This window comes from Pelodiscus sinensis, chromosome 10, assembly GCF_049634645.1.
Source record: "Pelodiscus sinensis isolate JC-2024 chromosome 10, ASM4963464v1, whole genome shotgun sequence".
In the NCBI taxonomy this organism is placed as follows: Eukaryota; Metazoa; Chordata; order Testudines; family Trionychidae; genus Pelodiscus; species Pelodiscus sinensis.
In genome coordinates this window covers 55,396,069-55,959,633 of record NC_134720.1, presented here as the reverse complement: position 1 = coordinate 55,959,633, position 563,565 = coordinate 55,396,069, and the positions used below count along the sequence as shown (strand labels likewise).

Below are 563,565 nucleotides of genomic sequence, written 5' to 3'. Positions count from 1 at the left end.
ATAACAGAGTTTGAAAAAAAACTAGATAAATTCATGGAGGTTACGTCCATAAAAGGCTATTACCCTGCGGGAAGGAAGAAATGGTGCCCCTGGCCTCTGTTTGTCAAAGGCTGGAGATGGATGGCAGGAGACAAATTGCTTGATCATTGTCTTCGGTCCACCCCCTCTGGGGCACCTGGCACTGGCCACTGTTGGCAGACAGGCTACTGGGCTAGATGGCCTTTTGGTCTGACCCAGTATAGCCGTTCTTATGTTCTTATCAGTATCAGAAGTGCACCGATGGATACGGAGCACGTAGCTCCGCGGGATCTGGTGCTTCTGGGGCGATGACTTAAAAGCCAGCTCCCCACGCGCACAGGCTCTCACCTCCCCCCAGCCCTTGCTGACTCTGTATTAGAGACAGCAACGGGGAGGGAAGCGTGTGTAGTTGTCAGGATTAACCGATAAGCCCAGGCTTATCAGTTAATCGTATACACGACTATACGCTAACATCCCATTCACCGACTGTCACTGTTAGCATTTCTGTAACGGAGTAAGTGCATTGCCGGGAGCAGGTACGCCTTGAGAGGCCTCCAAGCTTACCCAGTACATGGAGAGACCTTTTCTCAAAGGCCCAGCTTCTGATGGGTTTGGTCCTCCTTCTGGGATGCCACCGGATGTTCTGGGATTTCACTGAGACTACTTGCTCCACTAGCCTTGGCTGCCTCTCCCTGTTTTGCTGACTTAGGCTCTCTGGTCTCTGGGAGCCCACGCAGGTTGGGACGCACCAAGTGTAGAAACACAGAGTCTGCAAACAGCTCTCTACGGTAAGGCTTAGCTAGAAAATCGTCCAGCACTCAATTGCAGTTCCCCTCCGGAAAGTACACCCAAAATAATATTATCTGACGCGGGAGAGAAATCACTACAGTGCAAGCTCATACGTTTGCCCATCCCCTCAATGAGGAGTAACATACGCGCAACTTCTCTCGCTCCCCTCCTGCTGTTAGAAATTACACAAACTACATTTGTTTTATTAAAATCTAGCTTTTACAGTTGAGAGATTGCTGTTGTTTATCAAAACAAAATAAAGCACGCATACCGTGTATGGGTGTAGGCATGCATGGAGGAAGGGCAGCGTTAGGAGTGCAGGTTGCCATGGGATGTGGGTGTAGAAAGGAAGACAAGGGGGGTGGAACCCAATGGATGGGAGCATGGATTGGAAGGGTCTGGACTGTGGGATGGCATGGGATGGGGGCTTGTTGAGGAGGAAGAGGAGAGTGGTTGAGGGAGTCCTTACAGGCGGAAGGAGGGCTGGGGGGAAGGTAGTGATGGGGGTCACATGGCAGGCGGGATGGGAGTGTGGGGGGAGGGACTGTGGGTTGGGAAGGGAAGAAACGGGGTTTAAGGGTCCTATAGATGGGGGAAAGGTAGGGATAGGGATAGACTGTGGGATGGGGAGTGTTCTAGGAAGGAAAAAGAGGGGCTGATGGAAACATGAATGGAGGGATGCTCTGGGGCTGCAGGTTGCTCTGAGTCTGTGGAGAGAAGAAGGGAAACTGAGGGACACCAGGAATAGGGGGTATGGGCTAGGGAAGAGCACTGGTGGGGGTGCACGTTGTGTGAGGGGGAAGTTGAAATGTACTGCGGGAGTGGAACCTCCGTTCGGACTCGCTGTCTAAGCAAACGTGACTTCCCTTCCTAGACCCGAGTGGGCCGTAAGCCGAGAGATTTCCAGACCCGACACTTATCTCCCTGTCAGCGATGGCTGCTCCGCTCCCAGCCGGACGGTTCTCGCCTCGCTTCGACCAAGCTCCCGAGCTCGCTGTTCTCGTTTCCGTTCCATCCCCAGACGGGAGGACACCGGGAGGGTTGACTTCTTATCCCTCGCTACCGAACACAGCAGAGGGGAAAAAACAAACAAACAACTTAGCGTTTCAGTCCGCAAGGACGCGGAATCGCTTCTCCTCCCATCATCGGCCACCCCCTCCCGCTGCCACTCCAGGAACGCAGAGAGAACGGAGGTCTTGAATATCTATCCATGCTCTGTTGAACCGCCTACTGCCCCTTCACCAGTCCCCAAGCCACCAGGCTCCGTGCCCCAGCAGGAAGCTCTCTGCCTCAGAAGAAACATACTGCCAGGACGCTTGAAGATTTCAAAGCACGCACCTCTTACTCACACAGAGCCATGGGAAGGCCGAACGCTGAGGACCCTTCACGTGTTCCGAGAATCACGTCCAGGCAGCTCAAGTCCATCTCGGGCGGTTTCTTCTCCGCCCACGGCCCCGCACTGATTCCTCTGCAAGGGCGGCAGAAAAAGCGCAGCGTGAGCTCTCGCTAAGGTCTGTGGCTGCGGGAATTCTAGCCTTTAGCCCCATGGTCACCAACCAATAGATCACGATCTACCGGTAGATGTTGAGGCTCTAAGAGTAGCTCTTCAGCCCTCTCTGAACTGCGTGCGTGCGCAGTACATTTACATTAGATTTCCTCATTTGAGGAGCAGCTACTCACCGAGCAACAACACAGGTGTGTAGCTGCAAGGAATGGTGGGAGCTGGGAGGTCTGGAGGGCTGAAACACCCCAGCCAGCTGACTGTGGCTTTCAGCAGAAAGACGCTGCCCCGCGCTCCAGCTGATCGGCGGCTTCTCCTCTGCGCCTGCCCACGTGGAGCTTGGTGCACCCTGGCTGAGCGCCATGACCAGCTCTCCGGGCAGCCGCTTCTCTTCACTCCAGCCTGGCTGCCCTGGGGTCAGTCCGGAGGGAGCGCGGGTCGGAGGCTTCCCTCCGTGGCTGGTGTAGGGAACTCCCTGCCCCAAACCTTGTTTCCTCTCCTCTGCCCCAAACCTGTCCCCCGCCCTCCTGGCCCCGTTCCCTCTCCCTTGCCCCCCCCCCCCCCACGCTGTATAACCCTTCCCCACTCTGCAGAAACTTGTCCTACGGCACCCTGCCCCCCCTGCAGGAACCGGTTCCCTCTGGCACCCTGTCTCCTACTGCAGAAACCTGTCCCCCTGCCTTCCCCACTACAGAAACCTGTCCCCCCCCAGCATCCTGTCCCCTGCTGCAGAAACCTGTCCTAGCACCCTGCCCCCTCTCCCCTGCCCCCACTGGCACCCTGTTCCCTGTCCCAGAACCCACTAGCACCCCTCCCCAGTATTGTGTCCCCTGCTCCCAAAGGACTTTTCTATGCGTCAGTGACCCCTGACTCAAGGCAGGTTCCCTGCCATTCTCATAAATAAAGACAATGCAGAAACTTTTTGTGCTTAACATAGTATTTTATTTAAAAATGGAGCTTGGCCAACAAACCTCCAATTGGAGCCTAGCCCCCATCTGGCCACAACCACTCCTGCACTCCCCCTTCCCCAGACCCTAGATCTGAGCCTATCAAACACTGGAACCCCCTGCCCTGAGCCTTTCACATACCCCAACCCAAATTCCTGCATTCTCACATCCACAAGCCTGTGACTTGCTTAGTATCCCGACACCGCCCAGCCTGGAGCCCCCTCCCCGAGCCAGTGTCCCCTTCTCCACCTCCTCCTCCATCCAGATTTCCTCCCAGAGCTTGCACCTCTCACCCCTTCCCACACCCAAATCCCTCATTCCCACCGCAGAGACTACACATCCTGTCTCAACCCAGCGGGGGTCCGGCTAGACTGCAGGAGTTTTTCAGGATTCTGGAGATATCTCAGAAAAACTCTTCTGCATCCAGGGCTGCGTTTGTTCTTCCGCTTTTTTAGTGGAAGAGCAATCAGGCTCTTTCGGTCACCCCTATATTCCTCTTTCCCCAAGGAATAAGGTGGCTTCCAAAAGAAGGGGTTTTTTTTTCTGACATTTGGTCCAGTCTAGACAGGCCAAATGTTGGAAAAACCTCATTCTACAGAAGAATTGTTTTTTTTAAAGAAAAGTAGCAGTATAAGGATTGGGGACAGCAAGTGATGGAGAGGAGGAGAATAGAGAGAGCGGGGCTTCAAGGAAGGGGCAGGGCAGTAAATCTTGGCTTGGTCTGTCATTTAAAAGTGATCTTGGGTGTAAAAGGGTTGGAGACCACTGCTTTAGACACCCCCCCCCCCCACCCCTCTGAATCGGGTCCATTACAACAATACTGAGTCAGTCTGCCATGACGCACCACTGGTCTCCCGTGCTCTCCCTTGCGCGACTGGCGTACCTGCAGAATTCCCGTTGGCTCCTGAGCCCTTAACCCTTGGAGATGCTCACCTGGAATGCCTGTAGGTGTCGTGTACAAGGACACAGCAGAAGCAGAGCAAGGACAAAGACACAGACAGAAACAGACAGAATGTATTGGCCGATACGAGAGAGCAACAAGAGAGAAACACATGAGAGGCAGTTTGGGTGGGAGGGGAGGAGTTGAATACACTTGGTGGTCAGGGAAGGGGCTGCAGGTTGAGGAGGGGGTGTTGTATGGACTGGGGGGTGGGGAAAGGGGTGCAGATTGGGCAGGGGGTGCAGAATGGACTGGGGGTGGGGAAAGGGGTGCATATTGGGCAGGGGGTGCAGAATGGACTGGGGGTGGGGAAGAGGTGCAGAATGGACTGGGGGTGTAGAATGGACTGGGGGGTGGGAAAGGGAGGGCAGATTGGGCAGGGGGTGCAGAATGGACTGCGGGGGGGGGAAGGGGTGCAGATTGGGCAGGGGGTGAAGAATGGACTGGGGGTAGGGAAGGGAGTGCAGGTTGGGCAGGGGGTGCAGAATGGACCGGGGGTGGGGAAAGGGGTGCAGGTTGGGCAGGGGGTGTAGAATGGACTGGGGGGTGGGGAAAGGGGTGCAGGTTGGGGAGGGGGTGTAGAATGGACTGGGGGGTGGGGACAGGTGTGCAGATTGGGCAGGGGGTGTAGAATGGACTGGGGGTGGGGAAGGGAGTGTAGGTTGGGCAGGGGGTGCAGAATGGATTGGGGGTGGGGAAAGGGGTGCAGATTAGGCAGGGGGTGCAGAATGGACTGGGGGGTGGGGAAAGGGGTGCAGATTGGGCAGGGGGTGCAGAATGGACTGGGGGGTGGGGAAGGGAGTGCAGATTGGGCAGGGGGTGCAGAATGGACTGGGGGTGGGGAAGGGGTGCAGATTGGGCAGGGGGTGCAGAATGGACTGGGGGTGGGGAAGGGAGTGCAGGTTGGGCAGGGGGTGCAGAATGGAATGGGGGGTGGGGGAAAGGGTGCAGATCGGGCAGGGGGTGCAGAATGGACTGGGGGTGGGGGAAGGGGTGCAGATCGGGCAGGGGGTGCAGAATGGACTGGGGGTGGGGAAAGGGGTGCAGATCGGGCAGGGGGAGCAGAATGGACTGGGGGTGGGGAAAGGGGTGCAGATCGGGCAGGGGGAGCAGAATGGACTGGGGGTGGGGAAAGGGGTGCAGATTGGGCAGGGGGAGCAGAATGGACTGGGGGTGGGGGAAAGGGGTGCAGATTGGGCAGGGGGTGCAGAATGGACGGGGGGGTGGGGGAAGGGGTGCAGATCGGGCAGGGGGAGCAGAATGGACTGGGGGTGGGGAAAGGGGTGCAGATTGGGCAGGGGGAGCAGAATGGACTGGGGGTGGGGAAAGGGGTGCAGATTGGGCAGGGGGTGCAGAATGGACGGGGGGGTGGGGAAGGCGGTGCAGATTGGGCAGGGGGAGCAGAATGGACTGGGGGTGGGGAAAGGGGTGCAGATTGGGCAGGGGGAGCAGAATGGACTGGGGGTGGGGAAACGGGTGCAGATTGGGCAGGGGGTGCAGAATGGACTGGGGGGTGGGGAAGGGAGTGCAGATGGGCAGGGGGTGTAGAATGGACTGGGGGGTGGGGAAAGGGGTGCAGATTGGGCAGGGGGAGCAGAATGGACTGGGGGGTGGGGAAAGGGGTGCAGATTGGGCAGGGGGTGCAGAATGGACTGGGGGGTGGGGAAAGGGGTGCAGATTGGGCAGGGGGTGCAGAATGGACCGGGGGGTGGGGAAGGGAGTGCAGGTTGGGCAGAGGGTGCAGAATGGACTGGGGGTTGGGGAAAGGGGTGCAGATTGGCCTGGGGGTGCAGAATGGACTGGGGGGTGGGGAAAGGGGTGCAGATTGGGCAGGGGGTGCAGAATGGACTGGGGGTGGGGAAGGGGGTGCAGGTTGGGCTGGGAGTGAGGAATGCACTGAGGTGGGAGAAGGGGGTGCAGGTCGGGCGGGGGGGGGGGGGGGCGTGCAGAGGGCGCGGGCCGACGTGAGCAGGGTCCTGAGTAGTGCTGCGGGGACGTCCTGAGATGCAGGTGGGGGCGGGGAGAAGCTGGAACACTCTGGGCGGGGCTATGCCGGGGGCGGGTCTATGATAGGGGGCGGGGCGCGCTGCGACATGCCCCGGAAGGCCGCACTATTAGAACTACAAGTCCCAGGAAGCGTCGCTGACACTTGGAGTGACACGAGCGCGGGACCAACCGAGTCGCTCCCTGGTCAATGGCCGCGTTGTGATGTCACTTCCGCTGCACCCGCCCAACCGAACAGCGCCGGGCCTGCCCTGGCCCTGCAATGGCCGATGGGAGCTGCGAACAGGGGCACTCAGTTTCCCACAAACCACTGCGGCTACTTTCCCTACTCCCCCTCATCCCGCCCCCGCCCCATTGCTGGGCGGGGCTCCTGCCTCAGAGACGGCAGCGTGCGCCGCTGATGCCCCGCCCCCACTCGGGAGAGGAGACCCCGCGGCAAACCCCTCCCCCCCCCAAACTCCTCCCCGCCCCATGCAATCTGCTCCCCCCCACCAAACTCCTCTCCGCCCCGTGCAGTCTGCTCCCCCCCCACCAAACTCCTCTCCGCCCCGTGCAGTCTGCTCCCCCCCCACCAAAACTCCTCTCCGCCCCGTGCAGTCTGATCCCCCCCACCAAACTCCTCTCCGCCCCGTGCAGTCTGATCCCCCCCACCAAACTCCTCTTCGCCCAGTGCAGTCTGCTCCCCCCACCAAACTCCTCTTCGCCCCGTGCAGTCTGAACCCCCCCACCAAACTCCTCCCTGCCCCGTGCAGTCTGCTCCCCTCCCCCCGACCAAACTCCTCCCCCGCCCCGTGCAGTCTGCTCCCCTCCCCCCCCACCAAACTCCTCTCCACCCCGTGCAGTCTGATCCCTCCCACCAAACTCCTCTCCACCCCGTGCAGTCTGCTCCCCCCCCACCAAACTCCTCTCCGCCCCGTGCAGTCTGCTCCCCCCCACCACCAAACTCCTCTCCGCCCCGTGCAGTCTGCTCCCCCCCCACCAAACTCCTCTCCGCCCCGTGCAGTCTGATCCCCCCCCCCAAACTCCTCTCCGCCCTGTGCAGTCTGCTCCCCCCCACCAAACTCCTCTCCGCCCCGTGCAGTCTGATCCCCCCAACCAAACTCCTCTTCGCCCAGTGCAGTCTTGCTCCCCCCACCAAACTCCTCTTCGCCCCGTGCAGTCTGAACCCCCCCACCAAACTCCTCCCTGCCCCGTGCAGTCTGCTCCCCTCCCCCCGACCAAACTCCTCCCCGCCCCGTGCAGTCTGCTCCCCCTCCCCCCCAACTCCTCTCCGCCCCGTGTAGTCTGCTCCCCTCCCCCCCACCAAACTCCTCTCCGCCCCGTGCAGTCTGAACGCCCCCATCAAACTCCTCCCCGCCCCGTGCAGTCTGAACCCCCCCCATCAAACTCCTCTCCGCCCCGTGCAGTCTGCTCCCCCCCCACCAAACTCCTCTCCGCCCCGTGCAGTCTGCTCCCCCCCCCACCAAACTCCTCTCCGCCCCGTGAAGTCTGCTCCCCCCCCCACCAAACTCCTCTCCGCCCCGTGCAGTCTGCTCCCCCCACCAAACTTCTCTCCGCCCCATGCAGTCTAATCCCCCCCCCCACCAAACTCCTCTTCGCCCCCTGCAGTCTGCTCCCCCCCCCACCACCAAACTCCTCTCCGCCCCGTGCAGTCTGCTCCCCCCCCACCAAACTCCTCTCCGCCCCGTGCAGTCTGCTCCCCCCCACCAAACTCCTCTCCGCCCCGTGCAGTCTGCTCCCCCCCCACCAAACTCCTCTCCGCCCCGTGCAGTCTGCTCCCCCCCACCAAACTCCTCTCCGCCCCGTGCAGTCTGCTCCCCCCCACCAAACTCCTCTCCGCCCCGTGCAGTCTGATCCCCCCCCCATCAAACTCCTCCCCCGCCCCGTGCAGTCTGATCCCCCCCCATCAAACTCCTCTCCGCCCCGTGCAGTCTGCTCCCCCCCCACCAAACTCCTCTTCGCCCAGTGCAGTCTGCTCCCCTCCCCCCCACCAAACTCCTCTCCGCCCTATGCAGTCTGATCCCCCCCACCACCAAACTCCTCTTCGCCCCCTGCAGTCTGCTCCCCCCCCCACCAAACTCCTCTCCGCCCCGTGCAGTCTGCTCCCCCCCCCCACCAAACTCCTCCCCGCCACGTGCAGTTGCTCCCCCCCCCACCAAACTCCTCTCCGCCCCATGCAGTCTGATCCCCCCCCCCACCAAACTCCTCTCCGCCCTATGCAGTCTGATCCCCCCCCACCACCAAACTCCTCTTCGCCCCCTGCAGTCTGCTCCCCCCCCCACCAAACTCCTCCCCGCCACGTGCAGTTGCTCCCCCCCCACCAAACTCCTCCCCGCCCCGTGCAGTCTGCTCCCCCCAACACCACATTTCCCAGCCGGCTTGTGCGGGGACTGGCAGCGGGATAGGCTGATGCTGCTGTTGCCTTCGAAAGTGCTGCGGGGAGCGTGAGGCGGGTGGGGGGGGGGAGGGGGGCGGCTGCCTCTGCTGCGGTCCCGTTCACAAGCCCAGAGGGGCCGCGCGAGGATTTTCCGGAGACCCCGAGGAGTTTCCTGCCGCTCACTTCTGTGTTCCAGCTGAGTTCCTGCTAGTCAGTGGCCCCGCCCCCAGACCAGGCCCCGCCCCTGCTATTAATGACGGAGCCTGGGACCCGTCTGTGTGCCACACAAACCCACGTGTCACTCGCCGGGGAGCTGATAGAACGTGCCCCGCGTTCCATCATTTGCATGCACCGCGCCAGGGCAATGACGTCACTAGCAGGCGCTGCTGTTCGTAGCCGGCAGTGGCAGCTTCGCACCAAGCCGGGCCACGAGGCAGCGGGCGCAGCGCTGGGGGCGGAGCTACAGGGGAGCGACCCGGCCGGGCGGGGCTCAGCGCTGGGGGCGGAGCTACAGGGGAGCGACCCGGCCGGGCGGGGCTCAGCGCTGGGGGCGGAGCTACAGGGGAGCGGCCAGGGTGGGCGGGGCTCAGCGCTGGGGGCGGAGCTACAGGGGAGCGGCCCGGCCGGGCGGGGCTCAGCGCTGGGGGCGGAGCTACAGGGGAGCGGCCCGGCCGGGCGGGGCTCAGCGCTGGGGGCGGAGCTACAGGGGAGCTGCCCGGCCGGGCGGGGCTCAGCGCTGGGGGCGGAGCTACAGGGGAGCGACCCGGCCGGGCGGGGCTCAGCGCTGGGGGCGGAGCTACAGGGGAGCGGCCCGGCCGGGCGGGGCTCAGCGCTGGGGGCGGAGCTACAGGGGAGCGGCCCGGGTGGGCGGGGCTCAGCGCTGGGGGCGGAGCTACAGGGGAGCGACCCGGCCGGGCGGGGCTCAGCGCTGTGGGCGGAGCTACAGGGGAGCGGCCCGGCCGGGCGGGGCTCAGCGCTGGGGGCGGAGCTACAGGGGAGCGGCCCGGGTGGGCGGGGCTCAGCGCTGGGGGCGGAGCTACAGGGGAGCTGCCCGGCCGGGCGGGGTGCACACTCGGGCGCCCAAGGGCTGAGATCCGGGCGGGGCAGCGTCACGCTCCCTTGGGGCCGGGTGGCGCATACCGGAAGCCGCTGCACTGCCCGGATTTCCTGGGGAACACGCTCCCTGTGACGTCAGGACCTGCCCCAGAGGCAGGGCGCCACCCCGGCCAAGCAAGGAGCAGAGCTAGGGTTGCCAGATGGTTTCACCAAAAATACCAGGCACGCCTGACATGACATCACAATCTGCATTCCATCTGATTTAGAAAATACCCGACATTTATCAGAGGAGTAGCCGCGTTAGTCTGAATCTGCAAAAGCAGCGAGGAGTCCTGTGGCACAGAAGTCCTTGCCGCTTTCGCGGACATTTATATTTTCTCAATTTGTTTCCCGAAGAAAAAGCTGAAACCCTGGACCGTCCAGTTCAAAACCGGACACCTGGCAACCATAAGCAGAGTGGTGCCTTGTCGGAGCGGTTCCCGCCTCCGCTCTGCTGTCCTTCCTCTGCCCCACGTACCACGGGAGCTGGTGGGCTACGCTGGCTGCACCGCCGCAGGAAACCTCCAACCCCAGTCGCTGTCCCAGCCAGGCACCCCGTGTCTGAACCCGTCCCGCCTGGCCCCGTGTCTCCTGCCTACCACCCGCTGACCTGGCACCAGCTGAGTGCTCGTACCTGGGCACCTTCCGGTCACGGTTCCCAGTCGGTTGCTGTCAGGCTGTGGACCGAGCAAACGTCACTTCCGGTCCGTGGGACGGGTATCCACCGCGCCACACATGTTGGCATGACGCTACATTGTGAGAGCTCACAGCACCCACGTGACTGCCCTGCGAGGGATGCAAGACGCACAGCTCATGCCAGAATGCACCATGGGAGTTACAATCCCCCCCGCCCGCATCAGTGCATCATGGGAGCCAGAGTGGGGTTCCCATGTGTGAACTGTCAAAACAAGAGGCCCCCTTGAGAGGGCGTGTGTCCGTCTCAGTGTCTGCCAGCTCCCGCTACAGTCGGGTGGGGCCCTGAGCCAGAGTCCCTGTCCCGCCTGGCTCTTCCCTCTGGCCCTCTCAGACTGTCTGGGCCATTGCAGGCTCCAGCTGGGGAGGAGAGGGGTGTTGCTCTCCAGGAGAGGGACCCGAGTATCCATCTGACTGGAAGATGTCATGCACACATGCGCCTGCAAAAGCCACACACCACGCCAAATGCTCACATGGAGGAACGCGCTGCCACGGCCCCGTCTGACTGTCACCCCCCCTCTCTGCACACTCCTCAGGCCAGGCCTGTGTCTGGAGTTCCCAGCACTACAGGCGCGTGCATTGCCCTGCTTGCTTGGCCCCTAGAGCAAGGGGCAGGTTTGCGTCTGTATCCACACACTACTGTTGGAGTCACTGCACTGACACTCTGCCCGGCAATGTTTTCCAGTCGATCTCCATGCTAAGGATGTTGAAGACTAGTCAACTACAGCCTCTTCCCGACTTACGAACCGGTTACGGACCAAGCAATGGGTCGTAACTCGGTGCGTTCGTAAGTCGGACCCCATAGAGTGACACGCGACCGCGCTGCTCGTAAGCACAGATCGCGTTCATAACGCGGGGTCCGCCGTTTATGACAGCTTTGCTCGTAACTGTGAACGGTCCTAAGTCGACCGTTCGCAACTCGGGGACCAGCTGTATCTGAAAAGCATTTGCTTATCGGATAGTAATGTCGACTAGTCAATCCTCCCCCACCTTGCTGCCTCTATGAAATAGATTCAGCAAAGGGGGGTGGGGGAGGAAGGGGTACTTCCAAATGGCAGAGTCCTCTGGAGTTTCCACTACATGCCTCTGATGAAGTGGGTCGTTGCCCACGAAAGCCGATGTTCCCGTAAATCATACGGTGCCACAGGACTTCTCTTGTCTTAGGGATGTTAGCTATCGGGTAATTGAATCCTCATGTAACCGCATCGACTGTTAGCAGTTACACAACTATTACACAGTCCCCGAGGGCAGGGGCGGCAGCCAGTGCGCTCCGGCTCCATTCCAGGGAGCCCCCTGGCCACTCTGTGCTGCTGCCTCACTGTGGGGTGGCAGGTGGGGTTGATCCACAAGGGAAGCTAGTTTTAAAACCAGCTTCCTATGCAGACCAGCTGCCTGTAGCCCCACATGGCTGCCTCTGATACAAAGGCAACAGCGCAGGATGGCAGCAGCTCCTGTCCACCAGGCATCCCAACTGCTGGCAGACACAGGCTGCTTGCTGGATCAGCCTCTGCCCGCAGGGAGCTCAGCCCCCACGCCCCCGTGGACAGGAGCTGCTGCCACTTGGGCTCCATGGAATGTGGAGCAGCTTCCCCCGCTCTCCCACCTCTGATACAGGCAGCAGCATGGGCGGGCAGGCAGGAAGTTCTGTGAAGCCAGCACCAGCTCCTGCCTCCCCCTCTTGCCTCTAGAAGAGGCAGCAAGGGGATTGACAGGTGGGTCCATGAAGCCACCACACACAGTGCTCATGTATATCAGCTCCCGCCTGCCTCCTCCCACCATACTGCTTCCTCTGGAGGTTCGCTGCGACACATTTGGCTGCCTGGACCCTCCACCCTCTCTGATTCAGAGAGTTTCACCCTGGCCTTCCATACCCACCCTCAACTCCAGGTCCAGGGCAGGGTTTCCTCTAAGACTTTCCATCCAGAAGTGGAGTGGGCCAGGACTTCTGCCCGAAGGCTGGAGCTGCAGCCAGACCCACGTGGCAGCTGCCCCGCCGTTCCCTGGGCTGGCTGCCTGGCAGACGGCTGCCGGAGCCAGAGCCGCGGTACTGCTGCTTCTGGGGCGGGGCTCCCTGCAACCCTGTTTCCCCTCCCCCTCTGCTCTTCCTCCCTCATTGCCCTCCGAGCCCCCTGTCAGCTCCCCCACCTTTGCTTCCCCACATGTTGCTGGCTCCCTGGCTCCCACTCCCTGCAAATGCTGGGGGTTGCAGCAGCTTCCCTCTGCCAAAGGCAGGGACTCACAGCCCAGCTCTGGGGGGAGAAGCCTGGGACAGACTTTGCCAAGCGCACAGCCTGCCCCAGGAGTAGCGCTCCCTTGGGGGAGGAGGGGCCAAGTCTCACCTTCTCCTCACCAGGGGGTGGGGCGCTGCCTGGGACAAGGCCCTGGGTCCTAACAAGGTGGGGGGGGGGGGGGGGAAAGGGAGAACCACTCTGGTGTCTCTGCAATGGGAGCAAAATGCAGGCCAATGTAGCACTTTAAAGACTAACAAGATGGTTTATTAGATGATGAGCTTTCGTGGGCCAGACCCACTTCCTCAGATCAAATAGTGGAAGAAAGTAGTCACAACCATATATACCAAAGGATACAATTAAAAAAATGAACAAATATGAAAAGGACAAATCACATTTCAGAACAGAAGGGGGATGCGGGGGGGAGGGGGAGGAAGGAAGGTAAGTGTCTGTGAATTGATGATATTAAAGGTAGGGAGAGTGGGATGTTTGTGAGTTAATGGTATTACAGGTGATAATTGGGGAAACTGTCTTGGTAATGGGTGAGATAGTTCAAATTCTTGTTAAGTCCTTGTTGGAAAGTGTCGAATTTTAACATGAATGACAGTTCAGAGGATTCCCTTTCAAGTGCAGATGTAAAAGGTCTTTGTAGCAGAATGCAGGTGGCTCTCTGGTTCAATACTAGACACCTGGCAACCCTATACACAAGTGTGAAGAAAAAAAAATCCCCAAACCCCACCTTCCTCATTGACAAGGCCCCCAACTGAGAAGGAGAAAGGTGCTCCCCACATTCCCCTCACACACCAGAGCTTGTGAGGAGGGGGGCGGGGCAGGTTAGCAGATTTTGTCTGCTCCAATCTGGAGGGGAGCTAGAACGTCAGGGTGGGAAGCTTGAGGCTCGAGGGCCAGACTCACGTGAGCTGGAGTATTAGGTTCCTCACCCCTGCTTTAAAAACAAAACCTCTTACTCTTAAAAATCGATCCCCATATCTCTGGTTGGACCAGCTTCGTGCAGGTCCTCGTGGATGGAAAACTGCGGCAAACTGTATGAACAGAAACAAACAGAAGCCCCAATAGCAGCTGGAGGTGGGGTGAGGCTGCCCCAGCAGGGACAGCCTTGCTGTTCCACAACGGGGCAGCCGCCCACCACCAGATCAGGAAAACCACCGCGCCACTCGCCTTCCAGCAGGAAGGCGAGTGCCGCTGCAAGGCTCCGCAAAGGAGGTGGGAGGCAGAGGGGTGTTTGTGCACGGCTGCGCGCCTTTAGCGGCAACTACCCTAGTGCCCCCTTCTCTAGTCCAGCCAGGGCCTAAATGCTCATTACTTAGAACGTGGGTGGGGAACCTAAGACCTGGGTGCCAGATCTGGCCTCCGAAGCTTGGGGTTCTGTCCACCGTCACCGTCCCGTAGGGCTGGAGTGCACAAAATCGACTAGCCCTTCACCCCCTCCTGCCCTCCCAGTTCCAAGCACCCTCCTGCCCCTTCCCCATCCTCCTGCCCTCCCAGTTCCAAGCACCCCCCCCCCCGTTCCCTCACCCCCTCCTGCTCCTCTCACCACCCTGCTCTGCCAGTGCCAGGTACCCTCTGGCCCCTCACTCCCCTCCGGGCTCACAAGTGCCAAGCACCTCTTGTCCTTCACCCCTCTTCCCCTGTCAGTGCCAAGCACCCCCCAGCCCTCATCCCCCTCCTACCCTGCCAGTGCCGGGCACCCAGACCATCCAGGATACAAGAATCAAATTATCACCTGAAGAAAAGTGATTTTGATTACAAAACAGACTTGGACACTCGACCTGACAGCGACTGTGGAAAGCAAAATCAAACACAGAGAACAGTCTCCGGAAACAGAGCTTAGATGGTAAAGGGGGAGGGGAGGCCTAGCTGCCAACAGAGCAGTTCAAACCAAACCAAACCGCAAGATAAACAGAAAATACCCTGAACACAACTGGATCCACTTTGTTCCCCTGTTACTTACTTCCAGTCTCCTCTCTGTTCAGTCCACTCCCATGCTCCGAATTCCTCAGAGACATGGCAGTCCTGCCTGGGTTGAAATCGCCCTGTGCCTCTCAACTCCTGGTTTCTCTCTCCCACACCGAGAGCAGGGAGGGAACCTAGATCCAGTTCAAATTTCAACCCACTATCCAGATTGTTTCTCCAGGCCCCCTGGCCAGCACCTTTGCTAACTACCTGAATTTAACCCCTTGGTCCCCTGGTGCTGGTCAGCACTCCTCCTGTCCATTACAGGGACGTAGGCTGGGCTGGGGGTGGCTAAGGGAGGGAGGAAAGGGGGGGTGGAGGCAAAAGCCTCCCCCTGCCCAATCGAAAAATCCCAGCCCCCACTAACCGCTAGGTAAGCAGAGACTTAGATAGCCATTAAGTGAATAGTTGTGTAACCGCACAAAATATTATCGGTTACACGACTATTCGATAGTCTCCTGAGGTGGGGCCGGCAGCCAGTGTGCTCCCAGCCCCCACTCCCAAGAAGCCCTCCGTCACCATGGACTGCTTCCTTTGACGCTGTCCCAGCATCTCACGCAGCTGCCTCCGTCTGCAGTGAGCTTTGGCAACCCCCAGCCCGCTTGCCACTGCTGCCTCTGATAGCTGATACGTGAGGGGAGCTGGCTTGAAAGCTTTGTGCAGGTACCAGCTCCCGTCTGCCCCCCTCACCCTCCGTACTGCCACCTCTCTATCAGAGCAGTGCACAGGAGGGAGGGGCGGGGGGACAGGTGGCTCTCCACGGCACTGGCTCCCATTCCCTCCACTTTGCTGCTACCGAGGCGGTGGGCGGGCGGGCAGGGGAGGAGGGGTGTGGGAGACAGGTGGCATCCTGTCCCCCTGCTCTCTGTGTTGCTTGTCCCCTTCCAGCCAAATAACTGAAGCCAAGAGTCTGTTGCAGGCCCCATTCACAGGATAGTATGGCCCAATGGCTATAATCAGTAAGTTCCACCCAACTCACAGGGTTGTGTAGTCCCCAATACGGGAGGGGATTATATCTCACAGCAGCAGGGTCCAGGCCCTTCCACTCCACTGGACCCCCAGCCCAAGGCCCTGTTAGTATGCTGGAGCTACAGTCATTGATTAAGCAGGAAAAGCTCTGTCTGAAAAATGCTGACTCCCCAGCTTTGGTTCACTCATCAAGTGGCTGTTGCCTTCCTGAGCTGCTTCCTGCTGCGGTTGCCTCAGATCCAGTGCAGATCCCCAGTCTCCTCCCTCCTACCCTCTGGGTCTGGGGTTTGTCTGCTCCTGCTTGCCTCTGGATTCTGTGAAGTCTCTGGGAGCATCTGGCTTTCAGCATGTGTTGTAGTGCCTTGGCGTCTGGGCACTTATAGAGCACTTACAGTCAAGCTTTAAACAGAAAGTTGGTCCAAACTGTAACTACAGTAGGCATGGCAGGTCATTATGCTACTTGCAGGCTGCACCATCTGGTGCCTGTGACCCAACTAACTACATGGTTCTATTGTCACTCAAGATCTGTTAACAAGTGGGTATATTTGTGAGACTGTGTCTTAATTGAGCAATAGAAGTTTGACTTTCACTAAGTTATGGAAGAAAAATACACCAAAACTACACATTAATACAGCCCAAACCAGGCATCTGGCTAAGAACTGGCAAAGTGTAAAGTACTTTACTCATAATGCTGCTTCTGTTGAGAAACAAAATCAAAAAACAAGGTTAATTTGAGTAGTGCAGCTTTATTTAAAAGTAGTTTGTGGGTTTTGACAATAGATAACCTTTTCATGAAACTTGTGTGATCAGATTATCCTTCTGAAAATTGTTACTGGATATGCTACACTGCAAGAGGTAGACAGATCTGCTCTGACACATGTATCATTAGGCAAGAAAAAAAATAAATTAAACATTTACAGTACCTTCTATGACATGAGAAACTTACAAATACATCTTTTACAATTCCCTTAGCTGTGATGGTAGATGTGCATTTTACTTCACTGTATGTATAATTTAATTAAGGTAATAGGTCTGAAACATGATGCATAGATTCTTAGAAAGTCAAATTAAAGCTTATAACTCAGTTCATTTCACCTTTCTTTAAAGGTGACATACAAAGAAAAAAAAAGTATGCTTATGCCTTTCCTGTCAATGCCTGAAAGGTTTTATTTTAAGAAAAGGAGTAAATTAAATTTATGCTTTCTTTTTTACATAAAAGCATGTGCTGTCATTCCCTAATACGATGACTGGAAAACCAGGAAAATTAGTGAAATTATGAAGTGTCCAGAGAGCTAAGCAATTTGAGAGAGGAAGGTTTTAGGTAAATGAGTCTTCAGCATTACCTGATTGAAGTGTTTAGAATATACTTCCCTTGAAATTGTCAAGTCCTCAAACATTTTGATGTTGCTGATATTTCCAGGATTTGAACATTTTGAGCAACAGTTAATATTTTAAAGAATGTATACTACTGTACAATCACGGATGTGATTTTTAACACAATCTGTTAAAGTCATACATTAAGTTCTAGAGACACTGTATGAATTCTCATCATATTTCACAGACTTTGAGGTAAAGCTGGAATTTGAATCTTGGCTTTTGCCAGTATGCTTGTTATTTGAAACATAAGCAGGAATGAATCTAGCCTGAAACAGAAGACAAAAATCCTCATTCCCTTTTAGAATTACTTTCCTTTTCTTTTTACAATATCCAGTCTCCTAAGACATCCACTTTTTGGAGGGAACCATGAAAACTCTCCTCCAATTTGTGGATGAAAAGGGAAAAACATTCATCCACAAAACAAAACAAAAATAATGAACCCCCTTTACTGGAGAAAGCTGACACAGGAGCAAGCCTTAAAAAAATTAAAAACAACATTGAGTGTTGCCAAGTTTACAGAGATAGGAAATACCATATAGCACCAGTTTTTAAACCCTCAGTTCCCTACTTTCCCCTTGCTCTCAGCAGTCTCCTCCCCCTTACCCACTGAATAAATAAATGTCACATGCACCTGTTTTACAATAGCAAGGTGACAGCCACTAATATACACACACCATGGAAATTACTGGGTAAATCAGACCTCATACAAACTAGACTCTTAGTGGAAAGACCTATTAGCCAAGTCTTCAACTAGATGCTATGTTCCTGTCATTTTGATGCAGAGAGAGATAACCCCAGTTTGAAGAGTTCACTCAGGTGTGCCCTTCATATATTTGCTAGCTGTTATCAAAGACTTCTTAATTCTTGCTAGTCAAATCCAGATTTCTCTGAAATGTGTACCTTAACCGTATTTCACCAAGACAAACTATTTCCCTGCTCTTAATTCCTGGTTTGGTGTACACACAGCCCATTCTTACTCCACGATGCCAATATATCAGGTTTTGGACAAATATAAGAAATCAACATACTGTTAAAGAATTCTGGCTCAGTCTAGTATAACACTTCAAATATTAAAGAAAGCAACAGGTAGCAACTACATAGGTCTCATGGCATCAGTGCTGTAAGTTTTATTCCCAGATATTCATTATATTATATTAATCTACCCTATAACACTTAAAGTATAGCTTTGATCCCGATTTTGTAACTGGTCTTCAAAAATGCAAGAGACACTGAATATATTTAAAGATCTCAGCAACACTGATAATCTTCTAAGTCTCAGTTATCTAAACAACATTCATATGCAGACTCCCTTCACTGCTCATCGTAAGATCTACTACGATGCAGCTAGTATTCTCTTGTCATGCTGATGGGTCATTCAGTATTCACTGGGGTTGAACAATTTTGCCATAGCCACCTCTCCCAGCATCATAATCCTGCCGATATTCATCTCGAACCTTGATGTGGGAAAAAACATCAAAGATTAGTGCATTCCAGCAAGTCAATGATCCCACAAGATTTAATAAAGCAATACCAAAGAGGCAGTTAACACCTGTCCCAGGTAACACACCAATATAAGCTAGAAAATTAGTGACAGCTTCCTCTAGTTCATTCAGAAGAGTAGCCGAAGTGCAATCTGCAGAATTTAGCATCACTGTATACAGCTTCCTTCTTGTTTAATATCCCCCACAAGGGCCCTCCTCCTATCAACATGGACCAACCCAGGCCTACATGGGCTACCCATACACACTAAAGATAAGAGAAACTGCTATCTACTGCAAATTAGGCAAGCTAAGTGATGTCTCATGGTTTTTGGCAGGTTACAACACAGCTTTTAGCTTGCATGCTTTTATGCTTGCCCGGCAAGTATTATTTCTCTTCCCACAACAGCTGAACACAGGCTCCATGGTATGAAAGTAGAAAGAATTATACTGTAAGAGAAAGATGAATTGTGCTGTAATAATTGAATAAGTTGAAGGAATACTGTTTGTCTTTTAAGAGGAAGAAGAAAAGTATGTTAATGTTGTTTGTAGGTATGCAGATCTGAGTGCTAGCCAGGTGGGCCTGAGTTAATAGGAAAAGCAACATTAGGTGTTAGGCAGAAAGCAACTGAGATAACCAGGGAGATATGGACAGGAGATTGCTGTGTGCTTGATGTGAAAATGAAGATACTTGACTAGCCTCACACTAATAATGTGAAGTTTTGCCCCTCTTTTTAATCCTGTTAACTTGGCTTTCTTTTGACTGTATAAATCAAGGAGTTTGAACCTTGTGGGATACTCACAATTTTCTGGGTGAATTAGCAAAGCGGCTTTGCTAATAAATAGAGCGGTCTGACAAATCTGAGTGAGTCCTGTCTAACTTTGACAATGGTAACTTGAATACCGAAAAAAGGAAGTGATGTGAAGTTTTATTCTTGGTGGGTAAATATTTAAAATACATTCTATAATGGTTTCTTATACGTGATGAAATGTTTATTCTGGCTATGGAAGTTAATACAATTGAAGTTAAGTACTAAGTATTAATTCAAAAGTGTAGATTCAAGAAACATCACTAATTTTACCAGCAAGTAGTGGAAAAAGATTGTACACTCACTTACCTGACCCCCTGACCTTCCACGACCATACTGTCTGCCCTCTTTAAAACCTGCATCCCAATCTGTCCTGATGATCCTATCATCAAGCCGTGTTCCATTAATGTATCTCATTGCATTTTCAGCATCTCCTCTTGAGTAGTATCTTTAGGATTATGTTAAAGAACAAGGTTCAAGAGACTTTCAGACTTCTACAGAACAAAAGTATTCAAATGCAATAATCTCAAGAAATATTTAATGGAGTTTGGCTGATCACTAAGTTATATTTTAAAAAATTCAGGGTGATAAACAACAGTAATCTGAGACTGTTACTAACTGGAGGAAAAGAGTCCAGAATTTAACCCTGTGATTTGCAAAATAAAAACTATTAACTAAAGAAGAAACAAGCACCCATCAGCATGCTGCATTTATGGAGCTTAATCCTCCTCCATCCAAAGTTCTCAATCAAGTCCACAGGAAAATTAACTAGCTTCAAAGAACCCAGAATGTAATCTAGTCAGAGACCACAGGTGTGCAGAATTACCACTGAAAGTTTTATAGGAGTGTTTGTCCTGTATGTAATGGAAATTCAAGAGTGTCACACCAAAAGAATACTCAAGCTCTGTCTATCTAGGCATTTATGATGTAATTACTGCTGTAGTAGTTCAGCAACTAGAAGGGGTTTGATTTAGTCACAGAAGTGACAAGCTGTTAACCCACTTTCAAAAATACCTGACAGAACATCAGATTCTTCATACTACACAGATCCCAGATAATTGAAATTATAGGATTCTCTCCCATACCCCAACATACTTTTAGAGACTATTAGATTTCTCTGTTAGAAAACTTTTCCCTGGTATGCATTTTTTCTTCATCCAGTTGTACACAATTACTCCTTGTTATAACTCTACAGTCACTAAAAAGCAGGACACACTTGAGGTACATTATGTTTGTAAAAATAATCTACTGTATATTTTAGAGAGCTCTTCTGTCTGTTTGATCAAGAACTCCACCTAAACAGTAAGAACTAGGTAGGGATGTAAGCGACCAGTCGACTATCTGATAAGCAAAAGCTTGTCGACTAGTCCCACCTAACAGAGGCAGCAAGAGGAGGGAGCAGGATACAAGTGCTGGGGGGAGACAGCTTAAAAGCCGGATTCCCCTAGCACTGTCTCCTTGGAGGGCAGCGGGGACTGGGCTCAAGCCAGGAATCAGCATATTCCCAGCTCATGCCCAATCCCAGACACTGTGCCTCTGCTTTTTAAATGTATTAAGAGCCCGTCCATTCTTAATATATTTAATAATCAGAAGCGCAGCAGGGAGGACCTGGCACGGGCCAATTCCTGGCTTGTGCTGGGTCCCCGCCACACTGCACTTGGTACATATGGCAGGCTCTTAATACATTTAAAAGGCTAAAGCAGATTCCTGGCTCGCACCAGTCACCTACCTGCAGCTCCGCCTGCTGGCTCTTAATAGATTTAAAAGACTAAAGCATACCAGGAGGGACCTAGCATGAGCCAGGACAGCTGATTCCTGGCTCATGCAGGCTCCACCAGCCTTTTAAATGTGTTAAGAGCCAACAGGCTCTTAACACATTTAAAAGGCAGAGCCACTGCAGGTTTAGCTCCTAGGCCGGGAGCTAACCCTGCTGCAGCTCCCCCACTTATCGACTAGTCGATGGAAAATTAATTGACTAGTCAATTAGTTGATTAAACTAAATTTAACATCCCTAGAACTAGGACCACTAAATTTGGTATACAGCTTCCTATGGTCATAACTGAAAGCAATGTAAAGGTTTGGATGCATCAGGAAAATGGGATGTTTTTGAAATGGGATTGCTTCTGATAAAACCAAACAAAAAGAGACAGAATCACCAAATCACATACAGTCCTCAAATTTGACATAACTGAAGAAGTGTGGAAAGAGACTGAACTAAGATGAGCCAGAAAAATAGGATGAACCTGGAACAGGATTACTTTTCAATAAACTTTACAGAATAGATAAAATGTAGAAATTTGGACTAGTGCTCTGTTTTGGCACAGCTAAATCAATGCTTAAGGTTTGAAAACTAGAAGAAGAAAATGTAATTGGAAACCAATTAACTATAGCCCTTTTTTGTTAAAACACAGCGAATGATAAAAGTTGATAAGGATGAAGAAAAAAAACTCCTTGGAATTTCTATTTTAAAAAATGTACTAACAAAATTAAACAGAAAATTGTAAACAATCCTTTTTTAAGAAATCTGAAATAAAAATTAATAATGATTTTTGAAAAATTCAAGCATTTTAATAACGCATGTATATTCTCCTTTTATTTTCAAAAGGAACCCCCAACCCCAAAAAGAAAACCCATCCTTAACTGACTTAAGGACCCAAGCAATACCAAGTACAGTAGACTTCCGATAATCCAGAACCTATGGGACCTAGGTGGTGCCGGATTATCAGATATGCCGGACTATCAGGAGGTATTATAGCTGGTTATATATATATATACTGTATACATTATATACTGTATATAAAGTGTTCTTAACCCTTTTTATTGTATATACTGTACACAGTATACTATAATGTTTTAGTTTTTTTAAGCCTTTTTTACCCTTTTTGCTCAATTCAGCTGCTGCCACTGTTACCTTGTGACTCATTTTTTGCCGAGGCTCACTCATTAGGCTCTTGCCATTTTGATGCCGGACTATCAGGAGTGCCGGACTATTGGAGTTTTACTGTAAATCTGCTAATGTTTTTATAAGAATATAAGACCATTTGAAATATTTTCATTTGTTTTTCAATTCAAATACATTTGTAAACAAACACCCCGGCTGCGTCTAGACTGGCATGATTTTGCGGAAAATCTTTTAACGGAAAAGTTTTTCTGTTAAAAGTATTTCTGCAAAAGAGCGTCTAGATTGGCACAGATGCTTTTGCGCAAAAGCATCCATGCCCAGTATGGACGTGCTTTTGCGCAAGAAAGCTCCGATGGCCATTTTAGCCATCGGGCTTTCTTGTGCAAAAAATTAAGGTGCCTGTCTACACTGGCCCTCTTGCGCAAGTATTCTTGCGCAAGAGGGCTTATCCCTGAGCGGGAGCGTCAAAGTATTTGCACAAAAAGCACTGATTTTGTACATTACAAAGTCAGTGCTCTTGCGCAAATTCAAGTGGCCAAATCTGGCAAAATCTTGCCAGTCTAGACGTACCCTCCCGTATTATTACAATATTTGCAATCAAACTGATTTATATTAGTGAAGAGGTAAATAATAGCTGGTTCTTATGACTTATGTGAAAGTATAACACACCAGTTGAGACAAAAGTCAAACAGTATATATAGTATACATAATTAAACTTATAGTAAAAGATTTTTAAATTACCTGTTTCTGTAATCCTAAAAAAAGAATAGTAACAAGCCTTTTACCTCTATCGTCATTAACCTGACAATATCCCTTGCAATATTTCTGAGGGCCTGACATTACCCAGTATATTTCAAATTGGTATAAGGATGCCCTAACCTAAGCTCCCCACTCATACATGGTAACATCTCTCAGATTCTTTCTTGTACCACACGGAGCAGTGTCCCAGTGCCCTGGAGCGAAGGATTATTACACAAATTCCCAGTTCCCTACAATAGAATCTTTTCACTGTTAGGCCCCATCTATATACAGGCAGTCCCTGAGTTACATGGATCCGACTTATGTCGGATCCACACTTACGAACGGGGCTCTCTCGCCCCGGAGCTCGCAGGCAGCTGGACCACCCAGAGCACAGCGGTCCCGCCACCTCGACCTCCGGGGCGAGAAAAGCTGCTCCAGGTGCCCCTGGTCTGCTGGGGACCGTCTCCAGCAAACCAGGGACACCTGGAGCAAAGCCGGGGAGGCGGAGGGGTCCCGCGCCTCTGAGGCTTTGCCAGAGCAAAGCCTCAGAGGCGTGGCACCCTGCTGCCGCTGCCGCTGCGCTCCCGGTGCCTCTGGTCTGCTGGGGGGGGGGGGGGGGGCAGCAGACCAGGCTTTTGTTGTGGACCCTGGGGTAGAGCAGCTGGGGTGCTGCCGGGTTGGTCCTGCAGGGACCTACCTGGCAGCCCAGCTGTTCTGTCCCAGGCTTGAGATTCAGCTGCTGTTGAAACTGATCAGTGGCTGATTCCAGGAAGCTGGGGGCAGAGCAATTCTGCCTCCAGCTTCCTGTAGTCAGCCCCTGGTCAGTTTCAGCAGCAGCGGCTGAATCTGGAGCCAGTTCCGACTTATACAAATTCAACCTAAGAACAAACCTATAGTCCCTATCTTGTATGTAACCCGGGGACTGCCTGTAGTTATATCTTGTGTTAAGATTTAGTAACCCACACTTAAAAATTGGTTTAAATCCTGCAGTCTAGATGGAGCTGCTGTGTTTACCATAATCACAAAGTCCCCTTGGTTTGAGACTTTATCACTGATGTAAGACTTCAGAAGCACAGTTCAGCTGTATGTTCACTGCAAAAGTAAGCTGGGTTTTAACTGAGTTGGTTACTACATTGTAATCGCACATACACAGGAACAAAGACAAGAGACCAGCCTTGACAACTCTTCTTCTCTGGTTAGTGTTAGCTAGATCTTTGGCTTCTTTATCCACTGTATAGATGTTTTACTTTGCACACAAGGATACTCAACAAAACAGAAGCCACAAGCAGTTTTCTTCACTTTGTCCAGGCCCATAATGATTTTTTTTATATCCCCACTTTTACCAAATAGTTCATAGATCTGCTCTTCTGTTGTATAGAAAGAGAGATTTCCCACATACAGAGTGCAGCTCTTCTTCAGCAGTCGCTCCTGGTCATATCTGTTACCCTGAAATTTCAAACAGTTAAAAAACATTTAGACAAGGATGTGAAATGTTACCAGGTTAACCGGCAAGCATCGCCCTAAGCAAGCAATGCTTGCCGGTTCCAGTTAAAGGGGGCCCACTGCAGGTAAGGGCTACTTCGGCAGGGACTGGGAGCTGGGACTCAGTGGCAGCCCCAGCTCCATTGTGAGGGTTGGGGGGTTGCTCCAGCTGAGCTGGAGTAGTCCTCAACCAGGGATCCAACTTTAAATCGGTTAATTGGTTAAACACTAGGCAAGCCCAACGTTTATGTGGTTAACTGATTAACTGGGATGTTACATTTCTAATTTAAACTCCACCCTGTTCAGTACCTACAGTTGCAAAGTATTAACATGCGGCATAGATTTGCAATACCTTAAAGTATGTGAAAGTATTTCAGATAAGAGGCTGATCCCGAACAAACACACTAGCCCACACATGCTCATTTTAAAACAGCGTCTGGTCCTTATGGCTATAAAGATAATCTTCCCAACACAAAAGGACTAGTCCAGCGGCGTGCAACCTGTCTTCCTGAGGAGTTGCAGCGGCCAGCCTTTTCTTTTCCTGGCTCAGCACCAGATGAGACGTAAACCCAGGGGGAGTGGTAGAGTAGCAGACCTGTGCTTTAAATTAAAGGGGCCGCAACAAAATGTTCCTAGCAGGTTTTTTTTTTTGCGCTCAACAAAAATTGTCCTGACTCTGGGGGGGTTGCAAATGAAAAAAAGTTGAGCACTACTGGACTAGACTACAAAGAAAGGAAGTAGACTAATTTACTACTTGACTAGTTGATGTACATTTAAAAGGAGGAATGTGGAACTCCGCATGTAGCCCAGGCCAGCGGGAAGTGCTGCTGACTCTAGGCTCCACAAGGGTGCTTACCCTTTGAAATGCATAAGACTCTCTGGGGGCTCTTGTGCATTTCAAAGCGGAAGCACCAGCATGGAGCCCGGAGTCTACCAGCTTTGAAATGTACAAGAGTCACCAGCAGGAGCTCTTATGAATTTCAAAGCAGAAGCTCCTTCATGGAGCCTGGGGTCAGCGAGGGACTCCACACAGCATTCCCAGGAACCTGGGGTCAGCTGGGGACTCCCCATCTGACCCTGGGTTCTATGGAAATGCTGCACGGAACCCAGGGTCAGCTGGGGATGATCCTGAGCTCCGCACGGTATTTCCACAGAACCCAGGGTCAGCTGGAGACTCCCCAGCTGACTCCATGCGGTGCGACAGTGTTTCAAAGGGGCAAAGTCACATAACTAACCCCAGGGTCTGTGCAGTGCTGCCCCTATGAAGTATCTTTTCTTCCCTCCCGCTTGGCTGCCTCTAATTGAGACAGCAAGTGGGGAGAAGGGGGGGCGGAAATCGACTGGTTCTTAACATCCTTACTACAAGGCACTTTTCCAAATGTGCAGAAAGCAGCAATATTTCTGCTGCTCAGAGCTTCACCAATCAGCTCTCATTTGAAGACTACAGAAGCAGAGCCACCCACACAAGTCGTGGACAAGCGGGAATCAAGTGAAACAAAGCACCCCTGCTCCCCTCCAGAAGCCACAGGGGTTGAGTGTGGCAGGTTGCAGATAAGCAGCCACCTGGGTGATGGACAGACCCGTGACAGAGAGTCCGGTTCTTGTGCAGCCTCCCCCGCGGCGCTGCACCAGGACAGCAGCCACCTAAGAATATATGTAAGAACTTAGGGTTAGGGTTAGGGTCAGACCAATGGTCCATCTAGCCCAGTATCCAGTCAGCTGACAGTGGCCAATACCAGATGCCCCAGAGGGAGGGAACACAACAGGTAATCCTCCCGTGATCCCCTCCTGTCACCCATTTCCAGACAAACAGGCTAGGGACACCATTCCTACCCATCCTGGCTAACAGCCATTCATAGACCTAACCTCCATGAATCTATCTAGCTCTTTTCTGAACCTTGTTAAGTCCTAGTCTTCACCCGATCCTCTAGCAAGGAGTTCCGCAGGTTGATCGCGCACTGAGTGAATAAAAAAACTCCTTTTGTTTGTTTTAAACTTTCTGCCTATTAATTTCATTTGGTGACCCCCCTAGTTTTTATATTGTAGGACCAAGTACATAACTTTTCTTTTTGCACTTTTTCCAAACCAGCCATGATTTTATAGTACATGAGAACACAAGAACAGGAGAACGGCCGTGCGGGGTCAGACCAAAGGTCCATCTAGCCCAGTATCCTGTCTAGACCTCTATACTTCTAGACCACCTAGCTTCTGACACCGCATGTGACCGCCCCACCCCCAGCGCCTCGTTCCCCAACGCCCCGTAACCCCGCCCGGCTGCCCTGCCCGCGCCCGCAGCCTCACCCGGAAGTGCTGGTCCCGGTACTGACTCAGCTCCACGTAGGAGTCGCTGCGCAGGACGCTCAGCATCGCTCCCGCGCACATGGCGAACAGGCAGCGCCGCTCCCGCCCGCACAGGCGGCAAGGCCCGGAAGCAGCCAAATCAACCAACCGGCGCGCACCGCTCGCGCAGCAACCACTGGCTGAGCGAGCACGTGACCATTCCAGGTCCCTCTAGGCCGCAGCCTCAAAGTAGCCAATCACGGCAAAGAGAAGACACCTACTTGCTCCCGCCCCAATGCACAGCAGCCAATCCCCGAAGGTTTTGTCACGTCTCTTTCAGATTGGCCTGCTAATCCCGGGCAATTCAGCCAATCGCAGCGCCGGATCACAGCCACACGTGACGTGAGGTCAGTAAGGCAGGCGGGTGTCGCGAGGATGGTGCTGCGGCGCCTGCTCTTCACGCTGCTCAACAACCCGCGGCTGATCGAGCGGCTGTCGGAGTCGCGGCCGATGCGCGCGGCGGCCCAGCTCACCGCCGCCGCCCTGACCCGCGCGCAGCTCCGGCAAGGGGACCTGGCCCGCCGGGCCGCGCGCTTGCGCGAGACTTTTCTGCGCGAGCTGCGGGATGGGGGCCGGGCCTGGCCGCGCCCCCCGGGCACGAAGCGCGACGGGAGCGGGCGCGGCAGCCCGTGAGCGCGCCGGGAGACAGAGCTCCGGCCCCACCGAGCATCTGCGGCCCAGAGGCCGCCGGGGCCCTTTCGCCTCCAGCCTGCCCCGAAGTCGCTCTTGCCTGCACGTCGGGGTCAGCCGTAGGTTCCGCGCCCACGCAGCATCCGAGCGCTGGGTCCCGGCCTTCCGCGCGGAGCCTGCATCTTCCCAGCGCGCAACAACTAAAATAAACGCGTCTGTATAGAGCGATGTTTCTTTCACTTCTCCGCAACGTGCACTCCAGGCACCACCTGGCCTGGGACTGGTGTAGGCAGCAGCTTTCTGCGTTACACCGGTCTCTGGTGCCTGACAAATTAAGAGTGAGTCACATGGCAAAAGGTTTTGTGGTGTTTGCTACTGGAAACCTCTGAATTTTAAAAACGTGGGTGATCTCTTTGGTATTTGTTTTCCTAAAGTGGAGTAGTGGAAATAAATTACCATGGAGCCCCAGTTTTGGAATGTGGCGTGTGAGTGCGGGTAAGGTGTAAAATTTTCCCCGCAGTAGCATTTAATAGGACAACGTCGCTGCAGTATCTTTTATTCAACCAACTTAAATTCTGAACTATACAGAAATTTTTCCAGTTTCTTAGTAAAACTAAGATTAATTTTCCAACATTATAAAGTTGGTTAAAATCAATTGGTGACTGGAAATTGAGCTCTAGGAGTTGATATTTTAATCTATAAAAAAACCTTGTAATTTTAAGCCTCTTCAGTTTAAAAATTTTGTAATTATGAATTGATGTGAATCTGCTGTGAGACTAATTGTAATGGTCTAAATACAATTCTGCTGCATCTAGGGTAAATAAGGAAGGAAGGCAAGACTATTAGGCCTAGCTACAGTAGTGTAGCTGGCACCTGACCATTTTCCCAAAAGTAGGTATAAGTAACAGATGCTTGTATACTTGGTGCAGTAGCAGCAGATGTTTTTCCTATAGCAGGGGTGGGGAACCTAAAGCTGGAGGGTCTGAATCTGACTCCCAAGTCACGGGGTTTCCCTCCCGCAGCATTGGTGCTCCAGCTCTCTGCCATTCATTGGGGCCGGAACACCCAAAATCTACCGGTGTGGGTCTTCTTAGGCTCTAATGTGTGAAAGTAATGAGGGGAGTGTCTTTCTCCTTCTCAGTGGGAGTGGCGGCGGGGGCGCATGCCAACGAGGGTTTGTGTATATGGCCCCTGACAGATTTTTCTGTGGATGGGCAGCCTTTGACCCAAAAAAGATTTCCCTACCCCATCCGACAGGAATAGCAGCTACCACTTTAAATACGGGATAAACCCTAATAATTTAATTGGCTCCCGGGGTCAGCAGAAAGGGACCTCGAGGTATTTTCCCCAGCCAGTGCTTCCTTGCAGACGCGGATCTGAGCTTCCCCTATAAAATTGTCTCCATTGCTCATGATGGAAGAAGAGGACAGCCAGCATCCGACGCGTTGCAGTGATTTGTAGCTCCGGGGAGCGGCTCAGTCTCGCGCCTTAGGGCGGCACCCCTACGGCGATGGGAGCACCTCGCGATGGGCGCTGGCGTGAGACGGGCGCGCCACTCGTGGCCCAGTTTAGCCCCAGACCCTGCTCCGGCGGCTCGCTCCGGCTGGGGGCTGGGCCCGTGTAACGCAGAGAGCTGCTATACCGGCAGCGCGAGCATGCTCTGTGGTACACGGGGACTCTCCGCATTGCGCCGGGTCCGCTCCGCTGCGGCAGGACCCCAGCGCGCCCTAGGGCGGGGCAAGGGGCGCTCCAGGGCGGAGCTGACTGTCTCTTCACGCAAAGTCCCCGAGCTCTACGGTTGGCCCGGTGGCTTGTCTGTCTGGCTGGCCTGCGAGGAGGACCAGCTATTGGCGGCGGGAGAGGGAGGGAACGGGACCCCGCCCCCGCCTCGGAGCTCATTTGCATGGACCGAGGCCGGAGGCAGCCCCATTGGCTGTCAGGTGTACGGGGGCCACGCCCCTCCCCCACGGACGCGTCCTACGGATCAGAGCCGTGGCTTAAAGCCGCTCCGCACTGGGACGAAAGTTGGGTAGGAGGTTGCGACCCCTCTGCGACAGGCACTCGCAGAGGGCGGGGGGTTGCCGGGGGCTGTCGGGCCCCGCCTGCTGTATCCCGGAGCTGGGTGTCTGGATGCAGCGGCAGCATATGTAGTTCTCGCGGTTGCATCCTTCAGCAGTCCCACCCACTGTCGGTATGGTGCTGCAGGGAGACTCTGGCCAAATGTGAGAGAAAATGAAGAGTGAAACTGGAGAACAAAGGCATAGCGAAAATTTGCTTAAGTAGAGTTAATGGGGGTGTTGGAACAATTTTTGTAGTGGTTAAGGGAGATGCTGATGAGAAACATGGAAACCATCTATTGGATTTTTGTTGTTACTGTTTCAATCTGGGGAGAGGGGAACAGCACCTTGAGCATAATTCCAGCACCACTGAGATGTTAAAGCTACAGTTCCAGAGTTACAAATCAGGCCAACTTTGGATAAAAGCCCATAAGAGTTAAAGGCAGCAGTTAGAAAGGAGAAACATAATATATTTTGGGGAGGGGGAAAGTAGCTCATGCTCACTATGAACTAGAAATTATGAAAGATAGAAAACTACTAATGAAGACTAAAGATATCAAAATCCATGGCTAGCAGGACTAAGGAAAATGACATTGACTAGATGTTTCTAATCACACTGGGAACAGAAGATATAGACTCATTACTAATTTAAGATAGTAAATTTGTTAATAATGGTGCAGAAAAGGCAGACATGTTCAATAGATATTTCTCAAATACATTTAGAAAGAAGTAGGATGGTTTACTCATCACTGGGGCACAAGGAAGTATGTTCCAAGTCTATTAGTAGCTATGAAAAATGTTCAGCAGTATTTATTAGGGTTTAATGTTTTTAAGTAGCAGGCTTGAATAATATACACATATGAGCCCTAAAAAAAGATGCCGTATGAGATTGCTGTCTTGTTGATGTTAATTTGTATTAAATCTTGGAATGTTGGGAAGTGTATAAAACTAGAAGAATGCTAATGATATGTCAAAAAATTCCTAACTGTCAGGGTGGTCAAATATTGGAATAAATTGCCAAGGGAGGTGGTGGAATCTCCCTCTCTGGAGATATTTAAGAACAGGTTAGATAGACATCTGTCAGGGATGGTGTAGACGGAGCTTGATCCTGCCTTGAGGGTGGGGGGCTGGACTCGATGACCTCTCGAGGTCCCTTCCAGTCCTATTATTCTATGATTCTATGAATATGCCAAAAAGGCAATCACGAGCATCTGCTCTGACCAAAATCCCAGCTCAAAAATAGCAAAGATAGCATGGGATTCAATCAATACAAAAAATAAAGGATGAGAATAATTATTTCCAGTTAGCATGGTAATTATTAATAGTAACAGACTGAGGATATTCATATAATAGACACAACAAACTTGATGGAATGCTGATGATCAATGGGACATGGTAATAAGGGCACAAAATATATAGGAGTGACAGAGTAATTTCACCTGCTGGGAGAGTTGTGCTATATGTGAAAGAAAGCATAGAGTCAAATACAAGAAACATCATAGAAATTCTGTAGATAGAAATTGTATGCTTATAGCAGTAGGAATATACTACTGATTGCCTGATCAGGATAGTGATGGTGATAGTGAAATGCTCAAGGAATTAGAGAGGCAACAAAAACAGAGAGCTCAATCATAAAGGAGGGTATTAAAACTATCTTAGTACTGACAGGGTACATGTAATCTCAAAATGAGAAAATTTCTGGATCCCATTAATGACTTCTTGGAGCGGGGATTCCTAGTAGGGATGTGAAGGTTAATCGGTTAGCATCAGCCTTGCTTTGTGATGCTTACTGACTATGGTTAATCAGTGGAGGCTGGAGCAACTCCCCTGCTCACCACGGGTAGGGGGCTGCTCCAGCCTGGCTAGAGCAGCTCCCCACAGTGCACTGCGGGCAGGGGCGCTCCAGTCTGGCCAGAGCAGTTCCTGCCTGTCTCCGTCTAAGGCTACGTCTACACTGGCATGATTTTCCGAAAATGCTTTTAATGGAAAAGATTTTCGGAAAAGCACGTCTAGATTGGCAGGATGCTTTTCTGCAAAAGCACTTTTTGCGGAAAAGCGTCCGTGGCCAATCTAGACGCGGTTTTCCGCAAAAAAAGCCCCGATCGCCATTTTGCGGAAAACAGTACTGTGCTGTTTACACTGGCCCTTTTGCACAAAAGTCTTTCGGAAAAATACTTTTGCCCGAACAGGAGCAGCATAGTATTTCCGGAAAAGCATGAGATCTTACATGAGATTGTCAGTGCTTTTCCGGAAATTCAAGCGGCCAGTGTAGACAGCTGGCAGGTTTTTCCGCAAAAGCAGATGATTTTGCAGAAAAACTTGCCAGTCTAGACACAGCCTAAGTGTTTAACCGGTTAACTCAGGGGTTCTCAAACTTTGTGATACCCCCTCTAAATTGTTCGCAACCCCCCGGGGGGTCGGGACACACAGTTTGAGAAACATGGGGTTAACTGATTAAACTGGATTTTACATCCCTAATTCCTAGAACTCACAACATGTGGGGCAATTCTGAATTTAGTTCTAAATGGAACTAGGGATGTTAAAATGTGTGTAATTGGCTAACAGTGTAACTGCTGAAAATGTCAGTGGTTACATGAGGAATGGCAGCCAGCTTCCCAGGAGCCAGCACACATTCCGGGAGCTGGCTGCTGCCTGTGATACAGAGATAGAGCCTTTTAAGCCAGCTCCCTACACATACCAGCTCCCACCTGCCACCCTGTACTGCAGCCTCTATATCAGAGGCAGCAATGCAGGTTGGCAGGCAATTCCCTTTGAGTAGGTCCAGGAGCAACGTGTAACTGTTTGGGTAATTGATAAGCTTATGCTTATCGGTAACCCCATTAAATGGCTATATTCTTACATCCCTAAATGGAATACACAATGTGGTCCAAAATGTTGCAAAAGTTGAACCACTCAATAATAGTTGTCAGAGGATAATCTATAATATATAAAGGAGAATGTTTGTGCACTTTGCAGGGGATAAAACCTTCTCCTGGATGAAAGGTTAAGGTACTGTGAGAGGAAGAGATGAGAGACTGATGCCTCTCCCCGGGGCTGCACGGAGCTTGGCAGTGCGGGGAGAAGTGGCTTCCTGGGGGAAGCAGCGGGGACAGTCGCTCACTAAGGCTGTCGGAGGGATAACCTGTCATCCAGGAGAAGGTTTTAAGGGATTGTGGGAAGGAAGAGATGAGAGACTGACACCTCTCCCTTGGGCTGCACGGAGCTTGGCAGTGTGGGGAGAAGTGGCTTTTCAGGGGAAGCGGCGGGGACAGGCCGGCGGAGAGACAAGGAAGCGGAGGACGGGCTCGGGCGCCGGCAGCAGGTGCGCGGCTCTCTTCCCCTTCCCTCCCCTCAGGCTCCTTACCTCAGTTATATCAGCTTTCCCGAGCAACATTGGGTAACTCCAGCTAGTTAAATATAATATCTTTGCAGGAATGGGGTGGCAGTAATATTAAAAAAAACCCACCATCAGAGTAGAAATAAACTCAAAAAGGGAATGGCACAACAATGAGAGAGCTAGTTAAATGAAAATTAATGAGAACAGTCACAGGAGTGACATGCCTGCAAGCTGCATGGAAACTATTTTATAAACACCTTAACAGAAGCTCAAAATAATAATAAAAATGAAAGTAATAAGAAGAGGTTTTAGAACAAATGGATAAATTAAATAGCAGTAAGTCACCATGTCCAGATAATATTTTGAAGAGTTCTGCAGGAATTCAAATATGAAATTACAGAAAACTTGCCTGTAGTATGTAAGCCACTGTACCAGATGACTAGAGGAGACTTACTTAACGCTCATTTTTAAAACAGCTTCAGAATTGATCATAGTAATTACAGACTAGTAAGCCTAACTTCAGTACCAGACAAATAATTTTCAGACTCACAGATGTACAAGATGTAAAGAGCCAACATAACTTTTATAATCATGGTCCGATAATCTATTAGAATTGTCTGAGGGAGCCTCCAAGATGTGGACAAAGATGATTAATACAGTATACTTTGATTTTGCAGAAAGCTTTTGACATTACAAATGAAAGGTTCTTAAAAATAGTCACTGAATAAAGGGAAAGGTCCTATCATGGATCAGTAACTGGTTAAGAGAGAGAAAATAAAAAGAAGAAATAAATGGGCAGTTTTTACAGTGGTGAAAGATAAATAAAAGGTTCTACCAAAGATCTTTACTGGGACCTGTGCTGATCAGATGTCCCAGTTTTTTCACACTTACCCTGACTTTTCACACTTGCTGTCTGGTCACCCTAGCTGTTCAACATGTTCATAAATAATCTGGGAAAGAGAGTGAACAGAGAGATGGTAAAATTTGCTTATGATACAAAAGTACTACAGATAATTAAGTCCAAAGCGGATTGTGAAGAGTTAGGGTATGTTTAGACTGCATCCCTCTGTCGGCAGAGGGATGCAGATTAGGCAGGTCGACATGGCAAAGGAGGCAGGGGTTTAAATATATCATGCTTAATTTGCATAAAAATGGCCACCACATTTTGCCAACTCAGCACTTTGTCAGCAAAAAGCGGCAGTCTAGAGGGTGATCTGTCGAGAAAGAAAGCCTTTTTCAACAGATCCCTAATGCCTCCTGCAAGTATGAGGGGATGGATTGCACCCTCAGCAAGTTTGCGGATGACACTAAGCTGGGGGGAGAGGTAGATACGCTTAAGGGCAGAGATAGGGTACAGAATGACTTTGACAAATTGGAGGATTGGGCCATAAGAAATCTGATGAGGTTTAACAAGGACAAGTGTAGAGTCCTGCACTTGGGACGGAAGAATCCCAAGCATAGTTACAAGCTGGAGACCAACCGGTTAAGTAGTAGTTCTGCAGAAAAGGACCTGGGGGTTACAGTGGATGAGAAGCTAGATATGAGTCAACAGTGTGCCCTTGTAGCCAAGAAGGCTAATGGCATATTAGGTTGCATTAAGAGGAGCATTGCCAGCAGATCCAGAGATGTCATCATTCCCCTTTATTCGGCTTTGGTGAGGCCGCATCTGGAGTATTGTGTCCAGTTCTGGGCCCCCCACTACAAAAAGGATGTGGACGCATTGGAGAGGGTCCAGCGGAGGGCAACCAAAATGATTAGGGGGCTGGAGCATATGACTTATGAGGAGAGGCTGAGGGACTTGGGTCTGTTTAGTCTGCAGAAGCGAAGAGTGAGGGGGGATTTGATAGCAGCCTTCAACTTCCTGAAGGGAGGTTCCAAAGAGGATGGAGAGAGGCTGTTCTCAGTAGAGACAGATGGCAGAACAAGGAGCAATGGTCTCAAGTTGTGGTGGGAGAGGTCCAGGTTGGATATTAGGAAAAACTATTTCACTAGGAGGGTGGTGAAGCACTGGAATGGGTTACCTAGGGAAGTAGTGGAGTCTCCATCCCTAGAGGTGTTTAAGTCTCGGCTTGACAAAGCCCTGGCCGGGTTGATTTAGTTGGAAGTGGTCCTGCCTAGAGCAGGGGGCTGGACTTGATGACCTTCTGAGGTCTCTTCCAGTTCTATGATTCTATACCCCCCCAGAGGGATCTCACAGACCTGGGTGAGTGGCAACAAACTGGCAGATGAAATTCAATGTTGATAAAGGCAATGTATTTCACACTGGAAAACATCATCCCAACTATACATACAAAATGATGGGCTCTAAAATAGCTGTGACCACAGGTAAATGCCAAATTCCTCTCTACTGAAGAGTGCTTGACTCCCCAGGCTCCATCCCCATTTCACTTCTTCCTCCAAGTCTGCCTCACTCGTTCCTTCCTCTGCTCCTCCCACACCATCCCCTCTACCTCTTTCCCCAAGACCCCATACCTGCCCTCCCTGTTCCTACCCTCACCCTGTCTCTTCCCAGCCTCTTTTTCTAGTACTCCTTTGAGTGCACCCTGTCCCCACTCCTACCCCTCCTTTCTAGCACCTCCTGAACACCATAAAACACTTGATTGCAGCAGGCAGAGGTGCTGCGGGGGAGGGCAGAGTTTCTCAGTGGGGCTGCCAAAGACCAAGACACACTGGGGATGAGGAGGAAGTGTGGCTGCTGGTGGGTGCTCATTTTGTTACATGGGTGCTTCAGCCTTGGAGCATCTTTAGAGTCAGCACCTATGTGACCACTCAAAAAAGCCATCATAGTTCTCTGGAAACATCTGCTCACTATGCAGCAGCAGTCAAAAAAAACTAAAGGAATATTAGGAACAAAATAGATGAGGACTGAAAATATAAAGTTATAATATAAATCCATCGACAACCCACACCCTGAATAAATAATGTAGGGGCAAAAACCTAAATAGAGCTACCAGTCAAGATGGAAGGGCATATCAAGAGGGGGACCATAGAGATCAGGTCTGGGTCCTATTTTGTTCAGTATCTGTATCAGCTAGCATGCAAAGTTTGCAGAAAAAACCTACCTGGGAGGGGTTACAAATGCTTTGGAGGATAGGATTAAAATTCAAAATTATCTGGACAAACTAGAAAAATTGAGATTAAATAGAATGAATTTCAGTAAGGACAGATGCAAAGTACTGCATTTAGGAAGGAAAAATCAATTGGACATATAGAAAATGGGAAATGGCTGCACAGGAAGGAGTACTATGGAAGGGGATCTAGTGGATCACAAGCTACCTATAAGTCAACAGTGTAAAACTTGGGGGAAAAAAGCAAGCCTCGTGCTGGAGTGTTGAATGCAAGACACAAGAAGTAATTCTCTGCTCTACTCTGTGCCAGCCCCAGCTGGAGTACTGTGTCCAGTTGTGGGTGCCATACCTCAGGAACGATGTAGAAAAATTGGAAAGAGTCTAGAGAAGAGCAACAAAAATTATTAAAAATCTTGAAAAATTACCTATGACGAAAGATTGAAAAAACTGGGTTGTTTAGTCTGGAGAAGAAAAGACTATGACATAGTTGGTATCACAGAGACTTGGTAGGATAATACACACAATTGGAATATTGATATTGAAGGGTACAGCTTGCTTAGGAACGACAGGAAAGGAAAAAAAGGTGTTGCCTCACATATTAAAAATGTACACACTTGGACTGAGGTGGAGATGGACATAGGCAGGGCTCAACAAATCAGTGAATCTACTTGCCCGTGGCGAGTAGATTTCAGCTGGTCGCCCCATTCACCGGTGGCGTGCGCATGCGCAATGCGGGTCTGGCGTGTGCGCAGTGCAGGGCTGGTGAGTAGATTTCGCCGCGGTTTGTCAAGCCCTGGACATAGGAGACAGACTTGTTGAGAGTCTCTGGGTTAAGTTAAAAGGGGTAAAAAACAAGAGTGATGTCATGCTAGGGGTCTACTACAGACCACCTACCCAGGCAGAAGAGGTGGATGATACAAAGGCAGGGAGGGGAGGGCAGCAAGTAGTTGACTTGACAACTCACTTACATCCCTATTGTGTACTGGTCCCAGCCTGTAGGGAGGCCCAGTTGTCTCACTATATGGTGAACAGACCAGTTAGTAGGCACATAGAGCCCTGCTTCAGGGCTGGCCCCAGGGCCGGATGGAGGCATGGGCGAGCAGGGCAGCTGCCCAGGGTGCCAACCCACGGGGGGCGTCTGATGGCAGCTGTAAGGGGCGCACAGCGTCCCTTACAACTGCCATCAGGAGCCGCATGCCCGGCTCCTGCAGCGCTGGCCCCACGGCGCCGGACAGCAGCGCTCTTGCCCCCGCGGCTGCAGGGCTGCAGCGCTGGCCTGGTCGGGCTGGGCAGTGCATGCGCTGTGCGCCCCAGGGGCAGGCCCCAGGCTGCGGGCCAGTGGCTGTGACTGGCCAGCACATGCGCTGAGTGTCCATGGGGCAGGCCCTGGCTGGCCCACCACAATCTAGGGGGCTTCGGCCTATAGTCGGACTAAATAGTAGTCTGAGTGCCTTGGCCCTGGCTCAGGACAGGCAGTAAAGAATCCAGGGACTCAGGCCAATGCTCTGGCGAAGTAGCAATTCACAGTAGGGATGTAATGGTGTAGTCGATTAACTGATAAGCAAAAGCTTATAAGTAATGCTATAGACTACATGCATTCCTCTCTCCCCTTTGCCAGTAAATTTTTTAGCAGGCTGGCCAGGAGCCTGGCTCAGTCTTTGCTCACGCCAGGTCCAGGATCTATCCCCACTGCAGCTCTGAATGTAAAGTGTAGTAGGAGCCAGGTGGACAGGCAGCCCAGCTCAGTTCTGTATCAGAGGAAGCAGCACAGGGTGACAGGCAGCCAGTCCATGAGGGGAGCTGGTTTTTAAACTGGCTCCCCTCGCAGACCAGCTCCCACCTGGCATCCTGTGCTGCCGCCTGTGATACAGAGGCAGCAACACAAAGTGGCCAGCCCTGCCCCCGGGGACTATATGTAAGTGGGGGAAAGGTCCCGCTCTTGTGGGGAACTTTCCTGGCTTCTATACACCCCAGTGAAATGAAGCAGCGAAAGGATCTGAGTCCCCGCTCCCACTTCCTTTACCCCACGGCTCCCTGATCCTGAGGGCTCCCCCTCCACTCTCCTGAGTAGCAGAGCCCTTGAAACCCCAACAAGGCTGGGCCCAGGTTTCCTGGGGCTTAATCCCTGACCTTGTAGTCACTAGGGGCAGGAGTTAGGGTGTCCCCACTCCGAGGTGCTCTCTTTACACTGCAGGCCTTCTTGGCCCAGTGATCACTTCATAAGGTTCAAAGCAAATACAATTTATTAAACATCAACTGATTAAAGAGAATAGAATAAGAAACAATGAGAATGGTTAAATGAGAACACACAGCCCTGCTCTGTAGCACAGGGACATCAACACAGCAGTCTGCAGAGTGTAAGGACAGTTCACAGTCTCTTCCTTAGAAGCCCTGGATGTGCTGCAAGGGGCTGCAGGCTGGACACGCTTGCACTGGCAGTGACCACACAGCCTCAGTCTCTAAATGTCCAGACCCCTCTCCCAGTCCAGAGCCTTTCCCCACACTTTGCAGGTCCCAGTAGCTCACCACATCCAGCTGCAGGCTGTGCTGCTTGGCCAGTTCCAGCTCCTTGTGTTGTTTCTCTGTTCCTTTTGGCTTTCTGAGCACTGCCAGTCTGCTGCTCAACACAGGGTCTGCACTGCTTGGCCTGTCTGTGTCTGGTTCTGTCGCTGCAGGACTTCTTCTTGTACTCCTCTTTCAGCTCTCTGTCTTTTGCAGGACCTCTTCTGCACACAGCTTGTTTGTTCAGAGACAGAGCCAGAACAATCCCCACTTACAACCTGTCAGTCAGGCTGAGCTGGAGTGTTGACTGCTTTCCATTGTCTCTGGGGTCTGTCAGTCTCATGAACCCTTCCCCTTCTGAAGCTGGTAAACCAAAAACTCCCACAGAGTTTTAGTAAGGGGTAACAGTCCCCTTACATATAGAATAGCCGACTAACCAATAAGAATTCAGGAGGTTAATCGACTAATCAGATAACCGATATTTAACATCCCTAATTCACAGGTCCAGCCCTGGTTCAGGGCGGGGCAGCAAACAGTACCAATAAACAGTTTAGGGCAGTGGTCCCCAATGCGGTGCCTGTGGGCGCCATGGCGCCCGCCAGGCCATTTATGTGCTCCCGCAGAGCAATCTGGGCTAGCCCCGCCCCCGGGCGCGTGGCAGGTGCCAGCCCTGGGTGCATGGGTGGCCCCTGCCCCAGGGTCGCGGCACGTGCCGGCCCTGGGCACGCAGCGCCTGGGCGGCCCTTGCCCGGGGTCGCGGCACATGCCGGTGCCAGCCCCGGGCGTGTGGCGCATATTTGGCCCCGCCCCTAGGCCCGTGGCCCATGAGGGAAGCGCCCCCGTACATGCGGCGCGTGAGTGGCCCCGCCCCCAGGCGCCCGGCAACCCCAAAAAGTTGGGGACCACTGGTTTAGGGGCTCAGGTCTGTCTTTAGGCTGAGCAGTGATCGGATGTCCTTGCTTTGACGGAGAGCCAACAAGCACAGGGGTTTTTCCCCGCATCAGGAGGAAAGTGCCACTAAAAGAGTGGGGTGGTGGTGGTGGGGATGCAAGTCCACCCGCTCTACTGTGTCCCAATCCCGGGACCTAACAGTGGCAATGCTGGCAGCCACTGGGTCAGCAGGGTTTCTGACCACAACTTGCAGCCCAGTTGTCTTCCATTTCCTCAGACAGCAACGAGTTGGCTACCCTGGGCTGCTTCCCAGTTCCCCATGGGCCTACCTGACTTAGTCTCTGCTATTCGGGGTCTGCCAGGGACAGTGGCACTGGTGTTGTCCTTTGGCTCAGTATCAGGGTCAAGCAGCGGTCCAGGCAGCCTTGGCCAGTCTGTTGGGCCTGGTCAGTCTTTCGTATAAAAGGAGTTTGCCTGCAGTTGGTGGGGGGCGCATGAAGCTGAAGGGAGGAGGAAATCAAACCACAAGTAGACACCAGGGCTGCGTCTAGACTGGCAAGTTTTTTGCCAGCTATCTACACTGGCCGCTTGAATTTCCGCAAGAACACTGACTTCCTACTGTCTGAAATCAGTGCTTCTTGTGGAAATGCTATGCTGCTCCCGTTCAGGCAAAAGCCCTCTGGCTCTCTTGCGCAAAAGCATTTGCACAAGAGAGCCAGTGTAGACAATGCGGTATTGTTTTGCGCAAAAAAGCCCCAATCACAAAAATGGCGATCGGGGCTTTCTTGCGCAAAACCGCGTCTAGATTGGCACAGATGCTTTTCCACAAAAAGTGCTTTTGCGGAAAAGCGTCTGTGCCAATCTAGATGCTCTTTTCCGCAATTGCTTTTAAAGGAAAACTTTTCCATTAAAAGCATTTGCGGAAAATCATGCCAGTCTAGACGTAGCCCAGGAGAATAAACCAGAGAAAAGAAAGGTGCTGGGGAAGGTGTGGGAAAGTAGCCCAGGGTTTTGTGGCAGATATTGGGGATTCACATAGGCAATTGCCATTACAGGGCCCTGAACCCGGAGTAGAGGGTGGGCCTGGGTTCCCCTCAATACCTCCTCCCCATTCCCACTCTGGGAAAAGTCTGTGGAATTTATTGTCCCCTTTATCATATGATGGCCAATGATCAAAAGAGCTCAACAAACATCAAAGTAATGCCCTAGGTGTGGTGCCTAAAATTGAGAGCTACTGTGAGCCTCTGAGGTAAGCAAATCCACCTAAAACTGCAGGACCCATAGAATTTGAATAGGAGTTTTGTCACACCTCATTACCCTCAATTGCTTTCCTGCTGCCTCCCACTTACAAATTGGGAGGGGGGGGGGCGAGGGAGGAGGGGGAGAATTTGCTTTCCTTTCTACATTAACATGAGATCAATCAAAAAGATGAATAAAAGAGATTAGATTTTAACTTTTTCTTAAGGATTAGTTTTAACTTTAATATTATTCTGGTAAATGCAATTCACTTTGCCCACTTCCTTTTTTCTCTAAAATGCTCAGATGCATTTTCCCAATAGGTTTTATTTATTTATTTTATCGTGATCTGTTAACTGCTAGTTAAAGATAGTGACCGTTTGCTTCCTGATGAAATCATACATTAAAAATACAGTGTCTGTCAGTCTGACAGATTATGGAATTTGGATTATAACCCCTACAACTAAGTGGGGGTGAAGTCTTTGGTACCTTTTGGTAAGTAACATTTTTCTTTTGAATAGTTTGTTTAATCATTTTATGCAGTTTGTTTTCCTGGATTCTTAATACTTTGTTTTGGGGGGAAGAACAGTGGCTTATACAGTAGCTCTTAGGCAGCTTTCATTTCTTCTCTTTACCTTAGTATGTACAGAAAACTGTACTTTGTACTGCTCCCTAGACTTTCCCTGACTGTAAACATCTTAAACATTACATTAAACATAGGAGCCTGTGATCACCTGGCTATGCTTTATTCATAACAAACCTCCTGAACTCTGTTTATCTTCAACTTCTATTTTAAATTAGCTCAATAAGTTACTAGCTCATTTAATTGGTGTTTTATATAGGTGTACAAGAAAAACCCACATACATTTATAGAGATCTCTCCTTAAATAAATAAGCCCTTAACTGGTTCCAACAATTACTTAGAGGAGTCCCCAAAAACAGCAAGGGGGGGGTCAACTCCCTCTCTCTTCCTTTGAAGGCTCTTAGCTGATAAAGAGGTTATTATCCAGTTGAGACCTACCAAGCAGCGAAGGGGAAGCTGCAAGGAGACAGTGCTGATCGCAGCTCGGGGAAGTTGAGGGGACTGAAGTAAGGTAGCTTGAGCCATGTAAGCTCTGAGATAATTAATTTGGCGGCAACTAATGCATAAATTGATCAACTTCCCCTTGGAGTGTGGGTCATTAGATTCTGATGTGACTACACTTGTATCTTCTTCTGGTACCATAATATTATCACAATTCAACTTATAAAGTCCCCTTAATACATGTATAAAGGAATCTCCTTCTTGCAAGATTCTAGTCACTAGTCAATAATACCTAAGGAGAATGCCCTCAAAGTGCAATGAGGGGTCCTTCCACAATTACAGTATCACCAGTGGCCATCATTCTGGCTCTTCCTAAGGACTACATCTTCTCCTACTGCCCTTAGGCTGGAATGCCACTTTTATCATATGTTACATCTGATGCATATTCTTGTTCCTGCCATGAGGGCAGGGGACTGGACTTGATGATTTTTCAAGGTCCATTCCAGTTCTAGTATTCTGTGATTCAGTGGGGGATGTTTCCTTTTCTCCTTATTTGTTTTTCCTCACCTTACTAATGGTGAAGTGTCTTTTTTTCAATAGGTCAGTATATCATTGTTCTCAGCATATTATCATATGCGTCAATTCATTACCATGTGCCTTTTGTGGTTATCTATCACATTTACTATTTCTGTCCTACCAGGTTGTTCAGTCTGGTCTCAACCAGTTAGTTTGGGTTTTTCTAAGTAATGATGTACCTGCTAAGTTTGAGGGTATTTGTGGAAGCCCCTATGCCATGTAAAGTCTCTCTATCTTATCACCATCTATCTAGGTCAGGGATGGGCAATGATTTTTGCAGGGGGCCTGCTTCAGGAATTTTGGTAGTGGTTGTGGGCTGCCCTGAAGGGGCAGGGTCTTGTGCGAAAAGGGGCTGTTCCCTGTAGGCATGGCATCCCCCTGGCAGGGGGAGAAGACTATACGCACCCTGCCCCACCCCCAGATCAGTCAATGCCGGGGAGCAGGGGATTGTGTTAAGTCTTTCACCCCATGACAGTGTTCCCTCTAAGCTGCTAGGCGGTCAGCTTCACAGGTGATTAATCAGCCCTGCCCAGTCAGTCATCTCCATACATGGAGCCCTGAGCCTCTGACTGTGAGGCACTGATTAATCACCTGTGAAACTGTGCTGCCCCACAACTTAGAGGGAGTACTACCCCCTGCCCTGCCAGGGACGCACAGCGCCTAGAAGGAACGGCCAGCCAGCTGATGGTTCCCTCGAGGCACTACATGCCTCTGGAAGGGGGAGGAGACTTCACACGCTCCCTGGTTCCCAGATCTCAATTGGCCTGGGGGTTAGTGAAGCGGCAGGGTGGCCATGGGCTGTATCAAAGTTTGGTGGGCCCGTGAAGCATATTTTGCCCACCCCTGATCTAGATGAAAGGTCCTGAACAGAAGTGAGCTAACTGCTGTCTGGGTGAAAGATCCCAGACAAAAATACTAACTTTGCCTTAGTTCAACATACAAGACATGGCCTGTAAGTCTCTTGTGTTACAGCCCAACTGCCAATATAAACTTACTGAAGCTTATTATAATAAACATATAATCAAAACCATAAGGAAATAATAAATATATATATCTATAGGCAAGCAAGCAGGTTAGCCATATAGCAGGGGTGGGCAAAAGGCCCACCAAGTGGATTGATCTGGCCTGCAGAGGCCCTGCCGTTCCCCTGCCCCCAGGCCAATTAGAACCTGGGGGAGCGCGAGAAGTTTCCTCTAGCCTTGCCAGGAGTATGTGACTCTTGGAAGCACCAGGCACTCCTGACACGGCTGGAGGAAGCTTCACGCAATCCTCCGCCCCCAGGCCAATCAGGGCTTGGGGGTGGAGGAGCACGCGAAGTTTCCTCTGCCCTGGCCCCGCCCTGCGAGCAGGGCATGGTGCTTAAAAGCACCATGCACACCTGGCAGGGTGGGAGAAGACTTCATACGCTCCCTCGCCCCAGGCCCTGACTGGCTTGGGGGCGGGGGAGCATGCGAAGCCTCCTCCCACCCTGCCAATTGTGCGTGGTGCTTTTAAGCGATGTGCAGGGCAGGGACAGAGCGGAGGAAACTTTGCACGTTCCCCTTCCCCCAGGGCCTGATTGGCCTAGGGGTGGGGGAGCGTGGGATGTCTCATAAGAATGGCCAAACTGGGTCAGATCAAAGGACCATCCAGCCCAGTATCCTGTCTGCCGACAGTGGCCAATGCCAGGTGCCCCAGAGGGAGTGAACTGAACAGGTAATGATCAAGCAGTCTCTCTCCTGTCACCCATCCCCACCCTCTGACAAACATAGGGACACCATTCCTTACCCATCCTGACTAATATCCATTAATGGACTTAACCTCCATGAATTTATCTAGTTCTCTTTTAAACCTTATTATGGTCCTAGCCTTCACTACCTCCTTAGGCAAGGAGTTCTACAGGTTAATTGTACGCTGTGTGAAGAACTTTCTTTTGTTTTAAACCTGCTGCCCATTAATTTCATTTGGTGGCCCGTAGTTCTTATATTATGGGAACAAGTAAATAACTTTTCCTTATCCGCCCTCTCCACACCACTCATGATTTTATAGACCTCTATCATATCCCCCCTCAGTCTCCTCTTTTCTAAACTGAAAAGTCCTAGTCTCTTTAACCTCTCTTCATATGGGACCTGTTCCAAACCCCTAATCATTTTATTTGTCCTTTTCTGAAACTTTTCTAATGCCAGTATATCTTTTTTGAGATTTCATTTGCCTCCTTGCAGGAGGAATAACAGGTAGTTCGATTTAGGGCTTTAATTCGAAATACCGGGTCCCTGCCGCGTGTAGATGCGGGCAGTTAGTCCGGACTTGTACATTTCAAAAAATGGCGACCGGCTGGGAAGATGCAAGTCAAGCACAGGATATTTAAACCCCGGGCTTGATTTGCAACTTCGAATGCCTACATTAGCCTCCCTAGTTTGAACTAGGGGGCTAGTGTAGACATGCCCTAATAGATTAGTAAGACGTGATCTTTCTTTACAGAAACCATGTTGACTTTTGCCAAACAAATTATGTTCTTCTGTGTGTCTGACAATTTTATTCTTTACTATATTGTTTCAACTAATTTACCCAGTACTGACATTAGACTTACCGGTCTGTAATTGGTGGGATCGCCTCTAGAGCCCTTTTTAAATATTGGTGTTACATTGGCTATCTTCCAGTCATTGGATACAGAAGCTGATTTAAAGGATAGGTTACAAACCATAGTTAATAATTCCACAATTTGACATTTGAGTTCTTTCAGAACTCTTGGGTAAATGCCCTCTGGTCTCGGTGACATGTTACTGTTAAGTTAATCAGTTACTTCCAAAACCTCCTCTAATGACACTTCTGTCTGTGACAATTCCTCAGATTTGTCACCTACAAAGGACGTGTCAGGTTTGGGAATCTCCTTAACATCTTCAGCCGTGAAGACTGAAGCAAAGAATTCATTTAGTTCTCTGCAATGACTTTATCGTCTTTAAGTGCTCCTTTTGTATCTCAATCTTCCAGAGGTCCCACTGGTTGTTTAGCAGGCTTCCTGCTTCTGATGTACTTAAGAAACATTTTGTTATTACCTTTTGAGTTTTTGGCTACCTGTTCTTCAAACTCCTTTTTGGGTTTTCTTATTACATTTTTACACTTAATTTGGCAGTGTTTATGCTCTTTTCTATTTTGCTCAGTAGGATTTGACTTCCACTTTTTAAAAGATGCCTTTTTATCTTTCACTGCTTCTTTTACATGGTTGTTAAGCCACAGTGGCTCTTTTTCAGTTCTTTTACTGTGTTTTTTAATTTGGGGTATACATTTAAGTTGGGCCTTGTGACGGGGCGCCGGACTCCGACGAAGCAGAGGCCTCAGCCCCCCGCACTCTCTGACCCCCCATGGGTGCTGGGAAGGCCGGAACCGCGGCAAAAGCATCCGCCCGCGCGGAGGTGGGCTCCCCCTACCGCTTCCAAGCAGGACTGCGGCATGCGTGTCCTGGCTGTCCAGGAGGAGCCAGCTGGGCAGAGAGGCTGACTGACATCATCAACCCGCGCCCGGGAGAAAAAGGGGCGGGGCTAGAGTTGGAGGGGAGTTTAAATGGGGGAGACGCCAGCAGAGAAGGGGGAGGAGGAACGGAGTCAGAGTGGCAGGGAGGAGAAAGGGGCCGAGGATGGGAGTCAACAGGGGCGCTACCACTGACCCCGGCAGATCCCGGGCTGGAACCCGGAGAGTGGTGGACCCAAATCCTCTGCCCCCACTGCCGCGGAGCCAGCATATTGACCGCACCTGCCGACAGGGAGCTTTGACGGGTCTTTGGGTTGTGTGACCAGGACACACAGACCGCAGAACATGGGTGGAGGGTGGTGACGTCGGGCAGGTGACCCCAATGATGATAAGGCTGTAAGCCTGAGGAGGAGCCCAAACCCTGACAGGCCTTTATTATGATGTCTTTGAAAAGTGTCCATGCAGCTTGCAGGGATTTTACTTCAGTCACTGTACCTTTTAATTTCTGTTTAACCTCCTCATTTTTGCATAGTTCCCCTTCAGCAATTTTTTAAGTGGCCCCTGGCAAAAAAATTATTGCCCACTCCTACCATATAGGCTACATGGCATACACACACATGCCGTGCAGTCTGCTTCCCTCAGGCCCTTTCCAAGGGAATTCTTGTGGTACTAAAAGAGTTAACTCCCTAAGATAACATCCACAGAACAAATTTATCAGGGACTCCAGCTTGCACTGTTCCCAAGGAAACACACAGCTTCACAATTACCCTTCTTTTTTATCCAAAGTCTTGTCCTATCGTGTGTTTTGTCTCTCACGTCTCTTCACAACATGGGGTTATTTTCCTTCCCCCCAAAATCCTTTCCAAATGTCTTGATTCAACCAGAAAACTGCCGCCCCCAACTCCTCTGCACATGTAGACTGTGGCTGTCCTGTTTCTTGCAGCCAGGGAGGGAAGCTTTCCAAATCTGGAACTTACAAGAGAGTTAAAAAAACGGAAGAGATGGCTGAAACTGGGGGATTTCCTCCCATTTTCAGTGGCAGTGCAGGAACAAGTTTAGCCTTGTTCTCACTGGAGGAGATACTGACCTGATTCCAAGTGGGGTGAAAATAGGAAAGCACGGGGAAGAGAGAGGTTCTGTCTTGTTGTGATGGAACAGGAGGAGGGTGCAGTTTGGGGAGAGTAGCAGGCAGAGAAGTAAAAAGCAACTATCTTGCTCCAAATGGGCAGCAGGGGAATGAAACAGAGGGGATCTCTGCCCATCCAGTTCCCCAATGGGAGAGTGACGGGAGAAGCAGAAAGCGAGGAGGGAGATTGCCACCTTGCTAGCAGTTCACAGGGGAGGGGAGGATTTGGGAAAAGAGCAGAGAAGAAGTTCACTTGATCTGGCTGCACCTCTAATTTAATGCAGTTTTTTCCACATGGCCAACAGCAGGCAAGGAAGCATCAATTCACCCTTGCATGGGGGCCCTCTTCCCCTTTGTCTGGCAGCTCCACCCCAATCTGGGTCACATGATCCTCCATGTATTTCCTGCCTCTCTGGTCAGAGAATTCACTCATCCGGGAGGGGGGGCAGGGTCTGGAGCAGAGGCTGGAGTCAGCTTCTCCATTTGTAGCAAGCAGCAGCTGCCGCTGCTCCTCCTCAGCGGGAGGGCTAGTGCTCTGCCCCCCTGCTTCAGCTGGTCAGCTGAGCTCCCTGCCTGTGTGGAAGCTCTGAACCGGGCTCAAAAAACAGCTGCGTGGCCACACAGCTTCTACAGGTAACCTAGCCGCCTTCTGCACTGAAACCCCCTTCAGGACCCACATTTCCTTCCAGACTCTATAACCTCTCCTATACGCACCATAGGTCAGAACATCCTCCTGCACCCAAATGTCTTTCGAGACCCTGCACCCTCTCCTAAACCCCTGTTCTAAGTCAGAATCCCCTCCTGCACCCAAACTCCAACCCAGAACCTGAACCTCCTCTTGCACTCCAAATCACCTGCCCGGAAGCTCCCTCCTGCACCCAAATTCTTTCCCAGACCCCCCCCCCCCATTCATACAATAGAAAAGTGAGGCCCCTGTCCATTTGCCAAAACTTCCCTGTGAAAATGATTGCCCACCCTTGATGTATACTGTTTGAGTACTTTTGTCTGTGTACTCAAGATATTTTACTCAAATGCTAGGAGGCCCAAATGGGTTTTAGAGTGTACTTTGCTTTAGTGTAGGTCTAAGAGTATCAAAGTGAAATATAAACTGATTTTTTTGTACTTTACATTGTCTGTTCCTTTATGAGAATCAAAAAACATTTAATTTATCTATATTGAAAGAAAGAAATGCTGTGCCTTTGCTCCTATTGGGCTAGCACTATACTCATACTGTACATGGTCTTATAGTTTTAAGTGGATTGTGTTAATTATATTAGGGAGTAATTTATTTTCATAGATAAACTCAGTAGGTAATTTTGTAAAAATGCAAATACATTTTTTGAATATGCTAATGGAGTAAAATGAACTTGCAAATGGATACTGCGGCCTACAGTTACTTCATGACTTTTAAGAAAAGTCAGCAGGTGTAATAGATGTGTATATATTTGTGTGTGTAAATCCTGTGTGTCCAGCTATGAGAATGTGTCCATGAAGGTCCAAATCCACACTTAGCTATGCAAGGCTTTCACCCATTGAAGGCTAATATTAGTCATAAAGGTGTACATCAGTGGCAAGACTTTATCCATAATTAGTTTTCATGGATACATTTACATACCTTTGCTTTACAGTTTTAAACATGATTGACAATGTTTTACTCTTTTTGATGGGCAAGATTTGTGTAATAAACTTTTTGTGCATTTCAGAGTCCAAGTTACTGATCCCATGGCAACTAACGTTTCTAATAATTCAAATCTGTGACTTTGCCCAGACGTCATTCAGTTCTGGCAAGTGGTGTGAACTTACGATGTCAGCCAAGACTTTCTGGGGGATTCTTGCTCTGCTCAGAATTTTCTGGTGTCTTCTTCCTCAGACAGGTTACCTTCATCCTGATGAATTCTTCCAATCAGCTGAGGTCATGGCAGGTAAAGTTTCCTGCATTTGTGCATGATTACTTTTAGAAAGCTAGTTTCTATTAATTCTCTATATTCTAGTGACATAAGCAGGAAGCATTGCATTATTCACATTATCAGATGTAAAAAGACAGCATTGTTGAGCATCTATCTGGCTGTCCCATTGATAGGCAGTATGACTCTAAGCACATAACTGCACCTCTCTGCTTCAGTTTTCCCATCTGTAACATTAGAATAATATACTACTTGGTACCTCACCAGGACAATATATTCTGAGGCTAAAATCATTCATGTATATAAAATATGTAATTGTACAGCTGGATTTTGATTGGATTGTTGTACTAATCTGCTAATGTGAGAACATGCACCAACACAAGAGTTCACAGATTGCCCCCGTTCCAGTCTTCCATCTATAAATAACAGGTCTGCTTATTGCTCCTAAGATCTTCTAAGCAGAATATGGGATCTTGTCCAAGAGGTGAATATGGCTGAACTGCTAGATAATAGTGACCATATGGTCATTTAATTTAATATCCTTGTAGGGAGTGTAGTAAGATGAAGGCCTAAAACATAAGCCAATACAGCACAGGCTTGGTTTGAGGCCTGAGGCCTACCTAACAATGGGCAAAACATGGCTAACATAAAGCAAAGCTAAGCTGTGAGCAAGAGGCAGGCCCCAGCTCACAGAACTTGGCATGAACAGGGCTGAGTGTGCAAAACACTAATTGGTGCTAGGTACTGACTGCAGAACAGTAATTGGTACTGGTCATAAGTGGAAAGCACATGATATCACTAGCTCATTAAAAAAGACCTTGGTACCCACTCCTCACGATACTGACTCCAGTTCAGGAACGGGACTAGAATGACAGCATGGTAAATAGAGATGATCTAATCAAACCACGAGGTACAGGGTGATGGGTGGTATCTAAGTGTCAGAGGGTGGCAACCTGACAACGTCAGAGGTTGGCAACCTGATGTCAGTACTGAGGTGTGATTTGTTTGTACCAGTATATAAGGTGGTGTACTGGGGGGACAGTCTGTGTGTGATCGGGGGCAGTAGAAATTTCCCACTGATTGAGTCATTCCATTGTGGCAGTACATGTGCGTAGTGGTTCAGTACAGTCTACTGTCAACCGCTACTATACTTCGCTTTACAATAAACCTGACCTGGCACCTTCAGGGTCTGCTGTGGTCATTGGGCCCACATCATTGGGCACACACACAAGCAGCCTTCTGGTTACCATCATCAACAGAGCCAGAGACCTGTGAGGCCACTATGGCAGTAAATCCACCTAACTACAGGGAGCAAAATAACAAGCCCACCGCTGTAGTATTTAACTTCAAAAAAGGGAACTACATAAAAAAGAGGAAGCTAGTAAAATGGAAATTAAAATGAATAATCACAAGAATGAAATGCCAACAAATTGCATGGAAACTCTTAGAAACACCCTAAGAGGCGTTCAAATTAAATGTATATTCCAAATAATAATAAAAAAGTAATCACAGCTAAATAGAGGGGAAGAGGGAGTTGGAGGCAAAAAAAGGTATCCCTTAAAAATTAGAAGTCAAATGCTGAGTAAAATAAAAAGGAGCACAAACTTTGGCAAGTCATGTGTAAAAGCATAATTAGTGAAGCCAAAAAAGAATTAGAAAAGCAACAAAAGATACAAAGTAACAGCCAAAAAAAGTAAATATGTCATAAGCAGGAAGCCTGCCAAACAATTAGTAGGGGCACTGGACAATCAAGATGCTAAAGGAGCACTCAAGGAATATATGGCCATTGCAGAGAAGCTAAATGAATTCTTTGCATCAGTCTCCTCTGCAGAGGATCTGGGAGAGATTCCTATACCTGAGCCATTCTTTCTAGGTGAAAGATCTGAGGGACTCTCCCAGATTGAGGTATTAATAGAGGTGACTTTGAAATGGATACGTTAACCAGTAACAAGTAACCAGGATCAGATGGTACTCATTTAATTGTACTAAATGAATGCCCACGTGTAATTGGAGAACTACTAGTTGTGGTTTGTAACCAATTGCTTAAATCAACTTCTGTGCCAGAAGATCAGAGGATAGCTAATGTGATACAGGGTGTCGCTGCTATAAGTTGCCCCTATATACATCCGTTTTGCACGAAAGTCGTTGATGCTTGTAGGAACTGATGCGTTATAAGTCCTCCCATACCCTGCTCTTAAGACACGCAACATCCCACCTCCCCCCCAATTTGCACAAATGGAAGTCAGCCACATGGAAAAAATTCCATGCTTTAAGGTGTATAAGACCTAGTTTTTTTGAAATGTATCTTGGACTTATAGTGAGGACAGCCCGTGCCAATTTTTTTAAAAAGGCACTAAAAGTGGTCTTGGTTAACCTAACTTCAGTATCAGAAAAATTGGTTGAAACTATAGTAAAGAGCAGAATTATCAGATGTATAGATGAACATGATTTAGAACAGGGGCGGGCAATAATTTTTGAAGTGGCCCCGTGCCACCCCAGAAGGGGCGGGGCCTAATCCAGAAGGGGCAGGACCATAATGCTTCTCGACTTCCCCACCCCCAGACCATAATTGGCCTGGGAGTGAAGGAGACCCTTTGCCCCCCTTCCCACTAGGCACCCATGCCCCTGGCAGGGCCGGAAGAGGCTTCACACACTCCCCTGTCCCCAGGACCTGATTGTCCTGGGGCCAGGGGGTATGCATGAAGCCTACTCCCGCCCTGCAAGGAGCACACGGCACTTCAAAGTGCCATGTGCAGCTCTCAGGGTGGGAGGAGACATCATGTGCTCCCCTGCCCCCAAGTCCTGATTGGCTTGGGGGCGGGGGAGCTGTGCGAAGCTTCCCTCGTCCTGCTCCTGCCCTGCGTGAGCATATGGCACTTTGACGTGCTGTGTGCTCATCACAGGGTGGGGGGGAAGGCGGAGGAAACTTCTCACAGCTTCCCCACCTCCAGACCAATCAAGACATTGGCCTGGGGGCGGGGAAGCGGCAGAGCCTCTGTGGGCCGGATCAATCTTCTTGGCGTGCCGGATCTGGCCTATGGAGGCCCTTTTGCTCACCCCTGATTTAGAATCATAGGAGACTATAGTTGGAAGAGAACTCAGGAGGTCATCCAGTTCAACTCCTCCCACTCAAACCAAGACCAATTCCGACTAAATCATTCCAGCCAGGGGTATGTCAGGCTGGGCCTTAAAAACTTTAAAAAAGGATAAAGATTCTACCACCTCCCTAGGTAAACCATTCCAGTGTTTCATTGCCTTCCTACTGTAGTAGTTTTTCTTAATAGCCAACCTAGACTTACCCCACTGCAACTTAAGACCATTGCTTCTTGTTCTGTCATCTGCCACCACTAAGAATAGCCTGGCTCCATCCTCTTTGGAACACCCTGTCAGGTAGTTGAAGGCTGCTATCAAATCCCCCCTCATTCGTCTCTTCTGCAGACTAAATAAATCCAGTTCCCTCAGCCTTTCCTCATAAGTCATGCTTCCCAAGCCTCTGATAATTTTTATTGCCCTCCATTGGAGTCTCACCATTTGTCCACATCCTTTCTGTAGTGGGGGCCCCAAAATTGGATGCAGTACTCAAGATGCAGCCTCACCGGTGCCTAACAGAGGGGAACAATCACTTGCCTCAATTTGCTGGCAATGCTCCTCTTAATGCATCCAGTATGCCGTTAGCCTTCTTGGCAACAAGGGCGCACTGTTGACTCTCATCTAGCTTCTCATCTACTGTAATCCTCAGGTCCTTTTCTACAGAACTGCCACTTAGCCAGTTAGTCCCCAGCCTGTAGCAGTGCTTGAGATTCTTCCATCCTAAGTGCAGGACCTTGCACTTTTCCTTGTTGAACCTCATCAGGTTTCTTTTGGCCCAATCTTCCAATTTGTCTAGGTCACTATAGTCCCTGTCTCTACCCTCCAGCATTTCTCTCTCTCCCTCAAGCTTAGTCTCATCCACAAGTTTTCTGAGGGTGCAATCCTTCCCATCATCCAGATCCTTAGTAAAGATGTTGAACAAAGGTTGCCCCAGGACTGATCCCTGGAGCACTTCACTTGATACTGAATGCCAGCTAGACATTGAGCCGTTGTTCACTACCCATTGAGCCCGACTTTCTAGTCAGTTTCTATCCACTTTACAGTCCGTTCATCCAAGCCATACTTCTTTAACTTGCCTGCAAGAGCATTGTGGGAGACAGTATCAAAAGCTTTTCTAAAGTCAACGTAAAATATATCCACTGCTTTCCCCATATCCACAGAGCCAGTTATTTGTTAGGAAAGAGTCATTTTGACTTATGTAAGGGAAATCGTGACATCAAACCATTGGAATTCTTTGAGGGGTTCAATAAACGTATGGAAAAGGGTGATGCAGTAGATATAGCATATTTGGATATTCAGAAAGCCTTGAACAAGATCCCTTACCAATTGGTTTGATGCAAAGTAAGCAGTCATGGGAAAGAGGAAAGGTTATCTCATGGATTAGTAATTTGTCAAAAGACATCTGTTTAATGTGCAGTGTCAGTCAAAAAAGCTAACAGAATGTTTGGAAATGGATGGATAATATAATACCACAATATAAATCCATTTTTTACCCACATATGCTGTTCTGTTCCCCTCCCATCTCAAAAGAGAAATATTATAAATTGATTAAGGTGGAGAGATGGGCAACAAAAATTATTAGGGATATGAAACACCTTGCATATAAGAAGAGATTAAAAAGACTGGAACTGTTCAAATGAGAAGAAATATGTCTAGAGTGGGCATTGATAGAGGTCTATAGAATCATGAATGGTCTAGAGCAGTGTCTCTCAACCTTTTTTTTTTTTTTAAATAAAGTACCCCTTTTCAAAAAAAAAAGTACCTACAGTTTTCAGACACACAATTTTTTTCTACCATTGCAACACATTTGTTTAAACAATTTAATCGTAGCTCGGCAGGTGATAAAATTTTTGTATGTAAAAAGTACAAAAATAATAAAGCGCTGTAAATCTTAAAACAAAAATTCAGTTTTCTCCAAATTTCAGTTGTGTTGACATACCCCCCAGACTTCTCTCGAGTACCCAAGGGTACTTATACCACTGGTTTAGAAATACTGGTCTAGAGCAGTGGTTCTCAAAGTGTGGTCCAAGACTGTCTTATAGCTGGGCTCAGGGCTGCCCCATTCTGCAGTGGGAAGTCCATACTGGTGGTCCAGCCCCTCATACACACCCTCCAAGGTTGGCTTCCCACTATAGGGGTAGCCCCAAGCCTTGCAGGCTGGATCCAGCTCATGGGGGGAGGAAAATGGCTGGGAGAAAACTACTCACCTTCCATTGGTTGGAATCCTGGCTAGGCCTCCCTGCACTCATTCTGTTCCTGCATCCTACTTCCCAGCCAGACTCTCCCCACCATCCTCAGCCTGCTCTTACACCCAACCTCCTGGCCAGACCCCCCCCCATCCTCATCCCGCTCCTGGACTCCACTTCCTGGCCAGACCCTCTGCCAACTCCTGCACCCTAACTCCCAGCTAGACCCTGCACCTGCACCCCATCCTGCACCCATTTTGTCATAATAGGTGGTTGACTGGTGGTCCGCACAAAGTTTTGTGTTGAGCAGGATGGGCCATGGGCCAAAAAGTTTGAAAACTACTGGTCTAGAGAAAGTAAGTGTTATTTACTCTTTGACATAACACAAGAAACTTAATTAATAGGCAGAAGATATAAAACAAACAAAATGAAGTGGTTTGTCACATAATGCATAGCTATTCATCTTGATGCAGCAAACCTTGAGTGAAATTCTATGTACTTTGTGAAACAGTGGTCAGATTAGGTGATCACTGTGCTCTCTTCTGACCTTAAATGTCTCTAAATTCTTCAGGCTCACTAAGCAGGAGATTTACTGAAGCTAATGGATATTCTGCATGTTGGGTGGTTATAGAATTGGACTCTAATTCTATTATGTAGGAATTCCAGTTGATTAACAACAAAGCTATGTTCTAGTCTATTTCTATACAGTCAACAATTTGTATGAAAATATTTTGAGAACTGAACTTTCCATTTGAACCTTTTTACAAAATAATAATTCTTATCATACTTTTCAACTACAGAAAGCACTATGCAAGTAACTATAATGAACCCTCACAACTCTCCTATACAGTGGGTTCTATGTATATTACAATTGAGGGTATGTTTTTTGTCATAGAGGTCACAGATTCTACAATTTTAATTCACTCGGAGGTCTTTAGCTTTGGCCCTGGCTGCAAGAGAAGCCCCTGCAGCAGGAGCAGCAGTTGGGGCTGGAAGAATGGTAGCCCTCATAGCTGGTACAGCAGCAAGATCAGGTTCGGTACTGGGATTGGAGAAGTGGTCCAAGCAGTGGCTGGAGCAGCAGCCATGGCTGAAGCAGCCACCATGGCCACAGTCAAAGCAGCCCCAGAGGTCAGAGCAGCAGGAGGTTGGAGCAGTAACCAGGCCTGGAGCAGTCACTGGGGCTTAAACAGTGTCCAGAGGTGGAGCAGAGCGGCAGCTGGGGTTGGAGCACCTCAGCTGGTAGACATTTTTATTTTGGGAACAGGAAGATCAGTTTCTCTTTCTGTTTTCACCATAAAGTTCTAAATAGACACGGAGGACAACATAACCAGTAATCTGGAGTCCTAGATGATTTTGTTACAGTATTATTGTCCACTAAATCATGATGCCTCTAATCTGTATTTTTAATGCACATATGCTGGTCAGTTTACCAAAATGTGTCATCTACTTTTTTTCTCCCTCCACAGGAGATATTTTAGACCTACAAGTCTATTATCCCTGGGAATTCCTTTCCAGTTCTCCTTGTAGAACAGTTGTGTTTCCATTAATTACATGTGGCATTACCTACTGGATGATCAAGTCTTTGCAACAGCTAGGCATCTGGTCAAATGGCATCAACAGCTACACCCTTCTTGTGACACCTCGCCTTCTCCTCACCATTTTTTCTTTCATACTTGACTATACCGTGTATCGCATAGCGCCTTTCTGGGGTGCAGATCGTTGGAGTGCTCTGGTTCTGCTTGCTGGGTCCTATGTTACACTAGTATTTTATACAAGAACATTTACCAATACGCTTGAAGGACTACTGTTTGCCCTGCTGATGGTACTAGTATCTCCAAAAGCAGCTGGTTATGGAACAGCACCTAAATCAGACATCAACCAGGCAAAATCTACCAGTAGCGGTTTCATAGGGATTATAACAGTTGCTGGGTTTTTCAACAGGCCAACTTTTCTAGCATTTGCTTTAATGCCACTGCTTTACTGGACAGTTTTAAATGCCACTTCTCAGCACAGCATTAAAACTATTGCAAACCATCTCTGGAAGTTTGTTTCCAGCACAGTTTTCACTGCCATTATCTTCACAGTAGCTGATACATTATATTTTACCTCCATTGGATCAGAGATTAGCCTGTACAGCATTAAAAAGAATGGCCTGTTAAGCACCATAGCTCAAATAAATCAGAATGTAATAGTTACCCCTTTTAATTTTCTCCGCTATAACCTTAATCCCCATAATCTTGCACAGCATGGGATTCACCCACGATTTACTCATTTTGCAGTCAATGGGATAATACTCTTTGGGATTCTACACATTCTAGCCATCAGCACTGGTTTAAAAATGCTGAAAATAAACATCCATCAATTATGGATCAGACTACGTAATCATATGCCACTTACAATGATGATGTTTGCTGAGGCCACTCCAATATTATTATCATTCTATTTTGTTCCTTTGGCATTTCTTTCTCAATTCAACCACCAAGAACCTCGATTCCTCATTCCTCTTATTTTACCACTAGTCCTATTGATCACATTGCAGAATAGGACCCTAAAGTGGAAACCCATCATTTTTGTTTTCAATGTTCTTGGTGCCCTTTTGTTTGGGTGCTTACACCAGGGAGGACTGATCCCATGTCTGTCTCATTTAGAACAACTCATACATTCTCCAGAGTCCCTGAACAATCCAGCACACTATACTCTACTCTTTGCTCACACCTATATGCCTCCCAGATTTTTGCTCAGTATTAATAAGAAAGACCCACTAGTAGAAATAATTGATATGGCTGGAACTGAAGAAAAAACTCTTTGCCAGACACTGGTACAATTAGCAAACAACATTTCCTGTGGTTCTAGAGAGATTGATAAAGAAAGAACTTGTCATTTTTTTATTATAACGCCTGGTACAGTCAAAACAACAATAGAGAAATGTGGGGTTTTGTTCAAGAATGAGACATTAATATTTCCACACTTAACAATGGAAGATCCACCACAAATAACTTTTCTCTTCAGTGAAAAATGGAGAAGTCAGTTGGGGCTATACATCCTTCAGCTGGACAGAAATGAACAGAACCTTTAGTTATTAGAGGATTTATGTTTCACTTTTAAATTGTATTTAATGCTGGAAAAAGTTGCTGGATTGGGAGTACTGGAGATTGACATGTTCTCTCTTTATTCACAGACACAAGTATAACACAGGGAGTAGCAGTGCAAGCTTCCCCATGTTGTCCATTCCATTATTCATGATTGTTCCTCAACCATGTTCTGGACAGACCCTAAATGTGAGAAGGTCGGTCAATCTCCAGCTTTATTTTTGCACTAAGATAATTTTCCTGCCAAGAGAAGAATTAGAGAACCAAGGCTGAATTTCTCTTCATTAAAACTTTCCAAATAGCTTTGATTGAGTCCATTCTTCTCTGGTGTCAGGTGTATTGTTTTATTGAGTTTTGTATTATGTCTCTTTGAATTATACTTTTTATTTATATGCATTAATGCCACGGCCAAGCATTCAGGGCCTCCTCCCTGTAGTTACAGCAGGACAGTCACAATATAGAATTCATCTTTACTCAGTTACCTCATGGTGCATGATTTTATCCTCTCAAGGGAACAACAGGCAAAGAATATACTTTTATATGAATAGCCTGAGTTTAAACTGACTCAGGGCCTTCTCTCTGATCCTGGTAGGACTCTCTGTCCCAAGAACCCCAAATCTTTCCTGGCTGGGGTTAGGACGACTTTGGTCGACTTAGACTCAAGAATATTCATGGAGGATCTTTACTAAACTTTTAGCATGCATATGTTCTCTCTGAATTACCGTAAGAATGGCTATACTGGGTCAGACCAAAGGTCCATGTAGCCCAATATCCTGTCTTCTGACAGTGGCCAATACCAGGTGTCCCAGAGGGAGGGAACAGAAACAGGGATTCATCAAATGATCTCTCTCCTGTAATCAGTTTCCAGCTGCTGAAAAACAGAGACTAGGGACACCATTCCTACCCATCCTAGTTAATGGCCATTGATGGACCAAACCTCCATGAATGTATCTAGTTCTTTTTTTAACCCTGTTAAACTTCTGGCCTTTACAACATCCTCTGGCAAGGAGTTCCACAGGTTGACTGTGCACTGCGTGAAGAAAAAAACTGCCTTTTGTTTGTTTTAAACCTGCTTGTGTTATGGGAACAGGTAAATAACTTTTCCTTATTCATTTTCTCCATACCTGTCATGATTTTATAGATCTCTATGGGTATGTCTACACTACCCCGCTAGTTCGAACTAGCGGGGTAATGTATGCATACCGCACTTGCTAATGAAGCCCGGGATTTGAATTTCCCGGGCTTCATTAGCATAAGCGGGGAGCCGCCATTTTTAAATCCCCGCTGCTTCGAACCCCGTGTAGCGCGGCTACACGGGGCTCGAACTAGGTAGTTCGGACTAGGGTGCCTATTCCGAACTACCGGTACACCTCGTTTCACGAGGAGTAACGGTAGTTCGGAATAGGAACCTAGTCCGAACTACCTAGTTCGAGCCCCGTGTAGCCGCGCTACACGGGGTTCGAAGCAGCGGGGATTTAAAAATGGCGGCTCCCCGCTTATGCTAATGAAGCCCGGGAAATTCAAATCCCGGGCTTCATTAGCAAGTGCGGTATGCATACATTACCCCGCTAGTTCGAACTAGCGGGGTAGTGTAGACATACCCTATCATATTCCCCCTTAGTCTCCTCTTTTTTAAAATGAAAAATTCCAGTCTTTATAATCTCTCTTAGTATGGCAGCCATTCCAAACCCCTAATAATTTTTGTTGCCCTTTTCTGAACCTTTTCCAATGCCAATATAGCTTTTTTGAGATGATATTCAAGATATGGACATACCATGGATTTACATAGTGGCAATAAGATATTCTCTGTCTTATTCTCTATCCCTTTTAAAATTATTCCAAACATTCTGTTTGCTTTTTTAACTGCTGCTGCACATTGAGTGGCTGTTTCCAGAGAACTATCCACAATAACTCCAAAAGCTCTCTCTTTAGTGATAATAGCTAAATTAGTCCCCAGCATTTTGTGTGTATAGTTGGGATTATTTTTTCCAATGTGCATTACTTTACATTTATCAACAATACAATTCATTTGCCGTTTTCTTGCCCAATCACCTAGTTTTGTCAGTATTGCTTTCATCTTGTGAATAAATGTGCTTGCTTGTAAAAGGCTGCATAGTAATACATAATTTCTAGCAATTACAGCTGTTCATAGCCTTCAAAAAGAAAAAATAGTGCAGATGCTGGTCTATTTAGGCAGTCTGGCTTGTGGGGAATATCACAGTGTAGGCAGGGAACTGTGCAACCTGAAAACAACGCTCATCAGGAGGGATAAAAACCACAGTTCTTCAAATGCTTGCTGATATTGATTCCATGCTAGATGTGCATACACCTACATGCGCGCTCGTCAGAGATTTTTGCCTTAGTGCCATGGTGTCCAACCAATTCTGAAGCAGTAGCCACATTTATCTAGTGACTAGTGTGTTGGACACCACGGCCTTACTGCTATCTGTAAGGTCGACAGTGGTGCTCCCTTGAGCACCGCACCCATTTGTCAGTGTATCAGGCACTGCTGGCCCTGTGCCCTCTCAGTTTCTTCTTACCACTCATAATCATAGAATCCTAGGGCTGGAAGAGTAATGGTTGGTTGGAATGTCTTTCCTTGCATAGCAAAAGCTAGCATTTTTTGTCTCTACTGACTTCAAATCTTAGGGCCTTGTAAATGGTTTGTTTACAGTAGTCAGTGTTAAGCAGTTAAGTGTAGTTAAAAGTTAGAGTCTCAGTGGGGACTTTGCCCCAAGTGGGATATGTTCCAGTCTTCTTGGTTTAAGCCTTGCACAGTCTCCATCAGGCTTGTGCCTGTAAGTGACCTTCACAGCAACTGCCTCAAGAGTCTTCACAAGAACATGGTGCCAGTGGCTACTTATCTGAAACTTTGAGGGGTCCAGGTCTTCCCATCTCTCGATGACTGACTTGTCAAAGCAGGTCTCAGGAACAAATACAGAGAAGCATGATCTGGTGCATTCCACCTGCCGTGACCAAGGCCTGTTGATAAATGAAAAAAAAGCCACATTAAGGCCAGTCCAATGGACAGAGTTCTCAGCTCCATGTGAGCCAGAGTCTTCCTTCCATAAGTGCATTTTCAGACCCTATTAGCCTGCTCTCCATGTGAAGAAGCATCCACTCAACTTGCCTCACATCCGCTTACAGTTGTTGGGCCACATGGCCACCTGTACATACGCGGTCAGTTATTCCTGTCTCTCTGTCTGACCCCTGCAAAAGCTGCTGGTGTTGATTTATGTTCCCAACAAGCACCAAATAGTCAGGATGCCAGATCTCATTTTTGTGTCCCTGGCTTGGTGGATGAACTCCCAGTCGGTGTTGCAGGGATTTCCCTTTGTGGCCCTGTCCCTGGAGCTCATGCTGGTCTCCAATACTTTGGACCTGAACTGAGGTGTGTACCTGGGTGAGCTCAGTACATAAGACTGCTAACTGCGTAACAACCTGGCTCTCCATCTCAATGTTTGGGAGCTCAAAGTGGTTTGCTTGGACTGCCAGGCTTTCTTGCCGCACCTGAAGAGCAAGACGGTGCAGTGTTTCATGGACTATAACACTGCAGTATATTTATAACACTGCAACATATTATATCAACAGGCAAAGCAGAGCCAGAAAATTGGCCCTTTGCCAAGAAGCTCTCTGCCTTTGCACTTCATGTGCAGCAGGACATTCATCTGATAGCCATGCATCTTCCAGGGACCATGTTTGCAGATCTCCTCAGCAGGACCCTCTCATCTTGCCACAAGTGGCTGCTCCACCTGGAGGTGGTCAGTATTATTTTTCTGAAGTGGGGGACTCCCCAGGCAGACTAATTCACATCCTGTCAGAACAGGAAATGCCACGTTCTGTTCTCTCTATGGGATGCCCAGGGGTTCCCTGTCATGCTTTCCTGCTCTGATGCTCAGGGACCCTGATGTATACCTTCCCACTAGTGCCACTGATCCACAGAGTCCTTGTGTAGATCAAACAGAATGGGGCAAAAGTAAATCCTGATCATCTTTGAGTGGCCTCACCAGCATTGGTTTAGCATGCTACTGGACTTTCAGTATCTACCCCACAACAGCCGCCTCTCTGTCTGAACCTGCTGTCCCAGAATCACAGCAGTCTTCTGCATGCAAGCCTAGTGGTGTTGCACGTGATAGCATGGCTAATGCATGGCTGAATGTACAAGAGCAGGAATGCTTGACCTGGGTTTAGTAAACCTTTTTGTGTAGCAGAAAGCCCTCCAACAGAGTGACTTACCTGGCCAGGTGGAAGGGGCTCAAATGCTGGCCTTAAAACAACATATCTGGGCCTCACAGGCCTTGCTGCAGGGAGCTTGTCTTTCCTGTCAGTCAGGGTCCATCCATCTGCTATTTTGGCTTTCCACCCTTCATTCCTAGGCAAGTCAATCTTCACTCCTGACATTACAACCCCGTTTCTGAAAGGTCAGAAGCATCTCTACCCTCACTTCTGGTACCCTCTGTCCCGCTCTGGGACTTGACTCTCATGCTGTCAAGGTTCATGCCCCGTCCCCCCGCCCCTTTGAACCTCTGGCTTCCTGCTCAATTCTCCTTCTCTTCTGAAAAATTTAATTCCTGGTTGCAGTAATATCTGCTCACAAGGTATCAACACTTACTTCAGAACTGCCCTATACAATATTCTATAAGAATAAGGTCCAGTTACAGCCACATCTGGCATTCGAACCCTAAGTAGTTTCTCAGTTCCATACCAGCTAGGACATATTTCTGTCGTCTTCTTGAAGGCTCATAAATCAGAAGAGGAATGCAGGTTGCATGTCCTAGATGTGAGGAGGACACTGGCCTTCTACACAGACAGGACAAATTAATTTTGCAAGTACAGTGCTCCTGTTCATCAGAGTGGCAGACAGGCTGAGGTCAGTATTATTTTTCTGAGGGGTCATCCACTGTCTGCTCTAAGTATTTCATTCTGGATCCCAGCCTGCATCCATTTCTGCTATGAGCTAGCAAAAGTGTTTCCACCAGCAGTAGTCAGGATGCACTCAATTAGAGCACAAGCATGATCAGCAGCCTTCCTGGCTCAGGTACCTGTCCTATTATGCACTTACCCAGCAGGCCTGGGACAGTGCTGGCTTCAGTAGATGAGTACTGCATACGACAAGACCATGAACTCTCAGTGCACCTCCATTGATCCTGTTTGTGAGTCACCTAGAATGGAATCAATATGAGCAAGCACTCAAAGAGTAAAAAAGGTTACTTACCCTTTCATAACTGTTCTTCCAGATGTGTTGCTCTGGAAGAACAGTTATGAAAGAAGGAACTGAGAGGGTGTGGGACCAGTGGCACCTGATATACATGGGCATGGCGCTCAAGAGGACACCCCTGCCAACCCCACAGATATCACTAAGGCAAAAAATCTGCAATGACCATGCACGTGCATATGTGCACACTTAGAATGGAATGGATATGAACACATCATGACAAACAAGTTATAAAAAGGTAGGTGACTGTTTTGCCTCTGCCCAAGCCTGGAGTAGGTACCTTTGGTGGACCACAGAAGGGAAATACAGATGCAGTTGACCTGAATGATGACACCTGGTTTTTCAGAAAATAAAGCAGGAATTGCTCAGTTAAGTTCCATGTAGGGCAGCTAAGAGGACAATTCTGCTGTATTTATGATCCCATACTATGCACTGGATAAGGCACAGCATAATCTGCTCAGTCTTCTTCCTGTAGGTGATTGTGGAAAAGATCACTTGCATATCTTATTTATGCCTTCATGCATATTAGGGGGTAATTATGAAATGAAAATAATTAAATTAAGCTTAAGTCTGGTTAAGAAAATAATATATTTGCTTTATGTTACTGTCTTGTAAGGAAAAGGTCCCAATAAGTAAGTGAAAGGAGGTCATGAGAATAATGAGTAGTATTACTTATTGCTTGTATTGTGGGAAGGCTGTTTGGTTAAAAAAGTGATTAATAAAATAAAGAGCTACACTAACAAGACCAATAAAAACTGTCTTAAAAGAAACAAGCATAAACCTTTCCACTGTTCTGTTAATAAGCAAGGAGCAGTGAGGAGATAAGAAGGGAAGGCTTGAAGGAAGGATAAACAGCTTCAAATAGGATTTTTGGTCAAGCTAGCAAATTAGTTGAAGGATATAAAAAGAGCCATGAATCTGAAGGTTGTTTGTGAAACACTGCCTGATCATGCTGGAGCTCACTAGAATTAGATGATTTTCCCTAGGTCTGATCTGTCTGTAAGCATACTGATGAGATGCTTATGAATACTTTGGTACTACATTGCATGTAGTGACTGCTTATTTTTATATTGTTAGGCATGTTTAGAGCAATTGTATAAAATACCATTTGGCTTTTGGACTTAATAAAGGAATTATGGTTAAATTAATGTTTGATGGGATCCCATATTATTAATTACAAATATTGTTGATAATTTTAACACATTCTGGAATGGGCACATTTTTCAATTTTCAAAATACATCATTATTTATATTACTGAAGCAGGGCTGTCTTTTACTATATGTCTATCTAGCTTCATCTAGCACAATCATACACCAAGCATATTTGCATATTTGGGAGGAAGGAAAAAAGATGTATTCACCAAAAAGCATTTTTATGTGCATTCTCAAGGTTACTAAAACCACATGTATCTGAACTAATATACAGGGCTGTCCCTGGAGAGGTGCAGAGACACACCCTCAGCCCAGGTCCTGCCCCCGCCCTGCCTCAGCTCATTCCACCCCTGCTTTGTCCATCTCTGACTCCCACTACTTCCCTTTCCCGAGACCTTTTCCCCCATGATTGGAGGAATTATCAGGGGGCCTAACACTGGCAGCAGGGGTTGGGCCCCCTCCACGCTCACTGTGGCAATTGGGAAGTGTAGTGACCCGGCTGCAGCCTGCTCCGCCGTGCCCAGCTCCCAGCTATGTCGCTCAAGGGAGTGGAGTGGTGTGGGGTCAGATTGCTGTGCTTCATGACACCACAGTCAAGTGAAGCTACCTATTTAGGAGATGGCACAATGGGTTGGGTCGCTCGGTTTCCTGCAATTCCCACTGCCACTGGTGAGTGCTGGGGTATGCCCAACCTCTTCTGCTGGCACTAGGCCCCTGACAATCCCCCAGGCTGCCCTGGGCCCCATAAGCCTCCCCAAAGCATTGGGGGTCTAGGGTGGCTTCCCCAAACCAATGAATGGATGGGAACAGCTTTGCTAATCTGTTCATCTAAGGAACAAATTCTGACATACCTACTCAGAACTGAACAGGACTTAACTGGAAGTTTGTACTGGGTTAAACCTACAGGATTTGATCTTAAATAGAGATTAGTATGAAGAAGATAATTATGTTGCTACTAAAATTTATCTGGACTCGAATAGCAGCCCAATATGTTCCAAGACCATGCTGATGAGAGTAGTAGGAAAACTAGAATAGAATGAGTCTTCTTGAGATGGAAGATTAAAAAATCTTTTAAAAACAAGAAATGTGTATTGAGTGAAAATAATAACCAAATTAAATAAAACTAGAAGTCTTACCCAATGTTGCTGGGTCTTCCAGGGCAAGGGACTGGCAATGTGGGAGTGCAGGAGTCAGGGCAGGGTCTTAGGCATATAGGGGGCAGGGCAAGGAGGTTGGGCATGTGGGAGTCAGGGTAGGGGTTGAGGAAGAGCTCAGGCCTGGGGGTTGGGGGTGGAGAGAATGAGGGTTGGAGGATAAGGAGATGTTTAGGGAGGGGGGGGTCCCATCTGGCAAGGCTTTTTCCTCCACCTGCCCCCTCCCCTCCAGCCAGGAGGGTCCTTCTCATCCCCGCCCCCCTCGACACTCCCTGGCTGGCAGGGTCCTTCTCTTTCCCCTCAGTTCCCCTGGTTAGCAGGGGCCTTCTCTCCCTCCCCAAGTCTCCCATGCAGCAGGGGTCTTTACTCTTCTCCCAGTCCTGACCAGCAGGGGCCTCCCCTCCCAACTAGCAGGACTTTCTCCCTCCCCCCATACAGTGTTTCACCTAAGCGGGGGGAGGCTTGGGGTAGCTACTTACCTGGTCTGGTGGCAGGCAAGATGACCTCAGCTGGCCACTGCAGTGTAGTTCTCCCCTGCATTTGCTGCCACCAGTGGCCACAGTGAGCATTATCCTCTCTGTCTTCTCCCTTTCCATGCTGTGGAAAACAGTCCCATTCCAAGGACTTCCCATTTTTCTGGCACAACCAAACGCTGACCAAGCTTTAAATTAGGATAAGAGGAAGCTGCATACCAAATTTGGTGGTCCTAGCTCTTATTGTATAGGAGACAACAGACTCAGACAGACAGACAGATGCACTCATATATATATATATGACAATTCAAAGAGGAAATATATATTAATTGTGATTAATCGTGTACAACTCCCCTTTGGAATGCCATAGCGGCATTTCAATGGGGCAGCGCTGCATGGAGCCTGGGATCAGTTGGAGTTCCCCAGCTGACCCCGGGCTCCATGCAGCACTGCCCCCTGGATGCGCCACCGCGGCGTTTCAAAAGGGCAGTGCAAGAAGGAGCTCGGGGGTCAGCTGGAGCACTGCGGCGGCATTTCCAAGGGGCAGCGCAAGGCCCCTTTAAGGCACCGGAGTGGCACTTCAAAGGGGCAGTGCAAGCAGAGCCGGGGATCAGCTGGACTCTCCAGCTGATCCTTGACTCCTAATGCACTGCCCCTTTGCATTAGGAGCCGGGGATCAGCTGGACACTCCAGCTGATCCCCGACTCTGCTTGCGCTGCCCCTTTGAAGTGCTGGAGCGGCACGTTGAAGAGGCAGCACAGCATTAACGCGTCAATTTTTTTAATGCATTAATCCTGTCCTGCAGGAGTTAACGCAGGTCAATTGACAGCCCTAATATATATATATATGACACAATTCAAAGAGGAAACCGATGCCTAATATTTACAGTGTTCTAAAGCATGTTATTTGAGTCTGACATGTATAGGCCATTCTCAACCCAGGATAAACACTATGAAACTTAAAGCTAGTATCATGTTTAAACACATTTATTACTAACAGATTTCTAGTGCAGTTTTTTTATTTTAATTTTTCCAGGGAATCACCTTAAAAAGCAGCATTCTAACCCGCTGCTGGAATGCCAATAAGAAATCCAGACAGAGCAAGCACAGGAAGAGAATAAAACATTGGAAACAAATGTACCTGAGATGTGTCACAATTTTTCCAACACCATGCTGGTGACAAGTCTTGTGAAAGTAGGTATCCTTATGTATTGATGGGTATGTCTACACTTGCACCCTTTTTCGAGAGAGGGATGCAAATGAAGACATTCGAAATTGCAAATGGAGCCGGGATTTAAATATCCCGTGCTTCATTTGCATATTCGTGTTATGGTGCTATTTCGAAATAACAGATGCTGTTAAGATGTGGTTATTTTGAGAGAAAACCCTTCTCTCGAAATAACCTTTATTCCTCATACAATGAGGTTTACCAGTTATTTCGAGAGAAGGGTTTTCTCTCAAAATAACCACGTCTTAACAACGTCTGTTATTTCGAAAGAGTGCTAGTTTGAAATAGCGCCATAACGCAACTATGCAAATGAAGCGTGGAATATTTAAATCCCGGATTCATTTGCAATTTTGAATGTCTTCATTTGCATCCCTCTCTTGAAAGAGGTTGCAAGTGTAGACATACCCGATGAAAGAGGTGGCTTTTCTGCTTCAATAAAAATGAGCCATGATGTTATACTCCATATTCTTTATGAAAATATGCTTCTGATATTAATTAGAATATTTACCCAGCACTGCTCAAATTCTTAACTCAAATAAGTTTGGTTTTTTTTTTAATTTAAATCATGTTCTGGGGTGGGGCTTGGGATGAGGGGGTTCAAAGTACATGCTGCCCCAGGGAGAGAGGACTACTCCGGCCTCTCTCACCGCAGCAGTTTGGGGCCATGTCAGAGGCACCTGAAGCTGTGGGACAGACACACAGACACATATACAGACAAAATGTCTGAAATATACCGTATATTGTTGTCCCTTTCTTCACCCTTTCCCCCTCCTGGCCCAATGGAATTATAGTTGGCCCAATCCCCATCTCTGGCCCCTTGCTACCTCTCTGTGGTCATTCCAGATTATAACTCCCTCCTACCACACCTCTCCCTTTCCATTTTATGAGAAACAGATTAATTTCAAGCACATCCCATGGGCTTCCCACAACCACACCCTTACTTTGCTTTAAATTATGATGAGAGGGAGCTACATACCAAATTTGGTGGTTCTAGCTCTTATCATTTAGGAGGAGTTCTTGAACAAATGGATGGACAGAGACACATTTTTAAAATATATAGTAAGAAGATTATGGGACTTGTGAAATCAAATCCAATTGTGATAACTCGATAACAGAGAAGAGTTTGACCTTACAGAAAATTGAATATGAGGCTGAAGGATAATATTAAGTAGGCATTCTAGCCACTTTTCAAACAAAATTGTGAAAAACGTTAAACATATTAAATGTGACTTTTGAGTTTAAGATTCCCCATCCAATTATTGACTATGACTACGACAGTCCTATACATGATGATGTAACCTGTCAGACGACAGATCCAGGATCCACTACAGAAATGGTTTTCAAACTTTTTTACTCGTGACCCAGTTGAAGAAAATTGTTGATGCCTGCAACCCAACATAATTTGATTAGAGTGAGGTTCCTGGATAAAACCACTGCACTTGTGAGTTTGCCACCACTCCCATAGCAGGGGTATTGATTAATCAAGTTCAGTTTACGCATGTTCCCATGGTATTAAATTTGTTTAACTGGCATTTTGGTGAATTCAGTCATTGCAAGCATATCAAGGTGGCTTTCTTCTTCTCTGTACTCCTTATTGCAGCTTAACAACAAGTACGAGATATTGCTCTATTGGGGTGAACAAGAGAAGCCATAGTATCTGCTTCTAGGAGAAAGTGTATCTTAAATCCTCTTGGGATTTGACAGTCCCTAGCAGGACTATTTGGTTCAAGAATGTCAACTTGGAATCGAGTCTATGAGTGGAAAATTTAAAGTATATGAATTGTACGTTGCAGGAAGAAATGAACCATGTAATCAGTCCAGTGCTACAGTTAATAAGGGGATTATCACACAAACAGTGAATTACTGTTTATAACATGCATGACATAACCCAACTGTTTAATGAAACTCAACTTAAAATTAATCAGCTAGTCATTTAAAACAAAGATCGGAATAGGCCTCAATATTTAGCAAAATAAATGATCTGCTCTGTGATTAAAGAATATGTTGTAAATAGAATCACTAATGCATCTCAATCTCTACAATTGGGTAAGATCTCAGACCTAATAAAAAATGAGCAATCATTGAGTTGGTACTGCCGAAGTGTTTCCAAGTGCTGGAAGAGGAGTGAGCCACAAGTTTGGATTCCTGCCAGTCTTTACCCGTAGCAACAATAAGACAGATGGGGTCTGTGACACCTCACCCCAAGCAAGATAGCTGTTCTTTTTCTGAAGATTGTATAATGACACGATCATTGTGTTCCTCATTCATGGTCTTGTTACCAAAGTTTGACAAAGTTGCGTACAGGCAATTGGCGGCTGTCCTTTCCATAGGTCACCTCAAAGATGGCATCTACAGAGAATGCATCAATACGCCTCCCTTGGTGATCTATGACTCCGCAATTCAAACTTGGAAAGTTCCACAGCTGGCCTGATGCTGTTAAAAGGGGCCTCAGTACACCTGTAGATGTAATGTTTTTTACATAAACTCTGTCATGTGTGGTCTACAAGGAATGGAGTTAAAAGATTAGTCATCACCATGCCTGGCCAGGCTGACCCAATGTAAGATTTCAATGGAGATGACCTGTGCTGGAAATGGCCAACTTTACATGGTAACCAATTTGTCCCCTGGAGTGTCCGGTCACAAACCTGAACTTTTGTTTTACAGCACGGGTTCTGAACCCCCAAGGGGTACGTGAAGTTCAGGTATAGGTAATTTATTGATTTTTTTTCAATACAAAAAATCATACAATACTAAAAAAATTATGTAAAAACACTTACATAAATTTAATTTTTTTATTATTTTCTTAAGAAAATAATATAGTGAGTAATATAGTTGACTCGTGATAGCATAAACATCTACCTAATTATTTTGAATCTCTCGCTTGATCCGATGCGTAGCATCAACTGTGGGCATGCGTAGTTGCAGTTACTGATGCTGGCAAACTAATCTGTACTAGTCAACTTATTTCGTTGCTTGTCGCAGAAATAACTGTCAGACGCTCTTTATTAATGACAGATGTAGGCACGTACAGGTGTATTCTACAAGTATTTCTTAAATTCAGTGTGGATTACTTAAAGATGTGTATTATGTTTAGTGGTTTTTTCGCACGGTAGTAGATAGTATGTTTATTTGTACTGCTACATTTTTTTGAACATTTTTCACGCATTTTCTTGATACGTTTACTACTACTGAGACCCGTGCTTCCTTTGCTCAAAGGCACTCAGTAATGGGTATATGAAGCCATCCAAACATAACGAACATCTACAGACTGTTCATCCTCAAAATGTTAACGACCCAGAGGCTGTTTTTAAAATCAGATGAGCACAGTTTGAATCACAGGGCACTCTCATCTAGCACAGATTTACTCCCATGAAGAAATCAGCGCTGGAGGCTAGTTATTGGGTGGCATTACGGATCGCCAAAGAAAAAAAAGCCCCTTACTATCGCTGAGACCCTGGTGAAACTGTGTGCCATCGAAATGGTCGAATTAATGTGTGGTATAGAAGCAAAATCAAAAATAGCACAGATCCCATTATCAAATGATACCATTCATGATCGAATCAAGGACATGTCAGAAGATATCCTCAAACAAGTGGTGGAGGAAATTACCTTGCAGATGTAGTTAGAATCCTAAACTTACTAAACATTTCACTCCAAGGTAGTAATACGATTACTTTGGAGACCAAAGAGAAGATCAAATCCTTTCAAGAGAAATTAACTCTCTGGGGAAGAAGAGTGAATTGTGGTAACTTCGCCAGTTTTCCTCTCTTTGATCCAGTACAGCCAATTCCAGTGGAACCAAGAGTTCGCAAAAGTATTATTATACATTTGGAAAACCTTAAAATCGCCATCGATGGAATTATCCCAGCTGGTTTGGCAGCTTACATTTGGGTGAGGGGCCCCTTCACATCGTCCCTTGAACAAACTAGTGATACCGACCTGCCAAAAGATGAACTTCTCGAAGTGAGAAATAATCAAAAACTTCGCATCGACTTTGAATCAATGACACTGTACCAATTCTGTTGTAAACTTGGTGAGGCATTTCCCATTCTGACAAAACAAGCTTACCAAGTTTTAGTTCCATTTGTCACAATTTACCTTTGCGAGTTGGGCTTTTCGGTGCTTGCCTCAATAAAAACCAAGGCGAGGAACAAATTAAATACAGAACATGATTGTCTGCGGGTCTCTCAAAAACGCCGCCCAAGATAGAAATGTCGGTTAATAGTAAGCAGCAGCAATGTTCACATTAGTGAGACTAGTGTGGTTTGTCCATTTGTAAACGGACATTTTGTGCAATTTTTAGTGTTTTATTTTTAAAATAAAGTTTGTTTAAAACAAAAATCTGTTGATATTTATGTCTTATAAGATACTTGTAGTTTTGATTGTTCACATTAAGTTATAAAAAAATGTTATTACCGAGAGGGGTACGTGATGTATTTAGCTGAGACCAACGGGTACGTGGACCGAAAAAAGTTCTGAACCGCTGTCTAAAGCAACCTACTTTAATAGGAAACCAAGTGATTTCTCCTAGTTCTGATTTTGAAGACATTACCACCATCCTGAGAGAGCCAGTACACCTATATTTCTTGTCTACATTCCTCCACTCAGAGTTGTCCAATCCACAGCACAGTTTGGGACAGCTGCCCCAGGTCCTGCGCTTTGTGGGCCCCCCACAGTGGCCATGTGAACTATCCCATGTAAGCCAGCTTCTGGCATTCAGAGGTTTAGGGATTAGGGATGTAAAATTCCATTTAACCAATTCAATGTTATGTTTTAACTGGTTAATTGCTTTAATGGGGGCTCGTGGTGATGTGTGTCATGGAGTGGTGGGCCCAGCCAGGCTGAAGCATTCCTCTGCTGCAAGAGGGGGCTTCTCTGCCTAGGGTGGAGCATCCCCTGCCCATAGTGCAGTGGGCCCAGCCGGGCTGGAGCCCCCAGGCCTGCAGCATGGATGGGGGGCTGCTCCAGTCCAATCAGGCCTGCCATGCAGCAGGCTGCTCTTGCCAGGCTGGGCCTGCTGCAAACATGTACTGCTCTGGCCAGGCTGGAGCTCCCGCACCAATGGTGAAGTGGGCCTGGCTGGATGACTTCAGGGATTGGTGATGGCATTTCACCATTAGGTAATTCAGTTCAAACCCAGGGCCAGTAGTAACTAAAAGGTGTTACAAGTGGGTGACTATTGGAGGTCTGTATTGAGTCCATTATTTTCAGTGGCCAAATCTCCTAACCATCACATACCTGATATATAAAATTTCAAGCTATCTACCTGACTACGGGCCTCCATCCCCATAGTATCTGAATGTCTTCCAAAGCTAAAAATTATATATAAAGTTACAACAACGATTAAGTTGGTTGTGGAGACCAAATTAATCTCCAACACTTAGGATGTGTCTAAACTACAGGGTTTTGTTGACAAAAGTGGACTTCTGTCGACAAAACTATACCTGCGTCTACACTACCGCTGAGTTCTGTCGACAGAAGTCGGCAGTTTTGTTGACAGTGGTAAACCTCATTCTACAAGGAATAACGCCTTTTGTCAACAGAGTTCTGTCAACAGAAGGCGTTATTGCATCTACGTTGTCCTTTGTATCTACACTCTCATGTCGAAAAAGCAGCTTGCTTTGTCGACAGAACTGGATGTAGTCTAGACACTCTTTGTTGACAAAGCCTCTATCAACAAAAGCCTGTAGTTTAGACATACCCTTAGAGACGATCCCACAAGAACATGGGTGTGGAGCATTATAGGGTAGTTTTTCATTGCCTCTTTCCATGTTGTACCTGGTCTGTGAGTACAAGGATGACTAATATCTTGAGCTGTGTATCTGGAGCACTAAATTTAGAAAGATAACTTACTTTAGAAGGAAAATATTAAAATGAAAATATTAATATTGCTGCTCCTTCATACAATAAAAAGTGTAACCTTTCTGTCCTCATGTTGTCAGCAGCAAGGAGGACTGGGTTCAGTTTTCTAGTTCTTTCAGAATACTTACAGCTGCAATTTTATTTACACATACACTAGAAAACTTACCCAGAGTTGCCCAGATCCAACTGGAGTGGTGTGATGCAGCACTGTGCAGGCCTCCCATTGGTGCACCCTGGGCCTATCCAGAGCCCGAAGGGGGGTGGCATAGAGTTTGGGGGGGCAGCCCAGCAGTTGAGAGGGCTGGAGGCAAAGGGGGGCCCACATAGGCTTCCCCGGGCCAGCCTTAGGGAGCTCAGGGGTGGGTGGGAAAGGGAAGCTATGCAGGCCTTCTCCACTGGCACTCTCCAAGCAGGGCTGAGGGGGAAAGAGGGAGAAGAAGCGGAGCCATGCAGGCTAGCCCACCACAGCCATACTGTGAGGGGGTGAGGCTGCGCTGCCTGGCCCTGGTTGTGCTTCTGGGGAGGGATCTCCCCCTCCAGTCAGGTGCTGGGGCCAAAGGCTGGGGGAGGAGCATTTGGGGCAGGGAGGCCACTTACCTGGGCTGGTAAGATGGTGAGCCCCATTCCCAACAGGCTACTCCCTTGGTGGTGCACCTGCCCCCCCAGTGGTTACTCTGCAGTATAGCTCTCCCTTGCACTGACTACCCGTCCTCTTTCCCCGCTTGCTTTCCATGTTATGGAAAACAAAGTCCAGGCACATCCCATTTTCCTGGCAGAACCAAACCCTGATCTTGCTTTAAGTTAGGAAACAGATTTGCAGACAAACAAACTCACAAATCTCTAAAATAGATAGATAGATAGATAGATTAGATAGATAAGATTTAGATTAGATAATCTCCCTGGGTGTCCTGGATGGCCAGTGTTTCCCACTAACAAGCACTGAGTCTGAGGGTTTGAAACAATAAAAACTTATATAAATGGGTAACTGGTTACCCAGTAAGCATCACCCACATGAGACTTACCAGCAACCAGTTAACTAGAAGACTAGCCAGGCTGGAGCAGCCCCCTGCCTTTGACTCATAGACTCATAGACTTTAAGGTCAGAAGGGACCATTATGATCATCTAGTCTGACCCCCTGCACAGTGCAGGCCACAAAATCTCACCCACCCCTCCTAGAATAATCCTCTCACCTATATCTCAGATATTGAAGCCTTCAAATACTTTGAAGACCCCAAGATGCAGAGAATCCTCCAGCTGTGATCTGTACCCCATGCTACAGAGGAAGGCGAAAAACCTCCAGGGCCTCTGCCAATCTACCCTGGAGGAAAATTCCTTCCTGACCCCAAATATGGCGATCAGCTAAACCCTGAGCATGTGGGCAAGACTCATCAGCCAGACACCCAGAAAGTTCTCTATAGTAACTCCTATCATCCCTCCATGATGACGCGGCGCCTTATGCGATCTCAGTCTAGCCAGAGCAGCCACCTGTCCACAGCGCAGTGGGCCAGACTCAGCTTGAGCAGCCCTCACCCATGGTGGGCTGGGCCCAGCCACTCCTGAGCAGCCTGTGGTGTGGTGGGACCATCTGGGCTGAAATAGCCCCTGCCCAGGGGCTCCCAATTAACTATTTACTGGTTAACTTTTTAACTGGGATTTTACATCCCTATTATAGGGTAGAGGAGATGACAGAATGAATTTGGAAAAGCTAGATATTAATACATTAACAATATCTATTGAGTAAGACTCCCCTCCCCTTTGTGTGTTTTAATAATCATGCTAACCTCAGTCCACCTCTTGTAGTTATGGGTGACTAATTCATTTTATTCACTTCCTTCCTCTCCAGCTTCCCAACTCACAATTTATTGGTCAAGGTTGGTGGAGTCCAAGAATTTTGGCATGTCAGGCCATCTCTACACTATGAGATAAGGTTGAATTTATTAAGGTCGATGTCTTACCACCTGATTTAGTAAAGTCGAAGGTCCATGTCCTCACTGTGTGCGAGAATTCAATGTAGGTCTAAGTAGCGTGTCCCCAGAAGGAATGTAAGCAACTAATCGATTATCCGATAAGCAAAAGCTCATCGGATAGTTAATACACTAGTCGACTAGTTGCTCCCCCCCCCACTTGTTGCCTCTACAACAAAGAGGCAGCAAACTGGAGTAAGCGGAGGGGGTGTTGGAGGGAGCTGCCTTAAAAGCCAGTTCCCCCCAGCTGCAGCTCCATGAGAGGGGGCAGGAGTGCAGCAGCGGCCAACTTTGAAATGTACAAGAGTCCCCACTGGCCCTGGGCTCCATGGAGCGTTTCAGTCTTTGAAATGCACAAGAGCCCCTGCTGGAAATCCTTATTGATTAATCGATGGACATCCCATCAACTATTCCACTAGTTAATTAATTGAAATTTAACACCCCTAGTCTCCAGTAGGAAGACTGCCATTGACTTAGAGAGTGATACACTGTGGGTAGCTATTCCACAGTGTCTGCAAAGCTTTGCATTATGCTTCTGGTGCATGCTGGGAGCAAAACAGTGCAGCAGAATAAGGCTGGTCTCCCCAGAAACCTGGTGAGAAGGATAAAGAATTCCTCTGACAGCTTCATGGAGATACACACAGAGGCTTCCCACTCTATCTCCAGACACATTAACAAGCTGTTTGGGGACCCCTGTGCTGTGTAGGCACAGAGTACAGCACACCTCACATCCATTTGCCTTAACCTGCTTGTAGCAAGAAAACAACTGTGAACTCACCAGAAGTGCCCTCCTCAGGATCAGTGCCCAGTTATGAGTTGTCCTGGGAGAAGGGGATTGTCTCCAAGGTTATAAAAAGTTCCTGGCTCTTGCTGCTCACTGTCTGGCAATTCTCATCCTCATCCTCATCCTCCCCCTTCACCACCATGCAGCTCCCCTGGGTGTGTTGGGAATTCCAAGGTCTGGCTTGGGAAGCTGATTAGGTCCCCCCCTAGGATCACTCACAACTGCTCATAGAAGCAGCATGTGTGCAACAGTGCAGCAGACTGTCCATTTGCCTCCTTTGTCTTGCGATAGTACTGCCTCAGCTCCTTTATTTTAACAAGACGCTGCCGGGCGTCCCTGGCGTATCCTTTCTCCACCAGGCAGTTTGAGGTCTTCGTGTAAATATCAGTGCTTCGTTTGCTGGTTCGAAGGTCCGAGAGAATGAATTCCTTTCCCCATGTTTTAATGAGGCCCAAAGTCTCCTTCACATGCCATGCTGGTGCTCTTTTGCACCTGGGAACTGGAGCTCATGGAACTTTAACTCATGGCCGTGTGTGCTGCCTACTCTGAGATGTGCTCGCAACACCGGCCTTAAGGGAAATTCAATTAAAACTTACCCAAGGCTTTTCCTGTTCACCTGGAGAGCAGTAGAAGCGCAAAGTTCTGGCCAGAGCAGTCACAGCAGGGCACCGTGGGATGCATCCTGGAGGTCAAATGTGTCAAATTTTGCAATGCTTCGGTCTACAGAACTGTAAATTCAACCATGCCAGGTTGACTTTTGCATTACTCCTCGTGAAAAGAAGGAGTACCGAAATCGACTTCAGTGGCCCTTGAAGTCAACAGGACGGGCTTGGTAGTGTGGACACATTGTTTAGAAAAATCAAACTTATGTATTCGACCTAAACTCGAAGGCTATGTCTACACTCGCGGCTTCTTGCATGAGTAATATGCAAATGAGGCTAAGCGTAGAATATCGCCGAGCCTCATTTGCATACCTAATGAGCCACCATTTTTTTCAGAAGAGGCTCTTGCGCAAGAAGGAACGTCTACACTGTCTCTTTTTGCACAAGAAAATCCCTCTTGCGCAATGCTGTTCTTCCTGAAAAGTAATAGGTATAATGGCATTGCGCAAGAGGGTTTTTCTTGTGCAAGAAGGGGCAGTGTAGACGCTCCTTTTTGTGCAAGAGCCTCTTCTGAAAAAAATGGGGCCTCATTAGGTATGCCAATGAGGCTCGGCGATATTCCACGCTTAGCCTCATTTGCATATTACTTGCGCAAGAAGCCGCGAGTGTAGACATAGCCCTAGTGTTGACCAGGTTTCAGTCTCTAGGCTGAGAGGGAAGTGCTGCCTAGTGTTCTTCAGGGGCCTCTAACAAACAACTAAGGTCAAGTTATTTCAGCATTGATTGCTGGGTATGAAGCCCTGCACCAAAGTCCAGGTTTCTCAGCACCACCATCTGCTTCAGCTCTGATTGCTGCCTTCAAGCCATCTGCTCTTTTGAGACTACCTTTGTCCTGAACCTTCACAATAGGATCAACAGTATATTGAACGCTTAACAGAGTACTCATCAGAGAAAGGCTCTTCATGGAAGACAGAAATTTCTCTTTTCGGTTAGGTCTGTCCAGGAGCTCTTCCCTACTGGGGTCTATGATTTAGTCAGAGTGACTCCTTGCCCAGGCACGTCTAATGCAGTTCTTTCTTTTTCCAACAAGAATAATAGTATTATATTTCCCCAAATATGAAACTTAACTGTATTCTCAAGCATCTCTGGGCCACTTTTCTCCTTATTTATCAACTGGTGTCAATAGTAAAGTCCCTACTTTCTAGCGCATCTCGAAGATGCAGCAAAACCAATGGTTTTAGGTGTGACTTGAAGAAGCTGGGGAAGAATGGCCATAGAAAAGGGAGTGACAATCTACAAATGTACCCAGAGATCTTAAAAGGATTATCCACAAGCAAAGGGGGAACCAGCAAAACATTCTGAGCCAATATTCATTTCCCATACAAACACCATCAGTGCAGAATGAAATGGAGGCATCCTTACCAAATTTTCCTCTTTGATGAGTGTTTAATAACATTCTTTATTAGTTCCAAAACAGGGGATCCCTAAAGAAGCAGGCACACTGACCTAACAACTAAATATTAGTTACACAAGTACACATTTATATTCCAGTTGTACTACAGATGTCTTGTATACAAAGACATGCAAACCACAAAAGCAGGGAGTCACCCAATGAAATTAATAGGCAGCAGTTTTAAAATAAACAAAAGGCAGTACTTCACACAATACACAGTCAAGCTGTGAAAATTGGTGCCAGGGGATGTTGTGAAGCCCAGGCTAACAGGATTCAAGAAAGAATTAGATAAGTTTATGGAGGATAAGTCCATCAATGGCTATTTGCTATGAAGGTCAGAGATGCAACCCCATGTTCCTACACCTTTCACTTACAGATTCTGGGAGTGGACAATAGGGGATGGATCATTTCATAGCTGCTCTGTTCTGTTTATTCCCTCGGACGCATCTGGCATAGGCCACTGTTGGAGGACAGGATACTTGGCTAGAAGGACTGCTGCTCTGACCCAGTGTCATAATTTTATTATAATCTTAGCAGCAGTGTGTGTCCTACTGTGACTCAGCTTGCCAATGAGCAGCCCATTACTGTTCCTGATATACTCTCTTATGTGGACTCGTTACATACTTTTTTGAATGTCAAGCTCCATGTCACTAAAAAATTTAAAAAGTTATATTGAGAAAAGTTTAAAAAGCACTCAAAAGCTTTTTGTCTTGTGTGAACCCAGTGCTTGACAATGCTATGCTGGGACTCAAGCTCTTCAGCCAGTACTTGGGAGCACTATAGAGTAGCCACTCAGCACTCTGTGGCCTGGAGGGACACTGCCTATGGAAGGAGTTGCATGGAGCTCTTCATGGCTTGAGGAACAGAAATCATTTCGCAGGTCATTTGAAAGTAGAAGGAAAGCAAGTGGTATAATAGTTTTAAAAAAGAAGCAGATTTACTAATAATCTAAACTTCACATTTCCCAAATGAGAAATAAATAAGTTGAATTTATCCTCATTTACATTACAGCAAGACAGTAAGTAATGGGGTGGAGAGAAAAGGAAACTTTAGAAAGGAAGAAGCTTATTAATGAAGCTCCTATTTGATAAGTATATCAACTGAAATTTAGGTCTTTAGAGAACAATACAAAAATGGAAAATGGAATCCCTCCTGACCCCTCCCAGATTTCCCATTACCTTTATGGATAGACAGAACAACATAGAATGGACTCTATAATTTTACTGCTCGCCACATGCTTCTCCCATTCATTTTACAAGTTTCATTTCAGTTTATTTATATTATTTACCAGTATTTCAGTTTATGATGATGAATATCTGTTAATCCAAGGAACGGCCTAATGCTCACGAGAAGTAGAATCTAATCAGAACGACACTAGCCACCAGTAGCATAACGATGTTCATGGATACTGCAGCTACAAATAAAAATACACATTGAGCACTACAGATTAGGAGCCAATCTGACTGCTATCTGATTATGAAATGTTTATATACAGGAGCAGGCTAATCAATTTAATCAGCTCCAGCTACAGTTTGGAGGCATTGACTTCACCACAAAGAAAGATTCTAGAGCCAAATCATTCCCAAATGATTACCCAGATTATTCCTGGTGAAGGCTGCATGAATTTAAAAATATCAAGAGCAAAATGACATCTTTCCCTAAGCAGGGAAGAGTGACACTGAGATGCAAAGAGATGCTAATTATTCAAATATAAACCAACTCAGTGAACAGATGCACTTGACTCATCTGCTCCTGAGCTCTCCTTCCCAGCTCCAAAACATAACCCTTGTAATCTCCCTCATTTCCTCTGTGAATGCTGGGATCCCTTGTTTTCTTCCAGTGGGTGAAAAACCTCACTGGATGACTCTTCCCAGCCACCAACATCTACGTAATGCAAGGAGCTGCTCTGGATTTCACACTATCATATTCTCATCCACTGCTGATTGCTGGCTTCAGGCAGCAGTTGGGGACTACAGCAATGGGAAGAAGGGATAGGTCAGAATGGAGCCAATGGGAAGCATTGCCATTGAGGTGGCCAGACTATATTCACTAGCCAAGAATCCCAACACTGCTCTGTCTTTGAGAGCCAAAAATCTGTCCTGCCTCCACATGTCATGGAACCTGGGAATTGTCCAACCCACAAGGATCAGACAGCACCTTACAATTAATACCAAAGAGGAAGTGCTAGAGAAAATCAATCTTACAGACACCAAAAATGGTGGCTTACCTGCCCCAGAGCACTGAGGTAAGTGCATCCCTTCGATGGACTCTATGTATTCACTCCCCAGCCATTCTGCATAGGTTGTTTTCTCTCTTACTGGTACAATCTTAACAGTGGAATCTTTAAAGATCAAGTCTGTTCCTAGTAAATCTGAAGAATCAAACATTTTGAATCCATTTCCATTGCTGTCATTTCCAAAGAAATCCTGAAAGCAATTCAGTTTTCATTAGAACCAAAGTTTGTATTATATCGCAAGTGCTCCATTCGTCTTTAGCAGCATACACAACACAGTGGAAACAAACCCTCTCCGCTGCTCAGAAGCTCGCAGACCAATAATTCTAACTTCAAAATATTTTTCTTCTATTATCAGAAGTTTCTAAAATCAATTTGGAGGAGGGATGTAAAATCCTGTTTAATTGATTAATTGGTTAAACGTGATATTTAATCAGTTAAGTAATTAAAGAGAGGTGGGCATGTGGGGTGTGTGGTTGGGCTGTAATGTCCTCCCTGCCCCCAACAGCTGCACATCCCTAATTTGGAGTAAACTTTTCTATTAGATAAAGGAACTCAATACAATATTCCAGTTAAGGGTGAAATGCTTCTTTAGTGTCTAAGCCCATTCAGTCCTTAGCCAGTCTGCTGTAAATTCCAACATTTGTGTCTGGAACTCCCACTGTAGTTGTCTTTCACATCCATCTATTTAAAATGTAATACGTAAGGACCAAATTCTTCTCCCCGGTTCATTGTTAAAGGGAAGAAAGCAGTTAAAAGTATACAGATAGCAGTCACTATAAAATGGAACAACTTAAAAAACAATGAATAGTCTTGCAGCACCTTAAAGACTAACAAAACCTGTAGACTGTAGATGGTACCATGAGCTTTCATGGGTACAACCTACTTCTTCAGATAAATGGACTGAAGAAGTGGGTTGTGCCCATGAAAGCTCATGATATCATCTACATGTTTTGCTAGTCTTTAAGGTGCTGCAAGACTATTCATTGTTTTTTAAGTTGTTCCAGTTGTAGACTAACTTGGCTATTCTGAAGCTATAAAATGGCAGTTATATAGTGTAGACAATTGTTAAAGAAAGCTAAAAACATATGTAACCCCTCCTGTTGGCTAGCCCAGTGTGAGGTTATTCAGCATAGGGGAAGCTTGTGACTTCTTACACCACTGTGGGGGGAGGGCTAGGCCTGAGGCTGCTTGGTGTGCTCTGCGTTGTGTATGGGTGAGTGCGCCTCAGACCAGACCCACTCCGACAAATCACCAGGATCAGGCTTTATTCTGTAAAAAACATAGAAGAGGAAAACAGTTCAGCAGCCCCTTCTCTCAGCATGCAGCCTGTGTGCTGCTTCTAGCACAGTCCTTGCTGAGACCCTGCTGGGGGCAGAGGGCACATCCTGGCAGGAACCAGGACGTTTTCCCAACATGCCGCAGTTTGTAGTCCACAACTTGTAGTTCCCAGGGCTGCTGCTGAAACACACTGGACCTTGGGCTACACATATGAAAAACACATGAGGTGGGCAGTGGCCTCAAAAACAAGCAGTTTTTAAAGAAGGTTATGAACAAAAGAGATCCTAGCAATGGCTTAGGATCATTACTAGGATCTTAGTACTGGAGAAGGCAAAACAGTTAAAAATGATGAATTCAAATCAATCTTCCTCTTGTATGCTTCCTGGGTTCCAACAAGTGGAGCATGGAGAGTCTAGAAAGACAGTCTCCATATTCTTAGTTCCTGTGCCTGGCATCACGGCAACCCTCTGCAGTCAGGATCAGCGAAAGCCCTGCTGACCTACTGCATCCTTGGGATGACAGTTGCTCAGTGGAGACAGGATTTTCAGAGAATCTAGCTGCCAAACTAACATACCCTCTAGAGTATGTGTGCACTGAGATTTTCATGGGCTTATAGCTCAGCCATAGCTGGGCAGATTTCCAGGGAGCTGGCAAATGGCACATCCCTGACAAGAGAGTGCCCCCTGCCCCCAATTTCAAGTCTTTGCTTCAAAGCATGGAGGTCAACAAAATGGTGTTTTATTAACATGAGCAAACAAGTAACATATTTTCCTCTAATCTTGTGTCAGAGATAGTCGAGCCATTTTAATTGAAACTTTCTCAAAATATTCATCTTGAGGCACAAATACAGCATGGAAAAGTTCAGTTCCCATTGTTTAAGTTTAGCTAAGTTATAAGCAACTGAAAACAGAGACTTATCATGGAAAGTATGGGGCAACCTTAAGTTTAGGTTTCAGTACCTACATATCACCTATAATAAAGTCTAAGTTTTGTTTTAAAAATCCTGCTACCAAGCCCTGGAAGGCAATATGCTTTCAAAAAATTTCTATATCACTACAATTTATCAAACTTGCTATTTTCTCATATAACTATTGCATGTCTATTTATGTGTAGTCCCCTTACTCTAAAGGGGCCTCTCTTTTATTCTGAAAAGACCCTGTGTGCTACAATCCAGACTACAATTCCCATGAGCCCTTGGGAAAAAACAGGAAGGAAGGACTCTGATGGGAGAGAGGACTGCTCTCTTCATGTGCTTGAAGAAAGAGGCCTAGCAGTCTGGGACTCTGCCTCGGGGTTTGGAACCGAAGGGGGAGCCAGGCTGCTGCCAAGGACACTGACCCAGTGCAGGGGCTGTTGGATGCAGCTACTGGATGCCTGTTGGAACTGGGAGTTAGCAGGCTGCTTCCTATAGGCACAGCATGAGGCAGTAAGTTTTGGCCTTGTTGGAAGAGTGCTGCCTGGGACAGAGCTGCTGCTTAGCCTGGACCAAATCCTCACTACAGCTTTAACATCAGCGCACCCACGCAAGCAAGTGTCTGGGACTGAGTCTAGGGGTGTGCACACTCTGGGGTGGGGTCACTGTTGTCTAGCTATATAAGCATAAATTACTATGTGTTTTGTAAATGCTATTCTCTTCTAATTCTGTTAATCCCTGTTTATTTAAGTTAAGTAAAGATTGTTTATTTTAAAGTGTTCTATTCGATGTCTATGATTTGTAGTTGTTCTGGAATTAGATCCAGATTTATGTTGGAATGAGTATATTCCTGTGTACAAGGCCAGCCAGGTGGAGGCACCGCCATTTTACATTCATTGCCAGCAAGGAACTGCAGCAAGGGGGTGGATAGGGCTTTCCCCAACTAAACACCATCACCACTGGGGTGCTCAGGATCTCTTTTGGGTTAAAACACCAGGCGCCCAGGCACACCTGTGAGTGTGACCTGCTCCCCAGTAACCCGGGGAGGAAAAAGGGGGTTACATATGAATTTAGGAAGATGTCAGGTTAAACAAGTATTATGGTAGTGTGCATTTTCTCTCTTTTTCTGTATCTATAAGAGTTTTTCCTGCCAGGAGAAAGAATGACATTATCACGCTCATACGCTCTCTGTGTGATCACACTCTCTGACTGCAAAAGCCACTAGAGAGAAGGGGGTTGGTAAGCGTAGCTCTCTCAGTCTCTGACCGCCAAAGCCACCAGAAAGAGGGGGGGCTAGTAAACATAGCTCTCACGCTCTCTGGACGCGAAAGCTGCCAGGGAGAGGGGGATTGGCAAGCATAGCAAGCAGGGGGCTCAGCCCGCTAGTATTTAAAATGTTTAAATTATGAATTAGGAGCACACTTTAGGATTTTGGAAATTTGCCATTGCAGCCTGTGGTTAGGCCAAGTTTAGTTACCCCTGCTAATAATGATCTGAAAATTACCTGCATTGACTTATTAGATAGTGCCTAAGTACCTCAGCACATAAACTCATTGTAAGTTATACCTGAGCTTTGTCCAGTAGTCCATATACTGCAAAAATGTTGGTGTCTGGGTGGACCATGATAACCCGAGCAGGCACCTGAGCCAAGTGACAATGAGCAAACTGAGTGACTTCAGCTCGGGCTCCATTTGGACATAGTAACTGGAAATCACTGGATTGCAAGTGAAGAGCCCAGGAATCAGCACTATTACCTGCAAAAGGAACATAGCCATTGTGACTCACTAAATGCTTTAGACTAGAGGCAACAAGAAAAATAAAGAGCTGTAATAAAAAGGTATATAAAACTAAGTACCATCAGTGTTGTCAAAAACTGTTGAGTGCTTGACAAAGGCCACTTCACCAGAATCCTCCACCAGACACCTTAAATGAGACAGATAATATTCAGTGCAATGACATACAAACTCAGTAGAGTGCAATATAATGAATGCATCTTTATTTTGTTTATTATCTTTCAAAAAAATGGTATACCATAAGATTAGGATCTGGCCTAGCATATCTCTATGTACATATTTTAGAGTGTGTCTATTTCATGAGGAAATAAAGCGTGGTCAAGAAATTGTCTATACATTTTATCAACCACTATATCCAGTAGCTGCTATTGGTATTGATCTATAACACAAGCACAAGGAATGGATCTTCTGCAGACGATTTTCTTGGCTGTCTGTGCAGCACACTCAGCCTTTCCACACACTTGTAAGTAATGTATCCATACTGTAGCAGGAAATGAAACCAGTTTCCTGCTTGAGTAAGAATGTAGATATATATTTCACTTGTGACAGGTTCAAGCAGGCAAGTAGGAAGTGTAACCCGCCTATTGTTAAGTGAGCAAATAAATGTAACAAACAACTGTAACCGCAGAGTCAGCAGGGTTGCATAGTGCAGCTAACCTTATTTGGAGATAAACCTTACTTCCAAGGATATTAGAAGCAAAATAAGGTAACCAATCATGTTAAGGCACATAAACCAGGAAAGATGTTAACCCTATAAGACCCCTTGCTTACCCGATGCTGGGGGTCGGATTTGCTTTGAGCACTGAGCTCCTTAGCCGAACCTTGCTTGCAAGCAATAAAATTGAGTTGGACCCAGCCTGAAAGTGTGACTCTCTTCTGTGGGCAAATTAGACTAGCCTCCAGGGGACGAACCTTGCACACACAACTGCTTTGGCCCAGGGTCCCAGGATACCATAATCCATTCATGGTGTACATGATTTTAGAAATGGCATAGTTCAGTCACATTGGCACATGCTGCTTATAAGGTTGTTGATTGCGAAATGATTCCCTGAAGCCCTGAAGTGTGACAGAGAGTCTGCCGCAAACTTACATTGTTAGCAAGGGAGAAGGAGAAGGAGCAGGACGAGTAGTCTGGATGAACTGAATACAGCTAGACAAAATGATCTGTAGAGGCTCTACTTGAGTTCATTACTTAGGCATTTGAAAGGCAGCGATCTCCTGGAAGGTGGGAAAGCAAGTACTTGCCAACCCTATCATATGTGTATTTATGTTCAGAAAAGTGTTTTGGGAAAATGGGGCTGAGCGGAAAGAGGTTCATGAAGGATCTAGGGTGAAGAAATAGGAAACAGCTATCTCTCTGGATACAGGCACATGAGACTGGTCTATCTCTCTGGACAGTGAACAGCAGAGATCTGAGAAGGGAGTTCTCTTTAGAAATGAGCTGTACCCACAAAAGGTCATGGTACCATCTACATGTTTTGTTAGTCTTTAAAGTGCTACCAGACTGTGTGTTTTTTTAAAGTTTACCCTCTACAGACTAACTTGGCTACCCCCTGAAGCTTCTAGAAATGTAAGAACACTCTTTCTTCTCTAGCTTAAGGCTAAGAATCCAAATGAGGCATGTTATGCAAACAATGTATTTCAATCTCTTTATTTGTAATGCATCCTGTTTTAAGGAATATACTCATAGATTCAAGACTTTCAGGCCCAAAGGGAACATCATCATCATCTAGTCTGACCTGCACATCACAGGTCACAGAACCTCCCCCACTCCTGTAAACTCTGGCTGAGTTACTCAAGTCTTCAAATCACAATTGAAATACAGAGTTACTGTCCGGGGATGGCGTGGCTGCCCACTGACCCCAAGAGGGAGGCGCCCCTCCCTATGCCTTGGTGGGCAACACCTGGCCTTGATGACCCACTTGATGGGAAGCCAGGAGGCAGGTCCAGAGCTATAAAAGGCCTGCCAGGGAGACCAGTGCAAGCCCATCGCCAGAGAGGGCCAGAAGCCTCCGCTGCATACTCAGAGGATGAGCTGGACCCAGGAGAGGCAGAGAACTGGCTTAGACTGCCAGGGCCCCTGACGGCAACCTGGAGGGACTGCTTGCCCAACTGGGGGTTCCAAACAAAGCCCAGAAGACCTGCACCAGGCGCAGGTACCACCTGAGGGTTAGAAGGGAAGAAGCCCAGGGGTGACCGACCACAGTTTGGCTGCTCCAGAGCCTGGGCAGAGCGTTTTGGAGCAGATCCCCCCTGACCCAGCAGCAGACGGTTCTGCTGCTACTAGGACCCTGGGTTGGGACGCGGTGGAGTGGATGGGCCCACGTACCCCCTGCCACCATGCCCTTGAGTGGCAGTCTCCCTCCTCAGCAGCCTGCACCTGCTGGTGCCACGTCCTGAGCATGGGCCTGACTTTTGAACTGTTTGCCTTGCTGCCCCATCCCGCACTGAGGCCGGGGCTGCTGGACTCTGTGTGCTGCCCCGCCCCAAACTAGGCTTGGGGCTTCGAACTGTTTCCCTGTTCACCACCTGACCCGAGCAGGGCCTGGCCCTGGACTGTTTGTTGATCAGCCCCCAGCCCTGAAGAGCCGAAGGGCCAAGCTAATTCCCTGAGAGACTAATTAGGGGGTAGTGGGGCTGAGTGGCCACCCAGTGACCAGGAGGCCCCCCTCCCCAAGCCCTAAAGGCTTACAGTAACAGTTACTAGTTTTAACCTGCAAGTGCCCCAAGCTGCAGAAAAAGGCAAAATCCGCCATGGTCTCTGCCAATCTGACCGGGGGGAGGAAGGGTATAGAAATTCCTTCCAAACCTCAGATACAGTGATCATTTGAACCCTGAGCATTTGCAACACCCAGAAGCCACACACCTGGAACAAATTCTTTGTAGTAACTCAGCCCTTTTCATTTAGTATCCCATCACCAGCCACTGGGGATATTTGCGGCTGGCAGTCTCAGATCAGCAATATATCATGTACAGTCTCATCATGCCATCCCCTTGAGAAACTTATAAAATGCAATCTTGATGCCAGCTAGGATTTTTGTCTCCACTCCTCCCCTTTGGAAGGCTGCCCCAGAACTTCATTCCTCCGATCGCTAGAAAGCTTTGCCTAATTTCAAACCTAAACTTGTCGATGGCCAGTTTATAACCATTTGTCTACACAGTCTATCTGAAATGACAGCAAAATCTTCAAACCCTTTAGAAGAGGAAGAGCATGCAAAAAGGAACTGTAAGCTGTGCACAGCCTTCCTGACAAAGTCCTGTTAGGTCAGGAATGGGGAGCACCCCACATTCTGGTTTTTTGCCACTGGCCTGCCTCCCCTTGTAGGAGTGGTATAGCAGCTGGAAATTGGCTACCAACCATCGGTGCTCCCCCACTGAAGGGGAGGAATGTCATTGTAGAAGAGAGACAGGGAACTGTTTGTAGGTCACCTGGTTGCTCTAGGTCAATTAAGGTGGCACAGAGACAGGATTGGGAAGGTGCTGCAGCAGTGGCAGGCTGTTTGTGGTGGGAGGAGGGGGAAGCCGAGTGCAACTGTGGAGAGTTAGGAGACAGGCAGCAGCATTTAGCACCCCAAGCTCCCAATGCAGTCCAGCAGCTGTGACCTTCTCAAAGGGCCAACAGATCAATGCGTCAATCTGGGCTTTTAATTGCTTTAGAGAGCATGAGATATCACAGAGGGGGCTGGGTACATTTTTATTGCTGGGCTTCTGGGAGATGTTCATGGGACAAGTGCCATGTTAAACTTATTAAAAAGACAAGAAAAAAACAACAAATGGTCTGAGCACTTTATAGTCTAACAAAACACATAGATGGTATCATGAGCTTTCGTGGGCACAGCCCACTTCTTCAGATAACCGGAGTTATGAGCTTAGAAGTGGACTGTGCCCACGAAAGTTCATGATACTATCTCCATGTTTTGTTAGTCTGTAAAGTGCTACCAGACCATTTGTTTTTTTTCCTGTAACAGACTAACTCTGCTACTCCCTGAAGCTTCTAAAGAGACAAGGTGATTGAAGTAATATATTTTATTGAACTTCACACATCGTGCCTCTCTAATATCCTGGGATTGACATGGCTACAATTAAATACAACATCTTCAACTTATGATAACCATGAGGAAAATGCCACTCACAGCTGCAACAAAAACAAACAACTTTTGTTAACCAAGACTGCAGAATAATGCCTTATCAGTGATCGCAAAATAAGCATCCATGCTGCACAATGATTGTTTGTTCATTACCTGAAGGCTCCACTGTAGCTATAATAACGTTCCTGGGTACTTGCATCACATTTATGGTTTCCACTGTTATCTCCAACACAGAGCTCACAGAGTTTTGTTGGGTAATTGGCCATCTTGGCCGCAGGCACACAGCTAGCAGAGAAAAAGTCACTCACAGCTGGAAAGAGAACATTGTCCCAACACAAAGCATAAAGAGATGAGTGTCAGCCCTTCACAAAACAACTTAACAGTAGCATTTAATGACATGACAATTCTGGTTTCACTAAAAAGCCAGCGACATGTACATTACATGGTTCTTAAAGGGAATGACTAATTACCTCTTTCAAAACATCTTCAAAATGCTGTCTACATTGTTAGCCAGTGAGATAATCTGAAGGAGAAGTTGGAGAGATTTTCCAGAAGTACACACTAAGCTTACAGTTGGTTAACAAGGGCACAAATGGCTTTGATTACAATAAAAATGAGCAGTCCTGTGGCACCTTAGAGACTAACCAATATATATAGATAGTATCATGAACTTTTGTGGGAAAGAGCCACTTCTTCAAATGAAAAGTGGGGTTTGCCCACGAAAGCTCATGACCTTATATATTTGTTAGTCTTTAAGGTGCCACAGGACTGCTCGTTGTTTTTAACATTACAGACTAACACAGCTAAACCTCTGAGATTTGATTACAATAGACACTTCAGCAAGTTGTTTTCAGATTTTGCATGTCCATTTTGTTAAAACATGCAAATCAATGAACTCAGTGCAAAATTGTTCCCTGTGTTGAAAATGCACTTGCACACTTCAAGAAGAATATGCATAATACCAGACATGCACAGTGCACACTTCTTTGTTCATTCATTTGCATTCATATTCTTGATTAATAATGCAATTGCAGAGGTAAAATGCTACTCCAGGAATTCTGAGCTCAAAGTCTGCAAACCTTGTTTAATCTGATAGGGTATGTCTACACTTGTAGCCTATTTCAGAATAGGGCTGCAAATGTAGGCATTCGGAATTGCAAATCAAGCCCGGGATTTAACTATCCCCTGCTTGATTTGCATCTTCCTGGCCAGGTGCCATTTTTGAAATTTAAAAGCCCGGAATAACTGTCTGCGTCTACATGCGGCAGTGAAACGGGCGTTGGAAATAAAGCCCTATTTCAAACTACCTGTTATTCCTCCTGCAATGAGGTTTAACAGGTAGTTCGAAATAGGGCTTTATTTCGAACGCCCATTTCACTGCCACGTGTAGACACGGGCAGTTATTCCGGGCTTGTACATTTCAAAAAATGGCGCCCGGTCAGGAAGATGCAAATCAAGCACGGGATATTTAAATCCCGGGCTTGATTTGCAATTCCGAATGCCTGCATTTGCAGCCCTATTCCAAAATAGACTGCAAGTGTAGACATACCCATAAGGACTTGATGAAATAGGAATTTTTCAGGATTTGGCCCATGCACAATCTGTGCACACAATTAAGCTAAACTTTTCAAATATTTGGCCCACATGTCCATTTTTGGTTGGAAAATGCACCAGAACTGTGGGACAAATTCTCCATTGAATTCCAGTAACTTCTGTTTCATCATATTGTCTTTAGTGAGTTGCACAGATTTTGACTCCACATTTATTCTTCATTCAGGACTTCCATACCAAACTAAGAGCCAAATCCTGCAAGCCTTACTTACACAAATAGTCCCATTGACATCAATTATTCCCAGAGGTGCACACTGAAGTACATATAAGGGGATGGTTGGCCCCTTACTAAGGCTCAGTAGGGGTACTGGTTGGTTTGCTCCCAGTAGCAAAAGGGAGGGGGCGGATCTCTGAGAAATCAAGACCCTGGGACTGACAGCCCCCAGGAACAATGAGAAGAGGCTAGCACTCTATGGTTAGCCTGATTGACTGGCAGATAGGCAGGTTAATGCAGGAGTGAGGAGGCTGTGGAGAGCGCTGTCCTTTGTGTGAGCTGGCGTTGCCTGGTTCAGAGCGAGGCTGAGCTGGGGAGAGGGGCTATGCCAGCCAAAGAACCAGAGACACAGCCCAACAGCAGGGCCCTTCTGGGAGCAGGGCTGCAGCCACAGAGCCAGAGGGACAAGGGAAGCAGCCCAGGAGCTGGAGGTAGCGCAGCAGAGAATGGCGCTGGGCCTGAAGCAGCCTGGAGCTGGGAGGATGGGGGAGGGACCAGCAATGGAAAGTGAGAGGGGACCCTGGATAGAGACCCCGAACAGGCCAGGCAGGCCAGGCTAGCGATAGGACTGACACTGGGGAGCAGGATCCTGCTACTCAGAGCAAGTGTCTGACTTGCAGCAGCCAAGGCCTGAGGAGGAAGCCTGGGACCTCCTAGGAAAAGACTGTGACCTGGCCTGACACCCCAGAGATTTGATTTGAACTGTATGTTCTGATCCGTGGGTCAGGGAAGCATCCAGTGTGTGAAGAAAGCACCCTGAAGTGGGAACCCCCAGGTCCTGCCCTAGATGACCACAACAAGAGTGGGGGTTGTGCCTCAGGAATCCTGTTGCGGTTACAGGGACTCGGCCACACAGGAGAGTGGAAGGGAAGCCCTCAAGATCTCGGAGGCCTCTGAGTAAAGGAAGTGGGAGCAGGGACTCCAATCCTTTTACTAGCCCATTTTACTGGGACCATGTAGAAGCCAGGAAAGTTTCCCTCAAATAGTAGGACCCTTCCCCTGCTTACATATAGAGTTTATGACATTGCTTCTCTAAGGACTGCTTTCAGGAGAGAAAGGACTGTAGGATTGGGCCCATATTGTTTTGCAGTGAGTTAACCATAAGATGAAACAGAAAGAAAAGATTCTTCTACCCTACCAAGGCAATTTCTCAATGTGTTGCACAGAGGTTTACGCGCATCACTCCCATGACTCTTCCCAGGAGTCTTCCCAAGTGTAACAGACCTAAGTTCTCTGGCATCAAGATAAGAATTTAATGCCAATATGAAACAAATCAGTATAACACTGAGCTATGGAACTTCTCGTGGGATTTTTCTTTCCTGAATAAAAAAGGCACAACCTAACTGTCACTGTCTCTTCTGATGTGCGGAGCCCTTACCTTGAGGAATATTACAGTCTGTGGGCCTAATAAAACCTCGTTTAATTAGAATGCCAATAGGGATGTTCCATCCAGCCATTCTCCCATATCCTGTGTGGCAAGACTTTTTCCCTTTCAAGTCATTGATGGTAAAAGCATTGGAAGTGTTCCGTTTCACTAATGCCACAGCATAGTACATGTTGCTGTTGTCATCACCTTGTCAGGAAGAAAAAAAGAATTATTATTTTTTTCCTGAGTATCCTTATTGCTTCATGAAAACCCAATTAATATATCAGAACCATTGAAGTGCATTTGCTGCTAAATCTCTAGTTCATCCTACATGAAGGAAACTGCAGCAGCAATTTCAGACTATGAAATGTGGAAAGTCATTTTTGCTCTTTTCATTATAACGAGCAATTCTTAATTAGCTGTTTCACATTAACAATCTGACTTTCATGTTGAGCTATTCATTTCTATAGCTGTCTTTACTGCTGACTTAGTATAAAGATAGGGCTAAATTGCTTTTTCAAAGGTCATGAAAATATTTCTATACATTTTAGTTTTTAGATATTACTCCCTACCCATTTTTGCCTCCATTCATTTTGCAAAAATCCTCCATTTGGGTACTGTCAAAGCTGTTCCTCACTCTGGCACAACGAATGCAGGAGTTGGGCCCCCGCAAGAGCACTCCAAAATCTTATCTCTACAGGCTCTGGTACAACTCCCCCCCAAATCCTAATCCCCAGATTTTGGGGAATCCACTGTCACCAACAAGTGCTTTTGAACCCACAAACAGGGGTGGACACTTGAAACCAACCCCAGGGGTACCCCAAGCTCTTTTCCCCCCAAAGATCTTGAAAAAAAAAAAGAGAAAAATAAGCTGCAGTCTGTGGTAGCTGACCTCTCAGTCAGGCATGCAGATACACCCAGACAGACCTTCCAGTCACAAAAATCAACCAAAACCAGTTAATTAGAAAAAAAACCCAAACTTTTATTATCAAAACAGAGCTACAGTTGCAAGCATAGTAAATTGACTAGATGGACAGAGCCACCATTTGATATAGATACTCAGGGAAAGTCCTTGGGCTGAAGACCGAGTTACAAAAGGGGGGAAAAAAACCACTTAACAAGCTCAGACATTATTTCCACATCCCCAAACAAGGAAAACAATAAATTCTGATGGACTAGCTAAACTTTTCCCTACGCATGCGAACCTCTAGTTCGAACTTAATTCGAACTAGTGGAGCACTTAATTCGAACTAGGAAAGCCCTCCCCAGCTTTCCCTGGTGGCCACTCTGGGCACCACCAGGGAAACTCTTCTGCCCCCCTCCCAGCCCCGGAGCCCTTAAAAGGGCACGGGCTGGCTACGGTGCCCGTGCCAGGTGCAAGCCTGCCAGTACCCAGCCAGCAGACCCTGCACCTGGCACGGCTCGAGCCAGCCACCCGCTGCCACCCAGCCCTCCGCCTCTTCCCGGGACCAGGCTGGCGGCTCCCAGGAGCCTGCCCAGGTCTGCAAGAGGCGGGCGCCCGCCTGGTCTAGTGCAGACATCGTGGATCTCATCCACGACCTCCGCACTAGGCACAGGAAAGTGGCCATCTAGGGCAGGATAGCTGCCAGCCTGGCCACCCAGGAGCAGCTTTGCATGAAAATCAAGGTGGTCCACTGAGACCCCCGACCCTGAGCCCTGAGCTTAGAATGGCCGTACTGGGTCAGACCAAAGGTCCATCTAGCCCAGTAGCCTGTCTGCTGACATCGGCCAACACTAGGTACCCTGGAGGGGATGGACCGAAGACAATGACCAAGCCATTTGTCTCATGCCATCTATCTCCAGCCTTCCACAAACAGAGGCCAGGGACACCATTTCTACCCCCTGGCTAATACCATTCCATGGACCAAGCTTCCATGACTTTATCTCACTTCTCTTTAAACTCTGTTCTAGTTCTAGCCTTCACAGCCTCCTGCAGCAAGGAGTTCCACAGGTTTACTATTTGCTTTGTGAAGAACAACTTTCTGTTATTAGTTTGAAGCCTGCTACCCATTCATTTCATTTGGTGTCCTCTAGTCCTTCTATTATGGGAACTAATGAAGAACTTTTCTTTATGCACCCTCTCCACACCACTCATGCTTGTATAGACCTCTGTCATATGCCCCCTCCGTCTCCTCTTTTCTAAGCTGAAAAGTCCCAGTCTCTTTAGCCTCTCTTCATATGGGACCTGTTCCAAACCCCTGATCATTTTAGTTGCCCTCCCCTCTCCCACCCTCTCTCTTCCCCTCTCCCACCTCCTTTTCCCAGTCTCCCCGAGTTTTGTTCAATAAAGAGTTTCTATTTTTGAACACACGTGTCCTTTATTTTGTACATCAGAAAGGGGGAATAGGGAGGGGTAAGTGGAAGGAGGTGAGAGAGGAATGGGGTACGGCTCTGCGGGCTCCTTGGGGTGGAAGCTCTCCTGCAGCCCCTCGACTGACCCTCCCCCGGATGGCAGCCTGTGGCAAGTGCAGCTGGGCTGATGGCTGAGTGCTGTGATGTGCCGAGTATGGGCATTCAGGGCACTCCAAGCTAGGACTGCTTTGCTGTCCCTCATCGAATTAGACAAGTGAGCGGGGAGCCCCTGAGAACTGTCTGTCCAGGGTGGGGGTCGGGTCCCTTTAAGTACAGCCCTCGGCTAGCCTGAGACAGCAGCTCCACGCTCTAAGTCCTAATCTGATGCCCTGCCGGCACTGGTTCTGGCCAGCCTTAACCCCGGTTCAGGGTCCACTCAATGTGGACATGATAGTTCAAATTAGCAAAATGCTAATTCGAACTAGTTTTTAGGTCTAGATGCACTAGTTCGAATTACCTTAGTTCGAATTAACTAATTCGAATTAAGTTAGTTCGAATTAGTGCTGTAGTGTAGACGTACCCTAAGAGAACACTCCAACTCATCAGATGAAATGACTCTCTCACAAAATCTTTAAGGTGCCACAGGACTTATTGTTTTTTAAGTTACAGTCTAACATGGCTACCCCTGCTACTGGACTAGATGATCCCTTAGTCTGATTTGGTATGGCAATGCCCAGGTCCCTATGATTTTAACAAGATCACTCTTTAATAGCATAGGACTTTTCATGGTCAAGCAAGATTATAGTTGAATTGTAAGGCTCCCAAGTTATATCCTTAATTCATAAAGAGTTAATACTGTGTTATAAAATGCCAAAGCTCTATTATCATCATAATCTCAATAAATATGACAAACATGTTACTGTAGTAAGATGAAGGCCTAAAACATAAGCCAATGCAGCACAGGCCTGGGCTGAGGCCTGAGGCCTAGCTAACAATGGATAAAACATGGCTAAGAAAGCAAAGCTAAGCTGTGAACAAGAGGCAGGCCCCAGCTCACAGAACTTGGCATGAACAGGGCCGAGAGTGCAAAACACTAATTGGTGCTGGGTACTGACTTCAGAACAATAATTGGTACTGGTCATAAGTGGAAAGCACATGATATCACTAGCTCATTAAAAAAAGACCTTGGTACCCACTCCTCACAGATACTGACTCAGGTTCAGAAACAGGTCTAGAATGACAGCTGAAACAAAATACAGGTCTATGTAGCACTTTAAAGACTAACAAGATGGTTTATTAGATGATGAGCTTTCGTAGGCCAGCATGACAGCATGATGGATAGAGATGATCTAATCAAACCATGAGGTACAGGGTGATGGGTGGTATCTAAGTGTAGCCAGACAGGAACCCCCACCTAGAACATCCATCTTTGCTTGCTTGGAAGCATACAGGGTACACAGAGCAGTAAAATCAGCACAGTCTTTGAAGCCTTGACAGGAGGCCCGGATATGCTGGCTGCTGTGACCCTGGATGGCTGTAAACAGAGATACGCCAATCGCTGACCAAGAGGCTGCCAAGGAGTGCCCTTGACTGAAACCTATATTGATACGCACACACTCGTCCGGGGGGAGGAAGCTCCCGCCCAGTAAAGAATGGCCAGTACTCACAATTTAGTTATCTCTCTTGCAAGTGTAAATTAAGTTGAAACTCCCTTGTAAGAACTGGCGTCACAAAGACGGGTCAACACAATTTGGCATCTTAGATAAGAAAGAGGATACGGGCCGCTATGGGTATAAAGATGGGTCCAGCAGCACACTTACTCTGAGTGTCAATCTACCATCTATCTGCTGGTCGGGTTAGGTGATTAGCCTCCCGAGGTTCCACGGGGACGCCCACCTCGTATTCGTCTTTCCTAGGAATTGAGGGACCGGCCCTGGCCTGATACGCTGGAGTCGAGAGGCACAGAAGGGGTAAAAATTGTACCTGGATGTGGTCCTTTGTCTTAAGTGTACACATAGATTTAGAGCTCTTTAAAGATTAAACTGTCACTTGGTACCATTATTTCTATTTTCTATTTTTATTTTCTTTGTAACCATTTTTAAGATCTATATTTGCTAGCAGTTACGAAAGAGAGCAATAGCCATTGTAACCATATGATTTATAAGCTTCTTTAAAAAACCTGTAACTGTTTAAGCTTTAACCTGACTCCTTCAGTTGCTGTAACAGAACCAAGCACAATTTAAAAGAACTCCAGCCGGTCATAAGGGACAGATACAGGGAGATCTGGGGTGTTTGGATTGTGTCGCTTCCAGAGGACAGATCTGTGGGGCATCTCTCAGCCTTCCCTAGGCTGCCCGCTGCGAAGGGATCATGTATCCTAGCAGTCAAAATCTGAGGTGTAATAAGCTCTCCCTGTAAACTCTGGGGCATCTCTCAGCCTGTAGGCTGCCCGCTATGAAGGGACCCCGGTCCTAGCGGTCAAAGATACGGACCTTAAACTTCTTGGGGTGCCCGTCAGCCTTCTCTAGGCTGCCCGCTGCGACAGGACCTTGTGTCCCAGCAGTTGAAGACTCGGGTGTAACTAACACACACACACACACACACACACACACACACACACACACACACACACACACACACACACACACACACACACACACACACACACCCCTGACCATCGGCTGACACTAAGTAGCATCAGAGGGTGGTAACCTGACAACGTCAGAGGGTGGCAACCTGATACATCAGCAGTGAGGTGTGATTTGTTGTACCTGTATATAAGGGAGTGTCTTGGGGGTGCAGTCTTTGAATGACCTAGGGGGCAGTGGGACCTCCCATTGATTGAGTTGTTCCATTATGGCAAGGACATATGCGTAATGGTTCAATAGAATCTACTGACAACTATTACTGTACTTCGCTCTACAATAAACCTGGCCTGGCACCTTTAATCCTTATCTGCTTTGTGGTCTTTGGGGGCTCTCTTGGGATCTGCTGTGGAGACTAAGTGCACAAGTCGACACAGCACACATCACTGAGCAAACATGCAAGCAGACTTCGGGTTATCATCATCAACGGAACCAGAGACCTGTGAGGACACCTCGGTAGTAAATCTTGACCGGCCCTTCTTGAATAACTACAGTTACAAAGTTGGAAACAGCACCATAGTGCAGATCACTTGTCTACGCAATCCTGTACCCTGCCTCCACCAATGACTAATACCAGAAGATCAGAGAGACAAACCTTTTACAGAACAGTTTTATCTGAAGAAGTGGGTTGTGCCCATGGAAACTCATGATACTATCTGTATTTTTTGTTTATCTCTATGGTGATGTGGGACTATTCACTGTTTTTTAAGTTTTTTCAGTTACAAACTAACAGCTGCCCCTCTGAAACTTTTACAATGCATCTAATTGTGCAAAACTTCATGTTTTATTCTGACAGCATATTGTAAGATGTCCTAATTGGTCTGAAAGGAGACGGATATTATTCAAGTCCATGGTCAGTGACTCACTCCTATCTAATTATCTCAGTCAACAGCTTAACAGAGCACCCCAGTTCTATCAACATTGAGTCACTTAAGTCCAAGGTGTGGGGTTTATTGGATCAAATATATTATTTAGCTTCTGTCTGAAAAATGATTTTCCATACAGGTCCACTGACCTCAAACTATGTTTCTGGAGTGTTTTCAAACAGCATGGAAAACAGAAACCCTATGTTCTCTGCTCTTCTTACCAGAATAACTTTCTCCAGCAGCTGGCACAAGGCCATACATCTTCCCAGCTATGTAAATATCAGCTCCATCCACACTTACAACATCACTTTCTTTTCTCTGAAAGGAAATAACATTCATGAGTTGTGTGAAAAAAAAAATCCTTCCTAGATACAGAGATGACACACATCTAGGGTGCGTCTAGACTGGCAAGATTTTGCGCAAAAGTGGCCGCTTTTGTGCAAAATCTTGCCGCCTGTCTACACTGGCCATGAGTATTTGCGCAAGAACACTGACTTTATACTGTACAAAATCAGTGGTTCTTGCACAAATACTTCGACACTCCCGCTCAGGGATAAGCCCTCTTGCGCAAGAGGGCCAGTGTAGACAGCCAAGTTAATTTCTTGCGCAAGAAAGCCCTATGGCTAAAATGGCCATCGGAGCTTTCTTGCTCAAGAGAGCATCTACACTGGCACGGATGCTTTTGCGCAAAGGCAAATCTTTTGTGCAAAGGCACATGCCAGTGTAGACGCTCTCTTGTGCAAATACTTTTAATGGAAAAACTTTTCCATTAAAAGTATTTGCGCAAAATCATGCCAGTCTAGACACAGCCATCTAGTTTAAGCACCTCTCAAAGCAAGACTCCAGAAGGTATATCAGCGGCCTCATCCTCCATCACCCCTACAATGAGTCCTGGCCCTGTAAAGATAACACTCCTAGTCCTGCTCCACAGACCAATAAATTTTAAGCAGATTCTTCAGCTAGTTGTGGATAGCCAAAGTCATTTTTCTGTCAAATCTGACCTACACATTGCAGAATAAAATCTAATAACCAAACAAGATTCAGATGCAAAAATGCAGACATGCAATCTCAACAGTAATAGATTCAGCTCTTAGGAGACTGGCCAGTGTTAGGGAGTAAAGAAGGTTGGATCTCTAGACTCATTGGTGATACTTTGGTAGAAAGGCTTTTGGCTACTGAAGGAATATTTACAGGGCAAAACCTGCCACAGTGGTGAGTCTCAGAGCCCAGGTCTATACACTTAAGCTTGCGGGGAACATGCTATGGCACTAAAAACAGCTGTGTAGATGTTTGGGCTGAGCCTGAAGCTAGGGTTCTGAATCTCATCTGCCTAGCTAAACTTCAGAGCTCAAATGAGAATATCTGTGAACCTGTTTTAGTGCAGTAGTGCTATCATCCTGTAGTTGCCCTGGACTCAGACTCACTGCAGCGCTTTTTTTGGTCAAGCAGACATACCTTGGAAGGCCCAGTCAGATTATGATTTTTGCTAGAGTGAGTTTCAACAAGCCCCATATCCTTTTTGCCAGCAACTCCTCCTCTCCATGGCATTCCTCTTCCATTTTCCCACTGCTGGTCCTGGCCATGTTCGAATGGTAGGATCCAGCCCCATAGGTAGTGGAACACAGAGAGCTCAAAACAGCCCTGTGTTCTGACATGGCAATGAGAATTAACTGGGAAGACAAAGAGCTACTGCACTGGTATCTTCAGATAATGCACTCGAGTCACTGTGCTCCAGCTAGCTTAGCTCACGTGATAATGACCATACTTCAAACCTGCACTGAGTTACACACAGCAATTGGATTAGGTGCTGCTGAGTTGTTGTGACTCAGGCTGTTGCATCCCCTCTGCTCTGGACAACTGAAGAGCTCCAATCCCTTCTCCCTTGAACCAGCTAGTTCAAGTTGAAAGCACCACTTAGCTTGAGCTGGGAATTTTGTGTGTGGTCAGGAGTCGAGTTAGGGGTAACACTTGAATTACAACTCACAGTAACTATGCTATAAAGACACACCTGTATCTGTATTATTGGGTCCTGGGACATGGCTCAATCTCAACAGGAATGGGACACGATGGGCCTCAGTTTTGCTATTGATGTTTTAGAAATTTCCTCTAAAGTGAACAAATATAACAAGACTGAATTCAAATTCAGCCTCAGATTTCTGAAGAAATTACATAGAGGCCACTATTACTTATTTAATTGTACAATAAATTCTGCCCCAGGGATAGTTTCATTGAATTTCTGTGTGTAATTGAATATGCTTCAAAGCAGCACAGAGGCCATAGTCAGGGTAGCTGCAATTTAATAATGGATGAAGGAAGCAGACCGATCTTTTCATACAAAGTGAATACATAACTAACCTAGTTTATAAGAGGCACCTGTAGATTTCAGCTGATAAAGGATGCTATGGACACATGATACTGTAACATCTAAAGCCACCTAGGACTTCAGAGCTATCACTTTTCTGCACCTCAGAATTATTCAGAACTTCACAGTAATACTAGGAATAAAACTCAGATATTCGAGTTTTTCCCATAACTCTTACACTAAATATATTTCTTAATTTTTTTCTTGTACACATTTTTGCAAATTTTGTAACCCTTATGTAAGATTTATATCCCTGAGATGCTCTGGCAATAGTGACGACATAGCTCTCACAAATCACAACTGCATTGCTATTTATAAGTGTTATGGGGTGGGATATAACTATCGAATTGTGAAGACTGTTCTGTACTTGTACTAAGATTTTGGCTGTGTTAGTCTGGATCTACCATGGGGTAGTCTGTTATGTGATATCCCAGACAGCCACCCTGCTCAGGAAAGGCATTTGATACTTTGCTGAAGGGTCACCATAGAACTATCAGAGTTAAACATCTGTTGACTTTGACTCTCAACTACAGGCCCATTCTCATGGAGCAATGGAATTTATACAGAGGCCTGCAGGGTGAAAGAAGGTGAAGCAAGCACACTGGGTGGCTTTGGAATGTCATGGTTTGAAAAGATGCCACAAAAATGGAGGATCTGTTTAAGAGCAGATTCTGCTCTGTATAGGGAGCCAACCATTGCCACATGTAACCAGGACTTCAGGAGAGGAGTGTAGGAATATCAACAAGCTATGGACTCTACAGACAAAGTGAACCCAGACTAGAGAGGATGTGCCTCAGAACTTGTGTTATTTAAAAACCCTGTAACTCTCAAGTGCTTGAAGAGTCAGGTCACTGTGACAGGACTGCTGGAACCAGGGTTGCAGTTGCATCCCTGTCTGGAAGTGGTTTCCATTCTGTATAGGATTTGCAGTTTGGGTCAATGGCTCTTAGCAGTCCCACTATGTAAATTGTTCCTGAAATCTTGTACTGTAGTTCAGACATTTTTTGCAAAGTTTCTGTTCTTTGCTGTCCTGCCATGTTGATCTCAAAGGGGTTAGCTCAAGGATGCCCAAAATGCTCCTAGTCTAAACAGAACTTGGACAGGGCGATGTATAAGCAACTGGGGGACTCAGGAAATTTCAGAAACTAATTCTGGATTATAGAGCAGCTCTCCCAAGATCCACTTGGCTTGAAAGCACACGGGATCCAGCCATTGTGGCCACTTACAGAAGATGATTCATTTTACAATGTGGCACTAGGCCAGATTTAACAAGAAGTTTATTGATTGGTAAATGATAACATTCATCTACTTACTGACAGAAGATCTGCCAGTAATCTACATTCCATAACAAAGATAATGGTGAAGGAAAAAAAAAAGAACGAGCTGGATAAAGCCGGACAAAATTGTTTGTGAACACCTTTACCTGATGTCAGCAAGTGAGCATTTGAAAGGCAGCTATTAATCTCTGTTAAAGGTTCTTTCTCTCAATGCACCACACTACCTTTTGGAGGATAGAAAGACAATTGTTTGCCAGCCTTATTGTTTAGGTATTTATCTTAAAAATATTTTGGGAAAACTGATGTGGAAGGTATTTATAAGCATTATTAGGGGTGAAGAAACCAAAAACAGGTATAGCTCTGGACACAGTTGCATGAGATTGTCACTCCAAAATCTCAGGTCTTGACCACAAGTCTGACAATCTCCTAGATTTACTAGCCAGTGCCTACTGCTTATGTATAGAGCCAATGTCACATGACTGAATAGTTCTGACCTTCTCCAGCACAGGACAGTTGTACATGCACACATTAGCTAAAGCATTACAGTACAGTCATGGTCAAGAACCTGTATGGTTCATGCAAAGCACAGTAAAAAGCCCACCTGGATCATTTCCATACACTGTTGTGTTGTCTTGGCTGAAATACACTGGATCTCTGGTTTCAAGTTCTTTTTTTTAAAGGCAACAGCCATTTCACCACATTTCCAGGTCTCCTCACTGAGCACAACACACCATCGCAGGCTTTCTGGTAACCCTGCATTCAATTTGAAAGAAAATGATAAGAATTACATGTAAACATGTATATAGTCTGTTCATTATCAACAACATATTCCCCTCACCTGATTAAAAATGCACACTTAGAAATTAACACAACTGTAGCAAACCTCATAGTACAGAATAAACAGAGCTGGGGTGGAATGAACATAAAGACAATTCTTTACTGATATTTTTGACACAAACAGACCTGATGGTTCTCACTAGCTCCCTGTGACGGGGTGTGGCTACCTACCTCTTGTCCTCCCCCCTCCACCATGAACTGAACAGCAGGGGCTGCCTGTCTACACTGAGTTCTTGCACAAGAACACGGACGTTCTAATGTATAAAATCAGTGCTTCTTGCGCAAGAACTATGATGCTCACGCTCAGGAATAAGCGCCTTGCACAATTGTTCTTGCGCAAGAGGCCAGTGTAGACAGGCAACATGAATTTCTTGTGCAAGAAAGCCCTATGGTTAAAATGGCCACCAGAGCTTTCTTGCGCAAGAGAGCGTCTACACTGGCACGGATGCTCTTGCGCAAAAGCACATGCCAGTGTAGATGCTCTCTTCCACAAAAGAGTTCTTGCATGAAATCATGCCAGTGTAGACGCAGCCCTTAGGGAGTTGCCCTGCCCCATCTGGCTGAAAGGGCCCTGCAGGACATGCTTGCAAGGGAGACCAGGTATAAAAGCCCAGGGAGCCATTCAATTGGGGCTGGCTGCCACAGGGGAAGGAGCTCAGGCCCAAACTCCTGAGCAACAGCAGCCACAACAGCTGCCTCGCCTCCAGAGCAGCACACCCGGTAGCTGCATCCATGGTTGCCCCAGAAGCAGCAACTAATGTCGGGGGACAAATAATAACAAAACAGGGTCAAGGGTGTCTGGTCACAGGTTTAAAATGAGGGAACCAGACAGGGACTCCGAGCAGAGAACTCCGGACAGTGCTCACTGCTCCTCAAAGCTGTCGATGGAGCCAGTGGACACCGTCCAGAGGAACTCTGCCCGGATGTGTGACACTAGGGAAGAACAGAAGTAGGCCCCACAGTCGCAGAGAACCCCCTTGTCCAGCATCCTCCTCCTGGTATTGGAAGTGGCCCAGGGTGGAGGATTGTCCTCCGGAAGCTCAGTGCCCTTCGTCGGGAATCCCCGCTGAGCACGCAGTGAAACTCTCCACTGCCAGCAGGGCTCTGGGCTGGGACCCAGTGGCACGGGAGGGCCCAGGTCCCCCTACATTCCCCCCCGCCTCACAATTAGCAGTTTGGGAGGCTTCCCTATGGACTAGGCCTCCCTGAGAGGGGAGCGTGTCTGGGACTAGGCCCGCAGGGCTGTATATACCGATAGGGGGAACTGTACTTTGGAACTACTCCTGCATGGCTGTATATACTCTGATAGAGGGAACTGTGCTTTGGAAGTAGGCCTGCAGGGCCGTATATATCCTGATAGAGGGAACTGTGCTATGAATTAGGCTGGAAGGCTGTAGGTACCCTGGTAGAGGGACACTTGAGAGGAACTGGGCCTACGGCCCGTGTTTGCCCTATGCAAAGGGGGCACTGACCCAGATTTTGGGGGCTTTTGGGCCATTGAAGGGGCCTGCCCCTCAACACTCCCAAATGAAGAAACAGGTGCCTGTGCTGCTTAATCGTACTGCACAGGTCTTCGTAACTACTGTGCTAGGCACAGCAGCCATGGAAGGAACTACTGACTATACCACAAATCCATTCACAAAGGATAAATGAGTCCTGCTGCTGTTGTGCTGTCTGTACATCCCTAGCTGTGAAGACCTATCCAGAGTGCAATCTCATAGACCAACCTGAACAGACACATGCAATGCTTTCTCAAGGTCAACTGCTTCTGGAAAACCACCAAAGCAGACAAATTCTGTAGGCAAATCCTCCATTATTGCAGATATTCAGGGTTCTGAGCAGTAAAAGCAAACATGGTATCATGCGGTCCAGGCTGCCAAGAAGGCTCATTGTCTAGTACAGAGATTTTAAGAATATTCTCTATTATAGTCTAAGGCAAGGGTGGCGGAAGGTTCCTAAAAGTGTGAGAGAGAGTCACATTTCCAGATCGCCTTATTGAGCACACTGCACTGACACTTGCCCCTTCCCTTGAAGTGCCATTCCCCATCTAGTCCCTTCATCCAAGATCCCACTGCCCCCTGCTTGCTCCTCTCCATCTCCACTTCCACATCCTAGCTCACCGTTATGGATAGTAAAAGATGACGGGACATGGGACCCAGCTGACCCTGTTCCAGTGTTCCTGGTCAGAGGTTAAGAGCTATGGTCCCTCTATGGCACTGTGTACTGCTCTAACACTGTGAAAGAACTTTAAATGGGCAGGTTTCCCTACGCTGGGGAACTTTTGTACACCATTCATCTTAGGTACTTGTATGGCCCTCATTACTCTAGTATCTGAGCACCCTATAATTGTTCATGTATTTTCCTCACATCACTGCAAGGCAGGAAACTGCTGTAATATTTAACAGATGGGCACAGAAGCACAGAGAAGATAGGCATCTTGCCCAAGATCACACAGGAATTCCATAGCAGACCAGTATAGGACTTGAAGCCAACCCCTCTGCTGATGCTGTAACCACCTTCTTCCTCTCTCTCTCTATAGAAGCCAGCTCTATACCACCCATTCCCTGCCTCCCCAGTGTAAGAGAGAAACTGTGGATGGGGCAGTGAATGGTCAGAGTACACATCAGTCTAGAGATCCCAGGATGATATAAGGGTTACAAACAAGCACAATTTAGAGCAGTCCTGAGGCTGCTTGTTCCATCTGGATTAAGGTGTAGGCTGATGAGGCCTATGGCGAGGACCCTCGTTCCTAAAGTCAGATGATGGAATCAGAATCTCAGCTCTCATTACAAAAATTTCTATGATCAATGGATGCAAAGAAAAGCCTGACAAGCCTTCATGTAACTAATGCTGACCAAAGTGTGCTAGAGCAATGGCTTCCATAGTGAGCACCTCATTCCTCTTACTCTGAAACATGCCATCATGAAGAGCGACTGAGCCATGGTCTTGGGGCATGGCTCTAGTGGACCCATGTTGGTGTGCCCACATCTTAGAATTCCCTATTTGGCCCTGGCTGTTCCAAATTAGCCAAGGAGCTGAACCGGTTCCCTGGCCAGCCATTGAGCAGAAGGAAAAGAACGGAAAGGTGAGACACACACGTGCAAAGGGCTCAGCTCACTGCCGCAGAACACCTGAGCTCTGGAAATGTATTAAAGATCCCACCAAGCCCTAAAGTTCCCATTAAAACAATGAGAAACTCATCCGATTTGTTTACCTAAGGTACAGCAGGATTTGGTGCTGTATGTTTCACCCGTTTCTGCTGCATTATACTTAACTGACTGAAATGTGGGCACTCAGCATATCAAAGCTAAACAGAACAACCCCTAAGTGGTAGAGGAAAAAGAAAAGGTGAAGCTGTAAATGAGGGAGTCATTTTAAGCAACAATACCAATTTACCAAGCTAAAACCTCACTGCTCCTATTGACAAGGTAGTTCTACATTTCTTGCAGTTTGCAATGGAGCTCCGCTGGCTCCAAACTGCAGTTTGGGGAGTTGTAATGTCAATCTGTGATCCAACACAGAGGCTACAATCATCCATGTGGGGAAGGAAAATTGCATCAGGTGTTCAGGTACCATCAAGAGGGGCATGCTGCAAGAATCAAGACAGAATAGGAAAAAAATCATGAAATCTCATCACTTGTGCATATTTCAGGACTTGGAAACTACAAGGCATTTAACATAATACAAAACTGCACATCTGTGCTACCCCACTTGTAACCATTGTGCATTCTGTCTTAGGCTCAGGGATGGAATATAATTGAACACAGTATCAATCTAAAGTTCAGGAGACCTGTCCCTTTGGTCTCCCTCTGGGTCTTTGTACTGAAGGTAGTGATCAGAATTCTGCTTTCTGGGCTTGCCCTGTGGATTGAGGAATCATATCTGTATTAGTTTGCTCAGCATAGATACCCCTGCTTCTTCTATACCATCATAACTGGACCCCTGAAGCAGTGTTTCATGTTCTCAAATTCAAACTGGTCTACTCTCCCACTCCAGTGTGATGTTTGGATCTTTGTGCTCCATGCATTCTCCAGGAAGTCAGGATGCAAACAATGAGCTCTCTTGTATCAGCACCTCTACTTGTGATTACAGAAGTAAATCCAAAGGCCCAACTTACTGCTAGGATCGCAGCTCAAGCCTTGCATTGCATGCATATACTCATCACCCAGCCATGCCTGGTAGCTCTGATCTGTGATTGGAACCAAGTCTGTGGTGGTGTCTTTGAAGAGAAGGTTCTTTGCATTGTAAGCCGCAGAATCAAACATCTGAAATCTTTGCTGTAACATTAAGGAAAGAGTAAGAGTCTATAAGGTAAACACACTTTTCCCTGATGCTTGGCCTGAACTTTTCAAGTCAGCTTGTCATTAATTCTTCAGTGAGGTGTATGGAAAAAATCCACACCCTTGACTGACGACAAACACTCAGTGGAAATGTAGCTTTGTTGACTGGCAATGCTTCCATTGATCTGCTTACTGCCCTTCAGGGAGGTGACATGTCCACAGTGATGGAAAAGCCTCTTCAGTTGGCATTGGCTGCAGGTCCATGATGGGTTATGCCAGCATTGGTAAACCAACATGGCTATGCTGATTCAATCTTTGTGTTGTAGACAGGACCTATGTCTATGCTACTGCAATGCAGCTAGAGGGCTGCTGCTATGCCAGTGTGGTGCCATGGAGTAGATGGTTCCTACATCCATAGAAGGGGCTTTTCCACTGATGCAAGTTGTCCAGATCTCTGAGAGGCAGTAGTCCAGTTGATGGAAGAGTCTTTTCATCAATATAGCCACTTCTACACCCATGGTTAGGTTGTTCTAATTACCATGCTCAGGGTATGAATTTTTACACAGTCCTGAGTGAATTGCAGGCTCAAACTAAGTTGTAGGTGTCCATCAGGCTACAGTCTATGTCATGTTTAAGACTGAGATGAAAAGATCCACATAATTGGGAATCTTGGCATTTAGGGCACTCTCTCACTTGTACCTTCACAAGGCACGAACAACTGCCCTTCAAGAAGTTCAAGTCTTGTTCAATGTCTCTTGTTATTTAGGGGCAAAGAAAGTGTTGAGAGACCACAAGCCCCATCCATCTCTGGGCCTGATCTTCCCAGATTTTGAGTGGCCTCCACTCTCATTTAATTCCCACTCAGCTGAAGCTTCTGAGCATCCCACAGGATCAAGCCAGGTGGGAGGGGACAACTTTAAAAGCCAGTACAACAGACGACAAAAAATATATCCACCTGCCCCTGCTTAAGCATCTGGAAGATGAGTGACCCATCAGTGTCAGGTCTGACAACAACAGCGTGAGCTGGGACTCGGGCCAGGTGGCATTTCCTCCAGTCTGTAATCTCAGCTGTGCTGCCATCACGACAGAGAAGCTGGAAGTCCCTGGAGCGAAGCTCTTGTGCCCATGAGGAAGGAGTCTGGCCTGAAATCAAATAGAGAATAGTCATGAAATGGCTTTCAAAATACACTGGGAGCTGCTGATGCTTCTGTCTGACTCTGCATTGCCCATCCAACCACACTATTTTGAAGGCACCTAATCACATGAGCCCCAGTTACCTTGTATTTCTTAATGCATGGTGGGGGAAAGATATTCTTGTTGAAGCTATTCCTTTCACTTCAGATGTAGCCCTAGGAGATTGTTGGCAGCAGAACATAAAGCAGAACAGCATTCAGGCAGCTTGGAATTAAGCTGGGGACCATAGCTGTGCTGAGACGGTCCTAAAATCCAGGTGCCCTCTAATAAACAGTGCTCCCCTAGACTTGAAAAGTGGGGTCCTGATATCTGAGTGGCATGTACTCACAGGTCTAGTACATAGGTGCCATGGGTATAGGGGAGGTGGCATTGATTAGTGGTGCCATAAACAAGCTCCTTTCTGCCTGTTTCTACTGAGATTCCTCAACAGAGAGGAGCATAATCCACTATTATTTGTATCCAACTTTTAAAACAGTTCAAAGCCCAGGATGGTTTGGAGCCAGGATTTTGGTTCAGGTAAATCTCTGCTTTCAGACAGCAATTACATGTGTCTCTTCACTTTTTGCTGAAATCACCAGTTGATTTAAAAAAGGCTATTCTGGGGACATATTTCTTTTTCTTGTGTTCACAAGCTGTTCTTGCTTCATTTCACCTTTATTTCTGGCATCAGATAAATTCTGAACATATGAATTTGCTCTTATGTTTGGGGTCAGCAGATTAGCAACACTTTAGAGACTACAGCTAGACTTTCAAATGAGAGATGACACTTTGCATTACTTACCATCTGTGTTTTCAGACACTGTGCTGTGCTTCACGAAAGCAACATCTCCAGCTCCTTCAGCCAAACACCTATCAAAAATCAGATTGCACTTATACACTCTTAATCGTAATTATGGAATAATTACACAGTAGACATATGCATCGAGGTGTCCCAAAGATGTCCCAGTAGTAATCATAGAATCATAGAATAATAGGACTGGAAGGGACCTCAAGAGGTCATCGAGTCCAGCCCCCCGCCCTCAAGGCAGGACCACGCTCCGTCTACACCATCCCTGACAGATGTCTATCTAACCTGTTCTTAAATATCTCCAGAGAGGGAGATTCCACCACCTCCCTTGGCAATTTATTCCAATATTTGACCACTCTGACAGTTAGGAATTTTTTCCTAATGTCCAATCTAAACCTCCCCTGCTGCACTTTAAGCCCATTACTCCTTGTCCTGTCCTCAGAAACCAAGAGGAAAAAATTTTCTCCTTCCTCCTTGTGACACCCTTTTAGATATTTGAAAACCGCTATCATGTCCCCCCTTAATCTTCTTTTTTCCAAACTAAACAAGCCCAGTTCATGAAGCCTGGCTTCATAGGTCATGTTCTCTAAACCTTTAATCATTCTCGTCGCTCTTCTCTGTACCCTTTCCAATTTCTCCACATCTTTCTTGAAATGTGGCGCCCAGAACTGGACACAGTACTCCAGCTGAGGCCTAACTAGTGCAGAGTAGAGCGGCAGAATGACTTCACGAGTTTTGCTTACAACACACCTGTTGATACAACCTAGAATCATATTTGCTTTTTTTGCAACAGAATCACACTGTTGACTCATATTCAACTTGTGGTCCACTATGACCCCTAGATCCCTTTCCGCCATGCTCCTTCCTAGACAGTCGCTTCCCATCTTGTATGTATGGAACTGATTGTTCCTTCCTAAGTGGAGCACTTTGCATTTCTCTTTATTAAACCTCATCCTGTTTACATCTGACCATTTCTCTAACTTGTAAGGTCATTTTGAATTATGTTCCTATCCTCCAAAGAAGTTGCAACCCCACCCAGTTTGGTATCATCTGCAAACTTAATAAGCGTACTCTCTATCTCAATACCTACATCATTGATGAAGATATTGAATAGTACGGGTCCCAAAACAGACCCTTGAGGAACTCCACTTGTTATCCCTTTCCAGCAGGATTTAGAACCGTTAACAACAACTCTCTGACTATGGTTATCCAGCTAATTATGCACCCACCTTATCGTGGCCCTATCTAAGTTTTATTTGCCTAGTTTATCAATAAGAATATCATGCGAGACCGTATCAAATGCCTTACTAAAGTCTAGGTATATGACATCCACCGCCTCTCCCTTATCCACAAGGCTCGTTATCCTATCAAAGAAAGCTATCAGATTAGTTTGGCATGACTTGTTCTTCACAAACCCATGCTGGCTATTCCCTATCACTTTATTACCTTCCAAGTGTTTGCATATGATTTCCTTAATTACCTGCTCCATTATCTTCCCTGGGACAGACGTTAAACTGACTGGTCTGTAGTTTCCTGGGTTGTTCTTATTCCCCTTTTTATAGATGGGCACAATATTTGCCCTTTTCCAGTCTTCTGGAATCTCCCCTGTCTGCCATGATTTTTCAAAAATCATAGCTAAAGGCTCAGATACCTCCTCTATCAGCTCCTTGAGTATCCTGGGATGCATTTCATCAGGACCTGGTGACTTGCTGACATCTAACTTTCCTAAGTGATTTTTAACTTGTTCTTTGTGTAGGAAGATGCTGAACTATTTGCTATCTTCATGTTGTGAATAAGGATCAAGGAAGAGGCTAATGACTGGTAGGATAGGTGCTGACTATGCTTGGTGCAATATAAGACATAAATAGCAAGTGATTCTCTGCCCTGAAAAGCCTATAGTTTCAGAGACACAGGACACGTTGGAAGACCTGGAATTATGAATAATTGTTTAAAATGGAAGGATACAAGATTTCTGTAATTTATGACATCTGTGGGGGTTGGCCCAACACACAGGGAAACACAGGCACAGGAGGGAGGAGTGTCGGGGGTGCTGCAGCACCCCCAGGTTTTCTACAAGGCTTGCCTGCGCCCAGGGGACAGCCCTGCTGCCAGCTCTGGGTTCCCAACAGCCCCCTGTTCCAGCCTTCAGATGGCCCCTCGGGGGTATTGCTGGCTGTGCCAGCTTCAGCTCCCCTTGGAGTCCTGCCAACTGCCATCCCCACAGGTTCTGAAGCTTACTGTCTGTGGGTCCATCCACTGGCCCAGGGCTCTGCAACCACCGCAAGCTGTGGCTGGGTTGCAAACTTGCTCGGACTCGATGCCGTTAGTGGCAATTGCATCCAGTCCGTCTGCTCCAGGAGAGTTGGCAGCTCTAGCTGTGACCCCTGCCTGGGGCTGAGAGGGGTGCAAAAACGGGAGAAGAGGGAGGCAGAGCTCAGCACCCCCACCCTAAAAAAGGTTCCAGCAGCATTGCCGGGAGAAGAATAAGTCATGCACACAGGCAGTGACAGAAGAGGAGGAAAGGAGGTTTTGAGGCAGGTGGTGACAAAGTGGAGGAGGATGGGAGCACAGTAAGAAATAAAAGATCGCATTGCACTTGGAATGGGAAGAAGTCACTCACTAAAGAATAGCCGTACTGGGTCAGACCAAAGGTCCGTCTAGCCCAGTATCCTGTCTGCTGACAGTGGCCAGCACCAGGTGCCCCAGAGAGGGTGGACCGAAGACAATGATCAAGTGATTTGTCTCCTGTCCTCCCTCTCCAGCCTCTGACAGACAGAGGCCAAGGACACCATTTTATCCCCTGGCTAATAGCCTTGTATGGACCTAACCTCCATGAAATTATCTAGCTTCTCTTTAAACTCTGTTATAGTGCTAGCCTTCACAGCCTCCTCTGGCAAGGAGTTCCACAGGTTGACTACACGCTGTGTAAAGAAGAACTTGCTACCCATTAATTTCATTTGGTGTCCTCTAGTTCTTCTATTTAGGGAACTAATAAATAACTTTTCTTTATCGGCCCTCTCCACACCACTCATGATTTTATAGACCTCTATCGTATCCCCCCTCAGTCTCCTCTTTTCTAAACTGAAAAGTCCCAGTCGCTTTAACCTCTCCTCATATGGAACCCGTTCCAAACCCCTAATCATTTTAGTTGCCCTTTTCTGAACCCTTTCCAAGGCCAAAATATCTTTTTTGAGGTGAGGAGACCACATCTGTACACAGTATTCCAGATGTGGGCGTACCATAGTTTTATACAGGGGCAGTAAGATATTCTGGGTCTTATTTTCTATCCCTTTCCTAATAATTCCTAGCATCCTATTTGCCTTTTTGACCGCCACTACACACTGCGTGAAAGTTTTCAGAGAACTGTCCACGATAACTCCAAGATCTCTTTCCTGATTTCAAGTATCAGAGGGGTAGCCGTGTTAGTCTGAATCTGCAAAAGCGGCGAGGAGTCCTGTGGCACCTTATACACTAACTGAAGTGTAGGAGCATAAGCTTTCATGGGCAAAGACCCACTTCGTCAGATGCATGTAGGAGCCCTTATGCTCCTACACTTCAGTTAGTCTATAAGGTGCCACAGGACTCCTCGTCGCCTTTCCTGATTTGTCGTAGCCAAATTAGCCCCCATCATACTGTACATATAGTTGGGGTTATTTTTCCCGATGTGCATTACTTTACACTTATCCACATTAAATTTCATTTGCCATTTTGTTGCCCAATCACTCCGTTTGGTGAGATCATCTTGGAGTCCCTCACAGTCTGCTTCTGTCTTGACTATCCTAAACAGTTTTGTATCATCCGCAAACTTTACTACCTCACTGCTTACCCCTTTCTCCAGATCATTTATGAATAAGTTGAAAAGGATGGGTCCCAGGACTGACCCTTGGGGAACACCACTAGTTACCCCTCTCCAATCTGAAAATTTACCATTTATTCCTACCCTTTGTTTCCTGTCTTTTAAGCAGTTCTCAGTCCAAGAAAGGACCTTCCCTCTTATCCCGTGGCCATGTAATTTACACAAGAGCCTTTGGTGAGGGACCTTGTCAAAGGCTTTCTGAAAATCCAAGTATACTATATCTACTGGATCCCCCTTGTCCGCATGTTTGTTAACCCCTTCAAAGAACTCTAATAGATTAGTAAAACAGGATTTCCCTTTACAGAAAACATGTTCACTTTTGTCCAACAAATTATGTTCTTCTACATGCTTCACAATTTTACTCTTCACTATTGTTTCGACTAATTTGCCCGGTACTGAAGTTAGACTTACCGGTCTGTAATTGCCAGGATCGCCTCTAGAGCCCTTTTTAAATATTGGTGTCACGTTGGCTACCTTCCAGTCATTAGGTACGGAAGCCGATTTAAAGGATAGGTTACAAACCACAGATAATAGCTCAGCAATTTCCCATTTGAGTTCTTTTAGAACCCTTGGATGAATGCCATCCGGTCCCAGAGATTTGTTAACATTAAGTTTTTCTATTTGTTCCAAAACCTCCTCTAATGACACTTCAATCTGGGACAGTTCCTCAGATTCATCACCCACAAAGGACGGTGCAGATTCAGGAATCTCCCCAACATCCTCAGCCGTGAAGACTGAAGCAAAGAAATCATTTAGTTTCTCCGCAATGGCTTTATCATCCTTGATTGCTCCTTTTATAGCTCGATCATCTAGGAGACCCACAGGTTTTTTAGCAGGCTTCCTGCTTCTAATGTACTTAAAAACATTTTGTTATTTCTTTCTGAGTTTTTGGCTAGCTGTTCCTTGTACCATGATGATGGTTCTTTGAGATGGTGGGTGCATCCTTGCACTGTCAATTGGAGAGTTTTCTTAGCAGTGCCTGGCCACTCCATGCCTGCACAGTAGCCACTTCATGGTGCTGTTTGCATTCATTGATTGCACTTGCGGTATGGCTCCTTCCATCTCTTCTCTTCCATGGAATCTGTTGTAGAGACTCCAAAGTAGAGAGAAGAAGAGAGGGTAGTAGACCACCCTTAGGCAGCCTCATCTCGAAGAACCATCATTACTGCACAAGGTAAGTAACTTCATCTTCTTCGAGTGCTGTTTCTGTGGGTGCTCCACTCTAGTTGTCTATAGAGCAGTGCCCCCTTGGAGGTGGACTTTAGAGTCATGCCTGAGTCATGGATCAGAGGACAGCCCATCCCACCATGGCTGCAGGATGGGACCAGCTGTAATGGCATAGTGTCTCCCAAAAGTATGCTCAGAGGATCATATTGCTGCCCTTATATGTCCTGCAATGGGACATCTTTCAAGAATACTGTTGATGCTGCTGCAGCTCTGGTGGAATTTGCTGTTACTCAGTATGGTGGCTGCTTGTTATGTACTGTGTAGCAAGTATATACACAAGAGGAGGTCCACTTGGAAAGTCATTGAGATGAGATAGCTTCACCTTTTGAGTGTTCAGCAATAGATTGAAAGAGTCTGGGAGATTTACAGAAAGGTTTGGTCCTGTGGTGGTGAAAGGCGAGGGCTTGCTTAACGCCGAGTGTATGGAGAGATGTCCATAAGGTGTCCTTGTGCGGCTTAGGAAAGAAGCCAGGTAGATGTATTGGCTCATTGATGTGAAAGGTAGAAGCCACTTTTGGTAGAAATTTGGAGTGCAGGCGTAATGTCTGCCATGAGGCCTGCTATCTCTCCCACCCCTCTAGCTGAGGTAAACACTTCCAGGAACGCCACCTTCATAATTATATAGAGAACATAAGAACGGCCGAACTGGGTCAGACCAAAGGTCCATCTTGCCCAGTAGCATGTCTGCCAACAGTGGCCAGCACCAGGTGCCCCAGAGAGGGTGGACCAAAGACAATGATCAGCGATTTGTCTCCTGCCATCCTTCTCCAGCCTCTGACAAACAGAGGCCAGGGACACTACTTCTGTCCCCTGGCTAATAGCCTTTTATGGACCTAACCTCCATGAAATTATCTAGCTTCTCTTTAAACTCTGTTATAGTCCTAGCCTTCACAGCCTCCTCTGGCAAGGAGTTCCACAGGTTGACTACACGCTGTGTGAAGAAGAACTTTCTTTTATTAGTTTTAAACCTGCTCCCCATTAATTTCATTTGGTGTCCTCTAGTTCTTCTGTTATGGGAACTAATAAATAACTTTTCTTTATCCGTCCTCTCCACACCACTCATGATTTTATATAACTCTATCATATCCACCCTCAGTCTCCTCTTTTCTAAACTGAAAAGTCGCAGTCGCTTTAACCTCTCTTCATGTGGGACCCGTTCCAAACCCCTAATCATTTTAGTTGCCCTTTTCTGAACCCTTTCCAAGGCCAAAATATCTTTTTTGAGGTGAGGAGACCACATCTGTACTATTCAAGATGTGGGTGTACCATAGTTTTATACAGGGGCAGTAAGATACTCTGGGTCTTATTTTCTATCCCTTTCTTAATAATTCCTAGTATCCTATTTGCCTTTTTGACCACCGCTGCACACTGTGTGGAAGTTCTCAGAGAACTATCCACGATAACTCCAAGATCTCTTTCCTGATTTGTCGTAGCCAAATTAGCCCCCATCATACTGTACGTATAGTTGGGGTTATTTTTCCCGATATGCATTACTTTACACTTATCCACATTAAATTTCATTTGCCATTTTAATGGCCAATCACTCAGTTTGGTGAGATCTTTTTGGAGTCCCTCACAGTCTGCTTCTGTCTTGACTATCCTAAACAGTTTTGTATCATCTGCAAACTTTACTACCTCACTGCTTACCCCTTTCTACAGATCATTTATGAATAAGTTGAAAAGGACTGGTCCCAGGACTGACCCTTGGGGGACACCACTAGTTACCCCTCTGTGAGTTTTTGGCTAGCTGTTCCTCAAAATCTTTTTTTGCTTTTCTTATTACATTTTTACACTTGATTTGACAGTGTTTATGTTCCTTTCTATTTATCTCACTAGGATTGCACTTCCACTTCTTAAAAGATGCCTTTTTGTCCCTCACTGCTTCTTTTACATGGTGGTTAAGCCACGGTGACTCTTTTGAAGACAGCAAGTGGCTAAAGGTTCAAATAGAGGCCTTATGAGGTTTGTGAGGATGTTGTTTAAGTCCCAGGGAGGTGTAAGTTCCTGAATCACTGAATATATTATTTGGAACTCTGTTAAAATCATTTGGTGATGGGCTAGGAAAAAATTGAGGAACCATCAATTGGCTCATGGAATGTGGTAATAACTAACAAGTAGCCCTTAAGGGAACTAATGGTCCTGATCCTCTGCGATCGAGCAGTGGTATGGTCCAGGTGATAAGAAAGGTGTTTCCAAGGTATCCCTAGTCAGAACCTGCTCTGGAGCAGAATTGGTGACATTTTCGATTCTTGTGGGTTGCGAAGAGCTTGATGTAAGAAACTCCCCATTTGTGGAATATTGCCTGAATGATTCTAGGTTGTATCTTTCAGTCGTGCTGTTCAGACAAAAGGCGACTGAGCCCGTACAGCCATGGTATTCTGGGTGCCAGGTGACTCCCCATACAGTAAGGGAATTCTTCGAGAAGATTAGGAAGGTAGGAGTGTTTTGTCTTTTGGCTGGGCTGTTCCTGAGGGAAGCAGCCAAAGACCCGAGGGTGGGGACACAATCCTGGTTTAGAGGGGCAGCTGGAAAAGGGTGAGTTTGAAGAAGTTTGTGATAAAGTTTCAGTGTAGAATTAGCTCAGCATTTTTGTTTCTTCTGATTTGTAATCTACTTTGATCTGCCTGTTCTCACTTATTAACACTTAAATCCTACTGCTTGTACTTAATAAAATCACTTTTATTTTCTATCGAACCCAGTGTAAACAATTGTTACCTGGAGGGGCAACCAGCATGTACATTCTCCCTTTCATTGCTAAAGGGAGCTTAACCAGGTAATTCATTGGGTGTTTTCATCCCATTTGGGGAGTGGTATCCCAGGAAGCTGGGCCCTAAACTGCACTCTCCTTGGACCTGAAGAGGTTTAGCATCTGTACTGCTTCTCAGGGGTGGGGGAATGATCTCAGGGTGGGAGACCAGCAGAGCTGGTCCAGCAGGACCAGGCGGTGAGAAGCCTCATAGAATGGGAAGGCGAGTGGCCATGTCAGTACCTCGGGAATCACCCCCAAGGGGTCTTCTGTGACCTCACTCCGTCACAAGGGAGATGGCCAAAAAGTGTAGAAAAGATGGGTGTATTCTTGGTGCTAGGGAAAAGTCATTCAGACCTTCAACCAATGTTTCAAAACTGCTGTTTTGCAGCAGACGGATGGCTTCTCATGGTTTCTGTGTTGTGGTCTAAGCCTAACGTTCAGGTTTAAAAACTGTCAGGGTTCTTCAGTGTTTTCTAAAATGGCATCAAATCCAAGCATGTTATGTACTTATGGACTGTGCTTAGGTGAATATCAAGATACAACTTCCCAGGAGGTGAATACTGATGAAGATGAAACCAACGTCAATGGGCTTTCCATTCACAAACCAAGTAATAAGACCTAGAGCTTGTATCAAACAACAGTTATTCCCTTTTAGCCTGTGTATCGAAGTTTTAATTTTGAAAAAAAAATCTAATAGTGAAATTATTTTAAGATTACCTCAGATTATAAATTCAGGCCATGGATTTGCCTATATTTAGCTCTATGTTTTAACAGGTTTGCTACTAGCATTATTCATTGGTTCTCAGAATTTTGCTGAAAATTAAATGGAGGTCAGATATGCTACTCCCTTGGCAACGGGAGTAGCATAGACAGACAGAGGTTAAAAGTTATATACTAAAACGTTACCTGAAAGCCCCGCTGTAGTCGTAGTATTTCTCCTTTGAATTGCTCTCACATTTGTTCTGCCCAGATGCATCCCCTTGACAAAGCTGACAGAGGGATTTGGGGTAACTTACAATATTGGCCCCAGGAACGCAGCTTGCACTGAAATATTCACTAACAGCTATAAGTGAAATTAAGGTAACAATATTTTAGCAATTAAAACCAAAATGGCAAGACCACATTTTAGCAAACCTTAATTATATATCTGCATACATTTAAAAAGTGATAACAGTTTCTGTCGGTTTTTAAAAATGATTTGTAACTAAATACACTGGGCTAAAAGCTGATCTGAGCAGCTTCACGCAACAAAACAAGGGGGGGAAAATCAGCTAGAACCTAAGGTTCTTGTCTATGCGAGTGCTTCTGCTCTCCAGGGAGTCCACATTCATGCCAATGTTCAGTGACAAGGCCTCTCTGGAGAACAGGTAACATCCCAGCAACCCTTACCTTTTGGAACATCACATCCCATCATTGACATGCGGCCACTATCAATGAGGTAGCCAATTGGAACATTCCAGCCAACTGTTCTGTTGATGCCTGTGTGGCATGACCTTACGCCCTTCAAACTGTTGATGCTAATGAAGGAGTTTTTTCTGACAACAGCCACTGCATAGTATGAAATGCCAATTTCTACACAGAAACAAAAAGGAAACAAAATGAAACTTATGTAGTAAAGGAATTACAATAAGAGACATTGACCTGGCACCTTTTTATACTCTTTCACATCCATATTCAAAAGGCACACAGCTCACATTTCTGGTACATCTCTACTGACCTCAGTAATAAGTTTGGCCTGTTGTTTCTTCCTGTTTAAATGTTTTTGTAAATTAAGCTTTACTTAGCAGATATATTTATACTTTAATTTGTAAGAGAAACTCCCCATAATTACTTTCTAGTTTAATTTAATTTGTATTTTATAGCATCAGGGCCCGAGTATGAAGGGGCAGGCATTATTTTCACCAGTTTATGGTTGATGTGATTCACAAATTCATAAAATTTCATGTCAGAAGGGAGCATTAGATCCTCTAATTTGACTCTTGGACATTAAAATTCAACCAATTACCCTTATATTGAGTCAAATAATTTGTGTTTGACTAAAGATAACTAGCATTTGACTGAAGCATACGTTCCAGAAAGGCATCCAGTCTTGAACTGAAGACATCAAAAAATGGAGAATCCACCACTTCCTTTTGTAGTTTGGTTAACAACCTTCATCGTTAAAACTTTGTGTCTAATTTCAAATTTACCTGCTTGTGAGTCTTAATCTAGGAAACTCATGAACGCTAATGGTACAAGTACTATTAACTTATTCTCTGAAGACTTCAGGCTGTCACCTATGGCTTGTCTACATTCACAATTCTCTTCACCTGTCCCTCCCAACACCCAACTGCACTAGCAGTTCCACCAGTACCATTGATGACAATGGTGGGAGCACAAAAAAAAATGGTTACTTACCTGCAACTGTTGTTCTTCGAGATGTGTTGCTCATGTCCATTCAAATGAGGTGTGCACGTGCCACATTCCCAGAGCGGTTCCCAGAGTGGTTTTCCCCCCAGCGGTACCCGTCGGGCTGGCAGGTCGTCCCCTGGAATGGCACTGCTATAGTGGAGCATAAGTACCCCTGCCGGCACTCCCCCTCCTCAGTTCCTTCTTCCTGGCGACGCTGATGAAGGGGAGGTAGGGGGGGAATCGAATGTACATGAGCAGCACATCTCGAAGAACAAGTTACAGGTAAGTAACCCTGTTTTCTTCTTCGAGTGGTTGCTCATGTCCATTCAAATGAGGCGACTCCCGAACTGAAACCATATGGAGGTGGGGTTGGAGATACACTCCTAATGAGACACAACTCAAGGGTGATGAACAACCAACCAGAAATTTATTTAACTGAATAACATGACATAATAAAGGAACGCAAGTGAGGTATTTATATCATCCATACGATATATAACCCCCCCCCCCTTTTTTTTTTTTTTTTAACAGAACTGAACCGAGAACAGCAGAACCCAAAGCAACAGCATCCCCGGCCTGTTGGGTGAGCGCGTAGTGCAACGTAAACGTGTGGACAGAGGACCACATGGCCGCTCTACAAATCTCAAGTATCGGAACTTGCGCCCCAAAGGCTGTGGAGGACACATGCACTCTAGTGGAGTGTGCCTTAACCTGGGGCGGCTTTCTGTGCGCATAACACGCCCATATACTTGAAGAGCTCCAAGTGGACAACCTTTGCACCGATACCGGCAACCCCTTCATGCTTTCCACAAAAGCAATAAACAACTGAGACGATTTGCGAAAGTGCCTCGTTCTGTCTATGTAAAAGGCTAACGCCCTTTTTGCGTCGAGGGTATATAAAGCTTACTCCTTAGGGGAGCAGTGTGGCTTTGGAAAGAAAACGGATAAATATATGTCTTGAGACATATAGAATGATGAGTACCACTTTGGGGAGGAATGCTGGGTGGGGGCGTAGTCTGACCCTATCCGCCGAGAACACCAAATACGGTGGTTCCACCATCAGGGCACGAAGCTCAGACACCCTGCGTGCCGAGGTAATGGCTACTAAAAACACTACCTTAAGGGAACATGTGGCCAAGGGCTCAAAAAGTGGGGACATAAGCCTGGTGAGCACCAAGTTCAGATCCCACTGAGGCACAGGTGCCCGCATGTGAGGGAACAACTTATCTAGCTCCTTTAGAAACCTTTTGACTACCGGCTTCGTAAACAGGGCTCTGCCATCAAACCCCGGGTGGAAAGCTAACAGGGACGCTAAGTGCACCCTGAGCAATGAGGTAGACAGGCCTCCTTGACGCAGGTCGAAGTAGTTGTCCAGTACCACCGGAAGAGGGGCCAGACATGGATCTATGCCATTCCCGGAAGCCCACAGGGAGAACCTTTTCCACTTGGCAGCATAGGACAACCTGATAGTCGGTTTCCTGCTACCCAGCAGAACCGCCTGCACCCCCTGCGAGCAAGCATGCTCAGGCTGTGTTAGCCATAGATAAGCCACGCTGGAGGGACTTGATGTTCGGGCGTGTAAACGTTTCGGACCTTCGGACTAACGCCACTAACCGTGTCCACCCGTGGGCGGCGATGTCTGTTAAGGGCAGCCACGACATCTGCTGCACTGCCAAAACCCCCACTAGGAGCACGAGGCCTACGCCTCCAGTACTTCGGTTGAGACACCTGGAACCGAGGCCTCCCCGGCTGTCTATTCAGAAGCTGCCTCCTCTGAGGTGCTGGAGTGTAGATGCCTAGTGACCTAAGCGTAGACCTTGTGTCCTTCAGGCTATGCAGCCTGGAGTCTCTGTGCTCAGAGAATAGGGCTTTCCCATCGAAGGGCAAGTCCTGGATTGTGGACTGACATCAACCAGGATCCCTGACACCTGTAGTCAGGAACTGCGGTGCATGACCACGCCAGATGCCATGGTCTGAGCCGCCGAGTCCACCACACCGAGGGAAGCTTGCAGGGCTGTACGGGCGATAGTCCTACCCTCCGTAGCCATAGCTGCAAATTCCTGCCTACCATCCTGGGGCAGCCTGTCCCGGAACTTATCCATCACCTGCCAGGTGTTATATAGGCATAGTGTCTGAGACCTCACTGCTGTACCTCACCTGCTGGTTAGCAATGTGCAGTTGGACTCCACCAGTCACATAAACCTTGAGTCCCAACAAGTCCAGGTGCGTTGTCTCCCTGGCCTTAGGCATTAGCCCCGGCTGCCCTTGCCTCTCCTTTTGCACTGCCGCTTGGACCACCAGCGAACCTGGAACTGGATGGGAATAGTGGTGCTTGTGCCCTGCTGCAGAACGTAGTACCTCCTCTCGAACCCCTTAAGCATGGGGGTTATGGATGCCGGTGTCTACCACAAGGCAGCAGTGATCTTAGCCACTGTTTTGTTAAGCGGCAGGGCCAACTTTGCGGGGGCATTCTCAGTGAGGATGTCGACCATAGAGTCGGAGTCCTCAGTCACCGGCTCCACCGGCACCTCCAGATTAGCTGCCAGCCTACGGAGCAGTTCCTGATGGGACCTGGCGTTCATTGCCGGCATAGATGGGGCCAGTTCTGCCAGGGCCTCATCGGGGGACAATGATGATGAGGACTCCCAAACAGGTCTGGGGTCTTCCATCATCTCTGCAGAGTGGACCGGCTGCTGGGGTTCCACACAAGTGGGTTGTGGAGTAGCCACTGGAGGCACTTCCCCTAATTCCCCTTGCCTCTGTGGGCTGTCCACCTGGGAGGATGGAGGAGGCCTTGACAGCGAGGCAGACAGTGTGCTCCTTCTCTGAGAGACACTGGACATATGTGAGGGTGGCATCGGGGCCTGCCACTGATGATAGGCCTGGGGCATCCAAAAAGGCCAGGCCAGCTGAGCCTGTGGGGGCCACATCTGCTGGAACTCCTGTGGCACCAGCTGGTGCCAAGAATGGGAGCGGTACTGGGATGAAACCCGAGACGAACTCACAGAGCGCAGCGACTCTTCGAAAAGTCTGACGCCAACCAGGGCAGTGCCGTGACGGGCTGCCCAGGAGTGAGAGTAGGCCTGTACTGAGCCATGGACTCCAGTTTTCCCACATGGGTTTGTACAGGCAGGTGCAATAATAGCCGTGCCGGGACCCTGGTGCCGGGCAACTGCTGTACCAAACCGAAAACAGGGACTGATGCTAACAGTGCTGTCGGTGCCAGTGCAGGCGCCGGTGCCAGCATTGCTGGTGCAGGTACCGGTGCAGGTGCTGCTGCGGATGCCGGTGCAGGTGCTGGTGCCAGTAGTGGAGCAGCCCCCACCGGTGCAGTGCGGTGATTCACCAGTGCCCTCATCGACGCCGTCGGTGCAGGCACTGACTCCACAACCAACGACGGTGCCGGCAGCAATGCCCGTGCCTCCAAAGTTACTGGTGCTGACCAGGCCCCCGGTTTAAAGGAAGCTACTGGTGCCACCATGGCCCCTGGGGGACGGGGGGGGATGGAGGCAAGGCCGTCAGCCCGATGAACTCACGAGCTGCCTCGAACGTCTCCAGAGTGGAGTGCGCCAGTCTCCAGGGTGGGTCAGTCCTCCTCTTCTGCGTGCCCCTAAAACTAGTACCAGGAGAGTCCAGGCCTGGAGAACGATGGTGCCGGTCCCCATGTGCCTTATGGCTGGGTGATCTTCCCCTGGAGTCCTTCACCCTTTGGAGCCGGAGACTGCTACCGGTGCCTCAGTGCTGACGTCTTCGGTACCCCGGTACGGGAGGATCCCGGTTGCGCCTCCGGCACTGAAGCTGGTGCACTGCACACCGCGGGCTCTCTAGATGGTGCTGGTTGGAGAACTGACTCCATAAGCAGCAGCTTTAAGCAGGAATCCCTTTCCCGCCACGTACACAGTTTAAACCCACGGCGAATTTTGCATGAGTCTGTAAGGTGGGACTCTCCCAGACACTTTAGACAAGCATCGTGGGGGCCTCCCTTTAGCACAGGACACACAAGGTTAAAAGCTGTGTGGACCTGGCATCACCCTCTCCCTCTCTAACTAAGTACCTAACAGCTACAATACACAAACAACAATAACGAACTAACTGCCAACGGGCGAACAAACTATCCTAGCTGGGATCTGTACGAGACAGCAAAGCTCCAACGACCGTCATGGGCGGTAAGAAGGAACTGAGCAGGGGGAGCGCTCGCAGGGGCACTTATGCTCTGCTGTAGCGGTGCCACTCTGGGGGGCAACCTGCAGGCCCGACAAGTACCGCTGGGGGAAAAAACGCTCCAGGAACTGCGCATACGGCGTGCGCACACCTCACGCAAATGGACATGAGCACCCACTCAAAGAAGAACTGCCAGTGTCTTTGAAGAGCTGATTTTAGCTAAGTAAGAGGAAAGGGGAAGTTAAAATGCTAGTGGGCTGCCTACACTAGCAGTCCCATCATGTTACCATGGAAATAGGGATAACTGAAGGAACATGCTAATGTAGACAAAGGCTGTGCCTGAGTTCCCTCTCAGTGAAACAGGGACAGGTGGTCAGATTTACAGTCTGTACTTATCTGAGGCCACATCTATACTACCTGTGGATGGGATGCCTCAGAGATCAATCTTTCTGGGGTTCGATTTAGTGGGTTCTAGTAACAACCTGATAACTGGAATTCTGAGGGAATCCTCCACCCCGTCGATGCTCCTACTCCTCGCAAGGAGTAAGGGAAATAGAATGGAGCATTTCTCCTGCCAACCTCCTGCTGTGGGACCCATGACTAGGGGCTCCAGACAATTAGGGAGCCACCAAAAGAGTGCTAGAACCTCTGTAGCAGGGATCTGGGTACCAGTGCCCGAACTGTGACCCTGCCTCATGCTCCTTCTCTTTCTCAACCCCTGGCCAGGCCAGAAGCCAAAACCAGGCCATGCTAAGAGCCACCCATGGAGCCCATGCCATTGTGGGGAGCTCCAGACTCTCTGACTGTCCTGGGAGCACAGGGTGCCCAAGAGTGCAGGTGGTGAGTGCAGGACTCCCTGGTCTGGCTCCAGATTCTGGGCTGGCCAGAGGGCAGAGCCTCAGAAGGAAGAGGAAGAGCAGAGTATGGGGCAAGGTTACCAGGAAAAGATGGGTGCCACTAGCAGAGAGTGTGCTTCACAGCAGGAGAGCTGATCTGCCCACTACAAAGCACAGACCCTACCATCCCCACTCTGCACCTACGTCCATGTTAAAAAGTGTGGGGGGGAGGGGCGCGTGGTCCTCCTTGCCCCCTCTCTTTTCTGGCACCCTTTGGATATGGGGGGCCTTTACCGCTAGGGTGTGCCCAGAGCCTGAATAAATCTTAATCCACCTCTGCATGTAACAAATCACACTTCTGGCTCCTCTATCTGGTCATTTTCCTTTCCTCTCTGACTTCAGAATGAGCTAATAGTTGTTTTAGGAAAAATAAATTTCTGTTTTGATGAAAGGACAGTTTCCTTTCCCTTAGATATCACCACACTGTGACCTTCCTTCATTTATAACCACTGCATAAACATGTAGGAAGACACAGTCCTTGCCCAGAGATTAGACCGTAAACCTCAATTCTTTTGTGTACACATACCTTGATCGTAGACTTCTCCAACCACAGGTTTCAGATTATGTTCTTTACCAGCTTGATAAATAGCGCCACCATCCAGTGTCACAGCATCTGCCAAATTATTCTGTGTAAAAACAAAGTCATAATTTATATTTCATCACAGCTGTTAACACCCCTTCACCAGCTGAGAGCAAAACTTTTATAAATTCAATGACCCTTTGCAAACATGGTAGATATTAATCTCTAGCTGGCCAGGGTGTTCTCTCATAGTCTTCTGTGTCATTCAGATTACTAATAAACAGAGAGAATATGTCACACCACTCTGCATAGCCAGATTTGGGTCTTTAATATAAAACCAGGGGTGAGGTTGTTCCTATTGCTGTTGAAAAGCACAGGACTGTGGTGACTCCACTCTACAGTTTCAGAAAGGTCACTGCATTTTGCTGATGTGAGAGAGTTTGGAACCCAACATTTTTTACTAGTTTGCCCCACTTTTAGCTCTCCATTCAGCTCTAGGGAATCCTCTCAAACTGGAAGGTAGGGATAAAGGTACAGGATCATACATTTAAATTCATGATCTGAGGCACTTTGTGGCAATTTTTTTTTAAGGATTAAAAATACTGATACCAAAGACAAGTGTGCTCTTTTTTTAAATGTATGCTGGTATAAAATATCAAAAACAAAAAATGTCAGCAGAGACCTGGGCATAGTTCTTGGAGAGAAGGATTTTCTTCCATAGTAACTTTGTATTTGAATGTGTTCATCATGAAACTAGGAACAAGTGCCGCTCATATTCACCTTAAACAAAATAACAGTTCTGAGAGTGTCTTTGCTCATTTGACTTTTCTCTTCACTCCAAATACTGTTTAACGTACTGCACATTTATTCCACTAGATGGTTTGTTCCTAATAAACGCAACAAATTGTATGTAGTATAAGCTTCAGAGGGGTAGCTGAGTTAGTCTGTAACTGGAAAAACTTAAACAACAAATAGTCTAGTAGCACCTTAAAGACTAACAAAACATGTAGAAGGTATCATGAGCTTTCGTGGGCAAAACCCACTTCTTCAGATGACTGGAGTATTAAAAATCCAGATATCCAAGAATAAAGAAGGAAGGGGGGTGGGGCTGGGAAAGGAAGGGGGAAAAAAGACAGTGAATAGATTATTCAAGTTACACGAGTTTGATAAGAACAATTAGCACCTCCAGAGTTTGGTTGGTTGGTGAAGTCATTAGGATGTGGAAGGTAGTGTGGGAGCCAGCTGATATCTCTGTTCATTCCAATCTGACAAGAATTTAACTTGTAAATGAAGTTAAAGTTCCATCCCTTCTCTGTGTATTTGGCTTGTGGAATTGGCCTGAAACAACACGGTGACTTCGATCCATTAATGAGTGTCCAAGAAGATTAAAGTGTTCTCAACAGGTTTCTGTGTGTTGCCTTTTTGGATATCTGATTGATGTCTATTAATTCTTTCCCGTAGAAACTGTCCAGTTTGGCCAATATACATTGCAGTGGGGCATTGCTGGCATTTGATGGCATAGATCACAATAGTGGATGTGCAGTTAAATGAGCCCTTGACGTAGTGGCTAATGTTGTTGGGTCCACTGATGAAATCACTTGTGTAGATATGTGGGCAGAGTTGGCACCACAGCTGATTTCAGGGGTGGGTTCCAGGATGATTATGATGGAGATATATTGCATGGTTACTGGAAAGAATTTGTTTGAGGTTAGGGGGTTGTCTGTAGGTGAGGACTGGCCTTTTCCTCAAGGCCTGTGAGAGTGAGGGGTCATTTTCCAGGATAGTTTGTAGATTGTTGATAATGCGTTGGAGGGATTTAAGTTGTGGACTGTAGGTGATGACAAGTAGAATTCCATTTTCTCTTTTTGGCCTGTCTTGAAGTAGTTCATGTCTGGGTACTCTTTTAGTTCTGTCAATCTTTTTTTTCACTTCTCTGGGTGGATATTTCAGTTTTAAGAATGCTCTATATAGATCCTGTAGGTGTTTGTCTTTGTGGGATTGAAGCAAATCTGGTTAAATGTTAGAGTGTGGCTAGAGATGTGTGTCTGGAATGGAAACTAGAGGCATGAAGGTAAGCATAGCAGTTGGTAGGTTTCCGGTATAGGGTGGTGGAAATTTGTCCATCATGTAATTGTACTATAGTATCAAGGAAGTGGATCGATCCAGGCTGAGGTTGATGGTGGGGTGGAAGTTGTTGCAATCCCTGTGAAATTCCTCATGGGTCTCTTTCCTGTCAATCCATATGATGGTGTCATCAATGTAGCGTAAGCAGAGTAAGGGTTCCAGGGTGTGAGAGCTGAGGTCAAGCCATAAAGACAATAGGGGTGCTAACTGTTCTTTTCAGCCTCTTGTAATTTGAACAATCTATTCACTAGCTTCAGAAGGGTAGCTGAGTTAGTCTGTAACAGGAAAAACTTAAAAAACAACAAATAGTCTAGTAGCACCTTAAAGACTGAAGAAATGGGTTGTGCCCACGCAAGCTCATGATCCCATCTACATGTTTTGTTAGTCTATAAAGTGCTACCAGACCATTTGTTGTTTTTTAAGTTAATCTATTCATTGTCTTTTTTCGCCCCTCCATCCCCCCTTTCCCTTATTTATTTTTGGATCTGGACTTTTAATACTCTAGTCATCTGAAGAAGTGGGTTTTGCCCACAAAAGCTCATGATACCATCTACTTATTTTGTGAGTCTTTAAGGTGCTACTAGACTATTCGTTATAGTATAGTAATATTCTTGAACAAACGTTTTGGAGTTTGATTAATGAAATGAAAAATTGGGATTTTGTAGCTGTCCCAAAGATGTTCTTGGAGCATCAGGACTGCATATGACTTCTATGCTATGAGCCTGGGGCTAAGCACCCATGGATAGACTAATCACCATGTACACTAAGGAAATTATATTAGCAATCAGCTAAGAATATACATTCGCTGTCTGATAACAGTTACCTGACCATCACCCCTAGCAATCATTTACTCTATTTTATATCTCAAGCAAGTGTGGTTAACCCTATAGTACTTGTGACCTAAGATCAAGTAAAAGAGGAAGTAGGAGAAACAGATGCTGTGTTATGTCAGATTGTCTTTGGCCTGCTACTGGAGTAAAGAGACTTTAAATTCTATCAATGTCCTATGTGCAGTTATTTTAAGAGCCCAGATTCCTGGGGCTGAACCCAAAACTTGCACTTGTTGCTACATTTTTAGTCACTCTATAGTTTGGCAATTTTCAGCTGAAATGTTTATGTGCATGCTGTACCTCCAGGAAGCTCATCTGAGAATATTTTTACCTGCTGTATTCTGAAACTTTTTATGAGCCCTAATTTCTGTTCTGATCCAGAATACATCCACATAAGGAATGCTGGTTGCAGTAATGCCTTATGTATTCTGGCGGTCAGGGATACTTTTGAGGGAGACATCTAGAGAAAGCACCCACAAAAGGATTTCACATCAGATAAGCGTATTAGCAAGGCACTATTTTATCATGTTTACTGTTCTGAGAGGGACCTTGTTCTGTCTGTCTGTCTACAGTATTTGTTAAGGTTCCATCACAGTATCTAGCTGCCCACTCTCTCAATGGAGATTGTTTTAGTTAGACCCTAGGAACAAAGGATGGAGCATTTAGCAAATGCTTTTAAAATGGCTTAGGCTATTGTTGGAAATTATGTACTTTTACCCATAGCATGAAACATTTTGATGGAACTAAGTCCAAGTCATATGGCTCTGTAAAACAGCAGACGCCTAGGTATCCAGTCCTTACCCCCAACACTAGCCCTCCCCTTCCCTCCTCAGAGAGCAGAGTTCACTATATCTGCAGACTCAGAGATCATGAGCAATCCTATACATCGCACAGCAATGAGCAAATGTTTAGTAGATCATTAGCACAGAAAAAAAATCTCCAGGATGGTTGTGCCTGAGGCATACCTGTGTTAGGCGTCCTTGGCTATGTCTACAGGGTACAGCTTTTCCGATATCCCGGAAAAGCTCTGCCATGTCCAAGGAACACATCTGCTTTTCTGAAAAAAAATTCAGAAAAGCAGACGCTTTTTTTGGCATCCCTGTTCACCTTGTTTTATGAGGAAGAAGGGATGTTCCGAAAGATCCTTTCCCCCCCCACCAACATTTGGCTCCATGTAGATGGGACAAATGTTGGAAAAGACTCTTTCGGAAGAAAAGCGGAAAAAGATACGCAAATTGTGATTTGCAATTTGTGTATCTTTTTCTGGCTTTTCCCTGGCCTATCTGCAACAAAAACTCTTAGAAATTCTGTGACAGAATCTTTTATTGGGGTATTTACTGATCAGGAACCACTAGGGTTATTACATTCAGCACATGAGTTAGATCTTGCATTCTTTTCCCCTTGCACCACAGAAGCATCTGTATTTTATTGCTGGGTAAAGTATCATCTGTTTATAGAAGACCAGATCTCAAGGTACTTTTTACAATTTCAGTCAGTCCCAGGAATATAAGTATGACTTCAGTATTAATATTTAGCATTTATTTAGCAGCCTGCATCTGAGGACATCAAAACATTTTTTTATAAATGTGTATTAATTAAGCCTCACTGTTTGGTAAGGAAGTATAATTATCCTTCTTCTGCAGCTGGGCACAGAAATGACCTGTTCCCGTCTAAGATCACATGGAAGTTTTATCTCTTTCCCTGAGGCTGAGCAATATGAGCAAGCCCTTTGGACTAACCCTCACTATTTCTACCTACCAAGCCGTCTTGGGTTTGTACACAGACATGTGGTGTAAGAGATTAATAAGCACTGAGCCCTGCTCTAGCATGCTCTCTCTGCCAATAAATGCTTTACCTGTATTTAGTAATTGGACAAGTGAAGCAAGACCCTATACACTCAACTACTGGATGGCATTTCTCTGTTTGCTAATGCCTGAAAACCAAATCTAATCTATATATTCTAGGCAGAAGCCTACTGATTTCTGGTGAAAATCTGAAAACTCAAAGACAGACAGACAGACAAACTCAGCTCCCCACACAGCAGTGGCACCTCCACCCTCTCCTCGCTCAGCACCATTACAGGGCACCCTGGACACTTCCACCTCGTGCAAGAAGGAATCCGGCCAGCTCTGAGGAGATTACTTCATGTCTTTTGTAGGTTGGGCTGGAGATCCCTGCTTCATCTTCACCCCACCCCCCACCTCCATGTTTCTGCCTCCCCCCGCCGTCCCTTCTTTTCCCTTCCCCTGCTCCACTATTCAATTCCAGGTCTCTGCTTCTCCATGCCACACAACTTCCATTCCCTCCCCTCTAGGACCAGGTCCCTTTTTTCTCTCCACCTCCATTCCCCCAATTCCCACATCACTCCTGCCCATCTCCACCCCTTCCCCTCTCACCTTGGTCTTTGCTTTCTCTTTCCTACTCAGCTCTCCCTGTCTCCCACCCCCACTCCTCCCCAAGAGCTCCCTCTTAATGCTGCCAGGGGTGTAAGCAGGGATGAGTGCACTGTGTGGAGAGGAAAGGGAAACAGGGACTTGGAGACCAGTAGGGTGGGAAGCAGGGATCTGGAATGGGAAGGAGAAGGGATTCAGCTTAGCCAATAAAAGCAATGAAGTATGTGACTCTGTGGAAAAAGACACACACACAAAAACCTTAGCATGGAGAGAAAATGGGGGACACAGAGTCTCTGGCCTGGGGTGAAAGACTGAGATGGGGGAGGCTGCAGATAGTCTCTGAAATGGGGGGGGGGGGAGGATGGGAAGGTGACACACACAGAGCTTGGAGGGACACAAGCAGCCTTTGATGTGCACAGTGAGATCTCTTGACAGAAGCAACAAAGATTCTGACTTGCAAGTTCAATCTGACAGCAGTCTGATGTGGTGAATCATTAGAATTGTCCCTGTTACACAGCTAAGGGTGCTGAGGAGCGAGATTAAGTGACTTGCCCCTGGCCTCAAGGGGAGTCTGTGCCAAAATTAAGGATTTCCTAATTTGCAATCCTGTGGCTCTAAGCACTTGCTCATGGAACTCCACTGCCCCTCACAGCTACAATTTCCCTGGCTTTACCAGTTGCATCTCCATATCACATGCTATGACTGGGACACATCCAGCCTGACTTAATTACCAGGTTTGTGGAAAATCTGGAAATCCCGGACGCCCCATCATCTCAGGCATTGGCACTCTCACTGAAGGGCTGTCTGGCTATGTGGACTCTCTGCTCAGACCCTACACCACCAGCACTCCCAGTTACCTTCGTGACACTACGGATTTCTTGAGAAAACTACAATGCATAGGTGATCTTCCAGAAAACACCATCCTAGCCACCATGGATGTAGAGGCTCTCTACACAAACATCCCACATGCAGATGGAGTACAAGCTGTCAGGAACAGTATTCCTGATGATGCCACAGCACAACTGGTGGCTGAACTCTGTGAATTTATCCTCACACACAACTATTTCAGATTTGGTGACAACATATACCTCCAGACCAGTGGCACTGCTATGGGCACCCGCATGGCCCCACAATATGCCAACAATTTTATGGCTGACCTGGAACAACGCTTCCTCAGCTCTCGTCCACTTACACCCCTTCTCTACCTACGCTACATCGATGACATCTTCATCATCTGGACCCATGGGAAGGAGACTCTGGAAGAATTTCACCATGATTTCAACAGCTTCCACCCCACCATCAACCTCAGCATGGACCAATCTACACGGGAGGTCCATTTCCTGGACACCACGATACAAATAAGTGACGGTCATATCAATACCACCCTATACTGAAAACCTACCGACCGCTATACTTACCTGCATGCCTCCAGTTTCCATCCCGGACACACCACACGATCCATTGTTTACAGCCAAGCACTGAGGTACAACCGCATATGCTCCAACCCCTCAGACAGAGACCTACACCTACAAGATCTTCAACAAGCATTCTGTAAACTGCGATACCCACACGAGGAAGTGAGGAGACAGATTGACAGAGCCAGACATGTACCCAGAAGCCTCCTGCTACGGGACAAGCCCAAGAAAGAAACCAACAGAACACCACTGGCCATCACCTACAGTCCCCAGCTAAAACCTCTCCAACGCATCATTAGTGATCTTCAACCCATCCTGGACAATGATCCCTCGCTTTCACAGGCCTTGGGAGGTAGGCCGGTCCTTGCCCACAGACAACCCGCCAACCTGAAGCATATTCTCACCAGCAACTACACACCGCACCATAATAACTTGAACTCAGGAACCAATCCTTGCAACAAACCTCGGTGCCAACTCTGCCCACATATATACACCAGCAACACCATCACAGGACCTAACCAGATCAGCCATACTGTCACTGGTACATTCTCCTGCACATCCACCAACGTAATATATGCCATCATGTGCCAACATGCTATATACATCGGCCAAACTGGACAGTCCCTACGTAAAAGAATCAATGGACACAAATCTGATATTAGGAATGGCAACATACAAAAACCTGTAGGGGAACACTTCAATCTTCCTGGACACACAATTGCAGATCTAAAAGTAGCCATCCTGCAGCAAAAAAACTTCAGGACCAGACTTCAAAGAGAAACTGCTGAGCTACAGTTCATCTTTAAGTTTGACACAATCAACTCTGGATTAAACAAAGACTGTGAATGGCTCGCTAACTACAAAAGCAGCTTCTCCTCTCTTGGTATTCACACCTCCAGATCAGCTGCTAGAAGTGGGCCTCATCCTCCCTGATTGGATCCACCTCGTCATATCCAGCCTGATCCTGGCCTGCATATTTATTCCTGCCTCTGGAAATTTCCACTACATGCATCTGACGAAGTGGGTCTTTGCCCACGAAAGCTTATGCTCCTACACTTCAGTTAGTCTATAAGGTGTCACAGGACTCCTCGTCGCTTTTGCAGATTCAGACTAACACAGCTACCCCTCTGATACTATATTTTGTTGTTACTCTCTGAGGTGCCACAGGACTACTTGTTGTTTTTAAAGTTAAAGACTAACAGAGCTATCCTTCTGAGATTTTTCTTTTAAAGGGCCAAGGTAGGGTTCATGTTTATATTCCTAGTGACTGGGCCACAAAGGTGAATAAAAAAGACAGGACCACCTTCTGTTTTAAAACTCAGTTTTATCTATTGAATGCAAAAATCCATCCGTCCAGCCATTCCAAGGCAGGGGATCTTTAAAGTGTAAACACCTGTACAAGAATTCTCATCTGCCTGCTTTTATGAGAAGTTCAGTGCAGTAGAGTCTAGGTCAGTGAGTGGATGTCTTCATTCTCTTGCTTATCTTTCAGTAGAGAGAGAGACCACATGGGTGAGGAAATAGCTTTTTCTGGACCAACTTCTGCTGATGCGAGACACAAGCTTTTGAGCCACACTCAGTTTTTCCTCAGGCCTGGGAAAGGTGCTCAGAGTGTTACAGCAAAAGACAAGGTTGCACAGGACACGTACCATAAGTAGTTTGCACATAGTCTAAGGGCCCATGAGAGGAGAAGTGGCACAATAAGGCATAGCAAGCACTATATGGGCCATAATGTAATGACTTCAAACTCACCTTGAGCATATTGGCGCAGTTAATGGCCGAGCCACCACGGACACACGATACTTGGGGAAGGATGTTGGCATCAGTGAAGGCTGTGCTCATGTCATTACACTTGTCCAGCTCTTGCTCAGAGATGGTGCACCACCGCACATGCTGCAGGCTGAGAGCTGAAACAAAGCACCAGGGCAAGACTCCATGATCAGATAATGCCTATACAACTATGCTCCCTGTGTACTGGTAACAGAAGGGACAGACCACTAAAATTCACAGCTTGTTGAAGGCTATGGCCTACGGCCCCACTCCCATTTTCATTCAACTCTATGAGAGTTTTGTAAATGACTTAAATGGGAGCAAGTTTGGATCCATCTCTCATATCGTCACATGCTGATAGAGGAGTATGAAAACAGAGTGGATAAGCGCATACAAAGAATCCCCAGCGCCTATGAGAATGATACAACCTTATTTCCTGGGTATATTGTTTATCCAGTCTCCACAGTTCCCTTAGTTGTGTGGCAAAAAGTTGGGTTTCGATGCAAGTAGCAGCACAGTCCTACTGCGGGGGCTTGGCAGGCTTTGTTAACCGTAAAGTGCTGAAGCTCTTGTAAATGATCAGCAGTAAAATTCAGTCATTTAACACCTGGTGTCTTGGGTTTATGCAACTTTTTATTATCATGAAGAAAAATAAGAACACTACAAAATATCCATTTAAACAACATACTTACCAAGAGCAGCAATATTTAGAGAGCAGCAGCTGTTGTGTCAGTTGTCTGTCGATTCATGGTGAACCTGGGACATATTGAGAAGGTTTTCTTCTCAACTAAGTGCTGGGATGATTGTTTACAATTACACCACGCAAAAGCCAGTGGCTCCCCAGTGAAGTGCCAGTCTAACATAGCACGATGGATTGGCTTGGGTGAAGTCCTGTCTCTTATTCAGCTTAAACAAATAAACAGTCCCTGATGCTCAGAGACCCGGGCGTAAGAATTGGAAGAGCATAGAAGAGAAAAGTTGCTCCCATCATATTTAACTGTAAGAGGCCCCCACTCCTGTCACTCAATGAGATGTATAGATAAATACGCGGGAACTAGGCAGGCATGGTAGATGTCAGTTTCCAATGCAGGAAAGTCACCTGATTATCTAAACTGCACCTGCAAAAACTGCAACACTGCTGTTTGGTTAAACAGATATTTTCAAGTGTCAGTTGGGTAATTGTACATACAAACAAGCACATACGAGAATCAGGAGCTTCTGCTGGGTTTGGTACATGCAGCTGGCCCGTGAGCCTCTCTCACAAACACATATTCAATATGCACATTCACAGTTTGAATGGACCCGGGTTAGGATTTGTCTCATTTGCTTGCTACTGTAGCCTTTCTCCAAAGGGACACGTCCACAGCACTGTAAAGTTGAGAGGTTCTATCAGCCTAAGAAAGGATCTAGCACAGCAGCACTCAACAGGCAGGGGCTATGACAAACTTCTCCAGCTTGAAACATTCAGGATATGTCTACATAACAGGGCTAAACTCGAAATAAGCTATGCAACGTGAGCTACACTAATTGTGTAGCTTAAGTTGAAACAGCTCATTTCGAATTTGGGACCATCTACACGGCACTTTTTTCAAAATAGAGCACTCTTCCTCTGACTTCCCTTACTACTTGAGGGTTACAGGAGTCAGAGTAAGTAGTCCTCCAGCCCAATAATATTTCGACATTATGTCGAAATAGCTGCTTGTGCGTAGATGCGGACTACGTTATTTCGGAATAACATCTATTATTCTGAAATAATGCTGCTGTGTAGACGTACCCTCAGAGTGCTGCAAAAACAGCCATACTAATACCCTCAGCTCTGTTTTGCACAGCAACAGTCACTAAAACAGAGACTGACTCAGGAATAATGCTACTAGTGTCAATAACCTAAAACCAGCAGTGACAGTGCTTTTACTAAGTCATTAGAAAAAAAGACTGAATCCTGACATTTCTCAACCAATTTTCAGACCAACAGGCTGTACTGTTGCAAGCTTCTCACTATGGGTATGTCTACACTACAAAGTTAGTTCGAACTAACGGACTTTAGTTCGAACTAACTTTCATAGGCGCTACACTAGCGCTCCGTTAGTTCGAATTTAATTCAAACTAACGGAGCGCTTAGTTCGAACTAGGTAATCCTCATTCCATGAGGATTAAGCCTAGTTCGAACTTAATAGTTCGAATTAAGGGCTGTGTAGACCCTTAATTCGAACTAGTGGGAGGCTAGCCCTCCCCAGGTTTCCCTGGTGGCCACTCTGGCCAACACCAGGGAAACTCTACTGCCCCCCTCCCGGCCACGGACCCCTTAAAGCGGCACGGGCTGGCTACGGTACCCGTGCCAGGTGCAAGCCTGCCAGCACCCAGCCAGCAGACCCTGCACCTGGCACGGCTCGAGCCACCCACGCGATGCCCCCCATCCCACCCCCTCTTCCCGGGACCAGGCTGGCGGCTCCTGGGAGCTTGCCCAGGACCGCAAGAGGCGGGCACCCGCCTGGGCTACTGCGGACATCGTGGACCTCGTCCATGACCTCCGCACTAGGCACAGGAAAGTGGCCGGCTAGGGCAGGAGAGCTGCCAGCCTGGCCACCCAGGAGCAGGTGTGCATGAAAATCAAGGTGGTCCACTGAGACCCCCGACCCTGAGCCCTGAGCTTACAATGGCCGTACTGGGTCAGACAAAAGGTCCATCTAGCCCAGTAGCCTGTCTGCTAACAGCGGCCAACCCTAGGGACCCTGGAGGGGATGGACCGAAGACAGTGACCAAGCCATTTGTCTCGTGCCATCCATCTCCAGCCTTCCACAAACCTTGGGCAGGGACACCACTCCTACCCCCTGGCTAATACCACTCCATGGACCCAACCTCCATGACTTGATCTCACTTCCCTTTAAACTCTGTTCTAGTTCTAGCCTTCACAGCCTCCTGCAGCAAGGAGTTCCACAGGTTGACTCTTTGCTTTGTGAAGAACAACTTTCTGTTACTAGTTTGAAGCCTGCTACCCATTCCTTTCCTTTGGTGTCCTCTAGTCCTCCTTTATGGGAACTAATGAAGAACTTTTCTGTATGCACCCTCTCCACCCCACTCATGCTTTTAGAGACCTCTATCCTGTCCTCCCTCCGTCTCCTCTTTTCTAAGCTGAAAAGTCCCAGTCTCTTTTGCCTCTCTTCATATGGGACCTGTTCCCAACCCCTGATCATTTTAGTTGCCCTCCCCTCTCCCAGCCTCTCTCTTCCCCTCTCCCACCTCCTTTTCCCAGTCTCCCCCAGTTTTGTTCAATAAAGACAGATTCCATTTTGGAAGACACGTTATCTTTATTTTGTACATTAAAAAGAGGGGCTAGGGAAGGGTAAGTGGAAGGAGGTGAGGGAGGAATGGGGCACGAGCCCCCGATGGAGAGGACTGGGCTGGCTCTGCGGGCTTCTGGGGGTGGAAGCTCTCCTGCAGCCCTCCAATTGCCCCCTCTCCCCAGATGGCAGCCTGCGGCAAGTGCAGCCGGTCTGATGGCCGAGTGCTGTGATGTGCCCAGTGTGGGTACTCCGGGCAATCCAAGCCAGGACTGCTTTGCAAGCGGGGCACCCCTGAGAACTGTCTGTCCGGGGTGGGGTTCGGGAACCTTTAAGCGCAGCCCTCGGCTAGCCTGAGACAGCAGCTCCACGCTCTAAGTCCTCCTCTGATGCCCTGCCGGCACTGCTTCCGGCCATCCTTAAGTCTGGTTCAGGGTCCACTTAATGTGGACATGCTAGTTCGAATTAGCAAAACGCTAATTCAAACTAGTTTTTTAGTCTGGATCCGTTAGTTCAAATTAACTAATTCGAACTAAGTTAGTTCGAATTAACATTGTAGTGTAGACGTACCCTATGTCATTAACTAGAAAAGGTCTGCAACTCTAAGAAAGTAGGAATAACTATCCAGCATGAGACCAAAGGTCCATCTAGCCCAGTATCCTGTCTTCGAACAGCACCCAATGCCAGGTGCCCCAGATGGAATGAATAGAAGGCTTATTAGAAAACAGGAAGGCTACGTCTACACTGGCATGATTTTCCACAAATGCTTTTAACAGAAAAGTTTTTCCGTTAAAAGCATTTGCGGAAACAAGCATCTAGATTGGCACGGACGCTTTTCCGCAAAAGCACTTTTTGTGGAAAAGCGTCCGTGCCAATCTAGACGCGCTTTTGCGCAAAAAAGCCCCGATTGCCATTTTCGCGATTGGTTTTTTTTTTGCGCAAAACAAATTTGAGTTGTCTGCACTGGCCCTTTTGCGCAAAAGAACTTTTGCCCGAACGGGAGCAGCATAGTATTTCTGCAAGAAGCATTGATTTCTTACATGAGATCGTCAATGTTCTTGCAGAAATTCAAGCAGCCAGTGTAGACAGCTGGCAGGTTTTTCCACAAAAGCAGGTGCTTTTGCGGAAAAACTTGCCAGTCTAGACACAGCCGAAGAGTCCTGTGTCAGGGCACTATAGCTTGTTTCGGGAGATCAAGCAGTTCACGGAAGCTCAGGTGACCTTGGGAGAACAAGGATGCACATTGTCTTCTTCATTAATCCATGTACAAGTTCATGATAGTCATTTTCCTTCATTGTGGAAGCTTCTAGCATCCCACAGTCAAAGACTCCACTTTTTCTATTAAATGCAAAATTATTGTATTTCCAACTATTGCTCAGTGCCTTAGAACATATGGCTAAGTGCTATTCTCCAATAGCCGTGTTCCTGTTTCCGATACAGTGGTCTGTGAAGATAAGACTTCATTGTGCAAGGTATACGATCACTTTTTACTCTCATTAATTTGTGAGATGAAAAATAAACGGCCTCTGCCTAGCTCCACATTTTTTTAGCGTATGTAATGAAATAGCATGAAGCCACCTCTTTCTTCCTCACTCAGCTTACGGGTGCTTAGTGGAAATTTCTCTCTTGCTAAAATGCATCTTTTCTCTCAGCATCTGGCCAGGTGCCTTCTTGTCATAGAGGATGCCTTTTAGTCTGCCAGAGGGAGTTAACCCATTTGAGGTGGAGCTAGGAACATAGAGAGGACTTGTGGTTTGAGTCCTCTGCTACAGTTGGCCAAGCATGTGTTAAAACAGCAAGCTAGTCTCTGAACTGTTTACTCAGTTTCCTGGTGCTCCACAGAGGTACACTAAATTTGAGATGGTGGGGGCTGGTAACCACGATTTGAAATACATTCCTAGGCCCTATGATAGCATAGTCTCAGCATCAGACTGTCAAACAACCTATCAACTGCTTTAGCAACACAACAATACTGGTGTTGTGCAGTAGTGGGGTAATGTACTGCACTTTACAAAAGGATCAGGAAAATGTTAAGGGACATTAATATTCTGTGGGAGTTTCAACAGGAGCTCTCTCAATGAGGAAAAAAAACAAGATCATTTTACACATACACAAGAGCTTCTCTTTTTCCTGAAAGATTTCAAAGTGCTTTAGAGATAGCGAGCCAGCAGGCATCTGATCAGTCAGTCAAACCTTTGGACTCCTGGACATTCCAGACAGAGCTGTTGACATTTATTTCTCTCTCTCTGCCCTGTGTTCATTGACTGTTTGCTCCGACCCTACCTTCCCCTCTCCGCTCCCTCCAGTCTCTTTACTATAAATTCATTCCATACTTGTCCCCTCCCTTCCCTTTAACTGATCTCTTCCTAAGTACACCCCACCACCCTTCAAAGAGGAAACAAAATTGTGGACCTAACATGCCATTTACCACTGCTCCATGTTCACTCTGTGTGTTCTATACCTCTTGCTCCCAGTGTCTCGCTTGGCTATTTAGACAATATTGTCTCCTTGTACTCTGCCTTCTGTCTGTTCCATCTATTGTTGTCTTTTGTCTTGTACTTAGATTGTAAGCTCTCTGGAAAGGGAGTTTTTTGACCTGTTAGTACAGCGCCTAGCACAACGGGGCCCTGGTTCATGACGCGGATGCTTAGGGTCTACAATGACAAAAAGAATAATAAAAATGAATCACCTCAGGAGTGGGAGAAAAGCAACACAAATCCTGATGCATAACAAAAAAGGTTGGGGAATATTAGGGCATCGCAGATCCACATAATCTATGCTATGTCCCAGTTTTTAAACAGTCCCTCGGAGAAAAGTGTGCCAGATGCCCCAGAGATCCCATGTGTTATTAAGGGTAGATCATATGGTTGCAACATTTCTGCGACTGAACCTCTTGGTGCCAACTCTCCTGCTTCATACCCATGAGCTCTGCTTAGCAAGTGCAACTGAGAGAGTCTGATCAGGAGTCTTTACACACTTCGGGGACCAGATCAACAAGTAGCAGCCATGACACTAGGTAGCCTTTTTAAAATTGGAGAATTTCTTCAACAGGAACAGAGCAGTGTTATTCCCCCCTGAAAACTGCTGGCCCTCCCAAAAGCCAACTCTCCTTCCAGCCAACGTAGGCATTTCAGTCCATTGTCCAACACTTGCAGGCCCTTCCTGAGTTCACATATCCCACCTGGCAGAGATTTCCATGGATAAGTATGAATTGTTCAGTCCTTGGGTTTCCCGTTGTCTCTGGTCCCTCCTCTGACATGGGACTATTTCAGTCAGTTTTTAGCACCACATTCATTCCACCCCCACACTGTGTGACACCTCCTCATGTTTCATGCTCTGTCCTACAAGCAGCTTTTTAATGCTTCTGCACTCACTACAGTGCAAAGTACAGAGGGAGGCCAAGGCACATGATGGAACAATAAAATACACTACAGCAAATGCCCACTTTATTAAGTAGCACAATCACCTACAAAAAATGGGCCATGTGAAGCTGTAATATTCATGCAGAGCAGGTTGGTCCAAGATCCCCTCTGAAATAGCCAGCCAGAATAAACAGCATGGGACCAACAGAAGATACAGAATCAATGTGGCCAAATATGTGATACAAATGAAAGGGAGCCAATAATGATTTGTTTCCCCTAACTCAACTGCCTGTTCTCCCACCACGTCCCGCTCACCTGCAGAAACACAGTGATTATGAAATTATTTTCATTCTGCTTGTGCTGTATCATCTCACAGATTGGTCAGTCCCAGAGGTACCAAACAGCAGCATGAACATTGTCTCTTGAGATTAGCAGGCACTTACCTGTGTGAAAGAAGCAGAAACAATAAGCCATGCTCTGGAAGCTCATGATGAGGTCTGTGTGTATGCAGTGCCTTCAGAATTCCAGCAATCACTACTTTTATGGAGCACACTTTTCACTCTGCCCCTTTCCAGACCACGCCCTGTTGGAAACCAAGATTCTCACATGGCCACGTGTGCACTGCAAAACAACAGTTACTCTCAGTCACTCCACCACACAGTCTGTTCTAAACAGAGAGGAAAATCTGCATCCGTTTACATGAATTGCAGTCTTCAAACAGAAAGCCAAACTCCAAGCACAAAATACCTGGGACAGTGGAGATTGTGACCTGTCATTGTTTTAGCACCACCTGCTGGGTCAAATTGGTAATAACATGTTAACAATTTCCCTTGCAACAAACCCTGTCGCCAACTTTGTCCACATATCTACTCTGGTGACACCATCACTGGACCTAACCATGTCAGTTATATGATCAAGGACTCATCTTCCTGTTCATCCAGCACACAAACATGATTTGTGATTTATGCCATCATGTGTCAGCAGTGTCCCTCTGCAATGTATATTGGCCAGACTGCTCAGGCACTTCGCCAAAGAATCAATGCTCACAAATCAGACATCCGACATCTTCACAAAGAAAAACTTGTTAGTCCACATTTTAATCTACCTGGGCATTCCCTTGAAGGCCTCACAATGTGCATCTTACTTCAAAGAGACTAACACAGATTACAGAAACTTCAGAACTTTCATTCATGCTTACATTGGACACGGTACGAATGGACCTTAATAAAGATGCTAGTTACCTTACATATTACAAATACAGCTTCTCCACTTATTGATAATCCTAGTAACTTCAGATTAGCCACTCATTGACTTAAAATAAACTATTTCCTCCTTCCCTCTCTCTACCTTCTGTTCTAAAATCTGATTTGTTAGTTTATAATGTATTCACTTTCTTCATTGTATTCCTTTGTTATATATGGTCATGCCAGTTCTCTTTCAGAATATGATCTGAAGAAGTGGTCTGGTTCATGAAAGCTCATCACCTAATAAACTAATAAACCTAATAAGCTATCTTGTTAAAGTGCTACATATTTTTTCCTTTTGTTTTACGATAATCATGAGTGTGGAATAGGATCATGAAATAAAGTGTAGGGAGATCACAGAAAGCCTCCCTCTTCCTCCAGAGCAGACACACACACATGGAGCAGCTCTGAGCTTAAAACAGCGGCAGCTGTGTGCCTGAGGGTCCTGGCAGAGTGGTCCGTGGGCAGGTGGCTTGGCAGGCCCACTCTGGCCAGCAAATTGTATCTTGCCCACCCCTGGTCTAGTCTGTAGCTCACTGGTTAGTATATGCTCCAGAGACATGGCAAATCCTTATTCAACTCCTTTCTTCTCAGGTGGAAGGGAACTTGAACTGGGATTCTCCCACATCCAGGTGAGCACCCTAACCACTGGATTAAAATTATTCCTCCCCTAGGCTTCTTGCAAAAACAGCATAGGTGCCTAATTCTAAGAGCAGGGTTAACAACTGGGAAACCCAAGCAAATGGAGCAGCCCAGTTTTAGGTGCCAAACTGCCCAAGCAGTACAGGGTTTAGGACAACTCTTACCTTGGCATCTCTCATTGGCTGGGCTAGGCAGGGTGCCACTTAACATATTGGCTTGTGTGAATCCCACTCTCAGCCAATACCTCACCCCCTTCATTGCATAGAGTGCCCTGGTGCCTAACTCAAACCTCATGAATCAAGTTATTTTCTAGCTGCCTAAATATTTTTGTGAATATAATCCAGTGTTGCTACCATCTGATTAAGAATAAACACAACTAATAAACAAAATTTAGCACAAGTAAGACGTCTTTAAGCACCCTGTAGGTAGGTGGCACGTGATGTGCTGAAGAAACGTCCCATGTAATAGCAAATTGATTAAGAAAATTAGAAGAGAATTCTCTCTCCTTTCTGCAAGATGATTATAGAAAGAATCTAATTCACTATAAAATTGCATAGAATGTTATCCAGTTAATCAATATTGATATAACCCTTCAGAGTTGTGCTGTCAACAACAAGAGGAGCTGGGTTTGGAGGGTTCCTTGTGAATGCTTAAATACCATCTGCTCAACCTGCTACTCAGAAACCTGGGAACTAGCTGTACTACCTGTTGCTCCCTAGATAGCAATACTTCCCCACTTACATACACTGATTCCACAGGACTTAAACTTTATGAAAGGGGGATGACACTGAACTTGAGAGGGCCGGCAGTCATTAATTTAAACACACTCCCTGCCCTTCCCCAGGAGTAGGTTACAACCTACATCTTTTTCTTGAAGTTGAGTGGGGCTGGTACATTCTAGTCACTTTCCTCTTCTCTTCCTCATAGTTTGTTATACTGGGTTGGTGGGAGTCCAAGGATTCTAGCAAGTCAGTGCAGTCTGCAGCTTTACCATCGAAGGCGATTTCAGCTCTGTTGTGTAGGGAAGCCCACATAGGTAATTCAGTGTCACCCATTCCTTCAAAGCCACCTCTGCACCATCCAATGGCTTGTAAGGCACAAAATTTGTATCTGCATCTGTAAAAATGAGCTGTAGATAGCCACATCTGAGGATATAGTGGAGAGCTGCAAATTTGCAGAGTTGTATACTCATCACAGGCTACTTCATAGTTTTGGGGTAAAACCTGTTTTGGAGTGCTGGTCTCCCTTCTCAGGGGCAGACTCTTGGTTGCATAGGGAGATTGGGGGGAAGCCGGGCTCAGCCACTGCTCTGGGTTCCAGTCCAGGGACCCTACGGCAGTGGCAACAGGCAAGGTTATTGCCACTCCCAATCTGGCAGCTTTTCCTTGGGCTGCTTCCCCAAATGAGCCCTCCCAGCACCTTTCCTCTAGTTCCTGCGCCTCAGTCCTCAGCTCTTACACACACCACTCTGTCAGCCGACGGTCAGGGCAGAGAGAGAGAGAGAGAGAGAGAGAGAGAGAGAGAGAGAAGGTTTAATGTCTGTGTCTTTACCACTAGGACCGGGGTCCCGTTGCGGAGGGCAGCCAACAGGCTGACAGACGCCCCAGAGTTTACAAGGAGAGCTTACTACATCTCAGATTTCAGCTGCTAGGATACAGGATCCCTTCGCAGCGGGCACTCTAGGGAAGACTGAGAGATGCCCCAATGGATCTGTCCCCTGGGAGGGACACGAACCAAAACGCCCCAGCTCTTCCTATTCCTGTCCCTTATGACTGGCTGAAGTTCTTTTAAATTGTGCTTGGTTCTGTTACAGCAACTGAAGGAGTCAGGTTAAAGCTTAAACAGTTACAGGTTTATTAAAGAAGCCTATAAATCATATGGTTACAATGGCTACTGCTCTATTTCTTAACTGCTAGCAAATATAGATCTTAAAAACGGTTACAAAGAAAATATAGAAAATAGAAATAATGGTACCAAGTGACAGCTTAATCTTTAAAGAGCTCTAAATCTATGTGTACACTTAAGACAAAGGGCACATCCAAGTACAATTTTTACCCCCTTCTGTACCTCTCGACTCCAGTGGGTCAAGCCAGGGCCGGTCCCTCAATTCCTAGGAAAGACGAATACGAGGTGAGCATCCCAGTGGAACCTCGGGAGGTCAAACACCTAACCCAATGAACAGATAGATGGTAGATTGACACTCAGAGTAAGTGTGCTGCTGGACCCATCTTTATACCCATAGGGGCCCGTATCCTCTTTCTTATCTAAGATGCCAAATTGTACTGGTCTGTCTTTGTGGCGCCAGTTCTTACAAGGGAGTTGTGAACTTAATTTACACTTGTAAGAGAGAGAACTAAATTGGAAGTACTGGGCATTCTTTTCTCAGTGGGAGAGTCCTCTCCCAGGGACGACTGTGTGTGATCGTATCAACATAGGTGCTAGCCAGGGCAGTTCTCGCAGCCTCGAGGTCAGCTTATTGCCTTAATCGCTCTTTTCTCATATCTATGTTTTCAGCTTCTCAGGATCAGATGAGCCAGCATAGACTATGCTGATTTTATTGCTCCTTCTCTGTCCTGTATGCTTCAGGAACCTCAGAGAGGCAAATAACATGTGTGTGTGTGTCTGTCTACACACACTTCCTCCTTTCAGCCCTTCACTTTTTCCTTCCCCCTTCCTTACCTGGGCAGAACCTTTTAAAGCAGCTCCATAGGGCTTAATTGGCTGCAGGGGTCTAATTTGCCTGTAGCTTCCAGCAGGCTCTAATTGTCCCCAGGTGCCTACATGATAATGCTGCACTAGGCTTGGCTCTGTTAACTCCAGAAAGAGAACGTTGGTCACCCAAGCCACAGCATGCCTTTCCTCCATTAGTGTGTGCCAGCCAGCTGGTCTGGGTCTGTCACAACTCTTATCCACAAAAACAGGCTATGAGCATCCACATCTGTGGAAGCAGATACTGGCGGATATAAAGCACAATCTGCGGATTTGCAAGGCTCTTCCTGTTCTTAGCATCACATTAGCCACATTATATTAACTTCAGGTGGAATAAATAGGCCAAAGGTGTTTACATAACCTGTTATGGTCCAACACTAATGTGTATTAAGTAGTTTTGGGGTTTGGTAAACCAAAACCTCAGCCTGCTAAGTACCAGGCAAATATACCATTAAATGTTTTTTAAAAAATTAATAATAAAAATTTAAGATATTACAGCACTAAAGATTACATGTCCCCCCCGTCCCCCCGGTTTCTTTTCTTTAGCTAGAGAGTTTTTAGAAGAAAAAAACCCTACCTTTGTTAACAGCCTCTTCCATGTAGTCAAATACGGCAATACATATCTTTTGCATAAAAGATAAGAAGTTATTGGAGATAGGCTGGAGATGTTGTTACTTTTGTTGGTAAAGGCTGAGCTCATTTCATTTTAGATGGTGTTTGGGATTTAGATGGAGCCAGAAGAGGTACTCTGGCCTGGTCAGGATGACAAAGGCTTAGGGTCCCAGGAACTGGTGGTGGAGGTAGCCATTATGATGAAGCTCACATCAGTAGCCAATTTTTCTCCCCAAAGTATCTTTTTTCAAGGACTCAGAGAAAGTGGTGAGTGGACCCATCCCCTTGCTATTTTGTTCATCCGTTAGCCCTAGTTTCTGACACCAATTTTGACACACTGATTTCTGATTCCACATACTTTTCTTGTTTACCAGACAATCTTAAACACAGACCTTGCATTATGTAACAGGGGCTTTTTGTGAGGACTAATTCAGTCTGTCTCTCTTCATACTTTTTCCCATTAACATTTGTTAGCACATGTTATGACAGCTAATGAACTTTCACTTTTTGAACAGTTGAACTCACAATTAGGACACATTCATGAACCTAATTATCACACCAGCACTCTGAACCAGATGTGTTGGTGGGTAAATCAGAGTGAGCACTGATGCCATCCTCATCAGTCCTCTCCCTACTCCACCTGATACCTCACTCCAGGCATGTTTGATGTAGCTCCTGTGTCTATTTATCTCCTCCCCCAAAAAAACTTTCACAAGAACATAACGGAACTAGAAGAGGCCCCATACTTTCACAATGCACAGAGCCTCTTCCACTCATAGTCTCTTGCTTGTCAACAGATGCTGGCAGAGCTCACTCTCAAATGGAGTTCTCAGGCAGCTCTCAGGCACTCTTCTCCCTGTTCACTTACAGGTGTCAACAGTGAAGTCCCTGCTCCAGGCCATTTGGCACCAGCACATTTTCAGTAGAATTGCTAGACATGGAAGTGTAGCTACGTGGGGCCTGATGAGTTTTTCCAATGGTTACTTACCTTTGCTCTTAATATTCTTTGGCTTCTTTCTAGTCTGGATTTATCTGGGCTCAACTTTCAGTCACTGGATCTTGTTAGCCATTTGTTGACTAGATTATTGTTCAGGAAATGAGTTCTAGGATGTGTTTGAGACCCCCTTCAACCTTCAGGAATAAGAAATAATGTGAATAGAAACTGCTCCCCATAAGCTCTGATATGTCTCCTTGATAGACCCTACCTGGAGGAGAGCTTGCATCTCTTGGGCCAATAAAACATGCTTGTGAGAAGAGGCTTGGGGAAAGAGGATGGGAGGGAGGGAAGGATGGAAATAAACTGGAATGTGTAACCTTCTACCACCACTCTCAGCACCCAGCAGCAGAGATGACTGGTCAGGCAGGATGCAGGAGCCACATGATCCACCCAGCCTGGGGAAGGGCTGGGATAACCCCCCTCCAACCCAGGCCCCACCTCTCCTTGCCCTGCTCTATTACTCTTTTCCCCCTTGCTTCTTCCCCCAAACAAGGCAGCCCAGGGGAGTAGTGGGGCTGGCGGGCTGATGCCAGCAGCAGGAGTCCATCCCCTCCCGGTACTCACTGACAGAGGCGGGAGAAGCAGAACAAGGAAGCCGCAAGCTTGCTTTGCTCCCACTGTCTGTGTCACTCTGTTTCTTGCCGGGGAAAAGTTTTTCCATTAAAAGCATTTGCGGAAAAGCGTCCGTGCCCATCTAGACGCGGTTTTGCACAAGAAAGCCCCGATCGCCATTTTTGCCATCGGGGTTTTTTTGTGCAAAACAGTTTTTAGCTGTCTACACTGGCCCTCTTGCGCAAAAACATTTCCGGAAAAGGGCTTTTGCCCGAACGGAAACATCAAAGCATTTGCGCAAGAAGCACTGATTTCGGACAGTAGAACGTCAGTGCTTTTGTGCAAAATCAAGCGGCCAGTGTAGACAGCTGGCAAGTTTTTGCGCAAAAGCAAGTGCTTTTGCGCAAAAACTTGCCAGTCTAGATGCAGTTCTGGAGTGTAGCATTGGAAGAGCAAAGCACGATGAGGTTGCCTTACTCCGCTTCCCCTGCTGCTGCTAGTATGTGTGGGGGCTTGACCCCTGCTGCAGGTGCCAGCATTCCCCACCCCTGCTTGTCCATTGTTGGCTGTTGGCCAGCTCCTACTGTGGATTGCATGTGAGGCACATGACTCCTCATGCCCCCACATGTGCCATCTCTGCCTAGCAGTCTGACGTGAGGAGGGACCACGTGGGCTGAAGTGGGACAGATGATTTAAAAACAAACGGGTGGATAGTTCTCCATCAATGGCTATTAGCCAGGATGGGTAGGAATGGTGCCCTCTGTTTCTCTGGAAGTGGGAGACAGGGGAGGGATCACATGAGGATTCCCTGTTGTGATCTCTCCCTCTGGGGCAACTGGTATTGGCTACTGTCGACAGACAGGATATGGGGCTAGATGGACCTTTAGTCTGACCCAGTATGGCCATTCTTATGTTCAGTAAGTTGTATAATATCCTCAGACACCCCATCAAAAGTTCTAATTGGAGCCTCCTGCGTAACTGGCTGAAGTGGGTGTGGATGGATGTCTGCATTTATTACCCCAATTTCACTTAATCAACTCCTTCCACTGCAATAGAGTAGGGAATAGGACTGGTTGTCGAGGCCTGAAGTGTTTCCTTGAAGGCGCATGAGCATATAGACTTAGTGACTTGAGAATCAGAGGGGTAGCGTGTTAGTCTGGATCTGCAAAAGCGACAAGGAGTCCTGTGGCACTTTATAGACTAACAGATGTATTGGAACATAAGCTTTCGTGGGCAAACATCCATTTCGTTAGATGCAAGAACAAGAAGCAATGGGCTTAAACTGCAGCAAGGGAGGTTTAGTTTCTAGCCTTTGCCCACGAAAGCTTATGCTCCAATACATCTGTTAGTCTATAAGGTGCCACAGGACTAGTTGTCGCTAGTGACTTGAGAGTGGCTCTGGAATCCTTTAGGCCATAAAGCTTTGCATCTGTTTGCTCAGAATGAAGTATCTTCAAACAGAATCTTGGATGGATTGCTGGACCTCTGTTGGTAGACCTGAAGACTGGAGCCATAAACACATGCGTTAGGGATGTTAAAATGCGTGTAATTAAGTAACTGTGTAAGCACCGCAAATTTTAAGCTGGTCCCCATGCATATTGGGAGCCTGTATGTAACCGTGAACATTAACCTATGAGTCCATGCTCATCATTTAACTGTGTACACATTTGCATTTTCACATCCCTAATCTGCACATGAACACTGTGGACAAAAATCTAACAGTGTGAGAAGTGCCAGCTAGCTATATACAAGTACGCTATAAACAGTCCAAACTGAGAAATTAAAGCACTGTGCTAGGGAACTGAGGGAAAAGAACTAAGCTAAGACCACAGAGTAAATCTTCGTCTGCCACTGGCACTTCCATTGCTAGAACTCCCATTGCTTCAGGGTGTAAAAAAAGCACCCCCAAATGACAAAAGGTTTAGAAGAGAAAAGTGCCATTATGGACAGTGCTTCCTAAGCAGGAGTCACACTCCTGGCTACAAAGATATTGATCCCAGTGACAAAGATAAACACAACATACCTTACAAGGTGCAACTGCCTACTGGATCAGGCCGTCTATGAAAGTGCACACAAAACATAGCCTAAGAGTTCGCAGTTGGTAAGAAGGAACTGAGATGGTGCCAGGCCCCTTATAAGCATATGGTAACAAAGGGTGCTCAAGCTGGCCCAATGGCTACTACTGAGGGAAAATTTCTCCAGCAACTGTGTACATGGTGCTCAGGCATCTAACATGGATGGATACGAGCAAGCACTCAAAGAGATGTGAACAAGTGAGAAGGAAAAGGATTGTATCCTGCCTGACAAACAAATGGGAGAAAAGATTCATGAAATTAAATCAAGTACCCCTATCCTTTCAAAACGCCTCAGCAAAAACAAGAGAACATATGCCACTCAGGATGAGTAAAGAAAAAGCAGATTAAAAAAAACACACACACAAAGGAAAAGTCAGTAAGAGACAAAAGCTATTTTCTTTTCTAAGAAAAACATATAATGTAAAAGCCCCACTAAGAGACACTTTAAAAGTGACTAGTGGTGGGGTTTTTTTTTTTTGAAGGAGGTTCTCAATAATTAAGATATGTAAACCAAGATACTTAAAATTACTGAGCATCTAAACGTCTCACCCTGCACCCCAAATTGCTTGTCATTTCTTAAAACGTAGGCAGTAGTGTTTTCAGAGCTTTAAACAGAAGGCTTTTTTACTTTTGGTTCTTGTTGGAATCTGATGACATTCTCAGAATATTTTATACTTCCAGCAAAAGGCAGAGAAACCCATAAAAACACACCAAAATCATTTTCTTTACTAATCCAGTACACAGCCAAGATGGATTTTTTCCACAATAGGCTGTACATGGACAGATTCCCAAATCTACCAGTATTCTGCAGTCCTTTGTTATTTCACACATGCTTATTGCTTGCCCCAACATTTAACCTGCATTTAACTACAGTGAACTTCATGGATCAAAATACTAGTTTTTCAATATCCCTCCATCACATCATTGCTCATTATTTACTGTCCCTGCCAATTTATCATTTGCAAACTTAATTTTCTTAATTCTACATAATTGTATTTTAGATGATTTAATTAAAGACTCACAAAATATGTTGTACAATAAACTTTATTAGCTGTTCTCCTCTTTCTGACAAATGGAATGGATAATATTTAGAGTTCTTTTTAAAACACAGGTAATGTGGCTGGGAAATGGCAAAGAGGCTGTCAGAAGCACTTTTTTTAATGAACAACTGATTCCAAATGAACCACGAGCAGGCACCAAGCAATGTTATTAATAACTGGAAAATGTTTTATTATTGATGCTAGTTCTGTATTGCAGACATGTATTTGTAATTGCTCACCTCAGAGGCCCGTGTCTCCAGTACCAAGATGCCATGGAAGAAATGACACAGGTGCAGTCTAAGATGTACATAAAAACTGACCATCGACTCTGAAATCTCCCATTCATTAAACTATGCACATCACATGGAAGTAAAAAAAGACAACCATCTGAAACTGTTTGTAGAAAAGAGAACTTGCCCATATTTATTCTCAGAGCTAATATCTCCCAGATGTGTTATTCAGCCACCACACCCCTTTTCATTTCATACGATTAAAGAAAATAAATTCCATTTTTTATTTATTCTCAAAAAACAAAAAAGAAAAGTTAGGAGTAGGTGGGAAAAGAAAAAATATTTTATATGTATGTGCAACTATGTAAAGAAAATAATTCCCATAGTTACAAAGTTTAAAGTTTTATAACAAAATAGGCAGTTATTATGGATAAAATATTAAAATTTGACACCCTAAAGAACACACACATTCAAACTACAAATCTGACATATCACCTTAATGATCATCCCTCACTGCAAATGTTTTGTTTTACTGCCAATGAAAATTTGCATATTCCTTTGTAAAATGCAAGCTTCTCTAGCACCGTAACTTTTTCTACTCAGAAAAGAGTGATGGCCATTATCTATAAACAACATTTGTAAGACACTGTAAATAGTGCTGCATGAGTAAGATTAAAAACATTAAATATTCTTTATTCCTAGTAATTGTATATGCAAAAATGAATAAAAATAGACTATAAGAATATCATTATGAAATTTTGAAAATGAATATCCCTTCTGAATTAATGAAAGTTAATTAATACATTAATTTGGAAAATAAAGTTACATTAACTGCCCGTAAAGAAAAATATTTGCTGTGACTATAGAAAGTCAACCTGCAAATTAAAACTTAAAATTAAATTCCTTGACCAACCCATGCTATTAAAATTAAGCGTGCAAAATTGCTCACAATTTACATAATTGGGTAAGATGATTTCTCTTTCATATGTTATGAAATTTTAAAAGAATGTATATAAAGCTTTTCCGAAAATCTCTGAAAGTTACATTCCCTTAAACATTAAGGAATTTTACCATATAATTCCTCACCTCTACCCTTAATAGCTGGTCAAGCCATTTGATCTTCATGTTGGAAAAGTGTATGTGCGCGCGCGCGCGCACACACACACACACACACACACGGCTCGACAATCTATGTAATCTACTCGTCCATGGCGAGTAGATTACAACCCAGAAGAGCTGGGTTCGGGTGATCTGCGCATGCGCAGATTGCCAGATAGCGCGGCTGGAGAGCAGGGCTCGCTGCGGCTCGGCGAGCCGTGTGTCTGTGTGTGTGTTAATTATAGGAACTGCAAAATGAGATGTTTAGTGCATTTTCCCACATTGGAAAGAGCCAGAAGCAGGCTCCAATGAAAGGGGTTACAAGTTGTCACATGAGTAGATGATGTCAGCTAGAAAAATGAAAAACAAAAATCTCTTGATTTTTCATAATTTTTCCTTTGCTGGTATCCAGATATAAGGCCCAGACTGTTCTTCTATGATCTGTTTCACATGGTTGTATATCTCTTCCAGTGTGTCTCCTTGGACAATAGCTGCAAAACAAGTCAGAAGTGTTTTATTAGTAACTTTCATGCAAAAATTCTCAGCTCCCTTCCCAGGGTGAGGATTTAACCAGACTGGACAGGGAATGGACAACAGGATAAAACGGTTACTTACTTCTGTACCTGTTGCTCTTCAAGGTGTGTTGCTCATGTCCATTCCATGTAGGTGTGTGCGTGCGCGGTGTATGCACGCGGTGTCAGACTTTTTTCCCTTATCAGCACCCGTCGGGCCAGCAGGGGAGCCGCCTGGAGTAGAGCCAGTATATTGGCCAATATATACCCCTGCTGCTCCTCTACCCCCTTGGTTCCTTCTTGAAGAAAGGGAGGCGGGCAGGATTTGGACTGGACATGAGCAACACATCTCGAAGAACAATAGCTACCAGGTAAGTAACCGTTTTTCTTCTTCGAGTGCTTGCTCACATCCATTCTATGCAGGTGACTCTAAAGCAGAAACCCTAGGAGGCAGGGTTGGAATTCTAACCTTCAACTGAGCAGAGGACAGCCCTACCCAGGACTGCATCTTCCCTAGCCTGGTGAGCCAGTGCATAATGACTGGTAAAAGTGTGGATCAAAGACCATGTGGTGGCCCTGCAGATGTCCAGGATTGGGACTTGAGCCATGAAGGCTGTGGAGGAGGCTTGGACCGTAGGGGAGTAGGCCATGATGGGAGGAGCTGGTACTCCAGCCAGCCGATAGCACTCCGCTTCCATTTAGCCAGATAGGTGGCCCTGGTGGAAGGTTTCCTACTATGCAGCAAGACTTCCTGTAATTCACAAGGAGATCTTCTGTGCAGACTGGCTGCCCCTTTAGCTGTTCTGCAGTTCCTACAAATTGCTGTGGAGACCTATGGAAGGGCTTTGTTCTTTCTAAACAAAAGGCTAAGGCTCTCCTAATATCTAATGTGTGTAGTGCCTGTTCTTTGCCTGAAGTATGGGGCTTTGGGTAAAAAAATGGGAGAAAAATGTTCTGACACATATGAAAGTGACACCCCATTTTTGGAAGGCGTGGTGGGGGCGTAACTGGACCTTGTCCTTGAAGAATACTGAATATGGGGGGGGTCTGATGTGAGATCCCTCAGTTTGAACATGTACCTGGCTTATGTGATAGCCACCAAAAGGACACCTTCTAGGAGAGGTGCAGTAGTGAACACGTTGCCAGGGGCTCGAAAGGGAGCCCCATGAGCCTGAACAGCACTAAGTTTAGATCCTACAGGGGGATAGGCTGACACACATGCAGGTAAAGTCTGTCCAAACCCCGTAAAAATCTCTGGACCACGGGATGTGTGAAGAGCATCGTGTCCCTAGAGCCCGGGTGAAAGGCGGAAATAGCCGCCAGGTGAACCCTGATAGGACAGCCCCTGGGCCCTGAGGTCAAAGAGGCAGTCCAGAACCAGTGGGACCAAGGTGTCCATGAGGGAGGTACCCTTCTGAGCAGCCCAAATGGAGAAGCGCTTCCATTTAGCCAGATAGGTGGCCCTAGTGGAAGGTTTCCTACTATGCAGCAGGACTTCCTGCACCCACTCCAAGCACTGGAGCTCTGCTGCTGTCAGCCATGGAGCTTCCAGGCCATTAGGTGGAAGGACCGTAGGTTCGGGTGGCAAAGCCTGCCAAAGTCCTGAGTTACGAAATCTGAGTGCGGGAGGGTGGGAGGGGGAGAAGCAATCGACTTCTCGCATTACATGTTTAGCAGGGATGTGAACCAATGTTGTCTGGGACAAACTGGCACTATGAGAATGAGGGCGGCCCTGAATTCCCTCACTTTCAGAAGCACCTTGTGCACCAGAGGAAATGGGGGGAATGCGTAAAGCAAGCCCTTGGGCCAGGGGATAAGGAGCGTGTCTCCCAGAGACCCCCTGGCACATCCCCATGAGGGAGCAGAACCTGGAGCACTTCCTGTTCTGCCATGTTGCAAAAAGGACTAGGAAGGGAAACCCTGAGGGACCATTTGTGGCAGGCTCAGCTGGGCCGCCAGAGTGTCTGGGATTCAAGGGGGACAGGATGCAACTGGGTTAACATCCACCCCGGTGCAGAGTTCCTAGAGCCGGAGGACTTCCTGGCACAGGGAGGAGAACACGCCTCACCCTGCCTGTTGTGTTGTCAGACAGGATGAGGATTGTCCTGCCCCTGAGGCAGGGAAGGAAGGCCTGGCATGTGAGGCCAACAGCCCACTAGCACCTGGATGGAGGACAAGACCCGCGCAAGCCAGTCATCAAGGTAGGGGAATACTTGGACCTCTTGCTTCCTTAGAAAGGCTGCCACTATGGCCATTTCGTGGAAACTCAGGGAGCCGTAGAAAGCCCAAAGGGGAGGGCTGTAAATTGGTAACAGTCTGGGCCAACCGTAAAATGCAGAAATCTTCTGTGATGGGATGTGATCAAAATGTGGAAGTAAGCGTCCTTCAGACTGAGGGCAGCATACCAGTCTCCAAGGCTGAGGGAGGGAATGATTGATACCAGTGTCACCATCTTGAACTTGGCTTTGGCGATGAAGGCTTTTAAGCCCCTGAGGTCTATGATGGGCCAGAACACCCCCCCCTTCTCTTTGGGCACAAGGAAGTACCACGAGTAGAACCTCTTGCCCCGAATTACTGAGGGACCACTTCGGCGGTTCCCAGTCTTAGGAGCTGTTGCACCTCCTCCCAGAGGAAATGCTAGTGAGAGGAATCCCTGAAGAGGGACGGGGTAAGAGGGAGGTGAGAGGAAGGAGATGGCATATCCCTATCCCAACTGTCTCTAGGACCCAACTGTAAGAGATGATGGATTCCCATGCCCAGTAAAAAGGGAATAGACCATCTAAAAACTAGGGAGGTGAGGCTAGTATGCTGTCCCCTGGCACACCCTCAAAACCCTTGACATGTGCCCTGGGACATGTTAGAGGGGCTCGCACTTGGTCTGATGAGAGGCGGGAGCGATGCCTACTATTTCTCCTGCTACCATTTCTGCCCTTATGGTAGGAGAAATCCTGATGGGCTCCCTGTTGGGGAGGCCTAGGGGCATTTTTGCCCAAGAGGGAGTGCCTCTGAGGGGCAGGCGTGTGGATCCCTAGGGTTTTTAGGGTGGCTCAGGTGTCCTTAAGGCCGTGCAGATGATGGTCAGAACAGGAAGATGCCTTCGAAAGGGAGGTCTTGGATAGTGGTTTGGAGCTCTGGAGGTACTCCAGACACCCACAGCCAAGAGTTACAGTGCATTACTAGGCTCATGGCCATGGTGCAAGCTGCCGTGTCCGCGGAATCCAGGGCCACCTGGAGGACCGCTAGGGATATTACTCTGCCCTCTTCTAAGAGGGACTTGAATTTGGGGGGGGGGGTGTCTTGTGGGAGCAGCTCAATGAATTTGTCCATTGCAGCCAAGGTGTTGTAAGCATAGTGACTCAGCATCACCTGCTGATTTGCTATGTGGAGCTGAAGGCCCCTGGAGGATACGCCTTCCTGCCCAACAGATCAGCCTTCTTGGCATCCCTGTTCTTGGGTGTTGCGCCCGGCTGTTCCTGCCTTTCCCCTTGGTTAGCTGCCTGAACCACTAGGGATCCCGGAGGGGGATGAGATAAGAGATTCTCATTCCCTTCTTGCAGGTCAAAATAATGGCACTCAGCCTTTTTATCGGTAGGCAGAATGGAGGCCAGGGTCTGCCACAGTGTCTTTGTGATCTTTGTCATGGTTTTGTTCACTGGAAGGGTCACCCTGGCAGGCACATTGGCTTGTAGAATATCGACAGTTGGATCCGAGTCGTCTGACACCTTTTCAGCCTGTACCCCCAGATTCTGCATCAGGTGATGGAGAAGGTCCTGGTGCAACCTTGAGTCCAGGGAGGCCATAGATGGCAGCACGCATTCATGAGCCTTGTCAGGGTATGAAGAAGACGACCCCTTGAGGCCTGTCACCTCCATTGCGGGCCTGCGAGGGGGCCTGGGAGACCACAGAGGATGCCAGCATGTGGGGCAGTGATGAGGATGGCCTCCTTTGACCAAGAGTCTGGGCAAAGGCTGCCCCGGGGCAGGAACTGGCCCAATGTTGGGGAGCAGGTCAGTGAGGTTGCCGATGGAGGGGCCTGGGCCCAGAGACTTCAGACTCCTGGCTCTGGTGATATGCCCAGGGGGTCCTGACTAGAAGCCTTCCACTGGGGTGGCCAGAACTGCTGTGCCAGCTGCACCAGGGTCGGTTGTGAGTCTCAGAACTGTTGCTGGTGTCCAGAGTACCCCAGCATGCTATGGTGCTGGCATTAGGACCTGTGCCTTGACTTTGACCTAGAGCCGTGTGATAATGCGGTGGACTACACCTCCAAATTGGTTGAATATTTGGAGGTTGACCAGGGCGGTACCGTAGTTGTTGCAGTTGGTGACCTATGCCCAGGAGCGTGTCGAACCATAGACTCCAGCTTTCCTTGGTGCCAGGGAGGCGGCATCATCAAATGCAACAGTGCTGGCCTGCTTGCCACTGAGGATGGGGCACATACACCGCCAGTGCCACACGTGCGTCCTGGCTCAGTGCCAGAGTTGGTACCAGTGGTACTGCTGCAGCAGGTGCCGAAGTCGAGGTCAATAGCACTGGGGTGGAGTGATGGTGGACCCTCACGTCAGGTGCCAGAGCTGGTGGTGCCGTGGATGTGGCCCTGTGCCCCTGAGCTTGATGCTCTTTTGGCAGGCCCGGGGATGAGTTTGGGGATGAGGTAAGCTCAATGAGGTCCCTCACAGCCTCAAAATTGTCTGGCGTCGAGGGCTCTGGAAGGTCCTCTACCAGGCTTGAGTCCTGACACAGGCTGGAAAAGTGCCAACCTGACCTCGATGGTCCAGGTGCCAATCATGCTGGTGAAACGTGACCCTCCACCCCCTCGAGGGCTCACTAACAGCACGTACCTCAACGGCGACCTGCCCCGGCTAGGTCTCCATATCTTCTATGCTACTAGAGCCGGCTGGTGCCAAGGCCTACGTGGCTCTGGAGAGGCTCGTGAATGGCTTGGTGCCTCCTGCACTGAAGCCGGTGCTCTGTGGGTTGTTGGTACTGGCTCCGGTGCCGGGTGGAAAGCCGCTTCCATGAATATGATCTTCTCATTCTTGCTTGGTCTGTGGCTTAAAAGCCTTACAGATCTTTCAGGCCTCCGACAGATGGGCTTCCCTGAGGCATTTAAGGCAGGCTTCTTTAGGGTCCTGGGGGTCTCTGCAGGGCATAGGCTTCTGGCACTTAATGCAGGGCTTGAAGCCTTTGGCCCAGGCATGCACGCCAGGGAGCTCTGCACATTAACAGCCACTTAAACTATTCACAACTGAGATACGAACTAACACTAACAAACAACAGAACTACTGACAGGTCAGAACTGCTGGGAGCACTTGCTAAGCAAGAACTGAGCAGATTCCAAAGACTGTCCGGAGCGGACAGGAGGAACTGAGGGTGGTGGAGGGCCAGCAGCAGCGTATATTGACCGATATAGCAGCTCCACTCTCCAAGGGGCTCCCCTGCTGGCCCAACAGGTACTGCTAAGGGAAAAAAAACCCTCCCAATGACAAATGTACACAGTGCCCACACACCTACACAGAATGGACATGAGCAATCACTTGAAGAACCACCTGGTTTATTGTGAGTAAAAGGTGTTAAAGTCTGTTCAGAGGCATAGGGCTTCCCCAAGGCCTTGAATTGGTCAGTGTACACTGTATAGCGTTCTGGGATCAGGAAGGCATTCTTACACACCATAGACTGGCATGTGCAGCTTTGTTACCTATTTTGTTTTTGTTTTGTTGGGTTTTGTTTTGTTTGTTTGCCTTCCTCAGATACCTCTGAGGGTTAGTTTGGGTTGATCTGTTATTTTCTGGTTTTCTTTTTTTGTTTTCTTCTTGTCCCACCTTTTGTGTAATTATCCAGGACAGGAGCTTAAAACAGCAGGGCTAGTTAATAATCCTAATGCAGACAAATAAATCTTTGAGATCAGTTACAAGTGAAATGGTGGTGTGGGCTTCTATGTAATGTAGAATGAGGAACTACTCATCTAGATCATGAACAAGGAAAGGAAAAATAGGTCATCTGGTGGATTCTGGTTGCTAGCAGTGTCCATCATTTGGGATTGAAGGATGGGGCTAACCAATGCTATTTCTCTAATCCTCTACTTCTGATGCTTGCTTTAAAAACAGTTAATAAAGTTGCAATCTACACTAAAAAACAACGAGGAGTCCTACGGCACCTTAAAGACTAAGATTTACTTGACATAAGGTTTTGAGGTTTTGCGAGTAAAAAAAACCAAACACATTTTCAGTTGCATCTGTCGAAGTGGGTTTTACCCACGAAAGTTTATGCCCAAATAAATCTGTTAATCTTTAAGGTGCCAGAGGACACACCTCATTGGTTTCGCAGATACAGACTAACATGACTGCCCCTGTGAGATTAATCTACACTCATACCTTATCTACTGTATATATTGTCACTAGGGATAGAGAAGCACTATAAATGAACTGAGGTGGGTGTGTTCTGACTCAAATTAGATTAAACTATGGTCTGATGTGACTCAGGACTAGATAGAGTTCTTAAAACACTTTGGATTGAAATGACAGGAATCTTGACTACAGCTTCATCTTAATTGTGGTCTTCACCTCCAGGGCTGAGAACCCACGTAGTAGAGTTCAACAGGAAAAAAAAAAGTATAGTGCTGCCATTTGTGGCAGGACACTGTATTCCAACATGTGTGTTAATACACACATTACTACCAGTACTATTACTGAACCATGATTACTTGCTAATTGCCTCTTATTCCACTTCCTAGCTCTTAAAACATTTTAAATCTATGACAGCATTTTACATTACATAGTAATGAAGCTTAATGGCTGCTCTAATTCAATATACCACTAAAGCTCAGATGGTTCTTATTAATTTTACATGGTCTAGCCTGACCTTTGGTCTGTTCCAGTATGGCCGCTCTTATGATTACAAAGTTATGCCTTCTTTGTAAGCACAAAGACAAATACCACTAGCAAAAAATATATTCATCCTTTTTTTTCTGTTACTTAGCAAAAATATTTGATGAACAGTCACTATTCAGAGCATCCCCTGTCAATATGGTGTCATAGGAACCATACTGGTTTAAAATTCCTTGTGATACTTGTACACAACTCATTGTACATGATAGGTAGTATTCCTGGATAATAGCTAAAAGTACCTATCAGGATCGAATGTTTTATGCAAGACAATATATAACCACATAGGCAGGGCTCGACAAATCTGTGTATCAACTCGCCATGGGCGAGTAGATTTCAGCCGGTTGCCCCGTTCACCGGCGGCGTGCGCATGCGCAATGCGGATCTGGCGCATACGCGGTGCAGGGCTGGCAAGTGGATTTCACTGTGGTTTGTCGAGCCCTGCACATAGGAATACATGGTCCTGCCCCAAAGAGTAGTATTGCACGTTCTTTCTGATTGTTTGTTTTATGAGTTTTCAGTTTAGGGGTTGAGTCATAGTACGCAGTTATGGAAAAAACACGCTATTGTGAATCCCTCCCTCGGATAGTATGGGATTCTGGATTCTATTTTTAGAACCACCTTCTATTATAAAAACATATTTTTGTTTTTTTTGTGGGGGAAGGGGGAGACATTCTAAAATCTCCATTGTTTGCAGCCAGGCTTTGATATCTGACAAGGGGAAAGTCCTTAGGCTAGAAAAACACTTTTTCCCCTTTGCTCCTTGAAATTCCATTCAGGCTGAGCTGAGTGACCAGCAAGGCAAACTAAACACTGAACTCACACACTCTAAAAAACCACTCACGCCACTGCCAAAGCAGCAGTCTCTCTCACTGGGATCTGGTGACACAACCGGGTAGAGTATATGACAGCAGGGAGACAGGAAAGACCCTCTCCCCATACTCCTGGATCCTGGCACATGGATCCTTACCTCCCAGGGCAGCATGTGGGGGGAAGAGTTCCCCTATATCTGAGATGGAGCGGGAAACATTCGGACTGGGTTTCCTCAAATCTCTTGGATCTAGCATCCTATCCACTGACCAGCAGCTATGAACTTAAACACTTCTAAATCTGCAAGACTGGATTACTTGCACCCATGAACATTAAAAGAATTGACAAGAAGAAATTTCTGAATGATTAAGCTTGATTTTAAGCAAATCGTGAAACAATGGAAAAAAGCTCCAATGTTCTGCAGCTCCTAGGTGTGAGCTGGATTGGGGGGCCTAGTCCCTCTGTGTGTGAGGTTCTGGATGGGTGCTACTCCTCTGCATAGTAGCCAGGATCGGTGGAAAGTGGGAACGGCACAATGGTCTCCCTCATCCCAGGCAAGGGTGCTAACCATTGGGCTAAACGTTATAAGGTGGATCAGCCACCACTTCCATATTCTCTTTCATTTTGAATGGGATCCAGTCCTGTAGGTGACCTTTGAGCATGGCTACGGAATTAGGCCAGTCGTGTAAGTGGCTGAATGCCCATCTTTCCCTGGTTTGTGAATCATTTGAGGGATGAGGTGGGAGGCAGTGGGGTGCATGCTCAAAGGCACAACCACTGTATGGCAGCATCTAACACCTTCTCTTTACTGCTACACAACGTATGCCTTATATTTAGGTGAGCTGTCCTGAACAGATGCTACCTACTCTTGACTATTGCCCAGTGGTGGGCAATAATTTTTTTGCCAGGTGCCACTTTAAAATTTTTTTGCCCGGGCCACACTGGAAGGGACAGAGCCTCAAGCGGAAGGGGCAGGGCCAGGATATTTCCCTGCTTCTCCACCCACAGATCATGATTGGTCCGGGGCTGGGGAGCGCCTTTGCCCTCCCTGAAGGTTTCCCATGCACACCCATGCCCCTGGCGATGCGAGGAGACTTTGCGTGCTCCCCCTTCTACCTTAATTTCCTGGTTTTCAGAGCTTTAGCCACCCTTCACTTTCTGGAAAGGCATGAGATGCCAGTGAGTAACCTTTATGTTAAAATTCTCAGGCTTTCCAGTTTCAACAACTAGTAAAACAGGAAAAGTTCTCATGCTCTCACCAGCTGAAGTAAAGAAGAAATTGTCTCTCCGTTAAAAAATGAATTGATACAAATATTTTTTAAATAAGTACAGTGCAGTCTGATGATTTTTACATGTTCTAAAACATTCATCATAGGCCAGTTATGGAGACAAAGTACATAACTGAAGTATATGGGCAGAGTCAGGTACGACAATCCCACTCTTTGAAGAGAACCGTAATGAGGGATACAAACCTGTGAAATGTTCCGTAAATTCTTGCTCCAGTTTCATGGCTCTCTCAAAGGTCTTTCTGGCTTGCTCCTCTGTTAAACGTTTGTTCATTTCCCTGCGATGAAATATATTATGAAAAAATAAGTAGTTACCAAATACTGCTGAGTCTTTTGAAACAGGATTATTAAACTGCCTCCTGAATATTAATCTTAGGAAAAAAAGTAGTCTCCTCCTGTTCCTGAATCTATGATTTATAAAACTCTTGAAGGGAGCCTGAAGTCAAAGGCTACAATGGGAGTGCAGTAGATTGGCTTGCCATTTCTTGGCATCTGGCAAAGACACTGGGGTTAACAATGAAATCCACTAAGCAACCTCAATATAAAATTATAGGTTACATTCCATACCTGTAACTGGAAGTTCTTTGAGATGCATGGCCTTTGTCTACATTGCACATGTGAGCATGTATGTACACCATGCACCTTGAGTCCGCAAATTCTAACAAGCAATATCCATTTTGCATACGTGTAGGATCTCGCTTTGTGTTCCAGCCAGCACGTGTAATGCATGATGCCGAAGATTCACATGGTAGTCTGGTGGGCACTGACAGGATAAGATAGAGGTCCTGTTGAGGTATAAGCTTGGGGACCTACAAAGGTCCTTCATTAAATTAACCACTGTAGGGTAAGTAAGTGAAAATGGAGCACCTGTCTACTGGAGGAAGAAAGGCACCGACTGTTGCAAGACGGACCTTAGTGAGCTAATGAAGAAATCCATGTTATTTAAATAATAGTAGATAATCTAAAATGACTGGGATACCAGCAGAGTTTGAGGAACACTGATTATGTTGAGCCTAAAAAAATAGAAAAATGTTTCCTTTAGGTTGGTAGCAGTTCCTAGTTGAGTCTTTCTAACTGTGAATAAGAATGGCTTGGACAGCTGTTGAGCAAGAGAGTTCTAAATGCTCATCCAAACACAAGGTCATGAGGTAAAATGGGTCTGGATTGGGATGTCGGATTTAGCTCCCTTATCAAGTAAAGAGAGATGGATAATGATAGATTTTAGCAGTCTCAGAAGTTTATTTAGGCCAGTCCTGGGCAAAATACAGCCCATGGGCTGGATCCAGCCTGCCAAGCCACTGGATCTGGCCCGCAGAGGCAGTGGGGAGCCCCAGACAGGCTCTTCTGCTTGCCCCGCACACCGTGCAGAAATGTAGCTGCAGGGCTCCATTTCTGTTTGAAAATTAGAGGGGAGGGGGGAAGTTTCAGGAGCTGCCTCCTTCCCAGCACAATCCCATTGGCTGGTTTCTGGCCAGAAACCAGCCAATGTGAGCTGCTTGTTGGAATAACAGGCATTAAAAAAGAACCACGCCCCCTCACCTCCACTCAGTTATTCAACGAAGCACATGGCCAGGCAAGCAGACAGGCTGGCTGGGAAAGGTTTTAAGCACTGCAAGCCTTAGCTCTTCAGGCAGGCAGGCTAGTTTGGCAGCTGAGAGGTAAGTCTCTTGGCCACAGCCTGTTTCTGGCACCCTACCCCTTTATTTCCCCAACCCTCTGTCCCCCCCCAACATACCCCAACCATCTGTCCCCATCTTACTCCCATACTCCCTCCCAGATCTGGTATCCCCGTCTCCTGCCCCAGACCACACCACCCTCCTACCCTAGGTCACATCCCAAACCCCTGCAGTCCAGTGCCCTTCCCTATGTCACAACTGCCTCCTTCACCCAAACTCCCTCCCAGACTCCGCACCCCAATCCCTTACCCAAGCTCCCTTCTGCACTGAACCTCCATCCCAGACTCTGCATCTCCTCCATTAATATCATGGTAGAATGCATCCCTCAACCACTTTCCAAAATCTTGGATTGGCTCCCTGTCAAAAATTATTGCCCATACTTAATGTAGGCTGACTACTCACAAAACTATCTGTCCTTGATTCATTTATTGCAGGCTATGTTTATTTCATCCCCATTTTTATACTGGGATAGTGTTTGTGTGTCCCATTCTTTACTGTACCCATACTGTTTACATATATTAATCCTTTAGGATTTCCTGTCCATCTATCAACAGCAATTATAATTGGCACATATGCATTACTACAGAAAATCCTTGACATTTGCAGTATTCTGAATTCCTTTTTCCACTAATGTGATCCAGATAAATGTGCTTTTTAACAATTCTGATTACTCCCCCTGCTTTACCTTTTGTATTTACTGTATTATATATATGAGTTTGGTACCATATATGCTGCATTTCAATTGTGTTCCCACATCCATCGCAAATGGCTAAATTCGTGAATACTGAGAGCAGAGGCTTCTTGCCCGCTGTGGTGAGCTCTCTGCAGCTCCAAACTCACTGCAGCAATCTGTCTAGATAGGCCTGGGTTCAAGTTCCATGGTGGGACTAAGACTTGGACTTTTCAGTTAGAAAAGAGGAGACTAAGGGGGATATGATAGAGGTCTATAAAATCATGACTGGTAGGGAAAAAGTGAATAAGGAAAAGTTATTTACTTATTCCCACAATATAAGAACTAAGAGTCACCAAATGAAATTTATAGGCAGTGGTTTGAGCATTGGCCTGCTAAAGCCAGGGTTGTGAGTTCAATCCTTGAGGGGGCCATTTAGGGATCTGAGGAAATCTGTCAGGGATGGTACTTGGTCTTGCTGTGAAGGCAAGGGACTGGACTCGATGACCTTTCAGGTCCCTTCCAGTTCCATGAGATAGGTATACCTCCATTAAAAAAAAAAAAAGGTTTAAAACAGACAAAAGGAAGTTCTTCTTCACTCAGTGCACAGTCAACCTGTGGAACTCCTTGTCAGAAGATGCGGTAAAGACTAGGACTTTAACAGGATTAAAAAAAGAGCTGGGTACATTCAGGCAGATTAGGTCCATCAATGGCTATTAGCCAGGATGGGTAGGAATGGAATCCCTAGCCTCTGTTTGACTGGAAATGGGTGACAGAAGAGGGATCACGTGAGGATTACCTGTTGTGTTCACTCCCTCTGGGGCATCTGGCATTGACCACTGTTGGAAGACAGGATACTGGGTTAGATGGACCTTTGGTCTGACCCAGTACGGCCATTCTTATAGTCTTATGTTAAGGGACCCACCCGTCATGTCAAGGGAGAAGACTGTGGCCCTGCACTGGGGGACAGATGGTGGAAATGGCCACCAGATGCACCTTAAGAGAGGAGTGTGCCAAATCTGGGTTCTGCAAATAAAGCAGGTAAAGACCGACTGGATTAGGGCCTTTGTCAGGGAGATGCCACAGACCACTGCCCAACGTACCAATCTTGACCATTTGGCAGTGTAGCTTTGATTAGAAAAACGTTTCCTTCTCTCAAGGAGGAACTGGCAAACGCTCTCCAAGCAGGACTATTCTTTTCGATTCAGCCTTGCGGTATACACGTTGTGAGGTGCAGAGATGTGAGGTAGGGGTGGAAGGGACGACTGTGCTCTTGGGACAAGAGGTCTGGTTGGAACAGCAGCCGCCACAGGAGGAGCACTGCAAGGCTCAACAGGGTCCTGAACCAGTGTTGACAGAGCCATGCTGGAGCTATCATAATGACCATGGCCTTATCCTTTTTGATCTTCTATAGGACCTTGCTGATGAATGGAAATGGGGGAAATGAACAAAGCATATTCCCTGCCCAGGATCAGAGGATAGCCTCTGAGAGGGAGCATGCACCCAGGCCCTGACTGGAACAAAACAGGGAGCAGCAGCAGTTCTGCCTGATTGTGAACAGGTTCACTTGGGGAGTGCCCCACCTCCAGAAGACTGTGTGGGTGACCTCCGCATGCAGTAGCCACTCATGGTGAGAAGAGAAGTCTATGCTCAAAAGGTCTGCAAGAGAGTTCAGGGATCCTTGGAGGTGATAAGGCCCCGGATTGATATCACGCACAATACAGGTATTCCATAGTGCGATGGCCCTAGGCTCTTTCCTGTCTGTTGATATAAAGCATCAAGCTGCTTGTATGTGAGGACTCTATCTTCCCTCTTAGGTGGGGGTGGAAGGCCTTGCACATGAGACACGCTGTCTTGAGTTCTTTGACATTAATGTGCAGGCCCATCTCTTCTGGGGATCGCCTGCCTTAGGACCTGGTGTCCTCTAGATGGGCTCTCCAGTTGAGGTCTGATGCATTCAGTATCAGCTGGACAGCAGGAGGGCAGCTCTGAAATGGGACTCTGTGCAGCACAATCCCCAGAACTGTCCACTGTTGATGGGAGGTAAGTATGAGATCGTTCAGTCTCTGGATTGTGAGAAGACCAATGCCAGCTACATTTTCAGGGGATGCATGTGGAATCTGGCATGACGGATGACCTAAGTGCATGCCACCATGTTCTGTCTGTCATAACTGGGATCTGGGAGACACTCACAGTGAATTCTGTCAGTGTCTTGAAACCGTCCCGGGGAGGGATGCTCTGGAGATCTCGGTGTCCAGTACTGCCCCACTGCACTCTATTCTCTGTGCTGGTACTAACATGGACATTTTGTTATTCACCAGCAGGCTTAGGGTGCTGCACATGGACAGGAGGAGTGCAATATGGCTCCATACCCGGGACCTGAAGCTGTCCTTGACCAACTCATCATTGAGGTATGGAAATATTTGGACACCTAAGGTAAGCTGCTACCACCAACATGCACTTGGTGAAAACCCTTGGAGTTGTTGAGTGGCCAAATAGGATAGCTACAAACTGTTAGTGCTCCTCACCTACCATGAAGTGGAGGAAGTGCCTGTAGCTCTTGAAAATGGAGATGTGGAAGTACATGTCCTGAAGGTCAAGGGCAGCATACCAGATTTAGAGATTCAAGGAGGGGATGCTCGAGGAAAGGGAAACCATACGGTAGTAGGTAAAGTACCGGGAGTAGAAACCCTTGTTCTTGAACTCCACTGGGACAACCTGCACTGCCCCCAAGCAAAGGAGTTGATGGGCTTCTGTTCAAGAACTTGTTCATGAGAAAGGTCCCTGTAGAGGGATGGGAGTGGGCAAGTAGGAGTGGAATAAAGTAACTGGAGGGTGTAACTCCTGGAGATGATGTTGAGAATCCAGAGAGAGTGAACGCAACAGATAATGGATGCCCATACTGGGAAAAAATGAGGAAGTCAGTTGGAGAAGGGGAGGGAGACTGGATCGATCATGCAGACTGGTAGTAGTCCTTGAACGCTCCATCAAAATGAGCTCTAGATAGCCTACTTGCCCTTGAACTATTCTGGCTATGGGGCTGGTTCAGGTTGCCAGGAGTGCTTCTTTTAGGGTGTGAACAATTTATGAGAACACTCTTGGTGGTGTTGGTTCTCCTGTGTGGGGTCTGCTGTGGTTTACACTTGGTGCAGATGGGTCAGGACATACAGGCCAAACATCTTCAGTGTTGTTTGAGAATCCTTCAGACTGTAAAGTTTAACATCAAACTGCTCCGCAAAAAAGGCCTTGCCATAGAAGAGAAGATCCTGTAGTGAGTTCTGGGTCTTGGTTGACAGGCCAGACAGAAGACGACATGACACCGCACATGAACACTGCCAAGGCCATCGTCCAACCGGCTGTGTCCACAACACCTGAGATTGCTTAGAGAGCTGCTCTGGCTGCTGCCATATCTTTCTCTAGGAGCACTTCAAAGTCTTTCTATCTGTCACTGGAACAGAGGTTTTGAACCTGGACATATTCCGCCACAAGTTGAAGTTGTACCTCCCCACGAATGTTTGGTACTCTGCTACTCTCAGCTGACAACTGGAGAACAAATACATTTTTCAACCAGAGAGGTTCAATCTACAAAAGTCTTTATTTTGGGGGGGAGGAAGGAGGGGGAGTCACTGAAGAGTCCCTGTCATGTTCCTGTGGTTTGGAGCCTTCACCACCAAAGAGTTTTGGGCTGGGTGGGAGTATAGGTACCTGTGACCCTTGGCGGGGATGAAATACTTTCATTCTGTCTGTTAAGAGACAGAAGTCAGGGAGGATGGAGTTTGCCACAGTACTTGCGATATGCATGCCACTGCATCATGGAGTGGCAGTGCCACTTTGGCTGGCACTGTAGCTGATTCTTCATTGAACAGAGTATCAGAGGGCTTCACTAGCTCTTCTACCCTCAAGTTGGGATTGGAAGCCACTCACTTCAGCAGTACTTGGAGGGCCTTGGCGTTCTCCTGTGGGATGGAAGAGGCCATGATCACCTTGTGTGGGTATAAGAAGGAAGAAGGTTATGCATCCAATGCCCTGCCCAGCACCTCTTCCTGGACCTGGGAAAGACCAACCATGCTAACCCCTCAAGGACTATCGGACTGGATTTCAAGACACGGGCTCATGGCATAGCTCACTAATGTGGGAGTACAGACCCTTGGAGGTACATGCTCTGCTCACTGAATGACAGCATCAGCACTGAGGATCTGTAAGCCCTTTGCACTGTTGGGACGTCACCTCTTCTTGTAGGGCTGAAGCAGACCCTGCAACTGAGGGCTCTGCACAGGGTCGAGAGCTGAGTGTTTGACCAAAACCCTGGCTACCAACTTGGTCATGGGAGATGGGTAAGCAAGGCTCCAGGGAGGCCAGCGGTACCATGGCGCCAGCCATGACCCTGGTGCTACTACACTGGCTGTGGTGCCATTGGTGCTGGAGGTCTCAACAGGAGGAGTTGGTCTGGCACTGGTAGGAAGCCCTGGACTGAAGATGGGCTAAACTCCATGTGCCCACCACTTGGCCACCAGGAGATTGTAGAGGTGTGTCAGGAGCGGCACTGAGCCTGAGACTGCAAGTCTATTATCAAGGATCTGGATTCCCTCTGAGCCCAGCTGTTCCTGGAGCAACTGTGGATGGCAGATCTGTGGTGTCCTGTGGCCAGCAATCTATGCCTAGCACTTCTCCACTGGTGTTGAGATCATGACATGGAATGTGAAGTGAAATGCAACTGATGCCCATATCTGGCTGACAACTGGGAAGAGGGCTCCTTTGAAGGGGGCCGTGCCGCTCATATGAGCTGACGTCCCAACAGTGCCAAGGGCTTACGGATCCTCAGTGCTGATGTTGTCATTCAGTGAGCAGAGCATGTGCCTCCAAGTGTCTGTACTTGCGCATTAGTGAGCTATGCCATGAGCCCCTTTGTCTTGAAATGCAGTCCGATAGTCCTGGGGGTGGTGGTTAGCATGTTTGGTCTTTCCCAGGTCCAGCGATCGTGGGCCAGTGTGTGGAGCCTGGATCTTTCCCTCTGTGGAGTCTGGTGCCAATGCAAAGGAGAGCCTACCATGCCAAGTGCAGGTTTGCCACTGGAACATTGAGTTATGCAGGCCTGGGATGCTGATACCAGCACACGCAGTATCTCATTTGCAGCCTGCAAGGCTTCCAGTGTGGAGGGCACCTGAATGAGACAGATTTCTGCTCATGTTTAGGGAGGTAGGGGTGGAGTGGGCGGGTGGGGGAAAGGGCTCTACTTGCCCCACAAGCTCGACAGAGACTGGATGCTGCCCAATCTGGTCTGTGCTCATCTGCTGACTTGACACCTTCTTTCCAAGATGGGGATGAGAAGCCCCTTGATGTCCTCCTTAACTTCTTCATTAGGGCAACAAAGTGGTGCTGATCGATGGATGGTGCTGCCAGGGCACTACGCACTGAGCTCTTGGTGGCTGACTCCAATTGGTGTGCTGGGGTTAGGGCTGACTACATTAGGAAGGCGCAAAAGCTGAATGTCCTGCTCCTCCTCAGACCTAGGCTTAAAGGACCTGCAAATCTTGCAGATGTTGCTGACGTGCTTCCTCAAGGCAACACAGGCAACTTGTATGCAGGTCGCTGAATGGTACAGTCCATTTGAAAGAATAACAAGGTTTAAACCCCAAGGACCAGGGCATGTCCCAATCTAACTCAAAGTCACAAAGGCAACCAGCTACTCTATTACTACAGGTAAATTAACTATGGAGAAAGACTAACAACGAGGAGAAGACAAAAGTCAAAGCTGGACCAGAGCTGTTCTAATGTGTTGTCATTGGTGACAAAAAGTAAGTGAGGGAAGGGGGGGTAGTATACAGCATCCCTTATACCATCCCAGGGAGAGACCACTCCAGGAGCTGCTGGAGGTGCTCTCCTATGAGTACTGCTAGACTGTGTCCACATTGACACCCTTTTCTGGAAAAGGGATGCTAATGAGACTAGTCGGAATTGCAAATGCTGCGGGGGATTTAAATATCCCCCGCGGCATTTGCATGAACATGGCTGCCGCTTTTTTCCGGTTCGGGGCTTTGCCGGAGAAAAGCGCCAGTCTAGATGGGATCTTTCGGAAAAGAAAGCCTTTTCCGGAAGATCCCTTATTCCTGATTTTAAGAGCAATTTGGGTTATGAATTCTTTAGCTCTTCAAGTGATATTTGGAGACAGCTGGCTACCCACTTTATAAAGGTCTTGAAATTGCCAGAAATAATCATCCATGGATGGTGGTGGAAGAATGACCACCTCATCTGGAGATGAAGCGATAAGAATCTGAGGGGTGCTTTCTTTATTTACTCTAGTCTCCTGTTTCTTGAATGTCTCCTTATGTTGTGGTCCTAGTTGGGAATGAGAAGACTGAACATCTCTTGCAACCCAATGGCTACGTCTAGACTGCATTCCTCTGCTGACAGAGGGATGCAAATCAAGCACTTCTGAAGTGCAAATGAGCCTGGGATTTAAATATCCCGGGCTTAATTTGCATACTCACATTCTGACGCTGTGCCGATCAGGCTCAGTGTCAAAAGTGAAAGTAAAGTTAGCTGTGGTTCTGCCAACAGCGGGGGCTTTTTTGGCAGATCCTGTACTCCTCAAAAAATGGGAGTTCAGTTTCAGGCCGTGGAAAGGAACACCCGATAACATATTTTTGGGGTTGCGCCACCACACTAATGAGTTCCTGACATGTTTGGGAAAAGAGACTGTCTTGTGTGTGCTCTGGATACCTGGCGCATATACAGTGAGTACCCAATGTTGACGGCACCGTAGGTAGAGTCTCGCGTGAGGCACAGCATAAACAGTGGCAACCACATGTCCCAGCAATTGTAGCCAGGTAAGTATAGGGGTTTTGGGAGTAGCCGATAAGGTGTGGGCTAGGTCTTGGATGGTATGAAACCTGCGTAGGGGTAGGTATGCTCTTGCAGTTATTGAATCCAGTCTCTCTGCAATGAATTCCAGAGACTGGCACGGTGTTAGGGAAGATTTTGCGAGATTGATAATAAGCCTTAGGTCTTCAAACGCTGCCCTGGTTGTGTTGACCGCCGACATAGCCTTCTCTAAGGTGGGAGCCTTCAGTAGACAATCGTCTAAACAGGGGAAGATTGTGATGCTGAGACGTCGAAGGTAGTCAATGATGACCGCTAGGGTCATGGAAAATACTCTCGGCACTGCCAAGAGCCCGAAAGGTAACCCTCTGTATTGGTAGTGTTCCATGCCCACTATAAATCGGAGGAACCTCCTGTGGGCTGGGTGTATCGTTACGTGAAAGTAGCGTCTTGCAAGTTGAGGGAGGCGAACCAATCCTCTTGGTCAAGAGCTGGAATGATTGAGGCTAACGTGACCATTTTAAATTTGTGTTTTCGAAGGTGGTGGTTGAGCCGGCGCAGGTCCAAGATAGGCCTCTAGCCCCCAGACTTCTATACCGGGGGAAGTACTGGGAATAGAAACCTTTCTGCTGGAATTGATCTGGTACCTTCTCCGCTGCCATGATGGTAAGGAGGCGTGAGACCTCTTGGTGCAGAAGAGGCTTGTGAGAGGGGAACCTGAAGAGGAACGGGGAAGGTGGGGTGGGAGGAGGCAGTGTAGTGAAAGGGATGGTGTAGCCCGATGTGATAATTTCTCGGACCCAATGATCGGTGGTTATGGCGAACCAGCGCAGGTGATATGGCCTCAACCGGTGATGGAATAAACTCTCTACATCATGTGGAGCCTCTGTTAGGGGGATGGCGTTCAGTCCCTTGACTGACACGTCAAACCTGCTGCCGGGCGTGTTGTTGATTGGGGGCTTTGCTGGACTGCTGGTGATGTTTTTGTGGGCGTTTCCTGTCTCGACTGTTTGTATGGCCTACAGCAGGATGCGGCATAAGAGAATGGTTTGTTTATTGTAGGGCGTATATCTCCTTCGTCTATACGGCAGCGTGTACATTCCCAGAGTTCTCAATGTAGTGCGAGAATTCTTGCCCAAGTGGAAGACTTGATCCATATTTTGGGCGAAGAGCAACTGACGGTCAAAAGGTAAGTCCTCTACCTTTGATTGTAAGTCTTTTGAAACTGACGCTAGCTGAAGCCAGAATGCGCGGTGCATGACCACCAATGTGGCTGTGGTTCGCGCCACTGTTGGCAATGTCGAGGGCGATCTGAAACGCTGTACAGCCCTCCTGGACAACTGCTTTTAGGATATGTCTCTTGGTGTCAGGTAAGTGCTCCAATAGAGCAACTAGTTTGGTATAGTTGTCGAAGTTGTGGTTGACAAGGAGAGCTGCGTAATTAGCCATCCTCAGCGTAGCTGTGGCAGACGAATAAACTTTTCTGCACAAAATGTCCAGGCATTTGGTATCTTTGTCATTGCTGGCATTTTTGCCCTATGGAGTTTTCGATCTCTGTTGTGTGGCGTCCATGACAATGGAATTGGGCTGGGGGTGTGTAAATAAAAACTCTGTGCCCTTAAAAGAAACAAAGTATTTTTTATCTGGCCATTTGTTAGTTGGAAGTGTAGAGGCTGGGGTTTGCCAGATGTCATTAGGGATTTCCAGTATGGTCTCATCAAAGGAAAGTGCTAGTTTGGATTTTTGGGACGGCTGTAGGTTTTTCAGCAGGCGATGTTGTTTTTGTGCTACATCCGTGGTCTGGACCTCCTGAAACTGAGCAACTCTTTTTAAAAGCTCCTGGAATTGCTTGTAGTCATCTGCTGGGGAAGAAGCCCCCTGGAACACTGCGTCACCAGGTGAAGATGATGACTGGTCGATAGAAGAATCTAAGTGGTGTTGCTCATAGTCAGAAGGCAGGTTCTTATCCCGCTCTTGTTGGCTAGAGGTCGAGGGCGCCTCTCCTGTGGGTGTCAGTGGAGCCGTACGAGGAGGCGGGTTGTCCTGGGCGGGATGATGTGGGGACAGGGGGTGCCTGTATCTCAGTGATCTAGATCGAGAATAATCTGCACTATGCGAGCATGGATGCTTGTGATAAATAGTAATTGTAGTGTTGCTTGTGATGATATGTGTGAGGGAATACCTGCTTGTACTCCTGTAATGGTGGGAATACACCGAAGGTGTTGGGGACCTCAGCGAGGCTGACCTCACTGTTTAGTATGAGGGCGATTGGGAGTGGTGAGCACGATAATAGTGTTGAGGCGTCGGGGATCGCCATGGTGATCTGAGGTATTGTTTTCTGGATGAAATGTAATGCAGAACATGTTGTCGGCTTCCAGAGCGAGACTAAGTTGGTGAAGGAGGCTCTGGAGAAAAAACAGCTGGATCCGGGCTAGGGGAGGGCGTGCGGACATGTTTAGCTTTTCGCTGTGCCTTTGTAGGTATTGGTGAGATAAGCACAGGAGGTGGAGCTATGTGCTGTGGGCTGGTTGGTACGGAGACAACATAGCCTGGTTCCGATGTATTTGTTGGTTCGGACGGTGCCGTTGGCATCAGTAATGACGATGTCGATGCTGTGGATGTCTCCGGTGCCGGCTGCGCCGCCGGCAAGGTGTTGAGGCTGTCAGCACCGTTGGTGCCGAGGCCACCAGCCTTGTGTTAGCATGCCTCCTTGGTGCCGTTGCCGACTCTGGCCATGGTGCCGCCTGCACCATCGGTGCTGGGTCATTGACTGCGTCGGGGCTTGGAGTCTATGTGCTTCGGCCCTTGTTTGCCTTGCCGCCGTCATGCCTGGGCGGCTGTAGAGGGGTGGAATGGCCGCCCTCTGAGCCGGAAGCAGAAGAAACCCTCTGGGAGCCATTTTGGGGACAGCCTAGCTCTGCCCCCTCACCTGACCGGAAGTCAAAGGCCGGGGCTAGGACTATAAGAAGGCTGCCTGGGAGCTCAGTCAGAAGCCAGCCTCCGAGGGAGCCAGAGGCCTGGCTGGAGCTCCTGCCTGGGGAGGCTAAGACCCGGGGTAGGCCGCCCTCAGCCACCTTCCCAGAGGCCGGCCAGAGACTCCCTGCCCAGGCTACTAAGGCCTGGCCTGGCCAGCCAGCTGAACCACTCGCGGACCCAGAGGACGGGACCGCACCGCTGGACCAGCTGGACCCCCGGTGGGTACGGGAACGCCGGGCTGGACAAGCCCCATGGGACACTACAAAGCTCCGACCTCTTAACCCCTGGATTGGGCCGCCGGCCCCTGTGGAGACGACGTGGGCCTCAACTCCCCGACAGGCCGCTGAGGCTACAGGTACTGGGGAAGGGGGGGGAGACGAGGAGTGGCCCAGGGGGTAGCATGGGCTGAGGACAGCCCTAGGCCAGCAAGTTGCAGGCTGGAGCCCCTGCTGAGCCCGTAGCAGCTGAACGGCTGCATCCAGGGCCCCTGGGCCGGGGCGCAGTGGAGTGGGTGGGCCTGCGCCCCCTGCCACCTACTAACCGGGTGGCAGTCTCCCACCCCCCTTGCCACTGCGACAGCTGCACTGCTGGCCCCGCTCTTGAACTAGGAGCTCCTACAGACCTGTGGGTTTGTTTGCGGCCCCGCCTTGCGTTGGGGCCTGGCCAGCAGTTGCTGCCCTGCCCTGCTCGAGGGCCTGGGCATCCGTATAAGGGTTTTGGCACCCGGCCAGCACCCGGATCGGACCTTTTAAAGGGCCAGGACTCAGACTACTCTAAGGCACGGTAGGGCCATAGGACGGACTAGCCATCCAGTGTACCAAGGCGGAGGATCCGCCTCCTAAAGGCCGGCTGGCCTACAACGAACCATCCCCCGGAAGGGGGAAAAAGCTCAGGCTATTGTGGACATTGCCGGAGGGCAGTGTCCCGAAGAGACCGCGCCACCTGCCGGCAGATATAATTCCCCGAGCAGACGGCAGGGGCGCTGTGGTGGAGCGGGAACCCCGCTACAGCGGCATACCCGAGGTGCCAGATCTATCTTCCGCACTTGTACTTCTGGTAGGTGCAGAGATCCTTTTAACAGACGAGATAGAGTGAGATTTGCACACCACAGGAGTCTTGTCAGCCGATGAGTCTGTGGTTGGTGGCTGTATTGCTCTATTAAAGAAAAGCATTTTGAGCCGCATTTCTCTGTCTCACCTGGCTCGGGTGGTTAACTTAGTGCAGTGAGTGCACTTTTGAGGGATTTGACCCTCTCCGAGGCACCTGATGCAGAGCGAGTGACCATCAAACGCAGGCATTGCGTCTCGGCATGTTGTGCACTTTTTAAACCTGGGGGACCCAGGCATGATGGCAATTGTCCTGTCTCTGTTTGAGAATATTTCACTTTCTTTCTTTAGGTACTTTTTCTCTCTCACTTCCTTCTTTCTTTTCTTCTTTCTTTCTTTGACCAAAACAGGAACAAACAGGAAAAAATATATATTTTTAAACTAGTACTGAACGGTAAGAACTATAACTAACGAGAAAGGCTACGCACAACAACTGGGCTAACGAATAAACTAGTTTTTTTCTGTTTTCCTTTTCTCCTCAGAATGGAGGAGGAGCTTGTCTGGACTCCGTCTGTGGCTATGGATGGTTAGGAGGAACTGGAGGGGCCGGACTGCACTCCGCAAAAGGGTGTCAACGGCGCGAGGCATCAAGCGCGCATGCGTGGTCCGGCAGAGCTACTGCTGATGAAAAATCTCCAACCTGCAGCGCTGGGACGAGCCCGACACCTTCAGCGGAGCACCCACGGGGACACTACTCGACAAAGGAAAACTAGATTCTTGATACAGAGATGTGTTTGATATACACACGCAGTGGAAATTCCAGTTCATTCACCATTGATAAGTCTTTTGAGTATCTAAATGACACTGAGTGGAGGACCAAGGACCAAGACGGCATGTGGTAGCAAATTAAGCAGACAGTACCATAATCTTAGAGCATACCAAAGTTATGTACCGATAGTGTTTGATGCTTTGATTGAAATGGTATAGAGGGTCCTAACTGGGGAGAGACCCATTAGAAGCAGCCTTAACTTCATTTTCAGGATCTTGCTTGCTTTGGATTTAAGGGCCAAACAAAATTTAAACTTGTGGAAGACAGACTATGAGGCAGCACTCACAGAAAGTGTCCATCACTACCTGACACAGCCTCCTGGAAAAAAAAAAAAAGAGGCAACATTAGAATCCTGGAAAGCCAGGCATATCCTGCCAGGAAAGTGAAATTCTCTAGTGGAGAAAGAGGAACAAAGTAAATCCTCTCACTACTTATCTACTTACTAGCTAGCTAACAACTCTCTCATATTAACTAATACTAAACTATAAAGATGTTAGCAAAGGCATGATCAAGGTAGGCACGCAAGGGCTTCATCTCAGGTGGAGATGGCTGAGAAGGAACAAAGGGCAGTTCACCTGTGCAGGCCTATGTAGCCTATAAAGTTTACAAAACTGAATTCATCAGTGGTGTGCAGCACAAGGATGTACAGGAGACATGTGTAGGCCAAATTGATTCTGTTAACAGAAAAATCTCCAAACAAGGGCTCAAGAAGTGCATGCACACCTTCAAATGACTGAGGTGGAGCACCCCTAGATACATTATTCAAAGAAAAGATGGTTCCTGTCTCACTGAATTAGTCTCATTCTTCTTTGTGGCAATGCTCCAGGAAGGATCAGGTCAGAAAAGGGAGGGCGACTGGGAGAAAGAAAGACCCTTCAGTGATGTGTAAAAAAATGCCCATATAGTGTGGTATTTGGGGTGTTTTGATAAAAGGGATCAACAATTCTGATGTATTCCAAGAGACTGCTGTTGTATGGTCTTTCAAGAGACAGACCTGTGCTGTCAGATGGAACCAGCAAATGTCAGTCTTCATGATTAGGAGTCAGCGCCCCCAATAGAACTGGTGGATCCTTTTTCTTTTGCATTTTACGCTCCTGCCTGGGGTTTTTCAATGTAGGTAAGCTTAAGGAGCTACATGCAAAGGCTCACCTGACCTGGTGAACAGACTTGGGTGGGGATCTGTTCTTGGGATTGTGAAAGTGCAGCTAGTTTCGACAGAAGCATTGTAGAAGTCATCCTCGGGCACAACAGCAGTAGTCCCTGCTTCCAAATTTGTACTTGCTGGGATGCTGTTTGTCTCTTGGGGCCAATGTAGAGTGCAAGTACCCTTGGTCCATATCAGAATGTGGTGTCAGCCTTTCCCACAGGGTGTTTTTTGAGTTTCAGCTCATGAACTCTGTGTGTTTGCTGAGGAAATAAATGACAGATGCTGAACTTGGCAAATATCCAAATGGCGGTGTAGGAGAAAGAAAGAGCTTGAAGAAATAGGCCGTGTCAAAGCCGATGTTTGCCTGAAAGTCAGTGTCTCGGCACTAGAACTGTTAGCATTGATAAAAGCCCATGAAATATGTAAATACATTCCATCAAGACAGTAGAGGGACACCCAGCTAAGTACATGATAAAATATTTTGAAACAAGCGTGAAAGCATAACAATGCGTAGTGACAGCTTTGGAGGAAAATACAAGGGTAGGTACCAAACATGTCATTAATGTGTAAGATGATTCATGTGGTATGTATACTTGATTGTTCATTTCTGTCTATAGATATTGCGGTATCTCAACTTAATTCTTTGACCGGCCTAGGGAGTGACAGTGAAATTCATATTGCATCCATTGTCCCGGGTACAAATATGTAGGCGCTCGGAGGCCATCTGGCTACCGACACTTATTAATGTACTTCATTTAACAATAAACCTGACTCAGGTACCTTCATATCTTATCTGAGTTTGTGGTCTTTGGGGGCTCTTGTGAAGTCTATTATGCTAGCTATCTGTACAGAGCTGGCATGATATACTGAGGGAGCATATGAAAATGCACACAGATGAACGTTTATCATCATTGATGGAGCAGGAGACATGTCAGGACGCCACACCAGTGAATCCTGAATTTACTGTATCGCTGTCCTGTACTACAGGTGGAATCAGTTTTTGTGTTTGATGCTCATGGTAAAGGAGCAAGGGCCAGAGAAATACTTCTTGAAACACAGGAAAGCAGGCATAGTCCCAGACCCTGAGGAGGGACTCCTTAGTACAGATAAAGAACAAATATATTAATCATATTATACTAAGTAAAACTATATATTATATCTATTTATAGGCTATAATGAGAAAATGAGAAATCTGCGGATGCAGGGATTCCAACTCAGGTCATGCAGCTGTATGAAGGAATTATGGGAGGATTTGTCTTGCATTGCCTCCTATTCCCTCAGTTTGAAGCATGATGAGAACTACTGTGCATGTTCGGGCCAATGGATGCTGCTTGTTAGAATTTCCAGTCTCTGGCGGATGGCAAGCGCAATGAGTACCAGAGACCAAGAATCAAAGATCCACTCTGCCTTACACACATAGAAAGTTACACACATAAAGCAATGACATGTTTCAAAAGTGAGTTTTATACCATCTTTCAAATCATTTATAGCTTCCCCCTCCCCCCCAAAAACCCTTCACGGTCTTTGAAACAATTGATCATAAGGTATACTGTTTCTACTCACATGATGTTTTCCTCTGATTTGGGTTTAATAAAAATGGAGATTGGGTACAGCTGGGCAATCTGCAACCTCTTGATCGCATTGCCAGACACATCAAGAATGCAGTGTTTTCCCTAAAGCAGAAAAGGGCGAGGGGAGAGGGAAAAGAGTGAAGTCCTCGAGTCACACATGTGCGCACTACATGCTATTTAGAAGTGAAAGCTGGGTCCCAAAGAAGTCAAGTGGGAGTTTTGCACACATATCAACTGTCAGGATTTCACCACCCTAAGTTTTCAGTTGCTCTCAACTTATATATATATATATATTTCTAAGAATGTGTCATTATTTCAAACAAAACTCCAGCATTCAGAGTTGTGTTAGCCTTAACTAGACTTTAATTAAATATGGTTGATAATACTTCTATTCCTGGAAGTAATACTGGCCTAGCTTTTTTCACATACCTGTCACATATACTTGCAATGTTAGTAGTTCAAGAAATAATTATGCCTTTTAACTTTGGTTGGGGATTTTCTTCTCTCAGTTTTAAATGTACTAGAGAGCTGCACACTTTGTTCCATCAACGCACACTAGGCTTAGCGAATAGCACATACCAGGTACTCCTTGCATTTTTCCCCACAAACTCCATAGGTGTCACCTGCCCTTTCCCCAACACTCTTGTGATAACTGGTCCTAACATTTACCCAAATTGTATGTTCAACTATGAAAAGTGCACGGAACTTCATGAGATGTCACATAATAACTTGTAATAACAAATGTTGATGGGAAAGAGTACACAAGGGATGCAGAAACACTGAATTAGTTCAAACAAAAAGTCCTATCAATAAGGCAATACGGACTATGTTGAGTTCATTCCTGTTTAAAAAAAAAAGACAACAATGTAGGACTGGAAATTAATGAGTCTAAAGTAATGTAATTAGGCTTAATTGGTGGTCAAAAGGGTGGCCTATTCCATCTATAACTCCTTTTAGGAGTCCTTAAGGAAGGAGACTTTTGGGCAAAAAAAAAAAAAAAAAAAATGGTTACTAAAGCAACTTTCATCATTATGTCTGCCACCCCCTTTCCTGGAGCCCAAATCTTCTTTATATAAATCCTGAGAGTAGTCTTGCCAGACCAGGCATAAGAGAGGTAGCCAGATGACTTCACCACCTCTCTAGGTAACCCATTCCAGATGTTGTGAAGACCAGGACTTTAACATGGCTCAAAAAGGAACTAGACAGATTCATGGAGGTGAGGTCCATCAATGGCTATGAGCCAGGATGGGTAGGAATGGTGTCCCTAGTCTCTGTTTGCCAGAGGCTGGAAATAGATAACAGGAGAGGGATCACTTGATGATTACTTGTTCTGTTCACTCCCTCTGGGGCATCTGACATTGGCCACTGCTGGAAGACATGATACTGGGCTATATGGACCTTTGGTCTGATCCAGAATGGCTGTTCTTATGTTTTACCAGCCGCCTAGTGAAATAATTAATTTTTAAGGCCAGAAAAGGCCATTCAATTACCTAGTTTGACCCATGTAACACAAGTGAGAGAGTGCTGTTTGGTATTTATTGCAGATGAATTATGAAGTGTTCAGAGTGTGTCACTGATAGTGCTGTAAGCACTTCCATTCACTGCCTCTCTATCAGAGGCAGCAACCCCCAGTACCAGCCAGTCCCCTTCCCCTAGCACTGTCTCTGCAGTGCAGGGGGTGGGGGGAAGAGACAGAGCTGTAGTGGTCCCAGATAACCCTGCTGCGGCTTTGCTCTTTAAATGTAGTATTTAAAATGCAGAGCTGCAGTAGAAAGTGCCCCCTCCCTATCGACTAATTGAAAACTCAATTAGCTAATTAACTGTTACTAGTTCCTAGTTCATAGTAGGACTATGGCAGAACTTATCTGTTTAAATTTGAAGGTGGAAAGGAAGTCAGGAGTCTTTCCCCTTAAAGATGGTGATGCACTAAATGGGTTACTTGGGGACGTGGTGGAATCTCCATACCTAGAGGTTTTTAAGTCCCATCTTGACAAAGCCATGGCTGGCATGATTTAGATGGGATTGGACTCAATCTTCTGAGGTCTCTTCCAACCCTATGATTCAATGAACCTCTTATTTCCATTCTTTTACCATTTTGGGTGGACGAGGTATATCCTGAGGTAACATTAACTATCATTAAATGCACTTTGTGTTTGTGAATAGATTACATCTTAGTAATATGAGATGTCACTATATCACTCTGATGTGTTAAATCCCTGCAAGAGAAAAATGTTTTTTTTCCTGTGAGAAGGAGCAAGACTCTTCTGTACATTATAGTAATAAAAAAGTGGACAGAACTGGTTGTGTATATAAATTACACTATTCTTATTCTCCGTTTATAATTCTACATATTTACTCTATTTATTAGGCATATTCAGAGGATCATGGAATATAAATGAGGCCCTATTAATATAGCTGTGGTACTTAAATCAATTCAGTAAATAGAAGTCAAACACAAGCTCAGGATTTACCTTTTCTGCTACTTCCCGTACTGACTGGACACTTGTTCCATAAAGGTGATTGTTATACTGGCCAGCCTCAATGAATCTGTGATCCTGAATATCCTTCTCCATCTGCTCTCGAGAGGTGACAAAGTGGTAATCCCGTCCATCGACCTCATAATCTCGTTTTGGTCTGGTAGTATCTTTAAAAAGTAAAGAGCTATTTAAGCAGAAAGTTACAACTTTCACCACAAATTAGATGTTGTCTACAATACTTAAGAGGCAAATGTTTCCATCTTTAGCGTAAAATTGTTAAATGAGCAATGGATTCACATTTAACACTTAAATAATCATAGGAGGTAAAGACATATAACAATCCAAAAATTACTGATTTTAACACAGAGTTCATAGTATTGGGGGACTAGTTGAGTAGTTGACTACCTGATAAGCATAGGCTTTTTGGGTAGTTGAGTGACTACTCAACTACTCTTCCCCGCCACTCACTGCCTCTCTATCAGAGGCAGCAACCCCCAGCACCAGCCAGTCGCCTCCCCCCAGCACTGTCTCTGCAGTGCAGGGAGTGGGGAGGAGATAGAGCTGTATTGGTCCCAGATAACCCCGCTGTGGCTTTGCACTTTAAATGTAGTATTTAAAATGCAGAGCTGCAGTAGCAAGTGCCCCCCTTATCGACTATTAGGTCCATAAAAGGCTATTAGCCAGGGGATAAAATGGTGTCCTTGGCCTCTGTTTTTCAGAGGCTGGAGAGAGATGGCAGGAGACAAATCGCTTGATCATTGTCTTTGGTCCACCCCCTCTGGGGCACCTGGTGCTGGCCACTGTCGGTAGACAGGATACTGGGCTAGAAGGACCTTTGGTCTGACCCAGTACGGCCGTTCTTATGTTCTTATGACTAATCGAGAACTCAATTAGCTAATTAACTGTTACTTAAGATTCCTAGTTCATAGTAGGACTATGGCAGAACTTCTCTGTTTAAATTTGCTCAAGTATTTGCTGGGACTTACGTGGAACACATGATCCAAATTTATCTGGAAATTCTGAGATTAAATCATCATTTATTCTGTCTTTCATGGGTCCCAAAACAATCACTGGCCGAGTATAACTGACTGTGAAAGATAGATAATATTTCTTCATTAGAGTATGATCATTAAAACACCTTCAACGTTTCACCAAACAAGAATTATTATTATTGACACGACATTAAGATACAGTTAAAACAGACAAAACGTATTCCAGGTGGGAGAAATTATTGAAGGTTGTAAGTCAATCTGTAATGAGCTGCTACGTGCTCCACGTCTTTGAAAAATTCATCATTTATTTACATGCTAAAGTCATCAAGATTTTCAAAAGATCTCATCATCCAACAATTCCAGTATTGAATTTCAATATAGTTACTATATTTTGAGACTTGCTATTCTGAGAACAATGGTAGCTGCAGAATGCAGAGTCTAACAGACATTGCAACTGCATGCATTATCTTTGGGGACCAAATAGTATTGCATGTAGGAATGATTTATATATGCAACTCTGGAGTGGCAGGGAGAGTTGCTACAGCTTTACCTAGAATTATTGCCAGTGGTAGGTGATTAAAGTGAATCACTAAGGTCTTAAATACCTCCACAGAGGTACCATTTCCTGGAGAGGCTTGCATACACTGGTTCAAACTCTATTTTGCAGAGACCAAAAGATAAAGAAAGAGTTTTGGATATATATAAAACACAGATTTAAATGGAATCAGTGCCTTCTTTCTATCTAGCAACAGACAGGACCTTCCTGTCCAAAGGCCACATTGCCTGCAGAAGGCTTGAAAAGACTTTAGTGTACTAGGACCAATCAAGAGAGATGGGGAAACCTCTTGTAAGCTTTTAGCATATGTATCAGAACCTTTACAAAAAAAATCTAATAATTTTACCCCAAGGTACTTGCTTAGAAAGAGCCGTGTAGTAACTTGTAACTGCTGGCAGTGTTCTCACGGCCCTGCCAGAAAGAGAAATCAAGCACAGATGCTGGCCTATAGGCAAAGTGGCTTTCTGGGCATAGTGTGAGACAGGGAGGTGTGCAGCCTTAAAACCCACAGTTAGAGGGGAGAGAAGAGGTTACTCATCTATGCAGAAACTAACATTCTTTGAGATGAGTGTCCCTGTGGGTGTTCCACTCAGGTCAAGGTGCGTCCCAATGCCTTTGAGCAGCAGTGCATCCCCTGCTCCATGCACGCGCTTTGCCTGCCTGCCGAGCTGTCAGAGTATAAACAGCACGCGCATGGTCCAGGCTTCTCAGTTCCTTCTCTACAATGGACAAATGTCATAGCCGAAGTAGAGGGGAGGAGGGTGAGTAGTGGAGCACCCACAGGGACACTCATCTCAAAAAATGTCAGTTACTGCATAGGTGAGTAACCTCCTTTTCTCCTTCGAGAGATGTCCCTGTGGGTGCTCCACTTAGGTGACTATAAGCAGTGTCCCGTAGGACGGTAGGGACTTTGGATTAGGCTGGAAGGCTGCAGACAACACACCTCTGCCCAGTCTGCTGTCAGCTGCAGTGTCCTGTAAGAGGGCATAGTGTCGTGCGAATGTGAGATCCAATGCGCATGTGGCTGCTTTGCATATGTCAACAAGGGGAATGCTGCATAGGAAGGCTGTAGACGTGGAGATGGAATGTGTAGAATGCGCTCTTTTGGAGTCAGGAGTCTGGACTTGTTAGAACTGGTAGCACAAGCATATGCCGTCAGTTATCCATTTAGATAACCTCTGCTTGGAGATAGCATTTCCCTGAGATCATGACACGGTGGAGACAAAGAGCTTAGGAGTCTTTATGAATGGTTTAGTTCTATGTAGATAGAATGATAGCGCCCTGCCCACGTGTAGTGTGTGCAAGGCAGATTCAAACCATTGGCATGTGGTTTCGGGAAGAATGTTGGTAAGTGAATGGGTTTGTTTAGATGGAAGGAAGAAAGTACTTTGGGTAGAAATTTAGGGTGTGTGCGAAGCATGACTTTATCTCGAAGGAAGGTGGTAGATGGAGGGTCTGCCACAAGTGCTCTGAGTTCTCCCACCCTTCTGGCAAAGGCGATTGCGACCAGGAATGCTGTTTTCATGGAGAGGGGTAAGAAAGAGCATGTGGTCAAAGGCTGAAAGGGTTTATGCATGAGTGCATTAACGACAAGATGTAGATCCCAAGGATGTTTTGATGGTCTGATATAGGGGTATTATGCTTGGATGCCCTTCATAAATCTTTTGGTGATTGGATATACAAATACGGTGGCATTATCTACCTTTTTGTGGAATGCGATGATGGCAGCGAGATGGACCTTGATGGAGTTAGTAGAGAGGCCTGTGGATTTAAGTTCCAGTAAATAATCAAGGATTGAGTGGAGAGGCGCAGAGGTTGGGAAGGTAGGTTTTTGCGTGCACCAAGCAACATACCTTTTCCATTTTTGGAGGTCAGTGTCCTGCTGTGCAGGAGGACTGTGCATACTGGTTCTGAGCACACTAGCTCTTCATGTGAGAACCACTGAGTAGCCAGGCTCTGAGCTGGAGACAGTCTAGGTTGGGGTGAAGAATCTGGCCACTGTGTTGAGACAGGAGATAGGACTGAAGTGGGAGGATTGATTGACATGCCCATCAGGAAGGGATATCATGGTTGCCTGGGCCACGCTGGTGCTATTAAAATGACATGTGAATTATCTGTTCTGATCTTCTGTATTACCCTGTTGAGAATGGGTATAGGTGGGAAGGCGTAAAAACATCTGTTGGTCCAGGGGAGCAAAAAGGTATCCCCTCTGGAGTGGGATCCTAGGCCAGCTCTGGAACAGAACTCTGGGAATTTTTTGTTATGGGCTGTTGTGAATAGGTCGAGTTGGGGAAACGCCCAGCATTGGAAAATGGTGTGTAGGATGGAACTGTCCAACTCCCACTTGTGTTGTATAGGGAAGCAACGACTGAGTTTGTCCTCGGTGGCCTTTTGGATGCCATGTGGCGGATAGGGTGACGTGTTTTAGGAACCAATTCCAGAGTTTCATGGCCTCCATGCAGAGAGAGTGGGAACAAGCTCCACGCTGCCAGTTCACGTAGAACAAGCATGCTACATTGTGTGTCATGATCCTTATATTGCGGCCTCTCATGACAGGGAGGAAGTGGAGGCTGGTGTAGGGTATAGCTCTGAGCTCAAGGAGGTTGATATGCAGGGTTGTTTCGGAAGTGGACCATAGTTCCAGTGTTGTGATTTCTCCTATGTGTGCTCTCCATCCTGTGAGGGATGCATCTGTTGTGATGGTGATTGTGGGGGGTTCTTGTTGAAATGGAACCCCTTCGCATATGTGTAGTGGGATGGTTCACTACAGTAGTGAGTCTTTGACTGCAGAAGGCATTGTGAGGTACTTGAGGAGCCTGAGCCATTTTGGTTTGTATACCAAAGCTAGCCACGTTTGAAGGCATCTCATGGGTAGGCGGGCATTGGGGATGACAACGGTGGAGGCTGCTATGTGTCCCAGTAGCTGGAGGCTGATGCGAGTGATGTGTATGAGACTGCAGATTGCTCTGAATCTTTCCTGTGGCAGTGAGGCTCGGCCAGTAGTGGAGTCGAGACAGGTGCCTATGAAGTGGATTTTTTGGGTAGGTGTTAATGTTGACTTGTCTCTTGTTTATTTGAAGGTCCAACTTTTGGAAGCACGGCATCGTCATTGATGTTGCATGAAGAGCGTGAGAATGGGTTGGAGACTTCAGCAGACAATCGTCCAGATATGGGAAAATTATCAGGTCCTGCTTCCTTAAATATGCTGTTACCACTGCAAGTAGCACTGTGGATGATTAATATGCTGTACTCTGTAGTGTTCCCAGTTACTCCAGTATGGCAGGGAATGGTATAGGTGATGCCAGCCAGGGATGGGCATACCACGGGTATTGCAAGCAGCTGTATTTTGCCAGTGTGGGTCCCTATACTTAGGTAGGTAATAGGGTTGAGAAAGGTCGTTGTTCTCCAAGTCATCTTTCTTCCCACTAGAAAGGTGGAGAGGGGTCGCAGCAGACTGGCAGCATTGTGCTTGTGGCTCTGGTGAAATATCCCCCTCCAAAACAGGAGACCCTGGAGAGGGGAAGACAGTGAGATCAGCTGCACTGTCGAACTGGGGCTGAGAAAAACCAAACTTCAGTGTGTGTTCTGGTGCAGAGAGGGACTGCGGTGCCGTGCTGAGGTGAGCATGCAATGTGCCATGGAAGCGGAGGAGTGTGCCGGTGCCGGTGTGAGTCACAGCTGTTTGTTGCTGCCCTGCTGAATAGGCAGGCAGCCTCCACAGCTTCAAAGGCTCAAGCGGAGTAGCAGGTTCCAAAGGAAGTGCCGCTTCTGCTGCTTGAATAGATTGTTGCAAGCCTGAGGATGGCACCAAGGTCACTGAGGGGCCCCTGGGTGCACTCAAAGGGATGGGCAGCTGAAAGCCCTTTGCTTCAGCACCTTGTAAAGTGGCTGCCGACTTACGGTTGGTACCGGAGATGCCTGCAGAGTCAAAAGTGCTCAGCCGCGGAATGGCTGACATTGACGAGACTGAAAGTCTGTGCTTCTTTCCCTGCCTGGGGAAGCGCAGGAAGCAGGTCTTTTCCTGGACTTGATAGTTTTTTTGCTGAGAATCTGCAGAGTTTTGTCCAGGGTCCAATGCATGTCTGAGGGAGTCCTGGAGCAATGACAGCTTCAGACGCAGCTCTCTGTCCTTCTGAGCGCGCACTTTTAATTTTTGACAGTGAGAACATTTTTGGGGGACGAGGGACTCCCCCAAACATCTGACACACTGAGAATGGCCATCAGAGACAGGGATGGCTTCTTTACAAGAGGAAAACCTCTTGTAACCGGGAGAGCTTGTCATGTTGAAAGGGAGGGGTTTTGTTTGTTTTTTTAAATAAACAGGAAGAACAAAGATACTAATTAACTATCTATATGTTAACTGAAACTAAGTAGCTATATAACTATGTGTAACTAAGAAATTATGCCTGAGGTGGGCAGCGTGACTGCTGTACCCTGTCTCTGGCCCAGGACAATAGAGAAAGAACTGAGGAGCCCGGACCATGCGTGTGCTATTTACACTCTGATAGCTTGTCAGGCAGGCAAAGTGCGTGCACGGCCTGCGGGGGTGGGGGGAGGAGGAGAGTGCACTGCTGAGAAAATCTCCTATCAAAGGAGCTGGGACGCACCTTGACCTGAGCAGAGCTCCCACAGGGATGTATCCCGAAGGAGGTGTAATGGCTGAGAGTTAAAACCTTAAGCAGGTTTCCTTGAGGGACCATGGAGGGGGAATTCAGATACAGTTTACTTTGAAACTGTGACACGGAGCATGAGGTTGATCCAGAGAAATCTCAGTTCTCCAGAAGTCTCCCCGCCCCCATGGCCTCTCCCTAAAAACCTCTAAGGAGGAGGATAATTCTTTCAAATGCAAATGCTTTATCTTGCAAATGCTTTATAACTTTAAATGGACTCTTTATTTCTGATGTACTTTATAAATGCTATTGTAATTATCTGCCACACATTTAGACTATTCTGAACAGACATCCTTTTTACTTTCAAATTCCAAAAATGTGGTATAGATTCTAACCACTTTGTAACCACTCAGTGTCTTGAAAAATCAGTCAAAAAATCTAAAGCTATTGCACAAGGATCAGAAGGTTGGCAAAGAATGAAATGGTTGCATATAAAAATAACTTAAAAATAATAAAAAGCTGAGCAGGAATTTTGGCCAATTCAAAACTAACTGTTATCCCATTAAGTTTTACAACATTTTGACCCCATTTTTTCCAGACACATTTTGGAAGCAAAGCTGCCTCATTTCCAAAAATTCAAATTGTTAATATTGAAAAAAAAAATCACGATGTGATTAAGCTAATGAAAGTGATCATGGAAAAATCCTGCAGTGAGGGTGGGGGATATTTAGAGTAGGAACAAATCAGCTTCTTCCCTAAAAATTTTCAGTCAAAATATTTCAAACCAAAAAGTTTAAAAATATTTAAATGTTTTGTGGAAAACTTTGAAAAATGGTCAAATTCAGTGAAAAATATTTTAGCAGCTCTAGCTGGCAATTCAAACAGATCAATAATTTAATAACATACTAAGTTTTTGTTGCTCTGGAATGGGGAAATGGAATTAGAACAGAAAGGAAGATACCGAGAGTATTAAAGAACACGTAATCAAGCTCTAAGATCTGACAGAATTCAAATTCAGATAAAATTCTTAAAAATAAATTTTCTCTGTATAAAATCAATGGTATACAGATATTACTAGGGACTTGTACTAATTAACAAACATTAGTATTGGTGCATTACAATATTATTGCAGTATATATATTATAACTCATAAACTATGTAACAGCTGTTTGGGATGCTAAGTGTAATGCTCGTGTCTAGGGAAACATGACACATTTTGATATCACAATACATGTATTTTTAAAAATGTAACAGGTTCCACAAACCTTCTTGTTGATTGACTGGTTCATAAGACAAGACATATTCTTCTTGGCCACCTAAAAATGTAAATGTTTGTAAGGAACTTTGATAACATGGTGAGTAATTATTGTTCTAAGAAACTGGCATACATGTAAAAAATGTAGTCCTTTAATTAAAAAAAATGCAATCAGACAGTCCTCAACAAAATATATACCATATATAATACTGACGAAGAAACTTCTCAATGTTCACAAAGGCAAGCCAAACAAAAATTTCATAAAAGAAAGGGCATATCTGTTTTATTAAAAACATAAAGTGTAAAAACCTTATTTACAGCATGAAGTTTTTTTTTTTTATGGAAAATGTTAGCATGTTTAATGTATTTCAAGCATGAGATAAAGAGTAATAAATGCTCATATATGTTTTACTGAAAACAATGTATGCATGCTGTCGTTCACTGCTTGGGGCAGATGCACTTGTATTGAGATCCTTTATATACTAGATAGAAAATCTATAGTCTACATGTTGGCTGATTTTATATTTAAATAAAAAAGACCCCAAACTTGTATATGACTGTCTTAATCTATTGCATAAGCTTTTCCATAAACTGATATTTAGCCAAAATATTTTATATAGTACAGTCTAAGGATGTTAAATTGCAGTTAATAGTCTAGTCGAGTAGTCGATGGAATTTCCCTCGATTACTCGATAGGCACTTCGGCATTTCTCCTTTGAAATGTACAAGATCCCACACTGGGGCTCTTGTACATTTCAACAGAGGAATGCGGAACTCTGCATGCAGCCTGGGGCCAGCAGGAAATCCCACTGACTCTGGGCTGCACGCGGTGTACCAGCTTTGAAACACGCAAAAGTCCCCAGCAGGGGCTCTTATGCAATTCAAACTGGCAGCACAGTATGGAGCCTGGGTTCAGCAGGGGACTCAAGAGACCCCGCTGACTCCAGGCTCCATGCTACACTGCCAATTTAAAATGCCATGTGGAGCCCAGCCAGTGCGGCATTTCTGCAAACCCAGGATCAGCTGGTGTCATAACCATGAGGGATGGGCAGCAGCCTGGGGACTAAGGGGTTAACTGTGCCTAGCTAGGTAGCAGTCAGCCAACAGAAATGCAGACAGGGATTTCAAACTGAGACAAAGGAATTTTTGGCTTCTCCCTCCTTTGTCTCTGGGGCAGTTGACTCTCCAGATACTGAGGGGGAAAGACAACATGCCCCTCTCCAAGAAAATACTTTTTACCATCTGTAAAGAGGGCAAAGTCTAGATAAATCCGTTACGTTTTATTGTTTTATGGTTTGGGAATGCGAATCTGATGTCTGTGCATTTAGAAATGGCGTTTCCTCTCTTTCGTAACTAAGTTCTGTTCCCATGGGAAAATTCCCCATGAGTTTATTTATTGGTAGCTTTTACCATCTAGCCAATCCAACTATGCCTGTAACAGGAGTATTGTTGTGATAGTATAAGTTCTTTCTTTTTTATTAACCTGGTATTGGTTAATTTTTGTGTCCTGGTTTTACTTTAGGGCTGAGATTTCCCAAGTGATATCTTCCCTGGTTTTCTTACTATTACTTGGGTGGTGGCAGCAGATTTCTTTATCCCCAAAATCTAGGTTTTTAGGGTTTTTGGGGGAAGTTTTATACCAAAGCCCGGTGAGATAAGATTTTGGGGGTTCATTTGCGGGCCACCACTCCTGCATTCATCGTGCTAGAGAGGGGAAATCAGCCTTGACAGGTGGGGAGTCCCCAGCTGATCCCGGATCCTGGGGAAATGCCGTGCAAAACCCGCAGTCAGCTGGGGACTCCCCAGCTGATCCTGGGTTCCGCTGAAATGCCGTGTGGCATTTCCCCAGAACCCAGGGTCAGCTGGAGACTCCCCAGCCGATCCCTGGATTGCAGAAATGTCGCACTGGAGTCCGAGATCAGTTGGGCAGTCCCCAGCTGATCCCTGGCTCCACGTGTGGCCCTGTTGCTTTAAAGTACTGCCTCTCCCTCTCCCCACTTTGCTGCTTCTATCTGATAGAGTAGCAAGGGGGGAGGGGAAGGAATTGACTAGTCGACTATCCATTTGCTTAACAATAGTCGACTAGTCCTTAACATCCCAAGTATAGTCCTTAAGACATTTTTATACTGTATGTACAAAATAATGCTTACATTTTATTTATGACAAAGGAATTTTATATGTAAACTTGGAAAAGACATAAATACTGAGACTGTTCTCAGCTCCAGAAAGCACATCAGCAGTGAATGATATTAAAACATCACTTAATATTCAGCTTCAATGGCTTGAAGTTTTTTAAATGTCAAATGTAAGTTTCTGAAATGTACTTCAGCTGCCATCAGTGCAGTCTTACAAAGTTTAGTATTCAATATGATGAAAATCTCTAACAATAAGATTTTATTAATGTCTATTTTTCACATCAACTAATTGACAAACTACAAAATTAAAAAGCTAACAATTCAGTTTATAAATTAATTATTCTTTAAACAAGATGGCCTTTTGAATATTCAACTAATACAACCAATAACTTGCTTGGCTAATTTTGGAAAAATTAATGGACGTTCACCATACTCATTCATGGGTGATAAGTTACCCTAATGCTGCTACAATGCAGCTGTATAGCAATGGATGGCATCTGAAGGTCTTTCTAAATTCATATATTGCTATAAATGCTCCTCACCCTTTTTATTTCAAAGCAAGGAACATGCCTTAAAAAGACAACAAAGTCTGTAATATCAGAGGAAATGGACATGACGTACTTCTCTCTGTAGGTTCTTCAAGATGTGTGGTCCCATCTCTGTTCCACACATGGGTATGTATGTGCAGTAGGCACCTGAGTCTGGAAATTCTAGCAAGCAGGGTCCATTGGTTCACACATGTGCAGCAGTAGCTGCCCTGCATTTTTCTAGTAAAGATATGTCTCAGAAAGATGCCGTGGAGTTTGCTTGTGCTCTGGTGCGATGAGCTCTCACTAAGGCACTACATAGGGTGTCAAGCAGATGGGGGCAAAGTCTAAAAAATTAACCCCACATTTTCTGAAATTTTACCAAATAGCATCAGAGCATCAGCTTTCAATGCCTACTAAAACAGCAATTCTTCTGCAGATGGAAGTTTCCTGTTCTGTGCAGTGGGAGTGAGAGTAGAATCTGCATTGGAATGGAAGCTGTGTCTGTGTGGGGGTAGAGCTTAGCGGCTGAGGGTGCAGAATAGGATGGTGGAAGATTCCTGTAGAGCAGTGGTTCCGAACTGGGGATCCGCAGACCCGTTGGGGTCCACGAGAGTATTGCAGGGGGTCCGTGAAAAAAAAAAGATAAATAAAAATGATCACAGAAAATAAATTTTAAATAAATTGCTAAGTTACAAATCAATTATTATTTTAAATTTTAAATTAAATATCTTCCAATAATGTTATTAACTGCAGTCCGAAAAACCATGATGTGGCACATTTCTATGATGAAACAATCACGACAGTTAGAAGCATGCAAATGTTAGCCATACATTCAACATGGATCTGTGGCTGAAATCAGACTCGCTGGAGAGAAAGGAGACTGATGAGCAGAGTGAAGCATCCCCAAGTGGAATGTCTAATCAAACAGACATAAGTCAATGAAAAGTGAGAAAATACTCTGCTGACTACTAGAATTGCAGCTAGAAATGGCTTTGATGGGGGTCCGCAAATGGTTTGGGGGGTTATTGGGGGTCCGCACTAGCGAAAAGGTTGGGAACCACTGCTATAGAGGGATGATGTTGGGATAGACAGCCTGGAGGTTGGGACATGGGTTTAGAGGCTGTAGTCAGATAGGTCAAGAGGAGTAGAGGACAGGCTTCAATAGATGTAATCTTGAGGCTCAAATTATTGGGAAGGATTGGCAGTTTTCTGCAGCATCCCCCTACTCCAGGGTAGCACCCTCTCATGGTCGGCCTGGTGCTGCTAACTCAGGCATTAACTAGGAGATGGCAAAAGACCCAGGCTATGTCTAGACTGCAGGCTTCTTTCGAAAGAGCCTCTTTCGAAAGATCGCGTCTAGACTGCAGGTGGATCTTTCGAAAGAAAAATCCGCTTTTTCGAAAGAGAGCACCCAGCGAGTCTGGATGCTCTCTTTCGAAGACGGCCTCTTTACATTGAAGAACGCCTTCTTTCGAAAGAGGAACTTTCGAAAGAAGGCGTTCTTCCTCGTAAATTGAGGTTTACCGCCATCGAAAGAAAAGCCGCGTTCTTTCGAAATAATTTTGAAAGAACGCGGCTTGAGTCTGGACGCAGGGGAAGTTTTTTTGGAAAAAGGCTACTTTTCCCGAAAAACCCCCTTGAGTCTGGACACGGCCCCAGGGTGGAGCCCGCACAGGCTGTGCAGTAAAAATGGCCTAGCAATGATAACACTTGTCCTTAGGCAATCACCACAGCACTCCTTTCCCAGAACCAGCACCTCTATAGCCAGCTCCAAGTCCTCACACTACCACTCCTCTTGGGACAGCATGCAAAAAACCCTAGAAAGCCAGCACCACCCTAGCTGCCCATCAGTAGTAGTAAACCCTCCACCACTGCTGTTCTGTGTGGACAGGGAAAGGAGACTTGCCCTTTCAGCACCACCTTGCCTCTGAAGTCGCAGCACTAGCAGCCTGGGGACATGAGTCATGAAGACTGAGAGAGGACATAATAGCAGTTTTCAGATATCCAAAAGGGAGTTACGAGGAGGAGGGGGAGAAATTGTTGTCCTTGGCCTCTGTGGATAGGACAAGAAACAATGGGATTAAACTGCAGCAAGGGAGGCTTAGGTTGGACATTAGGAAAAACTTCCTACCTGTCAGAGGGGTTTAAACACTGGAATAAATTGACTAGGGAGGTAGTGGAATCCCCATCACTGGAAATATTTAAGAGCAGGTTAGACAGGCATCTATCAGGAATGATATAGACCATGAGGGCAGGGGACTGGACTCAATGACCTCTCTCGGTCCCTTCCAGTTCTAGTGTTCTATGATTCTAAGTAGTAAATGGTGGGTCTGCCATGAGCAGGGCTCGACAAATTATGGAAAACCCTACTTGCCAGACAAAAAAAGGGACTCGCCACCCTCCCCCCCAAATAGTGTTTTTTTAATGGCATACATTCCTAATAAGAGTAAGAACAGTAATTACTAACATGTTATTAATAAATATCACCCAAGTTATTAATAAATATCTTATAAACCTCTACCTTTTTCCTCTGCTGCCATGTTTCCTCCCCTTGCTCCATCAGCTCCCCTGGGGCCTGCTGCCCTCCAACCCCTCAACCTCCTCTGCTGTCCTGACTCCTGCCCTTCTCACTGCCCTCAGCCTTCCTGAGACCTGCCCCCCTCCACCCGCCCTTCTCTCCCCCCTGTGCTCACTCTTCCAGTAGCCCCACTCTGATCAAGTGATCTACCCCTCCTTATTCTCTCTCCTAACACCTCCCTCTACACTCCTGCCCTGCCTCTCTCCTCTGGTGCTGGTCCCTCCCCTGCAGGGTCTGCCCTTCTGCTTCACCCCCAGAATCCCCTGGCACCTGCACCCTCCTGGTGCCTCCCCCTCTGCCTCTGCCCCCTTTTTCCCTGATGCCCACCCCCTCACCACCCTCTGCCCCTGTTCCCCTCATGCCCCTGTGCCCTCACACATGCCTTGCTCCATCCCTGCCTTCCTCATGCCCACCCCTTCTTTCAAGCCTTCTCCCAGTACCTCCCCCTCTTCCCTCTAGCCCCCAGTACCCTTACCCTCTCCTCTCCCAGCATCACCCTGTCCCCCCCCCCGCCTTTTTCCATATTGTCTGCATTTGGCCCCTTGGGATTTGTGTCTCCTGCACCCCTGTCCCTTGGTGCCTTCCCCTTTCTTCTTCTTCTCCTGACCTCCTGCCCTCCCCTCTGCACTAGCCCCTTCCCCATATTTTTCCCCTCCCCTTCTCACAACCCAGCCGGGCCCCTTCCCCTTCCCCTCCCCCAGGGCCAGCTCTAGCTTTTTTGCTGCCCCAAGCAAAACATTTTATCCCCCCCCCCTTTTTGTTGTCTTTTACATGTTTGCATTTTGCAATGGGTTTTGTTGTTTGTTTTGTTTTCATTTTTGTCCCGGCATTTTAGCCCTATAAATAGCAAATAGCATTTTCATTCATTTTTTTCAATAAAGGCAAAGGTGCTTCAAGTGAACTCCTCCTTTCACTGGCTGCTGGGTCACAGCAGCCTTTTCCCTGCCCTGTCCAGCCCCTCCCTATGGACAAGCACCCCTCACTCCAGACCCACAGGGGGTGCAGGGACAGCACAGAGCCAGAGGGGTGCAGGGAACAGTGGGGAGGGGGGTGTACAGGAGTGGCGCGGGGAACGGGAGGCATAGAGCCAGAGGGACGCAGGGACGGGGGGGGGGGCAAGAGTGCGGGGTGTGGTAGAGGCACGGGGAATGGGACATGGGGAACGGGAGGGGCAGAGGGATCGGGGTCTAGGGGCAGTGCAGGGAACGGGCAGCACAGAGCTGGGGGGGCAGGGATCGGGGGAGCAGGGTGCGGGGTGCAAGAGTGGTGCAGAGCCAGAGAGTCGCAGGGAAGAGGGAGAGCAGGGGGTCCGGGGTGCAGGGGAGGCATGGGGAATGGGCGGCATGGAGACAAAGGGGCGCGGGTGGGCGCAGCGAGCCAGTCGGTCGACAGGGAGCGGTCTCTCGTGGATGAGTGGGCTGGGGCCGTGGCAGGACTGGAGCCGGTGGGGCAGGGCCTGGCTGCGCCATGTGCCGCAGCCAGCTTCTGGGGACACGCGGCCAGAGCTGAGCTGCTGCGGCCCTTTAAAATGGGGGGGCCACATCACGCCAGCATTCTGGCGTCTGCTGGCATCCTGCCCTCTGGCTTGCGCCGGAGCTTCACGCAGGCAGTCCGGTGGCAAGAATCGCCGCACTTCCCTCTTCTCGGCAGTACTCTGCTCCTCCACCGGCCGGCGGATCGGATGGGGCTGCGCCGCCCATAGTGAGGGCTTCGGCAAGCCCATCACAACGGCCCACCAGGGCAGTCTGCCCCTGCACTTGCCAGCTGGTAAAATCTACTCGCCGTGGGCGAGTGTATTTGTCGAGCTCTGGCCATGAGTGTTCCCAGATCATTTGCCCTTCAGGTTCACGTGATGGGAAATAGGAAGGCAACTTTCACCAAGTAAAAGGACATAGAACTGGCGGCTAATACTACAAAAAGAGTTAGATGAGAGAGGATGTTGAGAGACCACTGAAATTCTGGCCTTACCAATTGTAGAAAGGAGCTTGTAAATCCTAAAAGGAATCTAGCTACCGTGGGATAAGTGAAAACAGCATGATCCCCAATAGGAGGAGGAACAGCAATGATTGCTACCAGAATGGACCATAGCTAACTGACAAAACGACCTGACAGCTTAAACAAGTACATATCTAGGTCAGCAGAGATCCCAGCAGACTCTGGAGATAACTTGTGTTGTCAAGACCAAGAGGAGAAAAGTTTCCAATTGGATTAATAGCATGTTCTAGTCAAATCCTTCCTGCTGAGAATGGACTGAATCCCTATTGAGCACGAATGCTGTACATCTGATGTCCATTCAAACAACACTGTGTTGCACAAACAACTCAAACAACTTTGAGTTGCACTGGTATGGGGTTGAAATGCCTTAACGCAGGGATCATAGAATCCTAGGGTTGGAAGAGACCTCAGGAGGTCATTCAGTCCAGTTCCCTGAGCAAAGCAGGACCAACACTAATTAAATCATCCCAGGAAGGGCTTTGTAAAGCCGGGAATTAAAAACATCTAGGGATGGAGAACAAGAAGTCCGGTGGCACCTTATAGACTAACAAGATTTATTGGAGCATAAGCTTTTGTGGGCTTTACAAAGGACTTCACGTTGTTTATGCAGATTCAGACTAACACGGCTACCCCTCTGATAGGGATGGAGATCCCAACATCTCCCTAGGTAACTCATTCCAGTACTTTACCACCCTCCTAGTGAAATAGTTTTTCCTAATATCCAACCTGGACCTCTCCCACTGTAACATGAGACCATTGCTCCTTGTTCTGCCGTCACCAGTGAGAACATCCTTTCTGGAACCTCCCTTCAGGAAGTTGAAGACTTCTATCAAATCCCCCCTCACTCCTCTCTTCTGCCGACTAAATAAGCCCAAATCCCTCAGCCTCTCCTCGTAGGTCACGTGCTCCAGCCCCCTAGTCATTTTGGTTGCCCTCTACTGGACACTCTCCAATGTGTCCACATCATTTCTATAGTGGGGAAGGAGGGTCCAGAACAGGATGCAGTACTCCAGATGTAGCCTCACCAATGCCAAATACAGGGGAATAACAACTTATCTAGATCTGCTGGAAATGTTCCTCCTCATGCACCCTAATATGCCATTAGCCTTCTTGGCTACAAGGGCACACTGTTGACTCATATCTAGCTTCTCATCCACTGTAACCCCCAGGTCCTTTTCTGCTGAACTGCTACTTAGCCAGTCAGTCCCCAGCCTGTAACACTGCTTGGGATTCTTCCATCCCAAGTGCAGGACTCTGCACTTGTCCTTGTTGAACCTCCTCAGATTTCTTTTGGCCCAATCCTCCAATTTGTCTAAGTCACTGTGGACCCATCCCTATCCTCCAATTATCTACCTCTCCCCCTAGATTAGTGTCATCCGCAGACTTCCTGAGAGTGCAATCCATCCCTTCATCCAGGTCATTAATAAAGATTTTGAATAAAACCAGCCCTAGAACTGATCCTTGGGACACTTCGCTTGAAAACGACCACCAGCCAAACACTAAGCCATTGATCACTACCCACTGAGCCCGACATTCTAGCCAGCTTTCCAGCCACCTTACAGTCCATTTATACAATTCATACTTCCTTAACTTGCTGGCAAGAATATTGTGAAAAATAGTATCAAAAGCTTTGCTGAAGTCAAAGTATATCACATTCACCAACTTCCCCATGTTCACTGAGCCAGTTACCTCAACACAAAAGCTAATCAGATGGGTCAGGCATGACTTGCCCTTGGTGAATCCATGTTGACTATTCCTGATTACTTCCTCCTCTTCCAAGTGCTTTATAATCACATCTTTGATGATTCCCACCATGATTTTTCCAGGGACTGAGGTGAGGTAGAGTGGGCTACAGTTCCCTGGATTGTCCTTTTTTAAAGATGGGCACTACATTTGCCTTTTTCTAATCACCTGGGACTTTTCTAATCTCCATGAGTTTTCAAAGATAATGGCCAAAGGCTCTGAAATGACATCTGTCAACTCCCTCAGTACCTTAGGGTGCATTAAATCCAGACCCATGGATTTGTATACGTCTGGCTTCTCTAGCCAGGGTCCAGAGAAGAGCAGCAAGAATGATTAAAGGTCTAGAGAACGTGACCTATGAAGGAAGGCTGAAAGAATTGGGTTTGTTTAGTTTAGAAAAGAGAAGACTGACGGGGGACATGATAGCCGTTTTCAGGTATCTAAAAGGGTGTCATAAGGAGGAGGAAGAAAACTTGTTCATCTTGGCTCCTGAGGATAGAACAAGAAGAAATGGGCTTACACTGCAGCAAGGGTTTAGGCTAGACATTAGGAAAAAGTTCCTAACTGTCAGGGTAGTCAAACACTGGAATAAATTGCCCAGGGAGGTTGTGGAATCCCCATCTCTGGAGATATTTAAGAGTAGGTTAGATAAATGTCTATCAGGGATGGTCTAGACAGTATTTGGTCCTGCCATGGGGGCAGGGGACTGGACTCGATGACCTCTCGAGGTCCCTTCCAGTCCTAGTATTCTATGATTCTAATCCTGTACTTTCTCCTAGGGCTGCCCACTTCCTTTCCACACTGTGTTGCCTAGTGCAGTAGTATGGGAGCTGACCTTGTCTGTGACGACAGAGGCAAAAAAAAAAAGCATTTAGTACTTCAGCTTTTCCCACATAATTTGTCTCTAGGTAACCTCCCTCATCCAGTAAAGGTCCCACACACTCCCTACTCAGTCTCTTATTGCTAACATGCCTGTAGAAACCTTTCTTGTTACCCTTCAGATCCCTTGCTACCAATTGCACTTTTACCTTCCTGATTACTCTCCTGCATTCTCAAGCAATATATTTATACTGCTCCCTGGTCGTCTGTCCAAGCTTCCACTTCTTGTAAGCGTCCTTTTTGTGTTTAAACTCACCAAGGATTTCAAGGTCACCAAGGACCTCGCTGCTAAGCTGGTCACCTACCACATTTACATTTCTTACTGTGCATCAGGATGGTTTGTTCCTGTGCTTTCAATAAGGCTTTTTAAAAATACTGCCAGTTCTCCTGGACTCCTTTCCCCCTCAGGTTAGCATGCGAGGGGATCCTGCCCATCAGTTTCCTGAGGGAGTCTAAGTCTGATTTTCTGAAGCTCAGGGTGTGTATTTTGCTGCTCTCCTTTCTTCCTTTTGTCAGGATCTTGAAATCTACCATCTCAATCACTGCTTCCCAAGTTGCCACCCACGTCTACTTCCCCTACCAGTTCTTCCCTGTATGTGAGCAGCAGGTCAAGCTGTGAATGACCTTTGGTTGGTTCCTCCAGCACTTGTACCAGGAAGTTATCCCCAACCTTCTCCAAAAACTTCCTGGGTTGTCTGTGTACAGCTGTGTATAGCAATCTACAGTATGGCACGTGAGATGATTTTCATTGGGATGTGGGCAGGAGCTCAGCCCTGCCCCACACTGTGCCATGCAGCATCGAGCCTGCATTGCTACTAGAGCCTCACAGCTGGCCAGCGCAGGCAGGTAGTTCAGCTGATTGTTGGGGGGCAGGGCACTGCCTTGCTGAGCAAGAAGCTGCTGAAGCAGTGGTCACTTTTGAAACACAAGATCACTTTTTGAATTTATGTGCAATCCAAATCTACCTCAAACCCAAATATCCTTTCCCCACCTCCTTTGTGCCCCTTCTCCGAGGCCCCGCCCCTGCTCACTCCATCCTCCCCCATGATTCTGGGATGCATTCACAGGAATGTTGTGAGCAAGACACTAGAAGTCATTCTTCTACTCTACTCTGTACTGATCAATGATGTAGATATTGGGATAGAGAGTACGCTTATTAAGTTTGCAGATGATACCCTAGATCCCTTTCCGCCATGCTCCTTCCTAGACAGTCGCTTCCCATCTTGTATGTATGGAACTGATTGTTCCTTCCTAAGTGGAGCACTTTGCATTTCTCTTTATTAAACCGCATCCTGTTTACCTCTGACCATTTCTCTAACTTGCTAAGGTCATTTTGAATTATGTCCCTATCCTCCAAAGAAGTTGCAACCCCACCCAGTTTGGTATCATCTGCAAACTTAATAAGCGTACTCTCTATCCCAATATCTACATCATTGATGAAGATATTGAACAGTACGGGTCCCAAAACAGACCCTTGAGGAACTCCACTTGTTAACCCTTTCCAGCAGGATTTAGAACCGTTAACAACAACTCTCTGACTACGGTTATCCAGCCAATTATGCACCCACCTTATCGTGGCCCTATCTAAGTTATATTTGCCTAGTTTATCAATAAGAATATCATGCGAGACCGTATCAAATGCCTTACTAAAGTCTAGGTATATGACATCCACCGCTTCTCCCTTATCCACAAGGCTCGTTATCTTATCAAAGAAAGCTATCAGATTAGTTTGGCATGACTTGTTCTTCACAAACCCATGCTGGCTATTCCTTATCACTTTATTACCTTCCAAGTGTTTGCATAGGATTTCCTTAATTACCTGCTCCATTATCTTCCCTGGGACAGACGTTAAACTGACCGGTCTATAGTTTCCTGGGTTGTTCTTATTCCCCTTTTTATAGATGGGCACAATATTTGCCCTTTTCCAGTCTTCTGGAATCTCCCCTGTCTGCCATGATTTTTCAAAGATCATAGCTAAAGGCTCAGATACCTCCTCTATCAGCTCCTTGAGTATCCTGGGATGCATTTCATCAGGACCTGGTGACTTGCTGACATCTAACTTTCCTAAGTGACTTTTAACTTGTTCTTTGTGTATCCTATCTTCTAAACCTACCCTCTCTCTGCTTGTATTCACTACGTTAGGCACACCTCCAGACTTCTCGGTGAAGACCGAAACAAAGAAGTCATTGAGCATCTCCGCCATTTCCAAGTTTCCTGTTACTGCTTCTCCCTCCTCACTAAGCAGTGGGCCTACCCTGTCCTTGGTCTTCCTCTTGCTTTTAATGTATTTATAAAAAGTCTTCTTGTTTCCCTTTATGCCTGTAGCTAGTTTGATCTCATTTTGTGCCTTTGCCTTTCTAATCTTGCCCCTGCATTCCCGTGTTGCTTGCCTATATTCATCCTTTGTTAGTTGTCCTAGTTTCCATTTTTTATATGACTCCTTTTTTATTTTGAGATCGTGCAAGATCTCCTTGTTAAGCCAAGCTGGTCTTTTGCCATATTTTCTATCTTTCCTACACAGCGGAATTGTTTGCTTTTGGGCCCTTAACAACGTCCCTTTGAAATACTTCCAACTCTCCTCAGTTGTTTTTCCCTTCAGTCTTGCTTCCCATGGGACCTTACCTACAAGTTCTCTGAGCTTATCAAAATCTGCCTTCCTGAAATCCATTACCTCAATTGTGCTGGTCTCCCTTCTACCTTTCCTTAAGATCATGAACTCTATTATTTCGTGATCACTGTCCCCTATACTGTCTTCCACTTTCAAGTTCTCAACTAGTTCCTCCCTATTTGTTAATACCAAATCCAGAACAGCTTCTCCTCTGGTAGCTTTTTCAACCTTCTGAAACAGAAAGTTGTCTCCAATGCAGTCCAGAAACTTATTGGATAGCCTGTGCCTCGCTGTGTTAGTTTCCCAACATATGTCTGGATAGTTGAAGTCCCCCATCACCACCAAATCTTGGGCTTTGGATAGTTTTGTTAATTGTTTAAAAAAGGCCTCTTCCACCTCTTCCACCTGGCTAGGTGGCCTGTAGTAGACTCCTAGCATGATATCACCCTCGTTTTTTACCCCTTTTAGCTTAACCCAGAGACTCTCTACACAGCTATCTCCTACATTCATCTCCACTTCAGTCCAAGTGTGTACATTTTTAATATACAAGGCAACCCCTCCTCCCTTTTTTCCCCTGTCTGTCCTTCCTGAGCAAGCTGTACCCTTCCATACCAACATTCCAATCATGCGTCCCATCCCACCAGGTTTCAAGAAGCAATGGGCTTAAATTGCAGAATGGGAGGTTTAGGTTGGACATTAGGAAAAATGTCCTACCTGTTAGGGTGGTACAGAATAAATTGCCTAGGGAGGTTATGGAATCTCCATCATTGGAGGTATTTGAGAGCATGTTAGACAGAAATCTAGCAGGGATGATCTAATTCAGGGCTACTCAACACAGCCCTCGGCCTGTTTGTGGCCCACAGTGCGATTTGGGTTTACGCGGGGCTCAACATGCAGCTCGCAGGTGGGATCCTTTGAACATGGCCTCCACTGGGAACACACTCCACAATGGTGAGTCAATATAATGCTCTTCTGTTGATATGTGTTTTAGAAGTTAAATTCCTAGACAGTCATTTCTCATTAAAAGTGTTATCATATGGGTAGAAACTTGGTAAATATTGCATTTTATTAATATCTGCAGAACTGACTTAAATGGGGCTTACATGTTATGTAGTCTTGCCTTAATCTTCGTATTCATGCCCATCAGGCTGAAATAAGGTATTTGCATATATTTGCGTGTACATGCAACCACACTTAAGTTGCGGCCCTCGGCATGTGCTGTGAGTATCACTGTGGCCCCCAGAGCTTCTAAAGTTGAGTAGCCCTGGTCTAGATGGTGCTTGGTCCTGTTGTGACAGCAGAGGACTGGACTTGATGACCTCTTAAGGTCCCTTCTAGTTCTAGTATTCTATGATTTTAGAGTGGGAGGAACCAATGTTATTGGGTACCAGCAGTCTCTTGGAAAAAAAAATATTTGGAAGGAGATGGGAAATTCCAATTGCTTCTTGGATCTCTGATCAGGCTTGCTCCCCTTTTGGGTGTGGAGGGAAGCCTCATCAGGAGTGACAGGCACCCGTTTTACTGGCAACATCAGTGTCAGGGCATTCGTTATAGACATCTTGGGGCTAGAAGGATGGTTTTTTGGGGGTAGGGATGTCTCTTATGAAGAGCTGGACCTGACAGCAAGACAAACCGTGCACAGGGCAAAGCAAAGACACCGTCCCATGAGGTGACAGTTTTGGCCCTCCTTGGTATCTGTGTGTGTGTCCCCCCCGAGGAGGGTACCAGTGGATCAAAGTCATCCACAGATCTAGTGTTTGGGGGTTCCTGCATGGAGGATGTTGGAGCCACTGAATGGGAACCAAGCACTAAAATCACAAAAATATGCATTGTGTATACTGCTCTTTACGTTTGTAGGATGAAGCCAAGCCAGAATCAATAACAAATTTCTTCTTTCTTGCCTTTCCTCCTTGGGCAGAAGATTAATATGGGCCTAATTGCTTTGAACCCACATGTGAGGGCTCACTGACTTAGAGACAGAAAGGAAGCCTCTCAGAAGTTATATGGACAGAAATATGATTATGTTCACGTCCCCATCTCTTGTGAGAGGTGTTAGGAATTTTTGCCTCTATTCTGGAGCTTGTGCTGTGAGGGGCACTACTCATTGTCTGAGGCTGCTGTATAGGGTGGATGTGGGGTGTTTCCCCAGCTTGAATCTGAATGGGGTTTCATAGCTGCTCCATGAAGTGATTCTGCAGAGCTCTTATCCCTCCCAAGTTCAGGGGGCGGGAGAGAATGACAGATGCTGCACTTTGTGGCAATATCCCAAGGCAATAAAAGCAGTACCAGTGGTCATATTTGATGGAAAAGGTATGAGGACAAGGGAGACAATTCTTGAACCCTGGAACTATGGGCATAATCCCTTTTCAGAAAGAAAAGCATTTTAGAGTGTGGAGTAACTAAAACTAATGGTGTAAACTTAACTACTAAACTATTGTATTACAGTTTCACAAAAGAGGAAGATTGAATTGGACATGGAATTCCAATTCAGGTCATGTGGCACTAATGAGAAACAGAAGAGATGTTGATCTGCACTGCCCCTTTATGTCTTAGTTTAGAGCACAAGGAGATTTACTGCATATTTCTGGACCAATGGACACTGCTTGCTTGAACTTCTGGACTCAAGTGCATAGACACACACATATGGAATACACATAGGGACCATCACTTGAACTGTCTTATTTTAGACTATTTACTTTGTGGTCCAAGGATATTATAGCAATAGATGAATGCACATCAATTTATAGATGAAATTATGAAACGTTACAAATTAAGACAAGAACCATGCAACTTGGATAACTGAACATCTCAAAAAGTAACTCATGCAATGGATTTAGAGAAAGACAGTATATACTTTCAGAACCTCTTTTAGGCTAGAGAGAGAAACAAAGTCACTCAACTAGCTACTCAGCTACGAGGGACTCCATCTAATAAGCAATCAAATACTTTTTAAAAGAAGTCACTTTGCTATAAAGTCAAAATTAATTAAGCAAAACAATAAACAGACAGCAACAGCAATTATAAGCAACTTATTGGTTGAGAGCAAAAAGTATATATTGTCAATATTGTTGAACACTTTAGAAAAATAGATATTAATAAAATGGACCTTTTGAACAACCATACTCATCTGTTATCAAGATAACTTTCATTTTAGACAGCAGTAAGAAGAAATTAAAAAAGTAATTTTAATAAAATCATTGCTTAAAATTACACATTTTGTCAAGTCCACAAAACATTTATAATATGCATAGATAGTGTTTTTGCCAAAGAAGAATAAAACCCACACATAACGAACCATCTACCATAAGGACAAAATAGAAGCACTGATGAGTAACTAGAAAACTTAAGAAAACAGCAGCTTCCAAAGGATATTGTTAGGTTAAAATAACTCCAGTTTTTAAAGTATAAGCATGTGATTAACATTACCAATTACTAATGAGTTAATTTTTCTTCATCCTTGCTGTTTGTATTATGTGTTACTCTGTTTCTACAATACAAAGACTTGTGTCACTTTTTGTTAATAGTTTCTTTTCAAATTCATTCAAGGGTACAGCAATATCCCTTGACTTGGCAGCATCTATGAAAAGGATGCAAACCTTCCAAACTCATGTATCTGTTATTGACCCATTCCCTTATCTTTCTGTACAAACTCTGGCAATAATAGTTCCTAAAATACCTTTCCAGAATTTATAGTTGTCAGAGAACAGTTTCATCTATCAGTTCTACTGTACCCTGCAAACCACTGTTTGGGACGCTGTTGTGCCTGCTTGGAGTATTAGTAATTTTGTTGGGGGCATCTATCCACATGAAATAAACTGCAGGATTAAAGCCTGGAACAGCATTTACTTTGTACAGCACATAGAAGAATGGGGCCATAAATCCTATTATATAAATGCTATTATAATAAAAATAATAATACCTAAAAACTCAGTCTAGTCTTTAAAATGCATCATGCAATGAGAATGACACAGTGCAGGGACTTTATTCAACAACATTAATTCTGGTGCTAAGTCCTAGTCAGCTTTTGAGGACAACTCTAAATAAACAGCCATATTTGACAAAACTACTAAATAAAAACTGAAAACAAAACAAAACACTGACTCACTTTCCTTAAAGATATTTACCGATCACACTTGGAAAAAAAAAAAAAAAAAAGAATATTTCACATATATCAGCTAACAGTGTGAGCACAAAACTTACTAAAGGTTTGTCTATTGGAGAAAGTTGTATCAGTTTAACCAAGGGTGAACATTTTAAACTGATATAGTTAAACGAGTGCATAAGATCAAGTGGACCCTCAGACTTCAATTTAACCATGTTGATTTTGATTCAATTTAAGTTTATTGTTAAGTCATAAGCATAATACAAACACAAAATCTCAGCAATTCATCTGAGCTGATAAATGCAGATTTCAATAGCAGCTGATTAGAAGTTCTTATTTTATTTATCAAATAAATATCTGGAAAAAATACTAAGACAAATCCAAACTTAAAGACAATAAGAAAGTTGAAAATAAAGAAGGAACTTATAACACTTACGGTAACTACTTTCACTATCGCTGGCATTAGAGGTTACATGTTCTGAAATTGCAACACAATGGAAAAATAAGGGAAAAAACACTAAATGACACGGGGTTCAAAAGAAAAACTGAAAAATAATCATGATGAAAGATAATGCTGACATTGATAAAGGATAAAATACCAATAAATATTGCATATACAAGTTTTAAGGAATTTATGGTAGCTCATCATTTAGCTCCACTTTACACAAAAAGAACTGTAATAAAAATTAAACATTTTTCACATAAAAATGAGACTATGAAAAAAAAATGAATCCATATTTCATGCACAGTACTGCAATCCTTGTGCTTTTACCTCATGGGGAAATTTTGTAGTGCAAGAGCTGGAGAACTTAATTTTTAGAGACCTGCATACGTATACACAAAAATGAGCCACGGATCTCCGCATCATAAAAATGAGCTGTGGATATTTCTATCCATTCTGCGGATGTGAATACCCACAGATATCTGCAAATTTGCTGGGCTCTATGCATTTTTAAGATAGGTTATTGTCCAAGTTTGTTACTAATGCACGATGTACTCTAGAGACATATCACTCATCTGCATGGAGGCTAGCAACTGAAAATAATGAAATGTACACTTTTGAATGCATCTGATGCAGTAGGTTTTACCCACAGAAGCTTATATCCAAATCAATCTGTCAGTCTTAAAAATGCCACAGGACTCCACATTGTGTTTTCAAAAGATATGCTGAGTATAGTAATTAGTTCAGTAACAGAAATTTAATTTTTTATTATAAGTTAATTAATCATTTATAATTTCTCTGAGGTGCACTGCAGAATTAAGATCTACTTTGTTTTCTGGTTTGCTTTTCAAAACTGAACAGTCTTGTGCTGAGTATCAATATGGATCTCTTGCCTTTCACATTAATAACCAATCCATTTTATGGGTTACCTTAATTAAAAATGTGTTGCATTGTTCATGTTAATTAAAAATTACTGATTTACTAGATTTGAAAGTTTCTATGTTACATATTGTTTAAAAATGAATAGACTTTGCTTTCCATTTTTAGAGACTTATACACAGCAACAGTTTAGTAACACAGCTGAACTACTGAAGTATTTAACTGACGTTTAGATGAATATTTACTTTTATTTTGTTTACAACTTTTGCATTTACTTATTATTACAATATTAAAATGCTTGAAGGTTAGAGAACACAAAATATATGTAAATCAGCATTTGATTCACTTTCGGACTAAAGCAGCAGAAGAAAGTTTATAGGGGTAGGCTTTTTCTCTGTTCCCTTTGTTCTGTCTTAAAGATCACAATGCACACTTTAATAAGATTTTTTTCAGTCTCTTTGAAGCTCAACTTCTCATTTTGCTTGATCCTACAGTGAATTACTAAGCCTGGACTTCTGATACCAAAAGTTTGTTGTCTTTGGGTACGTCTACACAGCAGGGCTTAACTCAAAATAAGCTATGGAAATTGAGCTACGTCAATTGCATAGATTATTTTGAAACAGCTGATTTCAAAATTGGGAGCATCTACACATCCCTTATTTCAAAATAGAGTACTCTCCTTCTGACTTCCCTTACTCCTCATACATTGAGAATTACAAGAGTCAAAGTAAGAAGCCCTTAGTTTGACAATATGTTGACATTATTTTGAAATATCTGCCTGCTGAGTAGACGCGGACTAAATCATTTTGAAATAATGCTATTTATTTCAAAATAAAATTGCTGTGTAGACGTACTCTTAGAGAGTATTTCACTATTTTTGCATGATAGAAACAGAATATTAGAAAGAAAAGATGGGCAAGACAGTATTTTACAGAGAGACAGACAAACATTTGGTCCAACACAAGATACTACTTCCCTCAAATTGTGTGTCTAATATCCTGGGACAAACACAGGTACAACCACATTGCAGAAATAGAATATGAAATGTCCAAGTATTTGTGTATGCTTACATGGACATATTTCATGTTAGCAGTTAGTAGAAAGTGCCTATATTAGAGCACAAAGAGTGTGTGTGTGTGTGTGTGTGTGTGTGTGTGTGTGTGTGTGTGTGTGTGTGTAAGAGACTAAAGTGTGTGTGTGAGAGAGAGATGAATTTCTAACTATAGTGTGTGAAAGAACTGCATCCTGTGGAAGAGACAGCAAGCAGTATGCAACTTGGGATACACCATTTCACCAGTTTGTTAGACTAATCAGCAGTGTATGCAATGTAGTTGTAGTTATGTTGACCCCAGGATATTAGAGAGAAGATGGGTGAAGTAATATATTTTTTTGAACTAATTTATCGGTGAGAGAGACTAGTGCCTGAGCTTTCACAGGGCTCAAGAAGGGCTCTGTGCAGGGGTGAAAGTAAGTGAACAGACTTACTGGTACACTGAGGTCCTCCTGGGCAAGGTGTGAGAGTGGCCCAGTGCCCCGAGAATGGGCAGGGCAGGGGACCAGACTTACCCAGCCAGTCCTTGATGCTGGCTGTTTAGGTGGCAGGAGCCCCAGGGCTGCAACAGCAGCAGCCAGGAGCCCTGGGCTTTGGCTGGCAGTAGTGGTGGTCGAGAGCCCCAGCTCCATTTAAATCACCAGGCCTAGCAGCCCTGTCAATAGTGTCTGGCAGTGCTTCTGTGGTACTGCTGCTGGATTTTTCCAGGAGGCATACAGCTAGAGGGAGGAGCAAAGAGGAGCAAAAGGGGAAGCACTTTAACGCTGGCCATAAAGGGGCCAGTACCGGTACACCACCTCGGTGTAAGCTCAAGAACTTGTCTCTCTCACCAGAGAAGTTGGCCCAATAAAAGGCATTAACTTTATGTCCTTCGTCTCTCTAATAACCAGCAGTGTGATACTTTAGCAATGGGCATGAGTTGTAAAGGTATAGGAGAGCAGGGCTTACTATCAGCTATGAAAAGAGGAGATGCAAATAGCAGACTGCTGCCAAGAGCTTTTTGAAACTGTGAAAGCTTTCAAGAAATCCAGTGGGGCTGCTGTGACCCAAGAACCTTTTAATGTCAACTGACAATGGGGTGCAGAAGAGTACAAGTAACTCCTGATTCTGGTATGCCCTTTCTGGTTAACTGAATAATGTCATTTTAGCTCTTAAATGAAAGTTGGCGTCACACTGGTCATCAATATCACTGTGAAAAGTATGTATATGTACTATGTAAGGTGTTCTTTATATGTATTAGAAAATTATGCTCTTAAAGTTAAAAACAGTTCACCAGAAGGTGACAATAACATTCCTCCAGACATGAGGTAAGAAATCTCTCTCTCTCAATTGGGATGTAAATGAAGTCTTTTAAGCTAACACCTTGGATGCCTATTTACAAACAAATTCAAATGTAAACAGAGAAAGGAAATCACCATAAAGGAGCGCACAAAAAAAATAATCCATTGGGGTTTATTTTTTTGAGGAGTACAGGATCTTTCGAAAAAGGCTTTTCTTTTCGAACGAACCGCGTCTAGACCGAGGTTTCGCTTTCGAAATAGCTTTTATAAAAAAAACGCCGTGACATGATTATGCAAATGAAGCACAGGAAATTCAAATCCTGGCTTCATTTGCAATTTCGATATGTCTAATTTACATCCCTCTTTCAAAAGAGGGATGTAGTTTAGATGTACCCACAGATTTCCCCAGCTGCCAGTATACACATACACTCTCTGTCTCTCTCTCATGCACACACCCGTACACACAGGGTTTCTTTTCCACCCCTCACCTTCCCCCTGCCCGTCTACCCCATCTCTGCAGAACAGGACAGGGGGCACAGGGCTGGGAGCAGGCCAGCTGCTGGCAGCTACTGTAGTCTCAGCCTTATGGTGAGTGGCTTAAAGAGACAGAAGCAGTCTCTCAGAATTCTCCAGCAGCTAGCACAAACACCAATGTCTCTGGCGCACACACCTTCTAACGTATACTTGTGGTGGTGGTGCTGTTATTACTACTTCTGGGTACTTCCTGCTACATGTATATATTCTCTGCAATTTTATTCTTTCAAAAGTGCTGTTATTTTAGTTTGATTGGTCTATTCATTTCATATGTTTAAATTTAATTCTTTGAACAGTGAGTTCTAAAATACATGACCTTCCCTGCTGGAGTAATTATCCCTTTGGCAACTTTTAAAATACATATATCTAGGTTTTTCTGTTTCTATTACCACACATATGAATATATTAACACAATATTGATGCACATCATAAAATTCATTCTGCACATGGATGGAAAAAATTAATTGGTATGAGTTTGTTTTTTATTTAATTATTTTTTCCAATATCCTTATTCACTCTCATCTGAATAATAAAGTCTTTGACTTTTTTCTTGTTTTCATGGTAAGTGTATGTAAGTGCTGTGTGTTAAGCAAAAAGCTGGTCTTGAGAATATCTGGTCTAGTACATAAATGTTTAGTGCATAAAGGTGTGGACACAGGGAATGCTCCAAGTATTAAGGGAGAGTCAGGAGTACGGAGGCTTGGAAAATAGTGCTTGTGCTGCCAGAAGCTCTTCATTTCAGGAAGTGGTTCCAGAGCAAGCACAACCAAGACTTCTTCTGTTATGAGAAGGAGTAAGTAATACTTTGCTATTCACTTTCTCTACACCATGAATCATTTTACAGCCTTCTATTATATACCTCCGCACACCTTAGAGTCTCTTCTAAACTGAACAGTTCCAGCTCAACTAAACAGTTTTCTCCTCATATAGAGGCTTTTTCATATTCCAAAGTATTTTTGTTACTCTTCTCTGTAGTTTATCCAATTCTAATGTTCTCTTTTTGGAAATAGGGCAACCAGAACTGCAAACAGCATTCAGAGTGGGCATACCATGGATTTATATAGTGGTGTTAATATATTTTCTGCCTTATTATCTATCCCTTTCCTAATGGTTCTTAACATTCTGGTAGCTTTTTTGACTGCTGCTTAACATTGAGCAGATGTTTTCAAAGAACTACCCATAAGGACACCAAGATCCTTTTCTTGAGTGCTAATAGCTGTTTTAGACGCCATCAGTGGGGATTATGTTTTCCAGTGGGCATTACTTTGCATTTATTAACATTGAATTTAATCTGCCATTTTGTTGACTGGTCACCCAGTTCAGTGAGATCCTTTGTAACCTCACAATCAGTTTTGGACTTAACTAACTTGAGTCACAGTACCATCTGCAAACTTTACCACGTCACTATTTACCTCCTTTTTCAGATCATTTTTTAATATATTGAACAGCGCTGGTTACTGTACAGATTCATAGGGGACCCCACCATATACTAGGGATGTGAAAGTGTAACTGTGTACATGGTTAACTGATGATGAGCCTGGGCTTACTGTTACATGCAGGCTCCCGGTATGTGAAGGGAGCCGGCTTAAAAGCTGGCTCCCTTAATGCACCAGCTCCCGAGGAGCTGCCTGTCCCCTTCCCCAGCACTGGCACTTGTGTGTCAGAGCCAGCAGAGCAGGGGGCAGGTGGGAGCAGGTACAAGTGGGGAGCCACCTTTAACTTTTAAATTTTCAGTGATTACACGGTTACTTAAATGCATTTTAACACCCCTATTATGTACCTCCTCCAACTGTGAGAGTTCAACGTTACTGATCCATGAAAAGATCTTTCCTCTTTCCCGATGACCGCTTACTTTGCTTAAAGTCTACGTTATCATCTAATAAACCATCTTGTTAATCTTTAAAGTGCTACATAGTCCTATATTTTATATCCACTGGATCACCCTCATTCACATGTTTGTTGATCCCCTCAAAGAATAGGTTAATAGAATTTATTTGTAGCCTCAGAGCCTTTCCAACTCAGAAGTCTGAGATAATTTGTGTATCTTGATCACCAATATTTTAAAATTAAGCTAGTAAACTTTAATTTTATCCACAAATTCTATCCTTTGCTGGATCATCATGTTAGTGGTGCCTGAACACGTGAATCAGGGCTACTCAACGTGCGGCCTGTGGGACGGTTTGGGTTTACATGGGGCTCTACATGCAGCCCAGGCGGGGTGAACAGTTAAAGATGCAAGCGGATGGGCTGGCTGGAACAGATGTGTACAGGGTATGAGCATTTTTAACGCCCCGGGAGGAGATGCTGGGAGTGCTTTGTATTCATGCCCATCAGTGTGAAAGAAGCTATTTGCATATATATGCAACCACACTTAAGTTGTGGCCCTCAGCATGTGCTGAAAGTATCATTGTGGGCCCCAGGGCTTCTAAAGTTGAGTAGCCCTGACATAGACAACTATACATAGAGGTCAACTTTTTACTTGAGTAACTATTGGTAAGGTTTAAAACTTATTGGAATTTAAATTACAAAGCAAAATTATAACATGGGCATTACTTATCCAGAACTGCTTATCTAGCATCCCCAGTATTAATATTTTTCATGAAATAAAACAGATAAAGCTTTGTATGAACTGCTGCTAATTTTAAAATACATTTAGCAATAGCAGCCACTGAAACAGAATATCCTACACTAAAGATTAAAAGAAACAAAGCAAATAAACATTATTGCAATGGCGTGGATCATAGTTGTAGAACACTGTATTTTTAAAAAAAATGAAAGGTATAGGTAATATAAGAATGACACACTAGAAAACATGCACTAACTAGTTCAGAGACAGCAGCCATTATCTGTGGCATACAGAACAGGAGGCTAAGCTTCTCAACTAAAAATAAAATGTGACTGTCACCTGAATTAAATGAAGTAGAAAGATATTAAAAGATAAAACCCAAGAACATTACAAATTAATAAAATTCTATTCAAGTGTGAAATAATTAACCTCCTCATATCAGCAGAGCAATATCACCAGTCTCAAAATGGATTGATAAAAGTTAATTTTGCAGATGGAGGTTAAATATAACTTGGGAGTTTTTATCACTTACTCAGGCCTTTTGATCCCATGTCGTCAGGGATCTCCTGTAGAGTAGTCCCCAGAGGGCAAGCAATAAAAAGATAATCACAAAAGAAAAATAACTGTCAGTAATGTATAAAACTGGCGCTACGATAAGAGACAGTTTCAAGAACATTACAGGGAATGATAGTTCTACGGAAATTTCAGTCAGCTCCTAGCAGCTGAAGTATTATCAGTGGTGCAAAAGGCAGGGGGGCAGCTTATGGTATGCAAAGATTTGAACAATTGACTTTATTTTTATTATAAATATAAAATTTGTTTCAAAGATGCTTCCATCAGGGGAAAAAAGTAATAAATAATTAAAAGGAAACACCCTAAAAATGAAGACAGTGTTAAAATGAAAGGTTAGAACAGAAGAAATTTCAAAAAACCAGTCTAAAGTGCCTGGTATATAGTTAATGTATAATCCAAGTAACAGTTTTATAACTGTGCACTCTTTTTATGAAGTTACGGACACAGAATATTATGATGAGAGTAACAGAACTTAGTTATCACCTTCAATTGCACACACAGTTATTATCCCACAGTCCCATCCAGTTCATCATGAAAAAGGCTGCTCTTGGAGTCCAAGAACAGTTAGGATGCACTGTAAAAGCACATGAATCAATATACTGATTTAAAAGATTGTTTTGTCATTCACATTGAGTTCTATTAACCTGTTGCAGCTCTTGAAACTGTCTCCAAGGTAACACCCTACTACAAGCTAGCAGGCCTTTTGGGGTGTGTGTGTGTGTGTGTGTGTGTTTCTCCATTGGATTCCACATACTTACGGTCAATATCACTGGTTTCTTGCTCACTCTGGTCCTTGTTCTTGTAGAAGGGAAATTTTCGGGAAAAGAGGTTCTTTTTACGCTTGTCATTGAATGACTGCTGAAGAAGAAAAGGAGGGGCAAAACAAAGGATGTCTAATGTCTGTGTGTACAGAAGCCCAGCCCCAGCAGCTTTGTGGAAGCTGACTCCTATAACCACATGATGCAGTTTGTATTTTCATTTAACATCATCACCCCAGCTCATCAGAAATAGAGTGGACTTTAGGTTTTGCTCAAACCCTCCATGTTTTGCATGTTAATTAGTGAGAGAATTGGAAAACTGGTGTCCATGATTTATCATCTGTGGCCTTATGCTTCATAAGTCAGAACCTTTGTGAAGAGAAAAATAAGAGCTAGTAGGCTGATAAACCATCAAAAGTAAATTGCATTTGATTAGCAGAATGGAGGAAGTCTCAGATATCAGATAATACAGGGGGAACAGGTACTACCAGCATTATCTGCTTCCAAAATCACAACTAACTACTTGAATGACATCTAATGTAAATGAAACCAACATAATTAAATGCTGATATTATACCTATTTCCCTGAAAAACAGTGATGAAAAGTAACAATTTTACAAAAAACAAAAGCTTTGCCTACTTAAAACATTCCATCCTCAGTTTAAAAAAAAACTCTGACATTTGCTTAGTTCTTCTGCATCAGCAAATCCTTATAAATTCATGGCAAGAAATGGACATTGCAGTGGGAAAGTTCACATCCCAGGGCCAAGGTCCATTATTAACACTTGCTTGTTTCGTTTAGCTTGTGAACAACATTGTGGGGAGGAGCCATAGAGGGGGACTGACATTTTAGAAATCAGACATTACAATGCACAGAATGGTATCCAGAAAGAATTAGGAATTCTGGTTGCTGAATAAAGTGTACAGATCAGATGCTTTAGTCTGATTCAGCGAGAGTATTTTTATAATTTATTTTCCCACTGGAGAGCAAGTTATTATTATAATCCTATGCTGCTTTACAAATAAGATGAATATACATCTTTATGTACACTATCTGTGAAAGATAGTACCACAAATTTAATTATAGTTGGTGATGTCCACTGCTGAAAATATTATAAAAGCTTCCCATTTTTAAAACATATTTTTATTCTAGAATGTGACTATACTAAAATGGAATTGTCCTAACTGTGCAAAACTGGTCTCTATCATTAAAAGACTTCTTTAATAAGCAGTCAGTCAGTTTCACCCTGACATCCCTAATGAAGGCTGTGGATTTGCGCAAGTCTCATTGTGTGCTTCATCTGGCCTGCAAAATTTCTGTTACTGGTGATGATGCAAAAAGAATGGCTGAGTTTTCAAAGTTTATTACTAAATTAAAAATACATGATATGGAAATTGTGCCAGAAGCATGGAGCAACACACTACCATTTCTAAAGAGCCATGTTTCAAAGTACATTCTTCAAAAGAAACTACTGGTTTTCAGTTCATGTATAAGGATTCCATTAACAGTTATTTCTAGAATCTACAGCATAACTGCAATATGCTGTCCATCATATTTTATCCAATTTGATCATACTCTTCCTTAATCACAACATGGGTCCTGATGCAGGTAAGCCTTATTGGAAGAAACACAAACTGCTTTCTCTTCCCTACTACTACTTCATGTGAAAGGAGATATTGTAGCAAATAAAGGATAAGGCAGCGCTGTGTTCCTTTGACTAGCTGTGCACTTTTTCAGGGCTAGTGAACAATCAGCACAATGATAAGCTTGTCATTTATTCAGTGAATGCCTGCAGTGTATCATGTAAATTGCTCACTCCTACAGTGGTCACAGCTTTTCCAGCCATCTGCTTTAACAGACTTATTCAACAATGTCAGATGCTGGAGGAATCACTGCTGTTAAAAATAATGAATTTGGTAATTTAAATATTATCAGGTGCAAAAAAAGGGCATATGGCACCAGCAGTGCCCAATAAGGCCTGTCACGGAAGGTAGAGTTCTGGGGAAAAAACAGCATGAAGAATAGTAAGCAGGAAGTTCACAAAATCTCTTAATGAGTTGGCATCAGCAGGTAGCAAACCTGGTATTCAACTGTGAGGATCATCTTGACATATGGGCACAAGAAAAGAGTTGCCTGTTCTCATAACTGGTGTTCTTCGAGATGTGTTGTTCATGCCCATTCCAATTCATGTGTATGCATGCTGCATGCATGAACATTAGAAACTTTTCCCTTAGGGTAAGCTGTGGAGCACCCTAGAGTGGTGCTGTTATATCAGCACGTATATATCACTACTGACCCTACCATTCCTCATTTCCTTCTTGCCAGCTACTCCGACAAAGGGGAAGGAGGGTGGGATTGGAATGGACATGAACACCACATATCCTGAAGAACACCAGTACGAGAACAGGTAACGGTCTTTTCTTCTTTGATTGTTCACATCGATTCTAATTCAGGTGTCTCCCAAGTTGCTACCCCACAGAGGTGGAGTCAGCATTTGGAATCACAGACTGCAGGACTGCTCTACCAACTGTTGCGTCCTCCCTGGAGGACTGATCAATTGCATAATGGGCTGTGAACATGTGACTCAAAGACTAAGTAGCTGCCCTGCAGATTTCCTGCAAGGGAACCTGTGCCACAAAGGCCACAGATGAAGGTTAGGCCCTGGATGAGTGGCCTGCGACTGGCGGGAGAGGAACCCCAGCTAGGTCATAGCAGGTGCTTATGCACCGCACTATCCAGGTAGAGATGCACTGTGTGGATACCAGGTTCCCCTTCATATGCTCCGCGGTTGCCACAAACAGCTGTGTGGGTCTCCTAAATGACCTAGTGCTGTCTATGGAGAAGGCTAAAGCAATCCTTACATCTAATGTATGCAATACCCCCTGTCTATCACTAGAATGAGGTTTAGGATAAAAAACTGGAAGGAAGACCAGTTGTGACAGGTGGAATTGGGAGACCATTTTTTGCAGGAAAGCTGGGTGTAGCCTAAGCTGTACTCTGTACTTGTGGAAAACTGTGCATGGTGGTTCTAAGGATAGGGTCCTTAACTCAGACACTCGTCTTGCTGGTGTGACAGCTACCAGGAAAGCTACCTTCATAGACAGATGTAGCAAAGAGCACAGCCATCTGTTTGTAGGGTGGACCAAAAAGTTTATTGAGTACCATGGTTCATGTCTCAAGCAGGTACAGGAGGATGACAATACTGGTACAACCTGTACAACCCCTTTCTGAACCACGCCAGCATGGGGTGGCTGAATAGGGAATGCTGGGAACAACCTGGGTGAAAGGTGGATAAAGCCACTAAATGAACTTTGACTGAGGAGGGCACCAGCCCCTGTGATCACAGATACAACAGGTACTCCAATACTACCAGGATAGGTACCTGCCCTGGGGACACATTCTACTCCTTGCACTAGCTGGAAAACCATTTCCATTTGGCCAAATATGCCACTCTGGTAGAGGGCTTTCTACTGCCCAATAGGACCTGCTATACCTGGGCCAAGCACTGAAGCTCTAACGAATCAAACCATCCAGCTTTCATGCTATCAGATGGAGTGAGCGCAGATCTGGTTGCTTGATGCATCCCTAATACTGCGTCAGGAGGTCTGGCAGGAGAGGAAACAGTATTGGGGTTTCCATCAACAAGTTGAGTAGGGTGGAGAACCAGTGTTGGCACAGACATGCTGGTGCCAACATGATTAGATGAGCCCTGTCCCTCTGGCTTTCACAAGGACCCGATGTACTAGGGGAATCGGGAGGAAATGCATATAAGAGGTGCCTCCCCCCAGTAGAGAGCTAATGTGTCTCCTATGGATACTAAAACAAAAGACAGGACTATGCAGCACTTTAAAGACTTACAAGATGGTTTATTAGCTGATGAGCTTTCGTAGGCCAGACCCACTATACTAGATAGGGATTCTGGACTGAACAAAGGCTAGGTCTTTTTTTGTTTTTGGGGAGACAAACAAGTCTAGGCAGGGAGTCCTCCACTTGCAGAAGATTGATTTCATCATGTCTTCCCTGACCAACCACTCATGGACCATAAAGGTCCTGCTGAGTGCATCTGCCAATGTGTTTTGCAGTCCTTGGAGATACCAGGCTTCAAGGTGAATTCTGTGTTTCACACAGTAGTGCCATAGCCTCTATGTCTTGTTGCATAGGTGAGATGACCTTGCACCCCCTTGTTTGCGGTCATATTGTCCATACACACCAATATGTACTGGCCCTGCATCCAGCATGCCAATCTGACCTCTCTCAGTTACTTCACATTGAGGTGAAGGCTCATGCCCATGGGTGACCAGAGTCCTTGCGTCCTGAGGTTATCCAGATGGGCTCCCCACCCCAGGTCCAATGTGTCTGTCACCAGTCAGAGTGAGGGTTGTAGTTCTTCAGGGAGGGCCAGTCAGGATTTAATGCCGAGGTGTCCTCACAGGTCTCTGGTCTGTGGAGAATAACCAGAAAGCTGCTTGCGTGTGCGCTCAGTGATGTGTCGCGTCGACTTGTGCACTTAGTCTCCACAGCTGACCACAAAAGAGCCCCAAAGACCACAAAGCAGATAAGGATCGAAGGTGCCAGGCCAGGTTTATTGTAGAGCGAAGTACAGTCATAGTTGCCAGTAGATTCTGTTGAACCACTTGCCACAATGGAATGACTCAATCAGCGGGAGGTCCCACTGCTCCCTAGGCCATTCAAAGGCTGTCCCCCAAGACACCACCTTATATACAGGTACAACAAGTCACACCTCACTGCTGATGTATCAGGGTGCCATTCTCTGATGCTACTTAGATACCACCCATCACCCTGTACCTCATGGTTTGATTAGATATCTCTAGCCATCATTCTGCCATTTTAGACCCTTTCTGGGACCTGAGTCTGTATCTGAGACGAGTGGGTACCAAGGTCTTTTTTAATGAGCTAGTGATATCATGTGCTTTCCACTTATGACCAGTACCAATTATTGTTCTGCAGTCAGTACCTAGCATCAATTAGTGTTTTGTGCTTTCAGCTCTGTTCGTGCCAAGTTCTGTGAGCTGGGGCCTGCCTCTTGCTCACAGCTTAGCTTTGCTTTATGTTAGCCCTCTTTTGTTCATTGTTAACTAGGCCTCAGACCAGGCCTGTGCTGCATGGGCTTATGTTTTAGGCCCTCATCTTACTACAAACTGCACTCCCTCTAATAGATTGCAAAAGTCCATCCACCACCTGAGAGACTCTAATGCCTTCTGGGGAATGGATATTACCATGCCCAAGTTGTGATGCACAGGTACATACACTAAAGCAAGCCACCGTGAAGGGGGTCTTAGATGTAGACGAGTGTACCCGATCATATAACAACATGATGTCATGTGGCCTATAAGCCTGAGGCACATCGCTGTGGCAGTGATAGGATACCACGTGAGGGAGTCTACAATGTCATGAATGCTGTAGGCCCTTGATTCTGGCAACAGTGTCTTTCCTCGTATTACCTCTAATATCATTAACTCACAGACACTTACCTTCCTTCCCCCCCCCCCCCCCGCATCCCCCTTCTGTTCTGAAATGTGATTCGTCCTTTTCATATGTGTTCATTTTTTTTAATTGTATCCCTGGGTATATATGGTTGTGACTATTTTCTTCCACTATTTGATCTGAGGAAGTGGGTCTGGCCCACGAAAGCTCATCACCTAATAAACCATCTTGTTAGTCTTTAAAGTGCTACATAGTCCTGCATTTTGCTTCAGCTACACCAGACTAACACGGCTACATTTCTATTACTTTCCTCGTATTGAGTCTAATGTTGCCCCTATGAATTCTATACTCTACACCGGGCTCAACATCAACTTCTTGAGGTTGAGGAGAATACCCAGTGTTACAAACAGCACTAGGGTGAGGTCTTTGTGGGTCAGGAGCTGAGACCTGGTGTGCGCTTTTATCAGCCAATTGTCCAGGTAAGGGAATACTTGCACTCCCCTATTTTGGAGGAAGGCCACTGCCATACATTTGGTAAACACTCGCGGGGCCAAGGAAAGGCCAAAGGGTAGCACTGCAAATTGGTAGTGCCCTCCCGCTATTGTAAATCCAGACAGGGACTTATAGTGGGTAAGGCTAGGGTGGCCAACCCATTAAAGGCAAAGAGCCACAATAGTTGGGGATATAGCACAAAGAGACAGCGGAAAAAAAGCTGTTGAGAAAACAAACAAACCAAAACATGCTGCTGCCCCTTTAAACACAACTCCGGTGGCTTTTTGGCCACATCAGGCACCATTTTGGTTTGCTGCACAAGGAAATGGGGACCATTTCCAAGGGTGCAGGGGTGACTTCGCGAGTCATGGGGGAGGCTTCATGAGCTGCATTTGAAGGGGGAAAGAGCCGCATGTGGCTCAGAAGCTGTGGTGACCATCCTGAACTTCATTTTCCACATATATCGATTGAGGTTCCTTAGCTCTAAGATAGGTCTTAGGCTGCCTTTTGCTTTTGGGACAAGGAAGTAGTGAGAATAAAAACCCTTGCCCCTGACATTCTGAGGTAGTTCATGAATCACACCTGCCTTGAGGAGCAATTCAACCTCTTGTTTTAGGAGATGCTCATGAGAGGGGTCCCGGAAGAGGAATGGGGAAGGGGGATTGTGAGGTGGTGGAAAAGCAAACTGCAGGGAGTATCCCATTCCAACCACGTGGAGGAACCAACAATCTAACGTAACATTGGCCCACGCACAGTAGTGGTGGGATAATCTGACTAAAAAGAGGGGAACAGATCCTATAGGTCTGGTGCTCTGCTCTTTGGCACACCTTCAAAAGGCCTGCTTGGGGCCTGGGGGAGGCTTGGAGCAGTTATTCCCCTGGTTATTCTGCTGTGAGGTGGTTCTCCTCCTGTTTTTGTTTCTATTGTGCCTGCACTGCTGCTCTTTGGCGCTGTCTGGGCACAAACCTTTGCTGGGAAGGTTGAGGGTGGAAGGAGCACCTTTGGGATGCTGGGGTATGCATCTCCCCAGGGATCTCATGGTTGCCTGAGAGTCCTTGAGGGAATTCAGCTTACTGTCAGTCTGCTCTGAGAATAGGCTATTGCCCTCAAATGGAAGATCCTGTAATGTAGACTGGACTTCTGGGGCAGACCCAAGGCCTGAAGCCATGCACAGCAGTGCAGCGATACCCCTGTCAAGAGAGTTTGTATCTCTGAGTCCGTGAAATCTAGGGCTGCCTGAAAGGAAGTTCAAGTTATTGTGAAGCCCTCTTCCAGCATGCCACCGAACTCCTGCCTATCATTGCGGGGCAACCTCTCCTTAAACTTTGTTAAAGTGTCCCACGACTTGAAGGCGTACCTGCTAAGGATCACCTGCTGATTCGCGATCCTTAGCTACAGACCCCCTGTCAAGTAACTATATTGCCAAACAGGTCAGTCTTTTTGGCCTCCTTTGATTTGGGGCCTGCGACCTTCTGGCCTTGTCTTTCCATCTCGTTGACTGTCAAGACCACAATCGATGAGGGGTGAGTGTGAGTATAAAAACTCATAACCTTTAGGTGGAATAAAGTACCTTCTCTCAACACCTTTAGCTGCCAGAGGGATAGTGGATGGGGGTCTACCATAGGGTCATGTAATTCGACTATTTTCTTTATGATTGGCAGAGCCACCCTGGATGACTCTTCATGTGCAAGGATGTCCACCATTGGGTCCTTGGGTTCCTGTATCTCCTCTACCAGAAGATTCATGTTCTGCGCCACCCCACGCAGCAACTCTTGATATGACCTGTGGTCCATGGGTGGAGTCCCAGACATAGAGATGCCTGCCATTGCTTCATCTGGGGAGAACAATAAATAGGCTTGGGTCTGGGCAGTGTCCTCGGGGCCCACCTGATGGCCTTTCCCCGGTGGCTTCTCCTTAGCTTCTGGGGGTGGACTGTGCCCTCTAGGTGGACAAGACTCCACTGCAGATGGTGTGCTCAAGCGGCACCTGTCCCGAAGAGAACAGGATCTGTGACTTGTGGACACTATCGACCAAGGAGTGCCCTGGGACTTGTGGTAAGCCCATGAGGTTCAGAAGGGCCGCTGTGCAGGCAGTGGCCAATGCAGTTGCCACTGTGCTGGCAGGTCCTTTGTACTGCATCGAGACAGGCTGCGTCGAGACCCGGTCGATACCAAGTCTGACTCTGATTCAGAATGGGACAGCCACAGTGGTGCTGACTATGTTGGTGCCAGGACCTTGTCTGGGACCCAGATCAGTGCCTCGGAGGCTTGGAAGGGGAGCGGCACCTCGGACTTCTAGACCGTGACCTCAATCTGGAGACTGATCTCTGTGTCGAGCGTTGATCCCTCCGTGCCAGTCTAGCACTTGGTGCTGGACTCTCTTGCCGTGCTGGCAGTGGAGGACATTGCGCCAGCTATAGGGGAAACTCCGAGGAGGAAAACCTGTCTCAGTTTCATTCCGTGGACTGTGGTCAACAGACCATGGCCAGCTTTCCCCTTGAGCAGTGTGGTCCTGACGGTTTGTTGTGCACCATGGATGCCTTGGCCTCTGAGATTTCTATCAGGTCTCTGGCCACTTCAAAGGTGTCCAGCAAAGGGGAGTTCAAGACCTGCACCAAGCTCATGTCTCTCAGTGTATGGTCATGTGCTGGACTCGATGGTGCCAGTTTCGGGGCCAGAGTTGACAGCATGTCCTGGACCTCCTGCACCGGGGATTTTCTCCGGTCATGGTCCAGTGTTTGACCACAGTTCGCAAGCTGTGCAAACTTTAAAGCCTGAGGCGTTAGGTATGCCCTGGCACCACAGGAGGCTGAATGCTTGGGCATTCGCCTACTGTCCTTTTATTTGCTTGAAGAGCTTTATCACGGGGAAAACATAGCGAAGACCAGGGAAAAACGAGAGCTACCGCTAGGAACTAGGCACTTGCTAAGCAAGAGCTAGCTACAGTTCCAACGTCACCATGGATGGTAAGGGCAGGGGAGGGAGGGCAGAGTCAGCAGTAGTATATATGCACTGATATAGTGGTACCACTCTAGGGTTTACACCGCCGACTCTACAGGAATTGCTAGGGGAAAAGTTTCCAACATTTATGCATGTGGCACACGTACTCCTGAATTGGAATAGATGTGAACAAACACTCAAAGAAGAATTGGCATCTAACCAATCATATGCCTGCATCAACTACAGATAGTATAGGCAGGGTTCTGGGTTCTGGTCCTCCCGAACTTCTGCACCTAAGGTGATGGCACGAAGTCATGGCTACTTAAGTACAGAGCTCCATCAATCATTCTTAAATTGAAATTAACCCTGGATCTAACAACCACATACAATTTATTTTATCTAGTGAATCAGGATTACTATGCTGAAGGCTTTTGGAAGGCAGCTAAGAATTGCCTCTCAGGGATTATCACATTTTACAGAATAGATGGAAAATATGAGATGCCTTTACCACAGATTTCCATATATGAAGATCTCTCATGACAATTGCAACTACAGCATGAGGACAAAAGGTTACCATGAAGCATAAGTTAAATAAAATGTTTCAACTTCAAAAGAACACTATGGAAAGATGTGACAAAGAATGTTGCTGCAATCCACATGAAGCAAAAAGATTTAGCTCCTTTAGCTATTTTTGTTTATTAGAATAATGTAACAGTGCTTTTAACTAATTTTTTTATTTGATTACTTCTACAGAAAACTTTATTATATTAAAACCATTTCACAATAATTTCATATACTGCATGTATAATGGTCAGAGTCAGTTCCACTGCAAAATAAATAATAATAATGTACTGATTTAAACAAAACATTAGCCAAAAGATGATTTTTAATAAAAATATCATTTTAAAGGCTAGAAAGAATTGCTTATTAGTTGTAGACACTTTAATTTTATAAATATTTAATAGATCATTGCAAAATCTGGACAGATTACACAATAATTTGTTAAAAACAGAAGCAGCACAAGCAAAATGAGATAAATGTGTATATTAAAAGAATAAATAAGAAAAAATGATAATCATGCAAGCTCCAGTCTTTCAGTTTTCCTTACATAGAACCCTTTCAGTAAGAATTGTCAATACATGATATTTGAAAGTGCCAAAGTAGAAGAATATAATATATATGCGAAATACTGCAGGTAGGTATCTTCATATAGTTACTTCCAGGGAAAAACCTATATGACCAATTACTGAATGGTACTAAGGGTACTTGAAAGAGAAACTGAAACATTAAAATTTGCAGCTGAAGCAAAAGATTATGAACAGCTTAAGAATGATGAGTGCTTGGAACAGGAAAATGTTATTATAAAGAAAGAAATGCAGTTCTCTATCAATGGCAAGCGTAGTTTGTTTTTCCACTCAGTATTTCATGCATATTTTCGGTGCTTCCTTAGTACACAGTGACTGTGTACAAACTTTGTTGTAGTCAACATAAAAGATGATTTATTACACAGTTAATTCAGTTAACTGCTTAGAATTTTATGATAAATTACAAAACATGCATTTACCTTTCTCAAGGTATATACTGTATGGTAATATTTTACAAAATTATTTTCATTTAATGAAAACATTCTCTACAAATATTTAAATGTCTAAGAATGTTTCTTTTGTGACTTTCACTGGTTGAGGACTTCAGTTACAAGTAATATGTGAAAAACTTGAAGAGTAACGTAAGTAAGAGTAATCTTTATCATTGTAAAAAAATTGCTTAGTTATAAAATGTTAAAAGTCACAAAATTATAGTAAATTCAAATTAACTATAAAATTACTATATAATTTAAAATAAAAATTATAAAATTTACTATAAAATCATAGTAAATTCAATGCAGTTGGCATGGTATAATATTCAAATGGCAATATGAATATTTTTCAATTCAGTCCAATATGTAATTTTTCCTGTACAAACTAAAAAAACCACATAAACAATACTAACTTTGGCCATCAGAAAGTAACTAAAGGTATTTTTTCCTTCTAATACATGATGGTCAAAACTACACAAACATACTTTGCATTTTACCATTATTACAACTAATTAAAACTTTCAGTATGTACCATGGAGATAGCATACATTATTTGGTAAACAGGTACCCAAACAGGGTTTAAACTCCTGTGGTAAAAATCCTTATTAAACAAAGTTCTTTTGAGGTTGCTCAGTTGAAGAGATGCCTACCAGTACACCAAGCTATCTTAAGGGACACAGTACCTGTTAACAGGAACCATGTAATAAAAGAAAGCATACGTTGGTCCAACAAAAGATAAATGCTATTTTATCAGAACTATGTATGCATAATCTTATTACCTTGTCTTTTTAATTTGATTCTCAAAATTTATAAAATTCATACTAAGTAAACACAATTAAAAATAAATCTTTGGGATCTTTAGCAGTAGCCTACTCTGGATATATTGTATTAGCTCTCTTTGCTTTTAAAATGATTATAAATAAAACTATACTTATTTCCAAAGAATTTTGAAATATATTTTGGCTAACATGTCAACACGTTTGTAATTTAGATAAGGTCTTAAACGGAAAATGTATTTCATCTCTGCTTATTAAGTTACAGAAGATCTGGAAACACCTGCTACTATTCCTATGCTAAGGGGTTTGATCTGTCTGTAAAACTGAAGCAATTCAGGAAAGATGTAGACAAATTGGAGAAAGTCCAGAGAAGAGCAACAAAAATGATTAAAATTCTAGAAAATATGATCTATGAGGGAAGAATGAAAAGGTTGGGTTAATTTAGTCTTAAGAGGAGAAGACTGAATGGGGCCATAACAACACTTTTTATGTACATAAAAGTTGTTACAAGAGGAAGGGAGAAAAACTGGTTAACTACCTTTGGGTATGTCTACACTACAGCGCTAATTCGAACTAACTTAGTTCGAATTAATTAATTAATTCGAACTAACGCATCCAGACTAAAAAACTAGTCCGAATTAACGTTTTACTAATTCGAACTAGCATGTCCACACAGAGTGGACCCTGAACCGGGGTTAAGGATGGCCGGAAGCAGTGCCGGCAGGGCATCAGATGAGGACTTAGAGCGTGGAGCTGCTGTCTCAGGCTAGCCGAGGGCTGTACTTAAAAGGACCCGACCCCCACCCCAGACAGACAGTTTTCAGGGGTGTCCCGCTTGCAAAGCAGTCCTGGCTTGGATTGCCCGGAGTACCCACATGGGCACATCACAGCACTCGGTCATCAGACTGGCTGCACTTGCCGCAGGCTGCCATCTGGGGAGGGGGGCAATTGGGGGGCTGCAGGAGAGCTTCCACCCCCAGAAGCCCGCAGAGCCAGCCCAGTCCTCCCCATCGGGGGCTCATACCACATTCTTCCCTCACCTCCTTCCACTTACCCCTCCCTAGCTCCCCTTCCTGATGTACAAAATAAAGGACAATTGTGTTCAAAAATAGAATCTCTTTATTGAACAAAACTGGGGGAGACTGGGAAAAGGAGGTGGGAGAGGGGAAGAGAGAGGGTGGGAGAGGGGAGGGCAACTAAAATGATCAGGGGTTTGGAACAGGTCCCATATGAAGAGAGGCTAAAGAGACTGGGACTTTTCAGCTTAGAAAAGAGGAGACTGAGGGGGGGATATGATAGAGGTCTATAAAAGCATGAGTGGGGTGGAGAGGGTGCATACAGAAAAGTTCTTCATTAGTTCCCATAATAGAAGGACTAGAGGATACCAAAGGAAAGGAATGGGTAGCAGGCTTCAAACTAATAACAGAAAGTTGTTCTTCACAAAGCAAATAGTCAACCTGTGGAACTCCTTGCTGCAGGAGGCTGTGAAGGCTAGAACTAGAACAGAGTTTAAAGAGAAGTGAGAAATTCATGGAGGCTGGGTCCATGGAGTGCTGTTAGCCAGGGGGTAGAAATGGTGTCCCTGGCCTCTGTTTGTGGAAGGCTGGAGATGGATGGCACGAGACAAATGGCTTGGTCATTGTTTTGGTCCATCCCCTCCAGGGTCCCTAGTGTTGGCCGCTGTTGACAGAGAGGCTACTGGGCTAGATGGACCTTTGGTCTGACCCAGTACGGCCATTCTAAGCTCAGGGCTCAGGGTCGGGGGTCTCAGTGGACCACCTTGATTTTCATGCAAACCTGCTCCTGGGTGGCCAGGCTGGCAGCTCTCCTGCCCTAGACGGCCGCTTTCCTGTGCCTAGTGTGGAGGTCGTGGACAAGGTCCACGATGTCTGCACTGGACCAGGCGGGTGCCCGCCTCTTGCGGTCCTGGGCAAGCTCCCGGGAGCCGCCAGCCTGGTCCCGGGAAGAGGGGGAGGGCTGGGGGGCATCGGGTGGCTGGCTCGAGCCGTGCCAGGTGCAGGGTCTGCTGGCTGGGTGCTGGCAGGCTTGCACCTGGCACGGGCACTGTAGCCAGACCGTGGCCCTTTAAGAGGTCTGGGGCCGGGAGGCGGGCAATAGAGTTTCCCTGGTGTTGGCCAGAGTGGCCACCAGGGAAACCTGGGGAGGGCTAGCCTCCCACTAGTTTGAATTAAGGGGCTACACACCCCTTAAATCGAACTAGTAAGTTCGAACTAGGCTTAGTCCTCGTAGAATGAGGTTTACCTAGTTCGAACTAAGCGCTCCGCTAGTTCGAATTAAGTTCGAACTAGTGGAGCGCTAGTGTAGCGCCTATCAAAGTTAATTCGAACTAACGTCCGTTAGTTCAAATTAACTTTGTAGTGTACACATACCCTTTTATAGCTGTTGTTCTTTGAGATATATTGTTCATGTTCCTTCCATTCTAGGTGTATGTGTACTCATGTGAACAGTTGGAGAATTTTGCCTTAGCAGTATCTGTAGGGTCAGACATGGCGCCGTCTTGAGTACCACACTCATGTATTGGTATATGTAATGGGGCCCTGCAATCCCGCACTAAAACCCCCTCAGCAAAAGCCCTATTCAGGCGGCGGGGAAGCGCGCACTGGCATTGTGCCGGGTGTATCCACGCTGCAGACCAGCTGACAGCCTCAGGCGCGGTGGCATGGACGCTGCAGGAGGGGCGGAGCCAGCTGGTGACGTCAAGATGACGTTCCCCTCCGGCGCCGGGCGCGGCGGGAGTTTTAAACACCGTCCTAGGCTGTGTGAGGGAGAAGGGGGTTTGGAGGAAGACAAACGGCAGGGGATTGGAGCCTTCGTCCCCGGAGGATGGGGAACATTGCAGACACCCGAGAAGCAACACAGTCCAGAAGGTCATCCGGAGTGATGAGTGGCTGGCCCACGGAGGGCCGGGTAAGCCAGCAGCAGGGAAAGGAAGACAGCACGGAGAGTAAGTAACCCAGGGCGGGGCCATGTAAAAACCCTGCAGATTGCCAGGTTTTGGCAGGACACCCCTGTCAGCTGGACCTGGACCGAAACCGGTCCGTGTCCTTTAGGGCCCTGGGCTGGGGCCCGGAAATGAGGGTGGGGCCAGGCCCCCTTCTCCCCCTCTCGGAGCAGCCAAGAAAGAAATGCCCAAGAAAGCAACCAAGGGGCGTTTTAGACTTGTGCCACCGCGAGCCAGCGGGAAAAGCACGTCATGGGGGCGACGATAAGGGCGCGGAACAAGGGGGCACCAGACTATCCCGCCAACGCTCGGACGCCCCGAACTATCCGTGGAAGGGGTAAAGCCTAGGCTGTGTGGGCACTGTCGGAGGACAGTGGCCCGAATCAAATAGCGCCGCCGCCGTCAGAGCCAATTCCCCAAAGTCGACGACGGGTGATGCTATAGGGAGAGTCGGAATCCCTACAGTATGTCAGGCAGTGTCAGCCCTGCTCCCTCTCAGTTCCTTTTTGCTGGCAACTCTGACAGAGGGGCAGGAGGGGGGGTAATGAAATGGACATGAGCAACATCTCAAAGAACAAGTTATGAAAGATAGGTAGCCATTTTTTCTTCATTTGCTTGCTCGTGTTGATTCTATTCTAACTGGCTCATAAATGATGTCCCTGGAGGTGGGCTCAGAGTTCAAAGATGTGTGACTTGTAACACCACCCTCCTGTGAATGTATGGATGGACAGCCGGGTGGGGGCCCTGCAGATATCAGAAATTGGGTCAGGAAGGTTGCTGATGAAGCTTGTGCTCTGATTGAGTGGATAGTTCTGATCACTGGCGCAGGCACCTTTTTCTGATCATAGAGATATCAGATGCAGACAGTGATCCAAGAATAAATGCTCTGGGTGGATCTTAGATAATCTTTCATCCTCTTTGCCATTGTGTTGAATTGCCAAATAGCTTGGCCCTATCGATGTAGAAGACTAGCTCTCTCCTGACATCCAGGTAGAGCAAGCTGTGCACCTCCTCGGACTTAAGAGGCTTTGGGCAGAACACAGGCAAGAATTGATCCTGGCTTGTGTGAAACTGCAAAACCACCTTGGGCAGGAAAGACAGATGTGGTCACAACTGGACCTTGTTGGTGAAGAACACAGAGTGGCTTTGATGCAACTGCCCTAATCTCAGAGACCCTTTGAGCAGAGGTCATTGCCACTATGAATAACATCTTCCAGGAGAGCAGAAGAAAGGAACAGGGCATCATGGCCTCAAATGGAGTGTTCATGAGCTAGGTGAGCATCAGATTCAAGTCCCATGGAGGAACTGGGCCCTGGACTTGGAAACAGAGCCTCTCCAGAACTTTTAAGAACTGTACCATCATGCTATGAGTGAACACTGCCCTGCCCTGGAACAGAGGGCGAAAGGCTGGTATAGTGGCCAAGTGGACCTTAACTTACCAAAGGGTTGACCTTGGAGCTTGAGATTCATAAGGTAATCCAGAATCAGCTGCAGAGAGGCTTGCTCAGGCCTAACCTCTTGGACTGTGACTCAACATATGAATCATTTCCATGTGGCTACGTAGGTCATTCTAGTGGCAATCTGTAACGGTGAACTGGTGACCTGGGCAGATGTGGAGACTCAGGGCATGGCAACAAAAGGGTCTGCGCCTCAGCTTCAGAGGACAGTGCTACTTCTTGCCTTCTGGGCAATCTTCATGGTTGGATTGCTATAGTAGGGAACTTTAGAAAGATCCATCACTGCATGTGGTGCCAGCTGCAGTGGGAGAGTCTTTTGCTCTCTTGGCACTGAGAGCTGAGCCATCAGTCTGGGTCACCTACCACTCCTCGGAGACGGTGATGAATCCTTTAATACAGAAATCATCATCATCAACATCCATGGGCTCAACTCCCATTGGTGTCCGATGCCTCCCTCAGTATTTCCTTCCAGCTTCCCCTGTTCAGTGCAGGGTGGCTTAGTTTCTTTACATTAGCTCCACACCAATATATTATATCATTTACCCATTATCTGTGGGGTCTGCCTCTCCTATTCGGACCATCTATTACGCCAAATACCAACGGCTTAACTTTTCACTCATTGTTCATTCTGCAGATATGTCCGAATAGCTGTAACTTCCGTTGTATAACCTTCTGAAGTAGGTTCTCTTTCGGCTGTATCTTCCTATATATTTCCTCCTTGGTGACCTTCTGCATGCATCCTATTCTCAGGAGCTTCCTATAACAACTCCTCTCGAATGCCAATATCCTTCTCTTAGAATCTTTCGTTATTACCCAAGTCTCACATCTGCACAACATGCTGCTAAATACACACGTTTTCAAGTTGCTCAGCTTCATTCCTAAGCTAATCACTTTACTTTTCCAGATCTTATCCATTGCCTTCAAACTCACTCTTGCTTTCTCTATTCTAGTCGCTATTTCCTTCTTACAGTTTAGATCATACGTCATGTTGCTCCCCAAATACATTAAACTTCTCTACATTCTCTAGTTGGATCCCATCTACACTGATCTTCCTTCCTATTTCCTTATCTCCAAATACCATTGTCTTCGTTTCATCAATATTCATAATCAGTCCATACTGCTTCCCTTCCTCATTTAGCACCTGCACCATTCTCGCTAGCTTCTCTTCATCTTCCTCGATGATAACTATATCATCCGCAAACCTCAAGTTGTTAATTCTCATCCCGTGCACCGATATCCCTTCTACCTCTTCCTTGATCTTGTCCATCGCTCTCTCTAGGTGTGTGATGAAGATACACGTGATATCGGATCTCCTTGTCTCATTCTAAACCAACTTCCCAACTCTCCGCATGTTCACAACGCTGCCTCAGCATTATCGTTGATATCGTTCAACAACCATATCAGTCTGCTATCCACTCCATATGACTCCAACACCACCCAAGTCACTTTCTGATCTATACTGTCAAATGCAACGAGGTAAGGAAAGTGGCCAGAATGGATAAGGCGAATTGATTAGAGGAGAAGTGTGAAGATATAGAGAGGTATTACAATGAGTGTAAGATCAGGGAGGTGTATAAAATGATTAGGAATATTAATAGGAAGTGGCAGCTGAAGCAGATGGCAATCAAAGACGAGAATGATAAGGTGCTCATGGAGAAGGTTGTGCAGTGATGGACGAGATATTGTACTGATCTGTGCAAAGCACAGTTGGACCTGAGTGTCTCAGAGAGACTGATAGAAGAACTGAAAGAGATATCACCACCGAGCATAGAGAGAGAAACTGATATTTTGAAGGAGAAAGTAGAAAGAGCAGTGAAACGACTAAAGAACAACAAGAGCCCTGGAAATGATAAGAGCATGGGAGAGATGATCAAATATGGTGGAGAAAGTATGATTCAGGAAACACACCGACTATGTAATATAGAGTAGAAAGAAGGGAAGGCACCTAAGGAATGGACAAGATCTGTGCTAGTGACAATACACAAGAAAGGAAGCGCATTGGAGTGCAAAAACTACAGAACGATTGCCTGAACGAGTCATCTAGGCAAGGTGCTGATGATGATACTGACGGAGAGACTGAGATCACAGACAGAAGAACATCTGGCGAATGAGCAAGCGGGATTCAGGAAAGACAGAAGTACCATACAGCAGATATTGGCACTAAGATTGATAGCGGAGAAAGCTTGGCAAAAGAACAAGAACATCTACAATTGCTTCGTTGATTTTCAGAAGGCATTTGATAGTAATACAGGAGTGGGGAACCTTTTTTGGGTTGGGGGCTGCTGACCCACAGAAAAATCAGGAGGAGGCCACAAAAGTGAGAAGGAAAAAAAACCTCACTGAGGCAGCCACCGACTGAAAAGGAGAGACACATTCTCTACGTTACCCTTGCAAACCAGAGCCTGGGAGGGGAGGCAGAGGGAGGAGGCTAGTAGATTGTGTGTGCTCCAGCCCGGTTAAGAATGGCAGGGGCTGGCAGCACCAGTGGGGACTCCCCAATGCAGGGTGTGTGTGTGTGTGTGGGGGGGGGGAATCCCCAAACCTCAGGGGACAGATCCAGGCAAGCAAGGAGCTGCATCCACTCCCCAGGCCTTAGGTGTCCCATCCCTGCCTTATATGATCTCTTTGGGGGGCGGGAGGGGGCGTCCCCTTGCAGCTCCAGTGTGGCCAAGTGGTCTGATCAGGATCCTTTGCCCAGTGTCCCTTGATCTGACTTGTTCAGTGCTGAGTCTTGGGCACCAGTGATGAGTATTGGCACTGGGAAGAGCCCAGGAGTGTATTATATACCGCAGGGTGTGGTGTTTGGCTGGCCTGGCTCCAGAGTTGGGCAAAGAGTATCTTCCATGAGGAGGGCCCTCAATTGAATGTTGCATTCGTTCTGTGTCTTGGGATGAAAGTTCTGACAGGTGCAACACTTTTCTTTAATGTAAGTTTTCCTCAGGCACTTGAGCAGGGCATAAAACCAACAGATGGGGGCATACCCCACCTGGGGCAAAGTTCTCACCAGGACCCTGACTAACTACAGTAGTGAACAGCTACTTACTCTCTCATCTGCTAGAAAAACCAACTATTTATAGCTGGAGCATGAAGTTTGAAGAGTAAGAAAAAACCAAAGGTAACGACCATGGGCACTAAGAAGGAACTGCGGGCTGATGATGCCTGAGATACTGATGCATGAGCGTGGCACTCAAGGGGGCACCACAGCGAGCCTGATGGATAATGCAAAGGTAAAAGTCTCCAACAACTATTCAAGTGGGTGTGCACACGTCAGGATGGTCTAGATCAGAAAGGGACAAAATACACCCTGTAGTCCACATCGGGCCCGCCAGACCCTTCTGTCTGGCCCTGAGCTCCTACTCAGGGAGTCTATCCCTGGTGCCTCCAGCACCTGGGCAGGTCATTTGCTGCGGCACAGCTGGGAGCTCTGACTGGGCTGCATAGCTGTAGCACCACCTAATCTGGTGCTCTTGGTGGCGTGGCTACAGGTTTGGCTAGGCAGCATAGTCAGTGAGCTGGGGTGGTTCTGGGGGGGCAATTAGGAGTGAGGAGCAGGCAGGCTGGATAGGGGAGAGGTACTGGGGAGACTGGGAGCAAGTGACTGAGAGCAGGTGAGGTTGAATAGGGGGTTCGGGTCCCCAGGAGGCGCGAGGGGGGGGGGGAATCAGATAGGAAGTGGGGACTGGGTCACAGTTGGCTGTTTGGAGAGGCACAGCCTCCCCCAACCTTCCCTACTTCATACAATTTCAGAACCCCGATGAGGCTCTCAGGACAAAAAGTTTGCCCACCCCAGGTCTAGATAATACTTAGTACTGCCATGAGTGCAGAGGATTCAACTGGATGACATCTTGTGGTCCCTTCCAGTTTTAGAATTCTATGAATCACTCGGGGCTCAAAATGATCAAAATCATTGCAGAATATAGAATCATAGAATAATAGGACTGGAAGGGACCTCAAGAGGTCATCGAGTCCAGCCCCCCGCCCTCAAGGCAGGACCAATATAATTGTTCTAAATTTTGAAAAAAAAGGTTAGACTATGTTAAAAACAGTAATAATGGATTTTTCCTGAGATTATTTTGGAAGGCTATGTATTCCAATTCTTTTTCGGGTCATTTGTAATAATTTGGTGAAATATTACCTCTGTCTTAATATTTGCCATTTTCCCTCTAAAACAGCAGTTTTTGAAATGCACCAGCTACCCTTCAATTTCTGATGAACCAATAACAAAAGCTGTAGGTTAACACTTAACTGACAATGAGAATCTCTCTCACACATCCCTTAATTGACTTATGTAGGTTAATTATCATCAGACATACCTAATGACAAAAATGGTTTAAAGGTCTTAACTATTAAAAAAATACTGTAGAGAGTAGCCCCTTTTTAAGATAAAGGAACAAAGTCACTCTCTCTCCCCAAGAACATAATTATGATTGTGATCCACCTTAAAGACCCATAGCTTTCAAATACTACACTATTTTTGGCATCAATTTATCACCATATAGGACCATTTATGTTTATGGCGTTCTCTGTATATTATACTATTGACAGTAACATTCACTCCTAACCTAGTTTTTCAGACACATATGGGAACACTGTGGCAAAACTGTCTGAGTTGTTTATAAAATTACCATTTGTTAAATTGCAAATTTTAGAATAAACTTACTGTCTAATGGACATTTTCAATTTTTAGCATTAAATAAGGAAAGTTACATCCACATACATAAGCTATTTAAACATGTTACTATCCATGTTAATGAACAATGTAATTAACATTTCATAAACTTACCACTTTATCTCCTCTCATTTTGGAATTAAATTTCACTGTCTTTAAGCGGGCTCTTTCTTTCTTCTCAACTCTGCAAGAAAAATGCAAAAGGGAAAAATGTTACTCTCTCAACAAGATCCTTATACTGCCATACTTAATGCTATAAAAACGACAGCTATCATTCTACAAATCTGTTGAAGATGTGCTGGCAGCATGATAGCATGAGGTGTGCACACATACATATTGTCAGTCTATACAGGACAATATACATTTTAATTCTCAAACAGCAGGGATCCAGTAAGGATGAATTAAAATGTTTCGGTATGAGGCCACAGCTTTGTCATTATTCCTTAGTTTAAACCAAAGCAAATCTTAAGGCACTCCATCCATTATCCTGTCCACTATACTGCCTCTAGCAGTACCCAGCACCAGATTGGTGCCAGAAACCTCACAACAGGATATGTAAAATAATCTGCCACTTGCATTAGATTTTCTAATCCTTTAATTTAATATGGTTTTAAAACCAGAAGGCTTAGATTTAATACCTCTTCCAAAATCTATGTTAGCATCTATTAAAACAACTTTGGATATTCTTTTTATTCACATAAAAGTCAAATGTATTTTGTACCTGTATTTTGCGTGGCAGTCATAATTTACAGATTATAATAATTGTTTAATTACAGATGTGTGCTACAGAATGTTCTCTCATTCTGTAAATAAACCAGAAAATAGAATGAAGAAACAAGTGTCATCTGCAGCCACAAAACATTGCACATGAATCATCAGTAAGCTTTGATCTGTGCACCCTGACATCTCCAGTCCAGGTCTCTAGCACTTCACCTACCGGAATAATTTCTAATTTAAATTTAATTCAGCTATCAGAGGAGGGAGGACTTGATACACAGCTTCCTAGCGGGTCACAAATGCCTGGGAGACAGCATAGCATATTACACAGCATAAATCTTGGTTTTAGCTTTGGCTCTGGGAGAAGCTAGTGCGTTAATGGTCAGATATAAAATAATCTAAAAACCAGTTTGTCTTAAGAGAGAAGATTTGAGTCTACTATGTCAGGCACCTCTTGTGAAATCTTGGCCATATGGGTGCCTATGGGAATTTTGCCACAGACCTCAATATGGACAGGATTTTCATCGTTGGGTTCTACTCCTGACTGCCCACAGCAAATCTATATAGTCTCTCTAAATGAGATGACACAATTGCTTTCTAGGGTTGTATTTCATGGTCTAGGGAAATAAGATGATGAATGAGGTGCATGAGGAAGGAAAAAAAAACAAAACAAAAAACCATCAACAGAGATTTTAAACCCATGGGCACCTGTTTCCCATCTCAATGAACTTTCCTGCAGACATCTCTTTCCTGTCTAAAGTGGAGATGTTATATCATCACTGCTAAATATAGAAAATTCAGCTTGATTTTTTTCCTGTTATTAAAAAAAATTCAAACTCATGTCACTGATAAATACCTTCAATATAAAGTATGTTATATTATTCAGCACACAACAGACAACATGTGGGGTGATTCATAGAGATCAAAGCAATAGATTTTTTGCAAAGGATATCTTCTCCTCCTCCCCAGCCCCCAAAAACAAATCCCATGAAAAACTCTGAAAAAGGGTCATTTTAGAATTACTATTTTTCTGTATCATCCCAATTTTCATCAAACCACCATGAAACATTAAAATAGTACACAAAGTTTACTATGTATGTTTTATTGTTTGGGTCATTTTATTGAGATTTTCACAAAATAAAGGATTAAAGCCTCTGTTAAATTGAAAACTTCGGACTCAGCTAACTCTGGAGTCATGACAAACAACTCCATAAGAAACAGTATTGTACCTTTTCTTCTTAATTTGTAGATGTGAAAGCAGATAAGGGAAACGAAGCATGATTAAACCCTTTTTTAATGGAGGCAAAGAGGTTAAAATGACATTCCCTAAGTAAGAGCTGGGAATGGGATCCAGGTCTCCTTGTCTTCAGCCATGAGCTCTAACCCCTAGGGTGCAAATGCCTGTTGCTAATAAACAGGGCTCGCCGAACTGTGGCGAGGCTCGCTCGCCAGCCACGCTGTCCGGCAATCTGCGCATGCGCAGATCGCCTGAACCTGGCTCTTCCGAGTTGCAATCTACTCGCCACAGGTGAGTAGATTGTATTATTTGTCGAGCCCTGCTAATAAATAATAATCTAATAATCTAGTGCGGATTAGCATACTTTTCTAGTTTCTCATAAAAACACTTTGGTGGAATGGCTGACAATTAAATTGAGAGAACACAGTACTTGATTGGGCATGAATACAACCATATTTTAATGGCAAAGATCTCAAACTGAACAAAGATCATTAAATATACCTCCGTTTGCTTGGAATCACTCCAGTTTCATCACTTTCTCCTTCTGGTGTCACCTGCCGTGCTTGCCACCACTCATCATCAGAAGCATTGATGACATGGAGGATATCGCCAAATTTGAAGTTCAGTCCCTGACTAGGAAGGCCACTGTCTTTAGTCTTGTCGTAGTCAAAGAGAGCTCTAAATTTAGAAGAAAATAATTAAGTGTAGAGGACTAGAAGGAGCAAAACAAATCACTCAGAGTCAATTTTAAAATATTTTTTTGTGTTTTTTTTTTGTATTTTTAACAACAGAGAACTACTGAATAATTTTATTTTTTTTCCTAACTGCAAAATGATTGGTTGGTACTATACTGAGTCATAGTACTTGATCTCAAAGAAGTCAAAGTTGATAAAGACAGAAGCGCTAACAATATCCTGCACAGACTGAACAAGTTTTGTGTGACAATGAGTAGTCCTGTGTAGGGATGTTATAGTGTAACACACCATGTACTGATGAGTTAATGTTCTCGGTTACACGCAGGCTCCCAGTGTACGCAAAGGCAAAGTTGGCTACTGACACGCACCAGCTCATGGGGAGCTGACTACCACCTTGCATATAACTACTGAAATGTTCAGCAATTATATGGTTACTTAAATGCTTTTTAACAGCCCATGTCCTGTGACACCTTAGAGTCTAACAAAAATATATAGGATCGTGGGCTTTTATGGGTAAATCCCAATTCACTCATCTGAAGAAGTGGATTTTACCCACGAAAGTTCATGATCCTATATATTTTTGTCAGTCTCCAAGGATACGTCTACACAGCAGGGCAAAACTCAAATTAAGCTACACAACTTGAGCAACATCAATTGCGTAGCTGAAGTCAAAATAGCTTAATTCAGCTTTTGGCACTAAGCAGGAAGTCGAAGGAAGAACACTCTTTCTTCAACTTCCCTTACTCCTCCTGAAATGAGGGTTACAGGAGTTGGAGTAAGAAGTCCTCCAGCTCAAAATTATTTCAAAATAATGGCTTGTAGAAGCGCTCTTTGTTATTTCTGAATAACATTAGTTATTCCAAAGTAACGCTGCGATGTAGTCATAGCCTAAGGAGTTACAACTCATAACTCCGGTCATCTGAAGAAGTGGGCTGTGCCCACGAAAGCTCATGATCCCATCTACATGTTTTGTTCATCTATAAAGTGCTACCAGACCATTTGTTGTTTTTTCTCACATATTCTGTTCTTTGGAAGCAGCCAATTTGCAAGTACTATGAGTGGTCAATGGATCAGACACTACACTCCAAGGAGAAGCTCAGACAGTCTGAGGGTTGGAGTGTGTGTACTGCTACCCTGTAGAGACACAGCGGGGCTTGTGTGGCCTAGTGGGAGTGCTCATTTTGCCAATGGTGGGTGGAGTTGGGGAGCTGAACCCTAGCGGGCATTGACAAGGCTGAACACAGTAAGGGCAGACATTAAGAAGGTGCTTCACAACTGTAGGTACCCCAGGGAAACAATCATGTAAATTGGTGAGAATGTTCATTATTCCTGATTTCCACACTGAATTTTTCTAGCTTCAGCTTCCAACCACTGAATCACAGAATATCTTTTTCTGATACATCAAAGAGTCATACTTACCACATTGCATTTTCCACTGGTTATCTACCGTGACTCAAGTCCTTTTCATAGTCACTGTTTATAAAGGTATGGTCCCATAAGTGTGACCTATATTCTTCAATCCTGGAGGTATAATTCTGCATTTGACTTTGTTAAAAGGCATGTTCTTCCAATAATCCCACCTCAGTAAGTGATCCAGGTTAGTCTGTATAATGATTTGGCCCCTTTATTATTTACCACTCTACCCATATTTTTATCTTCTATACATTTTACCAGCACTGATTTTGCATTTTCTTCTAGAATATTGATAAAAATATTGAATATCATTGGGCCAAGAACAGATACCTCCAGGATCCTACCACAAACATTCTCACTGGATGACTCCATTTTTAATTATTTTATCAAGTATCAGAGGGGTAGCCGTGTTAGTCTGAATTTGCAAAAGCGGCAAGGAGTCCTGTGGCACCTTATAGACTAACTGAAGTATAGGAGCATAAGCTTTCGTGGGCAAAGACCCACATGCATCTAACGAAGTGGGTCTTTGCCCACGAAAGCTTATGCTCCTACACTTCAGTTAGTCTATAAGGTGTCACAGGACTCCTCACCGCTAATTACTTTATGAACTCAAACAAATTAAAAATCTATGTAATATGCCAACATTGATTTTGTTTGATGTTTGATGTTTGAATGTTTTATATATTTTAAATATGTATACAAATACAAATACAAAGCCAAATTCCTTACAGAAGTATATTATATCCAAGTGACCTTTAACAACCAAATCAGTGACATCAAACACTATAACATTTGAAGTGCACTTTCCATAAAACCATGCTGATTGGCAGTGGCATTAATAATACTATCTTTTAAATCTGTACTGACAGCATACCATAGCAGCCTTCCCATGATTTGGCCCAAGACTGAAGGCAGGTTATCTAGACCAAAAGTTTCTTGGATCATTTTCTGTTTCATAGTCTTAAAATTAAATTACCCCTATTCCATTATATACCTCCTAAAATGAATGATTCATTTTATTTGTACTTTGATGTGAATACTTTAATGCAAGATGAAAAAATAATGAATACATAAAAGTTCCAGTTAGAAAATTATGTTCAACACTACCAGCATTTCCTTTAACTTCTAAGCTTTAGCTTTATTATACAATTGTAGCAGCATTGAGCTGGTCTTACTCCACATGGTCATTGTCCAAGGAGATAACAGGATTAAAGAGGAGTAACATATCAAGGAGACAAAAGCAGAAAACAACAAAAACCTTTCAACTATAATTATGCACTGCTTTAACCTAATAAATGGTTAGGCCAATTATTCTGAATAATCAAAATACCATTGTTCTGTCAAGGATGGGGTAAGGGCGGAACAATTTTATTTAAATAAATACAAGGAAATAATGGAAAAAAACATATGCAAAATGTTCTAAGCATTCTAATAATTAACCTGACAACATAAGGACAACACAGCAAACATTAACAAATCCCACAGCAACAATAAACTATCAATGACGGATAAATCAGACAACTAGTACATAAGAACTAAGCAGCAGCATTTTTCTATCCATCCTTTGCATCTGAGAACATACCATCAATTTTACCCCAAATCCCTACAGAACAGACATCCTGGAAGATTATCAAGACTATTTCAGCCTAAGGACTAACAGTCTATTTACAAAAACAAACATAGAATGCATCTTTCTGTTTCACCACACATTATTCAAGAACTTAAGACAGCATCAGAAATGGCAACTGACATTCTTCCAATTCTAAGTTTATAGAAACTTTAGACCGACATACAAGCTTTCAATTGTAAAGTGTATATTGGATAAATGCAAGTGGATGGTGTTAGTTTTCTTAAATAACCATATCCTCTACCTAGTACAGGGGTGGGCAAACAACAGACCACAGGCCAGATCTGGTCTGTCAGGGTTAGTCCCTGACTGGCCCCCTCACTGCTGTATTTACTTACACCTCTGCAGGTACAAGGTATCACAGCTCCCAATGGCCATGGATCACCGTTCCCAGCCAATGGGAGCTGCGATCACCCTGACCTGCGTTGAGCAGGTAAACATAGCAGAAGTAGCCCACCAGGAGCTAACTCTGATGATCCAGCGGGGTTGTATTGCTCACCACAATCTAGTGCCATTCCTTTAAACTATTGCAAGTTACCTTTCCTTAAGGATTACTTCTTTTATGCTATTTTTGCTCAACAGAATAATGAGTGGAAGCCTATTTCTGAGCCCTGCCTTAGCCATGAGAAAGTGACTATAATGCCTTCTCTCATTAAATGGGAATCTAACCTATCCTTAGGGACTATATGGGTAGACCCAATTATGCGAGGACATGTGAGGTGCTCTGCTTTATTTTATTTTATTTTTTTCCAGGGCTTTTTGCTGTAGGCTGGCATGCTAAGCAGCAGGCAGCCAGGCATGTTAAAGGGGCCAGCTGGCAGTGCACTCCCTCACAAGTCTGGGACTACTCCAACTCTGAAGTCCCTCCTCCCCCAGGCACCATTTAGGGAGAGCAGGAAGGCTGAAGCCCCCGCTCCATAGGAAGGAATATAGGGCACATCCATGCATACCACTCAATCCTTTAATACCAGGATCTCCACCCCCAGATTTATTATTTCTCTTTACTATTTCAAAGTTGTAGCTTTTCCTACCTCTCTGAAATGTAACCACTGTCTAGTCTCATTCAAGTATGCTGTAGACGAGTGGTTTTCAACCTTTTTTCTTTTGCAGACCCCTAAAATTTTTTGAATGGAAGTGCAGATCCCTACTGAAATCTTAGCCATAGTTTATGGACTACCAGTGGTCCATGGACCACAGGTTGAAAACCACTGCTGTAAACAAACTTGCATTTTTAATGGTAACTAAGCTTTTCCTTTCCTAAGGCTGATGGATAAGTAGTGTAATACAAGCTAATGTGACTGTGGTAAAAACTTGTCTATTTGTATGGGAACCCATGTATCAACACTTATACAGTCAATCAGAAATACAAAACAACCTTAGTCGACTAGTCGTTCACAACCTTAGCAGCAGCCTTATCTGTCTCTATTCTCCAATAATCTCTTTTGTTAATCAAGCATTGATAAGACCCATCTGAATTTTAATGGTATTAAATAGACTATTAAAAATAATAATTCTGCAGTCAATATCAAGACATACTTAATTGGTAACTGATACAGTTACACCGGTCACAATCAAAAACACATACCATCAATCCACAATAACCCTTAGTAAGGATGCAGAAACATGGAATAATTGATGGAAATAAATTATTTTAAATAAAAATCACTAAAACAACTTCAAAAACAAATTAGTTCTGGCTTTTTTCTAAAGTGAAAAGTTTGACTTATGTAACTCCTTTTTTCCTCCCTGGGTTACTCGGGAGCAGGTCACACTCATGCGTACCTGGGCGCCTGATGTTTCTACCATAAAAGGAGATCCTGAGTACCTCAATGGTGATGATATTTAGCTGGCGATTCCTTATCCACCCCATTGCTGCAGTCCCTGGCACCTAAAGAATATGCAATGGCGGTGCCTCCACCTGGCTGGCCCAGTACACACTCAATGGTGCGCCTTGGGAGCCTCCAGGAATAAAATTATTCCAGCAATAATCTGGATCTAACTCCAGGACAACAATTATAAATAATATACATCTAATTGATTAAATTAGAATAACATATCTTTACTTAACAATTTAAAAAAAACAGGGTTTAACAGATTAAAAGTGAATAAAATCAATTAAAGTAACAGAAATAAATGGAACTTATCTATCTGGCATTTGCACTGCTACCATTTATCCCACCCCAAAGTGTGTACTCCTCTGGATTCAGAGTCCCAGACACTTGCTGTGTGGGTGCACTTGAAGATCTGTAGCTGGAGTAGAGAAAGCACTGTGCAGGTCCTGTGTGTGTTAGTCAAAGCTGTAAAGCCAGCTGCAAAATCCCGCAGTCACAAGCACAGCCAGAGTCTCTCCCCTCTAGGGCAATCAGCAGTCAATGAAGCAGCCTGCCAGATCCAAACCCCACAGGCTCCCAGTCCCAGGCTGTAGCTGCAACACAACAGCTCCTGGACTGGACAAAAGCTTGTCCACTGCAGCCTGGCTCCTCTCCCCCAGAACGGAGACCCTCTTACTATCCCAAAATGCTTGGACGAGCCCTGCTTCCTCCTTTTTCCTCAGGGGCTCATGGGAGTTCCAGTCTCTAGGGCTAGTCTGCAGCACAAAGAATCCTCCCAGAAGTCCAGAAAGAGGCCCCTTTAGTAAGGAGACTACAGTTAAATTAAAAAATCTGTTGCAATTGCCACTGGTTAAGACATACACAGAGGCCAATGGCAAGCCTTGAATGGTTCAACTTGAGAACTCGTTTTATCACATTTTTCTCAACATTTTTTGCAATTAGTTGAAACTCTAATGCACCTTCAGATCATGTCAGTTTTGGCTAAATTTTGCTGGAAGCCAGGTAGACTTTCATTGGAAATCTACCTGGCTTCTTTCTAGCTGATTTGCCCAGCTCCTTAGCTGTACGGAAGGTTAGGCTTCCAGACTTGTAACTCCTCGCAGCATTACTAGATTCTCCTGCTTGCAGCTGTCTAGGTTTTCAGGCTCCCCAATTCTGGGGTGCCCTGTTGGGTTAACAGAATTGGAGCTGGAGTTTCCAGGATCCCTGTCTCTTGGGTAGTCCAACCAGGCGGACTATTGTGGAGCTTGGGCACGCAGCAGAGCTGGGAGGAGAATGATAATTCTGATTCAGGAGAAGTCCAATTTTTTATTCTAAACTGGAACTAAACTACATTTTGAGAACTTGGGAAATTCTCAGTGAAATGGAATTACTGTCTCCAGACAGTTCTAGTCAGTATCATGGAGAAATGTATCTTCTAGAGCTCACAGCCAAAGCTAAAAGCTCAGCTTCAATCATTTATAAATAATTACTTGCATAAGTTAAATGTAAACTACATAAGTAAATAAACTTATGACAGATATTGAGGCACAACATAAGTGACAAAACCCATTTTGAAAAAGTGTGTGTATGAACATAAGCAGGTTTTATTCTATGTAGTGCTATAGGTAACCCAGCAAAAGAAAAATATTTAGAACTTATTGGGCTTAGCTGCACGATGAAGGCTGAATAATACATCTTGGAATTATGATAAGAAACATATTAGAAGGATAACCATGTTATTCAGTACAGACTTGTCCTTAGAATTTAGGACGTTAATATGAACAAAGAACAAGATTAATTTTGTATTTAGGGCAAGTCTAATTGCAAAAAAGTTAATCCTATACAACAAGAAGCTAGCTATACATATCAAAATAATAGACTGATATATAAGGCCAAAGTGATATAGCTACTCTGGAAAATAATACAATTTTAAATATGGGGGGGAAAGATACCCAAAAGTCCATATCTGGTCTTGTTTCTTGACAATGCAGGGTTAAATATATAATTACAAATAATAATTATCATTAGTGAAAAATATTCCATTATTATGGTAAGTCTATTCAATCTATATTCTATTTTGCTCATATACACATACTTCATCACTCCATTTTTTTTCTGTTTTATAGTTCAATTTTTTCATCTTCATCCTGTAATATTATCATCACCACACATTTATCATAATCATACATTTACAGTACTCAGTGGTTTACAAATTTACTAGTAACACAGTAATTAAAAATAGCAGTTGCTTGGATCCCTATTCCTTAAGTGTTGCTATCCTGCAATTTCCACTAATTCTTTTAATTATTTTTGTAAATATTATCACATTCTACCAAACTAAGGCCAGATCTACACTGTGTTATACCAGTATAAGGGCGAAGGTAGGAGTAGGGAGGTTACATTACTGTATACAGTTCCAGTGATCACAATTCAAAATTGATGTTGATAAATTGGAAAGCCACAAGAATGATTAAAGGATTTAAAAAAATGCTTTGCTATGAAAGAGAAGAGGAGCATAATCCATTTAGATTAAAGAAAAAGTTGGAGGGTGACTTGATCAGATATATAATCATCTTAGGGGGAAGAAATTTTATAATGAAGGGTTCCTCAGTCTATCAGACAAAGGTATTGTAGGATCGGATGTCTGGAAGTGGAATCTAGATAAATTCAGACTAGAAATAATTTGTCCTCTCTTAAAAATATGCAAGTTAACAACTTGAACAATTTACCAAGGGTAATAGTGGATTTTCCATAACTGTTAAGTCAAGATTGGATGCTTTTCTAATGGTATCCTTTAGTTCAAACTAGGGATGTAAGCAACTAGTCGGCCACCCTATTAGTTGGGTCAACTGGTTGCTTCTCCCCCATTTGCTGCTTCTGGCTTAAAAGCTGGTTCCCCCCAGCACCATCTCCGTAGGGGGAGGGAGGAGGTGAGGAAGGGGGGAGAGAGGAAGAGGCGCAGTGGGAAACAGCATGAAAAGAAACTGAAGCAGTCCCCACTCATGCCAGTCTGACTGCTGTGTGTCTCTGCCTTTTACATGTAAGCAATGCACTTCAAAGGCAGAGGCAGTGCAGCGGGAACCCGGGGCAAGCGGGAACTGAAGCAGGTCCCACTCGCCCCAGGTTCCCCACTGTGCCTCTGTCTTTTAAGTGTAGTAAGAGCTGCGGGCGACGCTTACTACACTTAAAAGGTAGAGGTGTAGTCAGGATAGCGAGAGCTCTGCCCCACACTTTATTGAGTAATCTATGAAAATTCCATCGATTACTGATTAGCTGATTAATTGATATTTAACATCCCTAGTTCAAATAGTAATTAATTTAGGAAAGTCATATATAAGCATGTGTTTTGCAGGTCAGGCTATATGATGAAAATGGCCTTAATATGTAGGAACCTATGAACATAGAGGGCTTTTGAACACATGGGAAAGTGTTGTTCTGCTGCAAGATGGTGGGGAAAAACAGACACGGATGATAGGAGTCCTTGCAGAAGGTCTGGAGATGTACTCTACAAAGGCTTCATCTGCAGCATTGCTGAAGCAGAGATATGCTGTCTGGGAGACTTGACAGGCCCAAGATTTCATGGAGTCATCAGAAACTTTTTCCCCATCCAAGAACAACAGAGCATACATGGCAATAATCTGTGAATGGGTTCTCCGAAGACGGAGAAAGAAGATTTATTTTCTCAAACATTTATTTTCTGAATCCACGCATCAAACCTCGGTGCCAACTCTGCCCACATATCTACACCACCGACACCATCACAGGAGCTAACCAGATCAGCCACACCATCACTAGTTCATTCACCTGCACATCTACCAATGTAATATACGCCATCATATGCCAGCAATGCCCCTCTGCTATGTACATTGGCCAAACTGGACAGTCCCTACGTAAAAGAATAGACGGACACAAATCAGATATTAGGAATAGAAATATAAAAAAACCTGTAGGAGAACACTTCAATCTCCCTGGACACAGAGTAGCAGATTTAAAAGTAGCCATCCTGCAGCAAAAAAACTTCAAGACCAGACTTCAAAGAGAAACTGCTGAGCTACAGTTCATCTGCAAATTTGACACCATCATTTTAGGATTAAACAAAGACTGTGAATGGCTAGCCAACTACAAAAGCAGTTTCTCCTCTCTTGGTATTCAGCTGCTAGAAGTGGGCCTCACCCTCCCTGACTGAATTAACCTCGTTATCTCTAGCCTTATTCTGGCCTGCATATTTATACCTGCCTCTGGAAATTTCCACTACATGAATCTGATGAAGTGGGTCTTTGCCCATGAAAGCTTATGCTCCAATACATGTGTTAGTCTATAAGGTGCCACAGGACTCCTTGTCGCTTTTGCAGATCCAAACTAACACAGCTACCCCTCTGATACTTTTCTGAGACAGTTCAGTGACACAGGTGTCCTGGAATGAAAAATTACTCTCTCATTTATCAAAATAAATGAATTGGAATATAAATATTCTACTTGTATTTCAGTGTATAGTATTCATAGCAGTATAAACAAATAATTGTCTGTATGAAATTTTAGTTTATACTGACTTCGCTAGTTCTCTTTACATAGCCTGGTGTAAAACTAAGCAAATATTTGCCTAGTAGATGAGTTGATGTACCCCCAGAAGACCTCTCCATACCCCCAGAAGTACACATACACCTGGTTGAGAATCACTGCTCTAAAAGGACTATCCTCTCATAAGAATATGATTGGATAAAGAGAGAAGCATTTAGTGAAGAACTGTGAAGGATGAACTAGACAGAAGGAAGGGCTGGGCTATGGTTCGTACCACAAAATAGAAAAGGAGCAGTTAGAATAAAACTAACATTTTCTAAGTTAGGCTTAATTATCTAATGTTGAACAGGTTGGATCTCCTTCGTCTTGCATCATTTGGACCTGACCAGTTCCAGATGAGGGATTTTGCTGGACCAGGGAAGGTCATTTCTGGGACCATCCCTGTCAGTGCCCCCTCAAGCCAGACTCTCTACCAGCCTCTCAGCTGGCTTTTCTCTGCTGCTGGCTCCTCTGTGTGCAGGGTTCTGGCTCCACCATGGCAGCCCTGCCGCTGGCATGTACAGCCCCACTGCAGGGCTCCATGCCTGTGGGGTATAGGGTCCAGTTGCACTGCTGGGTGACAAGCCCCGCTTGAGCTTCAGCCTTGCTGGGCAGGGCTGCCAGGCTTTTTGCTGAACTGCTGGGCAGTCCACTCCCAGGTTCTGGGTCCTGCTGCCAGGCAGCCCCAAGGTCAGGCTCCTGGCCCCATGATGCAGCCATGCTGCCTCCCAGTCCCACCAGGCAGCTGGGTCACTTGGCAGTATCGGGCCTGCTGCCTCCTGGTCTCTCTGGGCAGTTTCGCTGCTGGGCTCCAGCCCTGCTGCCTCCCACCCCCCTAGCCTCTGTAGTGTTGGCACCAGGCAGTGACCCTATGGCGGGGCTTCCGGTTTTGCTGTCAGAGGGCAGCCCCGCTACTGGGCATTAGCCCTGCTGCAGGCCTCCCAGCCAATAGCCCTCCACCGAGACTCTCTCCTCTCCTGGGTGGTCCTGCTTGACTAGGGATGTTGCTGGACCAGCAAGGCCCGGTTAAGAGAAGCTCAACCAGTAATAGTTCAGCCTTGCAAAAGAGTGAAGAAATTTTGCCAGTAAAAACATAAAATGTACTTGCCTCCCCTTTATAGTCATGATTGATGATAATGACAAACAATATATTTTTTCGCCTATTTAAAAGTAAATTGCCCTGAGCAAGAAGAAATTTGCTGTACTAATCCAATATTGATTTATTACCCCTTACAAAATGAACAGGTCAAAAAAGTCTAATTTGTTTTTAGCACAAGCTTTTATATCTAAATTCTGCAATGTGCATGTCACAGTTTATCAAACTGCTATCAAAGTTTAGCTGCATATTAATAAACCTGCATTTCAGCACAATCCCCACACATTTAGTAATAATTTGAAACACTTTTTCATGGTTCCATTTTGTTTTTTGCATTTTTTTGTTTTTCCTATTCCAGATAGTTATCTTTATTGAAGATATTTGAGCTCACTACTTTCAGTGCACTGGCTTCTTATCCTTATGAATAATCATGGAGAATTAAACATTTCTCAGTACAAACAAGACATAATTGAATCAGGATTAAGGAACTATGTTACACGAAAAGTGATTTGGAATGAATTTGTATTCACATAGAATTACAAGGAAAACTGTATTTTCAAAATATTTTCAACTTCACTTAGTCAAGATAAATTGTTTGCTTGATATCAGTGTAAGAGTCCACATATTTAAGCCAGCCTGGACTACCTGAATACAACTGCCAAAATATTTAAGATAAATAGTGAAATTATGCTTTTCCCCCTCCCCCCCGTCTCGGTAAACAGCTGAAAAGGTAAAGACTATTGTAGTTTTGCGAAGTAAAAAAATTTGCTTGATATATATGATTACTTTTTTAGCAAGTATATTTTATTTTCTGCAAATGAAATCTCACTGAAGCCATTGTAAATCTGCATTTTGTTCAATTTCATCACATCTAAATAGAACAGTATGCACACTTGAATTCAGAAGAAAAAGTATTTAAGCTTAAAGACATAAGAGAAATTTGGGGAGGAAGATGCTTACCTAACATATAGGGACCTCTTCTGGCTGGTCCGCAGAGATCCTGATCCTGAGCTAATGCTACTGTTCATCATCTGCTCCCGTAAGTCATGTATTTTAGCTTCAAAACGACTATATTCTGTAACAAGGGGAAAAATACAGAATCATTTATTTCCCCCAAATATCAGCAATCATTTGGTAAGACGTTGCAAGCTTGATAAAACAAAGATTCATTTTTGTTAAATTTTAAAATATAATTAAACTTCTGAATAAGTAACTAAAATGATACATTAACTACTAGCAGTTTTGTGCTATGAAACAGTTACACATTAGTTAAAATATGAAAAGAAATAACGAAAAACATCTTTTCAATAAGAAACATATTTATGCTTTTCTAATGTCTTGTGATTTCATCAGTTTAATAGAATTTGGATTCTAGAATTCAGAAAGAAAGCAAATGCAAATAGTTCACATAAAGATTACGTGGGTGATTTAAATGCATACTAGCTCACTGTAATGTATGTGGAATTTTTGCCATAAAGACAACTGTTTTTACTTAAAATAATTAACTATGTTAAATACAAAAATCACTTTTGCATTAACCAAAAAGAAATGTTTAATTAATCCAGATAAAGTTTATCCCATAAGCAAAAGAAAACCTCAAATTGTATTATCAAGACTACTGAATAAAAGATTCTCTTTTAACCTAATAAAAGATCTGTGTTATAAATATGAAATCACTATTTTAAAAAGGTAGGTCTGAAATGAAAACAACACTGGATAGGTATTATATGGACTTACTATATTCTGTATAAAGCATTCACCAGAAGTGAGCAATATAAAGAACACATTTCTTAAAGTAATGTTCAAGAAGGAAATAATAACTTAAAAGACAAGGAAAAAATTGTCTAGGAATTTTGCTACAAATTCTTGATCCACTTGTAATCTGTATTACAAACACAAACTCCATTTATATAATTATGCACAATGCTAATCCTACTATAAACGGATTGTGTTCTTAAGCAGCACTGTGTGTCAATATAACTGTGCTAAATGCACTTGATTTTACCTACAAATAGAGACAAAAACAACAGTCCTCTTCACTATTAACATCAGCTTTTGAAGTGCTGTACTTACACATTATCGGCATAACATGTCCAGACAAAACAAAGCAATTTTTCTTTCAGTTGACTAGTCTGAATTTCACTATCTGCAGATCACTTTGAAACCTTTTCTGATAAAAAGAAATGTTCCACAGCAACACTGTGTACCTTGCCTGAAACACCACGTGACTTAAGATTAAGGCAAGTCTACAGAGGGAGAGCAATTACATGTTGCTGGAACAGTCATTTAACTGATTTTTTTTTTAACTTCTCCCCTTCACTCTCCTCCCATATCACAATGGAAATCAAATTTGCCCTACGAAATAAGAATAATAAAGAACATTTCCCCAATGTGGACAGTGCAAACTTTTCTCCCCCCCCCCAAAACAGTGTTTCTTCAACACAAGTGGGCTGTGCCCACGAATGCTCATGATACCATCTACATATTTTGTTAGTCTTTAAAGTGCTACCAGACTATTTGTTGTTTTTTAAGTTTATTAAATGTTATGTGAATGATCTCATTAAAAGTCTACAGAATTTTTTTTTCAGAGCATTAATGTTTACAGAAATACAGTCATAAATAATCAAGGTATTTAGTGTAATTATAGACAGGAGAAAAATAATAATAACCAGGCAACTTGGAATATTTTGATGGAGAAAATTTACTGGCTTTTTCTTAGTAACACTAACCTGCCCAGGCACTCTCTGTGCAAATCTCTTCCTCCGCTGTACACCTTTTTCCTTTCCCTCTGTATGGCCTGTCTATTTAGAAGGCAAGTTCTTTGTGATACTCTCTTATATGCACAACAGGGCTCCAATCATTAGAGCATTTAGTCATAATTAATAAAAATAAATATTTCGATAAAATTATAGTCTCCTTTTACAAAATGAGAAAGATACATAATCCTCAGTTTCAAACTAAAATTCATTTGGTGTTAAATCATCATCTTAAACAGGATGAGTCAGACACAAAAGATCTTTACAATTAATGGTTTTAAATGCTTTTGATAGTTTGATTCTATCAATATGAATACTGTTCATAAAAAAATGCTCCCTATTGATTTTAAAGCATATAATCTCTCAATTTATAAATGTATTTTTTCCTTGAGTTGGTCTTTGCTAAATTGGATTTGTTTTATAGTTTATAAGAGAAACAGCAGCCAATAGAAATCAGTGAATTTTTCAGAGTAAGGATAATCCCAGGATTAGGGCATTAGTCTAGGACTTTGGAAATACGGTTTAACTTCCTCTTTTACCACGGACTTCCTGTATGACTGTGGGCCAGTCACATGGTCATTCTGTGCCCCACTCCCCATCCATAAAATGGGAATAATTCTATTTCATATAGACCTTTAAAATGCTCTCATGACTGTATAAACCTACAAAAATTCATAAGAGAAGTGTACTCTACTATAAAGTCAGATACTGAAATCCTGCCATATTAATAATGCATTAGGAAAAATAAAAATAATCTGATTTAGATAAATGACTTCAATAGAACCATATTACACATGACATCTGATATACATTTATTGTTTGACAAGTAGGGCTGTCAATTAATGGCAATTAATACCTGATACTTGCATAAACTCTGGCCAAGTACAGAGGCAACAACTGTGGGGGGTCCTGACAGTGTCCCATCAGGTGTAGTAACGAAACCCATCTCTAGAGGGCAGGGAGTGGATAGGATAGGAGAGGAGAAAGCAAGTGACTCCCATCCTGTTTCCAATGAAGAGGTAGGAATCCTGCCCTCATTGTGCCTCACTGTCCCCAGCCGGGCTTTCACTCTGGGAACTGCTCCCTCCCCTCTCTCCCACTGCCCCCAGCTGACCCCTTGCTCTGGCACGGTTTAACAATGCAATAAAAACTGCAATTAATAAACTAAGTAAAATGCTGACCCTTGGCAGTGACATTGTGTCTGCTAGCAAAAAGGAAATTATCAGGTAAGAAATCTTCCATTCTGCAGCCCAGAGTCTACAGCAATTCTGAAATGTATGGGACGGACCAGTTGTGAAAAACAGTAAGAAGGGACAGAAAAGTGACAATGAATAGGAAAGATTCCTTTTCTTCCTTCCCTTTTTAAACTACTCAAGTAGAAAGTTTGTGTCTGAACCATTGCCTAAAGGACATCTCTGCAGAGACTTAAAGTGTACTTTATAGTAACTGAAAGAGATATTAGTGACCATGTGACTGTTCTCTAGATCTTTGCAGTGGAAGTGCATATCCTTTTGGCTCATGTGATTACCATGACTACTGTAAAAATCAGCTTGATTCTTTCTGGTGCACTGGAGGTCTTGTATACCTCAAATGATGAATCATCTGACCCACCTAGTATGTGATAGCTGTGATACGCCAAGTCTTTGGCACTTCAGCATGAAAATGCTGTAGCTAGGAAGCTGACAGTTATCTATCTAGATGGTAACTTGTTCTTCAAGGTGTAAGGGTTTGCGATGGGGTGGACCAAGCCCAAAAGCACTGCTGGAGGATTGAGGTCTTGGCACACCCTGCTCCAGGAAGAGAGCAGTAGAGAAGACTTCCAAGCAACCTGAAATGGCAATGTGAGAGGCAGCCAATCAAGGCCTGGTAGGTCACTATAAAAAAAAGCAGCTGGGCCAGAGCCAGGCAGCTTGTCTTTGGAATCCAAATATGCATACTGGGTCTCTAGCTGACTGAGACAGTTGCAGCACCATGGACATTTTGTTGTGGAGAGTTTAGTGCAGACTGGACTGTAGACCATAGCGACTACTGAAGACCAGGACTTAGCTGACAGGAAGAGCTGCAGAACCCAGGATAATGTGCTGCTGGGACTTTTGAAACAAAGAGTGCAGGCACATGTACCTGGCCAGGTGAGTGTGACCTCGCTACAGGGTGGATATCTATTCCACCCTGGGAGACAGACCCATAGTCTCCTATAGACAACCACCTAACCTCAAGATGATTCTTACCAACAACCACAGGACATACCACACTAATACCAACCCTGGTACCTTCCCTTGCAACAAACCCCGTTGCCAGCTTTGTCCACATATTCATTCTGCTGATACCATTATTGGACCTAACCAAGTGAGTTATAAGATCAAGAACATATATTCCTGCGCATCCAGAAATATAATTTATGCAGTCATGTGCCGAAAGTGTCCGTCTGCTATGTACATTGGACAAACGTCTCAGACACTTTGCCAAAGGATCAATGCCCACAAAACAGATATCAGACAAGATCACAAAGAAAAAACAGTTTCTTGTCATTTTAACCAGAAAGGACACTCTCTCAATGACTTAACCACCTGCATTCTGCTACAAAGACCTTTTACATCTGCACTTGAAAGGGAATCCTCTGAACTGTCATTCATGTTAAAATTCGACACTCTCCGAGAAGGAATGAACAAACACTCAAACTATCTTACCCATTACCAAGATAGCTTCCCCAATTATCACCTCTAATACCGTTAACTCACAAACATCCCACTCTCCCCACCTCTAATATCAATTCACAGACCCCTACCTTCCTTCCTCCCCCCCCCCCCGCATTCCCCTCCTGTTCTGAAATGTGATTTGTCCTTTTCATATGTGTTCATTTTTTTTAATTGTATCCTTTGGTATATATGGTTGTGACTATTTTCTTCCACTATTTGATCTGAGGAAGTGGGTCTGGCCCACGAAAGCTCATCATCTAAGAAACCATCTTGTTAGTCTTTAAAGTGCTACATTGTCCTGCTTTTTATTCCATTCAGGTATTTGCCTGCCCAATGCACTGAAGCTTCCTAGCAGTACCTGCAGGGATAGAACTAGCACATTCTGACCCTTAGCTCCCATCTTGGCTCCTGAGGGGCAGCACTGCCCTGGCCTCTCTCAATTCCTTAGCAACAACTGTTAAGAGTTAACGCTCTACTGTAAAAGGAACAGAGGGTCATTATGGAATACACATATTTGTCAAGTCTCAAAGAACAAGTGCAAGTAGGGATCCATCTTTTTTCTTCGAGTGGTTGCAAATGCATTTCTCTGAGCTGATTCATGAGCCATCTAAATATGAGTTGAGGCTGATTATTTACTTAAAAAACAACTGCAGAACTGCCTTCACAAAGTTTTCATCTGACCTACACATAGTAATAACCACATAGTGCTTGGTAATAGTACGTGCAGAAGACCATGTACATAGCCTGCAAATGTCCAATACTGAATCATCACTGAGAATGTTGTCAGTGTTATCTGCACCCTCATTAAATGTACATAAGCTGTAGGGACATATGATATAAGATACAACATATGACATTGCAATGCAGGAAATTATCCATCTGGAAATCATCTGTGCAAAAACTGCTCTGACTCTTGCATTCAATCCACATAAGCATCACCTCTACACCCCAATACAACCATATTGGTCGTGGGAAACCATCATTGGTGAGCAACCAAGCATTTGTCTCCATCCCTGAGGAATGTGTGCCAGTGATGAGAGTCACTGTGAAATCCATTCATGTTCACGCTTTTATGTAGCTAATCAATCTCTTCTTCTGTTTACCTCTTCTTCTCTTTCTTTATACTAGCCCTTGGAGGATGATCTTGGATAGACCAGATTATATTATTACATGGCCGTACCACTTCAGCTTGCGCTTCACAGACATCAGGAGGTCTTCATGTGACCCAGCACATTGAATGATGATGTTGTGGACCTCTTCATTCATGACGTGGTCAAAGGAGGAGATGCCCAGGATTTATGGAAGTATCTCATCTCTACGACCTGTATTTTCCATTCAATTTCGGCTGTAATTAAAAAAACAAACAAACAAAAAAAACCCCAGAGATGACCAGTGCATGCAACACTTTCAGTTTGTGGTCTAGAGAGATGTTCTTGTTCCTAAAGACTGGCTTTAGCTTTGCCATTCCTGCTGCAGCAGTTTTGCCAGAAAAATTTCTGCCTTGGATCCTTCATCAGTGAGGACTGTCCCCAAATACTTGAACTGTTTCACTGTTTCCAACAACCCTTTTCCACTGACAGTGATATGTAAGCTCATTCTGTTACATTTGTTCACCATTAGCTTGGGTTATTCTGCATTGATTTCTAGGTCATATTTTGTGGAGATTTGACCCAACCATTTCACAAGGTTGGCAATTTAATCTTCGCTACCTTCCAGGCCGTCAATGTTACCTGCGAACCAAAAAGAATTAAGATTGTTCACCCCTCAATGCTGACTGTGCATGTGTGATCTTTTAGGGCATTAGTCTCTATGTGCTCCAAACAGAGGTTGAACAATGTGAGCAAAAGAAGATGGCTTTGCCAGACTCCAACAGTGGTATGAAATGCCTCACCAATTGTGACACTGATGAGAACTACACTGTTGATCTTGGTATATAATTATTTAATAGTAAGAATAAGTTTACGGCCAACATGGTACTACTTAATGATTGCCAAGAGAGCTTAGAATCATATCCTAGAATACTAGAACTGGAAGGGACCTCGAGAGGTCATCAAGTCCAGTCCCCTGCCCTCATGGCAGGACCCAATACTGTCTAGACCATCCTTGATAGACATTTATCAATCCTGCTATTAAATATCTCCAGAGATGGAGATTCCACAACCTCCCCATGCAATTTATTCTAGTGTTTAACCACCCTGACAGGCAGGAACTTGTTCCTAATGTCCAACCTAAACCTTCCCTTGCTGCAGTTTAAGCCCATTGCTTCTTGTTCTATCCTCAGAGGCCAGGAAGAACAATTTTTCTCCGCCTTGCTGTGACACCATTTTAGATACCTGAAAACCACTATCATGTCCCCTCTCAATCTTCTCTTTTCCAAGCTAAACAAGCCCAATTCTTTCAGTCTTCTTTCATAGGTCATGTTCTCTAGACTTTTAATCATTCCTGTTGCTCTTCTCTGGATCTTCTCCAATTTCTCCACATCTTTCTTGAAATGTGGTGTCCAGAACTGGACACAATATTCCAACTGAGGCCTAATCAGCGCAGAGTAGAGCGGAAGAATGACTTCTCGTGTTTTGCTCACAACACACCTGTTAATGCATCCTAGAACCCTGTTTGCTTTTTTTGCAACAGCGTCACACTGTTGGCTCATATTTAGCTCGTGGTCCACTATGACCCCTACATTCCTTTCTGCCATACTACTTCCTAGACCAGTGGTCTCCAACCTTTTTATACCCAAGATCACTTTTTAAATGACAGACCAAGCCAAGATCTACTGCCCCACCCCTTCCTTGAAGCCCTGCCCTCTCTATGCTCCTCCTCTCCATCACTTGCTATCCCCAATCCTTATACTGCTACTTAAAAAAAACCAAAATTCCCACCATTCCTCGCAGCTACTCACCTGTGCTGTTGCTCGGTGAGTAGCTGCTCCTCAAATGAGGAAATCTAATGTAAATGTACTGCGCAGGCACGCAGTTCAGAGAGGGCTCAAGAGCTACTCTTAGCGCCTCCGAGATCTACCAGTAGATCGCAATCTACTGGTTGATGACCACGGTCCTAGACAGTCGCTTCCCATTCTGTATGTGTGACATGGATTGTTCCTTCCTAAGTGGAGCCCTTTGCATTTGTCCTTATTAAACTTCATCCTGTTTGCCTCAGACCATTTCCCCAATTTGTCCAAATCATTTTGAATTATGACCCTATCCCCTCCAAAGCTGTTGCAACCCCTCCACAGCAAACTGCAAAGAGCTTCAAAAGGATCTCACAAAACTGGGTGAGGGGGGAAAAAATGGGAAATGAATTTTAATGTAATAATGCCTATTGGAAAACAATCCCAACAATATGTAACAAAATGATGGGGTCTAAATTAGAAGAAACCACTGAAGACTGAGATCTGGGAGTCATTGTGAATAGTTTTCTGAATACATCCACTCAATGTACAGTGGCAGTAAAAAAAGCAAATAGAATGTTGGGAATCATTAAAAAGGAGATCGAGAATAAGAAAGAGAACATTATTGCCTCTATATAAATCCATGATATGCTCACATCTTGAATACTGTGTGCCAATGTGATAACCTTATCTCAAAAAAGGTATCTTGGTACTGGAACAAAAATCATTAGGTGTATGGAACGGCTGCCATATGTGAAGAGATTAATAAGACTGGGACTTTTCAGTTTGGAAAAGAGATGATTAAAGGGGAGGATATGATAGAAGTCTATAAAATCATGACTGGTATGGAGAAAGTAAATAAAGAAAAGTTATATACTCCTTTCCATAACATCAGAACTAGGGATCACCAAATGAAATTAATAGGCAGCAAGTCTGAAAGACACAAAAGGAAGTATTTCTTCATACAACACACAGTTAACCTGTGGAACTCCCTGCCAGAGGATGTTGTGAGGACCAAGACTTTTAACAGGGTTCAAAAAAGAACTAGATAAATTCATGAAGGATAAGTTCACCAATAGCTATTTTCCAAGACAGACAGGGCTGGTGTCCTTAGCCTTGGTTTGTTTGGGAATCACAGAATTATAGAATGCTAGAACTGGAAGGGACCTGAAGAGGTCATGATGTCCAGTCTCCTGCCCTTATAGCAGGACCAAGCACTTCTAGACAATCCCTGACAGAAGTCTATCTAACCTGCTATTAAATATCTCCACAGATGGAGATTCTATACCCTCCTTAGGCAATTTATTCCAGTGCTTAACCACCCTGACAGTTTGGAAATTTTCCCTCGTGTCCAACCTTGCTGCAATTTTAGCCCATTGCTGCTTCTCCTATTATCAGAGGCCAAGGACAACAATTTTTCCTCCCTCCTCCTTGTGACACCTTTTTAAATACTTGAAAACTGCTATCATGTCCCCTATCAGTCTTCTCTTTTCTAAACTAAACAAGCCCAATTCTTTCAGTCTTCCCTCATAGCTCATGTTCTCCAGACCTTTAATCATTCTTGTTGCTCTTCTCTGGACCGTCTCAAATTTCTCCACATCTGACTGGTCTGTAGTTTTCTGGGTTGTTCTTATTTCTCTTTTTATAGATGGGCACTGTATTTGCCCTTTCCTAGTCTTCTGTAATCTCTTGTCTTCCATGATTTTTCAAAGATGATAGGTAAATGCTCAGATACCTCTTCTATCAGCCCCTTAAGTGTTCTAGGATGCATTTCATCAGGATCTAGTGACTGACAGACACAGGGTGATAGAGAATTGATTATTTGATGGTTGATGATCATTTGATAGCTGTAATTCTGGTGGAGGACAACCAAAGGAAACATGTGGAACACGTTGCTCTGAACCTCCCAATGCTGTAGGGTAGTGGTCTCCAAACTTTTTACATCAATATCACTTTCTGAATTAAAGGGAAATCCAGGTTCTACCTCACGCCTTCCCCAAATCCCTGCCACCCTCTCTCAGTCCTGCCTACTACTAGTTCTCTTCCACCCTCACTCTCTTTCACTGGGCTGGAGCAGAGGGTTGGGGTTTCGGAGGGGGGGCAGGCTCTGGACTGGGGCAGAGGGATTCGGGTGCAGGAGGGAGTGAGGGCTACCACCAAATTAATGTAAGAGATAACTATAAATGTCACACATAGATGAGACCAATTAGCACACATGAAAGCTGAAAAACACACTTACTGAGATTATAATGATGTTACGGCTATATTTTCACTATACAGCTTTTAATGACAAAGCAGTGTTGATCTAGCAACAGGGCTCTAAGTCCTGTAAATACTGTCTGTTGGCATTTTTGATGAAAAAAATATGTCTACTCCCCGTGAGCAGCTTTCAATTTGTTGGCAGGGGAGCGATCCTCCTGACAAAACAATTTACACTTGCACTTGCCATGGAAGTAGAGACGATAATTCAATGTGATTGTTAAGCATCCATGAACAACAAAAGTTCTCTCATTCAATTTCAAGTGTAGGCTAAGCTCATGTGCACAATACACAACTGTGTAAATAAAGCTGTGCTGCTAAAAGCTATGCAGAGAAGCTGTTGTTGGCCCCCAATGATCAGGGTTAGCTTTGTAAGCGCTGTTCATACCTGCACTCTCGTCGGCAAAACTTTTGTCTTTGGGGGATGTGTGTGTATTTTAACACGACTGAAAGCCAAAAATTGTGTCATTCCATTGCCAGTGTAGACAAATTCTCAGTCATTAGAAAGGCTGGGCCATTAGGTTCAAATCAGACAAGAATGGCATTTGCATATTCTAAGGAGTAGTTTCTATAGCACCTTCAGTTTGAAATGGAGATGAGAAATCTGTTCAATGCTAAAATGAACAATAACAGCTGTACACTTGTGTTTATTACACATTTTTATAATGGCATTTACACTTTGTTAAAGGCCAAAGCATATGCATAAATAAGGAGACTAACAAAAAAAGAAAATTTAGAAAATGAAGTTTGAAAAGGTTAAAAACAGTAATACTTTATATCTTTGTCTGACAGGACTATTTTTAACAGAACCCAGTCAAGTACCTTTCAAATCTGTCTCACCAATTGACTCATCTGGAACATGGATGTAATAGTGTAGTTGATTAACTGATAAGCAAAAGCATATAGGTTAATACTATAGACTACATGCATTTCACCTCCCTCCTCTCCCCCCCCCCCAGTAATTTATTTTAGCAGGCTAGCCAGGAGTCTGGCTCAGTCCTTGCTTGCAATGGGTCCGGATCTACCCCTGCTGCGGCTCTGCATTTAATGTGTATTAGGAGCCAGGTGGACCGGCAGCCTGGCTCATTTTTGGCTCATGCCAGGTCCAGGAGCTCAGACCCTCCCTAGACAGGGGTTGCTGCCACTCCACTCTGCTGCCAATCTATCAGAGGCAGCAGCACAGGGTGACAGGCAACTCACTGAGAAGAATTCATGAAGTTATTCGACTATTCAATTAATCAATATTTAACATCCCTAATCTGCAATACTCAAAAACGAACAGAACCACGTATAATAAACAGAACAATGGGAGACTGCATCATTTTAGAGACTGTTTCAGTTAATGAATGTCAGTCTTTCCATCTAGTTTTAAAAGTTAAAAATTAACAGTTTGTTGTGTGGTTCCATTTATTTTAGATTCAAGGGAAACCAGAACACTCCAGAGAGACTTAACCACTTTCTTACTTATTACACGCTTTAAGCAGTCAATATAGTTGTTTACGTTTTACAAGCCTTAAAAACTATGACTATACAATTTAAACCTTAAATACTATATATTCTAAAGCAATTAATACAGCACAAAGCATTGCAAAAGCAATTAATAGAAGATCTACCATAATACAATAATTAAGCCTACTTCACTTACATTTCACCTGTATGCTACCTACAGTACCAGGCAGGAGGTCATTTCTACCCATCGGAACACCATGCACTGATGTAGCCAGTATGAAAGGCCTATTTATTTCTAGTTACCACGAGCAGGACCCGTGGGTCAATCCTGCTCACTCCCTTCTATCGATTCTTCTTACTAAGCCCATTTTATAGTAAAGTGAGATTTGGTCGTTCTAATAATATTTACCAGTTGATTATGTATCATATAGGATACCTAAAATGCTCAATGCCCTATTTGGGGTATATCCTACTACTCAGGATGTTGCAAAAAATTACATGCATAGTTGACCTTTTTACGGCTGCATCTGAAATTTGTACTAATCACAAACAGAAGTACCAGTACAAGATTGCTTGTCAAGTGTTCTTGATGTGGTCTCATCGTACTGCTTAATCTGCATTGTTGTGCAAAACATTCCCTGCCTCTCAAAGGATCTCCCTTGGCCTTGCCTGCGTGCTTGTGTGCACCAGACTTGAGAAAGGCCTGGGTTTCCTTTTTAGAGACACGCACTGTGGTTAAGGTAGACATCCTCATTTACTGTCAAGGGAAGGACATCCAGGCTCCCCTAATACTCTCCCTCTTGATCAAGTCAAATCTGCAGCGATAAAACATTTGGTCAGGAATATACCAACTTAACTGGTCTTTAATACGAGCCACACGAGAAACCATTTGCCGAGTACAGAGATCCAGAGCCAGCCATAAAAGCATCAACACTACTCTAAGTATACATATTAATACTACAGGGTGGGTTAAAACACTTTAAAGCGCATTAGCTGTGAGTAAATAACCTGAAGTCAGTGACATTAAATCATTCAATGTACAAATACTTGTATCTATTTAATTTTGCTAAAGCACCATTGCCTTTGTGCTGCTTTGATTAGAGTCTCAAGGAGTATATGTAAAATGTTTCAGAGCACCTGTACGTGAAGCAATCCTAGGAAATCCACACATGAATCAAATACTGATTTTCAGAGAACAAGATTCAGTTGTTTCTTTTAACTACAGGTTGAACCTCCCTGGCCCAGCACCCTCAGGAGCAGAATAGTTCCAAACAAGGGAATTTGCCAGACAAGGGGAGGTCAGCCTTTGGGTCTCTCCTGGGGCTTACCTCCTATCTGCTGCCCTAGGAGAACCCAGAGGCCTGACCTCCTCCAGCTCACGTGCCTGGCTCTTCTGCTCCAAGGGCTCTGCTCTTGGGGTTCCTTAGCCCCATGTGCTGGTGTTGACAACAATGGCAGCTGCCCCCAGGGTTCCCTGGCCCCACACGACAGTGACAACACCGGCAGCTGCTCCCGGAGTTTCCCAGTTCTACGTGCCAGTGGTGACAACAGCGGCAGCTGCTCCAGGAGTTTGCAGGCCCCAGGTCACTGGACATGCAGGCTGGCACTGTCCAGACAGCTCCACTCCCAGCTGCCCTCAACCTCTGTGACTGGGGCTCTCAGGTCTAGCAACATCTGTGGTCCTACTAGACTACAGATGCTGCCAGAGCAGAGAGTCCCAGATGAGAGAGGTTCAACTTGTACATACATAGGACAACGCCTGGACCAAATTTCAAAGGCAATAGTATTTTTTTTAAAACGTGCATATGTGTACACACAGAAACTGTAAAACCCAACATAATAGAGCTACTGCCCAATAAAATATAATTCCCAATAATAATAAATCTTCCATTACATGAAGCATTTGACAAGGTAAGGTAGACATAAAACATACACAGTTAATTATTTTAAATGATCATGAAATATAGCACAGATTGTACTTCTCTCAAACACTGCTCACCAAAATACAGACATCAGAATTGAATGCCATGCCCTTCTGGATATTATGTGATAATTGTATCTAATACTGCAGGGGGAGGGGAGGGGAGGGGAGTATCTGGATTCAGAGACACCTAAAAACCTAGAACTAGAAGGACCTGAAGAGGTCATTAAATCCAGTCCCCTGCCCTCATGGCAGGACTAAACACTGTCTACATCATCCCTCACAGGTGTCTGTCCAACCTGCTCTTCAATATCTCAACAGATGGAGATTCCACAACCTCCCTGGGCAATTTATTCCAGTGTTTAACCACCCTGACAGGTAGGAAGCTTTTCCTAATGTCCAACCTAAACCTCCCTAGCTGTAATTTAAGCCCATTGCTTCTCCTCAGAGGCCAAGGAAAACAATTCTTCTCCTTCCTCCTTGTAACACTTTTTTAGTATTACTAATAATATTTTACTAGTAATTACTAATACCTCCTTGTAATACTTTTTAGTATTTAGTATTCACTAGCAACATTGTTGATTGAATCTATCAGTGGTTTTGAGTACACATTTAAACTCAACTCTGAATATATTTTGCACCTAATACAGAGAGATGAAAAATCTGAGAGAGAAATGTTGTCCAGCTATGTGAATAAAACATTTTAAAATGCAGTTTTACAATACAACACCTTCTAGTCTCCTCTCCATCACTGCGATCCATCTTCTCTTAATCCCACTCTGATCCATCAAGCACCTAAGAACGTTCAAGTAATGAGATCACTTAATCTTATTTTCTCTTTTAGAAATGAGGTCGATGTGTTCAGCAGAACTGCAAACAGAAACACTTTAATATGAACATTCTTGCTATTGGGTAGTATAGGCAGAGAGTGAGAACTAGGAGTGACTGATTGGTATCATTGTTTTCAGATACCTGCAATGGCAGAGAAATGATTAAATGAGTTATACTTGGATAATCCTGACAAGTGACCCAAGCTAACAATTAAAATGAACTGATATGTTAGAAGTCTCATGCTGCCAAAATGAAAAGATGTTTGGAATTTCTAAATATTACAATTTCTGCATCAGAACAGAGGAGCATTCTCTATTAGACCTCATCCTGATAGATGAGGAGGAACTGGTCACAGAACTAAAAATTAATGGTTGCTTTGGTGCAGAAAATCAGGATTTTTATCACATTTATAATGTGTAACATAACGATGTCCAGACCAGTAAAATACACACACACATACACGTGCGATGTTCTGAAATGACAGATTTCACAAAACTTAAAACAAGGAGCAGGCAAATCAGCTGGAAGGAAGAATATAATCAGAAAAATATGAAAGATAATAGGGAATTGTTTAAGAACACTTTACTGGATGCCTGAGGAGCTCACTGGACCATTCACACTAATTTTCAATAAGTCTTAGAACAATATGGACGTTCTAGAAGACTTAAAGAATGCCAAATTTTTAAAACAGTAAATGGTCTAACTCAGGTAATTATAGGCCTGTCAGTACGATATGAATCCCAGAAATGAAAACAGAGTGACTGACATGAGACTCTGCTAATATAGATTTAAAGGAGGATAATATAATCATTCCCAATTAACATGGGAATATGGAAAATAGATCCTGTCAAACTAGTCTGATATATTTTTTCAGTAAGATTGCAATGTAGTTGATAAAGGTAATAGTGTTGATGTAATAAACTAATAAACTATAATGCATCTGACTGGATACACCATGACATTTTTAATTAAAAAATAAAACAGTATAAAATTAACATGTGTGACAAAGCTCTTCCTCTGCCTTCATGGTTCCTGCACTTTCAGGCAGATTACTTGCCTCAGAAGCTCTCAGCAGCCCTCAATTTAGACAACAGCTTTATTTTGCTGAGCTACTCTCATTACTGGCCAGCACAGGAAAACGAAGGATCCTCCAAGTGATAGAGGGTAGGACAAACCCTTGTACCAAAGCCAGTCTCTTTCTAATACAGGTTGGACCTCCCTGCTCCAGTACTCTCGGGACCTGACTGGTCCCGAGTGAGGCATTTTGTCAGATCAAGGGAGGTAATTTCTGGATCCCTGCCACCAGCCCCCCTGTCCCAGCCCGCTGGTTTCCTGGGTGGCTCCCCACCTCCTGCTGGCCCCGCTGCCCTGCCAATCCTGCTGAGCAGCCGCATGTGCTGCGCTGGGGCTCCAGGACCCAAGGGCAACTGCATGTGCCAAGCTGGGGCTCCAGGACATGCTGGGCAGTTGCATGTCATGGTTCCCTGTCCCACCAAGCTACTGTGGATCCCAGCCCCACCGGGCAGCCCTGCTGCTATGGTCTGGGCAGCTCTGACATTAGCACACTGCGGCCAGCCCACTGCCCTGCTGGTTCCATGGATGTTGCCAGACCAGAGAATCACGGTTAAGAGAGTTTCAACCTGTACTGAAACAGGGAGTTGGTGAGGGAACCTGGGCCCACCTTCTACTCCGGGATCTAGCCCAGAAACCCTGTGATAGCAGTTGTCTGTGATGTCTGGTAACAGTTGTATGACAGCTACAAATCCCTGGGATACTTCTCTATAGCCCTCCCAGCACCTTCCTTACCACAGGTTCTTCCCTCCTAGCACCTGCTTGCACTTTCTCCTCCCAGACTCTTCTCAACACTTTCTCTCATCAGTTCCTTCTTCACAAACACTGAATAACTGAAGAGAAGCTCTTCTTAACCAGTCTCAACTGATTGTTAATTGATCCCAGGCATTCAGACTAGTCTGACTCACTTGACTCTGGAAACCACCTAATTGGTTCCAGGTGCTTAATTGCCCTAATTGATTCTGGCAAGATCCTGCTGGTGCTGGACTAGCCCTTGTTAGGTTATCCTGGAAACAGAGACTTACTCAACCTAGGACTAATACTCTTCCCTTTTACCACTCTTCTGTACCCCTCTATTCAGACCCTGTCACACATGGCACACATTAAATGAATTAAAAGCTGGACCTGATTAGTTTCAAAATGTAATTATAAGCAGGGAATCATCAAGTGTGTGTGTTTGTGGTGGGGTCTTGCACAGATCAATTCTTGGCCCGATACTATTTAAGATTTTTATCAATAACCATGAAGAAAACATAAAATAACCACTGTTAAAATTTGCAGAGGACATAACATTTGGGAAATAGTAAATAATAACAAAGACAGGTTGCTGACACTGATCCATCCGGGTTGCTTGGTAAGCTGAGCATAAGTAAACACCACCACACACACACTTCAGTATGGCTAAATATGTATGTTTAGGAACTAAGAACATAGGCCATACTCATACCCATTTTCAATCCCATGCTCTCCTGATGAACTTTGATGGAGGATAGCGCTAAACCCGAATGTTGTAGATGTAGGACATAATTGAGGATACGCTAGATGGGAAGAGAAAACCGATCGAGATTATTAGCTGAGCACCAGGAGTGGAAGTGATCCCGGATGGATCATTTGTGAAGGTAGGTTGCTCATGTGGAGTCTCTTCTACTGTGCTGATGTTTGACCACCTGGGAACAGATAATTTCTGTTTGTTGGAACCAGATAGTAGTCAGGCCATAAGGTGCAGGCGGTCGATCTGTGGATGGGTCACACTCTCTAGCTACTGTATCAAGAGGTCATGTCATTCGGGTAAGTGGTATGGAGGGGCATATGGACATCTGGAAGAGGAACAGGAACCACGTCTGATGGGGCCAGAAGGGGGCTACAAGTATTACCATGGCATCGTCTCTGAATATTTTCTCCAAGATCATCAGAATCAGTGGAATTGGAGGAAAAGTGTACAGCAGGTGATGACTCCAATCTAATAGGAAGGCATCTGTGAGCTCTTGATCCAAGGCCTGCTCTGGAGCCGGCTGATGTATCAGACTGTTATGTTGTTGGTGAGAATTTGAATGATGCGACCTTCATCGTTATCTGAATGGAAGGCTGCAGTTGATGAAACGCAACTCCCGTCATTAGGTTTCGTGATTTCGTCCACCAGCGTAGGGACATTTGAATGTGAGACGGTGGAGTTACTATTTTGTGGATGCTGTGTTTTGCGGGCACAAATACAGTTGCCAGCCAGTGTTGTAGACTTCTGAAATGAAGCCGTGCATGAGGAACAATGAAGGTAGTAGCGGCCATGTGGCCTAGTAGCCGTAGACAGTTGTGTGCCAAGACAGCTGGAGCTTTGTCGAGTACGTTCGCTAGGTCTTGGATTGCCTGGAATCTTTCTAGTGGTAGGTACACCCTCGCCACAAGGGAATCGAGGATTGCTCCTATGAACTTTATGCTTTGTGTTGGATTTAATGTTGATTTTTGCTCATTCACTATGAGGCCGAGGGAGTCAAATGTTCCTCTGACCACAGATACCATCTGCGGTATTGGTGCATCGCAGCTTAGATCAAACAATCGTCCAGATAAGGAAATGACAACTCTCAGATGGTGGAGATGTGCTACAATGACAGCCAGAGTTTTTGAAAAAACTATGGGAGCTGAAGCGAGACCGAGGAGTAAAACCTGATAGTGGAAATGTTCGTTGTTTATTACGAAGCACAGAAATTGTCTGTGTGCCGGATGTACAGTGATGTGAAAATAAGCATCCTGTAGGTCGAGGGCAGCAAACAAATCATTGTTGTCTAGAGATGGAATTATTTTAGTAAGAATCACCATCTGGAAACGCTGTTTCCGAAGGTAATGATTCAACCAGCTTAGATCGAAGATGGGTCTCCAATCCCCCCATTTTTTTTTGTGTTAGGAAGTAGCACGAACAGAACCCTCTTCCTTTGAGCTCATCCGGGACCCTCTCTATTGCCCCAATGGCAAGAATGTGATAGGCTTCCCATTGTAAAAGGTCCTTGTGAGATGGGTCCCTGAAAAGGGACGGGGTTGGTGGAGCAGTGGGAGGAAGAGAAGTAAAGGGGATGGTGAATCCTGTCCTTATGAACTCCAATACCTATTTGATGGATGATATTCCGGCCCGGTGGTGGTAATAGGGCCGTAGATGATGGTGAAATATGGAATTGGTGCTTTCAGTGTTTATAACAGCGATTGGTGTATGCGTGCCCTCGACAAAGAAGTCAAACTTGCTATTTGGAGTTCGGTGGGTTGGTTGCCCGAGATGGTTGGGGGCGCCATTGTAGCGGATGCTGCTTGGGGCGCACTTGATCAAAGAGGAAGTTGAACCATCGTTACTACACCACGTGAGTAACTTCCTCTTCTTCTTCGAGTGGTCCCCGTGGGTGCTCCACTCTAGGTGACTGAATAGCAGTGGCCGGAAAGCGCTCTGGGTCAATTAACTTTTGCAGGCGATAAGACTGTTGAAGCTACCGCATAGTCCACAGCCCAGTGTTGCACTATAGCAGTGGTCCCCAACGTTTTGGGGCTGCGGGGCGCCTGGGGGCGGGGCCGCTCACGCGCTGCACATACGGGGGCGGGGCCGCTCACAGGCCACGTGACTGGGGGCGGGGCCAAGCATGTGCCGCACGCCCGAGGTTGGCGCCGGCATGTGCCGTGATCCCGGGCAGGGGCTGCCCAGGTTCCACGCGGGGACGGGGCCGCGCCCCAGGGGACGGGGCCAGGGCCGGCGGGGGTCAGGGCCGGCACCTGCCGCATGCCCGGGGGCAGGGCCAGCCCAGATTGCCCCGCGGGCGCACGTAAAGGGCCCGGCGGGCGCCATGGCGCCCACGGGCACCAGGTTGGGGACCACGGCACTATAGTGTACTGTCTCATGAATTAAGCACTGGAAGTCCATGTGGCTGCCCTACAAATATGTGCTAGTGGAACCCCCCTGGCGAAGGCCATGGTGGTTGCAACCACTCTAGCGGAGTGCGCTCGTGGTTGAGAAGACGGGTCTGTCTCAAATTGAGTGGCACGTGGTTATGCACAGAATAATAAGCTTGGCGATGCGTTGACTGGAAAGCACGGTACCTTTGGACTGCTGTGCCGTTGATACCAAGAGCCTGTCTGTTCGCCTCCATTGACAGGTTCTGTCTATGTAAAAGGAAAGAGCCCGGTGTACATCGAGCGTATGGAGGAAGGCATCCTTATTTGACGCATGCAGCTTAGGGTAAAACGACGGAAGGACAATAGGCTCGCTGATGTGAAACGACAAGCAGACCTTGGGAACGAATGCTGGGTGTAGTCGCAATATCACAGAGTCTTTCGAGAAAGAAGTGAAAGAGGGGTTTGCCATTAGAGCCCCCAGCTCGCTGACTCTGCGTGCTGATGTAATTGCAAGTAAGAAAGCGGTCTTCATCGTTAACATCTGGAGGGGCACTGAAGCTAGAAGCTCAAAGGGAGGATACATAATGGTATCCAGCACTAAATCAAGGTTCCAGGACAGTGGAGGTAGTCTTCGAGGTAGACTTAGATTCATAAGGCCTTTGAGGAACCATTTAGTGGTCAGGTGAGAAAACACCAAGAAGCCCTTTATGGGGTAATGGAAAGCACTAATGGCTGCCAGATGTACCGTCAGGGACGACAGTGATTCGAATTCTGCAAATGAAGAATGTATTCGAGGATTTGGTGTAAAGGAGAAGACAAAGGTTGGACATTATTATGGAGGCACCAGAGAGAGTATCTGTGCCATTTAGCCAGGTAGGTATTGCATGTGAATGCCTTTCTGCTGTGTATCAGTACTGACTTGACCTGCTCTGAACCAAGGTTTTCATCTTGTCCAAGCCAGTCAGCAGCCATGCTGTTAGGTGTAATGCTTCTATCCTGGGGTGCATGAGAGAGCCTTGCTCTTGAGAAAGGAGATCTCGGCAAAGAGGTAGAGGCCAGGGTGGCCGTAGAGACATTCTGTGCAAAAACGGATACCATGCTTGCCTGGGCCAAGCTGGAGCTATTAAGATTACAGTTGCTGCTTCCGTTCTGATTTTCTCCAACATCCTAGGGATGAGGACTGTTGGGGGGAATGCGTACAGGAGTGACTTTCTCCAAGTAGTTAGCAATGCATCGCCGAGAGAGCCTTTGCCGATCCCTGCCCTGGAGCAAAAGAGGCGACACTTCTTGTTGCTGGTTGTTGCAAACAGATCCACTAGGGGTGTTCCCCATGTGCGGAAAATCGTTTGTAATACTTCCACTCTTACTTCCCACTCGTGGTCTATGGGAAAATGCCTGCTGAGAGAGTCGGCAGTTACATTGACTGCACCAGGTAAGTAGGATGCTGTTATGGTGATGTTATTCTGTATGCACCAATTCCAACACCGTACCGCTTCGGTGCATAGGGAGCGTGATCTTGCTCCTCCCTGCTTGTTTATATACTACATGGCCGCTACGTTGTCTGTCAACACCCTGACTGTCCTGCCTTTTAAGTGCAGGAGGAAATGCTTGCATGCCAGAAAGATCGCTCGCAGCTCTAGTTGGTTGATGTGAAGACATCTCTTGTTGTGAAACCATTGGACCTGTATGCGTTCTTCGCCCATGTGAGCCCCCCAGCTGATGAGCGAGGCATCTGACGTTATCTGAACAGATGGGTTTGCTCGATGGAACGGTACTCCCATCATGATGTTCGATGCGTTCGTCCACCAGTGCAGGGACATATGCACATGAGATGGAGGAGATAATAGTTTGTGAATGTCGTGCTTTGCGGGAGCATATACAGTTGCCAGCCAGTGCTGTAGGTTTCTCAAATGGAGTTGTGCATGAGGGACGACGAAAGTAGCGGCAGCTATGTGGCCCAGCAGACGAAGGCAGGTATGGACCGAGACTGCTGGGGTCTTCAGTGAGCCGACTAGGTCTTTGATTGCCCAGAATCTGTCTATGGGTAGATATGCTTTTGATGTATGGGAATCCAGAATTGCCCCTATGAACTTTATGTTTTGTGTTGGAGTCAGCGTCGACTTTTGTTCGTTCAATATCAGTCCGAGGGAGTTGAACGTTTGTCTGACAATGGTAACCATGTGCATCGTTTCTTGTTGTGATGCATACTTTATTAAACAGTCGTCCAGGTAAGGAAATATGACCACTCGAAGACGGCGAAGGTGAGTGGCAACGACAGCGAGGATCTTCGAAAATACTATTGGAGCCAAAGCTAGCCCGAACGGAAGGACTCTATACTGGAAATGCTCGTTGTTTATGACAAAGCGCAGGAATCGTCTGTGCGCAGGGTGTATGGCTATGTGGAAATAGGCACCTTGTAGGTCAAGGGCAGCAAACCAATCGTTATTGTCCAGAACTAGAATGATTGTGAAGACAGTTACCATTTTGAATATCTGTTTTCGAAGGTGATGATTTAACTGGCGTAGATCGAGAATGGGTCTCCAACCCCGTTTTCTTCAGTGTTAGGAAGTAATGCGAATAAAACCCTCTTCCTTTGAACCAATCTGGGACCTTTTCAATCACTCCGATGGATAAAAGGCGACAGGCTTCTTGTCGCAGGAGGTCCTTGTGAGAAGGGTCCCTGACAAGGGATGGGGTTGGTGAGGTGGTAGGGGGAAGAGATGTGAAAGGAATGGTGAATCCTTACCTTATCACCTCCAATACCCATTTGTCTGAAGTTATTGCGACCCATTGGTGGTAATAGGGTCGCAGCCAGTGATGAAATATGGGATTGGTGCCTGCAACAGCAACTGAAATATTCATCATGCCCTTGACAGGCTTGCTGCTTACGTGTCACTGTTCCGTGTTCCGTGTTGCTCACCCCTAGGTGGCTGAGGACATCTGCGCTGTGGCCTCTGCTTGGGGCGATTTTGGTCAAATGGACGGTTTTGTTGCCTACGAAATTGGTAATCATAACGTCTTTAATATGGAAAGTAGCATCTACACTGCAAAGGTGGAACACGTAGGGTGGCATGTGTGTCTTTCCCGGTGTCAAGTATCAGAGGGGTAGCCGTGTTAGTCTGAATCTGCAAAAGCGACGAGGAGTCCTGTGGCACCTTATAGACTAACTGAAGTGTAGGAGCATAAGCTTTCGTGGGCAAAGACCCACTTCGTCAGATGCATGCATCTGACGAAGTGGATCTTTGCCCACGAAAGCTTATGCTCCTACACTTCAGTTAGTCTATAAGGTGCCACAGGACTCCTCGTCGCTTTCCCGGTGTGGAGCACGTCTTTTCTGTGAACAGCTTAATCCTGTCGAATGGAAGAATCTTCAACTTTGGGTTGAAGTTCTTTGGGCACAGCCGCTGTGGTGAGTCATGAAGATCTTCTCATGGACACTGCTGTTGCCACTGCTCATGCTGCTGTGTCAGTGACATCTATAGTTATCTGCAGACCCGCCCTGGAACATGCATAACCTTCGTGTAATATTGCCCGCAGGAGCACCTTATAAGTTCCAGAAATTCTTTGTGCAATTTCCGTTAGCTTTGTGATATTATTGAAGCTATGGTTTAAAAGAACCGCCGCATAATTTGCAATACAGAGGAGCAGCGTGGTGGACGACTACACTTTTTGCCCAAATATGTCCAGTTTTTTTGCATCCTTGTCTGTCATCGTATTTTTTATCTGCGGGTTTTTCTCGGCTCGCTTTGATGTTGGGGTATAGGAGGCCAGTGTATGCCAGATTTCCGCAGCTGAGTCTAAAATCGCCTCATCTAGCGGATTGTTATCTAGGGTGCAAGTTCTTTAACAACTTATATTGCTTCGCTTTCACCTCCGCTAGCTGAACCTCCTGCGATTGTGCCACCCTCTTGAAGAGATCCTGAAATTCCCAGACATTATCCGGGGGTGAAGAATCTCCAGCAAAAACCACGTCATCAGGAGAAGACGATGTAATGTCCTCCGGGGAAACAGCATGTGGGTGATCGTCGGTGTCCAAGATCTGCCCCTTTTCCGATTCATAAAGAATTGGCACTGAGGGGGCGTCTGGAGGGGGTCTCGGGGATTGCATCCTCTGTTGGGTGGGAGCAGGTGGTGAGTGCTGTGAGTAATAAGATGAACGGCAGCAACACGAGTGGGAATGAGATAGCAATCTGCCATTCACCTCAGAAGCGTGGTAACTCCCATGATAACGATAGGCATATTCAGGAGACGATCTCCTGGAGGAATATCTGCTCCCATGTCTACTATGATAGGATTTGGGAGGAGAATAACTCGGAGAACGAGATCTGCGTGTAGAGGCTCGTCTGTACCTATAGGAATGGCGAGACCTCAACCGTCACCACGGGGACTGTGGAGCATGTCCGTATGTAGACGAATAAACCCTTCTCTCTGAGGAGCGGTGTGGAGATGGGGAAGGTTCCGCAGAGAACACTGGCGAAGGAGATATTGAGTGGATCCTAGGGATCGACTTACAAGCTGCTTTTGTGGGAACTGATGCTGCAGAATGAGTGAGAGCAGATGGGAGATCTCCTGCTGTGCTGCTATGGTCCTCTTCCCCCGAGAAGAAATGTGAAGCCGGGGAAGGTGGAGAGACTCTTTGCTGCCCTGGTGCTGGTGCAGGAATGGGGTGGGAGTGAGCTCACGGTGCTGAGCACGACTGCTTGCTCGGCACCAGGTGTGATGTGGAACGGTTGCCTGCCAATGGTGCCGACAGCAACGTCAGTACCGCATCAGTGTCCCAAAGAGAGCTGTCCTGCTAATGCTGCTGCCTTTTGTCTGGCACGGTTACTGAGGGCTCTGATGGTGCCGCTTGCGGTGCCAGAAAACTGGTCCCCCTCGGTACCATCTCCAGTGCCGATTCAGCCGCCTCCTGCAGTTCTGGGCGCGGCGCAGTCTCCAGCGGCTGCGGTGGTGGCAATCGTGGTGCCAAGCTCCTATGCGCTGAAGGCGTCACACTCTGCCTGTGCCCCATATGGGGAGGAGAGAATGGTGGCTGCTCTGATGCCGTACGCATTGGTGGCTCAGCTGTTCCTGGCACAGCGCGTGAAACTGACTTGGCTGTCTGCCGGCCAATCCCCGATGTACCCAGTTTGTCTCCTTGGCTTACGCAAGACAGGGGAACCGTGGGTAGGGAGCAGGCGGGGAGGCTCTTTTCTTCTTCACCACCAATGCCCCGGGGGATAATGCCTTCCTCTTTAGAGGCTCAACTGACTCCTGCTGAGAGGCTTGTAGTGGCTGAAGAGCCCTATCACACAAAAGAAGTTTGAGTCGCATGTCCCTATCCCTGCATGCTCTAGGAGTCAACTTGGAGCAATGAATACACTTTTGCGGGACATGCGACTCCCCGAGGCAACGAATGCAAGTGGCGTGACCATCGGATGCCGGCATTGCCTCCTTACACTGAGAATACTGCTTTAATCCCGGTAAACCAGGCATGCTGACTGAAACTGATACACAGCACTAACTACTGACGAAATAACCTAAGGAGAACGATCTTTTTTGTTTGTTTATTTAACAGAAACACTATCTACCTAATAACAAGAAACTAATTAACTCAGAGAGATTTAACTATTTACAATGTTTCTTCACAGAATGGCTAGGACGCTGAGGAGAGATCGCAGAGCTCCGCCAGCAACCGAGGACGGTTGAGAGGAACTGGCGGGGGGGCCGGACCGCGCAAGTTAGAAAGGGCGCGAACGCCGCGTGCTGCTGCACGCATGTGCAGTCTGGCCGAACACGGCTGTGAAATCTTCCAACCAGCGGCGCTGGGATGGATCCGACACCTAGAGTGGAGCACCCACGGAGACCACTCGAAGAAGAATAGATGGTTCTGTTGTCTACGGAATTGATAGTCATACCATCTTTGATATGGGAAAGATCATCTACGCGGGAATGAAGAAACATACATCCCAAGTGTGCGTAAGGTGGTCCGTGAGTCTTTGCCTGTGTGGAGGACCTCGTCAGTTTTTTTCTGCGAATAATTTAAGCTTGTCGAAGGGAAGATCCTCCACATTAGCTTGCAAATCCCTGGGTGCACCCACTGACGCTAACCATGAAGCCCTTCTCACAGATACTGCAGTTGCTACATATTGTGCTGCCATGTCAGCCACGTCCATAGCAATCTGAAGGGCTGCCCTTGAACATGTGTGACCTTCTTGTTCTATCGCCCGTAATAGTACCTTATCGGACTCTGATATCCTCTGTGCCATATCTGTTAGTTTAGCGATGGTGTCAAAACTATGATTTGACAGCAGGGTGGCATAGTTCGCGATACGGAGGAGAAGCATGGAGGATGAATACACCTTCCGACCAAACATGTCAAGTTTCTTTGCATCCTTATCCGCTCCCATGCTTTTTACCTGCGGATTTTTGGTTCTTTGTAGGGCCATGTCCACCACCAGTGAATTCGGTTGGAGGTGGATGAAGAGGAATTCTAAGCCCTTTGATGGTATGAAGTATCTTTTCTCTGCTCACTTTGAGGTTGGTGTGGTCGATGCCGCAGTATGCCAGATTTCTGTAGCTGATTCCAAAATCGCCTCATCAATTGGGAGAGCAACTTTGGATTGCTGTCTTGGGTACAGATTCTTTAACAGCTTGTAGTGCTTAGTTTGTACCTCTGCCAGTTGTACGTCCTGTGATCCCGACACCCTTTTTAAAAGATCCTGAAATTCTCGCACATCATCTGGAGGTGTAGCATCCCCCACAAAGATGGCTTCATCAGGGGAGGATGAGGAGAGATCAGCCGGGGGAGCGTTGTGTGGCTGATCATCAGTGTCCAAAATCTGCCCTTCTTCTGGCTCAGATTATTGTGCTGGAAGTGAAGGGGCGCTCTGAGGAGGCCTTGGTGATAGGGCCTTCTGTTGGGTATGAACTGGTAGTGAATGCTGTCTGCTGGAGGATAAGTGACAGCAACATGACTGGGAGTGAGAGTGTGATCTGCCATGCCTATAGGAAGTATGATAACTTCCATAATAGCAATCGGAATATTCCGGGGACGATCTCCTGGAAAATTATCCCATGCCTGCTTTGATAGAATCTAGAGGGAGAACGGCTTGGAGAATGAGATCTGTGGGGTGAGACCCACTGTGAAGAATGCCTGTACACATAAGTGTAACGAGATCTCAACTACCTCAGTATCGAGAGTTGGCCTGGACTTGAGGTCTCCTGTCTGGCGAGTGGTGCGGCGGGGGTGATGGGGACGGTGCTGGTGAGAACACCAGTGATGGAGAAAGTGAAAGGATTCTTGGTACTGACTTTCTGGCCGATGCTTATCTTTTTCTTTGAGGATGTAAGGAGAAGAAGCTCACTCAGAGCGTGAACGGTTAGGAGGAACTGGTGGGTGCCAGACCACACACGCTCAGAGACGGCGTGAACAGCATGAGATGCCTGCCGCGCATGTGTGGTCTGGCTGGATTACTACTGACGAATCTCTGATCTGTGGTGCCGGGATGAGCCTGACACCTACAGTGGAGCACCCATGGGGACACTACTCGAAGAAGGAGCCCTCTACAAAGTGCTTTTTGTGCAAAAACCTCTTCCACAAAAGGGATCCGAGGAGGAAATACAAATGAGAGTGCAACATATGCAAAGGAGCGCTCCATTTGCATTTCCTCTTGTGGCAGAGGATTGTAGAATAGATGTAGCCATGGAAATGAATAGTCTGAAAGAAGAGCTTAATTAATCTCCCTAGCCATACTCATCTCCCGTCTTGGAGTAGGTAGAGAGGCCTCAGACCCTCTCAGAGAAGCAGGGACACATCTGTTCCTGCCTCATTCACACAGGCAGGAACAGGGAGAGTGGAAAGAGACTCCAACCCTGTCTCTCACATGCAGGCCTTCCCCTACCGAGGCCATTCTTACCTCCTTTCTCTTCTCCCCTTTCTTCTTTGTGTTTGATGGTCTTCCTGTGACCCCCAATCCTTACCCTGAGATATGGAGCTGTGGAGACATTTCCTGTCACCACACATTCTGGTCCAGACAAGAAGAGTGGAAGATGGAGCTTCAAATGAGAGGGGAAAATGTATGTCTGACAGCGGACTTAAACCTACATCTCCCCCCACTCTCTCTACCATCCATACCCATGTCCCTGGCTCCTTATCCCTCCCCTTCTACAACACTGCCACAGTCCTCCAGCTACTGAATCCTGTTCCTCTACCACCTATCCCTTTCCTGAAGCAACAAGTTTCTTTCCTTCTAGTCAATTTTTCCCCTACCCACATATCGTCTCACCACAGAATCTCTTCCCTCACTTATTCCCTAGCTGGCAACAAAATAATTATAAGTTATACAAATCAGGAAATGCAATGAACAGCACACGCCCAAAGGTACGTGTATGAGGCACCCACCCATAGGACGAAATGACTCAATGACTTGCTTTCCTTTCATCACACCCAACTGCATTGGTCAGGAAATGGTGAAGACACGATTCTACTCTCTCCTAGATTTTTTTCAGCTTCATGCTGTTTAAATAACACCAGTTTCTTCAACAAAACTTCTAAAGGACAACCAGTCCACATGTGGATTTTACAACACTTGAAACATCGCTCAAACCACAAATTTTGGCCTCAGGTTAAAACCTGCAGCTGGGTTGGGAATCAGGAGGGCACACCACAAAAAATTCCCCATCCCCAGGTCATTGATGCCAACACACACACTCCTATTTCTCCCACTTACTAGGGATGTAAAAAACTGTTTAATTAGTTAAACCAATTTAACATTACAGTTAGTGAATTAACCCAATAAATGGAAGATAGGCAGGGGGGCTGCAGCCCGCCCGCCATGGCCAGGCTGGAGCGGCCCCCCTGCCATGGAAAGAGGGGTGCTCTGTCTGGGCTGCTCCAGTCTCTGCTGCTTAACCTTAACCCAGCTACGGTACAGGAGATCATATATTCTTGGGGGTTTCCTGTACCAGCATGCAGGGGGTAGGGTGTGGTGGGGGCCGGGAGCCATGGGAAACTCACAACAGCTGCTGGGAGCTATGGTAAGTTCCCTGGCTCCGAGCAGCTGTGGGGAGTTTGCCACAGCTTCCATCCCCCTGCGTGAATTCAGGAGCTACTAGGATCTCACTGGGGGCGGAGTGGGAAGGGGGGAGCAAAAGCTCCCAGATTCGTGAATTTTGCCATTCACGGTGATGCCAAGAACGCATCCCAACATGAATGTCAATGGTTTCCTGTAATCAGGGTAGTCTCTCTCTCTCCTCTCCCAACCAGGAGAAGTGACACCCCAAATTCCCCTCCCCTCGTATCCCCACCAGCCATTCATTTCCTTTCTCCCTCCCTACTCTGACTGGCTCCTCTGTCCCCAACATAGAGCTGCTGTAACTGAAGGAGAGGTGTCTCTCCTGTAGCCAGGCAGCTCTGTGCTGGGCTTATGAAGCAGTTGCACTGCCACACAGCTTAGCAGGGACCTTGGTTGAAAAGGGATACTGGCAATGTCCAGTCAGCACAGTAATCAGCCTCCACTCCTAGGGGCGGGAAGAGCAGAGGCAGCTACTGTTGGAGTCTAGAGGTGTGGCTCTGCTTTGGAGCTGCAGCTTTTCCTGACCCTCAGCCTGACAAAGAGAACTAGCTCCCAGACATGGCTACAAAGTAGATACTGACACAGTGTGTGTGTGTGTGTGTGCGCGCGCGTGTGGTCTACGGGAAAGCGTCTGCTTAGGGAGTCGGCAATGACATTGGCTATGCCAGGTAAGTAGGATGCTGCTATGGTGATATTGTTCTTTATGCACCAGTTCCAGCACCATACCGCTTCTGTACATAGGGAACGTAACCTTGCTCTGCCTTGTCTGTTTAGATAATACATCGCCGCCACGTTGTCCGTGAGCACTCTGACGGTCTTGCCTCTCAGGTGAGAGAGGAAATGCTTGCATGCCAGGAATATGGCACGCAACTCCAGTCTGTTGATATGTAGACGCCTCCCGGCAGGAGACCAACAACCCTGTATGCTTTCGTCACCCATGTGCGCACCCCATCCAATGAGGGAGGCGTCCGATGTCAGCTGTACTGATGGAATCAGTCTGTGGAAAGGCATTTCTGTCAAAATGTTTGATGCCTTGGTCCACCAGCGCAGAGACATGTGAACGTGGAGCGGAGGAGAAACTTGCTTGTGAATGTCGTGTCTTCCCGGAACATACACAGTTGACAGCCAGTGTTGCAGGTTTCTGAGGTGGAGGCGTGCGTGGGGAACGACAAACATGGCTGCAGCCATGTGGCCCAGGAGACGCAGACAGGTATGAACTGAGACTACTGGGCCGTTGCTGAGTAGACTGACCTAGTCCTTTATTGCCTGGAATCTGTTCTTTGGTAGATAGGCTCTTGCCATCCTTGAGTCGAGAACTGCCCCTATGAACTGTACGCTTTGCATTGGAGTGAAGGTCGATTTCGACTTGTTTACAATCAATCCAAGAGAGTCAAACGCTCGTCTGACCGTTGTGACCATGAGGGACGTTTGTTCCTGAGACGTACCTTTTATCAAACAGTCGTCCAGATAAGGGAAAATGATGACTCGCAGTTGCCGGAGGTGTGCAGCAATGACAGCAAGGGTCTTTGAAAATACCCATGGAGCAGAAGCCAGTCCGAATGGGAGGACACAATATTGGAAATGCTCGTCCTTTATGACAAAATGTAGGAATCGTCTGTGCGCAGGATGTATTGCTATATGAAAATAAGCGTCCTGTAGGTCGAGGGCCGTGAACCAATCGTTGTTGTCCAGAGCTGGGATGATCATAGTGAGCGTCACCATTCTGAATCGCTGTTTTCGAAGGTAGCGATTCAAATGATAATCACACTCAGGGGATGATCTCCTTGATGAGTATCTGCTCCCATGCCTGCTCCGATATGATCTGGGAGGAGAGTACATTGGAGAGCGAGATCTATGTGGAGATACACGACCATATCTATATGAATGACTGGAGCAGGAGTGCCTACGAGAATTGCCATATGCAGAGGTATAAGCCCCCCTGTCTGAATGGAAAGCAGCTGGGGAAGGTTCAGGCGAGAAACATGGTGAAGGCAACATGAAATGATTTCTAGGAGCTGATTTCCTTGCTGCCTTAGTAGGAACAGCTACCCGGGGCTCCGGTGCAGCTGTCAGGTCTCCTGCTGAGTTGCTATGGTTTCCCTCAGCACACGCCCGCTGAGTGTGTAGTGGAGGCAGAGAGGCTGTCTGTGATCTTGGTGCAGATGACTGGGAGGATTGAGCAGCTCTTGGCACCGAGCGAATGACCTCACGTGGCACCCGGGGTGCTCTGGGGGAATTGCCCTCTGGTGGTGCCGGCTGCCCTGCCTGCCCTGCCAGCACCGTTTCTGCGGCGCGGTGAGCCATGGTCTCCCGGTGCCGCTGCTCGCTCCTGTGGAGGGGTAGGGGGTGCACTCAGAGGTGCAGACTCCGGTGCCGCTCCTGACTCGTCCCGCTGCTGTGGGGATGGTTCCGTCTCAGGAGGCATCGTTGGTGGCATTAGTGTTTCGGCTAGCTTATCCCCTCCGAAGGAGTTCTGGCTCGCGTATGTTCCCTATAAGCAGGGGAAGCTGGTGAAGGAGCCGAAGCCATTCTTAGCTGATCCTGCCACTGACCGGGAAACTGATTTGAACACAGGTCGACTGCCTACTGCCGCTGTGCCCGGCTTGTCCTGACTCACCCGCGGCAGGGGGGGAGCGGGTGGGAGAAGCCTTTTTCTTTTTGTTTTAGGCACTCTCGGTGATACTACTCTTCTCTCTGGAGCAGGTAATTGCTCCTGGGGTGAAGACTGCATAGGCTAAAGAGCCTTATCGCACAGAAGTAACTTGAGATGGAGATCTCTGTCTCTACGCGCTTGAGGGGTTAATTTTCAAGCAATGAGCGCATTTTTGGAGTACATGAATTTCCTCCAAACAACGGGCACAGACTGCATGCCTGTCTGAGGCTGGCATAGCCTCTTTGCACTGGGAACACCGTTTTTTTAAAAACTAACTAATCAACAGGAAAAAACTAACTGGAGATTAACTTTTTTACAACTTTGACAGTATTGCTCTGCGTTTGAGGAGAGATCGCAAAGCTCCACCAGCAACTGAGGACGGTCGAGAAGAACTGGTGAGGGGGCCGGTCTGCACTCGTGATCAAAGGCACGGAAGCCGCACGCTGCAGGGGGCATGCACAGACCGGCCGAAGATGGCTCTGAAATCTTCCGACCAGCGGCACCGGGATGGACCTGAAACCTAGAGTGGCGCACCCACGGGGCCACTCGAAGAAAAATTTTGAAATGAATTACCAAAATAATTGAAATTGATATGATTATATTGTGTTATTTTGACAAATAACATATGCAGAATTTTAAAATACTATGCACATAATTTTTAACATTTTGATGCAGAATTCCTTCAGCAGTAATATATTAATTATAAGTACATTATTTTCTCTCCTTCCCCCAAAGCAGGTACAAGTTTTCTTGTAGAATCTTGACATCCATAGAAAGTTAATTTTTAAAACTGTCATACTATACAGGTGTAATATGAATAAGAACAATTCTCTTGCCTTCAGGACGGTATTGTGCAACAATAGTTACTGCTTGGCCTGCATTCTTCAAGGCTGCTGCTGCTTGTTCATGAGTCGCAGCTTTAAGGTCTATACCATTTACCTACAAACAAAATGTAAAAGTCTCTTATCAGAGTAAACAATCATGTTACTATACATTTATGACAAAACATAGTTTTAATATAAATGTAGATAAAAATTCATATGAAGTAACCTATTTTTTCACAGAAACAATTATTTGACTTATTCCAATTTTGTTTTTTTTACAAATCAGATATTAAATATTACTGAATAAGATATTGAAATCCAAGGTATATGTGCCCATTTTTCATACGTAACCATCCATTAAGTAATGTATAAATAATCACAAAATTTAAATGCATTTTTCAGACCTAAAAAAAATTATGAAAATGTACAGTATTTTTTCACTTTCTCTCCAGAATTACTTAAAAAAAAAGCCACGTCACCCAATTTTAATTACTGTAGTCCAAACACAGTATCAGCCTCCCCCAAACCATCCAAAGTATTCTCTAATACTCTGTACTGAAACAGAGCAATTATTAAATATACCATCATATTGTGCGGCAACAGCAAAGGTGGGGAAGAGGAGGTTACTAACTACAGCAGTAACTGATGTTCTTTGAGATGAGTGCGCCACTGCCAAGCCACTGATCAGAGATTTTAAAGCAGTGTCCCTGGCGCTATGCATGCACATGTCTGCGGCTGCACACTCCCAGATGGCAGGCATCATGCATGTTCGAGCCCCTCCCATCCCCCAGTTCCTTCTCTACACCGGAATGATGCCAGTGAGGCCAGAATTCTGAAATAGAGAGGAGGAAAGGGAGGGTAGTGAAGCACCCATGGGGACACTCATCTCGAAGAATATAAGTTACTGCTAAGGTAAGCCATCTCCTTTTCTTTGAGAGAGATATCCCCATGGGTGCGCCACATTAGGTCACTACAAAGCTATTCCGGATTAAGGAGGTAAGGACTTCGAATGTGGCAGAAATGCGGAGGAACGGACTGCCTTAACAGATTTCAGGTTCGAGAGAGGTCCCTGCGTAAGCACATAGTGCTTTATAAATGTGTGGTCTAACAACCACGTAGCAACTGCACATGTCTCTTATGGGTACTTTGCGGAGGAATGCTATTGAGGTAGACATGGCGCTGGTGGAATGTGGCCTTAGGTTGTCTGGAGGGACCACTTCCAATTGGGAGTAACAGAGCTTAATAAAGTCAGAAATCCAGTGGGAGTCTTTGTGATGAGAGGGCCTGGCCCTTATTGTGGTTAACTATTGACATGAAGAGTCTCGGAGATGTTCAAATTGGTCTAGTTTGTTACAGGTAGAAATAGAGTACTCTGCACAGGTCAAGGGTGTGCATTTACATCTCAAATGAGTTGGCATGTGGTTTAGGAAAAATGGTAGGAAGGTTTGTCGTCTGATTGAGATGGAAGGGAAGGTTACTCACCCTGTGCCGTAACTGGAGTTCTTCCAGTTGTTTGTCCCCAGGGGTGCTCCACCTTTATGTGCACCAGTGCTGCTGCGCCCACCAGTCGGATATTCTTGGTAGCAGTGCCCCCTGGCTGGCTCTGGAGCAAGGTGCCTGGAGTGTGTAATGCGCATGTGCAGCCAGCTGGCTCCTCAGTTCTTCTCTGATACAGACCCCAAACAGAATCTGAAGCAGAGGGGAGGAGGGTGGGTGGTGGAGCACGTGCCCCATGGGCACTCCACCTTTAGGTGACTACAGAACAGTATCAGTGCTTGGAGGTGGGAACTTCGGAAGGCTTGTTTCTCCTACTGAAAGTACTGTATGGCTGAATCAAGTGTGAGTGTCTGCATATGACTGGATGGCATAGTGATGAGTAAAAGTGTGAGCAGAAGCCCATGTGACTGCTCTGCAGATCTCATCTGTGGGGATACTGCAGAGGAATGCTGTGGGGGTGGCCACTGCCCTCTTAGAATGGGCACACACAAACAAGGGAGGCTGTTTGTTGAATATGGCATAAGCCATCCTTATACAGTCTGAAATTCACTTGGAGAGTCTCTGGTTAGAGATCGGATGTCCCTAAGATCTTTATGTGGAGGAGATGGACAAGTAAGGTGTTTTGCGGAACGGGCGTGTTCATTGAAGATAGAAGGCCACTGCCCTACAGATATCAAGGGTATGGAGAGCCCGTTCCCTGTCATTGCTATGAGGCTTGAGGAAGAAGATAGTTAAGTAAATCGGTTCCTTACAGTGGAACGAGGTAAGTACTTTGGGAAGGAATTTAGGATGGGTCTGTAGGACCGCCTTGTCTTTGTGGAAGACCATATAAGGTGGGTCGGTCATAAGTGCTCCCAGCTCTCCCACTCTTCATGCTGAGGTAATAGCCACGAGGAAGGCCACTTTCATGGATAGATAGAGAAGGGAACATGTAGCTAGTGGTTCAAATGATTTGCCCATTAATGCCCTTAGCACGAGATTAAGGTCCCATGCAGGTACTGGTTCTTAAGTTGGTAGGAATGTATTGTGTAGGCCCTGAAAAAAACTCTTGATTGATGGATGAGTGAAAATGGAATGGTCCTGAATAGGCGGGTGGAATGCAGATATGGCTGCGAGATGGACCCTGATAGAGCTGAGGGATAGACCGGATTTGTGAAGGTATAGTAGATAGGTGAGTATGAGTGGGATTTCCGTCTGCGTAGGAGTGAAGCATCGAGACGAGCACCAGCTAGTGAACTGTTGCCATTTCTGGGTGTAGGTTTTCCTTGTTGAGTGTAGGTCTGCAGCTGTTCTAATTTTGCCCCTGTATAGTTTGAACTTCTGGAGGACACCGGATCTCTGTTGTGGTTAATCAGCAAGGAGCCATGCATGCTGATGAAGATACTCGATGGCAGGGTGCCAAATCTTCCTGTTCTCTTGCATGAGCAGTGACAGAACAGGAGGGAAGTGGTGAGGGGGATGCCTGGCCATGTGTAGAAGAGCTGGATACCAAGTCTGTCTGGGCCACCATGGTGCTAGCAGTATTACTTTGGCTCTGTCCTGTTTTATTTTGAGTATCACTCTCTGGATGAGAGGGATTGGTGGAAACGCGTATGCTAGAGGCGCGACCCATCTGATGCTGAAAGCATCCCCCAGAGATCCCGGGCCCAATCTTGCTCTGGAGCAATATTGAGTGCACTTTGAGTTTCTGAGTGTGGCAAAAAAGGTCTAGCATAGGAAACCCCCATCTGCGGAACAGATGATTGATGGCCGACCTGTTGATCTTCTGCTGGTGATTGAGAGAGAAGTTTCTGCTGAGGTCATCTGCTAACACATTGTCCCTGCCTGGGATATATGTGGCTATAATGTGGATATGACGAGGGATGCACCATTTCCATAACTGAATTGCCTCCCCACAGAGGTGCTAAGAATGGACACCCCTGCTTATGGATGGATTTCAGGAAGGCAGATTTTATTAAATTCAGAGAGCTGGTAGGTAAGGTTCCATGGGAAGTAAGATTAAGAGGAAAAACAACTGAAGAGAGTTGGCAGTTTTTCAAAGGAACTTTATTAAGGGCCCGAAGGCAAACTATTCCACTACGCAGGAAAGATAGAAAATATGGCAAAAGACCACTTTGGCAGGAGATCTTGCATGATCTCAAAATCAAAAAGGAGTCCATATAAAAAGTGGAAACTAGGGCAAATTACAAAGGATGACTATAAGCAAACAATACAGGAATGCAGGGGCAAGATTAGAAAGGCAAAGGCACAAAACGAGCTCCAACTATCTAGAGTCATAAAGGGTAACAAGAAGACATTCTATAAATATATTAGAAGCAAGACGAAGACAAGAACAGGTTAGGTCCATTGTCCAGTAATAGGGAACTTGTACATGGCAGAGGTGCTTAATGATTTCTTTGTTTCGGTCTTCACCAAGAACTCTGATGATGAAGAAATGCCTAACATAGCGAATGCTAGTGGGAATAGGGTAGGTTTAGAAGATAAAATAAAAAAAAAAGAACAAGTTAAAAATTACTTAGACAATGTAGATGTCTGAAAGGCATCCTAGAACACTCAAGAAGCTGATAGAGGAGGTATCTGAGTCTTTACCTATCATCTTTGAAAAATCATGGAAGACGGGAGAGATTCCAGAAGACTGGAAAAGGGAAAATATAGTGCCCATCTATAGAAAGGGAAATTACAACAACCCAGGAAACTACAGACCAGTCAGTTTAACTTCTGAGCCAGGAAAGATAATGGAGCAAGTAATTAAGGAATTGATCTGCAAATATCTGGAAGAAAATAAGGTGATAGGTAAAAGCCAGCATGGATTTGGAAAGAACAAATCATCTCCAAACAATCTGATAGCTTTCTTTGATAGGCTAACAAGTCTTGCGGATAAGGGAGAAGCGGTAGACTTGATATATCTAGACTTCATTAAGGCATTTGATACCATCTCACATGATCTTCTTATCAGTAAAATAGAGGAATACAACTTAGATGGGGCTACTATAAGGTGGGCGCATAACTGGTTGGATAAGGGTTCTCAGGGAGTAGTTATTAATGGTTCACAATCCTGCTGGAAGGGCATAACGTGGGCTTCTGCAGGGGTCTATTTTGGGACAGTTCTGTTCAATATTGTCATCAACAATTTAGATATTAGCATAGACAGTATGCTTATTAATTTTGCATATAATACTCAGCTGGGAGGGGTTGCAACTGCTTTGGAGGATAGGGTCATAATGCAAAATGTTCTGGACAAACTGGAGAAATGGTCTGAGGTAAACAGGATGAAATTTAATAAGGACAAATGTAAAGTACTCCACTTAAGAAGGAATAATCAGTTTCACACATACAGAATGGGAAGTGACTGTCTACGAAGGAGTCTTGCAGAAAGGGATCTAGGGGTCATAGTGTACCACAAGGTAAATGAGTCAATAGTGTAATGCAGTTGCAAAAAAGGCAAACATGATTGTGGGATGCATTAACAGGAGTCAAGTATCAGAGAGGTAGCCGTGTTAGTCTGAATCTGCAAAAGCGGCGAGGAGTCCTGTGGCACCTTATCGACTAACTGAAGTGTTGGAGCATAAGCTTTCATGTGCAAAGACCCACTTCGTCAGATGCATGTGACAAAGTGGGTCTTTGCCCACGAAAGCTTATGCTCCAACACTTCAGTTAGTCTATAAGGTGCCACAAGACTCCTTGCCACATTAACAGGAGTGTTGTGAGCAAGACATGAGAAGTCATTCTTCCGCTCTACTCTGTGTTGAGTAGGCCTCAACTAGTCCAGTTCTGGGTACCACATTTCAAGAAAGATGTGGAGAACTTGGAGAAGATCCAGAGAAGAGCAATGAGAATGATAGCTCATGTTCGCTAAACCTTCTATGAGGGATGACTGAAAAAATTGGGTTTGTTTAGTTTAGAAAAGAGAAGACTGAGAGGGGACATGATAGCGGTTTTCAGGTATCTAAAAGGGTGTCAACAAGTAAGAGGGAAGGAAATTGTTCTCCTTGGCCTCTGATGGGCTTAAACTGCAGCAAGGGGGGTTTAGGATGAACATTAGGGAAAAACTTCCTACCTGCCAGGGTGGTTAAACACTGAAATAAATTGCCTAGGGAAGCCGCAGAATCTCCATCTCTGGAGATATTTAAGAGCAAGTTGGACAGACATCTATTAAGGATGGTCTAGACGGTGCTTGGTCCTGCCATGAGGGCAAGGGACTGGACTCGATGACCCTTCAAGGTCCCTTCCAGTTCTAGTCTTCTATGATTCTTATAATATGAAGGTGATGTGTCACAAATGGCATCCATATCGGTTCACATAACTCATTCTGCTCGGGGTGGGAAAAAATAAAGGGAACACTGTCCTGAACTCCAGAGGTATGCGAAAGTCCTGAGCCTCCATTTCTCTCCCTCCCCTCCAGTCCAGGGAAGTATAGCCCCGACTGATTTTTTCATGTGGGTCACTGTCCCATGACAGAAAAAGGTTCCCCATTGCTGAGCTCAGGGGGATCCTAAGAGGAGGAAATGTACTGCTTTTTAGTGAGCCATTTTATTGGGCATATAGAGCATTTTGACTGACTTGGAGGTAGCTGTAGCCAGCTTTCTTCTGGCAGATGGAACATTATCAATGATTGAGTGGTAGGCTGTTTTACTAACATTTGTTAAGATCCATTTTGGGGAGCTGGTGCCTGAGATCTCCTCAAAGACTAGGTTCACACTGGCTTTGTCATGCTTTCTGGGACGTCTCCTAAATCTCATGTTCATAACACGGCCATTTTTGGAGCACTACTGCTAGGCCTCTCCACCTTCAGAAATATCCGATTCTCCAGCAAGCAAGCATGGCTTGGTTATAGAGACCTGTGCTGAAGTTTGTCAAAAGTTTCAGTCTCTCTCTTCTTTCATATTTATATGACCCACAATGCTGGAGCCTTGCAATCTTTAATGGCTCATCCCGACATCTCCATAAGGCAGGGGAGAACCATTATTCCCAGGTTACAGATAGGGAATGAGGGCACTAAAGGTATGCCTCTTACACTCAACCTCAGTCTGGGGGACCCAGGCTTGTGGACTTGGTGTTTCCATTTCCATGCTTGAGCATTCCCATTGTGTCATAAATCTGGGTTTACAATTATTGGATCCTGATCTCACAGCTATGATCATGTGTCCATACTGTAGCATACATCTTGTGCTGGACCTGCCTCTATACTGCAAAACAACAGGGCTTTTACCTGAGTAAAAACAAGAATTGGGCTCTGATCCATCCCACCCAGAAAGGTCCTTGAACCAAAGTTAGGAATGCTTACTGACCCACAGACCTCTACACAGGGATAAAATGCTCATTGCACATCCATGACTGGCCCAGGAGCTTGGGGAGCTTCCACCCTCACAGAACTACAGAGCTCAGGCTATAGTCCCAATGTCTACACAGTGATTTTTCACGCCTGCAAACGCAAGTTGGCTGACTGAGCCAGCTGCAGATTTTCTATACCCATGTAGACATAGCCTAAGTGACTTGCTAACGGTCACTCAGGAAGTCTGCGGCAGAGCACAGAACAATTCATGACTCCAAAGTTCTAAACTACTGCCCTAACGGCTGCACAATCCTCCTTCTCTGCTTACCCACAGAGCAGGCCCACTTGTATGACCTATACACTCACCAATTTTAGTTTTATTAATAAAAATTGACTTCCTCCTAATTTTAAACATAGTATTCTCCAGCCCAAGTAAGATGATATTAGTGTAGGGTTAAATTCTCTGAGACGCCATGTTGGGCATGGGTGCCATGTTGTGAGTACAAACAACAACTAAGATTCAATTTTGGCTGCCCTTCTTCTCCCTCCTTTTCCCGCCCTTTTCTGTGTTTTGGTGGGAAACCTAATGTCAGGGAAGTAAGTTTGCCCAGTAACAGCAGACACGTGATCATAAACTGCTCTGTGACAGCAGGTTATTTAAGGGCTGCCTCAGGCGCTCCTTGGGGCTGCCCATCTGAGTTGAAGAGTCAGGAGTCATTCAGACAGGTATGCCAGTACCACACATTGTAGGTGGCAAAATACTCTTATGCAAGGAGTGAACATCCATCTGTCACTCCTCTCCAGTCAGGACTCACTCACACCCACAACAGCGCAGGGAAAAGGGGTTTAGCCAAAGGAGAATCCAGCTCTTCTGATCCTGCTGTTCCAGACATCTGAGACCGAGTCTGAAATCAAGGCACCGCTGTGAGGGTCCCACAGCTGTGAAAGATGGTACAGTCCCTGTGACATTCCTCCGGGTTACCTGGGTCCTTACCTATTACTTACCTTGAGTTGCAGTCAAGCTACTTTTGTTCTATTCCATGTACGGGGGTTCTGTTTTGTTCTACTTAAGAGTTATACTTCTCTTGTTTGAAACTATTTAATAAACCTTGTTAATTTACCTCAACTGTCTATCCTAGTCCTTGGGGAAGGCCTAATAGCTCCCAATGACAGAAGTGGGTTTGGGGACGGGCCTGAAAGTTAGTTCAGATTAAGATCAATAGTTTTCTGGCTAAGATCAGGGTTACTTCATCAATTGTGGGGTGCATTACACTACATGCCCCCAAAATGTCTGCCCTTTAAATTAGGTCTATACATCAGATAACATGAAACAGAATACTTACTCCTTTTCTCACATTCACGAAATTAGCCCAATCAGTTCACTAGGTTCCCTTGAAATGTGTTATATAAACCATCAAAGTAAAACAGACTGAGGAGGAGGAAATAATTAAATTGAATCCTACCGAAATTATACGGTCTCCTTTCCTGAGCTCACCACTCAGATCAGCAGGCCCTCCTGCAAGAATGAAAGAGATGAAAATTCCTTCTCCATCTTCGCCGCCCACGATGTTGAAGCCAAGCCCTGTTGATCCACGATGTAGAACAACTTTTCTAGGTTCTCTAAAAGACAGAAGGGAATGATAAGATTATAAACACTAATCATGAATAATATTGTTTATTAAAACAACCTTTCTAAGAAAAAAAATTGCTGAAGATTTTCAGAAAGCACACCTCTCATCATAAGAATCCATGCATTTCTTTTCTTGAATGCACAGGTAAAAATACCCATCTGTTATACTCATACACTCATATTAGTTTTTACCATGCAGTGTATATAATTGTTGACTTTTTAACAACTATTTATTAACATATTATATGAATTCCAAATTTCACATAATCCTACATTTCTATTTGCCACTACACTATCAATTATTACATTTATTTTTGTAGTGCCTAGGAGCTTAAGTCACGCATCAGGGTCCCACTGTGCTAAGCACTATACAAACACAACAGAAAGAGGATCTCTGCCTCAAGGAGCTTACAATTTGTAAGACAAGAGCTAACATGTAGATTAAAAAAGGGAATCAACAATTCATCTTGATAAGCAGAGGGCACTAATGTAGTAAGTGAAGCCAGACAGTCCTACTTCAAATATATGCTTAACTGTGGGAAACTGGATTAAAAAAATATGAAATGCTCCAATCACCTATAAGAAATGTCAATGGGAAAGGCACAGAAGAGATACAAAAGAATTATGCCCAACAAAAAGGCTTGTAGTTGTAACTCAGTGACTGTGTTAATATCATGTCTGGTAAATGAGAAGAGTGTGTGACCTGAGACTAAAGTATCAGAGTTGGTTAGAATTAGGGATAGTGGTAGACTATGAGGGGATGGACCATTCCCCCAATCACACCCTTTCAGGGTCTTTTAAAAAAGAAACATCAGGGGAAACAATAAACAAGCAGCTGTCTAGAAGACAGGTGAACTGGAAGATGCAATCTTTACCATCTATTGGGACCCCACAAGGGACCTGTCACTGTCACACCCTCACTTTCCTGATCTTGAGAAATGTGCTGACCAGAATAAGATAGAAAGAGGAATCCCTAACATCATCAACAGCTTAATTGGTTATGGCTCAGTCCCAACCACCACTTGGAATGTGAGACTTAGGTTACTGCTGTCACCTTCTATGTCCCACATAATTTTCCATCGTCTTATTTCTTCTCTTTCCGGTTGCTCTTTTCCCTTCTGTGTAATAAAAGTCTGGCTTAGCTGGCTAAAACTACATATTTTGTAACACTGTGACCTGCAAGGTAGCTAAAGGCAAATGCCTAAAAAGTCTGAAGTTGGTACAAATTTACCATGTCTCGGGGAGACTGGTAAGAGGATGTGCTGCGTCTGTGTTTTTCCAATAGCAAGGATGCAAGTAAATGTCACCACCAAAGCCAGAAGCTGGATTTTCTATTTTTTGCTGTTCTTTTCTGTCACCAATTGTGTATGTTTGCCTTATTTGTCTTTAAGAAAGCATGTCTGGATTTTAACAGCAGCTCTAACTGACCATCTCAACTAATCTCTCTCTCCACCAAAAGAACAGTTATTTCTGACCTTTAAAAGTCATATAAATGACTATGAAATGTGTGGGTGGAGGGGTCAGAATCCTTATGAAAACTTGGTACAGCTAAAGGGAAAGAAAAGAAGGAATGTTGTTAAAATGAAAGTTTTAGTTAATAATTTATATTTCAGATACCTTAACAGTTATTCCTTCTTTTTCTGTATCTTTGATAAAAGGTTAAAAATGTAATGGTGTGATTTTCAAAGACTTAAGCAGGCCAACGCCTCTGTACTTGAAGCCTTTCACTGTGTTCAACTTTTTAGGGTTATATTCTGAAAGGCCATGTTAACACTTTTGACCCTCTGTGCCCAGTTATTCCAAGAAAATTAATGCAACAGCACATCACTCTTCCCCATTCTTTATTTCACATCTACTCCTCTCTGTTGACTTTTTTAAAAGTAATAGAGAGGTAGCCATGTTAGTCTGATCTTGGTAAAACAAAAGGAAAAAAAATTATGTACCACTTTAAAGACTAACGAGATAGTTTATTAGATGATGAGCTTTCGTGCAGGCAGACCCACTTCTTCAGATCATATTCTGAATGTGAATTGAAAGTCCTTTTTAAATACTCCTTCTGTCTTTGGATTAGTGCTCTTCCTTTTCTAATACTCTAAATGTTCTCTCCCCCCACAAATCCACTTTCTGTTTAGCCTTTCCATCCTGGCTGATTCTGCTCCCGATCTTGTGCCCCTCCTTTGTTATCTACTTACTCTGACATCACCAAGAAGTAGCATAGCATAGCATAGGTACAGTACTGGAAAAAGACAATTCTCTGTTCCATAATTGATGTTCTTTGAGATGTGATGCTCATGTCCATTCAGCATAGCTGAGCGTGCCTGCCACATGTACTGGTACCAGCAACCACAGGACATACCACACTAATACCAACCCCGGTACCTTCCCTTGCAACAAACCCCGTTGCCAGCTTTGTCCACATATTCACTCTGCTGATGCCATTATTGGACCTAACCAAGTGAGTTATAAGATCAAGAACACATATTCCTGCACATCCAGAAATATAAGTTATGCTATCATATGCCGAAAGTGTCCATCTGCTATGTACATTGGACAAACATCTCAGACACTTCGCCAAAGGATCAATGACCACAAAACATATATTAGACAGGATCACAAAGAAAAAACAGTTTCTTGCCATTTCAACCAGAAGGGACATTATCTCAACGACTTGATTACCTGCATCCTGCTTCAAAGGCCTTTTAAGACTACACTTGAAAGAGAATCCTCTGAACTGTCATTCATGCTTAAATTTGACACTTTACGCCTAAGTTTGAATAAAGACTCTAATTATCCTACCCATTACAAAGATAGCTTCTCCAATTATCACCTCTAATATCATTAGCTCACAGATATTTACCTCCCCCCCACCCCCTTCTGTTCTGAAATTTGATTTGTCCTTTTCATTTTTTTAAATTGTATCCTTTGGTATATATGATTGTGACAATTTTCTTCCACTATTTGATCTGAGGAAGTGGGTCTGGCCCACGAAAGCTCATCACCTAATAAACCATCTTGTTAGTCTTTAAAGTGCTACATAGTCCTGTTTTTTGTTTCCCTAAGCAGTACCTTTAGGGGCCAGGGTCCCAGCACCCCATGGAGTGGCGTATATATGCCATGATATACAGGTCACTCACTGGCCCCTCATCCTCAGTTCCTTCTTGCAGGAACTCTGACAAAGGAGAAGAGAATGGGAAGTTGAATGGACATGAGCAACACACCTTGAAGATCACCAGTTACAGAACAGATAACTTTCTTTTCTTATTCAGGTGCTTGCTCATGTCCATAGGTAACTGCAAGCAGTCTGCAGAGGTGGGTAGGATTAAGGACATGCAGACTGCAGCAAGGTCCCACCAAATGCAGCATCCTCCTTATCTTGCTGCGTGATGGCATAGCATGACATGAAAGTAGGGACTGATGGTCATGTCGCTGCTCAGCAGATATCCTGGATCAGGACATGGGTGAGAAAGGCTTGCGAAGAAGCTTGAGCTCTGATGGAGTGGGCCCTGATCAACGCTACCAGTGTGCATGTGACACTAGGCTCATGAGAGTGCCAAGCTAGTGCTGGTGGCCAGGTTGCCATGATGAGAATCAGTTGCCCAGTCCCTCTTTACTTTCTACAGGACTCTGCCAACGAGGGGAAACTGAGGGAAGGCGGAGAGGAGGCCCTGTGACCACTGAAACAGGAAGGCACATGGCACGGAGCCCCTCTCAAGACCAAACCAGGAGCAAGATCGGATGCACTACATCACCTGGTTGCCCACGAGGAGCTGGGGGCAATCAGGAAGCATGAGATTCTCCAGCTACCAAATAAGTTGGGGTTGAACCGGAAATCCTCAGGATGGTCCATGAGCACCATTGAGCATGCCACTGTGACTGAGGTCGTGGTATTCCCTGCAATGGCATCTTAAAGTAGGAAGGGTGGGGAGGGGGGTTCTGGAGTGGCCTAGGGCCGTGGTCACCAACCAGTAGATCGCGATCTACCGGTAGATCTCAGGGGCTCTAAGAGTAGCTCTTGAGCCCTCTCTGAACTGAGCACCTGCGCAGTACATTTACATTAGATTTCCTCATGTAATGTAGGCGGGGCTTCAAGGAAGGGGCGGGGCAGTAGATCTTCACCTGTTCTGAGACTTAAAAAGTGATCTTGAGTGTAAAAAGGTTGGAGACCACTGGCCTAGGGGATAGGGCACTGGCCTAAGGAGCAGTGCCACAGAGAGCTGTGCAGAGGTCTGTGCCGGAGGGATGGAGGCCGAATCTGAAACACCACCTCAGGACCAAATGCTGCCCGACGCCCATGATGAGGATTGTGAGAGGCGGCTTCCTCAGAATCAGGACTCTACGACCAACACAGACCTCAGCGATCGGGAACATCGTATGTCCCTGTGAGGACTGTGGTGCTCAGAGGATCTACCGCTTATATGTGAGGACCAGTGTCATGGAAGTGAACACAGGTGCTATGAGGAGGATCGAGAGCAATTGGATGAGCCAAAACGGCTAGAGAAACATACCCAGGTTGACATTGCAAGTAAGGGGATTGATTCTCCCCTCAAAGCCACTAGTCTGGGAGCACATGATCTGTGGGTCTGCATACTGACTCCAGTGATGTGGGAGATATCACATCCTGCCCTGGTCTCTCCCTCCCAGACCTTTGTGGGTTTCGAGGCTCTCTCTTCTCAGACTGAGAAGGGGAGCAGGACCTCAGCAAACAAGAGCCAAATGGGAGCTTCCTTCTAGGGGGACCAGCATGGAAGGGACATGGACCTACAGAGCTGTGCATGGTGACCGGGCAGAGGAGCTTGCTGCCATGTGGGCCTTCTCCTGCTGCCTTCCCCACTTGTCTTCACGAGGGAACTTATCCTGCCCAGCTTCCTCAGGCATTTCACTGGAGCCAGTGGTGACGAATGGTGCTGAGCCATTGACACAGAGGACACTGCACACCAACACATTGGTCCTTGGTTCCGAGTCCAACTGCTGGTCTTGTGGCGCTAGTGTGGAATCCCTCAGTAACACCCACAGCCAAATTCCCCTTTCTTTAATAGTTCTAGGCCAGAAGGACCTTCAGAGGTGACACTTCTCCAATACGTGTCCTTCATCCAGACAACTACGGCTATCAGCATGTGGCTTGCATGTGGCACAGGCTTTGGAGCCAGGAGAGCGAGGCATGCCCCGTTCCCCAAGGTGAGGTCTCTAAGATGAATCCAAACACTAACAGAACGATTCAGAAGTTTCAGAGGGGAAGCCGTATTAATCTGTAACTGGAAAAGCTTAAAAACAATGAATAGTTCTGCAGCACTTTAGACACTAACAAAAAATGTAGATGGTACCATGAGCTTTTGTGGGCAAAACCCACTTCTTCAGATACTTAACTAATCTCAGAGGGGTAGCCATATTAGTCTGAAAAGTAAAAAAACAAGTGGTCCTGTAACATCTTAGAGACCAACAAATATAAAGAGAGTATTGTTGGGGCGGTGCCTCCTGTTCATTATGCTCGCCAACCCCCGTCTCTGAGGGTAGGCAGCCCCAGCCTACCCCTTCCCCTCCCCCAGTCGCCAAGTCCAGGCCAGCCCTGGCTCTCCCCATCCCCACACTGCCCACCCCCTCCCCGCCTTTGCATTCCTACATCCTCGTCACCCACACCATCCCCCTCTTACTGCACTGCACATCCCCACATGCCCTCCTTCCTTCTTCCCTACCCCTCCCACGAATTTGCCGAGCTGCATGCCCCTTTCCCCCAAGGAGCACTAGTGGGCTGGGCAGCACAGTCCTGGCCACTGCAGCAAGACCACATCCCATCCTCACCCCAGCCTTTCCACACCGGCCTGTTGGGAAACCTTTGCTCTGTGGCGAGCCTAGGGGGCCCAGAGTGCAGAACAGCCACCACGGAGAGCTGGGAAAACGGCCGGGGTGCAAGACCTGCCCAGCTTGTGGCAGGCCCAAGAGAGCATGCCTGAGCCCGGACTTACAGAACAAAGATGTGCAGCAGGCGTGTGGGCTGGGCAGGTTTGGTGCAGGGCTCAGAGGCAGGTGGATGCTGAGGAAGCACATGGGGATGGAGCTCCTGAGAGAGTGTGCCTGAGCCCAGACCACACAGAGCAAAGCTACACGTGGGCTGGGCAAGCTGGTGGCAGGTCCAAGAGGCAGGCAGATACTGCTCCAGGGAGCACGCAAAGACTGAGCTCCTGGGAAAGCACGCCTGATCAAGGGGCCTGGCCTGGGTCACCAGCACATGCTAGAGCTGCTTGCTTGAGGGGAGACCTGCCGCATGACCCTCAAGTGCTGTGGCTGGGCAGGCTGGGGGTGGGGCACAGAGGCAGGAAGACACTGGGATGGAACCACCAACCCACGATTTCATGGAGTGGTCACATGGTCAGGGCTCCTGGGGACGCAAAATGACATGATGACATCACTCTGTCCTCCCGCAGGACAAGTTTTGTATATATAGAGAGATGAGCTTTTCTGGGAACAACCCACTTCTCATCTGAAGAGGTGGCTTGAGCCCAAGAAAGCTCATGACAATATATATATATATATATTTGTTCATTTCTGAAGCGCTACACGACCACTTGTTTTTTTTTATGGTATGTAACTACTGAAGATAACAATCTACAACAAAATAGGTAAGGGGAACACTAGCTACAGCTAAGGCTGGAGCATGCTGTTCCTAGCACTGTCACCGGCGGCAAGAAGGAACTGAGGAGGGCGGAGTTGGAAAGTGCCCTATATAGCATAGTTATGCATTCCACTCCAGGGAGCGTGGGGACCCTGGCCTCTCTGGGTACTACAGGAGGCCCCCGGTTCGCAACAGCCTGAGTTCCAAACCCCTGCACTTACAACCATTTTTGAAAGTGCAGAAGGGGCCGAAAACACCCGACTTACATCCTCAGCCCACATTTACAACAGCGCCTATCATAAATGAGGGTTCAAGTTACGATGCTCCCCCGAACCAATCACATCGCAAGTCAGGGGCCTCATGTACTTAGGAAAATCTTCCAGCGCCAATGCATGTGGCAGGCACACACATCCATGTTGAATGGACATGAGCAAGCACTCGAAGAAGAAAGAACTTGCAGAATTGTATTCTTCTGGCTATGTCACAATCCCTCTGCATGACCTAAGACAGTTTTTCTTCATCTACAAAATGTGGAGCTAATCCTTATTTGCAAGATACACAGAGATCCTGAGAGAGAAGATACTAAGAGGTAAATACTGATTATACACCTCTCCTGTTTTACTAAATGTTAAACAATATCCATTGCTTTCTACTGAAAATGACTCAGCTGATCTATTCAGTATCCATGAAGCAGCATGAAGAACAGCGGGATCAAATAATGGTGCATAAATGTGATGGAATGGACATTAAGGGACTATGGGGATTTGACCCTAATTACCACCACTTCTGTCAGGGAAATGTGGAATATCCCAGAAGGCAGTGTGCTAAACAGTGGAGCAGGCTACACTAATTTGCCTATATAATGCAGAGTGTCTTTTGCTGTGAGACTGCATTGCACTGGAAAGGCAACCACATGTGTGCACACTGTAGCAAAACTGAAACATTGGCGGCAGTATGCCAGCACAAATGCCATCAGCAAAACTTTCTAGTGTAGTCATGGTATTAGTTTTACTGCTGTCAATGGATTCAGTAGCAAAGCAATGGAGAATTTCAACTGAACACAAGAAATTTAACAACAGGTGAGAAACACCTGTCAAGGATGGTCTAGGAATACTTGGTCCAGCTTGAGTGCATGGCCTCTGGAAGTCCCTTCCAGTCCCATAGATCCATGACTGTATGGATTTTTTAAAATATTTAAGTGGAAAATCTGCAGTACATTCAAATGATCACTAGAGTGCACTAAATAACTACTCTTGGAACATTCATGTGTCTTTGAAGACTTCCATTTAAATCAGCAGCTGGTAATAATTGTCACAGGGGGTCACTTGATGAAATTTGGTACACGGTCAAGGGATGGCTCCACAGTATCTGATCCAGTTTTAGAGTAGGCAACCTTATATACCTTACGCTGAATGCAGTCTGTATGGCCTCAACCCTACCAGGATTAATGCAACTAGAATAAATCAACAAAACAGTTTTTAGGTCTTACAGAAATAATCACTAATATTAAAATATTTTTTAGATTTATATTGATTTATTGAAATAGCACACACTGACATCTTGATCATTTTACACACAATTGGATTATCCACACTTTACCTGGTAATCTCTTCATCTCCAATCATTTCCTTGGGAATTGGGGAATATCTTCCTGGTGATGATGGTGGCAAAGATTGTCCCAAGTAGCTAGCTGGACTCATATGGTTATCCACTGGCTGAGAATAAGCTTAAAATAAAAGACAAGTGTTTAAGTGATTTAAAAACATGAAAAAGTATCTGTGGAGCTGTAAAACATAAGAACAGCTATACTGGGTCAGACCAAAGGTCCATCTAGCCCAGTAGCCTGTCTTCCGACAGTTGCCAGTGCCCAGAGGGGTTGGACTGAAGACAATGATCAAGCAATTTGTCTCCCTCCATCCATCTCTAGCCTTTGACAAATAGACACCAGGGACACCATTCCTTATCCCCTGGCTAATATCCTTTTATGGACCTAACCTCCATGAATCGTATCTAGCTCTTTTTAAAACTCTGTTATAGTTCTAGCCTTCACAGTCTCCTCTGGCAAGGAGTTCCACAGGCTGACTGTGCGCTGTGTAAAGAAGAACTTTCTTTTTATTAGTTTTAAACCTGCTACCCCCTTAATTTCATTTGTGTCCTCTAGTTCTTGTATTATGGAACAAGTAAATAACTTTTCTTTATTCACCCTCTCCACACCACTCATGATTTTATATACCTTAATCGTATCCACCCTCAGTCTCCTCTTTTCTAAACTGAAAAGTCCCAGACTCTTTAGCCTCTCCTCATATGGGACCCGTTCCAAACCCCTCATCATTTTAGTTGCCCTTTTCTGAACCTTTTCTAATGCCAAAATATCTTTTTTGAGGTGAGGAGACCACATCTATATTCAAGATGTGGGAGTATCATAGTTTTATATAGGGGCAGTAAGATATTCTTCATCTTATTTTCTATTCCTTTTTAAATAATTCCTAACATCCTATTTGTTTTTTTTTACTGCCGCTGCACACTGCATGGATGTTTTCAGAGAACTATCCACGATAATTCCAAGATCTCTTTCTTGATTAGTTCTCTTTCCTGATTAATTGTGGCTAAATTAGTCCCCATCATATTGTATGTATAGTTGGAGTTATTTTTTCCAATGTGCATTACTTTACACTTATCCACATTACATTTCATTTGCCATTTTGTTGCCCAATCACTCAGTTTGGTGAGATCTTCACAGTCTGCTTTTGTCTTGACTATTTGCCACCTCACTGCTTACCCCTTTCTCTAGATCATTTAAGAATAAGTTGAATAGGATTGGTCCTAGGACTGACCCTTGGGGGACACCACTAGTTACCTCTCTCCATTCAGGAAAGTTTACCATTTATTCCTATAGTTTGTTTCCTGTCTTTTAACCAGTTCTCAATCCATGAAAGGACCTTCCCTCTTATCCCATGGCCATGTAATATACACAAGAGCCTTTGGTGAGAGACCTTGTCAAAGGCTTTCTAGAAAGCTAAGATCTACTGGATCCCACTTGTCCACGTTTGTTAACCCGTTCAAAGAACTCTAATACAGCAGTTCTCAAACTTTTTGGGCTCCGGAGTCCTTTACATGCGTAAAAATTTATGTAGAGCCCCAGCGGCCCACTGACTGTATGTGTTGTTCCTATCGATGTTTCCAGTTTGTCAACCTCACGGAGCCTCTAGAGATGTCTCGTGGAGCCCTGGCGTTCTGCAGAGCACAGTTTGAGAAACACTGCTCTAATGGATTAGTAAGACATGATTTCCCTTTACAGAAATCATGTTGACTTTTGCCCAACAAATTATGTTCTTCTACATTTATTCTAACAATTTTATTCTTTACTATTGTTTCAACTATTGTATTACAGGGGGTTATTTTAAAAAGATTGTATGTTTCTCTTAAGTCTCATAAGTATTTAAAAAGGATCAAAATAAGATACTGTGCCAGCTAAGCAGATTAAGGCAAATTTCCCATCCTACCTCATCATATATGTAAATCAGTAAGTAATATGAGTGTTAATTTGCTTGACTATAACTGAAAATAAATCTTTATGTATTTATTTGTTAAAGAACCAAGAATTGGAAATAACAGGTGCCAGGGAGGACAGGAATTACCTTTTCTTGACTACCCAAACAATTTCATTGAATCTAAAATGGAAAGGAAACTTGTCCTGGTAGCAGTGTAAAGGTGTGGAGATTTAGGATCACTTGTGCTGCAGGCTATCGCCAGTTTCCCACTTGTTTAGTACACAGATTCAGAGCATCCTGGGCCCACCTGCCGAACCTGATTCCCAGAACTCAACAAAAGCATGGTATCCTGCACAGCCACTGCAGGAGGCAATTCCCAGCTGTTCTGCAAGTGCCACTGCATCTCTACAAACCCAGCTGCCTTCTCTGGTGAAGCTGTTGCCATCTTCACAAGAAAAGGAAAGGGAATTAGTTCAACTCCTGATCTCTGTGGGACTGGGAGTACCAATCCCATATTCATTTATGTCCATTGTGTGACAATCTCACCCATGCTGCCAGAACCTGCTGCCATATATTGATAGATTCATAGATTAAGGTGTGAAGAGACTATTATGATCATCTTAGGGTTTTTTGTTTGTTTTTATTTTTATCTATTCTGACTTCCAGCCTCGCACAGGCCAGAGACTCTCATGCTGCCATTCCTCTATCAATCACAAAAACCATAAAATCTCATTCTGCTAAGTAAGAGATGCAAGTTAAGGAACTCCATAGTAGCATTCTCTGAAATGCTTCCATCTCCATATCTATGGCCAGATAAAGAGAAGTGGGTGAGTCTCAATGCATAGATGAAATAATGGTGAAGTGAGGAGGGGTTTAGATTGATAAGGAATCGGGGAACCTTTTGGGAAAGAGGGAGTCTATACAGGAAGGATGGGCTTCACTTAAATCAAAATGGAACCAGATTGCTGGCACTCAAAATTAGAAAGTTTTTAAATTAAGGGCTGGGAGAACAATCAACATGTCTAAAGGAGCATGTGTTTTGACTAGAGGCATCCCCTGAGAGAGGAACTATTACTGGAGACTCTCTATGTCATAGGAAGGAAAAGAGGATGGAACATAAAATACGGGCAGGATCTGATGAGAAACAGTCGATTGAGAGTCCCATTCAACTACAGCATCTAATGGCAGACAGCTAAAAGGTACCTGTTTTTAAGTGTTATATACCAGTGTTCCTCAACATTTTTTCATAAAGTACCCACTTTAAAAAAAAAGTTTCCAATAATCCGGCACCTTTAGAACCCAGAGGGTGCCAGATTATCAGATATGCCGGACTGTCGGAAGGTGGGGCAGGGAAGACCGGGGGGGGGGGGGGGGGGGCAGCGCTGTGGGATCAACCTGGCAGCACCTCAGCTGCTCTGCCCCAGGCGTCCCCAAGTCAGCCGCTGCTGAAACTGACCAGTGGCTGACTCGGGGAAGCCCGGGGCAGAGCAGCTCCAATTGTCTAGCTGCCTGGAGCACTTCTGGGTTCCAGGTGGTGCCGGACTATCAGAGTGCCGGACCACTGGATGCTGGACAACTGGAGTTTTAGAGTGTGTGTGTGTGTGTGTGTGTGTGTGTGTGTGTGTGTGTGTGTGTGTGTAAGTAGCCCCATACCTACAGTTTTCAGAAACACAATTTTTTTGTACCATTGCAACACATTGGTTTAAACAACTGAATCACAGCCAGGCAGGCAATGAAATTTTTGGGTGTAAAAAGTACAAAAATAATAAGGCGCTGTAAAACTTAAAACAAAAATTCAGTTTTCTCCAAATTTCAGTTGTGTTGATGTACCCCCCAGACTTCTCTCAAGTACCCCTAAGGGTACTCATACCACTGGTTTAGAAATACTGTTATATACAAATGCTAGAAGTCTAAAGAATTAGATACGAGAACTGAAGTGCCTCAGATTCAGTGAGAATATTGATATTTAAAGCACCATAAACTTGGTGGAATGAGGATAATCAATAGAACACAGCAGAGTACAAAATATATTGGAAGAACAGAGTAGATCATGCTGGTAGGGGAGTTGCAGTATGTGAAAGAAAGATTAAAATCAAATGAAAAAAATCTTAAATGAAGCAAACTGTTCCACAGAATCTCTATGAATAGTAACTCTAGCTCATTAACTGAATAATACTGGGCCAAAACCAGATCTCAGAATGATTATAACAGAAACATGATGATTCCCCATTTACAATTACTTTTCTACATCTGTTAATTAACCAGTTTTTAGTCAATTTCATCATTATACAGCCTTTGTTTAATTCTTTACTGATGACACTGGGTATCAGCCTTCCCATGATTTTCCAGGGGACTGAGATCAAACTATCTGGTCTACACTAAGTAGATACTAGAAGTAGATATGTTGGAGGGCAGGGATAGGGTCCAGTGTGATCTAGACAAATTGGAGGATTGGACCAAAAGAAATCTGAGGAGGTTCAACAAGGACAAGTGCAGAGTCCTGCCCTTAGGATGGAAGAACATCAAGCATTGTCACAGGCTGGGGACCAACTGGCTAAGTAGCAGTTCAGCAGAAAAGGACCTGGGGGTTACAGTGGATGAAAAGCTGGATATGAGTCAACAGGGTGCCCTTGTAGCCAAGAAGGCGAATAGCATATTAGGATGCATTAGCAGGAGCATTGCCAGCAGATCTAGAACAGTTATTATTCCCTTATATTTTGCATTGGTGAGGCCACATCTGGAGTAGTGTGTCCAGTTCCAGGCCCCCCACCACAGAAAGGGGGGCTGGAGCACATGACCTACGAAGACAGGCTGAGGGATTTGGGCTTATTTCATCTGCAGAAGAGAGGAGTGAGGGGGGATTTAAAAGCAGACTTCAACTTCCTGAAGAGAGGTTTTCCTGGAAAAAATTTTGAAGGAGAAAGTAGTTAGAGACATTGAGGCTAATGGCAATTGGGACAAATTACAACATGGTTTTACAAAAGGTAGATCGTGCCAAACCAACCTGATCTCCTTTTTTGAGAAAGTAACAGATTTTTTAGATAAAGGAAATGCAGTGGATCTAATCTACCTCGACTTTAGTAAGGCATTTGATACAGTACCACATGGGGAATTATTGGTTAAATTGGAAAAGATAGGGATTAATATGAAAGTTGAGAGGTGGATAAGCAACTGGTTAAAGGGGAGACTACAGCGGGTCATATTGAAAGGTGAACTGTCAGGTTGGAGGAAGGTTACTAGCAGAGTTCCTCAGGGATCAGTTTTGGGGCCAATTTTATTTAATCTTTTTGTTGCTCATCTTGGCACCAAAAGTGGAAGTGTCCTAATAAAATTTGCAGATGACACAAAGTTGGGAGCTATTGCCAATTCAGAAAAGGATCAGGATATCATACAGGAAGATCTGGATGATCTTGTAAATTGGAGTGATAGCAATAGGATGAAATTTAATAGTGAGAAGTGTAAGGTTATGCATTTAGGGATTAATAACAAGAATTTTAGTTATAAGCTGGGGACACATCAGTTGGAAGTAACGGAGGAGGAGAAGGACCTTGGAGTCCTGGTTGATTATAGAATGACTATGAGCAGCCATTGTGACATGGCCGTGAAAAAGGCTAATACGATCTTGGGATGTATTAGGCGAGGTATTTCCAGTAGGGATAAGGAGGTGTTAGTGCCATTATACAAGGCATTGGTGAGACCCCATTTGGAATACTGTGGGCAGTTCTGGTCTCCCATGTTTAAGAAGGATGAATTCAAACTGGAACAGGTACAAAGAATGGCCACTAGGATGATCCGAGGAATGGAAAACCTGTCTTATGAAAGGAGACTCCAGGAGCTTGGCTTGTTTACTTTAACCAAAAGAAGGCTGAGGGGGGACATGATTGCACTTTTTAAATATATTAGAGGGATAAATACCAGGGAGGGAGAGGAATTATTTAAGTTTAATACCTATGTGGACACAAGAACAAATGGATATAAGCTGGCTAGTAGGAAGTTTAGACTTGAGATTAGATGAAGGTTTCTAACCATTAGAGGAGTGAGGTTCTGGAACGGCCTTCCAAGGGAAGTAGTGGGGGCAAAAGATCTATCTGGTTTCAAGATTAAACTAGATGGGTTTATGAAGGGGATGGTTTGATGAGATAACATGATCTTGGTAACTAATTGACCATTCATTATCAGTGGGAAATAGGTCAATGGAGGGACGATAGGAGTTACTATAGAGAACTTTCTGGGTGTCTGGCTGATGAGTCTTGCCCACATGCTCAGGGTTTAGCTGATTGCCATATTTGGGGTCGGGAAGGAATTTTCCTCCAGGGTAGATTGGCAGAGGCCCTGGAGGTTTTTCGCCTTCCTCTGTAGCATGGGGTATAGATCACAGCTAGAGGATTCTCTGCATCTTGGGGTCTTCAAAGTATTTGAAGGCTTCAATATCTGAGATATAGGTGAGAGGATTATTCTAGGAGGGGTGGGTGAGATTTTGTGGCCTGCACTGTGCAGGGGGTCAGACTAGATGATCATAATGGTCCCTTCTGACCTTAAAGTCTATGAGTCTATGAGTCTAGGTTCCAAAGAGGATGGAGAGGGGCTGTGACGGATGGCAGAACAAGGAGCAATAGTTTCAAGTTACAGTGAGGGAGGTCTAAGTGGTATATTAGGAAAAACTATTTCACTAGGAGGGTGGTGAAGCACTGGAATGAGTTACCTAAGGAGGTGGTGAAATCTCCATCCCTAGAGGATTTTAAGTCTCAGCTTGACAAAGCCTTGGCTGGATTGATTTAGTTGGGATTGGTCCTGCCTTGGGCAGGGGTTTGGACTTGATGACCTCCTGAGGTCTCTTCCATCTCTATGAGTCTATGATTCTATGAAGTGTATCTGTTCAGATCCTGTAAGAAAAACCTTTTATTGTTGCTGTTTATTTTGTTTAGTTTTAATCCTTACTATTCGAACAAAATAACCCCACAATCACAAAACTTTAGTTGAAAACATTCCGATTAAAGAGGGAAGAGAAAGATGCAATAAAACAAAGAGAAGAAAATAAATGAAAAACCAAAGGAAGTGAATAACAATAGCTACAAATATGAAATTATGAAATGAAGACAACTGATAAAGTCAAAGGTTTCAAGGAGAAATCCATGACAAACAAGGCTCAGGACACAAAGAAGGAATTTTAAAAATGTATTAAGAGAAAAAAAAACCTCTGGGGTTCCATGAGTTGAGACCTTTTGTTTACTGTTGCCCATGTGCAGGGTTGCCAGATTCTACTCATTTCCATCCACATAGATTTTTTTCCTATTGATATTAGTTAAGTGACACTTGCTTAAAGCAAGGGCACAAAGTGAGGTGTATTCTGATTGCACACAATATTGACCAGGAGAGCTGTGCACTCCCTATGTATCCAAAGAGCTGCTATGGCTCAATTGGTACAGCCTGCAAGTTCTAGATACACATGCGCAGTTAGCAAAACTACCTATGCCAGGAGAGGATCTTAGCTACAACAATCTTCAGCCCACCTTTCTTTGTACAGGATCTTTGTAGTTACTACGTGTACCTCACAGCAACTAGTAGCAGGTGTCTTTGTTTTAATATATTTTATTCCACACATATGGACTGCTTAAAACACACGTATATATGGGGGTGTGTGTGAGAATTTTCTTTAAAATAATTCAACCTGCCCAAAAGAAAATTCGATCCCCCTACTGCACCTCAATCCCCTGACCCAGGTCACAACTGCCTTCTTCATCCACATTCCCTCCCAGACATCACACGCCCACGTGCACCCCAATTCCTTACCCCAAGCTCCCTTCTGCACCCAACCTCCATCCCGACACCACACCTCTTCCATTAATATCACGGAAGAGGGCGGCCCTTGACCACTTACCAAAATCTTGGAGTGTACCCCCCATCAAAAATATTGCCCACCCATGTGCTAGACCATGATGCCTTTCTGCTTAATTGTTATAAGTCTTAGGAGAACATTTTCGTACTAATCTCATATTTCCCGTCAACGAAATTCTTAATTTTAAAATGTTAATGTTTTAAATATGTTATATAGTTTGTGTTAACCATAACTTTAAAGCCAGATATGTCTATAAAAAATAAGTAGTAAAGATAAGCTAAACTTACAGTTGTTGATGTCTGGAGGGGCATAACTATCATTCATGAACATGCTGGTAGGTTTTGCAACTTTCAGATAAACAAAATCAGATGTGTTTTTTAAGGCAGTCACTGCTTCTTCATGTGTAACTTCTTCTAAGCAAACACTGTTGACCTAAAGATAAAGAAAACATGAACTCATCCTTAAAAAAAAAAAAACAAAAACAAAAAAAGGTAAGCTTCCATAAAGTTTCACACAAAAGTTCTCTCAAACTCCTTGGAGCATCCCAGGATCCGTAGTCCTTATTTTTGGTACATTATGCCACAGATCTATTAGATCCTATAGCACCATAGTTGATGTACGATGCTTTGTTCATAAACAGAAAAGGGAAGTGGTTGCCCAAACAGTAATAAAATCTATGTTGGATATAGCATAGCAAAAGGATAGCAAGCATGGTTTTGGGATACTGGATGGATGAAATACTATGAAGAGCTCCCCATAAACATTCAGAAATCTACTTAATTAGCCTCCTTCAAATCTGTCAAAACCCCTCTCCTTTGCTATGAAGCCCACAAAAAAAAAAAAAAAAAAAAAATCTGACAAAGGTTAGGCCATTGGCGAGACAAAAGCACAGGCTTTCCGACTAACTGATATTGTCTCACCATTTTTCCTTGTATTACACCATCTAATTACAGCCATCTTGTCTTCTACTTACACTGTAAGCTCTTTGGAGCAGGCTGTCTTCATTCTGTGTTTGTGCAGCACCTAGAATAATGGGCTGCTGTTCTATGACTAGAACTCAAGACAGTATGGCGGTGGAAATAAACTATTATACTATTATAAAAGGAGAGACGCCCGACACACTGTCACAGAGAACATTTGAGAAGACTTGAGTGACCTAGTGTCACCCCCTCCAATGAGGCCCCACCCCCACCACGGGGAGGGGAGAAAAGGAGGAGCAGTATGCCGAGCACGCGCTACTCCCTCCCCATCTTTCCCCACACACCCACTACAGGGAGAAGAAGAGTGTGTGCTCGCCCTATCATCCCAGGAGCAACAGGGAGGGAAGGGGATGCAGGGCACCAAACTCTACCCCTCCACCTCTGAGAGCAGCAGGGAGGGAAAAGGCCACACGACTAGAATCTCCCCACCCCCAGATGCAGTGGGGAGGGAGGAAGCCCTGCGGCCCAAGCCTCCCCAGCCCTGGGAGCAGTGGGGAAGGAGGAAGCCATGTACACAGGTAGAAGAAGAGCGCGCATGCCCAAACATCCCTGGAGCAGCAGGGAGGGAAGAGGCCACATGATCTGAACCTACCCCACCCCAGGGAGCAGCAGGGATGGAGGAGGCCCTGTGGCCCGAATTGGCCCAAGCCTCCGTGGCCCGGGGAGGAAGGAAGCCACGTGGTTCCAGTCTCCCCAGTCCCGGAGCAGTGGGAAGGGAAGCAGCTGCATGTCCCAAGCCTCACTGCCCCTGGGAACAGCAGGGAGAGAGAAGGCCACGTGTACGTCTACCATCACAACAGGACATGTAATACTAGTAATAATAAATCTGAGATGTTATTTGTTTCTAATTTGTTTCTTATGCATACAGAATTATTATGTCAAGTGATTAAAATGTAATAAATTGCTGAATTAATCATGTTAAATAGAAAACAATTTATATATTTTGATGCTTTCTGCATCTCCAATTTTTTTTTTATTACAACACAGAATATGAAGTGTACAGTGCTCATTTCATACTTACTTTTTATTACAAAGCCTTACATTTTCAATAGTGATAGAAATGTAGCCGTGTTAGTCTGGGGTAGTTGAAGCAAAATGCAGGCCAATGTAGCACTTTAAAGACTAACAAGATGGTTTATTAGATGATGAGCTTTCGTGGGCCAGACCCACTTCCTCAGATCAAATAGTGGAAGAAAGTAGTCACAACCATATATACCAAAGGATACAATTAAAAAAATGAACAAATATGAAAAGGACAAATCACATTGCAGAACAGGAGGGGGATGCGGGGGAAGGGGGGGGGGGAAGGAAGGTAAGTGTCTGTGAATTGATGATATTAGAGGTAGGGAGAGTGGGATGTTTGTGAGTTAATGGTATTACAGGTGATAATTGGGGAAACTGTCTTGGTAATGGGTGAGATAGTTCAAATTCTTGTTAAGTCCTTGATCCCGGTGACTTGTTACAGTTAAGTTTATCAATTTGTTCCAAAACCTCCTTTCATGACACCTTAATCTGGGACAATTCCTTAGATTTGTCACCTAAAAAGAATGGCTCAGGTTTGGGAATCTCCCCAATATCCTCAGCCATGAGGACTAAAGAAAAAAAGAATTAATTTAGCTTCTCTGCTATGACTATCATCTTTGAGTGATCCTTTAGGATCTCGATTGTCTAAGAGCCCCACTGGTTGTTTAGACTGCTTCCTGCTTCTGATGTACTTAAAAACACTTTACTCTTACTTTTTGAGTTTTTGGCTAGCTTTTCTAATTGTATTTTAACACTTAATATGACAAAGTTTATGGTCCTTTCTATTTTCCTCACTAAGATTTGACTTCCACTTTTTAAAAGATATCTTATCTGTCATGGATTTTTATCTGGTTAAGCCATGGTGGCACTTTTTTGGTTCTCTTACTATGTTTTTTAATTTGGGGGTATACATTTAAGTCAGGCCTTTATTATGGTGTCTTTGAAAAATTTCCATGCAGCCCGCAGAGATTTTACTTTTGTCACTGTATCTTTTTATTTCTGCTTCACTAACTTCCTCATGTTTGTGTAGTTCCCCTTTCTGAAATTAAATGCCAAAGTGTTGGGCTGCTGAGGGGTTTTCCCACCACAGAGATGTTAAATTTTATTACATTATGGTCACTATTTCTAAGCAGTCCAGTTATATTTACCTCTTGAACCAGATTCTGCATTCCACTTAAGACTAAATCAAGAATAACCTCTCCCCTTGTAGGTTCCAAAACCAGTTGCTCCAAGAAGCACTCATTTAAGGTATCAAGAAAATTTCTCTCTGTATCCCATCCTGAGGTGATGTGCACCCAGTCAATATAGGAATAGTTGAAATTTCCCACTATTAATTTGACAGCGTCTCTAAACTCCCTTAGCATTTCATAGTCACTATTACTGTCCTGATCAGGTGGTCAATAATATATCCCTACTGCTATATTCTTATTATCAGAGCATGGAATTACTATCTATAGAGATTCTATTGAACATTTTGGCTCATTTAAGAATTTTACTTCATTTGATTTTACATTTTCTTTCACATATAAATGTCACTCCTCCACCAGCATTACCTGTTCTGTCCTTCCAATATTTTGTACCCTGGTATGTACTGTACCATGTTGGTGGCCGACTGCCGCTGGGGCTACCTTGTGGGTTGGATGGCGTTTCAGGCCTAGAACATGTGGTGGCTGGGGTGGTTGCTGCCACCACATGTTGAAGACGTGGGTGGGCAAGCTGGAGACCAGAAAAGTGGGGTGTTGCAGCTGAGGTTGGGCTGGGGACTGGAGGGGGGTGTTGCATCCGCAGGCAGATTGGGGAGGGTTGCAGCCATGAGTGGGTTGGGGACTGAAGGGGGAATGCTGTAGGAGTAATAAAGTATCAGTGATCTAAGATGAATTGAGGTCAAAAGATGTTGAAGGTTTAATCTATGAGGAGAAAATTGCCTGAAGCGGCAGGAGGACTCTATCGGAGGGCAGTAGAAGAGGAATTGAGGGGAGGTGGTCGGGCCGTGCTCAATTGTCAACTGCCACCACCATGAGAGGTTCTCTGCACACGCATGGCCAAACTGCTAACTGCTATGAAAAAGTTTCCGATCTGTGGCTCTGGGAAAGACCAGTCTGTGACGGGGCAGGCGGACGACCCGCCCCACCCCGCACTGGGATGGCCTCCGAGGAGGAGGAGGACGAAGGCCCGGAGGGGGAATTAAGTGGCTGGGAGCGCGCCGCTAAAAGGCGGCGCCGAGTGACGGCACGGCCTATAGTCCGCAGCCCGGTCCGGCGCTTTTCGGTGATGTCAGCGGGGGCGCCGGCCGGGACACCAAGGAGGGCGGGGGTCCGGGCGCGGACATGACGTCAGTCCCAGGCGCCGACGGGCGGGAAATTCAAAAGGGCCGCAACCGCGGCCACAGAGGGGAGAGTGTTCGGTCCTGGGAGGAACCCCAGGACCTGCCAAGGAGCCCAGACCCTGAGAAGTACAGGTGGCCAGGAAGTCCCCGAGGCGGGGGACGGAGGGTAAGCTTATCCCCACGGTGGGGGAACCAGTAAAAAAAACCGACTGGGAAGAAGGGACCCAGTGGAGGGTTTGGGGGATCTTGACCCCCTCCACTGACAGGGGACGCATGTCCCCTTCTTAGGGCCCTGGGTCGGGGCTCGGAGAGAGGGAGGGCCCGAGCCCCCTTCCCGGTCCCCCTGGGATCCGCATAGGCTCGGACCGTGCTGAAGGTACGAGCGATACGCTAGGGCCAGGAGGCCAGCCGTGGAGTAAAGCTCCCACATAAGACGGTGGTCCACCCGAACTCGGGGTGGCCTTTAAGGGGACGGTTACACCGTCACCTACAGTGGAGCACCCATGGGGACATCACCCAAAGAAGAACTTCTGCTTTTTGCATATGCATAGTACTGACTTGCTTATCATAGAATCATAGAATAATAGGACTGGAAGGGACCTCAAGCGGTCATCGAGTCCAGCCCCCCGCCCTCAAGGCAGGACCAAGCTCCACCTACACCATCCCTGACAGATGTCTATCTAACCTGTTCTTAAATATCTCCAGAGAGGGAGATTCCACCACCTCCCTTGGCAATTTATTCCAATATTTGACCACCCTGACAGTTAGGAATTTTTTCCTAAAGTCCAATCTAAACCTCCCCTGCTGCACTTTAAGCCCATTACTCCTTGTCCTGTCCTCAGTAACCAAGAGGAACAAATTTTCTCCTTCCTCCTTGTGACACCCTTTTAGATATTTGAAAACCGCTATCATGTCCCCCCTTAATCTTCTTTTTTCCAAACTAAACAAGCCCAGTTCATGAAGCCTGGCTTCATAGGTCATGTTCTCTAAACCTTTAATCATTCTTGTCGCTCTTCTCTGGACCCTTTCCAATTTCTCCACATCTTTCTAGAATTGTGGCGCCCAGAACTGGACACAGTACTCCAGCTGAGGCCTAACTAGTGCAGAGTAGAGCGGCAGAATGACTTCACAAGTTTTGCTTACAACACACCTGTTGATACAACCTAGAATCATATTTGCTTTTTTTGCAACAGCATCACACTGTTGACTCATATTCAACTTGTGGTCCACTATGACCCCTAGATCCCTTTCAACCATGCTCCTTCCTAGACAGTCGCTTCTCATCTTGTATGTATGGAACTGATTGTTCCTTCCTAAGTGGAGCACTTTGCATTTCTCTTTATTAAACCTCCTCCTGTTTACCTCTGACCATTTCTCTAACTTGCTAAGGTCATTTTGAATTATGTCCCTATCCTCCAAAGAAGTTGCAACCCCACCCAGTTTGGTATCATCTGCAAACTTAATAAGCGTACTCTCTATCCCAATATCTACATCATTGATGAAGATATTGAACAGTACGGGTCCCAAAACAGACCCTTGAGGAACTCCACTTGTTATCCCTTTCCAGCAGGATTTAGAACCGTTAACAACAACTCTCTGACTACGGTTATCCAGCCAATTATGCACCCACCTTATCGTGGCCCTATCTAAGTTATATTTGCCTAGTTTATCAATAAGAATATCATGCGAGACCGTATCAAATGCCTTACTAAAGTCTAGGTATATGACATCCACCGCTTCTCCCTTATCCACAAGGCTCGTTATCCTATCAAAGAAAGCTATCAGATTAGTTTGGCATGACTTGTTCTTCACAAACCCATGCTGGCTATTCCCTATCACTTTATTACCTTCCAAGTGTTTGCATATGATTTCCTTAATTACCTGCTCCATTATCTTCCCTGGGACAGACGTTAAACTGACCGGTCTGTAGTTTCCTGGGTTGTTCTTATTCCCCTTTTTATAGATGGGCACAATATTTGCCCTTTTCCAGTCTTCTGGAATCTCCCCTGTCTTCCATATCTAAAGGGTCAGATCTATCAGCTCCTTGAGTATCCTGGGATGCATTTCATCAGGACCTGGTGACTTGCTGACATCTAACTTTCCTAAGTGATTTTTAACTTGTTCTTTGTGTATCCTATCTTCTAAACTTACCCTCTCTCTGCTTGTATTCACTACGTTAGGCACACCTCCACCTTATGTGCTGCTTAAAGTATCAAACTACAAGCCTGAGATCAAAGAACTTAGCAAGGCCAAGAATCACACTAACGGGCAAGATCTGCATCTTTCTTTATTAATGAAGTTGCTGTAAGTAGAAATAATATTGACTTTAAAAAGTATCATTGGCACTTAGATCCATACATAAAGGTGAATAGGTGAAAACTCGGCACTCCACCTCTGAAAGATTGGTGACCCCAGATCTGTACTCTAACTAAACTAACAAACTATAACTACATAAAACATCTGTGAAGTCCAAACCACTGGAGAAAGGAAGACTTGGAAGAGCAAGAAACCATTCTAGCAATCGTCATGGGCAGTCAGAAGGATGAGAGAGTGTACAAGGCCAATAGTGCCCCTTATACCAGCACATATGTGTGAGGCTGCAGAGCAGGGATGGGCAATAATTTTTTGCCAGGGGCCACTTAGGAAATTTTTGAAATGGTCATGGGCTGCACAGGAAGGAGGGTGGGGGGGCGGCACTGAGCGGAAGGGGAGGGGGTAAGATATTTCTGGGTTCTCCACCCCCAGACAATGATTGGTCTGAGAATCAGGGAGTGCCTTTGCCCCCACCCCACGTTCCCCCAGGGTGCCCATGCCCCTGGTGTAGGAGGGGACTTCCCTCACTCCCCTGCCCCTAGGCCAATTAAGACCTAGGGCAGGGGGAGCAAGCGAAGCCTCCTCCCACCCTGCCAGGAGCTTCAAGCGCTCACAGGGCGGCGGCAGAGTGGAGAAGGCTTCGCGCACTCCCCCGTCCCCCTCAACCCTAATTGCGTGGGGGCAGGGAAGCAGCAGGACCTCCATGGACCAGATCCACCCACCTGGCGGGCCGGATCTGGCCTCAGAAGGCACTTTTGCCCACCCCTGCTCCAGAGGGTGCTAGGGTTAGCCATATGGATACCACTAAAAGAAAAAAATCTCAAGCAAGTATGCACGCATCATCTTCATATCCTACAATGGAATTAATATGAGCAAATTGGGGGATGGGAGAGCCAGGCTGCTCCAGCCAAGCTGCACTGGGGGGACAGGGAGGTGTCCCCCTTAATTGGTTAACCGGTTGACCAATTAAACAGGATTTTACATCCCTACTTTCCAACTAGGAACATAAAAAATGTTCAAAAATAGTAACTGTGTAACCATTGAAAATTCATTAGCTACACGGTTAAACGTTTTATCCAGAGATGTAGGAGTAGGGAGGAAAGGGTGGTTGAAGGGATTCCCCCAAGCCACTGGTCTCAGTTGCTGGCCCCACAGCATGGACTCTGCTGCTGGCATAGTCCCAGCTGCTGGCCCAACACCATAAGCTCTCAGTCAGCAGCTCTGCTGCCAGCAGGGTCCCAGCTGCTGGCACTGCAATCATGTGGCAGGCTCTGTTGCCAGCAGTGGTGCGGCTGCTGGCCCCATGCTGTGGGCTCTGTCACTGGCACCGTACTGCGGCCTCTGTCACTGGAATCATCCTAGCTGCCATCCCGGAGCTACAGGTTATGCTTCTGGCAGCATCCTAATGTGCACAAGGTCCTGGCTGCCAACTCCTCAGGAACCTAGTGAAGTTTAACTGTTAATGGGTTCAACTCTTACAAACTTAGTTCCAACATATGGATATTTTTCTGTTTTAAATCACTTGTTTTCATGTCTCTGAACATTTTCCATTTCTGTTGCATAATATTTAAAAATGGAATGACAAACTAAAGAGAATAACCAAGGTCTAACCCTAACAATCCAAATTCTGCTTACAATTATAACACCATAAATCCAGAGTAAGTGAAGTCAACAGAATTATTTTTAAGTTACAGTCATGTTTGGCACAGTGAGATTCTATAGCTGTAGATTAGGTCAGAATATGTCCATGCAACTAGAACTTAGTTAACAAGTGTGTTGATACACAAACCTGCATACAATCCACATCACATTCTTCAAGCGTTAACACTAGTAAAAACTGTAATAAAAGTGAGATGAAATTATTTGAATACACAAATGAGAAATGATAAACGAGCAAGTGCCATTTTCACACTTTCACTGATAAAATACAAACAGAAATACAACGAAGCTTGACTTCACCTCACAGTTTTAGTTTTGAATGCCACTTTTCCTCATTTGTATAACTAGGACTGAGAAAGAAGACTATACTGTATTCTGTGTAGCATCTTCACAATAATCCTTTAAAGTATTTTAAAAATGTAAATCTTTTAAAATATGTAAAGGTTTTACAAAACTATGCTTTAGTTGAAAGATATTTTTAATTAACCATTTTCAGGCCTTTGTGGCTTTACACTGCTCTATCCTGCACATTCACTCCAGACATCAGTCATCTTGATACATAAATAAAAGGGGAAAGGTTTTCCCAAAACTGAATTACAGTCCTATGGGGGATGTTAAAGTGCACTTAATTCTGTAAACATTATAAATGCTGAAATTTACTGGGGTTAAACATTTACATGCCGGGGGGGGGGGGGGGGGGGGAGGAGGAGAGGAAGGAGGTGGAGAGACACACGCACCGGCTCCCACCTAGTCCCTCCCACCCCGAGCTACTGCCTCTGCATCAGAGGCAGCAATGCAAGGGACAGGGGGATGGCTTAAAAGCTGGCTCCCCAAGAGCACTGGCTTCTGCCTCTCTCCCCAACTCAAACAGAGACAAGTGAGAGTGAGGGCTGCACGTAGCCATTAGGATTAACCAATGAACCCAGGCTTGTCAGTTAATCATTGAAACAGGTACATGCTCACATCCTTAACTCCTATGTACAGGCAGTCCCCGAGTTAAGCGGATCCGACATAAGTTACGAACTTATGTCGGATCCGCAGTTACGAACAGGGTTTGCTGCCCGTCTCCCTGGTTTGCTGGAGACCAGCAGACCAGGGAGACAGGGAGCAAAGCCGGGGAGCATGCGAGCAGCGGACAGCCCAGACGCGCCGTGTCTGTCCCGCTGCCGGCATGCTCCGCTGCTTTGCTCCCCATCTCCCTGGTCTGCTGGTCTCCAGCAGACCAGGGAGCCGCGGAGCAAAGCCGCGGAGGACCCGAGCTGTGGGACCGTGGTGTATCTCAGTCCCCCGCCCGCGTCTCCCTGGTCTGCGGGGGAGTGGGGCGGGGGGGCACAGCTAGTACGCCCCCCCTCCTCACCCCCCAGCAGTCCAGGCTTTTCTCCGGATGCCTGTGGTAGAGCAGCTGGGGCGCTGCCGGTTGGTCCCGCAGCGCCGCTCTGGGCGCTACTGGACCAACCCAGCAGCACTCCAGCTGCTCTTCCCCAGGCATCCTGATTCAGCCGCTGCTGGTCAGTTTCAGCAGCGGCTGAATCAGGATGCCTGGGGCAGAGCAGCTGGGGTGCTGCTGGGTTGCTCCAGTAGCGCCGCTCCACGGCACTACTGGACCAATCCACCAGCACCCTAGCTGCTCTGCCCCAGGCGTCCCCAAGTCAGCCGCTGCTGAAACTGACCAACACTGACTACAGGAAGCCCGAGGCAGAATTGCTCTGCTCCGGGCTTCCTGGAATCAGCCGCTGATCAGTTTCAGCAGCAGCTGACTTGGGGACGCCTGGGGTTCTTAAGTTGAATCTGTATGTAAGTCGGAACTGGCGTCCAGATTCAGCCTGTTGAAACTGATCAGAGGCTGATTCCAGGAAGCCCGGGGCAGAGTAACTACCGTTACTTGGGGATAGGAAGCCTAGTCCGAACTACCTAGTCCGTGCCACATGTAGCCGCGCGGCACGGAGTCCGCACTAGCGGACATTTAAAAATGGTACCGCCCGGCAAGATGTAAATGAAGCCCGGGAAATTCAAATCCCGGGCTTCATTTGCAACTCCGGTTGCCTACATTACCACCCTAGTTCGAACTAGGGTGGTAGTGTAGACATACCCAAATATACTCACTGCTTCCAATTAATTCCCTGGACCTGAAGAATGTACCTAAATTGGACATAGCTTAAATTTAAAGACTCATTTTTGAGAAACTTGACACAGACTTTTTTCTCTCCTCTCCCCCACCCAACTGGAATTAGAGATGAAAATGGAAACGATGTGCTATGTTTGGCTTTCCACCACTAATGTCAGAGAGAAACAGAACTTGTGCTGGGTAGAATTAGCATCTCGGTCCAATTTAGAAGCAGTGGCTAGTATTGAATATTCAATATAGCATCTTCCAAATGCTGAAGGCCAATTTAAAATTTTGCCTGTGCCTGCAGAGCCCAAATGACCGATGGAGATTTTATACACAGACAGCACCAAAACTAATTTTCAGGACTGACCCTTATACTGTCTCTATACAAATTCAAGCATAATGAGGTCCTGATGCTGGTTAGGGCACTACTGTAACACATTGAAATACTTATGTTGAAAATGTTTATTCAGTGCTTATATAATATCACATTTGGTACTCAAATGAAATTTGTTCCGTAAACTCAATTCAGAGGGGCTTGGGCACGAAACTCTGTGGTTGCACTGAAGTGAAGAGAAAGTATAGCTCTGCAAACTAGGAGTTTGGATCTCTGAGTTTCATAAATCCGCCATGAACTACTGGAGATACAGCTATCAACATGGATGCTTTCTCGCTGTCTTTAGATTTCTTTCTGTGCCATGCAATTGAATTGCAATAGAAGCATGCTGCTAGGTAAACCTGGGAACCTCCCTAGTGGAATAGTGATAGAAATGTAGCCGTGTTAGTCTGGGGTAGCTGAAGCAAAATGCAGGACAATGTAGCACTTTAAAGACTAACAAGATGGTTTATTAGATGATGAGCTTTCGTGGGCCAGACCCACTTCCTCAGATCAAATAGTGGAAGAAAATAGTCACAACCATATATACCAAAGGATACAATTAAAAAAAAAGTGAACACATATGAAAAGGACAAATCACATTTCAGAACAGGAGGGGAATGCGGGGGGGGGGGGGGGGGGGAGGAAGGTAAGTGTCTGTGAATTGATATTAGAAGTGGGGAGAGTGGGATGTTTGTGAGTTAACGGTATTAGAGGTGATAATTGGGGAAGCTATCTTGGTAATGGGTAAGATAGTTTGAGTGTTTGTTCATTCCTTCCCGGAGAGTGTCGAATTTTAACATGAATGACAGTTCAGAGGATTCCCTTTCAAGTGCAGATGTAAAAGGTCTTTGTAGCAGAATGCAGGTGGTTAAGTCATTGAGAGAGTGTCCTTTCCGGTTAAAATGGCAAGAAACTGTTTTTTCTTTGTGATCTTGTCTGATATCTGTTTTGTGGGCATTAATCCTTTGGCGAAGTGTCTGAGATGTTTGTCCAATGTACATAGCAGACGGACACTTTCGGCACATGATAGAATGTCACTGTGGAAAATAGTTCTCTCTGCTGCCATACCATCTCCCTAATCCACAGATTACCCACCAACCCCAAAAAGGAAGGATCAGATTCTTACTCTTAGACCAAGGATCACTTTATTCTAAGGCTGTCAAATTATTTTAAAATTAATTGCAATTAATCAGTTTTTAATCATACTGCTAAACAATACAGAATACACATAAACAGTTAAATTTGTATTCTATGATTGTTAAACAGAGTGATTAACCACACAATTAATTATGATTTTAAATCACATGATTACTCAATTTTTAACTGCTTGACAACTCAAAAAATAATATACAAGTGAGCACTGTACCCTTTGTAATCTCTGTTGTAACTGAAATCAATACCTATGAAAATGTAGAAAAACACCCAAAGCCATTTATTATAAATGTAATAGGTATTGTATTACTGTTTAACAGTGTTATTAAAACGGCAATCACAGTTAACTGCTTGAGTTAATTGCTTGAGTTAAACTGCAATTAGTTGACAGTCATACTTTATTCTATGAATATTTTCTTTGCTTTTGCAGAGTAAAGTACTATTCAGTGTGACTGTACCTGGCTGGACTAGCTGGAATTAAAACCTGCCTCCTAGTTTCATGATGAGACCCCTGGAGTATGCTATGGACATTATAGGGTTACTGGTGAGAAGAGCATTATTTTTCTCTCTTACGCGCTCAAGTCAGCTTTCATGCGCTTGCTTTGAAAGACAGACAAAACCTAAATAAAACACTAATGAATAGCACTGAACTTTGTAAACCAATATAAGAAGATACATCTACTTCCAGGCGAGTCATCCTTACTTACAGGTATGCAGAAAAAAGTAACTGGATTCCTTACCCTTTAGGGATTTTTAGGACAATAGATGATAGTGGTACCAAAGGCTATTTTAAAAGTTGGAATTGTCCCGCTTCTCTAGAGACTTAAGGGCAAACCCTGGAAACGAAGCATATTGATTGCTACAGGATTCAGGTCTGATTTTTAAATAGAATATTTAACCAAGTTATTTTCTGAATTGAGAAGCAATGAAGAAGGAGAATTTATTACAATATTTACATTTCTTTGCAAGAATCTGTTTGTACTAAGTTCTAGATACAATATGTATGATGGATCTGTCTTGCCTGGTCTATAGACAGCTCCCTTCATACTTCACTGAATTAGAGCATTGTTTTGTATGTACCAATAAGTAGTATGCCCAGAAGGGAAAGTACAGCCTTTACTTACAGCTAGAAGTTTGTCTCCAATCTGAAGTTTGCCATCTTTATGTGCTGCACCTCCTTCAATAATTTTGGTTACATAGATACTGTTGTCACCAGGAATATGCTGATTTCCAACACCACCAGCTATGCTGAACCCAAGTCCTGCTTGAAAATAAAGTTATTTTTCCACAGATCGTTTAAAACTCTTAATACTAATTTGATGATAATCACAATAGTGACCTGAGCCACTACAATGCTATAGAAATAATAATAATTTAACATGACAGGTTATTGAGCAGGCAAATTATACCTGTGAAAACAATAACTGATTTTTTTCAACATAGTAAAATGATCAGATCGCTCCCTTAAACAAAAAAAAGAGATTTAATTTTTGACGGAGATGCAACGTTTACAGAGAAATGTAGGTGAGGCAACCACACAGCTCAAGTTACTGTAACTGTAATGATTACCCAATTATATCACTTAGAAGAATAGCTTTGCGATGTTCCATAACGTATAAGTACAGAAACAAGCAGAAAAAGTCATTTTTTACATGAAAAGTTTATTCCAGTGCGATCACCAGAGTATTCCTCTTAAAAATGACTATTATCAAGGAAGTGATTTAACTCCTCACAAATTCCTTGCATTTAAAGACAAATATTATGCTTGCTAGGTGAAGTGTGCCAGAACAATTAATAACTTTATCTCTGCACTTAAAATTTATCTGTGTTATTTGCATTATTCTGTTACTGTCAATCCTCAAAAGTTCCATTAGTAATGTGGACTAATACAATTTCTGTGTATTCACCAAGAAATTGAGGCCTGCAATTTGATGGCAACTTTTTCTTTTTTTGTGTAACAGAAGCTTTATACTTGACACATACCTTTAGGCCCTTTAACAAGTTTTATCTCCATTATTTTTTCTGTGACTGGCTTTCTTCTTTTGACATACAACCGCACAATGGATCCTGCCTCCTTTAACGCTTCAACTGCTTTGCTGTGTGTCACATCACGAACATCCACTTCATTTACTCGTAATATACAATCGTTAACCCTGAGGACACCGATGCTTTCATTTAGTTGAGGTATTATAGTGCCCTGAACATATTAGGTGTCCAATAACATTTTAACAAGTTGATAATAATAATACAATAAAATGTATCATACATTATTTAAAATACATAGACTAAATATTCTTTAAAATAAAAACAGTACTGAAACTGCAATGTAAACAAGTCCAATTTCAAAGGAAATAATAAATGATTTATACAGAATATTTTGTCTAAAGATCAAAATGTCTTCCGTTAAGAGGCGGTTATCTATAACAGGAGGTTCTTATCTGTATACCACACATGGGTGCACGTGCCTACCATGTACCAAGGTCTGGAAATGTTTCTTACCAGTGTCCAATGACCGTCATGTGTGCATGCTCCCAAATGAGGAGATAATAGGCAGCACAGAGGTTGACACCTCTCCAGTTTCCCTCTTGCCATCTTAAAGTTTGAAAGCAGAGGGAATGTAAGACAGGTAATGGAATACAGATAGGGACCACATATCTAGAAGACTCTCCAGTTATCGGTAAATAACATCTTCCTCTCTTCAAGCAAAGGTCCCTATGCATATTCCACACACATTTGACTCACAAGCAGTCATCAGTGCAGAGTTGACTATAGAGATAATGGAAGTGCAGTTCTCACTACAGGTTGGCCAATGGAGCACCAGGTGGATGCATGACATAAGCCTTCTCATGACACATCCGCTCAATGAGGCTGATGTGGCAGCTTGCACTCGTGTAGAGTGAACTCTGGTTCTATCAAGCTGGGTACACCTGACTAGTTGTAGTATTCCAGAACACACATTTGGAAATTCTTTAAAAGAAGAGAGCTGGACCCAAGGACCCTTCAGCAATAGCCTAAAAGAACCTCAGTGATGTGCAACTGGCTCAAGTACTAAGAAGGTGGAAAGCTAGCTTACAATGGACCTAGAGGTATTGTAGGGCTCTCTGCGGAGGTGAGCAGTCTGGGGCAGAGAACAGGTAAGTGCTGGGAATGGGAGCGGTACCCATTTTGGAATGATATCAATGATTCATCTGCTGAGTCTGAAGAGCATTCAGTACCACACCAGGGTGGGCACATATTGGGAAACGGTAGTGACATGAGGCAGAGTCCTACCTGTGAGGCATGCAGTGCCTGTGCCGAGCCCAACTCCATGCCTGGAGGCCAAGGGGCTTGCAACTGCCCTAGCTCTAAGGCAGCTAGCCACGGCAGAAAGTGAGCCATTGTGGCTATGAGGTCCCTGGCAGCCTCGAACATGTCAAAGTCTTCCTACTGGCTCAACGGCTGAGCAGGAGCTGACAGTGGCAGAAGCAGCAGTGCCACGTGTTGGTGTCCGTGTGCCAGAGTCCTTTGTGTAGCACTCTGGTGAGCAACCAGTATCATTCTAATGCTCTTATGCATTCCCCCTGTCGCTTCGATATCAAGAGTCAGCATAGGGGGCAGGGAGCGGGAACCAGCTTAAAAGCTGGTTTCCCTCAGCACTGATTGCACGGTACTGCCTGCCCCCCCACCCTGTTGCAGCCCATGGCACAGCCTCTGTCCACAGCAACCTTGGGCCCACAGCGGAGAGAGACTCATCCCTGACAGCAGCCTCTGTCTGCAGGGAGCTGAGACCTCCCACGGACAGAGGTTACTGCCAGCCCAGTCTCTCTCTGCAGCCAGCCCAGGCCACCACTGACAGAGGCTGCTTCATGGCAGCCTTTTTTCCCCCTCCCCCCCGCCCGCTTGCAAATACACAGCAGTCTCTGTCCACAGGGAGCTCGGACTCCTTGAAAAGGAGCTTCTGCCATCCCGCACTGCTTCTGTATCAGAGGCAGCAGCGCTGGGTGGCAAGCAGCTGGTCTGGACAGAGGCAGCAGCACAGGGTGGCAGGGGGTTCCCTGGGAGTCGAGCTGGATTGCACTGTCTGCCAGTTTCACACTCAGGGACAACAGAATAGTCGAGTAACCGGTAAGAATTTATGTGGTTACTCAACCATTCAATTACCAGATATCTAACATTCCTAGTTGGTGCCAGAAAACTGTGTGTCAGATGGTGGTGGGCCATTGTGCTCAGCTTACCCCAGTGCCAAACACGCTGTGGTGGGAGCATATGGGTTGAAGGTGGGCCCAGTTCAGGAGCCTGGGCTGGTGCCAGAAGATGATCTGGTGCTGGGAGGTGGAGAGGAGTGTCTATCAACACTGATGTTGATGGCGCTGCTATTGATACTAACTGCCTGTTCGATGATGCCAAATTGCAGGCCTCCTCATGGCAATCAGTCGGCAGTGCCGAGCTCAGAGAAGACATCAGCTCTATCAAACGACAAGCAGTGTCGAAGGTGTCTGGTGTGGAGGATTGGTGGACGTACTCCACAGGCATGTCCTGTAAGTCAAGGCTGACCACCCACTCCGAGCTCAACTTGCACCTATCAGGAGCACACAGGTGCAACAAGGTCGCTGGAGCTATAAAGTGTCCTGCCAGTGGATGTGCTCTGTCTTCATGCTGAGACGAAGACCTGCCCATGCGGGTCTCTTTTTCTTCTGCAGCACCAGAGATTGCGAACAGTGCTGAGAAGTGGTACCAGAGCTCAGTGCCACTGAAGGTCTTGGTGCCCCCGATGACTCCCACATCAACGCTGGTATACTTTGGATTACTGGTGTTGATTCTTGTAGCGGCCCATCGGGGTTCCCCCACCTCCTGCACCTCCGTAGTGGCACAAACAGACTCCACCAGCCAGTAGAATAGAGGGAGTTTATTGCTTCTCCAGGATACAGCACAGCACAGATGTAATCTGGTTACAGGAACTAGGGCTAGGAGGCCTCAGTGCCCCCCTCCCTTGAGATGGGGGGTGGCTGGGCCCTAAAATCCCAGCCCCCTCCCTAGCTCCTTCTCCCCTGCTTCCCAGACAGAAACTAAAGACGTCCCTTCCAGCCCTGCCCACCAGCGAGGGGGTGGCCTCCCCTCCTTCCTTTGTTTCTCTCCCTGGGAGGTAACCGGTGGAACAGGTTACCTCCCTGTCCCATCAGCTACTCTGCTGGGCCGTGGTACAGACAACAGCCAGTGGGGGTCTCCCACAGCCCCAGCCTAGCAACCAGCAAGGTACCAACACTATGTCACAGTTCTGGTTGCGGTTAGAGAGATGACTCTGAGCAAAAGTTTTAGTCTGGAGTCCCTCTCCCTTTTTTGTCCTGGGCTAAAAGGCTCTTCAAATTTTGCAGCTCCCGGACAATAGTTCCTCCCCCAGACACTTGAAGCAGGCATTGTGGGGTCTGCTGTAGGGCATAGGTTTCAAACAGTGCAAGCACGGTTTAAAGCTGTGTGGCCCAGGCATTCCACATCAAGGAGAAGCAGCCATCGGAAGATCTGCTACTACTATCTAAGTAACACTAACGGATTACATTTCTAAACTACTTATAGCTAAATTATGTACAGGTAGACCACTAAGGACACACTTGCAAGCACAAGCAAGGAGCATTCCAACAATCATCACAGGCAGTAAGAAGGAACTGAAGGGGGTAGGGCAAGCAGGGGTATATATCCGTTGATATACAGGAACCACTCAAGGGGGCCCTCAGCTGGCCCAACAGTACCACTGAGGAGGAAAAGCTTTTAATATTCGTACACACGGCATATGCACACCTACATGGAACGGACATGACCAAGCACTCGAAGAACTAAATTAGTTCTAGCTACAGAACTAACTGACAAAAGCCTTCATTAAAGCACTTCAGGTTGCCCAGAGTTATTTCACACCCTTCTAAAAGGTCAAGTTTAGCAAAATTCAAAGCACTGAAATTCAGGAAACACAGAATTAAAGTACATGCTAATGCTACCTTCACTCTTTATCTAGAGGTGGAAATAGTCACTGGAAAATATCTGAATGCACTCTAGGTGTATTCACTGTCAATAGTGGATGCAATACCTGGAGTAACTTGGTAGAAGTTTAATTGTGAGATGAGATATGCAAAGGTCTTCCTAACCTTAACTGTTGTTCTCTACACCCATCTGTTACATAGGAGAATCAGAGTCATGTGGAGAAGCCCTATAGTCTCAATGGGTACGTCTACACTACAACGTTAATTCGAACTAACTTAGTTCGAATTAGTTAATTCGAACTAAGCTAATTCGAACTAACGCGTCTAGAACTAAAAACTAGTCCGAATTAACGTTTTGCTAATTCGAACTAGCAAGTCCACATTAAGTGGACCCTGAACAGGGCTTAAGGATGGCCGGAAGCAGTGCCGGCAGGGCATCAGAGGAGGACTTAGAGCGTGGAGCTGCTGTCTCAGGCTAGCCAAGGGCTGCGCTTAAAGGGTCCCGACCCCCACCCCGGACAGACAGTTCTAAGGGGTGCCCCGCTTGCAAAGCAGTCCTGGCTTGGATTGCCCGGAGTACCCACACTGGGCACATCACACCACTCGGCCATCAGCCCGGCTGCACTTGCCGCAGGCTGCCATCTGGGGAGAGGGGGCAATCGGGGGGCTGCAGGAGAGCTTCCACCCCCAGAAGCCCGCAGAGCCAGCCCAGTCCTCCCCATCGGGGGCTCGTACCCCATTCCTCCCTCACCTCCTTCCACTTACCCTTCCCTAGCCCCCCTTCTTATTGATGTACAAAATAAAGATAACGTGTCTTCCAACACTGACTCTGTCTTTATTGAACAAAACTGGGGGAGACTGGGAAAAGGAGGTGGGAGAGGGGAAGAGAAAGGCTGGGAGAGGGGAGGGCAACTAACATGATCAGGGGTTGGGAACAGGTCCCATATGAAGAGAGGCAAAAGAGACTGGGACTGTTCAGCTTAGAAAAGAGGAGATGGAGCGTGGACAGGATAGAGGTCTCTAAAAGCAGGGGTTGGGTGGAGAGGGTGCATTCAGAAAAGTTCTTCCTGAGTTCCCATAAAGAAGGACTAGAGGACACCAAAGGAAAGGAATGGGTAGCAGGCTTCAAATTAGTAAGAGAAAGTTGTTCTTCAGAAAGCAAATAGTTAACCTGTGGAACTCCTTGCTGCAGGAGGCTGTGAAGGCTACAACTAGAACAGAGTTTAAAGGGAAGTGAAATCAAGTCATGGAGGTTGGGTCCATGGAGTGGTCTTAGCCAGGGGGTAGGAGTGCTGTCCCTGCCCAAAGTTTGTGGAAGGCTGGAGAGGGATGGCACGAGACAAATGGCTTGGTCACTGTCTTCGGTCCATCCCCTCCAGGGTCCCTAGGGTTGGCCGCTGTCGGCAGACAGGCTACTGGGCTAGATGGACCTTTGGTCTGACCCAGGACGGCCATTGTAAGCTCAGGGCTCAGGGTCGGGGGTCTCAGTGGACCCCCTTGATTTTCATGCACACCTGCTCCTGGGTGGCCAGGCTGGCAGCTCTCCTGCCCTAGACGGCCACTTTCCTGTGCCTAGTGCGGAGATCGTGGACGAGGTCCACGATGTCCGCACTAGCCCAGGAAGGTGCCCGCCTCTTGTGGTCCAGGGCAAGCTCCCGGGAGCCGCCAACCTGGTCCCGGGAAGAGGGGGAGGGCTGGGGGACATCGGGTGGGTGGCTCTGTGCCGTGCCAGGTGCAGGGTCTGCTGGCTGGGTGCTGGCAGGCTTGCACCTGGCACGGGCACCGTAGCCAGCCCGTGCCCCTTTAAGCGGTCCGGGGCCGGGAGGGGGGCAGACGAGTTTCCCTGGTGTTGGCCAGAGTGGCCACCAGGGAAACCTGGGGAGGGCTAGACGCCCACTAGTTCGAATTAAGGGGCTACACACCCCTTAATTCGAACTAGTAAGTTCGAACTAGGCTTAGTCCTCGTAAAATGAGGTTTTCCTAGTTCGAACTAAGCGCTCCGCTAGTTCGATTCAAATTCGAACTAGCGGAGCGCAAGTGTAGTGGCTATGAATGTTAGTTCGAACTAACATCCGTTAGTTCGAACATTGTAGTGTAGACATACCCAATAAGATTGTCTCAACTGAATGGGTGTGTCTAGACTACACCTCTCTGTCGACAGAGAGATGTAGATTAGGTATGTCGAAATTGCTAATGAAGCCGGGATTTAAATATCCCACGCCTCATTAACATAAACATGGCTGCCGCTTTTTTTTCAAAACTGCGCTTTTATCGAAACAATGGCAGTCTAGATGCGGATCTGTCAAAAATAAAGCCTTTTTCAAGAGATCCTGTAAACCTCATTTTTTGAGGACGTACGTGTCAGCTAGATTCTTCCTAGCATACCCCCGGCCGCCAGCGTGTGCTGCGGTATTGTGCAATCGCACAGAATGATGGTTGCACACTTGCATGCGGCCATTCCTTCTCTACACCGGACTCTCTTATCCCTGAGCAAAGAGGAGGACAGTGGGTCTGGAGCACCCACAGGGACACATCTCGAAGAACTCCAGTTGCTGCACAAGGTGAGTAACCTTCCCTTCTTCTTCGAGGGTCCCTGTGGGTGCTCCACGTAGGTGACTATGCAGCAGTATTCCTGCTTGGCGGTGGCGTTCGATGTTGGACAGGACCATACACCCAAATCTAGTGTCTGAGTCCTCAAAGGTCTGAATTGCATAATGTTGCGCAAATATGTTGGCTGAAGCCCATGTTGCTGGAAAGCAGTCGTGATAGATCTTTTGGAATGCGCTCATATGGATGGAGACAGACTGTTCTCAGTAGTGACAGATGGCAGAATAAGGAGCAATGGTCTCAAGTTACAATGGGAGAGGTCCAGGTTGGATATTAGGAAAAACTATTACACTAGGAGTGTGGTGAAGTACTGGAATGGGTTACCTAGGGAGGTGGTGGAATTTTCATCCCTAAAGGTTTTTAAGTCTTGGCTTGACAAAGCCCTGACTGGGTTGATCTAGTTGGGACTGGTTCTGCTTTAGGCAGAGAGCTGGACATGATGATCTCCTGAGCCCTATGAATCTAGAAACCAGCCCTATGATTGTGTCCAACATGAGGTTCCAGTCCCATGATGGCACTGAATCTCTACATGGTGGACACAGGTTTTGTATCCCTTTCCAAAATCTCTTAACACACGGGTTGGAAAAAACAGAATATCCTTGTATGGGTGGGTGTATCACTGATATAGCTGACAAATGTAGTTTGATGGAACTAATTGGTAGTCCTGTGTCCTGCAGGTAGACGATGTATTCTAGAATGTCTGATATCATGGCCCTGTGTGGATCCCATGTGTGATCTGAATTCCAGGCTGCAAATCGGTCCCACTTCTGCAGGTAGAGTCCATCTTGTAGTGGGTCTCCTGGAGTTAATCAGAATGTCTCTGACCCCTTGGGACAAGGTTAGCTTGCTGTCTGAAAGTCAATAAGCATTCAGGCTCACAGGTTGAGTATGTGGAGTCCGGGGTGTGGTATGTGTCTTGTGTTTTGAATCAAAAGAGCTTATACCAGGGGAAACCTATACAAGTGACGTGTGTTCAGCTGCAATATGGTAGGATACCAAATCTGTCTCAGACAGTTGGGAGCTAACAGGATGACCCTGGCCGCATTCTGTTTGATCTTTAGTACCGTTTGTTGCAGGAGAAGTACAGGTGGAAATGTGTACACCCATGGGAAATCCCAGCAAACTACAAATGCACCCCTAGAGATTGTGGCCCAATGCCTGCCCTGGAACAGTATAGGGGGCACTTGGAGTTGATGTATGTTGCAAACAAGTCCACTACCGGGAACCTCCATCTCCTGCAACGATTGTTTAAGATGGATTTGTTGATATCCCATTCGTAGTTCTGTGGGAATTGTCTGCTGAGGGCATCCGCTAGGTCATTGTCCTTGCCCAGGAGATGCATTGTGGTAGAATTCACGTTGTGTACAATACACCATTGCCATACTCTCATTGCTTCTGCACATGGGCGCAAGATCTCGCGCCCCTGTCTATGTAATATATCCTTGCGACATTGCCTGACAATATCCTTACAGTTTCGTTGCATATACGAAAGAGTAGTTGCGAGCATGCCCTCCTCACTGCTCTGAGCTCCCATATATTGATGTGAAGCTAGGACTCTTTGCGTGTCCATTGTCACTGTAGCACCACACTCCCCATATGGGCTCCCCATCCCAGGAGGGACGCATCCTTCGTGATGGTAATGGATGGCATTGGTGTCTGAAATGTAAGTCTTATGCAGACGTCATTTCTGTCCGTCCACCAGTTTAGGGTGGCTTTGAATCAATTGGGTACATGGAGTGTCTTCTGAAGCAAATGGTGTCTGGGGGTGATACACGGAGCGTACACATGCCTGGAACATCCTCATACGTAGTCTGGTGTTTGGGACTACAAACGTGGACGCAGCCATGTATCCGAGTAGCTGCAGGTATGTGCGTGCCATTGTGTGTGGGCAGCTCCGTACTGACATGATCAGATCGTGTATTCGTGACCATCTGTGGGTGGGGGGTGGGCAGTGAGCTATACCTTGGGTGCAGTCCAGCTGCGCTCCTATAAACTCCAGTGTCTGGATAGGAATGAGGGTGCATTTATCCAAGTTCAGTAGGAGTCGAAGCAGGTCGAATAGCACACTTGTTGTCTCCAATGATTACTCAGTGTCCCCATAGATGGATGCCATGATCAAGCAATCATCGAGATAAGGAAATATTTTTTTTTTCAAAGATGTACAGCTACCACGGAGAGGACTTTGGAGAAGACTCTCCTGTGCTGCGGAAATGCCGAACTGGACACCCAGTACTGATAGTGAGAGTCCTTGATGGTAAACCTGAGGCTTTGTCTGTGTGCCGGATGGATTGATATGTGAAAATATGTGTCCGTGAGGTCGAGGGTAGATAGCCATGTATAGGCTAGCTATCTCCTCTATAGCGCATAGTTTTAGGAGGTGCTGCGCTTCTTCCAGGAGAACCAACTTGTGAAGAGGGTCCCTGTAGAAGGATAGGGAAGGGGGGCGGGTTGGGGGAACTGCTGTGAATGGTATGCAGTATCCAGTTCATATTAGGTCTATGACCCATTGGTCCAAGGTGATGGTTTCCCATGCCACGTAAAATTCACAGAGTCTGTTTCTGAATATCTGCTTCCTTAGTTCTGCCTCCCCTGGAGGAATGGGGGCTGCTGTACCCTCGACCAACACTTCAAATTTGCTGACACGAGGTGGATGCTTGGGACGATGATGGATGCTCGTTTGGTTGTCTTCATCGGGTTTGTCTCGTAGGGCCTTTGCTGTTGTATACACACTAGTGTGCTGAACCTTTGATTATATTGTTTGTATTGTTTTCTCTTGGTTCCAGGAAGCTGAATTCCCAGTGTGTGTAGTGTCACCCTAGAGTCTTTGAGAGTGTGGAGAGAGAAGTTTGTTGCCTCCACAAAGGGTTTCTCTCCCTGGAACGGAAGGTCTTCAATGTTCGATTGAACCTCCCAGGGGAACCCTGACAGTTACAGCCATGACCCTCTCCTCATCACCCCTGTGGATGGCATGGACCTGGCTGCTGTATCCGCTGCATCCAATGCAGCTTGTAACACTGTGCAGGAAATCAATGAACCTTCCATCATGTTTGATTCTGTTTCTTTATATCTTCTGGTATGTACTGAATAAAGGAGTTGAAGGATTCAAACATCTGGTGTGAGTATTTTGCTAGCAGGGCTACGTATTAGCAATAATCAGTTGGAGGGAAGCTGATGAATAGAACTTCTTCCCCATAGCATCCATTCTTTTTCTCTCTCTCTCATGATTTGGTGTTCTGGGGTACTGGTGTTGCCTCCCCCTCTGACTGGCTACTTCGACTACCAGTGAATTTGGGGAAGGGTGGGAGAAGAGGAATTCCACCCCCATAAAGTGCTACGTAGTACTTCTTATCCACTTTCTTTGAAGTTGAGAGCACCGATGCCGGGATCTTCCAAATGGACTTGGCTAGATACATCAGTTTCATTCATCGGTACACCCAGTTTGGTACGTTGAGTATACTTGTGAGTTTTTGATTTGGTCACATCAGCGAGTTGTATGTTAAGAGCCAGATCTTTTCCAATCCCTGCTAGGCTCTTCCTACAGTTCAAAAGTGGAAGACATGTCGGGCCAGTGGGGGACTCGCCCTGAACTCCCAGCAGCGCCTGAATTTTTGAAATGTACAAGAGCCCGAGTAGAGCTCTATACATTTCAAAAGGAAGCCCAGCAGGTAGCGCAGGAGTCCTCCACTGGCCCCGCACTCCCTGCAATGCCTGAGCCTTTTAAATGTACATGCACCCCAGTGGGGTGCATATACATTTCAAAAGGAAGCCCTGCTGGCCCTGCACTCCCTGTAGGGCTTTTGCGTTTCTGCTGGGGCTCTTTTACATTTCAAAGCAGGATTGCAGCAGAAGTGGCACAAGCAGAGACTGATTAAGTCCCTGCTCATGCCATAGAATCATAGAACACTAGAACTGGAAGAGACCTCAAGAGTTCATCGAGTCTAGTCCTCTGCCCTCATGGCAGGATCCAGTACTGTCTAGAGCATCTCTGATAGACATTTATCTAACCTGCTCTTAAATGTCTCCTGAGATGGAGATTCCATAACCTCCCTAGGCAACTTATTCCAGTGTTTAACCACTCTGACAGTTAGGAAGCTTTTCCTAATGTCCAATCTAAAACTCCCTTGCTGCAGTTTTATCCTCAGAGGCCAAGAACAACAATTTTTCTCCCTCCTCCTTGTGACACCCTTTTAGATACCTGAAAACCACTATCATGTCCCCGCTCAGTCTTCTCTTTTTCAAACTAAACAAGCCCAATTCTTTCAGTCTTCCTTCATAGCTCATGTTCTCTAAACCTTTAATCATTCTTGTTGCTCTTCTCTGGACCTTCTCCAATTTCTCCACATCTTTCTTGAAATGTGGTACCCAGATCTGGGCACAATACTCCAACTGAGGCCTAATCGCACACAGCAGAGCGGAAGAATGACTTCTTAAGTCTTGCTCACAACAGTCCTATTAAAAGCATCCCACAATCATGTTTGTTTTTTTGCAACAGCGTCACACTGCTGACTCATATTTAGCTTGCAGTCCACTATGACCCCTAGATCCCTTTCTGCTGAACTCCTTCCTAGACAGTCGCTGCCCATTCTGTACGTGTAACACCGATTGTTCCTTCCTAAGTGGAGTACTTTGCATTTGTCCTTATTAAACTTCATCCTTTTTACCTCGGACCATTTTTCCAGTTTGTCCAAATCATTTTGAATTATGACCCTATCCTCCAAAGTAGTTGCAACCCCTCCCAGCTTGGTATCAGCTGCGAACTTAATCAGCGTACTCTCTTAAGCAGCGTACTCTCTGGAGGACATCTAGCATAGGCCCACTGTGTGTCTACCTCCCCTGCTCCCCGCAGAGAAGGTGCTGGGAGGAACCGGCTTTTAAGCCAGCACCCCCTAGGACTGGTTTCTGCTTCCCCCCTTGATGCATCTCTCTGATAGAGACAGCAAGGGAAGGAAGCGACTAGTCATATGACTAGTCGACTATCCAATAAGCTTATGCTTATTGGATACGTGATTAGTCGCTTATATCCTTAATACCACTAAAACTTTTGTGCTGGTCCATAATCAGAAGAGTGTTCTGCCTTTTCCTGCCATGCCTTTTTCTCTAGGGAAAACGTAGAGCAGATGCTAGAGATACCTCTACGTGACCTGTGGATTTCCTGTCAGGCTGGATAAAAGGTTGAGACTCTCTCCTGATGGCTTCTAGACAAGAAATGCTCTTAAATTAAAAACATACCTGTTTTTAACAGTCCTACTGAATTAAGGAAGACCAAGAAACAAGAAAAAGTTATTTACTGGTTTCCATAACATAAGAACTAGAGATCACCAAATGAAATTAATAGGCAGCAGGTTTAAAACAAACAAAATCAAGTACTTCTTCATACAACAATCAACCTGTGCAACTTCTTGCCACAGGATGTTATGAAGGCCAGGACTTTAACAGGGTACAAAAAAGAACTAGATAAATTTATGAAGGATAGGTCCACCAATGACTATTAGCCAGGATCGGTAGGAATGGTGTCCCTAGCTTCTTTTTGTCAGAGGCTGGGAATGGGTAATGGCGGGCAGGAGGGAGAATCGCTTGATGATTACCTGTTCATTCCTTCTGGGGGGCATGTAACATTGGCCACTGTCTGAAGACAAGGTACTGGGCTAGATCAACCTTTGGTCTGACCTAGTATGGCCATTCTAATGTTCTAAAAAACTGGTACAATATATTTATACCATATAACTGAGAAAACTGATTTCATTGGGTTAGAGATGTTGAATTAAATACAAAACAAATGAACACCTTTTAATTTATGTAAAAAATATTTGTTACTTAAATAATAAACTGCATAAATTGTTGTTTAAATTACACAACTTGAAGAAAAATCAAATAAACCATATCAAAATATTTTGTCCTTTCCTTTATGATAAAGGAACAAACACAGTTAGTTAACATACCGTAATCTTCCATCCTGAGCAGCTGCACCTCCTGTTATGATTTTTGTAATGAAAATACTTGAGTCGTCCCCAATATGTGGGTTGTCCGTACCACCTGCAATGCTAAAGCCAAGCCCTGAATTTCCCTGAAAAATAAACAGCATTGATGTGTAAAGTATTCTTTTAAAAATAAGTAGAATAAAAGCAAACCAGGAGAGAATATCTTATGCTTTCTTAAATAGATGTAAATTGCATTATTAGTAGAATGCTAAGAATATATTATGCACTACAGAATAACATTCATTTTTATTATTTCAGAAAAAAAATTATGAGACGCTGACGTGCCTTTCACAACCAACAGAGAACCAATTTATATTGTGGTGTAAACTCAAATTTATTTATCACTGAAAGAAAATATTGTGTTAATGTTCATTTTTGCAATAATTATTCAATTATAACAACTGTGATTTCCTGCTTTGAGACAGAAGAATCCATCAGCTGAAAAACTGCTCTAAACACTCTCACAGACTTCAGGAACTATAATGTCTGATTCTGTGAAGCACCTGATATTTTGTTGAAATGCTACAAATTAAAAACTCTGTTATCCAATAAACTCTTCAGAAATCAAATGTTTATTGTTTTCACCATTAATATACTTCTTTCCTTTTTTATAGTTTCAAAGGGGAAAAATGTGTACGTGAAAAGCATAAAATATTATGAATATTAGCTAAATCAAAGTAGATATAATTTACGTATGATCTAAATTTACTCTATTTGATTTAAAGTATCAACACACTGCTGAGATGCCTGTATTGTTGTACTAAACTTTCTGTGGTTTACACTGCAAAATACTGTGCTATAAAGCTACTCTATTAGAAGACTTTCCCCTCTTACTTCTGTCTAAGTCAGTGTTTCCCAATTGTATTTGGCCAAGGAACCCTTTTCAGCTTTTTAGAATTTCAAGGAATCCCTAGGTTTGTCAAGCAAAAAAAAAAAAAAAAAATGTGTAGGGGGAAGGGACCCACCAATTCATGAAAATCCCAACAAATGCATTAAAATCACATTCCTTCCCCAAGACCCCCCACCCCCCTTCCTTGAGGCCTCATCCACTCTGTTCCCCTCCTCTCCATCACTTGCTATCCCCAGCCCTTATACACTCTAACTAAGTTGAGACAGGAGGTCTAGGGTGGGAATGAGGGATTTGGGTGTGGGAAGGGATGAGAAGTACAAGTTCTGGGAGGGAATTTGAATGCAAGAGAAGGGGATGTTAGCTCGGGGTGGGGGCTCCAGGCTCGGGAGTGTTGGGCTCAGGTGGAAGGTTGGGGTGCTGAGCACGCCATGGCCTTGTGGATGTGTGGGTGCTGGAGTTTGGGCTGGATATGTGAGGGACTCAGGGCAAGAAGGTTGTGAGTATGACGGGCTCAGGACACAGACTTGCCATGTGTGGATGGTCCAGGAGTGTGGTGGCAGAAGACTGAGGATGTGGGGATGCAGGAGTTTGGGGATGTAAGAGGCTGAGGACAGGGGGTTCCAGTGTATGATAGGCTCAGATTTGGGGTCAGGTAGTGCAGGAGTGTTATGATGCTGCAGTGAGATGGGGGTTTGGCCCCAATTGGCGGCTTGTTGGCCAGGCTTCATTTTTAAATAAAATATGTCAAACTCAAAACGTTTTAGCATTGTCTCTATTTATGAGAGGGGTGAGGAACCTGGTTTGAGTCAAGGGTCACTGACCCACAGAAAAGTTTGTTGGGGGCCACACAAGTGAGATGCAAAAAAACCCCGACAACCCTCCAAAGACCCCCAAGCCTCACTAATGTGGTCCCAAATGTGCTCGTGGGAGCAGGGGAGAGGGTGCTGCTGAGTGGAAGGATGCTGGCTCAGGTGGCGGGGTGCTGGGGTCAGGGACATGGTCCTGCTGGGCACTAGGGTGACTAGCAGGGTGCTGAGACAAGGAACAGGGTGCTGCTGGGTGCCAGCGTGGATAGCAGTGTGCTGGGGCCAGGGCCAGGGTGGTGCTGAGTCCTGGGGTGTGAGACAGGGTGTTGGGGCCAGGGACTGGGTGGTGCTAGGGTGGATGGCAGGGCTGCTAAGGAGTGGGATAGGGATGGGGTACAGGATCTGGGAGGGAGGTGGGAGGCGGAAGGGGGCAAGGTCTGGGTGGTAGGTAGGGTGCAGGGTGTCTGGCCAGTGGGAGGAAGCAGGAGCAGATTGGGGGTAGGGTGTCTGGCTACGAGGGAGGGTGCAAGGAGGGGACTTGGGTAGGAGTTGGACCTCTCTGAACTGGCACACTCTGGACCTGACTGGTCCCAGATGAGGGATTTTTGGACCAGGGGAGGTCATTTCAGGGCTCCTGGTCCCCCCCCCCCCCCCCCCCGGCTCCTTGCACCTCTATCCCCTGCAACCCAACTGATCTTCCCAACCCTGCTGGTTCCCTGCACTTCCCCAAAACCATCCCCCACAATCCAAGCGAGTGCAGCACCAGTTCCCTGCAGCCCCTCACAGCCCAGCTGAGCTGCCCGTCTATTCCGTATGCCCTCCCCCATCCACCTCAGCCCAGCTGAGCCCTGCACTGGTTCCCTGCATGCCTCCCCCCACTGGACTGCTAAGCCCATTTCCCTGCACCTCCCCCAAGCCCCACAAAACTGCTGAGCCAAGCACCAATTCCCTGCCCCCCCCTTGAGTCTAGCCCCAGCACCTCCCTCTTCCTGCAGCCAAACTGAGCTCTGAGCTCCACACACACACACACACACGCACTCCCACCCCGCAGCCCAGCCCAGATCCCCAGACTTCCGCACTCTGCAACCCAGCTGAGCTCAATTTCCCTACACCTTCCCCCAAACCATGCAGACCTGGTGAGCCAGCACTGATTCCCTGTGATCTTGCGCCAAAGTGGCCGCTCTTGCGCAAAAACTTGCTTTTCCTGTCTACACTGGCCATGTGTTCTTGTGCAAGTACGCTGACATTCTCATGTATGAAATCAGGACATCTTGTGCAAGAAGAAGAAGTTACTCACCCTGTGAAGTAACGATTGTTCTTCGAGATGTGCCCCGTGGGTGCTCCACTCCAGGTGTCGGGTCCCATCCCGGCGCCGCGAATCGGAGAGCTATCAGAGCCGTGGTCCGCCGGACCGCGCATGCATGGCTGCCCGAGGCGGCGTTCGCGCCTTTGATGTGTTGTGCGCGGTCCGGCTTGCTCAATTCCTCTCAGCCGCTCCCTGAAACGAGAAAATGAAAAATACCGGAGCGGGGAGGAAGGGTGGGTCGTGGAGCACCCACGGGGCACATCTCGAAGAACAATCGTTACTTCATAGGGTGAGTAACTTCTTCTTCTTCTTCGAGTGGCCCCGTGGGTGCTCCACTCCAGGTGACTTCGGAGCAGTACTCAAACACTTGAGTGCTCTGGAATTAAAGTTTTTGGACATGCGAAAGAACTGCCGTAGCCACAGAGGAATCGGCAGCAAATTGGTTTACTACAGCGTAATGCCTCATAAAGGTAGAATGAGATGACCATGTTGCTGCTCGACAAATGTCTCGGAATGGAACACCTCTAAGAAAAGCTGTAGTCATGGCTACTGCTCTCGTAGAATGGGCCTTAGGAACACACACAAGAGGTTTGTTATGTATGGAGTAGCAGGTTGTAATACACGACACTATTAACCTCGCAATCCATTGGGAAGTGATGGGTTGTCCCTTGGTTCGATCCGCTAATGACACTATTAGACGGTCCGATTTCCTAAAGTGTTGCATTCTTTCGATATAAAAGGCTAATGCTCTCCTCACATCGAGCGTGTGCAACAGTGCATCTTCCCTTGAAGCATGAGGCTTGGGATAGAAACAGGGGAGAACAACTGGCTCGTTGATGTGAAAATCCGAACAAATTTTTGGAACAAAAGCTGGATGAGATCTCAACGTTACCGACTCTTTAGTAAACACTGTGTAAGGAGGTGATGACATGAATGCAGCTATTTCACTCACTCTGCGAGCTGATGTAATGGCAAGCAGAAAAAGCAATTTTGTGGTTAGAAGTTGCAACGGTATCGTAGCCAAGGGTTCAAAGGGGGTGTGTGTCAGGGAATCCAGAACAAAGTCTAAATTCCAGGAAGGTGCTGGTGGTCGCCATGGTGGGTTGAGGTTTGTAAGTCCTTTTAGGAATCTCCTTGTGATGGGATGAGCAAATACAGAAAACCCATCCTGACCTTGATGAAAAGCACTAATTGCTGCTAGATGCACTCACAGCGAGGCTATTGCAAGGCCTGTGTCGTGGAGGCGTAAAATGTAATCAAGTATCTGGGATATCCCTGCGACGTAAGCATCCCTACCATCACTGCTACACCACGTTTCAAACCTGGCCCACTTGGCGAGGTAGGTCTTTCGAGTGGAGTCTTTTCTGCTGTGTACTAATACTTGCTTGACTCTCTGTGAGCATGAGTGTTCGACTGGATTGAACCAGCGAGCATCCACGCCGTGAGGTGTAATGTTTCGGGTTTCGGATGGGAAAGGGAGCCGTTGTCCTGAGTCAAGAGATCCGGAAGCAGAGGAAGGGTGTACGGTGTCCTGATGGACATCTGGTGGAGTATTGAATACCAAGGCTGCCGTGGCCAAGCTGGGGCTATGAGAATTACTCGAGCCCTTTCTACAGTGATCTTTTCCAGGATCCTGGGAACTAGGACGATCGGGGGAAAGGCGTATAGCAGTGATGTTCCCCAATTGTGGAGAAAAGCATCTCCCAAGGAGCGATGTCCGATCCCTGCCCTGGAACAATAATAGGGGCACTTGGCATTGGCAGCAGTAGCAAACAGATCTATTGAGGGAAACCCCCCATTGGGCGAAAATACCGTGTAGAATGTCCGTGCGAAGTTCCCACTCGTGGTTGTGGGGAAACAGCCTGCTGAGTGAGTCCGCAATAGTATTCTGGACACCCGGCAAATAGGTGGCTGTCAGGATGGTATTGATGCAGGTACACCAGTTCCACAAGTGCATCGCTTCTATACAGAGGGATCGGGATCGAGCCCCTCCCTGTCTGTTTACATAATACATGGTGGCAATATTGTCCGTAAGGATTCTGACGGTCGTGTTCCTTATATGGGACTGAAAATGCTGATATGCATGACGTACTGCTCTTAACTCGAGAATGTTGATATGTAAGAGCATCTCCTGCGGAGACCAGCGACCTTAAACCGTCATGTCGTCCATATGCACTCCCCAGCCAGTAAGGGACGCATCTGTTGTTATTTGCTTCGACGGTTGTGGACGGTGTAAAGGAATGCCCGCCATAACATTGAACGACTTGGTCCACCACTGTAGGGATTGTTGTACATGTGATGGTATCGCCACCACCTTGTGAATGCTGTCCTTCATCGGAGTGTATACTGTACTCAGCCAGTGTTGAAGGCAGCGAAAATGTAACCTTGCATTTTGAACAATAGTTGTTGAGGCAGCCATGTGTCCCAGTAGTTGTAACGGCACTCTGACTGGAATCGTTGGAGCATACGTCAGCGTGTGAACAAGATCTTGAATGGCGGCGAAACATTCGGCAGGTAAATAAGCGCGCGCTGTTCTCGAATCGAGCCTTGCCCCTATGAAGATCAGATCTTGTGTAGGTTCTGGCGAGGATTTCTGCATGTTTATGAGTAGACCCAGAGAGTGAAAAACCTGAGAGGCTGTTGTCACCATGTGTTTGGCCTCTGAATATGTTTGTCCTCTTAGGAGGCAATCGTCCAAGTATGGGAAAATTGTCACTCCCAGCCTGCGCAAGTGGGCAGCTACTACCGCTAAGGTTTTGGTGAAAACTCTGGGTGCACATGCCAAGCCGAAAGGTAGTACTCTGTACTGGAAATGTTCTTGACTTAGCTGGAAGCGGAGAAAACGCCTGTGTGCCACATGGATCGCTATGTGGAAGTAGGCGTCTTGCAGGTCGAGGACTGCAAACCAGTCTCCCTTGTTCAACGACGGAATGATGGCATTTAGGGTCACCATCTTGAAGCGATGTTTCCTGAGGTAGCGGTTTAGCTTGCGTAGGTCCTAAATGGGTCTCCACCCTCCTGTCTTCTTCGGGGTAAGGAAGTACCTGGAATAAAATCCTTTTCCCCGAAACTGACTTGGTACCCTCTCTATAGCACCGATATTCAGTAGGCGCTGAACTTCCTGTTTCAGCAAATGTTCGTGAGAGGGGTCCCTGAAAAGGGACGGGGTAGGAGGGGTGGTGGGGGGAATTGATAGAAAGGGGATGGAGAGACCAAATTGTACCACCTTCAGAACCCACTTGTCCGTGGCGATACTGTACCAGTGAAGAAGGTACTGTTTTAATCGATGGTGAAACATGTGTAAAGAGTCCTATGGTACGCTGAATGTGGTCCTCGACGGGGAAAGTCAAATTTGCTGCTTAGGTGCAGGTTGATTGGATGAACGGTTCGTTTGAGATCTCTTACGTTGAGGACGCTGCCGGAAGCGCTGATTGTCTTGGGGACGTGATTAATTCTTATTGAACGCATAATCGTCCCTCCGTTGGTAAGGATAGTAATGTTTACGTTTATAGGGAGGTGTGTACATTCCCAAGGTACGTAAAGTGGTACGGGAGTCTTTCCCAGAATGAAGAACTTCGTTGGTGTTACTAGCGAAGAGCTTCTGTTTATCAAAGGGTAGATCTACTTTATTCTGAAGCTCCTGTGGAGTTCCGGCGGATGATAACCAGGAAGACCACCTCATTGCGACCCCCGTAGCCGTGGCCCGTGCCGCTGTGTCGGCCACATCCATGGCCATCTGCAAAGTAGTATTGCAGGCTATATATCCTTCTTGGACTATGGCTTTCAGTAAGGGTTTCTTGGCATCGGGTAGATATTGTAGTAGCTCTGTAAGCTTTGAATAGTTATCAAAATTGTGGTTAGAAAGGTGGGCCGTATAATTTGCGATTCGTAATAATAACGTAGCCGAAGAGTAAACCTTTCTTCCAAACACATCCAATTTTTTATTATCCTTTTCTTGGATTGTATTCTTATATTGAGGAGCCTTAGCCCTCCGCTGTACCGCATCAACTACAAGAGAGTTGGGTTGAGGGTGGTTGAAAAGGAAATCCAGTCCTTTAGCAGGTACGAAATACATTCTATCAACTCTCTTACTAGTTGGGGCAGCCGATGTAAGGGTTTGCCATATTTCGTCTGCCACTTCCATGATGGCCTCATCGACAGGGAGGGCGATTCTTGCCCATTGTTGCTGCCGCAAATTCTTCAAGAGATGATGTTTCTTCATGGGAACGTCTGTTAACTGTATTTCCTGTGTGTTTGCAACCCTTCTGAATAGGTCCTGGAACTGCTTCAGGTCATCCAAGGGAGAGGCGTCATCTGGAATCATTGCTTCATCCGGTGACGACGAGGAACAGTCAGCTGGAGAAATGTGTGGCTGAGGATCTTCTGTCTCGGACAGTTGGCCCTCTTCTGGTTCTGAGTGATCCTGATGGATGGGTAAGTTTTCTGATGGAGGAGATGAAAACAATCTTTGCGGACGCTCTGGTAAGTGCTGCACACTGGGTGATAGACGGGTACATGAAGAACCCCTATAAAATAGAGTAGCGTGACCAGGGTGGGGGCGATCATATTCAGCCCTATGGTAGTGCCCATCATAACAGTCAGACCGTGCTGGTGAGGAGTATCTGGAGGATCCTGAACTGCGGATGTAGTAGATCCGGCGTGGCGACCGCCTAGGTGATCTATGCCTTGATGACCCCCTTGGGGAGCGAGAACGTGATGGGGGGCATCTTGTTTCTATATAGACCGTGTCCCCATGGGAAGGTCCTCTAAGCACTTGATAAGATGGAGAAAGGCTATAGTCCCGGTGCCTTCGGTACCTGGGTGGAGAAGGAGACAGTCCTGGAGAGAAGGTAGGCGATGGGGAAAGCGCCATGTAAGTTTCTTTCTCTGCAGCTTTGCAAGGCAGTGAAGCCTTGTCAATTTCTTCTGCTGGTGGAGAGCTCGGTGCCGCACGCGGCTGTAGTGCCTCTGTATCGCCACATGGGGGCAGCGTTGATGGTGCCGAGGAAGAGCCTGGTGCCAGCAGATCAGCCCGCAGTGCCGCCTGAGAGACTTGGCGGGTCGGCACCGAGGGGTTTAAAATCGCCGCCGGTGCCACTTGGGTGGCAGTTGGCGGTGCTGGCTTTTGCACTCCTGCCGATGCCGGCTTCTGCGCGGTTTTTGGAGCCGGTGCCGGTCTCGTCTGTCCAGGAGCCAGTTTCTGCCCTGGGGCTGCTGACCCAGATGCCTCGTCAGGGCATCTCATTTTGGTGGTGTCTGGCAACGATCGAACTGGGGACACCTTAGTCTTTTTTGTAACGGCTGTCCCGGGAGACGTTGCCCGCCGTTTCTGGGCTGCTGTGCCCGAGGCGGGGATGGCATCAGACTCTAGCGCCTTTCCATAAAGGATCAGCTTCAGGCGCAGGTCCCGATCCTTTCGAGCCCTCGCCGTCAGTTTGCTGCAGTGGATGCATTTTTGGGGGACATGCGTCTCACCCAAGCACCCGACGCAGGAATCATGCCCGTAGGATGCCAGCATGGGTTCTCGGCAGACTGAGCATTTTTTAAAACCGGGGGACGCTGGCATACTGAAGTAGTGGGGAGAGAGAAACTGACACGTACAATCTCTCCTACGCGTGTCCCCCTCAGGCCGCCGCAGAAACTGTTCAAAGTCTGTAGAAAACTGTTTGGTGTTTTTTTTTTTTTTTTTTTTTTTTTGTAGAACTGGTCAATTTAACGCAAAAGTAAGGAAGGAAGAGTTCTGAACTATTTACCAAATGTGAAGACTCTGGGAGAAAACCGTTGGAAATGAAACTGACAAGAAGGAGCTCTCGTCTGCGACCGAGGGCGGCTGAGAGGAACTGAGCAAGCCGGACCGCACACAACACATCAAAGGCGTGAACGCCGCCTCGGGCAGCCACGCATGCGCGATCCGGCGGACCACGGCTCTGATAGCTCTCCGATTCGCGGCGCCGGGACAGGACCCGACACCTGGAGTGGAGCACCCAACGGGCCACTCAAAGAAGAACTACGATGCTCCTGCTCAGGAATAAGCCCTTTGTGCAACTGTTCTTGCGCAAGAGGCCAGTTTAGACAGGCAACATGAATTTCGTGCACAAGAAAGCCCTATGGCTAAAATGGCCATCGGCACTTTCTCGGGCAAGAGAGCGTCCACACTGCCATAGATGCTCTTGTGCAAAAGCACAGCTCGCACATGGCAGTGTGGACGTGTTCTTGCACAAGAACTCTTGCACAAGATGTTCTTGCGCAAGAAACCGCCAGTGTAGACATAGCCTAAGAGTTTCCTCGCATGAGCAAAATGAATTTTGCGTTGTGCACCAGTACTGAGTTCATGTGGCTTGTTTGGATGTGCCACTGTGGCACCCAAGTTATTAATAAATATTTTTAAACCTTTATCTTTTCTCTCTGCTGCCATGTCTCCTCCCCTTGTTCCATCAGCTCCCCTGGTGCCTGCTGCCTCCCAACTCCTCATCCTCCTCTGCTGTCCTGACTCCTGCCCTTCTCACTGCCCATAGCCCACCTGCGACCTGCCCCCCTCCACCAGCCCTTCTCTCCTCCAGTAGCCCCACTCTGATCACGTAAGCTACCACTCCTCATCCGCTCTTCTAACACCTCCTTCTGCACACCTGCCCTGCCTCTCTCCTCTGAGGCTGGTCCCTCTCCTGCAGGTGTCTATCCTTCTCCTTCACCATCAGAATCCCCTGGCACTTGCACCTTCTCTTACTCCTGCACCCTCCAGTTCCCTCCCCTTTCCCTCACTGCCCCTACCTCCTTTACCCTCTTTTTCCCTGATGCCCACCCCCTCACCACCCTCTGCCCCTGTTCTCCTCATGCCCTGTGCCCTCATATGACTTGCTCCATCCCGGCCTTCCTCGTGCCCACCCCTTCTTTCAAGCCTTCTCCCAGCACCTCCCCATCCCTCCTCGAGCCCCCAATGCCCTTACCCTCTCCCCTCCCAGCATCACCCTGTCCCCCTCCCACTGACACCTCCCCTCCTGCCTTTTTCCTCATTGTCTGCACTTGGCCCCCTGGCATTTGTCTCTCCTCTACCCTGTCCCTTTGGTGCCTTCCCAATCTCTTCCCCATCTTCACTCCCCCTTCACACAAGCCCCTTCCTCTCCCAGCCCTTGCCCTTCTCCTACCTTCTGCCTTCCACTTTGTGGGGCTGGAGTCTGTACTCCGTCCCCGGACTCCGAACCCACAACTCAGCCATATGGTGCAACGCAGCGCCCAGCAGTTTTAAAATCCCGGGCCGTGATGTTTTGTCACGCCTGGGCATCTCCCTGCCTACTGGTTTGAGCACGCCATGCAGGGCAGCAGCAGCCAGCAAGGGGGAGCTCAGAGAAGGTTGCGCATAGACGGGACGGGGACGAGGGAGAGACGCTCTGGGACCGGGGTGGGAGGACACATGGGTGGCCCGGGGCCCGCTCCAGTTCCAAATATTAGTGGAGCATGGGTACCATGAGCCCATACAACTCGCTGCCCATGCCTCTGCTGGCTAGCCGGCTCTCTCTTTTTCAGAGGGGGTGGGGGAGTGCCAGCTCCTTGCGGAACCCCTAGTTTTGCTTCGCGGAACCCCAGGGTTCCCCAGAACACCAATTGGGAAACACTGGTCTAAGTGTCTCACACAGAAGTTGTTTCTGTACCTGTCTTCCACCCAATGGAGTAATCATGGCCATACAGCTGGTGTTTTTAGAAAATGGATAAATAAGTGGGCCTGACCAAGACCATTTTTATTTCACCTCTGCTTTTAATCTAGAAGAAACATTACAATTATGTAGCTCAAATATTTAAAAAATTCTCAAATGGAAGTGCAGCTCATGCATATGCAATGAACTGATTGCTTCCCACCTGCACTGCACTTTAACCACCAGTATAGTATGACCTCTCAAAATCATTAAAAGCGACAAGGAGTCCTGTGTCACCTTATAGACTAACAGATGTATTGGAGCTTAAGTGGGCAAAGACCCACTTGGTCAGATGCATGCATCTGACCAAGTGGGTCTTTGCCCACGAAAGCTTATGCTCCAATACATCTGTTAGTCTATATGGTGCCACAGGACTCCTTGTCACTTTTGCGGATCCAGACTAACACACCTACCACTCCGATACTCAAAATAATTAATTTCCAAAGGGTACCATAACATATTATTTCCAGTCACCAATACAGTAATAATTCAGGTCATTTTAGACCCAATTTTAAGGTGAAGGAGAAAGTACACATGCTGTTTTACCCCCATGACATTGCTTGCCCCCTACTTCCCATATATCCTCCTGAAACAAAAGGGGAGTAAACAGTTTGCACCCTAGACAAAGCTGTGAATTTCCTCTATTTCTCTTGCTTTAAATCACCAGTCTCCACATCAAAGCATCATAACAGAAATAAAAGTTCTAATTTTGTCATGAAGATCTGAACTGGAATTCATGTGTTAGAATTTATCAACATTATTGCTTGAATCAGGAGGGGCTCTATTGGAACACTTCAATTTCTGCTGAGGGAGGATATAGAGGGTAAGTTCATTAACAAAATCTGTGTCTCCCACTCTGTTATTTTCTGAGTGCTACTACTCTGCTAGATTTACAGTCTGTTTATTTATCATTTAGAAACAAAAACCTGCAAGGCTTGTTTGATAATGCTATGGCTCTAAGAGGAAAACAAGCTCATGGAAGGACAATGGAAATAACAAATAAGTTTTATAGTTAAATGTTAGAATGCTCAGTTAACAAAAAAACCAGCCATCTTGAGCACAAAAATATGACTGTAGTTGCCATAAACACTACTTGGGTCTAACAGAACTTGAATGAATACAGATGGCAAAATCCTTATTCTAATGGCAACATAAGGGTCCATTAGAGCAATGTATATAATAACTGCAGTCCCATTTTCATGCTTAAGGTGCAGAAAATCTCAAAAAAACCCATAATTTATTTACATTAAAGACTGTGAGAGCACTACACCAATACACAGTCAAAATCATTTATTTTTATATGTTATTCTGTTAAAATATTTATTTAAATAGGTAGAAAAGGAAATCAAGTCATGACATGAAAGAACCTTGTATATACATAGATATCAAAATGTTTGGTTTAACTCGACATCTAAGAATTTTTGTCATACCCAAGGAAAAATACAAAAGCAGTTAGCAGACAGGCTTCAGTACTTCTGCAGTCTGTACCAGGGCTTAATTTGTAACTAAACATGTGATAAGGCTCAAGCAATCTTTTTACTTTCCTAACAGATGAGGCAAGCTCAGGATTGTCAGGACTATGAACTGCAAACCTAGAGGTCCTGGGGCTCAGACCTCGCAAGCCCTGGCATGAATTAAGCACTAGGATACACTACATTGCTATACAGGCAGTCCCCGGGTTACGTACAAGATAGGGACTGTAGGTTTGTTCTTAAGTTGAATCTGTATGTAAGTCGGAACTGGCGTCAGCCGCTGCTGAAACTGATCAGTTTCAACCGCGGCTGAATCTGGACGCCAGTTCTGACTTACATACAGATTCAACTTAAGAAACCCAGGCGTCCCCAAGTCAGCTGCTGCTGAAACTGATCAGCGGCTGATTCCAGGAAGCCTGGGGCAGAGCAACTCTGCCTCGGGCTTCCTGTAGTCAGCCGCTGGTCAGTTTCAGCAGCGGCTGACTTGGGGACGCCTAGGGCAGAGCAGCTGGGGTGCTGCTGGGTTGCTCCAGTAGCACGGCTCCTCGGCGCTACTGGAGCAACCCAGCAGCACCCCATCTGCTCTGCCCCAGGCGTCCTGATTCAGCCGCTGCTGAAACTGACCAGCAGCGGCTGAATCAGGATGCCTGGGGCAGAGCAGCTGGGGTGCTGCCGGGTTGGTACAGAGCGGCGCTGCGGAACCAACCCGGCAGCCCCCAGCTGCTCTACCCCAGGGGTAGGCAAGAAAAGCCTGGTCTGCTGGGGGGGGGGGGACTAGCTGCACCACCACCTCCCCTCCCCCCTCCCGCAGACCAGGGGGACAGGAGCAAAGCCGCGGAGCATGCCCGCAGCGGGACAGCCCAAGCGCGCCCGGGCTGTCCCGCTGCGGGCATGCTCCAAGGCTTTGCTCCCTGTCTCCCAGCAGACCAGGGAGACGGGGAGCAAAGCCGCTGAGCACGCCCGCAGCGGGACAGCCCGGGCGCGCTTGGGCTGTCCCCCTGCGGGGGTGCTCCGCGGCTTTGCTCCTGTTCCCCTGGTCTGCTGGGAGGGTCCAGCAAAGCCGCTGGACCCCCCCAGCAGACCAGGGACACCAGAGCAAAGCCGCCGCTTGGGCGGCTTTGCTTGTTTGCCCGGGAGCAAAGCCGCCCAGGCGGCGGCTTTGCTCGGGTGTCCCATGTCTGCTGTGGGGGTCCAGCGGCTTTGCTGGACCCCCCCAGCAGACCAGGGAGACCGGGAGAAGCTTTTCCCGCCCCGGAGGACACGGGTGGCGACCCGCCGCCTGTGAGCTCCGGGGCGAGAAAAGCCCCGTTCGTAAGTGCGGATCCGACATAAGTCGGATCCGCGTAAGTCAGGGACTGCCTGTAATTGTAAAACTCACAAGACAGCAATTTTTGGAGAGGCTATGGAAGTTGTAGCTCAATTACAAAAACAGCATTTAGCATGTATTAAATTAAGAATATCAAGTATGTGTAAAAGCAATAAAGCTTGAGTGTCTTTCATACTCACTATTCAATATATTTCATATTTAGGTTAAATTAACAGATCTAAGAATAAATAGTGCTGTTTAACTGGAGGAAATCAAGAGGCCAATCACTCAATATACAATAGTATCAATTTCCTTCCAAATAACATTTATGGAATATTACCCTTTCAAGTGTAATTTCTTCATATTCATAATCTGCATCTGTGCCATTAACCTAAATGAAGGAAAAGAAAAGAAAGTTCTGTAGAATTTTACACTCCACACATCACAGAATATTTGCTCAGTACTCTGATTACCTTCTCCCATCTCGAACGGTTGATTCCGATTTGACTGCAAGCTTCTCTACTTCACCAGTGTCTCCGGCTCTAACCAGTAGACTACATACTATGCACTCTCTTGAAATTTGAGTTTCAGCAAGACTGATCTAGATTTAAGTTTTAAGACTCCTGTTGTTTCTGTATGGATTTTAAGGATATAAGATATTCTTTACTGACTTTGAACAAAATGAAAAAGTCTCTAGAGATTAAATGATTTAAATTTAATCTGAAGAGATGCTCACATGATTCTTTTTGCCACTATACCAATTCCTCCTAAATGCCAGCAGGGAAATGGCAATTCTGCACATTGTTTCTAATTGTAAACCAATAAAAATACTAGAACTCAAAGTTCACAGTAATATTTCTCATTTATTATAGTTTGTAACCCTCAATAAAAATAACAAAATAAAACAGAATATTTTGTAAGTTAATTTGAAACTCTCAAATATTCTTTCAAAGTTTTGTTCCATAATTTGATGCAGCAAAGTTCCATCTTTAGAAATTAGCTGCAGCTAAAAGGAAAGCTTCCTCACCCCAAGGTGAGAAAAAATGGTTACTTACTTCTTGTAATTGCTCTTTGAGATGTGTTACTTGTGTCCATTCCACATAGGTGTGTGCACACCATGTGCAAAAATCATCATAAGATTTTACCCTCAGTGGTACCCATTGGGCCAGCAGGGGAGACACCCCTCGAGTGGCACCACTATATCAGCACATATATACACCTGCTGGCCCTCCACACTCTCCCCCCCTTTCCCCTCCAGTTTCTTCTTACTGGAATCCTCTGACAAACGGGAGGCAGGTGGAATTTAGAATGGACATGAGCAACACATAGAATACTAGGACTGGAAGGGACCTCGAGAGGTCATCGAGTCCAGTCCCCTGCCCTCATGGCAGGACCAAATACTGTCTAGACCATCCCTGATAGACATGTATCTAATCTACTCTTAAATATCTCCAGAGCTGGGGATTCCACAACCTCCCTGGGCAATTTATTCCAGAGTTTGACTACCCGGACATTTAGGAACTTTTTCCTAATGTCCAACCTAAACCTCCCTTGCTGCAGTTTAAGCCCATTTCTTCTTGTTCTATCCCCAGAGGTCAAGATGAACAAGTTTTCTCCCTCCTCCTTATGACACCCTTTTAGATACCTGAAAACTGCTATCATGTCCGCCTTCAATCTTCTCTTTTCTAAACTAAACAAACCCAATTCTTTCAGTCTTCCCTCACAGATCATGTCCTCTAGACCGTTAATCATTCTTGTTGCTTCTTGTCCTGTCCCTAGAGGCCAAGAAGAACCATTTTTCCCCCTTCTGCCTGTGACACCCTTTTAGATACTTGAAACCCACTATCATGTCCCCGCTCAGTTTTCTCTTTTCTAAACTAAACAAGCCCAGTTCTTTCAGTCTTCCCTCTTAGCTCATGTTCTCTAGACCATTCATCATTCTTGTTGCTCTTTTCTGGACCCTCTCCAATTTCTCCACATCCTTCTTGAAATGCGGTGCCCAGAACTGAACACAATAGTCCAACTGAGGCCTAACCAGCGCAGAGTAGAGCGGAAGAATGACTTCTCATGCCTTGCTCACAACACACCTGTTAATGCATCCCAGAATCATGTTTGCTTTTTTTTGCAACAGCTTGTGACAGGGCGCTCGCCCTGCACTGGCCCTTTAAGGGCAGACCCCGGCCTGAACCAGGGCCGGGGAGATTAGCCCAGCTGAGGCTGTACTAGTCCATTAGTGCCCAGCTGGGCGCTATAATAGAGGATGGGCTGCTGCTGTGAGGGGGAAGCAGTGAGAACTTGGCTGCTGAGGGAGGAGGAGGCTCCCTGGAGCTAAGGCAGGGCTGGGGAGGCCAGGCAGGGCTAGGGGAGCTCTGGCCAGAAAATCCTCAGACTGCAGGGCTTGAAAGAAGGCCCGATGAAGGAACATCAACCCCCGGAAGGGGGGCTCAGAGACAGACTTGGGCACTGCCGGAGGGCAGTGTGGCGAAGACGCCGCCGCAGCCGGGAGTAAAGAGGGGAGACATCACCCCAGAGAAGGCACCCTACCCGCCAAGGGAGCCAATTCCTGAGGACAGACGGCAGGGGGTTACGGTGGTGAGTGCACCGCCTCACACAGCTTCACACTGTTGACTCAAATTCAACTTGTAGTCCACTATAACCCCTAGATCCCTTTCTGCCGTACTCTTTCCCAGACAGTCGCTTCCCAATCTGTATGTATGAAACTGATTGTTCCTTCCTAAGTGGAGCACTTTGCATTTGTCTTTATTAAACTTCATCCTATTTACCTCAGACCATTTCTCCAATTTGTCCAGGTCATTTTGAATTATGACCCCATCCTCCAGATTAGTCGCAACCCCCTCCCAGCTTGGTATCATCTGCAAACTTAATAAGCGTACTTTCTATGCCAATATCTAAATCGTTGATGAAGATATTGAACAGAGCCGGTCCCAAAACAGACCCCTGCAGAATCCTACTTGTCATGCCTTTCCAGCAGGATTGTGAACTATTATTAACTACTCTCTGAGTATGGTTATCCAGCCAGTTATGCACCCGCCTTCTAGTAGCCCCATCTAAGTTATATTTGCCTAGTTTATTGATAAGAATATCATGCGAGACCGTATCAAACGCCATACTAAAGTCTAGGTATACCACATCCACCGCTTCTCCCTTATCCACAAGACTTGTTATCCTATCAACGAAAGCTATCAGATTGGTTTGACACGATTTGTTCTTTACAAATCCATGCTGGCTGTTCCCTATCACCTTTCCACTTTCCAAGTGTTTACAGATGATTTCTTTAATTACTTGCTCCACTATCTTCCCTGGCACAGAAGTTAAACTAACTGGTCTGTAGTTTCCTGGGTTGTTCTTTTTTCCCTTTTTGTAGATGGGCACTACATCTCAAAGAACAACAGTTACAAGAGGTAAGTAACCATTTTTCATCTCTGAGTGGTTGCTCATGTCCATTCCATGTAGGTGATACAAAAGGAAAATCCAAGGAGGCAGGGCTGGAGTACTGCCCTACCAAGAGCTGCATCATTCCTGGTGTGGTGCGCCAAGGCATAATGATTAATGAAGGTGTGCACCAACGACCAGGTGGCTGCCCTTCAGATGTCCATGATAGGCACCTGAGCAACAAAAGCTGTAGAAGAGGCCTGGGCCCTAGTGGAATGAGCCATCAAAGGCGGGGCTGGTAACTCAGTCAGGTCATAACATGCCCTAATGCAGGAAGTGATCCACAACAAGATATGCTGGGCAGAGACCAGGAGGCCTTTGACACTCTCAGCTACTGTAAAAAAAAGTTGTGGGGACTTGCGGAAAGGCTTTGTCCTGCCTAAAAAAAAGGCTAAAGCTCTCAACATACAGTGTGTGTAAGACCTGTTCTTTACCAGAGGAATGAGATTTGAGGTAAATCACAGGGAGGAAATTGTCCTGAGAAACATTTAACTGAGATACCACGTTGGACAGGAAGACCGGGCGCAGGCATAGTCTGGCCTTTTCCCTAAAAGAGACCATGTACAAGGGTCTGAAGTTAGGGCCCTAAGCATGGACACCAGCCCAGCCAACATAATGGCCATGAGAAAGGATACCTTCCAGGAGAGGTGAAGTAATGAACATGCTGCCAGGGTTCAAATGGGGGTACCAGTGAACTTGGTGAGAACCAGGTCAGGGACAGGTTGGTGGACATGCAGATAAAGCCTGTCCAGACCTTTCAGGAAACAATGTATCATAGGGTTCGCAAAGAGCCATTTGCTCTGGGAGCCAGAATGAACGGCAGAGATAGCCGCTAGATGCACCCTGGCCAAGGAAGAGGATAACCCCTGAACTCTTACATCCAGGAGATAGTCCAGGACAGAGGGGACCAGGGAATCCATCAGTAAGAGGCTCCTCTGGGCAGCCCAGACAGAAAATCATTTCCATTTAGCCAAATACATGGCTCTAGTAGAAAGTTTCCTACTCCCCCACAAGACCACTTGGACCTGCTCCAAGCACTCACATCTCAGCACTGTCAACCATGGAGCTTCCAGGCCACGAGAGGTAGGGATTGCAGGTTCGGATGGCATAGTCTGCTGTGGTCCCGCATTATCAGATCCAGCTACAGTGGGAGGGCAATCAGCTGTTCCACCAAGAGACAAAACAGGGATGTGAACCAGTGCTGCCTTGCTCACGCTGCTGTTATAAGAATGAGGAAGGACCTGAATTCCTTGGCCCTTTGGATCACCTTGTGCACCAGGGGAAAGGGAGGAAACACATACAGCAGCCCCAGAAGCCAAGAGATAAGGAGAATGTCCCCCAGAGACCCCGAGCCGTGGCTCATGAAGGAGCAGAAACGAGGGGACTTCCTGTTTCCACAGGTCGAAACCCCACCTCAGGAAGATGCGATGGGCAATGTCCGCCCTGAGGGACCACTCGTGACCCAAACAGGATTTGCTAAGCCAATCCTCCACAGTGTTCTGAGTGCCCCAGAAGATACGAGGCTACTGGGTGAATATGCTGCTGAATGCAGAATTCCCAGAGCAGGAGAACTTTGTGACCTAGGGGAAGGGAACGAGCACCAATATAGAACACCAATGCCATATTGTCAGACTGAACTAGAACTTCCCTGTTCCTCAACTGGGGAAGAAAAGCCCGACAAGCGTGGGGAACCACTTTCATCTCCCTGACATTCATATGAAGGGACAGATCCTCAGGTCCCCAATATGAGCCCCCCATCCAGTGTCAGACGTATCTGTCATGAGCTGGAATGGCGGCGGGGGGGCGGAAGAACAGAACCCTGGCACAGACCACCTCCTCTTGGAGCCACCAGTCAAAGGAGGTTAGGGAACCCTCTGGAATAGTTACCACCATGTCCAACAGATGGAAGACTGGATCACACGCCGGAGCTAACCACAGCTGTAGAGGACAGAGACAGACCCTGGAGTGTTGCACCACATATGTGCATACTGCCATGAAAGCGAGGAGCCTCAGACAATTTCTGGCTGCAGGAGAGGCCTGCAGGCACAGGATGGATTCCTTGACTGTTAGGAACAGAGCTCTGGGCACAAAGGCCATGGCTATTGTAGAGTTCAGCAGGGCACCCACAAACTCTATCATCTGGGTAGGGAACAGGGTGGACTTGGCCCAGGTCTAAAGAGACTGCTTGAAACCAGGATACAGTCTCTCCCCAAGTTACAAACGAGTTCCGGACCAAACACTTGGCCATAACTCAATCCATTCGTAACTTGGACCCCACTGAGTTACACGCGACTGCGCTGTTCATAAGCGCGGGTCGCGTTCGTAACTCGGGGACCACCTTTAAGACCATTCCATGGGAGCTTTGGTTGTAAGTGTGAACGGTCGTAACTCGACCGTTCACAACTCGAGGAGCAGCTGTACATGATTGAGAACATGGGTAAAAGAGGGTTCCTTCCCAGCCAGTCGTTCAGGCAGGGACAGACCTGAACCCTGCACTTTCAAAGGAAAGCAATTAGATTTGTAATAGATTTGTTGAAGACCCGGAGGGGTGAGGGGGGAGGAGGGGGCATAGATGTGTCAAAAGGGGGCACAATGAATTGGTAGTGGCCTTGGCCCACCATGAAACAGAGAAAGCATCAGTGACATGGGGCAATGAAAATATGAAAATAAGCATCTTTTACTTCAGGGGCAGCATACCAGTCTCTCAAACTGAAGGAGGGGATGATGGACGCCAACGTCATCATCTTGAACTTTGTTTTGAAAATGAAGGCGTTGAGGTCCCGGAGGTTAGGATGGGACGAAAGCCACCCTTGGCTTTGGGAATCAGGATGTAGCGGGAGTAGAATCCCTTGCCCCAAACTCCATGGGAACCACTTTCACCGCTCCTAGATCAAGGAACTATCACACCTCCTTGTGCAATAGATGCTCGTCAGAGGGATCCTTGAAGAGCGAAATGGAAGAATGATTGGAGGGGGACTGGGAAAGGAGCAGGATAGAGTATCCATTCTCCACTGTGTCCAGGAACAAGAGGTCTCATGTTACAGACATCCAGGCACAGTGGAAAGCGGATAAATGATCCCAAAAAAGGAGGGTCAAGGTGGTAACCAATACAATGTCCTTAGGTGCACCTTCAAAACCCCTTGTGCGGCCCTTGGGATTTATCAGATGGTCCCGCCTCCTGATCGGAAGACGAGCAGAAACAGAAGCTACTGGCTAAGCCAGTCCATGACTTCATCCCTGGAAAGTCTTGGGGGACATTTGTAGAGGGCCTGGGAACCGGCATATGTCACGGAGCAAGTCTATGGAGTCATCAATGGCGGAGCCCTAGAGCCTAAGTAAATGGAGTCCAGCCTAGAGGGACCTGGGTCCTAGGCCTGATGGTAAGCCCAGAGGGTCCAGCAGGGCCACTGAACCAGTGGCTGCCACTGGGGGAGCCAAGGTGGCAGCGGCAGCTCTGCAAATACACTGGTGCCAGGTGTGGTGATACACCTGCTCCTGAGAACACCGACTCAGCCTCAGAGTCAGTAAAATAGTCCAAGGCCAACCATGGTGGTACCAATGTGTGCAGTGCCGGAGAATGGTGGGCCAGGAAATGCTTGACCATCGACCCTGGCTTCCCCCAGTGCCAAGGCAGAGGAGGCAGCATGGCAGCTGCAGCGGCCAGAGCCTGAGGCCTCTTTACCAGAGAGAGCCTGGAAAGCAGTGCCAAAGGCTGTGTTGCAGGTGGTGCCCTCTGGTGAGGCCTTTGTGCAGGTACCAAGGTCACAGGTGCCAGAAGATTGGTGCAGGGAGGACAAGTATCTTGAGCTCTTCTAGTGCCAGACAGAGAGGCCAGGGAGGACGTGAGGTCAATGAGCTTCCTTGAGGCCTCGAGTTTATCCAGAGGGTCCACTTTCACCAGCTCTGGATGTGGGTTGTGGCACGGGCTCGACTGGTGCCAACCAGGAGCTGGTGCCCTGGGCACTGTGGCCACAGACTGCAGGTGCACTTTCAGCACATACCTTGATGGAGTCCAGCCCCTGCTAGGTCTCTGCTTCTTCCGATGAACAGGAACTAAGAGCACAAATGTTCTAACGCAGTGTGCCACAGCGCCAGAGAGGTGCACAAATGTCCTAGTGCCTCCTGCATTGAAGCTGGTGCTGATTATGTGGCTAGTGCCTTGCAGAGAGCTGCTTCCACAAGGAGCATTTTCAGCCAGGAGTCTCTCTCTCTCACTTGATTCGGGGCTTGAAACTCCAGTAGATCTTCAACTCATCCATAAGATGGGCTTCTTCTAGGCAGTTGAGGCAATTTTGGGGCCCGGGCATGCCCCACACGGAGCATTAGGGGATGCAGACGTAAACCCCTATTTACACTAGAACTATCACTAACGACTACAACAACTACAAACTATTAACACTAAACCTGAACTGAAATTTGAACGAGAATGAGAGAACACAAGCTAAAACAACGAGAACTGCTAAGGCTCACTTGTGGAGCAAGCAAAGCACGTTCCAACAACCATCACGGGCAGTAAGAATGAACTGAGGGGATGGAGGAGTCAGCAGGAGTATATATGCACAGATACAGAGGGCTCCCCCACTGGTCCAACAGGTAACACTGAGGAGGAAAACCTTCTAACGACTTGTGCACACGACATGCACATACCTACGTGGAATGGACATAAGCAATCACTCAAAGAAATAACTCCTACGATCAAAGTTGCCTAAAACTCAATGAACGGGTTAACCTACAAGTAATAGACACTGGAAACATCATTCTAGATCAAATGTGAACAATAAAGACAATATACACAACCAATGAGTGATTTATTTTAAGGCAAGAAACTAAAACCCTAATGCAATTTATTGCTAATAGATAAATGTTGAAAATGCAATTTTTTCCATCTAAATTTACATTGTAAATAATGGCAACAAAATATAGAAATATTTTGCTAACTTGATTTTTAGGGATTCTTATTAGGCTCCTGATTTTAAGAGGTTCACAATGAAAGACATTTACCAAATAAAAAATAGAGAATGTCTGAACTGATGCTCTCTATATAGCCTCAAACAATATCCTACAGTATTTTATATTTTACAAACTTTTGTATGCAAAAAGTGATTCCAGTCTTCTATACTGATGCACATTGGCTTCTAAGTAAACATACCTCTATACAGTGTGGAGAAAACAGAGCTATTTAAAAAACATGTACATCTGCAATTTTCTGGTATAGTACAATACTTTTAAGAAGTTGTTCGTACTCCTGTTTGCATCCTATTGGACATAATGGAGGTTTCATATTTATCCATGAAACTGAAAATCAATACAACATTTTTAACATACACTATTCCATAAAAAAAGGAAAGGGGCCCTGAGCTCTCACACGCACCAAAGAGGCCACTGCATTATGCAAAGATAGCTTTTATGTTTAATTTTTTCTTCTGGGAACGCCTACACAGTAAAGACAAACCCACAGAAATAAGATATGCGAATTCAAAGATACGAAGGCATGGGTGAGGACGTCAGCTGCCACTGCATCTAAGTAGGCTTCCTTTTCCATTGTCCTGTGCTCTTCAGCACATTTAGGATCACACAATTAATCTGACTGATCAGAAATGGATATTGTCATGGTCAGCTATTGCTTTCATATCTTTTTCTAATTACTGATGTGTTCAATTCAATTTACCATTTTTCACAGGATTATTAGATTCCACATACCACATTATCTGCATAATTTATTCATGGGCATCATGATCATTGCAGTCTTTAATTTATCATCAGCTTCCTTTGCTTCCATTTTCTGGCTATTATGGACTTCCTCTTCTTCTTTGAAATGCTCCGCAAAAAGTCAACTGTTTTTAAATATTTTTGGATTGTTTAGATCTTTGTTGAGAGTGCTGAATATTAGGGATGTTAATAGCAACCCAGATAATCTATAAGTGATTGCTTATCAGTTAACAGTCCAGGTTAACCATGACTAAACCTTCCTGTATGCTCTGCATTTAAAACTCGGACTGACAGTACCAGCCCACTGGTCTGAGTTTTAAATGAAGAGCATGCAGGGGAGCGGCCTGCCACCCCGCACTGTTGCCACTGACACCGTGGGAACAGCATAGGGTGACAGGGCCTCCTCCTCCTTCCCTCCCCCTCCTCCCCGGAGTGGGGCCAGGAGTGCATGGGATCCCAGCACTCTCCCCAGAAGGGGAGCACTAAGTAATCATGTAACTGCTAAGAAATGTACACTATTATTAAAGTAATTAACTTCTAACATCCCTAATGAATAGATAATAAATTAGGAATGGTAGAAAACCAATAAAAGAAGCCAAGGGTCTCAAGTAAAAACCTATGGCTAGCAGACTTAAGGACAATACAGAGTTTTTTTCAAAATATACTAGGAACTAAAAGTATCTTGACAATGATCTTCATTAATTACTTGATGCAAATGATAGAATGATCTATAATAATGCATAAAGGGCAGAGACAGTCATTATATATTTCTCGTCCACATTTGAGGACAAAAAGATAATGCAGTCTCATAATGACAATAATGTTCTTTCCATTCCATTAATATCTCTACAGAATGGTCAAGAAAAGCTATCAAGGACATACATGTTTTATATTAGCTGGCCCAGATAACTCACTCAAGTCTTACCAAGTTTAAAAGAGTAGCTCATGAAGTTGCTGGATCATTAATGTTGATTTTCAAAAAGTCTTAGAGCACTGGGAAAGTTCCAGAAGCTAGGAAGAAAGCTAATGGAACCATACAGTTAGGCTATGTCTACACTGCCAGCTTTTGCCGGCAGAGAGTATGCTAATGAAACATTCAATTATAATTTCTTGCGCTTCATTTGCATCATCTCTGCCCAAGACTTTCTGCGCAAGAGGTTTTTGTGCAAAAACTAGCAGCATAGATGGATCCATTTTGGGCAAAAAAAACCTTTGGCACAAGAACCGTATACCTCCTTTTTGAGGAATACCGTAAAATCTCGAATATAATGCACACCAATGTATAATGCGTACCCTGACTTTTGAATCTTATAATGAAAAAATCTATACACCTATATAGAACACACACCCCGTATTGCTGTATTTCCTGCCTTTTTGTATTGCCAGTTGATTGCACATGAGCGTACGACTATATAATGCACAGCATTTCAATGCTCTCTTTGTGATACCATGAGTTGTCGACGATCTTACACTGCAGCTGAAAAACTTAAGGTAGTTAGCTAGGGTCAGGCTCATGGCAACAGAGCTGCCAGCCGCAAAATTGATGGCATAGAAGAGTCGAACATTCGACTTTGGAGACGGCTGAAAGAGCGCCTGCAAGCGATGCCTCGGACAAAGATGGCTGAGTGAGGTCAAAGCACTGCATATCCTGAGATGGAGACCAAGCTGCATGATTGGATTACTAAGTGTCAACAGCAAGGTGGTGGCGTTAGCATTGCGGAGGTTCAAGTGAAGGCTCTGACCATTGCAAAAATGTGTGCTAACACAACCGGGTTTAAAGCGCCGTATGGCTGGGGCGATCGGTTCATGCATCGGCATGGCCTATCAGTCCAACAATGAATGACAATCACGCAGAAGCTACCCATGGACTCTAATGCCAAATTACTACAGTTCCAGAAGTTTATCATAAAACTACGCAAGAAACACAAGTATGACCTTTCATTAATCAGTAACGTGGACCAGACACCTTTAAATTTCAATAATCCTTATGATAGAACGCTTGAAGTGAAAGGTGCCAAGACCGTATCAATTGCTACCACAGAGCATGAAAAGTCAAAGTTTACCATTATACTTGTTTGCATGGCCAACGGAACGAAGCTGCCACCTTATATCATCTTTAAGCACAAGACAATGCCAAAAAATGTTATATTCCCTAAGACTGTTCACGAGTGTGTTCACCCTAAAGGCTGGATTGACAAAGCTTTAATGCTTGCTTGGCTACAAACGGTTAGGGCAAAGTGGCCAGGTGGACTTATGAGAAAGAGGTCTGTAATAGTTTTGGGTGCATTTCGTTGTCATCGTATGCCATCAATCAAGAAAATGCTTCAGCATGACAAAACAGACTTGGCAATTATTCCTGATGAAATGACCAAAATGTTGCAACCGCTTGACATGACAGTTAACAAGCCAATGAAAGATGCACTACGCAGGAAATGGAACACCTGGTTGTTGGAAGGTGAACATACATTTACTGCAGGTGGACGTATGGCGAACACCAATGCTGCAAGACGTGACCCGATGGATAGCGGATGTCTGGCTTCAACTTGATCCCGCTATCATAAGAAAGGGGTTTCTGAAATGCAGCATCTCTAATGCGATGGATAGCAGCGAGGATGATGTCCTGTAGATGGATGATGCACGTGATCCAAGTGACGATGTATTAGGTGAAGACGACAATGACTTGTATTACCTGGATGAAGATGTTGAGGGCTATACCCCAGAAGATATTGCTCGTCTGTTCGAGAAAGATTATAACAGTGAATTTGAGGGCTTCGAAGATGAGTAGAAGATCAATTTCGCTCAATGAAACTGACTATTAATATATTTGCATGTCTGAACCACGGTATTGATTTACTTACTCTTACTTAGTTTTTTCAAAGTCTATATGCTTGCTTGTCTATGGTAATAAAATTCAATTTCACATCTGGCATCCAGCAATTAATTAACTGATGTGGAACTGCCAAAATAAAACTTAAAAGATAACTCATATATAATACGCATCCCGACTTTGACGCTAAAAAACCCAGAAAAAAGTGCGCATTATACTCGCAATTTTACGGTAAGCATCTTGCGCAAAAAGCCTCGGGCAGACACTATGCAAATGAAGCGTGAGAGTTACTAATGAGCGCTTCATTAGCATACTCTCTGCAGGCAAAATCCAGCAGCATAGACATAGCCTTAGAAAGAACTCCACAGGCATCCAGTGTCTAAGCCCCTTGCCAAGATACAGGATTTGTTGTCTGTCGACCATCCAAGACAGCTAGATATTCAGCTTCTTTTTAAAAACCTCCAATGAAGGACTTTCTGTGACTTCTCTACATAGTTTTTGTTTCACTGTCCTGTTCTTATAGGTATAAAACATTTTCCTAGGGTTTAATTTAAAACTGCTATGCTGTAGTTTGTGTTCTTAGGCTCTTATTTGCCAGAAGCTGGGGATGATTGACGGGGAATGGATCACTTGTTCTTTTCATTCCCTCTGGGGTTGCTGCCACTGTCAAAAGACAAGTTACTGGGTTCGGTGGAGCTTTAGTCTAACCCAGTATGACCATTCTATTGTTCTTATTCTTCACTATGCTTTTACAGCAGCGTTTAAGCATTTGAAGACTGCTATCATGTCCCACCCCCACCACCTTTCCCCTCAATCTCTTCTTTCCAAACTAAAGTTATAGAATTCCTTCAGCCTTTGCTCACATGGCTCCCATTTCACCCCATTGATTATGTTTGTCACTCACCTTTGAATCCTTTCTAATTTCTCTACATTCCTTCTACACAGCAGTGTTCAAAACTGGACACAGTATACCAGCTGAGACAGCAATGTGCATCATCAAACAGAGCAGTACTATCACCTCCTCTGATTTGCATGTTATGCCACTGTTAATCCAGGGCAGGGAGTTTGTGAGTATGATGAGCTCAGGACACAGTTTTGTAGTGTGTGCAGGATGCAGAAGTGTTGTGGCAGAAAACTGAGGGTGGGTGCAGGAGTTCGGGGACGTGAGAGGATCAGGACAGAGGGTTCCAGTGTATGATAGGCTCAGATTTGGGGTCCAGGAGGAGAGAGGGGAGAGAGGTACAGTACTAGATGAAGGAGTGGCCTCAATTAGAGGTTTGTTGACAAGGCTTCATTTTTTAATAAAATATGTCAAACACAAGAAGTTTCAGCATTATCAGTTGGGGCCACACAAGTGAGATGCAAAAAAATAACTCCTCCAAATCCCACAAGCCTCGTTAATGTGGCCCCAACTGTGCTGGCGGGAGCGGGGGATGTGGTACTGGTGAAGGGTGTTAGTGAGTGCTAGGGCAAGGTCAGGGTGCCAGAAGGTGCTGCGGCAGGGGACATGGGACAGTGTGCTGGGGTGGGAATATGGTGCCAGTGGGGGCAGGGGACAGGGTGCCAGTGAGTGTAGGTGCAAGGGACAGGGAGTCCCCTGTATACAACTCCTTTCCCCTTCCCCCGAGGAAGGAAGCCCCGGCACACGTCTCCCTTGGGAATTCCTCCCGCCCCCGCCGCCCCCACGCAGGAAGCCCACAGCACATGCCACCTCTGGGAAACCCGCAGAGGAGGGAAGCCCTTGCACACGCCTCCTCTGGGGACTCTTACCCCTGCCCCCCACGAGGGAAGCCCCAGTGCACGCCTCCTCCGGGAACTCCTAACTCCCCCACCCCTCGGAAGTCCCCGGCACGCCGCAGACCTGGCCTTTCAGGTACCGCGCTGGCTGTCTGGGGGAGGGGAGCAGCCAGCGCACTTCCTAAAACCCCAGAAGTGACGTGCAGCTGTGGGACTTCCGTCCACCCAGCAGGAAACTGGCGCTACCTCTATTGTCGCTGAAGGTAAGTAGTGGGGCTTCCTGTGGGGTGGGGGAAATGAGGGGGGCCCCTGAACACCTAGCAATTAACTGGTCGAGCCCTCCCGATCAATGGGTTGGTGACCACAGGTATAGAGACTGTGTCGGCAGAAGAGTCGACGTAGGGATAAACTGAGGCAGCTCCATGGTATTCTGCTAAGAACTCTCATCTAAATCCTAAATAATGAGGCCAGGCCTGAGAACGCACAGAGCAGGCAGTTAACTTGACCCTGGTCGCCCTGGCAATCACGTTCCAAGAGGGCCTCACTCTGATAAGGCCCTGGCTGGTCCCTAAACAAACTGCGCGGAAGTTTCTCTCACTGTCTCCTTTAATTTTAGATAAATAAGCCTGAATCCCAAGGACCGCGCCAATGCAAGGCAGTATCACCCCCGCAGTAGACGTATCATAATTTCAGCAAAGTTGCCATCAACATGACTTTTTGTTTATGTTGGATATTTAGCTTGTTAAGACCTGTATTATTGATAAGATGTTTAATTGTGTAACTTTTGTAGTTATTGGCTTATGTGCTCATTATGTCTTGCCGCCAGAACCTATGGAATTGCTTCTACTCTGCCCACCTGCTGCCTATATAATTCAATGTAATGTTTTCATTAACTAGTGCTCTCCAGGTTAACTCCTGCTTGGTACTCCACCAGCGCTGGTGTACAATAAATCCTCAGCTTGTTTTCACTTGCATCCAGAGTGTCCAGAATTATTTCCTACAGTCGACTTTTGTACATTGAGTAGGAGGCCCAGGAGTTTGAATACTTGTCTTGTAGTTGATATCATCCATTGTGTCTCTCCCTCCAATGTGCCTCTCACCAAGCAACTGTCCAGGTAAGGAAATATAATGACCTACTGTCTGCGCAGGTACGCTGCTACCACAGCCAGAGACTTTCAAAATACTCTGGGCGCAGAAGAAAGGTTGAACAAAAGTACTCAGTGATCTGGTCCTACTATGAATTGTTTGCGTGCCAGATGAATAGTTATATGGAAATATGCATCTTGTAAGTCGAGGGCTGCAAGCCAGTCTCCCTTGTCTAGCGCTGGTATTATGGCCGCTAAGGTAACCATTTTGAATCACTGTTTTCGAAGATAGCGGTTCAGTCTGCAGAGGTCTAGAATCGGCCTCCATCCTCCCGTCCTTTTTGGGGTGAGTAAGTAATGTGAATAAAACCCTCTGCCTTGGAAGTCTCTGGGAACGATTTCTATTGCTCCCATATCGAGTAAACTCTGTACCTCTTGTCTGAGCAGACTCTTGTGAAAGGGTACCCTGAAAAGGGACAGCGAGGGTGGAGAAGTTAGAGGTAGTGTGGTGAGAAATGGATGGTGTACTCTGATGCTATGACTTTGAGTACCCAGTGGTCTGAAGTGATGGCATTCCTACAATGGCAGAAGGGCCTTAAACAGTGGTGGAAAACCGGACCAGAGTGTGATGGCTGGTGGGAGACAGGGAGATTTTGCAAGGCCTTGACCAAAATGTCAAACTTGCTGGTTGTTGGCTTGGTTATTGGCATTACGGTTGTTCTTGGACTGATCAAACCCCCGATGATTATACCTGGGGTACAGGAATTCCCGGTGTTTTTATATGGGGTATATTGTTTGCAACTGTAGGGTGGTGTGTATATCCCTAATGTGTGTAAAGTCGTCCTCAAGTCCTTGCTCGAATGTAGGACGTTGTCGGTCTTTTTTGCGAATAACTTTAAATTGTCTAAGGGGAGGTCGTCCACTTTTGACTAAGTCGCGAGGGACTCCAACGGAATGTAGCCAAGAAACCCTTCTCAAGACAATAGATGTCGCAGTTGCTCTGGACACTGTCGGCTACATCCAGCACTATTTGCAAGGTTGTTCTAGAGGAAGCATAGCCCTCCTGAACTGACTAAAGTATGGGCCACTTCCAATCAGGAAGGTGTTTCATCAGGGCAGATAGTTTTGAATAATTATCAAAATTATGATTGGACAACAGTGCCACATAGTTGACTGGTCTCAGAAACAGTGTAGAGGAGAAGTAAAGTTTCACGAGATCCATACACTTGTTGTCCATTTCCGCATTTGGTTTGTGCTGTGGAAATTTGGATCTGTGCTGAGCGATGTTGACAATTAGCGAATTGGTCTGCGGATGCATAAAAAGAAAGTCAGCCACCTTCAGAGGAACAAAGTACCTTTTATCAGCTCATTTATTAGTTGGGTTTCTTCCGCTGAATCCATAATAGCTTCATCTATTGGTATTGCAACTATCCCCCATTGCCAGGGCTGCAGATTTTTAAGAAGTTTATGCTACTTTTCCTGTACCTTCGATAATTGAACATCCCGGGATGCAGCCACTCTCTTGAAGAATTCTTGAAATTGCCTTAGATTATCAGGTGAAGATTGATCCCCCGGTATAACAGCCTCATCGGGAGATGATGAGGATTGATCTGTTGGAGAAAGCTCAGGTGGTTGTTTCTCTACTTCTGAAAATTGGCCCTCTTCTGGTTCCGAATAGTGAGCCGTGGAAGGAATTCTGGGAGACGTGGTTGTAAGCTGTTGTGCATGCAAAGGTTGTGGAGAATTTGAGGGCATAACGGCAACAGCAAGGATAGTCATGCTCATGGTGATGCTGATGAGAGTAATGTCGGTGCTAGGTAGGCCAATGACATCTATATGAAGGAGTATTCCTAGAGGGGAATCTTGACCGGTAATATTCTCGATGCTGCCTAGGGGAGTATAGAGAATGAGGTGATCCTCATGATGAAGGGGGTGGAGAATGAGTTTTGTACCCTCTGTACAAATGATGGTGACATGTCATATCTAGACCCATAGCATCTAGTATGTTGGTACACTCTATCCCTATCTTCTCTTCTTAAGTAGGGCGAATCTGGAGAGCACAGCGGTGAAGATGGTACCAGAGAAAAGGTTAAAGACACTGATCCAGCCCCCAGCTTGCCTGGATCTGGCCCCCGAGACTCAGGACTCCCCGCCCTTTCCCCAGAATTGGGAGCTTGTACTGGCACATACGTCCCCCGCTGCCCCCCTGTGGGGTAGGAGCAAACAAAAACTACTAGCCTGGTCCTCGCTAGACTCTGGTATGGAAGGGGAATGTGGGGAGTCTCTTTCTCCTTTTCAGATGGGGGCCACATCAGTGAAGGGTTTTTTTTGTTTGTTTGTTGTTTTGCTTCTCACTTGTGTGTGGCCCCTGACTGATTTCTCTGTGGGTCAGAGGCCCAGGATGCAAAAAATGTTCCCCACCCGTGTTTTAAGAGTTACTGAAAATCAACAGTCCAGCAGGCTCTTTTGTCAATGGGTAATGATGCAGGCTTTGCTGAGACAGTATAAGCACTGTTGGTACTCCCCATTCTCAGAAAAGGAGCGTGTGCATAAATGACAGTTTTGGAAGCTGAACTGCTGGAACACAATCCGCAGGATGGGCAGTCTCGCCAACAAGAAAACAAGTCTGAAAGCCAACTTAACTAAAACACTAATACTCTACAAAAGCAAGAAAAATTATTATATGCCACCATACACAAAAAGGAATAACAGACAACCCACTCTTTTAGCTAGACTAAGAACATGGAAGAACAGGGGTTCCAACTCTGGCCATGCGGGATTAAGATCGATGGGGGAGCGAGGAGGAGCAGCAGCACCTCAAACTGAACAGCCTCTTCTAACCTCAGCTGCAGACACGAGGACCATGCACAACTGCTACTGAATTATTCCAGCTGTGGCACACCGTGCACATGCACACTCTATGTTTGGAATCTACACAAGGACCATCATTCAATGAAGAACGTTTGGGTACATGTTATCTGAACTCTCTGATTTTAGAACGTCTAATAGTAAAAGCTGATTTTTAGCGTCTTCCTGACTCATCATCAGAAATGACAATATCATAGCTTTTCACCCTAATATTGAACAGAAATATTTATTGAACATTTCTGCCATTTGCTTTATAGCAATCTAACCAGAGATATTTAAATTTATAACTGCCTTCCTTTTCCTCAAGTTGTTTTTTTGAAGTAATACAACTCACTCACAACCTTATATATTTTTGCAGTAATTCAAAATTGTCTCCCCAGTGTGCATTACTTTGTGTTTATTTACTCTAAATTTTTATTTGACACTTTATAGGTCTCTGACTGCCCTCTCTATTCTTGACTAACAATGCTCTCTCATTAGGAAATTTTGACACAGCATTACTAAATGTCCTTTTCATAAAAACAATGAATAAATTTAAAGATACTGGGACTTGACACAGAACCTTTTGGCACCTTTCATTATCAACCATTTGTCATGGAGCAAGCGGACCTCTCATTGTATACTATTTTCTCCCTCCGCCATTTTTTATTCGTGACTTTACTTTTTCCTCTTACTCCGTGACTTCTTTAGTAGGTCCTTATAAGGTACCTTTCCAGAAGCCTTTTGACAGCACAAGTAAATTTAATCTACTAGTTCTCCTTTTACCCATTACCATACTGACATAGTCAATGAATTTTCAGAAAATAATGAAACCCAAATTTCCCTTGTAGAAACTATGCTACCGTATTTTAGCAAATATATCCTGCACCCAAATATAACCTGCCCCCGAATATACCCCGTGGTTTTTGCTATTTCAGTAAAAAAAATCTTGTATACGCCATGCACGAGTATAACCCGTGGGGTATACAAGGCTGTGCCGGGGGTATATTTACGATGCAGGGGGTTAGGCTCCCAGCCCGCGAGAGAACAACGCGGGGAAACTTACAAGGGGCACAGCAGCCAGGAACACTCCAGAGCCAGAGCAGAGGCATCCCCAGCAGAGGCGCAAGGCGGGAGGCTCCTAGCCCGGGCTGACAAAGGAAAGGAGTCCGGAGCAAGTTGCTCGGCGGCCAGCAGCAGCAGCGGCGGGAGTCTGCAGGCGGCCTTGGCTCACAGGAGCGGGGCCACGACATGGCGCTTGTTGCTCCTGCTCAATCCAGCTGGGCGCCCTTCCCTGCCTGCAGCCACCGACGCCGCACGCCAGACCCGCTGCACGCTCACTTGTTCCTCCCGGGCCGACACCTGCCCAGCTGCCCTGAACCATGCCCCACTTGTTGTTCCTGGGCCGGGGCATGGTTCGGAGCAGCGGGGCAGGCGTCGGCCCGGGAGCTGCAAGCAAGCGCGCAGCGGGTCCGGCGTGTGGCATCGGCGGCTGCAGGCAGGAAGGGTGCCCGGCTGGATCGAGCAGGAGCAACAAGCGCCACGTCCCGGCCCCGCTCCTGTGAGCCAAGGCCGCCTGCAGACTCCTGCCACTGCTGCTGCTGGCTGCCGAGCAACTTGCTCCGGACTCCTTCCCTTTGTCAGCCCGGGCTAGGAGCCTGCCACCTTGCACCTCTGCTGGGGATGCCTCTACCCCGGCTCCAGAACATTCCCGGCTGCTGCGCCCCTTGTATGTTTCCTCACGTTGTTCGGTCGTGGGATAGGAGCCTAACCCCAAGCCGGTAAAGGTAGTGAAAGGGTGGGAGGGAGGGGATCCTCTTCCACTGAGTAAAAAAACCCCTATATACCGCGCGCACAAGTATAGCCCGAGGGGGGGCGGTGGTGGCAGGGTTTGTAAAAACAAATATAACCCACGGGTTATATTCGCTAAAAGACAGTACACAGACTCTCTCACACCAAATCCTTTCTGTGTTTTATTATTCTTTTTAAAATCATCATTTCAACCAATTGGCCAATTAGAAATATACACCTTTTTGGTATGTAATTTCCTAGAACATCCCTAGAGCCTTTTTAAACAAAACTTGTTTCACCCTTCAAACCTTCAGAAGACTAGTGATTTCTCATGAATGTGCATATTACTGCTTGCAGCTCAGCCACTTGATTCTTAAACTCCTTCAGAATTCTAAGAGCATATCTATCTTTTTAAAAATCTACTTGACCCTCTTCCATTATTCAAATAATTAAGTTTAAATGGAGTGGAGCCATAGATGGTTGGACTCCCTTCTGAGTGCACTACTGTGTGAATTATTGCCATTTGTGCAGGTATTATCATGTGTAGTTTGTCTCCTGCTATGCAGTAGCACAGTTCTTATTTGTTGCAAGCACTGTCACTCCACTTCAGAGAACCAGATAGATAGCATGCTGTCAGGTGAAATATCATGCCTTTGCTCTAGGACAGGAGGTCCGGGCGGGACAGACATGGGCAGGGAGGTCACAGACAGTTGATAAAGACATGGAAACCATGTCTGCCGAGGCTATTAGAATTACATGGGCCCTGTTCTGTGTCTATCTTCTGGAGAGCTCTGGGGATTAGAGGGATAGGAAGGAAGGCATATAACAGGTGAGTATTCCATGGGAAGAACACTATGTCTCCCAAGAAGTTGTGCCCTATGCCCGCTCTGGAACAGTACTGGGGGCATTTGGAATTGTGACTTGCTGCAAAGAGGTCTATTTGCAGTCGACCCCAGCACTGGAATAGATTGTGGGTGACCTGACTGTGCAGTTCCCATGCATGCTCTGTGACAAAGTGATGGCTGGGGTATCTGCCATGGTATTCTTTTCCCCAGGAAGGTATTCCAGTGTGATGGTTATGTTGTGTTAGATACACCAATTCCAGAGCCAAATCGCCTCTGCACATAGGGAAGGGGATCTGACACCTCCTTAGCAGTTCATATAAAACATTGTGGTCATATTATCAGTGAGGATATGCACCAAAGATCCCTGAATGTATGGAAGGAAATAATTGCATGTACTGAACCGCTCGAAGCTCAAACAGATTGATGTGGCACCTAGATTCATTGTTGGACCACTTCCCTTGTATGTATTCTTGTTGGAAGTGGGCACCCCAACCTAGAAGTGAGCTGTCTGGAGTGAATTGCTTCGATAGTTGATCTCAGTGGAAGGGCAACCCAGAGCAGAAGTTCTGTGTCTGGGTCCACCATTGTAAGGAAGGACTTTCAGCGTAGAGGAAACATGCCTGTGGTCGTGGTGCTCAGTTGGCGTATACACTGAGGCAATCCACTGTTGGAAACATTGAATGTGCAGTCTGGCATGTGGGACAACATATGTAGTGGCTGCCATATGTCCCATGAGTTTGAGACAAGTTAGAATGGGAACACTTGAGATGCTGGCCATGATTGTGACCAGGCTTTTTATATTGTCGAAACGTTGATTGGGGAGATAGGTGTGTACTGTCCTAAAATCTATGCGAGTCCCTATGAACTCTAGGGCTTATGTGGGGTGCAGAGTAGAATTTTGGTTGTTGATAATAAACTCTAGAGATTGAAGGAAGGTCTTTATGAATCTGATCATGCCCCTTGTGATCTATTGGGAGAAACCTTGGATGAAGCCTTCGTCCAAACAAGGGAAGATTGTGATGCCTTTCTGACGGACGTGCACAACTGCAACTGCCAGTGTCTTGGTGAATACCCTAGGGCAGAGGAGAGTATGAACGGAAGGACTCTGTACTGAAAATGGTCTGATGCTACTATAAAGCATAGAAAACGTCTGTGTGCACGGTGTATCATGATATGGAAGTATGCATCTTGGGGGTCAACGGCTGCAAACCAGTCCCCCTGTCCAGTACGGGAATAATCGTAGCGAGTGTAACCATTTTGAAATGCTGCTTGTGAAGGATCTGTTTAGTTGACGGAGGTCTAAGATAGGTCTCCAACCCCCGTTCTCTTTTTGGTGAGAAAGTAGTTTGAGTAAAAACCTCTCCCTTGGTATTGCTTGGGGACCCTTTCTACAGCTCTTATGTTGAGAAGGTGTTGGACTTCTTGGCAGAGCAAGGTTTCATGAGAAGAGTCACTGAAGAGGGAACGAGAGGGTGAGGAGGTTGAGGGAAACTAACAGGAAAGGAATAGAGTACCCGCAGCTGATGATTTCTAAAACCCACCAATCTGCAGTGATTACTGCCCAACAGTGGTAAAAAGGGCGCAAGCAGTGGTGGAAGATATTGGGCTTGCCTGCCACTGGTGCGGAAGGGAGGTTGAGCAGATCTTCAACCAAATTCTCAAAACCTGCTCTCTAGAGACCTGAGTCATGGAAGAGAGTATGTTTGGGGCTCTTCTCCATTGGTTTTCTGGTCAGAAGCAGCTTTGGTCAAATGGTTGATGATGAAGCTTCCTGCCAAACGTTGTATCCCTACATCTTTGGTAGGGTGTGCATCACTTCCTTTGGTGTTGGGGGGGGGGGGGGGGAAGGGATACATCCCCAGTGTGCACAAGGTGGTGCATGAGTGTTTGCTAAAATGCAAAGCTTCATCAATCTTTGCAGCAAACAATTTGTCCTGATTGAATGGTAGGTATTCTACCTTGGCCTGGAGTCCTCTTTGACTGGACCAGGGTTTCTAATTTTTCCCTGTTTGTTTCCCAAGCTTCTTGCATTTGTGTACAAACACCTTAGATAACCAGCTGATTGCCCGACCTCTCCATTTGAATCAGGGGTCCTTCTTTGTTGCCCGTTCCTCCTTGTACTTCTTCCCGGTATCCGACTTCCCCACTTACCTCAGGGCTTTGGTCACCGTCCCCCAACGAACCTACTTTAAAAGCCCTCCTCGTTAGGTTTGCAAGCCTGCCTGCGAACATGCTCTTTCCTCTTTTGGTTAGGTGGATCCCATCTCTTTCTAACAATCCTTGTGCCTGGAACAGAATCCCATGGCCAAAGAAACCAAAGCTCTCTCTCTGACGCCACCTGTGCAATCACGTATTTACTTCCTCAATTCGACAATCCCTACCTGGACTTTTTCCTTCAACAGGGAGGATGGACGAGAACACCACGTGCACTTCAAATTCTTTGATCCGTCTTCCCAGCGCTACATAATCTGCAGTGACCCGCTCAAGGTGATTCTTGGCCGTATTGTTAGTTCCTACATGGAGAAGCAGGAAGAGGTAGCAATCCGAAGGTTTGATCAGTTTTGGAAGAGTCTCAGTCACATCCTGAATTGAGGTCCTTGGTAAGCAGCACACTTCTCGAGATTCCAGGTCTGCATGGCAGATGGATGACTCAGTCCCCCAAACAGCGTATGCATTTGCTGTGGTCATCATAGGCTGGCATGGAGTCCTGGCATTTCTTGCATCTTCTGAAGCCGAGAGAGACTGGCATTTTGTCCGGTGGCAGACTATGCCACTTGCAGCTGCAAGTGTTATTTACGAGTAAAGCTGCCTTTCCCCCTTTTTTTGTGTGTGTGGCAGTTTATAGTTTCCGTGGCTTGCCACTGCACAGCAAAAAACTGTTGTTCTGACTAACTATATACAAGCTGAAGTGAAAAACTGGGTGGTTTTTTTGTTTTGTTTTTTGGGTAAGTATTAACTGTCTAACAGAAAAAGAATGAACCACAATGGGAAAGTCTATACTATCTATCTAAAAAGCCTTTTTCTCCTCCTAGAAGTGAGATGAGGAGAAAGGATGGAGCTCCTTCTGTAGCTGAGAAAGGTGAAGAAGGAACTAAGGGGAGTCTTGCTGCTTGCGCTAACTTCAAACACGAGACCACTGAGTGCCTCTTGTGCATGCGCAGCTCAACTGGAACAATGCTGTAAAAATCTCCCATCTATGGCGCCGGGACGAGCCTGACACCAACAGTGGAGCACCCACGGGGACATCACTCGAAGAAGTGAATATTAAAAAGAACCCCTCCAAAATGTTACTGTGGTATTTCTAATAATGTTAAGATGCATAGCAAGAACTTTACTTTTTTTTTAATCATTTCATTTTAAGATCAGATTCATCAATACACTCTGGCTGCTTTGGCCTAGCCAGGAGCAGCAGTGAGATACCATCTTAGTGAGAGCACACCTTGCTTTTACTCTTTATCGTGAGCAATGAGTCAGTAGCCATTACAGAAAAGGGCACTTTTGTTAAGGGCCAGTATGGGTATATTCCTACTGAGAACAAAGGGAGATGACATCTATTTTGAAAGAGGGCAGTTCTTTGTGGAATGCTCTGTAGAATAAAAGTATTCATCAGCCTATATTAAAAGATAATATTTTAGCTATGAAAGACAATGGCACAAAAATACCATTTAATCCTTGAAACAAAATTTCTAAAGTATCTTGTACTCAAAATTTCAGTGAGTTAACTACATGGGAAGTTTAAAAAGTCATTTGGTATTAAGAACTTTTAGTACAAAAAAGATGCAGGTGCTAAATGTCTTCAAGGATGGACTCTTAAGTGATTGCAATTTATGGATTTACTTGTACGTTCTCAGAAAACAGGACTATGTAGCACTTTAAAGACTAACAAGATGGTTTATTAGGTGATGAGCTTTCGTGGGCCAGACCCACTTCCTCAGATCAAATAGTGGAAGAAAATTGTCTGGATCAAATAGTGGAAGTGGGTCTGGCCCATGAAAGCTCATCACCTAATAAACCATCTTGTTAGTCTTTAAAGTGCTACATAGTCCTGTTTTTTGTTTCAGCTACACCAGACTAACACGGCTACATTTCTATCACTATTCTCAGAAAAGTCATTGTGTACTGTAATTTGAAAATATACTGTATTCTTCATACGTAACAAAATGGTTAGTTTTCTCTTCTGAATGTAAAACTCATGTAACTATGGAACTATGAATAGTACTCCTATAGCACGCTAAGATGCAGAGCAGTTAAGACTACTTTTTATTCCCACATAGCTACAGTTATTAATTTAGTAATTCAGGCAGTCCTAATACAATTTTACTGCATATCTGTAGAGAATTAGAAGTCTGATGAAACACACTGAAAAACAGTTTCCATCAAAGGTCTAAGGCAGAGGTTTTCAAACTTATAGCAGCAGTGCACCTTCTTGGAGTGTGTCGTTCCCTCCCCAACACCGCACTGCACCACGCCAGTGAATATACCACCACCCAGCTCGTAAGGCAGAGCATAAAACAGCAGCTGCTGGCTGGGCCCCTATCTCTGAAGGCAGGGCCACACAACCAGCAACACAGAAGAAAGGCAAAGTGGTATTTATCTGCATCAGTTTTCACAGCAGACTTATATGTAAGGGTGCAATCACACCAAAGGGAGGCAATATGAAAAATTGTATTTTCCAATATCACTTTTCACAGCAGATTTAATGCTCCACTGCCACGCTTACTTCTAGCACTGCTACTACATCTACAGTGCTGACTGCTGGAGTCCCATCACCTCCAGGTGAGAGGTGGGTGAGGCAGCCTGGGCTTGGGCTCTTGCTGAGAGACTGGGGGATGGGACTCTAGTTGTCAGTCCCAGGGTTCCAGCTGTCACCTTTACCCCCACCATGCAGGTGTGCATGGCCGTTCTACACAAACCCTAGCCACCTGGGGCTGACAGCCATAGTTCTTAAAACACAACACACACACCGCTCATGCCTCCCTTGATACATTCCCATGCCTCCTTCGGAAGGCCCACCCCATAATTTGAGAACCTCCAGTCAAAGGGAATCACATGACATAGCAGAGGTATAGCGGCAAAGAGGTCTATTTATTTCACCCTACGGAAGAATATGAAAAGAAATTCCCAGGCTGTAAATGTTATTTGAGACATATGGCCAGAACTCTATTATCTGTGAATAACCAGCATAAATTTGAGGTACATTAGCTGTACTCTGCAACATTTGGGATTCAGCAGGTTACAGAGCATACACTACCACAGAGTAGGTTATGACATATATATATATATGATATATGCTTTATCTTTGTAATGACAGAACAAAAACTAAACATTGTATATTCATAAATATACAAAATAACTGAAAGAAAATATAAGCTTACATATGCTGGAGTCTCCAAAGCATCTGTATTTACCAGTATTGGAGGAGGATTTGCCTTTAAAGGAAAAAAAATTAAAAAACATAAAAACACAAGTCAGAGGAAACAATACTAAAAAAGGTTAACAGATATGTACACAGCAGGGAAACCCTATGATTTGTAAAGTACACCAACGTGTTGCAAAATAAACTGGTCCATGTAGACCTTGCTGGTATGCTTGAACATGGTACTATGAAAGGCGTACTATGGAACCTTTCGTGCACACCAGGAGGGTAAACTAGGACCAATAAGTGAGCAATGCAGTCTGCTCCTCTGACAACCCTAGTTTACTAATGGAAAGAAATAAAAGGACAGGTTAAAATTTGAACATTTAAAAATCTATTCTCCACTTAATCTACGTGACAAAAGTATGCATAAAACTACTTTACATTAATAAACTTAGATTGTCAGAGGAGTTTTAATTTCCAGTGATGAAAAGAAAAAAACAAATTATTCTTAAAGTTTAACCAAGCACTCACATTTTACACATTAACTGCAACTTTTTTATTAAGACTAAATATACTGAAATATTAGTTAAAATAATTAGAACTTTTACCAATGAATGAGATTTCTACAGCACTGTAGATTAACATGGAGATGATTAAACATTTGCTGTGATTAAGCAAGTGACGAAACACCAATTGAAGCAAAAGGTGTAAAGGTTTTTTATAAATGCTGAAGTTGTTGCTCTCAATTGTAATTCCTCTTTTCTTATATAAAAGACTCACGGCTATGACTTCCATTTGCATGTCCCTTTAAAGTCAGGATGTTAAATTTGTTTATAGAGATGGAAGGGGCGATGTTATAGTTATACACTAGAAAAGTCATTATACTATATACTATTCTTGAACAAAGATCAAGGGTGGAAATTTGCATAAACATGGGAAATTCAAGTAAGAGTTCAGAAGTAAAATAAATAAACTTTTTAAAAAGACAATATTTCTAAAAGTGTACCAAAGGACTTAAAAATAAAGTTTTCAGCCAACAATTTAGAAGAAAGATTGGATGGCTAAGTACAATTCAAGGTAGTTGCTAACTGTTACCCATCCAATCTTTCTCCTAAATTGCTACCTGAAAACTTTATTTTTAGTCTTTTGGTGCGCTTTTAAAAAGATTGTATTTTTAAAAATTTTATAGACAGTGTGTCAGTCTGTTTCCTCTACTAAAAACTAAAAGGTTCTTGCCCGCCCAGAGCTCGGGGGCAGCGGGAAATAGCCGCCCATCCCAGCTCAGGTGAAGCTCTGCTTCCACCCCGGTGCTCAGTCCCCTCCGTCTTCTCTCCCAGTGCTCTGATGGCTCAGTCTCCTCCTTCCCTTTTCCCTCCCCTCTCCCTGTGCTCTGTGGACTCTTCTCCCACTGTCTCTACTCCTCTCTCCATGCAGCGCTGCACTGAGCTAGGCCATGTTGCCGGCGGAACCCGTACCACTACCTGCCCAGTGCTCGGAGGCAGCGGGAAAGAGCCTCCCATCCTGGCTATGGGGCAGCTGTGCTTCCACCCCAGTACTCTGGGGGCTCAGCTCCCTCCGTCTCCTCCCCCATCTTCTCTCCCTGTGCTCGTATGGCTCAGTCCCCTCCTTCTCCTTTCCCTCCCCTCTACCTGTGCGCTGCGGGCTCATCTCCCACGGTCTCTACTCCTCTCTCTGCGCTGGCAGGGGCAGAGTGGAGCTGCACAGCACAGAGCCAGGTGGCACATCATGCCTGCAGGAGCAAGCCAGGTGGCAGAGCACGCCTACAGGAGCTGGCAGGGTGGCCTGCCACATCGGCCACAGCAGCAGCGCCTCCCGGGAATGAAGCCACGCAGCGCAACTCTGGCGTGCTGGCGGGGGCAGAATGGAGCTGCGCCGCATGGCACGGAGCCAGACAGCAGAGCACACCTGCAAGAGCTGGCAGCGGGGCCGTATTGGAATGTGAGCAGGAGTAGCAAGTTGAAAATCCCATAGCAGACAGACAAGAACAATGGCTGCTTAAGAGAAAGATTGTCTAATAACCTCTATTTGGCAGTGGTGCAACTACTATCATTTCTGGTGACCACAAATCAAGAAAGATGTTGACCAACTGGGTTCAGAGAAGAGGCATGAGAATAGTTCAATGATTAGAAAACATATCTTATAGTGACAGGCTCATGGAGCTCAATCTATTTAGCTTAATGAAGAGAAGGTAAGGGGAGTCTCATGATTACAGTCAGTAAGTCCTATCTAGTGAACAAATATTTAATAATGGGATCTTTAATTTAGCAGAGTTAACAGTCCACTGGCTGGAAGCGGAACCTAGACAGATTCAGATTAGAAATACAACATCCATTTGATTTCGTAGGTCCTTCTCGTGAAGGGCCATCGACTGTTCAGTAGAATATGTCCACCAGTTGAGAGATTGCAGTACTGGTGGAGGAAGCGTGAGGCGCTTCACGAGGCTATATCAAGCTGGGATACAGGTGTTTGCAAGCGAATGCTGTAGGCAGTGCACATGTAGCCTCGCGAATAGGACCATGAAGGTTGTGGCCGCCATCTGCCCCCATAATTGGAGGCAGGTCTGGACCGTTGAAAAAGGAGTTTGCTTGACTCCCCAAATGAGGTCAAAAATTGCCTTGAATCTTTGTGGTGGCAAGTAGGTTCTTGCTGTCACCAAGTCTAGGAGTGCCCCGATAAATTCTATCTTGTGTGGGCTGTATGATGGACTTCTGCATATTGACAAGCAGGCCAAAACAGGAAAAATATTCACAGGTAGCGGTTGTCATAGTTAGTAGTTTGTTGATGAGTGGAGCCCTTGATAAGACAGTCGTCAAGGTAAGGGAAGATGATGATGTTCTGTCTTCTGAGGAAGGCTGTGACTACGGCTAGCATCTTGGACAACACTCGAAGGGCTGTAGAGAGACCAAAGGGGAGGATCCTGTATTGGTAATGGTCTTGACCTAGAACAAATCTGAGAAACCTCCTGTGGGCCGGGTGGATGGTTTCATGAAAATATGTGTCTTGAAGGTCGAGGACTGAGAACCAGTCCCCTTTGTCCACTGCAGGTATGATAGTTGCCAGGGTCACCATCCTGAATTTTGTGTTAAGGAGGAACTTGAGTTTCCTGAGATCCAAGATTGGTCTCCATCCCCCTGTCTTTTTGACTATTTGTAAATAGTTGGAGAAGAACCCTCTTCCTCGATATTCTGCAGGAACAGGTTCTATTGTCCCTATGGTGAGGAACTTTTGCACCTCTGCTTGTAATGCGGGCTCGTGAGATGGGTCCCTGAAAAGGGACAGGGTAGGGGGTTGGGTAGGAGGCATGGTTGTGAAGGGGATTGTATAACCCAATTTGATAATTTCCAGGACCCATTTGTCTGTAGTGATTTGGCCCCACTGTTGATAGAAAAGTTTCAGGGGTAAAGAAAGGTGGCATTGGAATGCACTGGCATTGTGGAGCTGTCAGTCAGATGTCCGACAAAGACTTCAAATTTGTTGCTTGTGTGAGGTCGACTGAGTAGAGGAAAACTGATTTTGCTGAGTCCTCCTTCTGTTGCTTAGGCCTGTTGCCATATGGTCTTTGGGTTTGCCTGTAATAGTTATAATTACAGTCCCTTGGCCTTTGGCATGGGGCGTACTTGCATTTCTTACTAGGTGAGATGTACATCCCCAAAGTGTGGTCTGAGTCTCCTTCATTGAGTATAGGAACTCCTTTGATAGCAATTCTTTTGGGACCCCTGATAACTGCAGCCACGAGGCCCTACATGCTATGATGGCTGGGGCTCTAGCTGCAGTGTCAGCGACATCCATTGCGTCCTGGAGGGCCGTTTTTGCTATAGATAAACCATCCTTTATGATGGACTGAAGGTGCAGTCTCAATGTCAGGAAGGTCCTGTAGCAGATCCTATAGTTTGGCATAGCTGGCATGATCATAGTTGACCAAGAGGGCTGTATAATTTGATATCCTGAACTGGAAGGTGGTAGAAGAGTATAATTTGTGGACAAAGGTATCTAGCTGCTTATGCTCTTTGTCACAGGGTGTAGACTTAAATAGTGGGTTCTTACCCCCTTATGGTTAACCAAGTCTACAACCAGTGAGTTTGGCTGGGGATGTGTGAAGAGGAACAAAATATTTTCTATTGGTCCGACGGTTTGTGGGGGGAGATAGAGGCCAGATTTTGCCACAGCACGTCCGATGGCTCCAGGATAGCTAAGTTGATGAGTAAGGCTATCTTTGAGGATGCAGTAGGTTGTAGTATCATCAGCAATTTGTATTGTTTGTCTTGTACCTCTTGAAGTGTATTGTCCTGTGACTGAGCTACCCATTTGAATAGTTCTTGAAATTGTTTTACATCATCTGCCAGTGGAGAGAGCAATATTGGAAAGACTGCTTCATCTAGTCTATAGGATCTGGGGTTCTGTGAGAAGCCCTCCGAGTCTAAATGGGGTAAGTTATCGTTATCATTGGAACCTGCTTGTGACATTACTGAGGATGGGTGAGACAGTGAGAATGCACGGATATGGATGGGGAGCGCACAGAAGTGTGCGGTTGTGTGCTTTAGGCGCTGTATCTCTTGACTGACAGGCATGGGAAGACGGTGACCGATACCCTTGCCATCGTTCCCAAGGGGCCCTGTGACGGAGTGAAGCAGCCCCGCACTGAAGGCAAAGGGCCTAGCAAGGGCTGCCTGGCTGCAGAGGCCCTTCCCCTGCAACCTTACTGGGCAAGCCCAGGCTGTAGCGCAGCTATAAAAGCCCAAGGAAGGGCTCAGTCGGGGCGGGCGGCTGGAGAAGAAGGACCTACGAGGGAAGCTCCTGACCTGCAGCAACCAGCAGCCCCAGAAGAAGCCCAAGGAGACCCTGAGGCTGGGGGGGCATCGCAGAGGCTGCCTGCCAAGGAGACATCACCCTGGGAAGGCTGAGAACCTGGCAAGTACAAGAGAAGTGATCCCCCTGGACCAAGTAGGAAGTGGCCCAGGGCAGGAGTGGGAGCAGCCTCTCCCACCCCGGAAACCTCGGCACGCTTCGGTAGAACTTTCCCGCCGAGGGAGTGGCACGCCTTCCTGCCACTCACAGGGCCCTGGGCTGGGACCCGGTGGAGTAGGGTGGTCCCAGGTCCCCCCTGCCAAGGGTACAGCCCTGCTGTATCTCTGATCTGCTGCTGCAGGCCTTGCCTTAAAGGGCCATTCTTAAATTGCATTTTTTAAGACTCTGCTTATGGACTCAGGCCAGGGGGCCTGGCCTTAAGGGGCCAGTCTAAAACTGTGTTTATTGGTTCAGGACTTATTCGCCCAGACTGGTGGGCCTGGTTCTGAAGGAATAGTCTGTGTGGGGATTTTTGGACTTGGGGGGTCTTTCCTCGCCCATCGGAGGGAGCCAGAGAGAGGGACCCACCACAGGCCCATTGAGGCTGGAACTGTAGTGAGGGATACATCCATGGCTGGTTGCTCCACATGGGGTATTGTTGTAGAGAATGATCCCGATATGAATGCCAAGAAGCCATTGATCCGGACGGAAATGAATGGCATGATGAAAATCTGCTCCTATGGCCGTTGCCATAATCAGTTCTTGATGAGAGCAGCATAGGAGAGTGGGGAGCCCGTTCTGGAATATGAGTATGCCCCTGGGTATGAGAGACCACTGAGAAGAGCAGTGACCAAGCTCCTGATCTCAGTGGTGTGCCTGGCTGAGGCAATTTTTGTAAGTGCTGAGTCTTGCACAGTGCTTTCTTATGCTGAGGTGCCAAAATGCGGTCAAGTTTGGTCTGAACCGTTTGTTCAGGCACCGTAGAGGCACTTTTATGAGCTGGTGGTAGCGGCACATATGTGGCTTCATGGGTGCCGCTGCCTAAGCGGCACCGACCAGCGCGGTGCGCTTAAGTTCTGACTCAGTTCTCCTGGCTGGTGCAGACTTGCGTTTCTCCACAGTGCCGGAGACTGATGGCACTGAAGAACGAGGGGTTCTGGGCACCGCTGGTAATAAGCATGACAGGGAAGCCCATGAGGCTTGTGAGCCTTTGCGAGGTGGTGAAGCAGCCCTGTCAGCGAGCTTCTGCTGTCCCCATGTGTCCTCGGGTTTGTCCCGTGTAGATTGTAGGTTTTTAAGCCGCATTTCGCGGTCTTATCTGGCTCTAGCTGTTATGCTCTGACAGTGAGGGCACTTGTGTGCTGCATGAGACTCTCCCAGGAATTTAATACAGGAGGCATGGCCATCAGAAATAGACAGAGTCTTGGCACAAGTTGCATCTTTTAAAGCCAAGGGAACCCAGCATGTTGAAGAAGAAAAGCTGCGGTGGCGGCACTTTTTTGGTTTTTTGTTTTTTTTAACACTGTATGATAAAGCTAACTATAACTGAATAAACTATGAGGAAAAGATTCTAAACTACTGCTAATAATCTTGTTTTTCTGTCAGGAAGAAGAGCATTGCTCTGACTCTGTCTTCAGCCAAGGACGGTAGAAAATGAACTGATGGGGCTCATGCTATGCACGCACTCAACGAACGGCAAGGGCATGAGATACTAGGTGCACAGGCGCAGCGAGAGGAGCACTGCTCACCAAAATCCTCCGATCAGCGGTGCAAGGATGCCTCAAATCTGAACGGAACACCCACAGGAAAACCAGTCACTGAAGAAGCTCAATTCCCGGTGTAAATAGTATGTTCCAGTTGCGTGGGAGTGTGATCAGTCATCAATGGCCATTTTGCTCAGGAGGAGAAACTACGGTTGACGGGGCCAGCAAGGTGCTATTAGGATAATCCTCACTTTATCTCTCCATACTTTGATGAGTACTCAGTTGAGGCTGGGAACGGAAGGGATTGCATAGAGAAAGGGGCGTTCCACTTGAGGATGAGAGCATCTCTAAGAAAATGCTTCCTCATGCCTGCCCTGGAGGAATAAAATGGGCATTTTTTTTTCACTTGGGTGGCAAACAGATATATGAGAGGGTATTCCCACTGTGCGAATATGTCCATCAGTACTGAACGGTTGATCTCCCACTCGTGATCTCGAGGTAGGGCTCTGCTTAGGGCAGGCATGTCCAAAGTCCGGCCCGCGGGCCAATTGCGGCCCGTGTTCCGGTTTAATACGGCCCCACAGGTAATTTGGCAATATCTATCTTTTATGGCCCCCAACGAATCCATATGTATTGAGATGAATACATTGTAAAATCTCAGTTAATGTCAGTTGGTCTAAATCAGTTATAAATATATTTGGACACAACATATATACGTGGTGTTATGTTCCTGTTCATATTTTTTGAACTTAAAAGTTGACAGACAACCTTTATTACCAATAATATGTAATGTACTTTACAATGTTCCTGACATATATTTCAGCTTCCTGGATTTTTTTTTCATCTGGCCTTCAGATATGAAAGGCAGAGTGATTTAACACCTGTTTAGATTTGTCATCCATGTGACGAAATGAAAAGTATGCCGTTTGCAATAAACTTTGCATAAAATAGTTAATTTGCATTTAATTTTAATGGTTCAAAGAATGTCAGGCAAAATGGTCGGCCCTCACGCATGTTCACTTCATCAAATCTGGCCCTCTTTGAAAAAAGTTTGGACACCCCTGGCTTAGGGCATATGCTGTTGTGTTTAGGGTGCTGAGGAGGTGGCACGCACTTATGGAGATGCCACGAGTCAGGCACCAGTTCCAGAGTGCTATGGCTTCCTTGCATAGAGCGTGGAATACATACAGGCCATATCGTCCGTATATATTCTAACGTGGATTCCAGTGATGTGGGGAAGAAAATGCCGGCATGCAAGCTAAACAGCCATGAGCTCAAGGGTATTGATATGTAGTGTCCTTTCTGCTGGTGTCCATAGGCCCTGCGTTGTAAGGTCTCATGTGTTCTCTCCAGCCAATGAGAGAGTTGTCTGTGGTGGTGACCACTGTGGAGTCTGGAGTTTGAAAGAGTATGCCACTGCATTAATTGTATGGTTTCATCCACCATAGCAATGATCTTTTTAACTATGTTGGGGACTGACAATATTTTGGCCATTGAGTGCAGGTTAGGCTTGTCGGTCGATCAAAGTCTTTCCTGAAGATACCTAATGAACAGACAGGCATTGGGGACAACAGGGTTGCAAGACGCCTTATGTCCCAGGAGTTGTAGACCGTCATGGACTGTGACACATGGCATTACGCAAAGCAAATGAACTAGTTCGCTGAGCCTCAGGACATAGGGAGGCGATGGCTAAGGACAAGTTGAGGCGAGCCCCAATGAATTGTATGGACTGAGTGGGCACAAGGACTAACTTGCTCTCGTTTATCAGACGTCCCAGTGATTGGAAGCACTGTTGTACCAGATGGGTGCAGCGATAGGAATCATGTCTGGTTCTTGCCTTGATAAGGCAAGCGTTGAGGTATGGATAAATTATAATGCCCTGTTTTCTGAGGTGGGCTGTGACCATAGCTAGCACCTTGTAGAAAACCCTCAGCGCCATGGAAAGTCTGAAGGGCAGCACTGTATATTGGTAGTGTTGCAAACTTACGGTGAAACAAAGAACTGTCTATGAGTATGTTGAATGGACACGTGAAAGTATGTCTTACAGGTGAAGAGACGAAAAACCAGTCACCGAGCTCCAGAGCAGGGATAATGGTGGATAATGTAACCATTTTGAACATTTGCCTCTTTACAAATTTGTTCAGGGCCCACAAATCAAGAATTGGGTGCCAGCCTCCAGTTTTTTTCTGGATGAGCAAGTAATGGGAATAAAATCTGGTCCTCTGAAACTCTGGGGGAACGGGTTCTATACCATACAATTGTACAAAGTTATCTACCTCTTGCTGTAGTATAGTCTCATAAGAGGGATCCCTAAAGAGGAACGGGATGGGATAGGTAGGTGGGAGGGCGGAGTGGGGGTGATGAAGAAGAATGGGATGGTGTATCCAAAAGTAACTGTCTGTAGCACCCTCTTGTCAAATGTAATGTTACATCATTTGCTACAAAATGGTAGAAGATGGTAAGTGAAAGCTCTCCTAGTATATAAGATGGTTTTCAGTTTCTCGAGAGAGACCTCAAAATTGCTTATTAGGCTGATGCGAGTGGTTGGAAGTATTGGCCAGAGTACATCGATGCTGCTGTCTACCATGGCCACATTGTTGGTTTGGCGGGTGATCTTGGCCATTGATAATTATATGTGGATTGTGGTTATCTTAGCCTCTGGTATGGTTGGTATCTATATTGCCTTCTCCTTGTTGCAGGTGTCTGAATGCCAAGAGAGTGTAACGTAGCTCTGGAATTCTTCATGGAAAGGAGGACATTGTTGGTTTTTGATAGGAAGAACTTTACGTCCTCAAACAGCCGATCTTCCACAAACAGCTGGATTTCACGAGGGAAGGCGGAGGAATTAAACCATGAGGCACAACTCATGACAATTGCCATGGCTGTTGTTCTTGCAGCCATGTCAGCTGCGTCAGGGGCAGCCTGAAGGGATGTCCTCAATACTGCCTTGCCCTCTGCGATGATCGCTCTAAACTGCGTCTTTTCTGCATCTAGTATACCATAAAATCGCGAGTATAATGCGCACCTTCCTTTTCAATGTCAGAATTCTGGAAAAAAGTGAACTCCTATGTATAATGTGCACCCCCATTATATTCGCGATTTTACAGTATATATAGGAAGGAAGGGGCCGATCCCACCTGCAGGGTTGCCCAGGAAACGCACGCGCAGCGCCGGGGAGCCATCCCCTGCTCCGCCACCCAGCTGCCTGTGCGCCGTGCTGAGCTCATGCCTGCCGCAGGGCCCTTTGCCCCCCCTCGCCCAACTGTCCGCGCTGAGACCAGGCAGGCAGCGAGCCAGGGCGCTCGTCGCCTTGTCCAGGAGCCTGGCTGAGCTCGCACCTGCTGCGGGGGCCCCCTACCCAGCTAAGCTTGTGCCTGTTGCAGGAGGCCCTTGTCCAGCTGAGCTCGTGCCGCGCTGGGCTCGCGCCTGCCGTGGGGAGCCCCTGCCCAGCTGAGCTCGTGCCTGTGGTGGGGGCCCCCTACCCAGCTGAGTTTGTGCCTGCCGTGGGGGCCCCCTGCCCAGCTGCCCGTACGCCGTGCCAAGACCGGGCAGGCAGCGAGCCAGGGAGCTGCAATCTGGCGGTGCCGCCGGCTCCTCGCCTTGTCTGGGAGTCTGGTGGGGCACCGCGCTGAAGCTGGAAAGTTTCTGTGCAAAGGGGAGGGTGAGTTAACTAACAGAAAATCTCCTATGTATAATGCGCACCCCGGTTCTGACCCGAAAAAAAAACAGGAAAAAAAGTGTGCATTATACTCAAGATTTTACGGTATCATCAATAAAGGTGTTAAGCTTTGTGTACTTACTGAAGTCATATTTACTGAGAAGCTCTGCACAGTTGTCCTCTCTTATTTGCAATGTGTCTGAGGTGTACACTTTTTGACCAAGCGTATGAAGTCTTATTATCCTTGTCGGATGGTGTGGAACAGTTTTGTTGTTGCTTATTTCTTTGCTTAGCAGCGTTGACTACTACGGAGTTTGGTGGTGAATGAGTAAACAACTCCTCTGACCCCTTAGATGGGACTTAGTACTTGCAGTCTGCCTTTTAACAGGTGGGAGAGATTGAGGCAGGGGTTTGCCAAAGAACTTTGGCATGTTCCATTATGGCTGAGTTAATGGGCAAGGTGATTTTTGAAGAAGGCATTGCCTGAAGAATATTTGTGAGGTCATGTTGTGTATCCTGCACTTCCTCCATGTTGATATTTAGATCGGCTGCAACTCTCTTAAAAGGCTCCTGAAAGGAGGAGAAGAGCTCAGCAGTTGCCAAGGACAGTGGCATGATAGCCCCACCCGTCATGGACGGTAAGCTTGTGTCAAGCAATGCCTCTAGACCCAAACTGGTGGAGTGATGTTTGTTAATTTCACCCCATTCCCTCTCAATTCAAGGGGATTGGGCTAAGGGGAAAAAGTGCCTCTTTTTGTGATGTTGAGGCCATGGGCTCCAGTACTGCCATTGGTGTGGATAAGGCATGGGTGGTGGTATCCATGGATATGGGCCCACGGGCCCATGCCTACACGGTAGGATCAGGAAAGTAAGAATGACTCTAATATCCCAATGCTTCTGTGCGTGGGGATAGCTGGGGTGAGAAAACTCCTAGCTCCTCATCGTCATCAGCTGATAGCACAATAGGTGATAACATATATTTGGACCACGGTGAATAAGATGGTTTGTCAGTGCTTAAGAATGGTGAATTGAAGGATGAGGAGACCGCCAGGTCTCTCTAATGCTGGTAGGTAATGGTAGGAGTAAAAGGGGCTGAGGCTGATCATGTTTCAAGAGGTGCTAGCATCTGTGATATTCCAGAAGCAGAGCATGCAGCATGAGAAGTTGCTGGGTTAGCAAAGGCAGGGTGGCACTGATAGGCTGCCCTGTCAGCTGTTGCAGTGCCGTAGTAACCCCTTTTGCACCATGATCTCAGGAGCAGTGCTGCTCAGCGTTGTGCTCAGTAACGAGTTCTGTGAGGCAGGCACTGTGTAACCTGTAGCCTCCGAATGTGCATCATGTGAGTCATGTCTGTAGTGAGCTGTCAGCCAGCAGTACTGTCTGCCTCTCCATGAAGTGCTGTTTAGGCAAGAGTGGATCTGATGGGAGTAAGTTGGCCCATTTCTTTGGGGATTTGTGTGGTTGGTCTCCTTTATGCTTAGCAATCTGCTGACAGCCCATGTGTGAGAAAGGGTGTTTGCCCTTCTTTATCATAATCATTTTTAAGAGGAGGTCTCTGTGTCTCCACGCCCAGGCCTTAAGTTTAGCGCTGTGTGGGCAACCCCTTTGAACATGGGAATCACCGAGACCTTTTACAAATTTATCGTAGCCGTCTGAGGCCAGCATCGCATTGTTGCAGTCTGTGCAGCATTTAAACCCAGGGGGAGCCCATCTCTCCAGAAGCGACGAGGAGTCCTGTGGCACCTTATAGACTAACTGAAGTGTAGGAGCATAAGCTTTCGTGGGCAAAGACCCACTTCGTCAGATGCATGTAGTGGAAATTTCCAGAGGTAGGAAATTTCCAGAGGCATCTCTCCAGTTTATCTTAAAGCGGCAGGAAATGCCAATTGAAGTGAACAGTGGTTTGGTTTGGTTTTAAGAACCTCAGAAACAACTAGAGAGAAGAACTTGGAGTTAACTAATTTATCTGACTGTGTAAGAACTAATGAGGTTCATAGAGCACTGTGGAGGTCCGTATTGAGCCGGGGATGGTATGAAAGAAATGAAGAGAGGGTAGCTGCGCATGCACGATGGTGCCGGGGGGAGCTGTGCACCCCAAAGCACTCCTATTAAGAATCTGCTCTGCAGCACTGGGGTGCAGTTACACCTGCTGTGGAGCACCCTCGGGGACATGTCTCAAAGAAGAGGAGGATGGGAGGACAAGAGGCCAGGGAGAGAATGGAGGCCCAAGAAGCTGGGGGGAGGCCAGGACGGGAGATGGGGGGCTCAGAGGCCAGGGCTATGGCCTGGGGGATCCAGGGCTGGCACAGCTCCCAGCCCTCCCCTCCCCAGCGGCTGCATCTGGTGTGTCCCCTGACCCGACCCTCCCCAACAGCTGGGGGGGGGGGTCCCCTAAGAGGCCAGGGCTAGCACGGCCCCCAGCCAGCAGGGTTGAGCCAGGCTTGCTTACCACCAAAGACAGGGGCATTCACAAGGCGTAGCAAGCAGGGGCACCACCCCATAGTAATATTTAATTATTATTTCTGTCAGGATCCAAAACTGAGTAGAAGACAAAGCTGCAGACAGTAAGAAATTTACAAAGTAGCGTGACCCAGTCTTGTATTTTACCTGCCATCTCATCTCATCTTTTATTAGAATAATATCACCTATCTAGTCTATGGTATTTCACAGTGACTTCTGAAAGCCACATACTTCGAAGCACAGAAACATTATTTGAAATATGGGTAGCTTACAATTTTTCTGGTTTTGTCAGTGTAGAAAGATCCCACTTATCTCTAATAGTGTAATTTCCATTAGATTTGAATATCACCTAATACAGTATATTGAGAACTTTTTAGAATTTATTGGCAGAGTATTTAATTCCAAGTGGAACTTGCACTGAGGCAATTGATTATGCAAACTCTGTAGAGTCATTCCCACACCCAACAATCTTCAAGCCATTACACACTTTAATGTGTTAAAATCATATGTAGCAATATAGATTGTGATACTAAATTTTATTTCCAAGATAAACTCCTTCAATAATACCTTTGAAATATTCCCATCTCCTTTGCTATTTTAGGATATAAAACCTAATTAATTCCTCAGGCAGAGAACACAAATTAAATAATCCCTGACAAACTCTCACTTTAGAATAGTGATTTCTGAAAACAGTAATGTCCTGATCTTACAAACACTTACACACAATATCAGCAACCTTTAATTGTCTTTTACAAATTCTATTACATTATAAAGCAGTGTTTCTTAAACTGTGTTCTGCGGTGCACCAGTGTACCATGAGGCAGTCGGAGGTGTGCCACAGAGAACAACAGAATTCAAAATGGCCACACTTAAAGGGGCAGGTAATCTTTTCCCCTCAATAACTTTCCCCTTCAACCTGTGCCTCCCCCTCACCCCCCAAACAAAAAATCCTTGGTGTTCCGCATGAAAAAAAATTGTTGTTTGGTGTTCCTCGGTCTTAAAAAGTTTAAGAAACACTGTTATAAAGGAAAGGATATTTCAGAAATAGCACTCCCATAGACTTACAGAGTAACCATTTTTTAAAAGATTGTTCTTACATTTACAACTTCAAGCTAGAGATGTTAAATATCAGTTATTGAATAATCAATTAACCTCATGAATTCTTATCAGTTAGTCGACTATTCTATAGTCCCCGGGCAGCCTCTGTCCGAGAGGAAAGGGTCTGAGCTCCCAGACCCAGTGCAAGCCGGAACTGAGCCAGGGTGAATGCCTGCCTGGCTCCTAAAACACTTTAAATGCGAAGCAGAAGCAGAGGTAGGTCCAGAACCCAGTGCAAGGCAGCACTGAGCTGGGCTGCTGGCCAGCCTGCTAAAAAATTTACTGGCAAGACATGGGGGGAAAATGCATGTAGTCTGTAGCATTAACCTATAAGCTTTTGCTTATTGGTTAATCAACTGATCGAAAAGGACCTGAGGATTACAGTGGATGAGAAGCTGGATATGAGTCAACAGCATACCCTTGTAGCCAAGAGGACTAATGGCATATTAGGGTGCATTAGGAGGAGCATTGCCAGCAGATCCAGAGAAGTGATTATTCCCTTTTATTCGGCTCTGGTGAGGCCACATCTGGAGTATTGTGTCCAGTTCTGGGCCCTCCCCCCCCCCCCATTATAAAAAGGATGTGGACGCATTGGAGAGGGTCCAGAAGAGGGCAACCAAAATGATTAGGGGGAAGGAGCGCATGACCTACGAGGAGAGACTGAGGTTTGTTTAGCCTGCAGAAGAGAAGAGTGAGGGGGGATTTGATAGCAGCCTTCAACTTCCTGAGGGGAGGTTCCAAAGAGGATGGAGAAAGGCTGTTCACAGAAGTGATGGATGGCAGAACAAGGAGCAATGGAAAAACTATTTCACTAGGAGGGTGGTGAAGCACTGGAATGGGTTACCTATGAAAGTGATGGAATCTCCATCCTTAGAGATTTTTAAGTCTCAGCTTGATAAAGCCCTGACTGGGTTGATTTACTTGGGTTTGGTCCTGCCTTGGGCACGGGACTGGACTTGATGACCTCCTGAGGTCTCTTCCAGCTCTATGATTCTGTGATTCTATGAACTATACTCTTACATCCCTACATCAAGCAAATGCTGTAGTACTTACTTTTGACTGTATATAAACTGATAAAGTATTCACTTTATAGTGCATACCTGCTTGCAACAGTGGGAAAGTGTTATTTAAAAAAATGGCAATAAAATAAATGAAAATGGGGGGGAAAAAAAGAGAATAAAAACCTGTGATGTAGAGGATGGGATGACAGTGGTCTCAGCAGGGACTGGCAGGACAGGGATCACAGGGACAATGGGAGAAGAGGGAGGAACAGCTTCTGTTGGCTAAAAATTATCAATAAATAAGGTCAAGAAAAAAATACAAATAGCAAAACACTCAAACACATGAGACATACAAATTGAGGAAATGTGTAACAAAAGGTAGAAATTTAAAAACATTTAAAGTTTAAAGGTGATATCTTTAAACAATAGATTTAACTACATAAAGATGTTCTCTCATAATACATAGTGCATACAGTACCTACAAACACAGGACACCAAACTGAGAGGTTATGAATGCCTATAATACCTACTGTCTTCAAATCACTACTCACTCAGGATCAGGAAGGGCTTGATCAAAAGCCTACTGGAGTCAATGGAAAGACTTCCACTGACTTCAGTTTGCATTAGACCCAGATCACAATAATACCATATGATATCTACAGAAGTGTTTCTCAACCAGTGGTACGAGTACCTTTAGCGGTACTCGAGAGAAGTCTAGGGGGTATGTCAACACGTGAAATTTGGAGAAAACTGAAGTTTTGTTTTAAGTTTTACAGTGTTTTATTAATTTTGTACTTTTTACATCCAAAATTTCATCACCCGCCCGGCTACGATTAAGTTGTTTAAACTAATGTATTGCAATGGTAGAAAAAAAATGTTGTGTCAGAAAACTGTAGGTACTGGGGGTACTTTTTTTTTTTTTTTTTTTTTTTTGAAAAAAGAGGTACTTAAAAAAAAGGTTGAGAAACACTCATCTACAGTGGAAAACTGTAGGGAAACTGAAGGGAAACAACTGGCAAAATAAATAACTATCATAGTTTCTGGTTATTTGAGAAAGAAAAATAGAAAGGGCTGGACTCATATTTTGTATTGATTTCAACAAAATGAGTAGAAAAATTGATTTAGTTAAGTTGTTGCACTTCCCTAGTGTGGATTCAGTCCTACCAATATAAAGGTGTTTGTAATAAAACACAATATACAAATATAAAAACCTTTATGAACTTTTAGGTGGCTACTCAATTAATTATATCAGTTTAGGAATTAATTAACTCAAAAGAACAAAACATGTAGATAAGCATTAAACACAATATAGGACACCATTCTGTGCTAAAATTACATGGAGGTAAATAATTTTTAAAGGAACATAATTTAAAACACTGTTCCACCGCCAAGCACTAAACAACATGAACTACAAGCAACATCCATTAAAATACCTATCTGGAAAAAAGAAGAACATAAGTCTTTGAGAACTACATTGTATATAAAAATTTGATGTTCTAATTAAATTTAAAACAACATGATTTTAAGCATAATACAAGACAACAAATAGGGAAAATTTTAAAACAAAGATCAAATAGAAAGGATGAAAAGATTTCAAAATTATGCATCATATATTTTAAATTAATTTAAGCACTTTTACACTGCAAGAAAAGACATTTCAGAACACTTCCTATATGAAACTGTTTTAATATTAGAAAATAATAGATTAATATTTTAAGGGATTGCTACTAAATTGTTCTAAAAAAGTATCAGAATATCAGATACTTTGGAGCAGAAATTAGAGAGGCAGGCATAAATATACATAAATATAAGTATATTTATGCCTGCCTCTGTAATTTCGATTTCAATGCATCTGACAAAGTGGATCTTTGCCCATGAAAGCATATGCCCAGATAAATCTGTTAGCATTTAAGGTATCACAGGACTCCTTGTTGTCTTTGCATACTATTTTAAAATACATTTTCATATTATATTTTAAAATCGGATACAATATCTATATATACACATTTTATACAGAAATACATATTACCACATTTTTACTACTCGTATATTTCATCCAGTGTTAACTTTTATGCTGTCTGAGAAATTTGCATAAAAGAGAGTTGTGAAACATTAAGATGATAAACAACCTAATTGTCACATAAATGCATAGGGATTTTGCATTGAATTAGGCCTATCTATTTTTTGTAACCAAAATTGAATCATTTAAAAAACTTAAATATTACATGTGATTTGCTTTATAAACAGACTATTTAAAACAGAAATAATCAAGATATTAACTGGTGAGGCCAGTGTATGGAGCCCCAGAGTATTCCATAAAAGAGCAAAAATTTAGTAACACAATAACATCCTCCTTTCCCCATTCCCAACAAAACACAGAACAATCTTTCCAGTACAATGAAGTGGAAGTTAAAATGAAAGCAATAAAAAGTATTGTGCACACATTCCAAAAAAAATAATTGAAACAGGGCATTTTTTAGCACTGCTACAGCACAAATATGGGATGAACTCTACTATGAAAGGAATTCAGCTTTTCTCCACAATCATACAAAATGCACTGTAAACAGCAAAGTCCAATTAGGAGAACAACAACAGACTCCTTAGCGGACAAACAACAACCAGTACATGTATGTAAACTGAAATTTGAAGAAAATGTTAAAGATTAGACTACAGAAAAGAGGTATAATCAACATTTTCTACAGTTTGTACAGAATGCCCATTGTACACTATATAATTTTCTTTCCTGAAGGCATAAAATAATTTACTAAGACAAAAACAACCCTTTATCTAAAAACATCTGGTACTTGAAAATACATACCTTTTCTAAGGAACAGTTAGACCATGCTCCATCAGACCACCAGCCACTACTAGCTTTCACTTTGGCTGTGCTTTTTGTAGGACTCTTTTTTACACTATCACGTAGATTTGTGAACTTGCCTCTGTGTTTTGAGCACACCGGCAATGTTGCTGAACTAAAAGATGTATGAACATTCAGTGCCTGCTGATGATGCTGAAAAGGATGCTCTAACCATGTAAGATGGACACTCTGAGGCACTTCCATCCTGGGCTTCCTTGTAAAATCAGCAAGCCTGGCGGCTCCAATTTCACAGCCATCTGGAGCATCACAATTGTGGTCATGACGGTAATTGGCCATTAGACAGGTAAAATACACTACCCTTTTTGGAAAATTAATGTTGTATTTTAAAAAATGATGTATGCTGATTTTAGAAAGGTTTCAAAATAATTCTTTCATGTTGTGAGTTATCTGATAGGAAAACAAAGAGCAAAATGCTATTTTAGCCAGTACTGCGCATGTGTGCACTCTTACTTGCTCTATTTAAAGAATATCATTAAGCTCTACACACAATGCTCCCTTTGGAAAACAAATAATCAATGATGTTCATAGATTATTGAGTGGATGGCAAAGGTTTTCTAACATTTCAACTTGTTAATAAACAGCAAAAAATTAAAATTCTCAGACAAAATTTTTTCCTCCCCCAAAACTTCCTTATATTTTATCCCCAAAATCTCTCCAAAATTTGCAAACAACAAGGTACAGGCATACCAAAGTGTATTCAGTATTTACAGTATGTTTGTACACTTTTTTCATATCACTTGAAATTTTTACTGGCATTTTAACATCCTGCAATTAACCCAAGTTAAAGTAAAATACAATTTATTTCCACGTATATCTGATGCTTTCATCTAATTTATTGTTATAAGTTTAAAATCTAGCCAGTTTTTTAAAAAGTTAAATATAGTATCTTATCTGACCTGAATTCATCACATCAATGTTTATAATTTGACAATCACATTTTAATTTTTTTCCTGTTTCTGCAGCATGAAAAATCCACACAAATGACAGGAGAAATATGCTGTAGTTGGAGACATTGCACTTTATCATCTTAAAACATTAAAAAGGTGTGGTTGCATTTCATGCTATTAGGCATTTAACTAAAGAACTGTGAATATTTAAGGCACTTCTGACTTAGATTCAGCGTGAAATAGGCTCCATAGTTATCTGATGGTTTGGATATTAAGACACAAACAGGAACTGACAGCTATTCCACTAATAATCATGGAGTTGCCAAGTCTAATCTACTGAAAGTGGAAGTAATCAAGAGCTACACAACATATCACTGACGTAATACCGAATCACAGAATCAAAACAGGGATACTTCAATTTAAAATTCAACTGTAGACAAGCTCACACTTTATTTAAAAAAAAAAACTGTGTAGCGGCCCAACTCAGGTCAGAGTGCAGCAGGCAATCATGATCTTGGGACAACGGCAGGAGCATCGGAGTGCCGCACCCATGTTGGCACAGCCATGCCAGGGCAATGAGGATGACTCTAGCCTTGTTCTGGCTGAACTCCAACAGGACATTGCCGACAAGTGGAATTGGGGGAAAGGCACAGAACAGCCCCCACCTCACCCCCTGCCACAACAGGAAGAAGGCATCTCACAGGGACCCATTGCTTAACACTTGCCTGGAGCAAAAACTGCAGCATTTCCTGTTCTACCTGGTGGCAAACTGGTCCACTTGGAAGTGCTCAACTTCTGAAAGAGAACTGAAGCTGCCTCTGGGTGTAGAGCCCACTGTGGTGAAGAGAGAAATATCTGCTCAGCCATTTGGCCAATGAGTTCCTGAACCCTGGGAGGTGAGACACTTCCAGATGAATGTCATGGAGGATACAGACAGACCACTTCCTCGCAGAACACCAGGAGTTCAACAATTAAACTCCTCCCTGCCTGTAGAAGTAGAACATCATGACTGTCTTGAGCATGAGAACTCTGACAGGTGAGCTAGGAAGACTCCACAAGCCCTGTGCACTGCATTGGAGCTTCCTAACATTTGTGGGGAGTGACATTTCTTCCGGGGGAAGGCCGCGGAGGTGAGTGCCCCAGCCAAGGTGTGAGGCATCTGACACCTGCTCAGTCACGTGTGGTGTCCTGAAAATAAGTAACTGCTATAATATTTCTTCAGTCGGTTTACCATATGAGAGAGATGAAAACCACTGAGGGGAAGTCACTACCCATTCAAAGAGGTGCCTGGAGGGAAAATAGAGCAGAAGTTTCTGAGGTGGCCTCTGAATGCCTCTGCTCAAGATTGGGTCCCAAACCTATAGGACTGTTGCTTTCTTACTGGCCTCGAATATAAAAGCCCAGCACGTGGAAGGTAGTTCTAGAGCCTTATAGGCCATGAAATTTACTGTCTGAGTACAGTGCCAGGCCACTGAACGGGAGGTCCTGGATTTAATACTCAGCTTTCACTGACAAGGAAATGTGCCTCATAGAAGGAGTCAAAGCCATGTTTGGGCTCCTGAATTTGCTGCATCTGAGGCCACTCAGAGGGTGGTTGCCCTGAACACAGCATTGTCATCATCAAGGATAGGCACCAATTCCATCCTGAGCAACTTGGAAATCTCAGGAATCTCATTTAAGCGAGATGGACTAGGACATGGAAATAAGCATTCTGGGGGTAGAGGGCTGAAAACCAGTCCCCTTATTGCAATGCTGGGATTATGGTGGAGACCATGTGAAAATGATGTGTTCTGACAAACTTGTTAAGTCTGTGCAGATCGAGGATGTCTCTCCAGCCTCCTGATTTCTTCTGAGTTTAAAAAATATATATATCAGGAGTAGAACCCTTTTCCCCTGTGTTGAAGTGGGACTGGTTCTTTGGCTCCCAGATCCAACAGGTGGAGCACCTCTTGTCGAAGTTGCATCTTCTGAGACAAGTCCCTGAAGAGGGACAAGGATGAAGGATGTGTGGGTGGTTTGGAAAGGAAAACGATAGTATACCCTGACAGAATAATATCAAACACCTATCTGTCTGAGGTGATAGCGGCCCACTGGTAATAATATGGGCAGAGGAGGTTTTCAAAGGTGTGTACACTCACGACTGGCATAGAATCTTCTGAGGAGGGAGGGGGGATTCTAGACCCTCAATCAAGGCCTCAATCTTCTTGCTCACAGATGATGGATGCAGTGCTGAGCCTGAAGGTTGCTTGTATTGAGGGCAGGTTCTATTCTTGGCTTGGTTATTGTTTGAATGCTGGTGAATGTAGAAGGAGTAGTGTAGCCCTTGGTAGAGTTGATATCACTATTGCCAGCATCTGTTGGTGGGGGGGTGGTGGTGGGGGTGGATGTGAAAGGTAGTGCATGAGTCCTTCATAGTACTGAGCACTTCATTGGTTTTGCTGGCAAAGAATTTATCGCCATCAAAAGGCACATCCCCCACTATACCCTGTATCTCATGCAGGTACATGGCTGGGGAAAACCAGGAGGCTCAACACAAAACTTATGCAGTTGTCATTGTTTTGATAGCTGCATCCACTGCATCTAGCACAGCTTGGAGGGCACTAGGAAATAATCCGTCCCTCTGCAACAATGGCCCTAAATGGTGGCTTGTTTGCCTCTGGGATATCATCCACATGGTCCATTAATCTGGAATAGTTCTTAAAAGCATATCTAGCAAGTAGAGCCAAGTAATTTGAAATACTGAACTGAAGCATAGAGGATGCGTATGCTTTGTAGCCAACGAAGTCAAGCCTCTTGCTGTCATTATTAGATGGTGTAGTGTGCAAGTATTGCTGCTTTGCAGGTTGACGTGCGGCTTTTACCACCTAGAAGTTCCATGTGGCGTGGGTAAACAGGAATTCTGAACGCTTAGTGGGTACATAGTACTTCTGGTCTGCCCTCTTGCAAGTTGGTGGTATAGAGAAGGGCATTTGCCTGATCATATTGTCAGGGTTCAAAATAGCTGGGTTGATTAGAAGAACTATTTTGGTTCATGGTGCTGCCTGGAGGATAATCATGAGGTCATGTTGAGGCTCCCAAAATTCCTCTGTAGTGACTATGTTCTGCAGCTATATACTTGAAGAGCTTGTGAAAATGCACAAAATCATTCACTGCAGAAGGTGCTGGAGGCATTACAACCTCATCTGGTGAAGATAAGGAATTGGTTGGAAGTGAGGCATCTGGAGATGATTCCTCTAGGACTTGTATGTCATGCTCCTCTGGGACCCGAGACTGGTACACAGATGAAGTTGTGAATATTGTGTAAAACCTGCCCTGCTTATAAGGGCTAGGTTGTGTGCTGTAATGCTCCCTGTAGGAGTGGCACATCAGTTCCCTGCGCCCCCACCCCCCACCCCAGCTGAGCAGCGTGTTGGTTCTCTGAGCCCACGCCCACCTAGTTGGTTCCGTGAGTCCCTCCCAACCCAGCTGAGCCGTGCCATTTCCCTGCGCCGTGCCCCCGCCCCGTAGCACTGCTGAGCTGCATGCCGGTTCCCTGTACCCCCACTCGCAGCCCAAGAGGACATTAAAAATTGGGGCTGTCCCAGAAAATCCAGGATGGATAGTCAGCATACCTAGGCCAGACCAAGAGTTAAACAGAGGTACCCCAACTTTCATACAGAGACAAACCATCTATGATACACATTTTACATATCGTCTTATGCATTAATGAAATGTTTGGTACCTCCCTTTCCTTCAAAACATTCCTATTCACCACCCATTGTTATGCTCTTACTCCTGTTTTAAACTATTTTATTACGTACTAAGTTGGGGTGTCCTTGTACTGTCCTGGTGGAATGTATTTACATATTTCATATGCTTTTAGCAGTGCTAGAAGTTTTAGTGCCGAGACACACTGACTTGCAGGCAAACATCTGTTTTTGACAAAGCACGTCTGTTAATCATGGTATAACTATTGCTTACTTTGCTTCAGGCACAAGGCCCATGCTTCAGATTCTTGCTTTTGCCTACACTGATGTGGTCACTGGTGACAGAGTCTTTGAAAGCACCAACTTCGCTTGCAGCCTGGACCCTTTAGGATTGGTACCTGAGCCCAAGGCAGACGGTGCCAGGGTGCCTGAATTACTAGAGGTATCATAGGTGCTGACACATGCACACCTCTATGCAGGGGGTCCCAAACTTTTTGACATGGGGACCAGTAAATCCAGTCTCAAACTTTTAGAGGATCAGTAATGTTAATTTGTATATTTGCATATTCATTAATCAAATGATGAATATTCAAATAAGTTGTTTCTGGTCCTACCAAAACCCCCAGTGACAGCTTTAGCAAAGCTTTTGATATGGTCACCCACAATATTCTTGCCAGCAAGTTAAGGACTATGGATTTGATAAATGGAGTGTAAGAGATAGAAAGCTGGTTAGACCAGGGTTTCCCAAACTTTTTACTTAAGTTGGAACCCTTTTTTTTCCCGTACTGTTTTTTGCAGTCCAAAAATATCAACACACAAAAAACAAACTGAGAAAATACCAGACATATAATATGTCTGGTATTTTCTCATTAGGTAATTTTTATTATTACTAGATGTATCAGTTTGTAGTTTCGAACTGCCTGGCTGGTAAATGTGCTCAGACTGCATGAGTGTGTCTACCAGTCAGACAGTATGCAACTACTCGGGGGGGAGGAGGGGACACAATAGAATCCCTGGGCCAGACACACTCGTGCTTTGCAGGGGGGGGGCACCTCGATATCTGCATATGGACGGGTCAATCCTGCTCCCCGCCGGCCGATTCATTCCCCCTGCTGTGCCTCCGGCCAGCCCCACTTCCCCCAACCCCCTCCCGGGCAGCCAGTTCTCCCCCCCTTCTCCTCCCAATCTCCCTTGGCCAGCCCCGCTGCCCGCGTCCAGCCCTGCTTCTGGCAGCCGCTTCTCCCCCTCCTCCCCCGCCATCTTCCCCAGGCAGCTCCCTACTCCCGACCTCACGCCCCCCGGCAGCCCTGCTTCCGCCGGCCCCCCAGTTTCACACATACAGAATGGGAAGTGACTGTCTAGGAAGGAGTACAGCAGAAAGGGATCTAGGGGTTATAGTGGACCACAAGCTAAATATGAGTCAGCAGTGTGATGCTGTTGCAAAAAAAGTAAACATGATTCTGGGATGCATTAACAGGTGTGTTGTGAGCAAGACAGGAGAAGTCATTCTTCCGCTCTACTCTGCGCTGGTTAGGCCTCAGTTGGGAGTACTGTGTTCAGTTCTGGGCACCGCATTTCAAAAAAGATGTGGAAAAATTGGAGAGGGTCCAGAGAAGAGCAACAAGAATGATGAAAGGTCTAGAGAACATGACCTATGAAGGAAGGCTGAAAGTATTGGGTTTGTTTAGTTTAGAAAAGAGAAGACTGAGGGGGGACATGATAGCTGTTTTCGGGTATCTAAAAGGGTGTCATAAGGAGGAGGGAGAAAACGTGTTCATCTTGGCCTCTGAGGATAAAACAAGAAGCAATGGGCTTAAACTGCAGCAAGGGAGATTTAGGCTGGACATTAGGAAAAAGTTCCTAACTGTCAGGGTAGTCAAACTCTGGAATAAATTGCCCAGGGAGGTTGTGGAATCCCCAGCTCTGGAGATATTTAACAGTAGGTTAGATAAATGTCTACATGGGATGGTCTAGGCAGTATTTGGTCCTGCCATGGGGGCAGGGGACTGGACTCGATGACCTCTCGAGGTCCCTTCCAGTCCTAGTATTCTATGATTAGTTCTAAATAAGTCCAAGTAAAAATATTAGTTAACAGCTAGGATAACATTTACACCTTACGGATTTGCTACAGAGGTAAATATGCCAAAAGCACATACTTGGAAATATATGTAAATAATTATATATCTACATGATTTCATAGTATCCCATGTTAAATGACAACCTTAAGAAGTTAGGTTTTTAGATAGCTAGAAATGAGTTGAAGTAAAAGATGAATCTAGCTCATCAATAAACAAAATGATGCTACACAATTATAATATAGAACTTCTAAAATCTCCATATTTCCTACATGCCCAACGTTGCATTACCAATTATCCACAGGCATATACACATTATAATATTACTCCTTTTCCCAAAAAATGGGCAAGTCTCATACTTTTCTGTTAGAGTTCCTTCCCTTCTGACCTTTCCAAAAAACCCTCACAATCCAAATGTATCATCCTACATCCTCTTTACCTGTTTCAATGTGGAATCTCTCTCCTACATAAACCTGGCACTGGGTATAGTTTAAAATAGTTGCATAGACGTTTATCTTTGTAACAAAGGGTATGCTCTTATATGTACAACCTAGACATGATAACATTAATGTATATTCCACACAAATAATATAATTTTAATCTCATTGGTAGATTGCTTGTGCATGATTAAACATGCAATTATAACCCAGTAGTTCTGATATATAACAAATATACTAGAACCTCCATACTCCAGGTGTCCCTAGTTCAGGAATACCTGTGGTAAAGACCCTGGCTGGCAGAGGTCAAAGTGGCTCTGCAAGCTTCTGCTTCCACTCCCCATCAGCTGGGGGAAAACCAGCACAAAGACATGCTCTGCTAGAGGTTATGGGATCCATGGGGAGGCGGGGCAGCACCTGGGAATGGCAGGAGATGCAGAGCACCAGACAAGCATCCTACCCCTATGCCCCTCATTCTCTCCATAGCCCAGCAAAATCTTTAATCCAGCAAACTCTGTTTCCCAGGGTTGCAGGATTACGTTTAACTAACAATATCCATTCTGTTCATTTTAACAGTCATCTTGCAATGACATTTAGCTAAATTATTTTTTAATTGTCATTGAATTTAAAATTCTAGCTAGTATTCTAGTGTTTAATGTCCCTAATTCATATATAATTTTATTATTTTTATGGTTTCCATTTCAAGTGAGACTATTTAAAAATGAGAGCACATTTTTTATCAAATTAAATGATTTTAATTCCATTTTCATGCATTAATCCTAAAACATACTATGTCAAGCTTCATTTAAAAGATATAGAAATGAAATAAAGATATACAAACATAACTTGCAGATTCTGTGGGGTGTGCATATATTACAGCCTACTATTCCTGAATTATCAGTAATCATAAAATGCAGATACTAAATAATTTCAACAAGTGCTACATTACCTGATGGGAGCTCGCAGCTACAGAAATGCAGTCAATGAAGCTGTGTCCACCACTGAAAAATGCCAATATCTGCTGCCAGCGAGAAGGCTCAGGCTCATTTCGTAGTTCGTCTGCCGAGCCCTTTTTTGCCCACTGTTTCGGCTTTGGGCCTACAGAGCTATGGTTGGAAATAGTGTTGCTGCCTCGATTGGCACGAGAATACAGGAGTGTGTTGTTTCCAAAAATGTAATTCATCTCTGCAGCTCTGCAGGTGGTTGCCAGGCAGTCTCACTTGCCTACCAACTGCTCAGCGGTGAATGATCAGTAAAAACTGCAGCTAGAATTACAGCAGCATCATTTGCAAATTGTGGATACTATCTCTGTAACTGAGGCTCATTTTTTTTCCTCCAAGTGGTATCCATCTATCAGTATATTTATCTCCTATATCTATTACTCATCTGAAAGCGTACTCATTACTGCAACCAAAAATGCAATCAAACCTGATTTTCTTTTGTACTATTATCCCTTCCAAGGTCTGCAGGGATCAAAGCTCTTGTCCTTTTGTTAGCCGATAACCAGGAAGTGAGTCGATTAGCAGGTACAGTAGGATGCTATAAGCAGTGGACTAGGAAGATCCTCTGACTGCATGAAAAAATGCACTGCGTGGTGAAAGGCAGGATCACTAAATAACCAAGTTTCAATCCCTGACTGTAGTAAAATCCAATACTACTTTGTCACTGCTTAAATTATAAATGTGAAATGAACAAAAACAGAGAACATGTATATAACTGTGCTTTTTCATTAACTGCACTAGTTAAATATTTTTAACTGAACAATAAAAATAAGCTTATAGCATACTTATACAAGACAATATTCCAAGAGAAAGCTAACACTACCACTGATTTTCTAATATTTTGATTTTAGAAACAAGGACATAAAGAAGGTGGGGAAAAGGACAACGTCCATCTTCAATGCAGTACAACCAGTTTATTCTACGTGGTTATATTTAACCTATTTATGGTGCTTTTGGAAATCATGGTCAAAGGCAGGAAACCACTAATTAGCACTGCATTGCTTCTTTCAATTGGTAATACACTGAGGTTCTAATCCATGTCAAGCACATGTCATGGTTATGTTTATTTTTAAATTTGTTTCAAGGAGTACTAATTGTGTATCATTTTAGTAACTTAATATCTAACAAATGTATGCATTTAAAAGTTATTTTAATGTATTTGCTGTCCTAGATCTTTTCTTCAACACAGATGTTTTAAATAACTCTTCTTTGAATTCACTGGTAGGCTTAGTGGCTTCTTAATAAAATGAGATATAGATGCACTAGTGCTACTGGGATTTATGGTTTACTGCTCTACTACTTATCTTCATGGACAGAAAGTCTCACATAATAAACTTCTAAAAGGTCATTCAGAATCAAAATTAACTTTGAGCATTTAACACTTCATATTTTATAGAGATTGTATAGCTAGTCATTCATCAATGATGTAGTATACCTCTTCTAATAGTGAAACTGAAATAAGTAATAAGGAAATGGAACAAAAACATAAAAGTTTCATTTCAGTCTGGTTTGCTTGTTTGCCTATCCACTGATAGACATCAGCGTCCACTGATCTGCAGGGCTCCGCTCCCAGATGACTCTGTGTCCAAAGTAGAACACCATGATGCTGCTGCTCCCAGGAGCCAGTACCCTGCTCTGGCAGTTCCTCCCCAGCCATGTAGCAGTACCATCCCCAGTCTTGCCGCCAGACATGTCTCCTCTCTGGGGTCATACAGCCCCGGTGGTGACAAGGCTGGGGGTGGCACAGTTGAATGGCTGGGAGGGGCTGCTAGCTCAGGGCACTGGCTCCTGGAAGCAGGGACATTGCATTCTTCTCAGTTGGCCACAGAGTCTTTTTGGAGTACAGCCCTTCATATCAGTGGATACCAATGTCCATCCATAGACATTTGTATCTGTGCAGGGCTGGGGCCACAGTCGGAGCCTCACTGCACTGCTATCCTGGGGCCAGGGTCAGAATCCCCTCCTGCATATGTGAGCACCCTCCCAGAACCAGCAATCCCCCTTGTGTCCCTGCTCCCTTCCTAGAGCCAGCACCCCGCAACCACTCCTGCACCCCAGGTTTCTAGCCCAGCTTGATATCCCCTCCAAGAGCCAGCATCCTCCACTCCCTCCTGCACCCTAAGTCCTAGCCCTGAGTCCTGCTCCCCAAGTCAACACCCTGCACCCATGCCTTGACCCTTCTCTCAGACGCAGCAACCCACATCTCTCCTACAGCCTGAATCCCCTCCTGCACCTCAGCTCCCTGCACCAATCCTTGTTTCCTCTCAGAGCCAGGACCCCATGACTCAGCCCAGAAAAAGTGATTGAGGGTAGGGGAGAGTGAGCAACGGAGGGAGGGATGACATGGAGTGAGCAGGACGGGGCCTCGGGGAAGTGGCAGGGTAGATATTAGGTTGCACTGAAATTCCAAAAGTGATTTTGTGAATAAAATGATTGGAGACCACTGGTCTAAGGTATAACAAAGCTCTACGCAGCTCCCCATGGAGTGAGAGATGGTAGATTGCCCTTTACATTTCTCCCCATAATGTAATAGAAAGTGTTTTTCTAATGGCTGTAGTCTTTTTAGGTAGAAATAAACAGTGCTGTATATATGAACTCTGTGTGTATATCTGTACAGGGGGTCTGGGAAAAAAATAAAGGAAATTTACTGAGACAGGTAAAAATTTGTCCATTTTGGGCACTAAGATGTACCTGAGGTTTCACTGTGAACTTGTCTTTGAACTAATGTAAAGCACTAGGCTTAATCACCCTGCTATCCAGCATAGATATTTATCAGGATGACCATTTTAATGGAAGCTCTAGGGATGCCTAGCCAATAAGTTTATGGGATGAACCCATTAATTTTGTTAGGAAAAGATTAGGGTCCCAAAAGGCAGGTAAGTTCTCTAACAGCAGTGGAAAGTATTTGCTACCACTTGAAGGAAACCTCAGCCAGTGGGGTCAGAGAAGTTTAAGAACAAACTTGTAGCAAGCAGATACTGCTGCCAAGAGAACTTTCAGGGTGGCTGTGACAGGATCCCTGGGGTGTTACCTGGGATTGTTGGACTCTGTCTCCTCTTAACACTAGAGTCTGGGCTCCTCTCAGTGCTTTGAAAATGACCAGCAGCTAAACCCTCCAGCTGCTGTCACTTAGCACAACCACATGTGGAGCTCCACACCCTAGGGATATAAGTGACAAATGCTTATTGGATAGTCAAAGTAGGAACTTGTATATAATGGAGATTGCCTGTCTCCTAGAACTGGAAGGGACCTTGAAAGGTCATCGAGTCCAGTCCCCTGCCTTCACAACAGGACCAAGTACCATCCCTGACAAATTTTTGCCCCAAGTCCCTAAATGGCCCCCCATGAGGATTGAACTCACAACCCTGGGTTTAGCAGGCCAATGCACAAACCACTGAGTTATTCTTGAGCACCCTCCCAGAGCCAACTGACTAGTCACTTCCCCCTATCCTTGCTGCTTCTATCAGAGAGAGGCAACGGGGGGGGGGGGGGGGGGGGGGGGAGGAGGAGGTAGTGCTGGAGAAGCCAGCTTAAAAGTTAGTAACCCACCCCAGCACCATCTCCACGGGGGGGGGGGGGGGAGGCAGGGAAGGCAGGGGGCAGCAGGGCAACAGCGTGAGTAGGGACAGTCCCGCTCATGCCAGTCCCACTGCTGCTTCTCTCCCTTTGGAATGTACAAGAGCCACCTGCCGCTCTTGTACATTTCAAAGAAAGAGGCACAGAGGGGAACGCTTTGCTCCCCGCTGGCGCGGGTTCCCGCTGCCTCTACCCCTCTTAAATGCACAGGAGCTGCCATGTCTCTTGTACACTTCAAAGACAGAAAGCTCTTGTACATTTCAAAGGGAGAAACGCAGCGGGATAGCAAGCACTCCCCCATCGACTAATCGAGCTATAGATTACTCCAATAGCTGATTAAACGAAATTTAACATCCCTACCATACCCATCTAGATTGCATGACTGCTCCCAGAGCAACTCAGGAATCACAGAGAAAAGCACCAATCAAATTCTGCTAGCTTCCATCCTTGTACCTCAGAAATACACTGTATATTAACTAGTTCACCTCTTCATCAATGTAAAGTAGGTAAACACCAACCTTTGTAAACCTGAACAGATTTACCAAACACTTCAGGCAAACTCATCCTTTAAAATGTAGAAGTCCCATCCTACTAACTAGAAAGGAACAAGTTCTGTCAAATCAAGAATAAAAGTATAATTTGGAAATTCCCCCCAAAAAAGAATGTTTAAGGGCAACTAGCCAAAGTCTCAAAAATAATGTTGCTGTTACTTTTAACTACATCAGAAGCAGGAAGTCTACCAAACAATCAGTGGGGTCATTGACAATCAAATTGTTAAAGGAGCACTTAAGAAAGTTAAGGCCCTTGTATAGAAGCTAAATGAAATCTTTACATCAGTCTTCACTGCAAAAGATGGAAGGAAAGATGCCACATGTGGGCCATTATTTCTGGTGACAAATCTGAGTAACCATGCCAGATTGAGATAAAATTAAACACTAGATCACTAACAACAGAGAGCGACAAGGAGTCCTGTGGCACCTTATAAAGTAACAGATTTATTAGAACATATGCTTTCGTGGGCAAAGACCCACTTCGTCAGAGGCATGTAATGGAAATTCCAGAGGCAGGTATAAATATACAAGCATAAGAAAAGAGTTCCAATGAATAGTAAGGCTGGAGATAACGAGGTCAATTCAGTCAGGGAGGATGAGGCCCACTTCTAGCAGCTGATCTGGAGGTGTGAACACCAAGAGAGGAGAAACTGCTTTTGTATTTGGCTAGCCACTCACAGTCTGTTTAATCCTGAGATGGTGTCAAATTTCCAGATTAACTGTAGCTCAGCAGTTTCTCTTTGGAGTCTGTTCTTTACGTTTTTTTGTTGCGGGATGGCTACCTTTAAATCTGCTGCTGTGAGTCCAAGGAGACTGAAGTGTTCTCCTATAGGTTTTTGGATATTACCATTCCTGATAGCGGAATGGTGTGATATTGGCGAGCTTTACCCATCCAAATTTTACTAAACTCCTTCTTAGGCAACACATTCCCTCCATTCCTTCTCTATGCTAGACTGTGTTAGCCTGGAGTGGAGGGGAGGAGAGTATGTGTGGAGCACCCACGGGGACACATCTCCAGTTAGTGCACGAGGTGAATAACCTTCCCTTCTTCTTTGAGGGTACCCGTGGGTGCCCCACTTAGGTGATTACACAGCAGTATTCCTGTTTGGCAGTGGGCGCTCTGTGATGCAGTATTGGATGTTGGACAGTATGGTACATCTAAATTTAGTGTCTGAGTCCTGAAAGGACTGAATAGTGTAACGTTGTGCAAAAGTATTAACCAAAGCCCATGTTACTGCTCTGCAAATGATGTCCATGGGAAGACCCTTGAGAAAAGCAGTTGTGGTAAATACTGCTCTTATGGAGTTCACCCGCATAACTGCTGGTGGCTGTCTGTCTTTCTAGGAGTAAGCCAGGTATATACATGTAGAAATCCATTTGGATATTTGTTGTTTGGAAACAGGTTGACCTATAGACCTGTCTGTGGAAGACACAAATAGCCTAAGTGTGTTCTAAGGAAAAGCCTAATGTGTGTGCGGCGCTGCCTGTTTGCTGTCCTCGTGTGGTTTCGGGAAGAACGCAGGCTGATATATCAGTTCATTACAATGGAATGAGATAGGTATCTTGGGGAGGAATTTTGGGTGGGTTCTGAGGACAACCTTCCTGTACTGTGAAATACAGCATACTATGGGTCCGCCATGAGTGCTGCTATGTCTCCCACTCTCCTGGCTGATGTTATCACAACGAGGCTACCTTCATCGACAGGTGTAGTAGCGAACAGGTTGCATGTGGCTCAAAAGACCATCTCATGATTGAACTCAACACAAGGTTCAAGTCCCATGAAGGCACTGGATCTCTACACAGTGGATACAGGTTTCGTATCCCTTTGTGAAATCTCTTAACGCACTAGTAGGAAAAAACAGAATACCCTTGTATGGGTGGGTGAATCACTGACATAGCTGCTAAGTGTACTATGATGGAACTAACTGATAGTCTTGTATCATGCAGGTGAAGGATCTATTTTAGTACATCTGTTATCCCCGCCTTGTGGATCCCGTGCTCAAGCCAAATTCCAGGCTGCAAATCTGGCCCACTTCTCCAATTAAGTTAATCTTGTAATGGGTTTCCTGGAATTAATAAGGATGTCTCTGACCTTCGAGGCAGGGTTAACTCTTTGTGTGAGAGCCAACAAGCATCTACGCTCGCAAGTTTAGTGTAAGTAGCCTGGGTTGTGGTATACACCCCGTGTCCTGAGTCAAGAGAGCTCGCACCGGGGGAAATGTGTACAGCTGATGTGCTAGTTGGAGTATGGCAGGGTACCAAATTTGTCTTGGCCAACTGGGGGATAGGAGTATGACTCTTGCTGCCTCTTGTTTGACCTTCATTACCGTTTGATGTATGAGAGATATAGGTGAAAATGCATGCACCAATGGGAAGTCCCAGCATATTGCAAATGCATCTCCAAGAGATCGTAGTCCAATGCCTGCCCTGGAACAATACCAGGGGCACTTGGAATTGATGTGCATTGCAAACAAGTCTACAACTGGGTATCCCCACCACCTGAAAAGGTTGTTTATGATGGATTTATTGATCTCCCATTTGTGGTTCCGTGGCAGTTGTCTGTGAGGGAATCCGCTAGTACATTGTACTTGCCTGTCAAATGCATTGCAACAGGTGTGATGTTGTGTACAATACACCATCACCATAGTTTCACTGCTTCTGCACATGGGCTGTGAGACCTCGCGCCCCCCTCCCTTGCCTGACAATGCTTGCGACATTGTCCAACAACAGCCTCACGGTTTTCTTTCCTACGTGCGGAAGGGATTGGGAGCATGCTCTCCTCACTGCTCTGAGTTCAAACAAACTGATGTGAAGCCAGGACTGTGTCCGTTGTCCCTGTAATATCATGCTCCCCAACCCAGCAGGGACATGTCTGTCGTGATAGTAAAGGATGGCGTTGGCATCTGAAATGGAAGTCCTGTGCAGCCATTGTTTATGTCTGTCCACGAACTTAGGGTGGCTTTGACCCGGCTGGGCACATGGACAGTCTTGTAGAGTGGATTATGCCTGGAGAAGTACATGGAGTGTAGCCATGCCTGGAATGGCCCCATATGTAGACAGGCGTTTGGGACCACAAACATGGACGCTGCCATGTGTCCTAGTATTTGCAGGCATGTATTTGCCATGGCGTGTGCACAACTTTGTACGGATACAATCCAGTCGCTCATTCTCAACCATTTGTGGGTCGGCAGTGAGGCTATGCCCCAAGTGCAGTCCAACTTTGCCCCTATAAACTTCAGCATCTGGGTAGGAGTGAGGATGCACTTTCCCAAATTCAGTAGGAGCCTGAGCATGTCGAATAACGCTCTCGTTGATTCCAGTGATTGTTCCGTGTCACCATAGGTGGGTGCCATGATCAAACAATCATCGAGATATGGAAATATGGTCATTTGTTATCGCAGGTTTACAGCTACCACGGACAGAACTTTGGAAAAGCCTCTGGATGCCATGGACAGCCCAAAGGGGAGCACCCTGTACTGATAGTGAAGTCTTTGATGGTGAACCTAAGGAATCATCTGTGAGCCAGGTGAATAGATACATGAAAATGTGTGTCCTTGATGTCAAGGGCAGCTAGCCATGCTCCTTTCTCCAAGGCAGGTATGATCTTTGCCAGCATGATCATCTTGACCCATTGATACTTGACGAACCAGTTGAGTCCACATAGGTCAAGATGGGCCTCCACCTCCCAATTTCTTAACAGTTAAAGTATTTGGAATAAAATACCCTTCCTATGTAGCAGCTGGGTACCTCCTCTATAGCACCTAGTTCTAGGAGGTGCTTCTTCCAAAAGGACCAACTCATGAGAGGGGTCCCTGAAAAGGGACAGGGAAGGGGGGTGGGTTGGTGGAACTGCTATGAATGGTAGGCAGTATCCAGTTCATATTATTTCTAGGACCCATTGGTCCGAGGTGATTGTTTTCCATGCTGGGTAGAAAGCAGCAAGTCTGTTTCCAAATAGTTGTTTGCTTGGTTGTACCTGCCCTAGAGAATCTGGGCTTTGTACCTTTGACCAAATCCTCAAATTTGCTGATGTGAGGTGGACACCTGGGTCGATGATTGCTCATTTGACTGTCTTTGTCAAGTTTGTCTTGTACACCTTTTGTTCTCATGGGGTTTTTGTATTGTGTATACCCTGATGTTCTGAACCTTCAGTTATATTGTTTACTCTTGGCTCCAGGCAGCTGTATTCCTAGTGTGCAGAGCGTTGACCTGGAGTCCTTCGATGTGTGGAGAGCTGAGTTTGCTGCCTCTGCGAAGAGCTTCTCACTCTCAAATGGGAGATCCTTGATGTTCAATTGAACCTCCCTGGGGAACCCCGACAGCTGCAGCAATGACATCCATCTGAGCCCTACCGCAGATGCAATCGACTTGTGTGCTGTGTCCGCTGCATCTAATGGTGCCTGTAGAGCTGTTCGAGAAATCAATGAGCCTTTTTGATATTTGATTCAAACTGCTCCCTCACATCCTCTGGTATATATTAAATAAAGGATTTAAATAATTCAACCATGTTGTACAAGTATTTTATTGGAGACCCACATAATTAACAATTCTCGGTTGGAGGGAGGCTGAGGAATAGGCTTTCTTCCTCATAGTGTCCAGCCTTTTTGTCTCTAACATGACTCGGTGTTCTAGGGTACGGTTGTTGTTGTTTATCCCTCTTGTTGGCTGCTTCAACTTCTAGTGAGTTCGGGGAAGGGTGAGAGAAGAGGAATTTGACCTCAGAATAGGAGACTTAGCATTTCTTATCTAGCTGTATTGACACTGGAGGCACCGATGCCGGAGTAATGCAAGTCTGTTGTGTTAAAGTAAACTGCGGATGCTCGTGAGTTCACGTTTGTTCTGCATTATGTTGGCAAGTTTTATGGCAAGCATGTCTGCCACCCTCCTAAACAAGTCTCAGACCCTTCTCAAGTCATCCCCTCTCATTGGTGATGTAGGGAGAGTATGCTACTCTGTCGCAGAGTAGAAGGTATTGGGCGGAATAGAGGAAGCCTGAGTTGACACCTCCATAGATGACTCACTGTCATAGTCAGTTTGATCCCAGTCAGCTCGCTTTTGGATGTTCACATCAGCTGACTGTGTCCCTGGGACCTGCATATTGTGTTGAAACTACTGGGTTTGAGAAGTTGCCCAAGGGTCCCAATAGGCCCACTGAGGTGGAATTGGTGGAGGAATCCACTGTGCTATCTGCCATCTGCATTTGCTGCTACTGCATTTCCACTTGTGGGGAGACTCTGTGCTGGCCCTTTGACTGTTCCTCCTTGTCCTCACTGAATCTGGCGGATGTTTGTGACGCTGGTGTTGAGGAAAACAGTGAACATTGGGAGCATGGTATGCCATTGGTAGTGAACAGTGGGAAGCATGGTACCGATGCCACTGAGAGTTCCACTTCTGTTATGAGGCTCAGTACTGGAGTATGGGGGAAGGGGTAGAAGTGCTGTGTACTTCCTTACAGCAGGCTGCGTCTGTACCATCAGCGCTTTAAAAAGCACCAGTACCAACGGTATCAAGAATTTGCTCAAAAACGGCATTCCACTGCTCTGCAGCTTGCTGCTCCACAGTACTGTGCTTTCCACTGGTGCTGCTTTCCTATGGGGAGAGAGTGAAACATGGCTAGCGACTGCTCCTTGCTCCATTTTAGAGTCATGGCTTTTCTTTAAGCCGGGTCCCTAGTCCTGCTTTTGAGAGTTCTACCTATTCATGGTCTTATCAGACTCCTTTACATTTCTGTCATTTAGAGGCTGAGGCTCAGGAGGGGACCGGGAGCATTTCATGCTCCACTCCTCTCTCTGGCACATCCCTGCAAGGGAGTGCTCCTCCTGCCCTCTTCCCCAAGAGGGTCATATCTGGGGGGTAGCAGGGTGAACGAGGTTGTGACTCAGCCATGTTGCTGCCCAAAAACAATAATCTTCCTTGTAGGTCTCTTGCCCTTTTAGAGCATGGGGTGAGCTTATGAGGTGTACCGGTAGTTCGGAATAGGAAGCCTAGTCCAAACTACCTAGTTCGAGCCCCGTGTAGCCGCGCTGCACGGGGTTCGAACCAGCGGGGTTTTAAAAATGGCGGCTCCCCGCTTATGCAAATGAAGCCCGGGAAATTCAAATCCTGGGCTTCATTTGCAAGTGCGGTATGCCTACATTACCCCGCTAGTTAGAACTAGCGGGGTAGAGTAGACATACCCTTTGTCTTTGTTCCTGTTGTATGTTGTATCTCTCTTTTGCTGCTATCGTGGTGTGTACATGCTGAGAGTGCAAAGAGTGGAGCGAGAGTTTTTACTGATATGCAGAATCTCATCCATGTTAGCAGCAACAGCTTTTGTTTATAAAAGGGAGATCCTCCACTTTTGCTTGAAGCTCGCTGGTCATACTTGGTGCTTGCAACCAGGAGGCTCTCCTCATCATCACTCTGTGAGCTACATGTATTGCTGATAGTAGTGCTGTGTGGGCGATGGTGTGCCCCTTGGGAATTACTGCGCTGAGGATGGTTCTCAGGGTCGGGCAGGTGCCTTATCAGCTCGGCAAGCTTGGAGTAATTATGAAAGTGGTGATTGGCTAGCAATGCAGAGACATTCGCAATTCTGAACTGCAGGGTGGCGTAGGAATTTTTTTCCCCAAATAGGTCTAGTTTTTTTATGTTTTTGTCATTGGTTGCTAACCTAACTTGAGGAGCTTTCGAGCATTGATTCACTGCATCCACTACAAAAGAGTATGGCTAGGGGCGGGAGAACAGAACGGCCAACTCCTTGGGGAAATATTTCCTGTCAGACTTTCTGCAAGTTGGTGGGTGGAGGCAGCTGTCTGCCAAATGACATCTTATATCTGCATTATTGCTTCGTCAATTGATAACACAATCCTTCCCTGAGAAGGGGGATGGATGTAGTTTAGGAGACACTGCTCTTTCTCCTTTATCTCCTAGAACTGAACTTCCTGAGTAGTGGCCACTCTTTTAAAAAGTTCCTGAAATTGTTTCAGTTCATCAGTAGAAGGGGTATCCCTCAGGTATTACTGCCTCGTCGGGAGATAAGATTGAACTGTCCCCTGAGGGAAGCTGCCGGGCTTGTGTACTAATGGGCTCGTCAAGAATTTAACCCTCCTCGTCATCTTCCAAAGTATTCAGAAGGGTGTAGGATGGAGAGGCTGCTGGAACCCTCTCTGGTGATGCAGATGGGCCCGTAGAATGGCATCTGCAGGGTCTCCAATACTCACATGGGGCCCACTGGGGTGGGTAACAGATCTGATAATAGGGAGGTCTGATAGCCAGTCAGGATACTACTGTGGGTGATATGGTCCATCTCAGTAATGGTGAAAATGACCAGATGTAATAGGAGAGGAGTGTTGTGAGGACAAAGTGCTCCTCTGATCATAATCAGCGACTCCAGCGTTTTCATGTAACAAAGGAAGCTTACTGTAGCCTGCAGTTGGATAGGAAAAGACTGCGCATTCTGAACATCAGCAGGCTAGGAACTATTTAGAAAAGCTAAACGTACACAAATCCATGGGTCCGGACTTAATGCATCCGAGGGTATGGAAGGAGTTGGCAAATGTCATTGAGGAGCCTTTGGCCATTATCTTTCAAAAGTCGTGGCGGATGGGAGAAATTCCGGATGATTGGAAAAAGGCAAATGTAGTGCTCATCTTCAAAAAAGGGAAGGACGACGATCCACGGAACAATAGACCGGTCAGTCTTACCTCGGTTCCTGGAAAAATTATGAAAGGGATCCCTAAGGAATCCATTTTGAGGCACCTGAAACAAAGGAAAGTGATTAGGAATAGTCAGCACGGATTCACAAAGGGAAAGTCATGCCTGACCAATCTGATTAGCTTCTATGATGAAGTAACTGGTTCTGCGGACATGGTAAAGTCAGTGGATGTGATATATCTTGACTTTAGCAAGGCTTTTGATATGGTCTCCCACAATATTCTTGCCAGCAAGTTAAGGCAATGTGGATTGGATAAATGGACAGTAAGATGGACAGAAAGATGGCTAGAAGGCCGGGCCCAGCACGTAGTGATCAATGGCTTGATGTCAGGATGGCGGTCGGTTTCTAGCAGAGTGCCCCAAGGTTCGGTTCTAGGACCGGCTTTGTTCAATATCTTTATTAATGACCTAGATGAGGGGATGGATTGCACCCTTAGTAAGTTTGCAGATGACACTAAGCTAGGGGGAGAGGTAGATACGCTTGAGGGCAGAGATACAGTCCAGAGTGACTTAGACAAATTGGAGGATTGGGCCACAAGAAATCTGATGAGGTTCAACAAGGACAAGTGCAGAGTCTTGCACTTGGGATGGAAGAATCCCAAGCACTGTTACAGGCTGGGGACCAACTAGCTATGTAGTAGTTCTGCAGAAAAGGACCTGGGGGTTACAGTGGATAAGAAGCTGGATATGAACCAACAGTGTGATCTTTTAGTCATGACGGCTAATGGCATATTAGGTTGCATTAAGAGGAGCACTGCCAGCAGATCCAGAGATGTCATTATTCCCCTTTATTCGGCTCTGGTGAGGCCACATCTGGAGTATTGTGTCCAGTTCTGGGGCCCCCACTACAAAAAGGATGTGGATACATTGGAGAGGGTCCAGAAGAAGGCAACCAAAATGATTAGGGGGCTGGAGCACATGACCTATGAGGAAAGGCTGAGGGAGTTGGGTCTATTTAGTCTGCAGAAGCGAAGAGTGAGGGGGGATTTGATAGCAGCCTTCAACTTCCTGAAGGGAGGTTCCAAAAAGGATGGAGAAAGGCTGTTCTCAGTAGTGACAGATGGCAGAACAAGGAGCAATGGTCTCAAGTTGTGGTGGGAGAGGTCCAGGTTGGATATTAGGAAAAACTATTTCACTAGGAGGTTAGTGAAGCACTGGAATGGGTTACCTACGGAAGTAGTGGAGTCTCCACCCCTAGAGGTGTTTAAGTCTCGGCTTGACAAAGCCCTGGCCGGATTGATTTAGTTGGGATTGGGTCCTGCCTAGAGCAGGGGGCTGGACTTGATGACCTTCTGAGGTCTCTTCCAGCTATATGATTCTATGAAATAGGACCGGTGCTGAGACTGGGATCTGGATCCCCTAGATGACCATGTGGACTCCGCTTCCTAGTCAGTCGAGTACTCCAAGGCTGACCAGGGTGAAGCTGAGGCGGACACAGCCAGTGACCTTGCTGCTGGGGTGTGCTGGGCCATCGACTCCAGCTTGCCCCGGTGCCAAAGAGGGGGAGAAGGAGGCATGGCCAACCCCGGGCCTGATGAGCCCTGAGTGGGAGCAGTGCCCATGGAATCTGGTGCTGCACTCAGTGCTGCTCGGGGGCCCTGCCCTTGTGCCGGCTATGATGCCAAGTCACAGGCCAGGGTTGAAGCTGCCACCAGTGCCGGTACTGTGGGCACTGTCATGCCCGGTGCCAGGGCTGCATGTGAGGCAGAGTAGCGTTTCCTCGACTCCTGTGCCGGGGCGCTGTGCACCCTGACCACCGTTCGGTGCTGACCATGGTCCTGATCTTTGTCGGGGCCCGGTGCTGAAGTAGAAGGGGACAGCTCAATCAAGTCCCTGGATGCCTTGAAAGCCTCCAGGGTAGAAGACTCCAGGAAGTCCCACATTGGGCTGGGGTCCTCCTGCAAAGAAAGTCGTTTGTCTAACCAAGATGGTCTGGGCTCAGCACTAAATGGTCCGGCATGCCCCACTTGAGTGTGCAGACGCCATGGGGGTGACCTACCCCACTAGACCTCCTCTTCTTCTGAGGCACCGGAGATTGCGACCAGTGCCAAGGTCTGCATGGTGCCAGAGAGGAGTGTGAATGTCGCAATGCCTCCCGCACCGAGGCCAGAGTTGTCGGTGCCGGATCAGATGCCAGTACCGGCCATAAAGCCGCCTCCATCACAATAATCTTGAAGCCCGACTCTCTCTCCCACTTTGTGTGTAGTTTAAATGCCTTACAGATTTTGCAGGCCTCGGACAAGTGGGCCTCGCCCACTTAAGACAGGCGAAGTGTGGATCGCAGCAGGGAACAGGCCTCTATCACTTCTTACAACGCTTGAAGCCTAGAGGCCTAGGCATGCCCCACCGCACATGCTGGTCGTGTGGAGCAAGAACCCTGGTGGGTCCTTAGCACCAGGTAACATCACTTAACAACTACATAAAAACTGATAAGGTAACTAGAACTAGAAGGGAGAACTGTAACACTAAGTAACTGATAAAGGGCGCTTGCTAAGCAAGAGCAAAAGCACGTTCCAACAACCATCGGGGTGGTAAGAAGGAACTGAGCGGGTGGAGGGCCAGCACGGGTATATATTGGCCGGTATACTGGCACCACTCCAGGGAGCTCCCCTGTTGGCCCAAAAGGTATTGCTAAGGTGTGCTACATGTGCACACCTAATGTGGAATGGACATGAGCAATCACTCGACGCAGAAAAACAGGTTTTCCAAAATACCATAAGTCTGTTAAAGCTATCATTCATTCTTTCAAACGCCTATTATAAATAGTTCACATTTTTTTAAAAATCCCTACCTTTACTGGTGAAATGTGAGAATGGGAAACAAATCCATGTATAGTCTCAATCTGTGATAGGTTCTTCTCTGATACATGAACCAGCTCTGGACCAGTCACCTCACTGGTAAGGTGCGAAGAGCTATGCTCTTGTGGAGGTATACTGTCATCCTGATAGCGATATTTCTGTAGAATATACAAAAATAGCATTTTAAAGACTGACCCCATATTCATGTTTACACATAGTAAAGAATTTTTAGAAAAATTAATGGGGTATATAGAGTAGTCATGCTATAGTGCCAATTCCACTGTCCAGAGATCAAAGATTTAAAGGAATGCCATCAACTTAAGAATTATATCTAAATGTTTTATCTACTACTGTTACAAGCACTTTCTAAAATTCCTAGAACCAAAGACCAATTTATTTTGTGTGTAAGATAGCAATTTGCATGTAAGTTAATTTCACAGTCACCACTGCATGAAGTCAGTTTTACCCTTTTCATTTGTGAAATCTTCCATACAACAAAAAAGGATTGAAAAAGTATTTTTAAATTAGGAAAATGATCATAACACAAAAACAAACAGTGAGATTCAAAAACTGGAACGGTAGTAAGCTACTTTTTTTTCCCCTAACTTGGAAGATTTGAAATTCATGGTGTCCATTTAATGTTAAACATTTTCAGATTAAAATATACTGGAAGGATAACCATTCTAGCTATCATCTTCTCAATCTAAATTTTTTTCCCATGCAAACTACAAATTTTAGCCTTTCAAGCAGATAAATATCTTCTGCATGCATTCTAGAAGGTATTCTAAGCCTTCAGTAATATGTAAAAAACAAAATAAACATGTTATCTTCTTGACATTATCCTTATCCTCCCTTCCTCCCAAGTTTTAATCACTTACTTAGATGATAAACTTTTCTTGTCATGAAACCTGTCTTTCATTCACCTACTTACATCCACATTTACAGAAAAATAATTAAGCACTTCTCCACCTTCACCACTTGATCATTTAACCAACTCCCTATGCCCTTTAACCAGCGAATCCATTTGTTAGATACCACCATGCACTGAAGCAATAATAAAGTACATTTGTCTAATATGAATCAGGCATGTGTCCATAAGAAGCACTACAAACCAATCATTTTGAGTTTCCCAAACTTAACACTCTTACAATAGCATGTGTGTGTATATGTTTTACCTAATTACAATGAAAGCTTAGTAAGAACTAATGTTACTTCTCTCCATCATGACAAACATGCAAAATAAAACTACCTAAATTCCTTATGACAAAAGCTTCAGCAAGGTCTATTTCCAATGAAAATATGACAAAACACTTAAAAAAACTAGGAGGTGGTGCATCCTGTTTGCTGCGCTTCCCAACTGCCCTCTCCTGGGGAAAGCAGCCCCAGCTTACTGTCAGAGAGGCCCAGGTCTAGGCATAGCAGCCCTGGCTCTCCCTGTCTGCCGAGGGGAGAGGTGGCTGGGCCAGACCGAGGCTGGCCTGGCTCTCCCCTCTCCAGTTGCTAGGGGAAGGTGGGCTGGTCTAACTAGGGGAAGGGGAAGGGGCAGGCTGGCCCAGATCCCTCACTCTGGCCATGGAGGGGGAGGGTTCCTTGTGTTGGGTGGGACCGAGGCTGGCCCAACTCTCTCCTTCCACCGTAAAGGGGCAAGGCTACGCAGTTCCCATGTGCTCCCCTTTCCCCCAGTGATGCCGCACATGTCCCACACACCCCCCACACCCAATCCTCTGCAAGGCTCTGGGATCCCACATGCCCCCTCACCCAATCCTCACAAAGCCAACCCTGGCTACTCCCCAGCCTTGCCCCACCAGCAACCGGGAAGGGCCAGGCTATGGCTGCACCAGCCTGGGACCCTTCTCCCTACCCTTGTCCACCCACCAGTGCCACCTTGTTCTTTTTTTCCTCCTGCTGCTGCCAAGCAGGGCCCACTTGTCTCCTCCCCTCCCCGCCCCCCAAGCCTTGTCCATCCCCACTCTCCACTGTGGCCTAACTTACTCCAGCAGTCAGGTGGCATCGTGTGCCAGGCCCGGCTCTCCCCTGCTGTGCACCGGAAGGGCCTGCATCTGAGCTGCTCTGCCCAGCTTTCCCTCTGTTATTGGGAAGAGGAGGGCAGGGGCAGTAGGCAGCCCCAGCCTTCCATTTGGGAGCTAGGGGTGGGTAGGGCATGTTCCTGTGGAACATAGTGACGTGATCATAGAATCATAGAATACTAGGACTGGAAGGGAACTCGAGAGGTCATCAAGTCCAGTCCCCTGCCCTCACGGCAGGACCAAATACAGTCTGGATCATCCCTGATAAGACATTCTCTTAAATATCTCCAGAGATGGAGACTCCACAACCACCCTGGGCAATTTCTTCTAGTGTTTGACCACCCTGACAGTTAGGAACTTTTTCCTAATGTCCAACCTAAACCTCCCTTGCTGTAGGTTTAAGCCCATTGCTTCTTGTTCTATCCTCAGAGGCCAAGATGAACAAGTTTTCTCCCTCCTCCTTATGACACCCTTTTAGATACCTGAAAATAGCTAACATGTCCCCCCTCAATCTTCTCTTTTCTAATGATGATGATGTCACACTGTCTAGCCACAGAAAAAACTACAGTAAAACTCCGGTGGTCCGGCATCCAGTGGTCCGGTATGCCTGATGGTCCGGCACCAACTGCAACCCGGAAGTGCTCCGGCAGCTGCTTCAAGTTGTTAAAGTAATTGATTAACTGCGGCTGGATCCACAGCCGACACGCAGTTAATGTAACTTTCCTCTCTACTGCCGGGGGGGTGGGGGGGCAGGGGAAGGTAGGGGTCGGTGGGAGAGGGGGAGGGGGGGGGAGGAGGGGGCGAGGGTGTGCCAAAGCAGCCGCATTCAGGACGTCCTGGTCAGTTACAATCACTCGGGCTGGATCCACAGCCCACATGCAGGTAATGTACTTTAACTCAACCCCTCCCCCTCCTCTCCCCCTCCCCCTCTCCCACCGACCCCTACCTTCCCCTGCCTCCCCCCCCCCCACCCCACCCCCCCGGCAGTAGAGAGGAAAATTACATTAACTGCGCGTCGGCTGTGGATCCAGCCGGAGTGACTGTAACTGACCAGAACATCCTGAATGCGGCTGCTTTGGCACACCCTCGCCCCCTTCTCCTCCCCCTCCCCCTCTCCCACTGACCCCTACCTTCCCCTGCCCCCCCTCCTCCCGGCAGTAGAGAGGAAAATTACATTAACTGCGTGTCGGCTGTGGATCCAGCCGGAGTGACTAACTGACCAGAACATCCTGAATGCGGCTGCTTTGGCACACCCTCGCCACCTTCTCCTCCCCCTCCCCCTCTCCCACCGACCCCTACCTTCCCCTGCTCCCCCTCCTCCCGGCAGTAGAGAGGAAAATTACATTAACTGTGTGTCGGCTGTGGATCCAGCTGGAGTGACTGTAACTGACCAGAACATCCTGAATGCGGCTGCCTGCCTGTCACCGCCTCTCCTCTTCCACCGCTCGCAGGCTCTGCCTCCCTGCAGATGGAGGGAGGGTTTGGCACACACCCGCCCCCTCCCCTGCTTCCCCTCCGACGAGACCCGCCCCTGCCAGAGTACCTCCTGATAGTCTGGCATTTCTGATAATCCGGCACCACGTGGGTCCCAAGGGTGCCGGATTATCGGAAGTCTACTGTATTTTAAAGTATAGTAAGGAAGTGTCAAAATAGTAGATACTATAGTTGCTTAAAAATCTAAAAAAGTTGTATTAGGATTATCTTTTTGTAAAGCCAAAACACATGGTAATCCCATTACAGCTAAAAACCTGTGAGCACCTGAAGATACTATGCAGTATCAGACAGTTAATAGTCACTTGAGAGTATTGTTTCAGGCTACCCAGAAAGAAATTAAAACCACACAAGCAAGTTAACTAAATCATTCATTACAGCAGCCAGTGTTAAATTATCAATTTGAAAATTCATTTCCAAGAATTAGCAATAACACCATAAAACACAAAGTAATCATCAAGTGATCCATCTAGTGTCACCCATTCCCAGCTTCTGGCAAACAGAGACTAGGTCACCATCCCTAACCGCCCTGGCAAATAGCCATTGATGGATCTATCCTCCATGAATTCATGTAATTCTTTTTTGAACTCTATCTTTACTCTTCAGAACATCTTCTGGCAAACAGTTCAATTGGTTAACTGTGTGCTGTATGATGAAATATTGCTTTTTGTTTGTTCTAACTTGCTGCCTATAAGTTTCATTTGGTGACCAACTAGTTTTTGTGTTATGTGAAGGAGTAAACACCATTTCCTTATTTATCCTCTCCACACCAGTCATGATTTTATATACCTCTGGGTGTAGATCCCATTTATGCTGGGCAAAGTGCCTGCTGAGGGAATCTGCTGTGATATTGTCCTTCCCAGGGAGGTAGGCCACTGTGATTGTCACATTGTGTTGGTTGTACCAGTTCCACAAGCATATGGATTCCATGCATAGGAAGCGGGAAACGGGCTCCTCGCTGTCTGTTTATGAAATATGCTGTTGTCACATTGTCTATGAAGATACGCACCACCCAGACGCAGATAAGAGGGAGAAAGTGTGCGCAGGCTTTGGCAACAGCTCTTAACTAGAGAAAGTTTATGTGATAGAGAGATTCGTGGGCAGACCAATGACCTTGAACTTGTTTGTCTTGCATGTGGGCCCCACAGCCGAGTAGAGATGCATCGGTTATAATCGGCATGGTTGGTTGGGGCTGGTGGAAAGGCATACCTGCCAACATATAGTGGGAGATGGTCCGCCACGTCAAGGATTGTTTGACCATACCTGGTACCACTACCATTCTGGGCATGACATGTCTGTGAGGTGCATACATCATGGATATCCAGTGCTGAAGACATCAGAAATGTAATATTGCGTTGACTACGACATACGTTGTCACTGCCATATGTCCCAGAAGGTGTAGGCAGCTAAGTATGGAAACCCTGGGACTGGTACTAAGAATTTCTATGAGGTCTTGAATAGCGTGAAACCTGGAGGTGGGCAGAGAAGCACATACTGTAGTCAAATCGAGGCGGGCGCCTATAAATTCTATGGATTGCTGTAGTGTGAGGGGCGACTTCAGGATATTCATTATGAGAACCAAAGTGTTGAACAGAGTTCTCGTCATATTGATGGCACGTAATGCTTCATCAAAAAACGAAGCTTTGAGAAGACAATCATCCAGATAGGAAAAAATGATGATCCCTCGTTGATGCAGAAAGGCTGCTACCACTGCTAGTGTTTTGGAGAAAAACCCTGGAAGCTGACAAAAGTCCAAATGGCAGGACCTTGTATTGGTAGTGATCGGAACCTACCAGGAACCGGAGGAATCACCTGTGAGACGGGTGAATGGTCACATGGAAATAGGCATCTTGTAAATCCAAGGATGCAAACCAGTCACCCTTTTCGAGTGCCAGGATGATGGTTGCTAAGGTCACCATCTTGAAATGCTGCTTGCAGAGGTATCAATACTGGTTTCGAGCCCCCAGATTTTTTCTGAGTTAGGAAATAGTGGGAGTAAAACCACTTCCCCTCGAAGGTCTCTGGGACCCTCTCTATTGCTCCAATATCGAGTAAATGAGCCACCATCTATTTGAGGGGGAACTCGTGAGATGGGTCCCTGAAGAGGGACGGGAGGAGAAGGGTAAGGAGGGGGACGAGACGTGAAAGGAATTACGTAGCCTGATGTTATTAGCTACATGACCCATCAATCTGTTGTTATTGCGGCCCAGGGATGTTGAAAGGGCCTTAAGCAATGATGGAAGAGCGCAGTGTTGGCATTTGGGGCAGTCGATATTTGAATGGTTTGCAATCCCTCAATGTACATGTCAAACTTGCTGCTTGCAGTCTGTTGGTTTGCTGATCTGGTATTTTGTGGTCTTCATCTCTGTAAGAGTTGTTTGGGTCGCTAGTGCTCATACTGGCATGCTTGTGGTGTCGCATATATAAAAGGGTCTTTGTCTTTGGTTAGGTGTATATTTTCAATGCCAATACAGGGGTGTATACGTCCCTAAGGTTCTTAGTGTCCTGCGCGAATCTTTGCCAGAGTGGAGCACTTGATTGGTTTTGTCAGCAAAAAGGGCTTGTCTATCAAAGGGCAAGTCCTCCACCTTGGATTGCAGGTCTTTCAGTACCGCTGCCATGTGGAGCCATGAGGCCCTACACATGACCATGGATGTAGCTGTGGTTCGGGCCGCTGCATCAAGCGTGACATGAAGTGCCGAACAGGAGGCCATGTATCCCTCCTGGATGATCGCCTTAAGAACCTGTCATTTACTCTCAGGAAGGTGTTGGATGAGAGGAACCAGTTTAGCATCATTATCGAAATTATGGTTGGTAACAGCGCGGCGTAATTAGCCATACGAAGTGTTAAAGTGGCCGACGAAAATACCTTTCTCCCTAGGAGATCCAAACGTTTACTGTCTTTATCCCCAGTGGCGTGCCTTGGCCTTTCGTTGTTGGGCTGTGAGGATCGTTAAATAAAAATTCTATCCCTTTCGCTGGCACAAAATAAATTGTCAGCTCTTTTATTCATCAGAGGCATTGAGGCGTGAGCTTGCCAGATATCGTTGGTTACCTGAAGTATTGTCTCGTCCAGTGGGAGAGCCACTTTGGATGAACTGGACAGGTGTAGATTTCTAAGCAGATGATGTTATTTCTGCTGGACCTCCGCTAATTGTACGTTTTGGCTGTCAGCAACCCTTCTGAACAGCTCCTGAAAGTACTTCAAGTCATCTGTGGGCAAAGTATCCCCTATAAAGATGGCATCATCAGCCAAAGAAGAAGTCATGTCCATTGGGGATTGGTGTTGTGATCCCTCTGCACCTGATAGATGCGTTTCCGCAACAATAGGCTGGTGCGCGTAGGTGGTCTACCTGTAGGTGGCAACAGAGATCTGCTTTTGTCATGAGTAGTATATGCACGAGCAGAAGAGGGTGAGATGCGCCTTGAATGGGATGGTGAGTGGGAATATTGTTCCCGGTGACTACCATGTCAGTGCCAGCAGTCGTCATAGTAAGGTGACTGCCAGTGACAGTATGCATTTCTATGGGCATCCCTGTAACTGGAGCTCCTGAAATATGAGGGACACCTGGGAGATCTTGATCTGCCTCATGAATTTGATGGAGAAAGTGACTGATGATGGTGACGGTTTCTCAGGGAAGGAGAAACACTAGGTGAAAATCGTCGAGCCCTGGATGTAAAATGAGCTGACTGAGTCAATAGTGCTGGAGATGGTGAAGGCAGTTCAGAGGAGAAAGTCTCCTGTTTCGGGTTTGGTGATGGTGTGGGTGCCGGGGAATGATGTATGGGAAATGTCTGGGGCGTCAACCTAGGTGTCAATATTGCATAAGAATATGCACGGGATGACAGTGCTGTGGCAGAATGACGTGCCAGTGCTGGGTATGACATCGCTGCCGGCGGAGTCGGTGCTGACTACACCAATGTGAGCTGTGGTGCCGATGTGGTCAGTGGGCTCGGTGCCTATACATGCGGGACTGATGCTGAAGTTGGTGATGCCGATGCCGGTTCAGGAGTAGGTGCCGGCATCGGTACTGATTTGGGCCACGGTGCAGTACGTACCGCAGGACTTGGTGCTGATGTACTGTGCACCTGTTTTTCCTTGTCCAGCCTGCAGGCCACCACCAATCTGGAGGTGCCCAGCTTGTCTCCCATACTCACTCGGGTTGATGGTAACAAGCAGGATGGGGAAAGCCTTTTCCTTGTGCGCGTTGCCTTCGGAGAAGGTCGACACACTGCTGTCGGGAGCAGCTAAGGAGAAGTTGAAGAATCTGTCTGCAGCTGAAGTGCTTTATCAAATAAAAGCATTTTGAGCCACATCTCCCGATCACATCTTGCCCAAGCCGTCTGCTTTGAGCTTGCAGCATGTTGCACACTTCTTAAATCCTAGTGATCCTGGCATGAGTGATCTAATTTTTTTTTGAACGCACGAACTAAGTTATGGATAACTAACTATGGATTAATAACTATAAATAGCTAACTATATACAATTTTCTCCTCTCTCAATTCCTGACAGGATTAACACGAGAGGGAGCTCTTTCCATCTTTGCCAGAAGACAGTTAGGAGGAACTGGCCGGAGCTGGACTGCAGAACCAAAAACTGCACAAAAAACCGTGAGATGGCCAACGCGCATGCATGGTCCAGCAAACGACTGCTAAAAGATCTCCAATCTGCGGTGCCGGAACAAGCCCGACACCCACAGTGGAACACCCACGGGAACACTACCCGAAGGAGTAGTTATTTACTTATTCCCACAATATAACAATTAGGGCTTGTCTAGACTATTTCCCTCTTTTGAAAAAGGGATGTAAATTAGACAGATCAAAATTGCAAATGAAGCTGGGATTTGAATTTCCCATGCTTCATTTGCATAATGGCAGCCACTGGTTCTTTCAAAAAAGGGCTTTTCGAAAGTGAAACCGCAGTCTAGATGTGGTTCTTTTGGGAGAAAAAAAAGTCTTTGAAAAATGACCGCAGACAGGAAAGGAGCCTCTGAAATACCTTCACAGATTCACCAGCAGTGGTCCAACTGGACCGCGCATGTGTGCCAACGCTCATGCTGTTCACACCATTTCTGTTGCGTGGTCTGGCTCTTGCCAGCTCCTCCTAAAAGGAGAATATCTGAAAAAACATAAGGAGAGTGTGACGGCGGGTTGGGGGTCCCCCGTCTCCTGCACCCCAAAATGGCACAAACAGACTGCACCAGCCGGTGGAATAGAGGAAGTTTATTGCCTCTCCAGGATACAGCACAGCACAGATGGAATCTGGTCACAGAGCTGAGCTAGGATGCCTCAGGCCCCCTTGAGATGGGGGAGACTGGGCCCCTAAACTCCAGCCCCTTTCCCTAGGCTGTCTCCTCCATGCTCTCAGACAGCAACTAACTCTCTCTCTTCCAGCCCTGCCCCCCAGCCAGGGCAGCATTCCACCTTCCTTTGTTCCTCTCCATGGGGGGTGTCTGGCCATACTGGTTTGCATAGTGACTCATACTGTTTTGCTGGGTCCTGGTACCCACGGCAGCCAGTGGGGGTTACCCCAGAGCCAGCAGCATAGAAACCAGCCAGGTACCCCCACTACATCACAGAGAGAGTCCGAAGAGGGGAGGAGGGTGGGCCGTGGAACACCCACAGGGACACATGTTTCCAAGAACCCTCGTTACTGCACAAGGTGAGTAACTTCCTCTTCTTCTTCGAGGCGTGTCCCCATGGGTGCGCCAGTGTAGGTGACTTCGTAGCAGTGGCCAGGATCTTGGTGGCAGGTTTTGGAGTTACAGATGTCCCACCGTAGACAGTACTACGGAGGCAACTGCAGAGTCACTTAGCATAGTGCCTTACGAAAGTGAAGTCGGGTAACCATGTAGCGGCTAGTTGACACCAGCAGACACTGGGACTTTTGAAAGCTCTGTGTTCTATCAATATAGAATGCTAGGGCACAACAGATGTCTAGCGTATGCAGCTGAGCTTCCTTGGGTGACAAGTGTGGCTTATGGTAGAAGGTTGGGAGGACTACGGGTTCATTAATGTGAAACTCTGAGCTTACAGAGTGGCTAACCTAGTGAGGAGGGCTTTAAACTAGGTTCAATGGGGACAGGTGACCAAAGCCCACGGGTAAGTGAAGACCATGGAGACTTGGGAGATGGGTTGGAACTGGGAGGGAGTGTGGGCTATAATAGCAGAGAGAAAGGAGAAACAAGGCAGAACTGGGAGGCAAGATCAAATCAGTATCTTAGATGCCTATATACAAATGCAAGAAGTACGGGTAATAAACAGGAAGAACGGGAAGTGCTAATAAATAAATACAACTATGACATCGTTGGCATCACAGAGACTTGGTGGGATAATACACAATTGGAATATTGGTCGGATAGAGTCTTGTGGATAGGGGAGAGGCGGTGGACGTGTTATACCTAGACTTCAGTAAGGCATTTGATACGGTCTCGCATGATATCCTTATCAATAAACTAGGCAAATACAACTTAGATGGGGCTACTATAAGGTGGATGCATAACTGGCTAATCGTTCTCAGAGTAGTTATTAACGGTTCACAAAACTGCTGGAAAGGTATAACAAGTGGGGTTCTGCAGGGGTCTGTTTTGGGACCGGTTCTGTTCAATATCTTCATTAACGATTTAGATATCGGCATAGCAAGTGCACTTACGCAATTAGGGATGGTGACAATCAATTATGACCCTGTTCTCCAAAGCACTTGCAACCCATCCCAGCTTGGTATCACATCTGCAAACTTAATAAGCTTGGTTGGTTCATTGGCCTTGGGCTCTGGCATGCTGCATGTGGGCCCCCCAACCCAACAGAGATGCGTCCGTCGGGATCTGCACGGTAGGCTGAGTGCTATGGAAGGGAATGCCCACAAGCATACTGGCAGGTGAGATCCACCATTGTAGCTAATCTTTTACCGGAACCGGAACGGGCACCATCCTGCAGACGTTGCAATTGCCTGGGCGATATATTGCAGCTATCCAATGCGAAAGGCATCTGAGGTGTAACCTTGTATGTGCCACGACGTATGTGGAGGCCGCCATGTGACCCATGAGCTGTAAAGAAGTAAGTATAGAAATCTTGGCACTCATGGAAAGGACTTGAACAAGGTCTTCAATGGTCTGAAATCTGTTCAGCAGAAGATAGGCCCTGGCCGTCATGAAATCCAGTCGAGTGCCAACAAACTCGAGGGATTATTGTGATGTCTTCATGGATTTGGAAAAATTGATCATCAGACTGAGGGCCTCAAACACTGACCTTCTCATATTGATAGCCTGTAATGCCTTGTCAAAAGAGGTGGCCTTGATCAAGCAATCATCCAAGTACGGGAATATGGTGATACTGTGTCGGCACAGAAATGCCTTGACTACCGCCAACGTCTTTGAAAATACCCTGGGTGCTGTGGAAAGACCGAAGGGTAGAACCCTGTATTGGAAGTGATCTCTGCCTAGTACAAAACTCAGAAATTGTCAGAGCCGGATAGATAGTCACATGAAAATAAGTGTTCTGGAGGTCGAGGGACGCAAACCAATCCCTGGTATCAAGAGCTGGAATAATGGACGCTAGTGTCACCATCTTGAATCTACTCTTGCGGAGGTAGCGATTAAGCCGGTGGATGTCCAAGACTGCTCTCCAAGCCCCTGATTTTTTCTGGGTTAGGAAGTAAAAGGAGTAAAACCCTCTGCCCCATAACTGATTGGGCACTCTCTCGATGGCCCCGATGGTCAAGAGATGTAGAACCTCCTGCTTTAGGAGAGCCTCGTGAGAGGGGTCCCTGAAGAGGGACGGGGAAGGGGGGGCACCACTGTTAAGAGGATCGCATATCCGGATGTCACTAGCTCTAAAACCCATCGATCGGTGGTAATTGAGGCCCACTGGTGTTGGTAAGACCTCCGTCGATGGTGAAACAGCCTCAATGATTTGCTTGGTTGATGTAGAAGAGGAATGGTTTGCAGGCCCTCGACCAATGTATCAAACCTGCTGAGGGTATTTTGTTGATTAGGCGCTCTGTGGTTTTGCTGGTCTAAGCATTTGCTATCCTTATCATTAGCTCTGTTTTTATACTGAGGGACTTTGGCCCTCTGCTGCGCTGCATCCACCACTAGCGAATTAGGCTGTGGATGGGTAAACAAGTCCATGCCTTTCAAGGGGACAAAGTACTTCTTATCCACTCTTTTGTTAGTAGCAAGCATGGATGCAGGTGTTTTCCAGATGTCATCAGCAACCTCAAGTATGGCCTCATTGAGCAGTAAAGCCACCCTAGCTTTTTGGGACCATTGCAAATTCTTCAGCAGGCGATGTTGCTTCTGCTGCACCTCAGTAAGCTGCACCTCCTAGCTCTCAGCCACATGTTTGAACAACTCCTAAAACTGCCAGACATTGTCCGTAGGCAAGGAACACCGCATCATCGGGGGAGAATGAGGACTGATCCATCGGGGAGATTCCCTGGGGCGGTTTGTCCTCTGGTAATTGATCGTCTCAGGCTTGCGCAATCTGGATAGGAGCTGATGCATCATCCATGGGGATAGGAGGCCTTGTACCGGAGGAGGTAGGCAAGGCAGTAGTGTCATGTACCGCCTGTGACTGGCAAGAGTGCAGTTAGCATGACTGAGCCTGTTCCGCAGACTAAGGACATTGAACCACATATCTGTGCTCATGTCGTCGAGAGTAGTGGTATCTCGTCGGGGAGTACCTTGGAGAGTACCTACTCCTGCTCCCATGGTGGTAATAAGAGCAAGTTGAAAGAGTTGGTGACCTGGGTGACCACAATCTGCCACGTGGATGCTGTCATGACCATGAGGGTTAGCCAGCAGCCTGCGGACTAAGGGGTTAACTATGTCCCTTACCTAACCAGGTAGCCAGCAGCCAACAGAAATGTAGGTAGGAATTTCAAACTGGGACTAAGGAATTTTGGATTTTTCCCTCCTTTGTCCCTAGGCAGTTTCTCTCCAGCTACTGAGGGGGATAGACATTTCTCTCTCCCCAAGGAAAGACTCTTCACTATCTGTAAGTAGGTAAAGTTTAGATAAATTGGTTAGGTTTTATTGTTTTATGATTTGGCAATGGATTTTCCTCTCCTTTGTAACTAAGCTCTTGGCCCGTTGGGGGTCCTCCCGTGAGTATATTAATTAGTGACTTTTCCATCAAGTCATTACACTTGTAACAGGAGTATTGTGATGATAATAAAAGTTCTCTCCCTTTTTTATTAACCTGATATTGGTTAATTTTTTTTTTGTGGGTCCTGGTTTTACAGTAGGGCTGAGATTTCCCAAGTGACCTCTCCCCTGGCTTTCTTATCATTACTTGAGTGGTGGCAGTGGATTTTTATCCCCAAAATCTAGGTTTTTAAGATTCTGGGGGAAAGTTTTATACCAAAGCCTAGAAAAATAAGGTTTTGGGGTACTTTTTGGGCCTCCACTTCTGCATTTATCATGCCAGAGTGGGGGAAAAGCCTTGACAGATGCGTAGGCAAAAATGATGATCGGTGTCAATAGTAGTGTTGCGGGGAGGGGGAGTAGTGCGGTGAATGCTGATACCAACTGGTAAAGCAGTGCCACCGCACTTCACTGGAACGGATCGGCTCTGGGGATAAAGGAGCAGGCTCTGGGCTCAAAAGGAGGAGTAATAATTCTTGACTTGGGTCTCGCCTTTGTCAGCTCCGGGGATGGTTCCCGTGAAGATAATGCTGGGGATGGATTGTGCGGTGCCGGAGCTGTAGGTGCTGAAGTGCTCTCCAGAGCCATCAAAGATTATGGTGCCGGCATTGGAGGTGCCAGCAACATTCTCGGTGACAGTATTGACTCAGATCTAGGCACCGAAAAAGATTCTGTTGCCCGTTCCCTAACAAGGCTCTTTCTGCCTGTTGGGATGGCGGCTAAGAGTCATCCCCAATGTTCCCGGCCTGTCTGCCGTGCTCACTTGTGTTGGTGGCAGGGAGTGAGGCGACGAGGCTTTCTTTCTATGAGCATTTGTTCGCTCAGTTGTTGCTGTAGAATCTTTTCCAGCGGATTGTATGGCCTTGCTGAAGAGGAGCATTTTGAGCTGCATTTTCCTGTCCCACTTTGCCTGGGCCGCCAGCGTCGAGCAGTGCGGACATTTTTGAGGGATGTGACCCTCACCTAAACACTTTATACATCGGGAGTGACTGTCTGAGGTGGGCATAGCCTCCCAGCATGTAGATCACTTCTTGAATAATAAGGCTTATTATTATTAATTTTTTTAAAGTTACAAGCTATTCTAACTATAAACTTGAACCGCTAACTTAACAAAAACTACAACTATAACTAACAACTATGAATTATTTCTCTCTCTTCAGATTGTCTGAGGAGAAGCTGGTCACTCTGTCTGCCACTGAGGACGGTTAGGAGGAACTGGCGGGAGCCAGACCACACAACAGAAAGGGCGCGAATGCCACGAGGGTTGGCATGCATGCACGGTCCGGCTGGACCACTGCTGGCGAATCTCCAATCTGCAGCGCCGGGAGGAGCCCAACACCTACAGTGGAGCACCCTCGTGGACACTACTTGAAGAAGAAGATTTGTGTGCTCTCAGATGTGGTTGGTGTGCAGTTAGACTTTGAGCAACCCTTTGTTGGCACCAGTGGATTATTCTGGGTCCGCGGTGCAGACAGAAAGTAAGAATTGTCTGTCTCGCACGACTTCATCATTGCCAAGGTCACGGTCGGCACTGGTGCTGACTTCAATTTGGCAGATTTTGCACAAAAGCTGATTATGGTGCCAGACCTGGCACGATTATCGCTGGTCGTGACACGAGCCAACGAAGAGGCTGGCAAGGAGTGCATCAGTGAGACACTCTTCAGTTCTATCTTCAGTGCTAGAGAGCTCGCCCATCTTTTCTTGGCTCTGGGAGGCTCACAATGGGAAGAAGAATCCCCTCCCTCAGGACCTTGTCAAAAAGGAGTATGCAGAGCCACATCTTTGAATCTCAGCAAGCCCATACAGTCAGCTTGCTGCAGTGAGGGCGTTTTTGAGGAATGTGTGCCTCTCCAGGACAACGAATACAGTTCAAGTGGCCATAGGAGGCGGGCAAAGGCTCACAACAGCTATCACACTTTTTAAAGCCTGGAGAACCAGGCATGACAGAAGTGGTGAGGTACCTTCTGCCTACACTTTGGATAAGGCTCTTTTGGTTTTCTTCTTGTTTTGTTTTATGCCAAGCCACAGACTGCTGAGCCCTGCGGCTCCATTTGCTTGTTTGTTAGTTTTTTAAACTGCAACTAATTAATTTTCTGTTAGATGAACACTATTAAGGCTAAACGAACAATACTAACAACTAACTAACTGAAGACTCCGAGGTAAAATCTGTGAGGAGAAACGCGAGCTCCATCTGCAACCGAGGGTGGCAATGAAGAAACTGAAAGGGGGTGGGAACGTACACGTGAAGCAGGAGGCATAAATGGCATGAGGTACTTCATACACATGCTCAGGCCAACCAGCAACTGCTACGGAAAACCCCGATCTGTGGCACTGAGGTGACCCAACACAGAGTGGAGCACCCACGGGGCCGTCACTCAAAGAAGAACATAAGAACAGCCACACTGTGTCAAAGCAAAGGTCCACCTAGCCCAGTGTACTGTCTGCTCACAGTGGCCAGATGCCCCAGAGGAAGTACACACAACAGAGAATCAAGTGATCCCTCTCCTGTAATCCATTTCCAGACTCTGACAAACATAGGCTAGGGACCTATCCTCCATGGATGTATCTAGTTCTAGTATCCAGTTCTTTTTTGAGCCCTGTTAAACTCCTGGTCTTCACAACATCCTCTGGCAAGGAGTTCCACAGCCCAACCACACGCTGTGTGGAGAAAAACTTCCTTTTGTTTGTTTTAAACCTGCTATCTATTAATTTTATTTAGTGACCCCTGGGTTCTTATGTTATGGGAACAATAACATTTCCTTATTCACTTTCTCTGTACCTGTCTTGATTTTACAGACCTCTATCATATTCTCCTTCATCTCCTCTTTTCTAAGCTGAAACATCCTAGTCTTTTTAGTCTCTCTTCATACGACACTCATTCCAAACCCCTGTGTATTTTTGTTGCCCTTTTCTGACCCTTTTCCAATGCCAATATATCTTTTTTGAGATAATGTAACCACAGTATTCAAGATGTGGGCATACCATTGATTTACAGAGAAGCAATAATATGTTCTCTGTCTTATTCTCTATCACTTTTTTAAATTATTCCTAACATTGTTTGCTTTTTTGACTGTCGATGCATGTTGAGTGGATGTTTTCAGGTAACTATCCACCCTGACTCCAAAATCTCTCTCTTGAATGGCTATAGGTAAATTTGTCCCCATTGTTTTGTATGTGTAGTTGGGATTATTTTTTCCAGTATGCATTACTGTGCATTCATCAACATTAAAATTCATTTGTAATTTTGTTGCAGTATCACCTAATTTTGTGAGATCCTTTTGAAACTCTTCACAGTCTGCTTTGTTCTTAACTATCTTCAGCAGTTTAGTATCATCTGCAAATTTTGCCACCTCACTGTTCACCCCTTTCTCCAGATCATTTCTAAGTAGGTTAAATAGGTCTGGTCCCAAGATGGACCCATGGGGGACATTAATAGTTACCTCTCTTCATTCTGACCACTTATTCCTACCCTTTGTTTCCTGATTTTTAACCACTTATCAATCCATGAGCGGACCTTAGATGAGGGACTTTGTCAAAGGCTTTCTGGAAATCTAAGTACACTATATCCACTGGATCCCCCTTCTCTACATGCTTGTTGACCCCCCTCAAAGAATTCTTAGTAGATTAGTAAGGCATGATTTCCCTTTACAGAATAGGGATGTGAATGACTAGTCGAGTAGTCAACGATCCAATAAACAAATGTTTATTGGATAGTCAACACACTAGTTGACTAGCAGTTCCACCCGCCAGCCCTCCACTGTCTTTATCAGAAAGAGGCACCATGTTGGGGCGGGGGGGGGGGGGGTGTTTCAATGCGGCAGCATTGCACGTAGCCCGGGGTCAGATCCTGGGCTCCATGCAGCACTGTCACTTTCAACTACCGCGTGCAGCCCAGGCCAGCTGGGGAGTACCCAGGCTGCATGCAGCGTTTCAAAGTGGCAGTGTTGCATGGAGCCCGGGGTCAGTGGATGAGTCCCCAGCTGACCCCGGGCCGCACACGACACTGCCACTTTGAAATGCCACAGGGAGCACAGCAACATTGAGGGAATGCCCCACAAGCCCCGTGCTCTCTGCAGGTGGGGCTGTTGCTACACTTCAAAGGTGAAGGCGCCATTATCAACTAATCAAATAGTTGTATTCAATTAATCAAAATTTAACACCTCTATTACAAAGACCCACGTTGATTTGTCCCCAACAAATTATGTTCAACTAGGTGTCTGACAATTCTATTCTTTATTATAGTTTCAACTAATTTTGCCTGGTACTGACATTAGCCTTACTGGTCTGTAGTTGCCAGGATCACCGCTAGAGCCCTTTTTAAAGATTGGTGTAACATTAGCTATCTTCAAGTCATTAGGTACAGAAAATGATTTAAAGGATAGTTAAAACAAGAATTCACAGTTCTTACATATTTGAGTTCTTTCAGAACTCTTGGGGGAATGCCATCTGGTCCCGGTGACTTTTTACTGTTACGTTTATCATTCTGTTCCAAAATCTCCTCTAATTACATCTCAATCTGGGATAGTTTCTCAGATTTGTCACCTAAAAAGAATGGCTCAGGCACGGGAATCTCCCTAACATCCTCAGCTGTGAAGACTGAAGCAAATAATTCATTTATTTTCTCTGCCATGACCTTAGCATCTTTGAGTGCTCCTTAGCATCTCGATCATGCAGGGGCCCCATTGGCTGTTTAGCATGCTTCCTAATTCTGATGTACTGAAACATTTTATTACTTTTTGAGTTTTTGGTTAGCTTTTCTTCAAACTCCTTTTTGGCTATCCTTATAAAAGGAATGTAAAGCTCCTATTCTCCCTTACTGTACCATAGATGCAGCTGTTCAACATATAATCATTTAAACATTAATATTTCAGAATTTTGATAAGCTACACTGTTCAAAGTGGCTCATATCTGAAGATAATTTATACATTTATAAAAGAAATCACACCATTCATTAAAATTTTATATTTTTAACATTTCACAAAAATCACAAATTAAGATTACCAAATTATATTAGCTCCGAATTGGAATTGCAGGGTTAAAATACAAAGAACATAGGTGTTGCATTAGTAGTAGTAATAATCTGTACCTTTAAAAGGGAATCAGACCTTTTTAAAAAGCTTTCTAGCCATTCCTATTTCTGAATAGGTTCAAAAGATCAATATTGGCAGCAACATCACTACATGCTTGTAGGGAATAATTTCTTGGACACACTGGGTGCAGGTGAAAGCAAGCAGAGGATTTATTGGTTCATACAGCTGGTGGAGTACTCATCAGAGGTTAAGCTAGTGAGCACTAACTTAACCAAAACATACATTAGATTATATAGGTAGCAGATGGACGGAGGAGAAGTGATTTGATAGGTCTAGCAGCGGAAATGAGATGGGCACATAAGCCAATGGTCTACAACAGTTACACAGTATCTCCACCCATTGCCAATTAAATATATTATCACTAATACAGATAGTTATTTCTAGCAAGCTAAATGAGACATTTGGTTGTTTAGTACCAGCCTTATCAAAGTGAGGCCCTTTTGGAATGTGGTTGCCAGGGGAACCAGGGTCACAGTAACTGCTGTACTGTATGCTGTTGTGTGTGTCCTGTGTGCTGGGGGTGCTCTTGCTCGGCCACTGTCCTGCCTTCCCCCCTCCAGGGTGGCAGCATTCTGGTTTAGTGTGGCCAGTCTTTTTACAGTTGTTACAAAGTTTGGACTTCCTTTTGTGCCCACAGTCCCGTGTTATGTGCCCCGGCTTCCCACAGGTGTAGCAGAGAATGGCCTGAATTGGATAGATTATGGCCGCTGCCTTTATAGTGTTGATTGAAGCTACTTTCTTTCCCTTCCTGTTCTGTAAATCCATACTCCACTTCATTATGTCTGTGTATGCGTTTCCAACCAAAATGCCTAGGGCCAATACAGCTTGATGGTCGTAAGACATGCCTTTCTTCAGAATTTGAAGGAACACTTCCCCCTAATCTGGCAAGCTTATTCCAAGACTCGGTGTTTCAGTTTGGATCGGGCAGAGTTGTTATTAGAGCCCGTTCTTCCAGTGGGAAGATCTGATCCCTTTCAATTATCTTCTGTGCCTCCTCTTTATCTTCAGTGATGTGTGGTAAGGGCTCATATAGGGCTGGGCTTAGAGGGGTAAAGGGGGTGATGTTGTGCCAAATTCCCCCCGAAGCTTAGGAGAGGCAGTGCAGTTCGTAAAGCACCAGATGACAAAACTCTTCCTTTCACTCCTAGTGCATTCCTTTGGCATAGAGGCACTACAGATACTTCTCAGTTACATTTCTCACTGCAGGGCGGATTTTTGCTCTTCTGAGCTTCAATCTCATCCCTCAGGGCTTTAATTTCTTCCTCTTTTAATGAGAGAGTTTTTAACAATATTATTACTACCTTCTTGGTGTTGCCACTTTCCTTTTCAATTCCCCACTTGATCAAATCCTTCTCTGGTGCTTGTTTGTAGTCTAGATGTTCCTGTGGGCTAGCTCCCCCTTCTCCCTGCGATGTCATGGTTTCTATCTCTCTGCTCCTGCCTGTATTACTTATGTGTTTCTTCCTTCACTTTTTTCCTTTTCTTTTCCAACCTTGATTCATGAGCACAAGCCCCCCCGGATCAAGCATTGGGGTTTTGGGTTTTATGGAGGCGACACGCACTTTCACTTTGCCTCCCTTTGGATGTCACAGACCCTGACACCCCCATACTCCTGGGAATCTCGGGAATCTTTCCCTCCCTTTTCTCTGTACACAGCTTTGCTGTTTTCCCCCCAGGGAATGAGTTTTCTTTCCCCTGCTGGGTCAGCCTTTCCCTCCTATGATTTTTCCGCATACCACTTATACTGCACAGTCTTTGTGCCTACAGGCACCCTCCCATTACTGCCGGCTGGGTCAGGGATCTGCACTATTCAAGGGTGTATACGTCATGTGCCTGTTCTTACAATGTTACGTGCAATGAGGGAGTGGACCACCAGTTCGTACTGCCTGCCGCCTTGCGCACCCAGTCAATTCTGAGCTAACGTACCGCTCAATAACTCCCTGGTGGTTTTATCCAGTCCCTCCATAACAGCCCCTTAGCTCAAACAGTACACTGACCTCTTGTGCTTGTCCCCTCAGGCCTGCCTCTATGCTTGGTTCACACACATTCAGGTGTCTCATACCTCAAACGGGAACAGATCCAGGATGTGTCTGAAGGGAATGAGAGACTTCAAACCCAGGCCTAATGAGGTGGTAAATAAACGTACTCACCTCTCTTTGGGTAACAGTCTCCAACTCCCAATCAGCTCACAACTCCGGATCCCACTTTTGACACCAAACTTTTCCTTTTCTGTAGGGAATAATTTCTTGGACACACTGGATGCAGGTGAAAACAAGCAGAGGATTTATTGGTTCACACAGCTGGTGGAGTACTCATCAGGGGTTAACCCAGTGAACACTCCACCAGCTGTGTGAACCAATAAATCCTCTGCTTGTTTTCACCTGCACCCAGTGTGTCCAAGAAATTATTCCATACAATGCTCCCCTCAGCAAGGTACCACTATGTTCTCTATAAAAGTGCTTAAATATACTTTTTCCTATTATCCCACCGGGGGCAACCATGACCTGCATTTAGTATGTAGAGACCTTTAAACTGTAAATGATCATAGCCTCCATTTCCACAACAGAACAGCAAGGCCAAGAATCAATTCGGAGTCCATAACACATATATTGGACCTCTTCTACCTAAAGACACCATACCAGATAAAACTTAAAGTTAAGGGTAATACCATTGCTCTACTGCCACACAACAAAAAACACACACCCAAAGACTTTTACTATATCTTTAGTCTCTCACACCAAGCCTGAGTAGAATGAGTTTTATAAGTTTGTAAGGAATTATCTGAATCTATACCACTATCAATGGTCATTAACAATATATTTAGGCAGATTTTTAAAAAATATGCATAAATTTGAGCATGTACAATGAAAACTATCACCACTCATATCTGACAGAAAATGACTTTCAAAAAAGGGACAGATTCCAGATATTAAAAAAAAACTTTTAAGAGCAAAATAAAATATCTACAATTTTTATGGGGAAGACTTTAAAAACATTAAATATTTTAAAAACATTTTAACTCCTATCTTGGGCAGCATTGTTCTTAAGTTACTACATATTACACAACCTGTTTCAATCAGAAATGACTTTTGTTTATTGTTTCATTTATTTAAAGGGACAAATAGAGATCTCATTAAGTAGTGTAATTTTCAGACTTCAAAAAGCATGCTGGAAAGGATTTATATAGGGAAAAAAATCTAGCTACATCATCGTCTAATGGGAATGAAGGATTCAGATTTAAAGATATTAAAACAAACAAAATCATAATCTGGATTCTCTAAAATTCTCTGTGAATATTCTAAATTATGTATTTTTTCTCATAAGTAACAAACACATTATATTTTCAATTCATTAACAGACTACATCAATGTTATTATATTATAGGTTCAAAACAAGAATGTCTAAAAAAAATTATCTAAAAATTTTATCACAAAGCTAAATGCAAAATACATGAAGAATCAGATTGCTGTATTTTTTATTATGTATTCTGTTCAATTATGAACTCTGGTTTCAAAAGTAACTTTTACCCACACACATTCAATCTTTTCAAGAGAAGTCTTTCAGTTTCTGGAGTGCTCTTAACACACGCACATGCACACGCACACCACAAACAATTCTGTATAATAAAATAACTATTTTGGAAATAACTGAATTAAAGACACTTCATTATTAAGGAAATCCTTAAAGTGTATACATTTTATTATTCTATAACCCAAACCCTTGATTTACTTCTAAAATGACTGACAGCCTGAGGGCACTGTTAAACTCAAACCTGCCACCAACATTTGCTTCCATCAGTATGATGTCAGGAGGCATTTCCTGTTTATTTAATTCTTTATAGCTGAAGAAAATCAAAGCCAAGTGCACTAAAATGATTACATGATGATTAATGGAGAATGACAACATTTTACATGTAGCATTCAGGAAATTCAAACGATCTTTTGCATAGCATTTAAACAGTATATGTATACAATTCTTTACTTTTGCCAGATTCACAAAGAGCACTGGTAATGGACTAATAAATGAAATAAAATCCATAATATTTAATTGAATCTTAATCAATAATCACATTACTTTAACATAATAATTTAATCACTAACATTTGCTTAAAAATTCCACTTATTTTCAGGAAAGCCCATTTTGACCCACCTTACATCCAAACATTAAGGACATTGTATTGTTGGTGCATGCTACTTTACAGTGGCATAGCATTGGAGCAAAACAATCCAAGTTTTTGATGCTAGGAGACATTTTTTCAGACCCTGGGCATTTCACTCCATCTGTAATCAAGATTCCAGAAAAATGTCTTTGTAAATGTTCCTTGCTGCCTCTCTGACATTTAATCTAAGTACATAATACTGAGAGAGAAGCTTTTATGTAGAAATAGACTGCAATCTTCAGGAATGTTTTCTCCCTTATTAGAAATCAGTTCAGCATTTTAGGAAAAATCCTTGTATCCATTTTCAAAACATTAGGATTCTGCTTTCTATTTTATTATCGTGATAATATTAACATAAAAGGAACAACTATACCAAGAGCCAAAGTCTTCCTGGTATCCACTTAGGCAGAACCGAAGCTCAAATCCATCACGGCAGCTCCACCTGCTGCAGCGCAAGGTCTGCTATCTCCACCATAAGAACACAGGCAACCCTAGCAATGCAAAGCCACTATGCTAGCTGCTTAAGGGGGAGGGGCCCAAGATATTGCAGCAAGGGGACTCATTACATGACCCAATAGAGATGAACCCAACACTCTTTGTGGAAAGTGCTCTCTCACAGTACCAGTGACCATATAAAAATCTTCGACACACACAAATGAATAACTATAAAAAGCAGAGAATCTGTATTTTTGCTGATGTATGAGTTATTTCTATTTGCTCTTTCAGAGAAAAGGAAAAGGCAACAAAGAAAAAATATCTTTATAAATGACTGAAGATTTTAATCTTGAACAATTACATCAAATAAAAATCCCAGTTGTAAAATTATTAATATTAATCCTTATTTTAAACTATTAAAATTGTTTAAAGAAAGCTTTGGTTAACTAAAAATGTCCTACCAAATTCAGTAATAGTTCTGTTTAAGTTAAAAAGACACAACAAAGTAAATAAATGTATTTTTCTGTAGAACACTATATACTCTTTTGTTTTTCTAGACCTAAGAAACCATGCATAATCTAGAACACAGGTTCTCAGGTTTTTTGGTCATGGCTCACCCCACATAACACACACCTTTCTGTGGACTACCAGCCAACAACCCATAATGACAAAATTCCTTCCTTCACTTATCTCTCAATACCGTAAATACTAAAATATTCCAATTAAGCTACTGGAGCATAAAAACTTAAATATGCAGCTATAACATAAGGGGCGGGGGTATATATAACTGCTACGAAAGGAAATATTATTAACCAAAATCAAAATAATTAAATGGATTAAGCGCCTTAACTTTCTCATGTTAGTTTACCAAACTTCATTTTAAATACAGTAATATACTAATTTATGTCCAAAACAAAAGGCTTCAATGCTGTCTTCATTTATGGCAGGGATGGGGAAACAGTGTCAGAAGATTCTGATCAACAGAAAAATCAGTCACGGGACACACAAAAGTGAAAAATGAAAAAACCCATAAAAACCACAAAAATCCAACCCTCTTTGATGTGGCCCCTAACTGAGACAATGGATGGAGGGGGGCAGGCAGCTTATCAGGAGCCTGCACATGAGGAGAGCCAGCCATATGCACCGGCACTGCCTCCTCGCCCTGCTGCTGCCTCTGATACTGAGGCAGTTGGGAGAGAGGTGGTGCATGTAACCAAAGAGGGTTAAACCCATGAGCCCAGGCTTCTCAACAACATGGTCACCTCGCTACTTAGCACCCCTGCTGCATCACTGATGAAGAGCAGCTCAAGGTAAACCCCTCCTGCTCCAACCCTGACTCTCTTTCCTGCATGACAAAGCTCCAAGCTGGAGCCCTTCCTATACAACGGCGCTCTCATCCTCAGATCCACTCGGGAGCCCACCCTCTAAGTCAAATTATGTGGGGTCATAGGCATCAATGATTTTCTTCAACTGGATCATGAAAACAAGTCTGAAAACCACTCATCTAGATTATTCAAGCCATTTGATTAATACTAGGTTTCACACAGATATTCTAGAAACACTTAAACAATGAATAGTCTACCAGCATCTTGGTTTAGAAAGTCTAATAATTATTGCACTGGCTATGTTTAAAATTGAAACGTATAATATAAAATATGGTGCTATACTTGTAGTTCTTCTTCGAATGCTTGCTTATGTCCATTCTGCTTAGGTGTGTGCATGCTGTGTGCACAATTCCTGGAAGCTTTTACTCTTAGCAGTACCCGTTGAGACAGCGAGGGAAGCCCCGAGAGTGGTGCCGGTATGGCCGCCCATATATACGCTTGCTTGCCCCCAACCCCTCAGTTCCTTCTTGCCGGACATTTTAACAAAGGGGAGATGGGTAGGATTGGAATGGACATAAGCAACATATCTCGAAAAACAAGAGTTACGAGGTTAGTAACCATCTATTCTTCTAAGAGTGCTTGCTTATGTCCATTCCTCTTAGGTGATTCCCAAGCAACCCTAAGGAGGCGGGCTCGGAAACTTAAAAGTGAAATAGACTGCAGCACTGCCCTACCAACCTCTACATCCTGTCTAGCCTGGTGCGTGATTGCATAGTGGCTAGTGAAAGTATGGACCGATGACCAAGAGGCTGCCCTGCTAGGATCAGCACTTCCACCAAGAACACCATGGAGGTGGCCAGGGCTCTGATGGACTGGGTCGTGAGAGGCGGAGCTGGTTTTCCTTTCAGGTCAAAGCAAGTCTTGATGCATGCTGTAATCCGCAAGGACAGGCATTGAGCTGACACTGGACAACTTTTCATCCTGTCTGCTATAGATACAAAGAGCTGAATGGATTTATAAAATTGTCTCGTCCTTTCCAAATAAAAGTCAAGAGCCCTCCTAACATCTAGCGTGCACAATGCTTGTTCTCTCCATCCACATGCAGTTTCAGGTAGAACACTGGCAGGAAAATTTCCTCGGACATATGAAACAGGGACACTACCCTGGGCAGAAAGGCGGGTGTATGGACGTAGGGTCACCTTGTCTTTCAAAAACACCATATAAGGCAGCTCTGAAGAGAGGGCTCGTAACTCCAACACCTTCCTAGCAGAAGTGATAGCCACCAAAAATGCAACCTTCCATGACAGATGAGAGCGCGAGCAGGTAGCTATCAGCTCAAACTGGGCCCCCATAAGGCCTCAGAGCACCAGGTTCAGGACCCATTCTGGGATAGGTTGCCTAACCTGGGGGTAGAGTCTACCTAGCCCCTTCAGAAAGCGGTTGACGATAGAGTGGGTGAATACCGAATGCCCTCCATCCCATTTGTGAAAAGCCGTAATGGCCACCAGATGCACTTTGACAGATGAGGAGGACAACCCCTGTTGTCAAAGGCTAAGGAGATAATCCAGAATCATCTGGATGGGCACTGACAATGGGTCCCCTCCTTCATTAGTGACCCAATTTGAAAACCTCCTCCACTTAGCCTGACAGGTTGCCCTAGTGGAGGGCTTCCTACTTTCCATCAGAACTCGCTTCACCAGGTCTGAGCAGAGGAGCTACTCTCCTCATAGCCATGGATCATCCAGGCCATGAGGACGAGGGACTGCAGGTTTGAATGACAAAAGCAGCCCTGACCGAGCTCCTGCGTCAACCAGTCCAGGACCAGGGGGAGGGCAATGGGGTCCTCCACTGATAGGTATCAGTGATGTCTGGGCCACGCCGGAGCAATAAAAGTAAGTGTCACTCTGTGCCTTTTCACTCATAAGAGTACCTCATGAATCAAGGGGGGGGGGGAGCATGTAGAAAGTCCCTGGGCCACTGTATCGCTAAGGCATCCCCCACTGACTCCGGGTGCTGCCCCCAGTACAAGCAGAACCTGGGACACTTCTTGTTGCACCCTGAAGCAAAGAGGTCTAGGAGGGGAGTTTGCCACCTGTGAAAAGAGTGCTGACCACCTCCCCCTTTAGAGACCACTCGTGCACTGAGACTGCTCTGCTGAGCTGATCTGCCAAGATATTGTAGGCCCCGGGACAGCAGGTTGCCTAAAGGTGTATAACGTGCGCAATGCAGAGATCCCAGAGGGCTAGCATATCCTGGCAGAGAGGAGAAGAGCGAGCACCACCCTGTCGGTTGATATAATACATTGTTGCTATCTTGTCCTTCTGAACGCAAACACAATTGCCTCTCAAACAAGGGAGGAACGTCTGGCAAGCCAGCTGAACCACCCTCAACTCCCTGACGTTGATATGTAGCCGCTTCTCTGCCTTGGACCACATACCATGCGAGTCTTGTGGATAAGGGAGAAGTGGTGGATGTGGTATACCTAGACTTTAGTAAGGCGTTTGATACGGTCTCGCATGATATTCTTATCAATAAACTAGGCAAATACAACTTAGATGGGGCTACTATAAGGTGGGTGCGTAACTGGCTGGATAACTGTACTCAGAGAGTAGTTATTAATGGTTCACAATCCTGCTGGAAAGGTATAACTAGTGGAGTTCCACAGGGGCCTGTTTTGGGACAAGCTCTGTTTAATATCTTCATCAACGATTTAGATATTGGCATAGAATGTACGCTTATTAACTTTGCAGATGATAGCAAGCTGGGAGGGGCTGCGACTGCTCTAGAGGATAGGGTCATAATTCAAAATGATCTGGATGAATTGGAGACATGGTCTGAGGTAAACAGGATGAAGTTTAATAAAGACAAGTGCAAAGTGCTCCACTTAAGAAGGAACAATCAGTTTCACACATATAGAGGTAGATACGCTTGAGGGCAGAGATACAGTCCAGAGTGACTTAGACAAATTGGAGGATTGAGCCACAAGAAATCTGATGAGGTTCAATAAGGACAAGTGCAGAGTCCTGCACTTGGGATGGAAGAATCCTAAGCATCGTTACAGGCCGGGGACCAACCACCTATGTAGTAGTTCTGCAGAAAAGGACCTGAGGGTTACAGTGGATGAGAAGCTGGATATGAGTCAACAGTGTGCCCTTGTAGCCAAGAAGGCTAATGGCATATTAGGTTGCATTAAGAGGAGCATTGCCAGCAGATCCAGAGATGTCATTATTTCCCTTTATTCGGCTCTGGTGAGGCCACATCTGGAGTATTGTGTCCAGTTCTGGGGCCCCCACTATAAAAAGGATGTGGACGCATTGGAGAGGGTCCAGACGAGGGCAACCAAAATGATTAGGGGGCTGGAGCATATGACCTATGAGGAGAAGCTGTGGGAGTTGGGTCTGTTTAGTCTGCAGAAGTGAAGAGTGAGGGGGGATTTGATAGCAGCCTTCAACTTCCTGAAGGGAGGTTCCAAAGAGGATGGAGAGAGGCTGTTCTCAGTAGTGGCAGATGGCAGAACAAGGAGCAATGGTCTCAAGTTGTGGTGGGAAAGGTCCAGTTGGATATTAGGAAAAGCTATTTCACTAGGAGGGTAGTGAAGCACTGGAATGGGTTACCTAGGGAAGTAGTGGAGTCTCCATCCCTAGAGGTGTTTAAGTTTCAGCTTGACAAAGCCCTGGCCGGGTTGGTTTAGTTGGGATTGACCCTGCCTAGAGCAGGGGGCTGGACATGAAGACCTTCTGAGGTCTCTTCCAGCTCTATGGTTCTATGATTCTATGAGAAAGGGAAGTAACTGTCTAGGAAGGAGTAGTGCAGAAAAGGATCTGAATACGCGTCAGCAGTGTGATGCTGTTGCAAAAAAAGCAAACATGATTCTGGGATGCATTAACAGGTGGGTTGTGAGCAAGACACGAGAAGTCATTCTTCTGCTCTACTCTGAACTGGTTAGGCCTCAGTTGGAATGCAGTGTCCAGTTCTGGGCACTGCATTTCAAGAAAGATGTGGAGAAATTAGAGAAGGTCCAGAGAAGAGCAACGAGAATGATTACAGGTCTAGAGAACATGATCTATGAAGGAAGGCTGAAACAATTGGGTTTGTTTAGTTTAGAAAAAGAAGATTGAGAGGAGACATGATAGCCGTTTTCAGTTATCTAAAAGGGTGTCACAAGGAGGAGGGTGAAAACTTGTTCATCTTGGCCTCTGAGGATAGAACAAGAAGCAATGGGCTTAAACTGCAGCAAGGGAGGTTTAGGTTGCACATTAGGAAAAAGTTCCTAACTGTCAGGGTAGTCAAACACTGGAATAAATTGCCCAGGGAGGTTGTGGAATCCCCATCTGTGGAGATATTTAAGAGTAGGTTAGATAAACGTCTATCACAGATGGTCTAGACAGTATTTAGTCCTGCCATGAGGGCAGGGGACTGGACTTGATGACCTCTCGAGGTCCCTTCCAGTCCTAGTATTCAATGATTCTATTGTTCCACCAGCTGGGCTCCCCAACCAGCATCGGAGGCATCCGTTCCCAGCTGCACTGTGGGGAGGGTCTGAGTGAATGGTACCCCACTGCACACTTCACTCTCCCTCAGCCACCAGTCCAGCATTGATAGGACTTCAGAGGGAATGGTTAGCACCGTGTCTATAAGGTTGCATATGGTCTGAAGACCTTTACTAACCAGGTCTGCAGGGTCCGAGGTGCGATCTGGCATACTGCACTACGTAAGTGCATGCCGCCATGTGACCCAGCAGTCTCAAGCACAGCCTCACTGTGGTCATAGGGGCGATCTGAAGGCGCTGGATAATTTCCTTCATGGATTCAAACCTGGAGCTCTGAAGGTATGCTCGCCCTGTTGTAGCATCTAACCTGGCACCCACAAAATCTATCACCTGGGTCGGTATGAGGGTTGACTCTGCCTCATTTAACAAGAGACCCAGTTGCAAAAAGGTCTGCTTGGCCATCACAATGAACCTCTGCACCTGATCCCTGGAACTGCCTCTGATGAGTCAATCGTCGAGGTAGAGATAGCTGTGAAGCCCCTTCTTCCTCAGAAAGGCTGCTACTACCACTAGGCACTTGAATACCTGAATGGTAGCAGTGCAAACTGGTAGTGGTCTCTCCGCACCACAAATCGTAGTAATCTCCTGTGGTGAGGGACAATGGAAATGTGAAAGTATGCATCCTTCAAATCAAGAACGGCATACCAATCCCCTAGATCGAGTGATGGGATGACGGAGGCTAACGTCACCACTCTGAACCTTGATTTCCTTATGTAGGCGTTTAGGCCTCTTAGGTCCAGGATGGGGTGCAGGACTCCTTTGGACTTCGGGATAACCAAGTATTGGGAATAAAAACCCTTCCCTCTGAGGCCCACAGGAACCTCTTCTACGGCCCCCACAGAGAGAAGGAGGCCTCCTGAAGAAGGAGGTGCTCATGAGAGGGGACCTTGAAGAGGAACAGGGAAGGGGGATAGGAAGAGGGGAGAGATAGGAATAGGATAGAGTATCCCCTTGCCACAGCATTGAGGACCCACCTGTCCAAAATTACAGCACTCCAGGCATTGTGGAAAGGGGACAGTCTGTCCTAGAAGGTCAAGTATCAGAGAGGTAGCCGTGTTAGTCTGAATCTGCAAAAGCGGCGAGGAGTCCTGTGGCACCTTATAGAATAACTGAAGATTTGGAGCATAAAGCTTTCGTGGGCAAAGACCCACTTCGTCAGATGCATGCATTTGACAAAGTGGGGGTCTGTCCACGAAAGCTTATGCTCCAAATCTTCAGTTATTCTATAAGATGCCACAGGACTCCTCGCTGCTTATCCTAAAAGGGACTATCTAGTACTGGGGCTGGGACAGCGTTCTCGGGTGTACCTTCAAAATCCCAACCTCGGGCCCTGGGACTGATATGGGAGCCCCTGGTTCTGGTCTGAGGCAGAGCGGGAGCATCTCCTGGGGTTCCTAGAGTTGTTCCCTCATTTCTACACCTATTGTCAAATCTGGCTCCCTGATGGTATCCCCTCTACCCCCTTGGATTCAGCAAGCGACGCTGTGGGGCAGGGGTGTAAATACCTAGGGATTTCAGTGTTGCCCTAGAATCCCTGTAGGCTGTGGAATCTACTGTCTGTCTGCTCCAAGAAGAGCCCCGACCAAAGGTTACATCCTGGAGCATCGTTAGCACTTCTGTAGGAATGCCCGAGACCTGAAGCCATGTGCTCCGGCACATAACTATGCCTCTGGCCATAGCTGGCGCCACTGAGTCTGCCACGTCAAGAGTGGCTTGAAGGGCCAATCTGGAAACCATCCTTCCTTCCTCCATGAGCACTGCGAATTCTTGTTGGGAATCCTGCAGAAGCCGGGCCTTGAACTTGTCAACAGCCACCCAGGAATTATAGGTGTACCTGCTGAGCATAACCTGCTGTGACAGATCGGGCCAGGTCTGGGCACCACTGAGGGCATCTGCCCAGAGTGAACTGCTCAAAACTAGGGCTGCTTACAGCCCCAGACTGGAGATCTTTCCCCAACAGGTCACAAACCAGTCACACAGAGCACTTTAGCTTCCAATCTGGCCAGCAGGAAGCCTCACAAGCAGAACCCCTCAGACACCTCAGCTCTCTCTGTGCCACAATCAGCCCCTAGCCTTACACACAGGTGAGGGGTTACAGAACCCAATCTCACCTACCCTGAATGGATTCTCCCAGTCCCAAAAGAACCAGCCACAGATTCCCACAAGATCACACTGGGCCAATCCTTTAGAATCTGTAATCTAAAGGTTTATTAATAAATGAAAGAAAAACCATGAGAGTAAGGTTGTTAACGAGAATACATTACATGCACCAATCACAAAGTTCTTGATGCAGGCTCTCAGCAGAGATGTTACAAACTGCTATCTAAAAAGTCTCTGGTATACATCCTATGTCAGGATGGGTTGACAATCCTTCCCGGCTCTCTGTTCCTCGCAAGGCTGCATCTAGGATCAGTAGCAGAATTGAAGACAAGATGGAGTCCACCTCATGGCACTTCATATCCATTCCTGGTACCTTCCGAGCTGGAGTGTGTCACATGGTCAAGTGACCTGTCCCTGTGTCCCTTGCCAGCAGCCATTAGATACTGACTTGTTTGCAGGTTTTCAGATGCATTCCTCAGGTGTGTATGGGCCACCTTAAGAGCCACTGTCCTTGGGGCCCTGCTAATTCGCAGTCATTGACTGAATTGTTCTTTACAACAGGCAGCCCAGGCCCACTGCTCTGTCTCAGGCAGAGAACATTCACAGTACAAGCACAGAGTCGGTATTCATAACTCCACATACAAACATCATACAAGTACATGAGTAGCATATACAGAATCAGTAGAACATAAGCTTTCATTTGATACCTCATATGGCCCACTTTGTACAGAATTTGGGGATAACACCTCCCGATGGGCGCAGCAGTGTTCTGTCAGCTCATTATACAATCCAATAATGAGACTCCTGCTGGTTCACTATTCTCAAATGGAGCCCAGCCATCACATAGGCCTTGCTCCCCAGGAGGCCAAGTTTTTTAGGCTCTTTGCTCTTCAGCATAGGACCCATTTGCCCTTGCCTCTCCCTTTGGCAGGCAGCTTGCATGCCTGTGGAGCCCAGTGGTAGACAGGCAAACAGGTGTTTGTGGCCTCTGCTGGGAGTGCTGGGCCATGGCAGATGGCTTGCCTCGGTGCCGAGTTGGCGGTGCTGGCGGGGGCATGGCCTTGGCACCAGTGGTCGCAATGCTGGAGCCACCTGAAGGGTGGAGGATCTGATGCGTACCAGGTCTTATCCCACAGGGGTCGGTGCCAGGCCCACTTCTCCACCAAGTGCCAGGGTAGTTGGTGCCGAAGGCAGTGCCGGGGTTGCTGCAGCTCCCTGCCTCTCACAGCAAGTGTAGACCTTTGCACCATGTGGTGCCAGTCCTGGCGACGCCATGAGCTCAATCAGTTCCTGGGCTGCCAGGAACATCTCCAGAGTCAGCGGCTGCAGGACCTCCTCCACAGACAGGTCCTGGATTTCCGGGCTACTCACTGTGAGCTCAGTCCATGTCAGTGCCGCTCCTGAGCTGGGGCGTTGGGGCACCTTTTTTTCGGGCGTGTTTCTTGGTCCCTTCTAGAGAGTGACCTCCCTCTCTGCGCCTTCTTATGCACGTGTGGTACCAGGAACTGGGATCAGTGCCACAGTGCCAACCAGTGCTCCCATGCCGTGGGGCATCTCTTGGAGTGCCCTGCTTCCCACACCAACCCTGGTGTGCTCCTCACCGACGTGCCTCTGGTGCCTGGGGTTGTAACGCTGATACCATCAAGAGACACTTGAGTCACGTTCTCTTTTGGTTCACGGCTTGAAGGACTTGCAAATTTTGCAGGAGTCTGTAAAGTGTTCTTCACCTAAGCATTTTAAGCACTCCTTATGCGGGTCCCACAGGGCACAGGCTTCGAGCAATGCCGACAAGGTTTGAAGCCCTGGGTCACCTGCATACCTCGCGTGGGGGAGGGGGGATTAAGACTATATATAGCAGTTAAGTGAACAGATAACTCAAAACAATGAATAACTATTTACACAAGCTAAGTCTACTAAGGGCAGGCTTGCTAAGCAAGACAAGCATTCTAGTCCACTGTCACAGGCGCCACTCTAGGGGGCTCCCTCGCTGGCCCAATGGGTACTGCTAAAGGTAAAAGCTTCTGGGAATCGTGCATGCAGCGTGCACACACCTAAGCAGAATGGACATAAGCAAGCACTTGAAGAAGAACTACAAGTATAGCACCATATTGTATATTATACATTTCAATGTAATCGTTTTAAACATAGCCAGTGCAATAATTGTTAGAATTTCTAAACCAATGCATTAATTCATTACAAATTATTTATTTTGTATTCCGTGGAGAAAGTGTCTCCGAAAAATTAAAATAGCATGAATTGCCTGTTTTCCCACAATATAATCTAATTAAGCTTTTTTAAAGACTTCCCCTTAATTACTAGTATTCCAGCCATAGTGCATTTATTTTTATACTAACAGATCACTGTTTGAGCTCCCCCAAGACACTCCCCAGAAATTCAGGTCAACTCAAGTCTTATCGCTCAGGTTCTTCAATTTGGCATACCACAAAGATACACTGATCTGAACAGATTCAATAACAGTCAATGTGTATAGGATATGCCATACATCCAAAGTTATACAGCAAACCTCTTCCTGTGGAACTCTTTGCCAGAGGATGTTGTGAAGACCACGACTATAACAGGGTTCAAAAAAGAACTAAATTCATGGAGGATAAGTCCATCAATGGCTATTGGCCAAGGTGAGCAGGGATGGTATCCCTAGCCTCTGTTTGCCAAAAGCTGGGAATGGGCACCAAGGGATGGATCACTAAAGGATTACCTGTTATATTTTACTCTTTGTGAAGCCTCCAACAATGGCCACTGTCAGGAAGACAGGATTCTGAACTAGATAGACCTTTGGTCTGACCCAATACAAACATTCTTATGTTCTCATATATAGTTATGTATTACAGTGTATTTACTACACATTATCACACATTTTGAGATTGGCTTGGTCATTTTGTAAAAACAAATCCCTGTATAGCCCACATTCTCCACGTCCTACTTACTCTTTACTAGGGATGTCAATAGGTAACAGATTACGTGGTAAGCATCACTCTTGGCGATGCTTACTGATAACCAATTAACATCCAATTGGAAAAGCCCCTGCCTACAGCATAGTACAGCAGGTCCTGCTCTTGCCAGCTGAAGCAGCCCTACCACCACAGAAGTTTGTTCCAGTCCAGCCATTTTAAAAATGATTTTACATCCCTATTTCCCTCATCTTACCCCATTGTTGTCCTACCTATTGTAATTGTTTCCCTGGATGTTCCACCTTCTCTTGGCTAGTATAGACATTCTGATTCCAAACCTGATCTAGCCTCCCAAAAAATGAGGGCTCACCTGTGTCCAATTAATCACATCAAGCTAGGCCTACAATCACAGAAAACGGCATTTAAAATAGAACACCCAAACTTAAAAACAATTTAAAAAATGGAGATTTGCACCTTTCAATGTTTTTTAAAGCTTCTTCCCATCCCCTCCAAACACACCTCTCTGGCTAACCTCAGACCAGTATCTTCACTGTCTGCTGTGACCTTTCACAATCTCCCTTTTAATTCATTCAATTATCTGGATAAACTACTTGACAGAGGGACTCTGTCACATATTGTTAAATGGCATGCACACTAAAAGTGAATAATAAATAAAGTGTCCTAAGATCATGAAGTTACCATGGATTAGGGATGTAAGCAACTAGTCGACTATCCGATACTTGACTAATCCCTCAACAAGTCACTTCCTCCCACTTGCTGCCGCAAGCAAAGGGACATGGGGGAGAACAGGAGCCAGTGCGGAGGTGGGGTGGAGTGGGGCAGGGCGGAGAGAACTGTCTTAATAGCTTAAGAGCTGGCAGGCACTTAATACATTTAAAACACTAAAGTGTAGCAGGAGGGACCCAATGCGAGCCAGGACAGCTGATACCCAGTTCACGCTAAGTCCCTCTTGCTGCACAATAGCCTTTTAAATGTATTAAGAGCCGACAGGGACCAATCCTATTCCACTTATTTATAAATGATCTAGAGAAAGGGGTAAACAGTAAGATGGCAAAACTTGCAAATAATACTAAACTGCTCAAGATAGGTAAGACCAAAGCAGATTGAAGAGCTTCAAAAACTTCTCACCAAACTAAGTGACTGGGCAACAAAATAGCAAATGAAATTTAATGTTCATAAATGTAAAGTAATACACATTATCCCAACTATACATACGCTATGAGAGGGACTAATTTAGCTACAACTACTCAAGAGAGAGATCTTGGAGTCATTGTGAATAGATCTTGGGAACTCAGTGTGCAGCAGCAAAAAGAATGTTAGGAATCATTTATTTCAGAGGGGTAGCCGAGTTAGTCTGTAACAGGAAATACCAAAACATGTAGATGGTATCATGAGCTTTTGTAAGTACAATTCATATGACTGTAGTATTACAAGTCCAGATCCAAGAATAAATAAAGGAAGGGGTGGGAGGGAGGAGGGGGGAGAAGAGATAGAGACAGACACAGACAGTAGTCTGTAGTCCCCGGGCAGCCCCTGTCTGAAAGGGAGGGGTCTGAGCTCCCGGACCCAGCACAAGCTGGAACTAAGACGGGCTGCCTGACTGGCTCCTAAATACACTTTAAATGCAGAGCCACAGCAGGTGTAGCCCGGCTTAAACAGCCCATGGTGTGGCTGGCCAGGCCAGGCAGAGATCCAAGTTAACTGGTCAACCATAGGGTACGTCTAAACTACATCCCTCTTTTGAAAGAGGGATGTAAATTACATACCGAAATTGCAAATGAAGCCGGGATTTGAATTTCCCATGCTTCATTTGCATAATCATCAGAAAATGATGTTTACGGGATCTTTCGGAAAACGCTTTTCTTTTCGAAAGAACCATGTCTCGACCATGGTTTCACTTTTGAAATAGTGGTTTTTGAAAAAATGCCATGATGCGATTATGCAAATGAACCGAAGGAAATTCAAATCCCAGCTTTATTTGCAATTTCTATATGTCTAATGTACATCCGTCTTTCGAAGAAGGGATGTAGTCTAGACATAGACATAGACTTTAACTGGTTAACTTTTAAACAGGATTTTACATTCCTAAATACAACCCCATTCCTTTTAACATAGCAGTATTAAACTTTAAAGACCTAAATACTTTTTCCAACCTAAAATGTGCTGTATTGGTTGAGTTTTTTGTGCACACCTCATCATGCATGTTATCAGCCCTCATTACAGACACTTTTAAGGCAGTGCTATCATCATCTAATTGCATGCAGAGATGAGAGATGTTATACGCACACCTTGACAAGCTGCGGCGAGCCCTGCTCGGCAGCCGTGCAGTTTGGCACGCTGTGCATGCGCAGACCGTGCTGCGCATGCGCTGATTGTGCTGCGGCGCCGTGCCGGGCAAAAATCTGCTCGCCATGGGCGAGTAGATTGCCCTAATTGTCGAGCCCTGGTTATATGCCCTCTAAATCCTAAACAAAACAAAAGGAATATGCTTTACAGTTCTAAAGTTGAGTATCCTTTTAATTAAAACTGCAGTATCATCACAACTAAAAATGAAATTTTTAAAACAGTAAAATATTAGACTGAGAAAAATAATTAAATATCATTATACCATTAATTGTTCAAGCTTTAACACTTCTTCAGTGTCAACAAAACCACTTGAGAAATGTCTAGTTTGCAAAGTTTCAATTACATTTTGAGACCCACGGCTCCCTTCAGACTGGAACAATTGCAATTTATACACAATGTTATACTTCCTGGTATCATACGGAAAATTCAGACAATGTTTTACAGTTATATTTATAATGTGCAAACTAACGTACTGGTGCTGTGGAGAGAAAGACATGAGACACACAATCAACACAATCTCCACCACTTTCAACCAGAGTCTAAACAACTGGCATTCTTTTATGATCCCAATTTTTGTAAGTGTCTTATTTATTTTTAATATTAAGTAGGTATCCGATAGGTCAGTGTTACAGCATTTTAAGGCATATAATTTCAACAATTCTGTTACCACTTAGAAATATGGATCCTGAAGGATGAGGGCTGAGAATGAATCCCTTTAGCGTAGTGATGGTATTACTGCTTCAAGGGTTACAGTCACAGGGTGGGTAGCCCACTCCCCACTATAGAAAGGATGAGTAGGCACTGGAGAGGGTCCAGTGGAGGGCAACCACAATGATTAGGGGCCTATAACACATGAGGAGAGGCTGAGGGATATGGGCTTGCTTAGTCTGTAAAAGAGAAGAGTGAGTGGGGATTTGATAGCCTTCAACTTCCTGAAATGAGGTTCCCAAAAAGATGGAGTGAGGCTATCTCGGTGAGGGCAGAACAAGAAGCAATGGTCTCAAGTTACAGAGGGGAGGTCTAGGTTGGATATTAGGAAAAGCTATTTCACTAGGAGGATGGTGAAGTACTGGAATGGGCTACCTAGGGAGGTGGTGAAATCTCCATCCCTAGTGGTTTTTAAGACCCAGCTTGACAAAGCCCTGGCTGGGATGATTTAGTTGGGATTGGTACTGCTTTGGGCAGGGGGCTCGACTCGATGACCTCCTGAGGTCTGTTCCAGCGCTAGAATTCTATGATTCTATTACTTTTGCAAACAAAGTGCTCTTTTTAACTTTATGATTTGTCTACATAAAGCATCCATTTAAGAACTGGATTTAACAGTCATTCCAGGCATCTCAATCAGCAATTTGGAAACGAAAATAGCAGATTTAAAGGAGTCGGCAATCTGGGTGGAAAAATTTGTCAGACTGAATTCTGATTTAGAATGCCTTGTTTGACAATGTGCAGAGTTGGCAAAATTGCACAGACCTACATGAAGAAATTGGGGCACAATGGTTATCTGCTTCTGAAAACTGGAAAAAGCTTCCTGTCACACCACCAAGCAGAACGTCAGCATGGCTTTCCTTTCAATGTTTGGCTCCACCTAAATGTGTGAGCAGGATGTCTCTCATCTGAATCACGTCAAAGTTAATTTGTGTTGAAGATTGACAGAAGACAGTCTGAATGTGTGCATGAAGCTAAATTTGACCAGTTATGATGTAAACTTCAAAGTAATGTGTGAAAAGATGAAGCAACAGAAGTCCCATTGTACTCCAATGGGTCCCTTGAGTACATTTCATTTATGTTATTAATAATCATGTCAATTATTAGTAATATTAAGTTTTATATTGTCAGTCATGCAAACGGGCACTCTTATATTGGCTCTTTGTTGACCACTTGTTCTGAATTTTGATCTAGTTCAGCTCTTTGGTTTGAGAAGGTTGCCAACCCCTGGTGTACATTAATTATCTAGTTTCAGAGGGGTAGCCGAGTTAGTCTGTAACAGGAAAAACTTAAAAAACAACAAATAGTCTGGCAGCACTTTAAAGACTAACAAAACATGTAGATGGTATCATGAGCTTTCATGGGCACAGTCCACTTCTTCAGATGACCAGAGTGTTGGAAGTCCAGAACCAAGGATAAATAAGGGAAGGAAAAGGGGAGAAGGGAGGAAAAAACTGGAGGGGGTGGGAGGAGAGGACATTGGGTAGACAAGTTTCAAAGCAATAGCCAAGCCACTCTGTAACAAGAAAAACTTAAAAACAACAAACAGTCTATTAGCACCTTAAAGACGAAATAGTTAAGAGGCTGATAACCATTAGTTTGCACTAGGAAAGGACCAGTACTAACACCAGATTCTACACAAACATCAAGAACCACTGGCACCTTCATTGTTTGTTTGGTTGATAATGTGCAAGCCATCCGATATCGTGATTTAGACCATTTGCATGAGAGTTAAATTTGAGAATGAAGAGTAGTTCCAATCCTTCTCTGTATATTTGACTTGTGGAATTGGGCTGAAACAAAACAGCAACTTGTAGATCCCTTAATGAGTGTCCAGGGAAGTTAAAGTGTTCCCCAACAGGTTTTTGTGTGTTGCCTTTTCGGATATCTGATTGGTCCATTAATTCTCTCTCGTAGGGACTGTCCAGTTTATCCAATACATATCACAGTGAGGCATTGCTGAAATTTGATGGCATAGATCACATTACTAGATGTGCAGTTAAATGAGCCTCTGATTTGATGGCTGATGTGGTTGGGTCCAGTGATGAAATCGCTTTTATAGATCTGGGGGCAGAGCTGGCACTGGGGTTGATGGAGGGTTGGTTCCTGGATGCTTATGATGTAGTGTGGTTACCGGAAAAGATTTGTTTCAGATTACGGGGTTGTCTGTAAGCAAGAATAGACCTTTCCCCTAAGGCCTCAGAGTGAGGGGTCATTTTCCAGGATAGGTTGTAGATTGTGGATAATGAATCGGAGAGGTTTAAGTTGTAGACTATAGGTAATGACAAGTGCAATTCTATTGTTTTCTCTTTTAGGTCTGTCTTGAAGTAGTTCACGTCTGGGTACATTTTTGGCTCTGTCAATCTGTTTTTTCACTTCACCAGGTGGATATTTCAGTTTTAGGAATGCTCTATATAGATCCTGTAGGTGTTTGTCTCGGTTTGTGGGATTGGAGTAAATCAGGTTGTATCTTAAGGCTTGGCTGTATACAATAGATTGAGGAATGTGTTATCTACTGCTTTTGTTCTCTACCTTTTGGGGCTAGAAAGGAGCAACAACCACCCCTGGAGGACAACAAAAGATGTGCATAAATTGGTGAGAAAGGAGAGATAATGGGTGAGGCAAGGTAGGGGTGTTGAAGCAGCATATGGCTGGGAAAATGGGGAAGCTAAAGCACCCAACAAAAAAAAGCCAGAAGTACACTTTTGTCCTGTACCTATAAAGGATACAGAAATTAAAGTATGCTATTTATAATGTGGTTTGACAACAAAGACTGTATATATTTTCTTTTTTAATAAAATGCTAACTATATTTTTACAGGATTTCATCAGGCCAAATGCTCAACAACTAGCAAAATCCTCAGCAGTCTGCCCACTTTATCCATCCCAAAAAGACTCTCTTAGTTCCATATACTGCCGCTTTTCAACAATGAAATTGTCTCTTCCTCTCCCCCATCCTCAAAATGGGTCACCAAAAGTTTCAAAACCTGGAACATATAGAAGTCATGCATTATTGTAAGAATCCTGTGACTATGTAGATTTCTGTTTTCCTCATTTTGTTTACTGGAAGAGACATATGCTTAGTTAGCAGCAGAGGGCAGCATTTCTTCACCATTATTTCTGTTTACCATCCCCAAAAAAGTATTTTGCTCCTGAACAGTATTGGCGTGATCTGCTTACATCAAATGTGTAGCCTTTAAAATGACCATGATTCCCACGTTCACTTTTGTAGGCACTAATTTAACAACTATGCAAAATAATCCAGGTGCATACTTAATGAAAAAATATTTCTAGGACTACAGGCAGTCCCCAACTTACGCGGATCCGACTTATGTCGGATCCGCACTTACGAACGCGGCTTTTCTCGCCCCGGAGCTCACGGGAGGCGTGTCACCACCCGCGTCCTCCGGGGCAAGAAAAGCTTCTCCCGGTCTCCCTGGTCTGCTGGGGGGGTTCAGCAAAGCCGCTGGACCCCCCCCCAGCACTCCAGGGACACCCGAGCAAAGCCGCCCAGGTGGCGGGACTCCCGCCGCCTGGGCGGCATTGCTCCTGTCCCCCTGGTGTGCTGGGGGGTCCAGCAAAGCCACTGGACCCCCCCAGCAGACCAGGGACACCTGAGCAAAGCCGCCACCTTGGTGGCTTTGCTCCCGGGCAAACGAGCAAAGCCGCCCAGGTGGCGGCTCTGCTCTGGTGTCCCTGGTCTGCTGGGGGGGTCCAGCAGCTTTGCTGGACCCCCCCAGCAGACCAGGGGGACAGGAGCACGCCCGCAGCGGGACAGCCCAGGCGCGCTTGGGCTGTCCCGCTGCAGGCGTGCTCCAAGTCTTTGCTCCTGTCCCCCTGGTCTGCTGGGGGGGGGGGGGGGTGCAGCTAGTGCCCCCCCCCAGAAGACCAGGCTTTTCTTGCCTACCCCTGGGGTAGAGCAGCTGGGGACTGCCGGGTTGGTCCCGCAGCGCTGCTCCGGACCAACCCAGCAGCACCCCAGCTGCTCTGCCCCAGGCATCCTGATTCAGCCGCTGCTGGTCAGTTTCAGCAGCGGCTGAATCAGGACGCCTGGGGCAGAGCAGCTGGGGTGCTGCTGGGTTGCTCCAGTAGCGCCGAGGAGCTGCACTACTGGAGCAACCCAGCAGCACCCCAGCTGCTCTGCCCCAGGCGTCCTGATTCAGCCACTGCTGAAACTGACCAGCGGCTGACTACAGGAAGCCCGAGGCAGAGTTGCTCTGCCCCAGGCTTCCTGGAATCAGCCGCTGACCAGTTTCAGCAACAGCTGACTTGGGGACGCCTGGGTTTCTTAAGTTGAATCTGTATGTAAGTCAGAACTGGCATCCAGATTCAGCCGCGGTTGAAACTGATCAGTTTCAGCAGCGGCTGACGCCAGTTCTGACTTACATACAGATTCAACTTAAGAACAAACCTACAGTCCCTATCTTGTACATAACCCGGGGACTGCCTGTACAATCTTAACACAAAATCAGGGAAAATACAATTTAAACATCTCTCCCATTTAGTTACAATATACTCAGATGCTACAATCCCAATGATTATGGGTCAACCTGGTTTCATAAATGTACCATAGTGAACAGATGGAAGTGATGTACAAATAGACATTTCGAAGAACACTCTGCTTGTATTAGCAGAATCAATGCTTTTGCTGAATGGAAAAAATCTATCACTTACATTTGGTGATCTTCTGATGGAGGATTTTGTATATTTTAGTACTTTGTTATATTCAGGTTGAAACATCCCTGGTTTGAAGTTTTGGGTTTATTTAACCTTACTGTTTAACTAGATTAAACACTTAGCATTAGTTTAGGAGCCTCCTAGTTAGTGTGGAAAAAAAACCTAGTTTTCCACAAAAAATGTGACTACCCAAAATCAATTCACTAGCCATTTTCAAAGAATGATTAAAAAATAAGCTAAAGAAAAACTTCTGCAATAAAGCATTTCCACTCTAGATGACCTCTGAATAAAAAGTTAATTATGAATTCAAAGAGACTACATCAAAATGCTAGGTTTGTTATTTATTTTAGCTACTACTTTACCAACATTTTATCATTGATTCCCCTGGAATATTTCATAAAGGACTTGCCCTTCAACTGTCCAATCTTGGGAAGAAAAGCACTGCTGTGCTGTCAAATATAGTAAGGCAACTATGATATGCTTACATTTTCAAACACATGATTGAATTTAAAAGAATTGAAACAGCTGCATTTTACCACTTATATAAAAGGCTATTCAAAGAACGAGGAAATAAAGCAGTAATAATCAATGGCTTACAGCAGTGGTCCCCAACCTTTTTGTGTGGCGGGTGCCACACCGATGGGTGACGTCATCCCGCTGCGTAGCCCAGCCAACCCCGTGCCAAGTGCACCTGAGCCAGACCCCCCCATCTCAGCCATTTCGCCACTCCGGACCAGCCACCCTGCTTCCTCGGCTTCCCCGCCATGCTCCCTGGCAGGTTCTCCCGCCACTGGCGCTTCCCCACGCCCCGTCATGACACGAGTTCAGCCCCACAGCGCATGCGGCCCATCGTCCCCCGGCCATCCCACGTTGTGATCCCAACTAGGCGGGAGCACATAAATGCCCCGGCGGGTGCCACGGCGCCCACGAGTACCACATTGGGGACCACTGGTTTACAGTCAAGCTGGAAGGACATATCAACTGAGGTTCTGCAGGGATCAGTTTGGGTCCTGTTCCATTCAATATCTTCATAAATGATTTATGATAATGTCATAAGGGAGTACACGTCTAAAGTTTGCAGATGATACCAAGCTGGGAGACATTCCAAATGATTTATAGAATAGGAATCATATTCAAAATGATCTAGATAAACTGGAGAAATGGTCTGAAATTCAATAAAGACAAATGCAAAAATATTCCTCTTAAGAAGGAACATCAGTTGCATACATACAAAATTGGAAATGACAGTCTAGCAAGGAGTACTACCAAAAAAAGGATCCTGAAGTCACAGTGGACCACAAGCTAAATATGAGTCAATAGTGTACCACTGTTACAGGGTGAGAGGAGAAAGCAACCATCATTCTGGGATGTATTAACAGAAGTGTTTTAAGCAAGACATGAGAAGTAATTCTTCTACTCCACATTGAATAGGCCTCAACTGGAGTAGTGTGTCCCAAATGGGGTTCCACATTTCAGGAAAGATGTGGACAAATTGGAGAAGGTCCAGAGAAGAGCAACATAAATTATTAAAAGTATAGAAAACATGACCTCTAAGGTAAGACTGAAAAAACTTGGATTTGTTTATTCTGGTGAAGAGAAGACAGAGGGGACATGATATCAGATTCAAGTACATAAAAGGTTTTCACAAGGAAGAGGGAGAAAAACTGTTCTCTTTAATCTCTGAGGCTAGGACAATTAGCGATAGGCTTAAATTGCAGCAAGAGCGCTTTAGGCTGAACATTAGGAAAAACTTCCTAAATGTCAGAATAGTTAAGTACTGAAATAAACTGCCTAGGGAGATTGTGGAACCACAGTCAGAGATTTAAGAGCAGGTTAGACAAAACACCTGTCAAGGATTGTCTACATCACTTGTTCTCAACCTATTTACCATTGTTGGATGCATACATAATTCTCTGTGTATTATATGGGCTGCCTGTATGGCCCCATGAATGTCACAGTGGGCACAGCTATGTGCTAACTGACCCACAATCAGCTCACTAGTTAAGAACCACTGGTCTAATAATACTTAAATATGCCTGCAGGTTAGGGGACTGGACTAGAAGATCTCTTGAGACTTCCTGCAGCTCCAGAGTTCTATGATTCTGAAAACAGTGACTTGAAGATTTTAGAAAAAAGGTTTCATGATACTTCACTTCTGTGGTGCCGTCAGGCTTCTAGCTGGACAACAGTATCACTGCAAGAGGCAGCCCAGATTGGCAAATTCAGAGTGCTCAGCAATTCCACAGTCCAAGTTGCACCCCAGGGACCCTGTCACACATGCATGCACCTCAGACTACTGGGAAATAACAGCACTCTCAGTGAGGCTGAGGTCTTTCTTTGGGACTTATGGTGCCTCTTGTAGTTTGAAAAAGTTTGTGAACTCACTGGAAGTGCCCTCCTCAAGGTCAGTGCTGGACTGGGAGACATCAGAGAGATGCAGTAGAGGAGAGCAATAGAGGCACAAGTTGTGGTCGGAGAGGGGAAGTGCAGGAGGCCTCATGCAAATCCACTTCAGCAGCTCTTACAATTGACCCAACAGGCTTGGTAGCGTGGACGCATTACTTACAAAATCGACTGCATGTGGCTAAATTTGACAGAAAGTCCTTAGACCCAGACCTGGTCTGGGGGGAAGGAGGGGAGAGAGAAGCCAGACAGCGATCCCCAAGAGCCAGGAGCTGGTCATGATGCTGGAGCTGATACCCTCCTTCCAGAAGTCTCCCAGTCCAGCACTGTCCCCGAAGAGGGCACTTCCAGTGAGTTCACAAACTTTTTCAAACTACAAGCAGGTTATTCACGTGTCTGCAGATGGAGCAGGAGTCTTGCCTGCCCAGTGCCATGAAGCACTCAGATAGCAACTCTTTGACGCTTCTCTCAAGGTTTTTGGGTAGGCCAACCTTATTCCATCCTCCACAGAAAGGCCACCTTCCCATGCCAAGCCACCAGTAAGTGGTCTGGTGTCAATGAACCACAAAGCAGTGCAGCATAAGGCCCAAATTTATGGCCATATTCAGTCAGCCATTGGATCACTCTGATTCAGAGAAGACAGATATCTCGCCTGGCAACCTGGAGGAAGGAGTTGGGGAACCTACTAACACACTCTCCAGGAAGCTGAGTGCGTTGGACATAGCACCCCTCATGTACACCTCTTCCCCCACTCCCATAGGCAGAAAAAGCAGCAGTGTCCCTAGGAAGCCAAGTGTATCTGACCCAGTGGGAAGCAGCCATCTCTTGCCCCCACCTCCCGCCTGCAGGCTCCTGCCCTGGCTGGCCCCTTATTATGCCTGCCTGCCTTTGGACTGAGAGTATATCCCAATACTCCGCTGAGAAGTCTGTGCACCTGCTATGAAGTGCCCACTTTAAAGCAAACATTTGGCCTTGCACGGAACACATCTCTGTTGTCTTTACAGAGACCTTCAGTGTAGGCTCACAGATAAGGGTTAGGCTTAGTACAATATATCTCCTGCAATGTCTGCCCTTGTAACTTTGCAGTTGGGTCAGCGCTCTGACAGCATACTCCCGCTCTGACAGCATCTGCCCACTTGGCTTACATCCATAGGCGAAAATGCACATTCTGGGAGCAGATGGACTGCATGCATTCCCTTGTGGAGGAGATCCGGGGAGAGCACCTGGACAAGATAGTGGAGTACTGAGAGAGAAGACAACAGGGAGCAGAAGGCCAGACAGACTGAAATTATGTTTGCCTCCCTAACCACTATAATGGAGTGCCTGGCTTCACGTCTAGAAAGGGCCTCTTCCCAGAACCCCTGATGACACTCCCAGCTCCTTCTCCCCCAGCCCTGTTGCTTTCACTTCTTAGGTCCCCAGGAGCCATCAGTGCCCCAGGACACAGGGGATGGGGGAAGAACCTCAAGGGCAGCGTTACCTCTCAGGGCCTCAAGAAGCAGAAAGCTGTCCCACATGTGTTCCTGAGCCCCCTTCCCCACTTCTTGATCACCAGTTCTTTCCTTTCCCTTCTTTTCCCCGAATCAAAGCTCCTGTTCCTTGAACAATGGTCTCTATTGCAGGGGTGGGGTGGGGGATTATAGGCAACAGAGAGTGCAGGGGAAGCTTGTGGAGAGCCACAAAAACTAAAAACTGGCCTTGCATAAAACTGTCTTTTCAAGGCATTTCTGGATTTGCGCTGCCCCTTCCTGTGCTTTTATCGTGCTGGTGTTCAGCTGCTCAAACTCTTTAGCTAGGCACTGCTCTGCTTCAGCCTCCCACCCTGCCAGAGAAGTTTCCCCCTTTTTCTTGCACAGATTATGGAGCACACAATAGGCTGCCATCACAAAGGGAAGGATGTGTTTGCCGGAGTCCAACTGAGTCAAGAAATTCCTAAATCTACCCTTTAAATGCCCAAACACACATTCCACCACCACTCTGCACTTGCTCAGCCTGTTGTTAAACTCCTCCAGGATGCCCATGTATGGCTTTATGAGCCAGGGGAAACAGAGGATAGGCTGAGTCTATCTGGTCACAATGGGCATTTCCACCTCTCCGATTATGCTTTTCTTGTCTGGAGAAAAGAGGGGCCACCATGTATCTTTTGGAAGAAACAAGAGTTCCTAAAGATGCGCATGTCATGCACCTTTCCCAACCATTCCAAGTTTGATGTTGGTGAAACAGCCCTTGTAATCCACCAGCTCCTGCAGCACTATGGAGAAGTACCTCTTGAAGTTGATGTACTCCGAAGCAAAGTGGTCGGGGGCCAAGATGGGGATGTGTATTCTGTCTATGGCCTCACCACAGCAAAGCCATCCATGATGGTGTTCACATTTCCCAGACTAGCAACCCTCCAAAACAGAAAGTTATTGATCACATTGGCTACTTCTATGACAGTCTCCACCCTGAACTGATTCCCCCACTGACTAGTAGCTGTCTAGTACTGCAAGTTTCCATAGAGCTACTGCCACACGCTTCTCCACAGTCATAGCAAGTCTCACTTGCGTATTCGGGCACCTCAGCGCAGGAGAAAGCCATTCTCAAAGTTCCAAGAATGTGGTTTGCGCATTCATAAGTTCTGCAGCCACTACTAATCGTCCCATCTCTCCATCACAGTCCGAGCTTCTCTCACGACCCCAGAACCAGCACTGCACTGTGTCCACAGGATTGACTGTGTGCTGAGTGAAGAAAAATTTCCTTTTGTTTGTTTTAAACCTGCTGCCTATTAATTTCATTTGGTGACCCCTAGTTGTTATATTGTGGGAATAAGTAAATAACTTTTCCTTATTGACTTTTTCCATACCAGGCATGATTTTATAGACCTCTATTATATCTCCCCTTAGTCTCTTTTCTAAGATGAAAAGTCCAGTGGCAGCGCTGCGAGGAGCTAAGGGGCTGGCTGGAATAGACAGGTATAGAGTGTCTGCATTTCTAACCCCCAGGGAGAAGATGCCAGGAGCGCTGGGGTATCGTGGGAAGTGCTTTGTATTCATGCCAGTAAGTGTGAAAGAAGCTATTTCCATATATATTTCCATATATATGCAACCACACTTAAGTTGCGGCCCTCGGCATGTGCTATGAGTATCATTGTGGCCCTTAGGGCTTCCAAAGTTGAATAGCTCTGCTACAGAAAGTCCCAGCAGTGGAGCCATTCTCAACATTACTAAGTCAGTAGCCAGGCTCAATGCTCTATGTTGGAAGCTGAAGTACTATGTGAAACCAGGGAGCTTCTAGCCAGAACTAGTGCTTTAGTCTTGGTATCAGATTTCTCCTGTGTGACTCCATCAGAGATCAAGACCCCATGGATGAAGAGGGCTTTTTTGGCCCAAAAAATGGAGGGTATATGATCTCTGTCATTTGCACAATAGTGAAAATAGAGAATGACACCTACTCTCCATTTCCCCATGAGAAAGCAAGACAGCAATGTCTGAGACTGCTCTTCCAAAGAGTTGAGATTGAACCACTGCATACTGTTCATCTGGGTTTTCAAGGCGGGAGGGCAGTGCCACTTCTCTAAAGGTGATAATGGAATCTTAATGCTTTGGATTTCCTTAAGTCTGCTTTCAAGCCTCCTGTATATTGGGCACCTATCCATAATATAAGCCTCTCTCAGGCTTCTGGCACATAGCCTCAAAGAGGCTAAGCACACATCCAAATTTTTTTTAATTTAATGAATACTATTAACATTATATTAAACTATTTCCAAAAGAACTTAGGAAAACATTTTCACTTTGGATGGGAGAAAAAAAGGAATATGAGTGACAAGACACAGAGATCATAAGTAATCTGAGCTCCTGTACAATACAGGTCACAGATGCTCTCAGAATAATTCCTAAGCACAAGTGCTCCAACAACCACTTGCAGCTGGTGAGGAAAAACTGAAGAGGTAGTACACAGCTCCACCCTTCCTTTCATAGGCTAGCAGTATGAGTGTAAGGCACTGTTTCCTAAACTGTGTTCCGTGGCACACAGGTGTGCCACAGAGAACAGAGTTTAAAATGGACACCCTTAAAGGGGCAGGCAACCTTTTTTTCCCCCTCTCAATAACTTTCCCCGGACTCTTCTCCACCCCTCCCAAAAAAAATCCTTGATGTTCCTCATAAAAAAAGTTATTGTTTGGTGTTCCTTTGTCTTAAACATTTTAAGAAATACTAGTGTAAGGAGAGGGCAAGCATCACTCCAATGGATACCATTATGAGGGGGGAAAAATTTTCAGTTGAGATGCACAGACTCCTGAAATGGAACAGATATGTGCAGTCACTCATTTCAGCTGGCAATGTTTTGAGAAACGTCTTAATTTTTGATCTCACAATTAAGGCATTCCATTCTTTTTCTTCCGGAGACAGTTACATTCAGTGTCACATCTGATCTTGAAAAATCAAACTCATTTGCTACATTTAAGGTGTGCATGAGTCCGATTTTGATATTTAACTACTGACTCAAAAGAAAAAGTTTATGGGGAAGGTCACAAGGTTATGGTAGATTAAGCTACTACCCTTATTTCTGCACTGTTGCTGGGGTCAACATTCCCTTCTGAGAGGAGCAGCTAGAGTGTGACAGCTGCTGGTCAGGAACCCAGCTCTAAAAAGTCAGAAACACCGCAAACACCATAACAAAAGTAAGGCTGGTATGGTATGGTATTGCCACCATTTCTTCTATGCTGCTGCTGCCAGGGCACTGTCTTCAAAGCTAGGTGCCCAGTCAACAACCACTGCTCTTCCACTGCCCAGCTCTAAAACCAGAGCAGAACTAAGGGTGACAATACTGCAACCTCCTCCCCTCAACCCTATGATTCCCCCTGCAACTCTCTTTTGGGACTGGATTCCCAATTTGAGAAACACTGATCATCTTCCCATGAAATCTATACAGTAGAGGGTAAAAACACACAAAAGACCAGATTTCACGGTCTATGAAACGCTTTGCATGTCTGTCAATTTGGTAGGGTCATAGTTATCCAAAACACTGACCACCTTCCAGATGCTTCAAGACTGTTAGTCAAGCCCTAACAGTTCAAACTTCATCATGCCTCTTCTTCCAACATCAAATATCTGATCCTAAAAAAACTGGTTTTTCAGAACCTTGATAGTGAGTATTCTTGGAGGAGTTTCTTTACAATAAAAACTCAAGACTGCAATCATTCAGGAAATGCAAGAAAATCTGTTTAAAATAGAGTGGTGCTTTGACAATAAAATAGCTTAATTTCTCAAACATGTGCCTGGAGGAAAAGACTACTGATGTTGCTGAAACAAATTACAAACGAATGTATGAGTTATCATTAAGCAAGTAGGATTGAACATCTGTTCAGTTTATAGTTAAGAATCATATCAAGATGCACCTACTGCTAACTGATTCTGTACTAAATGCCAAAATGTGTATTTTACTCATTTTAGAATTTATGCAAGATATCTATTATTCTGCACAGCAGTTTTATATTACTATTACAACAATATTTTGAACCCACACGTTTCACTTGAAACAGGCACTAAACTTGATCTTATCCTTTAATAGGCAGGGAAGCAATGGATAACTAAGATAAGTTGACTGCTCAAGAGTAAGTTTCTTACACAATAGAATTTGAAAAACCTAATTAAAGAGTCTGTGTTTTAAGGCATATGGTGTAATCATACAAACTGAAAGCTATTTAAATAACCATTATTGCTTTCACTCAACCCACATGGCTGCTCTTAAAGAGTATCCATGGTTGCAGTGATGCAAATATGCCTACCTACACTAGCGCACAGTATGCCCACATAAGAAGAAACAAATTCACTGATTAATCTTTTAGTGCCAGCATACAAACCTAAGGCAAAGCAAGTAGGCAAGCCTTAAACATTAAAAAGTATTATTGCAAAGAATAATGTGTCAGCCAAATGGATAGCTCTTCATTCTCAACTAACAGGGAGAGTTCATCTGTATGATCAAAGAATCAAATATCCACAGTATGGGTAAATTAATGTTCAGTTCCTCAGACAAATGTGAGCTCAGTAATGGAGTTTTTCTTCGTTTTGTGCTAAACTTGAAGAAAATGTAATTATTTCAAATACTGTTTCCTAGAAGCAGCTAGATGAGAAAAAGTTCTTTTTCTTCTTTCCAAATATGTTGATCTAAACCAGTTTCAAAGCTGTGCCAACCACTTTGACTATATTCATTTACTTTTACTTCTAGGTAAAAGAAGAAACAGATACATATATAACAGTTGACTCCAACCTTTTTAAGCACACAATCACTTTTTGAATTTAAGTGCAATCCAGGATCTACCTCAAACCCAAATACCCATGCACCTCCTCCTTGTCTGAGGCCCTGCCCCTTCTGCTCACTCCCTTCTCCATTTACTTTCACCAAGCTGGGGTAAGGTGTTGTTGGGCAGGGTCTGGTCTTGGGCTAAGCGGGATTAAGAGTGTTGGAGTAGCTGTGCAACGGGCAGGAGAATGAGGTGCAGGACGGGTTCAGGGTGCAAGCTCTGGGAGGCAGTTTGGTTGCAGGAGTGGCTAAGGGCTGGTGCAGGGATTAAGGACAGGACTCCAGCAAGGCAGTGGCAGCTGCTACTTGGGTGGCTCCAGGGAAGTAGTGCAATGGGACTAAGGCAAGCTCACCCCTGCCCTGGCCATGCACTACTCCCAAAAGTGGCTGGAATGTCCAGCAGTAGGTTCTTGCGGGAGGGGGGGGGGAGGTGGCTCTACGCACTGCCCCCCATCTGGAGACACCAGCCCCATACCTCCAATTGGCTGTGGTTCCTCATTCCCAGCCATAGGGAGCTGTGGGGAGAATTCCTGCAGGCCAGGACAGCATGTGGAAACCCCCTATCCCACCTCCCTGAGGGATGTGCCAGATGCTTACAGGAACAGTGCAGGGCCAGGACAGAGGGGAGTCTGCCTTAGGCCTGCTCCGCTGCCCAACTGTCAGTGGCAGCTCTCCTGATTTGGCTGCAGGAGTCTCCAGGAGACTGAGTCAGGTGTGCATGTTCTACACATGGATGGAAAAATTAGAGGGGATGAATTCTGTTACGTGTACCAATATTGAGGTAATGTGCAGATATGCACCACCACCAAACTGAAAACCCAGATATTTATATATTTTTTAATTACTATAGGCATAAGTACTCCAGCCATGACAGGTTAAGCATTTTAGAACTCACTACTCAATTAAATTTAAACTTAACGGAGAAATAAAAATTATGAAATGTCCAGACCAGTCAAAAACTTAAACACTTTGAAAGAAGTAAAAGAAATAACACCACAAGTATGTGTTGTGCTGGGAAATGAGTGCGAACGACAGAATGTGTTTGACAGAGACACATTGTGAGTGAGAGATTTGAATTTCTCCTTTATGTATGCTGAGCATGTTTTGAGATAGGAGCAACTGGGTCTATCCTGAGCCCTGTTGTGTCCCCTCTCTCTATGGAGATCGGATACAGGGTGAGTGGGAAGGGAGACACCCTTAGATCAGTGTCCCTCTTTCCTATCTCCACCACCCTGCACAGTAAGCAGCAGGCTCCCGGGGCAGCTCCAAGGCAAAGAACAGGAGATGTGCTGCAGTGAGGAGAAGGGCAGCTCAAGTGTTTGGCTTGGAGGCTATCAAGTCCCAACCAGGCAAGATCACCTGTCAGGATCACCATTTACTTGTTGGTGACCACTGATATACAACATTTAAAAACACAGACTGCATCAGTTCATACGCTCCCCCAATTTGTATGGAAGTAATGGGTCCCTCATACAGTTATCCTTAAGTCATCTTCCTTGAGAGGAAAGAGGGCAAACTGATGAATTATTTATTTAAATAAATGTTGCTCAATGAAAAAAGTGTAACACATGCAAATATTGTCTTGTACTGTCAAGCAGGTTCGGCAACTGTACAATACAGAATACCAGCAAAAAGACAAAAAGCAAAGACAGGAAATTCCTGTCACTATTAGACTGACTGCAGCTCTTTGGGGCATGGACTAGCTCTCTAGAATGCTTTTGTATGGTGCCTTGCACAATGAGGTTCTGGTCTATAAATGATGATTCTAAGTACTATAGCAAAATAAATATCACCACCACCACATTTACAACTTCACATTCACCAGGCAAGAGTGAAAATTTGATAAAGTATCATAGAGGTAGCCATGTTAGTCTGTTTCAGAAAAAACAAGGAGTCTTGTGGCACCTTAAAGATTAAACCAATTTATTACAGCATAAGTTTTTGTGGGGTTTGAGCTGCAGTCTATGAAAGTTTATGCCCTAATAAATTCGTGAGTTTAAAAAAGTAGTTTCTCCAAATGTGCCAGAAAGAACAAACTCCTAAATTCTTGAAAGCCACCTGGAACCATCAAAGAATCTCAAAAATCCAGCTAACTACTGAACAGTGTTTCAAGAGAAGGCCTTGGATGGCTCTTTGCTGCAGTGATATACAAACAAGTCTTTTCAACAAGGTCAGTGGAATTACTTGGAGTTTATAACCATGTATTCAGATGAAAATCTGCCCAGGATGACTGAGTGGGTAAATCAGTCCTAACTTCTCATTTCAAACACTGCTGTCTCTCTCTTCTGAGTGACTAGAGAAAGGAAAGTAAAACCTTGCCTTAGAGAACTAAAATTAAAAACAAATGATCTATGTGTCAAAAGAGCTAGTGCAGATGTCCAAATATACTGTTACTATGAAAATAAAGAATTTGATAAGAATATTTTAAGTACAGCAAAATAAAATAAAGATAAACATGGAAGCCAATACTCAAAGAAATGAAAAGCTTACATTTCTTATTATACTTTAATAACAATGACACTCTAAATGAAAGAACAATGGCAGAGATACCCCAACTGTGAATTTAATTAAACTTGAGACTTTAAATCAGTATGTGTTTTATTCTTGACAATACTGAGCTCAGACATCAAAAGAAAAGGCAACTGCTGAAAGATGAGACATCACCCACTCTTGTTGTCAAGGATGAATCCTTTGAACACAACTGTATAAAGAGAATTATCCTAAATCGTTAGAAGTTGCCCTATTTATTGCCTATCAAAAAGGCTTATAGGCATCCCTATTCATTGTCTTTAAAAAAAAAAAAGGGCAATAAGTGAATCAGAATATTTTCCTTAAAAAGATGTAAAATATTATTCCAGTTTCTCAGAGAGATTTTTCTGTACCACTTATCCTCCTTCTTCTGCATTAATTATTTAGGTTGGTTCAAATAATCACATGCTGCTATAAATAGCACTTGTTTAAAAAAATAAAAAACACTTCAAACAACATGGCATTTTAAAATATATTTTTATTTACAGGCAAAAGAGCAGAGCAATAGTTTACCATTCCCACAAAAGATTCACAAAAAAACTAGTTCCACTTTGTCTAACCACATGCACATAATGACTTTGAATTCAATTTATATGCCCAGACTATTTAGTTTGAGCTATTACAACTGGCTGTATTAGAAATGATTGCCAAGCACAGAGCGCTTCTCTAGTACCTCATAGATAAACTTAGTACCTCATAGATAAACTAACTATCGGGGGGAGGAGGGGGTTATTTCACAGAAGCTAGAATGGCAAAATTACAGGACTTTTTAGAAAAAAAATCAATACTACCACCAATACCTTCTCAGACTGACAGCTATTTCAATAGGAAAACATGTTCTTGGAAAGGTTACATAAACTGTAACATTTTTGATTTCCTCATAATAGAAGAAACTGCTGTTATTTTAATACCTAAAGAATTTCCACTTTTTTTAGAAAATCTTGTTGCTGAATGACAAGAAATGCATCAGTTAAAGTCAGTGCAAGGAAGTCCTGCCATAATTAGCCTTTACAAACATGATATTGACAAATACTATTAGATGCTCACCTTAACTTGCAGATTTAATCTAGGAAAATAATTCAAAATAAAAATCAGACTACAAAAAACTGTGTCAAGGTATTTCCATTATGATTAGACACAAAAAGACTATTTACCATACGAATAGAAGGGCCCATAAAAATCATCAACAACTAGTTCAAAGACTTCAACATCTTACCTTGGTTGTTACAATACATAAGCAGTCCATTTCCGCACAGAAGCTATTTTTCTACACAAACTACTTTCATTACCAATCTATTGAATCTAACCACTAACAAATGTTCATTAGAGGTCAAAGCAGAAGAACTTATGGCAGGTTCCCTCTTGGATCCACTCAGAGGCAGAAATACAAGCTACGATAAAATCATTTTAAGTGTCCTAAAGCAGTCAAAGTAATTTAGTTTATCTGTGTTTGAAGAGCTTGAATTTATCCCTGAACTAAAGCCACAGAAGATTTCAGAGTTTATTCCATACCAGTTAACTGTTTCCTCATATGCTGTTGTGTTAAGCAATCCTGGGAGAGGAGGGATTAACACATGAGGGTCACAGGGAGTCATTTGATGAAATGCAAAATGGTTTTTCAGTATACAAGATCTGCAACGAGCATCTCCAGCTCATCACAAAGTCTGTTTAAAAAAAATATCTTCTCTATTCCAACGCCGTCCCCCCCCCCCCCAAGAAAAAGAACAAATGTGATAAGCAAATACTTTTCCCATCAAACCAATTCAGCATCCACAGCTTGCAAAATAACTGACTTTCTTAAGCAGAAATGAATGGAATATTCCATGTAGAATTTTAGAAGAGGGGAGCAGGGAAACAAATTCATGCAAATTACAAAAGGAAAAGATTATCTTGACCAGAGAAGTATAATCTTAGAAAAAATGTCTTTTGGACATGTAATAACGCAGTGAAACACTAACTCAGAAATAGGACATTTCTGACAACTAAAAAGGAAATCAGGAGTTTGTTTTGACTCCTATGTAAGATTAAAAAAATAGATATTGGGAGCTTAAATCACAGTTAACTCACGTTTAAGTAAAAAATTGTACTTTTAATCTCACTGTTAAACAAAACAACACCTTTTGAAATATATTAAATATTTTGAATTTTCTTCTAGTTTCAGAAAAACAGATTTCAATTACACAGAATACGAAGCGTACAGTGCAGACTTTATATGAATTTGTTTACAAATATTTGAATTATAAAAATGCTAACAAAAGAAGTTACTCACCTTGTACAGTAACAATGGTTCTTACTCAAAACCTCGATCCCCCCATGGGAGCTCCACTCTAGGTGGAAGAGCATCATCGCACCAGCAATCAGAAGTTTTTGATAGCAGTTGCCTGGTGCCATTGACTGCACATGGAACAGAGCACCCCCAATTCTTTCTCTACAGTGGAATCATATATGAATGGATTCCAAAGTAGAAGGGAAAAGGGTGGGTAGTGGAGCACCCATAGGATGACATCTTGAAGAAACATCATTACTGCACAAGGTGAGTAACTACTACTTCTTCAAATGGTGTGTCTGAGTGCTCCACTGTGGATGGATATAAAGCAGTGCTCCCTTCTGGTGGTGGTGGGATATGGAGTTGAGACTGTGAAACAGAAGTTAACAGCAAGTCTCACAGTAGTGGTAGGGATAGGCCCATGCTGTTAAGTGTAGTGCTGGATTAAAGTGTGCTCAGAAGACCAGGTTGCCACCATGCTAACGTATACAAGAGGAATGTTCTTAGGAAATGCTGTTGAAACTACCATTGCCCAAGTAGAGTGTGTTGTTACCCCTTGTGGGGGACATCTATAATGGATTGTATAGCGTATTTGGATGCAAGAAGATATCCATTTTGACATACGTTGAGAAGAAACCTCTGAGTCCTTGGATCATTCAGCTGTAGACACAAATAGTTTCATCAAGTTACTGAAAACCTTAGTTCTGTCCAGATAAAAGGCCACCGCTTGCCTTACATCCAACGTGTGAGGCAAGTCTTCCATAGCATTGTTATGCAACTTAGGAAAAATTGTGGAAAGATAGCACTACAGCCACCCAAGAAGCACTATGTTCCCTCCACTCCAGAGCTTGTAGTTATTCACACATGCACGTGGCCCTGCAACCTATGCAGGGGCAGGGCAGACCCCCTGCCTGCCTGAGAAACATGCCTGGCCACAGGCAAGGAGTCATTAAGGTAAGTATCCTGGCCAGAGCCAGCCTCTCCCTTCCGCAACCCTCTGCCACCCCTCCTAAATCCATATATGCAAGAACTCTCAGTGATCAGAAACCAGTAGCCCATTATTTATCCACACAGCTCCTTCTCTGAATTTAAGTTACTTTAAATCATATAGGGTATGTCTACACTTGCACCCTAGTTCGAACGAGGGATGCAAATGCAGGCATTCGAAATAGTCAATGAAGCGTCGATTTAAATATGCCGCACTTCATTAGCATGATCTCGCCGACGCGTTACTCCTAATGCCAGCTGTTTCAAAAGTGAGTACTGGGACATGTTCGTTCAAACCAAACCCCTTGAACTACCGTTACTCCTAACCAAGGGGTTTGCTTTGAACAGTAAATATTCAAGTGTAGACATACCCATAATGAGTAGTTGGCCAGTCCAGTGCCCCAGGTCACAACAGCCTCCTTCACCCAAATTCCCTTCCAGACCCCACACTCCCTCCTGCAACCTACCTTCTGTACCCAACCTCCATCCCAGATCCCGAACTTCCAAGAATCATATGGCTGGAAGAGACCTCAGGAGGTCATCGAGTCCAGCCCCCTGCCCAAAGCAGAACCAGTCCCAACTAAATCATCCCAGCCAGGGCTTTGTCAGGCCGAGACTTAAAAACCTCTAGGGATGGAGATTCCACCACCTCCCTAGGTAATCCATCCCAGTACCTCACCATCCTCCTAGTGAAATAGATTTTCCTAATATCGAACCTAAACCTCTCGCACTGTAACCTGAGACCATTGCTCCTTGTTCTGCCATTACCATTGAGAACATCCTCTCTGGAGACAAGTATCAAAGGGGTAGCTGTGTTAGTCTGAATCTGCATAAACAAGAAGTCCTTCGGCACTTTACAGACAGATTTCTTGGAGCATTTTAGGATTAAACAAAGACTGTGAATGGCTAGCCAACTACAAAAGCAGTTTCTCCTCTCTTGGTGATCACACCTCCACATCAGCTGCTAGAAGGGGGCCTCATACTCCCTGATTCAATTGACCTCGTTATCTCTAGCCTCTCTGATTGGTACTCTTTGCATATGCTTGTATATTTATACCTACATCTGGAATTTCCACTACATGCATCGGACAAAGTGGGTCTTTGCCCACAAAAGCTTATGTTCCAATAAATCTGTTATAGACTAATAGTGGTCCCCAATTTTTTGGGGCTGCCAGGTGCCCGGGAGTGGGGTCGTGCACGCGTTGCGTGCCTGGGGCCGGCACCACCATGCACCGCACTCCCGGGGCCGGCGCCGCTCCTGTGCCACACACTCAGAAGCCGGCAGTGTCCATGCGCCACGTGCCTGGGGGTGGAGGCAGGGCCAGCTCCGATCACTCGGCAGGCACGAAGAAATGGCTCAGCTGGCGCTGCATTGGAGACCACTGGTCTATAAGGTGCCACAGGACTTCTCATTTGTCCTCTCGGGAACCTCCCTTCACGATGCTGAAGGCTGCTATCAAATCCCCCCCCTCACCTCTTCTCTTCTGCAGAATAAATAAGCCCAAATCCCTCAGCCTCACCTCCTAGGTCATATATTTCAGCCCCCTAATCGTTTTGGTTGTCCTTCGCTGAACCCTCTCCAACGCGTCCACAACCTTCCTGTAGTGGGGGGCCAGAACTGGACGCAATACTCCAGATGTGGCTTCCCCATAAAAGGGAATAATCACTTCTCAAGATCTGCTGGCAATGCTTCGCCTAATGCAACCTAATATTCCATTCACCTTCTTGGCTACAAGGGCACACTGTTGACTCATATCCAGCTTCTCATCCACTGTAATCCCCAGGTCCTTTTCTGCACAACTGCTACTTAGCCAGTCGGCCCCCAGCACGTAACAATGCTTGAGATTCTTGCGTCCCAAGTGCAGGACTCTGCACTTGTCCTTCATAGAATCATAGAATACTAGGACTGGAAGGGACCTCGAGAGGTCATCAAGTCCAGTCCCCTGCCCTCATGGCAGGACCAAATACTGTCTAGACCATCCCTGATAGACATTTATCTAACCTACTCTTAAATATCTCCACAGATGGAGATTCCACAACCTCCCTGAGCAATTTATTCCAGTGTTTGACTACCCTGACAGTTAGGAACTTTGCCTAATGTCCAACCTAAACTTCCCTTGCTGCAGTTTAAGCCCATTGCTTCTTGTTCTATCCTCAGAGGCCATGATGAACAAGTTTTCTCCCTCCTCCTTATGACATCCTTTTAGATATCTGAAAACTGCTATCATGGCCGCCCTCAATCTTCTCTTTTCTAAAATAAACAAACCTAATTCCTTCAGCCTTCCCTCATAGGTTATGTTCTCTAGACCCTTAATCATTCTCGGTGCTCTTCTCTGGACCCTCTCCAGTCTCCCCACATCTTTCTTGAAATGCGGTGCCCAGAACTGAACACAATACTCCAACTGAGGCCTAACCAGCGCAGAGTAGAGCGGAAGAATGACTTCTCATGTCTTGCTCACAGCACACCTGTTAATCCATCCCAGAACCACGTTTGCTTTCTTTGCAACCGCATCACACTGCTGACTCATATTCAACTTGTGGTCCACTACCCTGGATCCCTTTCTGCCGTACTCCTTCCCAGACAGTTGCTTCCCATTCTGTATGTGTGAAACTGATTGTTCCTTCCTAAGTGGAGCACTTTGCATTTGTCTTTATTAAACTTCATCCTGTTTACCTCAAACCATTTCTCCAATTTGTCCAGGTCATTGTGAATTATAACCCTACCCTCCAGATTACCCCTCCCAGCTTGGTATCATCGGCAAACTTAATAAGCGTACTTTCTATACCAATATCTAAATCGTTGATGAAGATATTGAACATAGCCGGTCCCAAAACAGACCCCTGCAGAACCCCACTTGTTATGCCTCTCCAGCAGGATTGTGAACCATTAATAACCACTCTGAGTACGGTTATCCAGCCGGTTACGCACCCACCTTATAGTAGCCCCATCTAAGTTGTATTTACCTAGTTTATTGATAAGAATATCATGCGAGACTGTATCAAATGCCTTACTAAAGTCTAAGTATACCACATCCACCACTTCTCCCTTATCCACAAGACTCGTTATCCTATCAAAGAAAGCTATCAGATTGGTTTGACACGATTTGTTCTTTACAAATCCATGCTGGCTGTTCCCTATCACCTTGCCACTTTCCAAGTGTTTACAGACAATATCCTTAATTACTTGCTCCATTATCTTCCCTGGCACAGAAGTTAAACTAACTGGTCTGTAGTTTCCTGGGTTGTTCTTATTTCCCTTTTTATAGATGGGCACTATATTTGCCCTTTTCCAGTCTTCTGGAATCTCTCCTGTCTCCCATGATTTTCCAAAGATGCTCACTAGAGGCTCAGATACCTCCTCTCTCAGCTCCTTGAGTATTCTAGGATGCATTTCATCAGGCCCTGGTGACTTGCAGGCATCTAACTTTTCTAAGTGATTTTTAACTTGTTCTTTTTCATTTTACCTTCTAAAACTACCCTCTTCCCACTAGCATTCATTATGTTAGGTGTTCCTTCTGACTTCTCGGTGAAGACCGAAACAATGAAGTCATTGAGCATCTCTGCCATTTCCAAGTTTCCTGTTACTGTTTCTCCCTCCTGACTGACCAGTGGGCCTACCCTCTCCTTGGTCTTCCTCTTGCTTCTAATGTATTTATAAAAAGTTCCTTGTTCAACCTCATCAGATTTCTTTTGGCCGAATCCTCCGATCTGTCTAGGTCATTCTGGACCCTATACCTGCCCTCCCCCTAGCATAGTCTCATCCTCAAACTTGCTGAGGTTGCAAGCCATTCCCTCATCCAGGTCATTAATAAAGATGTTGAATAAAACCAGCTCTAGAACTGATCCTTGGGACACTCCCTTTGAAACCAACGGCCAACCTCACATTGAGCCATTGGGACAAGGTCCCTCACCAAAGGCTTTTAAGTAAATAAGTTGTCATGGGATAAGAGGGAAGGCCCTCTAGTGGACTGATGACTGGTTAAAAGACAGGAAACAAAGGGTAGGAATAAATGGTAAGTTTTCCGAGTGGATACAGGTAATTAGTGGGATCCCCCAAGAGTCTTTCCTGGAACCCATCACATTCAACTTCTTTATAAATAATCTAGAGAAAGGGGCAAAAAGTGAGGTGGCAAAATTTGCAGATGATACCAAACTCCTCAGATACTTAGGACCAAAGCAGACTGTGAAGAGCTTCAAAAAGATCTCACCAAACTAAGTGATTGGGCAACAAAATGGCAAACGAAATATAATGTGGATAAATGTGAAGTAAAGCACATTGGAAAAAATAATCCCAACTATATATACACCGTATGATGGGGACTAATTTGGCTACAACTACTCGAGAGAGAGATCTTGGAGTCATTGTGGATAGTGCTCTGAAAACATCCACTCAGTGTGCGGCAGCAGTGAAAAAAAGCAAATAGAATGTTAGGATTCATTTAAAAAGGGATAGAGAAGACAATACAAAATATCTTATTGTCGCTATATAACCCACATCTTGAATACTGAGTACATATGTGGTTGCCTCATTTCAAAAAAGATATATTGGCATAGGAATAGGTTCAGAAAAGGGCAACAAAAATTATTAGGGGTTTGGAACGGGTCCCACAGGGAGAGATTAAAAAGATGTGAACTTTTCATCTTAGAAAAGAGGAGACTAAGGGGGATATGATAGAGGTCTATAAAATCATGACTGGTATGGAAAAAGTCAATAGGGAAAAGTTATTTACTTATTCCCACAATATAACAACTAGGGGGTCACCAAATAAATTAATAGGCAGCAGGTTTAAAACCAACAAAAGGAAGTTTTTCTTCACTCAGTGCAGTGTCAACCTGTGGAACTCCTTACCAGAGGATGTGGTGAAGGCTAGAACTTTAATAGAGTTCAAAAGAGAGCTAGACAGATTCATGGAGGTTAGGTCCATCTATGGCTATTAGCCAGGATGGATGGGAATGGTATCCCTAGCCTCTGTTTCTCTGGAGATGGCTGACAGGGGAGGGATCGCATGAGGACTGCCAGTTGTGGTCCCTTCCTCTGAGGCATCTGGTATTGGCCAGTGCTGGCAGACAGGATGCTGGGCCAGATGGATCTTTGCTTCTGCCCCAGTATGGCATTTCCTAGGTGAGGAAATCCCCATCAACGAAACAGGGTGTGCGCAATGCATCTGTATGAAGTTCCCATTCATGGTCTGTAGTGAAATGATGGCTTGGAGCATCCGCAGTTGCATTGTTGACCCCAGGAAATATGATACTACAAAGTTGATATTACTGCAGATGCACCAATTCCACAGGCGCAGAAGAGGGAGAGGGAGAGGGAGGTTGGAGGAACTGATATAAGTGGAATGGAATATCTGCTTTTTATGATTGCTAGGTCCCAACAGTCCAAGGTTATTGCTTCCCATTTATCATAAAAAGGGCACAGGCGATGATGGAAAGTTGCTGGATTGTGAGGCACTAAAGAAATGGAGAGGTCATGCAAATCCTCAACCAAGACCTCAAACCTCCTGTCTGGTGGACTGCTGGTTGGGTGCTCGGTTATTAGGGGTGCATCAACGATGGTTCCTTGCCCTGGAGTGATCTTGGTCAAAGAGTCTCTGCTGTCGGTCAAAAGAGTCTCTGTTGGCATACGAGAAGTCTCTGTCTCTGGTAGGGTATAGCATCTCCTGCAATACAGTGGTGCGTATATTCCTAAAATACAGGAGTCCTTACTAGAGCGAAGGACTTCATCTGTCCTTGCGGCAAAGATCTTCTGTTTGTAAAACGGCAAGTTCTCAACTTTGGTTTGGGGGTCCTTTCAGATCCCTGCCACTTGTAACCAAGAGATGCATCTCATAACTACTGATGTAGTTGTCACTCTTACTGCTGTACCAGCAGCATCCAGTGCCCTCTGCAAGGTGGTACAAGATGTTGTATATCCTTCCTGGACTATGGACTTGAGGATAGGTCTCTTGCCATCAGGAAGATGTTGCATTAGTTCAGTCAGCTTGGCAAAATTATCAAAGTCATGATAGGCAAGTAATGAGGTGTAATTCGCTATCCAAAGTTGTAGTGTGGACAACGAATACATTTTCCTGCCAAATAAATCCAGACACTTGTGACTGGATGTCTTGTACTGCAGGTTCTTAGATATTTGATTTTGAGGTATTGACCACCAGAGAATTGGGTTATGGGTAGAAGAATAAGAAGTCCATGCCCTTTGATGGGACAAAATACTTTCTGTCTGCACACTCATTGGTGGAGGGAGCTGACGCTGGTGTTCGCAATACATCATCCACCACCTCCATAATGGCTTCATCAATTGGGGGTTTCATCAATCTTCGTTTTTGCAGATGGTTGTAAATTTTTCAAAAGCCTGTGCTGTTTTCCTTGCACTTCTGATAGGGTGACCTCTTAACTACTGGCCCTCTTGGCGAGCTGTTGGAATTGTTTTAAATCGTCAGTGGGAGATGTATTGTCTGGGATGACCACCTCATCTGGTGATGAAGATGACTTATTTGCCGGGGATGTTCTCAGTTGGTCAAGGTCAATGTCAATGAACTGCAAAAGAGATGAGGAGTCCTGTGGCACCTTATTTATTCCTGCCTCTGGAAATTTCCACTACATGCATCTGACGAAGTGGGTCTTTGCCCACGAAAGCTTATGCTCCTACACTTCAGTTAGTCTATAAGGTGCCACAGGACTCCTCGTCGCTTTTGCAGATTCAGACTAACACGGCTACCCCTCTGATAGTCTCTTATAGAGTAACTATTTACATGAGGAACAAGGGGTTTTTCGGTTGTTGGTTTTTTTTTTTTTTTAAGAAAAGAAATAGAAATAAGGAAGAACCGTAACTAGAACTTTAAACTGTGAATTAAATTTTTATGTACAGGTACTCCAAAAGGAGGAGAGAATCTGACTCCGTCTGCAACCGACCGTGGTACAAAGAAAACTGAAGGGAGTGAGGCCGTGTGCGAGATCTCCCAAGGCGCAAACAGTGCGCACCTTCATGCCACCTGACAAAATACTGCTTGAAAAAAATCTCCAATCTGTGGTGCCAGGATGAGCCCAACAGCAACAATGGAGCACCCACAGTGACATCACTAGAAGAAGTGGCAGCTCAGGATGTCTGCCAATGCTCTGGCTGCCTGATAAGTATGCTGCCATGGGAGCTGCATGGTTTCTGATAAATCAATTCCATAGTTTGACAGCCCCTATGCAAAGTGAGTGTGATTGGGCACCCCCTATTGATTGATATACAACATGCAGGCAACGTTGTTCCTGAGTATATGGACTATTTTGTTACCAATTATTGGAAGGAAATAATGGCATGCGTTGCGTATGGCACATAGTTCAAGTAGGCTGATGTGTAGATGAGTTTCCTGTGTGGACTAAGGATGTGGACTAAGTCCTGTGTGGACTTTTAGTTGTTTATACGATTAACCAATATGCCTAGTGACTATATGCAACCCTCCCCTTGCTGCCTCTGTATCAGAGCCTTTATCAAAGGTGGCAGAGGGTGGGGGGCAAGCGGGAGCCAGTGCTCACAGGGAGACAGTCTTTTAAGCAAGCATATAGGCTCCTGTGGAGCTGCCTCTCCCCTCCCCACTCCGTGCCCTGCTGCCTCTCTATCAGAGGCAGCGGAGGGGTGGGGCGCTGTAAGAGTCAGTGCTTAAAGCCAGCTCCCCATGAGTACTGGCGCCTGGCTGTTCCCGCTCCTACCGTGCGTAAATGTGTCACTGCTAAAAAAATTCAGCAGTTGAACATTTACACAAATACACATTTATTAACATCCCTAGTGGGAGCCATCTGCCCTGAATAGTGTGTTGCTACAAACGGGCACCCCAGCCTATGAGGGATGTGTCGGTGGTAATCACCCAAAATGGGGATTTGTGCTATAAACTGAATCCCTGTCAGAACCTTGGGAGGTTGTATCCACCAGCTAAGTGAGATCTAGCACGTCAGCATGGCTCCAAGTCAGAGATCTCCTGGTGCTTGGAGCAGGCATGGCCAACTGGAAAGATATGCTAAGGACACCATGTATGACTGAGCGAACAGGAAGGGGACTTTAAAATTTCAAAAATAACACAAGGGTGGGTCTTGGTCATCTGGCTGGTCATCTCAGCAGGGCAGTAAGCATTCAAACTGATAACCAGAAAGGCCAAATAGGCATTGTGGGAAGGGTGCCAGAGGCTAGTAAGGATGCAGTACTACATTATGGTGTCCACACTGGCACCCCAGCACACTACCTAGAGCACAGTAAACTCTAAGCTTCTCATGGAGGTGGTTTACCTAGAGCGCACTTACATTGAAGCTAGTGCATACTTGCCAGTGTGGACACAGTGAAAGTTACAATGATTTACTGTGCAATAACTTGCCAGTGTAGACTTGGCCATAGTACATGATACCTGAGAAGCTGACGTAATGTTATCTCTGTGTTGGAACACTGATGTTCCAAATAGGATGGTTTGGAGAAGGAGCTAGATGCCAGTCTGGTTGGTCTAGGAATTTGAGTTGACAATGGTGCTAGGTCCTTTAGACAGTCTTAAGAGTCCCTGGTTTTAGGTGCATCTTGGTGCCTAGAGGTGTCAGATAGTACTGAGGTAAGGGGCTTTTCAGTGCTATTTAGCTGACTGCCTCTCTTATCAGAGCTTCATTGGGTGTACCAGAGCTTCAGTACCACTGTCAGTTGGAGAATCAGTTGTTAAACAGGAATCTTCTGAGAATCAGCTCTATGTGGTGACATATCCTTCTTTCTAGAACATGGGTTCTCAAACTGGGGGGGCGTGAAGAAATTCCAGTGGGGACACAAGGCAACCCAACCACACACACACCCCGTCAATCCCACCCCATGTTTTACTGCTATTTTTTTTGGGGGGGGGGGGGCGTGAGGGTTTCTCAAAAATCAAAAAGGGGGGCGTGATGCCGAAAAGTTTGGGAATCACTGTTCTAGAACTTCAAATAGCAGACAGAGATGCTCTCTTGGTTTTTGAGAGTTTCACCTTTGGAACAACTTCTGTAACTCCAGAAGACACTCAATTGGCTTAAGAGGTTAAAGCCAACATACCCTATGGGAGTATTATATTAAATGAAGCTTCAGTTTAGCCTGTCTACCTTTGATCACCCAAGCAGTCTTTACATTTTGATGTTATAGGAGTTTCTCTGAGTTACTAAAATCAACTAGAGAGCCCATCACTATGAGGAAGAGACCTACAGCAGTTCTGATGAGGCTGGAATGCTAGGGTCTTAGGCACTATACAGAGAACTACCAGAAACCACAGGGGGCAAGAAGTTTGAGGGATAGCCCTCCACAGCACAAAATCTGCTACAATGAAAAAAAGTCTAGAAAATAAAAACTATGATAAGCAAAACAATATGGGAAGTAAACAATCAAGGCAGGAAGTAGGTGAAAGCAGTGAGAGAGACAATCACTGTCTCAAACCACAGGCTGTTGAAAAGAAATTGAAATGGTGGTAAGTCAATGCCTCCTCATACACCCTCAAATAGGAGCCCAAAGCACTGCTTGGAATATATCTGCAGACACTGATATTTACAATCTCCAGTGAAGAGTCCAAACACAAACACATCTCATAGTGGAGCACCCATAAGAATACACACCCAAAGAACATGGCATTGAAGTTAGTCTTTAAAACAAGACTGGGTGACTTATTTAAGCTGGTCTACACTTAAGCATTAAATTGACACAGTGTCCCATGTTGAATCCCTGGGCTTCTTGGGACCACAACCAACCCCATGTCTCCTGCAACACAACTGTAGTTATACACTGATGCCCCACTCACCAGGGCCGTGCAGCCTAACAGCCCGGAGTCACTAGCAAACATGCTGCTCAACAAGGAAGTGCAGCCTAACAGCCAGAGTCTCTAGCAAATGCCCTGCTCACCAGGACAGTGCTGCCTAACATACTTAAATTCACATACTTTGTAATATCTCCTCAGATGTTTTTCATTTGTGTCTCACCAAATTTTGCCACTCTATTTTTCACATTAAACACAGATTTTACTAAAGACCCTTGGAGCATTCTTTACTCTTTTGCCATGTTAAAAATTAACCTTTTAGTCCTTTTTTCTCTCTTTGCAAGTTTCTACTTCTCTTTCATTGCATGACTTAATTTCTACAACCTTTTAAAAGAGATTTGTCAAAGTCTTCTCCTTTAGTGTGTGTCCACATGCTCAAAATTTCCAGTAGATTAGAGACATGACAATGTGATGTGTAGGAAATCTAGCTGTTTAAAACTCTAATTTTGCCTTTCAATCACTTTTCTTAAAAATTAAGTAAAGCTCATTGCTCTAATTCCTAGAATCATATCTAGTGTATTTTAAAGGCATGTACATTTGCTACTTTGGATAAAAAATATAATCTCAAAATGAAGGTTTTCAACACTAACCACACCTTTTAAAAAAGTGAAAATTTTCACATGGGATGAATTCCAACTCTCCCATGAGTCACAATAACCTAGCGCTAACAATTTATATTGTGACAATGGAAAAAGCCATTCCAAGACAGATTTTCAAAACCGCCCAAGAAATTTGGCCCTCAAATTTCCATTAAATGTCATGTGAATTGGATATCCAAAGGTCCTGTATGGCATTGAAGATCTCTCTGAGAAAAGAGCTGGAATTAACATAGCAGCTACACAAACAGCTCCTGTACTAGGAGAAAATGAATTGTTCAGCTTGACTCAACCAGCTAGACCTTTCTTCATTCCTTGACATGGGTAGCAGCACATTCTTAATAGTAACAAAAGAAAGCCACCAACAATATTCCCACTAACCTTTTTCATCCATATACAGATTTTTTTTCCCCGGGGAGGGGGAGGAGGCAGGCAAGCCACCTCCCTGACCTTGCTACATCTGATACAGAGTCAGCAATGGAGAGAGATGCATGTAGCTGACAGGATTAACCAATAAGCCCAGGCTTATTGGTTAATCATGTAGTCATCTACACGTTGACATCACTAAAGTGACTCTCTCCTGAGTGTGCTTGCATGGCCACTGCTTATAGGGAACACTGACCATCAATACAAATAGTTGAAATATTCAAGCAAAACATTTCAACAGAAGAAAATAGTGATAAATAGGATCCAGTGATAACAACAAATTCTATGAATGGCTAGCTATGATCTCACATTGGCATGCTTATATGTGACAATTCTGAACCCATTATTTATTGCAAGCCTCTGGTTTCAAAAAAAGATCCATGTTCCAGGATACAATCAAGAATCTGGAATATGTACATCACTTTTTGTTCAGTAAATACTCTTATATCCAGTGTTTAAAAACATTATTTCTACAATAGTCCTTCTGTGACTAAGATTGTTGATGGAAAAAAGTAATACGGAAATTTTTCCCAGAAATGTAAATACTTATGACAAGAAAATGGGGAGAGGCATAAGAACAAAACTATAAGCCACCACTGCATTACATCTCATAATACAGGAAATGTATGATCAAGATAAATAGGAACATCGTCCACACTATACCTCTATACTTGGACTAAGGCTGCTTGGCAGTGTTTCTGATGTTACTGTTGTACTTGGAAGGCTGGAGAAGTCCCATGTATTCACAGGTTGCACTGGTTCAGATAGATTAGGGTGATCAATACATTTTGGATTGTCCAGTAAGGTCACTTCATAAAATTCTTGAATATCTAGAAATGTAAAACAGTTCAGAAATGAGATTCTATATAACAGTACAATTAAATTCAGAGGCTGTTTTTGTAATCTTTAAAAAAAAGTTACACGGAAATTATACGAAGTCTTAGAACCATAAGCAGAATGAAAAACAAGATGTAAACTCGCATTGCCTTGGTAAAAGCTATATACAGTAAACTTCCGATAATCCGGCACCTTTAGGACCCAGGGGGTGCTGAATTATCAGATATGCCGGACTATCAGAACGGGGGGCTATGAGAGGTCTGGGGTAGGGACCCCAGACCCCTCATAGCCCCCCCCTTCCGATAGTCCGGCTCTGCCCCGGGCGTCCCTGATTCAGCCGCTTCTGGTCAGTTTCAGCAGCAGCTGAATCGGGGACGCCTGCAGCAGAGCAGCTGGAGTGCTGCCTGGTTGGTCCGGTAGCACCGACCCTTGGTGTGGCGAGACCAACCCCGCAGCACCCCAGTTTCTCTGCCCAGGCATCCCCAAGTCAGCCGCTGCTGATACTGACCAGAGGCTGACTCCAGGAAGCCAGAGGCAGAGCTGCTCTCCCCGGGCTTCCTGAAGTCAGCCACTGGTCAGTTTCAGCAGCGGCTGAATCAGGACGCCTGGGGCAGAGCACCTAGGGGGCTGCCGGGTTGGTCCTACAGCGCCGAGGAGCGGCGCTACTGGACCACCCCGCAGCACCCCAGCTGCTCTGCCCCAGGCGTCCCCAAGTCAGCCGCTGCTGATACTGATCAGCGGCTGACTCCAGGAAACCCAGGGCAGAGCTGCTCTGCCTCTGGCTTCCTGGAGTCAGCCACTGGTCAGTTTCAGCAGCGGCTGAATCGGGGACAGCTGGGGTGCTGCCGGGTTGGTCCCGCAGCCCCTAAGGGCAGCGCTACAGGACCTACCCGGCGGCACTCCAGCTGCTCTGCCCCTGGCTTCCCCAATTCAGCTGCTGGTCAGTTCCAGCAGCGGCTGAATCGGGGAAGCTGGAGGCAGAGCAGCTCCAATAGTCCAGCTGCCCGGAGCACTTCCAGGTTCTTGATGGTGCCAGACCATCAGGAGTGCCAGACCATCGGAGTTTTACTGTATCACTGATCAACTAATTAATGCAGTACTAAGCTACCAAAAAACAAAGTTCCTTACCAGTTATAACATTTTTAATGTTAAGTTTCAATTATCTTATGCAAGAGAAAGGAATGTACTTTTTCACATAAATGATCTGGAGAAAGGGGTAAGCAGTGAGGTGATAAAGTTTGCGGATGATACCAAACTGTTTAGGATAGTCAAGACAGAAGCAGACTGTGAGGGACTCCAAGAAGATCTCACCAAACTGAGTGAGTGGGCAACAAAATGGCAAATGAAATTTAATGTGGATAAGTGTAAAGTAATGCACATCAGGAAAAATAACCCCAACTATACGACAAGTATGATGGGGGCTAATTTGGCTATGACCAATCAGGAAAGAAATCTTGGAGTTATCATGGATAGTTCTCTGAAAACTTCCACACAGTGTGCAACGGCGGTCAAAAAGGCAAATAGAATGCTAGGAATTATTAAGAAAGGGATAGAAAAAAAGACAAAGAATATCTTACTGCCCCTGTATAAAACTATGGTACGCCCACATCTTGAATACTGTGTACAGATGTGGTCTCCTCACCTCAAAAAAGATATTTTGGTCTTGGAAAGGGTTCAGAAAGACAACTAAAATGATTAGGGGTTTGGAACGGGTCCCACATGAGGAGAGGTTAAAGCGACTGGGACTTTTCAGTTTAGAAAAGAGGAGACTGAGGGGGGATATGATAGAAGTATATAAAATCATGAGTGGTGTGGAGAGGGCGGATAAAGAAAAGTTATTTATTAGTTCCCTAAATAGAAGAACTAGAGGACACCAAATGAAATTAATGGGTAGCAGATTTAAAACTAATAAAAGAAAGTTCTTCTTCACACAGCACGTAGTCAACCTGTGGAACTCCTTGCCAGAGGACGCTGTGAAGGCTAGGACTATAACAGAGTTTAAAGAGAAGCTAGATAATTTCATGGAGGTTAGGTCCATAAAAGGCTATTAGTCAGGGGATAAAATGGTGTCCTTGGCCTCTGTTTGTCAGAGGCTGGAAAGGGATGGCAGAGACAAATCGCTTGATCGCTATCTTCGGTCCATCCTCTCTGGGGCACCTGGTGCTGGCCACCGTCGGCAGACAGGATACTGGGGTAGATGGACCTCTATTATAGTCCTAGCCTTCACAGCCTCCTCTGGCAAGGAGTTCCACAGGTTGACTACATGCTGTGTAAAGAAGAACTTTCTTTTATTAGTTTTAAACCTGCTCCTTATTTTCTATCCCTTTCCTAATAATTCCTAGCATCCTATTTGCCTTTTTGACCGCCGCTGCACACTGTCTGGAAGTTTTCAGAACTGTCCACGATAACTCCAAGATCTCTTTCCTGATTTGTCGTAGCCAAATTAGCCCCCATCATACTGTACGTATAGTTGGGGTTATTTTTCCCGATGTGCATTACTTTACACTTATCCACATTAAATTTCATTTGCCATTTTGTTGCCCAATCACTCAGTTTGGTGAGATCTTCTTGGAGTCCCTCACAGTCTGCTTCTGTCTTGACTATCCTAAACAGTTTTGTATCCTCTGCAAACTTTACTACCTCACTGCTTACCCCTTTCTCCAGATAATTTATGAATAAGTTTAAAAGGACTGGTCCCAGAACTGACCCTTGGGGGACACCACTAGTTACCCCTCTCCAATCTGAAAATTTACCATTTATTCCTACCCTTTGTTTTCTGTCTTTTAACCAGTTCTCAATCCAAGAAAGGACCTTCCCTCTTATCCCATGGCCATGTAATTTACACAAGAGCCTTTGGTGAGGGATCTTGTCAAAGGCTTTCTGAAAATCCAAGTATACTATATCTACTGGATCCCCCTTGTCTGCATGTTTGTTAACCCCTTCAAAGAACTCTAATAGATTAGTAAAACAGGATTTCCCTTTACAGAAACCATGTTGACTTTTGTCCAACAAATTATGTTCTATATGCTTCACAATTTTATTCTTTACTATTGTTTCGACTAATTTGCCCAGTACTGAAGTTAGACTTACCGGTCTGTAATTGCCAGGATCGCCTCTACAGCCCTTTTTAAATATTGGTGTCACGTTGGCTACCTTCCAGTCATTAGGTACGGAAGCCGATTTAAAGGATAGATTACAAACCACAGATAATAGCTCCTTTTATGGACCTAACCTCCATGGAATTATCTAGCTTCTCTTTAAACTCTATTATAGTCCTAGCCTTCACAGCCTCCTCTGGCAAGGAGTTCCACAGGTTGACAACACGCTGTGTGAAGAAGAACTTTCTTTTATTAGTTTTAAACCTGCTACCCATTAATTTCATTTGGTGTCCTCTAGTTCTTCTATTTAGGGAACTAAATAGAAGAACCTTGCAGCTCTTTGACTCCCACCATGCCCTCCAGCCAAACCCAGCCTACGTTTTGTCTCCCCTCCACACACATCCCCATCCCGACCCCACCCCCCAACCCACTCACCGAACTCAGTTTCCACCTCCTCTCCCCTCCCAGGCAAACTCAACCCCCCACCTCCCAGTGACCAGATGCAGTCTTCCCCCCTTCTGTCCCTCACCTGATCCACCCTGCGCCCTCTCTTCCCTTCCCACCAGACCCAGTCCGCTCCCCTCTCCCACTTCCCCCCACTGACCGAACACCGTCTCCTTTCCCTCTGCACGCCAAACCCTCATGTCCCCTCCTCCCAGCACATGCGGAAATGTCGGAGCGCTCTGGGGGAGGGGTGAAAGTGCACGTGGACACAGTCGGGAAACAAAGGGCAAGGCCAGGGGCACCTCTCTTCCCTCCCCCTCCGCCTCCCAATCTCTGAGCCGGGGCCGGTGAGGCTTCCTCCAGCGGCTTCTCGCCACCAGACCAACCACCACCAGACCAACTAGATCGGGCTGCAAAGTAGCTCTCCCCTCCCCGTAGCCTAGGAACCTCTGTGTGAATCATCCTGGCCTCGGCAGGGCCTTCCTTATTCCCAGCCCCACCAAGGCTGCAGCTCTCCCCTCCCTCCACAACCAGCACTGAGGTAGAGAAAAGGGGAAGAGTTGCCCCCCATTTGTTAATGTGCGCTACCCCTCCACACACACTCCTGCAAACTCCTTGGCCAAGGGTGCCTGCTCTGGTCGGAGGGGTCACTAGTAAGCACAAGGCAGGCGGAGATATGACCAAAGGCACCTGGCTTGCAGCATGGTCCCTTGCTGCAGTGACCCGGACTGACCCTTGCCCGGCCCCGGATCGCTCTGTGCAGCCTGCCCTGCACAGCCCAGGGAGAGCGGCTTGCCCACCAGGGACGTAGTGCTCCGGCGCCGCTGCTGTTCTCAAAGCCCATGGTGAGTCCCCTGTATGTCGGGCCGCACTGGCTGGTGCCAGTCAGAGGAGCATGAACTATCCCCAGGCGCCAGAGTCTGCTTCGTGAATGGGAGGCTCCCCTTGGGCATTTCCCACTCGGCGGGTGCTGGGCAGTCGCAGCAGCGCTGGGAAGGCGACTGGAGCGGCGTGTGGCCTGCACTCCTGCCAGGGTCGCCTGCTGTGACAGCCCCTCGCACTAACTAGAGAGCGCACTTTTCTCCCTGGCACCAAGGGAAAGCAGCGAGGCAGCCCCAGAACCGTGATGTCATGACGCCTCAGCCAAACACGGCGGGGCTGCAAGCACGACTTGCCCCACACACCCCGCCTGCTGAGGGTGGCTCGCTGCTGGCCCATCACGTGCTCCGTCGCCCCTACCATTGCTTTGGGCGGCCACAGGGAGACCCGCATCGGGCGGTAAGGGTTAGGAGTTCTCAGGCCAGTGTCTCTCAGGGGCAGCCGGAATGCTGCCCCTGGCAATGTGCCGCCCCAAACACATGCTTGGTTTGCTGGTGCCTAGAGCCGGCACTCCGCAGGCGCACATAAGTGCCCTGGGCGGGCACCGCATTGGGGACCACTGACTTAGTTATTCACTACTTTAATCATTCTGATTTGCCTAAGTACAGCTGCATGTTCAAGCACCCAATCATCCACAAAAAATTACCAATCAACAAGCACAATGACCCTACCAACAAAGAAGCCTTTTAATAGCCGCATCAACACCTTTTCATTCAAAAACAGTATCTATGCAGGCACTGCCAGCCTGAGACCTAAGCAACCAGGGCAGCTGCCCAGGGCCATGTGCTGAGAGGGCACATTTGAATAGTCTCATGTGACCTTACCTGAGGCCAGCCAGCTAAATAGGGAAGAAACCCAGCAGCCACCTCACCCAAGGTCAGGGAAGACAGAGGCAACTCCTCTGCTTTCATGGGAGCAGCAGCAGGGTAGGTGCCCAAGGCAGTGGCTCCCCATTCTCCGAGACAGAGGGCCCTCTGCAGAAGCCCTGTGGCGAGCAGTTGGAGCAGGCTGTGCTGGAAGAGGCTCAGGGTGAGCAGCTGAATTTGGTGGGGACTGAAGAATTGTGTCTGTGTGCACAGCTTCCGTCTGTGTGCTGGCTGGTTGGGATTTGGAGCAACCCTGCTATCTGGGCTAGTGTGGAGCAGGTGTGGTTCCGCCACCACCTTTTTCCCCTTCCCCCCTAAGAGCCCCATAGGGAAACTGAGGAGTGCTGGGCTACTGGCTCAGGAGGGGGGGTATAACACTGAGTTGTTGGGGGGAGACCTTTCAATTCCTCCCCCCCCCCCCCACCAAAAGCAGTTGGTCTTGTCCTCCTGCTTCCCTTGCTGGCTCAGAAGTTGTGCTCACTTTTCTTTTGGGGGGGGGGAAGAGGAGGATGCGGACGGATGCTGCTGCTGCTTCCCCAATGTGAGGCAGGTGGGTGCAGAGGAGATGAATGTTACTGAAATCAGCTCTCCCATGTGCCCCCTAAGGAAATTAGTCACAGTAGGTGATGTCTGGCTGGATGACAAACACATTTACCTTCCATTCAATTCTTAATGACCTATCCACACCTTCAGGTTTTGTTTGTTTATGTTTTCACTACAAGTTGTATTTATCAGTATGCTGAAATTTCTTCAGATCAGGGGGCGTTGTTGAAGCTGCTTTAAAGCAGTGTTGTTCTTTCAGTAAGATTAACAAGAAGGAAATTTTCTTTGCTCCTATCTTAATCTGCAAATCTTCTTCATGCTCTGGAAGTCACTGGGGTTCCTAGTGTGAGAATCTGAAGATAAGGTGTGCTTGTTGTGACTTGCAGTTTCAATGAGGCACTTAAACTCAGAATAACTTAGTGGGAGTTTAGGCTCTTTCCCATCCCCCCCATGTCCTGTGCAATGCTTCACCCCTGCTCCTCTGGCTTATAAAAAAGGCTTGGTGTAATGCACTCTATGTTTTATAACTTTGTGTAGTGTTTTAAGCTTTTCATCTTTTTATAATTTTCACAGTTATTGGGAAATTATGGAAGGAGGTCTGATAATTTTTTAATGACAAAGTGGAGAGGCAAAGAGTTCAAACATTAAAGCTGTTAAAACCTAAACAGAGATACAAAGTGGGTGAAGTAATATCTTTTTAAAATTATTTTGAAAGTTTTTTTGGTTAGAGATTAGCCCTTTTGAGCTTCACAGACCTAGAAAAGAGCTCTGAGGAGTTCCAAAGGTTGTCTCTGTCACCAACCATATTTGGTCCAATTGAAGATACTACTTCACTCACCTTATGACTCTCATACAGGCACCAACATGAGTACACCAAACAGCAAAAACCACCATATCACGTCAAGATACATGTCAAGATATACAAAATAATTATCCTAACACCAGAAATGATTTGTTGATTTCACTATTCATTCACTCATCCATTTGTGACAAGCCCAGTTTAGAAGTTTATATAATTGAATTTTAACTCTAATAAGTGCTCAGGAAGCGTTTTTCCTGCTTTCCCTATCAGTAAATAATTTATTTTTTACTGATAGAAATATTTCAGGATTTCTGTGTACTTTGAAATCAGCTAATTTCTAAGTTATTTGCAAAGAAAGAAACAAAACAAAAAACAACACAAAACCCCATATCGCTAGAGATTTCAGGTGCCTAAGTATCCTCTGGAATAGTTAAAAGTTGCCTTCCCCAACCCCACCACAATCTAAACTGGCCCCCCGGGCCAGTCAGGAGGGGTCAGAGGGCTGCAAGAGGGCCACATGCACAAAATGCAGCTCCCATCTGACAGTAGGGAGTTCGCCCTGAGCTGCAGGCCAAACCCCAGGCATAAAGGGCAAGTGTGTGCAGCAAGGGAGCTGCCCAGTGCTTCTTTAGAGCAGCTCAAACTGTGGAGGAGGACTCATTGAAGGGCGAGTGACCCACTCAGGATTTTTGACTCCCTTTCTGTGTGTCATATCTGAGGGAAAATATTTAATACGAGGGCGCGGAACCTTTTTTGGGTCGGGGCCACTAACCCGCAGAAAAATCAGACAGGGGCCACACACAAGTGAGAAACAAAATTCATAAATACATACATAAGTAACAGAACCCTCACTGACATGGCCCCTAGTTGAAATAAAGACACTCCCCTCACACACCAGAGCCTTGGGGGGCCCAGGCTAGTAGATTTTGTGCGCTCCCGCCCCATGAAGGGATAGCAGGAGGTTGGAGCACCCGCACAGGCTCCCAATACTGAGGGGGGTGGGGGGGGGGGAAGAAAGCCCCGAGCCTCAGGGGCCAGATCCAGGCAAGCAAGAAGCCACATCCAGACCCCAGGCCTTAGGCTTCCCATTCCTGATTTAAGCTAAAATCATCCATTTCCCATAGAGCTCTTAAAGGAAGGGCTTGGCCAAGAAGGACTATGATAACCTATAACAACTCCCTTTGCAAGAGACAGAGACAATAGCCCTGTACTAAGGGGAGCAAAGAACTAAGCAGCTTCCAAGGGAAATGTTGGGTGGGGGCCACCATACCCAGGGTAAGAAGGGCTGGGGGCGCCAAAATGCAAGTTTGCCTTGTGTGCCATTTTCCCTAAGGCTAGCCCTGTGTGCAGTAGTGGGAAACCTCATGGATCCAGCGTGCTACTGCTCATCCTTCCCCCGCCTAGGGGAATGCGGTGCTGAAAACTGCTCATGAGAGAGTTTCCCCGCTGCTCCCATTGGCCAGATTTTGAGGCAATGTCAGTGAGGGGCTGGCTGGTTGTTTTTTGGGGGGTACTGACTCTCGCTTGTGTGAGCCCACTGATTTTTCCATAGGTCAATGGCTCCTGACCCAAAAAGGGTTCCCCACCCCTGATCTACAGTTTTCCAAAAGGAGCATCTTCTTCATCCATGGCTATTGTTGTTTCACACGCATACATATACATATACATATACATATACATATACATATACATATACATATACATATATACATATACATATACATATATACATATACATATACACATATACATATAAAAACGTACATTGTATGTATGAAAAATAATGGTGCTTTATGATAACTCAGGTGTTTAACCATAGATTTCCAAAGGATGGCTACTTTATACTTCTGGGTACTTAAGTACAATTAAGATGCCATACTTTTGTACTTTTACTCGAGTCGTTTTCCAGAAGGATACTTTGACTTTTACTTAGTTACATTTTTTTCAAAGTAGCAGTACTTTTACTGAAGTGACTTTTTGGGGTACTTTTTCTACCACTGCAAAAATGATACATGTATATGAACAATATAAACAGAATCAGCGAATCATAAGCTTTTCATAGATATCTTATTTGGCGCAATTTGTGCAAGATTTCATGCACCCATAACAGTGGTTGCAACAATGTTCTATATGTTCATAATACAATCCAGTAATGTCACAGGAATGCCCATATTTGTGGCAATGCACCCGCATGTTACAAATGCTAAGTATATGAGCAGCCTATAGGTGGATCACATGCTGGATACAAAAATCCCACATGCCAATGGCTTCTTGACAGAGGGCAAGAGTGTGTGATCCCCCTTTTCTGTTGACATAGAACAGCAAGTCCGGGTTGTCCATCAACACGTGCACTACTAAAATGGTCAAATGTGAAAGACATTGCATACTAGGCAGATATCCCTTAGCTCGCCGACATTTATGTTTACTGCCCACTCCTCTGAAGACCATGCTTCCTGTGTTTGCAACGTACCAAGATGTAATCACTAGGTCCGAGATATCCAATATCAGAAAGATTGCGGGTTGTGAACACTCAAATGGCACTCCTTCCACCACCACCCTCAGGTCCACCACTTCAGAGATAAGTAGGTTCAATGAGACTGATGACCTTGACTAGGTGATCCATGGATGGGGTCTAGACTATGATGATCCATGAATGGGGACTAGACTATCACTAGCCACAGATAAAGAGGGCATAATCGGAGCATTACATGATGGACAATCTAAGTGTATATAGTCATGTGACCCAGAAGCCCGAGGCAGTTGGCAATGAAGTCTGACATCACACTGAACGTGCCCTGTGGCAGGAATGCCATTCCGATAAACTATTGTTTGGACCAGTGTTAATGCTGATATTGTTAGTTTATCAATACACCCAGAGCCTGATGTGTAGCTTGCAATGAAGCAACACTGCACTGGACCTTGAGTAGCCCTTGACAAACCAGTCATTGGAGGTATGGATAAATCTGAACACCCTATTATCTCAAGTCTTGGACTGAGCTGTCCATCAGCAGATCTCATCTCATTTTCTATGATGCTGTTGGTGAGCGACTAAACCAATCTCTGATTGGCAGAGCTGATTACAGATGTCACATAAAAAGCCACAGATGCTGTATGTTCTTTTCGGATCCTGTGCTTTTCTTGCAATGCCTGGATACACTGACTCTCAAAGCGATTAAGAGCCTGTACAATGGTTTGCCACCAGGACAAATCTGTCCTAAACTAGAGTTTCCAGATTATTGGGAGATTTGCTGCATGACTTCATATTGGCCTTCATAGAGCTTTATGACCACCGATAGAGTGCTTTCCATGAGCAAACTGGCCATAGAAGACCATGTTTGATATTTGTGTATCATCCATCTTCATAACATGACCAATCCAGCAAAACTGTTTGTTCATACGCATTGCTTCCATACCTGACACCACACAGCTTAAGAACCTCCATATTAGGAATTATCCCACCAAGTCACATAGGCAATCTTCCTCAGAGAATGCATATGGAACTGACTGAGCTTCAAAACATGGCAATGATATACTGTCCATGACTCCAAGCCATACAGCAGGACATTCAGGACAACTGCCTGATAAACCACTATCTTGGTATGAAGTTTAATACCATGGTCATTCCATAGGCATTTGGTCAATTTTCCAAAGGCAGCGCTGGCTTCAGCTAGTCGAGCAGATACATCATGATCCACGTTTATGCTAGAGGACAGTATACTTCCCAGGTAGCAGAACATGTCAACAGCCTTAAGGACTGTACCAGCAGCAGTGATCACTGGAGTGCTGGGCTCTTTCCAGATAGGCTGAGACATAACTTCTGTCTTCTTGAGACTCACTGAGAGTCCAAAATGGTGAGCAAGAAATAAAGTGATCAAAAAGCTTGTACTGTCTGAATGAGCCAGCAATGCATAGTCATCAGCAAACAGAAGGCCACGAATACTTGGAGTAACCACTTTAGTGCAAGCCTGAAGTCTCCGGAGATAGAAAATACTGCCACCTGTTTGAAACTCAATAGGTATGCCCAACGTGCAGTCCTTAAAAGCAACTAACAGCATCATTGAAAAGTAGATGTTGAACAAGAGAGGAGCAAGGACACATCCTTGCTTTGTACCGTTTGATATTTCAAAAGGTGCTGATGTCTCTCCATTGTCAAGGACGTGACCAAGCATGCCATCATGGAGAGACTGAACAATGTTGATAAATTTTTCAGGACAGCCAATTCGCCCAAGTATTTTCCAGAGCCCATTTCTGTTGACTGTGTTGAACACCTTGGTCAAATCGATGAAAATCACAGAGGTCCTGATGTTGCTCTCTACATTTCTCTTGGATCTCTCTGGCTGTAAATATCATATCGGCAGTACCTTGACTGGCACGAAATCCACATTGGCTTTCAGGAATACCACCATTTTTAAACACATGTTGTGAAAGCTGGTTGTAAAGGATGCAGGCCAGGATCTTACCAGATATAGAGAGCTATGAGATGCCCCGATATTCATCACAACATACATTTCTCTTTGTACACACACACACACACACACACACACACACACGTATATGTATGTCTGTACAATCAGAGCATCTCTGAAGTCCTAAGAGACTAGTTCCTTCTCCCAAATGATGTTAAATAAATGGGTGAGACAGTACATCAGCTGGCCATCAACAGCTTTATAAATTTCTGATGGAACTGTATCACTGCCAGGTGCCTTTCCAGATTTCATCTCTAACAGCTTTTTGTACCTCATCAAGAGTTGGTGGTATGTCCAGCTATAAATCAGCCCCGAGGAATCTCTTCAAGAACGCTGCTGTCAAAAGTTGAGGTCTGGTTCAATACTTTGTGGAAATGTTCAGCCCAGCGGTCAAGCATTTTAGCACCATCTGTGATCCAAGTGAGGCTATCAGCAGAGCACACTGGTGTACAGCCAGAAATGTATGGCCCATAGACTACCTTCAGCCCATCATAGAATGCTTTAAAGTCATGTCTATCAGCCGCATCTTGGAGTTTAACTGCTTGATGTTTCCACCAGTCCTCTTTCATTTGCAATAATTAGACTTGTGCCTCCTGCTTAGCTCATATATATATGCCAATTTCCTGGAGGCATTCTCTTTATCATTGATCCAAGCCACATGTGTCACATGCATCTTAAGAAGAGCTTGGGCATCTCTGTCCTTGTCGTCAAACCAGTCCTTGTACCTCAGTTTTTGGGAACCGCGGATCTTGACAGCAGTTCCGTACATTGTTTCTTTGAAGTTTATCCAATCATCCTCAATAGTGAGTGACCATTCTAGACCTTCATTGCTGATGACTAAGGAAGCATCAAGACTCCATTGAAACAGCACTTGTCTCTCGGATATTTAAAGTTTACCTACATCCAACTTTTTTCAGCATACAGCAAAATGACAACTTTAGATGAACAAAGGTTCAAGGAGACAACACTGTGTACCATGTAGTGGTCAGACCAGGAGCCAGTGCCATGGAGAGGTAGATACGCTGGAGGGCGGAGATAGGGTCCAGAGTGACTTAGACAAATTGGAGGATTGGGCCGCAAGAAATCTGATGAGGTTCAACAAGGACAAATGTAGAGTCCTGCACTTGGGACGGAAGAATCCCAAGCGCTGTTACAAGCTGGGGACCAACCAGTTAAGTAGTAGGTCTGCAGAAAAGGACCTGGGGGTTACAGTGGATGAGAAGCTGGAGATGAGTCAACAGTGTGCCCTTGTAGCCAAGAAGGCTAATGGCATATTAGGTTGCATTAAGAGGAGCATTGCCAGCAGATCCAGAGATGTCATTATTCCCCTTTATTTGGCATTGGTAAGGCCACATCTGGAGTATAGCGTCCAGTTCTGGGCCCCCCACTACAAAAAAGATGCGGACGCATTGGAGAGAGTCCAGCGGAGGGCAACCAAAATGTTTAGGGGGCTGGAGCTTATGACTTATGAAGAGAGGCTGAGGGAGTTGGGTCTGTTTAGTCTGCAGAAGCGAAGAGTGAGGGGGGATTTGATAGCAGCCTTCAACTTCCTGAAGGGAGGTTCCAAAGAGGGTGGAGAAAGGCTGTTCTCAGTAGTGACAGATGGCAGAACAAGGAGCAATGGTGGTGGGAGAGGTCCAGGTTGGATATTAGGAAAAACTATTTCACTAGGAGGGTGGTGAAGCACTGGAATGGGTTACCTAGGGAAGTAGTGGAGTCTCCATCCCTAGAGGTGTTTAAGTCTCGGCTTGACAAAGCCCTGGCCAGGTTGATTTAGATGGGATTGGTCCTGCCTAGAGCAGGGGGCTGGACTTGATGACCTTCTGAGATCTCTTCCAGTTCTATGATTCTATGATAAGGGGATGGGTTGATGAGAGAATATGATCTTGGTAACTAATTGACCATTCATTTTCAGTGGGAAATATGTCAATGGAGGGATGATAGGAGTTACTATAGAGAATTTCTGGGTGTCTGGCTGGTGAGTCTTACCCACATGCTCAGGGTTTAGCTGATCGCCATATTTGGGGTCGGGAAGGAATTTTCCTCCAGGGTAGATTGGCAGAGACCCTGGAGGTTTTTTGCCTTCCTCTGTAGCATGGGGCGCAGATCACAGCTGGAGGACTCTCTGCATCTTGGGACCTTCAAAGTATTTGAAGGCTTCAATATCGGAGATATAGGTGAGAGGATTATTCTAAGAGGGGTGGGAGAGATTCTGTGGCCTGCACTGTGCAGGGGGTCAGACTAGATCAGTGGTCCCCAACCTTTCGAGGTTGTCGGGCGCCAGGGGGCGTGGCCGTTCGCCCACCGGGCACCAGGGGGCGGGGACACTTGCGCCCCCGGGGCCGGCGCTCCCCCCGCCAAGCGCCCGGTGCCAGGCCAGCCCCATCACATCTGGGCTGCTTATATGCAGGTTTCTGACTATATCAGTGGTCCCCAATACGGTGCCCGCGGGGGCCATGGTGCCCGCCGGAGCATTTATGCGCACCCACTGAGTGTTCAGGGCTCACCCAAGCCATTCCTGTGCATGCGCGAGCCTGCCCACGGGCACCCGGCAGCCCCAAAAGGTTGGGGACCATTGGACTAAATGCTTCCAGTGGTATCCTCCACCTGCATCCAGCGACACTTGCCCATCGCCATAGGACCTTCATCAAGAGGTAAATCTTTGGCATCAAGAGAGATACCTTCACATATGAATGGATTTAAGTGAGGCAGGCTTGTGAGTTCCATCCCCACTGACACCGACCATCATGCACAGGCACAGAACTGGAAGGAGAAAGCACAGGTTTGAGGTCAGAGTTGCCTTCTCCTAGAATGACAAGCCTAAAAGGCTTAGTGAACTCAGTCTGCCTTGGTTTGGAATCAGAATTTTCCTTCTCCTAAGTACTGTTGGTCCACAGCACCTTATTCCATATTATTCTGCGCAACCCCTCGGGATCACTCCACAGAGGGCTTCCTCAATCCACCTCAATGCTGTAAAACCCACTGAAATCAGAGAGGTGGGTGTGCTCTTTAGGGGATAGGTCATCAGCCTCAGGAGCACAGGGTGATGACTCATCTCAAGTAACCCACCAACATCATCATGCACTTGGTGAACACCCTTGGTGCTGTTGCTAGGCCAAAGGGGAGAACAGCAAACCGGTAATGATCGGTTGCCACTACAAAACATAGGAAATGTCTGTGATCATGCAATTTAGATATGAAAACATACATCCTTCAAGTCAAGGGCAGCATACCACTCCCTTCGTGGATCAGGGACGATTATGGAGGCCAAAGAGACTGTGCAATACTTCAATTTTTTGAGATGCCTGTTGAGGCCTCACAGGTCCAGAATGAGGCAGAGGATGCCCTGGGCCTTTGAAATGAGAAAAATATCAGAAATAAAATCACTTCCCTCTTTGATGTGTGGAAAATGCCTCAACGGCCCTGATTTAGAAGAGAGGGGTTGCAACAAGACACCCCATGCTTTATGAAAATTGATTTGTGAATATGAATAAATCAAAACACTTTAAGCAAAATGCATCATGTAATATTTTTAAAGTCATGATCTACTGAACATAATCCATTTCTGTGCATGTATCATTCTTGTACAAGATATTATAAATATGAAGTGTAAACTAGGGATGTAAACATTTCACTCTTAATGGGTAACCTCAATTAAGGGCTACAGCAGCTCACTGCCTGCTGTGGGCAGTGGGGGCTCGGCCGTTTACAGGGATTGCTCGGGCATGCTGGAACAGCCTCTGCCTGCAGCAAGGGAGGCTGCTTCAGCCAAGTACAGTAGACTTCCGATAATCCGGCACTCTTAGGACCCACGTGGTGCCGGATTATCAGAAATGCTGGACTATCAGGAGGTACTCTGGCAGGGGCGGGTCTCGTGGGAGGGGAAGCGGGGGAGGGGGCGGGTGTGTGCCAAACCCTCCCTCCTGCTGCAGGGAGGCAGAGCCTGCGAGCAGTGGAAGAGCAGAGGCGGTGACAGGCAGGCAGCCGCATTCAGGACGTTCTGGTCAGTTACAATCACGCCGGCTGGATCCACAGCTGACGCGGAGTTAATGTAATTTTCCTCTCTACTGCAGGGGGGTGGGGTGGGGTGGGGGGGTGGCAGGGGACGGTGGGAGAGGGGGAGGGGGTGAGTTAAAGTACATTAACTGCGAGTGGGCTGTGGATCCAGCCCGAGTGACTGTAACTGACCAGAACGTCCTGAATGCGGCTGCTTTGGCACACCCTAGCCCCCTCCTCCTCCCCCTCCCCCTCTCCCACCGACCCCTACCTTCCCCTGCCCCCCCCCCCCCCTTCCAGGCAGTAGAGAGGAAAGTTACATTAACTGCGTGTCGGCTGTGGATCCAGCCGCAGTTAATCAATTACTCTAACAACTTGAAGCAGCTGCCAGAGCACTTCCGGGTTGCAGTTGGTGCCGGACCATCAGGTGTACCGGACCACTGGATGCCGGACCACCGGAGTTTTACTGTAGTGGGCCTCTCCAGCCAGACTCAGGCAAAAGCATTTTCAGAAAAGAGCGCCTAGATTGGCATGGACACTTTTCCGCAAAAGCACTTTTTGCGGAAAAGTGTCCGTGGCCAATCTAGACACGTTTTTCCGCAAAAAAGTCCCAATCGCCATTTTCGCGATCGGGGCTTTTTTGCGCAACACAAATCTCAGCTGTCTACACTGGCCCTTTTGCGCAAAACTCTTGCGCAAAAGGGACTTTTGCCCGAATGAGAGCAGCATAGTATTTCCTCAAGAAGCACTGATTTCTTACAGTAGGAAGTCAGTGCTTTTGCGGAAATTCAAGTGGCCAGTGTAGACAGCTGGCAAGTTTTTCCAGAAAAGCGGCTGATTTTCCAGAAAAACTGGCCAGTCTAGACACAGCCAGTATGTTTACATGATTAACCAATTAAACAGGATTTTATATCCCTACTGTAAACCTCTTTTATTAAGCTAAGTCTTCTAGTGAAAGCCATCAGTGGGACTCAATGGTCCAGTTGACAAAACAATGTTCAGTAAATTGTTTTTTCCTGTATGCCCAAAGTGTGTTTGGTCCTAGAAAGACATGTGACCATGCCACCTGGTATCAGAATCCATCTTGAATCTGGTATTTTTCCATGGGGATGTGAAGTGTAAAATAAAGGTTTCCCACCCTGGGAATAGTCTAAGGAACGGAATGCAATCAGTCTCTTGTCTTCAACTAGCTTTTGAAATGGCCTTCCCACCCTAAGAGGATACACATGAAGAAATCTGAAAACAAAGAGCTCTGGAGGACACAAGGAGCTGTAGACTCAGAACAGAGGAAAAAATTCAACTCGGTTTTTAGCCATTTTACCTGAAATAAGGACAAGTGGAGGAATACATGTTGAAACAACTTCTCTTAGTGTATTAGAATCAAAATATCTGCTTATTACTCTGGGAGTTACACATCCCAATTGGTGGCCCAGGTAGCGTTTGTATTCCTTGTCCTTCTTACGATAGGCCTTTGGGTCCTCCCTGGCACATCTAAAAGGTTGCTGCAACTTAAAACATTTCCTAGCAGGGGACAATGCAGAGAGGCCCAGAAACCAAAATGTAGCTCCAGAGTCCTAAAGCGCATGTAACTGAGTCTGTCTGATCATGTGACCCTATTCATGGAACAAAGAGGGGGTCCTGGAGTGACTGCTGGGCCTCCGCAGCCAACCCAAAGGACATTAGCTACAATGACCATCTCACTGACACCATGGATCTGTGGTGGCCTCCAGGAAGGCTCTTGCCACCATTTTCCCTACTCAACGATGGTCAGGAACTCAGGCTTGGATTCCTTGGGTAAAGTGTATTGGGGGTAGCCATGTTAGTGTGGCCAGACAGCCTGCCTCCATATTATCCATCTTATTTGCCTCTCTGAAGCATACAGGACAGAGAAGGAGCAATAATATCAGCATAGTCTATGCTGGCTCATCTGATCCTGAGAAGCTGAAACATAGATATGAGGAGAGGTCAGGATATGTGAGACTGCCACCGGCTGGCACCTATGTTGATTCGAACACACAGTCCCAGGAAGAGGAATTTCCCACTGAGAAAACAATGTCCAGTACTTCAAAATTTAATCATCTCAAATCTCTCTTACAAGTGTAAATTAAGTTCACAACTCCCTTGTAAGAACTGGTCTCACAGCAGACAGACCAGCATCAATTGGCAATTAAGATAAGAAAGAGAAATACGTGACCCCATGATTATAAAAGATGGGCCCAGCACACACTCACTTGGAGTGTCATTCTACCCTCTACCTGCTGGTCGGGTTAGGTGTTTGACCTCCCGAGGTTCTATGGGGACGCCCACCTCGTATTTTCGTCTTTCCTAGGAATTGAGGGACCGGCCCTGGCCTGACATGCTGGAGTCGAGAGGCACAGAAGGGGGTAAAAATGGTACCTGGATGTGGTCCTCTGTCTTAAGTGTACACATAGAAAGAGTAAGCTGTTACTTGGTACCATTATTTCTATTTTTCTATCTTTATCTTCTTTGTAACCATTTTTAAGACCTATATTTTGCTAATAGTTAAGAAATAGAGCAATAGCCATTGTAACCATATGATTTATAAGCTTCCTCAAATAAACCTGTAACTGTTTAAGCTTTAACCTGCCTCCTTCAGTTGCTGTAACAGAACCAAGCACAATTTAAAAGAACTTCAGCCGGTCTAAAGGGACAGTTATAGGAAGAGCTTGGGCGTTTGGATCTGTGTCACTCCCAGGTGACAGGACCCACTGGGGCATCTTTCAGTCTTTCCTCAAGGCTGCCCGCTGCGAAGGAATTATGAAATTCTAGCAGCTGAAATCTAAGATGTAATAAGCTCTTCCTATATAACGGGGCGTCTGTTGGCCTGCTGGCCACCCTCTGCGATGGGACCCCGGTCCTAGCAGTAAAGGCACGGACGTTAAACCTTTTCGGAAACATACACACACACACTGCCCTGACCGTCGGCTGACAGTTAGTCTGAATCCACATAAACAACGATAAGTCCTGTGGCACCTTATAGGCTAAGATTTATTGGAGCATAAGCTTTCATGGGCAAAGACCCACTTCGTCAGATGCATGTAGTGGCAATTGCAGAGCCAGGTATAAATATACAGGCACATGAAAAAAAAAAAAAATGAGTACCAATCAAGAGAAAGGCCAGAAATAACAAAGTCAATTCAGTCAGGGAGGATGTGGCCCACTTCTAGCAGCTGATGTGGAGGTGTGAACACCAAGAAAGGAGAAACTGCTTTTGTAGTTGGCTAGCCATTCAGTCTGTTTAATCCTAAAAGACAAATGTCAAATTTGCAAATTAATTGAAGCTCTGCAGTTTCTCTTTGAAGTCTAAGTTTTTTTGTTGCAGGATGGCTATTCTTAAGTCTGCTACTGTGTGTACAGGGACACTGAAATGTCCTATAGGTTTTTGTATGTTACCATTCCTTATATCCGATGTGTGTCCGTTTATTCTTTTACGTAAGAACCATCCAGTTTGGCCAATGTATGTGGCAGAGGGGCATTGCTGGCATATGATGGCATTTATTACACTGGTAGATGAGCAAGTGAATGAGCCCATGATGGTGTAACTGATGTGGTTAGGTCCTGTGATGGTGTCGCTGGTGTAGATATGTTGGCAGAGTTGGCAACAAGATTTGTTGCAGGGAATGGCTCCTGAGTTAGAGTTACTGTGGTATGGTGTTTAGTTGCTGGTAAGAATTTGCTTCAAATTGGTGGGCTGTCTGTAGGAGAGGACTGGCCTGCCTCCCAAGGTCTGTGAGAGTGAGGGATCATTGTCCAGGACGGGTTGTAGATCACTGATGATGCACTGAAGAGGTATTAGCTGGGGATTGTAGGTGATGGCCAGTGGTATTCTGTTATTTTCTTTGTTGAGCCTGTCTTGTAGCAGCAGGCTTCTGGGTACACGTCTGGCTTGGTCAATCTGTTTTCTCACTTCCTTGGGTGGGTATCGTAGTTTTAAAAATGCTTGGTGAAGATCTTTTAAGTGTTTGTTTCTTCCTGAGGGGTTGGAGCACATGCAGTTGTACCTTAGTGCTTGGCTATAGACCAGTGGTGCCCAAACTTTCTGTGTGGCAGGCGCCGCACCGGTGGGTGACGTCACCCCACTGCATCGCCCAGCCAGCCGGCCTCATGCCAAGTGCACCTGCGCCAGATTCCCCCCCCCCCCCCCCGCCACAGCCATTTCGCCGGTCTGGACCAGCCGCCCTGCTCCCACGGCTTCCCCACCACGCTCCCCGGCAGGTTCTCCTGCTGCCGGTGCTTCCCCACGCCCCGTCACAGCACGAGTTCGGCCCTGCAGCGCGTGCAGCCCGTCCTCCCCCGGCCATCCCGCTGGTCCTGGGCTCTACACAGTGTTTCAAAATGTCAGTGCCACACAGAGCCTGGGGTCAGCGGGTGAATCCCCAGCTGATCCCAGGCTCCACGCAGCGCTACTGCTTTGAAACACCATGGGGAGCATAGGGCCAGTGAGGGACTGCCCTGCTGGCCTCATGCTCCCTGCAGCACTTTTGCCTTTGAAGTGTAGCAAAGCCCTGGGGCTCTTTCTACACTTCAAAGGTTAGGCTCCCTTATTGACTAATTGTATCAACTATTCGATTAGACAATTAATCTAAATTTAACATCCCTACTTCACACCAATGCTGCCCTATTCGGTACCAAATCTGACTTGTGTGTCTCTGTGACTGGCACAAGAGCCAACTCCATGAGGAAGTGCTCTTAGTCTTATGTCCCACTCTTTTGTCCTGGGCTTGAAGCTCTTCCAAACGCGATTCTTATCACTGATATTGACCTTTCCCAAGAACTTCATATACCTTTAAATAAGGGTCGTAATTGGCATAGGCTTCTGACAGTGATCACAAGGTGTAAATCCTGGGGAGCAGGGCATGCCCTGTCCCTGGGCTAAGTCTCAGAGGGGACTTCCTAATCTAAGAGAACAAAAGGAATGACAAATTATTGATAACTAGAGATGTGAATGCGCATCCAAGTACAAGACAGGGAAGGACAGGAAAGGGCAGCAAGCAGGGTCCAGCACACACAGAGTCACTTCCCTCCCACTGCTGCCTCTCATAGAGCTGCGTGGAGCCGCCTGCCCCATGCGCTGCTGCTTCTCATACAGAGGCAGCAATGCATGGGGGAAGGGGGGAGAGGGAACAGGAGACAGTGTGTAAACATGTAACCACAGAACTTTTCAGAAGTTACATGTTTTCACAAATAAACACATCTTAACACCCGTATTTATAACTCCAATAGAAAAATCCACTGGGTCACTAGTATTTACCAAAGCAAGAAAGTCCAGCACAGTCATTGGCCATAAGAAGGAACTGAGGGAGGGGGAGGAGCCAACAGCACTCTTTGTACATGCCACTGCAGAGGGCTCCAGAGCCAGTACCCTTCGTACAGCATAAAGGGAAAACTTCGGACACCTATGCATGTGGCAAACACATGCACCCAGAATGGCATGAATATGAGCAAGCACTCAAAAGAACCAAAAGGAATCCATCATCCTGTTCCCCAACATGATTTGGTGGTACACAGCAAACACCAGCTAGTACCCCATCTTGAGCTTTTATTGTTCATATGAGAAAATAAAGTTAGCAAGCCATCCTCATAACATTTACACCATTTACTGTATCAGAATTTTAAGGGAGAAAAATAACTCTTCCCACAACTCCTGCATATTTTCAAAACTGTTCATGTAAGAAGGCCAAGTACTTTCCTGTGTCAATGAATGATTTTTCACTTTTTTATTGCATTCCTTACATAGCAATATGTTTTAAAAGGAATTCATTCCAAGTTAAATGTCTTGCTTTGTATATATGTCTTTTCATCGCACTAAAAAAAACAGAGAACAGACTGATCACTGCTTCAAAAAGACAAAAAAAGGTCAGCATATTATTTCAGAACAGGACAGGCAATACAAAAGATATATAGCATTTGGAAAGCTCTCAGGATAATTAGCTAATTAGTAGACAGAGTTTAAACAGAATCATATTGACTATCAGAATGCTAGTAAAACTCCCAAAACCTACAAAGTTATTCAATCCAAAGTTATGAAGAGATTTCAGCTCTCTCTGCTGGTACTACACTAATCTATCCCTTGTGCTTACGCTACCTCCTTCATGCAGCTTAAAATATCTATTCAATGAAGATAACTCAGGGCATGTTTTCAGCATGACCAATAGTTAACCTTATTGGATGAGACTTACTGGTTATCGGTAACCAGCAGGGGCTGAAGCATCCTCCCTGACAACACAGGCAAGGGCCTACTCCGGCACCATAGGGCCTGCCTTGGGCAGGGGGACTTCAGTCCAGCCAGAGCAGCCCTCACCCACCATGCACCCAGCCCAGGTGCACCAGGAGCAGACCCCACCTATAGCGCACCTGGGCCAGGACCACTGCAGATAAAGGCTGCTTCGGTTGGACTAGAGCAGCCCCCAGCGATGGTGGGGAAGGAGGGACCTCCAGCTTGGCTGTGGTGGGCGGGGGGGGTCACTTCAGCCCAGCCAGACCCCAAACCTGTTCCTGAACCCTACTTATTGCCCACATCCTGCACCCTACCTCCTGCCCAGACCCCACATCCCCACCCCAGCCTGTAGGCTTGCCAGATGCTTTCAACAAAAATCCCAAAACACTTGGGGGGAAAAAAAAACCCACCACACACACACACCCAGGAGACAAAACTTGTTAGGTTAAAAAAAAACGGGAAGGTGGGGCTCGAAGCACTCCATTGCATGTGCTCTTCCACAAGAGGCTTGCAGTATAGACATAGCCTAAGGGAGTGGCCAGCAAGACTGGGGCTCTGCCATCTTCCCTGCCAGCTCACAGCACAGCAGGTAAGGAGCCCCTCTGCCCCAAACTCTTTCCCCTCCTCCCATCCCTTAGGGCACATCTAGACTACCTTCCTCCCCCGAAAGGAGATATGCAAATTTGGCATCAATTGTCATATCTGCTTCCAATCGCATTTTCGAAAGCAAGTCTTGTGAAAGTGAAAGTTGTCTGGATGCAGTTTTTGGAAAAAAAAATTTCAAAAAAACGCTCTTCCTAAAAAAAACAAGGATGTTCATGCAGTTTTTCAAAAAAAGGGTTTTTTCCCCCAGGGGAAAAAAAAGCAAACCACACGTCCAGACTACTTTCACTTTCAAAAGACCCTCTTTCAAAAATGAGATCGGATGGAGATATGCAAATTAGCACCAAATTTGCATATCTCCTTTCAAAAAAACCTAGTCTAGACATGCCCTTGGTCACAACACCAGGGAGATGGAGAGACAGAAAACAATGAGGAGGGAGGGGACTGGGGAAAGAGAGCCTAACGGGCAGGGAAGAGAGGGAGAGAAAGCTGGCGGGAGAGAGAGAGAATATACACCTCGGGACTTGTACCTAGTTACTAAGGACACCAGTGCAAAACTCCCTGATGCACCAGAACCAACTACCATGATTTTAAAAGATACTAGCTTGGTCACACTAGGTCAGAGGTGATCAAACTGAGCCTGAGAGGGAGCCAGAATTTACCGGCGTATATCAAAGCCACAGTAATATGCCACCAGCCCCTAACTCAGGGGCAGGCAATCATTTTTGATGGGGGGTGCACTCCAAGATTTTGGAAAGTGGTCAAGGGCCACACTCTTCCATAATATTAATGGAGGCGCTGCGAGGTCTGGAATGGAGGCTGGGTGCAGAATAGGGATATAAGCGACTAATCGACTCATCAACTATCTAATAAGCAAAAGCTTATCTGATAGTCAACATGCTAGTAGACTAGTCGCTTCTTCCCTCCCCTCCCCCCCCCCCCCCCACTTGCTGCTTTTATCAGAAAGAGGCAGCAAGGGCCAGGGGGAACAGCGGATGCTAGGGGGTGGCGTTCTCTCCACTTCTGTGGGAAGGGTCAGGGTGCAGTGGCGGTGTTCCACCTTTGAAACATACAAGAGTCCCCGCTGGAGCTCTTGCTACATTTCAAAGCAGAAGCACACTTATCGACTAATTGAATAGTCGATGGAAATCCCATCAACTATTTGATTAGTTGATTAATCTAATTTTAACACCCCTAGTGCAGAAGGGAGCTTGGGGTAAGGAACTGAGGTACAGGAGGGTCTGTGAAGGAGTTTGGGTGAAGGCAGTTGAGACCTGGGGCAAATAATTGGGGTGCAGGATTTTGGGTTGTGACCTACAGCAGGGGATTACAATGCAGGAGGGGGCTGTGATTTGGGGCAGAGAATTGGGGTGTAGCATCTGGGAGGGGGTATGGGCTTCAGAGGGGGACTGAGGGTTTGGTTTATGTGGGGTAGGAGGGCAGGAGTGGGGAGGCAGAGGGCTGGAGGGGAGAGAGAGGCAGGTTCTGTCCAGGAGACTTACCTGTGAGACTCTCAGCCAGCAGCCCAGCATATTTCTCAGGCAGGAGCCTGGCTTGCCCCTGCACAAGCTACAGAGCCTATGGGGGATGGGGAAGGGGTACTTCATGCACTGCCCGTTCTTGAAATAGGCAGCTCCCATTGGCCAGAAGCTGGCCAACAGGATTGTGCTGGGGGCAGGAGCCACCATGAAGTACCATTCCCACTCCCCGCCCCCGCTCACAGTTTGTGAAACACAAACAGCCTGGCAGCTACTTTTCCGAGTGGCGCATGGGGGTGAGGCACACAGGGTAGTCTGCCTGAGGCTCCCTGTTGTGGTGTTTTACCCAGGCCTGCCCTAGAGCCTCCCATCTCCTGGCAGTTCTGCCAATTAAGAACCCCTCTCCCTCCTGCACACCAAAATCAGCTGTTTTGAGGAGCAAGGGCTAGGAATGTGAAAAGTTAACAAGCGATGCTTACTGGTTCTGGTTAACCAGTGGGGGCTGGAGCAGGCCCTGTCCACAGCAGCCTGTGCACATGGCAAGCAGGCCGCTCTAGCCCAGGCATGGCAGGTTGGGCTAGAGTGCCCCCCTCCCCTGTAACTGGTTAACCGGTTAAATTTCACATTTAACCAGTTAACCAATTAACATCCCTAGCAAGGGCATAGCAGCTCAGAGGAAGGGGTAGAATGGGGACAGAACTAGGAGATGAACAGTGAGCACTCCCTGGTCACATTGCAAAGTTAGCATCTACAGCTCCAGCCCCATAGTTGTCACCTATGCAAGGAGCTGCATATTAAACTTTTGGGTTCTGTCTACACTAGCAGGTTCTCTTGAGCAAGAACATGTCCACACAGCCATGTGCTTTTGCGCAAGAACATCCATGGCAGTGTGGACGCTCTCTTGCGCAAGAATGCTCTGATGACCATTTTAGCCATAGGGCATTCTTGCACAAGAAACCCCTGCTGTGCAGCCACATTGCCCTTTGTGCAAGAGCTCCTGCGCAAGAGAGCTTACACTGGTTAGGAAAGAGCATAGCTCTTGAGCAAGAAGCCCTCTTCTCCCATACTTTACTGTAAATCTTCTTGCGCAAGAACGGGCGGGTAGTGTGGACGCTCTGCGCAAGAACCCGCAAGTGTAGAGATAGCCTTGCAGAGATATATGAGGCTCCAGAACACCAGGTTAACTACCACTGCACTAGGTGCTAAGTAGTATTTTTAATCACATTAGCATTCCCAATTTAAAAAAAGTTTCCCCTCTCTTACGCAAGGCTTGAGAGTTTACACAAGCATACCTAACACCATGCAAAAGTCTCCAATATAGACATCCCCCAGTAGTTACATATCAGCTGTGAATACAAGCTGTTAGAACAATAGATGTAGCATGTCAGTAAGCAATAGTGTAGTAGCATGAATTATGACAAACTAGTATTGTATTGCCTGCTCTACAAGGTAAAAAATAAAGAAGCCACAACTCTATGGTCAGCTGGCAAACAATCTCAAGAACGGTTGGATGACTTTTGCTGTTGAATGGAATTTCTAGCAAAGAGTATCCCATCATCAATCCTTAAATCATTATTTAAAAAAAAAAAAAAACTAACAAAAATATTTTATTCTTTGACCAAGCATACTAGAATATCCGAGTTTCAGAAAAATAAGAGAAATTGTCTCCATCTTCCAATCCTGACATCAAGAACTGTATGGTAATTATAATTTTAACACAAAAACAAAAAACACCTCAGAATTTAAAATTCCACTCTTCCATGAATGAGAAGCTCACACTGGGAGTATAAGACCATCTACTTTGAATTTCTGACAATTTTTTTTTAAATAAAAGCTTAAGTTTCCCACTCTTGCAGATGCAAATGAACTTTCAATGAAACAGAGCCCAGTTCCAGTACTTTGTGACTCTCAGCTTTAGCAAACAGCAGCTAAATAATATTAACGGGACTGGTTATTCTAACTGCTGGTAATTCACAACCCTAGATCTGATCATTAGTCACCTGGGCTATGTCTAAACTAGAGTTTTTTCAAAAAAAAGTGGCCTTTTCTCGAAAAAACTTCACCTGTGTCTAGACTGTCGTCGCATTCTTTCAAAGTTAAATCGAAAGAACAGCAGTTTTTTCGACAGCAGTGAACCTAATTTTACGAGGAAGAATACCTTTTTTCAAAAGAGCTCCTTCAAAAAAAGGCATTCTTCAATGCAAACAGGGCTTTTTCGAAAGACTGCGTCCTGATTGCCTGGGTGCTCTCTTTCAAAAAAGTGGATCTCTTTTTCAGAAGTGTTATGGGCTGTCTAGATGAGCTCGTCAAAAGAAGCTTTTTTGAAAGAGCTCTTTTGAAAAAGCCTCTTTCAAAAGGGGCTTGTAGTTTAGACGTACCCCTGCTGATGCAACAGAATTTTACGCACAGATTCCTACATCAAACCCAGTGATATCTAAGCTCAGGAGCTTCAGGGGGTAGCTGAGTTAGTCTGTTACAAAAACAAAAAACAAAAACCACACACACACCACACCAACAAATGGTCTGGTAGCACTTTATAGACTAACAAAACATGGAGATGGTATCATGAGCTTTCGTGGGCACAGCCCACTTGTTCAGGTGATCAGAGTTATGAGTTTGGGATATGAAAAGTTGAAATAAATAGGAGAGGGGAGGGAGAGAGAAAGAAAGAAAAAGGGAGGGGGTGGGGGAGAGAGCATCATTAAGTATCTGGAGAATGGGTACTTAAACCTAAGCAGATAAAAATCAAAGTCAATAGATAGATTCCCAGGACAGGAAGGATACCACTCTCAAAGCAGTAGCACCTTCAGTGGTTATTAAGTAGGTAGTGTCCCAACCAACCCATATCACAACTGAGTCCATTAGAATGTGAATAAAATTTGCAGATGAACTGTGATTCCAGGGCCTCCCTGTGTATCTGGCTTGTAGAGCTGGTTTGTGACAAGACTGCTACTTGAAGCAGTCTTTTGTAGAAAGGCATCGAATCACTAAAACACTTCAATTGATGGAGAATTTAGGACATCCTTTGGTAAATCCTGTTCCAATACTGAAATGATCCTTACTGTGAAAATGTGTATGCATTACTTCTAGTCTGAATTTATTTCACTTCAGATTATCTGTATTTTTATTATACTGTTTCTTGGTAAAGCTATGAACAGTTAAGTCAGACACTGGAATCATCCATAGTAGAAGAGGAAGGTAGAAAGGTAAATTGCTGTAGCTTCTTCTCCCAACTTTCAGGTATAGCAAATAGAGCAATGTTTACACGAGGATACAGAGACGTGTTAATAAAACATGTTAAAATTAAAATTTCTAACGTATTTCATTAATACATCTATTTGACCTAGTGTAGACAAGGTATAGGATCTTGGAAGAAGGGATTGGTATAGTTCAGATCCTCCCTCACCACATAAGATTCTGGTAAGGCTGTCCAGCAGCTAGAGAATGAGGAGGTTAATATGCACAGTATCAATTAGACAAGGGAACTTTTTATCATAATTTATAAACCCACCCAAAAAAAACAACCACACCCACAATCGTGGCCCACTTACCCACCGGGGCAAGGGAGGGACAGAGATTTCAGGGTTCCCCAGTCATGGCGCCCATAGTTCTAGCCCCACGATGGGGTGGGAAAGCTAGCAGGCACAACTGACGGGATTAAATTATGGGGTGAGATGGAAGGTTCCCTACCACTGCACTTGACAGAAGATGATACAGAAGAATGAGCTCGCAAATGGGGTACAGGACCAGAAAACTTGTGCAAACTTCAGCAGCTCAGGAGAAAATTTGAGCCCAGCTTCTCAGCTGACAGTTGTACCCATACAGCTAATTTATCTGACTGAAGCCAGCATTTTACAATAATTTCGTTTCTCTGATTATATTTCTCACGTAATGCAGAACATTGGATATACTTCTTTTAAGAAAGGAAGAGAATATTCAAAAATATTATAAAATCTAGCTTGATTTTTTGTTAAGATCATTTACAAGTCAAACTTTCAATGAAAATTTGAAAAATAAGTACAGGCAGTCCCCGGGTTACGTACAAGATAGGGACTATAGGTTTGTTCTTAAGTTGAATCTGTATGTAAGTCGGAACTGGCGTCCAGATTCAGCTGCTGCTGAAACTGATCAGTTTCAACAGCGGCTGAATCTGGATGCCAGTTCTGACTTACATACAGATTCAACTTAAGAACCCCAGGCATCCCCAAGTCAGCCGCTGCTGAAACTGATTGGCAGCGGATTCCAGGAAGCCCCAGGCAGGGGCTTCCTGTAGTCAGCCACTGGTCAGTTTCAGCAGCCGCTGACTTGGGGACACCTGGGGCAGAGCAGCTGGGGTGCTGCCGGGTTGGTCCCGTAGCGCCCAGAGCGGCGCTACGGGACCAACCGGCAGCGCCCCAGCTGCTGTACCGCAGGCGCCCGGAGCAAAGCCGCAGAGCACGGGGGCAGCGGGACAGCCCAGACGCGCCGTGGCTGTCCTGCTGCCCTCGGGCTCCGCGGCTTTGCTCTGCTTTGCTCCCCGTCCCCCTGGTTTGCAGACCAGGGGGACGGGGAGCAAAGCAGAGCAAAGCGGCGGAACACACAGGCGGCGGGCAGCCCAGACGCGTCTGGGCTGCCCGCCGCCCGCATGCTCCACAGCTGTGCTTCCCGTCCTCCTGGTCTGCAGACCAGGGGGACAGGGAGCAAAGCAGAGCAAAGCCCCGGAGCACGTGGGCAGCGGACAGCCCAGACGCGTCTGGGCTGCCCGCGTGTTCCGCCGCTTTGCTTCCTCTCCCTGGTCTGCTAATCCACTCCAACGAGCAGCCCTACCAGTGACTTAGCACTGTCCACACTGACAGTCAGGTCCATTTACCAAGTCCAAATGAGGTTAGCGGACTTCTGCCTGGGCATAAGGGCCCACCTATGTGGATTCCAGAAGCTGATGTAATAGGTAAACTTTCAACAACTAATATGTTCTCCCTGAAAGTTAATTTTTTTGGTAAAAGAGTATAACTCAGTCAACACATTTTTAGCTACAAAATTACTTAATGTCAGTATTTCCTTTATTGGAATAAGGGGGCAAAAATGATGCAAAATACAAGGCAACACATCCAGTCTCTACTGCGTTAATGTTTTTAAAAAAAAAAAAAAAAAACAAACTCTCTCTCCTTCCTCCCCTCCCTTCCGCCCCCCCCCCCCCCCCCCCGCTCAATGCAGGGCTTCCACTTTGAAATGCACAAGAACCCCAATGGGGACTCTTGTACATTTTAAAGGTGGAATGCCACCTGCCCCTTTCCACCAAGTTGGAGCCAAGGGAAACCAGCTTTAAAGTATCAGAGGGGTAGCCGTGTTAGTCTGAATCTGCAAAAGCGGCGAGGAGTCCTGTGGCACCTTAGAGACTAACTGCAGTGTAGGAGCATAAGCTTTTCATGCATCTGATGAAGTGGGTCTTTGCCCACGAAAGCTTATGCTCCTACACTTCAGTTAGTCTCTAAGGTGCCACAGGACTCCTCGCCGCTTTTGCAGCTTTAAAGCCAGCTCCCCCCAGCACCCTCTCCTCTTCCCCCCCAACTTGCTGCCTCTAATAGAGGCAGCAAGAGGGGGAATGGGGAGCAACTAGTTGACTAGTGTGTCAACTATCCGATAAGCTTTTGCTTCACAGTCAACTAGTTGATTAGTCGCTTATATCCGTACTCCTACCGTAATAAAAAGTAGCATTTTTTCTTTTCAGAACACTATTTCCATTAGGTAGTATTGCTAAAGCAAAAATACCATTAAACAAAAAATAGACAGGTTCTGATTATTAAAAAATGATTCTCAGTTTATAAGCAGAAATCATTCTCTCTTTCTTGGTAATATCAGACCGTTATTTAAATATACAAAAATACTTCCCTCCTGCTTGTTCTTAAATTTAAGCTCAAATGGACATCAAATTTTTATCAAACTAAGAGTAACAAATCCTATCCCTTCTCCCCCTATCATTTAATAAATGGAACTGTCATGGCTCCTTCCCCACTCTGGCATGATAAATGCAGAAGTGGGGGCCAGCAAGTGTACCCCAAAACCTTATCTACCAGGCTTTGGTATAAAACTTCCCCCCAAAAATCTTAAAACCCTGGATTTTGAGGATAGACTCTTCACTGCCACCACCCAAATTAATAAAGAAACCAGGGGAGAGACCATTTGGGAAATCTCACCCCTAAAGTACGAACCAGGACGCCCTATTACCAATACCAGGTTAATAAAAAGAAAAGATAAAATTTTTATTAGAACCACAATATTCCTGTTGAAAGCATAATGATTAGATTGAAAGGTAACAATGTATACACTCATGGAGAGACTCCATGGGCCTAGAACTTAGTTACAAAAAAAAGCAAAAACATTATTTAAAAGTGCAGACATCAGATCCCATACCCAACACATAAAATAATACAACCTAACAGATTTATCTAAACTTTATCCTACTTATAGAAAGTGAAGAATGGTGTCTCTCTCTCTCCCTCCAAGAGAGAAAGACATGTCTGTCTTCCTCAGAAGCTGGAAGGAACTGCCCCAGACACAAAGGAGGAAAAATCCAAAATTCCTTTGTCCCAGTTTCAAATTCCTACCTACATTCCTATTGGCCACTCCACCTGGCTAGGTAAGGGACATAGTTAACCCCTTAGTCCCCAGGATGCTGGCTAACCCTCATGATCATGACAGGAACCTTGACAACAAAACTACTCTTAAGGATGTGAATGTTTAACCAGTAAGCTTATCCTTAATAGGCAAGGCTTAACAGTTAAGGTTAACGTAGCTGAAGCAGCTTCCCGCCAGCCACGGGGCAGAGGACTTCTCCAACCCCGCAGGAGGCCTGCTGCAGACAGGGGGCTGCTCAGGCCAGGCTTGGCAACCCCTGCCTATAGCAGGGGCTGCTTTCACCCTATGCACAGCAGGCCAGAGCACCCTGCAAGCCAGGGCTTCTCCAGCCTGGCCAGTGCAGCCCCTGCCTGTGGCAGGGGGACACTCCAGCCCAGTGGTGGGCAGGAGGCACCCCACTCGAATCAGTTAACCAGTTAAACCAGGGGTGTCCAAACTTTTTTCAAAGAGGGCCAGATTTGAAGAAGTGAACATGCGTGAGGGCCGTCCCCGCATTCTCAGTCCCAAGGCAGAGGGCCCGCAGGGTCGGAGGCGGGCGGAGAGCGCAGGGCACGCCGGCCTCACGGCGGCCCGGGGGCAGGGCGAACCCGCAGCCGAGCAGGGCTGCGGAAGTGCCCTACAGGGCAGGCTCTAGGACCGCGGAGGCCATGGGCGGCGGCGGTGGCGCGGCCGGAAGCAGCGCGCTGGGTGCGCCAGTTCAAAAGAGCGCCTGGGAGCCAGGAGAGGGGGAGGAAGCGGGGGCCATATTAAATCGGAACACGGGCCACAATTGGCCCGCGGGCCAGACTTTGGACATGCCTGAGTTAAACTATATGTTTAAATGATTAACCAATTAAACAGAATTTTACATCCCTACTCACTGTAGCTATAAAAGGCTATTTTAAATACAACTAAGAAAACACAAAATAAGAAGTTACTTATACTGGAGACAGTTCAATCCATTATGAACATGAGTTTGAAACTGAATGGTGTAGTTTAAATTCACATTAAGGTCCCTATATTTGTATTCACCTTATCAGCATCCACTGAAGAAAGATAGGTCTAACAGGGAAAAGTTTCTGAGAAAGGGCAATTAAAGTAAGTCTAAATAAAAGCATTTCAGAGAGCTCTTTAACCTAGAGGTAAACATTTGTTAAATTTGGAAGTCTTCAATAAAATACCCTCTCCTGGAAATAGTTTTCACCTGAGTCCATATGCAGTCTGACATTGGGAATCTTCACAAAGACTTATTCACAATGCTTATCTCTCTCCCCTATTGTGGAGCAGGCAGTTCCTGAACAACTGCATGTGCTACAATGCCTTCACACAATGGGATTAAGGGAGATCCTATTAACTCAATTACTTGTACAGTACAGGTGGAAGCTCTCTAAACCAGGACTCTCTGGTCTGGCAACATCTGTGGCTCAGCAGGGGCCAATTGTAATGGGGCCAGGAGTCCAGCCCATAGCCCTAAACCAGTGGTCTCCAACCTTTTTAATCACAAGATCACTTTCTCAATTTAAGTACAATATAAGATCTACCTCAAACCCAAATACCCTTGCCCCACTTTCTTCCCACCCCTTCTTTGAGGCCCTGCCCCCACTCCACTCCTTCGCCAAGGCCTCACCCTGGTCACTCCATCCCTCTTCCTCTCCCATACTCACTTTCACCAGGCTGGAATAGGGGGTTGGGTGCAGGCTCTAGTCAGGGGCCAAGGGGTTTGGAGTGTGGGAGGGGCTCCGGGCTTAGCCCAGGGCAGGGGATTGGAGTCCAGAAGGGGTTTCAGGGTGAAAGCTCTGGGAAGAATTTGGGTGCAGAGGGACTCAAGTCTGGAGCAAGAGGTTGGGTGCAGGAGTGGCATCTGCAGGCAAGGAAAGTGGATGGAGACCCCCTGCTCTGCCCTTCTCAGGGGCTGCAGGGACATGCCAGCCACTTCCAGGAGCAGCAATTCCCACAGGGATAATTACTCTAGCCGTGAAAGATTAGGTACTTTAGAACTCACCACTCAAAGAATTAAATGTAAATGTATGAGAAATGAAAATGATGAAATGCACAGACCAGTCAAAATCCAAAACTAACCCACTTTGCAAGCAGTAAAAGAAGTAACAACCTCCCACATGTGTTAGGTCGGGAGAGGAGAGTGAAGGACAGTGTGTTTGTGAAAATGACAGACACACACACAGTGTGTGAGAGTTACAGCGATTTGCACTGCCAAGCTCCCTCCATTCCCTTCTCTCTGTGTGGAGATGGGGTACGGGGGGGGGGGGAAGGAGGACACTCTGACATCAGCACCCCCCTTTACCCAACACCTTGCACAGCAAGCAGGAGGCTCCCAGGGGGCAGCTCCCAGGCAGAGGTCAGGAGCAGTATGACAGAGGGTGGAGGGGCAGGGCAGTTCAACTGCTGGCACGCGATAGCTTCCTGACCAAACCAGTCAGGATCACCTGTCAGAGGCGCTGTGGCGGGGAAACCGCTCCCCGCACTTATGTCCGCTGTCCGGCAGCTCCCAACCCTACAGGCGCCGCCGCCGCCTCTGCGAGCGGGGCACCAGCAGCACATGCGCAGCAGGGGGCAGGCCGCAAGCGGCAGACTCTAGAGCCCAGGGACGCCAGCACGCCAATGGGGCGGGGGCGGGACGCCGGGCCACACGCCCAAAAGGAGGAGGGCTGGGAGGAGCATGGGGGAGGAGAGCAGGGTCTGGCTGTGCTCTCACCTCCCACAGGTGGAGAGCTCGAGGGGCGGCGAGCGCCCGGGACGGCAGACACCAGAGAGGAGTGGGCCAGCGGCAAAGGAATGCCTCTGGGGGGGCCCAGGAGCAACGCAGCCCCCGGCAGATGGGCCGGCCGAGCCCAATTGTTGACAGCCCGAGGAACAGAGCGGGGAACGGACAAGCCAACGGGCCAGCTGAGACTGTAAAGCGGCCGCCATGCAGCAGCAGGGACACAGAGGGAGAGAGAGAGAGAGAGAGACTGAAGGCGGGGGTCAGCTGGGCTGGACTGGACAGAGCTTGACCCCGCTACAGGCTCCAAGATCTACTGGTAGATCCTGAGCTACTGGTTGGTGACCACTGCCCTAAACTCTTCTCCCCCTCCCCCCAGGCCTTGGCCACAGAGCCAGAGGATGGGGTGGGAGGGGAGACAAAGGGTCCCAGTAAGCGTGATGCTTAGCGAGTAATCGGTTACCCATTGACATCCTTATCCTGAAAGACCCACGCAACTCCTGGTAAGTCTTTTTGTATATCTATATAATCACCCCAAACCCAAAGCTTCCAAAAAGATGCTGAGGTGATAAATTTTTAAGTAGCTGATGCCATACAATATCTTCCTATCCAAGTACAAACAGATGAACAGAAGTATGGGCACTTTCAGCCCACTCAAATAGCACTGAGACTCCAGTCGACAGGTAATTTTTTTTCCCCTCCTTCTCCTATCTTATTCTGAATCCCCCCCCCCCCATTTTTCTTCCACTCAATCTCATCTGAAGAAGTGGGTTTTGCCCACTAAAGCTCATTACCATATATATATATATTTTTGTTAGCCTCTAAAGTGCCACATGACTACTCGTATTTCAAGTTGCAGACTAACACGGCTCCCCCTCCGTGGATTTTAAACATGCAAGGCACTACATTCAGCTGTCTGAAGTGGAAATCCATCAACTGCATAAGACAATTCACAGGGATCCAAACAGACATCATCTTCCTAGCCAAGTGCAAACAGAAGAACTGAAGTATGTGACACTTCCAGCTGACTCAGTTAGCCTCATTAGCACTCTAAGGTGCCACAGGACTACTCATTGTTTTTAAAAATTACAAACTAACACGACTACCCCTCAGACTTTCAAGTATTTGGAGACCTCACTTGTTAATACCCTCAAGTGAAAAGCTGAGTGTTTTTACTTTAAAAAAAATTTTAGATGATTTTGCACAAAAAAATTTTTTTTTAAAAAAAAATGTAGACATCTACCTATCAATGCCTGGAAAAGGTTGCTCTGGAAGATATTAATGACACGCTCTATGGAGTTTCTCAGCTGTCTGTCCTCATTTTGGCTCAATTTAGAGCGGTATTCCTCCAGGAGATACAGAGCCCGCTGGGTATCTGCAAATAAAAACAAAACAAAAAGTTAGAATTAAACATCACCATGAGGGGAGAGATAGCAGCTGCCCAATAGTGGTCAGTACAGTAGTTCTTGATATCACACGCTCGATACGCCACTTTCAAGAACTCTACCCAATTCATCACGAGTTCCTGACTCCCCGCTCCTGCTGCAGGTTCTTCCCCAAGAGGCAGGTGTCTCCAAGGCGGTTTTACGCGCCCACGGACACACGACGCTGCAGCTCCAGAGCCACCCGCCCCCGAGCGGACTCGTCCGCCGAGCGAGCTCAGCAACAAGCAGCCCGCTGCGAACTCCGCAGACACTGGGGGAGGCGCCGAGTCCCCGCGGCTGACCCCGCTCTCGGCACAAGCCGGGCCGCGCCGCGCGCGCAGGGTGACGGTTTCTCCCACCGAGGCGGTTTAACCGCCGCTTCGGTCCGCGCGGCGCGGCTCTCACCTTGCTTCCGGACGGGCATGGTGCGCCGCGCGCCGCTGGACTCGGGCGGGACGCGCCCTGTCGCCGCCCTCCCGAACTTCGCGCGGGGCACGGGCCGGCAGCCGGAGCGGAGCGGCGGGGGGCGCGCTGCTCGCTCCTGCCGGGCTCGGAGGGGCCTTGCCCCGCGCTCGAGGGCAGGACGGACCCGGACCCCGGGGTCCGGAGCGGGGCCGGGACGGGGCGGGGCAGCCCCCTCGGAGCTCGGGCGGGCGTCGCCAGGCAGCTCCGCCCTGGGAGCCGGCCGGGGGCCCGGGGCTCGCGCGCCCGACACTGCCGCGCGGCGGGGGCTGCTCGCGCGCTCCCTCCCGCCGCCTCCGCTGGAAATTCCAAACTTTCCAGCCAAAATGGCGGCCCAGCGGCTGTGGAGAGAGCAGCCCCCACGTGACCGAGCCCAGCGGCGGCCCAATCAGGAGTCAGCTCGGCTCGGGGCTGGTACCTAGTGGGGCAGGCAAGGTGAGCACTCGGCCGCTTAAAGGCGCCGTGGCCTGGGGAGCCGGCAGGGCCAGGAGCACGTGGGAGGCCCCGAACCAATGGACACGCCTCTCGCCAGGGGGCGTGGCAGTAGCTATGGGGGGCAGGCCTGCTGGGGCAGCTGCCCCACCCTGGCACCCAGACCTGGCTCACTACTCTGCCCTGCAGGCTTGTTGCGCAAGAGAACGGCCGCACCGCGCCTACATCTACATTGGCAAGACTTTGCGCAAATACCTTTAGCGCAAGAGTTTTTGCGTTAAAGTATTTGCACAGGAGAGCGTCTACACTGGCATGTGCCTTTGTGCAAGAGATGTGCTTTTGCCCAAAAGCATCCATGCCAGTGTAGATGCTCGCTTGCGCAAGAAAGCTCCAATGGCCATTTTAGCCAGCGGGCTTTCTTGTGCAAGCAATTCATGCCTGTCTACACTGGCCTCTTGCGCAAGAACACTTGTGCAAGAGGGCTTATTCCTGAGCGGGAGCGTCACAGTTCTTGCGCAAGAAGCGCTGATTTCTTACATTAGAACGTTAGTGTTCTTGCGGAAGAACTCACAGCCAGTGTAGACAGGCGGCAAGTTTTTGTGCAAAAGTGACTGCATCTTGCCAATGTAGACACAGCCTGCGTGTGCTTTTGCACAAGAGAAAAGATCCACACTGTGTGGACGGTCTTGTGCAAGAAAGGCTACCTGGAATCACTTCAGGCAGGGTAGAAGATCACCAGTTGCTTGGGAGTGTTTTCTGTAATGCTACTTCCTAGGCAATCACAACAACAGCCACACTGGGTCAGTCCAAAGGTCCATCTAGCACAGTATAATGTCTTCTGACAGTGGCCAATACCAGATGCTCCAGAGGGAATGAATACAACAGGTAATCAAGTGATCCATCCCCTGATACCCATTCTCAATTTCTGACAAACAGTGACTAGGGACACCATTCCTACCTATGCTGGCTAATAGCCATTAATGGACCTAACCTTCATCAATGTACTTAGCTTTTTTTTCAACCATGTTATAGTTTTGTACCTCACGACATCCTCTGGCAAGGAGCTCCACAGGTTGACTGTGCTGTGTTTTGTGAAGTACTTCCTTTTGTTTATTTTAAACCTACTTCCTATTGTAATTTCATTCGGTGATCCCTACTCTTTGTGTTATTTCAATATTGTTCATTTTAAATACTATAAATGACTATCTTAGAAAATAATTTTGTTAAAGATTTTACATGGGAATGTCACCTGCTTAATCACAGTCAAATTATAATCATGCTTTGTTAATTCTGAAGCAGCCCTGTAGATTAGCATGCCTGTGGCAATAATAGGCTATTTAAATTTTTTTATAGATTCCATCAGTTCTGCACATTATATTTTCAGATTGGCTCGAGACTTAGGACGTCTAGTGGTCAACATGCATGAAGAGATCAAAATTACACTGTAGCAGACTGACACTAGTGCCATATTTTGTAATTGACTTGTAAGATACAGCATTTTGTAAAATGAATGGGTCAAATTTCATACAGCTTTACAGCACTGTTTTTGGTATTCATGATGTGATAGTGTAAACAATTAAAAACATAAGAACAACCATACTGGGTCAGACCAAAGATCCAGCTAGCCCAGTATCTGCTCACAGTGGCCAATACCCCAGAGGGAAGGAACACAACAGGTAATCCTCACATGATCCATCTCCATTTCCAGACAGTTAACCGATGAGCTCCCTGCCAGCAGATGCTTCAGGTAAATAAAACATCCCAGCATGCCAGCAGCTTATCCTGATGGGCCAGGAACCAAAGTTTGCCAATCCCTGAAATACAGGATTGGCTTGTGAAAGGGTCATAGTATTTTGCCATTTTTACTTATCAATCTCAGGAGGTCAGCTTGTAAATGAACAGGCTGATGAAAGAGTTTATATAATAAGGTGCTTAAAACCAGCATTTTTCTTCTGCATACCAAACTTTCAAAGTTGTATTAAAAGTCAATGTTCAGTTTTAAGCTTTTGAAAGTGCCATGTGTTATTCAGAGTCACAAACAACTTCCATTCTAAGGTGTTCACCCCTCTGAGTTTTTACTAATACATGGGGACTAGAAATGTAATAGAAGAGTTTTATTGTGCGAAAGCCAAACAAGTTGTACAAAATAAACATAAGCAATCCGCAGCGGAAGAGTGGGTTACAGCAGTAACAAGAACTGTAGGTGGCTTACAAGCAATCGACATAACCCACCTTGTCCCGGATACAAGTGAGGAAGTGATTAAACTATAGTCCATACACAACCCCAGGGGCACCCCACCCCTTCACTCGTGAAGCAGAATAGAATCTCTGTCTCTGAGTGTAGACTCTATATCAATGGGTGGAGTTTGCCCCACTGGGTGGATCACTCCTTACTACAGAGCTCTTCAATCCAGAAGGCAAAGATTTAACACAATCAATTCCTAAATTAAAGCTAGATACATTCAGACTGCAAATAAGATGTCATCTTTTTAACAATGATGGTAATTCACTATTAGAACATCTTGGGTTTTCCATCACTGGCTATTTTTAAATCAAGATTGGATATTTTTCTGAACCATCTGCTCTAGGAATTTTTGGAGATGCTTTGTGACCTCTGTTATATAGGAAGTCAGATTAGATGATCACATTGGTCCCTTCTGGCCTTGAAATCTATGAATCTACAATACCAGGAGGAACATGCATGCAGGAAAAGGAAGAACAGATGCTGATGAATAGTGCTGGGGGGGGGAAATCAATGCTAAAGCCAACATGATGGATCAACAAACTAGGACGCAATTATTCAAACCACATTGCACCTGAGAAAGTATTGCTAAGTTCCCATCATTTCTATTTCTTCTGTAGGAATAGACTGATAGGGTAAAGTGATGCCAGTGTTTCTAGGAGTAACTAGAACATGAAGAGAAAATCTTCAAGAAAGGAAGAGTGAAATTTTATTAGCATGGTTCGAGTGGAATTCTATGCTGTGCCCTTTAGAGGTGCAGTGCAGAATTCAGTCAGAGGGAGAGAGAATGAGGTGGCTTTAACTAAGCCACACCTTTGCAGCCCCCTTCCACCAGTTCTGGGTTGTTTCTGGGGCTGAAGATACTGTAATTTAGATACCTCTGAGGACTTCTCTAAGTTAAGCCACCTCATAGGGCAAGAATCTCTGCAGTGCTATGACCCTATTTCTGACACACCGTCTCATCCCAGGCCTATACACTATGCCACGGCTTGCACGCAGTTCTTAAGGATGCTTTGTGGCTATCTTCCATAGATACTAAGTTACTTAACATGACACAGTCCACTATTTTATAGAAATGGTCAACATTCATTGCATCCAGACATATGATCTTACTTTTGCGTGTATTAAAACACATTTTGTTTCAATAAAAGCAGATTCCCACGCAATCCAAATTGCTTGGCATGACCACTTCATCACGCTTTGCGTCATCTGTAAATTTAATCAACAGTGATTTTAAATTTATGTGATGATCACTAACAAAAATAGTAAATAACATTGAGGTTAGTACCACTAAAAATATCACCCATTTGACAATGGTTTTCTATGGATTTTTACTATTTGTTTATTGAGATTGTATAGTGCTGACTTCTTCGAGGAGTATCCCGGTGGGTGCTCCACCTTTATCTTGAGGTGCCACTGCGCGCCTACTTGGAGATTTACAGTAGCAGTGCCTTCTGGTGAGCCGCACAAACGGGACAGGCGGCACGCATGGTGTCGCTGCCACGCATGTGCGGCAACAGTCCCTTCAGTTCCTTCTCTACTGCCATCGGTGTCGGTCGGAACCGCAGTTGCTCTCCTCAAAGAAACAGCGCCCCAAACTGCTGATGCTATTCTTTGCTTTTGCACTCCTCTTACTGATTCTCTATCATAAACTTTCGATTCCAACACTTGCATACAAATAAGAATAAAACTATTTGGGGCTGAATTATGCTCCCAGTTACAGGATTGCAACTCCAACTGAACTTGCTGGAAATGGCAATTATATAACTAAGGCTAGAAATTAGCTCTTTGTCTGCAGTGAGAGCTATTGGACTTATGTACCACTAATATCCCTGATATAGAATCCTAGGGTTGGAAGAGTCATCAAGTCCAACCCCCTGCTCAAAGGAGAACCAACCCCAACTAAATCATCTCAGACAGGGATATGTCAAGCCAGTACTTAAAGCCCCTAGAGATGGAGATTCACCACCTCCCTGCGTAACTCATAGACTCATAGACTTTAAGGTCAGAAGGGACCATTATGATCATCTAGTCTGACCCCCTGCACAGTGCAGGCCACAGAATCTCACCCACCCCTCCCAGAATAATCCTCTCACCTATATCTCAGATATTGAAGCCTTCAAATACTTTGAAGACCCCAAGATGCAGAGAATCCTCTAGCTGTGATCTGTACCCCATGCTACAGAGGAAGGTGAAAAACCTCCAGGGCCTCTGCCAATCTATCCTGGAGGAAAATTCCTTCCCGACCCCAAATATGGCGATCAGCTAAACCCTGAGCATGTGGGCAAGACTCATCAGCCAGACACCCAGAAAGTTCTCTAGTAATTCCTATCATCCCTCCATTGACCTATTTCCCACTGATAATGAATGGTCAATTAGTTACCAAGATCATGTTATCTCATCAAACCATCCCCTTCATAAACCTGTGGGGGTTCACCCGTACCCCTCCTAGTTTGCTAGTCGCCGAGCACCCTTGAGGTACGCTCCTTGCTTGGTTCCCACAAAGAGACGAATGTGTCGCGGGTTTGCAGGGTGGGGGGTCTGGGCCCACCCTCACTCCCAGACCCCAGCCCAGGGCCCTAAGGACAGAGTCAGCCTGACCTGTCCCACCGGAGGGGCTATGCCCTAAACCACCGGTGCGCCGGCTCCGTGCCCTGCCCTGGGCTGCTTCCACCCTGCTGACCTAAGTTACCTATTTCCCTATCGCACCCCCCCACTCTTCACCCCCTTTCCAACTCACTCGCCCTTCTTTTCTCCACCTCCGTCGCTCTCTCTTTCTCTTCCTCGTTCGCACTCCCCCTCTCCCACTCGCTCGCCCTCTCCCCCTTGTATCCGCTCCCCCGTCTTTTATACTTGCGCGCCAGTTTCCCCTGGCGTCTGACGTCACTTCCCCCAGGTACCCTCCACCCCCCCCCCCCATCACTTTCGGCCGCCATCTTGTTTTGGGCCGCCGGATCGCGTTGCTTAGCAACGCGGGCTTCTGTGCGAGCCGCCATGCGCAGAGCAGCGCTGCACGGCTCGCAGACCGTCCGTGGCTGTCCGGCCCTCCCTAGCAGGGACAGCGCTATTGCTGGGTCAGTGCGGGGTGGGCCTGTTTCCAGGGAAAGGGGGGGCCCACCTCGTTACACACCTTCCCCCTTACGTTTGTTTCGTGTTTTATTTGATTTTCTTGCTCCTTCACCATATTCCGTGAGAAGAAGACTGCATTCCCGTTGGCTTTTCCCGCTCGATGGCTTACTTGAAACCGGTATGGCTGTAAGTTTAGGTACCATTGCATGATCCTGGCGTTGGAGTTTTTCATGGCTAATAGCCATCGCAACGGGGCATGGTCAGTTACCACCGTGAACGTGTTGCCTAGGAGGTAATACCGTAAAAGATTAACAGCCCACTTTACGGCTAAGGCTTTTTTCTTTATGGTTGAGTAATTCTGTTCTCTAGGCAGCAACTTACGACTCACGTATACGATGGGATGTTTCTCCCCTCCCTCCCCTTGTGATAGCACTGCCCCGAGGCCTACCTTCGACGCATCTGTTTGTAGGGTAAATGGTTTCAAGAAATCTGGCTGGGCCAACACCGGGGCTCGGGTTAGGTGTTGCTTCAGGCCTCTAAAGGCCTCTTCACACTTAGGTTCCCACCTTACCTTTTTTGGTGCGGCGTCCCTTGTTAGATCTGTTAATGGGGCGGCTAATGTTGCAAAATCAGGTACGAATCGGTGATAATAACTGGCTAGCCCCAAGAACTGCCGCACTTGTCGCTTTGTGCTCGGTGCCGGATAATCGTGCAGGGCTTTAATCTTACTTGTTTGGGGTCGAATACGTCCCTTGCCGACAGTATATCCTAGGTAGGACACTTCCTGTTGGACAAAATAACATTTACTGGGGTTTGCCGTTAGTCCAGCCTCCCGTAATGAGGAAAGCACCGCCTCTACTCGTTTTAGATGTTTCTGCCAGGTTTGACTGAAAATAATTATGTCGTCTATGTATGCAGCGGCATAAGTCTCATGGGGACGTAGGACCCGATCCATTAGGCGTTGAAACGTGGCGGCCGCCCCTTGTAGTCCGAAAGGCATTCTTATGAAATGGTATAGGCCAAAGGGTGTGGAGAAGGCGGTCTTTTCTCTGGATTCAGGGGTCAACGGTATCTGCCAATATCCTTTGGCTAAGTCAAGGGTGGACAGCTATTTAGCGGTGCCCAGCCGTTCCAACAACACATCAACCCGTGGCATGGGGTACGCATCGAACTGCGAGACGGCGTTGACTTTACGAAAATCAATACAGAAATGGACAGATCCATCAGGCTTAGGAACTAATACAATAGGGCTCCTCCAAGCGCTATGCGATTCCTCCACCACTCCCCACCATATCATCCTATCCACCTTATCTCGGACGGTTGGCCACAGCTTCCGGGGCAGGGGACGAACCGGATCGCGAATGGTACACCCGGGCTCTGTCTGGATGTGATGCCAAGACAACTTTGTATATCCTGGTGCATCGGTTAGCACCTGGGGGAATCAGTCTAACACCTTCAGGATCTCTTCTTTCTGTTCTTTCGCTAGCTCCTTTCCCACCTGGAATCTGTCCTCTGCCTCCTCTCTTACTCCTACTAAGGCCTCTTGGGCCCGCCAGGCCTTTAGGAGATTTATATGATAAATGTTTGTGGTTTTTTTACGTCCGGGCATTTTTATCTTATAATTGACATCGCCTACCCTCCGGATAATTTCAAAGGGGCCTTGCCACCTGGCCAGTAGCTTGGAGGATTGCTCGGGAAGTAAAAGGAGAACCCTGTCGCCTGGCTGAAAGACCCTTAGCCTGGCCCTACGATTATAGTATTGGGCCTGGCGCTCCTGTGCCTCAAGAAGATTCTGTTTAGCAAACTCCCCTACCTTTTGTAGTCTTTGCCGCAATTTGATGATATAGGGCACTGTCCCCATGGCCTGCGTCTCCTGTTTTTCCCACGTCTCCCGGATTACATCTAAAATCCCGCGGGGTTGTCGGCCGTATAAGAGTTCGAAGGGGGAAAAGCCCGTAGAGGCTTGCGGTATCTCCCGTATCGCAAACATCAGGGCCGGCAGAGCCCTGTCCCATCCGCCGGGCTCCTCATGGGCGAACTTCCGCAACATACCTTTGAGGGTGCGGTTGAACCTCTCAACCAAGCCATCCGTCTGCGGGTGATAGACTGAGGTTCTTAAGGTTTTGACCTGGAATAGCCGGCATAACTCCTTCATAAGGTTAGATGTAAAGTTTGTTCCCTGGTCGGTGAGAATCTCCTTCGGCACTCCCACCCTGGCGAAGAGCTTAACAAGTTCTTCCGCGATAGTCGAGGCAGTGATATTCCGTAGTGGTACTGCTTCCGGATAGCGCGTGGTGTAATTTACTATTACTAAAATATACTGACAATGACTTTTTGTGGGTTCTAATGGCCCCACTAAATCCATGGCTATTCTTTGGAAGGGAACTTTTATTATAGGGAGGGGCACCAGCGGTGCGCGTGGTACTTGTCCCGTCCCGGCCTTCTGACACTCGGGGCACGAATCACAGAATTCCCTGGTCGCGCGATAAATACCCGGCCAGTAAAATCTCGGTAGAAGACGGTTTACGGTCTTTTTATAACCTAAATGCCCTGCCCAGGGGTTACTATGGGCCAGGCGTAATAGATATTGCACGTATTTAGCTGGGACCACAAGCTGTGTGACCGTCTCTCCCTTCTCTTTACCCTCCGTGACCCTATATAGCCGGTCCCCCTGTATTTTGAACCTTGGGAACGTTCTCGCTATCCTCTGTTTGTTTCCTTTCTTCGTATTTTTAGTGGCCTGTTTCCATGCCTGTTGTAAGCAGGGGTTCTCCCTTTGTTCCCTCATAAAATCCCCCGAGGTTAAAAGCTGCTCTTCATACCCCGGTGCCGTTTCCGTATCGTTAGTCAAGAATCCCTCCTCCTCTCCCTGCCCCGGCCATTCCCGTAGGGCTTGTGCGAAGCCCTTCCAGTCCCGTCCTAATAAGACCGGATAAATCAACCCAGGCACGAGGGCTACGTAAGCCCACCCCTCATGCCCTCCGTCTTTTAAATACACCCAGGTAGTAGGATAAGCCTCTATCCGCCCGTGAACACACTGCACATGCACAGGGGGGCCCTTGGGTTCTTCCGCCTTCACCAGCTCCGCCTGGACGGGGTTTGCCCACACCCTGACTCCACCAGGGCGGTGACCCGCTGGTCATTTACTTCTACCATTCTTAAAATCCTTCCCCCTCTGTTTTCCTCCGCCGGAGCCGCGGTCATGGTTACCTGACTATAGGAACAGTCCATAAATGGACAGTCCTGCTTGAAGTGTCCCTCCTGTCCACATTGGTAACATCCACCTGTTGATCCTCGAGTTGGAGTGGGGTTCTCCGGCCGTGTCTCCTGCGGGTTGGGCCGAGGCACTGGTTCAGGGGCTATCGGTCGATTCCACACCGGGGCCAGTCGCCTTCCGACGTTCCTATTCGGGCTGGACGGGGGTCCACCCCCCCCTCTTTCCTCTAGTTGCGGCGTGACTTGACCACCCCCTCTCCCGCCCCCGACATGAGGATCCTTTCGCCCTTCCGTAGCTCCATCTTCCCCTTCTGCCGCCATATAGTCCTCCATTAAAGTGACCGCTTCCCCTAGGAGTACGGGATGGTGTCGGCGCACCCATCTCTGACTCTCCCCCGGTAAAATGTTAATAAATTGTTCTAGTACCACTTTTTCGGCTACTTGCGGCCCCGTCTGCTGGTCGGGTTCCAACCAGCGCCATCCAGCTTCCCGTAATTTTTGGGCTACTGCCCTGGGTCGGGCCCCCGGGGGGTACTTTCCTGTTTAAACCGCTGTCGGTAGGACTCGGGGGTCACTCCGAGTTGATTAAGTATTGCCTCTTTTACTTTAAAGTAATGTAGGGCTTCCCGGGGATCCAAGCTCCGATAGGCCAATTGTGCGGGGCCTTTAAGTACGGAGCTAAGATCGTAGCCCAATGTTGCTCTGGCCACCTAGCGGTGGTGGCCACCCTTTCGAAGGTGACCGGAAACGCCTCTGGGTCGTCTAGGGGCCCCATTTTTGCTAACCGTACGGGTAACTGGGCGAGGGCTCCTCCCTCCATTGCGTCCCCCCCTTGTCCTACCGGTTGCCCCCGGCCCATCCCACCCCACTGTCTTACCCAGTGTTCCTGGTGGGTTTTATACTGTTCAGCTACTTCTTGGAGGAGTTGCCTCTGTTGGTTTTGATGCTGAGCTGCGAGCTGCTGGATGAGGGCCGTTTGTTGTTGATGTTGCTGTCTTTGATTCTTTGTCAACCATTTTAACATTTCTGCCGTTTCCATGCTCTGCGATGCCCTATGGGCCGTTAGTGTTTCTTCCCCTCCCTTCTCTGGCTCTGCCTTGCCCAGTCTTTTTTTTTTCCTATGTTCCAGGGTGGGGTATCCCCCCTCTTTTTTTTTTTTTTTTTTTAAATAGATTTTTCTTCCCCTCAACCCCTAGGATTCAATGCCCTCATTCTCCACCACGTGTGGGGGTTCACCCGTACCCCTCCTAGTTTGCTAGTCGCCGAGCACCCTTGAGGTATGCTCCTTGCTTGGTTCCCACAACGAGACGAATGTGTCGCGGGTTTGCAGGGTGGGGGGTCTGGGCCCACCCTCACTCCCAGACCCCAGCCCAGGGCCCTAAGGACAGAGTCAGCCTGACCTGTCCCACCGGAGGGGCTATGCCCTAAACCACCGGTGCGCCGGCTCCGTGCCCTGCCCTGGGCTGCTTCCACCCTGCTGACCTAAGTTACCTATTTCCCTATCCCACCCCCCCACTCTCCACCCCCTTTCCAACTCACTCGCCCTCCTCTTCTCCACCTCCGTCGCTCTCTCTCTCTCTCTTCCTCGTTCGCACTCCCCCTCTCCCACTCGCTCGCCTTCTCCCCCTTGTATCCGCTCCCCCGTCTTTTATACTTGCGCGCCAGTTTCCCCTGGCGTCTGACGTCACTTCCCCCAGGTACCCTCCACCCCCCCGTCACTTCCGGCCGCCATCTTGTTTTGGGCCGCCGGATCGCGTTGCTTAGCAACGCGGGCTTCTGTGCGAGCCGCCATGCGCAGAGCAGCGCTGCACGGCTCGCAGACCGTCCATGGCTGTCCGGCCCTCCCTAGCAGGGACAGCGCTATTGCCGGGTCAGTGCGGGGTGGGCCTGTTTCCAGGGAAAGGGGGGGCCCACCTCGTCACAAAACCCATCTAGTTTAATCTTGAAACCAGATAGATCTTTTGCCCCCACTACTTCCCTTGGAAGGCCATTCCAGAACTTCACTCCTCTAATGGTTAGAAACCTTCGTCTAATCTCAAGTCTAAACTTCCTACTAGCCAGCTTATATCCATTTGTTCTTGTGTCCACATTGGTATTAAGCTTAAATAATTCCTCTCCCTCCCTGGTATTTATCCCTCTAATATATTTAAAAAGTGCAATCATGTCCCCCCTCAGCCTTCTTTTGGTTAAGGTAAACAAGCCAAGCTCCTGGAGTCTCCTTTCATAAGACAGGTTTTCCATTTCTCGGATCATCCTAGTGGCCATTCTTTGTACCTGTTCCAGTTTGAATTCATCCTTCTTAAACATGGGAGACCAGAACTGCACACAGTATTCCAAATGGGGTCTCACCAATGCCTTGTATAATGGCACTAACACCTCCTTATCCATACTGGAAATACCTCGCCTAATACAACCCAAGATCGTATTAGCCTTTTTCACGGCCATGTCACAATGGCTGCTCATAGTCATTCTATAATCAACCAGGACTCCGAGGTCCTTCTCCTCCTCCGTTACTTCCAACTGATATGTCCCCAGCTTATAACTAAAATTCTTGTTATTAATCCCTAAATGCATAACCTTACACTTCTCACTATTAAATTTCATCCTATTGCTATCACTCCAATTTACAAGATCATCTAGATCTTCCTGTATGATATCCCGATCCTTTTCTGAATTGACAATAGCTCCCAACTTTGTGTCATCCACAAATTTTATTAGGACACTTCCACTTTTGGTGCCAAGATCAGCAACAAAAAGATTAAATAAAATTGGCCCCAAAACTGATCCCTGAGGAACTCCGCTAGTAACCTTCCTCCAACCTGACAGTTCACCTTTCAATATGACCCGCTGTAGTCTCCCCTTTAACCAGTTGCTTATCCACCTCTCAACTTTCATATTAATCCCTATCCTTTCCAATTTAACCAATAATTCCCCATGTGGTACTGTATCAAATGCCTTACTAAAGTCGAGGTAGATTAGATCCACTGCATTTCCTTTATCTAAAAAATCTGTTACTTTCTCAAAAAAGGAGATCAGGTTGGTTTGGCACGATCTACCTTTTGTAAAACCATGTTGTAATTTGTCCAAATTGCCATTAGCCTCAATGTCTCTAACTACTTTCTCCTTCAAAATTTTTTCCAGGATCTTATACTACAGATGTCAAACTAACAGGCCTATGAGTCGCTTTTTACCCGGGTCGCTTTTTTTCCCTTTCTTAAAAATCAGAACTATATTAGCAATTCTCCAGTCAAATGGTACAACCCCTGAGTTTAAAGATTTATTAAAAATTTTTGCTAATGGACTTGCAAGTTCATGTGCCAGTTCCTTTAATATTCTTGGATGAAGATTATCTGGGCTCCCCGATTTATTCCCATTAAGCTGTTCAAGTTTGGCTTTTACCTCAGATATGGTAATATCTACCTCTATATTTTTAGTCCCATTTGTTAAGTTACCATTATCCCTAAGATCTTCATTAGCCTCATTAAAAACTGAAGCAAAGTATTTGTTCAAATATTGGGCCATTCCTAGATTATCCTTAACCTCCACTCCATCCTTAGTAATTAGCGGTCCTAATTCTTCTTTTTTTGTTTTTTTCCTATTTATATGGCTATAAAACCTTTTACTATGGGTTTTAATTCCCTTTGCAAGGTCCAACTCTACCTGACTTTTAGCCTTTCTTACTTTGTCCTTACATGCTCTAACCTCTAAGGTAGCTTTCTTTACTGATCCCTCCCATTTTCCACTCCTTATATGCTTTCTGCTTTTTCTTAATCACCTCTCTGAGATGCTTGCTCATCCAGCTTGGTCTAACACACCTGCCTATTCATTTTTTCCCTTTTCTAGGGATATAGGCTTCTGACAGCTTCTGCAACTTTAACTTAAAATAAGTCCAGGCCTCCTTCACTTTAAGGTCCATAATTTCTTTAGTCCAATCAACTTCCCTAACTAATTTCCTTAATTTATTAAAGTTAGCCCTTTTGAAATCAAAAACCCTAGTCTCAGATTTAATTTTGTTTATCCTTCCATTTAATTTGAACTGAATTAGCTCATGATCACTCGAGCCAAGGTTGTCTCCTACAACCATTTCATCTATGAGGTCCTCGCTACTCACCAAAACCAAATCTAAAATAGCATCCCCCCTTGTTGGTTCAGCAACTACTTGATGAAGGAATTCATCAGCTATCACATCTAGGAAAATCTGAGCCCTATTATTATTACTAGCACTTGTCCTCCAGTCTATATCTGGAAAGTTGAAATCTCCCATGATTATGCCATTTCCATGAGTATTTACTTCATTCAAAACATTAAAGAGGTCTCTATCCATATCCAAATTGGATCCTGGTGGTCTATAACACACCCCAAGCACTATCCCAGGGGAGGATCTGATAGTTTTCTTTCCCAATGTGATTTTTGCCCAAACAGACTCTGTCTTCTCCATTCCATCACTTTTTATTTCTTTACAATCCACCTCATCTTTGATATACAATGCGACTCCACCACCTTTACCCTTATTTCTGTCTTTCCTAAACAGCACATACCCTTCAATACCTGTACTCCAGTCATGCCTAGTATTCCAACATGTTTCTGTTATTCCTATAATATCTGGTTTCACTTCCTGGACCAATAGCTCTAGTTCCTCCTTTTTGTTACCTAGGCTCCTCGCATTGGTGTACAAACATCTTAATTTTTGCTGTTTGGCCTCATTCACATTCTTTACCCAATTTGGCACAGACGTTATACCTCCAATATGACCTATTAGACTAGTATCCACCCAACCCTTCCTCATGTTCATTCTCCTACCCCCAGCTATATCCTTTCTTACTCCGTTTTCCTCCCTCTCAGTGTCCTCCCTCTCATTCCAGCACTTCACCACCCTCCTAGTGAAATTGTTTTTTCTAATATCCAACTTGGACCTCCCCCACCACAACTTGAGCCCATTGCTCCTTGTTCTGCCATCAGTCACCACTGAGAACAGCCTCTCTCCATCCTCTTTGGAACCCCCCTTCAGGAAGTTGAAGGCTGCTCTCAAATTCCCCCTCACTCTTCTCTTCTGTAAACTAAACAAGCCCAAATCCCTCAGCCTCTCCTCATAAGTCATGTGCTCCAGCCCCCTAATCATTTTAGTAGCTCTCTTCTAGACTTTCTCCAATTTGTCCACATGTAATAGGGGGTCCAGATTTACACACAATACTCCAGATGTGGCCTCATCAGTGCCAAATAAAAAGGAATAATCACTTCTCTAGATCTCCTTCTAATGCAGCCCAATATGCCATTAGCCTTCTTGGCTACAAGGGAGCACTGTTGACTCCTATCCCGCTTCTCCTATCCAGCTACTGTAATCCCCAAGTCTTCTTCTGCCTAACTGCAGCGTAGCCAGTCTGTCTCCAGCCTATAGCAGTGCTTGGGATTCTTCTGCCCCAAGGGCAGGACTCTGCACTTGTCCTTGTTGAACCTCATCAATATTCTTTTGGTCTACTCCCCCAATTTATCTAGGTCACTCTTGATCCTATCCCTATACTCCAACATATCTATCTCTCCCCCTAGCTTAGTGTCATCTGCAATCTTGCTGAGGGTGCAATCCATCCCCTCATCCAGGCCACTAATAATAATGTTGAAGAAAACCAGCCCTAGAATCAACTCGTGGAGCACTCCACTTGATACCGATCACCAACCAGACATCGAGCCATTGATCACTACTTGTTGGGCCTGACAATCTAGCCAGCTTTCTATCCACCTCACAGTCCATTTATCCAATCCATACTATGTTAACCTGCAGTATACTGTGGGAGATCACATCAAAAGCTTTTTTAAAGTCAAGGTATATCACATCCACCAACTTCCTCGTGTCCACAGATCCAGTTACCTCATCATAGAAGGCAATCGGATTGGTCAGGTATGACTTGCCCTTGGTGAAGCCATGTTGACTCTTCCTGATCACTTTCTTCCAAGTGCTTCAAAATTGATCCTTGAGGATCTCCTCCATGATTGTTCCAGGGACAGAAGTGAGGCTGACTGGTCTGTAGTTACCTGGATTGTCCTTCTACCCTTTTAAAAGATGGGCACTACATTAGGAATTAAAAGGATTAGTGAACTAGTTGACTATCCGATAAGCTAATCGGATAGTCATCTAGTCACTCCCCCCCTTGCTGCCTCTATCAGATAAGGGCAGAAAGGTGGGGGGAGGAGAAGAAGGGATTACTTAAAAGTAGCAGCGCCGCACGGAGCCCAGAACCCAGGCTCCAAGTGGCACTGCCACTTTGAAATGCCATGTGGAGCCCATGGTCAGCTGGGGAGTCCCCAGCCAATCCCAGGTTTCACTCAGCATTTCAAAGTGGCAGCACAGCACGAAGCTCAGGGTTGGGCTCAGTGCAGTTCTGCCACTTTGAAATGTACAAGAGTCCCCAGCGGGGGCTCTTGTGCATTTCAAAGAGGAAGCCAGTATGGAGCCTGGGGCAAGTACAGGACTGGTTAGGTCTATACTGCAGAGTTTTTGCACAAAAACTCATGGAGCGTCCACACCTCAAGTGCATTTTTGCACAAGTAAAACAAAAGAACAGAGGGGTTTTCCGGTGTAGATAGTCCTCTTTCTACAAGGAATAACTCCTTTTGCCGCAAGAGCTCTTGTGCAAAAAGGTGTGTTGATGGGGGACAGGGATTTTTTGCGCAAAAAGAGGCAATTGAAAAAAGCCCACATGCCCAAGTAGCCATTCTGTAAATAGCAATCAGAGTTTCCTTTCAAGGGAGCATCCATGCAGTCTGGACGCTCTCTTTCACAAAGTGTATCAATTTCGATACACTTTTGCAGTGTGAATGCTCTCTTGCACAAGACGTTTTGGCGGAAGTTCTCTTCTGCAAAAAGCTTCTTGCGCAAGAAGCCTGTAGTATAGATATAGCATGAGTTCCCCGCTAACCCCCGGCTTCATGCAGGTGCTTCCACTTTGAAATGCACATTTTAAAGGCATCGCACAGAAGTGCTTATCGACTAGTTGAGTAGTCGATGGAAATTCCATCAACCAGTTAACTAGCTAATTAATTGCTAATTAACATCCCTATACTACATTTGCCTTTTTCTAATCATGTGGGTCTTCCCCCAATGGATCTGCAATCACATCAGCCAACTCCCTCAGCACCCTTGGAAGTATTAGAGCTGGTCCCATGGATTTGTGTATGTCCAATTTTCTAAATAGTTCTTAAGCTGTTCTTTCTCCACCAAGGGCTGCCCACCTCCTTCCCATACTGTGTTGCTTAGAGCAGTAGTCTGTGGGCTGACCTTGTCTGTGAATACAGAGGCAAAAAAAGCATTGAGTACTTCAGCATTTCCCACATCATCGGTCATTAAGTTATATATGCATGGCATTTTCACATGGAGCAAAAGGTACATTTAACTATAAATATTGTAATTTTATACATCAGAATATTCCTTCATCTAAAATGGCATTTCCAGGGTAATGCTAAATTATGTTGTGTTATCCATTTAGAAACAGAATTTTCCATTGACCATATGCTCCAGTTCTGCAGTTGGAGACATGAGGCTCTATGCTGTGCAGAGGTCTACCTGCAAAGATCCACTTGCAGGACTGGAACGTTCTTATTATGTCTGTTTCGGGGAGGCACAGTCTTTTTCCATATCTCCTGTGAAGTTATCATATTAAAATTAGAATCAGATTGTGATCACCTTGGTTAGTCTGAATACCTTACACCATAGCTAGTCCTAGTGAACTCAGTGGGACAACTTATGGAGTAAGGTATTATTGAAGGAATCATCATCTATTTCTTATGGAGGAGTTCTGCTGAGATGGAAAGTATCTCCTCCTTGTAATACTGAAACTACAGGCATAGCCAATTTTCATGAGATTTGAAAAATGAGAAAACGATTCCCTTCATAAAATATACGATTATTGTGCAGGCCCACACATGGGGGGGGGGGGTCTGTGCGAAGGGTGTGAAAGCACCTCCCAGGGCCCCCCAAGTAAGCATGCACCAGTCGGTGAGGGGAAGGCAGGAGCAGTGCGCTGCCCGAGCCTCTCTCCCCCATGCTCTGACAAGCCAGGGGAAGGCTGGGCCTGATTTCTTCGCTTATTTGGGGAACCATGGGGGTGCAGTCACACCCCTGTGGTCCACATTTACAAAAAAAGCCCCCCCACACACACACACATAAGTTCCTGCATATGGGCCTGTTATGCTACATAACATTAAGTCATGCATGTGCCTGTCGTATATAAATCCCCCTTACTTGGTGTTTGACTGATAATTTTCCCATCTGTGTAATATTACATATTTGTTTAGTATCAATCAGAAGTGGCCACTTAGAATATGCAAAAAGATTAATGAATTTTAAGAATCAATACAATATGCTCTCAGCTCCTATAAATAACTTGAATGAACTCCTCTTAGTAAAATCACAGCTTTATTACCATCATAACTGAATCTTAAAAGACCATCTTAATCATCTCTCACACTTAATCTTTATTTAGGGACAACTGACAATGCCACTATACTGTAGGTTTTATTTCCCAATAGACTCAAAGAATTAAAAACGACAGTGAATTTGCAATACATACTTGGCTTGTAGTCAAGGTGAATAAAAATCAGTGCTTTTTTAAAAAAAATAAAATCTGTTTATATTTAAGTCCAATTTCATAGGTTTTCCCTTTAAAACTATCTTTAGATAAAATATTTGATTAAGATACATTGTATCCCATCATGTAACAGGGATTATAAATTCTATAGTATGGGACAATAGTATTCATGTAATGTTTAAGAAAAGTTTTGAAAATTAGTTCATGGATTAGGAACCCAATCTTATGGACTTCCAGAGGCTTCGGTATAGATATTTAGGTTAATCTTTCCATCTACCCAGTGGGATTCAGTGCTCTGTCTAGAAGATACCAGCAGAGATGCTTAGTTTTGCAGTTCTCAAACTGTTTCCACAGATAACACGCTTGTTAACAGCTAAATATCTAGATGTGAGAAATAATAGACCTCAACTCTATCGTCCCTCTGCAAATGTGTGTACGCAGAGTCAATCCTTTACCTCTCTAAAAGTGCCAAGTTTCAAAAAGTCCAATGAATAGAAGATTATTAGGGGTGGACTAGATCTGGACAAGAAAGAAGAAGTCTGGAGATAACTGAGAAGGGAGGAACAGGCAGTAAAAACGAAAGTGGAACTGAGCCACATATTCCAGAAGTCTTGATGTCTGAGTGTAGCCTTCATTGATTTGAAATCTACCATACCATTCTCACTAGAATGTACTTTTGTGTACAAAACCATGATTAAATCAAGTCTTCCTGACTAGTGATTTAAATCAATTTAATGAAAATTAAATCCATCTTGCTTGTAGTTAATTTTCAAAGAGTTTATTTCATTTGTTATCATAGAATCATAGAATAATAGGACTGGAAGGGACCTCGAGAGGTCATCGAGTCCAGCCCCCCGCCCTTAAGGCAGGATCAAGCTCCGTCTACACCATCCCTGACAGATGTCTATCTAACCTGTTCTTAAATATCTCCAGAGAGGGAGATTCCACCACCTCCCTTGGCAATTTATTCCAATATTTGACCACCCTGACAGTTAGGAATTTTTTCCTAATGTCCAATCTAAACCTCCCCTGCTGCACTTTAAGCCCATTACTCCTTCTCCTGTCCTCAGAAACCAAGAGGAACAAATTTTCGCCTTCCTCCTTGTGACACCCTTTTAGATATTTGAAAACCGCTATCATGTCCCCCCTTAATCTTCTTTTTTCCAAACTAAACAAGCCCAGTTCATGAAGCCTGGCTTCATAGGTCATGTTCTCTAGACTTTTAATCATTCTTGTCGCTCTTCTCTGTACCCTTTCTAATTTCTCCACATCTTTCTTGAAATGTGGCACCCAGAACTGGACACAGTACTCCAGCTGAGGCCTAACGAGCGCAGAGTAGAGTGGCAGAATGACTTCACGAGTTATGATGTGCATTACAATATATAGGGATTTTTATTAACTTTTGAAGTTCGTTTGTTGGCTGGTAACACCCAATTGCTTTCTGCAAAGCTGTCAAATCTCAGACAAATGTCTATGAAGCAAGATATATACATTCATCTAACTGCCAACAATTAACCACCAAGATGATAAGCCTCAACTACTCCCTCATCTTCCTCCACATTTTCTATTGTCAGGACTGCATTATATAACTACCTCTTACTTGACTTCCTGATAAAAAGATAAACATCATTAAATAACCTGACTATTTTTAACTTTCCAAGTCAAATTAAGCAGGTATGTTGGCATTCCGTATAGTCTGTCGGTGTGAACTTAACCTAGGAGGCCAAGAGTGAATACATTTAGCTGATAGCTTTGTCCTATTGATACTTGCCTGATGTATAATAAATAGTTCCAGATATCTTTGAGAAATGAATTGCTGAAACTTACTTATATAATCAGGCACAATCCACTTAAAGATTCCCATTAAAAATAAACGTCAAACCTCACACACAGTATACTGGTTAAAAAATCCCAAACCAGGCTATAAAACCCACAAGAAAGCTATACACAAATGGTAGTGGCATATAGCCCAGGTGTGGGCAAATACTGGCCTGTGGGCCTCATCCGATCTGCCTGAGTTAGCCCCTTATGGGTCCCCACCACTAGATTTACCTGTGCCTACGCAGGTATGGGCGATCACGGCTCCATTGTGCCAGGCCAATGGGAGCTGCAAGAAGCAGTGTCCTGGTACTGGCAAACAGGAGCTGGGCTCACTGGTACCTGCAGAAGCACACGTACATATAGTGGCAGTGACCTGCCAGGGACTAACCCCCACCACTATTTTATTGTCCACCCCTGATGTGGCCAGTCTGTAGCGCTCCTCCCCAGACAGAGCTCTGGGGGCATTTCAGATGCAGAGGAGCAGATGGCTTCTTGGCTCACAGAAAGCAGTGCAGTCTGTGACACCCCTCCTCCTTCCAAATGTAACAACGGATTTTTGTTCAAATGGGAAAATTGATAACTGGACTTCCCCCTCCTCTCCTTCACTTCATGCCTTTTTGTCACACAGGCTTTACCATCGGCTAAGGAAGAACGTATTTATGGGAGCCCTCGTTCAGATGTTGGCAGCAACTTATTTGTCAGGCATTTCTACCCCAGAGGCTCTGAGGCCACTAGAGAGAGCCCCGCGCTACACCCTTAGCTAAGGGCCACTTGGCTATTAGCTTATGTAGTGGAGCCTCATGGCTTTAGCCACTAAGATCCTAGGTTCAATCTTGCCTGCTGAGGACCAGGGTCCATCAGCTTTACACATGCAAAAAAGACATTATGCTTCCCACCAGCTGCAGGTTACACGGTGGTATCACAGTTACAGGTGGATTAAATTTCTCAGCAGTATCTGAGAAAACTATAAAAAAAGGTGTTCTTCGAGGAGTGTCCCCGTGGGTGCTGCACCTTAGGTGCCGCTGCGCCCATAGTTGGCAGATTCTAATTATATAGCAGTGCCCCTCTGGTTGGCTGTGCATGTGGCGCGCTGACGCACGACGGTTGTAACTGTCATTCCACGCGCACAGCCAACCTCCTCCTCAGTTTCTCTGACCACGCCTGGCTTAGGTCACATAGAGCAGCTTCCTCATACCTATTAGATACAATGTAATTCTTTAGCTTAATCTGTAGTTGTTAGTGTTAGTTGATGTTAGCATCTACTTCTGTCAGTTGCAAAACAAACAAACAAACAAACAAAAACCCAACCCTGCAAGAACGAAGACTGAGAGCGGGGAAACGGCTTCCCTCCCTGCTCCACAGGAGCTGCAGTTTACATGCTGCCAGCTCGCATCAGGAACTGAAACAAAAGAGAGACTCCTTACTGGGACATGCCAGGATCTCCAGGCTTTAAGAAACACGAGTCCTATAGGGTATCTATTTCAATATGCGACAGACACTCACACTGCATTCGCTGTCTGGGGCGAGAGCATAACACACGGCAGTGCGCTCACTGCCTAAAGCTATCTAGCAGGACACGGAACGTGAGAGAGCACCAGATAAAAGTGATGCAGCTGGACATGACCAACACAGCTGCTGACCAGTGGCAGAGACTCACCCCCATAAGGAAATCCCTGTGGCACTCGCACATAAAGGGGGCTAAGACCCTCCTGCGCCCCAGGGACCAGGCCAGGCAGAAACTGAAGAAATGGTCTCACCCCTCAGCCCCGCTGAGGAAGCACTCCAGAGGCAGCAATCCTATTCCTGCGCAGCCACAGCCAAAATGCAGGATAAACAGAAAGGGAAAGGAGCCAGCACTCAGAAGTGCCGGGACCCCTCAGAGAAGAGGCGAGCTTCCCCCCGAAGCTGGATGTAGGAGTGGAACATACAGGCTCTACACCAGCACAGCCACCAACAGCAGCACCGCACTAGGCGTTATCAGCTCTTAAACAGCTGACAGTGGCGCCTGCAAAAGCACTCTGCACCGGTACCGAGCAGTGCAGCGCAAGCATTTAAAGGACTGGTACCAGCTAGAAGTACAAACATGTACAAGAGGTACCCGGCACCAGCACAAGCTTCAGTGGTACCAAGTTGCTCCCCATTACACGTATCGGAGGAGCAGCACATGCAGTGTGCCTCAGAGGCTCACAGTGACCTCCCTCCTCTCCCCACCGCCTCTTGTGTCTCCTAGAGCAAGGGTCCCTGCTTAACAAGCCATTCTCATCACTGGCTTGGGGAAAAACCCTTCCATGGTCTTAGACTCCCCTTTCCCTCCAGGGGTGGCCTACAGGGCATGGGGAACCTAGTCATACCCACTTACTCCAGGTTTCAGCCAATGGCCCTTAGTAGCAGCCACTAGTGGGCATCTTGCTCTGCTCCCCACAAAGCAGCAGTAGCCCCTCCCTCAGCCACCTCCCCAGCCACACTTTGGAGAAACCTTGCCAACTTGCAACCTTCAGTGCTCTCCCACTCTACACGTCCTCCTCTCTGGCCTTCTCCTTCCCCTCCTTAGCTGAGAGGAAGCCTTTTATAGTGACCCTGCAGGCCCCAACTGGCTGCAGGTGTCCCACTAGCCTGCTGCTACAGGCCGGCTCGTAATGAGTCTCAGATCCCCACCTGTCTTAATTGGGGAACAGCAGGCTCAGGCAGCCTATGCAGGGAACAAGAACCCATTCACCCAAGTCCCAGGCTATGTCTACACTGGAAGCCTCTTGCGCAAGAAGAGTTTTGCGGAAGAGTTCTTGCACAAAAAGTCATCCACAAGAGAGCGTCTACACTGGCATGTGCTTTTGCACAAGAGCATCCGTGCCAGTGTAGACGCTCTCTTGCGCAAGAAAGCTCTGATGGCCATTTTAACCATAGGAGTTTCTTGTGCAAGAAATTCATTTTTGCCAGTCTACACTGCCCTCTTGCGCAAGAGGGCTTATTCCTTGTGGGGAAAGGAATAACTCTTCCGGAAGAAGCCCTGTTTTCCGATGCTGTACTGTAAATTTACTTGCGCAAGAACACGCATACAGTGTAGGCACCTGACAAGTTTTTGCACAAGAACAGCTGTTCTTGTGCAAGATGCCGCCAGTGTAGCCATAGCCCCGGTGTACCTGCCCTCTGCCAAACACCTGCAGCCTGTTGCCTTCGCTTTGCTACAGAATTTATTGTTATGGGTTTATATGGAGGCTCTTTTGGGCTAGGGGTGAAAGCAGGCCAAGGTGGGGGTGGCTCAAGTCAGGGGAATGACCTGCCTGTGAGACACAGGGCTTTCTGAAAGGGGGGCGTTATGTCAGGGTGGCTATCAGCTGTAATGGAAGTATGTCCTGTACCCCATTGGGCCACGAATTGTGCAGGGCAGCCCCTGGAGCTATGAGGGGACAGAGGGTGTTCTGGAGAGGGATGGGCTGGCGGGGAGGGACTGGCTGAGGGAGAGCGGGGCAGGAAAGGGCAGTTTGGGACAGCACTTGGGACGGCATAGGAAAGGGGTGGCAGTGAGCCCTATGAAAGCTGCTGCGAAGCCCTGCACTGCGATAGCTCCCATCCTGTTCTTTGGAAGGACAGTCCCATGTAGCCCTAGGCTCTCTCAGACAGAGCTCACCTTCAGTCCTATCTCCCTCGCCTGCCTGGCTCTCACCTCCTCCCCCAGCGCCATGTTCCTCTGTCACTGGCCACGTGCTGAGCTCCTTCCTCCGCCTCTGAAACCAGTGGGTTCTAAGGCACCCAGTCTTACGTTACTGAATCTGAGGGAAGCAGCCAGATTACTGCTGCACCCATAGGTGGGGGTGCTGGCCCCAAAAAATGGTATAAAAGGGGGGCCATGTGGGGTGCTGAATAGAAGCTTATTATCTGATAATCCGATGTAAGCTGTTCATGTGTTTGTATAATGTCTGTGTGTGTAGTTAGGAATCTATAATCTGTATGGATACTGAATATTTCCCTGTATGTGGTTGAGCATTGGGCAGGGCCTGGCCTATGGACATGCTCATTAGCGAGGCCCTGTGGGACAATGGCACTCAATGGGCTTAGGACACACCAAAAGAATGAGGGCTGACACCTGAGAGCTGCCAGCAGGGAACACAGAGATTATCTGCTTGCCAGGTGACCTGCTGCAGCCAAGAAGAGACCAGGGAGGAGGTATAAAGAGGCTATGTGGTCGACGCCATCTTGGTCTTCAGCTCAGCACTTCATCCCAGAGGCAGCACTGCAGGGATCGAAGAGCCCGAAAGACCTGTGGACCCATCCTGATCCTAGGATGCGCAACAAGAACTTTTAAGCCAGCAGCTGTGACATCTCTGCTAGAGCCTGCATCGAGGACTGGGAGATTCGATGCATGTAACGTACTATTCTTTAACAACCTTACTCTCATGCTTTTCTTTATTGTAATAATAAACTTTTAGTTGTTAGATGCTAAAGGATTGGCCCAGCGTGATTTGTGGGTAAGGTCCAGAGGGTAAATTGACCAGGGATCTGTGGCTGGTTTCTTGGAACCGGACAGAACTTGTTCGGGGTAGGTGGGATTGGGTGCTAAGACCCCCCCACCTGTGTATGAGACCCGGGGCCATCTGGGGCACGGATATTGCTGGGGTGTTGGAGGGGTTTTGCTCGTGAGGCTTCAGGCAGGCAGCTGAAGCGCTCTGTGGGACTGGTGTGTGGCCTGTTTGGAGAGGTCACCAGTCTGGGGACTGTAAGGAGCCCCGAATTTGAGCAATTAGCCCTGAGCGGATGCCCTCAGCTGTGCCCAGACACGGCCTGGTCCGTCACACCCAGACACTGGCTGCCCTACGTCTACGACAGGAGAAGTCATTCTGCTGCTCTACTCTGCGCTGGTTAGGCCTCAGCGGGAGTCTTTTGTCCAGTTCTAGGTACCACACTTCAAGAAGAATGTGGAAAAACTGGAGAGGGTCCAGAGAAGAGAAACAAGAATGATGAAAGGTCTAGAGAACAGGAACTAGGAGGGAAGACTGAAAGAATTGGGCTTGTTTAGTTTGGAAAAGAGACAGAGGGGACATGAGAGCCGTTTTGTGATGTTTGGGCCAAGCTGCGATGGGCCAAGACCACTATTCCACCACCTCTCCAAGATCTCTGGGGATTATGATAAAATAAAACCCTGATCTGAACTCCCTCCTCCAGCCCCAGGTTTGGGTTTTATTTTGACAACAGAAGCTCAACAGAGATTTTGTGAAACCAAGACCATGGCCTTCCCCCATTTTGCTCCTCTCTGGGGTTGGTTCCCCCCCCCCCCCCGTTCTGCTATGAGTGACACCCACAATTCACGTGGCATCTTTGCCCCCAAGAGACATGATTCTTCCTCCAACCACCTTCCCAAGGGCTGAGTCACTACCACGGATTTCACTTCTGGAGACACTTTCTCCCTGTGCAGGGAGAATCAGGCCCCTGCTGGCTTGTGGGAGGTGGGGTTTAGAGATGTTTGAGACCTATCAACAGCAACCCCTTCTGCGTTGCCCTGTGGTCTGGGTTCAGTGCGTGGCTGTGACGCTGATTGGAGAGGGCAGGAAGAGGCTGCTGGGGTCTGTGACAAACAGGCACCGGGAACTGAAGGTTAAACAGCAATGTGTAACTCAAGTAATATGTTGCTGGCTCGCCTCCTTTTCTCACCCCCTCCCGCTATCTGCTATGAACCGCCCCGTCCCTAGTCAAGCTGAGCCAGACGACCCCATGCAACAATTCCTCTCATCCAGCATCCCCAGAGCCTGCGCTGGGATGTGCAGACCCCACGCTGGGCAACGCGAGTGAACGCGCTCTTGTGGACGACCCAGCCCTGCCCTGGACAGGACCAGACTTGGCGAGAGGAGAAACCAGGCTGCAGAAGGGAGCTGGCTGAAGGCAAGAGTGTCTTGGATGCCCACTGGCTCCTTCTGGAGAAAGGGGCAGCTCGTGCTGAATTCAGTGCCAGTCTCTCAGCCCAGGCAGGGTGCTCAGGAAGCTGTGTCCCCACCATGCCAATGGAACAGTCGCTTTGGGTCGCTGACCTCCCCTTCCAGAGCTGCCAGTCTGTGGTGTGCCCAGAGGGCACTTACGACCACAGCCTTACGGCAGAGCGCTTGGATGTAGCAGACCAAAGGCCCTGCCCTGGTCCCGAGCAGCAGCCGGGTAGAAGACCATGGTAACAGAGCCGCTCTGCTTCCTGCTTTCCCTTAGACTAGGGCACTGGTCCATTTCCCCTCCATCTCTGGAGGTCCTGTGAGGGGGAGGCAGGCAAAACTAACTTGCTGCCTGGCTGGGAGCGTGGGCATGGCCGAGAGACACGGGACGAGTGTATAGAAAATGCAAAAGACAAAAGGAGACAAGTTCTCTTTGATGGATTTTATTCTCGCTAAATGGCCCAAAGGGCTGGTCCTTGCTCAATGCCCCAGGGGAAGGTGAAAAACCTCCAGAGTCTCTGGCCTATTTGCCCTGGAGAAAAATTCCTCCCTGCCCGCAAATATGGTGATCAGTTAGACCCTGTGCATGCGAGCAAGGACCCACTGGCCACTGTGATTACATACTAGGGATGTGAAAGGTTAACTGGTTAACCTAAACAGGTAATGCTTACTGGTTTGGGTTAACCAGTAATCAGAGGGGGCTGGAGCAACTCCTCATGGCTGCTCCAGCTCCACAGGGGGCCCGCTGAAGACAGAGGCTGCTCTGGCATCAGGAGCAGCCTCTGTCCTTGGGAAGCCCAGATGCCTCGCAGGCAAGGGCTGCCTGTGTCAGCAAGGAGCCTGGGCCTGCTGCGGACAGGGGCTGCTCCAGTAGGGGCTGGGAGCCAGTGGCAGCCCCAGTGCAAGACTGGGAGCCCGCAGTCCACCCCAAGGAGGGGTTGGGGATGGCAGCCCCAAATCTCCAGGGCTTTCCTCTTGTCGGACACAGTCCACTTCTGCTTGCATCCCAGCAGATGGAACCAGCTGTTCCTCTTAGGCCAATAGATGGTCCATGTAACTTTTGAAGATTGTTTCTTGAATGCTGTCCACACTCTCTGGGGGTCTGTCTACACTACCCTCCTAGTTCGAACTAGGAGGGTAATATAGGCATACCGCACTTGCAAATGAAGCCCGGGATTTGAATTTCCCGGGCTTCATTTGCATAAGCGGGGAGCCGCCATTTTTAAAACCCCGTTGGTTCGAACCCCGTGCAGCGCGGCTACACGGGGCTCAAACTAGGTAGTTCAGACTAGGATTCCTATTCCGAACTACCGGTTCACCTCGTGGAACATCCTAGTCCAAACTATCTAGTTCGAGCCCCATGTAGCCGCGCTGCACGGGGTTCGAACCAGCGGGGTTTTAAAAATGGCGGCTCCCCGCTTATGCAAATGAAGCCCGGGAAATTCAAATCCCGGGCTTCATTTGCAAGTGCGGTATGCCTACATTACCCTCCTAGTTCGAACTAGCGGGGTAGTGTAGACATACCCTGGGTTTCCTTCATCTGAAAGTACAACCACAGCCACTAAATTGCACTGGGAAGTGATAAGCAGATTCCTCACCTCCTGATAAAGATGAATCCCCTTGTGTCTGCCTTCACTCTTGGCTCATCTTAAAACCTGAGGGCTGTGTCTAGACTGGCCAGTTTTTCCGGAAAATCAGCCGCTTTTCCGGAAAAACTTGCCAGCTGTCTACGCTGGCTGTTTGAATTTCCGCAAAAGCACTGACTTCCTACTGTAAGAAATCAGTGCTTCTTGTGGAAATACTATGCTGCTCCCGTTCAGGCAAAAGTCTTTTTCCGAAAGACTTTTGTGCAAAAGGGCCAGTGTTGACAGCAGAGATTTGTTTTCTGCAAAAAAGCCCCGATTGCAAAAATTTCGATCGGGGCTTTTTTGCGGAAAAGCACGTCTAGATTGGCCATGGACGCTTTTCCACAAAAAGTGCTTTTGCGGAAAAGCGTCCATGCCAATCTAGACGCTCTTTTCCAAAAATGCTTTTAACAGAAAACTTTTCCGTTAAAAGCATTTCCGGAAAATCACGCCAGTCTAGACATAGCCGAGATGTGTGATCACCTGTCACAGGCCTCTTGGCACAGCAGAAGTTAGCAAATGTGTGGAGCTGATTGCATGCTCATTTGCTCCACTTAGCGAATGCTTCTTACCTCTCCTCGGAGCCAGTTCTGTGACTGGAGTGTCTGTGGTTTCCTAACTTATGAGAGAGCCAATCACCCTTCCAGATGATAGGAATGGTCTTGAACAGATCCATTCATTGGTACAAGAAAATCCTGAGCATTTGTAACCCTGATCATCAGCTTCACAAAGTAGTTCTTGAAAAGCTTCAGCCATGGCTGTATGGATCTAAGTTAGACAAGTAATTTGGCTGCTCATCAGTTTTACAGGCCCATAAATGTTGCAAAAGAGAATAGATCAAGAAGGATCTTATACAACAGAACCTCAAACACTTCCTTGTCAATCTGCTGCATTGTTGTTTTGAAACTTGATGGTGATAAGTTACTGTCTTTGTCTTCCCACTCTAGTCATGGAAGGCAACTTTTCTTTCCTTTCTGCAGGTTTGGCCAGGTCTTCCTTTATTCTCAGTAATGTGACTGCTTATAAGCTTTCAATCCCTGTGAGGTCAGAGCAGTTGCATTTCTCTCATCTGAAAAGGAAACCAGATCTATTTATTCTTCTCCATTGTTAGGAGGTGAGTTCCTTACCTCTAGGCAGCAGGGAGAGATCTTTTAGGAACTCAAAGTTCAGATCAGCTGCATTTCCCCCATCTGAAAGTAGAAGATCCATTCATTTCCATGGGAATGTTAAAAAAATGTGTGGGGTTGTTGGTTTTTTTTGGGTATTTCTTACCAACTGATATGCCTGGTTCAGCTCATTGCAATTGCATTAATCCCCTCTAGAACACAATGGTCCTCTGATCTCCTTCCATTTGGAGATATGTGAACTGCTGTAACAATCAGGCTGTGTCTACACTGGCATGAATTTCCGGAAATGCTGAAAACGGAATAGTATTCCATTTTCAGTTTTTCTGGAAAAGGAGCGTCTATATTGGCAGGCTGCTTTTCCGGAAAAGCCCTTTTTCCAGAAAAGCGTCTGTGGCCAATGTAGACGCGCTTTTCTGGAAAAGAGCCCCAATCGCCATTTTCGCGATCGGGGCTTTTTTCTGGAAAAGACTACGGGGCTGTCTACACTGGCCCTTTTCCGGAACAGTGTTCCGGAATAAGGACATATGCCCGAGCGGGAGCAGAATAGTTTTTCCGGAATAGCGGCTGATTTTGTACAGTAGAGCATCGTTGCTTTTCCGGAAATTCAAGGGCCAGTGTAGACAGCTCGCAGCTTATTCCGGAAAAGCGGCTGATTTTCCGGAATAAGTGGCCCAGTGCAGACACAGCCACAGTGTGTGAGAGTGATAGCTTCGCATTGCCAAGCTCCCTCCATCCCCTTCTCACTGTCTGGAGATGGGGTACAGAAGTGGGGGGAGGAGGGACACCGTGACATCAGCACCTCTCCCCCTTCTCCCTCCCACACTCTGCACAGCAAGCAGGAGGCTCCCAGGGGGGCAGCTCCAAGGCAGAGGGCAGGAGCAGCATGACAGAGGGTGGAGGGGCAACTGAAGTGCCAGCACTTGAGAGCTTCCTGGCCAAACTAGTCAGGACGGAAGAATCCCAAGCGCTGTTACAAGCTGGGGACCAACCAGTTAAGTAGCAGTTCTGCAGAAAAGGACCTGGGGGTTACAGTGGATGAGAAGCTGGAGATGAGTCAACAGTGTGCCCTTGTAGCCAAGAAGGCTAGTGGCATATTGGGGTGCATTAAGAGGAGCATTGCCAGCAGATCCAGAGATGTCATCATTCCCCTTTATTCGGCTCTGGTGAGGCCACATCTGGAGTATTGTGTCCAGTTCTGGGCCCCCCACTACAAAAAAGATGCGGACGCATTGGAGAGGGTCCAGCGGAGGGCAACCAAAATGATTAGGGGGCTGGAGCTTATGACTTATGAGGAGAGGCTGAGGGAGTTGAGTCTGTTTAGTCTGTAGAAGCGAAGAGTGAGGGGGGATTTGATAGCAGCCTTCAACTTCCTGAAGGGAGGTTCCAGAGAGGATGGAGAAAAGCTGGTCTCAGTGGTGACAGATGGCAGAACAAGGAGCAATGGTCTCAAGTTGTGGTGGATGAGGTCCAGGTTGGATATTAGGAAAAACTATTTCACTAGGAGGGTGGTGAAGCACTGGAATGGGTTACCTAGGGAAGTAGTGGAGTCTCCATCCCTAGAGGTGTTTAAGTCTCGGCTTGACACAGCCCTGGCCGGGTTGATTTAGTTGGAAGTGGTCCTGCCTAGAGCAGGGGGCTGGACTTGATGACCTTCTGAGGTCTCTTCCAATTCTATGATTCTAGGATCACCTGGCAGAGGCTCCAAGACCTACCTGTAGATCTCGCTCTACTGGTTGGTGACCACTGCCTTACTTCTGGATAGGAACACTCCGTTTCTCTTCTTACTTCTTAAGTGGCACAATCTCAGCTTCTGACAGATAATGTTGCCAGGATCAAATCAGCAGAAATAGGTCACTTCAATGTCATCTCTTGAAAACAGATGCCCCTCTCACCTATGGCCCCTTGTGCCCTTTCTTGTTTGTATTGTACAAATGCCCCAGTCATTACAACTGCCTGCTTGCTTGCCTTTTGACAACGCAATCAGGATTCTACCTGCTCCTAAAGAAATCAGCCAAGGTTCTTGCTGCCTCCACTTCTTCAGTGCTTCTCCTCCTTTTTCTTCTCTTGCAGCCTCTTTGCCCACTCCTTTTTTCTTCTCTCCATCTTTCCTTCTCACTCATTTATTCAATTTCCCCCCCTCTCCTGGCTTATCGATACCTCACTCTACCACACCAGCCTTGTCCCTGCCTTTTCTTCCATCTTACAAGAATTCTTTCCTTCATCTTTCTGTGTCTCACCATTCCTTTTCTAGCAGTGCAACCAGGTGGGTCCTAGAAGACCCTACTCCTTTGCCCTGGTCACCATCCTGAGACCCACTGGCAGTACCCATGTGCTCTGGACATGTCCTGGTGCGAAATGCAGCTGCTCCTGGTGTCTGAGCCAACAACTGCTGCATCACAGCTGAGTCATGGGTCATTGTCACCCCCTTCTCATTTGGGCAAAGTGACAAAGTGACCACGCCCAAGTCACTCCCAAGGGAGCTGTAGGGGGAGGACTCTGTCTGGCTCTAACAACTATCGAATGAGTCCAAGTAACTTCACGTCCAGAGTCACCAGTTGGGCTCTGTTTCTTCCAGGGTCATGATCGGCACCTCGCCTGTGATTTGGGTGGGTGAGACTTGTGCAGTCCTCACCTGTAAAATCTGCGTGTCCCTCCTCCCCCAGCCCCCCGATCCCACTTGCCCAGGGCACTGCCCTTATGGCAGAACGTTCCGCTTCCATCACAGTGGACCAGTTCTGAGCAGTGCTCAGTTCCTGCATCTCCCTCAGAAAGTGACAGTTGCCTGTTCTCATAGAGAATCATAGAGCTGGAAGAGACCTCAGAAGGTCGTCAAGTCCAGCCCCCACCCAAGGCAGGACCAATCCCAACTAAATCAACCCAGCCAGGGCTTTGTCACACCAAGACTTAAAATCCTCTAGGCATGGAGATTCCATCACCTCCTTAGGTAACCCATTCCAGTGCTTCACCACCCTCCTAGTGAAATAGTTTTTCTTCTTCAGGTAGTGTCCCCGTGGGTGCTCCACTGTAGGTGTCGGGCTCGTCCTGGTGCCGCAGGTTGGAGATTCATCAGCGGTAGTTCAGCAGGACCGTGCATGTGCAGCGGGCATTGCATGCCTTTTGCACCATTTCTGAGTGTGCGCATGGTCCGGCTCCCGCCAGTTCCTCCTAACCGTCCATGGTCACAGGCGGAGCGAACTGCTTCTCCTCAAGCCTGAGGGGAAAAAGAGTAGAGTTAGTCAGAAAGTTAGTTATTTAGTCAGTAGTTCATAGTTATAGTTCTTCGTTGGTTTAAAAAAAAATCTCTCTAGTTGTTAATAATTCCAATTAGATTACTTGTTAGAAATGCTGTCATCTCCTGGTTTTAAAAAATGTGCTACATGCCACGACCCGATGCCCGCATCGGACCGCCACATGAGCTGCATCAAGTGTTTGGGCGAGGGTCACAGCCCTCAGAAATGCCCACACTGCTCTAAGTCAACGGCTCAGGCCAGCGAGGTCACAAAATGCAATTAAAAATGCTACTCTTCAACAAGGCCCTGCAGCCTATTGAGACAGAGTCTTCCAGATCCCCAGAGCAGACAAAATCCTGTACTGACCCGACCTCGGCAAAGAAAAAGTCATCCCCAGCCCTCCACCCATTGTCCAGGCAGATAAGTGTAGGCGATAAGCCGGGGACATTGGAAACGGCCCTCAGTTGTCATGCTGAGAAACATAAGAGGAGCCGCAGCACATTGGCGCTGAGTCTGGCCCTTTCAAGGGAACCAGCACTGGCGACCTCCATGATGCCTAGGGCGGATTCGGCACTGGCATCATCACCAAGAAAACAGACGCCAACAGTGGCAATCACCAAAGGTGGCACGGACGGAGTTGGCACCGCACACGACACCGGCACCGAGCCCGGCGGCACTGACCCTGACAGCACCACCCACAAGACCGGAACTGAGCCCGCCGTCACCAGCTAGTAGCTGGGCACCAAGTCCAACAGCACTGCCTACGACATCGGCGCCAAGTCCTACAGCACCGGGCTCACCCACCGCATCAGCGGTATCACCAACATTTGTACGGGCATGGGCACCGCCATGGGCACCGGTACAAGACATACCGACGACAACCCTCCCTGGCACCAGAGAAAGCTAGACACAAGTCTAGGAGATTGATCACCCCTTCTCCTAGCCCAGAACCAGCTTGTTTCTCCCCAGAGCCTCAGTCTCTGGCTTCTCCAGTCTCTGTGCCATCGGAGAACGAGAGACGCGAGATACCAGCTATGCAACATCACAGCCGCTCCCCGCACCACTCACCATCGCCGCAGCACTACCACACACACATTCACAGTCTCCAGCACACTCACGGGGCAGATCTTGTTCACCCAGATCACCCACATAGAATCATAGAATAATAGGACTGGAAGGGACCTCGAGAGGTCATCGAGTCCAGCCCCCCGCCCTTAAGGCAGGATCAAGCTCCGTCTACACCATCCCTGACAGATGTCTATCTAACCTGTTCTTAAATATCTCCAGAGAGGGAGATTCCACCACCTCCCTTGGCAATTTATTCCAATATTTGACCACCCTGACAGTTAGGAATTTTTTCCTAATGTCCAATCTAAACCTCCCCTGCTGCACTTTAAGCCCATTACTCCTTCTCCTGTCCTCAGAAACCAAGAGGAACAAATTTTCTCCTTCCTCCTTGTGACACCCTTTTAGATATTTGAAAACCGCTATCATGTCCCCCCTTAATCTTCTTTTTTCCAAACTAAACAAGCCCAGTTCATGAAGCCTGGCTTCATAGGTCATGTTCTCTAAACCTTTAATCATTCTTGTCGCTCTTCTCTGGACCCTTTCCAATTTCTCCACATCTTTCTTGAAATGTGGCGCCCAGAACTGGACACAGTACTCCAGCTGAGGCCTAACTAGTGCAGAGTAGAGCGGCAGAATGACTTCACGAGTTTTGCTTACAACACACCTGTTGATACAACCTAGAATCATATTTGCTTTTTTTGCAACAGCATCACACTGTTGGCTCATATTCAACTTGTGGTCCACTATGACCCCTAGATCCCTTTCCACCATGCTCCTTCCTAGACAGTCGCTTCCCATCTTGTATGTATGGAACTGATTGTTCCTTCCTAAGTGGAGCACTTTGCATTTCTCTTTATTAAACCTCATCCTGTTTACCTCTGACCATTTCTCTAACTTGCTAAGGTCATTTTGAATTATGTCCCTATCCTCCAAAGAAGTTGCAACCCCACCCAGTTTGGTATCATCTGCAAACTTAATAAGCGTGCTCATCTGACTCCAGATATTACCACATGCTCATCTGACTCCAGATATTACCACACAACTGGGAGGAGGTACTCATCCGAGTATTCTCCAAGGAGGTATTATTACGATCGTCATCACAAACATCATTATTACCATCACCGACATCATTATTCGCTGGAACACTCTTGCTCATCTCCTCAATGACAATGTTCTCACAGCAGCACTAGATTACCAACACCTCCCGAAGCGGCCACAAGGCCTCCCACCCTCTCCGGAGACATACCATCAACAGCACATCAACCTAAGTCAGAGGAGATGCAAATATCAGAGTGAAGCCAGTTGTACGCAGAATCCACAACAGATCAGTCCTCCTCTTCCCCGGACGACATGACCTTCCCTGGCGACTCTTCGCTGACGTACAATATTCGACAGTTTCACGAGTTATTCAAAGAAGTGGCAGAGACACAAGAAGTGCAACTCGTCGAAGTACAGCAGAAGCAACACTGGCTTCTGAAATACCTCCAGCCGTCACAGAAATAGAGAATGGCTCTACCACTAGACAAGGCAATCCTTGAGATCTCTGATGAGATCTGGCAGACTCCGGCTTCCTCTCAAGCAACAAATAAAAGGATGGATAAAACATATTTTGTTCCCTCAAAAGGATTGGAATTTTTATTTACACATCCGCAACCTAATTCCTTAGTCATGAATGCAGCCCAACAGAGAGCTAAAACACCCTAATATAAGAACTCCTCTTCCAACAAAGAGAGCAAACGTTTAGACTTGTTTGGAAGGAAAGTTTATTTATCTGCCTGTGATGGACCGGGCCGGGTCTGAGCACAGCTGAGGGTGTTTGCTCAGGGCGAATTGCTCAAATTCAGGGCTCCTCACAGCCCCCAGACTGGAGACCTTTCCAAACAGGCCACAAACCAGTCCCACAGAGCGCTTCAGCAGCCTGCCTGAAGCCTCATGAGCAAAACCCCTCCGACGCCCCAGCAATATCCGTGACCCAGGTGGCTCCCGGCCTCATACACAGGTGAGGGGTTTTAGAACCCAATCTCACCTTCCCCGAACAAATTCTGTCCGGTTCCAAGAAACCAGCCACAGTTCCCAGGTCAATGTACACTCTGGATCTTACCCACAAATCATGCTGAGCCAATCCTTTAGAATCTACAATCTAAAGGTTTATTACTACAAGAAAGAAAAGCACGAGAGTAAGGTTGTTAAATTATCATACATTACATGCATTGCATCTCCCAGTTCTCGATGCAGGCTCTAGATGAGATGTTATAGCTGCTGGCTTAAAAGTCCTTGTTGCTCATCCTATGTCAGGATGGGTCCACAGTTCTTCCCAGCTCGTGATTCCCTGCGAGGCCACATCTGGGGTCAAAAGCAGATCTGAAGATCAAGATGGAGTCAGCCACATGGCATATTTATATTTCCTTCCTGGTCTCTTCGTGGCTGCAGCAGGTCACCTGGCCCATGGCCTATCCCTGTGTTCCCTGCTGGTAGCCCCTAGGTATGAGTCACCATTCTTGAGGTGTGTTCTTGGCCTATAGAAGGCTATTGTTCCAGAGCTTCGCTCATCAGCATGTCCATAGGCTGGGCTGCTTTGCCCATAGCTCAACCACACACAGAGAAACATTTGATATCCACACAAAGTACATGCTCACAACTTCACACACAGACATCACACAATTACACTAATAGCATATACGGAATCAGAAGAAAGTAAGCTTCTAACACCCCACAGGGCCCACTATGTACCACTTTTGGGGCCAACACCCGCCCCCCCATGGGTGCAGCAGTGATCTGGCTGCTTCCCTAAAATTCAGTAACGTGACACCGCCACGTTAACCTTGAGGATGGTGAATTATGCGGCCCTCCTGTCCAACCATAATTTTGATAATTATACAGAATTGGTGACACTTATACAACACCTACCTGATGATAAGCGTCAAATACTGAAGTCAATTGTACAAGAGGGCTATACTGCTTCTAGGGCAGCGTTACAGATAGCCCTGGATATCGCTGACACGGTGGCACAGACCACAGTGACTTCAGTGGTGATGCGCAGATCTTCCTGGCTCCAGATGGCTTCAGTTCCTAAATAACTACAATCAAAGGTTGAAGACTTACTATTCGACAAACAGAGCCTTTTTGCCGAGAAGATAGACCAAATACTGCACTCGGGTAAAGATTCAAGGACGACCCTGAGGATCCTCAGCATCTGTACACCACCTTACCGCTGCAAACATTATACTCCATATTACAGACAAAGGCAACACCAAGATACAGACAATATGATACACAACAGCGTCCAAAGCCACGACAACAAAAACGACATCCTCAGACTAACAGGGCTCCCAATTCACAGAACAACTGACAGCCAGTTTGACGGACTGGTTCAGGGACTGCAGACCATTCCTCTGAAATACCGTCCAGAGTCACAGAAGCTATTCCACTACCAATTACGACTGTACCAGCACAGATGGTTCGCCATCACCACCGACCATTGGGTCCGTGAGCTAGTAACATCTGGCTACATGATTCCTTTTCTTTCTCTCTCCCCTGCAATCTCTCCCCTTTCCTTTTCAATCTCTCCCCTTTCCTCTTCAGGGACCCCTCTGATGAGGCTCTCCTAATGCAAGAGGTCCTGCGCCTTATACATATTGGTGCCGTGGAGAGAGTGCCTGAACAATTTCAGGGCAAAGGATTTTATTCTCGTTACTTCCTCACCGAGAAAAAATCCAGGGGATGGAGACCTATTCTGGGCCTGCGATGACTCAAACGGTACCTCCGGAAGCACAGGTTCAAGATGGTGACATTAGCTTTTATCATTCTAACACTCAACACTAGGGATTGGTTTACGTCCCTCGACTTACAGGACGCTTACTTTCATGTGATGATACACCCGGCACACAGACGTTTCCTCAGATTCCTCATAGGCAGAGCTCGACAAACTATAGAATCTACTCGCCTGAGGCGAGTAGATTTCAGCCGCGTGCCCCGTTTACAGGTGGCGCGTGCATGCGCAAATGCGGCTCTTGCGCATGTGCAGTGCAGGGCTGGCGAGTGGCTTTCGCCACCATTTGTCAAGCCCTGCTCATAGGTACAGAACACTTCCAATACAGAGCCCTCCTGTTCGGCCTGTCATCAGTGCCCAGGGTTTTCTCAAAGACTCTATCAGTGGTGGCCGGGCATCTACACTGGCACGGCATTATGACAGTCCCATAGCTAGATGACTGCCTAATCAAGGTGCCTTTGTTCAGTGATGCCGTGCATGCTATCAACATTACAAGGAACCTGTTTGAGATTCTCGGTCTCGTAATCCATCTCCTGAAGTCATCTTTCACGCCCCAAAAGTCCCTCGAGTTTATTGGGGCATGGTTAGATTCTACAACAGCCAAGGCTTACCTTCCTCTAGCCAGATTTCACACAATACAGAACCCATTCTTTCCATCAGTCCCAAAGTTCCAACTGTGCCAAATACCTAAGGGTCAAATGTGACAGTAGCCCAAGCACAGTAGTAGTGGAACAAACAGGCCAAAAAGAGGGGGAATGGATCCAGCAGGTCTGGTGCTCTGCCCTTGGGCACACCTTCGAAAGGCCTGCTATGGCCTGGAGGGAGGGGAGCTTGGAGGAGTTATTCTGAGTGGGAGAGTTACTCTGCTTGTTCAAACACTTTAACTTTGCATTTGTGTTGTTTTCTTCCTTCCTCCACCCCAGCTCAGAAGACAAAAGAAGCTGCACATAGAATCAGACATGTAGCACTTCTAAAAACCAGACCCAGGAGGCCTCATGTTGGACTTTGAGAATTGGAGGCCATTTTTGAACATTCTGGGGCTTGTCATTTTGTTGCTTTTGGCAACTGCCTGCACTGACTAGGGTTACTAATCCAGTGGGCCCACTAGGGCATAGAGATCAAGATCTGGGTTCTTGAAAGGCTCCAAGCCTAGCCACACTAAGCAAGCTACTCTCCCGGAACTGAAGAGTTACATGCTGCAGTGATATTTATTCCTCTGGTTATTTACCAATCCATATTACTCTCTTCCCTCGCCTATTTGTGATGTCTCCCCAAACCAAAAACAACAGCAGCCTTTTCTTGGCAGAAAATAAACACAACTTGTGAGCAAATGGCCATATGCAAGAGCCTCCTCTCTAAAATGCTTTTATTTATGAAGGGTATGTCTACACTGCAACACTATTTCAAAATAACTAGCGCTATTCCGAAATAACTGAGTCTGTGTCTACGCAGCAGGCAGTTTTTTCGATATAGTGTCAAAATACTGTCAAGCTGGAGGACTTCTTACTCCAACTCCTGAAACCCTCATTGTACGAGGAGTAAGGGGAATCAGAGGAAGAGTGCTCTAGTTCGAAATAAGTGCTATATAGATGCTCCCTATAAATAAAATTAATAATTTCCAGTTGTTTATTTTTATTTGTGGTTGCAGTTGGATGCCATTTAGACATCTAGCTATTTACTGTGGCTGCATTTATTTGCACCCACGAAATTGCAGACACTCAGGGTGTGTCTAGACTACAGAGTTTTGTCGACAAAACTATACCTGCGTCTACACTACCACTGAGTTCTGATGACATAACGTCGACAGAACTCAGCAGTTTTGTCGACGCTGGTAAACCTCATTTTACGAGGCATAGCGCCTTCTGTCGACAGAGTTTCTGTCGACAGAAGGTGTTATTGCATGTAAACTGTCCTTTGCGTCTACAGTACCATGTCGACAAAGCAGCTTGCTTTGTCGACAGAACTGAATGTAGTGTAGACGCTCTTTGTCGACAGAAGTTTTGTCGACAGTATCTGTCGACAAAACTTCTGTCAACAAAAGCCTGTAGTCTAGACGTACCCAAAAGGAGAAGCTATATCTAAAAATCAGACCCTTAGCACTGCAATCAGGCAATTCTAGCTGTCTTTTTCTAGAATCCAAACAATGAGGCTATGTCTACACTGCCTCTTTTGCCAGCAGAGAGTATGCAAATGAAGCGTTAGAAGTTGCTAATGAGCACTTCATTTGCATACTTTCTGCCGGCAAAAGAGGCAGTGTAGATGTAGCCTGAGTGTTCAATTATCTTGCTTTCTCTGGCCTCAGGCTGTCCTTTATTTTCTGCTTTATCTGGAAAGATGATGAGGGGACCTTTCTCTCCAAATTCTGTTTACAATTGTGTTGGACACTCAGCTACATCATTTAAAATACAACTTTCTGAACAATGGTCAAAGCACTGAGGGAAGAGAAAGAGGGTGAGGAAAGCCAGGTTGGCTAATGTCATGAATGGATCCCTGCAGAGGATCCAGAAGAACAGGGGATTATGAGAGGCTATTGGGGGATGCATGGACGGCTCACGCACAGCGCCCTAACCAAACCATGGCCTGCAGATGTGGCATGGTAAAAGCCCACTTTCATGCTCCAAAGCGCAAGATATACATACCATTTCCCTCCTCCAAGGCAACAGCTATGATTCCCCCACATATACATTCACCCATCTTATAGTAGCCCCATTTAGGTTATATTTCCCTAGTTTATTGATAAGAAGGTCATGCAAGACGGTATCAAACGCCTTCCTAAAGTCTAGGGATGCCACGTCCAGAACTTCTTCCTTATCCACAAGGCTTGTTATCCTATAAAGGAGGAGGCAGCATTGCAGGGGCCAGTGCCAGGTCTGTGTGTGCCACAGCCAGGTGGTGCTGGCACTGGAACTACGGAGATGCTGGTGCCATTGGTATTGGTACTGGAGGCGCCCGATGAGACTCCCTCGGGGCCAGTGCCAATGCCAAAGATCCCAGGGCCTGGATTTCAGTACAGGAGAGTCTAGAGTCCTGCTCCCTCCTGGTGTCAAAGAGACAGGAGACAAAGTGAGCTCGATAAGCTCTCGTGTGGCCTCAAAAGTGTCCCACATTAAAGGATCTGCCTCAGCGAGATCTGCTTCTGGGCTGTGGTCGCAGCTGGTGCCAGCTAGATATGGAAGCACTCAACAAGGACTCCAACAGAAACATACCAAGTGGTGCTAGCACTGGTGGGCTTTCTGCTCCTAATAACCCCTCACATTAGAGCAGAGGTGGGGAACCTCCAGCCCGTGGGCTGCACACGGTTCATCAGGGTTAGCTACAGGCAGGCTGCTAGATGGTTTGTTTTCCTGAGTGCCACAGGAATGGGCAATAGGAGCTGCAGGAAGCAGTGGCTGGCCAATGGGAGCTGCGGGAATGCTTTATTGTTTTGAGTCGGCTGTCTGTCTGACAGCTGAACTCACTGTTCTGCAAGGGCTTAATCCAATTCCCATTGATGACTTTTAATTCACTTCAGTTAGAGTTGGATTGTTGTGATGTGTCATCCCTGACTGACCCCCTAAGCCTGCCTCAGAATGATGAGTCATCCCTGAAACTGGAAATGCAGCCATCAGAAGCCATGACCTGCCAGTCTTACGACAGGCCTGAGGCTATTGAACTACAGTTCAGCCATTCCACAGATGAGAACCTACCCTTATGATGATCCCAAAACAGGTGTACAGGTTTCTACAGGAAACAGTTTCTCCAGTTTGTTCAGCATTGCTACCTGGCCAGAAACACTTCCTTTGCCTAGTAGTTTTGTCAGACTGCCTTCATTTCTGCTTTGGCCCATGCCTTGTCCATGTCTGTTCCTGTCTCAGCCACCTGCCCAGTGATTCTGACACTTGGATCCTAAATGGAGAATGGGAAAATTCATTAACATTTGCAGCTTTATTTCATAATTGTCCAGTGTTTCATAAGACTTGTAATGCCTTTGAGATTGTATTAAAATAGACATGATATTTGCACAGATTTTCAGCAGTGATTGAGGAGCCACCTTGTACAGTATGTGTGATTCATGGATTATGTGGGAATGTACAGGTGCGTGGGCTGACATCTGGAAGCCAGGCAATTTCCTGCTGAAGCTGATCAGCATAAGGTGTGGGAACGTATTTCACTCCATAAAGAATTCACTTGAACACAGTGGGTTCGAGAATTAATACTGGAACAGCCTTGTGAGGACTGAACTCAGTTAGCCATGCAAAATAATATAGATCCTTTGAAAAAAATGGCAGACACAGCTTTACAGTAACGCTAAAGCACAGTGAGAATGAAGGGGCTGGGAGGTAACTATATTTCAAATTGATTAGTTTTGTGAAAATTGGCCTTTGCAGAACTCCTTCAAGACCACAAAGTGACAAAAATCAATTTCAAAAAATGGTGCCCGGCTGGAAAGATGCAAATCAAGCATGGGATATTTAAATCCCGGGCTTGCTTTGCAATTCCGAATGCCTACATTTGCAGCCCTATTCCGAAATAGGCTGCAAGTGTAGACCTACCCTCTCTGCTAACCCATGATAGCCTAAAAGCAGAGCTGTCCTGTCCATAGGTTGATTCGGGGTGGCTACTTCAGTCCCCATGCTTTGGGGGGCCCTAAGTTGGCTCTCTCATCCTTTCTATGGATAGGAGGAATTTAGGAGATTATAGGGGCTTGGATTATAGGAGTCAGTCCCCTCTCTAGTTGCTCCAAACTCATCATGATGGTGGGATCGAGAGCAGCTGGGCTGCCTGTTCCACTCTGCTGTGCCACCCTCTCCTGGCCAGCTGTGCTTCACTTCACCATGGCAGCTGGCAACAGAGCAACCCAGCCCCAGGGCACTCTGCCTCCTGCCACTGCGGAAAAGTATCAGTCAAAGTAGTGGCAAAGGGAATATTCCCTTCTCACAAGTGTCTGTCTACTCAGTGCTGTGGAATAGCGGGAGCCATACAAAGGGGCCTTATTTAGAACTATGGGACTGGCTGGCCAGCTGAGTCTTTGGGGACTGTGATACGCCACGTTATCAAACACTGAAACGCAACAGAGAGCTCTCGTTCTCACTCGGAGATGCAGAGACTCCTGCATCTCACCCACTCACTGCTGCATCGAATTTACTGGCTTGTGGTTGAGCCACAAGCTCGCTTTCCGACAAATAGCCAGCCCTGATTTAAAGACCTGAAGTAATGGCGTCTTTTAGCATCTCTCTTGGGAAGCTGGTCCACTGATTAACAACCCAGACTTAAATCGTGCTTTTTACTTCATCTGCACTTTTCTGGCTTCATCTGCTAGTGACTCCAGAGGGAGTAGCAGCAGGTCCACAGGGAATTCATGCTACACAAGAGAGAATAATAGACGGCTGCCTGGAGCTGATGCCAAACATAACTATTACTATCTGACAGGACACCCCTGGCCTTTCTGGCTCCATATAGAAGTCCCCACAGTCCTCCTACACCAGGGGCAGGCAAGATATGGCCCGTGGGCCAGATCCAACCTGCCAAGTCTTTCAATCCGAATCCGACCCACAGCCTGCCCTGCGGGACCCTCAGGCATGGAGCAGCCCCGTGCCACTCAAAGTGGCTGGTTGCTTCATGTGGCTCTCTGCACCGTGCGCTGAGGGATGAGGGAGGCTTCGCGCACTGCCCTTGCCTCCAATACAATCACTCAGCCGGCCAATGGTAACTGAGAGATTGTGTGGGGGCAAAGGCACCCCCAGTGCATGGTGCAGAGAGCCACATGGAACAGCCAGCTGTCTTGAGCCTGGGGCTGTGGCAGGCAGGGAGCCTGCCTGAGGAGCCTGCTGACCGGGCTAGGTAAGCACTTCCTGGCCAAAGCCTGCACCAGGCACCCCACCCCCACTCCCTGTTCCAGGTCACTACCCAACCGCTCTGCATCCTCCCACCGCCAAGTCACAACTCCCTTCCAGACCCTGCATCCCTCTTACACTCCTCCCCCAGGCCAGAATCCTCTCCTGAGCCAATACCTCCTCCTGGACCCTGCATCCCTCTTACACTCCTCCCCCAGGCCAGAATCCTCTCCTGAGCCAATACCTCCTCCTGGACCCTGCATCCCTCTTACACTCCTCCCCCAGGTCAGAATCCTCTCCTGAGCCAATACCTCCTCCTGGACCCTGCATCCCTCTTACACTCCTCCCCCAGGCCAGAATCCTCTCCTGAGCCAATACCTCCTCCTGGACCCTGCATCCCTCTTACACTCCTCCCCCAGGCCAGAATCCTCTCCTGAGCCAATACCTCCTCCTGGACCCTGCATGCCTCTTACACTCCTCCCCCAGGCCAGAATCCTCTCCTGAGCCAATACCTCCTCCTGGACCCTGCATCCCTCTTACACTCCTCCCCCAGGCCAGAATCCTCTCCTGAGCCAATACCTCCTCCTGGACCCTGCATCCCTCTTACACTCCTCCCCCAGGCCAGAATCCTCTCCTGAGCCAATACCTCCTCCTGGACCCTGCATCCCTCTTACACTCCTCCCCCAGGCCAGAATCCTCTCCTGAGCCAATACCTCCTCCTGGACCCTGCATCCCAAGCCCCTGCCCCAGGTCACAACCCCCTCCCTTCACCCAAACTTCCTCTCGGACCCCATACCCGCCTTCTGCACCCCAGTCCCCTACCCCAACTCCCATGCTGGACCCTGGATCCCCACCATAGAAAAGTGTGGCTCATGACCATTTACCAAAATCTTGGAGTGTCTCCTCCCAATAAAATTAGTACCCACCCCTGGCCTACTCCCTGCCCCAGAAAGCAATGATGTGGGAGGAATGGAGCAGAGAAAGTGGATCCTCCAGACCTGCCTAGAGAGGCCTCTTGGGAGCAGCCATTTTGGAATTTACAGACACCTGCTCCTCGTAGGGCTAGCGAGATTAGCAACGGCCAATCAGGACCGGGCGTGCCAGACCAAAGAAGCGACCTGAGGTTAGGTGCTCCTCTCTGGCTAAAGGAGCTCAGTAATCAGACAGCTATGGCTGGGTGACCTTGTATAGCTGGGAGTGCCAAGAATCTGAGGCGTTGGTCCTGAGTAAGGATGTTAAAATGCGGTTGATTGACTAGTCGATGGAATTTCCATCTGCATGCCTCCTTTGAAATGTACAAGAACCCCCGCTGGGCCCCCGCTGGGGCTCTTGTGCACTTCAAAGGAGGAATGTGGAACGCGTACAGCCCGGGGCCAGCGGCAAGTCCCACTGACTCCAGGCTGCAAGTGGATGCCTGCTTTGAAATGCACAAGAGTCCGCAGCGGGGGCTCTTGTGCATTTCAAAGCCATGGAGCCTGGTGTCAGCAGGGGACTCTGAGTCCCCTGCTGATCCTGGGCTCCATGCTATGCTGCATGCCAATAGGAGCCCGGGGTCAGCTAAGTACTTCCCAGCAGACCCCGGTCTCCACGCAGCATTTCCCTGGAACTGCCCCCAGGTTCTGGGGAAGTGCCACGCGGAGCCCAGGATCAGCTGGAGAGTACTCAGCTTACCCTAGGCTCCACTGCCCCTTTGAAATGCCACCTTTCAAAGGGGCAGTGGAGCCCGGGGTCAGCCAGGGACACCCAGCTGATCCTGGGCTCCCCGTGGCAGCGGAACCCGGGGTCAGCCGGGGACACCCAGCTGATCCTGGGCTCCCCGTGGCAGCGGAACCCGGGGTCAGCCGGGAACACCCAGCTGATCCTGGGCTCCCCGTGGCAGCGGAACCCGGGGTCAGCCGGGGACACCCAGCTGATCCTGGGCTCCCCGTGGCAGCGGAACCCGGGGTCAGCCGGGGACACCCAGCTGATCCTGGGCTCCCCGTGGCAGCGGAACCCGGGGTCAGCCGGGGACACCCAGCTGATCCTGGGCTCCCCGTGGCAGCGGAACCCGGGGTCAGCCGGGGACACCCAGCTGATCCTGGGCTCCCCGTGGCAGCGGAACCCGGGGTCAGCCAGGGACACCCAGCTGATCCTGGGCTCCCCGTGGCAGCGGAACCTGGGGTCAGCCGGGGACTCCCCAATTGACCCTGGGTTCTGGGGAAATGCCGCGCAGAGCCCAGGATCAGCTGGGAAGTCCCCAGCTGACCCCGGGCTTCTCTGCTGCACCTTTGAAATGCACAGAGGCGGCGTTTTAAAGGGGCAGCTGCTGCACAGCTGTGCAATGGCTGCCCCTTTGAAATGAAGCCATAGGATTTCAGGTGTGCGGCGCTGCCACTTTGAAGAATCCCCTCCCCCCTCTCTCCTCCCCCTGCTGCCTCTATCTCATACACTTATCAGATAGTCTACCAATCGACTAGTCTGTAACATCCCTAGTCCTGAGAGAAGGCTGGAGACAGAAGGGCCCCTAAGAAAGGCCCAGGGAAGAGCAGCAATGGGTTGAAGTAGAGCACTATGTGGCTGCAGGGTACAGTCCCTGGCTTAGAACCTGGAACAGCGGGCAAGCCCAGTTCCTGCAGCCACCACAGGTAAAGTGGCATAAACCCCAAAAGGGGGCAGGATTTATTTGGGAGCCCAAACACAGGACTGATTTTAAAGGGACCAGACCCAGTCCTACTGACGGCACAGAGAATACGTGCAGACTCTTTAACACCCTGCAAGGGGGATCATTGGGACTTTGTGACTTGACCAACGGAGCCCAGGCCATTGAAAGCCTGCCAAGGCTGGCTAGCAGCCTGAAGGGCGCGCCAGGCGTGACAAAAAGACTGCGTACCTCATCCAGCTGCTCTGCTGCACTCCGGAGGTGCCTGTCCTTTCATCAGTGTCTGTTCCCAAACAAAGCCTGAGGAGCCAAGCCCACACCAGTTGTGGAATTTTGCTGGCTAACTGGTCACCACAGCCTTCCTTCAAAGTACAGTCTGAGGCATCTCTCTGCCTGGAAGCTCGCCCCGATATCCAGTCTACATTTTCTTTCTCTGCTCTCTCATAGCTCCTTTGGACTTCCCTAGAACAATTCCTTTCATTCTGAGAGTCCTAAAACACTCCATGTGAAGGAGGGAAGTAATGAGACTGTAGGCGCCAGCCGGAGGGGTTCCTCCGCCTCTGGGTGAGTGGGTGGCCACTCCACCCCACTGCAGCGGACACTCAAAGTAAATCTCAAAGTTACTAGTCCTGGCTTTGGGACGGGGCGAGAGGCAAACAGTACAGAGGCCCGGTCTTGCCCAGGGCGGACGGCAGCCCAGGAATTCCGGAGCCTGGCCTTACTTCAGGTCGGTGCCAGGAACACCCGGATATGAGTCAGGAGTTCTGGCTCTCAGTCCAAGCGGGCCAGCAAATAAACCTCATTAGGGGGTAGAGTCCCTGGCCCTAGTTCAGGCCAGGCAACAAGAGCGCTCCGATAGGAGTTCAAGTGCCCGAGCCGCGCCTCAGGCAGGGGCAACACCCCAGTCTAGTTGATATAAGCCAGGCCCTGGTTCAGGGTGTGGCGACAAACAAACAAAGTCAGTTTATAGGGAGGCCAGGCTGCGGTTCAGGGCTTAGCAGCAAACAGAGCAGGTTTGGGGTCTCCTTGTGCAGGCCAATCACCTGCAGTGGCAGAGAGGGGGAGACTCCCACCCAATAGGTGGGTAGCTGGGGGGTGCGCAGGCCCGCCCACCCCCTAGCCCAGGGCCCTAGAAGCAGCAGTGCAGGCTGCTGCTGGCACAGCAGGGGCTCCAGCCGAAACACACTGGTCTCGAGGCCGTTAACAGCCCCGACCAACCCCTGGGCCACTTCCCTTCTCCCCCTCAGCAGGCTCCTGGAATTCTGGCCGGTCACTCGGGGAATCAAGGGAGGTCTCGGCCAGCTGGGGTCCCGGCGGCCCAAGCCAGTCCTCGGGGGTCCCGGGGAGTCAGCCCGTCGCTGGGTGCAGGCCGGTGCATGGGCTCGTCCTAGGCCACGACTCTGGTGGTTGCAGCTCCGGCGCTTCCCGCTCCTCTATCGATACAGGGGTTCGGGCCACTCCTCCCGGTCCGCCTACATAGGCAGCCACGGCTCGGCCTCCCAGGCCAGGAGCGCTGAGCAGGCCTCTGGCTCCTCACTGAGCCAGCAAGCTGGGCTTTTATAGCCCCGGCCACGCCCCCTGACTTCCGGTCAGGTGGCAGGAAGGAGTCAGTCTCAGCCCAAAATGGGTCTCAGAGGGGTTCCTCCGCCTCTGGGTCAGTGGGCAGCCACTCCGGCCCACTACAAGTCAAACTGACAATTAATTGGTGGTCAAAGAAGATGAAAGCTGAAAAAGGCAGGATAATGAAGGGCTGTGCAGTGAACCTACAGTATTCCTTTTACCGCTGCTCATCGAATGGGAGGGGAAAACCAGAGGTGAAAGGTGGGGTACCAGCCATTAAAATTCATTTACATTTTAATTCAATTAACAGTCCCTGGCTGTCTTCCAATCACATCAGTCATCAAAGGCTGTCCTGGAGATTAAAAAGGGAAAGATGTATTAAGGAATCTACAGAGACTGTGCAATAGAAGTAGCCCAGAAGTGAGGAAGAGTCTGGGCAAGAGATGATATCTTTTATGAACGAGCTGGATACTGATTATACAAAAAGCAGGAAACTTGAGCCGGTATTACATGAGCCAAAAAACACAAGATATATGAAGCTATGCTAGTTTCTTTAAGTCTGGTATGTGGTCTGGAACCTATCAGAACAAAATACAGCAACTAATGCCATTAATATTACTCCTGCCGTACTAGAAACAGACCACTCTGACCATTGTCTACATTTGCCGAAGATTTTATTTGAGTAGCAAAACTGAGTCATCCCAGTACTACAACTCGACTCTCCAGATTTCCCCCCTCACCTGATTATGTGACAAATGAAGTTGTCAGGAAAAGTGGAATGGCTGGACAGTGATTTATATAAGGCAACTTCCCCCTTTGAGCGTGGGTTGCCCAGGTAGGCTTGCTTTTCTCTGGTTGAAAAGGAGCAGCAAGTCTAATTCTGGCTGGCAGGGGCAGATGAGAGTTTTGCGGGGCCCAGGGCAGCACAATATCACAGGGCCCCCCCTTTGGAGAAAAAAACAAAAAAAAGGGGTCCCCCCATGCCCACTCCTCCAGTAGCCCCACTCTGATCAGTGAGCTACCCTCTCCTCATCCCCTCTCCTAACACCTCCCTCTACACACCTGCCCTGCCTCTCCCCTCCTGGTGCTGGTCCCTCCCCTGCAGGGCCTAGTGCTGTAACTCAAGGACGCTGTTAAGATCATGCCTGGTAAGCAAGAGACGTGTAGGACCAGAAAACTGTGATCAAGAGGTATGGCGTAAATAAGGCTTAATTGGTGACTCAACTAATGCGTGCATGGGCTATTCCACCAGCACTCCCTTGTGGGGTCCTTGAGAGTCTCTATCGTGACACTGGATGCCTGAAAGGAGGAAGGAATGAGGTTCACCATTGTAACGGTGACCCCACCACCTTCTGGGTCTCTAGAGCTGCTGCTTCTATACCCTGAGGCTTTGTCTACACTGCAAGTTTTTGCAGCAGAAAATATGCTAATGAGGGACTCATTAGCACGAGTCGCAATGTCATTAGCATATTTTCTGCCAATTCTTTTTGCGCATGGGCTTTTTGCACAAAAAGAAGCAGTGTAGCCGCTTCCATTTTGCATAAAAAAACCTTTTGCGCAAGATCCTTATGCACCTCTGGAAGAAGCATAAGGATCTTGCACAAAAGGGTTTTTTTGTGCAAAACAAGGGCATAAAACCCCCTTTTGCACAAAACGGAAGTGGCTACACTGCTACTTTTTGCACAAAAACCCCTTGCGCAAAAAGAAACGGCAGAAAATATGCTAATGAGATAGCATCTTATGCTAATGAGTCCCTCATTAGCATATTTCCTGCCAGAAGAACTGGCAGTGAAGACGTAGCCTGAGTGACAGGGTTTTGACTCTTTGACTCTGGTATTTAGATGCTTAAATCCTTTAGTGGCTCTAGGATTGGATCTCAGAAGTGGAGCTGTGGGTTCAGATGCTACCTAGAGCGAAGCATAAGCGAGCCCTCTGCATTCGTGCGCTGGGCCCAGAGACAGCAGAACAGGAGGCAGGGAGCCCAGGACCCTCCCGCTTTTTGAGACTAGACAGGCCTTGCCTGCCCCATCCCCTGGCCAGGCAGACATGGAGCCCAGCTGGGATCCCAGGCAGCTGTGGAAGCCTCACAGAACTTCCACCTGCCCGTGGTGCATGGGACCCATAGCCAAGAGCAGCCCCCAGTCCATGTCCACCTCCCCCGACTCCCCACCCGGTCTGGTGGAGATGGAAGTGAAGGGTCCATAACTCTGCACTGGCAACCCGCATGGTCCCCAGGGGGTGCAAGGCCCAAAGCAACCTCCCTTCCCCAGGGCCTGCCCCTGCCTCGCCGCCACGTCACCCCTTTGCTCAAGCCCCGCCCTAGCTCCACCCCTCCCACCTCTTTGTATTACTTCCACAAAACCCCTTCCCTGGAGCTACCCAGCCTGGGGCATTACCGGGGCCTGGTGCAGAGCAGCAGCAGGGGCCGGCCTTGCACCCACCGCGGCAGCAGGAGCCCGGGAAGCGGAGTGACTCCGCAGCCCGCACCACTTCACTGCCTTCTCTCGGCCGGGTCCCCCTCCTCCACCGTGGCGGCAGGAGCCCGGGAAGCGGAGCGACTCCGCAGCCCGCAGCACTTCACTGCCTTCTCTCGGCCGGGTCCCCCTGCTCCACCACGGCGGCAGGAGCCCGGGAAGTGGAGCGACTCCGCAGCCCGCACCGCTTCACTGCCTTCTCTCGGCCGGGTCCCCCTGCTCCACCACGGCGGCAGGAGCCCGGGAAGCGGAGCGTCTCAGCAGCCCGCACCGCTTCACGCCTTCTCTCAGCCGGGTCCCCCTGCTCCACCACGGCGGCAGAAGCCCGGGAAGCGGAGCGTCTCCGCAGCCCGCACCGCTTCACTGCCTTCTCTCGGCCGGGTCCCCCTGCTCCACCACGGCGGCAGGAGCCCGGGAAGTGGAGCGACTCCGCAGCCCGCACCGCTTCACGCCTTCTCTCAGCCGGGTCCCCCTGCTCCACAGTGGCGGCAGGAGCCCGGGAAGCAGAGCGACTCCACAGCCCGCACCGCTTCACTGCCTTCTCTCGGCCGGGTCCCTCTGCTCCACCGTGGCGGCAGGAGCCCGGGAAGTGGAGCGTCTCCGCAGCCCACACCGCTTCACTGCCTTCTCTCAGCCGGGTCCCCCTGCTCCACAGTGGCGGCAGGAGCCCGGGAAGTGGAGCGTCTCCGCAGCCCGCACCGCTTCACTGCCTTCTCTCGGCCGGGTCCCCCTGCTCCATCACGGCAGCAGGAGCCCGGGAAGCGGAGCGACTCCGCAGCCCGAACCGCTTCACTGCCTTCTCTCAGCCGGGTCCCCCTGCTCCACCACGGCGGCAGGAGCCCGGGAAGCGGAGCGTCTCAGCAGCCTGCACCGCTTCACGCCTTCTCTCGGCCGGGTCCCCCTGCTCCTCCGCGGCAGCAGGAAGAGGAGCGTTCCAGCCCCAACCTGTGGCGCTCTGTGCCCCTGAACACTGCATCACGCCGCGGAGTGGAGCGCAAAGGGCTGAGGCAGGGTTGCCCCGCTTCCTGTCTCAAGGTGAAGCAGAGAGCTCAGCTGGGAGAAGGCTGAGGCATCGCTCCACTTCCCAGACTCCCACTGCTGCGGTGAGCACGGGGGGGGGCCCTGTTGTCAGCTCCCCCAGTAATTCCTCATGCTGCCCTGGGCCCCACAGGCTCTCATCAGTGTGGAGGACTGTCCCAGCCATAGGACTGTTCAGGTGGCTGCTATTGGGCCCCCCACAGTGTAGGGTCTCGGGTGGCCACCATGACCCATCCTATGGCTCTGCTGGCAACCCACGGCTCTCTTTGTTGCTCTGTCCTCAACCCGACTCCAGCTGGGGGGTAGGGGCATCTGAGCCATAGCCTGGCCATGGTAAGAGCACCACTGATGTTCTACCTGCCCTGAGCAGGGGACCTGCAAGGTGGGGCACCTGCCAGGAGCTGTTCTCCTGAGACTCCTGCATTGTGGGCAGGTGGAGGGTCCCTCATGGCTCCCTACAGCCGTCTGCATGGCTCTTCTATTGGCCTTGCTACAACAGAGAGGCCCTTCGCCTAGGCCACAGCTGGGTTGGCAACAGAGCTGCGTGGGCAGCTGCAGGGAGCCTGCGTCCCTCCACGTGCCCTGGACAGGCGGCTGCGTGGACGGAGACTGGAGCAGGGGCTGTTTTTGACCCCACCCCACTTAGGGTGGTCAGGCATTCAGTTTTCGCCCGGAACACCTAGTCGAAAAAGGATCCTGGTGGCTCCAGTCAGCGCCACTGACCAGGCCACTCAAAGTTCAGTGGGAGGTAAAGTGGGAATAAGGCAGGCGCCCTGCCTGCCCTGGCTCCACGTGGCTCCTGGAAGCATGCAGAGCAGTGGCAGCCATGGGGGCTCCATGCACTAACTCCCCTCCCCCGAGCACTGGCCCCACAGCTCCCTTTGGCCAGGAACTGCCTAGGAGCCCAATGGATGTGCTGGCTACTTCTGGAAGCTGCCTGAGGTGTGCGCTGCCCAGCCAGAGCTCACACACCAAAACCCCTCCTGCATCCCAACCCCTTGCCCCAGATCAGAACCCCCTCCTGCATCTTAACTCCCTTCCAGAGCCTGCCTCCTCCTGCACCCCATCCTCCTGCCCCAGCCTTAAGCCGCCTCTTGCACCCCGTCTCCTCCTCGCCAGCCCCCCAGACCCCCCCCCGGCCCTCCCAAACACACCCTGTGCTCCGATGTCTTTAGATGCCAAGTTTATGTGGCTCTGTTTGGCTGCCCAGAGCGCATGGAAAGGGTATGGCCGTCATGCCCGCTCCCAGACATGACAGCCCACTGCCTGGCTGCCAGCCGGGTGCGTGAGTCCAAGCCCTCTCCTCTGGACTGCTGGCTGGCTTGCATGAGCTGCAACAGCCTCAGGCCAGGGACAATTGTAGGCCAGGGCTGAGCCTAACTTTGGGTGCTAGATTCTAGTCCAACAGTTCCCAAAAGCGTCATTCACACACAGGGGAGATCAGAGACTCTAACCCCGCCTCTGAGTCTAAAAGAGGCAGGGGAATGTAACGCCATGTCACACAAATAGCAGGGCAGGGAAACTGAATCTCATGCCCGAGGGTCTCAGCTGTCTGTGGAGGCCTATATGCCATGGGAAGGAATTCCTTTCCTTACATACAAAGCCCAACTGGCCAGGTTCACACTGAGGGTGTGTATGGGAGAGGGGGACTTTGCTTAGGCGGGAGCCACAGCTGTGGCAGGCTATTGGTCTGGTTGGATTATTGGCCCAGTCTCCAAGTTGTTCGAACAGGGTTTGGAGCCTGAAAGAGTTCTGTGCGATCCTCGTCCAAAGAGAGAGAACGGGAAGGGAACTGATTCATGGTTCTGTCACAAAAACCAGGACTATGTAGCACTTTAAAGACTAACAAGATGGTTTATTAGATGATGAACTCTCGTGGGCCAGACCCACTTTCTCAGATCAAATAGTGGAAGAAAATTGTCACAACCATATATACCAAAGGATACAATTTAAAAAATGAAGACATATGAAAAGGACAAATCAAATTTCAGAACAGAAGGGGGATGGGAGGGGGGGAAGGTAAATGTCTGTGAGCTAATGATATTAGAGGTGATAATTAGGGAAGCTATCTTTGTAATGGGTAAGATAATTAGAGTCTTTATTCAAACTTAGGCGTAAAGTGTCGAATTTAAGCATGAATAACAGTTCAGAGGATTCTCTTTGAAGTGCAGTCTTAAAAGGCCTTTGAAGCAGGATGCAGGTAATCAAGTCGTTGAGACAATGTCCTTTCTGGTTGAAATGGCAAGAAACTGTTTTTTCTTTGTGATCCTGTCTAATATCTGTTTTGTGGGCATTGATCCTTTGGCGAAGTGTCTGAGACGTTTGTCCAATGTACATAGCAGACGGACACTTTCGGCACATGATAGCATAACACACCATACGATCCATCATCTATAGCCAAGCCCTTCGATACAACCGCATCTGTTCTAATCCCACTGACAGAGACCAGAAACTTCAGGATCTCTACCAAGCATTTATAAACCTCAACTACCCACCCGGAGAAATAAAAAAGCAAATTGAAAGAGCCAGACGAATACCTAGAAACCATCTACTTCAAGACAGACCCAAGAAAACCAACAATGTAACACCACTTATCATCACTTACAGCCCCCAACTTAAACCTGTCCAACATATTATCAATAAACTACAGCCTATTCTGGCACAGGATACTAAACTCCAAGAGGCTCTGGGAGACAGACCCATAGTCTCCTATAGACAACCACCTAACCTCAAGATGATTCTTACCAACAACCACAGGACATACCACACTAATACCAACCCTGGTACCTTCTCTTGCAACAAACCCTGTTGCCAGCTTTGTCCACATATTCACTCTGCTGATGCCATTATTGGACCTAACCAAGTGAGTTATAAGATCAAGAACACATATTCCTGCGCATCCAGAAATATAATTTATGCTATCATGTTCCGAAAGTGTCCGTCTGCTATGGACACTGGACAAACGTCTCAGACACTTCGCCAAAGGATCAATGCCCACAAAACAGATATTAGACAGGATCACAAAGAAAAAACAGTTTCTTGCCATTTCAACCAGCAAGGACATTGTTTCAACGACTTGATTACCTGCATCCTGCTTCAAAGGCCTTTTAAGACTACACTTGAAAGAGAATCCTCTGAACTGTCATTCATGCTTAAATTCGACACTTTACGCCTAAGTTTGAATAAAGACTCTAATTATCTTACCCATTACAAAGATAGCTTCCCCAATTATCACCTCTAATATCATTAGCTCACAGACATTTACCTCCCCCCCCATCTCCCTTCTGTTCTGAAATTTGATTTGTCCTTTTCATATGTGTTCATTTTTTTTAATTGTATCCTTTGGTATATATGGTTGTGACTATTTTCTTCCACTATTTGATCTGAGGAAGTGGGTCTGGCCCACGAAAGCTCATCATCTAATAAACCATCTTGTTAGTCTTTAAAGTGCTACATAGTCCTGGTTTTTGTTTCAGCTACACCAGACTAACACGGCTACATTTCTATCATGGTTCTGTCACTGAGCTTACTGCCCTGGAGTGCTCCTTGAGTCTAATTATGTGCTGGTAGCTGTCCTCTCCACCTCCAGATGGGGTCAAATTCTTCCCACAGAAGAGAATATATATATATATATATATATATATATATATATATATATATATATAGACACCAAGGCAGAGCTCGGCTCGCTGCGGTCCTCTTGTACAGGTGTAACCACAGTTGTGGTGAGATTAATTCTTACTAGAGAAATACCAGGCTGTAAAAACAGGGCAAATGGCCTGTCATTCTAAAGGCATGTGGAATATTTAGCAACGGCAGGCCTCCATCTCTAAACTAGCGACAAACTGTGAGCGCTTACAATAAAGAGGCTGTGTAAGAGCATAGAAGGAATGTTCCTTTCTTTGTCTAAAGCCAATATGCAGATTTCCATAGTGCAAATCAGAGCAGTCCAAGGCCTCTTTCGGGGCAAGCAAATTCTTCATCTGGAAAAAGGATCCGCCCGAAAAGGAATCTTTCTGTTCTGCTGCCCACTCTAACTTACTATTCAGGCTCGCTTCCCAGAAACAACATGAATCAGACTAGTCTGGCAGAGCCCCCTGCAAGCATCTAGGTTTCAGTAACTGACATTTTATCTATTACATTTCTTAAGAAAAAGCTTCCAAAGAGAGACTTCGTTTTATAACATTTTTCTTCACTTTTGCCTGTTATTTTCTTTATTGCAGCATCTCTATTTTCTGACTATTCTTCCTGTGCATTTCTTCCAGCAATGATTGACACATTGCAATACTGGCTGCATTAATGTCAAATTATTTATACAATGGCTGAATTATTATGTCTATTAGAGAATTGGAACAGATTCAAATGGGTGATTTAATAAGCAATGGCTTTACTAAGTGACCCATTGGGGGTGCTGAGCGGGTAAATATCAGTTGCTTTGGTTTGTTTTTGGTTTGTTTGGGGATTTTTTGAGAGAGCGAGAAAAGCTAAATTGGTGTGGATTGGAGCCAGCAAAATCTTTCCAATTTACCCTTTGCTAGCTGCAGCAAATATGAACAATGACAATCTCTTGCATTCTTACAGTGCTTTGCGCACCAAACAATTCTGAAGCGCTTTAAAAACCCAGCCAAATGGCGCACACACAACAGGTGAAGGAAAGGGGAAAGCCACATATGGGAGGGTCTTTGTCTAGCCTGTAATTTGTATTAAAGCCGTGGTGAGTGAGCTGGGCGTCCAGCACTAGCCCTGAGGTCAATAGGAGCAGCAAGGGCTTGCAGGCTACTCTCATTTAGATGCCAACATGTGGCTGTAGGGGCCCAATTTTAAGCAGCCAGGTTCAACAATTTGGGCCTAACAAGTTTACGACACAAAGGGTCCTATTTTAGCCTTGCTCTCTGTGCAGTCACCTCACTGCTATCCTTGGGAAGGCAGTAGCTCTTGCTTTGTAGACCAGGCCAATTAATCAGAATAAAAATGTAATTTGGCGTTCAAAAAATGGGTTTCCCACCCTGATCTAATCCCTCTTTTCATCGCTTTATGTAAATACATTGCACTTTCTTTCCTGGTGCATCAAAGGTGGCTACTTCTATGCAAGCAAACAGGTACAAAGTACAAAACACTGAATATTTTCTTTTGACTGCTGTTGTCTGTGATCTTCAGCCCCCACTTGACACATTCAAACTAGTATCGTGCTCAGCTCTCTGAACAAGAGCATCTAGCTCAGGGGTAAGCACGGTATGGCTGCAAGCCAGATTCGGCCCACCAAAGCCTTTTAATCCAGCCGCCTGCCCCGTAGCAGAGATCAATGCTGCTCAAAGTGGCTAGCTGCTCCCTGTGGCTCTCTGCGCTGTGGGAGGAGATGGGGAGACTTTGCGCACTGCCCTGGCCCCAGCAAAATCTCTCTGCTCCTATTGGCCAGAAACCAGCCTATGGGAGCTGAGACATTTTTCTCAGGGATGGGAGCAGTGTAGCACAATTTCTCAGCTTACATTGGCTGCTTTCTGACCAATAGGTACAGAGAGATTTTGCTGGGGGTCAGGGCAGCATGTGGAGCTTCCCTCCTTCCACTACCCACGCAGAGAGACACATGAAACAGCCATCAGGGGGCTGCTGGCCAGGAGCTGCTCAGGTAAGCGCCCCACACCCCAGCCCTTCCCACATCCAAACTGCTTCCCAGACCCTGCAACCTCTCCTATACCCCTCCCCAAGGCCCAAATCCTCTCCTATACCCATACCCTCTCCTGAATCCTGCACCTCAATCCCCTGCCACAGGTCACAACTCCCTCCCAACCCTGCACCCCTCCTACTCCCTTCCCCCAGGCCAGATTCCTCTCCTGTACCCATACCCCCTCCTGAACTCTGCACCCCAATTCCGTGCCCCAGGTCACAATCCCCTTCTTTACCCAAACTCCCTCTCAGACCCCATACCCTCTCCTACACCTCAGTCTCTGACTCCGAGCTTCTTTCTGCACCCAACCTCCGTCCCAGACCCTACACCCTCTCCATAGAAAAGTGCAGCCTTTGATCACCTATCAAAATCTTGGAATTGCCCCTCTTCAAAGATTATCACCCTCCCCCATCTAGCTAGTACTCCAGTGGTGGGCAACCTGTGGCCCATGGGCTGCATGCAGTCCATTAGGGTTCTATGTGTGGCCCACAGGACACTTGATCACTGTTGCCCACGTGTAGGGTTGCTAAATTCCGCTGGTTTCTGGCCATGTAGGTATTTTCCTACCTGTATTACTAAAGTGACACACACATCAAGCTAGGGCACGTGAAGTGAGGTGTGTGCTGACTGTGCCCAGCACTGACTGAGAGAGCCATGCACTCCCTCTGCAGCCAATCACAGCGCTGCCACAGTTCAATCAGCATAGCCCACAAATTCTAGGGATGCAAGCACAGTGAGCAAGCCTAGCCCAGGAAAGCATGTTGGTTGTGATGATGGTGCAGTGCACAGAGAAGAAGGAGACCACTCATGCGGCCTGCTTACTAGATGGGATTGCCCCTCGCTGTAGTGCTACCCAAGAAAAGCCTCATTTCCATGAATGAAACAACAGGCTCAGCTGTTTCACTGTCTCTCGTCCCCATTGCCTTTGTTTTGCA

The 563,565-nt window shown here is 46.1% G+C and overlaps 5 protein-coding genes across 26 annotated transcripts; 2 read left to right on the top strand and 3 right to left on the bottom strand.

Moving 5' to 3' along the window:
- Positions 1-16,261: 16,261 nt before the first annotated feature.
- NCBP2 (nuclear cap binding protein subunit 2) lies at positions 16,262-27,018 on the bottom strand. 3 transcript variants are annotated; one of them, XM_075938344.1, is made up of 4 exons: positions 26,886-27,018; positions 24,107-24,288; positions 19,509-19,647; positions 16,262-18,366 (listed from the first exon to the last, which is right to left on the bottom strand). In XM_075938344.1, exons 2-4 carry the CDS (start codon positions 24,154-24,156, stop codon positions 18,295-18,297), a joined length of 261 nt encoding a protein of 86 aa, XP_075794459.1. In that variant the 5' UTR covers positions 24,157-24,288; positions 26,886-27,018; the 3' UTR covers positions 16,262-18,294. The 3 variants fall into 3 exon arrangements, with proteins under 3 accessions (XP_075794459.1, XP_075794458.1, XP_075794457.1); XM_075938343.1 differs by lacking the exon at positions 26,886-27,018 and adding an exon at positions 26,626-26,870 and having other exon boundaries at positions 24,242-24,288; XM_075938342.1 differs by lacking the exon at positions 26,886-27,018 and adding an exon at positions 26,626-26,855.
- Positions 26,969-27,518, top strand: NCBP2AS2 (NCBP2 antisense 2 (head to head)). Its single transcript, XM_075938345.1, has one exon. It carries the CDS (start codon positions 27,040-27,042, stop codon positions 27,295-27,297), a length of 258 nt encoding a protein of 85 aa, XP_075794460.1. The 5' UTR covers positions 26,969-27,039; the 3' UTR covers positions 27,298-27,518.
- A 154-nt stretch (positions 27,519-27,672) lies between these two features.
- Positions 27,673-72,279, top strand: PIGZ (phosphatidylinositol glycan anchor biosynthesis class Z (Gwada blood group)). Of its 8 annotated transcripts, XR_012906349.1 has the most exons (4): positions 47,224-48,480; positions 55,208-57,027; positions 65,860-66,017; positions 69,268-72,279. XR_012906349.1 is itself a non-coding variant. In XM_075938340.1 (3 exons), the coding sequence occupies exons 2-3, from the start codon at positions 48,363-48,365 to the stop codon at positions 56,815-56,817; spliced, it is 1,728 nt and encodes a 575-aa protein (XP_075794455.1). In that variant the 5' UTR covers positions 27,673-29,323; positions 48,262-48,362; the 3' UTR covers positions 56,818-58,030. The 8 variants fall into 8 exon arrangements, 5 of the variants coding, with proteins under 5 accessions (XP_075794455.1, XP_075794454.1, XP_075794452.1 ...); XM_075938340.1 differs by lacking the exons at positions 65,860-66,017; positions 69,268-72,279 and adding an exon at positions 27,673-29,323 and having other exon boundaries at positions 48,262-48,480; positions 55,208-58,030; XM_075938339.1 differs by lacking the exons at positions 65,860-66,017; positions 69,268-72,279 and adding an exon at positions 27,673-29,485 and having other exon boundaries at positions 48,262-48,480; positions 55,208-58,030.
- Positions 72,280-76,690: 4,411 nt separating this feature from the next.
- Positions 76,691-138,505, bottom strand: MELTF (melanotransferrin). Of its 2 annotated transcripts, XM_006129846.4 has the most exons (17): positions 138,193-138,505; positions 131,802-131,865; positions 131,092-131,246; positions 122,584-122,683; positions 115,999-116,181; positions 115,516-115,672; positions 106,772-106,839; positions 105,752-105,939; positions 104,634-104,793; positions 100,281-100,432; positions 96,262-96,358; positions 90,229-90,423; positions 87,179-87,335; positions 83,000-83,067; positions 82,711-82,898; positions 78,945-79,143; positions 76,691-78,131 (listed from the first exon to the last, which is right to left on the bottom strand). In XM_006129846.4, exons 3-17 carry the CDS (start codon positions 131,179-131,181, stop codon positions 78,061-78,063), a joined length of 2,073 nt encoding a protein of 690 aa, XP_006129908.2. In that variant the 5' UTR covers positions 131,182-131,246; positions 131,802-131,865; positions 138,193-138,505; the 3' UTR covers positions 76,691-78,060. The 2 variants fall into 2 exon arrangements, with proteins under 2 accessions (XP_006129908.2, XP_025043891.2); XM_025188106.2 differs by lacking the exon at positions 131,802-131,865.
- Positions 138,506-147,606: 9,101 nt separating this feature from the next.
- On the bottom strand, positions 147,607-507,735 carry DLG1 (discs large MAGUK scaffold protein 1). 12 transcript variants are annotated; one of them, XM_075938326.1, is made up of 25 exons: positions 507,299-507,734; positions 506,713-506,844; positions 472,570-472,736; positions 405,644-405,808; positions 380,250-380,348; positions 365,357-365,410; positions 340,028-340,078; positions 326,221-326,345; positions 313,710-313,879; positions 312,851-312,990; positions 300,075-300,219; positions 292,060-292,186; positions 283,687-283,843; positions 275,467-275,569; positions 244,148-244,262; positions 232,487-232,663; positions 230,146-230,215; positions 209,715-209,811; positions 202,068-202,109; positions 185,072-185,122; positions 178,635-178,736; positions 177,643-177,815; positions 175,164-175,273; positions 158,624-158,715; positions 147,607-149,439 (listed from the first exon to the last, which is right to left on the bottom strand). In XM_075938326.1, the coding sequence occupies exons 1-25, from the start codon at positions 507,315-507,317 to the stop codon at positions 149,333-149,335; spliced, it is 2,790 nt and encodes a 929-aa protein (XP_075794441.1). In that variant the 5' UTR covers positions 507,318-507,734; the 3' UTR covers positions 147,607-149,332. The 12 variants fall into 12 exon arrangements, with proteins under 12 accessions (XP_075794441.1, XP_075794439.1, XP_075794443.1 ...); XM_075938324.1 differs by having other exon boundaries at positions 209,715-209,814; positions 507,299-507,733; XM_075938328.1 differs by lacking the exon at positions 209,715-209,811 and adding an exon at positions 208,916-208,949 and having other exon boundaries at positions 507,299-507,732.
- Between the last annotated feature and the right edge of the window lie 55,830 nt (positions 507,736-563,565).

Excerpts from the sequence above, each read along its gene's own strand:
- DLG1 (XM_075938324.1), bottom strand. Across the intron at positions 275,570-283,686 it reads AAGGAGACCGTATAATTTCG|GTAAATGGTATAGACCTTAA; the intron begins GTAGGATTCAAT and ends TTTTGTTTGTAG. Across the intron at positions 244,263-275,466 it reads TGCACAATACCGTCCTGAAG|AATATAGTCGTTTTGAAGCT; the intron begins GCAAGAGAATTG and ends CCCTTGTTACAG.
- PIGZ (XM_075938340.1), top strand. The coding sequence starts at position 48,363 with ATGTCAGCCAAGACTTTCTGGGGGATTCTTGCTCTGCTCAGAATTTTC. Across the intron at positions 48,481-55,207 it reads ATCAGCTGAGGTCATGGCAG|GAGATATTTTAGACCTACAA; the intron begins GTAAAGTTTCCT and ends CTCCCTCCACAG.
- NCBP2AS2 (XM_075938345.1), top strand. The coding sequence starts at position 27,040 with ATGGTGCTGCGGCGCCTGCTCTTCACGCTGCTCAACAACCCGCGGCTG.
- NCBP2 (XM_075938342.1), bottom strand. The coding sequence starts at position 26,706 with ATGTGCGCGGGAGCGATGCTGAGCGTCCTGCGCAGCGACTCCTACGTG. Across the intron at positions 24,289-26,625 it reads ACCGGGACCAGCACTTCCGG|GGTAACAGATATGACCAGGA; the intron begins GTGAGGCTGCGG and ends TTGAAATTTCAG. Across the intron at positions 19,648-24,106 it reads TGTGGCTTCTGTTTTGTTGA|ATACTACTCAAGAGGAGATG; the intron begins GTATCCTTGTGT and ends ATAATCCTAAAG.
- MELTF (XM_025188106.2), bottom strand. The coding sequence starts at position 138,238 with ATGAGCTTCCAGAGCATGGCTTATTGTTTCTGCTTCTTTCACACAG. Across the intron at positions 87,336-90,228 it reads AGACTGTAATATTCCTCAAG|CTGTGAGTGACTTTTTCTCT; the intron begins GTAAGGGCTCCG and ends TTCTCTTTCCAG. Across the intron at positions 82,899-82,999 it reads AGTTTTTGACAACACTGATG|GTAATAGTGCTGATTCCTGG; the intron begins GTACTTAGTTTT and ends TTCCTTTTGCAG.